This window comes from Pipistrellus hanaki (genome assembly GCF_964339955.1).
Source record: "Pipistrellus hanaki genome assembly, chromosome: 11".
Lineage (NCBI taxonomy): Eukaryota > Metazoa > Chordata > Mammalia > Chiroptera > Vespertilionidae > Pipistrellus > Pipistrellus hanaki.
In genome coordinates, this window is record NC_140513.1 from 54,172,820 (window position 1) to 54,740,206 (window position 567,387).

The window sequence follows — 567,387 nt, forward strand, 5'->3', positions numbered from 1 at the left end:
CATGTACCAGAAAGGAAAAATCAAGCAGTTGAACATGACTGAAGGTAAAAGCACAATGATAACCCTTGTGTTTTATCCTTCAGTATGTCCTTAAATGAAGTAGAAAGAGACATCTTACTTAGGTTTTGTTTCTGGTTCCACCGTATCCATCCTGTCACTGTGGGAAGTTATTTAGCTGCATGGAGAGGAACTTTCCTCATCTGTTAATACCTACAGAATAGGGAAGTTTTTTGGTGAGTTTGTGAGGATTAAATAAGATGACTTAAATTACAGATTCAATGGTACATTTTTAAATATTAAAATATTGATGCTCTCCTATGCTTTCCTCACTCTTCAGGCAGCTTTCTGTAGACACTGCTCTTGAAGGGCGGGGAGGGCTGATGAGAGGCCATAACCATCTTAGAATAAAGACTTTTTTTTAATACTTTGAGAGCCTGCTTAAGGCCTTGAAATTCTCTCAATTGCAAGGCCTAAGCCCAGGAGGAAGAGGTATTTCTCTGACCATACCTATCAGCTAACCATCAGTTAAGCCAGTCTACACCAGAACTGCCCAGTTGACTGAGAGAGTCATTAGAAAGTATTGAAGAGTAATAGTTATTTTAAGCCACTGAGTTTCAGGGTCATTTGTCACTAAGCAATAAATAATGGACGTGAGACTTTGAGACAGTGGAACTACCCTGATTGACTGCCCCATTTAACTGAGGTCGCATCTTGTATTAACCAAATATTTGCTGCCAGGAGGACTGTTTTCAACTGAAAAACACTGTCCCAAGTGGAAATGACACATATAAAGTAGTTATTGTTCCCACCAAAGGGAACTTGAGGGCTTGTGAGACAGCTGAGTTAAGGTATGTGGGGGGAAAAAAGAAAATTACATCCCTGAGCTCCTCAAACTTTAGTGGGCACATGAGTCACCTGGGATCTGGTTAAATGCAGTAAAATGCAGATTTTGTTTAAGTAGGTCTTGGTCTCTAGATCACACTCCAGATTCCACAGTTCTGCCAAGTTGCCAGGCAATGTGGAATGGAATTTGAGTAGGAAGGCTTTACATTACCAAGTGCCTGATCATGGTAAATGATAGTCAAAAAAGGTTAGCTCCTTCCTCTTTCAGTGCCATCGTCTCTTCCTATCTTACCTTCCCAAGAATTCTTAAAGGAAGATAGCTGACCCCCGGACTCCCTTGTGTCCACTGGGAATGGGTGTCCTTCCTCCAGCCTCTGGAATCTTAGGAGCTCACTTGCCATCTCCTGAACTGCTTGGGTCTCTGATGTCCGTCTGGTCAAAACCAATGGATTAATTTCCCACGCCTCCCTCTCCTTGACATTTCTGCTCCATTTGTCACCACTGACCATTTCTCTGCCCTTGGAATGTTCTCCTCTCATTGTTGGGCTGTCTGGCATCTCCTGTTTCTGTTCACACATCTCCAGGATCATATTACCCTCTCCTCATCTTCTCTGCTGTCTTCCCTCACTCTTTGTAAATATGTTGCAGAGAACCACTTAGATGCACATCTCTAAATCTTGCTTGGGGCTTTTATCTCCCCTCCCCACCACCTTTTTTTTTTTTTTTTTTTTTTTGTCTTCTCAGCAGCAAACATCCATTGAATCCCTCAGATGGTGCCAGACCCTGTGGGAATACAGACACAAATGTTCCCGTTTTGGAGCACATGGTCAGATGGGGACAGTCTGTAGGCAAGAGTTGGAGGGGCAGGTCATTTAAGTGATGCTCTTATGGAGATGGTGGGCTATTTTTCTCTTTTACCCACCATAGAAAATATAACCCAATACATTTCCACCTAAGTCCTTCCTCAAAATTGACCCCTTGCCTGCATTTCTTGGCCAATTCCCTAGGCCTCTGGCTTTATCATCTATCCCGATTCCCACATTTGCCTCTAAGATGTAGTGTTGCCAGATATCAATTGAGGGCAGGATGGTATGACTCACTCTATGGTGAAATGAATTAAGTGTCTCCTCTGTAAGTAATGAGGACTTTTCTTTCCCGTGCACCTAAAGGATTTTGCCTTATTTTTATGCTACACTTTGAATGTATTTTGAATCATGCATTAGTTATAATGAATTTTTAAATGTTCAAGTATCTTATTTGAATAATATGTAATATTAAAGAATGCCGCTTCTTTACGTCCCTTCCTTTTACAATATCTTTCCCATACAAGAATCCCCAAAGCTTTGAGCAATGTTAACTATAAAATAAATGTTAAGTTTTAACTTCAAGTATGAAAAGAATAATTACCTACCTTTAAAACTTAAGCTCTCTTTTTAAAAAGCACAGAATTAATTGTTAAATCCTTGATAGATGATGAATTGTGGTTTTTCCCTACCCCAGTCCTATTTGGCTGACATTTCACTTTATGCTTGTCACATTTATAGTCCCAAACCAGCAACACATGCTGCAGGAAGGGAATTATAGGCGATTGGTGGCAGGATTTGTTCTAAATGATGTGAGAATGTCAGTTACTCATTCTTATTTCTCAAGGAGCTTTCCCCCACCTGCATCCCCTCTATTCCAGGCTAAAATGATAATAATAATTTTATGGCAGCACATAAATGCCAGGGAAGTCAAAGAATGTATCATAAAACAAGTGTCCGAAAACCATTAATTTATAATATATGTGCCTCACTATTACATTTTTTAAGACAGCGAAATGTTATTTTAGTTCTACATGCTGTCCTCTTTGTTAGAGGAACAGTCAGTCTTCTTATAAGATTCACTGGTCTAACATGATTGTTTGATAAAGAGTGCTGGAAAATGTTATTTTAAACGAAGTTGAAAATACCACTGTTGGCTCATGGGAGATGATCACTGGTTCTACCATTTCACAATAATGGCAAAAAAATGACACATTGCTGAGTGTTGAATCCTTGATTTGATATGGTTCCGTTTTTAGCCCTCAGTGATTTCTCAACTGTGATGGTTAGTGGTGAGGTAATTACTGGAGCCAGGCATATGTAGGGACTATGTCACATTCAAGATGCTGGGATGCTGGGGCTCCGAGTTCTTTCTCTGTTTCAAGGTAGCAGTGCTCCTCCCCACAGATTTCCTCAGGCTTGCTCAGGCCAAATTTTAAAATCTTTCTCTCCTTTCAGAGAATATTTAGATTCTTGCATTTGAGAAAGGGTCTCTCTTTTCTCTTTTGGCTTTTTTAAAAAATTTCTTTGTTGATTAAGGTATCACATATTTGTCCTCAACCCCCATTCCAATCTTTCAACCCCCTATTCATGCCCCCACCCCCCTATTGTCCTTGACCACTGGTTAGGACACTCATACGTATGTATGCACAAAAGTCCTTTGGTTACTCTCTCCCTTTTGGACATGTCTACTGGAGCTTACCTAACTTTATCTGGAATTGCTTTCATTTCCTATGTGCCTAGCTCGCAATCTGATCTAGTTCAACACTTCTTCTTCACTGTCTGGCATTGTACAGTGAATGGTAGTGTACTCTGCATGCTGTCATTGTGTCTCTTTTTACATTTCCCTTGTAATCATTGGAGGACCCTTCCAACTGACTTCACAGGATTTCTTTGATATTTCATATTTCTTCTCAGTAATCTTTCTCACTTATGCTTGAGTATGATGAGCTGAATTTATTTGAAATTATGTTCTTTAGTCCTCACCTTTCTTTCTCATAAGCCACAAAGCTACCCAAAGTTACAAGAGTGGAATTCCTGCATGGCTGGTAGGAGTGAGGTTCTTGGGAACCCCTGGAATAAGCTCTTCGGGAGGCCCCACGAGAGGATGCGAGGTGGTAAGAGCCTTTGTTTTTGTGGAGTTATGTTTCTCGGGTTGTGAAGTCCCATATCCCTTATCCCAGTCCTGGAAAAGGTTGCAGCCGGGCCAAAACCGGTTTGGCTCAGTGGTAGAGCGTCGGTCTGCGAACTGAAAGGTCCCAGGTTCGATTCCGGTCAGGGGCATGTACATTGGTTGCGGGCACATCCCCGGTAGGAGGTGTGCAGGAGGCAGCTGGTCGATGTTTCTCTCTCATCAACATTTCTAGCTCTCTCTCTCCCTTCCTCTCTGTAAAAAATCAATTAAAATATTTAAAAAAAGAAGAAAGAAAGAAAGAAAGAAAGAAAGAAAGAAAGAAAGAAAGAAAGAAAGAAAGAAAGAAAGAAAGAAAAGGGTGCAGCCGGGGCTTTAGTAGGGCTAAAAGCAAAGCCAGTGTCCATAGTTTATGTTCCATGGTGAAACTGAGTCTGGTCTAGCTTTAGGGTAATCACAGTCCATTCATCAGTCCATTCGTCAGTCCATCATGTGGGGATCACATGGCTGTGAGCCACATGGGCGAGTGAAGAGCGTGCAAGCCCCAGAAGCCAGGAGTCCGGGGCTCCATTGTTCAGGAGTTCCATATGGCATTCAAATGGATAAATAGACCATAGTGATTTATCAATTATCTCGTTGACAAGCATTTGAGGATTGTTTCTACTATTGTGTTAGTTGTAAACATTGCAAATGAGATTTGTAAATTTCAATATGCATTTTAATGATCTTTTTATTATTGATTTTGAGTTTAATTGCATTGTGGTCAAGAGAACATTATCTGTATGATAATAATTCTTTTGATTTTCTTTGAGCCTTGTTTCATGATGACTTCTGTAATTATTCACTGTAGGCTTGAAAAGAGTCTGTTCAGAGTCTACAAGTTGGGTGCAGGGGTACGAATCGGTTGTCCACATAGTCCCTCTTCTAGTTTTTTTTGTTTGATCTGTCAATTAATAATATGTTTTTAAACTTTCTCCTAAAATTCTCAGTTTCTCCTTATAATTCTGAAAACATTTGCTTTATATTAAGTACTTACATAGTCAGCATGGTTGTATCTTCCTGCTGAAAAACTTACACTCTTTTTCATGTGTAATGATCCCCTTCATGCTTATTGCCTTTTGCTTTGTTTTGTCTAATATTTAACATAACTTGGCCTATCCTATTTTGGTTAATATTTGCCAGCTAGTTTTTCGTCTCTACTTTCAATCATTCTATGTCCTTGAGTTTTACATATGGTTCCTGTGAACAGATATCAGGATTTTGTTATTTTTATCTAATTAAATAACCTGTCTACTTAATAAATTAGTTTGTTTGCATTTACTTCATTAATGACTTATGTGTATCTATCTGTACATTCTTAATTTGTGCTTTATCTCTCACAAGCTTTTTGCTTTGCTTCCTTTTCGCTTCATTTTCAGCCTGTTCTTTTTTTCTGCATTTTCACTATTCTTTTTCCTTTCCCATTGGTTTAGAATTTACATTTTTTATTTCAATTTTTATTGAGAAACCTTAAATTTTAACACTATATTTTATTTCAAAAGTTAAAATTAATCACTATTTCTACACTTTTCCAAAGCAATATGAAGACTTTACCCTAAACTACTGCTGATCTTTCTTGTTCTTCTCTTTCTTCTTTTTAAGAAATTGAACATAGTTGTGATATTTTTGCTTATTTACTGGAGTATAAATGCCTCTTTTTTTTTTTTTTTTAATATATATTTTATTGATTTTGAACAGAGAGGAAGGGAGAGAGATAAGAGAGTTAGAAACATCGATGAGACAGAGTCATCAATCAGCTGCCTCTTGCACACCCCCTACTGGGGATGTGCCCGCAACCAAGGTACATGCCCTTGACCGGAATCGAACCCGGGACCCTTCAGTCCCCAAGCCGACGCTCTATCCATTGAGCCAAACCGGTCCCGGCTAATGCCTCTTTTTTTTGTTATAAAAATGTTATTCCCAAAAGTGCCTTCTATGCATCTTCTGTTTAATTTATATAACCCAATTTTAATCCAGACACCAAATTAATCATTTTTTATTGAGCAAAGTGTACCAAGGTATGAAAAAAACAAAACAAAAACTACCCAGTTTCCTCTTATATGCTGTCACAATAGTTGTCCTACATTTTAATTACTGAAATAATTTCACACAGACTTATTTCAATCAGTTAGTATTATAGTTCTTTTATTAAAATATATTTTATTGATTTTTACAGAGAGGAAGGGAAAGGGATAGAGAGTTAGAAACATCTATGAGAGAGAATCATCAATCAGCTACCTCTTGCACACCCCCTACTGGTGATGTGCCAGCAACCAAGGTACATGCTCTTGACCAGAATCCCAAAATTGAACCTGGGACCTTTTAGCTCTATCCACTGAGCCAAACCGGTTTCGGCAGTATTGTAGTTCTTATTAGGAATCTTAGCTCATAATTTTTATGGTTTCCCTTGTGTCATACATCCCAAGTCTGAGAGGTTCATATGCACTCAGTAGCAATAAAACTTTGATAAGCCACTCATAGGAAACCATTTTATATTATACACAAGAGGCCTGGTGCACAAATTTGTGCCGGGGTTGGGTCCCCCAGGGTGGCCTGCAGGAATTGAGCTCCAGCTCATGCTCCCAAGCTTGCAGCCCTGCAGTCCCACCTGACACCCCACCTTGGCCTGGCACCACCTGCTCACCTGCTTCACCATCCCACCACAGTCCCACTCTCATTGGGGCCCATTGGGGCCAGCAGCGCCTCCACTGCTGCCCACTGCTAGTGCCACATCAGCCATGCCTGCCATGTTCTGCATTGCGTCACCCACACCCGCCATGTTCCCCTGGTGGTCAGTGCATGTCATCGTAAGCGGTAGAACTCCTCCTTGAACTCCCGGTCAGACAATTTGCATATGAGGCTTTTATTATATAGCATTCTCCTCATCAATATATTAGCTTTTGAACATAGGATTTAGTTTTTAGTGAGTACTTTGTAAACATAGATGGAGATGAACACCACATCATTATAAGAATAAGAAGTACATACTCAAAGGAGAAAACAAAATGAAATTATAATCCCATATGAAGTGGTTTTAAGAGCATGTATTTGGAGACAGATATAACTAAGGACTCCCACTGAGAGGCACAAATTGATTCTTCACAGCAATCGCTCTGATCTTTCATGTTCATGCAAAGCTTGCGTTGTTCCAGAAAGGGCTTTTGAAAAAGAATTTAAAGGAATATGTGCAGTGAGATAAAATAAATGATGAATAAGTAGTATTGAAATCTGGGTAAGTTAAACATTTATTAAAAAGCATTTAAGCCAGAATTTAGTAGAATTTCTGCCATGGGCTCTTGCATATTTATTTGAGGCGGAATACAAGTGTGGCCCTCTGCTTCTTAGCAGCTCATATACAGTGGGGAAGGCGGATGGTTCTCTGATTCACAGTGTCCAAGAGATTTCTTTTTTAAAATTGCTCAAGAGGAGCAGATCATTTCTGACACAGAGACCAAAATGTCATGTCCCCGCTGGACAGTCACCGAGCCTGAAATGCAGGGCTAATAGTCGTGACAACAGCACAGTGCGTTCTGTGATGAGATGCTCAGGCATTTCCCGAGCAGACAGGTGTCATCATAAATCAGCAAAGGCAGTCTGCAGTATTGGGTTCTGAAGCGATCTCAGTTTTTTGAGCTATTGTTTGTGCAACCTAAACGTCATTACTCTGTCAGCCTTTGTGCACGTTCTGTACAGCAGTAAGCCTGGGTTCTTTAGCATCTGGAGAGCAGCTAGTCCTGCCTGTTAGAACTGCATGCCGTAGCAATCAGCCGCCTGGGTCTGGTCAATATCCTCCCAGAAGTGTTGACAAACTCCCAACAAAAATGCCTGAGAAGTCTTCCTCACTACCCCCTGGAGAAAACTCATACCTGTGTTCAGGACCAACATTTTCTCAGGAAGCAGCTTGGCGCTCATTTTAGCACACAGATAAACATAGACAAACTTCAAAAACTTCACATGTGAAGCACCCACAGAACTTTAACCTTCAATGCAATTAAGCCAGTCCCAGGGAGCTCAGTGAGATAAACAGGACTGCATGAGGGAGGCGTTGATATGTTTAGAGTTATTAACCATGGGCTAGATGTTGGGGTCATCTAGTGGAAACGATTGCTTTGCCCATGAAATGAGTGATCTACATGAGCCCTTCTTCCTGGCACTTGTGAATGAGTGGGCTCCTTCATCCATCCACACCGTAGCTAATTAATAACAGCAAAACCGTGCCCTGAGCCCTGGATGAGGGTCTCATTTATTCTGTTGGATCTAAAACATGGTGTGCCCTTTTGATATTTAGACTCATTTATAGCTTTTCCCTAACAAAGCTCTGATATTTAAAAATTTTTCCTGACTCGGATTTTAAAAAGCCCTTTCAATATATTTCTTACCAGAAAAAACAGAGAATTTCTTTTTATTGCAAATGGCATCTTTTTTTTTTTTTTTTTTTTTTTTTACCGTAGTTTGCTAAATTTTATAAAGCATATTGTATTTATTTACTTTATAATTCTATCATTCAAATTAGTTCAAATTATTAGTACTAAGCAAGTTGCTACATAGTATAGTTGGTGTTTTGTTTTTTTTTTCAACAGAGATGCTGAATCCTGAATGAATTTTTAATTCCCTATGAGAAATTATTATTCCTCATTATTTTTGCATGATTCATTGTTAATATTTTATTTATACTTGGATGAACAAAATGGTTTATTAGGGCACCTCTATCAAGATATATATTTCACGTATCACTATTATAATTTAATGAAACTTTTAAATTATATATAAATAAATTAATATAAATTATATATATATATATATATATATATAAATTTATTTCAGAGAGGAAAAGAAAGGAAGAGGGAGAAAGAAATATGGACTTCTCTGACCAAAATATTCGATGGCACGGGTATTATTTGCATGTTTAATCTTTGTGCCTCTTCCCAAATGTATTCTTGGAAATAAATTTCTGTCTTATAAAACAATTTTCTTTAGTTCTTAAAAAGAACATGTGATTAGTAGGAGTTTGGTTTAGCAGAAAAGATGGTGACTAAAGACTCAGGTGATTTTGGTTCAAGTTCTACATCAGCTACTTTCTACTTCCCTTGGACAAGTCCCCACATTTTGAGTCTCAGTTTCTTTATCTGATAACATGTCGTTGTTGACACTGGTCCCACTACCTTGCAGGGTTGTTGCAAGAACCAACATGATGCAGAGTGGGTGAAAACAGTTCACCTATACAGCGCTGTCCACATGTCACTATAATAGCATGTAGATTGTAAGGTGGAGCTCACTAGGCCAGCGTTGTGGTACAGGAATAAAGAAAGTGTAGGAGGTTATTTAAAAGCCTTCTGAGATTTAGGACTTCACATGCAGACAATGACATCTTCGTGTCTGCTCTCAAACAGGCATCGCTGCACTTAACCTACACCTTGGCTTGGCCTGGAGTGCCCTGCAAAAACACAGTCAGTTTCCTTGCTTTTGCTTGTTATGCTGACAACAGTTTTCCATTATCTTCGTCTCTGCTATTCACTAGTTTTGAAATTTACATCATTGGCACCTGCGTTATGAGCTTCTACTCCAGGCTTATTGTGTTTACAAAGCTACAAAAATAGCATATATATGTTAGATTAACTAAATTAAGCAATGATCTAATTTGCAGAATGATGCAAAACAATCTTCACATTTCACATATAGTCCTATTATTTACGAGTCAAAGTGAGAAATATCAGCCTTCTTTCCTTTTTTTTTTTTTTATTTGCCTGAATACTAGTGCCTAACTCTTACCTTTTCCAGTAAAAAACAAAACAAAAAACACTTCCAATATTTTTTCCAGAAGAATAAAAAAACTTTCCTGCTACTCTTAGGCCACATCAAGGATGGTTCACAGGTAACTCAAGGCAAGAACATGGTTTACCTTTACATCTGACTGCTCAATTCAGGACAGTATTTACTGAGCCCTTGTCATGTTCTAGGCCTAAGACTATATGCATAGGACACTTATTTGCTCTGAGTATTCTACTCAGTTTGTTAAATAAAAGAAAGAGGGAATGAGTGAATGTGTGGGAGATTAAACAAAGAATCTCTAAAGGTTATTCCAAGTCACAAAGGCTATGAGTCGATGATATACATACAAAATATAACTATTATTACAGACTAGAGGCCCAGTGCACGAAGCCAGCTCTCTAACATCTCCCAAGTGGTCACAGATTGCGAGAGGGCACAGGCCATGCCTAGAGACCCCACTAGTGCATGATGGGTGGCAGGGAGAGGTGCAGGAGGTTGGCAATCCAGGAAGAGACTGCAGGAGGGCTCCAAGGTGTGCCTGGCTCGTCTTCCTCAGTCCAGATCAGCAGGACCCCAGCAGCAAGCTAACCTACCAGCCAGAGCATCTGTCCCCTGGTAGTCAGTGCATATTTTAGCAACCAATTGACTGGTCAACTCTTTGTTCTCTGGTGGTCAGGGCATATCATAGCAAGCAGTAGAGCAGCCTTAGCATATCATTAGCATATGCTTTGATTGATTGAATGGCCAACCAGACAACCAACACTTAGTATATTAGGCTTTTATTATATAGGATTGTACACACATATAGGATGCTTTTTATTTTTTACTGGAATTATAATATGAACATTAAGAAGTGCTGTTGCTTTTGCATTCCACTTAAATACCTGGGAGTATATTATTTTCTTTACTTGTTCAGGACAGGTCATGATGGCTTGAACCTGGTAGGGATTAAAGCACATGGGAAGCAGTAGTAGGGTATCCAACCATCTTGGCTTGCTCAGGAGTCAGCCACGTGTAGCATTGAAAGCCCCACATCTTGGGAAACCCCTCAGTTCTGGGCAACCTGGGATGTCTTATTCTATAGGTAATTGTCTGGGTCCTATTTCTCTTTGTATCTTAATCATTCAAACTTAGTAACAATATTAGGGAAACAATGAGGTTGACTCCCAATATCCATTTCACCCCTTTTCCGGTGTTTGGTTAGAGGTGGAAATGTCTAAGCCAATTTGGGTCAAAGAGACATTATGAAAAGTTTGCAATGGGCTTCTGGAAATGGCAATGTCTCACTTCTAAGGGAGAAACATGGAAAAGGAGTCTCCTCTGTAAATGCCCCAGTGTTCCTAGCAGCCAATTATCACTTAAAGTTTAGACAGATGAAATGGAACTGGGTCCTTAATTATATTGCTAAGTTGTCAGATAAACCAGCTCTACACCTATCCTGCCTCTATCTACTGTCAAGCAAACACATAAATATCCTAATGTATAAGCCAGCATGAAACAGGTTTCTGGTTTGTTTTTTCCAGCTGAAGGAATTGCAGATAATACTCGAGGAAAGTTATACAACCTTTAATTAGTGGCTGCCCCAATTAGATGGATGAACAAAAATTAGCTCATTGTAAGGAAACAATCATGCAGGGAAAACAGAGCAGCCATATAGAGGTGATTTCTTCAGTTTTAAATGTACCACTAGGACAAATTATTAAAAAGAAGAAGAAAGTGGCTAAAACCGGTTTGGCTCAATGGATAGAGCATCGGCCTGCGGACTGAAAGGTCCCGCGTTCGATTCAGGTCAAGGGCATGTACCTTGGTTGTGGGCACAGCCCCAGTAGGGAGAGTGCAAAAGGCAGCTAATCGATGGTTCTCTCATCGATGTTTCTAACTCTCTATCTCTTTTCCTCTCTGTAAAAAATCAATATATTTTTTTAAAAGAAGAAAGTGAAACAATTGGATGGACCATTGAACAATAAAAATCAGCTGGTGTTGCATTTTACATCTGCAAACTGAGTGCTAAAAAGAGAAAAATGCTTATAAAATTTATATGCTGGAGCTAAGATTCTGAGTCCAAGAGCAGAATCTATAGACAGCATTCTTTTTTAGTCCCACACCTCAGTATTACATTGCTTCTCAGATGTTATTTATTGAATGGCTATAATATCCCTGACATCAGAAATGTAAGACAGGATCAAAAAAGATAGAAATATAAATGAAGGTGCTCATAGTGTTTGTGTGTGTGTGTGTGTGTGTGTGTGTGTGTGTGTGTGTAAATAAAAGAAAGAGAGAGAAAAAGAGCGAAAATGAGTTTATAAACTATCCTGCTTTAAGCTTATCACAGGAAATCCATTTTATATTTCAAGCTACCAAACCAATAGGCTAAAATAATGGCATGTAGGTAAGGGAAAATTGACTAGAAAGTCAATATGAATCTAGCCATTCTTTTTCTCTAGATCACATTTATCACAAAGACACACAAACCCAGAAAATAGTTACCAAATCTTTTTTTTTTTAGACAGCATGAGACAATAGGAGAACAGCAGTCTGAAGTGAAAGAAAGAATTCTTTGCATTACACTATTAAATGGAACACTTAATCAGCTCTTTTGCCAAGAGAGAACTTCTTCCCATTATGTTCAGTTATAAATAGGACTGTGGGAAAATATCTACAAACTAAAAAGATGTGGACCTGTGTCTGTTAACATTGGTTGTTTCACAAAGGATTATAGATTCCATACTTGTCAGAAAGAGTAACACACAAAGACTTTTGGAAATCTTCGTTAAGTAATTCTTTTCATCACTGAGTCTAAGGTTTGGTGCACTGACGTGGTAAATAGTGCATTTCCCAGGTGAGGTCTCTCAGGACGTTTTCTCTTGCCACCCTACCCCCTGTCCCTCCACTCCTGCTTTATCCATAAGCCATTTCCAGCTTATGTGTGTGAGTATTATTTCAGCTCTACCGCATTATGACATAGAAACGAAACAGCAAGATTTGTAAAATGCACCTCAATGTAGTACTCTCAGGAAGCCAGACTGAATTTACTGAGGTAAAAAAAAAAATGTACATGTTCAACCAGTGGTGGCTTTATATCCTCCTTATCCACTATAGGTAAAATGAAAATGAAAAACGTGAGTTTGGGTTGTTGGTAGGCCGGATCTTGACCTGAAGTGTATTTCGCCCAGGATAGAATTAACTTCCCATGCTTTATTCAGAAATCTTATCCACTGTGGAATGAGTGGATTTAGTAACAGGACTGGTGAGTTATACCCATTTCTTCCTCAAAGGAAGACTGGCGTTTGCACTTTGAGGGACATAATGGAAACGGCCTATTTTTGACAGGGCATTTATTTGGCAACGTTAAATAGATAGATGGTTGGATAGTCCATGCAGGATCAATTTTGGAATTTCTAGAGTAGCCCTAGACCAAATGACATGCTGAATTGGATTCATCCAATTTGGTCACATTTCTCAAGGGCATGTGACCAAAGAACTCTGAGCCTGACTCATGCTGGCTTATACATTAGGATATTTATATGTTTGCGAATGGTGGTGGGAAGGGCAGTTTCACTTGTCTCAATTCAGCCTGCTTTAAGTGGAACACATTTTAGTTTCTTAGGGTCTGTGACACAGATGCCTGTTAGATGCATGATATGTTAGAAGCTACATTAAAATTTACAAATGTGCCATTTCTCTGAGGAGGTAATGTGTACATCAAAGAGGAAATGCAAGAGCCCGATATACTGTCTTCTGCTCTCCAGATGTTCCTGAGTGACTCCCTTTCACAGTGGCCTTTCTCTAGAAGGAAACCTTTGATACTAATCAGCATCAGAATTAGACCATTGAGACTGAGAACTCCTAAAGCTGGATCTTGCCTCTGAGGAGGTCGTTTATAGGTCATCTACTCTAATCTATACTGCTTTGTCCAATCCTGAGAACACTACGATTATTTTCACTAAGCTATTGTCCTGCTTCTTGCAGGTTCTCAGGTGATGCTAAGGCAGTTGGTGCCTATGGCTGAGAGAGTTTAGCTCAATATGGCAGTAGCCAGGAGGTTGACTGAATCCTAGAATGCCACCTTAGTCCCTGGCATAAAATTAGATTCTGGCTTAGATAGAGGAAGTTTGCTTTTATTCCTTAAAACTTAAGCCTCTAATGCTGCAGTGTTTAGTTTTATGTTATCACTGGAGGCCCGATGCATGAAATTCGTGCAAGAGTAGGCCTTCCTTCCCCACCCTGCTGGCACCTGCTTCCCTCTAGCACCTGGGACCCGGGCTTCCCTCTAGCCCCGGCTTCTTCCAGAAGGATGTCTGGTCTAATTAGCATATTGCCCGTTTATTATTATAGATTGCTCTGTGAAAATACAGTCATGCTCCACATAAAGACATGTTGGTCAACAATGGACTGCATGTACAACTGTGGTCCCATAAAGTTATAAAGTAGCTGAAAATTTTCTATTGCCTAGTGACATCATCAAAGCCATCATAATAGCATAGCAAAGTGCATTGCTACATGTTTGTGGTGATGCTTGTGTAAACAAACGTACTGAGCTTCCAGTTGTATAAAATATACAACAATATAGCACATATGGTTATATATAGAAAATAATACTTGATAATGAATGACTATATTACTGGTTCATATATTATCTATACTATACTTTTTATTGCTATTTTAGAGTGTACCCTTATTTATAAAGTGTTTGCCTTAAAACAGTGTGCGGTGTTATTCCATCAGCAACCTCATACATTACATCCTCTCCCAAAACTACCCCTGTGGGGTGGAGGGTGTTTTGGGTCATTCTTGGCAATGGTTGCTTCTATATTTAGTTGTAGCTTTGGTGTGTCCATGGGAAAAGGTGAGTTCAGTTTCTTCCTACTCCACTATCTTGACCCCTCCCTCCTGCCATAATATTTAAACTAATTGACAAGGTTTTAATCATTCACATTTTTCAAAACTTTTAGCTTACTTTGTCATTCAGACTATAAGCATCAGGACTCAGCACATTTCTAAAGCAGGGTCTTAAGAAATACATGTATTACTTCTCCATGCACTATGCCTATTTGTATCTTTTTAAAAAAAAACTCTTATAAGTTCTAACAGAATCCCTGATAATTTTTATTTTCTGGGCATGCCATTCACTGTGATCTTGGGATCTCTTCTTTTTCAACCATATGAATAAATTCGACATTATCACTGGGTTCAGGTTTGTTTAGATTTCTTATCTAATATTTATTTCTCTCCTCTCCCCAATGTTTTACTCTTATTCATAAATGTTGTTCTTGAATGATTTCCCAATGGTCTATGAGGTTAAATTATGAACTTAGCCCATGTTGTGAATGCCTTGCTTCCTGTCCAATATGATGTTATCCTCCCAAAAGGAAATTCTGCCTTTGGAATTACTCTTTCCAGGAGGAGAAAGGAGAAAATTTCCCTGAGATTTTAAAATATATATATTTAATTTTATTTATTTATTTATTTATTTTTTTACAAAGAGGAAGAGAGAGGGATAGAGAGACAGAAACATCCATGAGAAACATCAACCAGCTGCCTCCTGCACACCCCCTACCGGGATAGGCCCACAACCAAGGTACATGCCCTTGACTGGAATCTAACCTGGAAGCTTTCAGTCCACATGCCAACGCTCTATCCACTGAGCCAAACAGGTTTTGGCACCCCTGAGCTTTTTAAGTATTATAATCCATGATGTTTTTATGAGAAATACACCATTATTTTGTGTGCACACCAAAAGATAAAAGATCAAGACAATGAATCTAATATTAATATAATATACTAATCTAAGAGAATTTAATCATACAAAGTTTATTATACATGAGGGATACATCCTTATTGTGTAAGTAAATGAAAAGACAAACAAATAAGCAAAAGCTCCATATAGCGAAGGCTAGATAAAAAGCTTGCATTTCTCCATATTAGCACTGAATGGGAGAAGAGAAAAGTTTCTCCTTGATTATTTGAACCAAAACACAGTGCAAACAAGGTTTTGCCATCTGAGTTCAGAAAAGTGATGGGAAGTTGCTATTGGTTTATAAGACATGTCTCAATTTCAAATACGTTAAAATCTGTTTCAAATGTTTGTTGTTGAATCAATGAAAGGAATTCATTTAAATTGTTTAGAGATTAGTGTTGTTTATAGACTTGCCTGTATTTTCTTCTAAGAGGTTTGGATAAGCATCTATATCTATACCTCATTGTTATACAAATTGAATTTCCAGATGTCTCAAGGTCGTTTATCACTGGATAACCCTCTCTGGGTTCAACTTGATGTTTTCTCCTATCCTCCATAAAGATGGAACATTTGAGAGGCTAATGTCCATAATGAAGTGTGTATATTTTAAAGACCCTTAGAGCATTGCAGTATTGTCTTGCTCAAGGTAGTATACATCTAAATGCAATTGTCAGATGTAAAATAACACTGAAAATATATTCAGTTTAACAGCTGGCTTTATGGTATTGGTTTTCAACACTCTATTTCCATCAGATTCACAGTAGACTATCATCTTACTAAATATCTCAAATTGAGTAGCATCATACTTCTCATTTCCATTGAGTGGTTGACTCTCAAGGAATACCCTGATGCTTCCTGTGACATATGCACAGTGGAATTACATTGTTAATGACCCATATATCCTCCCATGGTGTAAGAAAAAATAATGTCATTATGATAAAATAGGAGTTTGAGATTATATAGTTAAAATAATTTAAAAGAATTCTTTTTGTACACTAAAGTGACCTGGAAACTATGTTCATATGCAGAGTTTTCTCAAATTTGATTTTGATTTCTAATCTGGAACATATTTGGAAAATTCTGTACACCCTGTCCCCCTCTTTAAAAACCACAATACAGCCCTAGCCAGTTTGGCGCAGTAGATAGAGCATCAGCATGCAGATTGAAGGGTCCAAGGTTCGATTCATGCAGATTAAAGGGTCTCAGGTTCGATTCTGGTCAAGGGCACATGCCTGAGTTGCAGGTTCGATCCCCAGTAGGTGGCATGCAGGAGGCAGCCGATCAATGATTCTCTCTCATCATTGATATTCATCTCTCTCTCCCTCTCCCTTCCTCTCTGCAATCAATAAAAATATGTATTTTTTTAAAAGTCACAATGCACATTTGAAAATTAAATGCTATGAGAAGCCTGGGCAGTGAGAAAACGTAGTCAAATTTTCACAGCCATTTACCAAGAAACCACGTCTTTCATATAAAATCTATTCTCCTTTTCATTGCACAGTTTAAGATGCTAGGGAAAACATTGTCATTTTGACTCTTTAAGTGCTGATTAAAGAGGCAGATAGGACACAGAATGGACTTTATGGGCTGTTTTAATAGTAAGCTATTAAAAGGTTTTAGGTAAGAGAGTGATCTAATCTGATGTGCTATAAGGCTAAAGAAATCAAATCCTCTTTGTCAATAATTATTCATTCATTCATTCATTCAAAAATATTTAATGAGTATCTAGTATAAGCTAGATATTGTGCTAGATGCTAAAAAGTAATATTCAAGAGATAGAGTAGAGCCAAAATCGGTTTGGCTCAGTGGATAGAGTGTTGGCCTGCAGACTGAAAGGTCCCAGGTTCAATTCTGGTCAAGGGCATGCACCTTGGTTGCGGGCACATCCCCAGTAAGGGGTGTGCAAGAGGCAGCTGATCGATGACTCTCACCAAAGTTTCTAACTCTCTATCCCTCTCTTCCTCTCTGTAAAAAATCAATAATATATATTTTTTTAAAAAAGAAAGATAGAGTAGATGTTAAATTGTAAATGTTAAAATGATGATCATCTTCAGGGCCAGAATATTAAAATACTGTGTTGTAGAAGTATCATGGTAGGGAAATAATTCAATTAAACACACATTCACTGGCCACTTATGTGTTAGATAGCTGTTCCCTCCGGCATTTCAGAGGTGAATCTACTACATTCCATGCTGCTGGGGATCCTATAAGCTTGTGGGTGCAGCCACCTCTCTTTGGTTGCCAAGGGTTAAACATTTGTAGAGCAAGATATAAAGAAAGCAGAACAGTCTTTACTTTGCCCTTAAACAGTTCATAAACTTAAGGATGGAAGAAGAGTCTGGTTTCACTGTCCACTCACAATTGACCTCATATTTTTAAGTTTCCATTTTAGAATATCCTGTGACACAACTTTCAAAAATAAAGTAATATATTCTTAAAGTTTATAGAAAAAATACATTAAAAAAAGAAAATTTAAATAAGTCATAGCTGTGGAGCTGGCTTGCTCCAGGACAGAGAGACCAAGATTCCCTGGGGGTGTCTTGCTTCCTGACAGATTCTTAGTTTTGGTCCCAATCCACTTAGGTTGTTACAATAGTCTCTTTAATAAAAGGAGAAAGGTCTCTATTCATGGCAATCACAACCACAATAGCAAAACCGAAAAACCTAACTAGTTGCACTTTAGCATTGTGAGGGCTGATCAATAACAATGCTTTACTTGGGAACGTGTTGTTCAGTTATTGGTGCTCAAGATGGTGTTTTCCACTATGTTCTTTTACTTAAATCTAACCCTCGGAGCCCTCTCTTTTCAAAGCCTTTAAGTAATGACATTTTTTATGACAAAGAAGTAACAGTTTTATTGTTTATTGACATATTTTTATAAGACTTTTCCCTAAATGTGTGAGGTATGGCTTCTTTGATCACTATATTGTATTTCAATGAGTTGGTCATATCATTTTTTATAACAAGCGCGGAAACATAACTTAGTCTTTTCCTCAGTATTGGTCAATCAGAACAATTTTTATGGATATTTTTAAAAAGCTTCTTTTAACTTTAGTTCTCAGTATTGGTAACGCCATGTAAGCTTTTGGAATTGCTGTCAAATTTGGAAAACCTTTATCAAGCTTCTTTCATATTATGCTCTTTACAGAATACTTACTATAGCTTTCTGCCCTCCAGGTACAGGAATTCAAATAAAGTCTATTTTGTATTTCCCATTAAAAAATATATGATGTATTTCTAATTGTGTGTAGAATATATTTCTAACAGGAGTGAATTTTCATTTTGATTTGCTGTCAATGAAAACCAAATTCTTACCTTAAATTTTTATAGGTCTCATGAATGGAAGAATTTTCCATAGACAAGCTTCTGGTTGCATACATTCCAAACCTGTTTTTACTCATTATCCACATATTTCTGGTGGTGAGTGCCCCTTTCATGAGAGTAAATCCCAGTAAGACCTCTGGCCTTCAACTTATGTGTCATGAGACTGAGTGAGCCAATACAGTGAGTAGTCAGAGTATTCTTGGAAGCCACGCTTATATCAGGACAGCTAGCAAGAAAGGAGCAATAAACAATATAAATACTCCTCACTAAGTACAAACTAAATCTACCATAATTTCAATTTCTCCTTAACTGGATCTCAAAAATGCTCTTGATCACTCCAGTGAAATTTGACCAGAAAGAAAGCATAATGAAGGGGAAATTGAAGTGGAGGGAGGCAGCAGGCTTAACCAATTGTGGTTTAAATATTTTATTTCTGTTTTTTTGTTTTGTTTTGTTTTTTTGTAAAACCTAAACTCATATGAACACATTGGTAGGGCCTCTCCCAGGGTCTTATGAAGCTGAAAAGTCTGAGACTTAAATTTCATTGGCTTTCCACCTCTGAGTTTTAGTTTTCTTTTGTTTCTAACCGACTTAAGTCTTTTTCTACCCCATTATACCTTCTTCTATTGTTCGCCTTCCTCTTACAGTTTCTGTTGACTCCCATGGAGCCCAGTTCTACTCTGTAACTTCTTTTCCTGAAACCTTTCAGATCTATCTTTTTTATTTCCTTTCCCTCCAGATGTGGTTGCTTTTGGTTTAAGTAGCAATGCCTAGAACTGTTGCCTATACTGGGTTAGGGAAGAATGGGAAACAGTAGGACATGACTTAATGGGACTGCCCTGTGGTATTAACAGATTCTAACATCAGGAAAGTAGAAAGTGAGTCAAGGAAGTAAGCCTGCTGAGTGGTGAGTCTGACCACTCTTGGTTGGTGGTGGATAGAGCACAGTTAAAAGAATACTACTACTTGATTATTTTGTTTCATCCATGTTTTTACATGTGTCAGTAGCCCAGTTTCTTTTTATAGCTAAGTAGTATTCCTTTGCATGTTACACACCATATTTTAGTCATTCATTCACCAGTTGATGGACATTTGGATTGCTTTCACTTTGGGAGTGTTTTGAATAATGCTTCTATGAATATTTATATACCAGTCTGTGTGATTATATGTTTTCATTTCTTTCTCTCTTTTTTTTTTTTGCAAGTACAAAAATACATAACATAGAGTAGTAACATTTGTCAAGGTATATCATACAATTCAAAGCATTTTAAGTAAAGTGTCAGTCTAATATGATATAGGTTAGCAGTATAATAAAATGACATTCTTCACATCATGCAACTTAATACTTTATAGCAATAATAACAAACTATTCACATTATTACAGATGTATCTAAGGGAAAACAGAGCATAGAAATAGTTATTCAAGAACCTTAACATCTATTTTCTTCTATCCTACAAATTGGGTGCGTAATTTTCTACTCATCAATATGGGAGGCGTGGGGATGCTAGAACTATTATATTATTTTGTTAACTAGAGAAGAAATTTCTTCCTGAAAGGCACTGCAGCTTGAGAGATTCATTCACAACTTGGGGTTCAGACAGTAGCAGTGCCCCAAGGGTGAGGGAAATCCCTGTGGCCTTTATAAGCCACAAAAGATGCATATGGACACTCAGGAATCTAACTGTAGGAGTGGTCGTTTACAAGTTGACATCTACTTCGCATCTGTGACTGAGATGGCCAGGCCATGAAGGAGTCCTTCGGACCCAGAGTTCTAAAAGCTGATGACATGGGGCAAAAAGGTTGGGCAGCACCAATAGCTAATACCGAAACACTTACATCTCCCCGAAAACATTACTTTTCCCCCCAGTAACTGAAAAAATGCAACATTTAGAACAACAGGGAGAGAACATTTGACACAAATGTTTCCTGGTGGCTCAGAAAAACAACTTGTAATAAGCTAGTTTGTGGGAGAAAGGTCCCTCTGATGGTGGGCCAGCGAGACCCAATGGATTCTAAGCAACTTCTTATAAGTTAAAATGAAGGAAGATATATATCATTTCTGATGTTATCCCTTCCTAGTGCTTGGCAGGAGATCATCCAGGAGATGTACCAGTGTAACCTTTAAGGTAAGAGAGGAGAAATGTCCATGGATATGAAACAAACTTATGGGGCATAAACTATCTGTAAATCAAGAGTCATTGGGAGGAAATAAATGCACAAACTTCTGGAGGTGAGGACATTCAAATCCAGTGATTGCAAAGAAGGCTGGCCTGACAACAAAGACACCTCCTCTCTCTGCTAGTATCTGTACAATCATATGACAGGACAATTCCATCTATAATAATAGAAGCATAATATGCTAATTAGACTGGATGTCCTTCCACACGACCTTCCAGACAAAGCCAGGGTCCCAGGTCCCTGCCAGTGGCCCAAGAGATGCTCAGTCCTGGGTGCCAGAGGGAAGCCAGTGCCAACAGCCAGGGGAAGGAAGGCCTACTCTTGCGTGAATTCCCTGCATTGGGCTTCTAGGCCTCTAATAAGGAAAAGCCTCCCAAACACTTAGGTGATGCAATTGTTTAGTCGAAACATTTTGCCAAATGGTCTCAATAAAGAGAATCATTTTTGCTTTCCTAATTATTAGCAATGATTAATTATCTTTATGTTCCCTATCCCAGGTATTTTATACCAAAAAAAAAAAAAGTCAAAATTATTATCTTGATGTCATTATTAGCCCAATTTCTGTTCTTCCGGACACCAGCTTTGTGTGGTTAAATGGCTTTGGTTGAATGTCTGTTCCCAACATCACTAACTACTGTAGGAACTGAGTCTGGGCTGGACACACCATCCACAATCCAAGAGCTGGTGGGGATCTCACGTATGGTGGAGAACCAGGAGGGCACTGCCTGCGATGCTTTCCTTCCTGGTGGGACTTCGTACAAAGCGTGAGGCCGGCTTCCTCCAGGGGCAGGTCTTTCTGTTTCTCTCGCAGGGAGCTGGCTTCTGGAACACCAGAAGGTTGGGGAGGTGGCTCCGGGGTTCTTTCAGAGAAGCTGTTTTCTTTTCCTCTGATCTGGATGCCCTGGCTTTCTTCTTGAGGGGCCAGTTTTTCAAAGTAGCCAAACCATTTCTTCACCATGCGCTGGGTGAAGAGCTGCAGAATGCATTTGTGAATGACCTTCTGCAGTGTCATTTTCTGTATAAGCTGGGCAGCCACTGGGCTTTTTTTATAAGTTGGGCTCCGAGCAGTGCTGCTGCCTCTTTGAATTCTTGAGGGCATTCGGGCATCCGCTGTGTGCAGAAGGGCATCTCCGGATGTATCTGAATCGAAGAGCTGGCTCCTGGGATGATCATGTGAGGATATGTGACTGCAAGATGCCACACAAATGTCCGTTGGCTTGGATTCAGGGAGAAGCTTCACAGGATTTCCACCATTACCAAACAAGCTTTCCTTCTTAGCATTTGTGTTAGTGGCCCTTTTCTTGATATCAGTGCCTGTAACTAAACTGTTTAAAATGCATCTTACCCTGTTCCTGTAGGGGATGATTCTGCTTCAGATGGCCCTCTTCTTTTTGTGAGAGATGAGAGAATCGCATCACAGCTGGACTTGCTTAGCCTTTCCTGCCTGAGAGAGGAAAGTTTTTAGTCTAGATGGCTGGTGTGGGCTTCAAGCAGTGCTGGTGCTGCCTTGGGCTTTCTGGAGCATCTGCTGGGTGTGGCAGTGCCAGACAATGGCCCAGCAGGGGCCTGCAGTGTGGGCTCTCTGTGCAGTGCCATATGGTGATGGGCTTGGATTATGGAGGCCGAGGCCATTCCTTTTGAATGTCTTCATGTTTAGAATGGTCTAAGTCAAAGTCTCTCAGAGTTAAAAGACCAGCCACCACAGGCTGGTCAAGGTCATTATCACCAGGGGTCAAGGCAGAGTCCATGCTTCTACTCCCCTGACCAAGGTTCGTCACCAAGTCACCACACTCGGGGCCTCAGCATCCGCATCTGCTCACCTCCCAAGCTGCCATTACAGAACTCAGTCATTTGTAAGCAAGAGATGTGGGAGGCATTCTGCTTAGTATCACATCTCCAGGAAACCTCTCCTGGAAGAAGAGGGAAGTGGTTTCTTCTCCAAATATTTGACAGAAATTTTCAATTAGAAATGGAATAAGCAGAGTAACCTTATCATATATATATATATATATATATATATATATATATATATATATATACAATATTATTGATTTTTTTTTTTTTTTACAGAGAGGAAGGGAGAGGGATAGAGAGCTAGAAACATCGATGAGAGACAAACATCGACCAGCTGCCTCTTGCATACCCCCTACTGGGAATGTGCCCACAACCAATGTACATGCCCTTGACCGGAATCAAACCTGGGACCCTTCAGTCCGCAGACTGACACTCTATCCACTGAGCCAAACCGATTTTGGCAGTATCCTTATTTAAAAGTTTATTTTCTAGTTCTAGGCTGGAGGAGATAAAGGCCAATGAATGCTTGTAGCGGGCACACTGCTAAGTTAAACGCTGTCACCTGATTGCATGAGGAGTGCTGCTCAATATTGCGTAAGATCCCGAAAAGGTACCGGAGAATAACATTGGCCCTCGGAAGCTGGTCAAACAGCCTTTGAGTTGTATTTATTTTCTCTTCATCATTTCCTTGATCCATGACCCAGACCTAATGATGACAGAGATCTGATGAGAAAATACTACGGGGAATATTTCATAGAAAATCCTTTAAAACGGATGCTATCTCAAAAGTAGACTCTCTACAGAATCCAGTTTCTCCTTTAGCTCTGCAAGATTTCACGTGGGCTGACAGACTGAAGATGCCTTTCACAAGGGGTTCTTTTTGATCAAGAATGAAAAGCATATCTGAGACGGGCTTGCGCAGATTGTCCATTCTCACAGATACTTGGCAGAGACACTCCAAAGAACTGTCCTGGCGTAGGAGAGGTTGGTGATATGGGCAAGTTACCCAGGCGAGTGCCAGAACCCCGCTGTATGCTACACCTTCTCCTTTTATTTATTTTAAATATATTTTATTGATTTTTTACAGAGAGGAAGAGAGAGGGATAGAGAGTTAGAAACATCTCATTGATCAGCTGCCTCTTGTACACCCCTTACTGGGCATGTGCCCGCAACCAAGGTACATGCCCTTGACCAGAAACAAACCTGGGACCTTTCAGTCCGCAGGCCAATGCTCTATCCACTGAGCCAAACTGGTTTCGGCAAAACCTCCTCCTTTTAAATGTCTTATGACCTTACTCGCTCAGCTGGTGGGCAGCAGCCTGGTGGCTGGGCTGCAGGGTGAACTGGCTCTCCTGGGGCAGCTGTTCCATGAGGAGGAGCCCCAGGAGGAAGTGAGGGCTGAGCTCCTTGTTGTTACAGTTTTAGAACAGGCACAGTCCCCAATGTCCTAGGTGATAATTTTGAGGGCAATGCTCCTCAGGCAAATAGTGAAGTAGGAAGGCAGGGTTCAGTCCTAAGCCAAGTGCCCTCCCATCTGTTTTCATTTCCTTTGGGTAGAAATCTGAAAGTGGAATCAGTGGGTCTTATGGCAAATGTATATTTAACTTTTAAAGAAATTTCTAAAATATTTTCCAAAGGGACTTACGATAAAATCTGAAACTATATGTTGGCAATGTTGGGGAGCCATTAACAGGATTAAGATGGGGATTATCACAGCTGATTAATTCTTAAGTCATCTACTTACACAATGAAGACTGACTTCTAAAAACCAAGATTAGAAAGGTCCCAGTTAGAACATTACTGTAACCTTCCGGGCGGGAGATGTAGGCATGAACCACGAACTCTGAGAGGAAGGATGGACTCAGTAAATATCCAGGACACAAAATAAACAGGACTGTGTGACTGGTTTGATAGATAGTAGTGAAGCAGAGAATTCTGTGACCCCTAGGTTTCCGGCTTTAGATGAAAACTAAGGAACAGAACTCTAGGCTGAGCACTGATAGGTGCACATTCTGCTTCCACCCTAAGCTGGGAGGTCTGCTGCCGGCACTGCGGCCAGTTCCCCCTGGACACTCACAGTTTGCAGGCTCACGCTGAAGTCAGAGAAGAGAAAAGGTGAAGGCACATCCCCCACCCCAATCCTGGCCCGGCCCATCCGACAAAGTCCGCCTTCGCTGTTTCACTCACAGCCTGGTCCTCAGCTGTTAGGACCTCTCTGCCCACAGGATGTTTGTAACAGGGAAGGCTGCTGCAACCCCTGGAGCGAATGTTTCAAGAATGTCACTGCAGCCCACTCCATGGAAGCACTAACTTGCTTCCTTCCCAGGATGCTTTCAGGGTGTGCAAAGAAGCCACTGCCTTTCCCATCCCATTTCCTGCTGCCTCAGTCAGCTCTGTAACAAGAGCTCTATCTCCCACTCCTATGCAGATATACGGAGCATTTGACAAACAACAGGTACAGTTCTGGCTTTTCTGCAGGCTTACCGTTGCTCAAAATTGTGCATTAAGTTAGGGACAGGCTCTGTATATGATTCTAGCATCATTCCAAACTGGTGCTAATGGCTTCCTTTGCCTTCAAGTTTCTGTTTAGTGCTTTTCTAACTTGTGGGAGACTTGCTCTTGACTGGCCTGACTGCTTGCAAAACTCGAATGAAACTATGCCAAAATATAAAATACGGAAAGGACACAGGGAAGAACATTCTCTGTTTAGTTCTGCACAGGCTTGCTAATGTGCTGCTCATGAGTAGGAGGTGGTGAATCCAGGGACTCTAAGAGGCTGTCCTCTTGTTTGTTCAAGTTGGACAAGAGAGGAAGGAATGGAGGAGTGCTCAGAGGAGATGGACTTTTTTCTTTCTTTCTTTTTTTTTTTTTTTTAGGAGAGAGACTTTTAAGAAGAGGTGGGTACCTTTTCTTATGACAAGGGAATGGTGGAGTCCACTATGTACCAAGAAGGGGGCCCAGTGACAGCTGTTTCAAATTCATTTGTCCTCAAGCTCTGGGATGTAGAGAAGAGAAGAATGAATTAATTTTAACAATTTTATTGAGATACAATTACTATGCCACAAAGTTTACCCATTTAAAGTTTACCCATTTCAGTGATTTTAGTGCATTAACAGAATTGTGTGATCATAACCTTAATGTGCTTTTTGAACAGTTTCCTCATACCACAAAGGCACTGTGCACATTACCAGTCCCCTCCCACAATTCCATTCAATACTCTACCCGACAGCCATTAGTCTCCTTTCCATCTCTCTGGATTTATCTATAATATTTTGGACCTTTCCTATAAATTTAGTCTTATAATTATGTGCTCTTTTGTTTCTGGATCCTTCCACGTAGAAAAATATTTTCAAGGTTCATCTATGTTGTAGCATTTATCAGTATTTCATTCCTCTTTTCAGTTGAGTGACATTTCATTGTGTGGATGGAGTATATCCTGTTTTCCATTCATAAGTTTATGGACCTTTTGTGCTGTTTTCCAGGTTGGGTAATCTGGGACACATCATTTTACCTCTTAAGTTTCCTGACTTAAGAGGTTGATCATTTAAAGCTACCTCACAGGGAAGGTGTGAAGATTGTGTTAGATAACTGAGCAGGTGCTTTGTCAACTGTAAAGTACTTCACCAACACAACGCTAGTCATTTCTCCACAAGCACTACTGCGTGACCCTGTTACGGGACAGTAACACAGTGACATGGAAATTCATGGATGTGGTAACTATAAGGTGGAGGCTTCCAAATTGCTTCTAACCAGAAACAACTTGTAGCAGAAGGAAGAAACATACACACAAGTTCTAAAATCCAGGCTGGTTCGAGGTCCAGTAACATATGAGGATCTTTAAGAGCAAAACGGTGTACCTGTGGGCACTGTTACTCCTTAAAGATGAATTCAAAGTTTACATTTCAAAAAGCAATGCTATGAGGCTTCCAGAAGTGACCTCTTAAGTTTTCCTATCAAATCAATTCATGTTAATAGAATTCTGAGTTAGCAAGAAAATGTGTGAAGAAAGGGAAAACAACTCTGGCCATGTTGCTCAGTGGTTACAGTGTTGGCCCATGCAAGTCCACTACTTGATTTTTGGTCAGGGGCACATACCTGGGTTGTGGGTTTATTCCCTGGCCCTGGTAAGAGTGTATGTGGGAGGCAACCAACTGATGTGTTTTTCTCTCTCCTTCACACATTGTCTCTCCCCCTTTCCTTCCTCACTCCCTTACATTCCTACTAAAAAAAAATCTATTGAGAAAGTATCTTCAGATGAGGATTAAAAAAAATACAAAACAAAACAAAACAACAACAAAGAAATAAAAAAAAGAAAAGGGAAAACATTCATGAACCTATGCAGTGTAAATTTCTTTCTTTTTCTTTCTTCCTGCAACATGAGGGTTTCCAACTCAGATTTTGGGTGGAGATTGTAAGAAAGGAAATCTGGTCACCCATCAGAAGAGAATTACTACAAGAGTAAATTTGTTTTTTGATGAGAACACACTGTCCAGTGGGTACCTGTGTGTGCTGGAGAGCGGGGAGAGAGCAGTGATGGGAATACTGAGGAAGTGGGGCATGAACACAGGTGATGGTCAGACAGCCCGGGGGTACCAGAGAAGGATGGAAACAAGGACCCTTAATTCTCAGTATACCTCCCTTTCCCAGGAAAGGGTCTTCTTGGGCTGCTGTGACCAATAGATGTCAATCAGCAGCACTGGGGGATACTTCAATGGACACAAATTCCTTAGAATTTTTAACTTACTTTCTATAACTGTTTACATTGCTAGGAATTGCTGCTAAACATTTTTGGTAAATAACAAGCACTGATTAAAATCCATTAGGCTTCAATAATAAATCCATTCCTTCTTTTCTCTGTCTATATGTCTACTGAATCCTATTTTCTCTCAGTCAATGGTACTATTCTCTGTGAAGATAGCCAAACCCCTCTGTGCTCCCACAGCTCCTGGGCCTAACTCTATTCAGTACCTGTTGGATTGTATTTTGCACTAGCATCATTCATTTTTTAAAAATATTTTATTTGTGGGGTTTTTTTTGTTTGTTTTTTTTGGTTTTTTTTACAGAGAGGAAGGGAGAGGGATAGAGAGTTAGAAACACCGACAAGAGATAAACATTGACCAGCTGCCTCTTGCACAACCCCAACTGGGGATGTGCCAGCAAACAAGGTACATGCCCTTGACCAGAATCAAACCTACGACCCTTCAGTTTGCAGGACGACACTCTATCCACTGAGCCAAATCAGTTAGGGCAGCATCATCCATTTGAATGTCTCTTTAACTTCTCAAAGTTCCTGAAAGACATTGATCTTTATCTTATTCATCTTTATTTCCCTGTGCCTAGTTCCATGCATAAGAACTTTCATCAGATTATTGATGTGTTACCCTTAAAATGCTTATAAGCATTTACCATGTCGGGATCATGTAGTTAGAGAGAGGATCTTCAGCTATGTTTCTGATGAGCTTCCCACAAATGACAGGTAAAGGAAGGGCATTCTAGCATAGATGGAAATGAGTGGCATTTTTAGAACAAGTAAATATTTAAATATTAAGTGTGCTCAAGTAATACAGAACTTCTCATTTTGCAGAGTTGGTTACATTAAGTGAAATCAGTATTACTGTGAGCTACCTGGTGCTAAGTGAAAAGTAATTTTCTTCTTGTTCATATGGCTCATTACACACATCTTTGCCTCCACCAAGATCTTCCTCCTCTGAGCTTCCCATGAATCCATCCTGAAGACTCATTTGTCTGAAACCATGATTATTCCAAATCTGCTTTTGCTCCACTAATTATTTTTACAGTAAGTACCACCACTTTTCCCCCATGCCAGCTACCCAGGACAAAAAGAAGTTCTTTGACCTTGATTTGCATGTTTTCCTTCTCAATTAATTAGCCACTAAAATTTATCAATTCTAAGTTTGAATATCTCTCAAATCCATCCACTTATCTCCATCTCACTGTCATTAATATGGCCTCATTGTTCCATGGTGAATGAAGGCGTCAGCCCTCTAAATAGCTACTCTTTCACTCATCTTACCTCCCTCATTTATGGTCTAAATCTTTTTAAGATACTACCTACATCATGTCTCTAAATCACTAATTTCTTCTTGTCCTTCCTCTGCTTAGGGTTTCTCAGGATGAAGTTTTAATCTTTTTATGATCTCTGTGATTCCTCTCAGTCCTCCCTTACCAGCATTCTCCAGCCATTCTTAACACCTTTCAATTCATTAAGCATGCCATGCCCTTTCTCATCTGTAGGCTTTTGCATATTTTGCTTATCTCCCTCTCTCCCCCCAAAAACAACAACAACAGCAACAACACTTTTCTGTCATTCATTACTCAGCAGAGGTGTCTTCTCTTCCAGAAAGCCTACCCTGACTTCAGACCTCATCGAGCAGTCTGATGTAGAGATTCCAGACCATCCCTATGCTTGCCCATACAATGACTGTCATTGAGCTATAATCACCAGCAGAATTGTGGTGTCTATTGGCAATAATACTTAGACATTTACTAGATGCTAGTTTCTGTACTTGATAGGCATTCTTTCATTGATGCCTCACAAAATGTTATGAAGTTTACTTCATTAATTTACCTCCTTTACAAGTGAGGAATCTGGGGGTTTGTGAAATAATGAACTTTCCCAAGATGGTACAGCGGGTAAATAATAAGTGGCAGAGCTGTGATTTTGGCTTGTGTTGATTTAAATAATTCCACAGCTAATACTGTTAAGTTCGGCCTATCTCCTGCCCATTCATCACACTTTCTTGTAATAGTCTTTTAAAAGTTTTATTTGTAATAGACTATATTTTAGTTTTAGGTTCACAATGAAATTGAGGGGATGGTATAGAGCAGTGGTTTTCAACCTTTCTAATGGTACGACCCTTTAATATAGTTCCTCATGTGGTGACCTCCAACCATAAAATTATTTTCGTTGCTACTTCATAACTGTAATTTTGCTACTCTTATGAATCATAATGTAAATATCTGTGTTTTCTGATGGTCTTAGGCGACCCTGCTAGTGGGGCCTGGACCCACAGGTTGAGAACCACAACCCACAGGTTGTAGAGCCTAAGACTATTGGAAAACAGATATTTACATTACGATTCAGATTAATTAACAGTAGCAAAACTACAGTTATGAAGTAGCAATGAAAATATTTTTTAGGTTGGGGGTCACCACAACATGAGGAACTGTATTAAAGGGTCGCGGCATTAGAAAGGTTGAGAACCACTGTCTTATAATTTTTTTTTTTTTTTCATTAGAAGGAAGTGGTAAAAGGGACCACTGTCAACAGGCCTCTCATGGTGTGGGGAGAATAATTCTGTGATTGGTCCCTGTTTTGGTGAACCAGTCCCTTTGCACCCCAAACTTCACAAATGCTGCTCACCCCTCCCCCACTTCATGGGAGAGGATGGTAGAGTGGGTGGAGCTGGGTGTTTCTCTTCCTCCAGGTCAGTTAAGCTCTGATAAAACCCCAGTGGGTTAGGCTCTGATTAAATAGTCCCTCCTAAGGGCAGAATTTATTGAGCACAGAAAAGATGCATTTTTAAATGGCTTCTTTTTGTTATTCTCCCACCTATATAAGCATGAGATTTTTTTTTTCTTCTCTTCATTGTGAGAACCCAATTAAGCTCCTGGAAAGAAAATTCACAAAAAATGCTGGGACCACCCCTTGACTTCTTGGGGGTTTTGACTGTCAGACTTGTTCACATGGAGGCTGTAGCCATTTATCAGTCCCAGTTCCGGTTGGTGCTGGTTCCCAAGGAGGTTTCTGCTAACAGAGTGCTGTCCCAGTCAAGTGTGATTCTCTGTGTTCACCTGCCTCTCCTTACTTTGGGGGTCGTGTTTGCCCTGTGACTGCATGTCTCTTGCAGATCTAAGAAAAGTTGTTGATTTTTCCATTTGTACAGCTTTTTACTCTTAGGATGGAGTGCCAACCTCCAAACTCCATACTTTGAGTAAGCAATACAATAACCCAACACATAGAAAGCTATTGCTAAATGTGCTTAATGCCCGATTGGTAATAATACATTAAGGAATTGATGATGTTTGTATTCTGATGATGTTGGCTTATTAAACATGGAGATCTGTAGTAGGTGTAGTTTACCTCTCTTTACCATGCTGTCCCTCCACCTCAGATTTCCATTTTCCAAGTCCCCTGGCACAATCTCACCGTTGTGTTGCTTTTGCCAACTTACTTTCTTTACCTGAAGTTTAAAAATACTTATTAGGTTACTCAAAAAGATTTTTAATCAATACTTTTATTTTTTACATATATTTTTACATGTATTAACTTAGAGCGGTTTAGGATTTTTTGTTGTTGTTGTTGTTGTTGTTGCCATTGAGGGAGTATGGATGGCTGTAATATATGACCCTTTCATGTAGATATAAACTTCCAAGGAATTTCTTGAATGCAGCTCCACATGAAAAGATCAATAGAAAGGAATAATGATGAGGTTATGGCCTTCTGTTCCATCATTTTATGGGTTATAATAAAATAATGCCATATACTTTTCATAAGGGTGAGGTTATTTTATTCTGTTTTTTTCTCATAGGAACTTCTTTCAAAAATACTATTTTACTCCACCACAGTCTAGTTTCTCTAAATCTTTAGTCAACTAACTTTTTTTTCAAGTATCTGAGATGAGTTTATGATGTGTTTTTTTTTAATTGTTATCATTTTATAGAAACGTTTTATCTTTTTGCCTCATCCTTCATTTTTTTTTTTTAACGTGGTATGATTAACTCTTGAATACTTCAAAACCTTTTTTTCTCTTGTCCTACCAAACAATGAAGTATAACCATGACAGCAGTTGTGACTGGTTTTATGAATATTTGAATCTAAAAAGCTTCATTCTCCCCTCGCTCAAAGAATGCAGATTTAGTGTGTTTCTAGCTGCGGGACCTACAGGAACGTAGATCTAAATCATATCAGGGTTTGTTTTGTCAGGCTCCTCTCTGCCTTTGAGGAGGTGCCCTGGGTAACCTTGATCTTTCAGAGTGGCTGGTGATGGATGTACCCAGGCTTTCCTTTGCAGCCACGTTTCTTCCACCTGAGTGTCTTTCAACAAGTGGACTGAGTATCTTCATCAGGTTTTCTCCTCTCTCGTCACGTCTCCAGCCAGGACCCTGGAAGTGTGCCTAGCAGAGGAAATAGCAGTACATTTCCATGTAAGCTCATCCGCGGGATTTCCATTAGATGTCTAGGTGCCACCACTGGGAGTCACAAAGTGTCCCATTACAGAAGCTGAGCAAACTAGGTGTTTTCGGCATTCCTGCCTCCCTGGAATGGAAAACCATCACTCACCTCTTTATTCCGTTTTCCCTTTTTCCAGACTTTCTCCCCATTGCTCCACCTATTCCTCTCCTGCCCTCTTTGATTCATCTCTCTTCCTCTTTCCCTTTGGCTCCTGGATTTAATCTGCCATCAAGTCTTGCCAGCTACTTTCTGGACTAGACTTTCCTGGACCCTCCCGGTCCCTTTATTTCAAGAGCTCGACTTCCCCGCGAGCTCCTAAGTGCCTGTAGAGTTTGTCTCCTCGTAGCCTCAAGGTGGAATAGTTAAAACTCAACTTGCAGAGTTGCATGCTTTTCTTACGGTACTGTATACTTCCAACTATGTTCAAACCATGGCAGACTTGTTGTTTTCACCTGAGGGCAAGCATGTCACCTGGTTTTCCCATTGTGTCAGGTGCACCAAACACCTTCTAGTCCCTCTCCTTCAGCATTTGTCTCTCACTGGCAACAGACCTTCTGTGTTTTCTTCATTTGCTTAGGGAGGCAGCAACTCAGGTGTCTTCAAACTCAGAAACCCGGTAGAGGATGGGCATGGAAGAGGATAATGGTGACACAGGAAGGTCAGGCAGCAGGTGGCAGGGACACTTTTCCAAACCTCTGTGAACATCTACTACAGTTTAAATTCCAGAATTAACTTCAGAGATTTGGCCTTAGAGCACCCTGTGTGCTGGGAGTGCAAGGGCCAGTCAGGCCAAGCAAAAGCTGAAGTGAGAGGGGGAGGATTCTTCTCAGAAAATAGGGCAGAGAAAGGAGTTACATGTTTTTCAGTTTTCTTTAAAACTATAGAAGGGTAAACAAAGATCATTTATAGCAGTGGCTAAAATGTTTTAAAAGAGTGCATTATGTTTCGATATAGGAGACTTAGAAAGAGAGAAAGAGGCAATATAAAGCTGTATCAATTAATATAATCTTGTGAGTATTCCTTGTTGCCTAACAATTTCATGGCCTTGAATAGCTTGGTTTGGCTCTGTTTCTTCTTTTGAAAAACAACTTTTGGGAAATGTTTCTGTGCTTTCTCGAAAGGATAATAAGCAGGAAAACTTACAGGGAAGTTACCCAACTAATGTATCATAAATATCTTTAAACCTGGTTGTTTAGCTCTTATTGGGAATGTTAAGTCTTGAAAATATTATATATCCATTATCAAATTGGCAAGACATACAGATTGAATCCAATCCAATCATGTTTTAGATATTCCCCGAACACATCTTTTCTTTGCCAACTCATGCAGGTTTAGGTCTAAAGAGCAATCCCCTTTTCCATTTCTGAAAGCGTGACTGAGGAGAGAAATCTTACAGCCTTTGGTGGAGAATACCCTATTCAAAGAACTTGCTCATGAAAGTAAAAGTAGAACCGGCATGGTCCACTGTTAAAAGGAACTTTTCCATCTTTAGTAAAAAAAAAACAAAAAAAACTCATTTATTCCTATAAATTAATAGCCTTTACTGATCCAATAGTCAAAAGTTGTTAACATGAGTGACTCTGGTATTCTATTCAGAGTGCTCAATAGTATGCAGACTGAAGATGTGGTTTCCTATACCTGAGTCTGTCATTTAGTGAATTCATACTTTCATAGTAATGGGAAGGTGTTTCTTCTTTGGAAAACAAGAGTCATACAATAGTAGCTACTTCTCAGGGAGCTGTAAAGGTTGAATTGGAGGAGAAAAGTGAAAATCAGATTTAAAACAACAGCAAAAGTTTTATCTATTTTCCCAACATTCATATTTAATGAGTTCCTAATAAGTATCCAGTTTTTACCTAGATACTGGGACTATCAACATGGAAATTGAAACCCATCGGTGGGGCTCTTGTTCCTACAAAAGAGGCCATATCCAGACATCTAAACAAGGAGACACCTGTTTTAATTAAAGTGCACACAAGGCACAGGGAGAGCAGAGGAAAAACTCAAGTGTGACTGGGGGCATGAAGAAGGGCTTTACAGAGGAGAGAAGCATTCGGGCTAACTTGAAGCCTGAGTAAAATGTTGGAAATTGATCAAGGAAGAAGACCATGTGCAAATACAAAGGCATGAGGGAACATGTCATATTAATCTGGAGCTGAGGGAAAAGAGCTTAGCTGCAAAGATAGATTTAGGAGTTCTCATCTATAGGAAATAATCAAATGAGAAGTAGCAGCCAAAGAAGTAGATAGAAAACTAGAAGAAACTAATGTTTTAGAAATCAATGGAGGAGATTATTTTAAGAAGTAAGTATGGTAGTAGTGCCACACACAACCGAGAGATCAAGCAAGAAATGGACTGAAAGGTATCCACTGGATTTAAAACCCAGAGATTCTTAACCTTAGCAAGTACCACTGAAGAGATAGATGTGAAAGCTGTATTGCCATGTTTTGAAAAGTGAATAGTTTTCTTCTCAATGGTTGAGAAGATGATGAGAAGAATGAGAGGGTCAAGGGTGTTAGGGAATGTTGACTCTTATTCCTAGCAACTAGGCTATAACTATATAGAGTTGTAACTAGAGAAGACAGAACTTTTGTGGGGAATATTTTTCTTCAGATATAAAGACTGAAACATGTCTTTATGTTTTACATATATATAGCATACATATCTATATAAATGAGAAATTTTGGGGGTTTTGATTTTATCAATTAAAATGTGAATATACTTATCACAGGATATAGCTAAAATGTAAATTCTAAAAACATGGGTAATTGTCTTAAGTTGGGATGAATAGCTGTTCATTTCTTCATTTAATAACTAAATTGAGCATCTATTATGTTTCATTCACTGCACTAGGCCCTTGTGACACAATGTAGGCAAGGTAGCCATGGTTCCAGCCATGCTAGAATCTACAGTCTAATGGAGGAGGCAGGCACCAAAATTATAAAAACAATTAAGAGAGAACATATTTGCCAGTGACACATCTAATAAGAGATTAATTTCCTCAATATATAAAGAACTCATACAACTCAACAAAAGGAAGATAATCCAATAAAATAAAAATTGGCAAAGGACCTAAATTGACAATTCTCCAAAAAGGACATATAGATGGTCAAGAGACACATGAAAAAATGCTGTCACTAATCACCAGAGATGCAAATTAAAATGACAATGAGATATCACCTCACTCCTGTCAGAATGGCTACTATCAACAAATCAGCAAATGACATGTGCTGGTGTGGAGGATATGGAGAAAAGAGAACCCTAGTACACTGTTGGTGGGAATGCAGACTGGTGAAGCCACTATGAAAAACAGAATGGAGTTTCCTCAAAAATTAAAATTCAGACTCCCATTTGACCCACTGATCCCACTTCTAGAAATATATTCTAAGAATCCTGGAATACCAATCAGAAAGAATATATGCACCCCTGTTTACAGCAGTGCTATTTACAGTCGCTAAAATCTGGAACAGCCCAAGTGCCTATCAGTATGAGTGGATAAAAAAACTGTGGTACATTTACACAATGGAATACTGTGCAGCTGTAAAAAAAGGATCTCTTATTGTTTGAGACAGCATGGAGGGACCTGGAGAGTCTTATATTTAGCGAAATAAGCCAGTCAGAGAAAGACAAGTATCACATGATCTCACACATATGTAGAATCTAGTGAACAAAATAAACTAATGAACAAAATAGAAGCATGGAACAGATGACAAATCTCAGAGGGAGTGGGGCAGGGGGCAGGAAGAGATCAACCAGAGAACTTGTACCCATATATGCATAACCCATGGACACAGACAATAAGGAGGTGAAGTGGGGGAGGAGTGCGGGGGTGGGGGGGGGAAAGGAAGAGGGGACAGGGTGGAGGGAATCAATGGGGATAAAGGAGGACATCTATAATGCTTTCGACAATAAAATAAATTAAAGCAAAATGATTATTGAAACATAATCGTGTTTAATTCTTTCCTAGATAGGCAACCTCATGATTTAACCTTTTAATTTTCTAATACCATAGCCATCCACAAAACTTTCTCACTTTATTCCAACAGGCATTTATTGGGCATTGAATGCTACCAGGCAATTGACTAGGCATAAGAGAAAAAAAGGGCTTTGGAAGGGCTACATTCTGCCATGATGAGTTTATAACTAATTTTACAAACTGGACCTAAACCTTTCAAGAATAAAACATGATAAAACAACACATATAAGTTTAAATGATGGATAAAACACGTTTTATAGTAGTTTTAAATTTGCTTTAATTAACTAAAATCATATGAAGTTACAACTATAAGGAATGCCCATTACCAGTAATCCATAAATTTATTTTACAAATGAGAAAACTAAGAGCCAGAGAAGTGAGTGCCTCATCTAAGACCCCCACAAGCCTAATTTAAAAATTGTAAGTCTAATCAAATGCTTCTTTGTACAGTCATTAAACATGAATCTGAAGATATTTATGATATAAGGTTAAATTTTTTTAACCAATTTTCTGCAATATTCCTGGTCCAAATATGTTTTGGTGTTTTTTTTGTTTTGTTTTGTTTTTTGCTATTGTTTGTTTGTTATTGATTTGTTGTACTCCTAATATCTGTGGCAGCTAATTTGGCGGTTTTCTAAGTAGAGAGTGATAATATAACACATAGACAATAAAAATTTATTTATTTATTTCCAATTCTGTATCTTCATTTACTCTTTTCAAATTGTACTGACATGTATTATTAAAAAGTACTAATAACAGGAACCTATCCATGATTATTGCCAATATGTAATATTTCAATAATGATGATCTATTTCTATCAATATTTTTGCAGTTGTTAACTAAAATATTTTTCATAGAAAATTTTCTTATCAGCCTTTTAGATACAATTAAATAGAGATCATACTTTTAAACTTTATTTATGTATCCATTTTTAGACTTGGTCTTAACAACCACTATTGATGATCAATGGGATAGATTTGTTTTTGTTTTGATGTTTGCAGTATCATTGTGGATCTCTGGGTTTTGTATTTTTGAAGTGTTTCAGTCTAATATGAAATTGTCCCATATCAGACCAGAGGGAGCCTCTCCACAATTTATTCCGAAATTGTCCCATATCAGACCAGAGGGAGCCCCTCCACATTTTGCACTTTTTCTTTTTAAATATATTTTATTGATTTTTTTTACAGAGAGGAAAGAAAAGAGACAGAGAGTTAGAAACATTGATGGGAGAGAAACATCAATCAGCTGCCTCTAGCACACCTCCTAATGGGGATGTGCCTGCAACCAAGGTACATGCCGTTGACTAGAATTGAACCTAAGACCTTTCAGTCCGCAGGCCGATGCTCTATTCACTGAGCCAAACCAGTTAGGGTGCACTTTGTCTTTTTCTGTCATGATTCCACTCATCTTTAAAAGGCTCCTTGCTTTCAGACCCAAGATTTCCCAATCTAAGCTTACTTATTTCCTTCCCTACACATTAAATTAGCTATTATATTTCTTCAAGAAGCTCTGGTTCCTTCTTCTGGGTAAGATTTGTTAATATTTTGAGTATGATTTTTGCATCCATGTTCAAGAGTAAAATTGCTCTTTTTTACACATGCACACTACCTTGTCTTATTTTATTATAATTTTAGTAGGCTCACAGAAAATTTAAGGAATGATTTCCTTTTTGCTATACTGGGAAAGAATTTGTGAGTTAAAATATTTGTTCCTTAAGTATTTGGAATACCTTGCAAACCTTCTCAGGATGGTTGTTTCTTGATAGAACACATTTATCTACTAATTCCATTTATTTAATAATTAGTTTACCACAAGCTCAACAGTGATTTAAAGAAAAAGAAGTGTAATTTTTACTATTTTTTTCATAGAATTTTTAGATATTTTCTATTGGCAACATTATCTCAGCACATCTAGCATAATATATTGACTCATGATTTTTTAAGGTGAGGAAAAGATGGAAGAAAAAGTTTCTATTACTCCAGAGTCTAATTCTTCATCCCCTTTTATTATTGAATTGTTGTGGCTTCAAAGTACTGGTTGTAAAGTCTCTTTCCTCACACAACTTCCCGTTCCATTTTTCTTGCTTTCCATTATGGCAGAATTATTCAAGACATGTTTATGGGATTTCCAACAGAGCTTTAAAATAGAAGATTGGCCACAGTGTGATATCTTGGCTAAATTTTCTGTTTCTTAGATACTATTAAAAAATGGCACAGTTCTCTCCAACCTACTAAATCTTTTGTACAATTATAGAATCTGAAATGTTGGAGCATTACAGTGAGTGGCAAAAAAGCAGAAGGAGTTGCCAGTGGATCAAAGCAGTGAGATGTGGGTACAGTGGGTATTTTTAATTGGTTTTACCAAACATGTCTTTTCTGCAGTGGACTATTCAAGTATGAGTGCAATAAAGTCTCCAAAGCTTGTATCATAAAATTCTGTCACTTCATCAATTTCAAATTCTATTTCTTTAAAAGAACTTTCTACTTCAAAGAAGCCAAATCTGAGATGTCACATAAAATGTGCTGATTCATGCATTTATCGACATCTGGAATATATTGACTATTCTCCCTATTGATTGGTTCTAAAGAGTTAACTGTAGTCAAAACATAACTTTTCAATGCAATGAGAAATTTCTTCATTATATTCAGATAATAGATTGATTTTAACATATTTCTTTAATATAAACAGCTCATATTAAACATTAAAAAAAATACGGGCTTCCACTTCTGGCCAAAATGAAATGATAGAGGCTGATTTACTCTCATGCCTGTAATAACCCCAAAACAGACAAAATATATGAAACAACTATTTTCAAGACTGGATATCAGATAATAAAGGACAGTCAAGTCTCAAAGATGGTAAACAAGTTTTATTGGGAGTTGCTCTGGTTACCTCCTTGAGACAATTTCCAGGCTGAGATGCAGGGAGGAGGAACCAGGGCAAAACCTGGGAAGTCCTCTGAGTCGACAAGATGATCTTTGAGTTGGGAAGACGAAGTTGAAGTGCACCAGACAGAGCACCAAGGAGGAGAAAACTACACAGAGAAAGAACTCCAGAGACCCGTAAAGCATCCCCCTGGAGTATCCAGCAGAGTAATGATCAATGCATGCGTGTGAGAAAACTGCTCGCTGGTGGGAAAAGAACTCTCTGAAGGGATGAGAGAGAATCCCTGGCACTCACATAAAGCAGTTATTAGTCCCACAAGCCACACTGAGAAACCTCACCATTTGTAAGGTTTGGGGTAGAGTGCTAGAAAGGTCATGCCTCAGCAATGGAAATAATTAGCCTTCATCTGAGCAGAGCTCTGGTTCCCAAATCTTAAAAGCAAGACCCAGAAGGATCTTAAACCCAGAACAAAGCCTAAGGATGTTTGTGTAAATACTAACATTTCCAGCAGCCAGCAAGGTAACAGTCACAATGTCTGGTATCCAATAAAAAATCAGCAGGTGTGGAAAGAAGACGGAAAATATAACCCATAAAAGGGGAGCAAAGTCAATCAATATATAAACCAACAGAGAATTGGCACAGATGTTAAAATCAGCAACAAAAAAAAGACATTAAAAAGGTTATAATTTTATCCCATGGGTCCCAAAACTACAGCAGAGACACAGAAGATAAAAATGAACCAAATTAAACTTCCAATGATAAAGGCCATAATTTTCAAAATATAATATTCCCAAATGGGATTGGTAACAGATCATATATTGCAGAATAAAGAATTGGGTAGAGGTAGGGTACAGGGAAGTGATTAACCAAATAATTTATATGTATATATGAATAGCCCAATGACACAAACAGTAGTGTGCTAGAGGCCTTGGGAGCGGGGCAGAGTGGGGAAGAGAAAGTCAAGGGGAGAAAAAGGGGGAAACAACTTCTACTAATTGATTTCCCCTATGTATATGTTCATCTGTGCATGTTTCACAAAATAAATGGGATTAAGTATAGGTTATTTTATAATCTGATAATGCAACAATGCATTGCGAACATCTTTGCTTATACGCACATAACTATCACAAAAATATTTACCAAATTGTAAATGTTAAAAATGTATAACCTCAGAAAAGCTACAACAAAGAAATAAGACTAATGCCATAGCTAGATATACGCATGATTCAAAGAATGATGCAATAACATTTTTATTTCCCTTTCCAAATGAATGGTTTAGATCCCTGGTCGGCAAACTGTGGCTCCCAAGCCACATGCGGCTCTTTGGCCCTTTGAGTGTGGCTCTTCCACAAAATATTTTGAAGAAGTGGTGTTAGAAGAAGTTTAAATTTAAAAAAATTTGACTCTCAGAAGAAATTTCAATCGTTGTACTATTGATATTTGGCTCTATTGACTAATGAGTTTGCCAACCACTGGTTTAGATGTAGCACATAGAGAGGCACTTATCCATATGTGAGGTGATAAGAACTTGAACTAGAGTAGTATTGACCATGACCAGAACACTGTAGACTCAGGATTGGCATTAGACATATGTGGGTAGGTAAGGAATCATTTACACAGGGATAGGGTGGACTCCTGTGTGCTAACCTGGCCTCTCCATAAGCCTCGGTAAGAAAGGCAGCAAGCTGCTAGCTCTGAGTTTCTCTAACTTGGAGGGTTTCTTCTCTCTCTCAGACTGTCAGAATCCCCATCCTTTGGACATGCCTCTGCAAGGAACCAGGGCAGCCCTCGGCATGCATCTACTCACCTGTGTTATTTGGTGTATGTTCTTTCCTTGCTTTTTGCTGGAAAACATTGACAGCCGTGGACATGTTGAGTGGGAGAGGGTTTGAGAGAGAGGATGTTGCATTCAGCACTCAGTACACAGGAAGTTCTTTACAGTTTGCTGAATGAATGGAAGATTGAAACCTTTTTCAGTTACTTAGTAGTATAATGGTGCATTCTTTAAGCTGCTTCAAAAGAAAGGATAGCCTCAGGAAAACAACAACAACCACAAAACCCCCTTCTCATCCTGAATGCCTACTCTGCCTGGTAATGACTGCCTGGAGCTCAGGACTGAGCGAGAACTTGAGGTTGTGCCTGGGTTCTATAGGAAAATCTGCTGAACATAATCATCAATGTCTACCTAGCTCAAGGGAGAAAGAATGGGCCCAGGAGGTGAAAATAGAAGAGTAAGCAGAGGTTGAGGAAGCAGTTAGACTGGGGATAAGGCCTTATCAGCAGAGGTGAGGCTGAAGTCTTACCAACAGATGAGCACCTGGAAGAGAAAATGCAGGGAGTGGTCACAAATCGCTGAGGCCCTTCCCCACCCTCCTGCCCAATTCCCAGCCACCTCTCAGCTGGGAAATGTGGCAATAGCTTTCCATATTTAGACATTTAATATTATGAGCACAGATTGCCATTGATAATAGAAGGAGTGTGAATTTAGCAGTCCCAGTTTTGAATCCTAGCTCTACCACTTAACTAGCTGTGTGATATCAGACAAACTCCTTAACCTGTTGGAGCTGGTTTTCTCACCTTTAAGAATAGAATGACAATAACCTGTAAGGATTTTGCAATAATACAAATGAAGTATGCAATGAAATCCGTGTTCAGTAAATGATAGTTATTAAAAGTACCCTACTTACCATTAGAATCCTGCTTTATTGTGGAAGTAGAATATTATATGTGGTCAATGATTTAAGAAGGCAACATTTACAAGATGTTCCTTCCATTTGAATTTACTATGCAATACCAGCAGGGTAATTTTAGTATTAATTAGCTGAATGCTGGGACTGGTGATCGCTTTGTGATATAGAACTAAGCATAGTAACGGTAGCCATTTAAATGGGATACTGCCTCTATCTGTTACACAGTGTCATTAAATTGACAACTTATAACTGCATCCGGCTCATCTCTATTTCATTTCTCCCTGGTTTCCTATAAACTCTCCCTGGTGGATTTTTTAGTTAAAAGAGCAATATATTCTGTCTATTTAATGAAATCTTATATACATACAAGCAACCTTAAGCACTGAAAAGTGCTTTCAGGATATTTGCCATTTTCTGAGTTTTGGTGAGGGTCCTAAAATCTTCATTCATATCAAAATAGTGGCGCTCTCTCTCTCTCTCTCTCTCTCTCTCTCTCTCTCTCTCTCTCTCTCTCTCTCCTTCCTGATTATCTCCCATGAATTCTTCACATATATCATCAAATTACCTTCTTCTGGATCAGGAAATACACATTGACTTCTCTCTGAGTAATGTTAGGCCATGTTCCTATGGCATTCAGATGCATCCTTTCTGTGGTTTCTTTACTATCCCTCTATTTAATAAGCTAAACCACTATCTTTCCTCTGCTTTCCTGAAGCTCATTTCTCATCCACATGTACCAGCTTGTCCAGCTACTTGGACCTCACGTGCAGTGTGTCCCCTTGTTCTTGGGTGTCATTTCCCATTTTGCCCTGCTACAAAGAGTGTCATTGAGTATCATCACGTGGCTGGTCTTCTTTCTGGGAAGCCTTCCTGGGTGTTCATCAAAGGAATGAATCTTTCTTTCCCTTTGTTCCCTTAGTGTCTGGTACAGCCTCTATCATATTGCTTAGCAACTGGTTGCTTTCTTGTCTTCCTTTCCTTAAAGATAATCTCCTTGTGACTAAAGGCTTTATCCCTAGCACCTATGCCAGTGTCTTGCATGGAACAAATAGTATTTACATGCTCTTGAGAGACCAAATGAAATACCTTGCCCCCTAATAGTTATTTCTCGTGGTTGACAAGAGCATGAAGTTGTTAAATAGTGCTAAGTGGAGAATCTTCTGGAAGATCCCACTTGTGCTCTGTAGACTTTGATGTGTCCTGAGTGTAAGACCTCTATATCAGATATAAACACTGCTTCATGTTGTGGTGGCCAATTTCTCTCATTTCCCCTCCCCTTCCTGGAAATCTCTTTAATTAAATTTTCCAAGTCCTTTTGCTAGTGACCTGAAGGCCCCAAGGAATTACATACACAGAAACTAACCTGGCTTTGAGCCTAAAAATGGTTTATTACTTTCAGGGAGAGAAATTACTTTCCAGACAATTTAAACTGGATTTTCTTTCTTGTGTGTGTTTTAAATAATAATGGAAAAAAATCCTAAATTACCCAGAACTTAGCAACGAGGGCTTTCAACTTGTTGCCTGGCATAAGTCACCTGTGTAGGAAATGTGCATTTTTAAGAGACGCCTATGTGGTCTCTGGTTTGATTGACACCTTCTGAAGTCCTTACTTCCACCCCCATTACTAATTACACAGGTAAATGCATCCAATCTTCCTCTTTCTGACATTTCTTGAGAGAGAAGTAGCATACGTGAATACATTATTTAGTCATTCAACAAACCTTAACTGAGAACCTGTTAGAGGTAAGGTCCTGTACTAGGTACTCAGAGGAGTGCAGTACCTTGAGCTAAACACAGTTGTAACTGGCAAAATCAGAAATGTTTAAAAAACAAATAAAAATGGTGGTATGCCTTATGAGAAGCACAGGAATCTGCTTTTAGAAGTTAGGGGAAGAGAGAGGCTCATTTGTGAGTTGCATCATTGGAGATGAGACGCCAAAACCAAATCTTCTTGCAGAATGAGTAAGAGATCCATGTCTTATTTGCAGTATAGGGACAAAATTGGATGGTTTCCATGGCCTTTTAAAAGAATTTGAAGATTTAAAATATATACATAGCTCCAGTATTAAATATCCTATCTTCATTTTTTCAGGATAAGGTTATGATAAGTATATCCTTAAAGTGCATTTATCCTCAGAGTCTTTATCCCACAGGCTATGGGTACAGTTTTGGTATGTTGATAACGCTTCTAAGTAAAGGGCAAAAATGTGGCTCAATGAGAACATTTGAGGTCCTTATTCAAAGATTTGCTAAATTTAACCTCAAAGAAGTTATTACTTCACTGGTATCTCTGGATGTCTTCTAAAATAAGATCAATTTCCCTCAGTCTGGGATGTCTGTGATATGGCCTTGCTTAATGGTGAGGGAGTGAACAAGCAAGTGAGCTATTAATGAATTGCATTTCCAAGACTCTCTCATGACCCTTTCATCCAATCAAAGCACAAGCAAGAGAGGCTGAGAACAATTGCCCTGTTGAACTCCTGTTATGAGAAAATTCATGCAGCGCCCAGCGACACATTCAGTGACTACTTGGGGCTGAGTGCTGTGCCGAGGGTCTGGAAAGATGAATCTTGTGGTCTCCATGAGAGCACTTAGAGCCTAGTGGGGCACCAATGAGCATACATTACCATAATTGAGAAATAATTCAATAAACTCTCAAGAAAAAATGAAACAATTACTGTACATTGGGCAAGTCTTTGGGAAAGTTTGCACAGAAATGATAGCATTTAATAATATTGAATACGAAATCTTAATGTCAGAAAAAAAGGGAAGAACCAGAACACCACATCTGTATCAGGGGAGGAAAGTGCTACCCACATTGCTGTACTTAGCACAAAGAATTAAGATGATTCTTTCACTATGGCCTTGAAAGAGGTACTTTAGGTCTTTCTAGTGGTGGTTTTCCTGGAGCCTTTTGGACACACCTACGCAGTCTCAAGCGTTGCCAGGGTGGGTCCTTCTTTTCAAGCAGCATCTGGAGGTTTCTGTGAAGTGTTTTGCAGCTGTTCTTTTCTGACCCATCACAGTTCTCCATCATTCAAAGAGTATGTCTTGTTCTTCAGGTGAATTCATATCTTAATTTCCCTTCAGAAAGTACAGTCAAACCTTGTTGCTCAAAAGTCTCCCATCTGGAACAATTCGCTTCTCCATCAAGTTGTTCTGTTCGAGGAAAAAAAAAAATCTCAGTTTTCTGTTTTCAAACTGACAACCCTTTCAAGCTGATACCTCAGCATGACAAAAAGCATCTCTCAGGCAGCAAAGGGCAGAATACTTTTGTAGATGGGGTAGTCAAGGATTAGCACAATTTTAAAATATAAAGAGGTTATCAAGAGTGCTAATGTTGCTAAGAGTATGAAAGAAACAGGATCACAGGCAATGGAAGAGGCAGAAAAACTATTGTTGATTTGGATAAATGAAAAGCAGTTAGCCAGTGACAGCATTTCCCTGCAGACAGCTATACAGCATATGAACAAGGGAAGGTGCTGCATATTACTTGAAAGACACCCCTGGAAAGAGTGCTAAAAGAAATTCCCTTAGAGCGAGTAGGGGTGGTTCAATGAATTAAAAAAAAAGTGTTTATTTATAGATTAAACAGTATATTAGACATGTACTGTACATAGGAAAGGTTAAATCAGAAAATCATTTGAGGGTCTGGAATGGATTAATTCGATTCACATTTTTTCTAATGGGAAAAAAATGAATTGGCTTTTTCACAAATCGCATCTTTAACAGCCTTCCTGAACGGACGAAGTTTGAGAACCTATGGTTTGGATATTAGTAGGCAACTACCTGAAAACAAGGCTCATGATGACAACAATATTAGAAGAAGAATTGCAACCTTTAAAAAAAATCACTATAGTGTACACCTGAAACTGATATAACTAACATAATATTGCATGTCAACTAAGTAATTAAGAACTGTGTGCACTGGGTTTAGCTGGTTTTATTTAATTGCAAGTTTTTCCAATTTCCTTCAAAATATGTCATAGATGACTGGACTAGCAGGGAGAAGAAAGCCATCAGGGAACAATAAAATAAATAAACACATTTTTTGCTCCTGAGGTAATATCAAATGATGAGAGGTTAGGTAACCTGCCCTGGGTCAGAGTTAGTGCAGGTACGTAGCTCTGAGCCCACACTCAGTCATACAGCCATGCTGTCTCCTGAGGAAACGGAGGCCCGGAGATCCACTTGCCCCAGGTTCCGTGGCTAGCTGGTTTCATTCTCAGGTCTCTCTCTCTCTCCTCTCTCTCTCTCTCTCTCTCTCTCTCTCTCTCTCTCTCTCTCTGTCAAATATATTTTTATCGATTCAGAAAGGAAGGGTGAGGAAGAGATAGGAACATTAATGATGAGAGAGAATCATTTATCAGTTGCCTCCTGCACGCCCCTACTGGAGATTGAGCCGCAACCAGGCATATGCCCTTGACCGGAATCGAACCCTGGACCCTTCAGTCCGCAGGCTGAGGCTTTATTCACTGAGTCAAACCAGCTAGGGCAAGCCCACTTTCTTAATTTCTGTGCTTTTAGTCTGTAATGGGCAACCCCAGAGCCTAACCAGATGAAGAATAGAGAACGATTTTTCTCTTCATTGTTTTCAAAGAGGCTATTCCTTAATGAACCCGATTAATGCGACAACAGGTTTTATTACTAGGCTTGGGAAACTGTAGTGTTTTGGAAACATTTTTATCACTTGATGCATATATCTCATATATATCCCTTGCACTGAAATTACAATTCTCTTGAAACACTTTAGCAGAATGGCCCTATTGATGCTTCCATGATTATTGTTCCCAAATGACTATCTTCCAGCCATCTAAGCCATATTTTAAGTCAGCTAAACCCCAGCACACACAGTTCTTAATTACTTAAGAATGGATTTGAGCCGAAACCGGTTTGGCTCAATGGATAGAGCGTTGGCTTGGGGACTGAAAGGTCCCGGGTTCGATTCCGGTCAAGGGCATGTACCTTGGTTGCGGGCATACCCCCAGTAGGGGGTGTGCAAGAGGCAGCTGATCGATGACTCTCATCGATGTTTCTAACTCTCTATCTCTCTCCCTTCCTCTCTGTAAAAAAATAAATAAAATATATATTTTTTTTAAAAAAAGAATGGATTTGATAATGATCGGTTTTGGTTAGTGAGATTTCAGTTCAGATTTGCATCAGTTGAGATGCTGAATAGGGACATACTCAATTAACTTTGCTTTCAATGAATGTTCTGTGGATCATTCTAGGGATAATTTCTATGTTGTTGGATGAAAGCAATCTGATATGCAGCAAAAGCAGGTTATCCAGATATTGCATAAATGTATGTTGCTAAAATATTAGAGATGCTACTTTTATATCAAAGTAAATAATAACAGTCACCACCATCAACAGCTATGAATGATGGAAAGTAAATGAGACAGTATACAGCCAAGAGAAAGGTGATTTTTAAAAAACCTCCACAATTTTTGTGTCTGTGGTCTTAGAAACCTGTTTCTTTTGGCGCAGTTAAGTAAGGGTAGCTAACTGGCTTTGCCCACATTCTTCTCTTCTTCTCTTCAAATCTCAAAGGATGTTTATGCTCCGGCAGGACCCCAGGACCTGCCATGAGGCTCGAGGCTTCAAGAGGTAAGCCTTCCAGGTGATGTCTCCGTTAGCTGAAAAGTTTTGCTTAGGCTTTGGGTAAACGTTGGCTCTCCATTCTGAAGCAGGGGTTGGGCCTGCTATGCTATTGCAAACACATTCAGAGATAATGAAGCCTTCTTAGTCCCCACTCATTTCCCATGACTGTGTTCAAGGGGATGTGGCTGGCACGTAGAACATCGTAGTACATGGCAGGAGAGCAGAGCCCCTTATCCGTCTTCTGCGTCTCGTCCAAGTCTTTGATGTCTGACATCGCAGGAGCTGTCAGGCATGTTGCCACCTTTCTCTTCCACCTGCCTGTCCCCCACCACACTCCATTGCTTCCTGAGGCTTACCTTTTGTTTTCAGCATCTTACAGTCATCCAAGCATGGTAAAGCAATTTCAGATCATTATATAATTTTTCCACTAAAGTCAATAGGCTTTTCTAAAATCTGTTCTGTACCTGGCATTGTATTTGGCTAAAGAAAAATACATAAAGTTATGGAACATGGTCCCGGCAGATTGCAGGGATTTCTCATTTGCAGAAGAACAAAAGGCATATGTACACAACAATCGCTAGACAACGTGAGTCAGAGCACAATCAAACAGTAGCGTGTAGAAGGTAAAATGTGCTAAATCTAAAAATGAGGCAATAGACATGATTTTTGACCGTTTCCACTGTACTTTTCTCTAATGTGCATAAATAAAAAGCCTCGGTTCTTTTGAATGCCTTCTTTCTTACTCATTCTGATCTTTAGCGTGTAATCCATAAAAGGCCATTGCTCCCTCCATAAATCTTCTTTAATTCAAAGCATAACTCTTAGAGTTCCAAAAATGAGCAGATTAGCTATTGCTGCTCCTCACTGAAATCGTCGGTACATAAACATCTCCCTGGAGTCGCAACTACAGTTGGCGTAAAAATAAATCAAGAGTCAGCTCTAAGTTCCAATGATTTATCAATGAGTTTTTTAATGGTGTGTGTCTGAATTATAGCATTTTTGCGAACCCACCACCAATTGCTGTTTTCATTACTTCATAACGTTTTTAGAGTTTACGTATGTACATAAATATACACACACGTGTGTACTTGCATCTGTAAACTTCGCATTTCATAATGGCATATTCTTTGCCACTAGATCAGCTGTGCTATTTTTGGAAACATTACTCTCTTTGCTTGGAAATCAGAACTTCTTAGTCAATCTAAATATGACTTCATAAGTTTTATAGCTTTCACCCCATGCTTTTGCAAAACCTTTTGTGTGTGTGTGTGTGTGTGTGTGTGTGTGTGTGTGTGTGTCTGTGTGTGATTGCAAAAGAGCTCTATGTGGTTAAGAAAAAAAGGAGGAACCTCTCACAAGATACTCTGGGTTTCTGTTTGGTGTTGGGACTCTAATGCAGCTGATGTGCTTGTGTGTTCGTGTGTGAGCAGATAATCTAAGAGGTTAGATAAAGAAATGTGTTTTTTTTAAATATATTTATTTATTGAGTTTTTACAGAAAGGAAGAAAGAGGGATAGAAAGCTAGAAACATTGATGAGAGAGAAACATCAATCAGCTGCCTCTCGCACACCCCCTACTGGGGATGTGCCCACAACCAAGGTACATGCCCTTGACCAGAATCAAACCTGGGACCTTTCAGTCTGCAGGCCAAAGCTCTATCACTGAGCCAAACCAGTTTCGGCAAAGAAATGTTTTTAAGTGAAACTGGCATTCTGACTCTCTTGCTTCTTCAACCACTAAGTACATTAAAGTTGAATCACCCAGAACAATGCTTCCAGGATCCTCTCTACCCTGGAAAATATATTAACATTAATTCAAAATGCAGAACCTCATTAATTTTATTCATTAGGCATAAGTAATTCTCTTACTAATTCATCATTTCACTTTAGGGGGAGGAGGAGGAGGTCTAAAAGTTCTGTTTCTGTTTTGCAAACACAAAGGCTGTTTTGTTTTTAAAGAAAATGGAGTTCATTTCATTTAAATCCTCTATTGATCTGATTGCAGTATGTTTTAAACCAGGGCTTCTTGAAATGGTATATACATGGAAATCATCTGGGGATCTTGTTGATATGCTGAGGGTCTGGAGTGGGCCTGGATCCTGTGTTCTTAAAATCCCCATGGGCTGTGTCCCTGTGGCTTGTTTGTAGACAATACGGCAAGATTTTACTGTATCGTGAGCATGCATCATTGCAAGGAGTCATCAATAGTGTTGTTTTTCTATAAACCACGATGGAATCCTAGGGTATAGTTGCCTGAGTTCTCCTCTGAGGCCAAGCTCAGCATTTCTTACTCTTCACAGTGCTCATAGTAGAGGCTGCCAGTCCAGAAGGACATCCCTGTAAACTTCTTAGGAACTTGGGACGGATCTGGTTCTAAACTTTTCCAGGTGTGCTTATACAAACTTTGGAAATGTTCTAGCTGCGTGTAGAAAACGAAAACATACTTCAGACATAGGACATTTCAATGAATTTAATGTGACACCCACAGTCTCATTCCAATCTGACCTCTGCTGTCTCCCTGACCTCCACGCATCACAGAACTAAAGGCAGCTCTGCAAACTCCTCTCTAACAGGAAGACTGAGACTAGGCCAGTCCATCCTCTTTAGCTGCCCTAGTCCCCAGAAAGCCCCTTGGACCAGATCACACCCCTCCAGCTGAAATGAAAGCTGTACATATCAAAGGAGGGAATAAATGCTTGTTGAATGAACTTGAATAAGTGAAGCAAGAAGTTGATGCCACTTGTGCCACTAAACAATACTTATAAGTACTCTGTGTCGGGGAAGGAGATAGATTAAAATTGTGGTAACCCTGTGGTGACTTAACTCTAAATTATCTATACAGAATGGATCATGTGACATTTGCATATTGTAGATCCCCATCGGGAAGGTGAGGAAATGGTGCCAAACTATCTAGATGGGGGCACTCATCATTGAATGCCACAATGGTGTGGGCCAGAGATGCAAAAACAATGTAACATGTATTTGAATGGGTGTCACATCTAGGCCATTGACCCCTAGTCACCTGTTGGGCAATGTCAAAGAAGTAGATTTCAATCAAGACAGACTTAAGGGACCAGCTCAGGTTCAGAAATGTCCCCGAGGTGTTTTTATTTGTTGAAACATTAAATTTATAAGTTCAGAATACAAACACAGAGGAGTGCTGCTTAGATGACTTTCAAGAGTCTGGCACTGTCAGAGGCAAATCCCATAAAATATCCCATTTGCAGAAGAAGCCAAAAGTGTATCGATGTGGCTCATTATTCACAGTCTCTTTTGGATTAAGCTTGCATATGTTCATTCAGAGACCATTATGAACATCCTCTGAGATATTTAAAGACTCAAATTCCTGCAATTTGGAACAAATTTTGCCGGGTATAAGAATTTGTGTATAAGACACTGTTCTAAAAACTCCAAATCTTAGAGTTGGAAGCAGCATTAGAGGTCATTAGTCCAAACTCCCACTCAAAGTTGGACTCCTCTCTGCCCCATTTCTTGGCAGATGGTCACCTAGCCTCTGCCTGAATATTTCCAGGGATGAGAAACATACCACTTTTAGGGAAAAACCATCTCCTAATGCTCAAGCATTCTCCCTAATATAGAGCTCAAATGTGATTTTCTTAAATTTCCACCCATTGGTCCTATTTTAGCTCTATGCAGCCATAACACACAAACCTGGATGAAGAAAGGTTCTCAGCTGCCCCAGAGTGGTCGCTGCTTCATTTTAACAGCCCTTAGACCAACCCTTGACCAGCGCTTACCTACCCAAATGACCAGATTATCAACATGCTAAAAATGTGACCCCTAGGTCTGAACACAGTATTAAAAAAAAAACAAATAAGTGCAGATACAGCAGAACTAATGTCTTTATAAACTGGAATTTTATTATTATTCACGTGGCATAAAATTACATTTTTTTCCACAGCCACATGACCCTGACATACTGAGTTTATAGAGAACTAAAAATCAACACTTCCACATAAATAATGAATGGTAAAATACTGGTCACTTTTCCATTCCATATTGGATGGTACATTTTTCCTTTTAATTAAATTTAGAATTTAGCATATGTCCCTTTAAGAAGGCCAGCTCAGTAACTTTGGTCTAGTTGATCAAGATTTTTTTATATCTACTCATCACAGCTGGGTATTAACCACAGATTACATAACAAATATCTTCAAAGCATTGATGAAAATGCCAAAGATGACCGTCTTTCACATCTCTTTTTATACTGGCATTGGTTTACTAGTTTCACAACACCTAGCAGAACACCCAGTACATAGTAACAGCTCAATACATGTTTGTTAAATTGAATGTATTGGTTATCAACTATCTGTATATGCTTCCAAGTAGAATCTCGTGTGGCCCATGTTGTTCAATCTTGCCCACTGAAAATTATCAAAGATTATCAAATGTTTTGCTAAAATCAAGCACAGTCATGTAACAGAAACAGGCACAAGACTGAGTAAACTTGATTCTAGTACTGGCTTGCTGTGGGCCTCAGATAACCTATCTTTGTCTTTGTTTCCACTTTGTTTTTAGATGGGAATTACTATTATCTGCATTGGTACTCATACAATAATTGTAAGGTGCAAATGTAACAATATAAATGAAGATAGTGTATAACTTACTAAGTTCCAATTACACAAATGTTAGGGCTCTTGATTATGTACTATCATTCCTTTGATTTACTAGTCCCTCTAGTATTACTTAAATAAAAGAAATAAGATTTGTTTAATGTCCCTTGTTCTAAATGTGCTAGGGATCATCATTTTATTTTTCTACATGCTCTCAAAGAACCCTCAGATATAATAATTCTAGATCTGTAGCTACTTGTTATTTTTGCCTCAAGGCTAATTTTGATTCTATACCTTTTCTTCTTAGAGTCCTCCACTGATTTTATCCTTTTTTAAAACATGTGGTGAGGCTGACAATTAATGTGTATACTTATTATTTATTTCCTCTTCCCTGACCTAAAGAATTTAACCCATAGATTATAATGTAAAATTACTGGGATTTATCAAGGACAGCAGTGAATTGATTTAATTTAATACTACCATTTAAGAAACAAACAAACAAACAAACAAACACACAAACAAACACGTTTTGAACTTTCCTGATGGTGCTACAATTGGGGAAGCCAAATCACTTTTAATAGATCTGGTCTGGATGTGTGTAAAGATGGTGATACTCCTCAGGAAAAAGAAAAAAACTGGGCAGCTACTCATACAGGTCAAATTAAAGTCTCAATTTGAAAAGGAAGCCATGATTTTATATAACCAGTTTTATATTAATCCCAGAGATCTGAACAGAAAAGTCAGTATATTCACACAGAGCTAATTAAGCCTAAATTCTGGCTTGAATCTGAACTACACACTTATTAGTAGGCTAGGAGAACTTTCACAAAGTTCCACAAGTTTCAACAGAATAACTCATAAAACTTGAACAGACCTGGACCATAACTTGTGTTATGTCCTAACCTACAGAACACAGAATTTCCACTAGATTCCACACAAAATGTGTCCACATCATGCTTGGCTGTTTACAGGAATGTTAATTGCAATTCTCATCTCTTTCTGCCATACAAAGAACTGTTAGAATTTATAAATGTTAGTGTTTCACACAGGTTGGTTATGGCAAGTTGTCTGGCAAGAAGACTCGGGGCCTTTATGTAACTTTTCCAATGCAGGAAAGGTAGTTGATAGATCATCGCTTCCGTAGCTTAGAAAAACTTAATCACAGAAGAAGAGTAAATTTATATTTATCCCCACTCTTGGTTCCATAAAGATAGAGCAATTAAGAGGTTTGCAAAATCCCCTTGTTTAAAAGAGGTTAGTGTCATAAAAGCTTTTGGCCAAGGTGCTATAAGCCCATTTTCATGGAAAAGAAGACAGAAGACTATGATAAGCTGGTCAAGAAGAAATGGTATCATTACCAGAAGCCTGGCACATGTCTCTTCTGTACCTACTTCCCAACAACAGAAATAAAAATCAATATTGCAAATACTCATGGACATATGTGCCAGGAACTATTCTACACATTCCATAGTAAAGAATAGGATAAACAGTATTCCTGGCTTGCATGGATCCTTCAGCCTACTGCATTAGTAGGCAGATGGGAATATGAAATTAGAAGAAAAACAATATGTTCACTTAGTGATAAAAGGTTTTATTGTAAATATAAAGGGTAATATGATGGGAGTGACTTGGAATGTGGTCAAAAATATTCTGTGAAGGGGTATCTCATTTCCAATCTATTCTCCTTCCTGAAGACAAAATGATATCTTAGAAATGCAGTTGGTTAATGTCACTCCAACCTTGAATCAAATGATTTACCTTTGTTCATAGGACCAAGTCTATATCTTAACATGACCTTTTGGATCTGCAAGGTCTTATTCTACCTGCCTCTTCCATCTTATCTTGTCTGCTGCCTTGGTTTGCTCTCTTCACTCCATTCTGTACTCAGCTCTATGTGTTTTCATAATCACACAGTTGGAATTTTTCATCTGTTGGCATGATTCTTTGATTGGTATCAGAGTCCACTATTAGATTTGAAAACCCATGAAGACTGGGGCTCACCACTGTATCCCCAGAACCTGGCACAATTTATGGTAGATGATAGATGCTAAATACATGTTTTGGAATGTATGAATGCATGAGAGTCATGCAGGTTTCTCACATATCCTGGCACAGCCATTCTCAGTACCAGTCAGCTCCATGATCACATAGTCTAATGATGCTTTCAAGTATAGCTAAAAACTATTGATTGTTCACTCAGCTAAGGTATATTGAGTAATTACCTATTATATATGGGGACCTGCACTAGATATTTAGGAAATAAAAAGAGATGAAAATGCATGGCCTCTGTCCTTATGGCATTTATATCTTGTTCAGTCTTTAAGATAACCGTAATGTAGACTATAATAAGCATTCATTTATTTATGCTACCAAAAATAATGTGCCAGGCACTACTCCACAATTAGTCCCTGACTTTGTGAAGTTATAGTCTAATGAGGAAACCAGAGTTAATCATATATTCACTTAAATGTATAACTGCCACTGTGGTATGTGTTATGAAAGAAAGCACTACTATAGAATGTATAATAGGACTTGGGAGTAAAGGATCTGACCCATTTGGTTAGGTAGGGGAATTTGGTTAGTCCAGGAAGGTTTCTGAGGGGGAGTCTGTTAGGCAGAAGTAGAAGTGAATTTTGACATGGGAAGAGGTCTAGAAGACCAGGACAGAGAGAAAAGAGGGATGTGTTAGATAATATTTGATCTTCTCCTTTAAAGAATATGTGGAAATCTAAAAGTAGATACTTGTGGGTAAATCCAGAAGTGCAGGCTAAAAAAAGGGCAAGAACAAGGTCCAATGGTAAAGAATTTGGTGAACCTTGAAGGATTTGCAGTGTGGACTTGTGGAGGATTGTAGGTCTGAAGGAAATTAGTAGAAGATAAAAAGTAGAAGTTGAGATTGTGCTGAACCTTAAGCACCAAGGAGGGAATGGGGATGTGATGGTAGGAAAATGCTCACCTTTTTATCCTCCTCTACACCTCCCTGTAGCCAGTGTCAGAGAAAGACGTGGCCCTAGATCTGGTCCTACCCCACCTCCTCAAGTATATCACTCTTTTAAGGTTCTGCTCCTTCCCCAATATCATCACCCTCTTTCATCCCATTGGCTGTTTCCACTCAACCCAGTTCTTTTCTGTTCAGAGGACTTCGGTCTTATACCCTTCTTCAAACAATAGTCTACATGGACTCTCCACTTCTCCATGAAGCTTCAGCCCATTGAAGTCTATGCTATCACTCCTTTAAACTGCTCTTGTCAACATTACCAGTGGCCTACTTCTTGGTAGTTCAATGGACACTTTTTAGCCCTTATTTTACTATGTACCTCTCTGTGGTATTCAACACTATTGACTCCTGCCTGCTCCCAGGAACTTCATATTTTCCTATTTTCTTAGCCATCCTCATGGAATCCTTTTCCTCTAACCCTATCTTCTATTTAGAGTTCCTTGGGAACAGACTGTGGGTTGAGAGTTGCCTAAAGAAGGTTTGTTGGGGTGTGCACTTGAGAGATACACAGGAAGGAAAGAAGGAAGGAAGGAAGGAAGGAAGGAAGGAAGGAAGGAAGGAAGGAAGGAAGGAAGGAAGGAAGGAAAGAAGGGAGGGAGGGAGGGAGGGAGGGAAGGAGGGAGGGAGGGAGGGAGGGAAGGAGGGAGGGAGGGAGGGAAGGAGGGAGGGAGGGAGGGAGGAAGGAAGGAAGGAAAAAAGGAATGGGCAAAGGGAAAAGCTGACCCACAATGAGGCTGCAGCTGAGCCTAAGGGGAGCTCCAGAGTCAGAGTAACCCTTCAGAGTTATACCAAATTGAAACCAGGGAGCTGGGCCTTTGTATCTGGGCCTCAGCCAATCACTGGCTCTGGGCCACCATCTGGGAGGGTTGTAATCTTGGACAAAGCAATTCCCTGTGGCTGAGAGGGATTCCCATTGAGGGACATTGGCTGTTATGGGGACCTCACACTCTGCACGTCAAAACTGAACTCAGCACCTCTACTCTAGTCCTCTTGCAAACCTATTTCTTAATTCCCCAGATTTTTTTATTTTTTTAATGGCAGCAGCATCCACGAAGCTAGGTTTCTAGATCCAGAAATGTTCTCCTCCTTCTTGTGTCCCATTTCCATATAGTCATCATGTCCTGTAAATTTTACTTCATGATTTTTTTTTTCCAGTTTCTGCTGCTGATACTTTAATCAGACCCTCATTTCTCCCTCTCATTTCTCCCAAGGGACCTCTTTTTGCAGTCATGACTGCCTGAGGTCTATTACTCTGTTTTGTACAAAGCTTAAAACCCTTTAACTGCCTTCTCACTGCTAAAGGGTCAAGTCTAAGCTCCTTAGGATGTCACAAAAGTCCTTTTGTGATCTGTAATCCGTCTTCTCCATCCCTCTCTGAATTCTCCTTGAATACTGTTTGCAGCTCCCTGGTTCTAGGGTCTGCCTTAGAGAAATGACTCTTGAGAGTTTGGGAAGGCAACGCACAAAGTTAGATCACATATTTAGCAGGGATTTCGTCTCAGTCAGAAATAAAGCCCTTGGCCCCGAACAGTGATAAGCAAGGCATTTCATTAAATGCCAGTATTCATTCCAGGGGGGTCATGTGACCTTTTGAGCCGCTCAGCCTTGGCAGGAAGAGAGTGCCCGCCTGCTGGCTGGGCTAATCTGAGACTGAATGTTGCCACTAAATCCTTATTGAGCATGATTTATCCACCCAGCTGTTAACACTACGACTTGGCAATGCTGAGACCAGGCCCTATTCTGGGACACTTATCCCCTCTGCATGCTAACGCAGCCTGCAAGCCGGGGTGGGGAGCCGAGAAGCAAGGTCACCCCCAAGTCAGTGAGGGACAGTGGCACTCCTGCTACCATGCGCCTGGCGGTGGCAAGCTCTGTCTTGTTTATTCCCCACTCACGCCAGGCAGCATGAAGCAGAAGATAAATTCTCTATGTTGGCCTGATGTGACAGGAAAGCATTCCTTGCACATGGCTGGTCTTAATTGTGGGTGGAGAAAACAGGAGGGGGTGCATGGGGGAGGGGGGAGAATGGGGGGAGAGAGAAGAAATAGGCTATCACTCCAAACTTGCTATTGTTGAAAAATAACTTCTAGTGAAAACAGACCCCGCTTTGAGAAGCGCATGCCAAGTTTCGCTGCTGGAGGAGTAGCAAGCCCTCCTTTTGATCTTCTGTGAGGAACCCAACACCGCCAGGGCAGCCACCCCCGTGGACAGCTGGACTCGCCTCCGGCCCCTCGGGTGGTGAGGGATGTTTTTGCTTTGGTGTCAGCAGGGCCCGGCAGCAGTCTTTGGGAAGCAGGGCCGGCTTCCTCCTCCTCTCCACTAAGGGGTCCCTTCCTAGCTGCCCTCTCTTGCATCCACTTTCCCCGGGAGCTCCTGAATGTTACCCTAGAGGGGGCTGCAGCACCGCAGGCTTCCTCCTGGCCGCCACCCGCTGCTGTTGTTGGCTGCATGTCTCGCGCCTGGCGCCAGCGCCTCTGCAGCCCCAGGACCTGCGCTCCGCTTACCCAAACAGGCCCGACGCGGCCAGTCTGTGCACTCAGCGCCCCTCGCCCGGACCCCCCTCCCGCCCTCGACCCCCCGCCCCTGCATTCTGAACCCGATATGTGCATTTCACCAAATGTGCGTTTCACCGAGTGTGCTGATCCGTGGCACCCAAGCAGCCATGCAGCCGCCACGGCGCCCCCGGGACCCCAGCTCCCGTGCTTCCTTCCCGCATCCGTGCACACCCTCCTGCTGTACGTGATGAGGGCTTGGCAGGTCTTGTTCTTCTTTCTTCTTTTTAAATGGATCCATATTGTTGTGCTGCAAAGCTCCTTTTGGAAACTCCGTGGGCAAGGCATTGGGGAAGCATCTTCCTCAGCGTCTTCCTCACTAGGTCATGACCGCCCCCCCCCCCCCACCCCTGTCTAGCACTGGTGAACCCCATGTCCCTTAGGCGACAGGTTCACTGGGGAGGAGTGGGGAAGGGGGGCTGGGGGGGGGGAAGGCATTGTTTTCCTTTTCCTTTAATGATCTAGTCCAGCAAAGCAGGAAAGAATACACTTTCCTAATGGTTAAATTTGCTCCTGGCTATTTCTTACTGAAGAAACCCAGTTTTTAGAGATATACACCAGGCATTCGTAAACGAGAAACACATCGTAAGAGCTAACTTTTTAGGAAACTGAAGAGCTACGCTGTGCTTTGTTTGAAGCTGTCTATTCTCAGGCTCTCCCGCAGTGCTGCGCTCCCAGGCATTCCATCCACGCTCTCGGAAAGGAGCCAGGCAAGAAGTGAGGCACTCGATGGTATTATCCCATCTCATCTCAGTCTGCTGGGCCTACGATGTGATAGACAGTGAAACGGAGATGAGGAGAGGAGACTCTGTTTGCCCACGGTTGTATCATGAGAAAGCGGTCCACCCTCGGACCCCCAGTGTGGTTGGAGCCTAGACATTTAATCATTTCCGTGTGCTGCTTCATACCATCCTGTGGCATGCTATTTGTATTCCATCACAAAGCTTCCCTCACATCCTGAGATATCGTCACTGGAGCATTGGCTCGCTAACCACTGCCGGTCATGCTCAGAATCCTATTGTTCATAATATTTTCAAGTGGCCTTCTTCCCCTTGCACTTGTTATTATGTTCTGACATTTACAGGCAGTTTTACTACAGAGTGATCGACATTTCTGAAAAACCCTGCATCCTTGGAAACATACACTAAAGTGAGCACAATTTATAAGAAAAATGTGATCAGGCCAGTCACTCAACACCCAGGGAAGGTTGTGATCAGAACACCCACAAAAACAATAACAAACCTGTAAAAACACTAGCACCATTTCAAAGGTGTGTTAGATTCCTAACAAATACTTCTATAAATATAGGCCTTTACCAAAACAAAAAGTAAAAGTAGTTGAATGGAAAGGGAAATGTGGAAGGGTTGAGGCTGCTGAGTAATGGAGAAAAGGCAGAAGGCACCAAGCTGAGGAAACCAGCAGCAGTCGCTCCCTAGCAGAGCTCGTGGCCCAACAGAAGAGAAGAGAAGATGAGGAGAGTGGCGTGAGACGCTGACCTGCCTCCCTCCCAGCAGGCCAACTGCAGCTGTGCTGGCACACTGTGGATAGCTAGGTTTGGGGAAATCGGGCATCAGTCAACCCATGTCCACGTGATCCTGACATCATTCTTCCTCCAAGCAGAGAAACATGTCTTACAGCAGAACTCCTTTCCTCTCCAAGAGGATGCATTATTAGAGGGGCACAGAGCATATCTTAATCTCCCCATATTACCAGTGGCTAGCACTTACTACTTTATTAAAACTTGTTATTGTGCATTTTCCTCTATCATTGAAGAACAAGTGCATGTTACTCTTATATAATGACTAGAGGCCCGATGCACTAAATTCATGCGAGGGGCTAGGTCCTTGCAGCCCAGGCTGCCTCGCGGCCCCGCCCACTGGTCATTCTGGAAGGTTGTTCCGAAAGGTTATTCTGCCATCCGGTCTAGTTAACATATTAGCTCTTTATTATATAGGACTAGAGGCCCAGTGCATGAAATTTGTGCATGGGGGAGGGGTAGGGGAATAGGGTCCCCTCAGCCTAGCCTGCACCTCTCCAATCCAGGACCCCTTGGGGGATGTCATCTCTCTCACAATCCTGGACTGCTGGCTCCTAATTCCTAATCATTCACCTGACTGCCTGGTCGCCCCTAACTGCCACTCCCCCCCCCCCTCCCGGCCTGATCACTCCCTCACTGCATCTGCATGCTGAGCTTATCGCCCCTTACTGCTTCCCCCACTGACCTGGTCACCCCTCACTATCCCCCCTGCCAGCCTGGTCACCCCCAACTGCCCTCCTACCAGCCTGGTCACAGCTCACGTGCCCAACCACCCCTGTTGGCTGGCCTGGTTGCCCCACGCAGCCTGCTGTTCATCATTTGTTCATCCCTCACTAAGCCCCCTGCCAACCTGGTCATAGGCAGCTTTCTTGTGAGGGTTAATTTACATAGTGCCTCTTTATTATATATGGATAATAAAACCATATATACATATTTTACCATATATAATTTATATAACTGTCTCTGATAAATATTTGAGTTCTAGTTTCAGAAAGCATACAAGTGTTAGCAGTAGAATATATTTTCCTATATATTTTTAGTGTCATATTTTTGTATATAATGCTACTTAAAATATATTTCAAACCATGAGAGAATGTATTTCATATTATCACTAGAGATTACTTAGTGTTAGAAAAGGACATAGTTTGATTTTTAAATCATTATCCATCATGTATTCATATATCCATCCTTTCATTCAACAAACACTGACTATGGGCCAGACACCACACTGAGAATTAGGATATAGTGAGCAGTTTAACAGACTTCATCAAAAACATTTTAGGTTAAAAGTTTTAATGAATAAAAATGATACTTTATGTTAGTAAACAATAGATTGTTTCAAAGACATATCCCTTTAATTCAAAGTCAAATGTTTCTTACTTATTTTGTAATTAGAATTTCCTAAAAAATACTCAAAACTTAATATTATGTATACCACCTTGAAGAGATTATCATGTTTTGGAGAATTTTCCAGTGAAAAGTTTTTTTTTTCCAAATGGTCATTATTGAGAAAGTTCAATCAAAAGAAAGTTTGATTTTTATTTACCAGAATACCAGTAGTTTTTAACTTTAAAATAAACTTGATTGAACTATTAATATGTTAGCATATAGTTTTAATATTCTCCTTGAGACAATTCAGATACCCAAATTGGCAATTACTCATGGACAATTAGAAAAGAAAATGTTGGAATATTAGTATTGAGACATGAAAAAGAAGAAGGTACTGATTATGCTACAGTATGAAAACACTGTGCTAAGTGAATAATGCCAGACATAAAAGGCAACGTATTGTATGATTCCACTTACATTTAATTAGAGGCCAGAGCCCTCGGCCTTACAGCCCCTTTATCTCACAGCCCTGCTCCCTGTCTTGGCCTGGCACTGCCCATGTCTGCTGCCACACACCCCCAGTTCTGTGGAGCCCCACCCGCACCCCATCTATCGCCCCATGATTGATCGTGCCCCACAGGGAGGTCCTGCCCACCTGCTGCAGCCCGCTGGACTAGTTGGTGGCCTGAGCTTTCCTATTTGGGGCAATTGTGGAGCCCCCCAATTGATCACCCCACTGGCCGATGGCCTGGACCTCCCTCTGCAGGTAATCATGGGGCGATGGCCAGGCCCCCAACCAATTGTATAGCACCCACCTTGGCTGGCCTGGTGCCAGTGAGTGTCATAGTGTGGGAGTCTGACCTTCATTTGGCTGTTGGGCCGTTCAATCTGCATACTACGCTTCTATTATTATAGATGTCCAGAATAGGCAAATCCAGAGGGACAGAAGTACATAATGGGGTGGGTAGGGAGGAATGGAAATAAGTGTTTATGTGTATGGGGTTTCTTTTGGGGGTGGTGGAAATATTCTGGAATCAGATGGTGATGATGGTTGATCAACTTTGTGAACATCATCAAAACTAGTGAATTATATGCTTTAAAAGAATGAGTTTTATGTGTGCAAATGCTGTCTCAATCTTTAAAAAGAAAAGGGAATGCTGACTCCATTCATTCTTCTAATAGTTAAACTTTTCTGTGGGGAATTCCAGACTAGAAAGAGGCTCATGTGGGCTGGCAGATATTAGTTCTTAGTCACAAAGATGCTATACATGCCTGACTTCTCATTAGTTTTAAAATAAGACAGCATTTCAGATCCAGTCTTTTCTTTCTGTTGGGGATAGAAAGGAAGACCTGGGAAATTCACTATGGACTGGAAAGGAATTCAGTGCAGAAAATACAAACGAATCTAAAGCCTCGTGTGTAGTGTCAGAAGATGAAGAATGGCATGATGCGTCTTCAAAGACCTGCTTAGTTTGTAAAAGAAACCTATTTTTTTCTATAATAGGAGATGCTCAGAAGACCAAAAAATAAAAATAAACTTGAGATATGCATGTCCCATGAGGCTTAGAGTGGAATGATCTCAGCCTGGGAGGGATCGCATTTGGAATACAATTTATCCAAGTGGTTGAACATATAAAGCTTTGAGCTAAGTTACCTGAAACAAAAGATCCTCAGTTCAATTTTTAACTAAGATTTTGGTAATGCTCAAGTATATAAAACATCACCAGGCAAAAATATAATAACAAATGTTGATTGCACATCAAAACTCACTCCAGTAAATGGCTACTTTGGAATTGCTGGGCCATAATGAACATTATGCTAATATATACCATACACCAGTTGTGAATGAAGGTTTTGGTATAGGAAAAAAAGTTGCTGGCTTTTGTTATGGCCTTGGGTATTAAAAATGTCCCTTTCTTTCATGCCCTTCAGACATAGGACTCACGATATCCTTTGAAGACATAAACTAAAGCTTTATTCTAAAAAAAGCATTTTATCCAAGAGCTTGGTTTAAATTTTACAGGGACTGTTATACCTGTTAAGATGTGTGCACTTTTTTATCTACATAGCAGACTTTGAGCTTCAATCTTTCTATAGTAAGATTTCCAAAGTTTGAGGAAAATATGAGAGGGAGAAAACAAATATAATTTGCTATTCTCTGAAATCTCGCCAAGTGTTTATTAAAGGTTTAAGTCATCTCTTCTATGGAGATTTTCAAAGGAAGTTATTAAAGTTCAAAGTTGGGAGACACTGTGTTTTCAAATGACTACAGACATTTAGCAGCTCAGTTGAATATGTGCTTTGTACTCTCCCAGAAGGAAGAAGAAAAAAAAAAAAAAACCCTCACTTTAGTTATCTTTTCTTTTAATATATATTAAATCTCTCAAATGTGTTAGATATTTGTTTTTACAGTCTCAGAAGAGGAACTGAGTTACAGAATTCCAAAACGGGTTTAATAATGTACCTCTAGCTGCTGTGATAAGGAGAATAACCTGACACTTGGTTCTTTTCCCTTTAAACATTTTAATAAGTTGGAGCTTCTGACAGGTGGCTTTGCCGTCACTGTAAACTTGGCAATACAAAGGCGCTCCCCCTAGTGGCCTCCCATCATTTGGTTGTTGCTGTCCTACAGGAGAGAGCTCAACCTGGGAGAAGCAAATAAGAATTGAGCTTCTACTGGGCTTTCCACTATATGCCACAAGTCAGCCAGAGTACCTGGTTTTATAGAACCCAGTGGTGGTTCCGGCTGCCTTCATGCCAGCCCCTCCCTAGTCAGGCTGGTGTTTAACAGTGTCTTTACAAGCCTGCGCTTGCAATTTCTAACCTTGCCGTTGACACGGCCATCTGCTTAAAATGAAGGCTTTGAGGACCTGGATATACCTCTTTCCACATAGCCAGCCATGCAGGGCTTTGAAAATCTGGCCTTTGATGTATTTTATAGGGATAAGGAAACATATATGAAAGTCAGCTCTGCTCTACACACTAGGCCACATAACTGAGTCAGTACTAAACTTGTAATTTCATCTTCAGTTTTTTGTGGAGCTTAACTGTTCTAGCTTTCCTGTGGCTGATGACCTCATAGGAAGTCACTGATGAGCTGACAACCCTTTATGATCTATCTGAGGATATATTTCTTTTGTCTTTCTCTTCGGTGTATAATGAATACCAGGGCCTGCATACATGTTACAGAATTATCTGCAAAAAAAGGCTGTGCCTTCCTAGAAGCAGATTGACGGGAGAGCCATTGGGGATTTCTTCGTGGGGTTTTTGCTTTTGCTGTATAATCAGCCATGGAGGTTCTAAGTATAGAACTCACTCAGAGTTAGAAGGTGACTTGAGAGAAGGTTAGTAAGCAGATGAAGACTGGAAATAATAAGAAAGAAAATTACCTTATCAATCAGTTTGGGTTGAATCAAAGGTCTAGTTAATTTGATTATTTTTTTTCCAGCTTAGGTGTGTACTGATTTTGAGTTTGCATGCCTTGTAGCTCTCTATCATCTGAATGGAAAACTACCACCTTAGAGAAGAAAAGTTAGGACTTTCTCTATATAAAGATGTCTGAATATCACCAGCATTCAATTAAATACAGTGGTCTCTATATGCTGCCAGTAGATATGACTCTGAAGTATAAAGTAGCAAACAATTTTATTTTCATTAATTGATTGTGGAGTAGAAATAAGTGGTTGTGAAATGGAGGTCATTTTATGTTCTAATGGCAGAGACATATTTTCAATTTAAGTAAGAATATAATTGTGTGACCTCTACTATAGAAATGATATTCTAATGGTCTATGTCCAGAAGCTATTCTACTAAAAGAATGAAATGGACTAATGAAAGCTGGCAAGGTGTTGCCTATGGTATCAATAATACATGAACATGGCTTCTTGATTTTAGAGAATCTTAGAATCTTTATTTTCTTGGTTATACATTTAATACAGGAAGAAAAATTATTAAATATCTACTAAGTGTCAGGTACTCTGCTGAGTGCTTTGCAAATATCATTCTATGTAATCCTCATATATATATATTAATATATATATATATATATATATATATATATATATATATATATATTTCTCATGGAAAATTAGAACACAAAGACTAATGAACTAGCCCAAGTTCATGTGGTTACTAAATGTGGAGATGGGATTTAAACTCAGTTCTTTCTGGTGCCAAAATCTATGCTCCTCTAACATTGACATAAAAGCAAACGAAAGAAAAAAAACCAAAAGAATAATACTAGATAGATAGATAGATATAAAAGTCGAACAGTCTTCACTATTTTGAATTTTAGCCTTAAAGGGTAAAAAAGCAAGCAGATTCCCAGAATTTCATCTGTTGAAATAATATTCACTCCTTGAGAACAGGGTTATATATTTTGATTTCCTTAAATAAAAAATAAAATAAAATAAAATAAAATAAAATAAAATAAAATAAAATAAAAAAGAATAGATGTAGATAATGATCTGAGTGATGGCCAAATGAGGATAGAAAAATATCCTTAAAATCTTCATTCAAATGCTAAAATGCCATATTTAATGTCTTTCCTTGTATGTATATACTCTACTTTTCCTTAGTGGGGGATAGTTTCTTCTCAAGATTGAAATTCTGATGGGATTGCTCTGACAGTTGGTAACCAGATTCCTTTTTCAGATTCCAGAACCTCCATGGCTGATTATACAGCAATGCCTCAGTTTGATGGTCCTTGAAAGTAGAAATTTGGTTCCTAAGCTCACCAATCTGTCACTACCACTAAGCATTAGATAATGTTTTCTCCTCAGAAAAAATAATTCAAATTATTAATAATGGATGCTTTGACCATGCTTCCTAATATGCAAATGTGCAAGTTGAAGGTTGGAATTGATAAGATGAAGTTTTCATTCTTTTACATTCTTAGATACAAAAAGGTGCCCTTGTAGTGCATCTTTTAATCAGTTTATGTAAAATAGTTCTTCAGCACCCCATCATTTACAAAATGGACATTTAATAGTAATCTTTTGATATTGCTTTATTCTAAGGTTTCAAAGTCTTTCTGTCATTTCATTGTAGTGATGAAGAAACTGAAAAATTAAGATTTTTTTATGAACAAAGAGTTTACCTCATAATACCAAAGAAAATACTCAGAGTCATATATTGAAAGTACTTGATGCCCTATATGATTAAAGACATTTTGAATTTTTTTTTTTTGCATCAGTTGAATTTTATTAAAACATTGATTGGCCATTATCTTCATTTATGTAGAAAGTTAAATGTTTTCCAAAATCTGCATTAAAAAATACTTTTATCAAAATGATCCAAACAATGTACTAAGAATAATAATAAAATGCCTTACTGTACACCCAGTACTGTGTCAAATGCTTTTAAACTTTATTTCATTTAATTATTTTAGTTTCCCTTGTGATATAGATATTATTTTCCTTATTTTATGGAAGAAACTGGTTTGGGAAGGTTAGTAATTTGTTCAAAATTATACAACCAGGGAATGTTAGAGTCAGTGTTTGATTCCAGATCTGATCTCAACATCCAAAATGTTTTTCTCCTAGTGTACAACACTCAGATTAGCACAAGTACCTCTAGCAGGAAGGCCCAAGATTTATGCTACTGCCTTATAAAGTAGAATAAGGAAAAAGCAACGCCAATGTGATCTATTGGATTAAAGTTCCAGAATTCTAGATGTGGGCTTAAGTCTAAGAAACTAAATCTCACTCCAAATTCTCAGTGGGAATGTATGTCCTAGGGTTGAAGCGGGAGGGAAAGGTTGACATAATATTAATCTGGATTTGTGCTATGTAACATGATTATCTCAGCATTTAAAGATGTTCTGCTGCTCCGAATTTATTTTTCTTTCTGTAAAAATAAACAGATACAAGGTTTATAGGTGAGATTTAAAATCCATCAAAAGTCAACCAAATTACCAAAAGTATTAATCACAAAATATCAAAGGGCAAGGGTACAGATGCAGACATCCTGGACTGACATGTTTTTATAATGTGAATATGCATGCACTAGCTCTCACAGAAGGCCAAATGGGTCTCTCTTAAGTCTGGACAACCTTTCAGAGACCATTTAAGTACACACAGGGCAGGTTGGTTCTGGGACTAATTTAATCAGCAAAGTCAGTATCATATATCTCCAAATAGATAAATGCATCTGGGTGCACACATATTTCCACCAGCACATGTTCTTACCTATGTCATCTAAAAAATAGCACTCTTGATATTTGGGGCAATACTATTCATCTTAGAGCAGAATTAGGCTTGCCTTGGACCTTCTCCAAAGAAAAGGTTTAGTTCCAGAAGTACCTTGAAAAGACTGCATTGTGAAATGACTCCCCATAAAAGGCAATCACCAGAATGGACTCAAGACAGCCCTAAGGGGGGAAAAGTGGCTTTCAAATTTAAAATTGACATGCACTTTAAAAAAAAAATTTTTTTTCTTTTTGCTGGAGAGGGAGGTGAGGCAATCACAAGATCTGGGCCACACAATCACTGCGCTGACTGTTTACATAGTTTTTGACCAGTTTGGAACAATGGTAGTAGAGAGTGTTTTTGAACTCTGTTTACCGCAAGTAACAAAAATCAAAATAAATATTCAGTTGGCTTCATAATGAAGCAAATATTTTCTGTATTATGTAGTAATAAAAGCCAGTGCGCACTGTAAATAAAGTTTGCTCAAGGGCTCTGTGAAAAAAAGCCAAATGTCTAATGACAGCCAGAATTCTACTACACAGCACAGAGAGCTGAGAAATTAGTCACCATCCCTGAAGCTGAATGTTGCCGTGTGTTTGGTTTGGTTCTTTTTTATTTTGTAAAAAAAAGGGGGAAAGTGTAAGGGCCCGGTAGGATTGGCTTCATGCCCTTGGTGTCATTACTCATTGGAATAATGGGGAAAATTAGAGCCAAACCTACGGGGAGGAGGGGAGGACGGAGACGCCACACAGAGCTCAGTTCGATATTTAACAGGAAGGGGGAAAACACAACCCATGGAGGCAAGAAAGCAGTGGCCTTGTCCTGGGGACCATCGGTAGAGGGAAGAGGCTGTTTGTTTCACCTGATGCAAAACAACATGACCTGTAATTCTAAGTGTATGTTGAGGGACTTCACCGGTCACGGGGTGCATGTGCCTCATGAAGTGCTTTGCTGGACCCTGTCTGAATGTCCCTCTGCTCATTCCTTCCTGAGATAGAGCGCCTTGCTGCTCTGGGTCTGACACACCTCTCTGCCAAATGAGCTTGCTGCCTTTCTCTACAGGCATGCCCTTCGGGGGCTTGATGACAGGAGCTCTTTGAATGTAGAAAAGGCCCAACTTTGATGTATAAAAAAATTGCAGGTGTTGAGTACACATGGTTGTGCGTTTGGGGGTTGTGAGCAGTTCTGTTTGGTTTATAGGTTTTAGTCCAAAGCTTTGAAATTTTGGGGGGGAAAAAATTTCAGGATGCCAACAAAACAAGAGATCTTTCTCTCTCTCTCTCTCTCTCTCTCTCTCTCTCTCTCTCTCTCTCTCTCTCTCTCTCTCTCTCTCTCTCTCTCTCCTCTCTCTCTCTCTCTCTCTCTCTCTCTCTCTCTCTCTCTCTCTCTCTCTCTCTCTCACACACACACACACACACACACACACACACACACACACACAATTTGACGCCAAACAAGAGAGAATAAAAGTCAATCAATAAACAAAACTCCAAGCGCGTTAGTTGAGCTACTCGGGAGGAATGTGAGGACTAAGCTCTGGAGAAAGGAGTTTGGCCGGCACTCAGGGTCCGCTGCCAGTCCACATGGGAAGGACACAGGGCACTGGACGAGCTGGCCATCCTCTCAGTGTCCAGGGAAATGATTGCTATTGTAATTGCAAACTGAGAAGCTTGAAAACTAGAACAGTGAGATCAGGGCCACATGTCACAATTGCCAGGAAGAAAATGGAAAAAATTATAAAGTTCGTGACCTATCTTTCAAAAATGTTACTTTCAAACTCCCTAAAAGAATTTAGGAAAAGGACATTTTAAGTCAATATTTAAAATTTGTCCGCATAAGTTAAAATAGTTGCAAAATATGTAATATTTGGAGAATTCTAAATATTGACAATTCTAGATGTTTCTACTGGAATCTTTATACTGTACCAATTAGAGATTCATAATTATCCATTAAAATACATACTGAACATTTATTTCATTTTCTTTTGTCTTTGAACTCATATTATTTTAATGTAATATAGTTTATTAGAGAAAGTTTTCCCTTCCTGCAAAATAAAAAAGTACCAAAAGTATGGTCATCAACAATCATATTTTCTGCAAACAAAAGATATGTATGTTAATAAAATGAAATTTAATTTTTGTTAAATTGTTATGTTCACATGTCTGAGTTTAAAAAAAAAAGTTTTTCTAGGTGATGATATTATTTAATTTACTATCTAACAATGACACAAATAACATGAATTTTGATAAGTAATACATTTTACTGAAATTTCTTCTCAAAATAAAACATAGGGGCTTTTCCCCACAAGTAGTCATCTATCATGCATAAATGTTATTTATTGCCAGAATGAGACAGAGTTACTCATAAATCCTACTTCTAATTTTCACATTTATTCATGTAAGTGCTAAAAAATGGTGATTACATAAAAGAAATGAATTTGTGGGTAAAGGGAAGAAGTTTTAAAATAGTGTAACTCAATTCTTTAACTCCTTCTGAGTTACATGCCAAAAATCACTTGGTGATTAACCATCAAAAATTATATTTAATAGTTCATCAGCTAACAACTCAATTATATCACTTAAAAGCAAAGAATATAAATGGGTTGGCCAATAAAATGATTTGTAACACAATCATTAGAGCCATTTATCCTCTTGGTTTTTGCTTTACCAAAACTTACCAAATGTCTACTGATACCTCACTTAATGTTTTCAGGAAGATTTAGGAAAACTGGAATATAGTTAATTTAATATACCTTTGCTAATACAATATATCTCAATAAAATGGTATTATAAACATCCCATGTTTTAAATATATTTTTGTCAAAACCTTGTAATTGCAAAATGCATATCTGATAAAGGACTAGTGTCCAAAATACAGGGTGTCCCAAAATGTATACCCACTTTGAATAATTATAAATGTTTATTAAAAGACATTTCATTTTCAAAATGTAATGGGATCTACAGACATTGTGTGTATCCATTTTTGAGAACCTTATATGTATAAGGACCCCTCACAAATAGGTAATAAGAAAATAAACAACTCAAATAAAAATCAAACAAAAGATCTAAATAGACACTTCACCAGAGAATAGGTACAAGCAGCAAACTGGCACATGGAAATACGTTCGACATCTTTAGTCATTAGGGAAATACATATTAAAACTGTAATGATATATTACTTCATACCCAGTAGAATGGCTAACATTGTAAAAACTGACAATATCAAGTGCGACAAAAAAAAAAATGCAGAGAAACAAACTCTCTTACATTGTTGTAAGAATGCAAAATGGGGCAATCACTTTGGAAAACAGTTTGGCAGTCACACGTGTTAAATTAAATATACACTTACCGTAAAACCCAGCAATTCCATTCCTCAGTATTTGTAAGAGAAATGAAAATGTATATCTAGACATATGTATAGGAATGTTTGTAGCAATTTTATTCTTAATCATCAATAACTGGGGGGAAAATCAAATGTCCACCAGCCAGTGTATAGATAAACAAATTATAGTACATTCATACAATGAATGGATATTTAGTGGTAAAAAGTGGGGCAAGGATTAACTACAATGCGACATAAGGAAACTTCATGAATGATGGAAATAATTATATGTCTCTGGCTGACATGATGGTTACACAACTGTATATATTTGTTAAAACTTTTAGAATTGTATATCTAAAATGCATATGTCATATCTCAACAAACCCAATATTTAAAAACACACACACACACACACACACAAACATTTTGTAGCTGCAAATTTAACTCAATTAATGGAAAATATTTGCCATATAATTTAATCAGTAAATAAGTCAGAAAAGGTCTGGCTTCAGTGTGTGTGTGTGTGTGTGTGTGTGTGTGTGTGTGGAGAGAGAGAGAGAGAGAGAGAGAGAGAGAGAGAGAGAGAGAGAGAGAGAGAGGGAAGGGAGTTGTTGGTATGGAAAATAATACAATTAATAAATAATAATACAAGACTAAATTCTGTTTTATGTACTCACAACTGTAAACCTACTTTTGACCTACCCCGAATATATATTTTTTAACCCAGCTCATCATCAGCTAGAGGTGATTTTATGTCTGTGATTTCCATTCGATTTTACACCTGTGAAATGAAGTACAGCTTTAACTGTCTAAATAAGTTGGTGCACCATATGATGGTGATATGAATGGGTAGAAAAGAAGAATTATATTACTGAAACCATTATTTGTGCTACTTTCAGAAAACCTATTGCCACTTAGATAAGTACTCGCTTAAAATTTGTATGATTCAAACAGCTCTTGTGTAAATATATTTGTTTATCTAGCCACCCCAGAAATGAAACCTTAAAATTTCCAGCTCCATGTGTTATTAATTTACTGTGTCTGAACTGGTTGTTTCATTGCATGCAGTTCTTCAAATCTGAAAAAAATGGAGTCCAAAGAGTTGATGCTAATGCCCCAAATATGCCACGAGAACATGCACCTATCCCCTCAGTTATTAGTCTGTCAACTGAGCCTGGCATTCTGTGCTGCAGGCCAAGAATCCAGAGAACAGAGCTGTAATCCCATTTTCTCTCTCCTTGTTTCTGGCTGTCAATTTTACTACTGGTTTGTTCTCTTTCCCTTCCTTTATAATAATGAAACCAGAACTAATGATAATTTAAGATTCCATTGTGTTTTAAAAGAATAATTGCATACACGTGAAATGATTACTGATGAGCAAATAAGAAAAACCTTTGCAAATGTATGCAAAATCAACTATATTTACTCAATGAAGATCCAAGTAAGTTTTTAGACTTCACAGACTTTCTACCTTTTATCACTGATTGAATCATAGCGATAAGAACAGAATAGAATTTTGTGTTTCACGAATGCTACAATTTTCCCTGTTGGCACAATTCATAGGGTGTGGATGTGTGTGGATATTATCTATATGCCCAATTGATTAGGATTTTTATGATATTGCTTTCTGTGCATCTCTGAAATCTGTACTATATTGAAAACTGTTTAATCCATCAGGTTAAAATTACTGTTCATTGTAAAGTAAGCTTTGAGTAAGAGAAATTTAATATGGAACCTGATAGCCTCCTACTTATTAACATTATGATTTCTTTCAGTGTTTTACTGCTTGCTTATAAATACATTTTTGTTAAAAAAAAAAAAAGAATAGTGCATTCATAGTCAGGATTGTATACAGGTACAAGTTGTTCACTTTTTTCAAACATTTGGAAGAAATACAAACAAAAACCATATGTTTTAAATATTCCACAGAATACCTTTCTCCCGTTTGCTCATATGTTGCAAGTGTTTTTTTCAGTTGGTACTATTCCCAAGGAGTACCACTTACCCTCCAGCTTTATGACAAGAGGATATATATATATATATATATATATATATATATATATATATATTCATAAGTGCATTTTTCACTTAGAGGTAATTTTTTAAATAACCAAACATTAAACTTCTAGTATACATTTTCTTAATCCTTAGAGCAGGTCTCAAAGTCTCCTAAGTAATATATAAGATACTAGGCAAACTTGAAAGGGCATCTAGTCCATTCGCCTTCTTTAGACCAAAGTGTTCTTCAACTGATCCAGATAGATGAAAATACAGTTGTTTCTTAAAAGCAGCAATTTTTAAACATTTTTTAGGCATGGACCCAATCTAATAAAAGTTGCCAGTCTTCTTCCCAGAAAAAAAAGTACATGTATCCACAAAATTCTACATTGAACTTGGCAAGGATCATGAAATCCATCCATGTGGAATGGGTTCAGAGATCTAAATAGCCCCTGTTTTAAAGTTTAAATGCTTACTAGGTAACTCACTCTGTTTTGGATACTTAATAATCCAAAAATTCTTATCTCTAACTAAGAGTCCTCCCATTTCAACTTCTTCTCTTCATGGAGGTAAAAAAGAACAGTTAGTCCCCATTACCTTTCATATTCTTGAAGGCCATAGTAAGCCATGCCTTGGATGTGTCCTCACCAAGATAAATAATCCTAGCTAAGTAATTCCAGTTTGGCTATACCTTTTCTCAGAGGCCCTATTATTCAATTCTTAATCATCTTTGTTGACTTCCTCTGAATAGTCTTCAAGCTTTCCATCGTGCTCTGAGGTTACAGAGCCTATAATTTTTCCTTATAATGCAACAAAGGTCCACCAAAGTAGCCTTACAGCTTAACAAGCCTTGTGTAATCCATAACCTGCTTTTTTCCCGTCATATTGGAAATCCTGAGCTAACAAGTTGCTGCAGATTTTATCACTGTTATTCTTTTTCTTAAATATTTTTATTGATTTTTTTACAGAGAGGAAGATAGAGGGAAAGAGAGTTAGAAACATAAATGAGAGAGAAACATTCATCAGCTGCCTCCTACATACACCCTACTGGGGATGTGCCCATAACCAAGGAAAATGGCCTTGACCAGAATGGAACTTGGGACCCTTGAGTCCGCAGGCAGAGGCTCTATCCACTGAGCCAAACCGGTTAGGTCTATCACTGTTATTCTTGAATGCTTGGTCTACCAGATTTTCCTTTGAGACATGCCATTCCCAGAACTCCAAGGCTATTATTTACAGCCTATGGGACAGTAAGTGGAGGCCTTTTTCTTAGTTTCTGATGGTAAACTTTGACTTTCCTGGATTGCTTTTTCTTCAGTTAATTCATCTTTATTTCATTTTCTTTCCAAATTAGGAGATTTTTAAAATAACAGCTAAGTAAATATCAGTGCTCATGCCAATCTTTTTTCTTTATTGATTAAGGTATTGCATATGTGTCCTTATCCTCCCATTCCCCCCTCCCCAGCCTCCTGCTCTCCCGCCCCCCCTCCCCCCCCCAGTATCTGTGTCCATTGGTTAGTCTTATATGCATGCATACATGTCCTTTGGTTGATCTCTCCCTCTTACCCCCACCCTCCCCATAAGCCACTCAGAGAAAGATAAATATCACATGATCTCACTCATTTGTGGAATACAATGAACAATATAAACTGATGAACAAAAACAGATCCAGAGACAGAGAAGTATCAGACCTACTTGCTTTTTTTAAAAAAAGTAATATTTTTATTGAATTTATTGGGATTACATTAGTTAATAAAATTATATCAGTTTAAACTATATAATTGTATAATACATCATCTATATATTGTAATGTGTGTTCACCATAGTCAAATGTATTTCCATCACCATTTATCCTCCCTTTACTCTCTTCTATCTGTTCCCATCCGCCTTTCCCTCTAGTAATCCTACTTTTTGCTACAGCACAGATGGCAATGGAGATTATTATGCTAAGTGAAATAAGCCAGTCGGAGAAAGACAAATACCATATGATTTCACTTATATGCAGAACAAAATAAACAAACAAAATAGAAACAGACTCATACTAGTAGATACGGAGAACAGACTGACAGCTTTGGGGTGAAGGGTGGGAGCATTGGGGTGTAGGTGAAATAGATGAAGGGATTAAGCAAAGAAAAAAATACAGTCACAGGAAATGCCAACATGTTTTAATTTCCTTGGAAACTCGGTTACTTTCTTCCTTCTTTTTTTTTTTTTTTTAATATTGGTTCAAAGGCCACCCCTCAGTGACTACCCCAATCTCATTTTGTACCTCAGCCCCACCTTGAGGTCACTCCCTTTTCTCTTTGTCATAATACTACTATCTGAAGTTACCCTGTTCAGTTATCTGTTTAATTTTTCTTCATACCTTACCCCCAACTAGAGGAAGCACCACAAAATTGGAGATCTTATCTGCCTCTCTCATTCATTTCTGTCCCATTTAGAACAGTTCCTGACATGTCAGCCACTCAGTAAATGTATATATTTTTGTACCTGTTTTTTTTTTTTTTAAGATCTTATCTCCCATTTATCAGACTTCAAAACCTTTAAATCCCATATCCTTATGGAAAAAATATTCATTTTCTATGCATTTTATGTACATCATTACTGATTATGATAGAGTGCTGTGGACTGTTCAGTTATTGAATTAACTGTCTTGATAAATAAAAGAAGGTGGAAATACTGATTCATCAGCTAAAGTAAATTCAAATTAGTTTGGGGAAAAAAGTTTTATAGGCATTCTCCAAGAAGAGAGAGGAACTTTTATATAAGGTGTTTCCACTTCTAGAATATCCCCCTCTGTCCTCCAGAAGCCACAATGGGTTCTGAGAAATCCCTTAGTCAGAAATTAAGGCGGGATTGAGACAGGAACCCTTTGCACAGGGTGCCAGAGGAGAAAGGAGTTGGAGAAAGCTGCAGTGCCTCTCCTTTCCTCTCAGGACATACTATACCTCAATATTTTTTAATCCCTTGGCAGGCCTATATTCTGTCTTAGTTCAGGCACAATCTCACTTAGGTGTAACTGACATCAGGTTCAGAAACAAATGATGTGCCTGTGTCTCCAATCAGATCCATTACATGGGCTCAGTGATCTTGGCTTCTGCTGATCAAAATCAGTAGGTGAGTTTGTTGCTGCTTTCCTTTGATGAAAGAAACACTTCTATTCATACCCTATCTCTTTTTTTGTAGTTGGATAGGATGTCCATGAGGTCTTTTGGGTTTCATAGAAGGAATTATAAAGTTTGAAGGGATTTTGAAAGGTTGTTTTCATTTGAACCAATGGTTTTCAAACTGTTTTGAAAGTGTCCCACAGTAAGAAATAGGTTGTTCATGGTGAATGGTGACCTAGTATGTGTACACCTACACTGAAACACACACACACACACACACACACACACACACACACTCCTGAAATAAAACTTATGTCAACCAATATTTACCCTTACTATGTGATATACCTCAATATTTTCTATCCTACTGTTTAGGAACTATTGCCTTTTTTCATTTTGTTTTTAATGTTAGTTGTTACTCACTAAATTGATTTCAAGACCTGTTAGCAGGTGAAAACCCACAGTTGAAAAATAATGCTTTAACCATTTCACAAAGTGGTGAATGTGAGAGCTGAGGACTTCCCTCATTTTGCTCAAACCTCCCAGGACACTTGGTCCCTTTCCTCATTGGGGCATCAATCCCCAAACTCAACTATGGTTCATGATAAGCTCTGTGAGGCTTCTTTTGCAAAATTTCCAGAACATCTTTACCAGAAACAGACTTTATTGAGGCTTACTATTACACTGTGAACAACATTTAGCCCGAATATGCTGAATCAGTGAGAAGTCTCTGTCCAAGGGCAGTGAAAATTCTGAGTTACAAAGACACTGCTTCCCCATGGATAGATTTTTTTTTTTTAAAAAAAGCCAGAGTCATAAAATTTTAGAGCCAGAAGAGACTTAAGCAAATCTAGTTCAGCCCTTTGATTTGATGACAAAAATATTCCCAGTCACATTCCGAGGAGTTCAGAGCATGAGTCTTGCTCCCTTATCAACAGTATTTTTTAAAAGAGAATTTGCTGCCATGAACAGCTATATTTTAAACAAACAAAATGTTTATGCTGTAAGAAAGAAAGAACACAGGATATTTCTAGTATTTAAAAGGGATTAATGTTGGTGTCTTGGCTCTGTGTTTTAGAAATGGTCATAATAGCTGAGTTGTAGAAGCCTTATACTTATGATTCACACATCTGCTTCAGAAAAATACTACTATAGCATGGATTTTCCATTATTTAGACATTTAGCAAATATAATTTGAGAACCTAGTATCTGTTCTCAAGCAGCTTATATTATAGTGAAATATAAAATGCTTGTTTTTTTATATTAAAAATTATGTTATCCAGGAAATAATACATCATAAACAGTGTGTATTTCATGGTCAGACTTTATGGGTGTTTTATTTGACATATTTGATCTACCACTCTGGATCCTAGTTTCCGGGCCAGGATCTAAACTTTTTCATTCCAAGTCCTCTTGTACTCAGCACCCTATCTCACTAGTTATTTTATTCATTAATCCAACAAATACTTTTTTACTACCTTGGATCTATCAAGCACTATTCTAGATCCTGAAATTATAGAAGTGACCAGGAAAAACCAAAGTTTCACATTCAGGGAATTTATACTGAAGGGGCTCGTCATGAGTATAGAACCCCCCACCAACAAACTAGTTAATCAGACACTTTGGAAAGTGTTGAACTACGTCAAATTTTACAAATATTGATGCCCCAATCTCCAACAACACAATGAAGATGTGTTTAACAAGTGGAATTCATTAGGTTTCTTAAAAGTGAGCACATTAGCCTACATTGCTGGATGTTTCAAAGAGCAATCCCTAAATAGGATTCTTCCCATTCGATTTTAACCACCACAGTAATAATGTTATTCACCAATCGTAATTGGCAAAGACACAGAGATGGAAAAATGGATAGAAGGAATGTGGGAAGAAGGCTACAGGGAAGGAAGGTATACGCAGAATGAGGGAGCAAGCAAGTTTAAAATTCAAGATGTACCCATATTATATTCAGTGTCATGACTAGACAGAATAATGATAAAATCAAATTTTCCCAACTCCAGTAAGTAGAGTTGCATCTAGCAGAAGTGGAAAAAAAAAAAAAAAATAACACCACAAAAACTGTTGGCACTCTGCTTCCAGAATTGCATTGTTTTTGATGTTCTGACTCAAGTCTTAAGCATGACATTTCAGGATGGGCTAAGCTGTGGAGCAACCACACCCTATTCTTGGCAAAAGTATATATCATATTACATTACCAAGGAGAGAACAATGGAAAGTTTTTAAAATAATAAATAAACACCAAATCTTATTTATAAATCTTGTCAAGATATTCAAGGTCTTGCCTCGCTCCACAGCGAACCCGCTGTTTGTTTGCTGCATAAGACACCACATGCAGAGTAACTGCTTGAATAGCAAGCTCCTTTTCCATTTCAGCTTCTTCAGCCCTAGCCATGGGGGGACCATCCTCTTTCGCAGTAAAAGTAGATCCAGGTTTTATGGCTGGACAGGGTCCAGGGCACTCAAAGAGAAGCAGACGGTTGTGAGGAGTTATTTATGGCAGATTGTGTGATGCCTGTGTCGTGCTCTGATTTAATGGGGGGGAAAGTGAAATCTGAAGCAGAGTGAATTCAATTTTCAAATTTTACTACGTGTACACACAGATTTTTATACTGGGATACTGTCGCTGCCCCCAGCTTCTTTTCAGGGATTTCATTCTTTGCAAAAGTGAGTTGCTTCTTGAACAGAGCCATGAAAAGCCAACATTGGATCATCCACAAGAAGTCTTCCAGCTAACACTTTTCAAGTCCACCCAATGAACCTTTTCTCCTGAGACACACAGTATATGATATCTCTGTCTATGATGAGCAAGCTCACATTTCAATGGAAATCACCCTTCCAAGTGAAGAGAAAATAATTGTAGAATCCTTAAGCAAATGACATCACAGATGACTTTTGCTGGTTGTTCATAAAAACAGTATATTGGCCTGTGATAACATGGGCCATTTAAGAACATCACAACATTGCCGTTTTGCAAGGAAAATTAAGTTCAGTGTTCAGTCTAATTTTAATAAGTGTAACTATTAAAGCAAGTCTTCATTATATTTTGTACCTCATCTTTAAAGAATATCCAAGTCGAACAAAGTTGCACAATTAAAGAATAAGCAATATAAATCTTAGTTAAGAGACATAATACATGACTGTATAGACAAATAAATACCAGTATCAAATTTTATTATGTATCCTATTTGAACATATACCCAAGTATATTATTATTATTGATGAGAATATTTTGTGTGCATCATCTCTTTCCCAAATTATATCATATGGTTCTTAAATCATTGCATATAAGTATTTGAAATATATCACTTTTGTTCATATGTGAAGTAGATGTGGATGCATTTCCCTGCATTTTTACTTAATCTACCCAACCTCTGTCATTATTAGACTGGTATCTCAAAATAACATTTAAAGAAGAAATGAAATTGCATGTACTTGCAGAAGAATAAATTGCTTGCCATTATCTGTCTAACATAGACCTTTGGAATGAGAGAAGGTAAAAATAGAACAAGATACTGAACCAATAATGATCTTTGAAGAAACAGTCAGGAAAAGGATTAGACATGAGGAAATAACATTTGTCTTCCTTGGTCCATTCATTAACAGTTGGGATATGAATATAAATACTATTTATAAACATATATGCATATATATATGAATATATATAAATATTTAAGGTATACATAATACAAATTATGTATATCTGTATGTATATGTATAAAGTATTTTAAAAATAACAAAATGGCTGTGTATTACCCATTACCCAGCTTAAGAAATTGACTGTTACCAAAGTCTTTGAAGACTTCTGTTTAGATATTAATTTATTCATTCAACAAATATTTATTGAAAACACACTATGTGCTTAGTTCCTGTGCTAGATATTGTATACAGTGGTTAACAAAACTGGAATAGTTCCTGCCTCTATAAATCTCCAAGTCTAATGGGAGAGAGAGAGACACTGAGTATGTAATCATACAAATTATTCATAACTATGAGCTAGGCTGGGTTCTGTACAAGAAGGCACTGAAAACAAACAACAGAAAAGGCCAGTTTAGATGGACAGATCTGGGGAGCCCTCTGTGAGGAACTCCTAAGATGAGGCATGAGCCGGGACCGGTTTGGCTCAGTGGATAGAGCGTCGGCCTGTGGACTGAAAGGTCCCGGGTTCGATTCCGGTCAAGGGTATGTACCTTGGTTGCGGGCACATCCCCAGTGGGGGGTGTGCAAGAGGCAGCTGATCGATGATTCTCTCTCATCGATGTTTCTAACTCTCTGTCCCTCTTAATTCCTCTCTGTGTAAAATCAATAAAATATATTAAAAAAAAAAAAGATGAGGCATGAGGCACTGCCAGAGCATCTTCAGTAGAAGCATGAGAGGAAGAGCATAGCAGACCGCAGGAAGAGTGAGTGCAAAGGCTTGGGGAGCACAGCCTCATTTACATTTAAGTTGAAAGAAAGACATCCGATCTACATATGTGAAAACTTAACCCAAGAAATAATTCTCTAACATTTGTTCTCCTTTTGCGTGAGGGTGGCATGTTGACATAACATGGTAAAACTTGTGCTCCCTATATTTATTTTTAACTGGTAAGAAATGTAGTAATCAGACATGGCAGCATGTCCATTATTATACTGAGTTCCACAGTTATTTGGCACAAGAATTAGGAGCTCCCTTTAGGGGATTTCACTGGGATTGCTTTTACACAGGTAACTTATTTATTTATTTTATAATCTTTTTTCTCTTAAAATGTTGTACTGTGTAAATATGTAGCTCATAAAATTTTACCATTTTAACTATTTTAAGTGTACAGTGCTGTGGCATTAAGCACATTCAAATTATTGTGCAACCATCACCACCATCCATCTCCAGAATTTTTTAAAAATCCTCCAACAGAAACTCTGTACACACTAAACGTTCATTCTTCATTCCTCCTCCTTCCCCAGCTTCTGGCAACCACCATTCTACTTTGTCTCTATGAATTTGACTAATCTAGGTACCTTATATAAGTGGATTCATACATGTCCTCAAGGTTCATGCATGACATTGGGGGTATCAGAATTTACCTCCTCTTTAAGGCCTGAATAATATTACGTTGTCTATAAATCTACATTTCATTTATCCATTCATCTGTCAACAGACTCTTGGGCTGCTTCTACCTTTTGGTTAGTGTGAATAATGCTGCTGTGGACAGGGGTATCCAAATATCTGTTTGAGTTTGTTTTCACTTCTTTTGGTATATTTCCAGAAGTGGAAGTACAGAATCACAGGGTAATTCTGTTTAATTTTTTTAAGAAATCAAGCTTGTGTTTTTTCATTCATACTTGCAACAAATGTTACATGTCAGGTGGCCATGCCAAAGGTTGGGAAGGAACAGACAAGACACAGACACTGCCTTCAAGGCTTCCAGGCTAATGTTTCAGTAGTTTGTTGTTCTTATTTTTGATGGTAGTGATGATTTATAACTGATTCATTTACTCCTTTTCTCAGTCTTCTTGAGATAGTAATATATGTGTACAGTATACAGCTAGAGTACCCTCATGACCCCAAGCTTCAGTAACTTGAGGCTTTGAGTAACTGAGTCAATTAGAATCAGATGGGAACAGTACATATACGTTGTCCTGTAAATCAGATGACTCAGGAAATCACCAACCCTTCTCCCATGTATACCTTCTGTAATAGTAGCTTGAAGAGAAAATTATTTCAGCTAACTTAGAAACTTGATTGATAGAACCCATACAAACAAAATTCTAGCATTATTATATGTAATCATTCTGGTCACAATAAGGAGGAAAGAGGACATACCCTCTTTTTTTTTTGACTTGGAATTGCACCTAAACCTTCACTTAAATCTCCTTAGGAAGAACTTTGTCACAGGGTCATCATACATAGCTGCAAGAGAGGCTAGAAAATGTCTCTTTTCTGGATAGCCATCTATGTTTGTTACCCAAACAAACAAATAAACAAACAATGATAGATATTTGGAGACCTTTAATATTTCTGCCATGGGTATGTTGTTTAAATTTTATTGCCCTTAAACATGCAGGCATGGGTTTAAAAAACCAAGCTATTGAGAGCAAAAGTAAAAGCGTATGAGTAAACATTCTAGGTACAAGGCCATTCTGAGGCTGACAAGACCATTTCTGTCTCAGTCTTAGAAAAGTGAGGCTGCACAGAGGGAGAGATGGGGAGGTGCAGAAGGAAGATAATGTAACCAAACATTGAAACCAAATGTGAAACCTGTGATCTGGACCAAGGTATACTTCTCTAAAGAAGACCATGAGAAAACCATCATAGTCACGTGCCTTGGACCTTACTGCCTATTTATTTTGTGCACTGCAGACATGCCTCCATTATAATATTGTAGTATTCATCCTAGAAGTCTGCTCAGGTGACACATTGAACTTAGCTTGCTGAGTTTAAATGCAAGAAACCTCCAGGCTAGGATTGTATCCCATCCAGCTGCTCCCAAAGGCTTTTGTGATTGGCTCTGCCCATATAATCAGATCTAGGACCAGGGGTCCCTTCATCTTTGGGACCTTCTGCTTTCAATAACTACTAGTTTCTGTGCTATGAAACCAAATTAGATGTTAACTTCCAGGAAATGCACATGTTAAAAAAGAAATCTCTGGATTCTTTTACCTATTTCTCCCAATTGTACTCCATATTTCACTGTCAAAACACCTGCATATTGGTAATGTTCTTGTTGTTATTGGCTTGTATCTAATTCTTTATGTTTTTATTCTGTATAATTTTTCCCTTTTGCCATACTTGCTAATTTCAAATTTTCTTCATGAATTTTTTTTTTCAAAACAAAGACCCACCACAGTTTTGAGTAGGAAAGGTAAAATATCCAGTTTTACCTACCAACTCCATGTCCTTTTATGAAAGCTAAAAAAACTAACCAAACAAAAAATCAATATGTTATAAGTTATTTTTAGGTTTATAGGTTGTTTTTCAAGATTTCATTATTTGACAGTGTTTTATAGTTTTGACAGTATTTATAATTGTGACACGAGATAAACTTTCCAACTTAACAGGGAAAGCATTCTTCCACTTGGTGTTAGCAAATACAACCAACATATAATGGGAATAAAATTACAGGCTCACAATGACCTATTTTATTTTAGAGAAAGAGAGAAAGAGAACTCTGGTTTTCCGAGGTTTAATTGGTATTTTGAAATTCAAATTTTATTCCATTTTAATTTAGATTTGCCTCCGTTTTCAGAGGCTATGTTTTCTTTTATAACTCTCCTGGGTGCTTTTTTTTTTTCTTTTTCTTTTTTCTGCTGCCATATTGGTAGACATAGCATATGTTCATTAACTCCTATGTTACTTTGACAAGTATTTATCTAATGTCAATTAGGTACTAGGCCTTGTGGAGAAACTGACATTAGGGCTCCACTTTTGGGGCAGCAATGAGAGAAAGGGCCTTCCAGGCAGAAGGGACAGAAGGGACAAATGTATGGAAGTGGGGGAGCTGGGAGTCCCGGGCAATACCAGGTATCTCACTTGGGCCGGAACATGGCTTTCTGTTATCCTGGGACTGGAAGCAGAGCAGGACATCTTTGAATGCCAAGCTGAGGAATTTGGCTTTTGCATGCTAATCCCACTTTCTCTGTATTGTCTATAAATCTGTTAACACCCCTTCACCTTATTGTCTGGCTCTGGTATAATTATTTTATCTGTAGAGGATGATGTCATGGAAATTGTACTGAACTAAGAATCAAGGGTCTTGGATTTATATATTACATTTGGGTTTAATATATGAATATTACAACCATAATTCAAATGTCAGCCATTAATGTGGTGTCTCTCTATGTCAAAAAGGCTACAACAGGCAGTGTCTCTCTTGCCAGGTTCTCTACTTACCATGCCTTGCACACAGTAGGTGCTCTATACGTGTTTGTTGAATATAATTCGACTAGAGGCCCATTGCATAAAAATTTGTGCACTCGGGGGGAATCTCTCAGCCTGGCCTTCACCCTCTGGCAGTCCGGGAGCCTACCATCTAACATGGTAATAATTTTTTGAGCTCTTTCTTGGTATCAGGCTCTGAGCTAGACTGCAAATCCCTCACTCCACTGCCCATAACAGCCCTATGGTGCTGAGTGCTACTCTCATCATTTAACAGCTTAAAACAAGAACAAAACAAACACAACTGGGCTCAGATACTTTAAGCAGCCTGTTTCATTGATGTGTTTTTGGTAATCAGTGGACAGCTCCAAAATCTGGGTTCTTTGCACTACACCAATCGGTCTTTAGAATTCCTCTCTGCCACTGGCTGGGGTCACAGATTCAAACCATGTGAGAAGCCCTGAATTAAGCATTGCAGACAAATAGGAAAAAATGTGAGCTGAGGCTCAGTGTTTTGGGTAGCTAGAAATAAATCAAACCAAATTTTAAAATGTGCTATGTTCCTTCCATATGGAACATGCAGTGCTAGACACTTTGTAGGGGAAGGGAGACTGTGGGATAAAGAATTTAAAAACATGTTTTCCCCCTTTAAACAGTCTAAAGTAGTGTGGGTCAGGGTCAGTAAAAGCCTATGTCTCACATGTTCCTGTCTTCTCTCTACGTACTCTGTTCTCACCTGCAAAAGGCCCTTTTCTTTTCATCTCTTAAAGGACTCTGTATCTCAAGGTCTTTTTCAATTTCTATTTTTTCTACTTGGGTACTCCTCACTGAGTACTCAAACTGGCAATGACTTCTCTCTTCTCTAAATTCCTATGGCCCTTTGATCTACAAAGGGGCTGTGTTGCTTACTGGTTAGGAACACTGATGGCTTGGTTTAGATTTTGGCCTTTCTCCTCTCTGGATATGTGATCTTAGGCAAGTTATTTAATTCTGGGCCTCAGTCTTCTCCTCTGTCAAAAGGGGATATATCAGTCAAGGATTCTGTTCCAGAGAACAGAGTTTATCCTTGCTAATCATATATAATAAAAGGGTAATATGCAAATTGTCCACCTCCCTTTCCATTCCCCTTCCTGTCCCCAGCCCCAGCCAGCAGATCAGGGTGGCCAGCCAGACCATACCCATGCAGGAAATGGTATTCTGGGCCTCTAGTCTAAGCATAAAATGTTATCTTATGGGTTGTTAATCAGCTAACAGAAAATTGGAAAAAGTCTCTGGTTTGAACTTTCTGAAGACTCCCATGCTACCTACTCTACAGCCACAGATCACCACAGGAGCAGCTGCCTCTTTCATAACCAGGAAGTCCCCAGCTGAATGGAAATGCAAGGGCTTTAAGAACTTTGCCCAGATTCTTTGATCCATCTAGAACTACCTCTTGCCACCTACAATTGTAGTGAATGGCTTGCATGGCTGCAGACAAAGCACATTACTCTGTAGTCATTTTTCAAGCAAAAGAGCAAAGTGTGGTCTCTGCCTCCCTCACTCCCACCTTCCAAATCTTATGGAAGTGTTTCTGAGTGGCCAAATCTAATGTAGTACATCCAATGCCCTAGCTGCAAGGGAGTCTGGGAAATGTAGTTTCTTGGTTTCTGGCCTCTGTTTTAGGTAGGCACTGGTTGGGATGAATGTGGATGCTGATCTGCCATAAATAACATCCATATGAGGATAAAAAGTTATATTATAGAGTTGTTGTGATAATTAAAAGAAATAATAAATATAAAATTACAGCAGTGCCTGGCATGTGAAAGACCCAATAAATATAACTGTTTTCATCAACTTCTCAGAGAGTTGTCCAGGGCAAAGTCAAACCACTCAGATACAGTCCAATTTTTCACCTGCTAATAAGTAACTTTGATGAACCTACTTATTATAAAAGCACTAGTTTCCTCATCAGTCATTGAAGGTAATAATTACTCTATCTTATAGAGTTTCTGCTTATATTACTCTAGGTTATGTGTGAAAGATGATTTGAAGATTTTTAGCAAACACTCCAATTGCTAACTGGGTATTAGGTGATTTAGAGAGCTATAGTCACCCACTCAAATTCTAGCTCTGTCCCTGAGACCAGCAGTCAGCTTCTTGTAGTTTTGTCTTATTCATCCACACACCATTTTTCCTCCCTTTAATTTTCAGAATTAGCTAGGGACATCACACAACTTCCACACTTGCCCGTGAGAACAGTAAGGCTCAGGTGCCACCATAACCACCTCTTTCAAGAGGATAGATGAGGACTTACCCCGGTTGTCTATGCTCCCACCCCTGAGTTTTCCAGAAGACTCTCTGCCCTTTTTACCCCAGTTACTGCAACTGGCGGGCCATGCGAGAAGGCCCAACCTCAGGAAGAGACAGGTGGCTCCAGCGTGAACACTGTAACGTACTCTCCCCAGGGAGAGAAATTCCGAGAGTTTAGCTCACTCTTTCCTGCCATAAAGCACACTGAATGTTAACAGCTTGCTCCTGTCCAAGCCGGTGTTTTTTAAATTAAGTATTGTTAAATCCATACCATTTGGAATGATGCTTCAGACAGCCCTGACACTCTTGCTTCTGCTTTCATTTCACCTAATATATTGTGCAGGGAGCCGGTAACCAGTATTACAGCAGCCGGGGCTGCCGCTGCTGCTGTGGCTGCTGCTCAGACACTGGCAGACGGCTTTAATTTAGATACCTGAAGAGGAAAAAAGGAACGCGGCCAACGCCCCGCTCAGATGCCATAAGAGGCCTTTCCCAGGCTGCCGTCAGCATGGATCTAGGTTACCCAGGGTTTGATGTCATTTTTCCTTAGCTTGGATAAAGGCTTTAGAAATGACGCAGATAGGAGGCAGAGAAGTTGTACACTAATATGAGACACTTTCCACTGTCAGGTAACGTGTACCTATAGTAAACCTGGGCAGCCTGCCTCCTGCTCCTTTGCCTTCTCTATAAATAATCCCCTCCAACCACTATGATACCACTACCAGCATCTGAAAGTGTGTATGTGCATGTGCACGTGCACACACACACACACACACACACACACACACGTGTGTGTGTGTATGTATGTATATATGTGTGTATATATATATATATATATATATACATATATATAATATATATGGATGAGTATATATAAATGATGAGAGTAAAAGTCAGAAGACCTCTTTCAAAGTCCAGTTCTAGCCAGTGGTGCCTGAGGCAAAGTCACTTCACTTCCCTGAGCCTCAGTGTTCACGTAGATAAAATGGGGTGAGTTACTTAATCAACTTCACAGAGTAGTCATAAAGGTCAGGTGAGATTGTGGGTATAAAATAATTTTGTAAACTTTAAAGATATCACATAAGCTTCACTAGTTATCAAAATTAGCTCATGCCAAAAATTCACCTCCATCACTCTAACCCATCTTGGTTTTGTTCTCCTGTTTCTGAAGTTACAGTAAGCTTGGAGTTTGCTCTACAGTGTTTAACGCTTGACTATGCAACTGCTTTTTCTCATTTTTCTGGGCATCCCCCAACAGGAAAGGAAATGATACAAGTATAGGGACCAGAAGCATGGGACACTATGGTGGGCATCCTCCTGACAGTCAAGAAATGGTTTAGAGCTTGACTTAAAAATATTGTACTATAACTATAAGGTGAGTGTTGTGGTAACCATCTTGCTCTACATTGACATGTCCATCAGAGCTTCAAAGAAATCTCTGACTCAGCCACTGAGACAATATTTATTTCCAAAGCAGGAAGGCATCTAGATTAGCATATAAATGGCTACCAGTTATTCTCTTATCAGGCCAATTTTTTCTATTCTTCTACAAATGGTATTGTACCTTTCCCATTTTTGCTATTATTCCTTCTCTACCACCTCCTCTTCCCTATTGACCTGCCACATGAGTGAAGTTTAGGTGTGAGATAAAATATTCCTTTTTTTTTTTTTTTTTTTTTTTTTTACAGAACTAGTTGGAACTCTACAACTAGTAACTCTGATGGAAGAAAAAACCTGGTGGCAGAAAGCTCTAATGTGTAAAAAGAGAGAGATGTAACACAGCTTCATAAATGAAAGGTTTATTTCAATCAATTCATTTGTAATACGATAAAGACTTCAGATCACACCCTTAAAGTATTATTACAGTTACTCATGAGTACTCTTCAGCATATGAACCTTCACTGGTTTTTGAGAGATTCCTGAAGCGAATGTTTGCAGAAGAGAAAAGCACACTTTAGGAACAGGGCCTCTGTGGTATGGATTAGTATTATCCATTTTCCCAGGTGAAGAGAAGGTGGATCCTTGTATGCCCTGGACTTTCCTCACAGGTTAAAAATGGGAATTGCAAAGTTCTGCTGTCTTTAATTGATATATCATATGGAGTCAGTAGCCTGAAGTTGAACAACCTGCTTTTCCTCACCTTTCTGAAAAGCAGCACTGCAGACCTGCCTGTATTCACATGCCTACTGTGGCTTCATCAGCTTTTCCATATTTGTGTGTTTCATGCCTCTTGTCGGTAATTTTTTTTATTAACGAAAGGAAAGAACATTAGTTCTAAGTGTCTTCTCCCATAAATAGCCTATCAAGAGATCTACAAAGGAAAAACTTCCTGGCGACACACCTATGGGAATGTAAGGCAAAGTTTGCTATTTCATTCCCTCAAAAACCCAGTGATTTCCTTAGCAGATAAGGAGAAAGACGTCCTTGTTGGACACTTGACACTTTCCTAAAACTGTAATAAAATCCCCTGTGGTAGAGCGGAACCTGCTCACTGGTGGATTAACGGGACTCAAAGCTTCCTGCCCTGCCCTTGGCCTTGTCATCATTTCACTGCTTGTTAGCACTTCCTCCAGGCGGGATGGACCTGGAGAGTCATCTCTCCATCCACTGCAGGAGGAAGAGAAAAAGGAGGCAAGACTCACCTCAGCCTTTCCTGCTGTACGTCCCAGCAGCTCTGATAAAGGACGCGAAGGAGGAGGCTGAAGCTGTCTGTCGGTTAAAAGGTTTGGGGATTAACTGAGGATTTAATTCATCCTTTTTTTCTCTCCCCTCCTAAGGCAGACAGTTGAGCGTTGGCCATGTGTCAAAAACAGGCAGTTCTTCAACCTCAAATTTCAGTGCCAGTCATCCCTGCCTTTGTTAAGGGCTTCTTTTTAAAGGAGTGGATCTACATTTCTAATTGTGCCTTTAGCCTTAGTAAATCTTGGGTGTTTTAAATTGTCACTTTACAAAGAACCAACTTCCTTTTCTTTTTTTTTCTTTTTTTTATCAAGTCATTAATACACTAAGTAAAGTATGCCACTCTTTAGGTTCCGTGAGTTAACTTCCAAAAATTTATATAGTCTTCCCTTCTCCAAGTCAAGGGGAAAAATAAAGAATAAAGAACAACTTTATGGAAGAGGAATAAAGCCGTTGTACAGCACACATTTAAAGGGCACAGCAAGTCAGGTTTTGTCTGGGATTCTCTCTCCCTTCATGGCATATGTTGCATATTGACAGGGATTAAGTTTCTCTCCTGAATGAAACAATACAGAGTCACAGGGAGCTACTGTATTTTACAAAGCAGCAGGCATCGGCACAGGCAAGTGGCAAAGAGCAAAGCATCTCACAAAGAACTAACCAGGTTAGCTCCTAGCACAGGGCTTGGCGTCATCGGTTTGCAGTTCTGCATCTTTTGCATTTCTCTCCTGGCTCTGCTGCGCGCTCTGCTCTCCTTTCTTTTTCGTGCTTTTCCCCTTCTTCTTCTTCTCTTCTTCTTTTTTTTTTTTTTCTTTAACCCGCACTGTTACACTTTCTCTGTCCCCCCTGGCTTTGTTATTCAGCATGTCTGATTAGCAGGAGCCTGATTGGCTGGCTGCCTGCTCCGAGAGAGATTCCATTCAGCTTACCCCCCACCCATCCACCTACCCACCCACCCCTAGTCAGGAAATGTGAGCGGGGCTGATGGAAGCTGATAGGCAGGGCTGGAGTGTGAGCACCGGGACTGGATGTGACAGCAGGCAGAGGAGCACTTAGCAGCTCGCTCAGTGTCCGAGATCCAGATTCCGGCAAGGATCCAAGCATGGAATGCTGCCGTCGGGCAACTCCTGGCACACCACTCCTCTTTCTGGCTTTCCTGCTCCTGGTAAATGCCTTTTCCTTTTTATACGTTGCTATTGCCATGTAGTCTGGGTGCTGCTGGGGTGCCGTGTGTGTGTGTGTGTGTGTGTGTGTGTGTGTGTGTGTTTGGCGGGGGGGGGTATCTTGATCTTCAAAGGCCAGGTAAAATCATTTACGTGATTAAAAAAAAAAAAAAAGATTCTTTAGAACTTTAACCCCAACTTCTCAAGCAAAGTTAAGTCTGCCAGATGGTGTGGGATCAGTGAGAGGTCTGTCATAATATCGAGTCACGGACTTTGGGGTAGACTGCCCAGAGTTTGCGAGCTGGGGACTGCGTGAAGGATTGTGTGTATGCTTGGAATTTGGATGACAGGCGTCCTCAGATCAAGCTCACTCACCGCCATTCCTGGAATTTTGTGAAGGATGGGCTCTGAGGGGCTTCCCCCGCTGCTTTTTCAGAACTCTTTCCCCTCCGTGGCCATGTGCTGGGGAGCCAGGTAAAAGAGGGAATGAGCGCCTCTTTGCAGCCAACCCAGATTATAGCTCATAATTACTCCACGTCATGTATGGATACACGTTAATGCCGCTCTTTATGAATTGGGGATTATGCTCTTTGATCTCAGATCTGCTTTTGAAGAAGAAGAAAATGCTGACTTTCCGTACGGCTGCTCCCCACAGCCGCGGTGATAAGATGCTCTGCTCTGGAACATCAGCACACACTGCATTTTTGACTCAAAGTAAATGTTCCATTGTGACTCATACTTGGTTTTACGGGCAGAAAATGAACATTTACTGTCCAAAAAAAATCTACACTCAAAATATTAATAGCAATGCACATTTTTTAAACCAGAGTGTTCTGGGCAGGCAGCTTAGTAAACCTCATCTGAAGGTTGGATTCCAAAATGTGCACACACTGGTTCCAAACGAACGTGAGTGTAGCTCTCTCCGTGACATTTATGGATGCCCGCACTTCCTCAGGAGGCAGCGAGGCCAGGGGGGCACAAGGTAAACAGGCATCGAATTATGGGGGTTGCACTGATTTGTCGATGGTGAAGGAATGTTTTGTTCTGATTACACTCTGACAAATTTGATCTGCACTATAATTATGAAGGAGGGAAGTAAGCCATTTGGTACAAATTGAAGATTCATCAGATAATCAGACAGCAATTAACCATTTTATACATTTCCACTTATTTGCATCATTATAAGCCAGGAAACCATAATGCTACCTTGCAAAGGCTGTACATACAGAAATGTATTTTTTTAAGATCTCTTGAAAATGTAAAGGCGAACTGAATTTTAAGCATGAATGCACTGTAAGTTTTAGCTGTGTGGAGGAATATAAAAAGCAGAATGTCTAGGTGTGCTTTATGACTACTGAAGCAAGCAATTTATGAAAGGTGTCTCATTTTTTCCATATGGGAGGTGTTACTTACATACACACCATTAGATTGCCTCGTCTTTTTATTTTTTTTCTTTGTGATTTTTTAAAAGCATGTGTCTGTTCCCATCTAATTGTATCATAAAGCAAATTACCAGTACACATTACTTTTTGGTATCTTCCATATGAAGTATGATCTCATTTCACATTGGGAAAAAACTTTCCCATTCAGAAGTAGATTGTTTTGCTACCCATTTGGTAAATGCATTATATCCCTCTTTGATATCTTGACTATTCATGTGTATAGTTGAGCACATAATGAGGCTTATTTCAGGCTTAAAACATAAAACATATTTTGTTTCAATTGCAATAATTGTATTAAGGATAAAATGAAATCAAATCCAGGTTTGTTTCGTACCTGTATTTAAATGAGGGTACAAAATCCTTAGAGTTATGGTAGGAAAAAAGAGAGAACTTATGAGTGCCAAGATATGCCCCTGTGCTGGGTACAGTGTGTCTGAAGGGGCCAAACTCTAGGCCGGGTGTTTGAAAAGCATTACAAAGCATCCACACAGTCACCTTGCCAATAAGACATTTTAAAACCCATTTTAGAGATAAGGAAATAAGCTTATATTTGAGTCCCCAAATCAAACACATAATGAAGAGAAAATAACTTGTTTGCTTTCTACTGTGGTGATAAATTATTTAGTAATGATGGGATCAATGGCATAGGTTGGCCTGGGGACTTTGAGATACGTAGGCTTCTTCTTGGCCATTAAGGATGTGTACAATATTTTACACCGTTTTTACATTTGCTCATTAATTGCCCCTTTAGCTTTGTGACCAAAATTAAATTACTGGCCTAAGAGAAAGTGACCTTTACACTGATCTTTAGTTGACTTAGAACTAGAAGTGTAACATCGTCAACTCAACCTTCAGTCTAGATAGAGAAATTGAACTGGTTGCCTTGTGTGTTGTTGTTGTTGTTGTTGTTGTTTTCTGTAGTTCTTTTATACAAGAGTCTGTCTACTCTTAGAATTCATTTAAGCAATTTTGAAAGATCCCTTTAACTTAGTTGGAGAACACTCTGTTTTAGCGGCTAGCCAGTTTCTACTTCAAAACAGCCTTCATATCACTGGCAGCTGAATCACCCGTATCATGCTGTGGTTTGTGACTGTGTACAAATCTCCAATGCGGCTCACCAAAGCCCTTTTTATCTGGAGCATTGTTCCTGAGAGAATGCAGTCCCTGTGTCTATTGTATCTAGTTTAGGTTACCACCCACACTTTCGTGCAAAGCTCATGCACCATAGACTTCATTTTTATTCTGGACACAATGGGACAGTGGTACTGACCAAGAGGTTTTCATCCTGATATTCAGGTCAAATTAAGCCACATAACCCAACTTTCCACCTCTTCCCACCATGCTTCCCCTTTTGCAATCTCCTTTCTCTATCCCAATTGTTCAGCTCAAAAAGAATGTGGCAGAAACCATGACCAGCCATTGACATATGTGTCCATCCAAACTCGAAGTCAAATCACTCCTTGTCAGAAAGGCATTTGGCCAAATTTGCATTTGCTTTTTGTTTCTTTTAAGTGGTTTTAAGCACTTTCGCCTGCTATTGTGGGAGTTGCAAGAGTAACACTCAGAATTATAATAAAGTACATGTGTTTTTCTGCTGAATTTCTTTCTCTTCTCTGCGCTAATTTATACATGGAAACTAGTCAAACACAATAGCCCATTCCGTTCAGTCACTCTGGCACTCTCCTCCACTATTATCTAAGTGGATCTATCTTGGATGGCGAGAAGCACCATTAGCCTGTGGAATGAATGTTAAACCCCTTATTTACAGCCGACTGTGGCTTGCTCCAATAAGAAGTGTGTGTGTGTGTGTGTGTGTGTGTGTGCACGCACGCAAACACTTTTTTATATCTATTGTTTATTATCATGTCTAGATTATCTTTAAATTAAACGTAAGGATTTTTTTACATAAATCTGCAAAACAGTGAGGCATTTCTTTTCACATTATTTTCTTCATGTTTTTGCAGAGTTTCTTGTCCAGACATGGTCAGCTGCATTCTTGTTTTCTCAGGCTTCTGTTTTTAGTGTCTGGTCTGTTCAGGACCACTTTCTGGCCTCCGTTATTATTTCATGTGAACCATTCCGATTGCTTTATATAAGCTGAGGGAAGTATGTCCAATAGTGGTCACTAGTGAACTACAAAAGAATCCTGTTACACCAGGAATTTTCTCCCTTGAAAAAAAAAACGACATGGATGTTGAAGGCTTGAGAGAATGAGTAAATAAATGTATCTGTGCATTTCAGCAAGTGTTAACACACATTGATTCCCCCTTTATCCATGTGCATGACTAAGCCAGAAAGCACTTCTCTAGCATGTCCACGGGGCAGGCTGTTACTCAAACTTAGGAGCAGCACAAACTTCATCCTCACATCCTTATAACAAAATTGAAGGAGATTTAATTTGTGCAATTTTAATCAGCAAAGTGTGGTTAACCCTTAGACTTGGAACTCATTTTTTTAAACCGGTTTACATTGGTGCATTTGGCACAGGGTCTATATTTGGATGAGACGTGATCTGGTGTTTTGATTCTCCCCTTTATAATAGCTTAATCAAAATATAATTTAAAGCTGTTTCAGGAAAAAATGCAGTGTCCTGTGAATCTCTGCATTTTCTGCAACAGCTATTCGAGTGTCTCCTATATACAGGCATCATAACTGGTCTTGAACTAAATTCAGAGAAGAAAGAACTTATAGAGACTATCACACAGACCTCCAATTCTCCATACATATGTGGTGTTTTCTAACTTTGTATGTATAGTCCAGTGATAACTCTGCTTTAAATGTGTCTATTTCCAGTTCTGGGTCTGATTATTTAAGTTTCTACCATCTAATTACTTAAGTTTTATTCTACCCTTCCCTAATTATGCATATTCTGTGGGTTCTTGTGTTCTCATGAGCAGAGTGACTCAAAGAGACCTCTTCATAGCATGAAAAGCAGTCTTTTTTTTTTTTTTTTAAAGTGAGAGCATTCCTTGAATCATCATGAGTAACCTACTGGTTAATTGTGTTGAGATAATCGCAGGAAAATGTGTCTAAATTGAGTTTTGCAGCCTTCCCATTTTCACTGGCTTCAGACTTAATGTTTCTCCAGAATGAGACAAGTCCATGTCATTTTCTGTCTACATCATAACAACCATACCATGTGGTTGAATTTGGGCTTGATTGGCAGTACTGGCTCATGAGTGGCTTAGGACTGGCATACCAGGGGTGATCTCAGTCCTAAAGGATCCTAATTGAAATAGGCCAGCACAGCTGTGTGGGGAGCCTGCCTGCTAACTGGGGTGAGCTGTCGCTATCAACCCCTTCTTTCCATGAGCTCAAGAATAAATGACTAAATCTCCCCCAATTCCCGAACTTCAAGCTTGAAACCTACATTGAATAAAGCTTAGCTGTTCTGGTTTCCCCTCCCCGGGACTTTGCTAACCGGAGGACCCAGCATGTAAGCCCATTAGACGTTTTCTGGCCATGTCATAAAGATGTCCCGACGATAGGAGTCTGCAGCCAGCAACGACCTCTGGCTTTTTATTTGATGTATTTCCAGAAGCTCCGTATTTATAAATCAGTTGGAATATGTTCCTATATTTGTTAATAGTCTCTATTTCAGTCATAGAAATAGATCTTATCTCATTTAACCTTCTTTAGAAGAAGTACTGTACTTTCTCTATTTGACTACCCGCACCCCAAATTCCACCAATATTTAGCTGCATGTATAGACAGCATTTAATAATTGTTTTTCAGAGGCATAAATACTTAATTACATTTTCCATACTATTTTTAATTGTAACTTCTAGCTCTTGTGCTTCCTTGCATTTATCACTGACTTTCTGAATCTCATATGGTACTTACATGTCTGTCTACTCCACAGAGATGTGAGTGACGATGGAAGGGATGACTTGTTCCTCCCACTCCTCTCAGGATGTCTGGTCATTAGATCCTAATAAGTGTTTTTTAATGAATGAATAAATGGATGAATAAGAATGACTTGGCAAAAGAAGGTGAAAAGAAAAGAAAATACATGTAAAAAGGGAAAATGTGAACATCCACCTCTCACACGAAGCACTTCACTAGTTCTGATGTTGGTAGGACCAAGACAACAATCCTAATAAATGCCAAGGTGAAGATGTCTATTTTGTTTCTCTCTCTCTCTTAAACACATGAATAGCAATGGAACAAGAATCTCTTCTGCTGTTGTTAATTAGAATGAATGTTGCATGTTTCATATCTTCTATAATTCATTTAGTTTTCAAGTATTTTTTTTTTAATGAAATTGATCCTCAGGAAGAAAATGACATTTACATTAGCCACAGTTTTATAAAACTGGAAGGTAGTTATAAACTCTAATTTTAGCAGAGATAATGCTATGGAGTCACAAAAACTCATTTCTTTTTACTACTTGGCACAGGATAAACTGTATTTCTTAGCCTTCTCTGTGAGTGGATGGAGCAATATGACTGAGTTCTGGTCTACGGATTATAGTTAGACATGAAATATGGCACTTCTAGGCCTGGCATCTCTCATGTAACCCTCTAAGCACCAAACACTTTCTCCTTTCCTGCCTGCTGGATGCTGAGAATTCAGTAAAGAACTTCCAGAGAGTAGGGAATGGCAAAGCCACCAATCGAAAGCCTCAGTCCCTGAATGACTACATGGAGCAGAACCCCAAACCACCACCCTGATAGAGGCACATCTATGAACATTCATTTAACCAAGAGCAAGAAACAAACCTTTGTTGTGCTAAAACATGGAGAATTGCAGGAAGGTGTAATTTATTAAACTAAAAATCTGTTCAATTAACATATGCTTCTAATTTAGATGATAAGCAGAATAATAATCATTGATATGTAAGTACTAATACTACTTTTGATATATTATGCAGAAAAATTGAAAATAAGATGCCAAGTCATCCTAATGGTGATTCAGTCTGTTTAGCTTGCACCTTATTACAGACTCAGAATGTTCTGAGTACTTGGTGGTGTATATGTGCTAGTACTGCAGGAAAAATGGGTTCACATCCCTTTTTAAACATAGGATCCAGGAGCGAGTGGAGTGGTAATAAATGAGGAGAGGAACCAAGACAACAGGACTGTGGTCAACAGCTGGAGTCTGGCCTCCTAGAGCAGAGCAGAACCAACCAACCTGGTCCAGGACACAGAGCTACACAGACCCAAGGGGCAGTCAAAGGGAACAAGGAAAGGTACCAAGATGCAGACACAGGCCTAACACCAAAGCAGTTCCAGAGGCATGTGTCAGAAACTCAAGGAGTGCACACATGACAGAGAGGAAAACAGACACATACACCCACAGAAAGCAAATGTGTCACATTGCAGCATAGGAAGTAAAATGTAGTTTTGACGTATACTTAGCCTCAAACTATCTTGGGTACATTTTTCTAGAGGTCACACTTTTTCTATGTGTAACCATCTGGGCTGTAACGCTGATTCCATCTCTGTGATCCAGTCACATAACTCATTCCAACTTCTGTCCACTCATCATACACTCTTGCCCATCCCACCAAGTTCTCCAGCGTGCCACGAGAGGCAAATCGGCATTAGATGTTGAAGTGTTTTGTAAGCTTCGAAGTACTATAAAACTTTAAGCGGTTACTTTAATTCATGTAAAAACCATTTATCTGTCACCAGGCATATACCCAACACAAAGCCAAGCTCCATGGAAGACAGATAAAGGCACACACAGTCCTTGCAATGAGGAGCTTGGTAGTTAATTGGACATTGAGTTGTCAGAGTTATTTTTTAACTATTTCAAAAAACTTCCACAGGCAGTGGTCCTGTGATGAATATTATTATTTTCAGTTGTCCCTCAGAAAGGCTCATCGAGTAACTTGTCTGTTTCTGCATAAACTCTATCTTTTTAATTCTCTTATCCATGTGTAATTGTAAATTATGGCTTCCTACAGATTACTAATGTGTTATTTTTATGGATATTATCAGTCGCTATTTGACTTCAAACGTTATTTTCCCCCAACTTCCATAGTTGAGAATAGCAATTTGTGCAATAGAACACATTAGAAGAGTTTCTTTATTTTACTTCTTTTATTTTTGTGAGTTTATTTGAGCTAAACTTTTAGTCAACAATTTCTGGGAAGCAAAATCTCAACGGATTGAGATAATGGTCCTAGCATAGTTTCTTAGGTAAGATAAATTACTTAGGGAAAAATTATTCTCAAAGCAAATTCTTATCATTGTGAGAATTACCATTAATTATGTGTGACCAATATCTAGAGAGTTTCCATCTGCCCCATTATCATTGGAGCATCGTGCTGGCGGACTTCAATCTGACAGAGTTTTCGCTACATTGTATGTACTTTGTAATAACTGAACCATGAAAAAAGACCACGCATTTTCCATTTGACATTATATTTCTGTGCGTGAAGTTACTACAGTAGGTTGCATCTCCCTTCCTCGAGTACATTTTTCTCTACAGTTCTCATTAAAAATGAATTAATTACAATAAAACCCAAAAGGCCTTGTGCATGGAAAGGGGGATAGCGGAGAGAAAGGAAATAGTAGAAAAATCACACATCTGAGCATACGCCATTTATAATGCAGGAGATTTATTCCACTTCTGAGGCAAGAAATTGCCGGACTCTAATAGTTTCACCACCTGTGAATTATTTGGGTGCACCTCATAAGCGGGTTCTTTCTTCTATTTGTTTAAAGAAATAGGTGGTATGTTCGCCAATTCTACACTACATTAATTTTCACAGAGTTTCCATTTTCATCTTCATTGCTTTTTCAGATTTTTTTCCAAACCTTCTGCCATTCTTCAACTAAAGCTTTGGGTATTTTCCCCTTCAATTTTTGTCCGGGGACTCTGTCTGCGTCAATTCAGTCTGTTGGCATACATGTTGGGGCAGAGGAGGGAAGGATTGTGATAACCTAAGAGATCCTGACATAAACTCCAAGAGCCCTGAAGAAATGAGACAGGAAATTATGAGCAACCTATCATAAATTCAAACGGTCCAATAAAATAAATACACCTGACTTTGTTCTCAGAGTAAGGTATGGTAGGGTGTCCGATTTCTTAATCTACTTTGCCACCTGTAATCTCAGTCGCTATTTGAAGTCTGCCAGCGTATTGTTCAAATATTGTACTTCATCAGTACAACCAGAACTGAAAAAGAACAGAAGTGGAATAAATCTCCTGCATTATAAATGGCGTATGCTCAAACTATAAGCACTCCTACTATTCAGGTGCTGAAGTGAGACTTAGAGGAAAGTTTTTTAGAAATAGTCTGCTTTTTTCATTCTGTTTGTTATAACCATTGATCATTCAGATCCAATATAATTTCCCTCATGTGCCACACACTTTTATTTGGGGGCTTGTGGCTGGTCTGAGATAACAAACACACACTGAAATTACTGTTACAGAGTTAGTGTAGTTGACATTTGGGCACTCCATATATAGATTCATAGTGTTTCAGAAGTAAAAAGCATATTCGAAGTAGCATAAAATGTGGCCTCAGTTGACTGTGATCCCTTTGAAGGCAGGAGTTGGGTTTTAATTTGTCTTGGATCTCTTTATATTCCTAGTACCAGGCAAAAAGTTGAATATGTGATTTAATTGCCTGGTCCAGCCCCTTTCTTTTGCAGGATAAATTGAATTTAAAATATAAATGCATGCCAAAAAAAATTGAGATGTATTTTCCTGGAACACCTTCTAGGTAGCATCCAGATCCTGGAAGCTGTATCTCTTTCCTTGGAGTCCATACTCCCTTGAAAAAAGGAGTTTATTATCTTTCATTTATACTGTGTGGACTCTGTAAGAGTCAGGCGAGCTGGCTTTGGTAGAGCAAGGTTGCAAAGTTGAAATGTCACACACAGAAGAAACAAAGGAACCAACGAAGCTGATGAAAAAAATCATCTTAAGTTAAAACTATGCGATCATTGTTGGTTTATAAACCTCAGAGTGACCTGGCAAAACAGGGGACTCAAGTATATAAAGCTTGTCTCTCGCCCTAGACTTTGCTATGTCAATAGGCTTTGCTTCTCTAGCTTTCCATATCAATGAAAAATATGAAAAATATTGGTGATATGTATGTGAAAATAACTTCATGCAGGATATTGCACATAATAGGTCTCCAAGAAGTATTCACTTTGTTCCAGCTGTGCAAAATAGCATATTTATTGAGAATCTGCAATGTGTGAGGCACTGAGTATACCATGTTGACTAAAACAGGCAGGATTCTAAAGACAGGTCTTTTATTTAAAAATATGTTTTTATTAATTTGAGGGAGGGGGGGGACGAGAGAGATGGAGAGATAGGAACATCAGTCAGCTGCCTCCCCATCCCCAGGGGATCAAGCTCACAACACAAGCATGTGCCCTCACAAGGAATAGATCTAGTGGCCTCTTGGTTTATGGGTCATTGCTCAACCACTGAGCCACACTGGCCGGGCAAAATGGGTCTTTTCTACATATAATATCAGAAAGCACTTGGGACAGGGGAGGAGGGAGGAGGAGGAATTAATTGGCCAGTACTTTCCATTGGTTTTATGTTGCTGTCATGATATTATTTTCTTTAAACTGTATATTTAACTATTGCTGATGTAAGGGTTCTCTGCCTAAAGAAATAGACACATTAATTCATTATTTATAGTGATTCAAGAAAGAATGTGTTAGAAAAACTCTAAAACTAAAGATTTATATTTAAGGTCACTCCTTTAAGTTATGCCCTTTTTTCTTTTCTTTTTTTCTGGAATCCTCTTTTTCAGCAACACTGAAATCTAAGCTTAATGAATGTATTACGTTGCCTCTGTTTATTTGATACTTAAACACCTGTCTTTTCTATTGTAGTTCGCTTAAGCAGTGAAACCTTTAAAACAGCCCCTCATTCAAGAGAATAAAGGGCCTCAGTAGCATATGGAACACTGGTGAAAGTAGGGTTTTCCTGAAAAGGTTTAGTTCACTCTGTGGAACCATTAGTATGTAGGACTTTTACAATCTTTGAGCATCATCATGGTCACCGATCTGCTAAGAGAGACTCTGATTTTCCAACACTTTTGCCAGGTCTCTGTCACCAGCCCCAACGTGCCTCAGTCCAAGGAAGACGTATTTCCCCGGAAGTTCCACTTGGCTAACTTCAGTCCAGCAGTGCTGGGACTCACACTGGTGGGACTGTTTTGGCTGTGGACTCCGGGATCTTGATTTTTTGTGAACCCCATTTATGTTCACTTCAGAGTTCTGGATTATTGAGAGCAGTGGCTCCTGGACTTTTGGGTTTAACAGGCCATTAAATTTTCAAAAGTAAATAAAGACATGTTTGCAAGTAGATAGAGAGTATGGAAAACAGATACGAAGCTTCGTGTGTTTTTTTAATATTATGTTGAGACGGTAAAATACAGTTCTATTATCATAGTCATATAAATCTATCTATAATAATAAGAGCATTATATGCTAATTAGACTGGATATCTTTCCAGATGATCTTTTGGACAAAGCTGGGACTGCAAGGGAAGCCCAGGTCCCAGGTGCCTGCTGGTGGCCAGAGGGAAGCCCAGGCCCCAGAGAGAAGCTGGGGCTGACAGCTGGGGGAAGGAAGGCCTACCCTTGCATGAATTTTATGCATCAGGCCTCTAGTATATATATAAAAGCCTAAGCAACTGAATGACTGGTTGCTATGAAATGCAATGACCACTAAGGGGTATAAGCTCAATGTAGGAGCTGCCCCCTAGTGGTCAGTGCACTCCCACGGCCCCCCATATTACCCCTATACACACACATTGGCCCTGATCACAGGCCAGGCCAAGGGACCCCACTCAGGCATGAATTCGTGCACAGGGCCTCTAGTAAAATAATAATAGTTAATGCTTTAGACTGAGAGTGCTTGCTTCAATGTGAGGTGCGCTCTACATATATAAATGATCTAATTGTCATTGCAGTCCCATGGCATTGTTATAACTATTCTCCTCATTGTGCAGATATGGAGACTGAGGCACAGAGAGACTGCCTAACATGCTGCAGGTCTACCAGCTAGTGCCGATTCCAACCCAGGGAGCTAGCATTCATTCTGATCCCAGCTCTGCCATTTTGTTTCATTGCTGCAAATGAAAGGCTATTTGAATAAGCCAGAAGTTTCAAGTATGTCATGTCAGAGGAAAATCTAACTCCATGCATCTAGTTTTATGAGAACTAAGTGGTATCCTTATTTTCCTCTTTATTTCTTCTTTGTATCAGTGAAAACTTTGTCACGGTCTGGTATGCCTGATACTTTTCTGGGGCACAAAGAGATACGACACAGTCACAAATAACACCCAGGAAGCTCAGCGACTCTAAACAAAGGTTTAAAAAGATAGCACCGAAGACAAGTGGAGGAAATAAAATGCTCTAGTAGCACAAGGAAGGATACGGGGGAGGGAAGCTGGCATCTATTATCTGCAGTGTCCTGGGCTCTGGGCTAGGCTCACAATAGCTTGGCCTTGAGGTGGGTCACTGGAGGTAACACAAAAGAAGGGATATCCAAAGTGAGTCTCACAGGACCCATGGAGATTCACCCAGCAGACAGAGAGAGAAAGGGACCTTCCAGGCAGAGGCACAGAAGAAGAAAGGAAGGGGATGGCGGATTGCTGAGTAAATCCCGGTGGCTGCATGTGCACGCCATGCCCGGGGGCTTTGTCCCGAACTTGTGCTTAGAAAGACTGCTGTGGTGAACACGTAGTGGAGAGGCACCGAGACCGGAAGGCCAGTTAGAAGATGCTTGCTCCTCTCCTGGCCAGGCGCCATGAAGGCAGCAGCCCTGACAGAGAAGAGAGGACAGGCCTCCATATACACATGGCCACAGAGTTCTGGGCAAGAAAATTTCTTGGTGTTACATCTCCCAGCCTCAGAGACTCTCCAAAAGCCAGCTGTGTGCTGGGCCCTTCAGGCCCCACTGCTGGGCACACAGCCTGCTCCTGGCACTGAGTAGGTGCTCCAATGTTTGCTGACTGAATGTGTGAAGGAATGAATCCTTTTCTTGAAGGCCTCCTTGTTTGAAATTGTGACATACAGTCAGAGATTTTGTTCTTTCCCCCACATCATGGCAGCATATGGATCACTATCCTAAAGAGTTAAGAACTTTTTCTCTCTCTCTCAGGCCCAACCCTTCTACGGAGATTGCCATAAGATGTGACCTAACCTTTTAGCAAACCTTTCAAAAAATAGGGGCTATTGCAAGTAGGTACTGCTGTGCTTTTTGGGAAACTTTGTCATCCCCAATGGAACGCAAACGCAGAGCCCATACACGGGGTCATTTGGGGACCTTGAGTGAATATTGTGATCAGAGAGTGCGGTGTTTTCCTATGGTTGTTTATCTGTTTTCTCACCACACAGTGCCCTATTCAGCTCTTTAGATTCATGTCATGGTTATGACTCTTTCCACGGGAAGCCAGCAAGGAGTATCTTTGCCCCAATTCTTGCAGCCCATCGCATGATCTAATATGGACTCCACATGTCATGTTCCCTTTGAAAGCAGCTGAAACCCCAATAAAAGGTGCAGCCTTGAAGGTCTAAATTCGAGTGAGCTGCCCCGATGAAATATTAATTGTGGTCTTCTTCAGAAAATAATCAAGCCATATCTAAAATTCATAAATTCGATATTTTATATTAAAAAATACACTGTGACCCCCCAAATAACCCCCAGGTTTATTAAAGAAAGTGTGAGTTAAATGCCACATATCTATTTTTTAGTATTTTCCTTTATTAATCCAAATGCTCAGGTCAGATTTTTAATCAGGCATGGGAATCCTGTGGGTCTCTGATTTCTTCATCCCCTAATTATACGAATAGTCTCCAATGTGTACGTAGCTCTTTATTCAGCATTAGTACCAAATTGATTATAGCTTGGCCTCACCTCATAAAGTACATTTGCCTTGGAACAGCATCAAACAGGTATTTGTGTTTGAAATCATATGGTCCTTCTGACTTTCATTCTAATGTTGGACACCTACCACTTTAACTCTCTTCCCTCCATCCCCCAAGTGAACTGTGCATAAACGTAGAAATTCCTCCAGACTCAGTGGCGGGCAGGGGAGGGGGATGTGATTTTCAGACTTTCCCTATGTGCCAGGCACTGAGCTAGTTGTTGATGATGGATGTGACCTCAGATCAGCCTCACCACAACCCATTTCACAGATAAGAAATCTGAGCACCCAAACCTGAAGGGCGGTGTGAATTCCTCTACTTTTAGTGTATGTGTGTATTCAATTTTCTTAGCAAACAAATCATATTAAAATATGCAGCACAGACTATTTTCCATGTTTTCTGGAACTATGTTATTTGGACTCTGTCAGCAGGAGCCTCCCCAGCGTGCTGAGTGATTTCCACAGTTTCAGAACCAAGTTCATTAGAGTTCACTGCTTGTACCGTATTTCATCGATCCTAAGACACACAATTCTCTTCTGATTTTAGAAATGTGGATGCATGTTATAATCAATAGCAGGGCACAGTTTCATGGGTGGCTTTTGCTATTCTTCGTGGTACATAAAATAACATGACTTCATTCTATGGCATCTTGGATTCCGTGAAATACTGCGTCAGGGTCTTTCCCTTATCTAACCAATAGGACCAAAGGTGGCTTGAGATTCAGATGTGAAGTGCAATTTATGGACTTCTCTTCTTTCTCCTCCAGCCAATCACCATCCACTGATACAGCTGGCCTCTGCCTTTGTTTGCCAATCTGTGGCTTTTGGGAATTTGTACGTTGAGCTTGCTTACCTTACTTCCGGTCTGTCCCATACCAAGGTCAGGACCCTCTTTCTCCTTCCATTTGTGTGTGTGTGTGCACGCGTGTGCATGTGTATACAGCTTTCTTATCTATAAGCAACATAGTGGTGGACAAAAGTAGGCTTACAGATGCAAAACAGTTTACTCTTGTATTATTATTAATTTTTATATTATCTTCCATACAGATAACTGTAAACATACTTTTGCCCACCCCATATATTGTACTGCAGTGGTCTCCTATTTAGGGCAGTATGAGAACCAGCTGAGAGCTTGTTACAAGTAGGAAGGCCCAGGCTCCTCCCACTTCGCAGGCTGAGCCCGTGGACTTTATTGGCTCTCCAGGTGACTCTGATATTCGCCAGGTTGAGAGCGTTACTGGTGTGGTTGTTAAGAGCAGGAACTCGAGCCAGACTGCCTGGACTCAGATCCTGGCTCCACCAGTGTAAACTTTGTGTCTCAGTTTCCTTGTCTGCAAACCAGGGACCAATAATAGCATCTACCTCAAAGGATTATTGTGAAATTTAATAAAACGAGTCATGCAACATACTTAGCACAATAGCTCACACACGCAGCAAGTGCCCAATAAACATCAGCAGTTATTATTACTCCCCTCCTACAGCCTGACATTCCTCTATCTCATTCCCAGAAACCCATCTGTTGTCTTTTCCCAGATTCAAGGCAGCCGATAGCCTTGCCGGGATCCCTTTAGTCTCCCATGCAGCCCCAAACGAAGGGGCTGGAAGAAAAATGGGGGTTTCTCTTTAATCCGGGTGGGTGGGAAGGATGGTCAGGAGCCCGCTGAAGTCAGGGACCCTAAACAGATAAAGGCTGGTCCAAAAAAGTCATCTGGTGAATTCACTCATAACCATCGTCTAATTCGGGGTTCTAACTGTCCTCTGCATCAAAATCACCCTTAGAACTCGGAACTAAAAATGTCTGGGCAGCACCAACCTCCTCCCACAGCACAGGCCCACACTGACAGTTTTCCTTGAGTTCCCAGGTAATTTGAACATGTAGCTACAGTTAATACCACTGATAGGATATAATATTTAAAAGATTCTATGTACCTCTCACCTGGTAGAGATTTGTCTTATCTTTGAAGATGATGTATAGAACCCTTCCCACCTAAAAACAAAACACAGGAGCCCTTTTTTCTTATAATAGAAATACTATTATACTATGCCAGTTCTAACAACTCACAGTTGATGTGACTACACTTGTAATTTTAAGTGTGTGTGTGTGCGTGTGAGAGAGAGAGAGAGAGACAGAGAGACAGAGAGACAGAGGGACAAAGACAAAGAGACGGAGAGAGACAGAGAGACAGAGACAGAGAGAGACAGAGAGAGGGATAGAGGAGAAAGGGAGGATCATAATGCCTAAAGTGAAGGTGATTATCCTATTTGTTAGGTAACATTCACAAAGGGCTAGGAACTCTGCCAGGTGATAGGATGCAATGTAACCTGAGGTATAATCTACCAGCCATTTACATGTATAAGGTTTTTACTTGACAAGAGGAACCATGCACAATTTATACAAGATAGGAATTAGAGGCTTTCTGAGCCTGGTTTGAAGAAACAAAATAAAACAAAACAGATACTCTGAGAGTGTCCGGTTTTCTGCATATATGAGTCATCTAATCTTTTATTTTCTTTACTCTCAATTCTTCTGGGTGGCGATTGTGTCAGATTGAAAATTTGGCCTTATTTCCCCCTGTTTGCTCAGTCAGCCGAGTTTAATTTCTCTCCAGATGACTGACGCTCATCCCTCCTTATCCCATTACTTAATTAGACATAAAGAGATTCTAAATCCCTCTTATCAGTTGGGAAGTGGTTGTAAGGTGAATTTTCTCTTATCCTTTTTTACAGCCACACTGCATCCCCCAACCTTACTAGCCCCCTTTTTTCTAAAATGCCCATAAACCTGCTGTGCTTCATGGAGATATTATGGGGATCAGATGAATGGGTGCAAGTACTTTGAAAGCTGTAAAACTCCAATCCTACCATGCCCTGCTCCAAAGCTCTCATCGGCTTCAGGTGTCCTTCAACTCAGCTGGAATTCAAGGCCTGATCTATTCCAGCCCAGTCCAACCTCACCTGCCGCTGTCTTGACACACTGAGAGCCATGCTACAGAGGAGCATACCTCCCCAGAACGGGAAGCAGAGGAGATACCAGTTGTATATCATGTAGGTGAGACTAAGAAGAGTCCGATTTAGGGGACCAGGTGGAATGAAAACGAGGGAACAGGAAGCATAGCCATTGCAGAAGTAAACTACAGTATCTCCTACAGGCCCTGGGTATGTGTGTGTGGATGGCTGGGGTGGGGTCAGCTGGGAGGACAGAGAGGTTGGAGGGAGGGGAAATGTTTTCTAGAAATGTTTTTATATTTATGACTATGCTAAAGGAAGGACAGCTGAAGGGCTGATGGCCCAACTATTGAGTTCGGTTTTGGACATGTTGAGTTGAAGGTTCTAACAAGGCATTCAGGCGAATGGATGTAGAAGCCTGGAGATTGGGGTTGGGGTGTTTTTGTACATCATCTACAAAGACAAGAGTTCAAGCCAGGGGGAGAGTAGGTAAGATCAACCGGACAGCAGAGAGGAACAGGAACCCATGGACAGGACGTGCAGGATTCCAGCTCGTACCAGTCAGGATGAGTAAGAGAAGGCAGGGGCGGAACAGGCCAGGAGTCACTGCCAGAGAGGCCCGGGAAGCACATCCCACAGCAAGGTCCGAGGGAGGTCAAGGGATGTGGTGAATGACAGGGTCCTGATGAATTTCCCAGGAACCGTGTCATTCAAGGGCTAGGGCAGAAGTCAGATTGCAAAGCGTTGAGGAGTTTGGGGGCATTAAGGAAGTGTGGGTGCAGGGGACATGGATAATCATCGTCCTGTTATGTACCAGATTTCCAGGTATATTTTCAAACTATTAAGTCCTTTATCAGTAACATTTGAGGGCCAGTTCTGTTAGTAGCATCGCTTTTGCTGTAACTACAGGAATCAGCGTAAGAATTCTCAAGAGGTTTAGAAGCGAAAGGAAAGGAGGGAGAAGACAGTTTAACCTCACCACTGACAAAGTAGGAAGTGAAGGCAGGAAAGCACAAAGCGGGAGCTAGGAGATAAAAATAAGTGAGCTTGGCTTTCAGAAAAAGAGGAGAAAGTGCTCTCTTCCTAACAGCCCAAAGAATGCTGATAGCAGCCGTGTGTGAAATTGATTTCTGAGGCCCTGCACCAGAGACAGAGAGGCAGTGAGGCAAACGAGGTAGTAAACCATGATTTAGCACCTCCACTTTCCCTGCTTATTACAAAACAGGCTTTAAAAAAGACCCCTGTGGCGTGCCTCAGCAATCTTGATATTGTCTGTGGCCAGGATTCACTTTCATAGATTCCTGAGGCGTTTCAGTGATTATAACATTGCTTCAAACAGCAGTCAGTTCACTTTTCTCATTGCTAAGCTTGGTTAATGGGATGCACAGAAATAGTATTCCTACTGTTAGATAATATTGAGTGATTCTGAAACAAACATTGTGGAGTTTGTCTGGGACAGGATCAGACTAGTGAAAAAAAACAAGATTATTTCTTGCTAAAAATAAAAAGGTGACAGACTCAATATGCTTGCACATTGAAAGCAAAAATTAAGTTTTATCAATTCTGGAAGAAATAGTATTTGATTCTACTTTATCCAGCACTGAGGGTCAAAGAAGAGCTCCCCAGAATCACAAGAAAGTATTATATTTCATATGCTAATGAACCTTTAATAAGTGGTTTTTGATAATGGCTCTTTAACATTGTCATTTAATCTACAAATGGATGGAAGATCATATTACTGCTCATATGTACAATACTGAGTGATATTTTTCAAATATGATTTTTAAATGCTAACAGTATAGGAAATTTAGCAAACTCAAAAATATAAATATTTCTCATGAACTTGACTGGGAGATAAGAAGAGATGACTGGTGATACATATGTATCTCTCTCATCACCAATATTATTTCTTATCCCAATACAAGTAGATCTGGACTGTTTACAGTAATGATGAAAAAATATAATTGACCAGGAAAGATAAAATGTTACTAGAAAACCAAAGTCTTTCTTATAGTGCTTTAAAATAAGGAACTTATACTACAATTTATGCTGCACAATATTAAAGAAAAATTGTAGGCTATTATATTTGTGAAATGAAATAATTTAACTAGAGAATTTTTACGCTGATTCCTGTAGTTACAGCAAAAGCAATGCTACCAAGGGAACTGGCCCCCAAATGTTACTGATAAAGGACTTGAGAATTTGAAAATATATCTGGAAATCTGGATTTAAAACAATAGCTCCTGTAAGTTTTATAAGAACCCTATTAGCAGAGTTTCTGTTTTGATACAAAAGAAATTACGCCATGGCCCTGGTCAGGTAGTTCAGTTGGTTGGAGCATCATCCTGATCTTGTTGGAAGCAAGGTATCCTTTTTCCTACTGAGTGCTGGGCATCAGGTCCTTATGATATCTCGAGAAGAATTTCCTGAGACTGGAAAGGGAGCATGAGTGATTTTTATTTGCATAGAATTACAACTCTGCATTTATCAAGTTCCACTTCCCTTAATCCAGTCCTGGAAAATGTGCAGCTGGGGATTCACTAGGCTAGAAGCAAGCCAGCATCCAAAGTGTCCCTTCTATGATGGAGCTGGTCTGGTTCATCATCAGGCTAGTTGCAGCCTGTTGTGTGGGGTCCACATGGCTGTGAGCCAGGTGGGCGAATACAGGAGCATGAGGGCTCCACAGGCCAGGAAGGAGCCAAGAGCACAAGAGGGAATGCCTTTCTTTAGGACAGGGGTGGGGAACACTCAGTCCACTGGTCTTATAAGGCCCATGAAATCATTTGGCCTGGCCCTGCTAAGGCATTAGGAGTACGTTAATTAAATGTTTGACCACATATATAGGCTAATTTTTAAGTTGACAATCTTGTATGGCCCAGGAATTATTGTTATAAATATGCAAATGGACCTTGGCAGAAAAAAGGTTCCCCATCCCTGCTTTAGGAGCTTAAATATCCCAAATCTCCCATGCTTGCAGTGGCCATGCCTCTTCTGGCCAGTGACTGGTTCCCCGGTGTGACAGACACACAGTACCTTTCCTCTGTTACCCAGACTTTACTGCACATGTGCCCATTCTCTCCCTGGCCAGTCCCTTACCCCAGGGGAGTATCAAACTGCAGCTCCCTGGCAGAGCTGTGAAAGGCATGCTTATAATATTGTTCCTTCCCTGTAATAACTGGGTTAGATAGTTGGCTATCGGTCCCATCCACCAAAAGGTTGTGGTTTCAATTATTGGACAGACTACATACCTGGCTTATGGGTTCACTCCCTGGTCAGGGCATGTAAGGGAGGCAACTCACATTGATATCTCTCTCTCTCTCTCTTACTCTCCCTTTCTCTCTCTTTAAAAATCAATAAAAACATATCCTCAATGAGGATTTAAAAAAAAGAGAATTCTGTCATGAAAATTACTGATATACCTATTAGTATAAACATCATAAGAAGGTAAAAACATTCTTAACATAAGATAGGAAAACAAGCTAATAAAGAAATTGAAAACAATCATATAAAGTGAACTTTTATTTATCTCTTGATAAACTGTTGCTTACAAGTATTTGCCCTTTTTCAAAGATTTAAATAGTACACACTGATCAATAAAAAGTACAGAATATAATTTAGCATTTCTTTTTTTATTCCTAAATACCTAGAATTTGACAGAGCTTCTGGATGCTGGCAATTGTAATAAGTAAAGAAAAAGAGTCCTGCCCTAACTGGTTTGGCTCAGTGGGTAGAGTGTCAGCCTAGGTACTGAAGAGGGATTGAGGTTCCATTCTGGTCAAGGGCACGTTCTGGGATTGTGGGCTTGATCCCCAGTAGGGGGGCGTGCAGGAGGCAGCCAATCAATGATTCTCTCTCATCATTGATGTTTCTATCTCTCTCTCCCTCTCTTTTCCTCTCTGAAATCAATAAAAACATGTTTTAAAAAAAGAAAAGAAAGAAAAAGAGTTCCAATAGAGAATCTCTGTTTCTAGAATTTTTTTTTTAATTAAACGAGTTTTAGAGCTGAACCAATAGGATCATCTCTACTTGAATTTCACTCAACAATTGTACAGGTCAACCCTTTCATATTTTAGCACTTTTCTTTTTAAAATAATTGGTCCACCAACCCTATGAGTTAAATTAAGCAAATGTTCATGTCTCATTTTATAGGTTAGAAATTGATATGTTAATATGCTCTAATAAGATAGGGTAATTTAGAATCATGGACTTTTTATGACTAGGGATGTCTTTGGAAAAGATCAGCCCAAAATTTCTCCTTGTGCAAATGAGTGAATTGAGCTATAGGAAACTCAGTGGCCTAAAATTCCATGATGGCCAAGTCCAGATCACCAGCCTTTGTTCCTGTTTAGAAGTTTTTGCCATTAATATTATGCATGTCCATTTAATGAAACATTTTAAAAGTAAAAGTGCTCACAAAAGAATAGGTTAAACACTGAACATTCATTGAACAATGATCTCTATCCGGCCCACATTAGCCATCAAGGGTGTAAGGGCTAATCATCACATAGTCCCTGTCTTCCAGCTTTTGTCAACGTTTTGCCTCCATTAATTTCTTTCAAGCATCAGAGCACTATGATTTTATTTTTTAGATTTATTTTCACATGGGATCTAATGAAAATATACTCTCACCAGTCCCACACACTTACTTGAAAACCTGAATCACAACTTGTTTCTATCAAACCATTTTTTTCCTGATTACTTAAAGTTTTCTGTGATCTGTGATTATATGTTCTGTTCTTATTTTTTTCATTTATGGGAATATGGTTTGATAATATTTGACAATTTTTATTGGTAGTGGTCTATGTCTTCAAGTCAGGCTCCTTTACCCACCTATCTTCATTCCCTCCAAATTGTAGCACACTCATCTCCACAAATCATGCTTTCCAAGTATTGCAGAAGAACTGACTATTGTTTACTCAGTGATGAGGGCTCTTTGGCAGATAGACATCTAGGACTTGAGTTAGGCTAGATTAAGGCAAGATGTGACAGGTTAATAATCATTTTTCAGCTTTAAACAGTTGGACAAATTTAAAGCTGGAATAAAAAGACATGAATCAGCAGAAATCTGATCTTTTGATCTGATGGATCTGATTAATTTTTTCTCTTCCATCTCCTGCTTATCTGCAGCTTATATATCTTTATATCCATATCTATATCTATATATCTGTATCTACCTATATTGAGATATATATAAATATATGTACATATATATGTACATATATATATGTACATATATATATATATACAAAGGAGATTATATATGTGTGTGTATGTATGTGTGTGTGTGTGTGTGTGTATATATATATATATATATATATATATATTTATATATATATACATCCTTTCTGTCTTTAGAGAATCGGAATGCATATGAACTCTTGAGAGTGAAAGCTGACAGCCATTATGAATTAAGTTACAACTTGCCTGAGCCTGCCTGTGTTAATTATTCATTCAGTGACTATGCACTGAGACTGATTACATATCCGGTGTTCTACAAAGCTCTGAGCACATCTTTGTCACGGCCCCCAAGAAACTCACAGCCCATTCCTCAGCATAGATGTGTAAACAAGTAACTTCAGTACAGTGGCTGACAAATTATAAAACAGCCATGTATATAAAGTCCTAGCTCAAAGTACACAAAGATGACTTTGCAGCTGCATCTTAAAGCAGGAGCAGGAGTATACAAGTCCAAGATAGTAAAAAGATGTGAGGAGGACGGAGAAGAAGGAAATCTAGGCAGTAGCAGGAACAGAATATCGAAGGTCCCCATGTAGGCTGTTTTTTCTGTTTTTTTGTTTGTTTTTTGTTTGTTTGTTTGGTTTTTTAAAATGTATTTTATTGATTTTTTACAGAGAGGAAGGGAAAGGGATACAGAGTTAGAAATATCCATGAGCTGCCTCCTACACACCCCCCACCAGGAATGTGCCCACAACCAAGGTATATGCCCTTGACTGGAATCGAACCTGGGACCTTTCAGTCCACAGGCCAACACTCTATCTACTGAGCCAAACCGGTTTTGGCCCTATGCAGGCTGTTTTGCTGAGCAGTCCCCCATCACTGGAGAGTAGAGGACATGAGTGATCGGGAGCAGCAGAGATGAGTTTAAAACGTTAATTTCAGGGCTGGTTAGAAAGGGTGTTGTATGCCACACTAATAACTTGGACATTATCCTCTACTCAATAATTCTTAACCTTTTTTGGAGAATCTGACGAAAGCTATGACTCCTCTTTTCAGAAATATGATAATAACACACATACGCCCAAATGTTGCACACAGTTCCTGAGTCCTCACAGTCCATCTGGAATCCATTACTAGATGCTACCAGCTTTAGGGAATGGAACCATGGAGAGTCTGTTAGGGAGTGAACAGGTTAGCTCTGTAATCTAGAAAGATAACTGGCAGCTATGTGGAGGGCAGACTGGTAGGAGGAGAGGCTGGAGGTAAAAAAAAGTCAGATGAAAAGCCTAGTCTGCGAAATTCCAGCAGAAAATCCCAGAACCAGAATGAAGGCAGTGAAAATAAAGATGGAGAGGATGGGCATGGAAGAGAGAAGCATTTCAAAATGGCATTGACAAGACTTGGTGTCTGATTAAAGAGAGAGGACACTGAGCAGTCAACTATTTTATTCTTCTTCCCCCATTAAATTATAAACTCTCTGAGCAGCATTGCTGCACCAGGCTGGACTCAGGGTAGTGAGCAGAAGCAGAAACATAAGCATTGAGGTATGAGACCTTAATATTCACAAGAAAGCAACAGACAGGTCCCCCTAAAAGCTGAGAAGGAGAGTGTTTGGGGCAGTGAGCTCTGGAGCTGATAGACAATCACTGGTAGACACCGAGAATCTAAGAGCAGAGCTATTCAAAATAGTAAACCTGGATGGGAGACCATCCTTTCTAAGCAGCAAGTCAACTTTCTGCTTGCCTTTTGTGCCTTTCTTATAAGGCTTTCTGCCCCGGAGCATTTAGCAGGGTATAGACCCTAAAGAAATCTGTTGGTTATCAGCCTGAGTCTACGCTAGACAAGCATGGTGCTGCTGGATTCCTGGGACTCTTGAAGGTTTGCTTCACATTGATGAAGAAAAAGTATCAGGACCAGAATAGATCCTCAAAATGATTTCCTGCCTAACTTCAAAACCTGGAAAACGGTTCCAGTTTGTCAAGCGATTGCGTACAGCTACAAGTTACAGGTTAAAACTACAGGGAAATGTTATCTATGGAAGAGACTCAGATATGGTAATTGAGAGAACTATTGCTTTTTGACAAAACTGATATCCTAGTAAGAAAGGGGGGAGGAAGGGTGATACAGGTTAGAACTGGAGAAAAGAAGGAAATCCCAGAACTTGAAACTACTTGCAATTTATAAATAACTAGATCTCTCTCCCTCCTCCTCTCCTTCTAGTCTCTCTCTCTCTCCCGCCTTTTTTTTTTTTCATTGCCTCCCTGACCCTACCACACCCATGTGTATTCCATGCCCTATATATATATTTGAGAATCAAATGACAAACCTGAAAGCGTTTCACCATCTACTATATGCAGGGTTGGGCAAAAGTAGGTTTATAGTTGTTCATATAGAAAATAATACAATAGTTGATAAGTAATAATATAAAAATAAACTCCATGGCATACTCACAACTATGCCCTACCCTGTTTTGTCCAAATCTCTTCACTTTCTTTTAAATGACATACATAGGAGTTATTTCAATTAGACATAAAAATTCATGAGAAAGCAAGTATAAGGAGCTCAAAAGTAGAAAGCATCATCCTTTTCCTCATAGTTTGCAATGTAGTTGGGGAGATATTTGTTACTTGCAATGATAATTCTGGAGTGCTACAAAGTCTTATTCTAAGTTTCATTTACTCTGGACTAAACCTTGCACATTAATAATGCATGGATATGACATCAAATGACTACAGATTAGACAAAATATTGAGAAAGTAGGAGCTAACTTGAGATAAATGATTTTTTTAAATTATTGCAATTTCTATAGGATACAATTCTCCTATTGCACAATTTTCCTTTGTGAGAGTAATGGAATTACTGCTTTCAGCTTTCTCATTGAGCGGCCCCTAGGTACACGTGTTTGGCTGTTATTGTTGTCATCATTGAGCAAATGATTCTAGAAAAAGAAAACCATGCTGACAGGCTATTTCTAGTATAAAATGGCTAAATCTTCTAAGATAGAGAGATAGATAGTCTATAAGATGTACCCCACCAATATGTATATGTATACACATATATGTATATATGTTTTCATCCAAACTTAAAATTTCTATCTGAAAAAAATGCATGGTGATATTTTTATTAATATCCTATTAGCATTACAACAAAGCAGAGTATTTATATTTGTTAAGAGTATGCTTTTAAAGTAATACAGACAGTGATAGAATGTTTTACTGTGCCTTTCCTTGAGATAAGCTGGCTCAAAATATTCCACAACCAGTTGCAAATTTCCTGAATTCTAATCTTTGCTTATATTAGCAATTATAGATTTTAATTCAGCTGGCTGTGAAATTGTATTCTGGTGGAGTGCTCCAAAACTGCCCAGAGGTTTCTTAGCACTTTCCCAGATGAGCCATAATCCAGCCTTGCCCTTGGATAGAATGCAAAAAAATCAATTTATCATCATTCTGAAATGAAAACCTTACTGAAGCATTTGACACTGAGCAGAGTCAGGTTTTTGTTTTCTAAAAAGTCATGAAGCTGTCTCAATTCCATGTCCAAGTTGTTATTCCTAGGTTTGGAAAGAATTCTGAGGACAAAGTAATTTTTAAAAGAAAATCAGCAACGTTGGTTGTTGTTGTCCTATAAAAAAAAAATCCATGCACTGATATATACTGTTTAAAATGGAAAGGAAGGTCAAAATTTGAAGCTAGACAGCATGGAATGTTATCAGATATGCATATAAAATATGTTTGCACCAGGTACTAGCTATGTGACAGGTGTGTGTGTGTACATATGTGTTTGTGTGTGCATTTGCAACTTGAGTAGAGAGAGAAAATAACACTAACATACCAGAAACTACTACATGTGCTTTATATACGTTCTCTTGGTAAACTTTCATAATCACCCTAGTAAGAGAAATATCAATGTTCCCATTTTACAGATGAAGAAACTGACTCAAAGAGATAGGATGATGTACCTAAGTCAAGTTCACTAGAACCGTGGTCTGCAAACTGTGGCTCTCAAGCCACATGTGGCTCTTTGGCCCCTTGAGTGTGGCTCTTCCATAAAATACCACGACCTGGGCAAGCCTATTTTGAGGAAGTGTTATTAGGAGAAGTTTAAGTTTAAAAAGCTTGGTTCTCAAAAGAAATTTCAATCGTTGTACTGTTGATATTTGGCTCTGTTGACTAATGAGTTTGCCGACCACTGGACTAGAATATGACTAGTCTGTCTGACTCCCAAGTCTGTGCTCTTTCTCCTGCACCACAATGCAGGTGGTTCAACTTCTGTGAGCTTCAATTCTCTTATTTGTAAAGGGGAGATGAGGGGTGGGCGGAGGGGGGGTTCCTAACTTGACATGGCTCATTGTGAGTATTAAATATGATCATTTGTGTAAATTCTGGCATCCTTCCTGGCACATAGATACTGAGTAAATCCCGGCATTTTTCCCTCATCACCAATCCTCTAAGCTTTGGTGCAAAGTAGGTGCCCTACCAGGAATGTGAAAGGGCTGTGTGTGTGCATGTGCGTGTGTGTGTGTGTGTGTGTGTGTGTGTGTGTGTGTACACACTCACAGTGAAAGGAAAAGGAAGACAGGTACCCGAGAGGCCTCCAGTGCCCAGATAGCTGTTACACCGTGTTACGGGATTGACTTTTCTCCTCGGTAGCCAGGGACAGTTTCAGGCAGTGGCCTCCGAAAGACCGTGCGCTGTGTCACTGGCAGTTCATCATATTCCCCAGCAGTGCAGCTGTGATAAGAACCAGATGATCCGAATTTCCTCAGCAAAGCCAGCAGCACATATCTGGGAAGGCTCATGCCTCAGTATCCACACACCCCGCTCTTTAAGAAAGTACATCAAAAAGCTAATGGACTTTTACAAGAGCCCGGTTACTACTTAGCGTCTGTGAGCCCTCAGGAGCAGGGAAGCACAACCCCTACCACGCACGGTTGGCGGCAGAGCCAGTATTCCGCATCGTTGGAGAAGCCAAGGATTAGATAAGATTTATGGAGACCTGATGTGTAGGGGAGCTAAAAATGGCATCTGCACATTCATTTCCAGAGCCTGCTCCACGGACAGGATGTTTCTGTATATAGATTTCTCCACTTTGCACGGTCACATCAGGGGAAACACGGTTCTCTCACCCATGGGGGCCTCACCCCCTCTTTTTAATGTAGAGGTGTGTGACATCCACTTTATACAGTCCCATACACAGCTCCAGATGGCTTATGCTAAATGCTGTCTGTCTGGGAGGAGAGAAAAGCCAGGGACTCAAGTGCCTTCTTGCTGATCTTGAAAACAGTAAGAACCGTTCCTTGCCTCTTCCCGTGACGCATGTTGCTACCTTTGAGGATCTGTCGATGTCTGAAAAACACTTTGCTTATAACAGAACGTCATCTGTTGTATGATTTCAGTTTTACAAAAACCTATCATCCATTTCCTCGGCACCTACTTTCGTTTTCATTTAGCTCTGTGCATCCTGACCTCTTGTTATAACATTTGGAAAAAATATTTTTCCAAGAGCTCTGTGTATGTGTGTGGGGGAGCAAATATAACTCTAGAGTCTTTTTATTGCTAATTTGTGTTTCATCCTACGACATCTTTCATACGTCCTTGATAACCTGTCCAGGTCCCAGTGAAAGCGGTTTCTGGATAAAGTGGTTCAGGGGAGGTCATTCTAAGGTTAAGTGTCTGCTGGGCAGCGAGATGCAGGGAAACTATAGCTTCATGTGATTACTCAACGTGTTTAACTACTTGTAGCTGTCAGGCTTGAAGCTGATCACCTGAGACTTGGTTGCTACATTTGGCCCTGAAGTCAACCGCAAAACTATCAGCTGCAAACCACATTTAGATAAGCCAGTAATGGCGAGGAAATGACACCATTCTGAGGTCGATGGACTTAGAGAAGCTCTTTTAATTTTCTTCTGATACTCCTAGGAGGTATTTAATGACCTATGGCCACAATCTAGAGGCATACCTCAGAGATATTGCAGGTTCTCCTCCAGACCACCGCAGTAAAGAGTGCATGGCAATAAAGCAAGTTGTAATCTTTTTGTTTGTGAAGGGTTTTTTTTCTTCCATTTGCAAAAACACGTCTGTGAAGTGCAATAAAGCAGAGCACAAATAAAATAAGGCATGCCTGTACATTGCATGCAATTGGCCTTGCCTGAGGTGTAGAGCCACTTAACTGACCAGGAGCAATGGATGGATGGAACTGGGGAGTTGATGACTTTTTAATAAGTAGTTGATTTAAAAGTCGTCATCAGTACTACATTCAAAGATCATCATGTGGCACCAAAGATTTCAAAATAGCTAGAATTATTTTAAATTGAATAACTGGGGTGTGTTAGGAAACCTTAGAAATTTAAGCTCAAAAGGAATCATCATTGCTTTTTAGGAAAGTCATTATTTCCCTCTGCTTCAGTTTCTCTTGCTAGATGCAATTCAAAATGTTTACTCTTTAAAACTGCTTACTGTGGGATGAAGAGGACTGCACAGTCTAAAGTAAGAGAGAAATAAGCACAGGTCCCACCTGAAGCCGCATAAACATTGTTTCTATGGAAGGCCCTCTTAGAACTGTAATAAGCAAATACTTCTAGGTCTTAAATGACCTGAAAGGCATTGCTGAGATGCCATTTTTGGATTATAGATGTAAAAAGCTAGCGCAGCTAAAGATGAGAAAAACCACTTTACATTTTCTAACATGGAACCTGGGTCCAGTTGAAATGAATCGTTCGTTTCAGCTTGAGAAATAGGCTCATGACAGGCTTCTGGGATACTGTGCAATCTCTTTCCAAGAAATGTGCGCACTGGGCATGTCTAGTCATGCTGAAACTTGTGATGAGGGAAGATGGTTAGCCAGTGAGATCTCACCTCCGTGCTCTTTAACAAGGCACATGAAAAAGATCAAGCAACTTCCCCACAGAGTATGAAACAATTTGCTTATCTAGAAAACCAAAATCTCAATTCCACGTTATTTCCTAAATATCTTATCCACAGAGCAGCCAAAGAGAAACCTCCCCAAGATTTGGCATTCTGGTGTTCTTATCTCACATGGGAATGGAGTTCACATGGGAATGTCTCATGTGGATTTTTTTAATGTTTAGTTATTTATCTTGCAGCTGTAGTAATTAGACATTATCACTCATCTTGGTCATTTTAATTATTTCATGAATCCTAGCATTTGTGATGTTGGTTTTTATCTCAGTCATATTTAATTTTAATAAAATGAGGGAAACTGAATTGTATGAGGTATGTTTGTCACACAAATAGTTACTGTATCAGGCAAGTATTGTCTCAGCAGAGCCATGTTCCAGTCACACAGAGCAAGCAACAAGAGAGTGAGGAGATGCAGCACAAACTTTTTTAATATCCGAGGGATGATTTAATAGGTGTATGGAGAAGAGGCTTGGTATACTTCAATGGCCAAAAGCTTTCTTTGCCTCACTACTTAATGAAGCTCTGGAAACAGAGTACCCCACATTGCCATGAGTAGAGACTGATTTTATTAATCCTAAACCTCAATAAATACTTCCTTTAGGAAGGCCAGGCTTTGCAATAACCAGTGTGTTTCTGCTACCCATTCTATGCCACCTCAAACTCCTGGCAGGTCAGGTTTCCAGGCCAAGCAATGTGGTAGGTCTCTGGGAGGTTCTGCTGCAGGAAAGTCAGGATTTTCAGAGATGATCCCTTAGGAGTACAGTGTCTCAACTGGACTCAGGAAAAAGAAGAAAAATACGTGTACCTTCCCAGTATATCTCCTAGAGCCTTTTTGAGCCCAAATATGTTTACAAATTATGTGAATAAGTAATATATATATATATATATATATATATATATATATATATATATATATATAAAAGCCTAAGCAATTGATACAACTGAATGAAAGACTGATCGGACAGTCGCTATGACACACACTGACCACCAGGGGGCAAACACTAAATGCAGTAGTTGCTGCCCAGATTGTCAGTATGCTCCCAAAGCCAACCTTCCATGGCCCCTCCCCACTGCTGGCCAGCCTCCAGCAGCCTCCTCACCCCCTACCCCCCGCTGGCCAACCTTCCTTTGTCCCTCTCCCCAGCCCGTTGGCCCTCCCCATAGGCCCTGATCTGGGGGCCAGCTGGCCTACCTCCCGGGGTCCCTCCCACCACTGGCCAGTTCCCCCGCCCCCCATAGGCCTCAATTGCCAGCCAGGCCAAGTGATGCCACCCTTGTATGAATTCATGCACCAGGCCTCTAGTGTTAAATAATAATAGCATCCAATGCTTATACAATGTTAATTATTTAGTCCCCATGAGCTTTTTAAAATATATGTATGTATTTGCTTTTTTGTTTTGGTTTAATATGCATAACATGAAAGTTACAATTTTGATCATTTGTATATAGTTTAGTGGCATGAAAGTACATTCACATTATTGTGCAACCATCAAGACCTCCTATCTCCAGAATTATTTTCATCTTTTCAAACTGAAACTCTGTATCCATCTCCTTTCCTCCATTTCTCCAGCCCCTAGCAACCACCATTCTAATTTCTGTCTCTATGAATTTGACTGCTCTAGGTACCTCATATAGGTGTAATCATATCATATTTGTCCTTTTGTGTTGGGCTTATTTTCACTGAGCATAATGTCCTCAAAACTTCAATCATGTTATAGCATGTGTCAGAATCTCCTTCCTTTTTAAGGCTGAAAAATATTCCATTATATGTTTATACCACAATTTATTTATTTATTCATGCATCTACCCATGGACATTTGGGTTGTTTCCACTTTATGTGCTTTTCATATATTTTTTAAATGTATCTTTATTATTGAGAGTATTACAGATGGTCCCCCATTTTTGCCCCATTACCCTCCTCAACCTGGCTCCTGCCCCACCCCAGGCCTTTAATGCACTACTATCTGTGTCCATAGGTTATGCATACATGCATATAAATACATATTAACTATTTTAATCCTCATAATGTTTCAGTGATGTGAGTATCTTTATTATCTCCATTTTATGATTTAGAAATAACTGAATCATAAAGAGATCTCAGGATTCTCTAGATCAGTATTCTACCCCAGGCTGAGCAGGCCCACTATCCCTGCTCTCAATCAGTATCTATCCCACAGCCCTGGAAATGACTTAACAATCTAAATAAAGGACATGCCAATTAACCAACCCTTGATACAGCACTATAAGGCCATGTTCTGGCTTAATTTGAACCAGGTTTAAAACTTACAAGAAGTCATCAAGTTGGCACCTGAGCCCCACAGCAACTGATTTAGTTTTCTGGGGAGGAGAGGATATTCTTTGCTTTTTCCAGAGGCCCCTCCTGCATACATAACCCTAAGTATGACTAGGCAGGGCATGAGAAAATAATTTAAACATGCTAATAAGAGCTATCATTTATGAGCCTTCTGTGTGCTGGTGATGTTGACTTACATCATGTCAAGTTTTCAAGTGCTTTATGAGCAGTTACCCTTCTGTCACTCTCTGTCCCAGGCTTTCCAAGTATTCTACACTCTTTCTTAAGGGAGAAAACAGAACATGAAATTGCCATATTGCCTGACATGCACATTTTCTTAATGCTTTGGTTTTTATAAATATAGTTTTGAAATTTCAAATATTTGTCCTATGTATGTCTTTGATTAACATGAGAAGCTACCACCTTTAATATTCAGTTATCACATTTATTCAGTAAAATGATTTGGCCACAATTTACATAGCTATTTGTAGAACTGTTGCTATGGATTGAATTGAGTTTGGTCTCACCCCCTCATATGTTGAAATCTCAATATAATGATATTTGGAGATGGGTTCTATGGGTGGTGATTAGGGTTAGCTGAGGTCATGAGGGTAGGGCCCTCATGATGAGATTAGTGCTCTTTTCAGAGGTGACACCAGCGAGTTTGCTCACACTCCATGCTAACACAAAGTGGAGATAGTGTGAGCACACAGTGAGAAGTCAGCCATCTACAACCCATGAGGAGAGTTCTCACCAGGGACTAACCATGCTGGCATCCTCGTCTTGGGCTTCTATCTCCCAAAACTGTGAGAAAATTAATTTCTGTTGTTTTTAAAATACCCAGGCTGGTATTTTGTTATTATAACCCAGAAGACTAGCATAACTATGTAAGTACATATGTGACATTCTCAATTTATAATAACACAGGTACTATTTATAATTGATTGCTTTACTCTGGAACTAATTCTAGGCTAAGTTCATTTAGCTAATCTTCCTATTTTGTGTGTATGTGTGTGTGTGTGTGTGTGTGTGTGTGTGTACATGAGAGGTAGTGTAGTTACAACATTATCACCCTTTTCTAGAAAGAGAAATTGAAGTGTAAGGAGGTTCAAGGACACACAGTAAAAACCAGAATCCATATTCAAACTGAACAGTTTTAACTCCAGAGCCTGTTCTATTAACCATAGCGCAGATTTTATCCTTGATTCTTCCGTGTATGAAACGTGAAGCACAACATTAGGCCTGTGTGTAACAACTTTCCTGACAGCAGATGCAGCTTTCATCGGGAAGCTTGTCAGTAACAAGTGTCAATCTGTCTCAATCAGTCTCTGCTAAAGTCACTCCATGCAGTTACTTTCATGAACAAATCTGAAAACTGAGAATAACATTGCTTCTTTAAAAAAAAAAAAAAAAAAAAAAAAAAAAAAAAAAAAAACCTGTCAGTTGCATAAACAGTTGTTCTGGAAAGCAGTGTTGGTATGCACATGCCCAGTTTCCCAGAGCAGAAGCCTCCCTGAGAGCAGCTTCTCTCCTCACAAAGAGATGAAAAGTTGACTCATGAACTCGGGCCAAAATTGTGACTTTCTTGCAATTTACCTCCCACTAAGCCAGATTCTTCTTTTTGGCCCCCTTTCCCATGTACTCTATTATTGGTTACCTAGGGTCCCTAAGCTGAAATAGTCTTCTCCCCTAACATACATACATTACTACGTCGGAAAGAAGCAGATGCATGCTTTCCTCCCCAGAAAGCCCACCATGTACAGGCGTACAAGCCACCAGCATGTGAGGTCATGTGTTTCAAGGTTCGTTGGGGACCTGAGACTGATCATCATCTTGTTTCCCACAGAGCTCCAGAACAACACGCTCCGAGGAGGACAGGGACAGCCTGTGGGACGCCTGGGGCTCATGGAGCGAGTGTTCACGCACCTGCGGTGGGGGCGCCTCCTACTCATTAAGACGCTGTCTCAGCAGCAAGTAAGTCCTATACCCACCGGGGGCCTTTGTAAGGCTCAGAGGCAGCAGGCTCAAGACCTGCTCTTGTGGTTGGGGTTACGCAGAGCTTCTTGTTGCAAACAAATCCAGATGAAGGGGTGGAAAGAATGTACAAATAATTAAATATGTCTATCTTCAGCTAGGTATTTTATGCACTCATATAATAAGCAATACACAAATTATCCCGTTTACCAAGCAAATTTTGATAATGTTTTTAGGTTAGAACTAGGAGGAGAACTTAACAGAAATGGACCTAGTACCTTTAGCTCTCTATTATATTTTTTTGCTGTTTTAATCATGGCGACAATAATAGCAATGATATGAACATGAATTAAGTGTACGTTGGATTCCAATGTTACCAAATCCTTTGCAAATGAACGGTATATTGGTTTAGTGTTTTAGATATTGGAATGGCCAAAAATTTCCCAAGGTCATTCATTTTCATGGATTTTGACTATACGGAGTTTTGGAGGAATAAATAAGCAGTGGGAGTCGGGGCATGCATAGTGAGAGTTTGGATGAAGGTGGAAGTGAGAGTGGTTAATGGCTTCTCAACTGAAAAGAAAAGGCCCAAGGTGTTACAGTGGAAAGTCTTTACTTACAATAATAATTCATAGCCACTTCTTGAGTTGTGTGGTCTGTGAGTAGATTTTTCTCCAAACTCTAAAGTACAAAGTACGTATCCTGGTAATATTTTTCAAAGAAAGGTTTTATTCCACAGTGAAAAGTGTTATATGTGGCAAGCAAAAGGTGGTCAAAATTATTACATATTATGAAGCATGAAACAGAAGAAGGAAAAAACATACACCTCTGTTTCTTCTAGACTTTTCATAAACAGCAGAAAGCGGTGAGGTGTAAGTTCAGGAAAACGCCAACTTATTCTAACAGGAGTAAGAATTTCTTGAAAAGCAGGGTCTAGTCTTATTCCTTTTGTAGCCCCCAGTCCTGCACAGGGTCTGACAGATATTAGGAGCTCAACAGATGTTTCTCCACTGGATCCAATGATCACTAAAGACTATTTTAGTTCTAGACACAGGTCCAGTGGACATGATATACCCTGAAAAAAAAAATGGCCAAAGGGGCTATGTTGAAGGAAACCAGAGTTATTCTGGTCTTTAGCTCTTCTGATGTTTGGGTCTGCATGGAAGAGGGGTCTATTGGGTTGTAGCCAAATTTGTTTATCTTCTTTAGAGATCAGCTTCATATCAAACCAGATCCCTGAGCTGGGAAGAATAGACCTTTCCTTGTTTTGTTTCACCTGTTCTCTTCATCTGCACGACATGATGCTACGTGGTGATAGCACTCTGAGGCATAACTGATAATAAACATCCACCAGCAAGGCCAAAGCGTACAAATTTGGAATGTTCGTATTATGCAGCTTTATCAAATTAGCATGCTTGAGTGTTCTTTAGGGATGAGCCAAAACATGTGTCTTACAAAGCTAGGAAGAAATGCATGGGAACGTTCATGTTGGCTCAGTGAATGTAACACTGTGAGAATATTTTATTGAGTGAGAGGCTGAGAAGCCACTTAAGGAATAAATTAATATCACAAGTAAAACTCTGTCATTCCACATTTTACCAAATATTGGTGTTATGTGAAATGGAATATGAATTCTAGAATTATAAATTTATGGAATACATATCTCTAATTGACTTTCAAATTACATCCAGTAAGCACATACTGGGCTAGAAAGGAAGGTATAAAATGGGAGTGGAGTGGACCACCCGTTTTCTAGGGACTTGATTAAGGGAGGAGCCGCCAAACAGATGGCATTTCCAAATCCAGTAAGAACATAAAGAAATACAGAAAGAACAGACTGAACGACTGAATTGACATATGTGTCGTTTGACCCAGGAGAGACAGAACCGTACAGCTGAGTGTAAACTGACCTCACAACACAACCCATATTGAAGAATGGTGTCAAAACATGTGCTGGGGTACAGATAAATAATCCTGTTATGATTTGTTTAAATGCACATTGGTCAAATAAGTCATCTGCCAAGACTAGAGTCAAAGCGAGAAAGCAAAATTATTACATGGAAAGCATGCCATGTAGGGAGGGTGAAGGATTGAGATCATTTTTGCAATCTACCATGATGGTCTATGGCAAGCGTGTCAAACTCAAAGGCTAACACGAGCCAAATAAACGAGGCATGCAGCCTGCGGGCCATGAATTTGGCATGCTTGGTCTATGGCTTTCATATTTGTTTTATAATGGCTAATGAACTTAATGACTTTTCGCTCATCTCTGCTCCACAGATGTAGGCATTTAAATTTAGTTCAGTCAACTTATACTAATGGAAAAGATCAGAGACTATGAATGTATATGTTTCTAGAACCCAGCAGGTAACTGGGTTATGTGTGTGTCGTAGTCTAATGGTAGGCATTCAACAGCTGAAATAAATCCCATCCATCTGCTGAATTAACCTGCCAGGCCAAGTTTCTTAGCCCTGGTCCTATGCTCTCTTAGGGCACATTTAGTTGTAATATTTTTAACTCTACCACCTAAAAACTATTCTACTACCAACATGGTAGAATTGTAAAGAAAGCTACAATACCCAATAACTGCTCAACTTCTGGAGTTCATGATGTTTCCTATGGACTGGGAGCTTGTAAGGAGGCTTAATTAACCTTCTGAGCAGATAACATCTCTGATTATTCTGTGGATACAGGGATACAAAAATCAGTGGAGGAAAAACAGAGTAAAAATGCAGACAAGCGTTAAATATTAAACCCTTCACTCTCAACGGGCAGTCTTTAATGCTGGGGAAACCTCTGACCTGGGAGATACTGAGCAGAAATCTTCCCTTGGCGTCTTCCTCATTCTTTCCCCGAGGCTCACAGAAAGTAAGCAGTACTTGATATTCCCAATTTCTGATTGTGAAGCTCTGATAATTCTCTTTATATGAAACCCTGTATTGAGCCCTGAAGAAAGGCACTGTATCAACTTTTTTTCTACAGCATTTACTAATTTCTATAAGATTATATTATGTTTTATTGAGTAATTCTGCTAATGTATAACCAAGTGGCACTATGTAATGTCTGCTTTTATTTTAATTAGAAAACAGACTCTATCTACTTGTCCTTTACGATGGTTCTTCATTTTATTTCAAGTGAATTAAATAATGTATCCACAACCAGAAAAACTGCTGCTTCTTTTTCCAGTTCCTCACCTTTCCCATTAAATACTCTGAAATAACAGTTTTAGCAAATTCATTTCCCTCGGTGACCTACCTAGTGTATGTCCTTTAGTGGAAACAATCCTCCTTCAGCCTAAATTACTTAAGCATATTTTTTAGAATTTGATACTGGAGATCTGTCTCCGAGAGCTCTAGGTTTGTCTTCAGCCAGTTAATTTAGTTTTGCCCGTAAGGAGTTCCAGATGCATAAGGCTCTTAAGAACAGCGTGTTTCAATGTGATATATACCACTGTAGTAGGTCTATGCCAAGACCAAGGTCAACGGGGGAAACTGCTCCTTATCTGAGATGGCAGTGGGTCAGATAGCTGATGCTCTTAAATGTGATGTCATCCGTTGCACTGGTGACTGAAGAAGATTTAAAGGTCTTTTATGACCTTTTTTATTTTATGAAATGCCACATTGATATGCAGGTTAGTTAGTAGGGTGGCTTAATGAATGAATTAATATATTAAAAATGTAAATATTTTATTAAATCCCAACAGATTAAAGGAAGGGCATGTCAAATTCCTATATATCCAAAGAGGAAAAAGCAGCCTATCTAGAAACTATGAAAGCACTTTTTAAAAGTTAATAAATTTTGAGTTGAATAAAGTTGTTAGATAAACAAAAGATAAAATCATCACACCATAGAGGTGCCTAAAAAAGTAAGATTATGATGTTATTCCAAAGGGATATGGCTGCCACAATGGTCTCTATATAAACACAGAAAATTAAAATAAATAACTTCAAGGAGTCTTATCTCGCAGAAATGAGGAAGATCATTCTAATCACCTCATTTCACAATAATTGAGCTAAGGGAGAGGGGGCTAGTTTTTCTGGGTTGTTTTTTGGTGTTTTTTTTTAATTGCAAACAGTTTTTCTCCAATAAAAATATTGATAGTTAACACTAACATAAACATTAGTTAGCAATTAATTTCTATACCACCTAATAATAAACAGCAAAAGAAAAAAGTTAATGTTAAGTTTAGCTCCTTAAACAAATATTTTTTTTCAAGTTATCTCATCTCTGTCATACATCTAATTAAGGCTTGTTTCAAGACGTTTCAGAACTTTCAGTTCAAGTGAGGCCCAAAGCAGGATTAATCTGTTTTTCTTCATCTAGTATTGCATGTTATCAGCCTTGTTTTCCTTGGAAATGTTTGAGTTTTTGTTTAAAGGAAAGATATACAAGTTCAGAGTGGGCCTGACTCTTCATGTCTTTTATACGAGGTGGTCTTTTCATTGTGTTAAAGGAGGTTTCACATTTTGGGATTTATGTTTGAGAGTTTGCGGTTGCCTTCCTTTTACTTTTTGGGCCAAAGCCTATTCTAAATGTATTACCAAGACTTCTAATATTCCAGGTCATATATCTTAGAGGAATGTTTTGTTCCAAGATCTGATCTTCTTTCAAGGGGAGAATCCACGAAGGCCAATGACTGAATGTTTGGGACCAATTTATGGCTTGGTTTATCCCATAAACCTGTTTGTTGGAATAAAAAATGTTGAAAATGTGTTTGGTGTCCATAACTTTTCCTAGCCATGCTGGGATTCTGTAACTATTGGCTAGCTCTCTTTACTTAAAAATTCCTTATGTTGTTAGTTCAATTGCCTTTCTGAAGTGTTTATTCCTTCACAATTTTCTTTCACTGCTTTGTTGTGATATCTTTGAAATGTAAAACATATATATTAAAGGTATACAACTTGATGTTTTGATATGTGTACACATCGAGAAAAGATGAACACAATCAAACTAAATAATTTATCTATCACCTCTATATAGTTATTGTGTGTGTGAGTGTATATTGAAAAAATTAATTTAAAATCTGTTTGTTTCCCCCCTCCCCCCCCCCCGCAAATTTCAAGTATACAATAAAACATTGTTAACTATTGTCACCATGCCATCTGTTAGATCTCCAAAACACTTTCATCTTCCTTTGACCAGTATCTTCTAATTTCCCTGGCAAACCACCATCCTACTCTCTGCTTCTGAGTTTCATGATTTTAAATTCCACGTATAAGTGAGATTATGCAGTATTTGTCTTTTTGTGTCTGGCTTATTTCATTTAGCCCTCCAGGTTCCTCCATGTTATCACAAGTGACAGGATTTTCTTTTTTGTTAACACTACATAATACTCCTTTGTGTTCTCTCTCTCTCTCTCTCTCTCTCTCTCTCTCTCTCTCTCTCTCTCTCTCTCTCTCTCTCTTCACACACACACACACACACACACACACACACACACAATATTCTTTATCCATTCATCTGTTGTCAAAGTACACTTAAGCTGCTTCCATGTCTTGGCTAATATGCATAATGCTGCAGTGAACATGGGTGTGGATACCTCACTGAGATAAAAATTTCATTTTCTTTGGACATATATTGCCAGAAGTGAGGTTGCTGGGTCATATCACAGTTGTATTTTTAGTTTTGGGGGGAATTTCCATACTGGTTTTCATAATGTCCTTAACCAATTTATATCTCCACCAACAATATACAAGGTCTCCTTTTCCTTTACATTCTTACCAACACGGGTTACCTTTTGTGTTTTTTTTTTTTTTTATAATAGCCATTCTAACAGGTATGAGCTGGTTGCTCATTGTGGTTTTGATTTGCATTTCCTTGATGAACAGTAATGTTGTGCACCTTTGCATGTGCATATTGGCCATATGTACGTATTATTTGGGAAATATCTATTCAGGTCCTTAACCTATTTGTATTGGATTATTTGATTTTTTTTTATTATTGAGTTGTAGGATTTTTGTTTATATTTTGAATACTAAGCCCTTATCAGATGTATGGCTTGCAAATACTTTCTTCCGTTACGCATGCTGCCCTTTATGCTGTTGAATGTTTTCCTTTGCTGTGCAGGATATTTTGGTTTGATCTAGCTCTGCTTGGCTATTTTTGCTTTTCTTGCCTATGCTTTTAGTGAGTGTCATAACCAAAATAATCATTGCCATGACCAATGTCAAGAAGCTTTTTTTCCTCTTTTCTTCTAGCAGTTTTGCATTTAATCTTTCGTCCATTGTTAGTTCATTTTAGTATTTGATGTGAGATAAGGGCCCAGTTTCATTCTTATGTATGTGGATATTTAGTTTTCCTTACATCATTTATTGAAGAGGTTACCCTTTCATACACCCTTGTCAAAGATTAGTTAATGGATTCATAGTAGTTAACCTAAACATATTTCAGGACTCTCTATTCTCTTCCCTGATCTGTATGTCTGTTTTTACATAATACCATACTGTTTTGATACTATAATTTTATAACTTAATTTGAAATCAGAAAGTGTGATGCCTCCAGTTTTATTACTCTTTCTCAGGATTGGTTTGGCTTTTGGGGATCTTTTGGAGTTCCATATGAATTTTAGGATTGTTTTTTTCTATTCCTGTAAATAATGTCATTGGGATTTTGAAAGGAAGTGCATTAAATCCATAGATCACATAGGGAGTATTAACATTTTAACAATATTCACTCTTAAAATCCATGAACACATTATCTATTTCTATTTATCTGTGTCTTTTTTAATTTCCTTCATCAGTGTTTTATAGTTTTCAGGGCAGAAGTCTTTCATCTCACTGGTTAAGTTTATTTCTAAGTATTTTTTTATATATATTTGTAAATGAGATTGCTTTATTAATTTCCTTTTCAGGTAGTTTATTGTTAGTATATAGAAACACCACCAATTTTCTTATTATTACTGTTATTGGGCTGAATTAGGAAAAGAATAACAAACAAATCTCACAGATAACAGAAGGAAGAAAATAATAAAGATTAGAACAGAAATCAAATAGAGATTAGAAACATACTTTAAATCAACTAAATGAAAAAAATTGAGGGTTTTTAAAAAAGATAAACAAAATTAACAAAACTTTGGCTAGACTAAGAAAAAAAGATTCAAATAAATAAAATCAGAAATGTAAAAGGAGACATTGCAATGGATAACTCAGAAGTTAGAAGGATCACAAAGGACTATTATGCCAATTTTACCCCAACAAATTAGATCACCTAGAAAATAGATAAATTCTTAAAAACACACATTTTCCAAGACTGAATTATTTCAATGTTTTGTTTATTCATTTAATAAGTATTTATTGCACATCTACTATGTATTAATGGGGTTACTAGTTATGTAAAGATAAAAAGTCCAAGAGGCAAGCTTCTGCTCTTGTGAATTTACCAGATTATTAAGTTTTGATAGATTTTTCTGAGTTTCTACTAATGACAATTACAATAAATTTTACAGACTAAAAGAGTTTTCTTCTGATCTCTAGATGGGTAACACATCTATAGCAGTGGTTCTTAACCCTAGCTCCACTATAGAATCACCTGGGAAGCTTTTTTAAAAATCAATACAAATATCTGGGTGCCTCTGAAAACCAATTAATTGAGAATCTCTGGAAGTGGAGCCCTGACATCCATGCTTTTTAAAAGCTCTCCAAATTATTTAAATGTATATCCAGTATTAGAACTACAGTTCTGTTGAAACAGACAATAGTGAAATGATAAGGTTTGTCTCCAGAGATTTAGAGGTTGGGATAATGAAGACAAAAAGAAGCTTTCTGGTTAAAAAAAAAAAAAATGGACATTTAATTTCTCACTTAAATGATTTCTACTAAAATGATCCAGTCCACATCACGGAACCAGCATGTCAGGATATAGAAGTGGCAATTGTCCCCGCCCTACAATGAGCCAAGGCAACAACTTTTCTGCATAATAATCCAGTTACCCAATATTAGTCAAGATCAGCCCTGCCCAAAGTGGCCAATCGACTGTAATTTCTGAAACTTTCTTCCATTCCTTTATTAAAGCCTATATACAGGGATTGGCAAAAAAAAAAAGTAGGTTTAAAGGTGTGAGTATGTGAAACACAGTTTATTCTTATATCATTATTAATGTATTCATTATTGCATCATCTGTGTTACAATTGTAAACCTACCTTTGCCCACCCCTGTATATGGCCCTTGAAGCCTCCATGTTGTTAGTATATGATTAAGTTAATGCCCAGTATCTGGGGTGTTTTATGCAAATTCTCTGGTATTCACTTCTCTTCAAATGTATTAAATTTCTTACCCACAGAATAAAGTTTAACTTTTCACCTTCAATTCAGCATCTGTCATTGCCCCTGTCCCCCTAAAAATAAAGAAAAAAGAAAGAAAGAAAAAAGAGGCTTGTTAATACTACTTGAATTCTGTTATTTTCTCTGTTTGAGCCCAACTTGTATAATAGAAGAGGAGATTTTTATCTAACCTAACTGTGTAGCTTGGTTTAAACCACTAACCACTAAGGTGGATTATGGTGTGTGTAGGGAGGTGGAGGTGGGGAGGGGGGAGGGTGTGGAGATTGAAATTAAAAATTAAAGGGACACCAGATACTAAGAGCAAAAAAATGGAGGGATACCAGAATTGCATACATTAGGGGGTGGGTCTTTTACCTGGAGGCAGAAAGAGTAAGTATAGAATGCTAAATAACATCCTACTTATGTGTGATGATCAGCCAAAGCCCATAGCTTACCTGTGCCAACCTCAAACAGCTGCAGAGTCAACCCCTGCCTCTGGGCTTTGGTGTAGGACTCACTGGTCAAGAGGGCAGCGCCTAGGACAGAATAGGTGCTCCCTAGATATTTATATTGGACAGATATTTAAGGTGCCCTTCAACTCTACAATTGAATGTGTGACCCTGAGGGAGAGGGGTCCCTTCTCCTCCATATGTGCACTCAAAACCCATTCTGCTGCCAGATAGGAAGAGGACCAAAAGTTGCTCTTCATGTGAATGGTTTTAAAGAAAAAGTGAGATTCTCCAGGCTCCCATTTTGCAACGGACATCTGGACGCTATGGGCGGATTGAAGAACTTTTGTCTCTAGCCAAAATAATTCATAAATTCCCAGCTCCAGGGTTGTACGGGGTGAGGTTGTGAGAGTCCTAGAGTTTCATAATATACATTTTCCTCATGGGGAAGGAGGAAAAGTTGGACTTGATGTTGCTAAAGCACATTTGTTTTTATTCTCATTCTTTGCCTCTTTTGGCTACCGAGCAAATGTAAGATCATTTGCAAACCTTATGGCATGTGTGTATGTATTAGAGAGTGCATGTCCTTCCTGCTCGTGGATCTCAAGCCAAAGGCAGCAATCTCTGGGCCCCGACTCCTCGTCAGCTTTCAGAGGGACCAAACACATTGCAATGACAAATACAATTTTGAGTAAATATGGGAAAATAAACACGTTCACAGCAAAGAACCAAGGTTTCTTTCCTTTGGTGGCTATTTGGTTTCATTTTAAACTTTTCATCTTGGGTTTATTATAGAAAGATTTTAATCCAGTTTCAGGGTTTAAAAATTAGAGCAACTGGGAGGCCAACAAGTCTCCGTGGCCTGAAATTATTCTTATAGCGTTTCCTTCTGTTCTACTCCTTCCCTTCCTCCTTTGACCCTTCCTTCTTTCCCTCTCTCCCACCCCTCCTTTCTCCCTTTTCTTCTTTTCTCAATAAATGGTTGTGGAGGGCTAATAGGTACTTTGCTGGGCACTGAGGCTCAAAGATCAAACACATAGACCAGTGGTTGGCAAACTCATTAGTCAACAGAGCCAAACATCAAGAGTACAACGATTGAAATTTCTTTTGAGAGCCAAATTTTTTAAACTTAAACTTCTAACGCCACTTCTTCAAAATAGACTGACCCAGACCGTGGTATTTTGTGGAAGAGCCAAACTCAAGGGTCCAAAGAGCTGCATGTGGCTCTCGATCCGCAGTTTGCCAACCACGGTTATAGACTATAGGAGAGAAAAGCAAGTAAAGAAGCAAAAATATGTTTTCTAATAATCACCATTCTTGGCAGGGTGGCCTTATGTAGTAGGTGTCCTGTGGGTGCTCTGGGAGTCTGTTGTGTGAACTGTGACCTTCCTGTTGTAGTTGAGCCTTGATTGCTGTTGTCACATCAGTGGGTGGGGTTGACCCTCAGGCTGACTGACTGTGAATCCTGGCCATGACCTCAGTAGATGTGCTGCTATGCAGAGGCTGACCCTACAGAGCAGGCTAACACCCCCCACCCCCAGCGGGACTCTGGCTGCCTAGATCACCTTTGGGTGTGCCGTTTGTGAAGCTAATTGGGTAGTGCTCTGTAATTGAATTTTTTAAAAAATATATTTTATTGATTTTCTTACAGAGAGGAAGGGAGAGAGATAGAGAGCTAGAAACATCAATGACAGAGAAACATCTATCAGCTGCCTCTTGGCACACCCCCTATGGGGGATGTGCCTGCAACCAATGTACATGCCCTTGGCCAGAATCGAACCTGGGACCTTTCAGTCCACAGACCGACGCTCTAACGCTGAGCCAAAATGGTTTCAGCTGTAATTGAAATTTTTAAAAAATTAAATTAAAAATCTATAGCTGTCAGCATCAGATGGCATGAGAAGGGTGATGAAGACCTATCTATACATTCTGGCCTAAACTGAATTTTAAAACTCATTGTTGTGTGTGTTCACACACATTTTCCTGAGTGAAATAACCCTTCCACAAAAGAAATAAAATGTTTGCTGAAAGGGAAGAGTCCAGGGCAGCTGCTGGACTTGTCTTAGTCTGTTAAAGCACCAGCCATCTGCAGACTCTGCCTCCTCACCTACAGTGGCTCTCGCTGCCCATGTCCCCCTGTCAAAATCCTAGGTGTCACTTAAACTTACATCCAGCAGCGGCCCTTAATGTCACTGTGCTGTGTTTACAAGGCATTATAATCACATTTACATTGTCTGGCTTGTGTTAGAATTATTTATATGACACCGGCCCCCATCAGACTATCAGCACTGTGGACCAAGGTTTTTCTTGCTTTGTTTTTATATCTTCTACCTTACATATAATAAGTCCCCAGTCAGTGTTGAGTGAATTAATTGAAGTGACTATTAGAGCTAAGAACCTGCTGTAGTACTTTGGGAAGCAGGAATAAGGAGGGAAGGCTATTTTTTGAATTCCCCTTTCTTCTATCCCAGGCTTGGATACCCACCTAAGATACATCTTCATAAGTTACTTCCCGCCATATACCTGCCTCTTTCCCCAATTCCTTCTGTAATTAGCATCCAGACCGCATCCATTAGTTGTTGACTCTGCGTTATACTGTTGTGTGTGGTGATTTTTTTTGGACTCGTAAATTTTTTCAACTAAATTTTAACTTTGGTAAGGGTCAGGGAAGTCATCATTTTTGCATCTTTCACAATGCCTTGCCTAATACTGGTTCAGATTTGATGCTCAATAAGTGTAAGTGACTGTAAATCAGAAAGCATTATACAAAACCTTGTTCACCAGGAAGCCCTGCCCAGGGTTCATTTTCACTTCTACATTGTGTACTATGCTTGTCTCGGTCGATTGTCCGAGCGGGATACTCAGAGCAGGTTCTGGCTTCCTTAGATGCTGGGCATGAACGTGATGGTTCACCAGGTCATTGTTCTTTCTTCTGTCCTTTTTGATTCCAGGAGCAAGCTCCTCTTTTTCATAACTCCAGTCCATATTTGTGAAAACACGAGGCTTTGTTGCAGCATGTCTGTCTTTGAAGAACAGGCCGAGATATGTAAAATCATACTTGTTTGGGGGGAAAAATTGGCAGCGAGTTTTCTAGTTATAATTTAAAACATACCAAACACTCATAATAGCAAATAAACCACTCTGAGACTCACAGGACAAACTCCAAAATCCAATATGTAATATCCTCACATGGGTCTAAATTTTAATTTAACAGCTCCGCAGCCTCTTAGCCAATGCAGAAAAATCTGTAGAAGTACAGAGACGCTGTCTTCAGTGACCTATGGTCGAGAGAAGATCAAACAACCAGAGGAGATGTCATCTTAGAACATTTTCCCTAAACCTACATCATTTCCATTTATATTGAATTTGGGCTCCACATTAACTCTCTCTGTAGACATAAATCAGAGCCTCCAAGCTGGGACAGCACTGAGAATGTTTTTAAAATAAGATATTAGTATAGAGCAGAGGTGTTGAATTATAAAACTGGGGTTACAAAAATAAGTTACCTGTGCCAAAAAATCACTTTTAAGTCAAGGCCTCAATTCATGGCACTGTTTTTCAACATGGACCGCCACTACCTCATATTCTGTTTAAAATTGCTTTGAAAATGCAGCTTTAAGGCTCTCTCTCTCTCTCTCTCTCTCTCTCTCTCTCTCTCTCTCTCTCTCCCTCTCTCTCCCTCTCTTCCTCCCCCCCCACCCCCCCTTAGGCCTCTGGCAGATTGCGAGGAGCTAGTGTGACACCAGGGCTGTGTCTGTTCCCAGGCAGCTCACCTACTGATGGATGAGGCCTGGCAGCATGCCTCCTTGTTGTTTGTTGTATTATTACAACAGAAAGCATTTTCAAAAGCTACATTTATCAAATTGTCATAATAATTTGGCTTGTATATCTATCTACCCAGAAAAAAAATAAATCTCTCCCTCAGCACTAATCTGAGCCACGTGATGCATCACATGCAGAAGAGGCTGTGCGAAATGAATGGGCATCCTGCTCGGGGCCCAGGGTCCTTTTGACTAGACGTTTAAGGAATTAGAGATATTTTTTATGTGCACATTGGAGGTCCCCTCACACCAAAACCCCTGTCTCCTCATTTCAAGCTGTCTTTCCACTGGCGGTTGTGTGTTGGGGGTGCATTATTCCTAGAATTTTGGTGGCTTGGTCTAAGGAAGGAGATTTAACTTCAAATGGGGAAAACGGTGAAGTTTGCCAAGAAGAAGACACCTTTTAATGTTAAAGAGCAGGTTTAACAAGGTTGAATCAAGTGTTACCAGATTCAACATTGCTTGTTATGGATAATATTGGAAGCAATTTTGCTTGTTATTTATGTTAGGTGCCTGTCTGGTAGCACATGGCTATGTTGGGGGTTAGAAGGGTAAAGGAGAATTCAAAGTCATCATCCATAGTAATATATACTCATTAAATGTTTGTTTAAAAAAAACTTTAAATCTATTTATGTTAATAAAGTTAATACACACTAAAATATCTCCAATGATGTAGAGACTAGAGGCCCAGTGCATGAAATTCATGCACTGGTCGGGGGGGAGGAGGGGTCCCTCAGCCCAGCCTGAACCCTCTCCAATCTGGGACCCTTCGGGGGATGTCTGGCTGCCTCTTGTAATCTGGGACTGCTGGCTCCTAACCACTCATCTGCCTGTCTGCCTGCCTGCCTGATTGCCCCTAACTGCCTCTGCATGTCTGCCTGATTGCACCTAACTGCTCCCCTGCTGGCCTGATCACCCTTAACTGCCTCCTCCTCACTCCGCACCTGGGACCCAGGATTCCCTCCTCTGGCCAGTCACAAGCACCTAGGATCCAGGCTGGCTTCGCTCAGGCCAACCACAGCCACAGAGGACTTTGGGCAGAAGGTGGCACCTGGCTGCAGCTGTAGGTGCCCAGGACTGTGGGGCAGGTAGCTTGTCCCTCTCTTGGGCCACAACCCCAGCTGCTGGTGCCCAGGACCTCAGAGTGTTCAGCTTGTTCCTCTCCCAGGCTGCAGGCGCAGGTGCCCAGGACCTCAGAGTGTTCAGCTTGTTCCTCTCCCAGGCTGCAGGCGCAGGTGCAGCCACTGGAACCCAGGACCACGTGATAGGAGGCTTGTCCCTCTCCCAGGCTGCAGCCTGGCTGGTCCCCATTCATCTCTCAAGAGCTCATTTGTGCCTGGCTTGTCCCCATTCCTCACTCCCCAGTGTTGAGTGAGCAGTTACAGTGTGAAGGTATGAAGGCATGATGGCCATTTGCATATTAGCTTTTTATTATATAGAATGTAATGAATATATATATATATTAACATTTTTATTGAGAAGTAATCAGAGTATTACATTCCATAAGTTTAAGGTATACAACATGTTGATTTGATAACACTGATATATTGCAGTATGATTATAACTTTAGTATTATCTAAAACCTTTATCATGTCACATAATTATCTCTTCTATTTTGGTATTGGTAACAATTAAGATCTTAGCAACTTTGAAGTTTATAATACAATATTGTTGTCGATTATCAATGCATTAGGTCTTCAGGACTTATCTACTAAGAGCAAGTTCATTTAAGCAGCATCTTCCCAATTCCTGCCACCCCTAACCCCTGGTGACCATGCTGTTTTTATGTAGATGCTTTTTAATAAAGGGACAGTGGTGAATGGACTGCTCTTGTTAGGACCAACAACCATACAAGTAGAATTTCCACATGAACAAGGCTCATTTGATTCTGATGAAAGGCACACTAAATTAGAATTAAAGAGTAACTATTTTAAACTGGGAGAGAATTAAATTAAAATGCAGAGAATTAAAGAATGACCTTTTGGAGCAAACAGTAAAGCAGAGAGCTAAGGGAAAGATGAGAACAAGGGACTTATGGAACCCACAAGGATGGCATGTCATTTAGCTCCTCTTTCTCCCCCACGAGCTAGGCAAGACCACCATCACTAACCATCTGCTATGCATGGACGCCAGCTCTCACCCCTAGTTTCTCAGCATTCAGCCTGACCCTGGGATGAGGACAGTGAGCATCTGGGGATAGCTTTACACTCAGGGTCCGGAGGTTTATATAACTTCCTTTTTGATGGCGAAGTTGATTGGCATCAAGTGTTGTTTCCTGAAAGAACCTCTCACAATAATGTGTCTGTGGAAAATGAAAAGCGGCCCAACAATGTGTTTGCATTTGGTTCGCTCAGGTGTTCTCAGAAGTCACTATTTCTCTTGAGATCTTTGTGAAAAGCCCAGAAATGTAGACGTGTTTTTCCTGGCTCGTTGGGGACGTCCTCCTGCTAGATTGCTCCCCTGAGGACTGAGCCGCTGTGAAGTGAGGAAGGAAAACAGGGCTCCCGGGCTGCAGGGAAGCCTGGCTGTGGCTGCAGATGCACTTGTCTTGTCTAATCCATGGTCGTTTCAGGACCCGGTGTCCTCAGTCAAATTGGTGCTGTGGTTTTCTGTCTCCTCTCTTGCAAAGAATTCAGTTTCCTTTTGGATGACTAAAATGAGAGAGATATATAAGCAGATGGACTGTCCTATTTTAAAATCCTTTGCCCAATGATTTATATTTAAGAAGTAGAAGGTAGCCCTGGCTGATTTGGCTCAGTGGATAGAGCATCAGCCTGTGGATTGAAGGGTCCCAGGTTCAATTCTGGTCAGGGCACATGCCTGGGTTGCAGGCTCAATCCCCAGTGTGGGGTGTGCAGGAAGCAGCCAATCAATGATTCTTTCTCATCAATGATATTTCTATATCATTCTCCCTCCCCCTTCCTCTCTGAAATCAATAAGTATATATATAATATTTTTTAAAGTAGAAGGTATTCAGCCCAGCTGGTGTTGCTAAGTGGTTGGGCATCAACCTATGAACTAGGAGGTCATGGTTTGATTCCCAGACAGGGCACATGCCTGGGTTACGGGCTTGATTCTCAGTGTGGGGCTTGCAGGAGATAGCCAATCAATGATTCTCTTTCATCATTGATGTTTCTGTCTCTCTCTCCCTCTCCCTCTCTTAAATCAATAAAATATATACATATTTTAAATATATATATATATTTAAAACGTAGCAGGTATTCAGAGAAATACAAACCCCATTCTTACTTAGTTACACTCGTTGCTTTTCTGAATCAAAGGCAAAACTTCCTGAGCCTGATGCAACTGTGGGCTGAGGACCTTCATGGTTCAGGTATTCAACCCACAGTTATCAGACTTTCTTGGAACCTTTCATTGACACCCACAATGCGTCTGGATCTGTCACCAGGAGAATGACAGGAGATGAGAAGAATGTTAAGGTAAAAAATGAATGCAGTCGACCCAAATTTTTTATTCCTAATGGGAAATTTTTTTTTTAAATATATATATTTTTTTATTTTTTACAGAGAGGAAGGGAGAGGGATAAAGAGTTAGAAACATCAATGAGAGAGAAACATTGATCAGCTGCCTCCTGCACACCCCCTACTGGGGATGTGCCCGCAATCAAAGTACATGGCCTTTACTGGAATCAAACCTGGGACCTTTCCGTCCACAGGCCGTGGCTCTATCCACTGAGCCAAACCTGTTATGGCCCTAAAGAAAAATTTTTAAAAAATATGCCTTTCTCTTTTAAAGACTTAAATTATATAAGCAGAGAGGGGAAGCCAACACATTGCTAAAGCCTGGAAAGCGAGCTTTTAACTTTCCACTCATGTCTTCTCAGGCCATCACATTATGATCATTGAAATGGAGATCATATCAGGATCTGGGTTTGGGTAGCTCATTATGTGCTCACGAGAGACAAAGAAAAGCATGCCACAAGCCTATGCCAATCTTATCAAGAGTGAATTAAAGTCTGAATAATTTGGAAATAACTTGTGATGGAGGTGATTTCCACGTTTGAGAGAAGGAATTAGTCCACATTCATAAACGGGCCCAGCGTAAAGGGCTGAAATAAATAAGGAACTTTCTGTACAAGTTTGGTTTGGATATATTTTTGTTTATATCTTGCTCTTCCATACTTGGGCCAGTTTCTGAGTCCTTAATTGGCACAGTGCTTACCGCCCTTGGCACGGGCCTCTCGCTAAGTCGGAGTTTTCGTGGAGAAGCTGCGTTGACCTGCGTTCTCTGTGATCAGGGCTCTATAGCTTTCCTCAGACACCCTTGTGGACTAAAAGGTCTAACGTTTGTTTTTATCCCAAGAGGCAGATTTCATTTTGTTTGAATGTGAGGGGAACTATTCAGCTGTTTTATATTAACAAACTATTTTTTTAAAAGGAGAAAAAGAAAGTATATTTTACTGTTTCATTCTCAGACGAGGCTTTTGTGCCCAGACAGGTGCCTTAGATGAAGAAATTCACACTTGGCAAGAATTAAAATTCTTGCGGTGGAAGAGTCACTTCATTAAGTAAAATTTACATTCGGGTTTAGTAAATTTGAACTTTTAAAAAAACTCAAGGTGCTCTGCCCTGAAGTTCTTTCACATCGCATTTAACTGACAAGGGTAGTTGCCTGGGAGATGTTCCAAGCGTACAGTGTGTGTCCAGGTACCCTGTACTCTCTAGAAGTGGATTTACCAGAATTGAGAAGCGGCTGATGTGTGGGTGTAGTAATGTTAAAGCACAGTTAACCCCCAGGCCAACTATTTGCTCGGCTTCCCAGCTTTAATCTCCTGTTAGTATTCTATGCATCTTAATCGTATCTGGTTCCTTTACTTTTGTTATTGTTTTATATGCTTTGGAGTGAGACAAACCTGGGTTTCCATCCCTAGTTCTCTCTTTTCTGTGTATATGACATTAAGCCTCCTAATCTTTCTCAGCCTCACTTTCCTCATCCATCTATTACAGAGTTGTTGGAAAATTAGTGATAATGTACACAAAATACCTAACAGTGAGCTAGATACCTATAGCAGACACACAATACATAAGTAGAGGCTGGTATCATTCTTATTATTCACAACTTGATAATGTTTTTCAATAATAAGGGTCTTTCCAAATTCAAGGCTTAACCACCTTAATAGCATATTTCAGTCAATTAAACTAAAGAAGCTCTCACTAAGTAAGTAGTAGGATATACAAATGGAATACTTAATTCAGGGATAGAATTAAAGTATTGGCAAATTAATATAATTGATGTTAGATGATCACAGGATAGTCTTTGGAAATTGTAACAAGTGTTGTTGTTTTTTCCCCCTAAAGCATTTTAAATGAATGTTTTACAGTATGTGCTTACATCTCCTATTATCCGAAGGTGCTTTTAAAACATGTGTGGGAATTTAAATTTGAAATACTTGGAAAAGGCTCATTTAAATTATTAACGCAAGTAATTTTCTGCTTTTTTTTTTGTTTTGTTTTGTTTTGTTTCTAGCAAACAATATCTCTATAATAACCCTTTGGCATGTGGACAGAGCTTTTGTAAGTTATCTCAGTTGGTGATCATAACTATATGCACTGCCATTCCAATATCTATTTGACAGATGGAAAAGTGAAGACCCCCTGAGAATATAAGAGGCGTATGCAAGGCGATGAGCAAAGTCCAACATCCCGAACTCCAAATCTTAACTTCAGATGTGTTTCCATTCTCCCGTTTAGGGAGATAACGTTAGGAAAAGAAAATAAAAGGAGATGAAAAACAGTGGTTTTTAAGGTCTTAAAGATTAACACCATATTTCACTTTTTAAAAGCAAGAAGTCCACATTGTATCCTCTGTTTTAAAACCTCCAATGAGTTCTCTTTGCCTGTTGCCAAGTTCAAATTTAGAAGGTATTTATCTCATCTCCTACAATTCCTCACATCAACCCAAAACTTCAACAAAATAAAACTGCTTGAAAATTTGCACATATAACATATTTTTATATCTCTGTGCCTCTGCCTACAGTTTCTTTTCCACACATCCTTATCTATTATAGATTTGGTATCTATTCTAGTTACCCCTATTATGCATTTAATTGATTTATCAAATTTCTACACCGTTTTTACTTATGTGCTAGGCATTGTTGGAAGTGCTTCATAATATTAACTGATAATCTCCATAATAATCCCAGGAGATAAGTAATAATATCCCAGTTTACAAATGACAAACTGATATATAAAAAACTGAGGAATAAAGCCAGGATTCCAGAAAGAGGGTTCTGGTTTCAAACGGGTTGCTCTTATCCATTACACTATATCACATATGCACTTGGAATTTCAAAATCGAAAAACATCTCACATTCTGCCAATTTTGATGTCTCAGTGGCACACCATCAAAAACCTCTGGGTTGTAGAATTCATTACCTTGTAAATGTACCATCAACTGGAGCCTCGCTAGCATCTTTTTAGACCCAGAAACCTGATATTTTTCAGTGATCACACCAAGAACGGATCCTTGTCTGGGAGGTGGACTCAGTGACTTGACCCAGGAGATTAATGTCTGAAACTAAAATGCCAGTTTATTAACCTACAACTAAAAATAGAACTGTCTCTCACATGGACCGGAATACTCATGTCAGCATGACCAGCACACTGCGCAGTCATGAAAAACCAGATCACTCTTGGCAAGATGTTTGGTCAACATGGCATCAGATCCAGGGTAATTCCTGGGAGGAACGGAACATTCATTGGCAGCAGCTTGGTTGGTGGGAGACATCCACATTGTGATGGCAGCAGCCTTGCCAATGGGACATGCAGGGTTTCAAGTTTATGAGTCCTTTCCCTGGGACATTGCGAGGCTGGGCACCGACAACCATGTCTCTGGCATTCTTCTCTTTTCCGTGATTCTAATGCTTGGCCAGCTCTTTCTTTTCTTGGTCACATTTTCTTGTTAATTCATATCAACATAGTCAAGTGTTTAAGCCTAGGACTATTCTGTCTCTTTAATAGAGTCTTTGTGTAATTGTATTTTCAGATGACATTTACTTCTTGATAACATTCTCAGACCCAGCACATGCTATTTATCATTCCTTTCACTAAATTATAATTGAATGGTTTTCTTAGTAGCAAAAACCAAGTCTTCTTTTTTCCCAGAAGTAAGTGCATTGCCCACCACATAACAAGAGCTCATTGGACATTTGTCAGACAAACAAGTGAATTAGGAGGCAGTAAAGCATCATGGTTATGAGTGTAAGCTCTGAAACCAGATGGCCTGGTAGCAAATCTCAGCTCTATTACTTAATAGTTGTGCAATTTTGGCAAGTTAGTTAATCTCCCTAAGTTCCAGTATTCTCATATGTAAAATGGGTAAAATGATAGTATCCTGACTCCCATGGTACCTGAGATGATGAAATAAATTAATATAATATAGCAAACTTAGAAATATTCCTCAAACTCCATAATTGTTAGTTATTAGTATAATCGTTCTCTCAGAATTTTATATTATACTAGAGACCTGGTCCTCGGATTCGTGCACTGGTGGGGGTGTGGCCTGCGGGGATGGCCTACTGCAGGAGCACTGCTCATCATCCTAGTCAGCCAAGTGGCTGTGGGCCCACCCTCTAAGCGTTTTCTGAATGAGGAAATTAGTCTGAGCTGATTATTTCGGGGTAATGTCTTGAGTAAAGGTGTGTTCTGTGTCCTGGAGGAATCTGGCAGAGAGCTAGCTTTGTACCCCAAAGCCACTCGGTGAATGTCCTTGATGTATGATGCCAGGTCGGTGACATTACCAGGGATGTTCTGGGCAGCCATGCTCCAGGATCCTCAGCCATCAGGACAGCCTCCCTGGGAGGTCCACAGTCATGTCACCTCTTGCTATCCGTCTATGCCAGCTCCCTGCACTCTTTCTAGAACACACCCTAGAGGGTCTGCATCTGCTGGTGGGGTCAGGCCAGAGTCTGGATTGTCTCAGGTATTTGATAGGTGCAGAGACTCAGCCTCATCCTGGGCCTGCTAGCAGTTATCCATTTACTGGGCTTTTATATAGAAAGATTTTCACTTTTTTTTTTTAAGTGTGACTTTTTTAATGAATTTATTGGATTTTATAGGTTTCAGATGTACATTTCTATAATATTGTACATTATTTGTATATTTTATTGTGCGTTCACCACTCCAGGTCAAGTCTTCTTCCATCACCATTTATCCACCCATTATCCTCTCCTCTCTCCCCCACCCCCTTTCCCTCTGATAATCAACATACTGTTGTCTGTGTCTATGATTTTTTTTTTCTTTATCCCTTCTTTTTCACCAATCTACATTCCCACCAACAGTGCATGGCTATTCCCTTTTCCCCACACTCTGGCCATCACTTGTTTCTTGATTTATTGATGATAGCCATTCTGACAGATGTGAGATATTTCATTGTAGTTTTAATTTTTATCAGTCTAATGTTTAGTGACTGAGCATTTTTCCCATGTCTATTGGCCATCTGTACGTCCTCTTTGGAGATGTGTCTATTCAGATCCTTTGCCCATTTTTAAATTGGATTGTTTGTTTTTTTGGTGTTGCCTTGTATGAGTTCTTTATAAATTTTGAATATTAACCACTTGTTAGATGTATCATTGGCAACTATGTTTTTTTAATTCAGTGGGTTGTATTTTCATTTTGTTGATGGTTTCCTTTGCTATGCAAACATTTTTTAGTTTGATGTAGTCCCATCTGTTTATTTTTTCTTGTGTTTCCTTTGCTTGATGAGATATATAAGAAAAAAATCCTGCTACAAGAAATGTCCAGGATTTTACTGCCTATGTTTTCTTCTAGGAATTTTATTGATTCCAGCCTAACATTTAAGTCATTGTGACTTATTTTGAAAAGAGCAGAGAACCGCTGCTCTTGTGTCATCACTGAATGCTTAATAAAAAATGGATTATTTTTGTTCACAAGAGTTCAGTAACATGAAAACTCCCATGTATTGCTAATGGGAGTATGTAATGGCACAAAGTTTATGGAATGTAATTTATCAAGAACTTATAAAAGTTCATTCCCTTTAGTCCAATAATTCTTCTAGAAATTTATCTACCCTAAAGACATAGTCAGAAATTTAGATAAAGCATATATGCATGGATATGGTTCATTACACTCTTATTTATAAAACCCCAAATTGGACATTACTTAAGTAATAGAAGAATGACTATACAAATTATATCATTAGATGGAATTTTATGTAGCTCTCAAAATGTTGTCAAATTGTGGGAAAATACCTTAAAAAATTTATAAGTGGAAAAAACAAGCTGCAAAATAGTATAAGTGATGTGATTTATTTCCTCACTGGAAAGAAATTAATAAATCAAAATAATAGTGATTATCTTTAGATGAGGCAACTATGAGGGAATTTTTTTACTTTTAGGTAATCTTTCTTTTCTAAAATCTCTGCAATGACCATATATTTTAGAAATAAAAACAATTCTTTAACCATTATGACTTTTTATATCCATTTTATAATTTATAAGATATGTTAAACAGTAAGTATAAATTTTATCATATTCAAAATTTTAAGTTTTTCTTTTGTGAAATATCTCCAGTGTCATACCAGAAATATTGTAATTAAGATAGGATTCATTTAATATTAATACTTTACAGAAAACCTTGCATTTATATTTATTTGGTTAAATAAGAACTAAGTATAAGTACTTATTTTAACAACCGAATGCTTAGTTACAATTCTTAAATGTACAACTTCTTTAATTCTGCTCAATTTAGTATTTGAGTCTAACTCCACTAAGAATATACTCAAAAAAAAAAAAAAAAGAGAGAGAGGCTTTTATATGACTATTAAAAGAGAATTATTTTTATAAGGAAACTAGAGGCCTGGTACATGAAAAATTTGTGCACTCAGAGGGGTCCTTTAGCCTGCCTGCACCCTCTCACAATGCAGGACCCCTTAGGGATGTCCACCTGCCAGCTTAGGCCCGCTTTCCAAGGGATCAGGTGTAAGCTGGCATCAGACATTTCTCTGGCAGCCCAGGAGCCCTCAGGGGATGTCTGACTGTTGGCTTGGGCCCACTCCCTCTGGGACATCCTTAATGATGCCGAGGAGACTGGAGAGGCTCCCGCCACCACCTCTGCACTTGTAGCCATCAGCCCAGCTTGTGGCTGAGCAGAGCTCCCTTTGTGGGATCACACTGACCACCAAGGGGCAGCTCCTGCATTGAGTGTAGGCCCCCCTGATGCTCAGTGCATGTCATAGCAACCGGTTATTCCCAGTTGTTCTGCCATTAGGGTCAATTTGCATATTACCCTTTTATTATATAGGATAGTTCAAATATTGAGCTTTTCATAGGTAGTAATGAGGTGTTTGTTTTTCTTTTTGTCTCCTAGGAGCTGCGAGGGAAGAAATATTCGATACAGAACTTGCAGTAATGTGGTATGTATTGAGATTATGTGACTGTGATTATGTAATTATTAAGCACTGAATACTGCTAAGCAGTTTTATGTATCTTGAGCAGAAATCAATCAATTATAACTTGACCAAAAGTGATTTGCCTCACACCACATGGATTATGCAGCATTGAAAAATAAGTATTTTTAATGTTCCTCAATATAAACTTTTACAAATGTGGCCATATTGAAATTTACTAGACTATTTCATATCGAGTAAGTTTTTATATCTAGGTCTCAAGATAACAAATAAAAGGAATGACAAAAGGGAAATCACCTGCAGATCATGAAATAAGTATTAACCAACTCAGATTTAATAAATTCATTTCATTCCTTCATTCAACAGATACTATTCAATGCCATCAATGTGAGGCATTATACTAGTACTAGGATAAATAACATGGTCACTATCTTAAAACATCTCTTGATATAGTAAGAGATATAGAGAAGGAAGACAAATCAAAATATGACAAATGTTGGGAAGAAGTCCTTTGTGGGTTGAAAACAGAGAGAAATATGAAGGGTTTTCAAGGAAAAGGTTATTTGAGGTAGGGCTAAGAGGGGTGTGGAGGAGACATAATGGGGAATTTTGGAGGCAAGAAATTCTAAGATGGCTCTGAACAGTAATGTGTTTCGCAGTGTGGAAGAGAAGTACTGTAAGATATTTTGAGGTTACACCATGAACAGATTTTAATGTTAAATAGTTCAAGGAATAATTGGGGGGGGGGTTGTCACTAGAGGTTTTGGAGCAAGAGTACAAATTATAGTTTTACTTTAGAAAGTTTAACTGTGTGGTGATACAAGGAATGCATTGGAAGGTGAAATAGATGGAGAGTGAGAAGTAATGAAAGTTTAACCAGGAGAAAGAGATACAAAAGAGATAAAAAATTGAGGTAACTCTATAAGACTTTATGCAATTAAAATCAGAGTGATGCGTTGAAGTGGGAATAAAGAAAGCAGGCATGTGCTCATTTAGAGCTCTTGCACTTGCTGATCCCACTGTTAGAGGATCTTTTTCTTCAGTATTTACATGATGGCCATTCTTCGTATTCTCGTCTCATCTCAAATGCCACCTCCTCAAAGAGGTTTCCTGGACCATTTTATCTAATTTGGTTGTTCCACAGCCCAAACTCATCCCTCACAATAGTCTATCAATCGCATTTTACTTTTTAAATATACATTTTTACTAGAGGCCCAGTGCACAGAGTAGTGCACTGGTGGGGTCCCTCAGCCTGGCCTGCGGGGATCTAGTGGGCTCTCTGACATCCCCTGAGGGGTCCTGGATTCAGAGAGGGCAGTTCTTGGGTGACACTTTCCAGAGTCAGGCTTCCTCCTCTGGTTCCTTGGTGAGTCACCCAAGAAACACTGGTGCCAAATCACCACAGCTTGGCAACTCCTGCATTGAGTGTCTGCCCTCTGGTGATCAGTGGGCGTCATAGCTACCAGTCAGAGTGTCTGCCCCTGGTGGTCATAGTTACCAGTCGAACAGTCAGACCATCCCGTAGGCTTTTAAATATATAAATTAATTTCATAAAGGAAGAGAGAAATAGAAACATCAATGATGAGATAGAATCATTGATTGGCTGCCTCCTGCACGCCCCCTACTGGGGATCAAGCCCATAACCCAGCATGTGCCCTTAATCGGAATTGAATCTGGCATCCTTCAGTCCAAGACTGATGCTCTATGCACTGAGCCAAACTGGCTAGGGCACATTTTACTTTTTTTAAAAAATAGCATTTGCCTCTACCATATTTATTTTATTTAATTACTTGTTTGTTTTCTCTTTTCCCAGAATAGAAAGTAAATTTCACAAAGACAGGAGCCTCATTCACCCTGTGTACTCCTGTATCCCCAATGCCTAGAACTTATGACTTACATATTATAACCATACAATAGATATTTGCCAAAAGCAAAAGGGTTTTTGGAAGAATGGTAAATGTCATTATCAAAAGTAAGAAAGTTGGGAGAATTGGGAAAAGACAATAATAAATTTGATTTAGGGACACCATTGAGTTGGGCATGAAGGCTAGACTTGTACATGGTATGTTCAATGAAGCAGTGGGGGTTTGATCTAAGGAAAGAGATCAAGATTCAAACCATAGAAACACAAAGTAAGAAATAAAAAATTTGAAAATTTGGTAGCAGTTTGTTTGGTAGAGTATACAGAATGATGAGAGAAGAAAATCTCAGATCTTTGGTAAATATCTGTATTCAGGTAGAAAGAGAACATAGTAGCAAGTAAGCAATCAAAGTCACCATGAGAGAAGTAAAAGAAGAAACAAGAGAGAGTTTCTGAAGGTGTTCAGTAGGATAAGTGCTGCCAAGAGGTTGAAATAGGCAAAAAGGCCAATGGGGAAGTAATTTCTATAGTGTGTTAGGAAATCAAGAATGCAGGCGATTAGAGAAATATGTTCATATTTGGAAATGGAGTCTGTGGGTATAAGTTATTCTTATAAAATGTTAACTGAGACATCTCATCATTTGCAGAGCCCCAAAAAGAGTGGGTGGTTTATTTTTTTACAATGAGGGACTCTTGAAAGGTGAGTTGATCTAGAGGGAGAGATGGGTGATAAGTGGAGATCAGGATATATTTTATGCCAAAGGAGACAGTGGATGAAAGAAGAAAAGGAATCTTGATAAAGTAAAAGGACGTGTATTTTTTCTTAGAAAATAGACACAAATTGAGAAAGAAAGGATGATATAGAAAGATTTCTGAAAAAGAGAGCAGTTGAGACTGTGCATGAAGAGCAGGCTCCAGTGTCTCTGCAGATACGTTTTCTGAGTCATCTGCTGAAAGTGAAGGAGGCAAGCTGGACTTGGGAAAATGAGCATAAAGGCCTGGAAGAACCACTGGGCAAATTGAGTGGAAGCCGGCAAAGCCAAGGAAAGGATTTTGGAGTAGCAAAGAGGGCTCGACTGAGGTTAGAGAGATTGATCTGACAGAGGTCAGCAGGGGTAAGAACATAGTGTGACAATTTCTGCATTGAAGCAGTAATAGAGAAAATTGACCTTGCAAGTGACCTATATTCAGAATACAGATGAGTTGAGAGAGACTAAAGTGAATGAGAAGTATAAATTTTTAAATGCCTGACCACGTAGAGCACATGTGTCAAACACAAGGCCCCCGGGCCAAATCCAGCCCGCCAGGCCTTGCAATGTGGTCCGCACCGCGCTGTCATCACTGCACTCCGCTGTCAGTTTATGACATTGTCAGTTTATGACTGTTCAGTAAATCATTCGGCCCTCGATTTAGGCTGGATTTTAGATTTTGGCCCCTTCTCTGATTGAGTTCGACACCCCTAACGTAGAGTATAGGAACTAGAAAGCATGATCATTGGATATTAAGAGTAATTATTCAATGGAAAATTTTGCCTAATTCATTTCTCCATTTTCATTAAGAACAGAAGATGCCAGATATTGTGAGTTATAGCATTACCTTTAAAACACACACACACACACACACACACACACACACACACACTCATGTGCACATACAACTGCTTTAGGTGTGTGTGTGTGTGTGTGCGTGTGTGTGTGTGTGTTTTAATTTTTTTAAAAATGATACTGACTAAATGAGTTTTAGAAATTTTATGAAATTTTTTCAGTGGAAATGTACTTTAGATTATTGGTTTTCTTTACTATCCCTTTTATTGTAGTGATATCATATATATCAGTTAAAAACAAAAACAAAAACAAATATGCACCATGATGTTATTAAAGAATATTGTTACCTTACCCTTTTCTTTCTAATTTTTAGAATAGTGGAAAGGTCTATCCCAAGTAGATGAATGCCTAAAACAACATGAGCAGATGTCTGCTTGCCCTTTCCTTAAAGCTTTTCAGAAACAGCCCACAACTTCCTTGCTGTCATTATGAGCATTTTCACGGACAGATGCAGACTAAGACTCTGACCCAAAATGTCTTGAAATCCAGAGCATTGTACGAGCCAGCTCTTTATAGCTTGTAGAGAATCAAACTGACACTGAGTTTTTTATGAGAACCTAGAGTATTCAAATAATTTGAAGCTTTTTTTTCCCCCCCTCTGGCTTTTGGCCATGACAGAAGCAACATTGCCAAGAAAACAAATAAAAACATCTCATAAGAAAGGATCTTTTCATAATCACATTCCAATTTTTTTTTCAAACTAACAAGTTCAGAAATATTCAGTTAAGTCAGTTAAATATTCTCCTTTCAGATACTTGTTTTGGAAAAACTTGAGGGTCTCTTGTTAGCTAACTCTGCAGGGTCACTCCTTAAACCCTGGACCGCTTCCTGGGGCTCTTCTGAACCAGGTCTCTTCCAAAGGCACACACTTTTTCTATTCTTTGTAGAGCTGCTAATATAACATTTCTTTGGGTTTTTGTTCCCCAAGGCCAAGGAAGAGAAAATGTCTCCTCAGTTTCCCAATTTTTCTGGCTTGCCTGAAAAAAAAAGAGTGCATCAACATTAGTAGGAAAGTTCAAGTTCCCATAATGTTTGCATAGTTCTCATAGCCAGGATACCTTCTTACACTAATTCTAGTGGGTCCCAGTAGACTCTTTTCATTCTTAAGGACATAGTTCATCTAACCTTTCCGTATTCACACTCCCTGCTTTTCTTCCAGGGAAGTTGTAAGGCTCTCTTTCTGGAAGGAAAGACTAAAGATACTGTTAGGAGTCACAGTAGGTATGGACTGGCAAGCCAATCAAGTGAGTCATTTAGGGCTCAGAGATCTTCCCTGCGGCCCCTCAGAAAGGTCTCCTTGGGTCACATCATCATGTTTATTCAAATTAAACTTCTAACCTGAACCCCTTGATCTTAATTGGGCATTTTAAAGTGTTTAGACCAGTGGTCGGCAAACTTCGGCTTGCGAGCCACATGCAGCTCACGAGCTGTGGTTTGCCGCTCTGTTGACTAATGAGTTTGCTGACCACTGACCTAGACTCTTGATTCCAATAATTACAGGCTATTGTTGTTCCTTGTGATTAAGCCCCTATCCCAGTGGTTGGCAAACTCATTAGTCAACAGAGAGGCAAACTCGCAAGCCGCAGTTTGCTGACCACTGGTTTAGACTAATGCTGTTATTCATAAACTGTTGTATGTATTTGTGGGTGTTTTTTGTTTTTTGTTTTTTGTTTTTTGAGTTTTATTTATTTTTTATTTTTTTGTCACTATCCTTAATCTTAACAACATTTGAGATTGAGGAGATAGTGACCACAATTAGCAACACAATAGGCCAAGGTGCCTGTGGTAGCTGACGGTGCTCTTAAATCCTTTATTAAGATATTATTGCTCCACTGCCAAATGTTACTGTTCTAAAGAAGAACAACAACAACTGTAAGATTAAAGTTGTGAAGCTGTTTTTCTATATCTCTTCTAGAACTGCTAGGGAGGTGAGTGGGCAAGGGATTTCTGTCTTCCAAGGAACGATTGAAACAACTAAAAATGCTTTTAGCACATGAAGGCAAAACAACCTCCATTAATTCAAAAAATAATTGAGCGCAAGAATTGTTCTCTGTCCTGGGTTATACTCTGGTGAAGAAGACCAAGCTCTGAAGCTTTTATTCTAATGGAGAAAATCAGATTATAAATAAACATTCGAACAAATTATATAAGTAGTCACCAATCACCAATTCTCTGCAGAGCACTGATCAGATGGTGCCTTCCTTGGTCAGAATTTGGGGGGGTGGGGCGGGGACAACCCAAAAACTTAAAATCTGCTGGGACAACCTTCAGACTACTTTGGAATAAATGGTCTGGGAAGTCCACTAGCAGAGTGACATTTGAGAGTGACAGAAAGGAACCAGCTCTGTGAAGATCAGAGAAAGAGCCATCCAGATCGAAGGGACAGCTAGTGCACAGGCTCTCAACCGTGAAGGAAGTTGGTGTGCGAAAGCTCAGTGTGTCTAGTGGATAGTATGCATGGGGAAAAGTATTAGAAGATAAGAAGACACACAGCTGCAGGCAGACTGGAGTGGATCATGCAGATGTTGTAGAGTATTACAGTTTCAGGGCAAAGGGAAACTACTGGAGAGCTTTCAGGAGGGGAGACGAGAGTTGGACTTGTGAGGATGAGCAAAGATAAGTTTGGCTGCAGAGTTACTCTGGAGATGGGTGGCAAAGAACAGAGTGGAAGTAGAAATGCCAGGTAGGAGGCCATTGTAGTAGTTCAGGTGAGTGCTAATGGTTCCTGGACTAGAGTGGCACTGGTGGGAAGATTTGAGGTACATTTTAGAAGTAGAATGTCTTTTCCTACATCACCTTGCTTCATCCTCAGTTTAATTCATTTTATGGTCTAGTATTGTTACTATGGAACACATTAGGTCTAGCATTTCAACAAGACACAAAGGCAGTGGCTATATGATGAGTGGCTATATGAGGCAGTAGCTATATGGCCAGAGAGAATAGAATGATTCTGGGCAAGTTTATAGTGTTTTGTTTGTTTGCTTATTGGGGGTGGAAGGGGAGTAGTTTATGTACCCAGACAATGAAAGGGTTGAACTGAATGATTTCAAAGGTCCCTTCCAGCTCTAAAATCCTGTAATTCTTCAAAAGCACTATGTGTAGGCTATACTGGATTTGGATCTGAATGCAGACCAGTGAAGAGAGCTATGATGTTTAGCAGTACTTAGTAAAAAGATTTACAGCCAGCAATAGCATCCAAGTGAAAAGAGCCAATGGGGACAGTAGAAGCAATGTTCCCATCCATGCTACAAAACTTGCCCATCCATCTTAACCTGTAATTCTCATCATCGAGGTTGTAAAGGTTCATGGCATTCATTGAGTTCATCACATTGTTCTGAATGGTTGATAACAGATAAATTCCCATTTGCCAGACATGTCCATTTTTCTCATAGGGCCTTTGTACAGCATAAACTCAGGGCACATTTCTGCTTTATGTCAAGAGTGAAATAGTAACAGGAACATTCAGCTACAAGCCTTCCTTGGTCAGAATTTGAAAAAAATAAAAATAAAAAGATAAAAATAAATAAAACAGAAAACCTTCTGGAACAACATTCTGACTAGTGAAAATACCCCTGGAGTCTCGACAGATGCAGTAAATACTAACAACAGCAGGAAGCAGTCAGGGAGGCTGCATGTGGGCCGCTTTCCAGCCAAGAACCACGGCTACAATGGGAAGGAGGTTAACTTTCCCATAATCGAGCCTTTATTCTGATAGCTGAAAATAAGCCATTCTGCTACCTGTCAGGGCCATTTGTTTGTTCACTTGTTCACTTATTCATCCTCCTCTTTATTTCTTTTCAGTTATTTACCCAACACTTATTGAGCATTCAAGTCTTGTTCTGCTTTCAGGACGTGAGGAATAACTGTTGGTATCGATAAAAGAACAGGGGACCATTCTTCAGGGGAATCAGAGTCTAGGAGAAAATACAAATACACATCACATAATTAATTAAAATGTTGTAAACACTTTCAGCCAAGCACAAAGTACTTTCAGCCAAGCACAAAGTACTAAGTTACAGACAGATCACGCCTGATTATCTTACTCCAGGACACCCAGTGCCTGTCACCAAGTGTCTGACACTGTGTGTCCAGACTGTGTCCTGGGAAATAAAGCAAGCACACATGGCAGCTGTGGGATATTTTAAATAGTCAAAGGTAACACAACAATACTTACATCTGTTAGACACTATATGAACTCCTACATCATGCTGTATTACTGCCTGTGACACCTGTATGAAGTTGGGTTTGCTTTAGTAAAAAGGAAATACTCTGAGAAAATCTTTCTGGGCCCTAGCTGGTTTAGCTCAGTGGATAAAGCATCAGCCTGGGGACTGAAGGATCCCAAGTTTTATTCTGGTCAAGGGCACATGCCTGGGTTGTGGGCTCCATCCCCTGTAAGAGGCATGCAGGAGGCAGCTGATCAATGATTCTCTTTCATAATGGTTTCTATCTCTCTCTCCCTCTACCTTCCTCTCTGAAATCAATTTTTTTTAAAGTATATTAAAAAGAAAAGAAAAAAGAAAATTGATCTGGGACAGGAAGTGAGGGTGGCATTGTCCAATCTGATTTCATGAGTAAGTAAATATGGTTATTTATGAGTAAAAGAAAATATCATTTTTCTCTCAAGTTATATGTATTTTTCTTTCCAATTTCTGCTAAGTTATTAGAACACAAATACCTATTAAACTCTTTGGATCTAACTGCTTGATAAATGATAGACCGAGGGGTGCTGTGAGAAAAATTACTGAGACATTAAAGGGCTGTGAACAACTGAAGTGAGTAACCTCTATCACAGGGTAAGCACTCAGCACATATGATGAATGTATGAGTGACATCCTAAGTCAGGTGACATTTGAGACAAGCCTTTTAAGTTAGAATTTTTTTCCAGGCTGCATTGAGAGTGTGTGGTATGAACAGTAGAAATGGAATTTATGTGGCCTACTATGTACCAGGCACTTTTTCTAAGCACAGGGCTAACGTTGTGGTGGAGAAAGAAAAGGTCCTGAAGAAAGTAGTTTATGTTCTAGAGACAGAAGGAAAATAACAAACAAGAAAAGTACGACAATTCAATAGCGGACAATTATGAAGGAAATAAACCAGGATAATGGGGTAAAAAGTGACCCAGGAGAGCTTGCTCTGTATGGGGTGGTCAGAAATTCTCACTGGGGCCACCTTGGGTCCAGTTAGTATGTGTGAAGGCTGAGGCCATGAAGCAGTCTGGCTTACTTTAAGCCCTGGTGGATCAGTTTATGAGGTGCAGTGTAAGGTACATTGGGAGGAAAGAGGTACTTATGTATGTCGAAAAGACTGAACTTAACCCCAAGTGCTATTTTGTAAGGGGCATTCTCAGCCTCTCCCTATGGGGGGATGGGCATTGTTCTGTTTGTCTTCCAGTCAAAAGGTGGGACTGCTCCAATGGCCCCCTTCTGCGCATTTCTCTTCTCCCAGTTCCACAGCCAGTGGGCCTCAGACTGAAATGTGTAAAAGGCGATAGAGGGATTTCTTAACCTTAAGTAGGAAGTCTCTTAAATGGGAAAAAGATTCTGAGGGGAAGATGTTGGTTTCTTCTTACCTCATGTTCAAAAACCCCCAGCTACCGAAGGGGGCTTTAGGAGGGAGCCCCGGCAGCCTGGTGGTTCTCCCTGAGGCTGATTTAATTCTCTGTTAGAGAACCAAAGAGACATGCTTCTCCCCAGTCCCATCCATGCTTCTGTCCGTATTGACCCATCCAGCTGAACAACATGAATTTTTCCTATACTTTAATTTTCACCGAGAAAGAGAGTGTTCTCCTTTTAATGTCTGGTAGGACATCTTTCCCAAGTAACTTCGTTAAGGCTTCATTTGCACTTCCCTAACACTCACTCATGGAACAAAATTGGGGCCAGGCTCTCCTCACTGAATTCCAAGTGCACTTTGATGCAGGCAGTCTCTGAGAGGCCATCCAGGCATGTGATGGGAGGCTGAGTGATTGAAAGGGCACACTCTTCATCTTCAGTCCTGGACACGGAGGACTGAAAGCAGTATCGTATGGCAGAAGGAACATAGGCTAATCTGAGGCCAGAGCCGCCTGTCAGTAATTATGTGCTTTTAAACAAAATGTATTCACCTCTCTCAAGCTCAGCTTTCTTACCTGTAAAAATACCCCTTTCTTATATATGTACGAAGAATGTTTGATAATTGCATATTTATGATAGTTTAAAAACGGGAAACAAGTTGAAGGGGACTGGTGAAATAAATAGTGGTATGTCCATATCATGAAACACTCTACAGTCATTAAAAAGAATAAGGGATCTATATGTATAACCTGTAAAGTTCTTTCAAGATATATAAAATACAAAAAAGAGAGCAAGTTGTGGAGTGATATCTTTTTTTTTCTTTTTTCTTTTTTTTATTAAATTACTATCTGTGTACATATTTTAACATTGCTCTCCCTCCCGTACATACCCTCCCTCCCCAGAGTTTTGTGTCCATTGGTTGTACTTATATGCATGTATACAAGTCCTTCGGTTGATCTCTTATCTCCCCCAGGTCTCCCTACTCTCCCCGCTATAATTTTACAGTCTGCTTGTTGCTTTACTGTCTTTATATCTGACTTTTGGTTTGTCAGTTTATAATGTTCTTTAATATCTATAAATGAGTGAGGCCATGTGGAGTGATATCTTTAACATTATCTCAGTCCGTTTTTAAAAATCCATAAAAAGAAGTATGAGTGGCTATGTGACATATCATGGATAATATTTATTTTTTAAATTGAAATGAAATACCACCTGTCTGGGTTTTTATGTGATTAGACAATAGATGATAGATAGATAGATAGATAGATAGATAGATGTATATATACAGATATGAATATGTATCTGTATATGTACATAGTGGTTAGGTCTATCTGGTGACTGACTCAGTCCCTTTCTTCAACTTCCCCCTTTTTATGGCAAAATACTCTTTCCAAGAGAATACCCTGTTTTTTTACGTGAAAACTTGATCACTATATTTCTGAAGATCAGCCTTACTGTGTGGCATCCTAGGGCACCTCTCCTGACTGTTTTGCCAAAAAGCAGATTGCAAGTATTCTGGAACAAGATATCATCTCTGGCAGACGTGCAGACTTCTAACAACCCTTCCTTTGGGTGAACTATAGGAAAACAGACTTTCTATCCAATGCCTGGTCCGTAGGTCTCTGCAGCTACTAAGTTTCGCTGTAGTTTGGCCAGACAAATCCTTGGTCAGAATGGCTGTATATTCTCAGAAATGTCTCAGGGGCCCAATCAATGTGCCCCAGAAAGAGTCTAACTTACCACGCAGCCAGACTGAAGGTAGAGTGGTGGCTTCACCACTGGGAGGGCTTCGTGGTTTGCGTGCGTGGTTCCCCTTTCAGCTCGGAGAAGAATGGCTGTTGCTGAAACGAAAGGATGTGCTTAGGGAAGACATATTCAAAAACATCCCAATGACCCTGACTTGGGCCACGATTCTTTTTAATCCATGCTGAAACTAGACAATAAAGGGAAATAATCCGTAGGAAGTAGGAAAGGACAAATGAGTAATTGTTTGTCGGAGGACAGAGTTCCTCGCCAACCTGTGAGAGCACTAATGCTCACGAAGCTTGAACCATCTCGCAAATGAATTAATCCCAAAATGCAAGGACACAGCATGCCTTGTGGATAATGGGAGGTTGATTTTGGTTCAAAACCCATTACTTCTTCTGTAATAGCTCAACACTGAGCATTCAGAATAATGGTTGAAAAATATTTCCAGCAATTATTCTGGGAAAACAAAACCCTCCTATTTTTATGACTAACTGTTTTATCATTTGTGGCATAAAGAAATAAACATTTTTTTAATGATTCACAGATTCCTGCATTTGGTGGATCTGGTGGATATAGATCTCTCGGCCGTGCTGGCTGCCAGGCAGTGGGCCAAGATCTTTGGGTTTTTCCTCCCCAGTGGGTTTGGGCCCTTCTGCTTTTCTTCTCCCCTCGGCCTTCTTCTGACTGCTGCCCACATTTCTGTTTTAATGCTTTTTCTGACATGTCTCTATCAGACCCCTCCTAAGTCCCTCTACTTTTCCTTTCTCCTTAAAATGTTCTCAATTTCTTATCCTCTGCCTCTACGTCTTATTCTCTGGGAGTGGTGTGTTGCGAGCATGACTCTGTGGAGAGGACGCAGGCTTGCAAGGTCTGCTGCTCACTCACCTTGTGGTTGGGCATGCGCTCTAACTTCTCATCGCCTCCATTCCCTCCACCATGAAGTGCAAGTAAGAGCAATACTGACTTTACAGCATTCCTGTAAAGCAATGTTTCCCAAACTTCTCTCACGATGAGAATCACCTGGTGGAGTTGTTAAAATGCAAATTCCTGAATCCCAACTAAGAAGTGCTAAACCAGAATTTTTGAGAACATATAGGTAAAATTGTATAAGTATACAATCTGTATTTTAACAACTCCACCAGGTGATTCTCGTCATGAGAGAAGTTTGGGAAGCACTGCTTTACAGGAATCGGGGCAGTAGTGCAAACACCTGGGGACACAGTATCTTTTCGTTTCTTCTTCTACCTCCTTTTGGCAAAGGTGAGCAAGCGATGGTCTTCCAGAAAAGCCAGCTTCCCCAGCTCAGGACGGTTCCACCCGTGTCCACTACTCAAAGTAATATGAAGAACTCCAAATTGTTGGGGAAGACAGAAAAGGAGATATATTAATACAACTAGCATCTGCTCATTGGCATCTTTTCGGTATATTTAAAAGGCCACAGGGAACTTTCCCCCCTAAGCTGATCATAATCTTTCCTAAGCACGCATCACCCCATGGAGAGTGACTGTCACAGGGCATGTTGCAACACTGGGAAATGGCCTCTGAGTGATGTGAGCTGACCTTCGTGAACTGAAGAGTTACATGGTCCAGTTCACTCATGTGTTGCTGAGTGATAAGAGATCAAATTGTCTCACACAGCAGTTACATTCTTCTCTTGTGGGTTGTTAGCTAATGTCCAGCAACTGCTTTCCTGAGGCTGTTAATATGATGGGAATGCCTACGTGGCCAGCCCAGAACTGGTTTTCTTTAATGTTGTCATGACCATGGCTGTGTTGACACTCTGAAGAAAGAAGCTCAGCTAGACCTTCACTGAGTGCGTCTTCTTATTAATGGCAAAGCATGAACTTGGTAGACTTTTGAAGAAAAAAAAGCCCTTCACTGATTCAACTGATAAAGAGGATTAAGAATGAGTCTTCATTAATTCAACAGATAAAGAGGATGAAGAATCATTTTCTCGAGTGTTGGGACTTATTCGATTGAGAAAAGCTGAGAGAAACCCCATCTCCCAGCTAACTCCATGACCTTGGGCAAACAGCTTGCACCTCTGTGTGCCACAATCCCCCTTATTGAAAATGACTAAAACACTGGTCATATATCTCAAAGGGATCCTGGCAAAGTCATGGACTTATAGGATATTAGATTTCCAAAGGAACTAGTATATTTTGGGTATCTGACATGTGCCAGGCATGGTGCTAATGACTTTTTAGTCCCTAATTCATTTAATTCTTATGACCACCTTGAAAAGTGAGTATTACCCTGACTTTATAGATGAATGAATGTGTACATTTAAAGAGATGAAATATTTTATCTAGGTTACACAACTAAGGAGCAGTGTTGCGAGACTTGTGTAATACCCAACCAAGGTCCATACTCATTTCTCTATAACATAAGAGGGTGTGTAGATGATCTAAACAAACCCCCGTTAGCAAATAACAGAACTGAAATACAAAAAAAGTTTAAGGCTCAAACATCTTTAAGGCTTTTTTATTTTATTAAATTTTTATTGATTGATTTTAGAGAGGGTGTAGGAGGGAGAAAAGGAGAGAGAGAAAGAGAGAGAGAGAGAGAGAGAGAATATGAAACATTGATTTGTTGTTCCACTTATTTATGCATTCATTCATTGGTTGATTCTTGTATGTACTCCAGCTAAAGATAGTACCCCCAACCTTGGCAGATGAGAGCGACACTTGAACCAACTGAGTTACTCAGCCAGGGCGACATATGCCTTTTTAAAGAAATGAGATATCATGTGAGTTTACTGTAGCAATTATACTTCTTCATGTCTAGAAGTACATGAACTGCTGAAATGTTTAATTGTGCAAATTAAATACCACAGAAATGCAAGTATCCTTGCTCAAAACATCCCAAATCCCCTCCCCTCTGAGCTTCTTCACCTGTCAGGAGGATGTAAATTTACTGAGTTCAAGAGTCCTCCAAAGCTACTTACCCAAGCCCTCATTTTTGAATTGCATAAAATGTACGCTGGCCTTGGTGACCCAGATGGAAGCTTGAAGCAGGCATCTGACAGTGACTTCGAAAAAGAAATTACTACTGCCTATCTTCCCTTGGCAGAGCGCCTCCTGGAATGAAACCAAACAAGCTGCCTTGAATAGGTCGCTAACGTGAAAATACTTGTCTATGCACAGCCTTTCTTCTATGAAATTGCTAATGATCAGCAGCATCAAATCGTCCGATTAACATCAAGATGTGTTGAAACTTAGCAACATAAATTCTAGAACCTCTCTCTCCCCCACACACCCCCCCCACACACACACATACACACTTCCTTCCCACCCTCACGAAATCACTGCCAGATCTTTGTGCTGAGGCCTATGAGCTGGAGCCATTATTGGAGCACTTAATGCACTTTTGTACTATAGTGTACTTCTAGGAATCTGGTTCTTCGTGTGTTTTTCTTTTCATTCTAAACATTCTCTTCCTTCTCAGGGAAGATTGTAAACTGTAAAAGAGGTTATCTTTGAGGTTTTGGCTGTATTTTCTTTATAGTTTTACTATGAGCAGAAGCTACACATGACTCAGAGTATATTCAGTTTGGGTTTCACATTCAGTTTAGAGTTTTGAGTGAAATATGGTCATCACAGAAAGAAGGGCAAAGAGGCATCGTTTAGGTATCTTTTCCTTTGAATCTTCATTGAGCAAATACACTTCAAACTCATTCCAAACCTGCCTTATATAAGTAGCATCATACTGATCCTGAGCCACATATTCATCCCAAACACTCCTTCCCAAACAGCAGCTCCTAAATGATAGATTACTACAATTCACATGTAATTTATAACTGGTCGAATTTTCTTTTTCTTCTTTTAAAATGTTGCTAGGAATTACTGACTCTGGATTTTTATAGATATTAAAATTATTCAGACAAACCTCTCAATCCTTATTCGACTTAGTTTGAAAACCTTTTTCAAATGACTTTCTGTGGAGCCACTCTGACATCATTGCTGGGTGAGGAAGGCCAAGCAGCCAGGTGTAGGCACACCACTGCTATTTCACCCAAAACAGCTCTGCTTTTACCTGATTTATTAATTAACGTCCATCAACAGTATTTGGGGGAGAAATAGTTTGGCAATAAAAAACTTTTTTTAAGTTTGAAAACCCCTGCTTTATCTTATCCCTTCTAAGGTCTTCTAGGTTCTGCCTAAATATTTCTAGGGAAGAAAATTCTCCACCTTATTTCTTAGAATAAGTTGATGTATCCTTTCCTCTTACTATTTAATTTGATTAGGCAGTTATTGACCATATGTAAGGCAAATGAAAATAAAGAGATTTGTATAAGACAGTTTCTACTCTCAAATATTTTGCAATTGAAGACAGGAAATCAAGAAAGAAAAAGTAGCCCTAACCGGTTTGCTCAGTGGATAGAGAGTTGGCCTGCCGACTGAAGGGTCCCAGATTCGATTCTGGTCAAGGACATGTACCTTGGTTGAGGGGTGTGCAGGAGGCAGCTGGTTGACGTATCTCTCTCATTGGTGTTTCTAACTCTCTATCCCTCTCCCTTCCTCTCTGTAAAAAAATCAATAAAATATTTTTTTAAAGGAAAAAAAAAAATACAGATATTTCTAATCAAATGCAGGATCGATATGCTGGGGGTGGGGTGGAAGCATAAGGAAAGAACCAAGAGGACTTTTAATCAATCTATGATTCCTCTTTCTATTTCTCTATTTCTAAACAAGCCGCAATGTCAGATAAAGTATAAAATTATAAAAATCAATGACATAGCCAAGTTCAGAAGCAAAATTAAAATATCCAGGAACCAAAAATGGAGCATAAATGCAAGATGGAGAGTGAGGCAGATATCACGGGCTTTTTGGCTCCAGAACTGGAAGTAAGCAAAGATTACAGCAGCTCAACTCCTGTGGGATCACCAGCGCTAAACTTAGGGCCACCTAAGCCATGCAGAAAACTCATCTCACGGGCTTAGATGGGGCTCTCTGTGAGGAGAGAAGCTGAAGGCTGTTGCTATTGTTGTTGTTTAAATAATGACCTTTTGCCTGGAATGAGAGCTTTATCCGAAATAGGGACTAGGGAGGCTGGTGGACATAGCACATTATGGACTGACAGACTTGCAATTTCCTCATTATGAATTAAAAGTCAAAGTTCCAGTGTAGTAATCTCATTCTGAACTGGGAGCTATGGGAGCCACAAGGACATCATCACAAAACTATTAGATGAGAGTCGTTAAGACAGGGAGAGAAGCCTAGATTACTAGGAGGGCCCGATCAATCTTGTGGTGCCTTAACAGCAGAGAACTCTCTGCAGCTGGCAGCAACAAGGTGGTAAGATAAGTTAGACTCTGAGCACAAGAAGACTGTCAGGCACTATTACTGGCTGGAAGGGCCATGGCCAAGGAGGACCAAGAGGCCTGTAGGAGCCTGGTGGTCTCCAGCTGACAGCCAGCAAGGAAAGAAGGCCATCATCCTACAACCCCAAAGAACAGAATTTGACCAAAAACCCAAATGAGCTTGGAAGTGGATTCATCTCCGGACTCCAGAAAACATCCTCGCCCTTCTGACTCCTTAATTTTGAACAGCCGTGTAAAAGAAACACTAGGGGAAGGGCCCAGTTGAGCTAGAGTGTACCTGGACTTCTTTCTGTCTTTCAGTATTGTGAGGTAATCTATTTAGCACCTAAGTTTATGGTAATCTTTTAAGACAGCAATAGAAAACAAACAGTGAGTAGTAAACCAACTACTGACCATAACTTCGTTTTTATCTGATGTATATACATTAACAGCATCTCAATGTTTAGAATGTATTAAGATCCATATTATATTTGGGAAGAGGGTAAATGATAAAGTTAGATTTTTAGAAATTTTAAAACATGTATTTAAAATTTTAAAGTATCTATTAAAGAATAAAAACACAACCTATAGTTTGTAGCACAGGGAATACTAGAAAGTAAAGACAATCTTACCAATCCTATATAATAAAAGACTAATATGCAAATTGACCTAACGTCAGAACTACTGGTCGCTATGATGCCCACTGACCACCAGGGGGCAGACACCTAACGCAGGAGCTGCCCCTTGGTGGTGAGTGCACTTCCACAGGGGAGTGCCGCTCAGCCAAAAGCTGGGCTCATGGCTAGTGAGTGAAGCAGTGGTGGCAGGAGCCTCTTCCAGCAGCACTAAGGATGTCCTACTGATGGCTTAGCAGGCTTAAGCCATCAGTCAGACATCCCCCAAGAGCTCCCAGACTGTGAGAGGGTGCAGGCTGGGCTGAGGGACCCCACCAAGTGCAGAAATTTCATGCACCGGGCCTCTAGTTTACTAGAAGTGGACAAAAAAAGAAATAGGATCGTAAATGCAAAATAAAATATTGTGTGATCAGACTTTACAAGGTAATGCCAAAGTTTTCTACAGTGATTGTTTCAATTCACATTTCTACTGGAATTATACCTGTTCTCTTTGCTCAAGAATTATACCAATGCTTGACAGTATATGACTTTCTACATTTTGTCTGATCTTGTTGGTGCACTATTGGAACATACCCCACTTGGTCATATATATTATATTATATTTTTTTCATAAAAGTGGTTTTGGTTTGCCAATATTTTGTTTAGGACTTTTGCAGTTGTGTTGATGAGTAATTTTCTTTCTTGAACAATCCTTACTGGTTTTGATAGGATGAATTCGGCAGTGTTTTATCTTTCTGCTAGTCTTTGGAAGACTTTAGATTGGTATTATTTAGTGGACTTTGCTTATAAAATCATGAATGAGGCTTAATTTATTTTTGTTTTTGAGGAAAACCTTTTAATTACTCACTGGGGTTTTTATAGGGCTATATATACACAAAGAATAGCATAGTGGGCAAGAGAATGAATTTTGAGGCCAAATTAACTAGTTCAACCTCAATTTAGATTTAGTCGCTGTGTGAAAGTCATTTAACCTCACTATGTTTTAGTTTTCTCATCTGTAAAACGGAACACATAAGGTTGTTGAGAGGATTACGTTAATTCATATATACAAACCATGTAGCACTGTGCCGGGTATGTAATCACTTCTATGTATACATTAACTTTTATTATGGTTACTTCTGTTTCTTTTTTAATAGTTTCTTACTTTCTTTTGAATAGTTTTTTTTTTTTCTAACACTGTTTTCAAATGCATTGACAAAAGCTGGTCATATTTTCTATAACTATCTCTTTAACTCTGACTATAGCCTGCCGTTGTCTCCTCTTTTGCATCACTAGTAGTATTTGGGATTTTTCCCCCTTAATATTATAATTCAATAAAGTTTGTCAGAAGTTTATTTTAATAGCCTTTTCAAGTATCCAACCGTGGGCTTTGTTGAGTCTATGATTTCTGTATTTTCTGTTTCATTGATATTTGTATTATTTTCTTTCATCTACTTAAAATTTATTTAATTATACTTTTTTTAATTTGTTAGGTTTGATGCTTACAGTATTAAGTTTCAGCCTTTTTTCTTCTTTTTTTGCACATGTAAATGTTCAACTAAGTGCAGCTTTGTTTGATTCCCACAGTGTGATAAAGAACATTTTTTTTTAATCATTTAGTTCTAAGTATTCTAAAATTTTCATCATGATTCCATTAGGTTATAACTTATTTACAAGTCTGTTTAGTAATATCAAAATAAATGGCAGTTTTAAAATGACTTTTCTTTTTTAATCTCTAACAATTGCATTGTGATCTTTTAAAAAAGGATCTTTCAATTATGTTTCTTTGAAGTTTGTTGATGCTTGCTTTATGACCTAATAGCCATGTGTTCTTGGAGAGAGCATGAGTATAGCAAGTGTATAAATGTGTTTTTGAAACGTCCTACTTCTTCAGTGATTTTTTTTAACCTGCTTAAGAAAAGGATTTAATTTGCCAATTTTACTTTGAACTATTTAAGCCTTATTATATAGACATACATTTTTAAATAATTTTATATTCCTGGAGAATTTAACCTTTATTCATAATTTAGTGACCATCTTTGTTAGTAGCTTTTTGCCTTAAAATCTGTTTGATCTGATATTAATATAATCAATCCACCTTTCATTTGGTTAGATTTGTTTAATACATCTTTTTGTTTTTATTTTCAACTTTATCAACTTTATGAGTATCTAATACAAACATTTTTTTATTGCTCTCTGATAATCCTGACTTTCTTCAACCTGGTTGCATTCATGATAATGATAAAACTAGATTTATTTCTACCATTTTATGTTGTGATCTATATTTGTCCTGTTTCTTGCCTTCTTTAAACTAGTGAGACTCTTATATTCTTATTAGATTTTTCCCTCTCCTGATTTTAAACTTATATATCTGCTTCTATTATTTTAGTGTTTACTTTAAAGACTATACTTAAGTAATATCTATACTTGAATATCCATCAATTCAAGCCTGTTAAAACATTTTAATTCTGATTACCTTCCTCCAGACGTATGTGCTTTTATTGTCAAATGTTTTAGCTTTATTTTTATTAATCCCACAAATTAGATATTTCACATAGTCAATGCTTTCAGTAGTAAGTTTATCTTTATTAATCCCACAGATTAGATCATGTATATGGTCATTGTTTATTTAGAGATACTTGAAAATATTCCATTTTCTTTAATTCATAGTCTTTTTAAAATCATAGATATTTTTCAAGGTACATTTTTTCTCTATCTAGAATACATCCTTTAGAAATCCTATTAGAGAGGAGTCAATAGAAATAAGTATTCTTGGCTGCTTCTGTTCTTCATAATTTCTATACCTTTGACTCTCTGCTATCTTACCTAATAAAAGAGAAACATGCAAATTAACTATCACTCCTCTATGCCCATATCCAATCATAGTCAGCATGCAAATTAACCCAACAAAGATGGAGATTAATTTGCATATGCAGACACGGAGAAGCTGGGAGGGGCAGGACTCCTGCTATGAGGGGAAGGAGGGTGGCAGAGGGAGCTATAGGAGCGGTGCTCTGGACAAAAGCAAGAACTTGCTGGCTCCTGGGTGGGCTGGGAGCAGGGACTTGCTGGCTCCCAGGCATCTGGGAGTGAAGCCAGGGGAAGGAAAGCCTATTCTTGCATGAATATCATGCAACGGGCCTCTAGTATTTTAAATAATTTCTTCAGTTCTTTATTCCATTTAACAATGGTATTGTCCCACTTCTCTAGTATGCTTTTCTTTCTACCTATTAGTTTCTATGGACATTTATATGTTTTATTCATCTAAGTTCTATTTTATTCTTTTAAAAATACACCTGATTAGACTTCTTCTTTTATTACACTTTCAACATGCTCCAGTTTTGAATTATCTTCTTTTTTTCTGTAATCCTATCATTAGAATAATATGGTCTCAATACCTGTCTTTTCTCTTTAAATTGTAATTATCATGAAGGCAGGGAGTATATCTGACTTTGCACTATAGCCTAGTGTTTGACAGTATGTGTCTCTGTTTATGAACATCCTTCCTATATAATAAATAGGTAATATTCAAATTAACCATCATACCCTCACACAAGATGATCAGCCCCATGTGGTTACAAGATGGCTGCCACAAGATGGCCAGCAGGGGAGGGCACTTGAGGGCGATCAGGCCAGCAGGGGAGAACAGTTAGGGGCAACCAGGCCAGTTGGGGAGGGCAGTTAGGGGTGATTGGGACAGCAGGGGAGAGCAGTAGGGGGAGACCAGGCCTGCAGGAGAGGGCAGTTAGGGGTGACCAGGCAGGCAATGGAGAGTAGTTACAGGTGACCAGGCTGGCAAGGGAGAGTAATTGGAGGCAACTGGGTCCACAGGGAAGGGCAGTTGGGGGTGACTGGGCTGGCACAGGAGTGTTTAGGGGTGATCAGGCTGACAGGCAGAAGCGGTTAGGGCCAATCAGGCAGGCAGGCAGGCAGGTGAGTGGTTGAGAGCCAGCAGTCCCAGATTGTGAGAGGGATGTCCAACTGTCAATTTAAGTCTGATCCCACAGGGTTCCCAGATTGGAGAGGGTGCAGGCTGAGCTGAAGGACAGCCCACTCCCCAGTGCACGAATTTCATGCAACTGGCCTCTAGTATATAATTAAAAGTGAATAAGTAGAAAGCATTGTTAGTCATTCAAACCTTATTCTAGATAAGTTGAATCAGTGTCCTTTCTTCCCTATTCTTACCTGGTGCAGCCCTCTCACTGGAGGAAATGGATGTTTTATAGGAACAAGAAAAGAAAATCAACTTTGGAGCAAAATGCTCTTCAGAATGAGGCTGGTGCTCAGAGGCTGTGTGTTAAGTTTCAAAGGACAACCTGAAAACACTGAGTTTCAGGAGTCAGAAAATATATTTCTCTAATTCTGTTTTGGTTTCTTAAAATATGTCTGTAGTCCAAGATCAACAAACTAAGAAGTATGAGCACATATGAACTAAGTTGAGTGTTGTCATCCATTAAACTTATAACCCAGTAAATTTGGCACATGATCTTGTTTGATTAGACTCATATGGTAAGACATTAATATAAGTCACTTTAATTAAAAATATGTTCAGACAACTAAGTAAAGTAGTTCTGGAGGCAGCAAGGCAGTGGGAAAGACGAAGCAAATACCGTCTCAGGTTCCTCTGCAGCCCCCCAGAGCTGTATAACTCCAACTCCCCCCTCTATGGTGTTGGTAATAATAGTAATTCCTAACATTTATTTTATTGAGTGTTTACTATGTGCCAATTCTGATTTGAACATGTTACTTATATTAACTCATATCCTATTTGTCCACAGAGCAACCATATGACATTACCAGCCACCGTTAGGTCGGGATGACTGTTGAGGCCCTAGAGAGGGCTTTTTGTTTTCTTAAAAGTTGACTTCTTTTGCTGTGACCAGAAAGTAATGCCCAGCAGTCCAATTTATGGCTGTCGGTTGAAAGCTGGTAAGAGAAGCATTAAAGGAGCAGTTATGGATCCATCCCCTTGTGCAGGGTAAAGTGGAGGTTATGGATGTGGAAAAAGTAGGAGACATCATCGAGGTCCTAGGCCCCTAGGAAAGGAAATTTAGAAATGGAACTGGGAAAAGGTAGCAAACAATGTCGAGGTCCTACCCAACCAGAAAGCATGAGTAAATGGAAAGGGGACTTCTTTCTCTGGTTTTATAAGGGAAGCTTTTACTCTTTCTGGCAACAAACCTATAGAAGGTCTCCATTAGACCCAGGGCTACAGCCTGAACCCACTGGAGAAGAAACTCCCTCCACTACTTCTTTGTTTTACTTGCTGCTTTGTTCTGGTTCTATGGCTATCAGAGTTTTCTAAAATAACCCAATTTTTAACTATTCTTCTGAGGTTACCATAAGTAACCTCTAATTTATCAAACCTGAGTTCTAATGTTTGGTTTGGAAAGGATCATCGCCATCCCCATAATGACGCGTCCAAAACCTGAGGATACTTCTTTTACAGGATCAGTTTATATAGAATTAACCATTAAGTTGGTTGTTGGAATAGGAATTTGATCTAAAAGTTGAAAAGAGATGAGACAAGGAAGAGAGAGGAGGCCATCTCACTCTCCATTTTATCCACAGTAACCATACTTCTTTCCCTCATTCTAAAGTCTCTGAAGAAAGACCCAGCTGATATTCTCTGATATCGTGGACAGTCTGAGAACACCTTGTTTCCTCTCTTTGGAAGATGTCACACAGAGAGCATCACGTGTCCTGCCAGGGTGACTCACATTCATAGTCATGGTCAGAGTCCCCCATCCAGACCTGCTATCTTCTCCCATTGGAGAGTGCCTTCAATCCTAGTATCATTCTTCAGGGAACTGCCTGTATAATAATTCAAGTAGAAGCTTGACCTCTGCTTTGTAGGAATTAACTGGGGTGAACCTTAAATTTGGTACCACAAAGATCTTCCCAAAATGGTGCTCAGATGTATCTCAAGTCATTCATGGGGACTATATTGCATGCCTCCAAAAAGGAAAGTTAATTAGACACAGTGCCATGAAAATAGACAGTTGTCGGGATTCAGGGAAGTTAAGCCTACAGGCAACATCGGGTGGTTAGTTATAGACTAAGTGGGGGGGAGGGGAGGGAAGGTGAAGAGAGAATGCTGGGATCCTCTCAGAGTTGTCTGACATGGTATTTACCTTTGAATTGCTCTCCAGGGGTCTTCAAACTACGGCCCGGGCCCCCGGGCCACATGCAGCCCCCAGGGGAGTCTGATCCTGCCCGCCAGGTTTTTTGGGCAGTGAGCGCAGCCAAGGTGTTACAGTAGGAATTAGTAGTTCATATAGTCCGGCCCTCCAGCTCTCTGAGGGACCGTGATCTGGCCCCCACTTTAAAAAGTTTGAGGACCCCTGACAGTGTCTCTTTCCATATTTCTTCTAAGTGACTGGCATCAGCACCTCATGTTCCAGGAGGCAACTTCAGTCTACACATTTGTCCTTTTGTAATATGTCCATCCTTATTATCCTTTCCCACATATAAATGGAAACATAATGAACTTGTTATGCAACAGATCTAAGCAATAGTAACAGTTTAAGTATGTATGCACTAAAATGTTTTCCCTATACTAGTCCTTCCTTCTTCTAACCTGACTCTCCACAAATACTTTGGTGAATGCAATCTGAAAACAAACAAAAAAAAAGTGTATAATTTTGTGTTTATAAAATGAAATCATATGCCATGTTCCAAAAAGGACTACAAATTACCACTTTAAATATGCTAATTTGGGGGAGGGAGGCAAGGGGATTTCTTTAAGACAAGGATTAAAAATAGTGAAAAGTCTGAAATGCTGATTTAAGAAAAGATACTGCTAAACTGGAGCCAATTCAAAGAAATGGACTAAAAATAATAAAAGGCCTCAAGGAATGAATATTTTCAAAATTGAGAGAATTTAAGAGTCTAACATGACAAACTACAACCAGTCCTACAAATACCTCTGGGGAATTGGATTCCAAAAGTCCGCATTGTTCAAAGGGGAAAAAAGTAAGAGCTCTGAAAGAAAAGCTACCCAAAGAAGAAAAAAATGAATTTTTAAATGAAATGTTTTAAATGTTTTTACTTAGACCAACTTCAGATGCCTGGAGACATTTAAAAAAAACTAGCCAGGCAAAACATTTGTTTTCACATAACAAGCTTATCGAGTAAGGAGGGTAGGGTCAATGATTTATTATATCATGCATTTTGAATCTCTGATGTCTGGACCTGAATAAACACATTGGAATGGTCTGGAGCTGTTTAATATACCTGTTACCAGTGTTCACTTAGTAGACCCAAATTAGGACACCCCCAAAGCCTGAATAAACTAGAGAATTCCATATTATTTCACAGGGTCGCAAATCTGTAAAGATGTTATTTTATTGAGTGTGAACCTGATCCATAGTCGAGTGTTAAAGTGGCTAATGATTAATTTTCATGGGCACTTATTTTCCTTCAACATATTAGTTTCCAAAAGTATTGAAAGTTTAGAAGGAAAGGAAGGAAAATTTGTGAACCTCTGATACCAGGAGAAAATAAAGCAGAAGGACTTTTTCATATGTCTTGTAGACATGAAAATGGAGTGTCCCAGAGAAGTCTGTGGGCATCTTATAAAAAGGAGGATGACTGAGCCAAGAATGACTGGCACCATCCTCCAAAATCGACCCCATTTTCTGTTTCTTTGCACTCATAGTGATGTGTTAGAGATTTAAATATTATGTTCTTGAAATATAATAGAGTTGTCTACACACAGACTGTCTAGACAGGGCAGGGACTATGTCTGTTTAATTTCATTTTACATAGCAGCTAGCAGTCTTGCACAAATAAATGCTTTTGATGATGATGTTGATGTTAGCATAAGCAGGTGGCCAAAATTTGGGGGGTGGGGGTGGGGATAAAGCTTGATACCTTAACATTAGTGCTTTATAGAGCATGCATGCACTGAGTGTTACATAAAATTTACAAATGTCTGGCTATTTATTGAATAATAAATTATTTCAGCACATTTTATGTTTCTTAATAGTGCCCTGTTAAATTTGTTTACATGGAGGAGGAAATATCAATCTGCCTATTCAGAAAATAGGCAAGAATCCCTACTCAATTTTCCTAGTGTCTGAAATGAAAAATATTCTTGTAAATCTGCATTTTAGAAAAAGTAGAAAAAAACACTTAGATGCTCCATTAAGATTTTCTAAGATTTCTTGATTAGAAAGCTCTCAAGATTCAGATTTTCCTGCAAGATTCAAGGAAAACAGAATTATACAATGGAAACCATGACTTGTGTTTTATTTATTCAATGTGTTCATTGTTTGTTTTCAAAAACAAGTATTTGAGTCCTTGTATATAATAGCAAGCCAAGCAGCCACAGATCCCTGTCCTCCTTAGCTTATGCTTTAGTGGAAGGAGACAGATGATTTTTTTAAAAGAGAGAGAGAAAGAGAGAGAGAGAGAGAGAGAGAGAGAGAGAGAGAGAGAGAGAGAGAGAGAGAGAGAATTATAAGTAAATTATATGGTGTCCTTGAGGGTGATTAAGTGTTATGGAAAAAAAATAAAAGTTTAGAGGATAATAAAGAATCAGGAGTGGGAGTGGTGTTGCAATTTTTCGTGGGGCAGTCAGGGCAGGTCTCATTGAGGAGGTGATGGTTGAGCAAAGACTTGATGGAGGTGAGGCCATTAGCCTCTTGGATTCTGAGCAAAAGAAATCCCAGGCAGAAGGAAAAGATAATGGATGTGTCCTAAAGTGAGTATACTCCTGGAATGTTTAAGAAGTAGCTGGGAAGCCAGCGTGGCTGAAGCCAAGTGAATGAAGAAGACAATAGGCGGGAATGGGGCCAGGTCTTTACCTCTACTGGAGATGAAGGTTTTGGCTTTTCATCTGAGTGAACTAGAGAGCATTACTGATTTATAAGAGAAAGGTGACAAGATCTCTTCCTGCTTTAATTAGATCATCCTGCTGCCTTGTTGACAGAAGTCTATAGGAGAGCAAGGGCAGGAGAAGGAGGATCAGTTAGGAGACTGTTGTAATAATGCTGGCAAGACATGACAGTGGCTTGGACTAGATTATGGTCAGGTTCGGCAAAGTTCTGCATATAAAGCCTACTACCTTTCCTGGTGGATTGAACATAGAAGGCAAGGATCACTCTATGGCAGTGGTTTTCAAAGTGTGGACCCCAAACCAGCAACATCAGTAACATCTGAAAACTTGTTACAAATTCGAATTCTTGGATCTTTCGCCATGTCTACAGAAACTGGACCTGGGGCCACAACAATCTTGTATTTTTAACAGGCCCTCCAGGTGATTCTGATGCACGCACAAGTGTGAGGACCCCTGCTTTAAGAATTGGGGCCTGAAAGATAGGGTTGGCATTGACTGTGTTGGTGAAGATGGCAGAGGGAACAGATCTGGGTTGAGGGAGAGGAGCAGAGGTTCAGATTTGGACAGGATGAGTGTGTGATGTCTTAGATATCCAGATGGTGAGGCAGCAGTTGTGTATATGAATCTGTAGCTCAGGATAGAGTCTGAGTTGGAAATAAAAACGGAAATATCACTTATGTTTGTAGGAACAAAACATTACATCAGTGAATATTGACTCTTCACTGATTTTGTCTTCACTTTGAATAAAAGAAGCAGAAAGACAAGTAATAAAGACCAAAATATATAAAAGATATAGCTACCATCTATCTATTCCAGTGTGCTAAGAGCTTTGAGAGCTTTAGGGAGTCTATATTCTAGAGCCCTCTTCTATTTATTGCAGAGGAACCTTTTATGGTAACCTTTTTTCTATTTTGCTGTCCATACATTGAGGTTCCTAATACTTTGAAGGTAAAATTTAGAATTAATAAGATTTGATAAAGTCACCAAATAGCTGATAAATTTCTACACATGTTTACATCATAAAGTGGCAATCCAGACTTGCCGAAGGTACAGGCCTCACTAAATTATTCTAATTTTATTTTCTTTCACAGTAACTTCTATGGAGGGAGAGTTATTAAGATAGGGAGAAAGATAGAATTTAGAAGAACAGTTGCAAGATATGGAAATGCACTGAGAAGGACATATTCTTCAGTCTACATGTGGTTACCTAATATATCATTCCCAGTGTTTTCTTAATACTATCATATATTAATATTGACTACAAATAAGACTGTAGAATCAGAATATGACATTTATACCAAGACACTGATAATAATTTCAATGAAATGGCAAAATTAGCAGAAAAGGCAAACCACTGAATATTTCAGAAGAAAGGTAAAACAGAGGGATGTCCCTCAGGAAGCAGAATGGCTTTTTTAAAAAGGATTTCTTCTGACTGGAATTTATATTTTGTATATTTTTTCAAAATCATTTAAAAGGCCTTTCAGATGCTGCCACCTTAGCTGCTGAGATATAATCTTTTGCATTTCACCCTGTGAGTCCCCTTTTTGTCCCACGGTGTAATCTGATCCACCTGTCACCATCAGGGGACATCTGGGATCCATCTTATCTTTCCCACTAGCTAGCTGATTAACCAGAAAATGTTTTGAATTGGACTCTTATATGGCAGGACTCCATGGACTTTATGAATTATAATAGAAACATATAAAAGGCCAGATTTTATTTTTGTGCTTTTAAAGAAGAAAACTCTTAACACTGTTAGGACTGAATGCTTAAAAATTGGAGAGAAAAAATATATTGTATTAAATGGCAAAATACAGTAATTCATTGGATTATCTGACTATTTTTAATAAAATACATTTTTTCAGAGTGAGAAAGTCCTAGCTCAGTAGCCTGACCCAGAGTTGCCAATCCACAGATATATTACTGTTAGTTGAAATAAACAGAAGGCCAATGAACATAATTTTGCTCTCTCTTGCTTTATTTCTGCTGGATGGTACATCTGGAGATATATGAGAGGCTGGAAGGTGGGGTCTTTAGTTCAGTGCATCCTTCCCAGAGCATGTTTTGTGCCAGGTCCTTGTGCAGGGGGGGTGTGGGTGGGGGAAGTCAAATAGCCATTCGACTTCCAGAGATTTTAATTGTCTTCATCATTGTTACCTACTAGAGACCCATTGCATGAAGATTCATGCAAGAATAGGCATTCCTTCCCCTGGCTTTGCTCCAGGCCACCTGGGAGCCTACAAGTCCTCACTCCTGGCTGAGTGCTGCTCCTGTAGCTCCCTCCACCCCTGCCCTCTCCCTCATAGCAGGCATCCCACCCTGCCTGGCTGCTCCATGACTGCATATGTAAATTAACCCACCATCTTTGCTGGGTTAATTTCCATATTCACTCCTGATTGGCTGATGGGTGTTGTGGAGGTATGGTCAATTTGCATATTTTCCTTTTATTAGTATAGATGAGCCAAGTTCAGTGCCTAAACATATACATAATTATTTATTTGTTTTAATTATCCAAATTGAAAACTCTTGATTTCCTACCACTAAGGTTTTATTGGAACAGAAATCTCACATTGTATATATTCCGTACTTTCTACATTCAGTATACCCTAAGGGAAACCAGCTGTCTTGGTCAGAACTGATGACTTGTATGATCATAAAGCATCTCTTCAGAAGCTGACATTTCAAAAGTGATGCCCAGGATAAGGTGCTAAATATTTTTCAAAGCAGTTAGAACATCAGTTTCTAAATCTGACTTTTAGGAGGATAAGGAAGCACAGTGGTTTCATGGACTACATTATAATTTAAAACTTTGTATGTGGTGAATCTGTACAAAGAAATTCTGCTGTGATTATATCTGTGGGACAAGAGTCTGTGATGACTGCTTGGGTTTCCACTTCTGCAGCTGGGAGATCCCAGAGGCATCGGGAGTTCAGCGAGTGTCTTGAACTATGCTTGGGATGTTTTGGATTCAACAAAAGAAACTTTTGCCAAACCCTTCTTTCCTTAATTTTTAAACGTGTATTTCAAGGGAAATTTGATTCATATGTTTCTAATTCATTTACACTTAAATCATCAAAATGTTATTTTGTAAGAGCCACTTGATGTCCAAGAAGCTTTCTAAACCTGTTTTATAAGTCTTCTCAAGTCCTTTTTCTTAAAACAGGAAGTAGCATTTTGCCAAGTACAAATAAACTCAAACATTAAAAAGGTTCAAGTTCAGTTTCTAACTCTGAACTCCAGGCTTTAAGTGCATTCTCAAATTAGCAAAATATAGTTACCCCCCCCCCCCCCCATGAAAAAAAAAAAGGTTAGAAGGAAAGGCGGTAGTGATAAAAATTAAGTAAAGTTATTCACATAAATTATTCTCAGAGATGTATCTTCAGTTGTGAAAGTTCATAAAACCTATAAAAACAGGTTATGGCTAATAGTTGAATAGGTGCAGGTGAGTTTTGAACAGGAGTAATTGTCTGCTTGTTGGTTCTCTGTGATGTGTCTAACCAAGTTTACTGCTCTGTCACAGAGAAGAAAACCTAAAAGTTCAATTATTTTAATTTCACTTTTTACTAATTTTACCTTTGAGTCTTATGTATTTTAGTCTGAAGACTCACATATTTTGTTGAACAAAAAGGGCTCATGAGAGACACTATGGGTGTTTTATGTCTGCACTAAGATGATGTAACATCAAATTAAAAATGTAATTGATACTGTTTTCTTGGAATTGGATAAATGCAGAAAATTCTCTGTGCATACCAAGACATCTATTAATTAGAGATTGTCCATATTACTGTAATGCAGAGGTAATTCAGCCTAACCCAGAATTCCCTGTAGTTGGTTCACTTTTATTTATAGATAAAGAAGGCAAAGGTAATTATGAGAGGGGCTGGGGTCCATTCTAAACAATTTCCTCTATGTTATGTTTTATTGGGGCATTTCAGTATTTCTTCTGTGCTATAGAGTAGTCAAGAGATTCTTGGGATGAAAGGTAATATGCAACTGAAAACACTTTATTTAAACACTAGAGGCCTGATGCACAATTCTTGCAAGGGCCTTGTCCCCCCACCGCCATGGTGGCTGCCTCTGCCTCAGCCCCCACCTGCTGCGGCTTTGCCTAGAAGGAAGGATGTCTGGGAGGATGTCTGGTCTAATTAGCATATTACACTTTTATTATTTTAGATTATTAATTAAACTATCAGTTCCCCTTGGAAGCTCTCATGCAATGGCCACCAGGGAAACTTGCCGACTGTATGAAGTTGGTTTTATTAAACTTGCGAAGCAAGGGGTCCCTGCAGTGTCTCAGATGAAAATTTGGGGACAAGGACGGTAGAGTTTGGGGGCTGTAGTTAATCATAGGATTCCTTTAGGACAGAAGCTAATAAGTGATGTTTAGGCAGAGACTGGTAGGATTTGTCATCTAGGAAAGTTGCATTCTTGTTGTTGGAACATAAATCCAAAGAGTTAATGTTAAATCCTTTTGTTTGTACTTTTATCTTGGAACACATAGTCTGAAAAGAGCTGGTATTGAAACACTAAAGTTCAGCTAGTTGTGTTACCTGTCGTACAAAATACCTGTGTTGTGACTCAGAGCATAGTTATGCAGGTTGTGGTTTTCATTTTATTTCTCACAACAAACAAGTAAATATCACACAATGTGTAACACACATTTATCTTTTTTAAACTTTTAATATGTAGATCATCCTGTATGAAATTAATAAGTAATGAATTTTAATTTTACTTTTTTCAGGCAATATTCAAAATCATATATGCCTTGTTGGGTATCTATATCTATATTTATATTTATATCTATATCTATATCTGTTTCTATATCTATGATTAAGAAATTCTCCTTTAATACTATGTATTAACTCTGAGAATTTATGTAATATTAGCAATAATATGCCTTTGAGAGTTTATATTATATTTTGATCTATTTTTGTTATGCCCCCCTCTTGTCAAAAAAAATTATGCTTCCCCAAATATTACAGCCTACTATGCTATTTAAATACCACTAAAATGTGTTTAAGTGTCAAAAATCCCATTTTATAGATTAATGCGAATCTCAGAATGCTTATTTAAATGTGAAGAGTTTTTCAGAGAAAGAAAACTTGTGTAAAAGAACTCTCAAAAATGATAAAGAGCACATGCTCATTCTGTATTTCAGATACAAACTGGGATAAAAGCCTTTCCACAGATGGATAGTCTGTGTAGTTCATCCTAATCTGAACACAAGGTGAAAAAAAATGGAGCTATCAAAAATCCTGTACAAGAGATAGCCAACATTTGCCTTAAAGTTAAATCATAGTTGCTTTCAAGTTTATAATTTACTAGATAATAGGGATTGCTATAGTTTTACATTTTAAAATGCCCTTTATAAAATGTATATTGAAACATTCTTGTTTTCCTCTGGTCTTTGCCAGCATTATTTAATACTCAAATTCAGAAAAATCTCATTCTCCAACTCTTTCTCTTCAGTGGCTTCATTAAATAGTATTAGCTACCATGTACTGTCTTCCTTGTGCCAGTACTTGGCCAATATGAGCTCATGAAATGCTCACAATGAATGACCTTGAGAAGTGAGTGCTATTGTTGCCTCTGCTCTGAACACAAGGAAACCTAGACTCAGACAGTCCCATGCTATGTAGCCACATTCTCATCTGAAGAGGCAATCTGTACCTTTCCACTCTGCCATGCTGTCTTAAGCTAAAGGAATCCATGTATACATGCTAGTTTCGCTTTTTTGTCCACCATGTTCAACTGTAGATACTGTGCACCCTAAGTTTTAGAAAGAAAAAACAAAAAACTCATGAACAACCCACAAAAATTTTTGAGTGAAATTATAACTTTTTGCTGTTTTTGAGCTAAAATATTGTCATAGCTCTTGATATCAAGAGATGCTTTCAGCTAACTCTCTGATTTTACTAAATCCTAGCTAAGTTATAAGGAAATAAAAATGATATTGTAAGATAGAAGAATCCATGGGACCACTAAACATCTTTCCGAAAATGTTTCAAGGTGGTTACTTTCCCAACTAATATCAATCAGATCTATTTCAAGCTGGCTTCTTTCCCATTTAACTTCAGTCAGAAAATGTATTTCAATCTGATTGTTTTCTCAAATCTCCACATTCTTAGGGTCAAATAATCATATGACCTTTTGGATGATATAACCAGAATATTTGCTTTGTTTTCTAAGACTTTGAAAGACCACATGTGTGCCTTTCTCAGCCTGTACTTGTCCTTTTCCTCTGTCTTCTCCAGGACTGCCCACCAGAAGCAGGCGATTTCCGAGCTCAGCAATGCTCAGCTCATAATGATGTCAAGCACCATGGCGAGTTTTATGAGTGGCTTCCTGTGTCTAACGACCCTGACAACCCGTGTTCACTCAAGTGCCAGGCCAAAGGCACAGACCTGGTTGTTGAACTCGCACCTAAGGTCTTAGATGGGACTCGTTGCTACACAGACACTCTGGATATGTGCATCAATGGTTTATGCCAAGTAAGTACTGGCTTCTTTTCATTCTTTTTCTAGAGGGTTTTAGTGTCTTCATGTAAATACCTTTTCTATCGCCCTGCTATCTGGATCACTCAGAGCTGCTTTTTTATTGCCTTTATAAAGACTGACAGATTTGAAAATTGAGGTTTAATTTCAGTTAAACTACCAGTGTATTTTGTGTTCAGAAAACATAGGCTAGAATTTTGTTTTTTATTTCCTTGAGTTTCACTTGAATATGGAAGAATAGAAATTCTTTAGTATTGTATATCATTTTTGGACTAGACTCTGAAATTGTCTCTACTTTGGTTGTCCCTAAAATATGTTTCATGTATGAGTATTTGGAGGCATCTATTTTCATTGACTTAGAGCACATGTGTCAAACACAAGGCCCGTGGGCCAAATCCAGCCCGCCAGGCCTTGCAATGTGGCCCGCACCGCGCTGTCATCACTGCACTCCGCTGTCAGTTTATGACATTGTCAGTTTATGACTGTTCAGTAAACCATTCGGCCCGCGATTTAGGCTGGATTTTAGATTTTGGCCCCTTCTCTGATTGAGTTCGACACCCCTAACTTAGAGCTTCAGAATAATGCAGATGAAGTAGACTCTATAATCTCCAAAATGTAGAAAACCTTGTTTCTTTATTGTAACTGTAAATTTGTTGAAAATTCAGGCAAACTGTCCTGAAGAGCTTGGCAGTGTCAGCTAGGTCAGATGTCATCCAGGTAAATCTTTAAAACAGTATGGCAAAGGAGTTTGATTTCTGATATCGATGTGTCAATGTCTACTTTAGGAGGGGAGTTAGGCAGGTGAAGGAGAGTTAGTATGATTGCCATCTTGATTTTAAAAGTTGACTCTTCGGATTAGGATGGCCAGCCTACTTTTTGGACAAAGCAGTTGCTGTATTGTCTTGTGTGATATATATACTTCACTATACAGTTTCATATCTCATAACATAGACATTTTGAGAACCTTTATCTCTCTCTCCCAGGAAGACATGGGTGGGATTTTTTACTCTTCAGAATCTCTAATATCACAAGTAGCAATACAAGAATTAACATAAAATATGTCTCCTTAGTCATTTGTTGTTTCAAATTCACAGGTTTATTTAAAACTTAAATCTATATTCAGATACAAAAGGAATAACTGTAGTGTGAATTACTACAAGAGATGTGGAGTGGCCTGCAAGGTATCATGTCCATGGGAGGGAAATAGACAGCCCAAACCTTCATGAGGTCTAGAATCCTGAGACAGAGACATGTTGGCATATCTAAACACTTCTCAGGAGATGGGGGTGTTGTTTATATATTTGAACTTTTCTTTATATACAAGAAATATGTAAAATTCAGATATAAATTTGAATATAGAACCTTACTATTTTAAAGCTAAGAAAAGCCTGTAAGTTTATCTAATGTAAAAGGCAATATATTTGAACATCATTTCTTATATTTGGTGTTTGCTTCCTTCTCTAGAATTCTCAATGTTATTTAAATGAAATTATCCTAATAGAAGAGTAATATGCAAATTGACCATCACTCCAACACATAAGATGGCTGCTCCCATGTGTACATAAGATGGCCTCCACAAGATGGCCAGTAGGGGAGGGCAGTTGGGAGGGAACAGGTCTGCAAGGGAGGGCAGTTATGGGCAATCGGGCCAGGAGGGGAGGGCAGTTGGAGGTGATGGAGCCTATAGGGGAGGGCAGTTAGGGGTGATCAGGCCAGCAGAGGAGGGAAGATGAGGGCAAACGGCCTGCTGGGGAGCGCAGTTAGTGGCAATCAGGTTGGCAGGGGAGCAGTTAAGAATCAATCAGGCTGGCAGGGGAGTGTTTAGGGGTGATCAGGCTGGCAGGCAGAGGCAGTTAGGGGCAATTAAGAAGGTAGGCAGGTGAGCAGTTGGGGGCCAGTAGTCCTGGATTGTGAGAGGGATATCCGACTGCCTGTTTAGGGCAGTAGGATCTCAGTAGGATCGGGCCTAAATGGGCAGTTGGACATCCCTAGAGGGGTCCCAGATTGGAGAGGGTGCAAGCTTGGCTGAGGGACAATCCCCTTCTGCCCCTGTGCATGAATCTCATGCACCGGCCTCTAGTGTAGTCCATAAAAACTTTGAGAATAATGGAGAATTGAAAAGCATATAGAAAAGGAGCTATGTTGTAGGGAATGGCAAATAAAATAGTAATAATTCCTTATGTATGTATATTGTTTGAATAAATCAAGACAGATTCCAATTTTGTAAATAAAAAAAATGAGGACAAGAGAAGTTGTATGATTTTCTGAAAGTTACATAGTTGGGCATGGCAGAAATGGGACTAAATGTTAAAGTTGTTTGAGCTATATTATGCTGAAGAATTAACCAAAATAAACAAGACAGGTCAGTAAACTAGGTTTCATTTGTTTCTGTTTGCCTGGGAGTTCAACGAGGTATGTCTTTCCCCTAGTCCAGTGTTTCCCAAAGTGTGGTACGCATACCCCCAGGGGTACGGGAAGAGTTTGGTGGGGGTACGTGTTGCACTGGAGTTTGGTGGGGATATGCACTGCACCGTGCTTAGCTGCGCCTAATTCTACGTTCTCATGAGTACGAGGGGTACTCAGCATCACGAAAATTATAGAAGGGGTACACATATGTCAAAAGTTTGGGAAACACTGCGCCTAGTCTAATCCTGCCAGCTCGCTTCGTTAACCTTGGCAACTGAAAGGAAATCTTATATCAGCAGCAAAAAGAATGAATTTTATATATAGTAAATATGAAATGATAGTGCTGGACTTTTGGTTATAAATATAAGCATACCTCCTTAACTTAGATTCTTATGAGTGTGACTTGTTAGATTTAGAGGAGAATGTAAACTATACAATAACTGTAAAGAATTGTGACATACATAGTATTTATATTCAGTTATCATTATTGTCTTCACTTGTCTTATTAGAGGCGATGAATGGTGATAGAAAACACAGGTTTCATTGAATCACTAACAAGCCTCTTGGCTAGGGATCAGGGTGTCCCCAGGTACACCGGGAGAGGAGAGTTGGGGAGGAAATCGAGGATGCACACAGGACTCTCATACAGTGTGCGGGCAGGAAAGAGTGCTAGTAGAGAAAAGACATACTCATAGCTCAGCTTTAGAAAAATTGATATAGCTGCGTTTATGGGAATGCTTGAAATGGAAGGCCCTGGAGGACAAGTGAGCAGCTAAAAAGGATGCTCTGAGCAGCCGAGGTGAAAGCAGGCAGGAGCCTCAGCCAGGGCAGTGACAGCAGGTGCAGAGAGGAAACTAAGTCTCAGGCCAGGAAGGCGTTTGCCTTTTGATCATAGCTAGGGTGGAGGGTACAAAGCAATACATAAAATCAATCATGCTCAGGGGATTAAAAATTACAACTGATATGAATTGGTAACGGACACAATTTTTAATCCTTGCTCCCATTACCATAATAGTCTTGTGTTTTCATTTTTAAAACATACTTGAATTCTATAAAGTGAAGGAATAGAAAACAGCAAGATGATTGTGGAATAAAGGTAGAATTTTGAGGTAGAATACTGCTACCTCAAAAGAATTTTAAAATGTCCTTTATTTAAATGTTATCTGTTTATTGGTAATTATATGTTCAGGCTTTGGTAAGAATTATTTAGAAAAAGCCATATTTTCATATTTTTAAACACTCAAAAATCGTAATTCTGACTTAAATATGCAGTTTTTATAAACAGCTTTTCCTAGTTCCCTGAAAAATTCATTTCCCTGAGCTATTTTTCCATCTCTTCCGTTTCTACCCCATTTTTTTGCTCTTTCTGGTTTTATTTTAGTCTTATAATTTTTTGTATATTGCCTCAGACATTTTTAAGGAGTATACAACACAGTTTTTCTTTTATAAATAATAAGTGATTGAACACACTCATAAATTAGCACAGATGAAACTTATGGGAAAATTATACTAGGCTGTTTGTTTGTTTTGATTCTTTATAAGAGTATAATAACTATGGAAAACAGTTGACCTGTTGACTTTGATAGTAGTACTTGAAGAATACCATGGTAAAATACATGTAAAATACATGTAAAATACATTAATAAATAAATAAACAAACAAATAAAGCACATGTGTTTGTGTGAACAAAATCTGGAGGAAGATATTCCTGAGTGTTAGTAATTACTTCAGAGGCATTTGATATCTTACATTTCTTCATTTTAATACTGTTTCCATTTTTTTTAGGCTAAGTAGATAAAAATTATAAACTGTAAAGAAGCAAGCATTTAGCTTTGTACATAGTCTGACATTGATAGAAAATGACAGCATAATTGTAGATATCTTTCATTTATAAGCACCAATTATTTCAATTATACCTGTTTAATACTCAACTGAGAACCACTTTTTCAAAATTGGGCTTTTAACACAACCAAAACTATGGAATCTTAGCCTTTTTGACACGTTAGCAGTGATCAGATATAGTTATTTCACAGAGAAGAAATTGAGGCGAAGAGATACCCAGGGTCATGAATGAGTGTATTACTTATATTTGTTGTGAATATGCTTCAGGAACATTATAGAATCATTCTAATTTATAATTTATACCTTATTTATTATTTTTTTTTTTTTTAGAAAATCATATTAGACAGTAAAATACCTCCCATTTTGTTTTTATTGACATATCCTATATAGTAAAAGCGTACTATGCTAAGGGTCTGACCTATTGGTTGACCGTTTGGTCAACCCCTTGACCAGTTGCTATGACGCACACTGACCGCCAAGGGGCACACCCAACGACCGGTAGGTTAGCTTGCTGCTGGTGTCCAGCCGATTGGGAGTGGGAAAAACGGCCGAAATCGGCACCTATCGTGGCCAGGCCAAGGGACACCAACCGTGCACAAATTTCGTGCACCTAGCCTTTAGTAACATTATATTAGTTTCAGATGTACAACATAATGATTCAATAAATGTACCCATTGCAAAATGATCACCACAATAAATCTAGTTAATTCATCACCACACATAGTTGCACATTTGTTTTTCTTGTAATGAGAATTTTAAGATCTACTCTCTGAGCAACGTTTAAAATATGATCAAGTATTGTTAGCTATAATCATCATGCTATACATTACATCCTCAGAATTTACATATTTTGTAAGTAGAAGTGTGTTCTTTTTGACCACCTTTATCCATTTTTGCCCCACCCCCACCCACCTCTAGCAGCCTCCATACTGTTTTCCATAGTGGTTGCATTAATTTACATTCCACAAATAGTGCACAAGCATTCCCTTTGCTCCACATCTTTGCTAATACTTACTTCTTGTGTTGAGCACATTTTTATGTACATGTTTGCCATTTGCATGTTTTCTTTGGAAAAATGTCTGTGCAGCTCCTCTGCTCTTTTTTCAATCATATTGTTTGTTTGCTATTGATTTGTATGAATTCTTGATATATTTTGAATATTTACCTTTATCAAATATATGATTTGCAAATATTACCTCCCATTCTGTAGGTTTCCTTTTCATTTTATTGATGGTTTCCTTTGCTGTGCAGAATCTCTTAAGTTTGAAATAGCCCCGCTTGTTTATTTTTGCTTTCATTGCCTTTGCTTTTAGTGTCAAATCCAAAATATCATCACCAAGACCAATGAGCTATTTCCCTATGTTTTTTTTTTTTTTTTTTTTTGTTTTTTTTTTTTTTTTTTTTTTTTTTTTTTTTTTTTTTTATAGTTTATGGTTTTAGGTCTTACATTCAAGTATTTTATCCATTTTGATTTTATTTTTGTCTATGGTGTAAGACACGGTCTAGTTTTATTCTTTTGCATGTGGCTGTCCAATTTTCCCAACCCCATTTATTGAAGAGACAATCCTCTCCACATTATATATTAGTGCCTCTTCTGTTGTAAATTAGTTGACTGTATTTATGTAGGTTTATTTATGGGTTCTCTATTTTGTTCCATTGATCTATATGTTTTTATGCCAGTATTTTGCTTTGTATTATTATTGCTTGGTAATATAGTTTGAAATCAGGGAATATGCTGCCTCAAGGTTTATTCTTCTTTCTCAAGATTGCTTTGGCTATTCAGGATCTTTTCTGGTTCCATACAAATGTTAGGCTTGTTTGTTCTATTTTTGTGAAAACCTCTATTTTAATTTTGATAGGGATTGTATTGAATCGTAGATCACTTTAGGTAGTATGGACATTTTAACAATATTAATTCTTTCAATCTATGAGCACAATATATCTTTCCCATTCATTTGTTCCTTCTTTGAGTATTTTGAGTAAGGTCTTTCCAGTGTACAGGATTTTCACCTCTTTAGGTATATATTTTTTCTAGGTATTTTATTCTTTTTGATGCTGTTGTAAATGGGATTGTTTTATTATTTATCTCTTTCTGGTAGTTTGTTATTAGTGTATAGATTTTTCTATATTAATTTTGTATTCTGCAACTTTACTGGATTCATTTATTAGTTCTAACAGTTTTTGCTGGAGTCTTTAGAATTTTCTATATATAATATGTCATTGGCAAACAATGATATCCTTCTTCCTTTTAGATTTGGATACATTTTAATTTATTTTTCTTGCCTAATTGCTCTAGTTAGAACTTCCAATAACATGTTAAATATAAGTGGCAAGAATGTGCATCCTTGTCTATTTCCTGATCTTAGAGGAAATGCTTTCTGCTTTTCACCATTAAGTATGACATTAGCTGTGGGCTTGTCATCTATGGCCTTTATTTATGTTGGGGTATATTTCCTCTTTACCCACTTAGTTGAGCATTTTTATCATAAATGTATGTTGAATTTTGTAAATGCTTTTTCTGCATCTATTGTGATGCTCATAAGATATTTATCTTTCATTTTGTTAATGTGGTATATCTCATTGATTGATTTGTGGATGCTGAAACATCTCTGTATCCCTGTAATAAATCCCACTTGATCATGATGTATGATCCTTTTAATTGTATTGTTAAATTCAGTTTATTATTTCACTGTCAACTTTTCATGTACCGTATTTTCCTGCGTATAAGACGACTTTTGAAACGAAAAAAAGTCAACCGAAAATCAGGGGCAAAAGACCAAAATTGCACAAAAATTACCTGCAGATTTTGACGGCAAAGTAAGTCTTCTCTTTGAAGTGGGGGGTAGTCTTATACAGCAAATATAGGCCTAAACTGTAAAATGTTTTAACTGTAAAATTAGGGGGTCGTCTTATATGCCGGAAAATACGGTATGTTCATCAGAGTTATTGGCCTGTAATTTTCTTTTCTTGCAGCATTTTTGTCTGGTTTGGGTATCAGAGTAATCTCGCCCTATAAAATGAGTTTGGAAGTGTTCCCTTGTCTGTTTTTTGGAAGAGTTGGAGAAGGGTTGATATTAATTCTCCTTTAAATGATTGGTAGAATTCACTAGTGAAACTGTCTGGTCCTGGACTTTTGTTTTTGGGGACAAATAGCTTCCAATTTGAGTGACTACCATATCTGGGACCTCTACAAACATTTTTTCTAATACTTACAACTCTCACTTATTAGGCAACATTATCCTCATCTCAGAGATGGAGAACTGAAGCTCAGACAGATTATAGGACTTGCCCAGAGACACCAAGTTCTGTCTGATTCCAAAGCTTCTATTCCTCCTACTGAGGCTGGATGGACAGAGTAGTGTTTGGTGTTGAGTAGTGGTCCCCAAACATGTCTGCATACCACCTGGAGAACTGTTAAAACTTTACCCCATTCCCCAGAAATCAGATTCATTAGTTCTGTGTTTTTCCAACACTTACCTTATGACCCTTCTGTATGGCCCAATTCATGAACCACTTATAGATTAAAAGGCAGACAGGATTTAAAGCCAAATGACACAGATTGGAATCTGGCTGCTCTTTAATAATCTGTCATCTTGACCAAGTTACTTAACCTTCCTAAATTCTGTTTTTCAATCTCTGAAAAATGAGACTGTTTTATAAACTATAAAGCAGCAAAAGAGATAATCATATGCAAATGCTTTAAAAAAAAAAACTGTAGTAAAGTGTTGTGCACATATAAGAAAGGCCTGAACATTTTGAGTTCCAAAATATATTAAAGTAGTGGTTCCCAGTGTGGGATTTCATAACCCTGTAACAATTCAAAAAAGTTTATAGAATGAGATAAAGTTACCAACTTATTCCAAGTAAGGACATTGGAAAATAAAAAGACCTTCTACCAAGTACTTTCACCATCATCATTTTGTTATTGAAATGTTGACAAGAAAGTAGTGAGAGCCTGATTGCAGCATAAAGAACAATTCTTTACATTGGATATAGTCTGCCTAATAAGAAAGTTGCTACGCTGTACTTATTTACTTTTCCCCCCAGAGCACAGAAATTGTCACTAATCGTGTTTCCCAGCATTTGGAAAGCAGTACCTTTGTGATCATCTAGTCCAGCCACAGGAAATATTGCTGTACCAGGTTGTGCCATTTTCCCAGACTTTGCACCTAGTTAACGGCAGACTCAAGGTCAGAGGATGTCAATGTTCATCAACACTTTTTAACTCTGCCCCTACATTATTTCTTCAGCGGTGCCCATGGGATGAAATTTTGCCCAGCTTTAACTCTGTCATTTACATATAAAAACAATAGGTTTGGTGAATATATCTTTTCAAAGTGAATTCTCTCCTTTCTCTCCCTCTTAGGATCTGCTCATTGTTCCCAGAAGATTGTTGTATTGGTTTCTTTCCCCATCACTAGCAACTCAGACTAAAACACTGGGATTTTTATTTGCTTACTAGAGGCCTGGTGCATGACATTTGTGCACAGGGGCAGAGGGGGTGTCCCTCAACCCAGCCTCTGCCCTCTCACAGTCTGGGACCCCTTAGGAGATGTCCAACAGGGAGCATGCCTAAGCCAGCAGTTGAACATCTCTCCAGGAGTCCTTAGCACTGCCACAGAAGTGGCTTCTGACTGAACAGCACTCTCCCTATGGGAACGCACTGACCCCAGGGGGTAGCTCCTGCATTGAGCACCTGCTCCCTGGTGGTCAGTGTGTCACAGCGACCCATTGTTTGGCCAATTTGCATATTAGCTTTTTATTATATAGGATTATGTTGTCTAGAGTAGGGAAGGTTGGAGACTAGGTAGAGTGAGGGAAGCATTATGCATAGTTAGGAGCAAAGGCTCTATAGCAACACTACCTGTTTGGAACCTAAGCACCACCACTCATCGATAGGTGACTTTGAGCAAGGTTGTAGGCATCAGTCCCCTTGTCTTCAAAAGGTGGTTAATATTTGTAACTACCTGAGGATTCATGTGAGGGTTAGGTAACCAAATGCATTAAATTGCTTACTATGAGCTTGATAAATACTAGCTTGTAGTAATAGTAGTACCCAAATTACTTCTTCTCTTTGTTCCTCTTTATGGCCTTTTTGAGTGAGTGGTTTAATGTGGTTATACATTCAAAAGTGGATATTGGCTTCTCAATGAATGAACAGACCTTCTGTTAATTTCCTATTGAAACCTTCCTTTGCTAATAGCTCTATGATGTATCTTTATTAACCCCTGATCCAGATTAGAATTGCATCCTGTAGAGTTAATGAGCCATCACAAGTAGGATCAGTTCTATTAGTACTGCTGCTATTCATTTATTTTCATTATCCAAATTGCCCCATTTATATTTGTTGTAAAGCACAAAGCTGGTTTCTGTCTTATATGTATATGGGTAGAGAGAGAAAAGCATACATTTATAGATAGAACATGTGCTGCTGTTAAAAGTAATTTTGAGATTACTTTGAAGCCAAAATACAGAATAGTGTGTTTTATTTTTATAATTAATGAAACTCATCAATTGATAGCTAATATACATTGATGAAAAAGACCAAGTAAAATTATAAACCAGCTGTTTTTTAATGAATCTGCATATTTGTAATATTACTTACTGCTATTTCAGAAAATAAGACATTTCAAAAAAAAGGAAAAGTAGAATTCCTTTCAAGTAATTATGTAATATTGTTTTTAAATGAATAATACAATAAAGTAATAAGCAATAAATTGGATCGTGGAGTTTTGATGTTAGTACTGTGGAAACATTAAAATGAACCATACTTCTAACAAAGAAGGTCTTTCCATTTTTAATAATTTCTGTGGTGAGTAGCTTGAAAGGAATTGAATGGAATGATTATTTCTCCATCTCTGTCTGTGACTTAAGTCACTAGTATCAAATGTCTACCAGTTATTCTAAAGGTGGTGATGTCAGAAACAAGGAGTTGGCCATTTTTCCTCCTGTGTTTTGTAATCTAATTCCACATGGAAGTCTGTGTTGCTTAAAAGATTTAATGCACAGTCTTTCTTTTTTCCCCTCTTTGCCTGATACTGTAAAGATGAAATGAAGTACAGTTGAATTTTGGCAAGTTAGTTTCTAAACATTGTTTATTCTCTCAACAATCTGTTATGTGTTGGATACTGAGGATACAAAGTCAAATAAGATCTCTTCCGTCAGGAATCATACCTTTATTATGAACGAATGAATGAATGAATTCATTCATTCATTTAGTTAAAAAATATTTACTTAGGGATTAGCAGTGTACTAGATACTTACACTACAAGAGTGAAGAGAAAAATGCACAGTCCCTACCCTCTCAGAACTTAACCTCTGAGGGAATACCTGGCAAATATAAAGGAAAGTATACTATCTTCATTAAACTACATTTCCTCACCCTAATAAATCAAGTACACAGTGTAGTCACTATACTGTATTCTCCTTACTGTAAACAGGGTGTTTGTTTTTTTTCTAAAATACAGATTTACCTTATGTCTTATCTGCTTGAATCATTCGCGTCACCCTCTTTTGGTTCAGGGTAAAGAAAACCCACATTTCTTTATATGTGGGATGACTTAAAACAACAGACATGTATTCTCTCACATTCTGGGGGTTACATGTACAAAATCAGTGTGTCTTCAGAGCCATGCTTCCTCTGGGACTCTCACTAAACACTTTCTTTGCCTTGTTTTAGCTTCTAGTTGGAAGCATCAGTCTCTACTTCATCTTCACATGGCCAGCTTCTCTCTGTGTCTGCATTTCTGTGTCTTTACATGACACTTTCCTGCCAGTGTCTCTCTTTTCTCTTGTTATAAGAAAACAGAGGTATTGCATTAGAGTCCATTCTAACTAAGTAAAACCTCATCTTAACTTGATTATGTCTACAAAGACCCTCTTTCCAAATGAGATCATATTCACAGGTACAGTGGGTTAGAATTTCAACATACCTTTTTGGGAGACACAGTTCAACCCACAATAGTATGCATCCCTGTTTATTTGCATATAGTACAAACATGTATATATTTATATTTCAATATATATATATTTCAATATATATATATATACCCTGTTTCCCCAAAAATAAGACAGTGTCTTATATTATTTTTTTCTCCCAGAGTTGCACTAGGTCTTATTTTCGGGGGATGTCTTATCTTTCCATGCGCTAGGTCTTATTTTCGGAGGATGTCTTATTTTCGGGGAAACACAGTAGTTGTGTGTAGGAATCACAGTGGGAGAAAGTTAGAATGTGTTAAGTCATAGGACAGTTTAACTAAAACCTGGAGTCAAAAATGTTCAGAGAAAGAGAAAGCTGGAAAAACCCAATAGTTCATGAAATTGAAGAAGAAAGTGAAGAGAGAGAAGTTGTCAGGGCCCATATTATGAGAAGATAGTAAGAGGGTTGGTGACTTATAATATTTATTGAGGTCAAAAGAGTGCTGTAGAAATAATTCAAGAAGTTGAATCTAGTAAAACCATTGAATTATATACTTTAAATGCATATAGTGTATAGCATATGAATTTTATTTCAAGAAAGTTGTCTTTTAAATGAAGTACAAACTCTGTGAACTAAATTAAAGACTGTGTTAGCTCTAAGAATGGCCTGATCTCACCCTTTGACAAACTTAATGTGACTAACCCATTAGTCTAGTTGAATGTTCCCTTCATTTATTATGTTCTAAGAAGTCATTTCTGAGCCTAAGTATCTGTATGATTAAAAGCAATTGGAAACCAGCACACAATAGATCTTCAATGAATATATGCTGAATGGATGGATAGTGCTATCAGGCGGGAAATTGAACATGTCTCATTTTCTTTTTGTTTAAGGAAAATAAGTTTGAGTTTGAGAGGTCTTTTCCCAAGTATAGTAAATGCTCAATAAAGCATTATTTATTTAGCCACAATATATATTAACTCTGCACTTCATTCATTGAGTGATTTCACAGAAGACTTTTAAAATAGAAAAGGGAATTTGAAATATTGCAATTTAATGTTATCATTTTATGTTTGAGATATTTGAAGCCAAGATAGTTTTAGTCAATTTTTAAAATAGGGCAGCCACATGGTACTGAATTGGGCTCTATGGGGATATGAAAGTAAATGTCATGCTCCCTGTCTTTAAGAAGCCTGCAGTCTTAGTGCTATGGGGCTCAAATACAAGTAACTCCATATAATCAGCAGCAGCATGAGATGGAGAAAGAGCTTGAATTTTGGACTCAGTTTGAAGTCTGACTTCTAAACTTATTGTGTGATCATGGACTATTGGGTTCTTTAAGCCTCATTTTTTTAATGTGTAAGAAATAGAGATAATAATGCCTAATAATAATATCTGATCTTTATTGAGCACTTATGTGCCAGGCATTGTGCTATTGCATTCTACAAATAGCATCTCCTTTAATCCTCACATTAATCCATTTGGGATTGTTATCATTTCTTTAGAGGAGGAAAGGAAGGTTTATAGAATTTAAGTACTATAGGTTCATTCATTCAACAGATATTTATTGAGCATTTATTTTGAGGCATTATGCAAAATACTAGGAATGCAACCGATAGGAAGGCACTGTGGTTTGGTTGTGGGGAGGTTGGAAGGCTTTCCTGTCCAGCCCTCAGGTCTCCCTCTTCCCCTGAAGGCACAGCTTTTCAGTGAAACTCCCAGGGGAACTCATATTCAATTCCATCTCTTGTACCTGTTTTTCTCTGGTTTCCTTTGTCTTACGTTCATTTTCATAACCATCTAGCCCAGTAGATTGAGATGTCCTTACTAGCAGAGACCATATTTTACTGATCTTTAGTTTCTTTATGTTGAGTTGTGTATTAAGACTGTTGTATGTATGGATCAACAAATTAATAAATCTCCCTGTTGACTTTTTATCTCTTAATGACTGATCTCTAAATTACTTAAAGTATTCATCCTAAATATCTTTTTAATCATTTTATCTATTTGGCCTTGTTCTCCTTTCCTTCAGTCCATTTATGTGAGTGTGATTTTGTTGTTTTTTTGTTGTTGATACTAGGCCAGAAATAATTTAGAAGTTGGGATCTCTTGCCAGTCGTGTGTGTGTGTGTGTGTGTGTGTGTGTGTGTTTAATTTTATTTTTCAATTAAAGATTACATTCAATATTATATTGTATTATTTTCAGGTGTACAGCATTGTGATTAGACAATCAGATTCTTTACACAGTGGTTGCCAAATATTTTAAGTACCTACCTGGCACCATACATAGTTATTGCAATATTATTGACTGTATTCCCTATGCTGTACTTCACATCCCTGGGACTATTGTGTGACTACCAATTTGTAGTTCTTGACTTACTTGGCATAGGAAGTGGTGCAGATCCACCCAGAACCTTCTCCATCAAGATAGCTGTTGGTTTGCTCAGTATATCAACCAGATTCTCTGGATGAACTCTCATTGCTGATGGTTGGATTAAACTATCAAAATGCAAGGGTTCCAAAGGCCATAAATATCAATCAGTATTCCAGTGTGATGTAGTTTCTTTCCTAATTGTATATATTCCAATGGATCTGGAAATTGTTTACTCCTTCAGGATGTTCCATGGTTAAATTAGATGATTTTTCAGACATATTTCTAATGAGTTCAACTCACTCCATAATTAATGTGGTTATCAAGTTTGGGGCCATAGAATGCTAGTCTTCCTAGAAACTTAAAATGAAAGGTTTAAATGTATCAGAAATAGGAAAGATTTGAAACTTTGCTTTAGGTTTAAAAATAAAATTGTTCAATTAGCATGATAAAGTAGAATTTAGAAAGCCTCTTTCAAATTGGGTATCTTAAGTCACTTCACATAATTATTTTAACATGTTAAAAATCAAACCCAAAAATGAAAAACAATAGTAAGTAATTATACATTGGCTGATTGGCATATTTCAAAGGGACAATCATTTTAAATGTAGCTACTTTCATTATCAAAATTGTAATAAAAACAATTTAAAACATCAGGCACCTTCCAGATTTTGAGCCATGAGCATAATTTTACCCACGTCCTAATACATTTCACGGTTGCCAAATTCTCTCCTGGAACACTCTGAAGAAGGGCCTCTTGCCAGCATCAAGAAAATCTACCAAGCACCAAAAATAAGTATAATAAACCCCACCTGTCCTTTCTATTGCCTTTTGGTTAGACTCCCCTGAGGAGCTCAAATCAAAAAGGAACAAAGTGTTTTTGCTGTGGGTTCACTACTTGTGATCCAAGAAAACACTTAAGAACCTGAGACATCTAGAGAGAAAAGCAAGCATTGATCTGTGTGGTTAATAGAACAGAGAGGCCAAGACAAATTCAGAGGCTTCAGGAGATATTTTGAACCTCTTTCAAAGCTAATTCTATATAATAAAAGCCTAATATTCAAATTGATTAAATGGTAGAATGACCTGCAGAACGACCTGTTGCTGTGATGTGCATTGACCACCAGGGGGCAGATGCTTAATGAAGGATCTGTCCCCAGCCCCATAACCCCACAGTCACCCCACAGAGGGAGGTGACCGACAGCACCAGGTAGTAGGAGGCGGGGCCAGCCATTGGTCAGCACCAGGCCAGCCAAGGCAGGTGCCAGCGGAGCCTCCCAATCACCCCACTGGTTACCCAACAGATTGGCTTTGATCACCAGCCAGGCCTAGGGACCCTACCCATGTACAAATTTCATGCACTGGACCTCTAGTCACAAAATAATGGCTTTGAAGGGACCTCGAAGATCACCAGCTGAGTCTCCTCATTCTATTTCTGAAGACCCTGAACCTAGGAGCAGGTACTCAAGGTCTCTCATTAGCAAGTTGCAAAGCCAAGAAAACACAAATTCAGCTCTTCCGGTGCCAAGTCCCGTGCTCTTTAATCTGTAATAAGTGCAAATGCTTTTTGTATGTGTGTTTTTAAGAACTTTTTAGAGGAGTTTTAAGTTATTTTCTCTTGATTTGGATTATTTATTCATTTTGTTGGTCTCTTTCACCATTACTAAGTGCATTTTAGTCCTTTAGCTAGATTCTCCTCCTTTGAGGCTAAATTATCACAAAGCATTCCATTAAAAATAGGTGTCCTATACAAGAAAATACAAGTGAAGAACCTTGCCAACAATAAACATTCTAAGAAACAATGTACACCATTTCCATTCCTGCAGAAATGCCAAGTGCAGTCCTGCTGCACCTGCAAGCAGTAGGGATCACACAGTGGCAGGAGCTGGTGGCTGGCTAGCCAATGTGCACTAGGTGCATACCTGCCCTCAAGTACCAGTTAAGTTTCTTTGCTAGTAGAGACAGGTGATTTAAAGAAACAAACAAATATTTCACAGAAAGGGGAGAGCATCTGGAAGCTGAGGAATAAGTAGCCAATCATGTTAAAATGAAAGAACATAGCCAATGTTTTGTTTTTCTAGTTCTCAGCTGTACTTGACTGCTGTCCTCCTATCTGTCCTCTAGGTTCTCCTGGTGGGGGAGAAACTCTTCCCATTGGGTGACTCTCAGCTCTTCAGGCAGAAAGCTCAGTATTGCTGTTGACTGACAGAAAGATATGTCCATTTGCATATTCATCCATCTATACAATGGTCTTTTATTGAGCTACATGATATGATGTCTATGCAGCTATATCCACTCTTGATTTTTATGTGATCAATTCGGGTGTGATTTCTCTTTACTTTTTTTATTATTATTATTTCAGGGAGGAACAGAGAGGGAGAGAGATAGAAACAGCATTGATGAGAGAGAATCATTGATTGGCTGCCTCCTGCATGCCTCACACTGGGGATTGAGTCCACATGTACCCTGACTGGGAATCAAACCATGATCTCCTGGTTCATAGGTCAACACTCAACCACTGAGTCATGCCAGCCAGGCTTCCCTTTTCTTGAATAGGGGTAGCAATCACTTACTTTGCTTGGGTAAAGGCTATAATCTGGCTAGTTAAGGCGAAGACACCCTCAGTGATGAAACAGGGGCAGCTCTTTTGGCACCTGCATTTCCCTTCCCGACAGTGTGTCATGAGTCAGCTGTAGCCACATGTGGTGGTGTTGAAGCCAGGGATGTTTGGAAGGGGTAGAATAGAGGAGCACCGAGTCCTTTTATACATGGGCTTCTGCTTTAGTCCAGAGAAATATTTTTATGCTCACTTAAAACATACCCTCTTAGGCAATGTATATGTAGAATGTCTTTGTTAAGGCTATGTAGGTCTTAGTTTCCCAAACTAGTCTTCAAGTTTCTCTCTGTAATTCAGAGTATTTTTTTTAGCTTTCTCCCCAGATGTCTTTAATGGCCCTAAAGCAGAGGTTACAAACTAGCAACCAACCAGCTAAATACATCCCAGTGACAACTTTTGTTCTGTACGCATAGTGTGTGCTTTTGTAAAATTTTGAATTAGTTACTAGTATTTAAAAATAATATTTCTAGTAACAATTCATATTTATGACATATCCTTTTTAAAAAAAAAATCAGATCTGCAATATTTGGTCTGCACTTCAACACAGCAATCATTTGATAGAGCTGAATAGAGTCGCTGTGGCCTTAAGTCAGTGTAAACACTTACAAACCAACATCGTTACCTACATAGCTTGGACTTTGTAGCTATTCGAATTTCTGACCCTTCTCCAAAGGATGTGTAGGAAAGGTATTTCTCAGGGAAAGGAGAAAGATTTAAAATTATCATCACAGAAATGATAAGAATAATAAAATAACCCACCTCATATATTGAACATTAATCATGCCAGGCACTTGATATACCTTTTAAACCTCACAGGGATTTCATCTACAACCCCAAAAGTTCAATTTGTTTGCCAGTCTCATATCTTGTGACTGGCTGAGTTAGAAATTGAATTCCAGGCATGTCTGATTCTAAAGCCTATGCTTTTTGTTTTATCATCCTGCCTCTCAGAATCAGACATCCCTCCCACAAAAACCCTCCCTAAGTGTTAGGCCTGTAATAATCCATGCATGCCAAGAACTAGGGGCCCTATTAGCCATCGGTGTTTCAGTTTCTCTCAGGAGGAGGAGAAAGGCAAAGCTTGGCTTTCATTGGTGAGGCTGCTCCTACTGTCTTATCCTCTGGCTGAAGACCTGCTCTGGGTGCTGATCATATAGCCACGTTTCTGGGGGAAAGGAACTCACCTGAAAATTTGTTCTAAATCAACTGGATGCCACATAAAAGGCTTCTAAAAGAACAGCTGAACAAATATCAGGCTAGGAGTAACCACTAATTTTTGTAAATCTTAAGCTCTGTAAATATAAAATCTTAATCTGTGCAGGTGGTTATAATAAAAGGAAAAAAGTGAAGTGCTTATTCTTGAAATTACATCTTCTACTTATGTAATCTTTCTTTCCGTCGGGCCCTGCCTCATGCCATCTTTCAAGCCTACTGCTTTTCAAACCCAGACTCTTGTAGACTTACTGTTGGTTTCCCATGGCATTCCCTCTTTCACTTCTGTTTCTTTTCTTCCAGATTTCTCAAAACCTTAAACTAACTCCTTTGGGTTTTTTTTTTTTTTTTGGGGGGGGGGTGGTTTTCATCTCTTTTTAAAAATCCTGGGAATACAAATAATAACAGAATAATACAAATAATAAAATAATAAAATTTTCTTCTATACATGTAGTTTTTAGGGTAGAAAAATAATTTCTCCTCCTGGCAAAATACATGTGCCCTACTATGTTAAGATTCTTGTGGTTGCAAGCAATAGAAATACACTCAATTCAAAGGGGGAGATTATTGAAAGAATAGGGACCAATGATAGGAACATCAGCTAATTGTTTAGAAAACACTTATTGGGTGGCTGGGCTCAAGGAACAAGCTAATGAACCAGGCTTTGGGAGGCATAGGAGCTAGGGTGGCTTTGAGGTCCTCAGCTACAGAAGAGTCTAGGTCTCCAGTAAAGAACTTTGCTCCAACCATATTCTGTTTATCTCTGTCTCCAGTCGGCTTTCATATCCCAGGGGAGACAATCTGGCCAAGTTTAAGTGTCTCTACTATTGAGCCTATTAGCCTTGGCCAGGGAATGGATCAACTAACACAGTCATGGCCCCTGGGGACTTCTCAGAACTGCTATGCATGACTATGAATATGGTGACAGGTTTGCATTTTTTAATTTTCTTGTATGTTTATTTCTAAATCAGGCCTTCAGTCCACCTAAAAATAGATTTTATTCAGTGTATATAGCTTCCATGAAATATAGTAAAATTATTTGACAGAGGCATTTAGAACTTCTAAAAGTCCAGAATTTTCAGTTCTTTAGAGATTCAGTCTGAGAAATATCCCAGATCTCTTTCTGTAATAGAAAATAATTCATCATGGCAATGTTTTGCAAGTTACATTAAAGTTCTAACATCTTTATGATTATTAATAATTGTAGCAAGGCCAGTGCAGTATGGGCTCAGGCATAGGAAATGTCTTCCTGGTTAATAAATGGAGATGATTCTGCCTGCTGCCTATGAGAAAGTGCTCACATCTTGAGTGATTCTTCTGTTCCCTGGACAGGGAGCAGCATCTTTCATCCTTTGGTGGGTGAATCCAATGGCCTGGAAATGCTCAGAAGTTAATGCTGATAGACAAGCCATGGAGAACCTCTGTCTTGGTTCATACTAAAATCTTTTTGTACTAGGACAAGATGAACCTTCTGCTGCAAACATGAGCCTCCTCTCTTCTTCAGCCAAAAGTTCACCAGGGTTCAAACAATGCCTTAATGGATTCCAGCAAGACTTTGTGGGGCTGTAAGGAATCGGTTTCTGGTTTGCAAACACAGTACCCATTCTAAAATGAGGACCCACCTGGATTCAAGCCCCAGGCCAGCCTCCTAGTCTGCTTCCGATTTGGGGTGACTTGGCAGCCTGCCTTTATTGTTCCAAAGTATTGCTGCCATGCTTTAATTGACAGCTCACATCTCACCTCTTCCATCACCCCCTCCCCAGGCTGATGAGAAATCAGCCCCATCTGTACCCCAAATCTACTCCATAAGACCCTTTCATTCTTCCATTCAAGCAAATAGAGGCAGACAATTCTCAGTTGTTCATATTGATAAAGGAGTGTGTTCTTATAGATAATCTGTTATTATATCTAGTCTGTCAAGACTTTTCTTCTTCATCAAGAGGTGTGTGATACATGGAGATAAGTAGTTCAGACACTGAGAAGTAGCAGGAAGGCCAACTGAGGGCTCAACCCATGTGTTGGTGATGGTGAATTCTCGCTGAATTTTTGATGCCTACTCTCTGAGGAATCTCATTTTCCTCTCTTACCTTATATCAGTGGGCAACTTCAGAGAGGGCAATTAAGTTATTTAAATAATGAATAATAATTTTTTATAAAAATAAGAATTCCACTTTTGAGTCTTGAAGAACAGCAGAGAACAATTTTTTAAAATATATATTAGCATCCACTTCCTTTTTTTTCATTTCTTCAACTTGCACAGTTGTATTTTTTGTTATAATTAGAGTAGTAGTAGCTGTTCCCATTAGTAAACCCTAAGAACATTTGCATTCTCACAATGAATCTCATAACATTGGGAGATATGCTTCATACTATGTTACAGAAGAAGAAACCAAGACATTGAAAAATGTGGTAACATGAACAATGTCACTCAGCTAATAAGTAACAGAGCTTGTATTCAAATTCAGATCCATCTGGCTCCAAAGCTGTTCTACTCTGCTATGCTATGCTATGCTATGCTGTGTTATGCTATGCTGTGTTATGCTATGCTGTGCTGTGTTATGCTATGCTGTGCTGTGCTATGCTATGCTGTGCTGTGCTGTGCTGTGCTATGCTGTGATACACTACACTACACTACACTACACTACACTACACTACACAATGCAGTATGGTCATAACACTATCAATGCTTGCTCAGTGGAAGAGAGTTGGATGTGTAATCATTGCCATCATTCATATTCATCTCCAGGGCACTTTGTCCACGTCCAGATAGAAGGAGGCCATAGGAACAACTGGTAGTAGAGTGATGATGTAACTACAATAAAAATCAGAGCATATGTTTACTTATGTGTTTCTTTATCCAATTTCATCTATGTCTAAATTATTGGTATCTGTTGCTTTACTAACTCCTATTTTTTATTGTAGTAAAATATACATGACATGAAATTTAGCATTTTAACCACTTTTAGGTATACAGTTCATTCGCATTAAGTACATAGACATGAATGTGTAAGCATTACCATCACTCATCTCCAGAACTTTTTCTTTTTCTTAAATGGAAAGCCATACCCATTAAGAAATAATGCCCAATTCCTGCCTTCTCTCAGCCCCTGGTAACGATCTTTCTATTTTCTGTATCTATGAATTTGACTATCCTAGGTATCTTATATAATTTGAATCATGCAGTAATTGTCCTTTGTAGCTCATTTATTTCATTTAGCATAAGATCTATGCCTGTTGTATTATGCACCAGAATTCTATTCCTTTTTAAAACCTGAATGATATTCCATTGTATGAACTATTAAAAGACAAACTGAGGCATATTATAATACAAATCTTAAGACAAATTTGAGCACTTGTCAACTAGAAATGAGCAGCATCAAAATGCAATGGTTAAAAATAGAGCCAGAGAAAGAAAGAAAAAAAGAAACAATATTTTAGGATAAAATAGAAATAATCCAGATTTTTAATATTTTCTACAACCTTTGTGATATTATACTATGTTTGTTTAGTTTTGGTAATATTATTATATTTAAAATCTTGTTTTCCTTGAAATATTAATGTTTATTGCATATACTTGGCTAATTATTTTGTATCTGCAATCTGGTAATACACTTATTTTGTATATGATAAATAAATAAATAAAATGCAATGGTTAGGAGCACTCCACTGACAGGAGCCAGGAGAAGGACTTAAAGTGCAGAAGCAAGGAAGGAAAATTATTTGATTGGCAATAACGTAAAGACTAGTTGGTTGTTTGTGATTGGTTGTCCTTACTGTTTTGATTTTGTAACCTTGAGGCATTTACAGGCTTAGATTTTGTTTGTTTATGTAGACCACTATGGCATTAGAGCCACATCAGTCTAATGACTTCCTGTTTAATGTAACAGTATGTGGCATATTTTATTCATCTGCTGATGGACACTTGGGTTGCCTGTTGTGAATAATGCTGCTATGAACATGGGCCTACAAATATCTGTTCACGTCCCTGCATTCACTCCCTTTAGGGTTATAGTCAGATCTGGAATTGCTGGATCATATGGTAATCCTTTGTTTAATCTTTTGAGGACTCTCTATACAATTTTTCCCAGCAGCTGCACCCTCTTTCTTTCCCACCAGCTCTGCCTCCTACTCTTACAGCCATACTTCTAGGTTATAAAGCCAGTTAGAGCCTGGCTGTGACTTCTTCAGTCTTCTGTCCTTTAACAGCTAGTACAATACCATTCAGGGAAGGGTGTTGAGTAAAGGACTTGCTCATTGTGATGGAGATTGTGGTGCTGAAACCTCGTAAGCAACTTGCAAATGTTTGGGCATGAATTCTTTAGCCTGTATTCTTCCCTACTCTTTCTCCCTCTGCTGCTCCCAGCCTCAGAGAAGAGCCATGAAAATAGTGGGGTGCTGTGTGCAGGAAAGAAAAGTATCGCTGTGCCTCTTTGCATACCAATGAGGTGTTTCAGAGAGTGGCAGCCTGGTATTCCAGTGCTGATTCATGAGTGCAAGTGCATGCTTGGCAAGCTAAACCCACATCTGCAATTTAAATGACCATCTACAAAATAGAGCCTTTCTTTCCTTATTATCTAATTAGAGCCAGTGGCTAGCATTGTAGTTGAGAAAGCAGTTGTGTCTAAAACAAAGTTCTAATCCCGTTGCAAAAGAAGTTGTCACTTGCGGAACTATCAAAATGTGCTTAGTCCCGGAATGCAGCCTTGACAGTATACACACTGCAAAGAGACGCATGCTTGTGTTTGGCAGTGGACTCTGCCCTCACTGTAGGGAATCTGAACAGAAGTGGATAGGCTGCTTTTGGTTCAGACTGGAGCCAGAATAACACGTTCAAGGATGCGAGTTTCTCATGTAACTCTTCCCATGATCCTCATGGTGTATTTGTTTCAACCCTCTAACCTTGAACATTTTTTTGGAGCTAAAGCTGCCAGATTCCCTGCTTTTTGGTATAATGTGTTTCTCAAATAAAAACTAATATGGAAATATTCTGTTCACATGCTTTCCAAAAGTTTTTCTTTTACTTTTTAAAAAATATCCATAGTTTTATTGTTGATAGAATTACAGATGTATCGATTTCTCCCTACCCTTTTAAACTCTTCCTCCCCGCCCCCACCCACCCCCTCATGTCTTCACCACCCTATTGCTCACATCCATGGGCTGTGCATATAAGTAAATAAGTTCTTTGGTTGATCTCTTCTCATCCCCCCAACCCCACATCAAAGTATTTCACTCTTCCATGCCTCCATGCTTCGGGTCTTATTTTGTTGGTCAATTCATTTTGTTCATTAGATTCCAGAAATAAGAGAGATCATGTGATTTTTGTGTTTTTAAGACTGGTTTATTTCACTTAGTTTTTAGGTCCATCCATGCTGTCCCATAGGGTAAGAGATCCCTCTTCTTTACAGCTGCATAGTATTCCATTGTGTAAATGTCCCACAGCTTTTTTTTTTAATCTATTCATCTACTGTTGGGCACTTGAGCTGTTTGCAGATCTTAGCTATTATAAATAATGCTGATATGAACATAGGGGTACATATATTCTTTCTGGTTAGTATTATGGTGTTTTTAGAATATATTCCTAGAAGTGGGATCACTGGGTTAAATGGAAGTTCCATTTTTTAATTTTTTGAGGAAACTCCATACTATTTTCCTTAAGGGCTGCACCAATCTATATTCCCACCAACAGTGAAGTAGTGTTCCCTTTTCTCCATATTCTAGCCAACACTTGCTGTTTTCTGATTTTTTTTTATGATAGCCATTCTGACAGGTGATATCTCCTTGTGGTTTTAATTTTAATTTCTCTGATGATTATTGACTTTGAACATTTTTTTCATATGTTTCTTGGTCATTTGTATCTCCTCTTTGGAGAAATGTCTATTCATGTCCTCTGCCCATTTCTTAAAATTGGAATGTTTGTCTTCCTTTTGTTGAGTTGTGTGAGTATTGATGGAGAGGTTCAGAGCTGAGTGTAAAGGTAATTAGATATCGGATCACACATTTACTGCCACTGGCCCTGACCCTTGACAGGCTGGGTGGGGAAAGCAGAGGCAGGTACTATTGGTGAGAACAGCATGTCCAAGTCAGCATGCTTTGTAATGGAATTGACAGTGTGTCTGTCATTCTGGGTTTTCTTCTCCTTCCTGACAATGAGTGGTACAAATCAAAAGTTCACATGGAGGTCATGATCACAGGCCACTGGCAAGGTTTGTGAGGTCTCTGCAAGGTCAGGCTGCCCAGATGTGAGCTGTGCTTGGGCTGAGTTCAATTTGTGTCCACTCTTTAGCTCTTCCCTCCTCCTTCCTCCCTCTTCCCTCTTCCCTCCTCCCCTTCCTTCCTCCCTGTTCCCTCTTCCCTCTTCCTTCCTCCCTCCCTGTTCCTTCTTCCCTCCTCCTTCCTCCTTCTTCCCTCCTCCCTCCTCCCTCCTCCCTCTTCCCTCCTTCTTCCTCCTTCTCCCTTCTCCCTTCTCCCTTCTCCCTTCTCCCTTCTCCCTTCTCCCTTCTCCCTTCTCCCTTCTCCCTTCTCCCTTCTCCCTTCAGCCTTGCCAAATGCTACTGGGGATGCTTATTACCCTCTGCTTAAGGTAATAACTGACACCAAAGGCAAGCAGTGAAAATAAATTTGCAGATGTGTTATTTTCCTACTATTAGAAAAAGTCTTAGAGACTTTTTTGGAAGTTCTTATCTCCCAAGAAACTGCTTCAGGAGCATCTTTCTCTCTTGAGTGTGCCTAGATGGATACTAAGACACACATGGTGAGAACATGATTGAAGTATGTTGGGCTAGGTTTTAAAGCAGAGTGGTACAAACAGTCCCTCAAAAACTATTTCTTCCAACAGTGTGCTCTCAGGAGAGTAGCTGCTGCATATATGTAGTGTTGACTCCACTCTTTTGAACATCATAATGTTGACTTCAAAATCATCTGGTGTGTTAGGCAACTCAGAGTACTAGGGATGATGAATTAGACAGAGGTTAAAATTCAAACTATGTCATTTTTTAAGTAGGTGACATAGGAAGTGGTTTTGGTGTTGTCATCTGTGCAGTTAGAGTTTGTGTACAGGCTTCATAAACTCTGCAAAACACTAATAGCACCTGGCCCATTGTGAGTGCTTCGGCAGAGTCACAATTCCTTTCCTCTTCACTGTTTGTTTATTCTTGCCTCTTGTTGACATCAGATTTGATGAGTGAGAATTGTCCATTAGCACAGCCTATAATTTCCTAATATAATTTCCCACCCTCAGAATATCTGTGATTGAGAGTATTTATTTTACACCTTCCTGCCAACTCAGGTACAACTGTGATTCACTGGCCACAAAACTGGAGGCTTCATGGACTTCACCTGGAAAGAGCACACCTCCCTAAGACTAGGAACCACTCTCAGAAAAATTCATGTGTCCTTGCTTGATATATTCACTAGAAAATTAAAAAATCATGGTTGGATATCAACTGAGAACTCAACACATGGATTTCTGGGGACCACTATGTTCATAAAAATTCTCATGCTGATACTAACAAATGTTTTCATCTTCTGTTTTCATTGTATCCTAGAAGGTAATTCCTTGTAACACACCTACACCAGCAGCAAATAGTTCAACTTTAAATGGTGGAATTTTAATGTAGAAAAAATGGCATGAAGACTCGGTCAAAACCATGCAAAAAATACATTTGAAGTGACAACACTTAATAAACCTTAAAATTAATAGTTCAATCATGTTTTTCTAGCAAATGTAGTGTTGATAGACTCAGCCTTATAAAATTGGGAACTTTTCTGTTTAGATTATAAAAATTCTAAATTTATATTGATAAGGACATGTTGCATATTTTAAAAATATAAAACACTTATCTCCAATTATAGGCCTTATATATAACTCATGCAAAGAAAATCAAATTTGCTTTAGTATGGCCAATTATGATTCTTGCATCAACCATAAAAGCGTCTTCTCTTCTTTGCTTATGGTAATTTGGGTGTCAATAGAGTGGTAGAAGAGAGTATATACAAAAACTTTCTGAGTTAACTCTTTTAAGTAGTTTTAGAAAACTGACTAAAAGCCAATTATCCTGACTAATAAAAGAGTAATATGCAAATTGACCATCACTTCAACACAAGATGGCTGCCCCCATGTAGACACAAGATGGCTTCCATAAGAGGCCTGCAGGGGATGCCAGTTGTGGGCAATCAGGCCATCAGGGGAGGACAGTTAAGGATGACTGGGCCAGCCGATGTGGGCAGTTGGGGGAGACCAGGCCTGCAAGGGAGGACAGTTGCGGGGGGATCAGCCTCTAGGGGAGGAAAGTTGGGGGTGACCAGGCCAGCAGAGGAGTGCAGTTGGGTGTGAACAGACCTGCAGGGGAGGGCAGTTGGGAGCAACCAGGTCAGCAGGGGAGGGCAGTTAGGGTTAACCAGACTGGCAAGGAAGGGCAGTTAGGGGTGGTCAGGCCAGCAGGGGAGCAGTTAGGCAGCAGATCAGGCTGGCAGGACGTGGTTATAAGTTGATCAAGCTGGTAGGTGGAAGCAGTTAGGGGCAATAAGCAGGAAGGGAGGCAAGTGGTTGGGAGCCAGCAGTCCTGGAGTGTGAGAGGGATGTCTCAAATTTTGGAGAGGGAGCAGGCTGGGCTGGGGGACACACACCTTGCACCATCCTCTCTCCCCCATGCACAAATTTCATGCACCAGGCCTCCAGTATATATTATAAAAACTTGAATTTTCAAAGATTTTTAAATTTAAATGTTAACTTAATTTTATTTCTAAATAAGATATATACTGAGTCTTGAATTCTCTCAGATTTGAAATTTGTAGTTTCAGCTGGTTTTTAACTAGGACTACAGTAGGGAAGAATAAGAATTCATTTTTATGTATGTGAGTGGGTGGCTAGTGGAATTTTCTCATCTTTCTGAATGGGGAAAAAATGTATGCAGTCTTTGTCTTTTATCTCAGGGCCTTTGAGTGAACTTGTTGTTGTCTAAAATGAAGGAAGCAGCAGTTCATTTTGCCACTGTCAAGATTTCAGTGATTCAGCAAAATGCAGCTGGTTATTCTGCACGCACAAGCCTGGAGATTGAAAGGGTAGCCAAGTTCATCATCATCAGCCTTCCTCCAGCCTAGTGCAGTCACCATGTTCAAAAGCTAACCTTTCATCTGGCTTAGAAAATGGTTGGCCCGGTAAAAATCATCCAGCCCATTTTTCTGTTCGGACTTTGTGACTTGCTCTGACTGGTATATTGCTAAATCTGGTTAATAAGCAATTCAGTTCCTGTTTTCAGGAAGGCTACTCTTCCTCTTTTAAAAAGCAACTAACTGATTGATTGTTGGCTTACACATTCAAATTCAAAGTTTCTTCCCCATTAAAGAAAAAAAAAGATTTTGAATATTCCCTCTAAGGAAGATGGATATCCTGAATACTAATTTAATTCTTTAAATTCATCTATCATATCAACATATTCATATGGGTACAGGCACCCAGGGAGAAAACAGGACCCCAAGTTCTTGCTCCAAACCTGGATTTCAGATTAGAAGAATGACTTTGAGAAATCTTTATCTTGTGTTGGCATACATTTAGTGATTGTAACTCACTTATTCATATTTGAAAGTGGCCCTGAATGAACTCTGGATCAGTGGTCTAGAATGGGAGCACTAAGGAAGGACCTTGTAAGAATCCTGAGCACTCCTCTCTCATCTGAATGTGCTACAGAGGAGATGACTTGCTAGCACATAGCAGTTTCAGAGAGGTTGTTTTTCATTTCTAACAGAATCCTCAAAAACTCATGGCTATCATTTCCCAAAGAGCACACCAGGCGTACTTCTATTTCACTGGCTACTTTAGCAGAATAGAGGGAAGTTAAAAACCATTTTTCCAATGAGGCTACATCTGCTCTGCCCTCTAAAAGAATCTATTTCTTCCCTGGGACTGGGGTTATAATCTTACTTCATATTTGCTGTTGTAAAGTCCAGAGGAACTGAAATGGATCTGAGCTTTTGCAAACTTGACCCTGTAGTAGCTGGAGCTGTGAGACAAGTCTATAGGTACTCAGATCACGAAGGCTTCCTTTATAGATTCAGAGACATTTTCACGCTTAGGGGGAAATACCTCCGATTTGTACAATAACCACATATCCCCCAAAGTAATCAGCACCTAGTTCTGATAATTGTGGGAACTATGAAGTAGATTTGAAATTAAAAATTCCAGAGTATGTGGTGAAAGTTGTTATGTGCGAGGCCCTGTACTAGACTTCTTATATAAGCTATCACATCAAATTCTTACAAGTGTATAAAGGAGACCTGATTATCCTCTTGTAACCCATGAGAACTAAATTTCCTTCTGAGAGTGTCTAATGCATTCAAGCAAGTGATGATAAATCATCACATCCAGGTTGAGTTGTTTGTTCTGCCCACATTTCATGTGGCCTCTTTCATGGCCTAGGGCTTTACAGCAGGCAGGTTCTTGGAGTGAGGAATGTCGTGCCAGGTTGAGAAGTGGTCAGGGAGGTGAATGTGTGGTAAAGTCAGAGATGGGACATTAGTTGGTCTTAAGTGTAACATTTGCAGAGGGAGCAAAAAATACTTTTAACAAATATAAGGCTCTTGACAGAGCCTAGGATCATATATGGCTTTGCTTATTCTGGGGGGACGAGGGGGGAAATCACATTTTTTAAAAATAAAAGATCCATCCAAATATTTTATGATAAGACTTATTCCTCTGGGAATAGTGTTGAATTAAACCTTTAGTTTCTCAAGTTGATGTGAAAATGTTCTGCTTCGTGCAGGCATTGGAGCCATATGGAACAGAAGTTTGGAGTTATTTTACAGATGATATTTTTGCGTAAATTCTGTTTTGGCAATTTTTTCAGGCTGTTTTCTGAGACAGAAATGGCAGTAGAGAACCCAGAAAAAGAGAAGAGAAAAAATATATATCAACTGAGGACATCTTTGACTGACTGAATCAGAATAATAATAGCATCACTAGCTTTATTAGTATAAACTGATCAGTTTTGGGAAGTCACCAGGAAATGACTTTGGAGCCAGGCAACAACAGAAGTGCTCCTGACTTGGGGATCTGAGACACTTGACCAGTGACAGTGGGAGGAGAAGTGTCTTGGGACAGATACATCCCATTTCACCTTTCCTTTTTCTTCACCTCTGGCCTTGGCATTCACATGCAGCCAGCATACTACTGCTTTTGGAATATTGACTTCAGATGATATATTCAGACATGTAAATGAAAGCTTTACTGTACACATAAATTTGCTGACTTTTGGCCCATCTCTGAATTTTGAACTCTTTAGATATAAATTTTCCCAAACTTTTCCAGGGCCATGCATGTGAATGGGTTCTAGCCATCGTAGCAGAATGGTGACTTTGTGGTAACTTACCAGACACATTCCGTACGATCCACGTTCGTACCAGGGCAGAAGACCAGCTGCTATCCTTTCTTCTCAACAAAGGACTCTTGTGTTTGAACAAAAACGATGTACTGTATGCCCAGGAGCAGAGGGGAGTCTGAGCAGTGATGTCAAAGTATACCATGATGTCACCACAATTCACAAAGAATTACAGTTAATGCCATGTGAAGTAAGGCCAATTTCAACACTTTCCCTCTTGGGTACTTCACAGTCTGAGAGACAGAAGCAAGGCCAGAGGTCAGGCCTTTGTATAATTTTGTTTCACATTCTCCAGACACCCTAATTTTGGAAGCAGGGAAGGGAGAAGACGGCTTGTTAAAGAAAAGTCCCCGGATCACGTGCTGAAAATGAATTCCAGTGTCTGTGTGCACACTTTTCTGTACTAGGTTAATTCTTAGGATTTCTGCTGAAGACAACCAGACAAACACATTTAACTCAAAACAGAGCCTGAAATAAATAAGAAAGGCAAAGTAAATCAGGCTGGGAGCACCTGAGAAATTTCATATGTGTTGGAAAAAAGAGCCATTCTCTTTTTCCTTTTCTGGGTGTTTATCCAGCCATTAATACATTAGATTCTTCTTTTTTTTATAAACAGACATTGTCTTTAAAAAAAATAGGTTTTTATTGATTTCAGAGAGAAAAACAGAGAGAAAAACAGAGAGAGAGAGAGAGAGAGAGAGAGAGAGAGAGAGAGAGAGAGAGAGAGAAACATTGATGAGAAACATCAATCAATTTACTGGGGATTGAGCCTGCAACCCTAGCATCAGCTTACCTTGCTGGGAATGAACTGATGACCTCCTGGTACATGGATTCCCTTCAACCGAGTGAGCCACACCAGCCAGGCAAACAGATCCGATTACTGATGCCCAGAAAGGCAGCCCAGGAAAACCTCTTAAAAATGTTTGCAATCAAATAAATTCACCCCCTTTTTTTTTTATCAGCTGTCTCATACCCTAACATTGATATCTCCCTTCCCTTCCCTTTGCTTTGTAACATAAAGAGATAAGCACCACAGAGCCCGTGGCGATCTCTCAACATCTTCAGAACTGCAGGGTAAGCACACTAATGCAGAACACAGGAGACCATCTCTAGCTCAAACACTAAAGAGGATAGAAATGGGGCCCTTTAAAAAATCGCCTGACCAAATCTCATTCCAATGGAAGCAGGGCCTCCTTTAGACTAACGATGGAGGTGCTTGAAGTCCACGCTTTGATAGTGGTGGGGTTGGGGGTGGGTAGGTCCGAGATGGAGGAAGAGTCCGGCTCTGGTCCAGCCCAATGACCAGCCAAAGGGCTAGAGCTCACACAGAGGACTGGGAAGACTCAGGCCAGGGGGCTATCCAAGCGAAAGTCCCTCAGGAAGAGCCAAGACTCAGGCGCTGAGGAGAGCACGTACAGAGCGCGTTTTCCAGGCCCAGGGTTGGTGTCAGGCCGGGGCGTGATGCCCAAAGCCCTGTGCCTAGTGGGAAAGAGGTCAGAGGGAGACTTGCTTGGAAATACTAAGCAGTTATGCCCCAAGGCACTTCTGAAGTAATGGATGAAGGACTGGAGACGTAGCAGGCAAAGTGACAAGTAGAAAGTAAACTCTCAGATTAAAAAGTGATTTCAAAGTGATTCCAACAGAGAGATCCTTTTCCTTTGGACAGAGAGCTCTTTTTTGGTCTTTGGAACTGGTGGCAGAGAGTTTAAGTGGTGGAAGCTGTTGTTATGTGCTAGGTTGGGACAAGGAGGACAACTTTTGAAATCATAATATATCCCTGTCCCTTATAGCCTGGCCTACAGAGTAGCCCCCCCCCCCTTATCCAAGACCCCACAGTGGATGTCAGAAACTGCAGATAGCAACCATCCCTATATGTACTATGTTTTTTCCTACATCTGCATACCTGTGGTAAAGTTTTATTTATAAATTAGTCATAGTAAGAGATTAACAACAGTAACTGATAATATAATAGCATGATTATAACAATACACTGTAATAAAAGTTATACAAATGCAGTCCCTCGCCGAAATCGGTTTGGCTCAGTGGATAGAGCATCAGCCTGTGAACTGAAGGGTCCCAGGTTCGATTCCGGTCAAGGGCATGTATCTTGGTTGTGGGCACATCCCCAGTAGAGGGTGTGCAGAAGGCAGCTGATCAATGATTCTCTCTCATCGATGTTTCTAACTCTCTATTCCTCTCTCTTCCTCTCTGTAAAAAATCAATAAAATATATTTTTTTTAAAAATGAAGTCCCTCCTTTCAGGGATCCCTTGCTGAAGTCCTCATAGAGGCTCAGTGCTTTCTGGCACAACATTTGTCGTCAATCAGAACACGTTTTTCGTTTTCTCTTCCATCCACAAAGTTATAATGCCTTTTCCATCTTAACTGAGCACTTATCACACTCTAGGGTCATAACTTCTGCAGTCTGAGGTGCAACAGCAAAATGAGCACACAGTTCTTTTTCCTCCTTCACAATTTCATGAATAAAAGACTCGTTCTTATCATGGATCTTATCAAACTCAGCCTGTGATTTTTTTTTTCTTTCTTCTCCTTATTAAGTCTAGAACATTCACCTTTTGTCTTAAAGAAAGCACTTCATGGCTTCTCTTTGGCATTTCTGAGTTGCTAGCGTTGCGCTTTGGGGCCATTATCAAGTGAAACAAGTGTTACTTGAACACAAGCACTGCGATATCTGGACAGTTGATCTGGGAGCTGAGATGCTGCTAAGTGGCTGATGGGCAGGGAGCACTGACAGCTCGGAGACACGGGACAAAGGGATGATTGACGCCCCAGGCAGGACAGAGCGGGTCCACATGAGATTTCATCACGCTACTCAGAACAACAAGCAATTTAAACCTTACGAGTTGTTTATTTCGGGAATTTTCCATGTAATGTTTTCAAACCACAGTTGGCTGCGAGTAACTAAAACTTCAGAAAGTGAAACTGCAGATTAGGAGGAGCTACTATATACTTCATTCATTCACTCAACACGTTTATATTAACTACTTGTTATTAGATACTTTGTGGTTTATGTCCTTTTAGGAGATAGAAAATAAACATCAAACTTAATAAATAAGTAAATCATACTGTATTATAAAATAAGTGTCATAGGATAAAGGGAAAACATGGGACAGGGTCAGAGAACTTGGCTGTGGGGAGGGAATCAGCTTTAAATAGTCTGGTCAAAATACACTTTATTGAGGAGGTGGAAGTTTCCAAAAGGCTGAGAGCTGCTGTAGAAGTGTCTAAAAAAGAACGTTCCAGTCAGAGGTAACAGATGTGCTGAGGCCAGAAAGTGCTTGGTGATGGCAAGGAGAGTGAGCCAGAGGGACCTGAGGTCAAGAGGTCATTAAGTCCAGTGACATCGGTTCTTGTGGGCTATTGGAAGGACTCTGGTGGACCCAGGAGAAAACTGAGCAGCCCCCCAGTGATAGGCAAACCCAGTGGGTAATGCCATATACGGGAAGCATTCCTTTAGGAAATCTTTGCCTAAGGGAAAAGGAATTAATGCTTTCACATTTTTTTCACATAGTTGTACATTAGAATGTTACAGAGCTACAATAATCTAAGGTGTTTTACCAGAATTTCCCTGTACCATGTGTTTGTAGCTATTGACCAAAAGTAACTGATTTTTTTTAAAATATATTCATTTGCCCTGGCTGGTTTTCTCAATGGTTAGAGCATCAGCCCTGGGACTGACAAGTCTAGGGTTCAGTCCAGTCAAGGGCACATACATGGGTTGTAGGCTTGATCCCTGGCCCCAGTGAGGGCAAATGTAAGAGGCAACCAGTCAGTGTGTCTCTCTCACATTGCTGTTTCTCTCTATCTCTCTCTCCCCTTCCCATCCACTCACTCTAAAAATCAATGGGGAAAAATATTCTCGGGTGGTGAGGATTAACAATTATTCACTTGCTTCTTAAAAGAGAAGAGAAACAAAACAAAACAAAAGGCTGGTGCTCACTCTCAGTACTTAGAGCTGCAGTCAGCTGTTGTTTTTGGCAACAAGGTGTGGCTGACAACAGCATGTTCGTCCTCCTCTCCTTCTTGTCTCTTCACCGTCCTCTAACCACCAAGAGAAACATAACTCATCACATAATTGAGGGATCACTCATCTATGACATTGCCTGGATTGCGACTCCAGCAACACCAATTCCTAGCAATGTGATCTTGGCCAAGTTGTTGAGCCTTTCTGAGTCTGTTTTATTTTTGTACAATAGGCATAATTTTAGCTAACTTTCAGGGATATCACGAGAATTAATTGGTAAGCATTTGGCAAATGCTCATTTACAATACTTTCCCTTCCCCAGGTGGCTTTCCCATCTGCTTTCTCCTCCTCCTGCCTTTTGACCTTTAGTTGGAGTGATTTTACTCCCCTTCTGTTCTCACCTGTTTTGAGGAAATGATTGGATTAAGCCCTTTCACCCTAGATGAGAACCATGCCTACTACCACTTACGTGTATTCCCCACAGCGCCATAATAGCCAGCACAATGCCTTATGCTCCATTGATTTGGTTTAATTTAGGTATAATCAACAACTTCATGTGTTAGTCCTCCCACAGGTATGTAACAACAAACAAAGGACTACACCAGTGGTTCCCAACTTTTTCAAACAAAGGGGTCCTTTATTATTTTCCCCCCTGTGGGCCTTGTGTTTTGGAAGTTTCCATTGACTCAAAACACTGACTGTATTAAGTAATAATTTGTTTTTCCCTTTTATGACTTAAAGACCTGAGTACAATTAAGAATAAATGCAATAAATATCAGGATTCAGCTTATTTGTATAATGAGATGGTTAGCGTTTGGAGTGACCTTATGTGGTTTTATTGCTGGTAAATATATTTCCATTAGGCTTTTGGAACTACTAAACATAGCTCATGGACTGCTATTAGCACCTTTGTGAGTGACCAGGGATCTTGTTTCCTCATATTGAAAACCATAATTGAAAAGAAAGAAGTCTGTAAAGGAGGAAATTTGGGCAAGCCACGGGAGGTGTTGGGTATGTACACCCATATGTATGAAAGGCTGGGGGAGGGGATAGTCAAGGAGGTGTGAAGCAGAGGTATAAATGGGGAGTCGTTATTTTCCCATTTCTTCCAGTATGTGCTCCTACATCACATAGTAGTACAGATGAAGGCATCTGTTCATCTCCGTGCAGAAGTCTGCCTCTACTGGTGGAGATCTTGCTAGAAATATTCAACCTTGTAATCACGGTTCATTGTTGCCATCATAAATACTCTATAGTGTGTATTTCCCTGGTTCGTAGGAAATTTCCTAGCTTAGGAATCCCGAGTTGGAATTTTGGTTTGGTTAGTTATCAGCTATGTGACCTTAGGTTAGCTGTTTATCTTTTCTAAACCTCAGTGTTATAATCTGTACTCGAAATCACTCAACGCTTAAGAGAATGCTAATCTTAAAAGAAATATCTGAGTAGAATTTCCTGAAAGATAGTCAGCCAACTTTTTTCTCTGACCCTGAAATGGTAAATTGGTCTAGTCTCCTTGCATAACAGCCATCGTCGGCTATTGGATTTGGCTTCCTGAGCCTAATGTCGTAGGGGATTTGGGACCACATGAAATCTCAGTGGCAAAGAGTACTGCTCTTGATTAGCAATGTCTGCTGTGGATCCTGGCAGGAAAAACAGCTGTACATGGGCCATATTTTTGCCAGCCCAGCGCTGTTAAATCAGACCATCACAGTGCTCTGTGCCTGGACTATTTGTTTTGGCTCCTTAAATTTGCTTTTACCAAATGTTCCCTGACCATTAGGGGTCATCAAAGGTAACTGAAAAACCAGTTCTTTGAAACTCCTTGTATTTATGTGCGCAGATGTCATGGGGACATTGTTACATGGCAGTGTCTTTCAGAAAACTCACAGCAGATGTATATGTAGGATTTCGGTACTCTGAGTAATTATGGTTCTCCGAAGGCAGTTTGTCCTTCATTAATTACATAAATATTTAATACGTATCTACTATCAGGAATGCATTAGCCCATGCATTTTCTAAAAGATTCAGTGGATGCTGACACCCTTGTAACTTCTCGTGTTTTTCTCATTTCTAAGAAGCTCACATTCAGCTATGTGACCCCCCTCTAGCAACTGTATAGGACTTTATAGTGTGCATTCTATGTAGTTCTCTCATTCCTGGCTTTATTCATCTTTCTTGTCTTCCTGTTTTTCTCTTTGCCCCATTTTCCCTTTTTTTCCCCAGCCATTACATTGTGTTGTATCATATGTATATGCTAGACATCTTCTTCTAATAAGCAAACGCATAAACAAATCAATCAATATCTAAATCTTTTGAAGATAATGTTGGAGATATCCTCTCTTCCCTGTTAACATAAATAGTAAATGAGTTATAATGTATGTAAAAGCACACCCTTCCCCATAAAGTTCTATCTGAATTAAATAATTATAAATAAGACCAGCTGTGATCAGATTTGCAGAGTTTAGTTTTCCATATTTGTCTTTCCCAGTGCTGAAAATAAAGGGATTTAAAAGTTTCTTACCTCATGGTGTTGGATCAAGAAAAGCTTGACATCACTGGCTCAGTATTTAATGCTAGAAGTTGAGGTTCTTATGGGAAACCATTTGAAACGTGGCCAGAGTGAACCCATCTAAGCATGTCAGTCTGGGGCATGGTATCTGCTTATGGATTGTGTTTATTTACATTCTCCCAGTTATTTACATGGTGATCTTTTTTTGGTTATTCTCCTGTGGCTCCTGGTGAAGACATTTTATTGTACATATTTAGGTGTCCAGAGAGTTTCATTCGTGTTCTGCCTGCTCACTTGCTATCAGCTCTGAGAAGTGAAGGAAGAAGCCCCTATCAGCACACACTCTAGGCCGGATGCCTAAAATCTGCACGACAGGCTGCGAGTCCGTGAGCCAACTTGGACTGGATGCGATAGTCCTACTTTTTTGTTTAGAAAGAGGTTTTTCTCCTACATTTAGGGAGCCCTGAAGGAGACTAAGGAAAATCAGCCCTGCTGAGCGTGTGCATTCTACTCAGAAGACGAAAGACTGCATGTCTGTATGCATGGGTGCCTGTATGGATGCAAAAGGCATATATTCAAGACAGAAAAGCAAAAGGTGATGACCTCCCTCGTGGTGTTTAAACAACAAAAACAACTTGGAGTTTCTCACTCTTTATGTCACCTGAGACAAAAGCTTTGTTACAAAAGAAGAAAAGAAAAAAGAAAAGAACACGAGAAAAGAAAGGAAATGAAAAGAAGAAAAGAAAGAAAAGCAACACTGCGGAATCATTTTAGATGGTGGGGGCACAGGATTGAGCTGACACCTCATAGCAGCATACTAATAAGCTGCTTTAGGCCAAAATGTCCAGTTAGTTTTCCATCCCTTACAAAAAATGCTCTGCAATTGCCAAAGTTATGAGTGGCCATTATCTCACTTTAATATTTTGTCCAGAATGGGGGGTGGGTCTGGGAACTGAATGACCGGAACATTACCTTCTATGACATTTTGCTAATAAGGAGCATTGATGCACTGAGAAATAGTCTCTTTGGAAGGATAGCCCATTACAGTAATTCTTGTTCATACATCAGGACAGAGAATTAATAGTATGTCTGTTCCTCTGTGTACACAGATACAAGAAAACACATATAAACACACACATGCACACTTTGTATATATGTGGGTCATCAATGACTGCAATCTCAAATTGCTTCTCTATAGCCTACTTTTTTTTAATCCTCACCCAAAGATATTTTCCCATTGATTTTCAGAGAATGGACGAAAGAGGGAAAGACAAAGAGAAATATCAATGAGAGAGAAACACATCAATTGGTTGCCTCCTGCACACACCCTGACCAGGGCCTGGGCTGGGGAGGAGTCTGCAACAGAAGTACATGCCCTTGATCAGAATCAAACCCAGGACCCTTCAATCTGCAGGCCAATGCTCCATCCACTGAGCCAAACTGGCTAGGGCTCTATAGCCTACATTACAATATTAGCAAATCATTCTGTTTGGTGTTACGTGTTTCACTGATTCACTAATATTCATTGTCCATCTCAAATGTCACTGTTAAGTGGCAGAAATAACAAAGACTACTAAAACAGAGGCCCTCAAATAGCTCACAATCTGGTGTGGAGACAGACATCTTTAGAGTAAACTCAATATAAGGTATATAACTATTTGAATTGAGAACATATAAGAGAAACCCCAAGATAATACCTGTTAAGCACATACGGGATTTACTTGCTCACAGGAAAAACAAAAACAAAAATAAGATGTAAATCAGTCCAAGTAGGATCCGGAACCAGCTCTTTCTCTTTCTGCTCTGCTTTCCTTAAAGCAAGATTCCCATCTCAGAACTGTCCCCTCTTCAGGACAGCAACTGGAGCCTACAGGATGGCAGGAAGGCAAAGACAGAAGAGACCTTCCCCCGCTGTCAACTTGTTTAAGTAGCACACTTCCACTTTTATTTCACTAATTACAACTTGTTCACATGGCCCATGAGAAATGTATTCTTTTCACTGGATATATTGCCACCCAAAAAAATTTGAGAAAACTAAGGAAGATGGATATTGGGTGGCAACCAGTTATCTCTGCCCCATGGAGTTATGAACAAAAGGCTGAGGAAGCAAGAAAGCAGTTAACTCTGGAACCTGGGAAAGGCTTTTTTTTTTTTTTTTTTTTTTTTAGAAGGAGACAATTTGGTGTTTGAAGGATGAATAGGAGTTTGCCAAATAAAGAATTGGGAAAGTTTGCCAAATAAAGCTTGCCAAATAAAGAATTATTTCCAGGCAGAAATAACAACATGTGCAAAGACACGGAGGGGTCTGACATTATACCTGCCAATGAAGCCCATTTCTTATTCCTGATTTTCCTCTGTTATTAATAGAGCTCTTAGAATAACAGTTTAACTAGTTTTTAATTAATCAAATAGTTATAAGAGATCAACAGATTAAGGTATGTCAACAACAATTTTCCTGATGTAACTGCAAATACTTTTCCACTTGGACCAAAATAAGAACATTTATCTGATGATAAAGTATTCCACATTTTAAAAATAATTGAGTTAGAATACTTTGGCATCTTAAAAAGGAATTGATACGGAGAGAGGGAAAGCAGTTGTGTCAGGGCGATGTTTGTCTTTTCAATTCTGAAGTTAAACAAAGCCCATTTAGAACTGACTCGGTTCATATCTCGGGGTCCATAAACGTACACCGAGAGCTTTTGGTGGTCTGCCCAAGTCAGCCTGCAAATATGTCACCTTCCATTTAGCTATTCCTAACATCACTGTTATTTTGGATGTGTGGAGCTGGACTGTTCTTTTCTTTAAATGGCTGTAGAACCATAAGAAATATTTAGGATTAGGGAGATTTTCACGATTATCTTCTTTTTGGCCCCTTGAGAAACATCAGAGCCTATTAAAAATTTTCCCAGAGAAACTTAAATCGTTTGAGAAACCTGAAATTTCTTTAATTTGAGAAATAAACCTAGTTAGCTTTGAGATACCTGAGAGTGTAAATTCCCATGCCCACTGCCCACCTTGTCCTTCCACCAAGCTGAGTATCTTCCCAAATCCAAACAAAAGCAGCAGAGGCAGCGATTCTTTGACTACTGCTTAAATGAAGATTGCTGTGTTTCCTCAAAAGATTCAACCCTAAGAAGATCAGATGATTTCATCTTCTGATATTTTGACGTGTGGTTGTAGTTTGTTTGTTTTGTCAACTTTGCTTTTTGCTTACTTTCTTTTTTAAGTTTTTATTTATTTTAGAGAGAGAGAGAGAGGAAGGGATAGAGGGAAGAAGAGAGAGAGAAAGAAAGACATTGATTTATTGTTCCACCTATTTCTGCATTTCATTGGTTGATTCTTATAGAGGCCCGACCGGGAATCAAACCCACAACATTGGTATATTGCAGTGGTTGGCAAACTCAGTAGTCAACAGAGCCAAATATCAACAGTACGATTGAAATTTTTTTTGAGAGCCAAATTTTTTAAACTTAAACTTCTTGTAATGCCACTTCTTCAAAATAGACTCACCCAAGCCGTGGTATTTTGTGGAAGAGCCACACTCAAGGGGCCAAAGAGTCGCATGTGGCTTGCGAGCCGCAGTTTGCCGACCTCTAGTATATTGGAACAACTCTCCAACCAACTGAGCTACCTGGTCAGGGCCTACTTTTTGCTTACTTTCTAATTAGCTAGTATCTAGGCAAGACTAAAATATTCTGTAAACCCCACAGCAACACATATCCTTTTCCTAGTTAATCTGAGTCTTTATTTTTATCTCAGCTCAAAAGATGCTTCCTTAGGGACCTCATCTCTGGCCTCTCAAACCAGATCAAATTCTCCATAGTTTATGCTCTTGCAGTCCCTGTATCTGTGTTTTATAGTTTGTATGGTGATTATCATTGTACAGTATTGTATTTGGTAATTTGAGTAATTGATGCCTCCACCACAAGGCTCTAAGTCCCATGAGCTTGGACCCCGATGTGCTTAAACTCCCCATTGGATTTTGTTCCTCACACTGGGCCTGGCCCTTAGCAGATCTTCGATCATTGTTGGCTAGAATGATTAAATGCCTCTTTGGTAAATAAATTACTTCTGCGCTCCCACTGCACACTGTGCTCAGACATGAGAGTGAAGACAGAGTTGTGCAGCTCAGGTGTGGGTTCCTTTGGGAAGTAACTTTGCTGCAGTCGAATAGAAGCACACTGAAGAAATCTTAGGCCAGCATGTGCTTGGCTCTGCATGGACGGCAGTTGGTGGAATGCTGACGGGGTCTCCCTGCAGCCTCTGAAGCTACTGAGGGTATGGCTGCTTCACAGTGAACCCCTCCAGATGGAGTTAGCCTACCTTTGCTTCCCACGTAAGAGCCCAGCACTATGTTTTCTAAATGACATCTTTGCATTTCAAAAAAATGTACAGCTGTTGAAGGAGTTGGTGCTTTATCATCTATTTTAAAAGATACCTGTGTGGCCTGGCGGGAGTGGCTCAGTGGATTGAGCATAGACCCATGCTCTAAGACAGTGGTCGGCAAACTCATTAGTCAGCAGAGCCAAATATCAACAGTACAGCGATTGAAATTTCTTTTGAGAACCACATTTTTTAAATTTATACTTCTTCTAATGCCACTTCTTCAAAATAGACTCGCCCAGGCCGTGGAATTTTGTGGAAGAGCCACACTCAAGGGACCAAAGAGCCGCATGTGGCTCTCGAGCCGAAGTTCGCAGACCACGGCTATAAGCTATCCCCTGTTTGATTCCTGGTCAGGGCACATGCTTCTAGCTCTCTCCCTCTCCCTTTCTTTCTAAAATCAATAAAAACATATTTTTTAAAAAGATGCCTGTGTTTTTAATGAAAAAAAAAATACACATTAACACCTTTAAAAACATAGTGTATTTATAACACAATGTTAAATAATTATATTTTTCTAGCCTTTTCCTAAACATGTGTTTGCTATTATTAATTAAAGGTAGCATGGGGAGAGGTGGGCAAAATGGAAGGATAAGAACACATACTGATACCTTAATCAATAAAGAAAAATAAATAAATTTTAAAAAAGAAAATTGGGCCTCAAAAAAGAGTTTTGAAAGATAAGACAAATTGAGGAGACTGTGGAGATAAGCCCCTTCAAATGTCATCACAGTTCTCATTTGAGTTTGTCAAAGACTGAGGTTGAAATCATTTGGGAGTGGAATATGCCTTTTGATATTAGATCTACTGAGAACTATAGTTATACAATGGTGGCATTAAGATTTGAATCTTTTTTTTTTTAACTTGAACATTGGAAAGGAAAGAGTAAAAATACAAATGAGTTTGCCATATACTTGATAAATGTTTGTAATTTTGTTAAACCTGACTTGGACTAAGCATAATATTTTGATAGATACATTTAGAACTGGGCTACTGATTGACTAAGTGACCTTGGCAAGACTCATGACCTCATCTATAAAATGGGGCTATCTCAAGTGATTGTTTGGAGAATTACTGAGTTATGCATATTGTGCCTGGCACAGACCAGGCCAGGCACACAACAGGCTCTCGTGCTGGTTATCTCTGCTACCCTGCTGTCAATCCTCCTCTCCCACCACTCACATACACATGAGCCTTGTTTCTGTCAGCTGATTCAGTGATTCCCCTTCTCTTCTCGTAGCTAGAAAAATAAGGATTTTCATCATCATTCAGCAAGTATTTATTGAAGTCCTACAACTTGTTTTAGTTGCTTGGAATACATCAATGAACTCAAGATACAAAACCCCTGCCCTTATGCATCTTACATTCTAAGGAACATATGGAGCATATAGATTATTCTTTATATTTCTCTTGTTACAGTAACCTCATGGTTTTGTGTGTGTGTGTGTGTGTGTGTGTGTGTGTGTGTGTGATTTAAGGGAATTGTAATTATTGACAGTGAGAATTATTTTTGAATGAAGGTTCTGTAATATCAATAGTGCCAGATCATCTTCTCACTTACACCTTTCCCCCTTCCTCCTTCCCTGCCTCTCTCTCCATCCCACCTATCTTTGGGTTTGTTTATTTGACTTATAAAAACATCTTTACCCATGTTGTTTTTTTCTTCCTTAGCTTGATTCAAATTCCAGCTGAATTCAGTTCCCTTCATAGGAATCATGTTTTATGCCTCCCCAAAGACAATGGGGGATCCAGGGTCCAACAGTAGGCACCTGGTTGAATTACACATCTCTCTTTCTTGTTAGATTGTTGGCTGTGATCATCAGCTGGGAAGCATTGCCAAGGAAGATAACTGTGGAGTTTGCAACGGAGATGGGTCCACTTGCAGGCTGGTCCGAGGGCACTACAAATCCCAGCTCTCAGCAACCAAACGTAAGATGCTACAGAGACGGGGCAATCTGTGGGCCTTTCGACTTGTTAGCTCCTCCCCCTCCTGCTCGTGCTTAGTTCCCCTCAGCAGCTAATGAATAACACCTTCCCCAGAATGAAGACAGATCTGAAAATATTGTGAAAAGATTCATGATCCAGCTCTGTGGGTTAGTCCAAGTGGGAGAAATCAGGTCACCCATTGCAACCCCAAGGAGGAAGCCTTCCCTTCTGAGATACCTTAGGAGCATCTAGACGTGAGTCTAGATACACTCTATGCGCAGGCCTGAGCTTGTTGCCCAGCCTGAGGACAGACTGCATCCTCGTTGCTCCCTCACATAGTGAGATGTACGAGATGGAATATAGCAGGGAGCATGAGCAGATCAGAGCAAATCCACTCTCACATGGTGAAATCACATGGTCTTCATTTACAAAGTGACTTTTGATCAATGTTGATCACAGGTGGGGTTTTTTTTTTTCTTTTCTTTTCAGAATTAACATCAGGCAGCAATTATGTGAAGCCATTCATTGCCTTTTTGTCCTAATCTCTCTGCACCAGCCCAATAAATGTATGCTTACTATATACCTGTGTGTGCTGGGAACTTTACATGATCATCTCATCTAACCCTTACAGCAATCTCTTAGCATGATGCTGTTTGTCTCCATGTTGTCACCTGATTCTTAGCCATGTTGTGTGACCTGCTCAGAGTGACACAGCCATAAAGTAGCAGAGCCAAGAGCCCAGGGTCTGATGCTAAAACCTAAGCATGTATTAATTCCTTTGCACTGTCCCAGGGGACACGATGAGACCTTTGTAAAGCAGTTAGATGGATCAAGACAAGGAGCCTCAGATATCTGCCTCGCTGGGTCCTGCTAGGGGAGGTGGTATATGTTCTCATAATATCTAACCCAACAACAGAGTCACACATCAGTGTCATTCTGTGACAGTCACTGTGATTAGTACCGCAGCAGAAGTGGACATAAATAAGACAGCCCTTGGACCCAAGGGCATGCCATGTTTGAGTAATTTGACCTTGTTTGGCATATTGTCTCCAGAGTTTGCCCTTATCCAGAATCCTTCAATAGACCCTTGATCAAGTCCCCTCTGGCTTGGAAAATGAGAATGAATATCTTTATTAAATGTGGCTTTGTTCACTCGGTGGAGGAAAACAATGGACATATGAGAGGTTTGTGGCTTTAACTGGACTTGTAGGTCAAGAAGAAGGGTAGTGGGTACCAGAGAACTATTCCGAGAAGTCGGGAAAAACCAGCTTGCCAAAGACTTAAGCTCTAGAGTAGGGGTGTGGAACTCAATCAGAGAAGGGGCCAAAATCTAAAATCCAGCCTAAATCGCGGGCCGAATGGTTTACTGAACAGTCATAAACTGACAATGTCATAAACTGACAGCGGGTGCAGTGATGACAACGCGGTGCGGGCCACATTGCAAGGCCTGGCGGGCTGGATTTGGCCCGCGGGCCTTGTGTTTGACACATGTGCTCTAGAGGGAAGATGGTGGCCAGAAAAAAAGCTAGGGCCTTTAAACACATGAAACGTTGGAGGTGCCAGCTTGGGGAACTCTCCACATTCTAATACCCCTGCAGGCAGTGAAAAATGTGATTTTGAAAAAAAAAATTTTTTTTAATATTCTGGCAGAGAGAATGAACGATGAGGTAAGTTAGACATTGATATAGTACATTCAGGAAAGATTTTTTTTTACTTTGGTCATGTTTGGTAGCATTTCTATAAGTGAAAAATTAAAGCATTTAGACGATGAAAACCAGAGAAGAATAGAAAGGTAGAGGCATAATTATTTTGGAAATCTCTGAAATCACGATGAGATACGTATATATGGAGGGGGAGGGGGGGTGAGAAGGGAAGGTACATTTAGAAGGTGCCTTTAATAGAACTCTAAGGAATACAAAAGAGTTAAAATCCTTTTACTTGAGTCACACCACTGAATCATGCTCATTCTCTAGGAATCTAAACATTTCTATTAGGCACACACGTTTTCCCTCCCTTCCTTCTTGTGGCCCCGCCTTCCCATCTCACAGAGGAGCCTGAACACGCCCTTTGGATAGATGTTCCTCTTCCCCTCCTGTTAAAAGGTGACCTGGGGCCTCCGGGACCAGAATCACTGAAGGTGGAGAGACTCCGAAGGAACAAACTGGAGCAAAATGAGAGCCATAAGTCATCTCAAGGTCTGCAAACAGACACATCGGTGCAAACCGCTCTCTTCGGAAGAGGCAGCGGGTAAATTACATAATGCACAGCCCGATGATTTCCCGTAATGACAAAACACAATTGATTCGTTTACCTTAGCGCCGATGATGCCTCCTGACAAAATGATTTATATCAATAAAGCCCAGCACATGCGTGCACCTCACCACAATCTATAGCAGATGCGGAGCAAACTGCCTCGTTTACGTTCTCCCCACCCCAGAAGGACCTTCCGCCCAGATTTACAGGCTGCGGGGTGACCCCCGGGCTGGGAACAGGAGGCCGCGCGGCGGGGCCAGCGCACTGGCCAGGTGAGCAGCTCTCCACCCGTGATGGCCCGCACCCTGCTGCCAGGTCTCTCTCTGGGCTCTGCCAAAAAGCCCTGGGAGCCAGCCGCATGCTCTTTCGAACTCCCAGCGCGCGGATTCCCCACATTGAACTCATTTTCTTCTGAACTTACATCCAACTTTTTTTTTTTCCTTGTGTTATCAAGCCCTGGGGGAACAAAGCAAAAAACAGGAGAGGGGAGAAAGACCATGGTGGAAAGGGCCAGAAGGAAAGGGAGAGCAGGAGGAGCTTACCAATGGCTTCCCTTAGCTGGCAAATAGAAAAGAAACCATATGTGTATAGGAGACATGATTTTTATTTTTCATTATTATTAATTTTTTTTTTTTGCCTAATACAAATGCAGGCAACAGGGAAGGAGCTAGGTCAGGCTCTCCTTCCCCCTTTTCAGAAGAGAAAGCTGTCCTCTGAGAGCATTCCCTGTTTCCATTCATCCTGGTCACTTTGCTTCTATTTCCCCAGCCCAACCAACAATAATAAGAGTTAGCTCACACTAACTTACCTTTGGTTCTTGGTATTAAAGACCCATTTCCCCCAAAATTTGACTGGCTCATGCAGTATGATGTATTTCCCAAGACTGTTCAGCCTATTGGCTATAAGTTTGATGTCTCCAGCTTTGCAAACCTCTGATATGTGTCTGCGTGTTTTGAAATCTGCTACCCATCTACTACTATCCTAAAGCTCTCTCTCCACTTCTCTTGAGTGGCAAGAGCTGGATACACCAATTTATATCAAGATCAAATGAAGCTCCTAATGCTTGGCTTCGCTTCTCAGACTGTGGCTTATGCTGATTTATAATAACTATGGGTAAATGTTTTCCTGGACTGTTATTTTGGCTCAAAGATTTTGAGGTAAAGGATGTTCATAATAAAACACAGATCTATATATTTTCATGTGAATAATACATAGGAATGTTTTAAAGAAAGCCCAGATTTTTAAAGAAATTTCTACCTTGAACTTCAGGTTATACTCACAACCTACTCATTCATTCGTTCATTCATCATTCATTCAGCAGAAGTTCACTCATTTATTCCACAACAAATATTTCTTGGATACCTGCTATGTGTTAAGGAACTATTTTAGTACTAGAAACATAAGAAAGAACAAAACCGATGAAAATCCATTTTCCTCAGGGGGCTTACATACTAACGTGAGGGACAGGCATATACAGGAACAAAACATATAATAAAATAAAATAATATATGTGTCATATGGTGATAGGAGAATAGTAAGGCAGGAAGGAGATTGGAAATAAGTAAGGCAGGGAAGGAGAAGAATTGGAGATTGGGTTTGCTAGTCAAGGGTGCTGGAAGGTTAAAAAGGTTAGTAAGAAAAGATTCACTGATAAAACAGCATTTGAGCAAGCATCTAAGGTAGGTACAGGTGGCACACCACACACAAGTCAGGGAGGAGAGAATTCCAGGCATAAAGAACAGCAAGTGCAAAGGCCCTGTGGTAGATGCATTCTTAGCATATTCTTTGAAGAGCCAAAAAGCTTGTATGTGGTGGAGAATTGTCACCGATATTGCAGGATTTTATAAGGACTCTGGCTTTTAATCTCAATGAAATGAGAAGTCACAGGAGGATTTTTAGCAGGGGGAAGATTTGTTTTAAAGGGATCCCTCTATCTACTATGCTGAGAGTAGATTATAAGGAGTCCAACTGTGAAAGTAAGAAAAGCAGTCAGGAGGCCACTACAGTGAACCAGGCCAGAGATGATGATGGACCATAGTAGTAGCTATGAAGGTGGTGAAAAGTGTTCCAATTTGGGATAATTGCATTTCTTTGAATATAAGATATCATTGCTTAAAAGATGTGCCATTATTTTATTTTAAAACATATTTTTATTGATTTCAGAGAGGAAGAGAGAGAGAGAGAGAGAGAGAGAGAGAGAGAGAGAAAGAGAGAAAGAGAGAGAGAGAGAGAGAGAGAGAGAGAGAGAGAGAGAGAGAGAGAAGAGAGAGAGAGAGAGAGAGAGAGAGAGAGAGAGAGAGAGAAAGAGAGAAAGAGAGAGAGAGAGAGAGAGAGAGAGAGAGAGAGAGAGAGAGAGAGAGAGAGAGAGAAATCAATGATGAGAGAGAATCATTGATTGGCTGCCTCCTGCACACCCCACACTGGGGATCAAGCCTACAACCCAGGCATGTGCCCTGACTGGGAATCAAACCACAACCTTCTGGTTCATAGGTTGATGCTCAACCACTGCATCATGCCAGCCAGACTGTACTATTATTTTATATATCACTGAGAGAAAAATAAAGCTGCCATTGAAATTATGAAACTATGACACTGGCCTTCTGCCCACTTAGAGCTTTTATTTCATAGCTACTACGAGGTCTATTTTAAACTTAGATATATTTTAGCCTATACTATATTGCACTTATACATTTGGAAAAGGAAAATAAAACTGAAATAAATTAATAATTTGATTAAAAAAATTAAACTTTCTCTCAAACTTCAATTATTTTTAACCCCTTTAGACTCAGTCAATTTCCACATTATCAGGGTACTTGTGATTCAGTATTTTTAAAAGAATCCAAAAAGGAAATAAAGTCCATTAGTATCAGGCTCTTTTATTATAAATGATATATGATAAACTAGATATTTAAAGTATACAGTTTAGTGAGTTTTCACATGTACATATACCTGTGAAACCAGTACCATGAGCATATCCATCATCTCCGAAGTTTTCTAGTTCTCCTTGTAATTCATTCCTCCTTCTCCCTCCCATCTCATTTCCATCATTAGATTTCATTTTGTAGAAATTTATAAAATGAAATTATACAATACATACTCGTTTTCCATCTGGCTTTTTTTTCTTTTCATTCAGCTTAATTATTTTGAGATGCATCCATGTTGTAGCAGGTATCAGCGGTTTATTTTATTTTATTGCTGTAATAATTCCACTGTATGGTCAGATGCTTTCATTTCTCCTGGGTAAATTCCTGGGATTAGAATGGCTGGGGTTGTATGGTAGATGTATGCTGAGCATTTTACGAAACCACTAGACTGTTTGCTTGAGTGTCTTGCTATTTTGCTTTTCCCACCAGCAATATCTGAGAGTTTTACTTGCTCAGCACTCTTACCATAGCTTGACATTGTTAGTATTTTTTATTTTAGACATTGGAATAGGAATTGGCATTTTTCTAATGGCTAATGATGTTAACCTCTTTTCGTGCTGTATTCCAGTAGCTGCTGCAATAAATTGCCACAAACTTAGTGGCTTAAAGCAACACTCTTATAGTTCTGGTGAGTCAAAGTCTAAAATGGGTCTTGCTGGGCTCAAATCAAGGTGCTGGCAGAGCTGTGCTCCTCCTAGAAGCTCTGGGGAAGAATGCCTTGCCCTTTAATTTGATGTTGCAACTTCTGGAAGCTACCTTCTTTCCTTGGCATCTTCAAAGCCCAGCAGTGGAGCATCTTCGGATGTTAATGACTCTAACCTCCTCTTCTGCCTCCCTCTTTTAATTTAAAGAATGCTTGGGATTCCCATTGGGCGTAACCAAATAATCTAAGATAATATTTTTATTTTAAGGTCAGCTGCTTAGCCAGCTTAATTTCGTCAACAACCTTAACCCCCCATTTCCATGTAACATAATATATTCATAGATTTAGGGTACATCTTCAAAGGGAGGAGGAGGGAGCATGGCAATTATTCTGCCCATTACAAATGTGCATATTTCCTCTTTGGTGTGGCGTTAAAGTCTTTTGCCAATTTTTAAAAATGGTTGTTTGCTTTCCTACTGTTGAGTTTGAGAGCTCTATAAAAAAAAAAAAAAATATATATATATATATATATATATATATATATATATATATATATATTATTGATTTTTTACAGAGAGGAAGAGAGAGGGATAGAGAGTTAGAAACATTGATGAGAGAGAATCATCGATCAGCTGCCTCTTGCACACCCCCTACTGGGGATGTGCCCACAACCAAGGTACATGCCCTTGCCCGCAATCGAACCCAGGACCTTTCAGTCCGCAGGCCGACGCTCTATCCACTGAGCCAAACCGGTCCCGGTGAGAGTTCTTTATATATCCTGAAAATAAGTTCTTTGTCAAATATGTGATTTGAAAATGTTTTTTCTCAGTTGGTAGCTTTTTGTTTTATTTTTTTCCCCAAAATTGCTTAATGTTATCTTTAAGATAACATTAAAAGTTAGAACAAAAGCTCTAACATTTATGAAGAACAGTTTATCTTTTTTTTTTCCCATTCATGGATTGTATCTACATTTAAAGTCATGTCCAAGAATTTCTTGCCTAACCCCAGGTCACAGAGTTTTCTCCTATGTTTTTTTCTAAAAGTGTTAGAATTCTACATTTCATCTTTAGATCTATGACCGAGTCCCGGTTAATTTTTGTATAAGGTGTAATGTTTATATCTAGGTTGATTTTTTTTTTAATTAGGATGTCCAATTTTTTTCAGCTCTGTTTGTTGAAAAGATAACCTTTTCTCCTTGAATTGCCTTTTCAAATGTCAGAAATTCATTGGCATTTTCTGTGTGTGTATGTTTCTGGAGTCTATTCCAATCTCTTCACTGTATCACATTATCTTGGTTACTAGAGCTTTAAACTAAATCTTAAAATCAGGTAGCTTGATTTCTCCAACTTTACCCTTCTTTTCAAACTTATTTTGGCTATTCTAATTCCTTTGCCTTTCCACATAAAATTTACAACCTGTTTTTCTCACATGTACCAGAAATCTTGCTGGGATTTTGACTGAAATTATTTTAATTCTACAGATTGATTTAAAGAGAATTGACATCTTTACTATGTTCAGTTCAACCAATGAACATTTCATGTCTCCATTCATTTAAGTCTTCTTTAATTTCTTTCATCAGTCTTTTTTAGTTTTAAGCATACATACTCTTTATGCTTGAGTTGGATTTATACCTCATAAATGACATTGTATTTTTTATTTCAGTTTTTGTAGTGTTGCTAGTTTATTTTTGGCCACGTATTTTGTGAACTTGCCAAACTCATTTATTAGTTCTATGACTTTTGGGGTTTTCTACATAAACAATCATGTTATTTACAGATCAGGATGATTTTACTTCTTCCTTTTCAATTTATAAACCACTAGTTATTTTTATGGCCTTACTGCACTGGCAAGGATGTCAAATTCAATGTTGAACAGAAGTGGTGAGAGTGAATAGCCTTACCTTATGTCCATTCTTAAGAGGAAAACCTTCAATCTCACTACAGAGCATGATGTAGGGTTTTTTTGTGTGTGTTGTTGTTTTCATAGATGCTCTTTATCATTTTGAGGAAGTTCTTATCCATTCCTAATTTGCTGAGAGTTATTATCATAAATGGATGTAGATTTTGTCAAATGCTTTTTTCTGCCTCAATTGATATAATCTGTTTTTTCAAAGACTTTTGTGATGGATAATATTGATTTCAAAAAGTCTTGCATTCCTGGAGTAAATTCTACTTGTTCATAGTGTATTATTCTGTCTATAGATCACCAAGTTTCATTTGCTAACAGTTTGTTTGAGGTTTTTTTTACATCTATGTTTATGAGAGATCATTGTTTGTAGTGTCCTTTCTTATGCTGTCTTTGGTTTTAACACAAGTGTAATATTGGCCTCAAACAATGAGTTGAAAGTGATTTTTTTTTCTTTTCTGTTTATGGAATAGTTTGTATGGAATTGATGTTATTGCTTCTTTAAATTCTAAGGAGCACTCACCAGTGAAATTCCCTGGGCCTGGACTTTTTTGTTTTGGTCTGTTTTGTTTTTACACTTAATTTTTTTATATATGGAATATAGTTATAGAAACTATTTTAATGTCTTTTCTGTGTTTTGATTCTATTTTTCTCTTCTATATAGATTGTATTTTGTTGTTGATGTTGTTGTTTAATTTTCATGCGTGGTCATTTTTTACCTGACTCCAGATATTGCAAGTTTTATCTTGCCGGATACTAGGTATTTTTGTATCCCTAGAAATATTCTAAATTTTGTTCTGGAAGCAGTTCACTTACTTAAAATCAGTTTGAACCTTTTAGATCTTAAAATTCGGTAGCTAGGACCAAATCCATGTTTGGGCTAGTGCCAATTGTGCCCTGGCATTGAGGCAAGACCCTTCTCAGTGCTCACTGTCCAATGACCCTGGCATTGAGGATAAGACCCTATTCAGGCCCTAGATGTGTGGCAGATACTCATTCCTATACTTCTTTTACCAGCCTGGTTCTTTTCTTGGCCTCAGGAAATTTCACCTCATGCAAGTCTGATTGATTGGTATGAGTGTGCTGCTAGAATAACTATAGGAAGCACCCTGAAATCTCTTGAGTCATCTCTCTGTGTAGTTTTTCTCTGGTTATCTATCTGTCCTTCAGACTCTCGCCGCCTTGATTTTGAACTTTCAGCTTTTTTCTCCTCAACTCAGGGAATCCAGTGGGCTCTGAGTCCCCACTTCCTGAGCTCGCCTAGAAAGTATCTTATGGCAGTAAGGTGAACAATGTTCTCACTTACCTACTTTGTTTCCTGACTCTCAAGGATTGCTGACTTTCTTGTTTGATATCCTGTATCTTGAAAGCCATAGTTTCATTTTTTTTTTTTCTGACCTTTTGGCTGTTTCAGACAAGAGATTGAACCTGGGCCCTACTACTACATTTGGTGCTGGGATCTTAATTTAGGGTCCAATTATGTATGTAGAACTAGCCAGATTTTGACTCCCACTTTGAAGATGTTCTTTGGCCCTTATGATTCCTCATCTCCCTACTACCCTCTTAAGCATTTGATTCCCAGAGGGTAAATGAATGTGTTCAACTATTGGAATTCTCTTTTAAGCACCTGACACTCATTTTGCAAGTTTGATACTGGCTGTTTTGATAAGAGTGTCTGTGCGGACAAAGTATGGCAGATGACTGCCTCCCTTGGGGAGAATGAATATAAGGCACCAGAGATTGTGAAATACATTCTGATTTCATGTAGATTAAAATATGAAATATTGTAGAATCCATGAAATATGGCTTTTTAACAATAGGACTTCCTAACTGATTGGATGAAAGCATAAAATCAAGGATGGCTCTAGTTTATCTAGTTTTTGACCTAGATAAAACAAGGGCAGGGGAAGGCCACATCTTGTTTGACCTGTCCAGTATATACCCCGCATTGTGCAATCACTGATAAACTATGGGGAGGAGGCATAAGAAGGGCTCATCTTATTTAATTGGGTATATGTTATGAGTAATAAAGTTGGCATGAAGATGAAAAATACACTATTAAAACCTCCTCAAGACTGGCAGACTATATGTAGCCAGCTGTATTAACAATGGCTCTTTCAACAAAAAAATAATAATGATAAGATTGAGTGTCATCCCCCAAAGGCTTAGAGCAAAGAGCTTTTAAAAATATGCACTTATCAACAGGTCTAAAAATAAGATAAACTCAGATATCAGAATAGGAAATCCTGTCTTTTCAAAACTTATCATTTTTATTATCACCTTTCTCTGATATAGTAATGAATTATACAGAAAAATCCACACATGAAAGGATTAAAAATTAATCTAAAATGCTAGAAATGTGTAGAATATAGATGTATATGGCTGTTATTTATTTGTTTTTAATCCTGACTGGAGGATATTTTTTCCATTTATTGCTAGAGAGAGTGGAAAAGAGGGAGGAAGGGGAGAGAGAGGGAAAGAAACCTGGACAAGAAAGGGGCTCATTCACATTAATTAATTAATTAATAAGTCAATTAATTAATTGACTTATTAAACTAGAGATTCTTCAGTCCATGGGCTGACACTCTAACCACTAAGCCAAAAGGGCCAGGGCTAGCTGTAATTTTTTTTAACTTTTAAACTAACCCAAGGATATGTGTGTGTGTGTGTGCTTTTTGTTTGTTTGTTTGTTTTTGTTTTGTTTTTTGTTTTGTTTTTTTTAGAGAGAGAGAGAGAGAGAGAAAGAGAGAGAGAAACATTGGTTGGTTGCCTCCTGTATGCTCCCCAATCAGGGATAAAACCCACAACCTAGGTATATGCCCTGACACAGCCTTTAGTGGTATAAGCTGATGCCCCAACCAACTGAGTACGTGGCCTGAGCAATAATTGTAGGTGGGGTTTTGTTTTGCTTTGTATTTTTACAAAATCTTTTAGGTACAGTTCTTGAGAACAATTTTCTTGGAAAAGGGTATTTATAACCCACGTATGTGAAATAATAATACTTGTGATTCCCATGGAAACCTTGTCAACCTAATAGAGAAAGAGGTTGCCTGACCTCTGAAGCAGGTCTTTTAGAGCTGTTTGATTAATAACCTGGAAAAATGTCCTGAAGACCAGCATCGTGGTTGGGTCAGACTAAGTTAGGGCTGATGCACTTGATGATAGAGCAGTGTGCCTTTGGAGGAAAGGTCACCGCCAGTGTTATGCAAGGAGAGGATATAGCCACTGGCTCACCAGCCATACCCACTGAATTTATCTCTGAGGGGCCGGTGATGAAACTGACAGCTCACACATTCTCAGAAGTCACACCTCTCTGGGCCCAGTACTATCAGAGATACCAAACAGTAGCACCACCCAACCCATCTCTCATCATTGAGAATGTATTGTAAAATGAGACAAATATTAACACATATACAACTCAAAGACTGGCTTTTTATCAACACGCAGAAAATGAAATTAATTTTTTTCCATCTTGCTTCTTATCAAATTAAGAGCATGTATTAAAGTGTATTCTGAGATGTATCAGCTGGTATTAACAGATAAGACATAGCAAAAGCTTCCTTGCATGATCACATTGGGAACACACTGAGTTACACACAGAGCGAAATGGGTTTCTCTGGTCCAGGGCTCCTAAGAAACTAACCAATGTGGGTATTTTCCACACATTTTTAAATTTTAGACCACTTTTTCATGGACCATCACTGAGTCTCTGGTACCTAGCATGGAACCTGGCACTAGGACACAGTCAAAAACATTTGTGTAATATAGTAATTAATTTGCTGGGTGCCTGATAACCTGCCAGTTGTCTGTTAGCCCTTGACAGAACCGTAGACTAGGCTGTGATGCTCCTATCTCTCTAACTGTGTGCTGCGGACAGTTCAAGTTTGCACCAGCCTGAGTTGTCCACATGTCTCTTTGACCAGGGAAGAGCAGAGGGGCATCAGATATTCCATTCTAGTCTATACTCTCCACCTAACCTTCTTCCCCCAACAACCTGGAGGTCCCTCTGCACCTTTCTCGGGGAGCACACAAAGGTTACCACATCAGCCCAAAGCTGGGCCAGTGCCCGGCACGTGGAATGTGAGTCACTTCTCAGCAGAACAAGAGGGAGGCCGCCTGAGCAGTGTGTGGGTCAGAAGACTGCCGCCAACAGAAAGCTTCTCTTTGGCTTGCACTTTATTTGACCTGTGGATAAACAAAGACTTTCTATTTCTAGAAATCCCATTGTTTTCACTGCTTTGAGTTTCTTTTGTAAACTTAAACATCCATGTCTTTATGCAAGGCGTGGAGAGCTCTGGGGGCCCAGGCTGAACATTCTTTATTCCTTTTCTATATTCCCTCATATGTTTTGTTCTTATAAGCCACAATCTCGAAGCTATCCAAAATTCAGTCTTCTCTTTAACGAAATATGACATTAGAAACAACCAGAAAGTTGTAGTGTGAGTAGAATATTCAATATTGCAGAGAACTCGGTAATTGTAACCTCTTTGGGGAAGAGATTGACGGCGTGTAATTCTTTCTCATTCAGCTGGCTATGCAGTAGGGGCTTTGAGGCATTTAAAAACATAAAAATAAAGAGAAGCAGCAATCAGACTTTTAAACCTCAGAGGGCAAGTAGAGAAGGGTAGGGGTAAGAGGGAGATATCAACCAAAGGACTTGTGTGCATGTATATGGGCCTAGCCAGTGGCCATGGACAATAGGGGGATGGGGGCATATGTGGGGAGGGGTTTGGAATGGGAATGGGGTGATGAGGACAATTATGTGATACCATAATCAATAAAATTAAAAAAAAACCTACAAAAGAAAAAAAACATAAAAATAAACAGTCTTTTAGTTCATGTTTTTTAGGAGATTTGTAATAGAGGGAAATGAATTATATTGACAAAATACTGTGTTCTAGCCTATACATCTGTATATCTATATCTATATCTTTATCTACCTATTCACAACAATATTATAGGTAAGTGTTGTTTTCCCAACAGAATAACTAAGGATCAGAGAAGTTAGGGAACTTCTGAGATTCATTTACTAAAATTAAATTAACCCAAAGACAAGATGATATGTTGAAGTGCAGAGAGATTGGCTACCTTTTGAGCTTCTTTTATTGAAACTAACTTCTTCCAGTGATAGAATGATAATGTATAATATTGAAACAGAGAATCCCACAGAGCTTCCGACTATGCTGGTGAGTTCAAAACACCTGCTGTCCTTGTTTTCTGTTCTTTGACCCTGAGCTACTCATACTTCTCAGAGGCCTCATTTCGTCGTCATAATGCAGAGGTGGTGGCATCTTCCTGGCCTATGTTAACAAGTTTTGGGTGAAAGAATAGGTAGTATAATTTAGGTGCAAGTGGAACTCCTCAGTGTTGTGTAAATATAAGGTGTTGTTGTCACAAGTGAAGTTCTAAATAAGAAGGCCAGTGAAGTGTTTGGAGCCCATGTATTGTACCTTCAATTTTTTAAAATGTAGATTTTGGCCCTGCTTCCAATGAGGTTAGGCCCAATTTCAAGCAATGTAAAAAGTAATCCATTTTGCCGAAACTGGATTGGCTCAGTGGATAGAGCATCGGCCTGCAGACTGAAAGGTCCGGGGTTCGATTCTAGTCAAGGGCATGTACCTTGGTTGCAGGCACATCCCCAGTAGGAGGTGTGCAAGAGGCAGCTGATTGGTGTTTCTCTCTCATCGATGTTTCTGATTCTCTATCCCTCTCTCTTCCTCTCTGTAAAAAATCAATAAAATATATATTTTTTAAAAAGTAATCAATTTTTTAAATGATCTGTAATTAAGCCTCACAGAGAGGACGTGGGGGAAATGTGAAGACCATTGCTGGGACACTCAGTATTGCATGCAGAGAGAGTAAAGGATATTGAAGACCTGCAAGGCCTGGTTTCTGCCCTGGAGGGGCTGAAAGAATGTAAACAAACATTTATTTCCCCTATTCTTCAATCTGTTTTGCTTATCCAAGACAGTTACGTTGCTGGAGAGAAATCCAGATTTTGATATAATAAAGTCACCCTGGGAACATTAGAATTTATTTTTCTTTCAGAATTGAACACAATTGCTCTAATATAGAGGGGGGGGGGGGAATGGCAATATAAGACCAGGATTTAAGATTAGAAATGAAAACTTGCAAATTCATTTTTTCATATATCAAAACTCACATATTTTTTAAAGGTCATATCCCTGTGAGTTAACAAGTCAGTAGCTTTTTTGTCATATTTTATTTTGAGGAAAGTAAAAATTTTGATTGCCAAATATTGGTGTTCATATTTCAAAGATTTAAAAAAAAGAGAGAGAGTGTGTGTGTCATTTTGCCAGGAGGTGGCAGGGGAATGTAAGTTTGTGCCTTAATAGGAGACAATCAGTAATTTTGTATCAAATTCTGTGCTTTTAAGACCGTGCTTTGTTTCTCTCTAGTGGATGACACTGTGGTTGCCATCCCCTATGGAAGCAGACATATTCACCTTACCTTAAAAGGACCAGATCACTTGTGTAAGTAAACTTTATTGTTTTCCTTTGGGGATTGGGAATTTTAGGCATTATTATTTATTTTTTGTTCCCAGAATAGATTAAAATACAGAAGTACAAATCTTTCCACTTTATCATAATATGATATTTTGAATGCTTCTGTTTATCTTTTGGTTGCCTAATTAGATAGCAAAAAACTCTCTGGTAATCATCTCAAACCACAGTCATCCTGAAAAATACAAAATAGATGCTCCCATAGTTTGTTCTTGAGGTAAGCAGATGTTTATACTTTTGTGAATATTATTTCTCATTTTCTGCCTTCTTTACTTCCAATAAATTCTTATCTTTTTCTTACCTTGCCTGTTGGTGTTTTTTCTTCTTCTTTCCTTCTTTCTCTTTTTTATTCTTCCTTTTCTTGTATTTCATTACTGTATCAATTCAGAGGAGCATAGAAACCCCAAACAGCCTTAACTCTGTGGCATTTAAAGAAAACCATTTTGGGTAATTAAGCACCCCATGTATTAAAGACAATATAAGGCCTTAATATCTTGAAGATACAATTGGATTCAGGATTGCTAATGGGGTGATCATGTATTATACAAACTTCTGGTGGGACCAAAGATCAAATAGTAGCATGGCCCCAGTGTTTGTACAGGAATTAACCTTTACACATGCCATGTCTTCTCTTTTTTTCTTTTCCTTTCTTTTAATATCATTTAGTGCTGCTTAGATGCAGACCTCTAAGTTACAAACAGAAAATGATGGGCTGTGAATCAGGGAACAGAAAGAAGCAGATATGCTAGTGTTTTCTGCAAAATTCAATTCCCCTGGAAGATTTCACTTCAGTTGATCCCTCAGGCATTTCTGATCTCCACTTCAATTGTTCCCTGGTTCCTACAAAGTCATCTATCATTTTCTACTTTTTCTCCCCACCCACACATATGCCTAAGAAACCAATTTAGGTAGCAAGCACTGTCTTTTGGCAATTGGATTATGGCTGAAATCATTCCAGAAAGACAAACAAGATGAAGACAAATTGGAGCCTGTGAAAGTTCAGATAGCCTACTATAGTCTTTCTAAAAATAAAAATAAGTACATTTTATGGGAGAGGCGGGATTTGAAGGGTCATGTGAAGTAAAGGTACAGTTCAGGCAAAGCCAAAAGATGCTGATAAGACACCTTATATGGGTCCAAGTTCTTTCCCTTGCCCTGAACAGCCCCCAAAAATATAGTGTTCACATGTCAAAGGATGATATATATGTGTTCACATTACCATTTAAATGATTTGTTTTTCCCTTTGAGAGCTGGACAGAGGTAACTGCTGGTGAAACAATCCCACTCAAAAACAGTATTTTTCTGAGCAAGGATAGGCAAGAATTAAACATCAGACCAAGACCATCACCAACCTGGGGACTAACTCCTCACTGTGGAAGAAAGAATCCAAAGGAATATAGTCATAAGAGGAAAATATATTTTTATAAATGTATTAGCCTCCCAAATTCCCTAATTATGTGATCACTAAGAAGCTGATGAATTGGCCCTTGCTCTAGCTGTCCCAAGGATTTGGTGGATAAAAATTGCAAATGATATTTATGGATGATGAAAAGCAAAATGGAATCTTCATTATCCCTTCCCCACCCTGCAGTCGGTATACTATTGATAACATATATATAACTAATGAAGTTTTTGCTTTGTTTTGTATTTGGAATATAATTCAAAATGAATATGTGAGTAAACGATGCCCTATTTCTCTTGCAACCCTTTGCCTTTCACTCCCAGCAGCTGCTCCAATATGAGATCAACCTTAAAAATGTGGGGCCAAACTAGAACAAGACTAGGCAGTCTGGTCCAGCCAGCTCATCTTTCATCAGAGCACCTTGAGAAGGTTACTAGGAGGCCTGGTGATAAAATTGAACCAGATGCTCACATTAGGCTTAGAACTCCCAAGATTCTTCCAAAACTAAATGAACTTACATCCTGGAGATATCTCCATAAATGCATGTAAACACATGTAAGGCAGCTGGGAGAATGAAGGCTAGAGGAAGGAGATGCAGTGCTATTACTCTCCTCTGATGACAACTGTGGTTCCCACACTCACGTATTTTGTTGGGTGCCTTATGTTCTTCTGTGAGGGCCTCTTCATGCTGAGATAGGGGAGGGCAACCTGACCTACTCCCAGAAACTTCACCTGAGGGTCATGGGCATTTAATTGGGCACCAACATTTCCCCCTATTGGTATTCCTTGTAGTACAGAACTTGACTTAAACAACATCTAGAAGAACTTAGTAGAAATACTTTAGGCACTTTAGTATATCCAGGCAGCTTCAAATTATGCTTAACCACAGAACCCCAATCTGTAAAACTTTCAAGAGAGGAATCGGTCTGGTAGAATGTAGGGTAGAAGACCTAGAGCTTCACTCAGGCTCCCCATCTTTCTTCTAAAGAACCTCTGCCCAAACCAAGGCTTCTTGTTAGATTTAGCCTATCTACGTTCGCTTATGCAGCGGGCAGTTACTCCAAATCCCTCTCAATCCTGTAAGAACTTCCCCTGCTCTGAAATACATGTCCTAATTACCATCTTCCCCAGCAGGCTTTGATTTCCTACAACAAAACATGATTCACAGACTTGGTCATTGGCCAGATTCAGGTTGGAATGTTCCAGGAATCAAGAAGTTCTTCTTTCTGGCCTAAGCTCTTACGAAATATCATATATAGTACACAATACTAACCGAAGTACCAAGAAGGATTTTAAAAAGAAAGAGAAATACAAAGGGCAGTTAGTTCCCTCTCCTTAAGTCACTAGGCTTTCTTCATTTTTAACGATAGCACACATAAAATAAATAACCAGAAAGTATATAAGTAAATACAAGGTAATTCGTGAATATAAAGTCACACAGGTAATGCAGGAACTCAGTGAGGCACCCTGGATCTCATAGAGTAAAAACAAAAGTGGTAGGGTATTCTAGGCTGAGGGCCATGGATACTGAAATCAATGAGTATGCATGGGAGATGGATTAGTAAAAGGAATAGGGTTGTGATAAGGTAGAGTGCCCAAATGAGGTCATCCAGGGAATCAAAGATTGTTTTGGAGGGAGACTTGGATGTTTGGATAATGAGTTTTAAAGTAATTTATTTGCAGCACAAACTCCTATGTGATCCAAGGTGCCTATATATTTTGTTTATATTGTAATTGTAATTGTGTCAGTCATCTAAAGAATGATACTTCCCCCTCATCTAGCTCTAGGCTCTGTTCCATGGAAAGTACTTGCATGTGGTCTGCTGCAGTGCTGGGAACATCTTTCTCTTCTCTTCATGTGTTTGATTCTGTAGATCTGGAAACCAAGACCCTCCAGGGGGCTAAAGGTGAAAACAGCCTCAGCTCTCCAGGCATCTTTCTTGTGGACAATTCTAGTGTGGAATTCCAGAAATATCCAGGCAAAGAGAACCTGAGTATCGCTGGACCGCTCACCGCAGATTTCATTGTCAAGGTAAGCCCATTTAGGTATCTTGCTTTCAAGCCCCCTCCAAACTGATAATATTTACAATCTCCTGAAGAGAGAGACTTTAGGCTTTGACAGAGATTTGGAAGGCCAATTATCCAAGAGATGTTTAATTCAACAGTGTTGAGCTACATCCTGGACTTTATAAGAACATATGATTTTTTTTTTAAGAAAACCGTGTGTGTGTGTGTGTGTGTGTGTGTGTATGTGTGTGTGTGTGTGCGTGTTTAATTTAATAAAAAGACCCCACTCACAAAGCCAACACATCATTAGTTGGAGGATGTAAACTGTTTTTGAAACAAGTTAAAATACAGTCACTGACTCATATAAGGTGCCCTTAGTCAAAGAGAGAGACAAACTAATGATCCATAGACTTGGTCATGCTTCCTTCCAATTGCAAGTTCTGTTTTCCCTTGTACTGGCAAGAAGACTAAGTTGTTTCCTTCTATCAGAGCTTCCCTACTCTTCCAGGTAATATAAAACACATTGCTGGAAGCAACATACACATTCTGTAAGAAAAATGTACACACTGGAAGAACATTTGGGAATCACAATAAAATAAAACATATTTTTTCCTTCAGTAGGTCAGAAGGACCTGAAGGATTTCAGCTGTAAAGCTGTAAAACTTGTAATGTGTCCAGGACTCCATAAATTTTTCATCATGGGACCTGGAGCCAGAGGACATTTGATTTAAGCTAAGGCTTCGTGACCCCAGGGCAGCTGAAAGTAAGAATGCATATAGGAAAATGTGATAGGCAGGGAGGTTGGATGGAAGAAGGGTTCCAGAGTACTGTGCTCTCTCCATCTGCATGGTAGCTTTCTTAAATCCAGTCCACCTGCCAGCCACATGAACTTGAGCAAGAAGCTATAAACCATAAGAGATAGCTCACAATAGAAACGATGCTGTAAGTAGTTAAACAAGCGAATACAGGCATGCTTCAGAGATATTGCAGTTTTGGATCCAGACAACTGCAATAAAGTAAGTATCACAATAAAGTCATAATCCTTTCACTGATGGAGGGTCTTGCCTTCCATTTATAAAAAAACAAAAAACAAAAACGCAACACCTGTGAAGCATAATAAAGTGAAGCGCAATAGGACAAGGTATTCCCATACAGTAAAAAATGGAGAGATATCTTTATATTTTGAAGATCTTAGAATACTGTTGAATAAACCATTTATACGAATTTCCCTGGAGGCATTGAAGAGTTAATATACATACTGAAAATATAGACTATGATTCAAGTAATGGTCACATTTGAATAGTTCACGGCATTGTTGAACGCATTTCGTATGTCCAGCTGCCTTCTGCACATCACCACTTGGATGTCCAACAGAGACAATGAGCTCAATGTGTCCAAAACTGGACCCGTCTATCCCAAATCCTGCTCGAGCTTCTTGATTTCGTATCTTAAGAAATAATACAATGTTTTCCCAGCCCACTCGGAAAACTTTAATTCACATGAATTTCCCCATCTCCTAGACCCCTCATTACACATTACACTTTGTCAGCTCTACCTCTATATCATTCTTTACAACTATTCTTTCTTCTCCTCCTTTAGTCCTTTGAATTTCTCACCTGAAGTAATGTCATTGCCTCTGAATTAGTTTCCAAGCCTCTGATTTATTACCCATGTTGCCTTCAGAGTGAGTTTTCTAAAACCAGAACCCCTCTCTTCATAACGCTCCATGTTCCTCACCACCATCCCCATTGCTTTGGGGTTAAATGCAGACCCATAGCATGTGTAACTCTCAATAATCTGGGTTCATCTACCCTTCCAAGTTCACCTTTGAGTTTTGCTCTTCACTTTCAACCAACTGAAAGGCTCACAGGTCCCCAAATCTTGCAATCCCATAACTGATTACCTTTGCTTAATGCTGTTCCCTCTGTCTAAATGCTATTATCTTTTCTTTTTTCATTCACTTCACTAACTTATAACTGTTCTTCAGTATTTTCTCCAACCAGAAGCATTCTGTGATACAACCCAACATTCCTGTTTACATTACATCTTCCTACTTTGTATTCCTTGAGGGCCAGGGAATAAATTATATGTCTTCATATCTCCATAAGAAAACACAACAAACCCTACCAAGAGTTGGGTGAATAAAAGATTTTAGCCACAAGGCAGTTGCTGAAGTGGGACAGATGCTGACATCTTCATGTTACCTACAAGGAAACTGAGCTTTAGGGAAGTTGAGGGATGTAACTAAGCTCACCCTGATGGCAAACCACAATAAAAAATAACCTCTTTTCTTCTGGCCCAGAACCCTTTTCAGTATTCTCTGTTGTTTCTAAGACTATATTTTTTTTCTTCTACATGTAAATACACATATTTAAGGGGGAAAATGGACTTTAAAGCAGTCTTGATATTTTCCTAGATGCCTACAATCTGTAAATGTGTTCATTTAGAAACAAACTAAGCCAGTGGTTGGCAAACTCATTAGTCAACAGAGCCAAATAGATATCTACAGTACAAAGATTGAAATTTCTTTTGAGAGCTAAATGTTTTAAACTTAAACTTCTTCTAATGCCACTCTTCAAAATAGACTTGTCCAGGCTGTGGTGTTTTGTGGAAGAGCCACACTCAAGGGGCCAAAGAACCAAATATGGCTCTTGAGCCTCACTTTGCCAACCATAGAACTAAGCTATCATTTCAGTGATTTTTCCATATATATCCTATTTGCAATTGAGTTTCGGTTGCAACTGAGAGAAAATTTAGGTTTTATTAGAAAATATCAGGATCAAATAAATGTCAAGTTATTCTAAAATAGATTATGTAATTTTTAAAATCAGCTTATTTAAACTTGAAAATGAGTGATATAATTTAAGAAGATATAGAGAAAAGAAGAAAATTTACTTTTTTTTCCCCAGTGATTCATAATAAAGAAACTTTTCTTCCCTAATTTTCCTCTAGGAATAGCTGAAAATAAAAGGTTGCCATTTGATTTTTATCATTTTTCATTATTTAGGTGCTTAAAAATTATACACATAATTTGTCATTCATCCTCAGTATCATTCAAAGTGCAGTCTCTTTTGCACTATATATTAATTTAAGCAATGACTTCCTTTTTGAATGAGATACATAGGAATCAAAATGGAAATGATTGTCAACAGCTTTATGGAAACTTATTGCCAAAACACAAATTTTGTTTATAAAAAGAAGAAAAAAAACATTTTTTTGCATGGAAGGGAAATTTTCTCACAGTGAGAATCATCATGGATTGCCATTGGTTCCAAAGTTATAGTTTGAAGTCTTTTTTAAAGGTTAAAACCAGACTGAATTATCACCTTGCTTCCTAGGGAAGCATATCTTCCAAAAATTTAAACCTTATGCATTGGCTGTACAACATTTTGGCAATGCTCGTGTAGAGAGGTACAAAAGATATGCTTTCTAGAGTTTGGTATAGTCTCCTACTCATTGGATACATAGCCTCAGTCTGTTATTTGACCTTCTTGAGCCTATTTACTCATTTGAAAAATGGTAATAAAATACTCCCCATAGTCTTTGTGAGGAATTGAATCAGATAGTGTGTATAATAGCAGATAGATCCAAATTACTGCCTTTCCATCTTTTTGAAATGTTTTAACTTCTGATACAACTTGCCCCAATAGTCTGTATACTCAGAAAGCTGCCTTTCTGAATATGGTCAATTTACAAATAACTGGTATACTCAGGAACAACTTGGCAGGTGTAGCTATTAAGACACATGGATGTGAGAGCAGACTGGCTGTGACAGTAATTGTCAGGGACAATTGACTATTGGCTGGATGGCTGCCTGTTTTAATATCCCCTTCCTCCTACCATGCCATTTGCATCCTTTCTCAAGCTGCAGACTCAACAGAAGATAATGACTTTCCCAGATACTAGATGGTCTTTTTCAGTTATGGTTTATCCTTTACTAGAGGCCAGATGCACGAATTTGTTTGGGGAGAGGGGGGGGGTGGAGAGGGGCAGCGGGGTATCCAGCCAGCCCATCCTGATCAGCCCTGATCAGGCAGGCTAGTCGGGGGAGGGGGCACGGGAGGTTGGCCAGCTGGCCTACCCGCTGGTCGAGCTCCTGGTGGAGGGGACAATTTGCATATTAGCCTTTTATTATATATGATTCGAATTTCCAACTTAGTTCAACTTGTACAAGAAACCTAGTTATATTTATTCATGTCAGTGTGTGCTCATTTTTAAAATTTAAGAATAAATCCATATTAGATAGATAAAAAAAAAGAGACTGATGAGAGTGCCCAAGCCACCAAAAGGGCAGAAATACACAGCAGAACAGTAAACAATAAGTGCACTTAGAGCTAAGAACACTGACTCACAGTTCATGCATTGATAACTAAAGACCAGTTACTTTCTACAGAGGATAATTTACTAAATGCATTACATTTTTATAGGTGGAGAATTTGGGATAAGAAGATTGACTTCATTCTAATTGCAGCCCAAGAAGCTTGTTTGAGTAGTCTAGGAACTAGAAATACCATGGTTTCCATTTGGAGTATTAGAGATAATGCCTTCATATTTCTTTCTGGACATCCTTGAGCATAACCCTGTACATAATTCCACACCCAGATGTATTATCAGCCCTTTCCCAGGTTATAATGTCATTTGAGAGATAACACACTGGATAGGAAATGTTGAAATAGTGATGCATATAATGAAGTACTAAACTAAAATGGACAGAATAAAAGCTGTAGTTACTTGCTACAGGCTAATGTGATTAAGGAAGCCTTTGTAGTCAACATTATACCCATTATTCCCAGAGAGGCATCTCTGGTCTGCTGCCTTACTCAAGGACTGTGGGCCGCCAATCCATAACTGACATCTCTCATGCAACCTTGATCCAATATTGAGGACTGGAAATGTAGGAGGATTAGAGAACTCTATAAGAAGTGGAAACGTAAAGTTGGAAGCTAATAATTTTTTATCATTATTTTTACTGAGTAATCCCTAATCTTAGTATTTCCAGTTGTTGAAGTTGTCAGGTATTTCCAACAATGGAACGATTGAATTTATATTTCACTCCAAATGCTAATAATAATTAGCCTTTTTGCAAGCCCTTTCCACTCTGCCATATTACTGTATTATCAAAGGACAGTGGGGAGTACTGTTGGGTAAGGGTTGTGCTATAACAGTACTACTTCTTCTTGTGAACTTTAGCAACATTTTATCAACATACATTTTGTCAACAAGAAATGATCAATAACATCTTCAATAAAACTGGTCGATATACACATATAATGATAATTATTCTAAGAATTTACCACAGAGAGAATCTGAAACAATCATGATCATTATGTAATTCGTTTATTTGTTCACTCATGCATTCATTTGTTCAGCAATTGGTTGGTTGCTTAATATGTGCCAAGCGTTGTAGATGATGCTGAAGAAAGAGTGCTGAGCAAGATAAATGGCACCTGCCTGCATGGCATTTATAGCATATGGAGGAGAAAGGCAATGAAATAACAATTGCGTCGATATCAAGTGCTTGTAAGCATTTAAGTGATATAAGGAAGATCTTGTTGCATATTTAGAAAGCCCAGAAAAGCATTTTAAAGTATTTTTACAGTTCCCTGAGGATTCACTATCACCATTAACCAACAGAACAGTCCAAAATTGAACATAATAGACTGAAACATTTAAAAGATAGAGTTACCTATTTTCCATTTTATTCCCTTCTTAGCTGACGTAGTGATGTGTTTCTACCACTTTCAAGCACAGCCTGGTCATGATACCCCTGGCTGCCCTGAGACTAGTGTGGCCAAGTTGAATGCCATTGTGGGTTCCAGCTCAGAGGCTCATGGGAACAGGCCTGCCCACGGCTCCCTTTTGTCCTCCTCTCCTCAGGCCAGAACAACAATTCAACTGCAGCCAAGGTGGGTGGGGGGACTCCTGAATGCCAGCCCCCCTACTCATCTGTCCGGAGGAAAAGTTTTCCTACAACATCATAGAAAGAAAGGAGCCTAGTTGAGGCACATTCCAAGGCTCACAGCTAACCCTCCTCCCAAATGAGAAGCAAGAGGTGTGGCATTTCACAGTGCTTCATCTGGGAGAGCCTTTGTGTATCTGATGTCTTTCATTTATTTGAAATTGCTCCTAATTCTTTTGATTTTACATACACTTAAAGCTCAACTGCTACCCACATGCCATTTGTACTTCCCTGCAGCTCTATTATGACAGTGCAATCAGTCGCTATGGCAAGTGTCCAGTTTTGTCTCCTTTACTTTCAGTGTGAGAAGTCATTAAATTGAATTAGAAACACCGAATCATTGTAATTATCGGAAGAAAAGCATGGTTCAGAACATTCTTTTTGCTTATTAACTTAAGGAGGTCAAAATTACACATGCCAGATGTATTTAGCTCCTTTAAACGAAATTCTAATGTGTCTCACTGAAGCGTTCATACTAAGACCTGAGTTTTAAGGATTTAGGGTTTATGACGCTTCAGGGCAGATGATAACAGTGATCCGAGCAGCCCAGAAATAATAAAACCAAAAAGGAACACAGTGGTTCATCTCTGTAAGCAACAATTAGGCCATCAAACTAAGACATCAGGTTAGCCCCTTCTTTTTATTTGAAACATGTTTTCCTGCTTTAAAATGAAAAAGTAAGAAGATACTGAGAAGAGAGGTATAAGAATACTGCTAAAGATGAATACCTGTATCTTCACAGCACTAACAAAGATGGCGTGATTCCATGAGAAGAATGGCAGCTTTAGGACCAGGCACACCTGAATCCAAATCCCAGCTTGGTTTTTTTCCTAGCTGGGTAGCCTTGACAAAGATACTTAATCTCTCTGTGCCTCCTTTCTCTCATTGTGATGCTAATGTGGAAGATAATGCAGGAGGAGTTTTAAGTCCTACCTGGTACAGGACACATAAATAAAACAGTGTCCTGCACCGGGTAGGACTGTAGTACTGATTGCCTTGGGAATTGTACCAATTCAATGACAGAGCAGAGAGAAGCAGGAATGTTATCAATGTAAATAAACAAAATACCCATCTAGGGGTGGAACCTCTTCCCCATTTCTTCCTGTTCCTGTTCTCCTCTGGCATCCTAGGTGTTCAATCCAGTTATCAATCTCTTCTCAAATGTGGACATACAGTCTCAGCATTTGTTGTCATTACACTTCGTGCTTTCATTGAATTCATTAAGGACAGTATTCTTTCTAAGCTGCTTTTTCCCCCTTCAACATGATGTTTAGTAACCCTCTCTCTTGACGCCAGATCGCCTTGACACCATGACATCAAAGTGTCCAGGTATTTTGATGCTTTATTCCACTAATCTTGATTCCCCAACCCACCCCCTACTTACTCAGTACTCAGATTAATCTCTAGCATCACAAAAGGGACCCCTGCAAAACAATTCATTTCTCAGGATCTAAACAGATTTTCTGGCCTTTTTATTTTTCATGGAGCTTTTGTTCAAATCAGAGCCTTCTTCTAATAGCTTTCCAGCATGATAACCGCACATCCCCAGAGAGCTGTAGGCTTTTGTGAGCTTAAAAAATAAAAATAAAACTTTCCAAAGAATGTGATTAATACTGCATCCCTAAGCAAGCAATTAAATATCCTGTATTTGACACACTGGACTGAAAAATATTCATCTGTAGGCCATGCTCCCCATTTTTGAAAGACATCGTATTGCTTCAGCTGTTTTTGCTTTAAAGTAGGGAATCGTATCGCTGTTTATTCTAATCAGGAAAGACCTGGATGCACCATGGGTCAGAATCCCAGCATGACATGAGATAAATGATAGCTTTTCTCTCTTTCTTCTTTCTCCTTTCCAGCTCTTCCAGATTTTCTGAGGAACATTCCCAAATTCTCATCCAAACTCCAAACACCCATCTGGGGGTCAGGACCTATTCCCTGTTTCTTCAGTGTTCTTGTTACCCTAGATGTTTAATCCAGTTGTTAAATTCAGTAGCAGAAGAATAAGGCTCTTTTTTAGAAATCTGAAGGCCGAATCTATCCACATATCTGAGTTACAAGGTAGTAAGCCTTGAAAACATTGACAAAGACTTTGGCCACAAGATTCACCTGATGACACTCATCATTCCTGTAATGGAGTTGGAGTAAGAGGTGATTCTCTCAGTTGTCCATAGAACTTCTTTTACTATAAAAACCAGTCCAAGCCTTGCCCTCTAAGTGTTGTATCATATGTCATTCTGTCTTCACCAAATCAAGGCACCATTCCTGTTTGGTACCTTTTTCTTCTCTTTCAGTGTGAGTATGTTCTCTCAACCTTATACTTTTAAGAACCATTAAGGAATGATTGCCTCATATCCTTTCTTTAAAAAAAAAGGGGGGGGGGAGGGGGAAGTTGTCATTTCCATAAGCACATATTTTATTTGATGTATTTGCTTTCAATTCTGTAAGTTGGTGTTTTTCAAAGTTTGGTTCTTGGACTATGCTACATTCGAATTGCCTGGATCTCTGGGCTTGAGCCCAGGAATTCGCATTTTAGCAAACTTCCAATTGGTAACTTTGCACATTAGAATATATAAATCACCAAGTTGTCAGGAAACTCCATGTATGTCTCTGAGCTACTCAGTACTTTGACTCTTATTTTTCTTAACCAAAGAAGTATCTTTCTGTCTTTCTTTTTTTTTGCAGCAAATGACATTTAAAATTTTCTTAGAACAAATTGTCTTTTTGTGATCTTACATTTTAAAATTCACATAATTTTACCCATTATACCTGAGAGGATGGAAATAAAAGAGAGTGAGGGACTAAGTAGCTTTGGATAAGATCCTAGGGCACTTACAAGGGAACTGGGAAAGTGATGATTGACAGTGGGTATATGCAAGAAGCATTCGTTGGTTAAATGGTAAGACGGGCAATATGGCTGTTGCCACTTCTCTCCCAACACAGCCTTTACACAGCCTAAGGCCATCAGCACTCCCACACTTCCTTGTTCAGAGTGGCAAGGGACCCAGAAAGCACCTGCCTGTCACACTAGCACCTCTACATTGCTGTTGTCTCCCACAGATCCACAACTCGGGGCCTGCTAACAGCACAGTCCAGTTCACCTTCTACCAGCCCATCATCCACCGATGGAGGGAGACGGATTTCTTTCCTTGCTCAGCAACCTGTGGAGGAGGTAACAGTGTTGTTCATCTAGCCTAGAATCCACTGGCGTCTAAGAGGGAAGACTTGGCTATTGGAAGAGTAGAATCCCTTCAGCAAAGAAGAAATGTAGTTCTGTGGGGTCAGATCCTTTCTTCTGAAAGGGGCCAAATCCTGAAGCCCTCCCACAGGGCAGATGCTCTAGTTTCTGTCTATGGAGTCCCATTAGAGGAAACGCTCTTCACTCCTTTCCTTGAATCCATGGAAGGCCAGCGCAGGAAGTGTCAGAACTTTGCATCAGTGTGGTCTGAAGGCGATTCTTTTCATTTGAGGAAAAACTATTCATCTGGTTGGAGTGAACTTATTTATTCAGGAGTCAAGTGAAGAGTATTCATGTGGCCTATTTGATAGCATGATGTGTCCAAAAAGAGATTAATTTAATTAAAGGTAGTAGTCTATTGGGGGAGGGGGGGAGAGGTAATCACTGTACTGCAGACTTTGGCTCAATTATTTTTTATTTTATTTTATTATTTATTTATTTATTTATTTATTTATTTATTTTAATATATTTTATTGATTTTTTTACAGAGAGGAAAAGAGAGAGGGATAGAGAGTTAGAAACATCGATGAGAGAGAATCATCGATCAGCTGCCTCTTGCACACCCCCTACTAGGGATGTGCCCGCAACCAAGGTACATGCCCTTGATTGGAATCGAACCCGGGACCTTTCAGTCCACAGGCCGACGCTCTATCCACTGAGCCAAACCGGTTTTAGTGGCTCAGTTATTTTTTAGCTCTACCCCATAATCTGTGCAGTAAAAGGAATGTCACTGCCTTATCTATATACATAAAAGCCTAATATGCTAAGTGCCCAACTGAGTGGTTGACCAATTGGTTGCTAAGACATGCACTGACCACCAGGGGTCAGATGCTCCAACTGGTAGTTTACCTTGCTACTAGGTGAGATGGGGCCGGACACGCCCTGGAGCTCTCCTATTGTCCCTCCTGCAGTCCCTCCCTGGCTACTGGCCCCAATTGGCCCTGATTGGCCCCAATTGCAGGTGGAGGGACCCCACCCATGCATAAATTCATGCACTGGGCTTCTAGTTTATTCATAAAAACACATCTCTTTTGAAAAGTCAACAAATGAATGTCTGTCTTTGCCCCATCACATCTATAGTGTGGAGCATTTTGTGCCACTGGAAAAGGTTTTTCTGCTCTTCATAATTATACGGGTTACATAATAATTTCTTTGAATTATTTTATAGTTGATTTAGCCATATCCCTTTAGAAGAACATTTAATTCATTTAAAATTCTTTATTATAATGTGATGGATAACTTGATACCCACGTATTTTTTTCTCCTTTGAAATTATTTCCTTGAAATAAATTCTCCAGAGTGTGTTTCAGAATTTTTGTGGCCATTGGCATGTATTACCAAAATTCTTTCCAGAATATCTTAGTTCCATTTCTGACTGAGCCAGCCATTTGTGGATTATCACTTTATAAGCTTTGGTAATGTAATGGATGTAAAATTGAATATATATATTCCTTTAAAAATGAGGACATCAAATACATTCTGGCCCTAGCTTCATGGAAGCCTTTTAATTGGTTGGCTTTAAGTAACTAATCCACAGAGGTATTACTAGATTATTTTGACAAGAGAAAAGAAGGATGGTACCTCAAAATGAAGACAAATGACTATCCATTAATTTTTGTAAAACAGTTAACATACATAATTTATCTTTGTCTCTGTTATCTACGTCTACATAATGTGAACAAATCGCTGAATGTGAGGTTCCGTAGAGCAAAGTTAGATTTTAGTTTAAAAGCAATTAACCAAAAAATACATAAAAGTACTTTTAACTTGATTATTAAAGAACTATTCTCTCAACATCTTAAGCATTTTAATAAAATAGTCTTTGCAGTTGCTCTATATGCCCTGAATAGAAAATTACTTGGTTTAAAAAATAACTGCCGATTTTGTTGATGTTTCATGGGGAATATGGCATTTTGATTCACCTGTTAATGACTAACATAGAGAGTGGTTTCAAGTAAAGAAATCACAGGGGGGGAAAAATTCTTTTTAAATTAAACCGGGTTTTTAGAGAAGTAGCAATTCAATAATACGCCCACTTTGTGTTTCACATACAGCTGCTTTTGGAGTAACCTTGACAGTGGCTCCCTATATGAGTCAATTAATGTTAGACTCATGTCTCCTCCAGCCCTTTGGCCTATTTTCTTCACATCTAAGTGAAGAAGTAGAACCATCAGTGGTTTTCAAATGTTTTGAGCTATCAAAGCCTTCTACAAAAAAAGAAATCTTACTTGGAAGTAAAAGGAATACATACTGCTCAGAGCTAAGATGTGAGGAATATAGAAACCAGCCTTCATAGACCACAGTTTTAAAATTACTTAAGAAATGATCTCTAAATTGCCTTTTATGTTTCTGGCTCCAGATTCAACTGGTTAATCATTGTGCTAAGGGTAAAGAATTGCTATTCTGCCTAAACCGGTTTGGCTCAGTGGTAGAGTGTCGGTCTGCGGACTGAAAGGTCCCAGGTTCGATTCCGGTCAAGTGCGTGTACATTGGTTGTGGGCACATCCCCGGTAGGGGGTGTGCAAGAGGCAACTGGTAGATGCTTCTCTCTCATCGACGTTTCTAGCTCTCTATCCCTCTCCCTTCCTCTCTGTAAAAAATCAATAAAATATATTTTTAAAAAAAGAAAAAAAGAATTGCTATTCCAAAAACCTTCTGAAACTTTAGAAAATACAATTATCTGACCATTTTGGTCATTTATTTAATTTTTTATCTAAACTTCCATTTCATATATTCTAAAAAGTTTCACAGCAACATTTTATGCTGACAAATTATAATTTTTAAAAATCATAACCTCAGATTTATAAGTTGTTTTTGCTTGTACCCACACCTTACTATGTGATAAAGTCTGTACTTGAGTAGAAATTATTTTTTGAAAAATTATAAAATTATTATCTTGTCATAAACTTATCAACTTTTTAGTATAATATAATTGACTACTAGAGATATATTTACTTGAATAAAATAAAATTTTGCTCTTTGATTTTTCTTATAAAACAAAAGATTAAATGGAACATGTGCTTTTACCCATTAACTCAAAGTCCTTTTCATCTTTACAGTAAAATTGTTAAAAGATCTTTTTTTAGGTCTTAAATGAACAATTAATTTTTGTGGGTGGTCTGAGAAAACAGCCTCAAGCCAGGAATTCTGATTTATAAATCTCTGTCTGATTTCCTAAAAAATTTTGCAAGACTTTTAAGTACTCTAAATCTGCTTTTCTAACATGTATTTAGCAACAACAATATTCAACCACTGCCAGAGAGAATATATTTTGGAGTTAGTTAGGGTTAGAATGATGCAAAAAAAATCTAATTTTTAAAAATTCTCTATGTACATTTATTTCTCACCCCAAGAATCTACTAGTAAGTCCTCATCAGAACTGTACCAAAAATTCATAGGACAAGAAAGAGGCAAGTTAAAAAAGGTAAAACACATTGTCAGTAGAATTTCTAGTAAGTAATACTCTGCACCACTTTTTTTTTTTTCCAAGAGGATTCTCTAAGAGTGGAAATTTGTACATAGAACCTAAGAAATATTGGCTAGAAACTTAAAGAGAAATGACAATGGATTTGAGGTGAAGCAAAAATTATACAGTAGGAGGCTTCTTGTTTTTATCTGCAGGAAACCGTGGAATTCACAATAGCCACTGTTAAGGTTTTAATCATCCATTTACTCCATTTAACCCAGCCAGATTGATGATCTCTTTGGGATACAGAATCTGTGTTAGATTTTTAGATTATGTGAAACAAGTAACAATAGTTCTTATGACAGAATCTTATAAACTGTAACAAATAAATAACAATAGTTCTTATGACAGAATCTTATAAACTCAAATCTTATGCCCTCCTGTAGTTTAGGACCTATAGTATGATTTAACTATTAAAAGTTAATGAGCCTTCCATTTATCTGTCTTTGGTCCTGGAAATGACTGGCGCATCGGGGAAGAATTTCCTTAACACGAGGATGGCTAAAAAGCCTGAATAAATATGTAATACTGACCTGTGCCTTTAAACTCACCCATATGGTTTGATACTGCAGGCTACCAGCTGACATCGGCTGAGTGTTACGATCTTCGGAGCAACCGCGTGGTTGCCGATCAGTACTGTCACTATTACCCAGAGAACATCAAGCCCAAGCCCAAACTTCAGGAGTGCAACTTGGATCCTTGTCCAGCCAGGTCAGTGTATTGACCAGTTCATCTATTGTAAACATAAAGTTTCAAATAAGCTTCCTAGATTGAGATGTTTTACTTAAAAATATAATACGTAAGAGTTGCTGTCCAGTATCCATTCCTAACCTGGTGTTATTAGTGCCCAGGCCCCTTGTACTTGCTGTTATGATATCATCCCAGGGTCTACAGATTTTCCCTGAGCTACACGTGAAGCACTCACAGTCACTTATTTTCTCTTCTGATCTTTGGTTCATCATTGTTACTTGTTTCTCTCCTTAACAAGGTCAAGGTTAATAGCCCTTATGGCACAATGTTCTAAGTATTCTTTCTGTTTCAACTCTGTTACCTAATCAGTGACATGATCATAGCATACCCATCCAGGGTCCCAGCTGACCCATTTTCCATCCTGATTGACTGGACTCAAAACCAGTCTTAGAACAGTCTTTATTCTATATTTGAATAAACTCAGCCCTTATTAAAGAGGAAGCAGGACTTATTTCCAATAGTCAAATATTTTCAAAGGTCTTTTTTAATTAGTAGCTTTAAAGAGACACTTGATGCTGTCACATATCATTGTTTGTTTTTTGGAAACCATAATTGGCCCTCAATTACTTGCAGAATCAGGAATGAGACTGACAAATGAAACATCTCAGATGAGGAGTAGTCATAGAAGTGCAAGCTATAGGTGTAGTATTTATAGTTGCAACACTTTATATTCAATCTATTTATGAACTTACTCCCAATATATGAGGAAGGACATAAGGAAACTCTTCTACAAAATTAATCATGAAAAACGAAAGACAAAGAAGTTTTTTGCAAGCTTCTTCAATTTCTGAGAACCACCTCGTTGTTTCTTATTAAAAGCATAGTTTACCAAATATATGTGCATAAAACCAAACTTTGAATACTTAAAATATCATATGAGCAATGTGGATGAAAGTCATCCTATATTTGAATTGGAGGCAATACAATTTTAGTTTTTGCTGTTAACTTTTTAAAGTTTACTTGGACTCTTTCTGCCTCATATTCATGAATTCTAAATGTTACATGTGATGTGGAATTGCCTATTTCATATACCTAGCTTATAAAAGTAAACTCAGAATGACAGGTTTTTATGTAAGAAACAGAAATAATAGTGTTTTATAATTATATCATTCAGGTGAAGCTTAGGGTAGCTTCATTTTACAGCAGAAAATTCTATATTAAAAATTATATATGGCATAAATTTGAACGAGGTGTCAGAATTTTGCTTGGACGTCTTTATTTTGGAAATATTAAGGTATGAAGTATTATTAGCCAAGATAATTATACCTAATGTAATTCAATCCCATTTTAAAATTATTCTATTATTAACATCTTTATCCATATCTATACCAGAAATTCCATTCCATTGAAAAGCATAGTTAACCTAATTCAGTCAAGTTGGCTCAGCCATAGAGAAACTTTGAAAATCTTAAACATATTTCCATAAAAATATATATATGTATTTCTAGGAGAAATGAAGGATTCACTCCCATGACTGCATAAAGCTTTTCCCCACTGGGAAAAACTTGAACAAAGATGGCTGTGGAAGACAGTTGTAAAATAAAAGTATTACGTTAACCGTCTTAAGAAAATGTTTACAATCAGAATAAATTTATGCAATTTTTTTCTGGCTTCTAATTTTTACCTACCTCCTCTGTTGGAATTATATTCATGGCCTATGTCTTATTATCCAAAAGCAAAAGGTCATTCTATATCAAAAGGCATTTGCCCATGAAATGTGTGCTTTTTCTGCATCCTATGTTATTTTAAAACACCTAATGTTGGGACAGGTGGCTATTTAAAAAAGAAAAGGAGGAAGAAAAAGTAAGTTAGAGGCACATGCCAGGAAGCTTCTTTTTTTATTCCAGAAATAATTAAACAAAGCTGTAAAATTAATACTGAGCAGTAGGAGAGGTTTAAGAGGAATCTGCTTTAGGAAATGTAGATATGCTGCTCCAAGGTTAAGATACTTCAGGATTGCTGGGAAAGTTATTGAACTCATTTGCATGCCTGGGATCAAAGCAACCTTTCTGAATTCAAAGAGAAAATAAGAAGTGATGGTCTGAGTAAGAATAAACAGACTGTAGAAGAGCTTTACCCTCCCATCAGACAGCGGAACCCATCCTAAAGGAACTGTTTCCTAACTACAGACTTAACTGTCCAATAGTAAAATCAGGAATGGCACAATAATATTAAACCGATGCCTTTGTGTGCAAAATTAGCAGCCCACAAAAGGGAAAATAATAGACAATCTTAAAGTCACAAGTTTTTATTTTATCTAGCCAATGAGATATTTGTTCACTTTATGTGCCTTAGACTAGAGTTGACCTATTGTATATTATTTGAGAACAAATTCCATTCAGATAGCCACATTTATTCCTTATTAAGATTGGAAAGATAGTGGACAGCAAAAAGATCACTAAATAATTAAGTTTGTAACCCTAAGCTTATTACTTTAACCTCTGGACCTCAGTTCTCTCCCCCACAAAATGGGAGTAAGACGATTATTTGTTATATTAAATGAGTGGTTTTCAAACTGTGCCTACAGACCTGTTGTTTCTCATAGTTGCTTTGTTAAATTTCATTTTCTATATTTTGAACTATCTAAATAATAACTTAAAATGTATTTAAACATGTCAAATTAATTTTAGTTTATTTGAACTAAGCTAAGTTATAAAAATGTGTTAACAGTTGTAAAAATATTGTACCACCAAAGTAAATACTTTTTGCACTCTCATTCATTTCTTCAATTATGCCAGCTTAATTGGAAAATTAAATTTCCTAAGATTGCAAGGTGAGCTATGAAAGCTGTTACCATTAGCAACTACTCTGTGATGAGGAGAATTTTTCATTACTGCATGTCTACAACCAAAACAAATAGGATATGACAACCATTAACCATAATACATGATATCCAATTGAGGATTTGTTCTCCAAAGAGCATCACTGTTGTCATTAATTTGCTTTAAAATAAGTAATTGTTATATATTTGAACTAATGAACAACATCACTTGCTCATTTCACTCACCAACAATATCTGCTGGTTTGCATGGCTGAGCAGTGGTTCTCAACCTTCTTAATGCCGCGACCCTTTAATTCAGTTCCTCATGTTGTGGTGACCCCCAACCATAAAATTATTTTCGTTACTACTTCATAACTGTAATTTTGCTACTGTTATGAAACATAATAGTAAATATCTGTGTTTTCCAATGGCCTTAGGCAACCCTGCTAGGGACCCATAGATTGAGAACCGCTACTGTAGAGCCTAAGACCATCGGAAAACACAGATATTTACATTACGATTCATAACAGTAGCAAAATTACAGTTATGAAGTAGCAACAAAAATAATTTTATGGTTGGGGGTCACCACAACATGATGAACTGTATTAAAAGGTCACGATATTAGGAAGGTTGAGAACCACTGATTTAGTGGTTCTTGGGGTTTAAAAAGATCATTGACATCTAGCCTGTTCTTTTCAAAATAGCTTTTATGTTTTTAGGGCTCTTCTTCTGATTCTTAATATTAACTTAGAAATGTTAATGAGTTAAAAAGCTATGATGAAAAAATGAAACTCACTAATAATCTCTAGTGCTCTCAGATAACTTTGTTAATGCTTTTGCTTTATTATTTTATCTTGTCTATAGCTCATAACACAGATGAAATCATACTGTATACAATAGACACTTGGATATCAGTGACTTAATGTTCTTGGTGTCTACTATTCTCAAAGAAGCTTGAATGTCCATGACTTGTAGTGACTTGACATTTATTTGGCTGAGACGGGAATTTGCATCCCTTACACTATAAGTGCATCTACCCGGAGGCCAGCAATTCCATCCCGAGAGAGCTTTGTTGCTCTTTGCTGGTGTCATTTATGCCGTCATTTTTATGAAGTGATAAAATGCTTTGTGTCCTAGCCAAAAGTGCCCTCAAGAGGGAAACAAAAACTTAATAGTTATAATGGGAGGAAAGATGTATTGGCTTTCGGCTAAAATTAAGAATGTTTTTCACAGGTGACTTGGAGCTATGACATCACTAATCCCATCATATGCTCCATATACACAGGACAGTATATATTCTGGTGGCAGTGCCAACGTGGGCACTCCCAGAAATCCAGAGGCAAGCCCCTCCTGGATGTCAGGGATCTCCTGCATGCTTAACTTGTTTTCTGCTTCATTCATTTAACACTGCAGGAGAAACCCTTTCTCATGTAGCTGAGACACTTGAAATCTAATCAAATGTAAAATTCTCTTGCGCTTGCCATGCTACAGCCATAATTCTGTCTTACCCTTTGAGATTTTCTTTCCACACAGTGCCTGCTGGTTTGTGCATTGGTTTGTGTCATCTTTGCCTCTTGAGTGAAGGGTAAAGGCTATCATATGACCAAAAAGTCTCAAAATGTATGCCTGTGCTTCACCAATGGCAAAGGAGGCATCGTTTTGGGTTAGTTAATGAACACCTTGTATTTCTGGAGTGAAAATAGGCTACATTTGGCCTTACGTGTCTCCTTCTATGAGATTAGTAAGACTCTTAAGGCTTCCTGGGAGTAATTGTATAAGACATTGTTCATGAGAAGATCACAGAACCAGCTTTTTAGACTTGGTTTGAAGAAGCTTACCTTGGCAAGGCTTGGCCTAATGAAAAGAGCTCTTCTTCGGCACACTGTCATGATCACAGTCGTTAACACACAAATGTGTTTGTAGCAGGAACTGCCTCCAGGTTCCCCTGCCCTCAAGGAACTCAGAGCAAAGGTCCTAAACAAATGTCCTAATTTATAAGGCCCAAGTAGCAGTCATTTGGGAGTTCCAGCAGACTATTATTGTCCAGCTCCATTTAATTTGACAGAAAGTTGTGTAAGTCATCCTGGCCAGGCACCAACTTGTGAACAAGATCTCAGAATTGAATCCTAACACAACTGTAAAGAAATAATCTACAGCGTGAGAAGCAGGATGTGTAGTGGGCACATAAAAACCTGGTCACACTACCTTGGTGATGAATCCAATGGCCATGCAGCCTGGTTGGGCAGCAGGGAGCTTTGGAGCACAGCAGCCTGGCCTGGATCCTGGCTCAACCACTTACTGGTTGAGTTGCCTTTGGCAAATTACTTCTTCACGGGAAGCCTCCATTTTTTTTTTAATCCTCTGAAGTGAGGATAATAACAGTACTTACCTCATATAGTTGTCATGAGGAATAAATGGCATAATACATTTAAAGAGCTTAGCAGAGGGTCTGACATAAGTACTCAATACACTATTACCACTAAGATCATGACTGTGATAATGTTAAAAATTGCATTAAAGAAATTCTTAAACTCTAGTAATCAGTTTTCTCCTCCATGAAGGGAAAAGATAAAACTCTAGAATTATCCATGGATCTGAAAAGGTAATTCTTTATTTCTTATCTTTACAATAAAAGACACAAATCCCTAGGAAATATCTTCAAGAAAGTAAATCACATTTGTCAGATTTTTAAAATATAATGACCATAAGAAATTAAGATCATTAGCATCTCCTGATCCCAGCATGCAGTTGTCTAATATCCCTCTTCCCCCTCCCACACCACTCCCCCTGCCCCAAGTCGCTTGGAGACACTGTCATTTAATTCACACGGGATCTATGCCAGGTACATCTCAAAAAAAAAAAAATGAGAATGCAATGTAAAAAATAGAAAATGTTTTCAATTAAAGTGTAATACAATGTTTTCCTAATCACAGCAGCCTTTTTGCTTTATTATAATAGGTAAATGATTTAGAAAAGTAATAACTTCCTTCTTTTGATCAGCCTCAATATACTGCTTTGTGCAGCTAGTGAGCCAACAATTAGAAAGATCACCACAAAAACCTCATTTCCACCTTCATGCATTATTTATAATGTGGTAAACAAAGCAGAGTTCTGGTGCTTTGTAGAGCTCATGGTCATATCTTTCCCACTTTTATAGACGTTTCCTACAGTAGCCGATATATAACTCAGTTATTGAGGCAATTCAGTTCTTATACCAAGCCTCTCATCACTAGTAATAATAATCACTTGCCAATTCACATTTAAATTTTTACATTTAATTAACTGCAATTCTTTTAATGAACTTGTAAGTTAATAGAAAGGTATTTATCATCATTCTCATTTTTTAAATATAGTTTATTGATTTTTTTACAGAGAGGAAGGGAGAGAGATAGAGAATTAGAAACATCGATGAGAGAGAAACATCAATCAGCTGCCTCCTGCACACCCCCTACTGGGAATGTGCCCGCAACCAAGGTACATGCCCTTGACCGAAATCGAAACTGGGACCTTTCAGTCCGCAGGCTGATTATCCACTGAGCCAAACCGATTTCAGCTCATCATCCTCATTTTTAACCTTAATCTATCAGTTTGATTTTACTAGCTAAGTAACTTCTTTTTTTCTTCTTCTTCTTTTAAGTAACTTCTCTACTTGACTTCTCTAAGCCTGTGCCTCGCTTTTATAAAATGCGTCAGAGAGTAGCTATGAGAATTAAATGAGATAATGCGTGTAAAGCTTTAGCAAGATGCCAAGCACTCAACAAAAGCCAGCTATTAGTCTTCCGTTAGAGTCAAGCCTGTAAAATGGCTTTTCCAATGTTGCTTCTATCTGAAGCTTCTAAAGGGCTTTTGCATCCATTATCTCAGTTTAGTTTTATATTCCCTAGGAAGTTAGCAGGACAGAGACCATCCTGCATAAGTATAGGTGAAGATACTGAAGCCCAAAGAGGTGAAGTGACCTGCCCCAGGTTCTGGTGGACAAAAGGGATCTGGGTCATTAATCCTAGTGCCTCCAATTCAAGAATATATCTGATGCTACATGCACTTCAGGGTACCTTATCCCTAGTGCAGCATTTGTGCCATCACTGCAACATGTACCCTTGTTTTTCATGATGGCTTCAGCAACCTGTGAGATCTGATTTAGACCCCTCCATGGCCAGCACAGAACCATATCAATGCAAAGCTGGGGCCCTGAGTCTTTGAATTGACCACACACCCAGGTTAAGCAAGCCCCTTTCATATAAGTATAAATACAGTTGTTTACTCTAATCAAGCAATGACAGAAGCCCAAGGACACCTTCATCCCAGTTATTGGAAAGCAGTTCAGAAATTGCATTCATTAGTATCAGGGATGTTTGACTTCAGAAACACAGGTGTGAGGACATTTTAATATTTTGTGTCAGATTATCAAAAACTCTCCAGTAGTTAGTTTCATAGCAAAAAAAAAAAAAAAAAAAAAAAAATGTGCCTTAAAAATGTTTTCAAATCCTAGACAATGACACAGGATCATTTTGGTCTGGTTCCAAAAGATAATGAATGTTGCCCAGTAGGTACTACGGTATGAAGAAAAAAAAAAGTGTGACTTATTTACAGAATATTTTCTCATTTACTGGATCCCAAATTGGCTCTTTAAGTAACAGGGAAACTTACTGTTTCATCAAGTCACCAAATGTTAGAGCTCCAAGTCCCTCCCTTAGCAGCCGCTAGGAAAGTGTCACATAAGATAGAGCTCCAGGAGGTTGGGTTCCAGGCACCCATTCTTACTTCATCTTAAAACTCCTGATTCCATCCGATACTTGCATTTCGCAGTAAACCAAAGAGAAAGTCCCGATGCACTCCAAGTCACACAGCAAGGGAGTGGCAGAGAGAAGAACTGATCTTTCATCTCCCACGTCCTTGGGGGGACCTGTACTCATTATGCCATGATCCTCTGTGCTCTGCCCCTCATGGAAAAGGAAATGCTTGTGTCTCTTCCAGCTTTTTCTTACCGACCTATTGCCCCTTTCTGACTGTTGCTTCGAAAGAGACTGGTTCCTATTGCCTCGGAGCTGTCAAGAGAAGATGAACTGCTCTCTCTGTACCTGAACTCTTTCCACCACCCACAGTTTCATTCACTTTTTTATTGCGTATATAACCTGTGCCAAGTTCTGTCCTTGGTACCACGGCAAAGGCAAGGAAGAATCAACTTGAGTCTGAGCCCCAAGACTGCCCTGGCGGCATTGAGTTGTACACCTACAAAACAGCATGGTATCTGAAAAACTCATGAGACAGAAAGGGAAGAGACAATTTTTTAAAATCCGCCGTGGCTATTTCTGGGAGATGTCCACTGGAAGAGATGCAGAGTGAAGCCAAGCAGGCTAGAAGCACAGCTGCCATTGATCTGCCTTTCTCAGCCTCAGATCACCCAGTCACCTCTACCTGCCAGAGCAACCTCCCTACACTGCCCAACCCACTCCCCTCACACAGATGGCAGAGATAGCAAAAGGCCAGGAAGGGGGCTAGGAGGTGCACAGTGAGTGGCAGTTGGGGGGTTTCTTGAACCGTGTGTTTGTGTTGGTTTGCTTCAGTTCAGGTTGGTAGTAGTACTGCTTGCTTTGCACTTGCACACTAATTGCATGATTTTATGGAACGAATATTTCCTCATTGCCTCTGTGCAGAGCAATGTGTTATGAGATATGGTAAAGAATCAGGATGGATTCTGTCCCTTGATGTTTTAAAGAACACTTATGCATGCGTGAGCTTTAGTACATAGTTCAAAGTGATGAGAAGAGGGGTGCTATGGGTATTTGGAAAGGGAAGAGAGCGTTTCTGGCTAGCTGTTGAAAGGGAAAATAAGGACAGGCTTTCAAAGAGGTAGCACTTGACTAAGACATTTCCTTGGGCATTATGGAGCCACGGAAGACTTTGGCGATGGGAAGAGAGGTATCAGTTGCTATAACAGCAGAAAGTGGACTAGATTGGAGGCAGCAGTGCCTGCAGGTAGAGAGACCTGTTAGGACACAGCTGCAGAAGGGCCCAGACACGGCAGCTAGAAGGGAGCCAGGACAGAGAAAAGGCAGAGATGTCCCACAGTATCTGGGAGGCTGGCAGTGCTCTGAACAGTGCAAGTGACCGCAGGAGAAGCAGCCGTTTGCAGGGGGAGATGATGAGTTGGCCGGATGCTCTGAGTGTGACCTAGAGAGCATCCAGCTGCCAGGAAGTGAGGACAGAAGCCCTGCAGCCTGGAGGAGAGGCCAGGGGTCCTGAGGGAGTCACTGAAAGGGACAATGGAAACCAGGAAAGGGACTCCTTATAAAAAGAACCCACAAGTCAGGCAGAGTTAGTTATAGTGGGATTTTTTTCTTGGAGAGACTTATCACTCTATGTAAATTCCAGCTGAGGAGTGTGAACCTGCATATGGCTAGATTTTTCAAGTCCAGGAAAGTGTCTAAAGTCACTTCGATGATATCAGGACAAAAACTCAATAATCTTTAAACAATACCTGTGATTTGAGGTGATGAACTCATTTATATTTATATTACATTTTCCAAGGGTCTCTGTCTTATAGTTTCTCAGACTTGTTTTGTTTTTTCTTAAACGTTCTAATTCCTCTGACTGTACATTTTTTTTTAAGTTGGAAAACAGAGAAACATTAAGAAAATAAAAAAACAAGAAAGAAAGGAACACCAATAAGTTAAGCACCAGAAACAAATAACTTTTTGGTATTTTTCTAATATATGTGTGTGACATATATGCACACACATATGTACTCACTACTCACATACCCAAACACTTTATGAAAATGATAGTATAGATGATATATGAACTCATGAATTTTTTTAGTATTATGGATCCCATTGAACATTCTATTTTACATTGCATTATTTTTAAATTGACATTACATTTGAACATTTTCCGTGTCTTTAAACATGGTTCCAAAGGCTCCAGGTTCATAGACTGCTTAATATTTCATGGCGTGAGCCTGTCAGACTCTGAAGCACCCTCCTGTCGTTGGATAGTTCTGCAAGACTATGCTCTGTGTACTCTGACAGGATCTGGTGTGATGGCTTTCTTCACATGAGTCTAGAATGGCCACTTACCCTTCCTCATCATCTTCTCTACTTCCCACCACAATCCCTGAAGTTGGGATTTTAGGAGGGAGTCAGCTTAGTCCCCAGGAGAAGAGGTACTTAAGGGGTCAGAAGAGTTAATGCAACGGAAAATGAACAGATTTACCCACAAACCAACTGTTTCTTATGTCTTCTCTATGTGATTCTTTTTTAAATCACTTTTTTCTCCATCACCACACCCAACACATTCACACACATGTAAGAGTACATACATGTGTATACACATACTATAAATCAAGGCCTAAACATGGGAAGTCTTTAACATCCCTAACTGAGATCCTTTTTCATCCTTCTTCAAAATATATACTTTGCCTAAGATGAAAGTCCAGCGTCTCAAAGACGAGCAATAGAAAGTTAAGTTTCGGCAACAGAGCCTGCCCCTCGGTGACAGTGTGCTGAAAGGCCAAGGCCATGGCATGAACCCCAAGAGAGAGCAGAGCCCCTGCACAGGCATATGCATGAACAGGACTGGACAGAGCACCATTGTTTTGATATCCTTCTGTTTTCACAGGTGCCATAGAGTCATTTTATGAGTCTTCACTATGACCCATGCCATAGAAAGACAAATATAGCTATAGTTTTGCTGAATCCAGGTTTAAAGCTCCTTGTTTAAACAAAAACGTAATTTCTAAATCAGTTGAAAGCAAAGCCTTAACCTCTCAAATTCTGTACATTCCCCCCTTTTATTCCCCCTTTTTCATTTCTAGGCTGTCTCCTGCAACATTACTGCCTCCGTTTTAAATATCATCAGCTGATAAATCAGTTGGCAAAGAGCTGCGGCAGCTCATTCTAATACTGAAGATGACAAATTACAGCTATAAATTTTTTCAGGAGAGAAGGCAACGATATGCATTTCTGCAATTAGAAGTTGATGTGGGCATACTAGGGTTAGCTAAAATATTACTGCAAAGTCAATTTAATTTATTTCCTAATTACCTACTATTAGATTATGTTCCAAGTTATTAGAAGAACTTTGGAAGGGTGCATTTCATTAAAATACAGTTCTTTTAGAAAGAAAATGTCTAAATTATTGGACGTAAGATTTATTGTAAAGATATCACACTCTTCCAACAGCAGACAGGATTAGCATTTCATATCCAATTCCTTGTCTATTAGAAGGCAGAAAACAATAGGAAGTTTCTCTAACTTGGAAAAACAGGGAGAAGAGCTTAATTTTGACATTCATTCCATTCTTGTGTTACATCTGTGAGATTTTGTGCTCCCTCAAAAGGCAACATTCAGTTTCATGAACACTGTTACTGAAGGGTACTATATATCCATACACTATGAAAATTGATTTATACAAATGAGTTTTTAAAAAAACTTTATTCATGCAAATAAAAATAGAAATGTAGTAATGTAAGATAAATGAGTAAATTAGTACCCCAATTGTTGTCCCTCCTGGGAATAGAAATCTATCTTCATAGCTTTGTTTCTCATTTTCTTTCAAATTTAAATTATCTCATACATCCCCTTACTTTTCAGTAATTTCTTTAGGAATTACCTCTTTATTACTTCCTTTTTGTTCCTTATAATATTCATTTCCTCATGATTGCCATTTAGTAATTTTTTTAATATTTCTGATCCACAGTATAACCAGTTCACTTTTTCTACCCAGTTCACTTTGCAAGCCATATATTTAAAAAAACAAAAACACTACATCATTCCGTTTGAATATTTTCCATGTCTTTAAACAAAACCCTCAATTTATTTACTTAATATAAATATAAACATGTATATTGAATGTAGGTATAAATATTTACATTGAATACAGATATATAAATATATACTCATCCATCCAGGAATACATATAGAATACATGAGTTCCTTCAGGATTAAAAAAAAGGGATTCCCTGTCATTTGTCACTTGCAAAATAAGCACCTGCTGCTCATATCCAATCAAGCTCTTCCCCAAGGTAACTCTGTCTCTCACTCTTGATGGAGGGTCTGTTATACTTGCTCTTTCATCTAAGATTCATGAGTCATATATCTTCCACAAGCCAGGGGACTCAGGAATAAAAAAGTCTTGCTAATTGGAGACTTGAGTTGAATTCAGTGAAGTAGATTAGTGTCATTGCTTGGAGTCCTGAAGGCCTCTGGGGCCTTCCACACAGCCTATCATATCATTCCTTATAAACCCATTAGCCATGCGGACTATCGTGTCATTTCTCAAGGCTTCTTTAGTCTCTATCTGTAAACCGCACAAGGCTCCTAGGGCCCTAGCTATACTAACAACGCTCATCACAATCGCAACCACCACTGTAATAGCAATTAATACTATATCACACACACACACAAAATCTTTCGTACTTATTATCTCATTTTAACTGTCCTGCCTGGTTTGGTAGGGATCTTGCTTTTGTTGCTAGTTGCCTACTTTACTCACTACTTCTCCTCCCCTTTATAAAGTAACCAAGTGGCTACTTTCCAGACATTACTAAAATCCTTAGATCTGCCAAGAGAATAAACATGTTTGCTGGGTTATGTAGCACATTATATAGCATTGTCAGCTCCCAGGTACATACTCTTCTATACTGCTTTCTCTTTCATCATAAGTGATACAGTTACTGAAATTGTTTGGTGAGCATCTGGAAGTAACATTAATAATGATGATAATAATGACCTCATAGGATGTATAATTTGGGGGATTAGACAACATTTACAAGCTTATTGTGTCATAGTTAATGATGAGGTGCCAAGTTTTCTTGCCACCACCCTTCCCCATGGTATTTCCTGCTTGGCTCGGAGAACTAATTATAGTCAACGGTGCCCTTTCAAAGAACTTGCCCCATTCAAAACCATATGGTAGCATAAAGATATTGAACTGTTTTTGTGTTGTTTTCAAGACAATTTATTAATGTTGTTTTGCATTTGTCTTAAAAATGTGTATAATGTAATTATTTAGTGTTTATTTTATTGTGTGTACCTTCTACTCAGAGGGTTGGCATTATTGTTCCTAACAGTGGCGGATACAAGCAGATCATGCCTTATGACCTCTACCATCCCCTTCCTCGGTACGTAAATCAATCATCCTGCTGCTAGAACTAGTCAATCCATCTTCTGCTTCTTTCATATGTGCATAGAGATTTTGTGTGTTGTTTTTCTTTTTCCTGTCAAAATAAAATGGTAGATAGTATATTTTGCAAGCCATCCTGAGCTCTGCTTTTGAGTAATCCTGGCCTGCTCAGACTGAAGCCTGTCATTCAAAACCATTTTAAGATAGGCTTGTGTTACATTAGAGTGGACACAGTAAGTCACTCTGATTAGGTTCAGTGGATGGGTTTATGTTATGTCTCTCTTTCGCTCCCTTTGTCCTTTTATGTATTTCCTCTGCAATTGGACCCTAGTCACTAAAGCCCTGTTGCTAACTGCTGTGCAAACACTGCCTGAAGTATTACACAATACCATCCATGTGGAACTCCAGATGTGGTACTTCTCTGAACAGGGGCTTCAGCTATCCTCCTTTTGATTCAAAAGAATTATAATTAAGTTTTTTAAAAAAGGCAGTTTAAAAAAATATTCTTATTGTTCAGAAAACTTGATGGGACTTTGTTTTTCAAAACATTTTAAAATCCCATGTTCTGTGTTGCTTTTTTGAAGCTATAGTAGCTCTGGAAAACTAGGAAAAATAATGAAATTTTTAAAAAGAACTTGTTCTCTTTATTAATATATTTATAAGAAAACAGGAGAAGCTGAAAAATATGCTAACCACTGAGGGTATTATTAGCCACGCTGGAACCAGCTTCCCAGACAGCAGGAATTAGCACTGGGTTTGAAATACCCACCGTGCGAGGAGAGACCTGTGCTCCATTCTTGGGGCTCACTGGGACTTCAGGGAGTCAGCCACTTTTTAGAACCCAGATTGCTTAACACAGATTGCAAACATAGTAGTTGAAAATAATCCACAGTAGTTTGCTCAGTCTCAAACTAAACAAAGCCTGGGATATAATTTTATTGTGAACTATGAAATAATAGACAAAGTTTGCTTGAAAATCTCCAAATACTTCATGAATTGGATTCCCAATAGAGGCATTTAGGGGCATCTAGTCCAGCTCTCCAATGATGCCTCATTCTCCCATTCCTTACCCAAAATCACACCAATTGTATAGAGAGGCATATGTTTACACAATATGCATATATGTGTATCTAATGCATATGTATTCACACATGTATCTACACACCAGTTGTGAAGCTACCTCAACAGTACACCAGTTTCTCATACACCAGTGCAAGTGGTCATCCAGTCTCTACGTCAGAACTTCCCGTGATTTGCAGGGAACTCACTTTCCACCATTTAATTGTAGCAGTAGAGGAGACTTTATATTACATATAATTGTTTGTTTGTTTTTAAGTTCTTCCACTTACTAGTCAGCTCTCTCCCACGTTCCTATGACTATATTGATAAAGATGATAAATGACTTTAGAATGCTACCGATGAATCATTTTTGCTTGTTTGATCCAGAACCTAACTTATATAGTAAATCTTCTTGAAAAAAAAATAATAGAATGGAAATATAAAAATATTAATTTAGCTGAGCCAAAACTTCATTTGATTTCAATTTCTGTATCTGTAAAGCAAGACACATGTATGTGCTTATGTGAAAGCTGTCTATTTCACGATAAAAGCAATGTTGGGAGTCAGTGAGCAACATCAAGTTTATATTTTCCCTGTAATGGCACTCCAAAATTTCTTCAATATCTATGATTTCTTTTGTTTATATTTTTCTGGTATGCCTAATACCTGTCTTAGGTTAAACTTGATTTCTTCTGTATTTGGCTTTCCTCCAAACATCTGCAGCCAGCAGCCTCAGTAACAGCTTCAGATGAGCCTTCCTGATGTCCGTTTGCACCTGCCCTGTGCACACATTGGCCTGTCCCTGCATCACAGGGAAAAGACAATTAGCAAATGGACTCTAGTTCTCATTTCTTGCACTTTGGTTACTGAAGTAATTCTAAAGTTAGATATTCTGCTTTATTTATAAAATCTTAGTAAATGGAAGTGTGTTTTCATTTCATCAGAAGAACTGAGGCTTAGAAAAGTCTCTCAGATGGAAGCAGAAGGCCTCACTTATTGGAATTATTTAAATGGGCTTAAGACCACACTGTAAACACAAAACACAGTTAATGAATTTTTATTGTTTTGTTTTTGCTTTCCGTCTTTACTATAACACGTATCTGAGCAGAATATAAAAATGTAACCTGGTAAATTATTCTTCATTCATAATTACTATGTACAACTTGCTCACATCATTCTTAATTTTGAGAATTTCTTAAACAAAACACACTGTGTGTTTAAAAATTAAAAGCCAAAGGAGTTAAAATATATGATTTATCAAAATTCATTTCTTATTTTTTCAGGAAAAGATTCTTGGACATGCTTTTCTTTTTCTTTTTTAAATATATTTTTATTTTAGACAGGAAAGGAGAGGGAGAAAGAGACAGAAACATCAGTAATGAGAGAGAGTCATTGATAGATTGTCTCCTGAATGCCTCCACCTGGGGATCAAGCCCACAATCCAGGTATATGCTCCGATCAGGCATCAAGCCATGACCTCCTGATTCATAAATTAAAGCTCAACCAACTGAGCCACACAGGTCAGGCTTTTTTTTTTCTTTTTTTCCAAGCACTTAAATGGTCCCTATATAGAAATACCTCTCTCACCTATTGTTATATATTCTTTAAAGCACCCAGACATGCTTTGCTTTGAAATTCCTCCTAATACTATTGTTAAGCAAAGATTCATTTGATAATTTTTCCCATATAGAACTACAGTTGCATGCTGTAACCATACTATAAATTCTTAGAATAATATCAGCATCATTTGTCTTTCTGTGACCACTGACATGGAAAAGGATACTTATGACTGTTCATGAAATTACACTCTGGGTCAGGCCCCAGGGCTGAGACAGAAATTAATCACTCTCTCTTTAGAAGGGTCAAGTTTAGGGATGTTGAAGTACCAATTAAAACATGTGCTCCTTTTATGGCATCTTAATGTTCTAAGAGATTAAAGTACATTCAATAACATATTCCCACTTCATTGTCAGGTCAAATCCAAGGCGAGCGTGTACTTAGATATGCAACCCAGTTTCAGTCTGAATCAGACCTGTTTCTCACCTCCTGAGGGAAGCTCTCCAGAGAGCTGTGGAGACAAATGAGGGTCGGACTTACCTTTCTGCAAGAGAAACACTCCACAGCGCTGCTTCATTCTCTTGAAAGGGATCAGAAAGTTTCCTTAAAGGCTAGACAGAGGGCCTCAGTTTCCCCGTAACAACATTTTCTTTTGAGTCTCCTGGGGAAACGTGCATAGGAAAATATTGTATTTGGCAACAAGTTTAGGCTGTTGGCAGTGGAGATAATAGTTGTTGCCTAGACTTGAGCAGTACAAAGAAGATGTGGAGGGAAATTCTCTAACTGTTAAACACACATTATACAGTCTCATGCACAAGAGAAGTCAGGATCGCGATGTACATGAAATCCTATTTAGAGAGTGATTTCTGTCTCCATAATGTACCTGTGCAATATTTTGTATTTTTTAAAGAAGTTTTATTTATTTTCAGAGAGAGGGGGAGAGAGAAACAGTGGTGTGAGAGCAAAACATTGAATGGCTGCTTCCAAATTGACCCTTCGGTGCACGGGACATCACTTCAACCAACTGAGCCACACTGGCCAGGGCCACTTGTGAAGTATTTTTAAATTTAACTATTCAAGTGGATTTAACTCAGTGATACTTTGTGTTGCTCTCATTAAAATGATATCTCTCCTAATTCTAAGAGAAATCTGAAAGTTCCTCAGCAGTCCTCACAAACAAGCAGAATACATGCAAGAAAGACAAGCTCAGTTCCAATGTTTCTATTTTTTTTTTTTAATTTTATACTGTCTATGTCTACAGGAGGAGAGAAAAGGATCAGACAGATACCTCTCTGCATCTGCTCCCAAATGCTTCAGAGCTTTGTGGAGATCTGAAGAATCAATGAGATTCTCTTAAATGTTATGGATAATATTGCTATTTTCTCCACTACTGAACTACATTTCTAGATTCCAATGCCATTAACCTTCCAACCAAAACCAAACTACTTCACAATTCCAGGAGTTCTTTATTGGGGGAACACTAACTGCTAGTATCCCTCAATGGAACAAGTAGGTAATATCTGTGCAAGCACATTTGCTTCTTAGTGTAATGATGGCACAGTTTGGACTTCGGAATTGTGCTGAATCCATGTACAAGGTAATCCCAAAGCTGATGATTATAGAAGGTGGAAAAGTGTTCATTTTATCTTGATTTTTCTCATGTAAAAGAATCTGGAAGCTAAGTAATAAAGTATTGCATTGCAAATAAAAAGTATCAGCCCAGGTGCAAATTATATATTGTTAATTGATTACCCAATTTTAATCTTGACATAAATATTTAATGATTTAATAATACTGGTATATATTTATATATTTAGAATATATATTTATAAAACATAATATACACACATATAAAACATGTAAATTAAAACTAGAGGAAGAAAGACTGAACATCCCTCTTTTCTTTAAAAATATATATATTTTTTATTTCAGAGAGGGAGAGAGAGAAACATCAATGATGAGAGAGAATCATTGATCAGCTGCCTCGTGCATGCCTCCTACTGCGGATTGTGTTGCTCTCATTAAAATGATATCTCTCTTAATTCTAAGAGAAGTCTTTAAAGTTCCTCAGCCCTGACCAGGAACCGAACCATGACCTCCTGGTTCATAGGTTGATGGTCAACCACTGGGCCTCACCAGCAGGGTGAACAGCCCTCTTTTGAGTAAGTTACAGACAACACAGATATTTCTGAGGACTGTCTCAAAACAGTAATGTCTTATATTTGTGTAGGGCTTCAAGGTTTACAGAGCGCTTTTGCCAACATTGACTCCTTTTCTCTCACTCATCAGATTTCAGGCCACAGATGGCTTTTAGCTCTTTGGACCATAGCTTCTCTGAGCCCGATGGCCCCCATAGGCGCTGGGAATGGGGTTGGTTCAGAAAGGTCACTAAGGAGGTTTGGCAATGTGCATGTCTGCCCTGATAACTCCCCTTGTTCTGTAGGTGGGAGGCCACCCCGTGGACCGCGTGCTCCTCCTCGTGTGGGGGGGGCATCCAGAGCCGGGCAGTTTCCTGTGTGGAGGAGGACATCCAGGGGCATGTCACCTCAGTGGAAGAGTGGAAATGCTTGTACACCCCTAAGATGCCCATCGTGCAGCCCTGCAACATTTTTGACTGCCCTAAATGGCTGGCACAGGAGTGGTCTCCGGTAACTGTGCCTTCTTTCTTTGTTCATTAAGAGAATAAGTCCACTCTTCCCTCTCATCACTGTGCCCCCACCGGCTACCCTGTGCAGCTCCCCACTTCTCCTCTTAAGGTGTCTAGAAATCTACTAATTTTCTTCTGGAGTAGGCATGCCCCAAAGCCAAGGAATGAGTAAATCTATATCCATACCTTTCTTCAAGTTCCTTCAAAAAGCCTCTACCACCTCCATGTTTCTTCAAGGACAAGGAGGCACATGTTTGTCAAGAGTTAGTGAGGCCAAATGACTATTCCTGAATCAGTGAAAGAGCTCAGTAGACCTAAAGTTTGGTTTCTTTTTTTATTTCTTATCCTTTCTCTATTACCCAAAAGGAGATTGAGTGGATTGAAATTAAAGCTATGTATATATCATCCATTGAAAAAAATGCAGTAAAAATCACAAAATAACTGGAAGAGATAAAGTAGAATAGCTAAAAAAAAATTTATTCTAGATGTTAGGAAAGGTGCTGCACCAGCTTAAACAAAATTATTTGGATTTAGGGTTTCCTGGCTGCCAATGCCAAAAGGTCTGAAGTAGCAAGGGAGATAGAAAGATGGGGGGACAAACCATTATGCCCTCAGCCACAGAGATGGCAAAAGACTTCATTTTAGCTAAGTGGCTTCGTGGCAGCAGATCCCAGCTGTGACATTTCTCTTTTTCTGTCCTTGCTCCCAGGCATAGAACCACTGAGGTGTTGCCTACATCTGGCCATTGAATCCGTTCCTTTCAACACTTTTCTCCATGTCAGTATAATCAATTGGATCAGCCATGCTGCAATATAAATCAGCAGAGATGACAGTTTAAAAAAACTTTCTATGTCTATGTCAGATCTAGCATTTCCCATATTTCGGACCTAGCAATCATTAGCAAAGGGACTTACTAATATTAAAATGCATTGTTAGTCATCAAAATTGAGCACACTCTCTACACTTCTCTAGTTTCTTCTCTCCTTTTTGCTGCTTGGTTCGGGACTTTGCACACAGTGGGTGTTGAAGGAATGCTGATTGAGTAATCCAAAGCTAAGTGATTGCATTTTCAGCCAGCTGCACCCTAGATAGCCCAGTAGCATAAAGATCTCATGATGGGTAAGAAGTGGTATAAATTCATCAGGAGTCCTTATATACACAAGCAGCCCTTTGAACAACCTCAGTGGGGGGATGCAGAAGAGGAAACAAAGCTTTGCCTGTGAGTCTTCTCTCTCTCTTGCGTTCTTCTTTCAGTGCACGGTGACGTGTGGCCAGGGCCTCCGGTACCGCGTGGTTCTCTGCATCAACCCTCGAGGAATGCACACGGGAGGCTGCAGCTCCAAAACCAAGCCCCACATCAAAGAGGAATGCATCATACCCACCCCCTGCTATAAACCCAAAGGTAACTTGGCAGGTGCTCTGTAATCAAGCTTTTTAGTCTGTGTACTCGGCTGCTGTCTTAATCTCCTTAGAATATTGTTAAGTATCCCACGTGTTCTTATTAACTATGCTTTGTAACTTAGACTCTACTAAAAATGGGCTTACGTAACTTAAAAAAAAAAATCTTTCCAATAGTCTTGCTTGCAAATTGTTATAAAGCACTACATACTTATATAATGCTCTCCTGAGTCATAGGTTGTTTGAAGACTGTTGCTGAAGAATATCAGATAGATCTGCATGCAAGGAGATATTATAGAGATATTGTAGAAATATGCGTCGTTTACTGTCCACATTGTTGGCTGTTAAAAGCAATGCAGTGAATTCTAAGTGTCCATTTTGCTAAGCAGAAAATACATTGGGAAGCCTGAGACTTCAAACAGATGAAACAGAAAGCTATTGCTTTTCATATTAAAAATCAGCACATTATTAATGTAGTGGACTCCAGAAACATAATTTGAAATGAAACATTGAAATAAATTAGAATTTAATAGATATGGCAAATAATTTTAAAAAGTAGGCTTTAGAACAGTTCTACCTAGTGAGTAAGATTTATTACAGTTATGCTGGGCTGCTCAGATTAGCTTGAATATTAATCTTCTCTGCTAATATTGGTAGAGTCTATGTCAATGAAGTAGACAATTCCAAAGTCACAAACCATTCAGAAGTAAAGAACTTTTTATTGCAAGCTTCCTCCTATTTTTAATATTGAATAGGATTCCCATTTTCTTCTTAATTTGTTTTCTTAAGCCATTAAATTTCTCCAAAAATCAGCCACTATAAAGCTCTTTGTTATACTACAGTTTGGCATAGTGAAATCTAAATTAATGATATAAAGGAAAACCAAAAAGCAAATGCATCCTGGAAATCCTGATCAATTTTAATTTATCACCTCTCTCTGTAAGCCTTAGTTTCATCTGTAAAATGGGAATGATAACAATAACCCTCTCAGGATCATATGGAGATTAAGTGAGATATAGTGCAAACAGGATGCTTAGCTCACTGCCTAGGATGTAGTAAGTGTTCTATACATGTTATCTTGACTATCATTAGCATCCTTATATGTGGGAGGAAGTGGCCACTGGTAGATCTGACAGGATTCAGTTCAAATAGGCAGTCAAGTATAACAAGCCCACTATTAGTGCCAAGCTGAATGCTTCCTTATTGAAAGACAGGGATGGCTCGTGCTGTCAGAGATGGCATCATCGAGTCAATTAGCTGGAAGATTGGACTGGTTGTTAAATGATGGTTAAACCCTCAATTTTGCAGACCGCCATTTAACAGATAGAATAACAGTCTGTAAGTCATATGTGAAATTAACAAATTGTTAATTTAAAAATGTTTTTAATCAATATTTGCTTATATTTAAGTTAACAGGTTATTTTTTGCTATTGTTATTCACTGTTATTTTTAACAAATTTTAAAAATTTGTTGGGGGGGAAAACGCTGTAGTAATTTCACCAAATGTAAATAAATATTACATATCTACAACTATAGTTTACATATGTGAATCCAAGGATCACCGCTCATAAACAGTGTTTGGCAAACAGTTAGCATGTGATCACACCGCATCACACAGGGTAATTGGTTCTGTTGCCATGTGGCGTGACTTTTGCAGCAGTTTTAACTGGTGCCAGCCCAGGTGCCCACGTGTGCTAAGTCACGTCCCAGCCGTGTGCATTCGTTAACTCACAGTGACTGGTGAATGCACACATTTACTAGACCTATTCAGAATACGTTTAAAATTACAGTAATACATATAGAAAACTTTTCTGTGAAATTGAACTTTTCACCCATACTGAATTTTTATTACACAGATGTATCTACATAACTAAAAACAGGTAAATTAATTGGCCAATTTTTTAACAGACAGATTCAGAAAAGCCTACTTTATTATATAATGGGCTTTTTGCTTTAACAGACACCCCCTTGCCCGAATTAGTCTGTTATATCAACGTTTTAGGGTATATAGGTACCGTATTTCAGAGTCTAAGATGTTAGCCAATCTTTTGGGCTATGGCAGTTTTATATTTCTCACTCGCTTTGTTTCCTGACCATAAACAATTGCTGCACAAGAGGACAAGAAGGGATGCCCTAACTTAAAATAGTCAATTAGTCACTAGCTCTGTCTTTACCAAACCACTTCAGAAAAAGAAAAGCAGTTTGTGGTTAAGTATCGAAAATAAAATCTGGATTTTCACAGCTAAGTAGTGAGTCTGGCTCTACTTAAGCATCATTAAAATGCTATATAATTCTATGGTGTATGCCCATATAGACATTTCTTTCATCTTTGCAATTATATGTTATAAAATGGTGATAGAGCTTCACTGGCTTATACTATAAAGCAAATATGCCTATAAATGACCCTAATAAAATATGTCAGAATGGAAATCTTGGCAGTTACTTCTGTAGGAGCAGTTTTAATCTTCCTCTTTCTTTTTCTCCACAATTTCTCCCCAGGAAGTAGTTAGGAAGCTTGTTCTGGATTGTTTGGCCAAAGCTACAGAAATAGGTGAAACAAGTCAAAATTATGGGTTATTATCCTTCAGTTGCTGATATTCCAATTGTCAGTGAGCCTGGGGGTGTATAGTGAATGAATCGGATAGCTAAAGCAATGGTTTGTAAATATCAGAGTGGCAGTTCTGCTTGGCTTTGACAATATGGCATAAATCACACTCAGACAAAGGCAAAAGAAAAGCAAATTAGAATATATGAAAGTAACACAGTATAATTTTTTTGTAGTTTATTTTGTTTTAAAAGGTAAATATTGGCCAAAACGGTTTTGCTCAATGGTTAAAGCATCGGCATGTGGACTCAAGGGTCCCAGGTTTGATTCCAGTCAAGGGCATGTACCTTGGTTGCAGGCACATCCTCGGTGCGGGGTGTGCAGGGGGCAGCTGGTCGATAGTTCTCTCTCATTGATGTTTCTAACTATCTATCTCTCTCCCTTCCTCTCTATAAAAAAATCAATAAAATATATTTTTTTAAAATAAATAAAAATAAAAGGTAATAAAAATAAAAGATATTGCTTTATCTTTTCAACAGAAAATAGTGAATAGATACTTTGATGATATATTGAGGTAGTGCTCCTAGAGTTACAACTTTCATAATTAAAAAAAAAAAAACACTTTTTTTTTTGCTCTTCAACATAATAAGGAAGAAACATACACAGTGTTATTAAATGTGTTAAAATCTTTTTTTCTTGATATAATCATCATCAGAGGCAGAAACTTACCTAAAAACATTCTTTGCCATTATCAGCAGAGCTTGTGGGTAGTGCAAACTCAAGAGCTAGTGGGGGGTAGGGGGATGCATTTCCCTGAAATCCCAAATGGGTTCTAACCTCTTCTCTTTTATGTTCATACATTTAATTTTCAGAGAAAGTTCCGGTAGAAGCCAGGGCGCCGTGGTACAAACAAGCTCAAGAGCTAGAAGAAGGAGCTGCTGTGTCAGAAGAGCCCTCGTAAGTGTGAAAACCACAAGTTGTTTTGCTCTTGAGGCCGATGGGGGTGAAGAAGGCCGGGCCTGGCTGGCTGTGGCTTTCACAGGTTCTGGACTAAGTGCAGCCCTCTCACCAAGCGTGAAATGAGGCTCTGGGGCTGTCAGCTTGGGGAGCCATCGGTTTCAAATGCTTCTCAGAAGCTCTATATACTTTCCGTTTTGAAGAAAACAAAAGAGTAGTGCCTATGCTATTCTCCAAAACCTGACCTCCTCTTTCCCAAGAGGCCAAAAGGGACAAGGCCCAGCTGACGATGACATAGATTTGAGGTAGAAGCCTGGGCAGCTTTCACACTCCTTATCGCTCAGCTTTGCAAGTAACCACTCACAAAAAATAAAAAGGCCAAGTGACATGTATCTGAGAGCACAAGAAGTTTATTAGCATTTCCTTTCTCTTTCCTGCTATCAGATGGATACCAGGTCTTTGCCTCACTTGATCACAGTGTCATTCCTGCTCAGTTTTATCAAGGCCATGACATTTGTGAGACCACTAGGCACGGATTTTTCACAGAAAAGGAATGGTTCATCCATCGGGTAACACATTTCGTACTTCTCAGGACAATAAGCAAAACACAGATTCCTTCTGTACTACAGAGTTACTACAGCACCTTTTTCTACTTCTCAGAGAAAAGCCTATAAGAAAGAATGCCTAGCCATTGTAGAGTTTTGGAGAAAAGGCAGAGGCTAAAGGTCACAGGGCCACGTTTTTATTTTCCTTTCTCTCCTGCCAATACCTGGCTTGACAGGCCTTCTTGCTGCTGAAGAGGGAGAAAGCAATTCATTTTAGATGAGTATTAAGTCTTTAATCCATGAAGGTCCTAGCTAAGACTCCACGTAATTGGAGCCAGTTACTCCTTAAATATACTCTTCTGTTAAATGTTGAAAACCAGGTATGTATTATTTTACATAATAATATCTGCTCTCCTATTCACTCTATTTTGTCACTTAGACAAAATAGAATACATGGAATATTGCATCATGACCCATGTTAAGTAGTACAACAAAGTTAAAATTAAATCCAGACGTCTTGCATCAATAATTAAACATCCTTCTCATTATTAGATACCTCTCAAATGCAGGCTGTAAGAAGCATTACCTATGGTCAACCATATTTTGTACTGAGTATTTTCCACTAAAGGTCTGTTTTAAGATGCATTACGTTTAACTTTCATCTTAATAAAATTCCTAAAGTAGTTAAACATATACTTTTAGCCACTGGAACTCCAGCCATATATTGGATTATTAAATTTTACTCTCAGTGTAATGGAATTGCCATATTGGCATGATTAATCTGAACTGAAGTCGATTGTAATTGGAGTGCTGGTGCCAGGTACAGGAAATGTATACTGTTATGCTCAGAACAATTACTTTTATGCCAAAATGAAATAAATGACAGCTTTAGGATAATGTAGTGAAAGGTATATGGTTTCCACACTTTAATACACTTTACATGTTCAGTGCCCTGAACCCTAGGAAAGGCCCAACGTGTCACATTATATTTTTTTATTGATTTTGAATTTAAAAACATAATTTTGCATGGGCTTAATTCTTTCTCTCTCTTTTTGACCACATGACTAGTTTCTAACTGTATGTAGCAACCTATAATTACTCTCCATAGTATAATGAAAAAATGACATACTGTCAGCAAGTCTTCCCTCCCCACACCAACGAGACTCGCATTGCTTAAATTAAACTGTGATGTTCAGAGGCTGTGGCTGTCACTGCTGCGACAGAGATGCAGGAACAGTGGCCCAGAACTATTATCACTCACACCGGCTCCAGTGAACCTAGACAATTCTGTAGTGAAACAGCAAATATCACTTATTTCCCCTTATTTAAAATAAAACCAGTATCACTAGCCTGTCTCATTAAATAATGTAGGGAAAGTCTTCAGTATATGAAGATACAATTATTGAATATTAGATATTTTTGGTAACCCCCAAATGAAAGAAGAAAAAAAAAATTGGTCAGCACTCTGGCCAGAAATATGTTGGAAAGCAACCACTGTAAGATATGACCTGCCAAGGAATAACTAAAATTTTCTAGAACAGAGGTTTGTGCTGGTAGTGCTATTTCACTAAACTGACACTCTGCAAAAGATGCAAATACAGATGTCAGTCTCCTGGGAAGGCTGAACTAAGTACTAAGATTGGTTCACGTTGTGGCAACGTACTTAATATATTGAGATCCCTGTTATCAAGCTGCAGCTTCATTCAGAAATTCTTTCAGGCATTGATTGCTTTTTCTTCAGCAACAAACTGGTTTATTTATGCCACACTTGATTTATATGGTCCCAAGGTAGGAGTGTAGTAACAAATGCATTGCCTTGACATCAGAATTGATTTCCTAACTCACTGTGGGAGTCAGACCCTCTAAACTGATTTTTCACTGGTGGCCATGGTTTCCCTTGCCTCCGGCACATGTTTTTATCAGGTTTGCCTGGCAAACATCAGCAAGCATGTTTCAGCAAGGTAGTTTTGATTCTCTCCACTGAACAGGACAGTGTGAACAAGGCCCAACCCAAACCAACCCTAAGCAATGTGAGATGTGAGCCAATAAAGTCGGTCAAGCATAGACGATCTTATAAATAAGACGTCCTTGTTTCTGAGGATGTCCGCTGGGGAATCCATAGAAATCCCTCCTACCCGATTCTCACAGAGAGAATTGTGATCAGAGATAGAGTTCTACAACTAAGCAGATTTGGGAGTGTTGCATTTTTCTGAAGAGAAGAGGGTGCCATTCTAGCACTAGAAAGAGGGAGATGGACTATGACTAATGGACTTCTCCTCTGCTATGATTTGAACTCTTTCTGAATTTGCATCCAGCTGATGAGAGTATTGTTAGGTTTAGAAGCATGTCGTGTAAAATACCAGATTGAGCCCAGCTGATGGCCTCCTCTGACAAATATGTGGGAGTTGCCTTCTAAGGATATTTTTTTTTTTTCAAATCCTCAAAATTTTACTTTTATTTGGTGAGGGATCCGAACTACAGATCTACTACTATGTGGTAGAAGAGTTATATTGATGAATCAGATTGGAGATAAAGAAATTATCGACTTGAGTTCTGACCTTTTTTCCCCCCTTACTTTCAGTCTTTGTTGAGATGGAAGTGTAAATTTCACAACCACCTCAGGCCAAGTGAATGTTATGAATACTTTGACAGCTTAATTTCTTTTTCCTTATTTTTAATCCTTATCCAAGGAGTGAGGATATTTTTTCCATTGATGTCTAGAGAGAATGGAAGAGAGGGGGTCAGGGAAAAGAGAGAGAAAGGGAGAGGGAGATGGAGAGGCAACACATTGATTGGTTGCCTTTTGTAAACACCCAGGTCAGGTATTAAACCTGCAACCCAGGTCTGTGCATTTGACCAGCAATCAAACCTGTGACTCTCTGGTGTGCAGGACGATACTCTAATTACTGAGCAATGCCAACCAGGGTGAGAGCTTAATTTCTTGAGCAAAAATGACACTATGGTGACCTCTAGAACATGAAAAGACACAGTTCATCTACTATTGCTGTACAGGGAGTTAATAAACTGGCCATTTTAAAAAGCATAATCTAACTAAAAGAAATTATTCATTTCCTTAACTCCTCAGGCCACTAAGGCCACCAATGCCCTACACAGTGTCATCTGTTAAGGAGGCAGATGTAAGGAAAAGGTATGGCCTGGATACTCCAGATGCTCAGCGTTCTCTCTCCAGGCTTTCTGCTCTCCCAGCAAAGAGGCAGGGAGGACTGACTAAGTGGGCACCTAGGTAGCAAGATTCCTCCAAGAATTACTAGTATTTCAGATGCTGGGAGTTCTGCTTAGGTGGCTCAGAACAAGCAAAGGTGATTCCTTTGGGCACTACATGATGAGCACAGCCATTTATCCAGCCATCCCTCCAGCAAACCCTGGTACACAGGTGGAAGGCCATTAACGGTGCCATCCTCTTGAAAATAGGATTGAGTGGTCCCATGTGCCTTGAGCTTGCATTTAAGAAATCTTGAAATGAAGAAATCTTGAGTTATCTCGCTCAATTTTCAGTTAGCAGCTTTACTACAGGTTAGGAAACATTCAGCACAGTATGCAGGCCTTACACATATTGCCAGAAATAACCCTAGTGTGAGCCATTCCAAAAAAGCAGAGGAAGGAGGCAAGCGAGCAGGCAGAAGGCAGCAGTAATATCTGGATGCCAGATGGCATCAGCTTAGCGATGGGGCTGATTCAGTAAGAAGCAAAGGGAAATTCCTGCCATGCTTCTGTGTGAACAGAACCCACAAGGAATTAGGCCCAGAAAGAAAAGCTGATAGAGTCGCCATGGTGATCCTGTAGTCCTGAAGTGCTTTGTTTGCCTTGTTGGAAATACATTTAGATGTATAATATTTAAGCATATGTTTATATTAATCTGTATTTGTATCCAGTGAGTTGTCTGAGAGTGTGGATGGCTTACTCGGTAGTTGAGAATGTGAATCTATATTTTAAGAGGAAAAAAATGTGCCTAGAAATGTTAATTATGTGACATGTGTTTTTCCCTCAAAAAATATTTAGGGAATCAAACATCCATAATATAGCCAGATAGTTTGGTTTTTTATATCCTCACAAGGTGCCTGAATTACATTTTCTTTGTGAATTTCAGGCCACAGAAAATAAAAGGACTATTTTATATAAATTTTTAGGAATCAAGAGTCATCTCACCCAAGATTGAGAAATTTAAACACTATTTGCAGATCATTAAACCAACATAAAGTAGGTTTGAGCAGTACACAGTTGTGCATTGGAATCACAAGATTAAAAAAGCACACAAAAGCATTTTATTTTGAGGACTGGCATGTGGCAGAGCTAAAGCCTCCCCCTGGCCAGACAGAAGCAGCCCTTACACCTGCAGTAGTAGTGACCTCTCACTTACAATTCCTTCCTTCCTTACTGGCCTCCTCCCCATCTACCCAATCTTTCTCATCCAGTATATCCTCTGCAGCAGTAGAAAGTTTAATGTAAGTTTTCTGGCTGATTATGTGTTTTAGATGACTCAGGAGAGTCACTGGACCTGCTAATTGTTCATACCTCCTGATTCTGGGGTGCATCATCCGAGAACCGCCCTCTCACCATCCCGGAACCCTAGAGGGATGTGGGAGAACCAGTTTTGGCTTAATTCCCACAGGCCAGGCCGAGGGACACCACTGGTGCAAGAATCCGTGCACTGGGCCTCTAGTTTGCTTATAAGTCACATGCTCTCTGCCATTATTTGTGCCAGGTGCAGATCCTATCAAAATATACCCAATAGTCCTTGTCCTCAAGTGCATTCTTACCACAGAATAAGAGGGTTGTGATCAAAGTGTTGATTGTTGGCCAGTTATCTACAGATTGAACAAATGAGCTAGTTGTTTTTCAAGAAATGCCATTTGATGTTTGAGTATGCACAGTGTGATAGTGTTATAGATTTAAAAAAGAATGGTGGTGAATTATTTATTGAATTCCCAAATTACATTCTTCATTATGGTATGTCCTTCTGAGCTAAAATATCAGAAAAGTCAAGCTAGGACATGGTAATTCATGCATATGAAAAATAAATGAAAGTAGAATGTAATATACAGTAAAAGGGCTTGGAGAGGGGATGTTTATGAGAACTGATGTTGGGCAGATTATGATAGAATTTATTTGACTCTGACTTTGACTCCAAAACTAGAAAAGTTTCTGAGGAAAGATTATTGGATCTTGTTATATGTAAATGACCAGATATTTTGTATAAGTATATGTACCACAGTGATTCCTACCTTTATGTTGATCACAAAGACTTTCCTAAAATGTGAATTTTTTTTTCAGATACACCATGCTGCCAACTCTAGGAGTTGGTGAGGGATGAGTCTGTGTATTTGTGTGCTCAAACAAGGATACAGCCTTACCGGGATCAAAGTAAAAAAGCAATTTAATTATTGGTCATACTTCCATGCAGAGCAGCAGTGAGTGCAGTGGTGAGAAATATGGTTCCACCACCCAAACTCACTCCTGCCACCACCATACATGGCAATATTCAAATGATGTGTCATCAAATTGTGCACTTGCAACGTATATGATTTTATTAACCAATATCATCTTTAAAAAATTTAATAAAAATTTTTAAAACGATCATATGCAATATAACTAAAGCATTTAGGTATATAATAAATTTCTTCCTAAATAAATTATTATTTTGCTTGGAAAAAGAAGTGTGGGCTCTAATGACAGACTGCCTGGGTGTTAATCTTGAATCCCCCACTAACAACAGGGGACCCTGAGCAAGTCACTTAACCCTGTAGGCTGCAATTTCCTCAGCTGTGAAATGAGCATAATAATACACATATTGTGAAAATTAATATATGTAAAGTTCTTGGTTTGGAGGAAGATCTCTATATATGTTAACCGTGGTTATGATTAAGCCCTTTTCAGCATCATTCATCTTCCTAGAGAACTTTTAAGGGAGTAAAAATGTACAATAGTCACCATTTACAAATAGCTTCATACATATCGTATCTAATGGTAGGTGAGAGCAAGAAGGTATAACTTAACTCCACATTAAGCTAGTGGTTTCCCAGCTAATACCACCTGCCTCTCTGCTATACTTCTGAGGTTCTTTGAGGACTTACTTTTTAAGCATCACACTTCGAATTTAGCTCATGATTTATTCTAAAGGACAAAGGTTAGTTGCCTTTATTTGAATAAGAAGGGATCTATAGGGAACAGCAAACATTAATAATAAAAGTTTAGAAAATTCTTAAGTGGAAAGGCATCCTCTCAACTCTGAGTGAAATGCAGTTGATTTCTGCAGATTGCTCCCAGCATGCACCAAGACAGAAAAATCAATCACAAATTCAAGAGAACAGACAGAGCCATTTTTACGTAGTCACTGAAAAAGCCTTTAATGCAAACCAAGAAGTTTTACATGTGTCACCTCGCCTACTGTCTCCACTTATTGCTCATTCTTTAGCTACTTTCAGAAAGCTAAATCTGAACTATTGCTCAGCTGAGCCCTAGAGAGTGACAAAGACAAATGAATGGGATCCTTGTGTGCCAAAATAAAGTATGGACTCTGTCACCACCAATATATGTTACGTCCATTAAGGTCATTTTTAATGAACTGAACTTTTCATTGCAACACTTTGCCAAACTTGTTGAATTAAGGGAAAGAAACCTTTACAAAATTGCAGAATAAACTAATTCCACTACATGAGAAGAAATGGTTCATGAAAAGATTTCTGAGTGTACAATATTTTAGATTTTTATCCCCAAAGTCAGGGGAAATGATATGCACCTAAAAACTGCATTGTGGGTTCAGAAGATGGTGGTGGAGTAATTGGAAGTTACATTCGCCTCCTTCCAGAACAAAACTGGAATTGCAACTGAAATATAGAGCAATCAATCTGAATAACCTACTGAAGCCTTGCTGAAGAGAAGTCTTATAACCAAGGATTATAGCTGAAGCCACATCGAGAATGATAGGAAGGGTAGGGACGTGAAAAGGGCTGGCCCTGCACCAGGTGCAGTGGTAGAGAATCCACAAGGATATCTCAACTGCAAAGGTTCCTCCTGAGGATCATGCGGTCTCAGTACCACACTGGGCACCTCAGCCGAGAGCACCAGAGCCAGGAAGAGGTGCCCACATAACATCTGGCTGTGAAAAGCAGATAGGTTTCTGTTTGCCAGGGAGAGACAGAAGTCTATTTGAGATACAGGTAACCTCTTAAAGAGCCAGTGCACGAAATTTTGTTTGCAGCCACTCACCCTGGGCTCTGGTAGAGGGAGGGTAGAACAGACTAGTCATGTGAGGAAAGATGAGTTTGTGACTCTAGGGAGAGAGCTGCAGGTACAGTCACCAGGATCCCTGGGCTGAGTGCCTGCCCCATACAGCAGATATCATCATTCCCTTCCTTACAGCATCAGCCTGGGGGAGCACAATACACCTACCCAGCAGACTCCCTATCACCCAACCCTGAGGAGCTCACACCTTGCTGAAGAGTTAACTGTCTGGGCCAGGGTGTGGAGGTCCTAGCAGTCTCAGGAAGTGTTAGTGACTGAATTGTATGGCTCTGTAGCAGGGGCCATCACCCCCACTTTCCTGTAACCCTGACTGGCTCCTCCCCTTCATGGGAGATCATCTATTCCCACCCTACAGACTCTGGCAATCCTACCCCCTACCCCCTCCCCTAGCTGAACTTAGGCCCTCCAGGAGGTTTAGGCAGAATCCAAGACAGAATGAGCTTGTGGCGCTAGGAGAGAGCCATTTTTCCCTCGCACACCATTCGCATGGCTAAATATTGGTCTACTTACACCTGATAAACTCTTCTGGCTTCACCCTGATGATTCTGAGAACCCACCCCACAACAAGTCTATAAGCACCTGGCAAATGGCAACTAGACTTGGTGTGCTCTGGAACTTTTGCTGAGTGGCATTAGACCAAGCGCTGGCAGTGAGTTTGAACCTGTATCAGTCTGGTGAACACCACTGAGAAACTGTCATGGAACTCTAATACCACCAGAGGCTCTTTCAGTGATGGAATCTAAAGGCAGCCAGCAGGCAGAGGCAGATCTCAGGGTGCCTTGGGATTTCTGCTGTATGAGTCCTTGCTGGTGGAAGCTGGTCTTTGTACACAACTTGGTCCTTCCCACACACACCCAGTCCCAGCAGAGGCAGCCACAACCTGTGGATCACATTGTAGGTCTAAACAGGTTGCCCAGGGCCAATCACAGGCAGCATCTGATATCATTATGCTCCAGGAATCCTCCCAAGAGGCCCCAGAACCAACATATCCAGTAGTGATCTTCAAACAACATCAGAGAAGGATCCAGTAACCTTCACAAGCTGCCCAGCCAAAGAGAAATCTTGGCAGGCCTCAGATCCTGCTGAGGCAAATTCTGCTTCATGTGGTCAACACTTGGACAACAGCTCATATGCTATGGTCATGGTTAATCCTCACAGTCAGCCAGCCTGAGAGTTGACCCCATGCACAATGACCAATAGGAATCAAGACTCTATTATAACAATACTGCTATGGGTGACAACATGGGTGCTAAGTGAAATAAATCAAACAGAAAAAGTTAATTACCATATGATTTTACAAATGAAGAATAAAAACAATGAAAGCAACAAATGGAAAAAAATAAATAAATAAAAACTCATAGACACAGGCAAACTTATGGTGGTAACCAGAGGGAAGAGGGGTGTGAGGGGGTAGTAAAGGATAAAAGGAGTCCAATATATGGTGGCAAAAGACTTGACTTTGGATGGTAGGCAAACAAAGCAATATACAGATGTTGTATTATAGAAATGTACACTTGAAACCTATATAATTTTATTAACCTATCTCGGGCCAATAAATTTAAATAAAAATTTAAGACTAAATTACAACAGGATGGCTTACATAACCCAAACAAAAGACATTCCTGGAGCACCCAGATCAGGTGATCAAAAAGACTGCACAATTGTGTCCCACATAACACCTCTGCATGACGTCACTCTACCACGGTTGGGAGATTTCAGATCTATCTCATACAAAGAAACAAACGAAAAGAGGCAGCCAAAATAGGGAGACAAAGAATAAATGAACAAGGAGAAATCTCAACAACAACAAAAAATAGCTAAATGAAATAAATGGAGGCAAGTAATCAACCACACAGATTTTTTTTAAAAAAAGTAATTGTAAGGAACTTAATGAGAATTTCAACAGCATGGGGAAAAAAAGACGTAGAAACTATTTTAAAAAAATAACCAGGAAGAAATAAAGAATAAAAAATCTGAAATGAAAAATATATTAGAAGGAATAAACAGTAGGCTAGATGAACCAGAGGATTAAAGAAGACAAGGTATCAGAAAATACCCAGTCAGAACAGCAAAAAGAAAAATGACTGTTTAAAAATGAGGATAGTTTAAGAGATCTTTGGGATAAAATGAAGCATAACAAAATTTGAATTCATAGGTGTACCTATGAATAGAAAAAGCAAGAGATTGAGAATTTTTATTTAAAGAAATAATGACTGAAAACTTTCCTAACCTGGTGAAGGAAAATAGCACACAAGTCCAAGAAGTGCAAAAATCCCAAATAAGATGAACTAACACCACGATATATCATAAATAAAATGCAAAAGTTGAAGTCTAAGAGAAAAATCTTAAAAGTGGCAAGAGAAAGACAGTTAGGTACCTACAAGGGAGCTCTTATAAGACTGTCAGCTGATTTCTCAACAGATACATTTCAAGCCAAAAAGGATTTGCACAAAATATTCAAAGTGATGAAAAGCAAGGATCTACAACCAAGATTACCCTACCCAGCAAGGCTATCACTTAAATTGAAGGAGATAAAAAGAGCTTTTCAGATAAGAAAAAGCTAAAGGAGTTAATTACCACCAAACCAATATTACAAGAAATGCTAAAGGGTCTTCCTTATGAAGAAGAAAAAAAGAGGAAAACAGTTATAAAGAATAAAAAGGCAATAAATATCCACTTATTCTTATATAATAAAAGCCTAATGTGCAAATTGATGGAATGATGGGTGGAATGACCAGTCGCTTAATCACATTGACCACCAGGGGGCAGACGCTCAATGTGGGATCTGTCCACAGGCCCCAGGCCAGCCAAGGTGCATGCCAGCAGGGGGAGGGAAGTCCAGATCGCCCCACCAGTCACCCCACAGATTGGCACTGATCGCCAACCCAGCCTAGAGACTCTACCTGCATATGATTTTCATGCAGTGGGCCTCTAGTCAATAATAACTTTAAATGTATGCCTTAAAAAATATAAGGTAGCTGAATGGAGAACAAAACAAGACTCATTGAATGAAAGACACACACACAGACTAAAAGTAAAGGGATGGAAAAAGATATTTTATACAAATGGAAATTAATAAAAGCTAGTATAACAATACTTATATCAGAAAAGATAGATTTTAAAACAAATGCTATAAGAGACAAAGAAAGACACTACAGAATGATAACGAGATAAATCCAACAAGAGAATATAACCCTTATAAGCATTTATGCACCCAACATAGGATCACATAAATATATAAAGCAAATATTGATTGACATAAAGGGAGAGATTAAAAGTAATACAGTCTTAGTGCGATTTTAACACCCCATTGACATCAATGAATATGTCTTCCAGACAGAAAATCAACAAAGAAACAGTGGCCTTAAATTACAAACTAGATCAAATGGATTTAATTAATATTTTCAGAGCATTTTTTCCCAAAGCAGGAGAATATACATTCTTTTCAAGTGCATATGGAACTTTTCTAGGCTAGACCTCATGTTAAAACACAAAATATTTAAGAAGATTGAAATCATGTCCAACATCTCTGACTCTACTGGTATGAAACTAGAAATCAATCATGAGGGGGGGGGGGGGAACCCTGAAGAACACAAAAACATAAGGCAAAATAACATGTTACTAAACAATGAATGGGTTCAGAATAAGAACAAGGAAGAAATCAAAAGATAACTTGAAATAAATAAAAATGAGTACACAACAACACAGAATCTTGGGGCACAGTGAAAGTCGTCCTAAGAAGGAAATTTTTAGCATTACAGGCCTACCTAAAGAAACAAACAAACAAAAAATCTCAAATAAACAATCTAAACTTACACTTAAAGGAACTAGGAAAATAAAAACAAAGCCCAAAGTAAGGAGAAGAAAGGAAATAATAAGTATCAGAGCAGAAATAAACAAAATAGAGTCTTAAAAAAATAAAAAGATAAATGATACTAAGAACTGGTTCTCAGAAAAAATAAACAAGATTGACAAACCTTTAACCAGACCCATCAAAAATAAAAATAGAGGGAGGACCAAAATAAATAAAGTAAAAAATGAAAGAGGATAAGTAACAAATGACTACAGAAATACAAAGGATTATAACAAAATATTATGAATAACTATGAACAAACTGGACTATCTGGAAGAAGTTAAATTCCTAGAAAGACACAATCTCTCAAAACTGAATCAAGAATAAAAAGAAAATCTAAAAAAAGACCAATTACTACTAATGAAATTGAAATAATAATCAAAAGACACCCAACAAATATCTGGACAGGATAGTCTTATGGGTGAATTTTATCAAATGTTCAAAGGACTAAAATTCAACAGGAGACAACACTCTCAACCTTATTTTATGAGGCCAGCATTATTCAATTACAAAAATCAGATAAAGATACGACAAAGAAAGAAAATTATAGATCAGTATCCCTGATGAACATAGATGCAAAAATCCTTAACAAAAAGTTAGCAAACCAAATCCAGCAATACATGTAAAAAATCATACACAAAGATCAAGTAGGATTTATTCCTGGGATGCAAGCTTGGTGCAGTATCCACAATCAATTAACATGGTACACCACATAAACCTACTGAAAGATAAAAATTATATGATCCTATCAATAGATGCAGAAAAGGCTTTTGACAAAATCTATCACCTTTTTATGATAAAAACTCTCAGCAAAGTGGGAATAGAGGGAATATAACTCAACATAATAATGGTTTTATATGACAATCCACAACTAATATACTCAATGAGGACAAACAAAGTATTTCCCTTAAGATCAGAAACATAGTGCTGGAAGCTCACCACGGCAATCACATAAGAAGAAGAAATAAAAGGCATCCAAATAAGAAATGAAGAAGTAAAACAGTCATTATTTGCAGATGACATAGTACTGCAAATAGGGAACCTTAAAGTTTCCACCAAAAATGATTAGAACTAGACAATGAATTCAATAAAGTAGCAGAATATACGATAAATATCCAGAATTTGGTTGCATTTCTATATGCCAATAATGAACTATCAGATAGGAAAACTAAAACACAATCAATTGGAAAAAAAAAAAACCAAAATAAAAAAACCTTAGGAATAAACTTAACAAAGAGGTTAAAAACCTGTACTCAGAAAATTCTAAGACACCGAAGAAAGAATTTTAAAAAGATACAAATAAATGGAAGCATATCCCATGCTCATGGATAGAAGGAATTAACATCATAATTTTATACTACCCAAAGCAATCTACATTTACAACACAATTCCTATCAAAATACCAATGGCATATTTCACTGAACAAGATCAAATAATCCACAAAGAAAAACCTTAAATTAGCCATAGCAATCTTGAGAAAGAAGAACAAAGTTGGAGGGATTATTTTTACCTGGTATCAAACTATACTACAAGGCCATAGTAATCAAAATAGCATGGTACTGCTATAAAAACTGACATATAGTCAATGAAACAGAATAGAGAGTCCAGACATAAACCCACACCCATATAGTCAATTAATATTTGACTTTGGAGGTAAGAACATACAATGGGTTAAAACAGTCTATTCCCAATGGTGTTGGGAAAATTGAACAGATATATGAAAAAAAAAAAGAAAAGAAAAGAAATTAGACCACCTTCTTACAACATATACAAGAATAAACTCAAAATAAATTAAATACTTAAATGTAAGACTAAATACCATTAAAACCCTACAAGAAAAGATGGGCAATAAAATTTCAGACATTTCTTGCAGCAAAATTTTTTTCTGATATATATCTTTGGGCAAGGGAAACAAAATAAGATAAGAACAAATGAGCCCAGCTGGCATTGCTCAGTGGTTGAGCATCAAGCTATGAACCAGGATGTCACAGTTTGATTCCCATTCAGGACACATGCCCGGGTCGTGGCTCGATCCCCAGTGTGGAGCACACAGAAGGCAGCTGATCAATAAATCATTGATGTTTCTATCTCTCTATCCTTCTCCCTTCCTCTCTGAAATCAGTAAAAAAAAAAATAAATAAAATAAAAAAAAAATGTTTTAAAAAAGAACAAATGGGACTACATCAAACCAAAAAGTTTTTACATAACAAAGGAAATCAACAAAATGAAAAGACATTTCACTGAATGGGAAAACATATTCACCAATGATAGATCTCAAAAGGGGTTATATCAAAAAATTTTTAAAGAACTCATACAACTCAACACCATAAAATAATCTAATTTTAAAAATGGGCAAAGGGTCTGAATAGACACTTCTCTAAAGAGGGCATTCAAATGGTCAATAGACATTGAAAAGATGCTCAATGTCACTATCATCAGAGAAATGCAAATTAAAACCATAATGAGATATAACCTCACACCTATCAGATGACTACCATCAGTAAATCAACAAACAAGTTCTGGCAAGGATGTGGATTAAAGGGTACACTCATGCAACTGTTGGTGGGAATGCTGATTGGTACAATCACTATGGAAAATGGTGAGTTTCCTCAAAAATTTAAAAATGGAACTGCCTTATGACCCAGTGATTTCACTGCTTGGAATATATCTAAAGAAACCCAAAACACTAATTTGAAAGAATAAATGCACCCCTCTGCTCATTGCAGCATTATTTACAATAGCTAAGCTGTAAAAGCAAAACAAGTGGATTAAAAAAAAAAAAAAAAGTAGTGGTACATATATACAATGGAATATTACTCAGCCATAAAAAAGAAGGAAATTTTACTATTTGCAATAGCATGGATGGATCTAGAGAGTATTATGCTAAATAAAATAAGTCAGGCAGAGAAAGACAAATATCATACGATTTCACTTATATGTGGAATCTAAAAAACGATATAAATAAACAAAACAGAAACAGACTCATAGATACAAGGAACAGACTGATGGTTGCCAAAGAAAGTGGATGCTGGGAGACTGGGTGAAAATGGTGAAGAGATTGAGAAGTACAGATTATAGTTACAATATAGTTACGGGATATAAAATACAGCATAGAAAATATAGTCAATAATATTGTAATCTATATATATAAAAGCCCAATCAACCATTACTACCAGTTGCTATGATGCACATTGTCCACCAGGGACTAGACGCTTAATTGACCACTAGGGGGCAGCAGGAGCTGCCCCCTAGTGGTCAATGTGCTCCCACAGCCAGTCTCTCCCCCTGGCCAGCTGGGTGGTCAGTGTGTTCTAACAGCCAATCTCCTGCAGTTTCTCCCCCCAGCTGACCAGCCCCCATCAGCCTGATTGGGACTGGGCGAGAAGGCCCCAATTGACCCCAATCGCTGGCCAGGCCGAGGGAACCCACCAGTGCACAAATTCGTGCACTGGGCCTCTAGTATGTGATAACTATATATGGTGCAAGTTAGGTATGAAATATCAGGGGAAGATTTAGTAGAGTATATGATTGTTTAACTACTATGCTATATATCTAAAGCTAATACAAATTATTAGTGAATGTAAACCATAATTGAAAACATTTTTAATTTTAAAAAGATTACTTTCTGGTATTAAGCTGAAGGCTGCAAATGTACTAATAGTATTGTAAGCTATAACGGCATTTTAGTCCATGGGCTATGGCTACGCATTCTTTATTTGTGAAGAGAGTAATTTGGCTCCATTTCCATCTGCTACATACTATTAGTGATCTATCTTCACTTTCTCCCAAAACTCTGTGATGTGCAGTTTTAAGGAGTAGACAGAAAAATAGCTCTCCTCGGGCGTCTCTAACCTGGAAACAACTCCAAACTCTCCCTAGCCTTCACTGCCTAGTCACTGCTGGCCTGATAAGGCAACGTTAGAATAGTCACGTATAAATTACAGGAAACAGCCTCTGGCTCAAAGTTGTCCAAAAATCATTTTCTTTTATAAAATACCATTTTTATGAATATTAAATTTAAGTGTGATAGGCACAGAATTTATACTTTCACCAAGCTACAGATTAACCCAACACCCCATCACGATATAAGAAATATAAAAGGAATGGTGCCCACTGCAGTGACTTAATTCTGGCATCAAAAGAAACTCCTACAACAGGAAAAAGTTTGTTTTTTTCATGTCAATACCTGGAACTGAGAGGCATGGTTTAATTTCTTTGAGTTTCCAGGCTATTGCCTCCTTAGCTAAGCATGCTTTCAGTCTTCAAGCCCAACAAGAAGCCCAATACCAGCCACTCGTGTCACCAACTCTTGCCCTACTATTTATCCTTTTCAAAAAAAAAGCATTTATTGCTTTGGCCGGGTAGCTTAGTTGGTTGGAGCATCATCGTGCACACCAAAAGTTTGTGGGTTTGATCCCCAAACCAGGTGGCAACCGATTGATGTTTCTCTTTCATATCTCCCTCTCTTTCTCTCTCTCTCTCTCTTCTACCCACCCTTCCTCTCTCTAAAAAATAAGTAATAAAAATACTCTCAAGTAAGGATTTTTTAAAAGTATTTATTGTGTATTATGTGAAATTCTACCTTCATAGAATGTTTGTCCAATGAGGGAGACAGTTCTTACAGAAATATTCATATGTGATCCTAAAGGCTGATTACAGCTATGAGAAAATTAAAAGGTGTTTTAAGCGAGTCTGACAAAGATCTCAAGAGGTGTCAAGGTCAGGGAAGTCTTTTTTGAGAAGGAGCATGTCAGCTAAGACCTGAAGAACAAGTAAGAATTATTCCAAACTGCGAGCAGGGAGGAGATGGACCTACACCTGACAAAATCTTGAGTCAGGGGAGAATGACATGAAGGAAGACTAAAGTGGTTGGAGGTTAGTAATTAGAGTGAGAATAGTGGGAGACGTAGATGGAGAGTGGCATAATGTAACTTTGGGAAGAAGTTTGGCTTTTTTTTCTGGCTATAGTAGGAAACAATGAAAAGCTTCACATTTTAAGACTCCCCTGGTTCAGCATGAAGAATGGATGGACAAGGGCTAACAGGAAGAACAAAAATGGGCAGCTGTTGTAGTAGTCTAGAGAGAGATGAGCTTCAAGGATCACAGCTCATGTGGCACCCTGAGAGCCGGGACGGTGAGGTGGTGAGGAGTTCAAATGCAGAGTCACCACAGTTAGAGTCTGATTCTGCCAGTGTGACCTTGGAAATCTTTATATCCCAATTTTATCACCTAGAAATTGGGAGGAAAGTAATAATGTTAAAATGTAATTTTCAAAAAGGTAAAATTATGACTCAGAAATATAAAATAAACACAGGTTATAATTTTTATTTAACTCATGAATTATTGAGGGAACCAGTAAGATGTTAAAACTAGCTCAAAGGAGAATTGTATTTAGAAAAGTGTATATTTTCCACCAGACAAAATCATATCCACTGGCATGCACAGAAAAACATTTCCATCACTATTGACAAGGAACATTTGTATCATCACCATCCCACTGCAAGGAAACTTCTTTCTCTATGGAGCTGCAAAATAGACTAGCCAAAGGCAAAGACTTACACTTCCATGGGTCTAGACAAGCCTGAGAGTCTGCCAGGCAATGCCAGCCCTCCAGTGTAAAGGGCAATTAATCATCTCTTTTGCCCATTTCAGGATGTTTCTGACAGTACTCCTAATAATGGTATAATATATAGGAAGTGCTTAAAACACATCAGTAAACATTAACTTTTATTGTTGCTTTCTTTTTTTTTAATCGGTGTGGTGGTAGTGAAGATGGAGCAAAGTAAATGAACCTCTGATACATTTTTGAGAGAGAATTTATAGAATTTAGGAATTATTTAGAAGTGAGCAGTCAGGGAAAATGAGGGGTCAAGAATAACTTCTAATTTTTTTACTTGAGAAATTGGATGGCCAGTAGAGTCATGTGCTGGAATACAATACTGAGGAGGGAAATCAAGAGTTCAATTTTGGATATTTTAAGTTGGAGAAACCTTTGAAATATCAAATTAAGAATGATAGGCAAGAGAGAGAACCATGTGTAGTGGTTAAGGGCATGAAACCGTACTAGCTGCGTGACTGATTTATACTTCACTTTCCTCATTTATAGATGAACTGGAGATAAAAATAGTTCTTATCAGGTTGTAAAGATTTAACAACTTTTATTTATAAAGCACTTAAAATAGTACCTGGCACATAAGAAGCCCTATGTAAGTTTTTGATAAATAGAAAATTACATTAGATTAGTGTTTACTCTTTTCCAAGAGTAAAAGAGCTTCCTAGCTCAATCTTAACAAGAACAAAAAGCACACAACAATAACAACAAAAAGAATGTTTGGGTATAAAGCTCAGACAAAAGGTCTAGACTAGATATTAAACACAGTTGCCCCTCAGCATCCATGAAGGATTGGTTAGTTCTAGGGCCCCTCACAGATACCAAAATCTGTGGATGCTCAAGTTCCTTATATAAAATGGCATAGTATTTGTGTCTAAGCTACAGATATCCTTCTGTATCCTCTAAATAATCTCCAGGTTACTTATAATACTAATACAATATAAATACAATGTAAATAGTTGTTATACTGTATTAGTTAGGGAACAATGATAAGAAAAAGTCTGTACATGTTTAGTACAGACATAACCATTGTAGGCCTAACTACATAATACATGTCAGTAAAACTTAACTTTTTTTTCCAAATATTTTCTATCTATCCTTGGTTGAATCCATGGATACAGAACCATTGGAAACTAAAGGCTGACTATACTTAGAAAGTTACCCTGCCTTGGTTGGATGGCTGTGTTGGTTAGAGCATAATCCCCTACGCCACAAGTTTGAGGGTTTCATTCCCCATCAAGTCACATATGGCAGGCATCTGACTGATGTTTCTTTCTCTCAGATCTATAAACATAACCTGAGTGAGGATTTTTTCTTAAATGTTACACTCACATTGATGGTATTTGAAGCCAAGAATCATTGATGAACACATCAAAAGACTATACCAAATTGTGCTCTGGGCACTGAAATATTTAGAGTTTGAGGATGGGAGAAAGATCTAGAAAGGGAGGCTGGTAAGGAAATGACCAGAAAAGAAAACCAAGCAAGTTTGGTGTCATGTAAATCAAGAGAGGGAAATAATTCAAGAGGAAAGGTCAGGTCCGTGGTGTTGGATACCACTGGGAACACAGTAGGTGAGGACTGGATTTGTTGGGGATAACAGACAATGTGGGGCCACTACTCTTAGAAACTGATTATCAGCTATTCTGTCACCTTTTCTCTTACTGGTAAAATATAACAACCTTCTGATGGCCAACTGCTTTAGAAAGTTTCCTACTAATATCTTACCTGGAGCTAGGTCGGAACTGAAAGATGAGTTTAACAGAGACTCAAATATGAAGTGCTGGCCCTTAAAAGAGTCTGACTCATTAGAACTTTGAGAGATCACTGATCCCCCGCAGCATTTCCTGCAGGGATAATATCTCTTTGAAAGGAAAATGTGGTCTTTAAGGCAGTCTGCTTTTCCTCCCTTATTTCTAGCACTGAACATTCTTCATAAAACCACTGAGGCATTCTTGCAGAGGTGAGCTCCCCCTCAAAGGACACAAAAGGGCATCTCTACATTGAGAAAATGAAGTCTGCTTCTTGAAAATGCCACTTAAATATAGCTCTTCCAATGCTGCCCTAGTGGGTTTTGGAATTGTGTCCTTCCTTCTCATTTATTTATTTATTCATTCATTCATTCATTCATTTGTTACTGGTTAGTGGCATTATACAGGGCAGTCAACTAAGTTTTTGTTTTTGTTTTTTTTTTATCAAATAGTTATGTTGGTGGCTACATCAAAATTGTCGTTTGTTTTGCTACTCTAACTTCGAGGATCATTCTGTTCGTGGTTAGATTAATAACCAAGGGCTCTCAACAGTGCTGAAGACTCGCATAAACCAGCATGATACTTAAGGGTTTGAGAAACCTATGAAAAAAAAAGTGGTATTATCAGATATCTGGTGCCATGGTGTCCTGGATATCTCTGAATATTTTTTTTTCTTGAAGACTTCAATGCGTTAACTAACTAACATGAATTGTTTGCAGCTCCAGAGAGTTGTAAGCTAACAACAGCAGTTGGGAAATATGTTCATAATTCTGCATTAAATCAAGTATCTTTCACTGAAGATCTTCCATAATAAGTGAGATTCTCATTTATTTGGAATGATTTAGATGTTGTGGAGGCATATTTTGGATCAATGTTCTCTGGAAACTTGAATGTTTTTGTCATATTTTTAATCATTTTAAGGTCGGCTTGGTATGATAGGTTTTACAGTTCTAAAATTTCTCAAGGGATTCAATTAAAGAGTTGCTTTCCATTTGTAGCATTCCAAAGGTTTTTGTTTGTTTTCTTATTTTAGAGAGATTTTTAAATCTTCCCTTTTAATTTCATTGAGAGACATTAAATAACTAAAATGTTTTAGCTATTCAGGATTTTGATCTCCTATAAAACTGATACAGATGGGAGATGTTTCCTTTGCCCTTTTCTAAGTTTCTTTCCCACACGGCAGCAGATTTCTTTCTCCTGTCTCCAAATGCTCTGCATTCCATAGGCCAAAGGTCCAACTTGATTTTAAGTAACTGCCCCTTTTCCTAAAGACTTTACTCATTAATATCTCAAGGATGTCTCAGAATCAGAGAACCAACTTTTCAAAACTAAAGAAAAAGAATAAAGAAAGGAAAATCAAATTAAAAATAAGAGAAGGCAATATGGAATAACATCATTACCAAAAAGTATGATTTTTTTTGTGCCCAAATAACATATTTATATAAAAAGACTTCCTGCTTAATGTGAGGTGCAGTTACTTACATAATATTTTACTTTTCCATTATGCTATCTTCCAAATACCTCCGTGGCCACTAGATAAATGATAAAATTTTATAAAGAGGGGGGAAAAAAACATCATTCTCATGCAGATATAAAATAAACATCTGTTGAAGATTTCCTTTACCTCATTAATGTTATAACCAATTCAAAGGAAATGTAAAGAACCATGTACATATAGGCAAATAAGATTACAGAAATAAATTTACAAATAGGCACAAAATGGGTCAATCCACAGAGCAACAATCAATTGCATTTCACTAGACATAATCTGCATTTCTATGGGAAAATCAGTCTTTTGCAATTTGTAGAGTGATAAAGTAACTCACAGTCAACAAATGATTGGAAGAAAAAAAAACTAGGAAAGATCCACTTAAAAAGATATCTGGTAATCTTTTGGGTCCATTTTAAAGTGATTTTTCTTTATTTTCTTATTAAATCTATTGAGGTAACATTGGTTAATGACATATACATTTCAGTTGTAAAGCATTATCATACAATATATCAACCTGTATACTTCATTGTGTGCTCACCACCCGGAATCTAGTCTCCTTCTATAACTATATATCTGACTCCCTTTATCCTCTTTGTCCTCCTCACACACACTCCCTTTCCCCTCTAGTGACCACCAACTGTTGTCTGTGTCATGAGTTTGTTTTGCTTGTTCGTTTGCTGATTTTTGTTTTATATCTCACATGAGTGAAATCATATTGTACAATTCTTGTCCTTTTCTGTCTGACTTATTTCATTTGGTGTGATACTCTCAATACCCATCCATGTTGTGGCAAATGGCAGTAGTTTCTTTTTTTTATGGCTGAGTAATATTGCATTATATGCACATCACATCTTTATCCAGTCATTCATCAAAGAACAATTAGGTTGTTTATATGTCTTGGCTATTATAAATAATGCTGCAGTGAACATAGGGATAGATATATATATATCATATATATAATTTTTTTTAATATTTCAAAATTTTTCAGTCAGATACCCAGAAGAGGGATTGATGGATCCTTGTACCTATATTCTTAATTTTTTGTATGGAATATTGTACCTATATTCTTAATTTTTTGTATGGAATATCCATACTGTTTTCCATAGTGACTATACCAATTAACATTCCCACCAGCAGTGTGCATGAGTTCCCTTTTCTCCACATCCTCTCCAGCACTTACTTCTTGTATAATTGATAATAGCCATTCTATCAAGTGTGAGGTGATATCTCATTGTCATTTTTATTTGCATTTTCCTTATAACAAGTGACATTAAGCATCTTTTCATATATTTGTTGGCCATCTTCTGTCTTCCTTAGAAAAGTTTCTACTCAAATCCTCTGCTCATTTCTTAATCAGATTATATGTTTTTTTGTTACTGAGCTGTATCAGTTGGTTATATATTTTGTTATATTAACCCTCATCAGAGGTATCATTTGTAAATATCTTCTCCCATTCAGTTGGTTGATGTTTTGTTTTGTTATTGGTTTCTTCTGCTGAACAGAAACTTTTTTGTTTGATGTAGTCCTATTCATTCTTTATTTTACTTTCCTTTGAGATGAAGTTCACAAAAACCTGTCAGAAACAAAGGTCCATAAGTTTACTGCCTATGTATTTTATTGTTTCAGGTCTTATATTCAAGTCTTTAATCCGTTTTGAGTAATTCTGTGTATGGTGTCAGATAGCCATCTAATTTCATTCTTTCACATGTGGCTTTGCAGTGTTCCCAACAGCATTTATTGAAGGGACTTCCCTTTCTCCATGATATATGTTTTTGGCTCCTTTGTCGAAAAATAGTTGCCCTCATACACATAGATTTATTTCTAGGATCTCAGTTCCAGTTCCAATGGTCTATGTGTCTATTTTACTGCCAATACCACATGTCTTTGATTATTGTCACCATGTAGTATAGTTTGAAGTCAGGGAGTGTGATACTTCGGTTTTATTCTTTTTTCCCAAGATTGCTTTGACTATCTGGGGTCTTTTGTGGTTCCATACAAATTTGAGGATCTTTTCTTCTGTTTCTGTGACAAAGGCCATTAGATTTTAACAGGGATTGCATTGAATCTGTAGGTTGCTTTAGGTATAATAATATGGACATTTTAAAAGTGTCAATTATTCCAATCCATAAACACAGGATGTCTTTTCATTTCTTTGTGTTTTCTCCAATTTCTTATAGTTTTCAGAGTATAGGTCCTTCACTTCATTTGTTAAGTTTATTCCTAAGCATTTTATCCTTTTTGTTATATTGTAAATGGGATTGTTTCTTTCTTTGCTTTTTCTTATATTTCTTTGCTATTATATAAAAACACAACAGATTTTTATATATTGATCTTGTATCCTGCAACTTTAATGACTTGTTTCAAATAGTAGTCTTATAATTTTTAACTACAGTTTATTCCCTCCTTTCTCCTCACTCTGATATGTTGCCACCACTTTTATACTCAAACATTTGCCAACAGAGAGAGGGCAACAAAATCCACAACCCCTTAAAACCTAAATGTAATAAGATTGAAAAGTAAACCAAAATTAAGTATTCCTAATGTGATTTCCTGCAAGTTTCAATTTGCATTTTGAAACCAGAGCACAAAGCAAGCTGGTCACGGCATCAAAATGTATACTTTAAAGCTACTCTTGTTTTGAATAGTCCCAATTATTTTTTTAAACAAAAATATAAGTGAGAAGGAAGGAGAGAAGCAAAAGGAAAGTAAGAGGAGAAAAGCAGTTAAATATCTTCACCACAGACTATATAATAGTGTATCAAATTCAGAGCCTACCTCTGGCTAAGATTTGCAGTGACATTTGACTAATTAACTAAAAATGAATTGGTTCTGTTTAACTGAATTAATAAAGCAATTTTTCTTTTATCATTTTAGTCCATGCTCTGACTCCATAATAGCTACTAATAAACTAAACCACTTTGGGATTTTACAAGTGAGTTTCATTATCACTGTTTTTTATTCCATGAAAAGGACTATGGTAATAACTATAATAAAAGACTAAGCTTTTTGTTAATAAAATGAACAATTAAGCTTGGAAATCAGTGGAAGACTAGACAGAAGCATAAATCATATATTTGTTGGAATTCTTTTTAATTTTCTGGAGATGGCAATATTAAATGTGAAATCATATCAGTCCTTCCCGAACTTAAAGCCTATCTTTTAAGAAACTTACCCAGCCATTTTTTATTCATCCCACCATAGTGCTGCAAACAAAAAGAGTTTTTTAATTACCCAAATTAAACTTCAATAATAAGAACTTTTTCGTTGTACATTTGTACATCAAAATGACTTTTTAAATGCCTATTGACTCCGTTCTAAAGATCCCACTTTAAAGGTTCTAACTCAACAAGTACTATTCTAATTGAGTCAGCCACACATGACATTTAAACCTCTTAGCTCACTTGCCTGCCCTCTCACTGACCTTGCTTCCTCCCACTTGTGGCCAGAAAGCTCAAGATAGTAAATGCAGAGTTGAGAAATCTAGGGGTGTGGGGGAAAGGTTCGTATGAAAAAGTTATTATTCATTTGGCCATTTGCACTATTATGTATTTTTCTTTTGAAATATAATCTTCTGCCTTCAACAAGAGAGGATATATTATATCATACAGTGTATGCATTAGAGAAATTAAGATGACTGCTAGAAGACAGCACTACTTAAAAGCCAAATTGTTTTTAATTGGTGTGAACTTGATGAAGACCTCAGGATAGTGGGTTGGGAGATAAGCCAGTAAGGCTATTTGATATTTGATAAGACTCTCACTTGGGAGATATAAAATAGATGTTTATTGGTTTTGCTATTAACCCTAAATGTCCAGATAGTGAAAAATACGCACACGCATACATGCATACTTATTTTCATTTTTCATTTGGTTGCTGCTTTAAAATAAATGTTTCCGCTATTTCATAGAGTTCATGGGGCATCAGTAGCAATGCCCTTTCTACTCGGTGGCCTTTTGGTGTGTATCTTCTTGGTCCTGGAAAGAGACCAAATGCAGAGTGATCCACATTATAGGCAAGGAGAGTTGAGTGTTTAATTTGCTCATCATTTATATTTCCAGAATTCATCTGGGACTCACTTTGGAAGATAAAACATACATCAATTTAGCTACTTGTCATTCTTATAAGTTTTATATATGTGGGGGGAAATAGAAAGTAAGGCCTAAAATAACTTTGGAGATTATTTGCGAGTCTCAGTGTGTTTGGCATCTTCACTAAATGTTCTGCAGCAGGAGTTAGAAAACTACAGCCCACAGGCCAAATTCAGACCCTTTCACTACCCTGTCCACCTGACCCCCAGTTTTTATAAAGTTTTATTGGGACACAGCTGAACCAATCTGTTTGCATGTTGTCTAGGGCTGCTTTCATACTATGTTGGCAGTGTTGAGTAGTTGCGACAATAAAGACCTACAAACATGGCCACAAAATCTAAAATATTTTTTATCTGGCCCTTTCCAGAAAAAGCTAGCTGATCTTATCTTTTCACAACGGTCACTGCAGAGGGCTGTGACAGGTGACAGCACAGTAATCCTCATTGCATAGGGAAAGCTAATAGGGTGCCATTCTTCTTGGGAGCTTTTCATCTTTTCGCATTTGAAAACAAAATTCAGCACCACATTATTAAACAAGCATTATTCATTACATTATGCTCCAGTTGGCAGACTTACCATTTGCTTTTGGGGTTTTTCCCTGTATATGAAATTGTTTAGCATCTTGCATTAGTTTTGCATTTTCCGTCATGGCTGCACCTGGAGTGCAATATTCAGTGTCTGTGTATTTGCCGTGATGCTTGAGTCAGGAGCCAGGCAGATGTATAGGAGCGTGAAAGAAGATGGTTAAGATTATTTTGAGTTCAGATTATAGTTTTATTTTTCTAAAGAGTCTCCATAGGTAGCATTGTTTAAAGACCGAGAGACTTTTTAATCTTTTAGGACACTGTTTTTCCCCCAGCTTCTCTAGGTGTCAGAAGATGAACTCAAGAATTCGAAAACAAGAGAGGGAGGGAGGTAACATTGAGAGGAGAATTTCTTGGGAATAATTCTGGGTGGCCCTTCCTCCCTCATCCACCTTCCTGACAAGGTTGCATGTGACTTTCAATCTCTCCGACGGGGGTGACTCCTTAAGGATAACAAATGTCCCTTTCTAAAGGGACTCCTTCCAGGCCTGAGACACCATGCCAGGTCCCCCTACTCCGTGCACAGCCCAGGCTCAGGCCCAGGACGCATCCTTGTTGTGTTCCTTCCCGTTAGAAAACTTGGATTGTTTTACTGTGAGAATTTCAATTTCCCTTAAACTAGATATGAACCATTTGCACTCCTAGAACCTTCTTATCAGTTCTTTCCTTTTCTGCCAAAGTCAAGGTTAAGGAGCCAGATTTGCATGCCTCCTCAGCACAACTCCCTGTGAGAAAGCAGAAGGATTGTGGAAAAATAAAAAAATGTTTATTCCGAAGTTCTTGCTCCAGATTATTTTACTAAGTTTTTGAAAATGTTAGCAGTTCCCTCTGGGCTTTTTTCCCTAGGCCCCTCTCAAGGTCATGGCAGGCATAGCCATTGTTGATTAGTGGGAGGGGGGAAAAACTTTTAAAAATGTGGATCTTGTTCTACATTCTAGAGAAACTCGGAGATAAATCAGGTTCTGGCTATTGTGGCTTCTCTCTCAGGAGCTGGGGGGTACAGGACACTCTTGTAGCAAAGCACAGCCTCTTTACTGTCACATGCCTGTGGACTTAAATTTGTAGCACAGATTTTTCTCTGTGATATAAAAAGAACTGCAGTCCAGACTAATTCAAAGAATGTGTGAGTAGCAAGACGGCTCCATTCTTGGAAACTTACAAAATACGAAAAGAAAACAAAAAACTTTTTCTGCATATAAATAAATCTTGGGAAGCACATTGGTGCAGAAAAGCAAAGAAAATTAAAGAATATGAGATCCAGACTTAGAGAAATACTTCCTTAAATATCTCCACGGGCTTCCTTTGTTAGAGTTTTTAGTATCAGAATTAGCCTGCTGTAAGAATAGCCAGCATCCTGCAGCAGGCACAAGTGCTGGGATTTAGAGCCAGAGAGAAGAAACCATCAATTCCCTCCCTGTTCGGAATCGCTGCCCCTGTGGGTGCAAGGCAGGCAGAAAGCAGGTGGTCTGCGGCTGGAATGTCTTCCAGCTGGGAGTTCATATGACACTGGAAGAGACCAATCCAGAAACAGTGGCAAGTGAGCTGATGAACTAAACGGAAGCGCCCGTCAGAGGACAGGGTGGCAGGGCCCTGAGCACATCCTGAGAGGGCACTGGGCCATGGCGGCAGGTGGGACGCGGCCCCTCCCGGTGCCCAGGCTCTGCTGCCTGGGGCTTCTCACCCTGTCCTCTTGTTTGCTTGCCAACTGCAGGTTCATCCCAGAAGCCTGGTCGGCCTGCACGGTGACCTGCGGTGTGGGGACCCAGGTGCGAATAGTCAAGTGCCAGGTGCTCCTGTCTTTCTCCCAGTCCGTGGCCGACCTGCCTGTGGACGAATGCGAAGGCCCCAAGCCGGCCTCCCAGCGAGCCTGCTATGCGGGACCCTGCAACGGGGAGCTGCCTGAGCCCCACCCGGGGGAGACCGGTGGCCTACAGGACTTCGATGAGCTGTATGACTGGGAGTATGAGGGCTTCACCAAGTGCTCCGAGTCCTGCGGAGGAGGTAAGAAGGGGGGATCCTGGCTCAGATCCCCACCCTCTTCTTGTCCTTTATGTGTGCCCTCTCTCCCTGTGTGCAACTGTGTCACGTGACTGCCTCCGGTCCAGGAATGATAAGCAGGGGGAGGAGGGGAGGGAGCCCTTCTAAACAGAAAGCGAACTGAATGAAACCCAGATGTGTCTCTCCTGGGCTGGAGGAGCTCTGAGATTGTCAGCTGGGAACTCTGAGATTGTCAGCTGGGAGTGGCCAACACAACTTATTCTCTTACTTTCCATTGTCATTCTGATGTTTTTGCACAATATCCTGGTGGATCCGCCTGAGAAACACAGTGGACACGGACCCAGCAACGCCCCCAACTTTCAGTTTTATTTATCTAGGCCCTTGCCTTAGGGCACATGGGTTGAACCAGAACCCAAGACCACAAAACAGCCTGCAATTCCCGAGAATAACTTGTAGTCCCTCTGATTTATTCAGCGGATTTTCCAAAGTAATATCTGTTTCCAAAGGGAAAAGGTGTAATAAAGGGCAATTAACACGGTGGTTACCTGTAACTGGAGGGAAGTTTAAAGATGGAAGTCTGATCCCACCGCCATTTTACAGATGAGACAATGAAGATATAAAGAAGCTGAGTGACTTGGGCAAGATCACACAGCCTAGTGCATGACAGCTGGGACGAGGCTTGCCATTTATTTATGTCTCTGTCTGGAGTGCATCATGCCACACTTCTTTAAGCACCTAGAGAATTCCTAAAGCTTCCTCATTATGAATATGATTGAACTAGTGTTAAATGGCCCATGTATATTGACCTGGTTCCTAGGTGTATTTCAAGGTGTTCAAATAGACTCGAGGATTCTTTATTTCAGGTGAAATCTGAATGGGATTGTGGTGGGAGAGGAAGGCATTTAAATCAATAGCTATTGTAATTCGTCTAGATTATAGTCTTTCTTACTATTATAGACAATACATTACATTCCTATTGCTACTGCCGGCCATGCCTACTCCCAAATGGGATTTTGATAGATGAGGAAACTGGCTGATCTCCTGCCAAATCCTCTCTGGCTATCAGAACCCCTGGTGGCATGTTAAGGTTCTGCATTGCCAGCAAAGTTTCTTAAGTGGTGTGAATATATATATATATATATTAAGATTATTCCCCCCCCCCCCCCAACTGCATTGGAAACCATGACATTTTGAAAACTTTTTAAAAGGCATGTTTTGTCCTGGCCTGCATTGCTCAGTGGTTAGAGTGTTGGCCTGAGAACAGGAGGTTCGAGGGCTTGATTCCTGGTCAAGGGCATGTACCTGGGTTGCAGGTTCATTCTCTGGTCTCTCTCTCTCTCTCTCTCTCTCCCTTTCTCTCTCTCTCTCTCTCTCTCTCTCTCTCTCTCTCTCTCTCTCTCTCTCTCTCTCTCTCATTTTCTCCCCGCCCTACCCTCTTTCTTTCACTCTATAAAAATCAATGGGAAAAATATCCTCCCTCCTCAGGTGAAGATTGAAAAAACAAGGCACCTTTGGTCATCATTGAGAATGTAAGGATAAATGTGCCCAAATTGTTCAAATGTGCCCAAATTGTTCCCATAGAGCTGAAAAGGAATGCATAGTGAAACAAGTACTACCAAAGAATCAATTTTCTCCAACACAATTTTTTAATAAGCGTTTAATAGCTTTGACCTTGAGATTTTTGTTTGCTTCTAAGCCTTCCAATTTGAAACCGTGAAATTCTTAAGCGGTTTAATGGAGTGCCCTCTTCTTTTACAACCTAAGTTTTTCCATCTGATTCTGGAAGAGTTTCTTGGAACTCAACTAATCTATGTTCTTACGGTGTTCTTCCCTCACACTGCGTACATCTTTACGTCCCTAACGAGAGAGAAGTGTTAAATAAGCTGATGATCTCTTAGCCTAGGCAGGAGCTAGGGGGTCACGTGGAAAGGCCACCGCCAATGGCTATGGTGGCTTCTTTCCAATATAAGGAATGACTCAAGAGTTCAGAAGGTGTGTGTTTATCCCCAATTTCCATAATCACCTGAATTGAAGGATCATTATCTCTAGTCTAAATCAACTGTGCTTTGAAAAAAAATTACTTATGGTCTCTCAGTGATGGCTCTCAGTTACAAGTCATGCCTGGAACTTGAACAGATGGAAAAAATAGATGCAGTAATGGAATATATAAATAAGCAGATACCTTTATGTTTAAGAGTCTATTTTGCGGATCAACCAAGGGCATAAAATTCAAAGTGGAGCGAGTATATGGAATGTTTTTCATGTAAAACGTTTTCAGGAGATATTGAGTTAGAAATAAGATTTGGATGTTTGATGTGCCATTGATCTTTGCCTGTAGGAACCTGAGCGACTTTGTGTAACATAAATTGTACATCCTTTCTGTCCAAGGCAGCAAAGTTAATGAAATGCCTTAGTTCTTAACTGTCAACAACTGTGCAGACTTACCTATAGTTATGTCCCTGTGCCAAGGTCATATATTTACGCCTAAAATGTTCGAGTTGAAAACTCCAAACTGGTGAAAATAGGCTGGGAATATATGGGCCCATATGATGCCCATATGCACTAAAAATTATTTTGTCATATGGGACAAGTACATTTTGAAGTCAGGGTTTGGCAATAACATTTTATTGTATTATCAACTTTGATCTTTCACCAAAATATAACCCACAAGGTTACATATATTTTTTATCATTCTTGCTGAAGGCAACCAAAAACATACAAGATTAACAGGTTTTGGTTTTGTGTTTTTGTTTTTTTAAATCAATTGTGGGCTGTGAGGCCAGTAGAGCTAATTTTATTGTTTTTGTAATCTCAAGGGAGGAAATTGGATAGACACAAAAGTAACCTTTCACCTAGCAGAGGTAGTGACCAGAAGGAACTAGTTAGTAATTTAGGCGATAGTAGGTGACTATGTTTCCCCAAGCTGTCATCAAATATCATGTAACAATTAAGCTATTCTGAGAAACAATGAAAATCTCATTTTCTGGAAGATTCGCAATGAGCCTAACCTGTTTGTGGCTGTGTCCTGTGCCCCAGTATCATCTCCTTGTTCTATTTTAATTTCCCTATGTGCAGTATTAGGTGTGGTCAAGGATTTGAACCTGAACAACTTTCTGACATTGAACTCCTAGATGCTAAAAATCAACATTGAACTCTAGCTGAGGGAAAACTGGAAATTTACTTCAGCAAGAATGAGGACATCTTATACCTGCTGTTCCCTTTTCCTTATGAGTCCTCTCTCCTTTTGCTTCTGTCAAGAAAGGAAAACTCAAAATCATAAACTACTGTTTATGCATAAACTACTGTTTATGCATAATTATGCATATGTTCTGTGTTGGTTTAGAATGTCCTTTTCAGGGCATATATTAGCCTGTTTGGAAAGAGCACAAACTGGATGAGCTAACTTCTCACTTCCTGGCCTGACTCCCCTGGGCCAAGGATACTGTGAACTTGAAGATGAAGTCCTCACATTTCCTCCCTCCTCCAACTTCCCGCACTTCCAGGTCCAAGGCAGCTCCCTCACTCCATGTTCCTCCCTCCAGGCATCCCATCTCCACCTCCCCTTAGCCGTAATTGCACACTATGCTTAGAATGCCCTGCCCTTTAGGCATTTCATTCTATTCATCAGGCCACAAAAATTTATTGTGTGTTGACCACAGGGTTGGTCCCAGATACTCCTTTCTTATGACAAAGCTCTGTCCTTCCTTTCCCCCACCATGCCAAGCCCCACCTTAAAATGCCGAGGCAACTGGCCACTATCACAATAGACCTTTAACTCATAGTGTGGCCACGTACATTGTTTTAGAATACGCTAGATTAGAATCAGGTAACTCTAAAATGCTCCTTAGTCCCAGCTCTTAACCATCCAAGAGGTGATTTTGATCTTGAGCTATGATTATTGGTTTAATGTAAATTTGTGTTCCACATATCCAAGAAAGGAGACTACAGATGTCCTTGTGGAATCTTAACCTTTATTACATCTATTGTTTGAAATCTTAGAAGGACCTAAATTCTATAAACAAGAAGTTCACACAGTGAAAACAGGTCACTTTACTTATACACGCCCACCCCCCACACACACACCTAAAATACTTGCAAATAAGGCAAATGATAACGTATTTGTAGGTGAACAAAGCCAAAGTACATTTTATTTTAGAGAAACATTTAGTATCTCTTAAATAAATTGAAAACTTAATTTCTTAATGTGTTTCTTAATATAATGTAAGCACAGCTCTGGGTTCTTTATGGAATTGTTAACCTCATCCAGCGCCTTGTCGTCAGTACCTCAATAATGCCAGACTATTCCAGGGGGAAGGCTCAGTGATGATATCAACCATTTCTTGTGAAATGTGTTGCTGAATCACCATTCCATGGATTTCAAATGGCTCATCCCAGCTGGAACCAAGAGAAACACCCTGTAGTCAGCATTGCAGAATACGATGAAGTATCTTGAATGTCCCGTACAAATCCCAAATTTTCCACTCTGAACTAGCCATGATTTATTTAAATTAAAATTTTAAGTTTATTAAAAACTCAGGGGAAAAAAAGAAAACTTACATTCATGACCGCAGAGTAAATATTGTGACTGATTTTTTTTTTTTAATATTTGATGTATAAGACTTACTGGGAAAGAAGAAAGGTGATACTGATTCTGGCTTTAAAATGTCACTTTTTGACTGATGGTCTTGTTGGGTGACCTAAGCCAGTATAACATCACCCTAGGAAGCATTAGCCTGTTGATTGGGGTGATATCTTCTTGGAGAAATATAGGGTAGATAGGAGGAGGGAAACAACAGGCCTAAGAAGTGATGGTCAGTGCCCTGGCCGGTGTGGCTCAGTTGGTTAGGTGTCATCCTATGCACCAAAACATTGCCCATTAGATTCCTGATCAGGACACATGCCTTGGTGGCAGGCTCACTCCCTAGTAGGGGGTGTGTAGAAGTCAGCAGATTGATGTTAAGCTCTCACACTGATATTTCTCTCTCTGACCCTCTCGCTTCCCCTCTCTCTAAAAATAAATAAATAAATAAATAAAAATAAAAATATGGTGGTTTTTTTTTTCTTTTAAGAAATTATGAGCCAATTGAACTACATCAAGTAATAATTGCAAAGCAATGCAGAAAATAAAAATAAGAAATACAGGGTTGGACAAAAGGAGGCTTGTGGTTGTAATACAAATAAATAATACAATAATTGATAAATAATAATATAAAAATAAACAGTGTTTTGTGTACTCCTAACTACTATAAACCTACTTTGCCCACCCCTGGATATGTGTATTTATATATAACACTAATTCAATGGATTGTCACACATTCTGCTTTAACTACATACAAATATTTAACTACAGATAGGTATCTTTAGATATACAGAACTTTATATACATAGCTATGTACGACTGGAACCTTATTATCGAGAATGTTTGGTCTCGCCTGTTCTTTAAACTAAACCCTGCTGAAATGATTCCAGACAAATGTCAAGGCTATTCCTGAAGATTGCCAGCAGATAGAGCAGCCTCTCAGTATTTTTAAATGTTAACGCTGTCAGCATTAAGGCTCCAGTACTGAGGCACAGCTTCATGTTTGTCAACTGTGTGCCCTTAGCAAGTCTTTTGACCCTTCCATGCTTTAGTTTTCTAAGCTGGAAGCTGGGGCTCCAACTAGTGCATTCCTCACGGAGTTGTTGAGAAGACTGAATGGTGCATGTAACTCTCTCAGCCTCATACCTGGCTGACCATGGGCAACCAGTGGATTTGAACTATTATTATGACTGTGGGCACCAGAATGAAAAGCCTGGTCCGGGAAGATAATGACCTTACCCAGTTCCATGCTTCCTTGCTCCGTGAAAGTCTCCACGACAGGTCCTGCCCACCACCTTGGACCTGCCAAGTCACCTGTGCCCATCGCTGCTCAGACTCCTGTTCTACCAGCTCTGCGTCAGGGGCATGCAGGTGTTCCCAGGAACACTGTTTCCATGGGTGCAGTCATTGTGCATCTTGTTCTCTTTCTCTGTTTAAAGAACTGCCCTGGCTCACTGAGGAGAGGAAGCAGCATCAAAAGAAACCAACAAAAACTGGAGCCCTGGATGCGAGGCCCCGGGAGAACAGCAGGGTACAGATCGCTGGATATTAAAACATGGCTCTGGGCCTCCCTTCCAAACACAACAATCTCCCGTTGATTAAAATGTAACATGCGAAGATCTTGGGGCCCTTTTTTTTTTTTTTTTTTTTTTTTTTTTTTTTTGTCACCATGCTCTCTGTCTGCATTAAATTGTCACGTCTCCGCGTTGGCAGCTATAGGGCCTGGTGTCATTTTTTTTAAAGCCTTTCAACATCCTGGTAGCAGCCTGTCCTCTCGGGGGACATGCCCAGAGGCATGAGCCTACGTGTACTTTCTTTCTCGCAGATCGAGCGATGCTTGACAAGATGAGGCAGGCAGTCCCGGGCTCTGCACGGCTGTCTCTGACATGCAGCGAGAGTCCCTCCGATCCCAGAGCCCTCCCACCGGCTGCCTTGTCCACACTTCATCGCCCCCACTCGCCCGCTCGGCCTGACGGTGTGATTTGTACACAGGTGTCCAGGAGGCTGTGGTGAGCTGCCTGAACAAACAGACGCGGGAGCCTGCCGAGGAGAGCCTGTGCGTGACCAGCCGCCGGCCCCCGAAGCTCCTGAAAGCCTGCAACTTGGAGCCCTGCCCATCAAGGTAACAGGCATGTGGCCTGCCCCGCATACCCTGGAGCTGGGTGCGTCCGGCTGTGGGCAAGGCCAGAACGACTTATTGTTACCCAGTGTTTTGAAAAGCAATTAGCGTCCGTTCAAACTGTGAGTCAAATCCACTTAGGTTTAATTGAAACCAGGGCTCTGGCATTCCAGCCCAGTGGTCGTGCTCGGGGCCCAGAAGGCTCCGTGCACTGGAGTGGTCCTGTGGCGTGACCACTATGTGCACGTGCCGCATGCCAGCTTTCTCCCAGAGGGAATGCGAACGGACCACAGACTCCGTGGTCTCTGCCACCCTGTAGCCTGTGTCCCAAGGCCTCACACCACAGCCGTGGGCTGGCTCATGGGGCATCTGGGTGGTGTAATTGACCCACGGTAAATCTCATGCACACAGCATGTAGATTCATTAGAGCATGCTCTGGGGTGTCTGTGTGTCATTTCACATGCATAACATCAATTAGAGCATTTTATTGTTCAGCCCTGCCTGGGTCTCGTTATGACCCAAACTTGAGTCTCAGTCAGTCAATCCAATCACTGCCTTCGTCCACACAACGTGATGGTGTCTTGAGAGACTTGCCTCCTGACACTTTTTTTTTTGAGCAAATCTCTGTAGGAGCTAATCCATCTCATCTACGAGTCTGGTTTTAAAGGGACATGTTTACGGAACCAAAGCCAGACTTTCAAGATGGCTGATGGGATGCAGAATGTTACCAGATAAGGTCATATCCTAGGCATGCAGCGGAATGCTGTTTCTGAATGGTGTCTCTTCTCTTTCTGCACAGTATCCTGTAAGAAGCCATGTGTTGCTTTCAGGAATTAGCAATAATTTGCTACTCAAGTTGATGCTGCTTGTCTTGGGATGTATAGGGTACGGATCCTAGGCCTCCTCAGATCAGATCAGGGCAATCTCACAGTGACACTTCTGCTGGTCACAGAATCGCCCCATGTATTGATCTGAATGGTGAGCCTGGCTTCCCCTTTCGAAGGCAGAAGTGAGGGGGGCCATATTCTCCAAAGGAACCAGAAGATCAGTCGGCCACTGCTTAGACCCACACTCCACTCGGTAGAGTGGTAGCCAGGGAAGCAAAGCTGAGGGCTGGCCCCACTAGAGCTAGACCCAGTGCATGGACTGCTGGAAACCTCTTTTCTATTTCTGCCCGACCTCACTTTACATCTCCGTCCTAACCTCGCAGCTCTCCAGTTGGGTGAATGGAAGACCTAATTGCATGGGCAGGGGATACAAACCTCTTCTACTTGATAGTATTTCCCCCGTGTAGGAAGAAGCTGAGTGGTTTCAGCATGGACAGCCAACTAGGGCCTTGGTTAGGAGGCCCAGAGGCCTGGCTTCCCATCCCAGCTCTGTCACTACTAGCTGTGCAGTATTGGGCAAGGCGCCCGCCCTTTCTGTATCCACATCTGCCAAATGATCGGAGGGCCCCACCTCCAGCTCAGATATCCCCTGACTCTTCATTCTTCTGGTTCTTCTGTAGAGTGAAGACTACTGCTGCTGCTTTACTGTGCTGATCATTGCTGTCACTTCTGTCTGCTTATTTACCCTCACTTTAAAAACAAGCAGAAATGTCTCCCTAACCACATCCAGGGCTGTAATGACATCCAAATGCTGCGATGAGCTGAGGCAATGTCCAGGAGGCAGTACCTGGAACTAGCTGGAAGTCTGGGATCTGCAGCCACTAAACCCGCCCCTCCCTGGGGCCGCAGAGGGAATAAGACCAGAAGATGTTCCTTTTCATCCTCCCTAGTATTAACGATGGTTAAAGTAGATGAGCTTAATTTATACTGACTTCAACAAGGACTTATGTTCCACTTAATTTTATTTCATTTGCCCCAGAGACACGAGGGACCTTGATTTTTTCCCACTAGTCTGTGGTCAGACTGACAGGCCAGACCTCTCTCGTTGGGCATAGCCAGGGGTTTCATGGGCCAAGCATACACAGATGAGCATCTGTAGTTTGATGCTTATTAAAACAGCAATGTGGACACATGTACAGTGGGCTGGTATGACTCGCTCTCTTCATCCCATCAAAGAGCCAAAGCAGATTTTCATCTTTAAAAATGAGAAATGTATGGAGGTAACTCATATGGAAGATTTCACTGTGACATCCGGGGGTGAGGGGGATCTCTCTCTAAAGGTTGGTGTAAAATGTATATGAAAGAGGAGGTATGTTTGGCAGGGGCATAATGGTGTGGTGGTGCGTTCTCAAGCACCTGTGTTCAGTGGGAGTAATTTAAATCTTTAAATCACAGAATTCTTATCGTGCATAGATCAGTGTTTCAGACACACTTTAGGGTGTCCTCTCCTGGGCCCCAAGTTTCTGTACATTGTCTTTTGGGCTCTTGGTCTGTGTTACTGGCCATGCATTCAAAAGGCCATAGCATTTTCCATGGGATGGACAGAAATGACGTTTCAAGTCTGGGCCACTGGGCCAATGTCTCTGAGAGGAGGCCGCTGGTTAAGTAGCTTTCCTAGGGAATTGTCAGTGCTACTGAACTCCAGTTAGGAAGCCGATTTGCTCTTGTGTGTGCTCAGAGTTATCAGATCTCAGGGTGTGTACCAAGGCCACAAGCCATGTCCTATCTGGGCAGTCTTCCTAAGATTATACCTCCCTTCCCCTGACTTCCTCTATGTGGATGGCAGAGCTGATACAGAAGCACATGTCCAACTTTCACCAGGTCCGGGCAGATATGTTCTCACATCCAGCTGTTCGCAGCAGCAAGGCTGTATTCTCAAATGAGAGATACTGCCCTGCTATTCCCACTTTCGTGTGTGTATATGTGCATGCACACGAACTGCCTGCATTTTGAGGGGCACTTTAAAAAATAGTAGTTGTCTATTGAAGAGAACCATATTTTGAAGTCCTTGCTGTCAGGTTTATGTCTTACTCTTCCTCTCTCTGCAACAATGCCTAGCATAATATCTGACACATACCAGGGGTTATTAAGTGTTTACTGAATAAATGTGTATAAAGGACTAGGAGGAATTTTATAAGTAGTAGGGTTTATACCCTATTATTAATGCTAGCTGGGAAGATCCCAGAGCTGCCTACTCTCAATCCGCCTATCCCTTCCCTCCCACTTACCAAATGGTACTTAATTGCCATTATTTAGAGTCCCTTCCCTACGTTAAAGGCTTTAAATGTCAATTTAAAATATAAGTAGCCTTAGGATAAGTAACCCTGTATGTTAGCAATTACATATGGCAAAGTATCCTCACAATAAGAATAGGGTCCTAACAGGTTTGGCTCAATGGATAGAGTATTGGCCTGTGAACTGAAGGGTCCTGGATTCGATTCCGGTCAAGGGCATGTACCTTGGTTGTGGGCACATCCCCAGTAAGGGATGTGCAGGAGGCAGCTGGTCAATGTTTCTCTCTCATCAATGTTTCTTTTTTTAAAAAATATATATTTTATTGATTTTTTACAGAGAGGAAGAGAGAGGGACAGAGAGTTAGAAACATTGATGAGAGAGAATCATCGATCAACTGCCTCCTGCACACTCCCCACTGGGGATGTGCCCGCAACCAAGGCACATGCCCTTGACCGGACTCGAACCTGGGACCCTTCAGTCCACAGGCTGACGCTCTATCCACTGAGCCAAACCGGTTTCGGCTCTCATCAATGTTTCTAACTCTCTATCCCTCTCCCTTCCTCTCTTAAAAAAAAAATCAATAAAATATATTTTTTTAAAAACTAAGAATAGGAAGGCAAGCTTTGATACAGTGGATATGGACATGGCTGTTGAATGAGTGGTTTGCATTGTCCAGAAAGTAATTTGCTCATCGGAAGAGAGAGAAGGTAGTATGTATCATGAGGACAGGTGTTAATCCCTTAACAGTCTTGCCTAAAATTGCCCAGGAGAAATTAGGATTATTTTTGCTTATGAGTTTGACAGTGAGAATTTTACATCAAAGTTGGTAGCAAAAAAAGTTATTATTACAAGGCAGAAATATCACTGTAGGTTCCTTCACCGTCATCTGAGTAATTTGTGTCCTGGAGCCCCACCACCTTGCCAACCTTCACTGGTGGCTTAGACCAGCTTATGGCAGAAATATCCAAAAAAGGCTAAGATCAGTCATTAGGAAAGAGGTCAGCCCCCTGCTCCCAGTGAGAAAGCTTTCCGAGTACTATAGAACCTGTACAGGTAACACATGAAGAGTCTCATTCTTTAAAAGGCCAGCATAGCAGAAGTGATCCAGAAAGGCATACGCTTCTCTTTCTCCATCATACTCTCCAGTTCCACTCCATTCTTCTCCTCAGAGATAACATGGTTTGATGCATGCCTTTCCGGACCTTGTTCTATGAATTTATATGCACATATGAACACATACAAATATACAAGGTTTTCTCCCCTTTGTAAATGAGATCCTATTTATATGTTTTTCAGCAACTTGTTTCTCCACTTAATTAACGTGCAGTAAGCATGGTCCCTATCCCTGAGACCACCAAAATGAAAACCCGCGGATAGATGGACGCTATGCTCCAATCTGCTGCATCACGTTTAGCTGTGTGACCTTCAAGAGGTCACACATCTTTTTGGATCCTCAGATTCTTCATCTCTAAAAGAGGATTGCTGTAAGCACTCAGGAAAAAAAAAAAGAAAGAAAGAAAAAATACTTTTCTTCTTTTTTTCTCTTTTATTCCTGGTGAGAAATACTTTATTTTTTAATAAAGCAATGTTTTGTATTTAGGACTTCAAATTTGACTAGTTTTTTCTCTCTTATTTGAGAAAAATGCCTCACTGGCCATCTCCCTGGGTTATACTAGCAATGACATGAGCAGCCCAAGGAAAGCCAGAAACCACTACCTTAAAGGAAAAAAAGGGGGGTATGACTGTTATTAATTATAAGCATTTGATAGCTCGGCCAGTGTGTGTTGAAAAGATTTGGTAAACGTACCTGGAGGAGGGGCAAGAAGTAAGCAATGAAAGCCAGATGGCTGAAAATGAAGGAAATTCCAGGCAATTTCTGCAGCTTTGTTCTAACATACTTTTTAAACTAAACTTTTATTTCTCTGCAACACAGAACAGCTGAGTGGTACTGAACAGATAAACAGTAAAGCAGGGGGTCGGAGGGGGGCTTATAATTCCAGGGACATTACTTGGTTTTTGCCCCCGACTCCTCACCCCAACCCCCACCCCAACTCCTTTTCTCAGACCTAGGATGGTTTCTAGAACCAGCAAGAACCACAAAAGAAGTTTGAGAATCCCTGTTTGAGATGCAAGCGTTTAAGAAAAACATCCCAAAGGTCACTGAGCCTCCTCTTTAAAAGCACACTGCAGAATGCCAATTTTATTGTACACTAACAAAAGCCATGCGCACCGGCACCGAATGATTTCCAATTTCTGATTCTCTTTTATATTGGCCTACACTGGCTCGAGCAGAAGGTGTTGCCTTTTTACACAGCCACGCTTTAATTTATTTGTTGGAGCTTTCAAAGCTTTGCAGCCACCTTCCCCTTTGACAACTTACTTTAAGGTTTCTGTTTCAACATGCTCTCTAAATATTGGTCTATCTTCTGCTAGGTTCCCAAAGTTTCCATATGCTGCCTCTTGGCTCTGTCCATACTAACTTTTTAAGCGCTTAAAGCAAAAGCACACCAAAGCTCACTGGCGTTCCCAGAAATTAAGTCCAGATCTGGAGGCCATAATCAGGCGCCTTCGGAGAACTAATGCTATTACTGTTGTCAGTCTCCTTGGTAAACCCAGATGCGTAATTACTCTGTCTCTCTTTTCTTCCACGGATGGACAAGTTACAACAGAGGAACCCGCCAAGACCTGTTTCTTCACGCTGGGACCTGATTGGCCCGGTGTCAGGCTCTGATATTGCTCTGCCCAGGAATGTGTTGGCCCAGTGATCAGAATTGTCCCCAGCAGCATTTTGACATCAACAAGAGTAACTGTCACATGCATACTTGCCTTGGGGCTGAAATGTTCATGTCTCCTAAAGACAGTGCTTCCCCTGGTTACACATCACCTGTCCTATCCACCTCGAAACTAGCTTTGATCATATTCGAAATCACTTTGCATGCATAGATTCAGTTGTGGTATGAATCTGGGGTAAAAATCAAAGGACTGGGTCTACCTTCCCATTATGTCACCTGTTCTATGAAGGTAGGCACATCAGCTTTAGGCAAATCCATTCAGTGAAGTCCTGAGAGGGCAGCTTTCCTGGTGTTTAACAACTATGTCATTGGACAGCCCCTTAAACCACATATTTCTGCCTGAACTCTGGGAAAGTCCTTCTATAGACCATTGACTAAAGTTAACCGTATGCACACACACAAAACAGAATGGCAGAAAGTGTTTTATTCAGTAAAAAATAAAAATGCACTGGGCATTTTCATGTACACAGTCTGCTTGCATTTGGTCCTCAGAGATGACTAGAATACAAAACCCTGCTCTGAAGGAGTTATTATTTAATGGAGGAGGGCGATTTCAAAACAGTAGCTACTGTAAATGAGGCAAGCACAGGCTCTGGGATAGCGAGAGGCCAAGAGAAGACTTCTTGGAGGAGGCAAGCCTGTACTGAATGGTAAGGCATGAGTAGGAGTCACCCAGGTAAAGAGAGAGCAAACAGATGTTGCAGGAGAAAGGAAAAGCATGAACGCAAAGCAAAGGACAAGAAATGGAAGATAGTCTTACAGGGTGGGTGAAGGCCAGATCAGGATAGCCCAATGTGCTAAATGAAGTTGTGGAGTTTATGTCCTGCAGTCAGTGGGGAACCAATGAAGGGGGTTAAACAGGGGAGTGGACAAAGTATATTTGCTTAGAAAGTATATTTGCTTGCCTCTGGCTGCTCATCCAATAGAGCTAAAGTGGTAATGATGGCTAACATTTTTATATTACAGGCATCTACACTTTTTTTCATGTAAAGTCACAAATAAGTAGTGTGCTCTGTGGGGTGTACACCATTATATTTTCATTGAAATGAATAATGACTCTTGCCCTAGGTATGTTATCACTTTGTATGCTCCCACGATCAACCAGTGAGATTTGGACTTATTGTCCTGGCAGAGAATAGAGCTGCACATATGGTATCATAAAGAAGTCATGAGAGGTACAGCTGGGTGACCCCTGAGGCCTTTCTAGCTCTAAAATTCTGTGATTCTTTGAAGGTAATAATTATCCAGAGTTAAAGCTTCTCAAGAAAGAGATAAAAAGTAAATTCTATTAAAAAAAAAAACTACTGAATTAGATTTAAGTCCTAAAGACAAAGCACATCTATTCGTCACAAAACAGGAACTGGCTTTAACTATAAATCAAGGAACCATGAGAAGTCTACAGGAATAGACTTACATTTTCATAAGAAAAATTTAAATGAGAGTATTCAGGCAGCAAGAATGGTAAAACACTGAAATGAAGAACCTATTTATATATAATACCTTACTAGTATTTGTCCATGTGTAAGAGGATACAAAATGGTCTGCATCCCTCAATTTAGACTTTTACAGTGCCCTTTAATATGACTAGAATTTCTCTTCATTCAACCTCCATTGAACAAATACTTATTAAATGCCTGCTTTGTGCCAGGCATTGTACTGGGGATTCAGTAATGAAAAACTTTTATTCCCTGAATTAGGGTTTGGGGAATGCCATTACATTTTTTAAAATATATATATATATATATATTATTGATTTTTTTACAGAGAGAAAGGGAGAGGGATAGAGAGTTAGAAACATCAATGAGAGAGAAACAGCCATCAGCTGCCTCCTACTGGGGATGTGCCAGCAACCAAGGTACATGCCCTTGACTGGAATCGAACCTAGGATCCTTCAGTCTGCAGGCCAAAGCTCTATCCACTGACCCAAACCAGATAGGGCCCATTACATTTTTTTTTAATCTTAGATACTGCCATCCTAAAGATAGTTATTAAATTGAACAACCCACTGTGTTCCTCTCACTGTTCCAAGTGCTAACATAACTGCACCAATCATGTAAGCACCAGGGGAATGGAAACACACCACCTGATAGCTTTATGCTGTGGATCTAGTGAGAAAACACTGGAGTTTTACAGTTCAAAAACCTTCCAGCTTACAAATAAATCAATAGAAGTGGAGTAGAGACTCCCAAAATAAATCTATTATTTTATTTTACTTTCCCCATAATCCAATGTTTTTCAAAAGTCCTAATGTAATGAGTTAAGGGCAAGCAATGATTTGGCCAAAGCTTTGAGATGAAAATTATTGCTGCCTAAGTGTACACAGTGACTCCTTTGGAGATTTTGAAAGCCCTCATGTGCAATTTGAGATGAAGAGCTTTTCTCTGACTATAGTATCAGGAATCCGCCGCGTTACTATGTTCCTTAAGCTTGGAAAACAAAGAAGTAAGAAAGAGACTTGAGAAAGAGCTGGAGAAAAAAGGAAGCAACGCGAAAATGAGGGAGTGAAAGGAAATGCTCTACAGTTCATCCTTCCAGAGACAGTATTCCTGTCCTGACACCAGCCCAAAGTCAGGCAGCTCTTAGGTCATCTGCCACAGCAACAGAAAGATCTGTCTCAGAGCAGAGCCTGGCCAACCTCTGCCTTTCCTGTGGTGAATTAGTGTTGTCCCTGTCTTTACTGTTGTTTTATCTTCATCCTTCTGTCTAATTATCTTTCTCAGAGCTACAGGACATTTTGGTGTTTGGGTTAGTGACACAATGAAGCCTAGTGTGATTGCTATTTAATGAGCACAGCTCCTAGACCCACCAGGTGCTCTTGGCTTTCTCATGGAGCTGTGATGTCACTTGGGGAGGGACTATCCTTACAGCCTAGACAGACACTCTGGCCAGAGTCCATGTGCCAGGGCAGAGGATGCATTTGGTAACCTCCTGCTTTTGGCTCTGGTTCCTGAGTGGACAGACATAACTGCCTTTCCCACTGACCAGAGATACACATGGGACTCAAGCAGCCAAACAGGACCCTCTGCCCAGTAAGCATAGGACTTGATACTTATTCCACTATCAGCAGGAGTGTTAGGTGCTGAAGCCTCAGTTTACTTTGATGGTGTGCATGCCTCTGGGAGAGGTAGGTCATTATCATCTTAGTATGATTTTTTTAATCAAACACCATATATTCCCTAACAGAAATCTTGGCAACAGTTGGAAATGGGGTGACTTTAGGTTAAGAGCCTAAAGGAGACTTGGCAATGACAAACCTAAATATTCCTCACCAGGTATAGGAACACTGCCTGGAATAAGGGAGGAATTGTGGGCTTTGAAGTCACAATTAGGCTGTCTAGGTTAGCTTCTTTAGGACTCAGTTGTCCTCAGCTATAGAGCAAAGATAATTGTTCCAACCATAGAAAGGGTTTGTAAGGGTGATCATATACAAGGTGGGGCAAAAGTAGGTTAACAATTGTGAGTACATGAAACACAAAGTTTATTCTTGTATTGTTATTAATTACTAGTGGCCTGGTGCATGTATTCATGCACATTGAAAGGAAATTAATTAGAAGAAATATTTTAATATTGCTATTTGCCCTCTCTATTATATATGTAGAATAAACTTGCTTAATTAGACCTGCTTTGTGATTTAGCTAAACTTTTTCCAACCCAGTGAAGCACCACAACTTCTCTTTCAGGTGAAGCAATACAGCAGTAAATATCAACATGAAGCAGATTATTATTGTAGATCATGCAGAGAAAACAAAGGGTAAAATGGTTGGAACAATTTAACTGCAGCAGTGTTTGACTATATTCTATGCAGTGAGGAGACCTGAAGTCATTTTCAAGATTCACCATTCCTTATTTCTTTTCAATTGGGTCAAGTTTCTAAACTTTCTAAATCTCTGTTTTCTGGCTAATGAAAAGAAAATAGGATTCCACTGAGTCTCCTATCTACCTACTCCAGGATTTCTGTGAGCATCAAATGAGATGAGACACAGGGAAATGCTTCACAGACATTTGGTTACAGTGTGACTATAAAGCAAGTCGGGTTCCTGGGCTGAAGAAACTACAAGGAGGCTAGTGGTCACTAATGAGAGGAAGCTGGGCATTGCTATGTGATGTCATTACCTGGATGACACTTAGCATATTAGCCTTTTATATAGATTGTATAGATTTATGTAGATTGTATTATTTTCCATACAAACAACTATAAACCTACTTCCACCCCATCCTGTATGTAAAGCACTCAACCATTTCCTACCTCATATACAATAGTAACTACTCCAGAAACTAAGAATCCGCCATCCCTCTTAGTTCCCTATGCAGGAAACCACATAATATAAGAAAACGTTCATATTTATTTCATAGTCATTGCAATTTATTCCTGTCTTTTTATAACAAGCTAGTGTGGGAGCAGAGCAAAGGGGAGGCTGTGGATAGAATCTAGCTTCAAGCCAGCTTTCTGTCCAGCTGGCCAGATCCCTTAGGCAGTTCTAGAACAGGAAGCAGAGCTTCCTGTCTCATGGATCCACCAAGTCTGCAAAAGGCAGCAGTTGTTGGGATGTTCTGTTTGACTTTAGCACCTAATCTAATAAGGTGTGTTGTTTTAAGAAAAGTAACAAGATGATGAAGTGGGATCAGGGGAGACAGAGTCCAAATATTCCTAAAAAGTTAATATCCTGTGTGACATGACTGACGGAAGTAAGACCTGTGGGCAGGGGAGGTGTAAGTCATGGAAGTGAGCAGCTGTGTCATGACGGTTAGAAAAGCCTGTGATAAGTCAGGAGGAAATCAGAAAGCACATAAACAATGTTATTCCTGGCCAGTTGTCTCCTCAAATGCTTGTGGGAGAGAGGAGGAAAGGGAAGAAGGAAGGAAATAAAGAAGAGAGTACAGGATAGAAGTAAAATCCAACCCAGGATGTAGATAAGGCATGGGCATCCTGTGCCCTACTCTTGCTAACCCTCACAGGCCGTCTTCGAGCAAGGTAGGGTTTCCCTAATAGCTTCCATTTGTTGGGAGCTTACAACATGCCGGTCCCTGTGCTCATCACTTTACAGGCTCTGTTTTGTTTAATCTTCCCCACAGTTCTGTGAGGATTTGCTATTCCTATCCTAACTTTATAGCGGAGGAAACTGAGTCTTTAAGGGGATCCTGTCATTAGCCAGTGGCAGGTTCAGATTTTGAACAAGGTGTGTTTAATTCCAAAGTTGTTACTAAAGAGTTTGTGTTTCAGCCTTGGCCTCTGTTAATGGTGTTCATATATCCACCCACCCTTCCAACATCCCTCCCACTCTTCCTCCCCCATCCTATTCCAGGCACTAAACTCCAAGCGTGGGAACTACCACAATGAAAAGAACAGTCCTCCTAGTTCCGTAGAAGCTTATAGCCTGGTGAAAATCACCAATAGGTTAACAGGCTTCTTTTCTATATCCAGCAGATAAGCTCCATCTCTTACTCTCAGTTGCCAAGGGCAGAACTAGACTCTTGGCAAAAGCTAGTGCGTAAGGGATAGTGTGTGTGTGTGTGGGGGGGGGGGGGGGGGGATCACTCATATACACACAAAACCAAACATACAGGAAACAAATCATGCTAAAAGAGAAACCAAGTAGACCTAAGTGAATGTCTTCAAACCCAATACTGAGTCATTAGGCAAAGCACTCAGTTCCTGAAAAGACATTTTTATAAAGAAATACTAAGTCATCCAGAGAGATGCAGTCTGAGCTTACAAATATGGAAAGCATTGGTGGCTGTCTTGAAGCTTTGCATCTTTACTCTGCCACTACTAACAGCCACTGGCTTAGTTTTTGCTTAGCAGATAGCCTAACACCATTTCTCCCTTATAGACACACACACACACACACACACACACACACACACACACACCTCTTTTCCCAGTTGCCGCAGTGCAGCCCTGGGTCCCTGTCCCTGCTTCCTTCACTGTGCCACTCTCTTCTCTAACTCTTTCTAGTACCTCTCTCCTCTATCCCCTACCCCCAGACTTAATCTGAATTACCTTGCTGTCTGACCACCCAAATTCCCAGATGACCCTTTTCTGTCACTTGTGCAGGATCCAAATCCTTTCAACCCTTTTTTTCCCACCTGCCCCCCGCCCCATGTATTCAGTTCAACTCAACTAAGAATTAGAAAAATAAAACTACCTAAGCAAGTTCACACTAAGGTGTAAATGACTGATCCCCAGTCCTTCATTCTGGTCTTAAGAGCTTGGGCTTGGAATCATACAAGCCTGGGATAAAACCTAGTTCATCCAACATATAGATAGACTAACTTTTCAGAGCTTCAGTTTCTTCATCTTTAACTCTGATCAGTCTTGTGATGATCTGTATGTTATGTGCTTAGCATAATACGTAGTACATATTAAGTACTCAGTAAACAGTAATAGGTATTAACTGTGATTTTTGTGTGATTTTTGTTTAATTCTCTAAAAAGCTGTGCCTGGGTTGAAGGATTTGGGTGATTTGTGTGCATTTAGGAATCTTTGGCTCTCACCATTTTTCCTGAAAGAAGGAGACAAGCTCTGTTACAGAGGAAAAGGGCTGCCCAGTCTAAGCCAAGAATACCTCGTTCCTAATTATCTCCTTTTATAAGCTCTAGCTCCTGGGCAGGACAGGGGGATGGTGGCATTTGCTACTGGCTACAGGAAAATCCAGCTCAGTTCAGGAAACATTTATTAAAGTATTGCTGGGTTTGAGACTCTTAAGAAACAAACAAGTCTAGTACACAAACAGATCACCACAGTGCACAGTCCAAATGATCACAGTAGGTATAAATGACTCTCTTCTGGGGACACTAAGAGGAGCCACCTAATCCAGATGAGAGGTGACCTAGAGAATCTGAGTCTCTTGTTCTTATAGAGGTCAAAGTACTCTTCCCTAAAATTCCAACCAAACATGTTATTGGTATACTACTTACATATTCCTCTGAAGGTCTCAATCCAGGCATTGCAAATCCCTTGGGACAAATTTGTGTCCTGCCTTTTGTTCCCTTACAATTTGATGAGCCTGAAAATGCTTGATTCCTTTGTATTATAATAATATATCTGCTAACTCTTAATTAATTACCAAGGAGCTGATACATTTGCATCCCATAAGCATGTCATCCAATAACAATTATGACAACTATTTTAAATGGGTCAGATTCATTAACTGCCAGATTTATTGAATCTGTGTCCCTTCGGGTTACACTAGAACTTGAAGTCTGAGCATTTATCTGTGACTTCCATGCCCTCTTCAAGGTTTAGGAGATTAAAGAGAGGGACCTAGAATACAGGCACTGTGTTGTACTGCATCTTCAGGCAATGGTGGAGAACTACAGAAAACAGAACTACTTGGCTCATACATTCCCCAAATCTGCCTTTTCCCTCAGCTGTAAACTTAGGATCAACAGCTCTCAGATCAGTTTCTAATAGGTCGCTGTGAAACTTGGTGTTTTGTAAATATAAGATATTGAATTATTACTTTCTCTTTATTTCTTCTTTTAAGCTCCTGCTTCATCTCTTTCCACATGGAATACTTCAGAGGGTTGGTTTTCTGAGGCCCCACTATCTAATCAGTTTTCTAAATACTTGATTATTGTGCAGATGTCATTGGAAGATCTGCTTAATACAAAGAGACAACATTGCAGAGAAATCTGAGCTTGTGCACTGACACTCAAGTTGTTTTGAAGTTAGGGAGTAAACAAAATGGAAATTTATACTCTGGCCTTGTTAAAAGCCCCACATGTCAAATCTAGGTTTCTCCTTTCTTAGAGATAAAGGGTTTGTGGGAGGACTGCGGATCACTGCTGAGTATGTCCAGGGTGCTCTTTGAGAAATTGAATTAAAGTTCTTAATGATAGAAAATAAAGCTTATACATCACAGATGCATTTACTGGGGAAATTTTCTGGAATAAACATATACATGTCTGTGGGTGGTCTATTGCCCAACCCCCCACACCACCCATCTATGATACTTTTCCTGCCCCAGCTCCTTTTCCACAATAGCAAGCCAGAGAAATCAAAAATTGTGATGCCCAGAGCTTATACAATTTCAAGCTTCTCAAGCTCTGGAAAATCACAGAAGGAAACTGTTATAAGCAAGGTATTTATTGATGTAAAATCCACCACAACTAGACAGATACCATTTATCAATGCTCTTTTTGTGAGGGAAATGATGCCAGAATTATGATGTGGGAGAGGCTAATATGGAGCCAGATCTTCCTCCCAAGGTGCACCCCACTGTCAAGCTTGATTTTGTGGCTTTTTTTTTTTTTCACTAATGGTAGGCTGTTTATTTGTATCTGTGGGGAGACAGTAAGAAGACTGTTTGTGGACCAGAAACACTTCCATTTCTTTCCACTTTATTCCATGTTACCTGCGAGGCACTTTCACCATCCTTCTGAAGGCACATCCCAGGCACACCTAGAAACACCTTGAGTGAAAATGGGCATGTCATGTGCTTTATCTTTCGTTTAATGGAGGTTGACGATATAACTGACCCATGGTGGAGGGAAGTGAAACCACATGTGGGCTGAATTGACCTTCCCTTGATCTAGCAAAGAAAAGTGCTGTTTCCCAGCTCACCCCTGCATACGTAACTCCTCCAGGAGGGTAGGCCTGCAGAACAAGGTTGGCAGGAAGTAGACTACTTCTCATCACACATGGTTTTGCTGCAGCTGTGCATCTATCCGGGTCTAGAAAGTAGGCCCATTGATTGTATTCCTTTCTCTTGACATTGAGAATGGCAGCTGTGTTAAAGTCTTAGATACTCCGTTATATCTTTCTGCATCTTTCATCCTCAAATTTATAAAATTTCCTTCCCGTTGTGTCTCTGAGCACAGGTGATCTCTAAATGTAAGCCTATCCCAACACTGATGCCAGTTCCATAACCGTTTGTTTGTTATTTATCACATTTGGGACCCCCGAGCCCTTCTCTGTAGACAGACTAGCATCTGAAAAAGATGAGTTCTGAACATCAAATGTACCTATTTGTTCAAGGGAACTATCTCTACTTGTAAAGCCAATAAAAAAGTGAAGCACAGGGTGATTTCCACTCCAAATCCTGATGCTTGTGCCCATTGAAAGATAATGCTGATAGGTCAAGAGACTTCACTGTTCTCACGTAGCATCAGAAATCCGTGTTTGTTGTGAGCAATAATTTAGCCAACCATTTCCTGAAAGCTGGATTTCATTCACTTCTGGTGCTTGAGAGTTCCTGGTCACATGAAGAACTTGGACACCAAATTCTCACCACTTCCCGTCAGCTCTTTCAGCCCTATTAGTACTGTCAGCAAACAGAGCTTTATTCTTTACACTAAAAATCCAGAGAGTGGCAAGGAGTTTGGCTAACAGACTTGTCTGGAATCTCCCTCAGTGTCTAGGGTTGTAGAACCCTAGGGTGTAACTTTGTCAAATTCCCTCATATTTTCTGTGAAGAGAGGCCAAAGGTATTAAGTGACTTGCTCAAGTAGCCATGTCTAGCAGAACTCAAGCTAAAAGCCTAAAAAGTAATGTTTCCCAACTTCAGTGTTTATCATAAACAGGTAGACTGAATCAGAATGTGGGATCTAGAGTGGAATTTCGTGAGTTCAAATCCTGGCTCTAGCAGTTACCAATTGTGTGTCCTCGAGCAAGTTACTTAATTCTTCTTTGTTCTTGGTTCCTTATCTATAAGATAAAGATGCAATGATACTTCCCTCATAAGGATTCTGTGCATATTTTGAGTTAATACATGTTGGGCACTTACCTGAATGCCTAACTGTTGAAGAACATGTTCTATATAAGAGTTTTCCAGTGCTAAGGATGTACTAAGAGCTGGAATCAGGTGACAGAATAGGGGATACAGATGGTAAAAGGTACACATAATATACTCTTAACTAGGATAAAAAATAATTTTATTACCAAACTACTGAAAGAAGTTTTTATTCTTTCTCTATACCTCATTATCACTAGAGAAATGAATTGAGTATTTTATGTACAGCTGGAAAGATACCAGTTACCTCAGGTAGGAAATATTTTATCCTTTCCAAAGATGTGCATATTGATCAATGAGAAAAGCATGCCTTACTCTTTGAGAGAGAAGAGTAGGGGGTAAGAAGGCAAGTGGGTCATGAAAGGGAAAGAAGGAAAATAGCTACATTCATAGAGCATGAGGATTGTTCTAGTAATTACTGTGAATGAATGATAGTCAAGAGTTAGAAATCCAGCTGACTTCCATGTGGCATGGGTAGAAACCCTCTCCACAGTTTTGTGGAAGTCAGATGGATTCCAATAAATTAAGTGTCTGGGTTGCCCCACTGTTTCTGGTTTGCTAACTAAAAAAAAACGGACAGCATGCTCTGAGGATCAGGGGGCAGCTAGAAAGTTCTCCGTGGCCTGGGGAATGTTTGGCTGCATGAGACTAAACTGTTCGTTAATGTAAGTGTAATATAAAACAAGCAAAATGTACTCGCAAAATAGTTGCCCTAATTTGTGTATAATCGTAGCAATAATTCCAAGGAACCACAAATAGGGGGAAAGGAATCCCAAAGACCATTCTTTCTGTTGGCCTCTCTTGTGTCTGAGAACTAATATTATAACAACAATGACAGCAATAATAATGATGGCAGCTACCATATGATATTTTTCTCCCAGCATCTGTGCAAGCTAGATGCTAGCAGGTAAGGACACAGTTAAGAAGTCTGGAGGCAGACCACTTAGGACTGAATCCGGGACTCTTCCTGACTCACTATGTGACCTTCGTCACATTACTCCAGTTAACCCATATGTAAAATGGCATCATAATAATACCTCTATCTTGGATTGCCATGAGAATTACATGAGTCAGTACATATCAAGTTCTTACCACAGTGCCTCATACATAACAAGCATCCAGGAACTATTGGAAGCTGTTATTGAATTATTGTCCTGTATTACAGATAAAGAAGATAAATCAGACCTTCAAAGTAGGTAACTTGCCCAAGGTTACAAAACACAGGTAGGAGTAGATTGTGGTTCTGGTCTGCTGGAATCCAAAGTTCTGGGTCAGTGTGATTCTTTGATGTCATGCTCCTGTGTCTCCGGTTTGATGAACACAGCTCAGGGATTTAGGACAACTCATCAGTCCTGTTCAGATCCAAGTGTGTTTAAAAATAGCGTTCCAGGGTTCAAAGTGCTAGCAATGAGTGAGCATCATGGATAATCAAAAACAAATGAGAGATTTAATAAGCCAATGTAAATGGTAATATGAAGGTTTCAATTTATTCAGACTTTAGCCTGGCAATAATCCCTTAACTCACCCTGAGATAAGAAAACATCAAAGAGTAAAACAGACATCTACTTAAAGAGATCTTTGAACCCAATGTGAAAAATAATGGCTGGTCATTTTTGTGTAGTCACATATGAAGACATTTGTGAGAGGCCTCTCTCTTATCCTCAGGACTAGAGAGTACAGGCTTCTGCTCTCCATGGTCTGTGGATAGAACATCTGCCTGAATAGAAACATTCCTGGTCTGTGAAGAGCAGCGGGTGTGTGTGTGTGTGTGTGTGTGTATGTGTCGGAACGGATGGAATTAATCACACCCCACTCCAATAGCTGGCTGCTTCCTCTCCTGACTCCACATATCAAACTCTGGAGACTGAGACAGGACAGTCTCTCCAAGAGAAACAGCTCTATCTTTTCTTTTCCTCTGCCAAGCCAGGTTTGAATTGAATTCACGGCCTGATTAAATGTGGTAGAAGACCTGCTTGAAACATTGTGTCACCCTGTGCCATGGGCCTATTGGAACTCTCACCACCAAAGCCTGGCACCCCTTGGGATGGAGAGAAAGAGAGCATGCTGAGCATTCAGCCCTCACCTGATGAGGGGTGTGCCATTCAATAAGGCCCTGGGGGCAATGAGTTTGAACTGTTAGTGAGCTTATGTCGCCTTTTTCATTAGAGCTCGGACTGCCCCCAGTGCCTCTGTTTCCAAGACCCCCTTACATTAGAGAACACAGAGAGGATTGAGAACCAGAATTTTCCAATGACTTACTGGGCTTTCTATGCCTCAAGCATGGAAATAGGTAAATTAGAGTTCCCAAATTTTCCATTGTTGGTTGTTGTGGTCTTTAGAGAGCAGCAAGGAGGGAGGGAGAAGTGAGAAAGAAACATCCATGTGAGAGAAAAACCTAGACTAGTTGCCACCCGCACACACCCTGGCCAGGGCCAGGGATCAACCTTGCAGCCCAGGTATGTGCCCTTGACCAGAATTGAACCTGCAACCCTTTGGTGTGTGGACTGGCACTCTAACTACTGAGAAACTCCAACCAGGGCCTGATATCTTCTCTTTACTTCTTCCTTTGCCCAGCCACCTCCTAGTTAACCTTCAAGACTCAGCCTAGACCTTGCCAACTCCAGGAAGGCTTCCATTGACTGTATCTCCTCCTCTTGACTCCAAGCCCATGTTTTTATGCCCCCTAACAGCTGGTACTGATCTGTCTCAGAGACTAAACTGTGAGCCCCACAGGAATGGGGTCCATATCCATCTCATTTACTACTCTGTTCTTTCCCATAGAGCAAGGGTGGGAAATGTTCGTTCTGTGGGCGTATAAGGCCTACAAAATCATGGGGCCTGGCCCTGCCAAAGCATTAGGGGTGAGTTCATTAAATATTTGACCAAATGTAGCAGGCTCATTTTTCAGTTGATAATTTTGCATAGCCCACAAATTATGTTATAAATATTCAAATGGCCCTTGGCAAAAGAAAGATTCCCCACCCCTCAGATAGCATCTGGCCACAAAAAATTCTCAATAAACAGTAATGGACTGAATACATAAATGAATAGCACTTATTACAGTGTCTTGCAGCTATCGCTGAAGGCCCTTATGGTCAAGAATTCTTTTCAAATCTCTTTTTCCTTTATCATTCGTATAGCACATGATGTATGGTAATTTTTCAACAAACAAATACATGGTTATAGGCACACATACATATATGAGTGGTTGAATACACAGGTGGATGGAAAAATTAAGTTTATAAGGCTACAAAAACAATTATCTTGCAGGAGATAACAGAAGCAGATCTGTGGATCCTGACATAAAAGACTGACCTTTCCAAGCATTTCATTTGCAGAAAAAAACTATGAATATAATTGTCCAGAAAGGTTTCTTTTTACAACACAAATAAATGGAGTAAAAGCACTAACTTAAGGGAGTGCATTAGACAGCTAGGTCTACTGTAACAGCGTACCACACAGTGGGTGTCTTAGAACAGCAGGATTTTATTCTCTCGAAGTCCTGAGGCTGCATGTCTGAATCAGGGTGTGGGCAGGGCCATGCTCTCTCTCTCTGAAATCTGCAGAGAAAGAATCCTTCCTCACCTCTTCCTCACCTTATGCTTTGTCAGCCATCTTTGGTGTTCACTGGCTTGTAGATTCATTGTTCTAATCCTCTGTCTTCATGTGGTCATTTTTCTGTCTGTCTGTATCCAAATTTCCCCTTTTCATAAAATACCAGTCATATAGGAATTGGATCCACCCTAATGACTCATTTTAACTTGATTACCTCTCTAAAGACCCTGTTTCCAAATAAGGCCACATTCTGAGTTACTGGAAGTTAGTGCTTCAACATATCGTTTGGGGAGGACATTATCCATTTATAACAGGGAGACATTCTTAGGCTTGTATGGTTGTGTGGTGTATGTGTTTTGTTTTGTTTTTATGAAGAATGCCACCTGCAAATGAACACATAGATGGAGATTTTAATAGCCTGATTTGATGGATGCCAAACAATCTCCTTTTAAAATTTGATTCCAGATCTTAAGAACTTAGTGTTCTACTTGGGATGATACCTAGAGAAAAACATTTAAGCAAATAGAATTGTATCAACTAAGACATTCTAACCTTGGCTGAGAGCAGCTTACGAGGTCAGTGTCGTAGAATACAACCAAGAAAATGACCATGAATCCAATAGGATTACAAAGAGGGTGTATTTGTTGTGGGGTTGGATGTGAGGGAAATCTCCCCAGAAGAGGAAGGGCTTGAATCAGACCCTGAGGTAGGAACATGGAGAGCATTCTAGGCAGGAAAAGTTGGAAGCAAATTCCAGCAGTGAAAAAGAGATGTCAGGAAGTCAACAAGTAGTTGAGCCTGGTGGAGGTATTTGAGGAAGGTAAGTCTGCAAAAGGGAAGGAGCCTACTTAGTGGCAGACCATTGGTGTGAGAATGCTAATCAATTAAGATGAAAAGGAGACTGTCTGTCCCTCTCTCTTCCACTCTCTCTACAAGTCAGTGAGAAAATATCCTCTGGTGAGGATTTAAAAAATAATAATAAATAAATAAAAGGAGAAAAACTGGAATAAAAACCAAAAGAGGGAGAAAAACAACAGATGGCACATGTTTATGATCGAAGGGATTCCTTCACTGACCTTGACCACAAGGATAACAAGCCTGCAACTATTTTTAATAAGAAAGTTCCATCTAGAATTCTAGGCAAGCCAACTGAAATGTTGACCTCCTAAGGAGAAAAGTGATTTTGAACGACATCTACCCCACAGACAGGGCATTCATATCTGAATTATAACAGCCATTAGGAATCCTATGTCATTTAATGTACTGGAAGATGGGTAATTAGAGAATAGGAACCAGTGTTTAGATGTTTTAATCTAATCAGGCTACCTGTTAGTAAACAGGCATTTGGTTATTTCTCTATAACAGTAGGATGTCATGGGGGGTTGGGTAGTGGTGAGGAAGGGAAGGCTAAAGATATTCTATACAACTGGGCCTAGTTTCAGTGCCATTCTGCTGTTTAACAAGTCCTATGGAGAAAGTAGGCTAAAAACAAATGGTTCGAAAAGATAATAGATGAACAGTGTTTGTGAACCACAGTCAGTCATATCAATGCAAGTTGTTATGAGCACCAAACTGTCTGTCTTCTGAAATTATCAGGACTCTGGGTCAGCCAAATAGCCATTAACTCATCAGTCTTTCCTGACATTGCTTGCTGTGTCTGTCAGTCTCCCATCTTTGCTGAAAGAATGTTAAGGGTGGTGAGCACACTTCCCACTTCTGTCTCTGTCACAGTGCTTAGCAGTGAATGCTTAATTGTCAGTTAATGTGGCCATGCCACAAATGTTCTTTCCCTTCGTCTCCACAAACTCTGACTCAATCCAAAAAGAAGTCTCACTCTGTTCATCTCATCTCTATCCTCACAGTAATCATCTATGCATTTAACAATGTTTACTGAGCACCCAGTAATAACAGTCCACATTAGCTAGCATTTATAGAGCCCTGAATCTGAACCAGGCACTGAGTTTAAGCCTTAAATCTAGATGTTCTCACTTTAACTTCATAACAGCCCTTTGAAGTGAGTATTGTTATTATTCCTGTTCTTAATAACAATAAATTATTAATTAACTTGCCCAAGATTATGCAGTGGCAGAGCACAATTCATTCATAGATAACCCAGTTCCAGGGCCCAGGGTCTTCCACATTATGTCCCAAGACCATCTAGAGCAGTGTTTTCCAAACTTCTCTCATGATGAGAATCACCTGGTGGAGTTTTTAAAATACAGATTCCTGAATCCCAACTAAGAAGTGCTAAACTAGAATTTTGGGGAACATATAGGTAAAATTGTATACTTAACTTAGTGCTCTGTCTAAGTGGACTGAATAAATAAATGAATGGCACTTATTACAGTGTCTTGTAGTTATCACTGAAGGCCCTTATGGTCAAGAATTCTTTTCAAATCTCTTTTCAAATCTCTGTCTTAGAGCACTAGTTAAGTATACAATTTTACCTATTTGTTCCCAAAAATTCTAGTTTAGCACTTTTTAGTTGGGATCCAGGAATCTGTATTTTAACAACTCTACCAGGTGATTCTCATCATGAGAGAAGTTTGGGAAACACTGATCTAGAGCATCTGTGATGTATGTGCCAGGCACTGGAGTGGGTGCTGGATATAGAAAGAAGAGTAGGTCAGAGCCATTGCTGCACATTCTCTCACTAGAGTGCAGTCTAATGAGAGAAACAGACAAGGAGACACAAATAACTACAATGTAATACTGAAAGTGCGACTGAGGGTAGAGAAGAAGGACCTTGGAGGAAGGAGACAGTAGCGCGCTGCAGAGAAAGATCTAGCTCTGCCTGATGGCAGGGGTATCAGAAAAGTATTCAGACAGGAGGGAGGTGTTTAGGCTCCACTCTGGGAGGCAGAGGAGTTCACCAGCTGGAGAAGAGTGGTACGCTCACTGGGTACTCAGCCAAGCTCAGAGGGGCTGACCTGAGATTAAACCAGAAAAATACGTCCAGCCTTCTTTGTGAAACACAGTGCAGGCCAGCCAAGGATTTGAACCTTTTCCCGTGGCTCACTGTGGTGTTCTATAACCTCTATTTTGACATAATTTCAGTTTTTTAGTAGTTGCAAAAATAATACACAGGACTCCCTTATACCATCCCCTCAGTTCCATAGTTGTTAACATTTTGGGGCCATTTGAGAATAATGTCAGGAGATATCCCATTGCATCTTAACGTGTCAGTGTGTACTACCTAATACAAGGCTGCTGTCGTAAATGACTACAGTCTAACCATCAGAACCATAGGTGGCATTAAAATATCACCATCTCATCCACAGGCTGTTCAAATGTTTCCAGTTGTCCCAACAATGTCCTTTATAGGTCCAAGATGTGGTTGTCACTTCTTTTTAGACTCTTTCATCTGGCAATATGTTCTTGTCTTTCAGATCCTGAATGGTTTTGAAGAATATAGGCCAGTTACTTAGTTAAATGTCACTCCGTTTGGGTTTCTTAATGTTGCCTCATGATTTTTGAATCTTTGACAGAAATTATACTATATATTTTAATGCATGTGGCAGAAATATACTATATTCTTTTAGTGCATGTGGCAGGAAACAATGAATGGTTGTTGTGTTCCACTCATTACTGGTGATGTTAGCTCTTATTAATTGGCTAAGGTGATGTCAGCCAGGTTTTCCACTGTAAAATTATTAAATATGTTGCCCTTATTAATAGTAAGTAACAAATAAATAATTTATGGGGAAACCCTATTCCTCATCAGCCTTTGACCCACCAGTGTTAATATTCACTGATGATCCTTGCTTGGATCCTTTTTTTATTATTATGGTTGACAAATGGTGACTTTCTAAATTGTATCATTCCTTCTAGATTATTAATTGGCGTGCTACTGTAGGGTTGCTCTTTCTCTTCTTGGTTATTTATTTATTTATAAATTTATAAATTTCTATTTTTCTCAAAGGATTAAAATCCATTACTATCAAATTATCCCAAGCATGGCCAGTGGGAGCTCTTTTAAACTGGCCCTAGTGTCCTTTTGACATATATCCCATCATTCTTTGAACATTTCCTAGCTTTGGGGTACAAGATGTTCCAGGGTCATGTATCATTTTCCCAGCCCTTGCTGGAGTCATTTCTACAGGAACTGCTTCCTGGGTGGATAATGGTATTTGGAATCAAGATCTGGACACTTGATATACTTGATACACTGGGGATATCATTGCTTCTAGGCCTCTCAGCAGAAGGATCTTGGAAATCTTTTATACATATGTGTTTACTTATATACGCTCATTTCCATCTGTTGATGTATCTGCGTCTATCTAGGTATCTGTCCATCTATTAAAAACCACAAGTTTAGAAACCGGTTTGGCTCAGTGGATAGAGCGTCAGCCTGCGGACTGAGAGGTCCCAGGTTCGATTCCGGTCAAGGGCATGTACATTGGTTGCGGGCACATCCCCAGTAGGGGGTGTGCAGGAGGCAACTGGTCAATGTTCCTCTCTCATCGATGTTTCTAGCTCTCTATCCCTCTCCCTTCCTCTCTGTTAAAAATCAATAAAATATATTTTTAAAAGAAAAAAAATACAAGTTCACAGAAAAATGTAAATTAAAATCCCAATGAGGTATTACCTCACACCTGTCAGAATGGCCATTATCAATAAATCAACAAACAGCAAGTGTTTGTAAGGGTGTGAACAAAAGGGAAACCTTGTGCACTCTTGGTGGGAATGCAAATTGGTGCAGCCACTATGGAAAACAGTGTGGAGGTTCCTCAAAAAATTAAAAGTAAAACTGCATTATGATCCAGCAATTCCACCTCTGGTGATATATTTGAAGAAGCCCAAAATACTAATTTGGAAGTTATATGTACCCCATGTTTATTGCAGCATTATTCACAATAGCCAAGAAATGGAAGCAGCCTCAGTGCCCATCAGTAGACAATTGGATAAAGAAGATATGGTACATATACGAGTGGAATATTACTGGGACATAAAAAATAATGAAATCTTACCATTTGTAGCAGCATGAATGGACCTAGTGGGTATTATGCTAAGTGAAATAAGTGAGACAGAGAAAGACAAATGCCATATGATTTCATTTATTTGTGGATATAAAGAACAAAATAAATGAACAAACAACATAGAAACAAACTCATAGTATAGGGAACAAACTTATTGTTGGCAGATGGGAGGGGGTTGAAGGGCTGAGTGGAAATGGTGAAGGGATTAATAAGTACCAATTGGTAGTTACAAGATAGTCATAGGGATGTATAGTGCAGCATAAGGAACCCTATCTAATAAAGAGGGGATATGTTAATTGACCATCATGCCCTCACAAAATGGCATATGCTAATTGAATGGGATATGCTAATTGACTGTCACCCTTAAAGATGGCGGCACCTACAGCTACAAGATGGCAAAATGGTGGCACCCAATCCCCTCAGCCCCCCAGCCACCCAGGGCCAGCCCAAGGGACAACCAAACGACTAAACAAGCAGGCTGTGTGGGGCAACCAGGCCGGCACAGGGGTTAGTGAGGGACAACTAAATAACTGAACAGCAGGCTGCATGGGGTAACCAGGCCGGCAGGGGGGGCAGTGAGGAGTGACTAGGCCGGTGGGGGGAGTTAAGGGCAACCAAGCTGGCAGGGGGTCAGTTGGGGGCAACCAGGCCAGCAGATGGGGTAGTTGGGGATTACAAAGCTATCAGGGGGGTAGTTAGGGGTAATCAGGCAGGCAGGCAGGTGAGCAGTTAGGAGCCAGTGGTCCCGGATTGTGAGAGGGATATCCGACAGTTGAACATCCCCCAAGGGGTCCCAAATTGGAGAGGGTGCAGGCTGGGTACTTGGGACCCCCCCCCCCCCCCCCGCACAAATTTTGTGCACCGAGCCTCTAGTCTATATATATATATAAAAGCCTAAGTGACCAGCTGACCAGCCAACTGTTTGACCTTCCAACCAGTAGCTATGACGCACACTCACCACAAAAGGGAAGACACTCAATGCAGGAGCTATTGAGCTGCTGTGACTTGGTAGCTTTCTCGTTTGATACACCCGGAACCAGAGAGGAGGAAGCCCAATTCCAGGGTGCATTACCCAAGAACCACCCTCTCGAAATCCAGGACTCCTCAGGGGGTGTCAGAGAGCTGGTTTTGTCTGGTTCCCTGCAGGTCAGGCTGAGGAATCCAACTGGTGCAAGAATCCTTTAGCTCATGGGCTCCCCACTTCAGGTCTGCTCCCCAGCAGGCTTCAAGCCCATTGCAGAGGTCATGGGTCTGGCCCTCACAGAAACTTTTCTACTCAATTAGCTAAATGATGAGACTTGCAGGACCTACTAGCTGCAGCCCCAAAATCTGGTGCCCACAACAGCCCATTTGCTTAATATTAATTTCCAATGGAGGCAGCGAATTTTCCTGCTACCACTCTCAGCTGGAAAACTTGCGGCAGCTTCCCTCCTTCTGGGGAACAGTAGCACCAGTGGGCAACTTCTGAGGAGGAAAGGAGGCAAAGGAGCAGCTCAGATGGGAAGAAGGAGGTTCCCACCACCACAGGACTCCATCTGGGAAGAAGAACCTGGGTGGGAGCCTGACATCGAGCAGGGTCTTGCCCTAGGCTGACTAGATTCCAGGCTAAGTAAATCCTGTTTGCTGAATAATTGCATTTTGCAGCCAAATGCCCACAAGTCATCAGTTACTGCCAAACTTAGGGTAAAGTAGATGAAAGAAGCAAGATAGATACAAAGAGAAAGTGAGATGATATTGGGAAAAGAGAGGAGGGAGCCCAATTCTGGGGTGTGTCACCTATGAACCATCCTCTCACAATCTAAGATCCCTCAGGGGATGTTGCAGGCCAGGTCGAGGGATCCCACCAGTGCACGAATCTGTGCACTGGGCCTCTAATATCCTATATAATAAAAGGCTAATATGCAAAGTGTCCCCTTTGGAGTTCTACCACTTGCTATGACATGCACTGACCACCAGGGGCTGCATGAAATGAAGAAAGGCTCTGGTCCACAGCTGGGGGAAGGAAGGCCCCGATCAGCCCTGATCACTGGCTAGGCCTAGGGACCCTACCTGTGCAAAAATTCATGCACCGGGCATCTAGTAGTCAATAATATTGTATTAACTATGTATGGTGCAAGGTGGGTACAAAACTTCTTAGGGGGGTCACTTTGTAAATTATATAAATATCTGACCACTATGCTATACACCTGAAACTAATATAAAATAATATTGAATGTCAACTCTTATTAAAAAATTAGAAAGATAAAAAAAATCACACGTTCACACTATTTTCTACCAATCCAATTCCACTTTCTGACAGTAAGACATCTGATTCTCATTCCTCTTCATATATTTATGTATTTGTTTAATCTTCCCTGAATGTTCAATTCCCTTGGCCAATGCTGAGCCTTGTCACATGCCATGGACCATTCCTCATCATAGCTCAGGCTAAAATTTAGCTTCTAAAAAGGGGAAGAGGAAGGAAGGGGAGGGAGGAATAGCAAGTTAGAAAGTTCAGCTGCAGTCATGCCATGCCCTCTCGCCCCCAGTGAGTGCACTGGACCAAAGCTGAGCCCTGGACAGGCCCCTCCTCCTGAAAACTCTCTTGGACTCCTATGGGGGTTTGTAATCAGAGGAAGTAAAGTGAGCAGATTTGTATTTTGGAAACTTAGGGCTATGGACAAATTAGAAAGTGGGAGATGTAGAGATAAATTGGGAGCTGCTAGTAATTGTCTGAATTCCTTAAAGTGGGATAGGATCCTAGATGGTGCCCTGTCTCAGGCTTTCTGGAGGGCTATGCTCCATGGGGATTGGCCATCGCCTGATTGCTGTCTGCCTCCTGACCTCAGAGGCATGCTTAAGGAAACAGACATCTGTGAGGAACTTGAAAAAGTCACGGATAGAAATGTTGGGCAGAAATGGCAAGTTGAAGGGTTAGACACAAGGTTTTAAAGAATGCTTCTAACAAATAACTGAAATTTACAATGGTGTTTTGCCTCCTAACAAAAACTTTATTTTAAATTTTTGAATAAAGAAACAAGCCCTAGTTTGCTGCAAAAACCAAGGTAAGGGTTGAGTATCAGGGCATAACAGCTTGATGTAGGGAGAGTCTGCCTTTAGAAATTATGTGCATTTATACCAGCAACAAGCAATGAGTTACTGGAGACGGTAGGCCATTCATTACCTTCTTTAAAAGAGTAGGGGAGAAAAGCCTTGGCAACTCACCTAATGAGACCTCAGCCAAAGGAAGGTGAACATTCCTCCTGTGGGTAGCTAATACAAACACAAGCTGCTAAGAAGGCCAGCCTCCATAAGTTCTTGATTGACCACATTATCTCTGATGGCCACCTTTACAAAAAGCAAACCTGTCCTTACGGGGATTGCAATCTGCCTCTGCCCATTGGACTGCCACATACCACTGCTATGTTATTAAAATACCTCCAAGTATATTTGTAACCCTGGGTGGCATCAGTTGTTTTTCCATTCTTTAGGAATAGGGCTATCATTTTGCCATTTGTCATTTTCTGAAGTTGTACGCATCAGGGATCCTAAAGTGTGCATTTCACATCTATTTTGTTCTGCTGTATCCATTATTCTGTCCCTAAGAAGTAGCAGAATATAATTAAGCATATAGGAGCCAGACTGCCTAAGTTTGAATTCTGATTCTCTTGTTTACTAGCTGTGTGATTTGGACAAATTACTTCTGAGAGCCTTTATAACGTTACCCTGTGGGAACTTGTAGTACCTTCTTCATAGGATTGATGCAATATGTATCCCACGTCTTGGGTGACCTTAAGCTTGAGTCCTGCTGTAATTCTGGGATGTGGAGCTGGGGCTTATACATCCACGGTGCTGGCCTCTGTGATAGGGAGCAGCCCCAGTCTCAGCCCTCTGTGTCCAAGTCTAGGTAGACTTGGGTGTAATGCAAGTGGCATTGACATCTGTGTGAATGTTGGCAGGTGGAATTGTGGGCCATGACTTCTCCAGGCCTCAGCTTCTCCAATCATTTAACTTCTCCAGGCCTCAGCTTCTTGATTTTAAAATGCAGATAATATTAGTATCTCTCTCACAGGGGTATGGAGAGGATTACAGAAGACAAGACACATAAAGCAACTAGAAAGTGTCTGGCTCATTGCAAGTTCTGTGTAAAAATTGTTATTAGCAATAATGTGTGCTATCAGCTAGATTTCTGTCTCATTATGGCTATGGCTCATGGCTCAGGGTCTCTACCCAGCCCAAGGCCAGGAGCTGGCCAGATCTAGACAGAGTGACAGAACAACAATCTAATAGACTGGGCTTTGGGCAGAACTCCAGCATCATCAAGGAATTGGGAAACCAAGGCTAAACCTAAAATCCAGTTTAAAAGACAGGCCCATTTAAGTATACCTGTTGCTGGGCTGAGGGCAGGAAGACTAATTCTAGCCTTGGGAGTGGGAGGTAGCCCTCTGTCGCCTGCCTGCCTGCCTGTGATCAGGTGTCAATCACTCAGAGCCTGGGCAGGGTCCAGCCCAATGTTACAGAGCATCAGCTCTGACCTGTCAACTCTCAGAACCTTCCTTAAAAGCAGGTTTTGACAAAAGGGATAGGAGTGTGTAGAAGGACTGAGAGGAAAGAAAGCCAGAACTCTGAGGGAACTAGAGTCTCCCAAAGGCCTAAACTGAAGCCTAAGAGATGAAAGAAACCACAGTGATTGTGTTTACCATCCTTTTTATATAGACCAGGGTCCTTTAGCCAAAATCATTGTGGCTCATGTGTTTGCAATTCAGAACTTTTTATGTTTTTAGGATTACTAAGACATAAAATGTATAACACCCCTAGTAAATTCTGGGGAAGTCGGGAGGGGGGGCATAATTCATCAGACTAATAGTGTTGTAGTAAAATAAATTAATATTTATACCAATTGGGATGTGACCTATAAAAGCATTATGTCAATTCAGGTCTAGTGTTGTCACCAACAGTTTATGCCACACTGAAGAAAACTCTATGGTGTTCAGAGCTTTGGTGTCTTTGAAATTGGTGGTGGCAGTTCTTTAGTGGACACAGTTGAATGGTTGACCAGCTGAGTGACTAACCAAAGGTACCCACACAGTTGACTGGGGTTCCATTCACCTCGTACTTACTGAGCACCTGCTGTGTTCCAGGCACCATGCCAGGCACTGAGGTTACACGGGTGTGTTGGTTTCTAAGGGCCGCTGTAAAAAACACCCCAAACAAGATGGTTTAAGACAACAGAGATTTATTCTCTCATAGTTCTGGAGGCAAAAGTCATGCCCAAAATCAAAGTGTCAGCTGGGCCATGCTCCCTCTGAAACCTGTGGTGGAAAATCCGTCCTTGCCTCATGTAGCTTCTGGTGTTTGCTGGCAATCTTCGACATTCCTTTGCTTATATTGGGTCGGCAACTAAGTAATTGCGTATTTTTTAAAGAAAATCAAAGATAATTTTTTCATGGAACTAAATAACTTTATTCTGTAATGTATTGCCCATTTTGATCAATGACCTTTTGCCATCTTTCAGGCAGCATCATAATCCCACGTTCAAAAAACTTCTGGTTTTTATTAGCAAAAAACTGAATCAGGTACGATTTGACATCATCATCATTATTGAAATTTTTACCATTCAAGGAGTTTTGTAAAGATCGAAACAAAAAGTAATCAGATGGTGCAAGGTCAGGACTATATGGTGGATGTGGCAAAACATCCCAACCAAGCTCCATTAATTTTTGCCGAGTGACCAAAGATGTGTGTGGCCTTGCATTGTCATGATGGAATACAACACCTTTTCGATTTGTCAATTCGGGCCGCTTTTCTTCAACTGCATTGTTTAATTTCGTTAGTTGTTCAATGTAGACATCAGAATTGATCGTTCGGTTGGGTGGTAAGAGTTCAAAGTAGACAATTCCTTTGTAATCCCACCAAACTGATAACAAAACCTTCTTTTGATGAATATCAGCTTTTGATGTTGTTTGAGTTGGTTCACCTGGCCTGCTCCACGATCTTTTCCGCTTGATATTGTTGTAAACAACCCATTTTTCATCGCCAGTTATCAGTCGTTTTAAAAATGGATCATTTTCATTACGTTTCTTTAGCAAATCGCAGCTGCTAATGCGTTGCGTTAACTGTGATTCTTTCAGTTCGTGAGGAACCCATGTATCGAGTTTTTGAACAAAGCCAAGTTGTTTTAAGTGATTTTCAATGCATGTATGTGATACATGAAGCTTCTCTGCAATCTCACGTGTTGTACTGTGACAGTCCGAATTGATTATTGCTTTGATTAGGGCGTCATCAACTTCAACTGGACGACCAGAGCGTTTTTCATCTTTGAGTGAAAAATCACCAGAACGAAATTTGGCAAACCAATTTTGACACTGCCGTTCTTTTAAGGCTTCGTCACCATAAACAGCACATAACTTTTTATGAGCTTGCGATGCGTTTTCCCTTTGCGGAAATAAAAAAGCAAAATATGACGAAAATGTTCCCTTTGATTTTCCATTTTTCAACGAACGCCAAACGAAAACTACAAAACAGATCAAAAAACTTTTTTTACTGATTAACAGCTGAATAGCCAACTATCAAATAACAAAATGTGTTTTACATTTTACTACGTCTGCAAACCTAAAAATTCAACTGAAGCCATATATGTGTGAAACCCGCAATTACTTAGCTGCCGACCCAATAGATGCATCACTGGCTCTCTGTCATTACACGGCATTCTTCCACAGCCATGTTGGATTAAGGGTCCACCCTACTCTAGTATGATCTCATCTCAAGTGATTGCATGTGCAATGACCCTACTTCCTAATAAGTTCACATTCTGAAGGACTGGGGGTTAGTATTCTGATGGGGGATTCATACCAACCCATAACAAGTGGCAAACCAGAATAGCCATACCGCCATCCTCTCATCAAGGTAATAGATTACAGGTACAAAATACCTGACCACAATAAATGAAATAATCAACAGGTTGAAAAAGAAAATCATCTATCTGATAAGGAGTTAATCTCTAAAATATATAAAGAACTAAAACTCAGTAGCAAAACAACAACAACAACACAACAATTAATCCAATATTAAAATGGGCTAAAGTCTTAAATAGACTTTTCTTCAAACAAGACAAATAAATGGTCAGCAGATATATGAATATTGCTCAATGCCACTACTCATCAGGGAAATACAAATCAAAACCACAATGAGATATCAACTCAAACTTGTCAAGATGGCTATTACTTTTTAAAATTCCATGAAATATCACAAGTGTGATATTTGTGAGGATATGGAGAAAATGGAACCCTTACCCACCATTGTTAGGAATGCAAAATGGTGCAGCCACTGTGAAAAACAGTACAGTTTCTCAGGTGGTTCCTCGGAAAATTAAAAATAGAGCTACCATATTATTCAGCAATCCCACTTCTGGATATTTTATCCAAAAATGTCAGGACCCTGAAGAGATATGAGCACTCCCATATTCACTGTAAACTCACTATTCACAATAGCAAAGATGTGGAAGCAACCTAAATGCCCATAGACAGATGAATGGATAAAGAACATTTGGTCTCTACATAGAATGGAATATTATTCAGCCTTAAACACAAAGTAAATTTGCAACATGGGACAACATAGATAAATCTTAAGGACATTATGCTAAGTGAAGTAAGCCAATCACAGAAGGATAAGTACTCCATAATTCCACTTATATGCAGTATCTAAAATAGTCAAATTGATAGACTCAAAGAGTAGAATGGTGGTTGCCAAGGGCTCAGGGGAGCAGGAAATGGGGAGTTACCAAGCAATGGGCATAGAGTTTCAGTTGTACAAGATGAATAAGCTCTAGAGACCTGCTGTACAGCATTGTAAGTAAAGTCAGCAATGCTATATTAAGCTTTTTATGATTTAGTTTTAGAAGTTACAAATCATCACCCTGTCTCATTCTCTTCATTACAATGGAGTCATTGATTTCAGCCCTCTCTCAAGACTCCATCTTTAGAAGGGCAGAGTGACAAAGAACATATGTATGTATTTTAAAACCAATAACCCCACAGCATATTAAAGTGTGGGATTCACCCAAGCTAGGGACTCCAAAATAAGTTTATAGAAATTCATACAGAAGCTAAAGGATATATATTCAACCCAGCTTCTCCTCTTCTATTCATTTAAAATTTAGTGAATGTTGATAGGACAATTTCCAAGGTATTTTCTGGAGATAGCATGGTTCAATAGAAAGCACAAAGTCTTTGGAGCCAGGTACACCCACATTTGGGTAAGTCAGCCTCTTGGCCAACTGTAAAATGAGGAAACCCAGGAGAGCCTGTCTCATGTTGTTATGGAGGTAATTAAAGACATGACATGTGTAAAGTGCCCACTGTGATGGTAGATCCCTTCCATTGGCTAATTTATCAGGAAATAATTAACAATATACATTAATTACCTAGAAGGTGCTGTGATGAACCTTGTGAGAGACACAAAACTGGCTCAGACATAGACCTTGCTTTTAAGGGGCAAATGCTCCCATAGAGCTCTTAACAGGCAGAATAACTATAATACAGTTGAGAAAATGATATGTGTCTACCACAGGTATAATCCTTTAAATGTGAATCAAATTTGGATATATAGAAATGGAATAAATTTTGAGGGGTAAGGAAAGGACCCAAAGTATTCCAAATTAGAAGTAACAATTTAAATAAACACAGCTAGAAAATATCTCAGGGAGCTGGGGGAGGAGAGGGGGGACATGAATTGAGAATAAGAAAGTAATTCACTACAGATATAGCTTAAACGTAGAGTTGATGGAAGGAGGTCATGGAAATAAGGATTGGAAAAGTAGTTACATATCAAAGTAGCAGGAAGAGATTGAGTATACACTCAGTTTTACAGTCTGACAAAAAATATTAAGGCTAAAGAATTTAAACCAATTTTTAGGGCTGGCTGTGGAAGGTAGGGAACCTAGCTACTGATGCTTTTCTTGGCTAAGTCCTATTGCAGTATTTTTCTGCCTCGCATTGTAAACAGAGCTTTCTAAAAGTGATCATTAAAGAGCACTCCTGACTCAGAGCCCAAGCAACTGAGCTTTATCCTTATCATTCCCATTTTGGAGGCTGCAACAGCAGGGAAATGCAGTGGGAACATGTTTATAGGTCCTTGGCTCATTATTAATGCACTTCTTGAGACGTGGCCATTTGGAATGGCCCATTTATGCACTCAACTCATCTGTTGTTATTTGACTTCCACCTCCAGATAATGAGGAGTTCTCTCCAGTTATTTTCCCTCAAGACGACTGATCCTACTTAGCAACCTTCACTTTTGTTACATTCTCCAGTCCCAGGCAGGGATGAGATTCATACATAGGACAGAGACATTTATTTCTATGCTGTGATGGAAGTTTGAAGGAAGTTGGAGCCAACGACCTTTCACTTTGAAGCCAAGGAAAAACAAGCACAACTTTTTCAGTGCCGCTAAGAATGGGAGCGGGAGAGATGGGCATAAAGGCTTCTTCTAGGCCCACTCTTCCTTACGTGGTGCCCAAAGCCTTTACGTCTTACCTGGCACGCCCTCCTTATGTTGATGAAGTTTATGTTCCATCAAAACAAACATGATTGAGATCATTCTTGATGGTTTTGTGGGTAAAAGAGAATGTCCCATTTTATCACCTTCTTTGCTTTAGTCACAGTAAATAAATGCAGGAACATGAAGGGAAAGGGTGGACTTGAGGCGGGGGATAGAATTCCTAGCCAACCTTTGTGTTGGAACGTCCCACATTCTCAGGTAGCTGATTTTACTCCGTTAACAACATTTCACATCAGGGGCAGTGTTCTCTGCAGACGTGCTCAGAGTGTCCTCTTCTCCGATTCCTTCCCAGGTGGGAAATTGGCAAGTGGAGTCCCTGCAGCCTCACCTGTGGGGTTGGCCTGCAGACCAGAGACGTCTTCTGCTCCCAGATACGCTCCCGGGAGATGAATGAAACAGTGATCCTGGCCGATGACCTGTGTCGCCAGCACAAGCCCAGCACTGTGCAAGCTTGTAACCGCTTCAACTGTCCCCCAGCCTGGTACCCCTCGCAATGGCAGCCGGTGAGTTCTGAGTATTGGAGTTTGTGTTTGCATCAGGGATTCAGGACAAGGGGTCATGCTCTTCGAGTCATTCTGTTCCTTTAAAGGAATGTTCAAGGTCAGCTCATCTTTTTCCTTGTGAATACTCCCCCGATCTTACTCAACTCCAACTCTTTTAATTACATACCACGTTCTTTCTTCTGTGCCGCACCATGTAATCCCCAAAAGCAACTCAAATGAGCCATGGAGTAAGTAACCTGGGCATATTTGTGACAAAGTTTTCACCAGGCTCATGAAAAGTCTTAGAAATAAGGACCTACAATGTGGTAGGTTTTCCATAAAGCTCAATTTGTCCTGAATCTGTAGCCTTTCTAGTTTTTTTGCTAATTAAAATTCTAAAAGATAAAGGGACTAGGCAATGATGTTCCTTTTTTTTTTTTTTTAACATAATAACTTAGTAAAATAAAAAGTTCGAAATCTTGAATCAATTCCAGACATGTTTTTCTCCTGGTCCTATGAATTCCAAAAGTCTGGGAACCGTTGCTTTAAAGCGGGGCTTAGCAACTGCAGCCCGAAGCCAAATCCAGCTCACAGCCAGTTGTTGCCACTAAAGTTTTATTGGAACACAGCAACACCCATTCTTTTATATGTATTGTCTATGGCTGCTTTCGCCCTGCAAGGACAGAACTGTGTGGTTGTGACAGAGACCATATGGCCCGCCAAACCTAAAATATGTGCTCTGTCCTCTTAAAGAAAAATGTTGCTGACCCCCCTCTAAAGCATACATTACAATAATACAAACAAAACTATTTTATCACAGTATCTTATCTAAACTTACATTTATCAAAGTTTAAATAATCTTTTTGCATGCCTTTAAAACAGCACAGAAGAATTTTAATGATTTTAATAGACTCCTATTTTGCGATTTCCACCCCATTAGGACATCAGTCATAGCTCCAGGCCCAGGACCTTGAAGTGACATCAAAGGTCACAAAAAGTAAGCCTGAAAGGTCAGGGGGACATACATCCTGGTTTTACTGAAACAGCTTTTTATTCTCAAATCTGTCCCAATTAGAATGATAAAGTAGAGGGTTACAACTGAGAAGGAGAGAGGGTAGCAGTGTTGAGCATACCCAGGCTGTTTCCACACATTCTCTGTGCTACTCACAATCAGGTGCCAGAGGGCTGTGACTTAGCAAAATGCTCAAAGGATCAAGTAGTAATGAGTGAGCAAAACACTAAAATATAAAGCATCAGGGAATAGATATTGACTGTGCATTTTCTTTTAGAGCTTAAAGGACTATGGCTAAGTTCATAAATTCCATTTTTGTGTGATGGTTTGTGGAAGTCAAGAGGATGTTATACATTTTTGGTGTCTAGGTGTCTATGTAATAGTGTTTGGTTAAGAAATATATAGTATTACACATCTAATTGAATTCTCCCAACTATCCAGTGAAACGTAGGTTTTGTTATCTTCATTTTGGGGCTTGAGGAAACTGAGGCTCACAGAGCTAGCAAATTTAGGGCTGGCCATCAACCAGTGTTATGGGATCCTTCCCATTGTTGGAGACCACTGTGGCCAAAAGGGCCCTCGGGGATTATGTAAGAGCCCCTTTGTTTTACAGATGATGTAAACTTGATGTAAACATGTCCTAGATATAGCCTTACCCGAGATCTTAAAGGCTGCCCCAGAACCCAGGTCTCCTGGTTTCTAGTGTATTCATACTTTTACCTTTAACTAAAGTGAATTCAGAACCTTAAACTCTACCACTAACCAATGCAAGCCCTCAGATAGGACAAGGAATCAGCCCAACTCAACCTCCATTTTTGAAACTATTAAGTCGCTGGATTATTAGCTTGTTTTGCCATTAAGCACAAGAGAATGTTTATTGAATGACAAAAGGGATAAGTAGATCAAGAATACTGCCACACAAGCCTGAAAATTCTGACTTTATATCTAACTGTTTTGTTTGCTACATGGTTATAGGTCATGTTGACCTGCCAGTAAAGGTGAGTGAAAAACCAATCCCTTTAGGTTATTAAACAACCGCAGTAACCTACGGTGTTTTTAAGGTTTTAGAGTACTTCCAAGTACAGACTTTTTTTTGGTCTTTTGATACCACCATGCCCAGTCTCCCTATTAAAAAGAGTGGATTTCCAAGAAGTAAATATTCTTCCATTTTCCACCTACCTTGGGCCTGTTCAGACATGAATTCATTTTGAAAACTTTCTATTTCCTTCCATTAGGGAAAAGTTTTGGGGATAACTCAAGTACAGATATGGCTTGCTTTATTGTGCTTCGCAGATACTGCAGAGGTTTTGGGGTGTTTTTACAGATTGAAGGCAAGACCCTTCACCAGCAAAAAGATTACAACCTGCTTTATTGCGGGGGTCTGGAACCGAATCTGTAATATCTCCAAGGTATGCTTGTATAAGTACACTTTTCAGATCAGGAAACGAATAGTAAACAGCTCTTTAAAGTCCATCCAATGAGCCACTGACTACACTTTATAAGGACCTTTAAAAATATCCTATTTCATACTCAATACATAATAATTGTGGAAAATATTAAAACATAGTAAGAAGTAAAGAACATAGAAAGTAAAAGCCACCAATGATTCTATCCTCCAGGAAAGAAAAGTGCTGTTCAAGCATTTGGTGAATGGGGTCTGTTTTAAGGATTCTTGGTCACTTCCAGGAATCTCTCTGAACCTAGTGGGAATGATAGACTATTTTTGTTACATTATTTCCTAGAGTCCTACTTCTTTGATTAAGTTTTTAAGGCAGAACCAGCTATTACTGACCATTTATTAAAAGAAAGGAAGTCATTGTTTATGTGATATGGAATAAGTCGAGAGTAACATGTGTCTCCAGGCTAATTGGCTGTTGTCTTCAGGGAGTACTTAGGACACCAGCTGTTGATCATCCATTTGTCTGGTGAGCCCTGGTTCTTGGCAGTCCTTTTGGGACAAGGAAACCTGCTGTGTACTCTCAAGGTCTGTCCCATTTAGCTGCTTGGATCTAACAGAGGATAGTGCAGAGGTCTCTAATCCTCCAACACCCAGTTCACTGTCTGCTGCTGTTGGTGGTGGTGGTGGTGGTAATGTTTTTATTGGTTTTTTTTTTTTTAGAGAAAGGAAGGGACAGGGAGAAATAGAAACATCAATGACAGAGAAACATCAACATCTATCGGCTGCCTCCTGCATGCCCCCTGCTGGGAATCCAGCCCACAACCCAGGCAGGTGACCTGACCTGACCGGAACCTAACCTGCGATCTCTTGGTTCATGATTTGATGCTGAGCCACATCAGTGGGGCAGTGTACTGTCTGTATTCGTGTTAAAGAAAAGGAGATGGGGGATAAAATGCTTCATTTTAAGAAGGTAACTCCAGGGATGGTGGTTTGTAGCCCATTTGAAGGGAGAAACTCCTCCTCCTTGCTGTTTGAACACTGGGCTATATGGCCTCATGCAATATGCTTTTCTTTCAGGGGGAGCACAAGTTCAGTTAATCTTCATTTGCCTGCAACCTTCTTTGTACCTTGTAGAGCATTTGCCTGACAAATGGCAAATAGCCAATATTTACACATTCTGCAGGTCTGGAGGGACCTCGAATGGAGTCCAAGTATTTATGTTAAAATTTTAGTTTAGAAACAATTAGGCAGATGTGAAGCAGAAATCTAACTCTACATTTGTTTTTTAGGGGGCCTTTTTTATTTCAGTTCTGCCTCTCAACGCAATACTGTGTGCCTTGGTTTTTGTCTCTGGTCTTCTTGAAGGATTCATTTAATATTTCTCTTTATCAATTTAGCTTTAAAATCATGTTGGTTTTTGTTTAGTTGGCTTTTGAAACACATATTTAGTGCACTAGTCTTTTCTAATTTTTTTAATATATGCACACATCTTCATCAACTTTGGTGTTGGCTGTATATTAACGTATCACATACACCTCCTAAGAGACCATATAATACTGGTGTGTTACAGCACCATGGCTGAGAACCCCTTTGTATGAGCCAAAAGTCAGTCTAACACACCTTGATCATAACAGTCTTTCTAGAGTTTGTCTCAGTGATTATTTTTATGTAATAAAGCCCAATGGTCTGCCCACCTCCAGCTTTGCTTCTCCCATCTTAGCGGGTACATTGCTATCTGCCCACACTTCTTCCTGCCCACATACAGTTCCCTCTGCCTGTCTGTCAAAGTAGGGCAGGAGTCCTACCTCTCCTGCCAGGACCTCTACCGCCCTCCCACACTGAAGTCACATGCTGTTCATGACCAGTGCTGTTCATTTAACAGACAGATACCACCTTACCTGGACAGGTGCTTTCCTGTGACTTCTGAGTTAGACCACCAGGTCAATGACAGCAGAGACCAGGTTTCAATGAGACTCCTCCACTGAAAAGCACTGAGGATGGTACTGAAAAGGTCCATGGCGAGTCTGCCAGCTCATTTGTTGAGCACCTGCTTCATTTCAGGAGAAGCACTTATTAAAGAGAGGCACTCACTATGTATCAAGCGCAATTCTAGGCACTTGACACGTTTAACCCATTTCATCCTCACTGTCCTTAATGTGGTAGTTACTACAATTATCCCCACTTCACTGATAAGGAACCTGTAGCACTGATCGATTACCATGAATTCACACTGCATGTGGAAGCTCATTCTACTGCTCTTGAATTTTCTCCTTTCATTCCTACACCAGCCCTGTGAGGAAAGGCTCAGAGAGGCTGTGCTTCCCCTGGGTCACACAGTCAATAAATGAAACGGGGCCTGTAGGTTTCCAAACCCATTCTCTGTTCCCTATGCAGTACAGCTTTCCCAAGACTTCTTTGCCATTTGCTCAAGCATTAAATTGTGAGGAAACATAATACCAGTTCCATAATAGCAGTTTACATAACATTCGGTATGTGTTGCCTATAACAGAGTTCATCTGTGTATTAGTTTCCCACTGCTGCTGTAACAACTTACCACACATAAAGTGGCTCTGGAGGTCAGTTCCACTTGGCCAAAATCAAGGTGTTTGTTAGCAGGCCTGCATTCCTTCTGGAGACTCTAAGTGAGAATCTATTACCCTGCCTTTTCCAGTTTCTGGAGACCACTGTTTCCTTGGCTCATGGCCCCTTCAAAGTGCTTCACATCAACCTCTGATTCTGTCCTTACATCTTTTCTCTCTCTCTCTCTCTCTCTCTCTCTCTCTCTCTCTCTCTCTCTCTCTCTCTCTCTCTCTCTCTCTCTCTCTCTCTCTCTCTCTCCTCTGATTCTGAAGATTTACAACTGCATGGTAAAAGTCTCCTTTACCATGTAAGGTAACATTTGCATAGGTTTTAGGGATTATGATGTAGATATATTTGGGAGTCACTTACTCAGCCTACTACAATCTGCTATTTTGTGAGCTGACTAATAGCATCAATTTCTATCAGCACAAGGTACTTGAGATTCAAAACTTGCCTTCTACTTCCACACTCCTCACCATTGTCTATGAGCTTTATATGCATCAATCTTCTCTCTGTGTTTGTTTTTATTCTTTAAAAAAATCTAAGAGAAATGAGGGAAAAAGAGAAAGGTGATAGACAAGTTAAACCAAAAAAATCAGAGAGTTCACTCTAAAACGTAATTTATATTTCACTATGTTGCCTATATCTTCTTATATTCAGGATTGTTTCCACCCAACTGTACACACATATTGTGCACATCTGTGCAGAGACTGAAACATTCACCATAGCCCATATTTTCATCCTTGCTTAAAATTGTTATTATGCAATAATTTCTCTATATACTCCTTTCTTAAAAATCAGAATTTCAATCCAAAATGCCTATAGTTTAACTGCACAAAAAGGTGTATGAGTGAAGAGTCCTTGCTGGTAATATTAAGGGGGGGGGGAAGAAAGAGAATTTTAATGATAACTACAAATGCTTAGAGTTAAATTTTTCATTTTCTATATTTAAACACAGAGAGACAAGAATAACTTTACTCTGCAAGAGTCCATTTAGTCATCAGTTTTGTTATACTCCAGTGATTAAAATAAATATCCTTACAAGTTAGAGACAATGTTTATTTAAAATGTTGTGTCAGGAGAGGAAAAATCTCTCAGGATTTTTATCTCTTTCGGTGGTATATCTCATAAGAAAATGTACCTCATTCTACCTTTAGAATCAACAATAAATGTAAGCAAAACCGAGATCAGAGGTCAAATCTCACATGAGTTGTAGTACTTTGGTTTGTATTAGCAGAAAGCTCCTTGTAATAATTCCTCTGGATTTTAGTGGGTGTGCAACTTCATGCTTCACTCAATAGTTCCAGGTTTAAGAAACTAGATGATTGAAGAAATTCTAATACACAAAATAGTGGACTAGGAGTTCTATTCCCATTTTTATAGTCTTGTTTAGTAAGTGAGATTCAGTCCTCATTTTCTTTGTTTCTCTGGGCCCTAATGTGTTTTGGCTCAGTTTCCACCTCTGTTGCCTCTAACTGCCTTTTTAACTCTCAATCTCAAATATTGCAAAGTTACAAATATCAAAGTTCTAACACCAAGCTTGATAACATGCCTACCTGCCACCTTCCCCAGTCCCCCTTCATGGGTCTTGTGGTTTGGGTGATACCACCTTCTAGCCTATTCTGTAGCTGGTAACTGGAGCCTTGTCTGTCCTTCACACTCAGTCAACATTACACCTGAAACTTGTGGATTCCACCTCCTGTAGCTTCCCAAGCCCAACTGTTCTCTTCTTCTTAATCCTTCTCCTACTGTGCTGGTTCTAGTCCTCACAGTTCACCAAACCATTACACACAGCCTTTTACTTGGTCTCCCTGTGTTGTCTCACCTTAATTCTCATCCAGTATTTCCCAACCTGGTATTAAGGGTTCCCGACTACAAGACCCTTGTTAAGCCTTTAAAATAGTCATATATAATGTATTACTATTACTATTTGAGAAGGTGTAAAATATGATGTGTTGTTTAGTTACTTGACCTGGAAGGCTCTTCTCCATGGCACAACTATTAACATCTCAAAGGGTAGTTGTCTTTGGAACCCATTGGCCTTTGCTGCCTGAGTTATTTTCTACAACTGGATCATGTTACCTGTTACTTTAAAATCCTTAATGACACTGCATGGTCTTGAGATTATTTTTAAGACCCTTCACAGTCAGCCCCTCATCTGCCTTCTCCACCTCACTTACCAACCACCCTTCCTGTGAAACCTAAGGTCCACCTTTTCATGGCCCCTCACAGATAATGAACATGACATGTCCTTCATACCCTGATCAGTCTGTGAACACCTGATCTCCCTCTGCCAGCACTCCTCTGAGGAACCTTCCCCGACTCTTTTAAAAATATACTTTTATTGTTTTCAGAGAGGAAGGGAGAGTGAGAGAGAGAAACATCAATGCTGAAAGGGAATCATTGATCAGTTGCCTCCTGCATGCCCCTACTGGGGATCAAGCCCACACAACCCAGGCATGTCCCTGAATGGGAATCTAATTGTGACCTCCTGGTTCATAGGTTGATCCTCAACCTCTGAGCACACCAGCCAGGCCCCAACTTTTCCATAAAGACTTAATGATACTCTCCCCTGTATTCCCTCTTTTGTAAAACTAATCACATTTTATAGTAATTTTTCTCCCTAGCTGGACTACAAATACCTGAGGCATAGTAACCATTTATTGATCTTCTTAAATCCTAGCATCTAATACAGTGCTTGGCACTCAGCTAGTGCCCACTAAATGTTTAATGAAAGAATGAATTAGTGAATGAAAAAAATGAATGAAATGAGTTAAAAGCTATAAGCAAGAGCGCATTATGTTAAAATTGGAAAGTTGAACCTAGAAACAAAGCGTAAATGTCTCTTTGTATTGGGTTCATGACTTGAGGTATCAAGGAAATGAACTCAGCTCTTGGTAAATTAAACTACCAAGATGAAACTAAAAGTGTCAATATGGGCAGAATTTATTAATATGATGATTATGGGAAAATCTTAAAAAATACAAGACCCTTGAGCCATTGTATTTTTGTATAGTATCATAACTTTTAAGTATCCCCCTTATTGTGTATTTTTTTTTTACTTTTCTTATAAAACTAATGAATCCATGACCTTATATAATGAAACATATATGGCAGTGAGGAAAAGCAATATAAATACTATTTTTTGTTCTATATTCTGTTTATAGCAGATATTTAAAAATAATGCCCCTTACCAGAGGTCTACCTTTTCATACCATAATATTATTTTAAATGATTTATAAAGGCAAACATTTTTTTCATTTAGTTCTGCTGATTCTTACAAAGTGTTTTCTTCTTTGCAGTCTGCCGCTCACTTCAGAACTGTCAACCCTCACCCCCCACCCCCCGGCAATCTCAACATGTTCACAAAGTCATCACTGACTTTGGAACCTTCCTTTATTTAAAATTTCATCTTCTGCAATTTAAAAAAAAAATCTAAAAACACCTTTTCGTCAATACAGGGTGGAGCAAAAGTAGATTTGCAGTTGTTTGTATGGAAAAATAATACAATGATTAATAAATAATAACGCAAGAATAAACTGTGGTGTGCATACTCACAAGTGTAAACCTATTTTTGTCCACCCCTATATAAATAGACCAGGGAAACTTTTTGAGCAAAGATGAGGCAGGCTTTTATGAAACCCTGACAAATATCCCTGACCACTCAGTTAAGTGGTCGTCTACCATACCTGGAGGGCTGGGCACCCAGCAGAGCACATGCTGCCATGGCTGAACCCGCTGCTGACTTGCTCGGAAGCAGCTCCTGGCTAATGATGAAACAACCCGATAAAAGGTGGATGTTCAGCCCATAAACTGGATTTTGTTTTACATCTTTTAAACATCTGGATTTGGGGCCCTTGAATTCATCCAATCATCAATTCAACAAACATTTATGAAGTGCATGCTCTTTGGCAGACACCATGCAAAGCACTGGGGAATTGAAAGATGAATACATTCCCTTTCTTCAAAAGATGCCTAGTCCTGTGAGCCTGCAGGGAGGCAGAGGGAAATGGTCCTCACAGGGGAGCGGCAGTGCCCTTCCAGGTCATCATGGGCAAGAGGGGACTCGTTTACCACAAAGCAGAGGCTCTAGTGGAAGCTTTCAGGAAAAAGTAGCCTCTGAGTTGGCCTTCAAGGATGTCTTAGAAATTTCTAGATGGACAAAGAAGTGAAGGGCATTGCTTGCAGTTAAGGCCAGAGGAAAGAATGCATCTGTGTGCTCAGCAGCAGGCAAAGTGTCCATCGTAGCTAAAGCACTGGTCCTCGGCAGGTCGCAAGGATGTGGCAGGGAAGTCAGTGCAGGATTGAGGATGAGGGCCCTGCTGGGCATTCTCAAGGGCCTAAACCTCATCTTCTGGGCACTGAGAATTTCCTAAGAACTTTATGTGTATAATAGACCCGCCTCGTTAGTAGGGGATATGTTCCAAGATGCTCAATAGATTCCTGAAACTGCAGATAGTACAAACCAAATATGTACTATGTTTTTTCCCATACATGCATATTTATAATAAAGTTTCATTTATAAATTAGGCACAGTAAGAGATTAACAGCAATAACTAATATTAAAATAGGACAATTGTAACAATATACGATAATAAAGGTTATGTGAGTGCAGGGGCTCTCTCTCTCCCTCTCTCTCTCTCTCTCTCTCTCTCTCTCTCTCTCTCTCTCTAACATCTCATTGTACTGGTCCCACCTTTTGACTTGAAAGAAACACTTCACAGCTTCTTTGGCATTTCCCAATTGGCAGCATCACTACTCTTATGCTTTATGGCCATTGTTAAGTGAAATAAGGGTTATCTGGATACAAGCACTGTGATACCTCCGCAGTCGATTTGATAACCCAGATGCTTCCAAGTGACTAATGGGCAGGGAGTGCATATATCATGGAGATGTTGGACAAAGGGATGATTCACATACCAAGCAGGTCCAAGTGCGATGGTGCTTGGTTGTATTATGCTACTCAGAACGGCAGGCAATTAGAAATATACGGATTGTTTATTTCTGGAATTTTCCACTTAATATTGATGGGTAACTGGAACCAGGAATAAAGGGGGACTACTGTAGATCAAACTTCAAGTTAGCTGAATTTTTTTAAGAACCATTTTTGGCAGTTGTTTTGTCATCATATAGTCATAGACTTCTATACAGAATTGGGAACAATTATTTGAATGTCTGTCCCTTAAATCAGGTCCTATTTGCCATTTGATAACCCAGCTATGTTATTTAAGTGAGTGGTCACATGGTATAGCACGAGTTTATTACATCGCTACCCTTGAAATAAGAACAATTATTTTCGTCATCTACTTCCTCAATTTGAAAGAGAAAATTAACCTCCATCTTTCCTTATTGCCCCATTTGCTAAAAGGCTCTGACAGCTTGAATTTGAGAGCTGTTTTTATTCAACTACCTGTTTATTTTTGGAGCATTTATTAAAATTGAATAGAGGCCCATGTGCCTCAGAAGATATTTAGAAAAAGAAAATTTTGGCCATCAAGCACCGAAGAGAGCTGAACTCCTACAAATCTTACATCACTAGTGAAGTGTCCAAAATGTCAGTCACAGGTGACAGAAACTTCAAGAGCATGTTTCTTATGCCTCACAAACTCAATAGGACCCATGAGGAATCTGACTCTGAGTTATAATCAAAGGATTAGGAGAAAAGTGGTTTGATGTCATTTTGAGGTTTAGGGCATAATGATTTTATGAACCAGCCATTACTTCTCTCATAGAAAAATACACAGCATTTTCACTAGAGTGTACATATTTATGGATCATACCAAAGCATCACATACCTCCAGCATCTGTTATAAAATGTCATTCTACGGCTTAGCTCATATCCTGACCACTACTTTACTAGGAAACAAACAAATCATTAACTTTGAAGGAGGGAAAAATGAGAAAGGATGTGGATTTTTTAAAAATCGGAGATGAAGTCATCTAATCCTAAGGTCTCCTAAAAAAGGTGTAACAATATGATGCTGAGGAAAGTTTTGAACACTAATATGAGCTATAAGAGAAGAAAAACTGCTTCTTTTGAAGAGAACTAGTAGATGATAACTTATGAGAGGAATGAGAGTACTTAAAAGAGCTGTTTTAAAAATAAAGTAAACCCAGTCAGTGTGGCTCAGTGACTGAGCATCGACCTATGAACCAGGAGGTCATGGTTCTATTCCAGTCAGTGCATATACCATGGTCTCTCTCTCTCTCTCTCTCTCTCTCTCTCTCTCTCTCTCTCTCTCTCTCTCTCTCTCTCCCTCCCTCTCTCTTTCTGTCTCTTTCTCTCTCTTCCTCTGAAATCAATAAACATTTAAGTAAAATGAGGTTTATAGTATAGAGACTGCTTTGGCTACTCTAGCTTAGGAGGTTAAGGATGGCTTCTCTAAACAGGTGAGAATGGAAATGAACTTGAATGATTATAAATTCTCAGACACATGGAGATGCAAGAGAAGAATAGTCCAAGTAGAGAAAAAATCAAGTGTGGAGGCCCTGTGAAAGAAGCAAGCTTGCCATTGGAGGAGCAACAGCAAATTCCAAAACAGTGTGGCTGGAATATTCAAGGAAGGAGAGTTGTATGAGGCGAAACTGGAGAAAGGTTATGTGATACTTCTTATTCCCTGCTAGGACCTAGAACCAGGCTTGGTCCATGATTGGTACTTAATAACTTTGTGTTGAATGAATGAATGAAGTTGGAAGGATTTGAGTTAGACAATCTCAAAGTTTCATCAGGGTGGGGATCAGAACATGTAGGGCTTTGCAAGGCCGGGTTAGAGGAGTTGAAACTTTATTCTAATCACCAGAAGAAGTCATTGGAGGTTTTTAAGCAGGGGAATTGTGTGAGCTGATTTATGCTTTGAAAACGTCATTGTTGTGGGGAATAGATGGCAGGAGAATAAGGTGAAATGCCCAGTATCTTCCATTGCTCTTCTAGATCCACTTCCTACCTTCTGCACTGAGTTCAGGAGGCTGACCTAGATAGACTCTAACTTCTGGCTTCTAGTTGTGTTCAACCAATGGGGTTTTCAGAGATCATCAAAGAGAGAGAGGAGCTCTCTTCAACTGACTTTGCTATCTATATCCTGCTAAGAGCTTACTGAGAAAACTAGAAACTGGAAAACCAGTTAGGAAGCTTAGTAGTGGGCTAGACAATAGATGATGATATCCCAATTTATTATTTATTGTGGAGGTCAATTTTCCTATTTACAGGCAAATCTGAACGTATTTGCTCATGGATTGGGTGTCAGGATAGAGGTGGTGGGAAAAAAGAAAAATCAAGAACTTTTCCTAAATTTTGTCTTGGCTATGGCACCATTAAATGAGTGAGGAAGACTGAGAAGAGAGCAGAATTGGGGTGATATTGGAGAGGCAGAATCTTAGGTTCCATATAGACATGTTTAGGTCAAGATACCTATTTGCATTTCAGCAGACATATTGAGTAAGAATAGCAGAGAGATTAGAGCTTAAGATTTAAATTTTCAACTCATCAGTATAAACTTTTTTTAGACAATTATGATTTGAACAAAATTTACATGAAGTTTATGAAAGAAATTTAATAATTCGCAGAATGGAAAGCATTGTGGAGAGCACAGTCCTTAAGTCTGGCACTTAAGCAGTCTGGCAAATGCTCAGGAATCAATAAAGCACATGGTTTGTTGTCTAGATATAAAAGAGTTCTGAAGATAGCAGAACAATGAAGGTTATAATGAATCTGGTGATAGAATAACTGGTTGGTTAGAAGTGAAAATTGGAAAGAAATAGGAAAAGGCTGAATATAAGAAGTCACACAAAAGACTTTAAAACAAAAATAAAAAAGAATTCTCCCAGGTCATTCTGCAACCCTGGTTGCAGAATGACCTGGGAGAATTCTTCTTTATTTTTGTTTTAAAAACTGATATCTGAGACCCATCTCCCTGAGTTTCTGATTTAATGGTTAAATTTATGATTAAATGTAAGACCTCAGTACTTCACACACACACACACACACACACACACACACACACACACACACAAAAGCCATTTTACAAAGCATCTAAGGTTGGGACCATTGAGGAATGGATGGCAACTGGGCCACAACAGTCTGATAATTATGCTCAAGGACATGTATCACCACCCTACTTTCATCTGGGGCACAGATGTCCCTTGCAGTTCTGAATTCAGTGCACTGAGCACAGACCCCAAATACTAAGTGGCCACTGATGGAGCAGGGGCAGCACTTGGTCACCTGGCCATTCCTACCTTCAAGGGAGGTGGCCACATCTAGGCTGTCGGCTGAAAAGTCACATGTGCAGTTACAAATTGGGGGCCCCTTTGCTATTGCAAGGGAAGGGCAAAGACTTGCAACCACAGCCAACACTGTGTGCCAGTGGGGTCCTTTCTTCCTCCTCGAACAAGTGGATTAGAACTATGAGGTTACACATAGGCAGTGTGTTTGGGGTCCTGCTAAAAACCACTGAAATAAGGCTATTTTTCTTGTATTCCAAAGTATCAGTGCCTCTTGCTCCCACTGCCCTAAGAAATCACAACTCCAACAAGAAAAGTGTTCCCGGGGAGTTCAGCACACCAGGCCTCACGTTTAATGCCCCTCCGATGGGGGGGCATGGGCGCTTACACTCAGAAAGGGCTGCCTTCTCTGCAGATGAGTTCCTCCAGAGCAGGCACGCTCTCTTGTTCCTTCAGGAAGCAGCACAGATTATTTTCACTGGATCGTAAATATGCTTAACACTCTATTATACTAACCTTTTAAACCAGTTGTTTGGGGTGGCTACAAATCATCGTTCAAAAGCAAATTTTAAGATTTAAATGCTCTTGGAATTCCTAGGCACTCAAGTTAAATACTTGAAATACATTGCTCCAAAATGTATTTCATGGAGAGGAAGCAAAATCGTTTGGGCTGGTTCCTGGTTTTTCTTCTTTTTTTCTTTTTTCACTCTTTACTCAACCAAGGCCAAGGCAAAACTTGGCACTCCAACACACCACTCTCTTATGTTGGGTTGACTTTACTTCCCTGCCCAGTGCTCCAGGACCTGTGGAGGGGGCATCCAGAGGCGTGAGGTGCTTTGCAAGCAGCGCATGGCCGATGGCAGCTTCCTGGAGCTTCCTGAGACCTTCTGTTCAGCCTCAAAACTGGCCTCCCAGCAAGCCTGCAAGAAAGAGGACTGTCCCAGCGAGTGGCTCCTCTCTGACTGGTCAGAGGTATGTGTGGTAGAAGGAGATGATGAAAGAGGCATCAATAAGGAGGAAAGGGAGGTAAGAACAGAACAAAATAATCCTCCTAACATTATGAAGCCAAATTATTGTAACCACTTACACCATCCTGTGTGACTAACTTTTAACTAGTCTACAGGGATGTGAACTAAGCAGCCGGCCCTTATTCAGCAATCTGAAGCATGCAATCATAAACAGGTTCCTCATGGAACAAGACCAGGCCTCACTCATGCTGTTTGGGCTCAGGATTCTTCTCAGAACATAAGCTTCTTCTCCCTCTGTCTCCAAACGTGCCTTCCTGACCTCCCCACACCTCCTACTCCAGGATGTTTCTAGTCTCTACATAAGAAGGGCCAAGGCTCTCAAGTTCTTCTCTTCCACGTTACTAGGCAATCAGGAACATGACTTATTAGGAAAAGAAGGCCAATGAAATCTTGCCTCTTTCCTGTCCGTTTTCTGGCTCCAAACTTCAACAACTTCCCAGCAAGATAACTTGATTTCCCCTCTTGTCTTGCTTTTACAGAGATGATTGCATCAGCCTTCACCCTTCCTGACTTGCCTCAAAAGTTAAGAATATGACCCCAACTAATCTGCCTAAATAATTCCGATTCTAACACAGCATCAATTCATTCATTTAAACCCAGCTCAACTGATTCGTTTTCAGCCCCTACATCTTTCTGAATTGCCTACAACAGGCCAGTGTGTCTTCCATAGAGAAGCCCTCCTTTCCCCAAATTGTTGCCCCTCAGGCAAATTTAGCCAAGAATCACTAGGCCTAAAGTATTATGTCAAAATCAGATTCAAGGCCCTCTCCCTCTTTTTTTTTTTTTTGCAAAAGGCAGCATTTGAATTGGCTTTGCTGACTCCTTTGCCTTCTTTGCTTGATATACAAGCTTCTGGCTGAAATATTATACATCACAAGACACTTGCTTCTACCAAGGGGGAAGCTGCCTCTGAAAATTAAGATGCCAGCTCTATCAACATAGGTGCTTAGAATTCTTGTCCCACATTTTATCAGCCCATATAGAGTCCCATCAGATGAGGCCTGCTAAGGACATTGCAATTGAGATTTAGCCTGCATCATCATAAGTTTTATAATTTAGCAGTAAAATTGCCTTCTGATGGTTTCTTACCCCTAAATATCTCAGAACAATAAAATGTCATGTTTTAGAAACAGGATAAAGGGAAAGGTTGTGTAAAATATGTGCATTTGTGTGTCTGTGTGTGTGTGTGTGTAAATTTTCCCATGGAGCGATGATTTGGGGCATGATATTAGATATGAAAAAAAGTCGTGATAAATATAGCAGTGCAGGAAAGAGCCCTGGTATATTTGCCAACTATGTGGCTCCAGATGAAGACCTCCTCCCTGGGTGAACTGCACAAGGCATTGCTCTCCTACGTCCATGGGCGATAGTCTGCCATGAATGGAATGCTGATTCTGTGATTATAATTGTTCTCCCGTGTTCCTGGTCTTCATAGTCCCTGAGCATATGGGACACAGAATCCAGAAAATGTCCTTTCTGGCCTGCAGACTTGAAGGAGGAACCCTTGTGATTAGGCACTAGGGAAAGGAGACTGCTGAATTAAGGTCCCATGGCAACCACTAAGTAGAGCAGACCTTTACTTAGTTTCTATTGCTGCCTCTACTACTTCCTGGTTGTATTTGACATTCCCACCAATAATGTATGAAAGCTCTGATATCCTTGGGCTAGTTACTTAACCTTTCATGGCCTTAGTTCACTTATCTAAATGTTGGAGATAATCATAGTGTCCACCTTTATGATTATCAGGAGGCTTAAACTAAATGATGCATATAAAGTGTTTTGTGCCTACTGAAAGTTAGCCATAGTTATTGTCATGATTATCTTCCATCCCTGCACATTGTCGGGAAGAGAGATAATAAAAAAAGGACTCACCTTGACTGGCTAGAATAGGGGTCATGACTTAAACCTCCTCAGCCTTTTCCAGTCTTCCTAGGAAGAGGAAGGTGCATTGTGGGAACTAGGAATCATTCGTGATTATCCAAGGGATATTATTAGATTCTGAGCTATCGGGGTTGATGAATGGAAATTCCAAACATTGAGGAGGGGCTGCGAATGGTGGGAAGTGATCAAGGGGATGAAACTCACACTGGTGCCATAGAAAAGTGCCCTGCAGGCATTCACAGAGGCTCCAGTTGGCCCTGTCATTCCTACTCTGGGCCCCATGGTTGAGAAGCATTCCACACAAACCAGTACATCCCATAGCCCCCAGGAGGAAGGAAGCCCTGGATGATTTATGAGTGTCTTTATCCCTCACTATCTGCCTCAATCTCCTGGTTACTGCACAGAATCCCTCAGAGACAGAATTAAGCCAAAGGTTTAGACACCTTAAGTAAAATTACTCTCAGATTCTATTCTGAGAATAAGACCCTCAAAAGGCCTTACCTCTTTTATGTAAAAGAAACCCTTCCATCTCCTGAAAGAGTTAGCTAGTAAATATTTTTAAATCTTATTTTTAGGGAAGTTGTTCCCCACCCCACCCCCCCAAAAAAGTTTAAATAAAATAAAGTCAGAGTGGTATATTTTGAAGCTAGAGGGAACTTAGAAGAACCCATAGCCTAGTTGTTCTTTTAAAAATTAGTCACAGCACTCTAAATTTCTAAATTGAAATGTTACTATGAAGCCAAAAATCTAAAACAGATCAAGTCGGAGCTGTTTTGGTTGAAGTGTGGGTAGTAGTCCCAGATTTCCAACGGATGGGTCTTCAGTTCATATGAAAAGCCCCTAAATCACTCACTTAACATAGTTACAGAACACAGTTTGAAACTCCCTGCTCTAGCTTAGTCTCCCTATTTTAGCAAAGTGGAAATTGAGCCTAGAGAAAGAACTACACTTGACCAATATCATAAATCGATTGTCTGACATACAGTCTATTTTTCTACTAAGCAGCACTAAAATGGCCATGCTTTCAAATTTTCCATGCTCTTTATTCTACCTGATCCCTGGATTTGGTGCTGTCATTTACAATGAAATAAGGGATGAGTGGAATCTGGAATCTATAATCATTGGGGGAACAAAACCAATCGGTTTGACTCTCATCCCCATTTTTTGCATCTTAAATGTCTCTCAGAGTAGTGTGGATCATAGAACTTTGCATGGAGTAGTTTGTTTCAATGGGCTAGCATATAATACTTGAAAAGATAAGATAATATATTTTTGGCTTTTACTGTCATTTTTCAAGTTACCATGGCACACTGCCATGACCCTAGTTCAGGCCTTTATCATCTCAAACCTGGACTACTGTGGCAGCCTCCTTAACTGATAGCCCTACCTGCCATCCATCTTCTACTCCCATCCCTCCCGAACACTGTTGCCAGATTAACCTTCTCAAAACACCTCTTTCATCATTTCACTCCTCCCTTCTATGGCTCCTCTTTGCTTTATGGACCAATTCCAAACCTCCTGTCTGAAAAATTAAAAGTCTCCCAATGTCTGGCCTTTTGAACTCCTGACGCTCTCGATAGGATCCTTCTGCTCAAAAGCGGTTGAGTTCTGCCCCCAAACCTGCCTTGGACTTCTGCACTGAACGGTCCTACTTTTGTTCTGGTTATGTACCTGTCTCCCATGCTAATCCCTGGTTCTCTACACCTGTCTAGTCTCTATCCACATTCAAGGTCAGGAAATCCCCAGTGTACCATAAGCATTCAACAATTGTTAGAATTAACTTTATAATGCCTCCCTTGTCCTTCAGGTTTGTATTTTTACTAAAATTTTATTACTATTTGACTCTTTAAACAGCTTAACTGAAGTATAATTTGAATACTACAAATTTTAATTTAGCATAATGTTTTCAAGGTTTATTCATGTGGTAGCACATAGAACTAAATTTCTATTTGATAGAATAATATTCCATTTTATAGATATACCACATTTTGTTTATCCATTTCCCAATTAATGGACATTTGACTTGTTCACTTTTTTGTCTGTTATGAATATGCTGCTATGAATATTAACATACAAATCTTTGTATGGATGTATTATTTTCATTTCTCTTGGTTAGATACTTAAGAATGAAATTGCTGGGTCTCGTTATAAATTTATATTTAACTTTTTAAGAAACTATTTTTAAAAATTATTTTTTTTTTAAATGTTTTCCAAGAGGACTATGTTATTTTATGTTCCTACTAGCAATGTATGAAGGCTCTAATTTTTCCATATCCTCACCAATACTTATTATTATTACCTGTCCTTTTTTATGATGGCCATTCTAATGAATATGAAGTGGTCTCTCAATGTGCTTTTGATTTCTATTTCCCTAAAGTACTATTTCATTTTAATAATGTATTTGTAATTTTTCCTTCATTTGATGACAGCCCCTTGACATTAGGAACTATCTTGCATGATTTTCTTTCTATAGTATCTAGCACTCCACCTCAAATGATGTAAATATATAACAATTATCTGATGCTTGCACTAGAGTGATGGGGGTTTGCCTGGGGTGGGAATGGCTGGGAGGAGGGTGTCAATTGGGAGAAAAGGAGACATATGTAAAACTTTAGACAGTAAAAAAAAAAAAAAAAAAAAAAAAAATTAAATGTTATCTGATGCTTGACATTAAAAATATTTTAACTTATTTGTGAAGAAAGGAGAAATGAATTAGCATTGAATGCCAGTTCTGTGCATGACACTTGAAATATATTACCTCATTTAATGCCCATCCTTGCAAAATAAGCACAAGAAGTGGAAATAGCCTCAGACAGTTTAAGTAACTGGCCAAGTAGTGAAATACTGAGATGGATTTGAACACTGGACTCTAACTCAGTAACTCTAAAGCCCAGGCCACAGATCTAAACAGGTGAAACGCCTACAGGAAACCTTACAGTAGAAAACGTTATGTAGCTGCAACATGTCTTTACATGTTGGCAAGTAATCTCTCACCCGCCCCCTCTCTCTCTCTGTCAGTGTTGCAGATTTCAAATAACTTTTCTCATGTGTTGGTGAGTTTGAGAACTCATACGAAAGCCCTTTTGCCCATACTTCCCTACATTCACATGCATTTGGCCTTTCTCTCCCATCAGTGCTCCACGAGCTGCGGCGAGGGCACCCAGACGCGGAGTGCCATCTGCAGGAAGGTGCTGAAAACCGGGGTCTCCGCTATTGTCAACTCCTCCCTGTGCCCTCCCCTGCCGTTCTCCTCATCCATCAGGCCCTGTATGCTGGCAACCTGTGCAAGTGAGTACCTCGGAGCTCAGGGGTGGGGAGATGAACCCCGTGTGGAAGCACGCAGTAACCTTCCCTAAGCCCAGGCCGGTGGGAGGTGGTGGGGCCCTGGAGGGCAGCAGGCTGGGGAGCTCAGCTGGAGATGGAAAAGGAATCTTAACGACTGCTGGCCAGGTGAGGTTCTCTTCTCTCCTGGAAAAAGTTTGCAAGAGGGAGAGCAAAGGTCACCGGCGGACATAAGGAGATCTGGAAGCCGGAGGCAGCCTACTGCTAATGAAGTCTCATGTTATCCTCTCTGGGGTTTTAAACTACTCGGAACAGATTTGTTCTCTTTAATATTTATCCCTGGAGTTGTAACACTTCTAGGCTCTCCTCCCCCCGGGCCCACAAGGGCCCAGGTGCTCTGCGGGTGCAAAGGATAAACATGGAAACAGGGACCTTCTCCTTCCCTTTGCCCTCTGTCTCTTTGTAACGATGTTCATTTCTAAGTCCTTCTAATGAGAGGAACTGCTTTCCTCTGAAGCCCCCTGCATCTAGAACCCTGCATCCCAACCTTTAAGACAGCAAGACACAGCGGGGCGAGCGCCCGGCTGCAGCTCATTTGTTCTCTGGTTTTTATTGTGGCGGCAGCTTGAGGATGCTCAGCTGGTAGCCAGTTCCTCCTATTCAGCCTAATGCCACTCTGAAGCACTTTCCTCGCCTTTCTCTTCCTTCTCGTCCCTTCCATTCTTCTTCTCTTCCCTTCCTACTCTCTCTTTTCCCCCCTCTTTCTTGTCTCTGCATCTCACTCTCATGACTCTCTGCTCTCCCCTTGTCCATCTACCTTCCCTTTCATCCCAGGGCCCGGGCGGCCGTCCACCAAGCACAGCCCGCACATCGAGGCAGCCCGGAAGGTGTACATCCAGACGCGCAGGCAGAGGAAGCTGCACTTCGTGGTGGGCGGGTTCGCCTACCTGCTCCCCAAGACCACGGTGGTGCTGCGCTGCCCCGCCCGGCGCTTCCGCAAGCCGCTCATCACCTGGGAGAAGGACGGCCAGCACCTGGTCAGCTCGGCCCACGTCACCGTGGCCCCGTTCGGCTACCTGAAGATCCACCGCCTCAAGCCCTCGGATGCGGGCGTCTACACCTGCTCTGCCGGCCCGGCCCGCGAGCAGTTCGCGATCAAGCTCATCGGGGGCAACCAGAAGCTCGTGGCCAGGCCGCCGGGGAGCCCGCGGGGCGAGGAGGAGGCGCCCCGGGTGAGGAAGGCGCACCCCAAAGAGCCCCTGCAGCCCCACAAGCACCAGAACGGCATCTTCTCCAACAACGGCAGCAAGGCCGAGAAGCGGGGCCTGGCGGCGGACGCGGGCAGCCGCTACGACGAGCTGGTGTCGCGGCTGCTGGAGCAGGGCGGCTGGCCCGGCGAGCTGCTGGCCGCCTGGGAGGCGCAGGACTCGGCCGAGAGGAACGCGTCGTCGTCGTCCTCCGAGGAGGAGAACCAGAACGCCGAGCAGGCGCTCCTGCACCTGCCCTTCACCATCGTGGCCGAGCAGCAGCGCCTGGACGACATCCTGCGCAACCTGTCCCAGCAGCCCGAGGAGCTGCGCGACGTCTATGCCAAGCACCTGGTGGCCCAGCTGGCCCAGGACGTCTTCCGCCGCCACGGGGAGCCCCGGGACGCCCTCCTCCAGCCGTCCGAGCAGCGGATCCCCCCCGTGGCCATCCCGCCCCGCAAGCCCGTGTCCAGCTTCACCAGCTTGCTCCGCGCCGCAGCCTCCTCTTCCGGGGGGGAGGCGGCCGGGGGCTCCCGCCGGCCACACCGCAAGCCCACCATCCTGCGGAAGATCTCGGCGGCCCAGCAGCTCTCCGCCTCCGAGGTGGTCACCCACCTGGGCCAGACGGTGGCCCTGGCCAGCGGGACGCTGAGCGTGCTTCTGCACTGCGAGGCTGTGGGCAACCCCCGGCCCACCATCAGCTGGGCCAGGAATGGAGAGGAGGTGCAGTTCAGTGACAGGTGAGCCTTGTAGTTTCTGGTCCAGGGAGGGATGGGGGCTGAGGGCCACATCTTTCCAAGGTGCTCCCAAGGGTGGGACTTGGAGCCCTGGCTCAGGGTTCACACCCAGGCTTCCAGGCTCTCTGTCGGCACTGATCGACTGTTGGAGCAAAGTCAAGGCATTTAATTTCTCTACACTGTACACTCTTATCTTTATAAGGTAATAGCAACAATGGCTCTTCACTGGGATCCCCAGAGGATCCCAACAGGTAATGAAACGCTCACTGGAGAGCTTTGAACTTCGGGCAGAACGCGGTGGTTTCAGGACAAGGCATTATTTGTGACATTACATCTTTGTGAGATGAGCTATTACACCCCCAGCCATTGACTCCACGTGTGTAGCTCCGAGGGCTGGGGAGAGAGTGCAGGCAGCACCTGCTGCTCCTCGCCGGCGAGCCTGGCCTCTTTCGGGGCTGGACATGGCTGTTTGTTCCAGAAAGCTTTTATCCCTGGTGAAAACTGTGAATAATTTACCCTCCTATCCCTTGGTGACTCTGTTTTGGTGTGTCATTACTGGAATGACAGCATGTATTACTTGTTTGGGCCTTAGCCATTAGTAATGTACAATCAAGAGGGGTAGTAGAAGCAACAATGCCCAGCTGGTGTGCCTCAGTGATTGAGCGTCGACCTATGAACCAAGAGGTCACGGTTTGATTCCTCAATTTCTATAAATATTAAAAGAGACAGTGCATATAGAAATTCTGGACTACCTCTCTGAAATCAGTAAAAAATAATATTTTTTACAAAGGAGGGGAGCTGAAAAAAAGTAATATTTTTTGTACACCACCTATGTGCCAAGCACTGTCACGTGATTTCTATATGCACTGTCTCTTTTAATCTTTATAGTGGCCTTGACAACAGCAACGATAGCCGCATTAATGAGTAGTGGCTCTCTGCCAGGCATGTATAAACACTTTATGGGCTTTATCTCACTGAATTTCAACAGTAGCCCTGAGAAGTGTGCACAATTCTAATCCACATTTTACAGAAGAGGACACAAGATCATATTTATTAGGTGATAGAGCTAAGGTATGTGGCAAAAATAACATTGTCACTTGAAGAATCATAGACTATGTATGGGAGAGGTAGCCCAGAATCCTCATTTTAACTTTTTATTATCCCTGAATCCATGTGCAATGCTCTTCTCATCAAATATACTTCTAAACACTGTTGTTTGGCTACCCCTCTGTGGTATGCTAGCTTTGGGAAAGGAAGGAAAGAAACCAGGATGTATGTAGTGTGCTAGGTTTCTTTCTGTGTAACTACATTTGTTATTCCAGCAGTCCACAAGATTGACCTTATCCCCAAGTTAGCACAGAAAATCAAGGTTCAGCAACTCGCCCAAGATCACATTAGTAAGAGCCAGACTGAGGAATTGTTACTGAGTTCATATGATTCCAAAGAGTAGTCTGTCCACTCTTCTGTGCTCCCAGTTAAGGAACTTAATGTTAGATAGCTCGAGGAAGGCAGAATTGAGAGATAAAATTCAAAGCCAGTCTGCCCAGCTCAAACCCATGCTGTTTGAGGGAATGAGGGTGTTTATGCTTCTACAATATGTATCTATTCTTCACTGAGGATCCCAAGTTGCTGCAAGACCCTTACTATTTTCTACTAGCTGTTTCCAGGGTCCCTCCTTTTTTTTTTTTTTATAAATACATATAATTGATTTATATATATAATGGATTTCAGAGAGGCAGGGAGAGGGAGAGAAAGATAGAAACATCAATGATGAGAGAGAACCGTTGATGGGCTGTCTCCTGCATGCCCCCCACTGGGGATCAAGCCCACAACCCAGTCATGTGCCCTTGACCGGAATCAAGCCTTTAGTCCGCTGAGCCAAACAAGCCAGGACCAGGGTCCCTTCCTTTGAACGGCACTTACCTCCTCCTAAAAAGCTATAGAACACATGTGTCAAACACAAGGCCCGCGGGCCAAATCCAGCCCGCCAGGCCTTGCAACGTGGCCCGCACCGCGCTGTCATCACTGCACTCCGCTGTCAGTTTATGACATTGTCAGTTTATGACTGTTCAGTAAACCATTCGGCCCGCGATTTAGGCTGGATTTTAGATTTTGGCCCCTTCTCTGATTGAGTTTGACACCCCTACTGTAGAACAAGATAGGCCATTGGGAAGAAGAATGAGGGTCTTTAGGATCCCCTGCACTGTGCCTGGAACTGAGGGAGCACATTGAGGCCAGGGCTTACTCGGAGGATCTGACAATTTTCTTGAGTGTTGGAGGTCTTTTTATTGATTTTTTTTTAATTGAATGAGTTTTTAATGAAATTCAAAGGTCATGGTCCATCTAATTCACCTGATGATTACAGAAAAGATGCGTAAGGACCCAGGTGAAGATTCAGGCTGATGTTGGCCAAGGCCCTTCTCTTCATGACATTGGCCACTTTGTTGCAAAAGTGACGGAGTGTCCATGATCAACTCTGAAGTCCCTTCTATCTCCATGATCAACTCTGAAGTCCCTTCTATCTCCTTCACTCGTTTACAGAAGGTCACAGGAGGTGAAAACCCATGTGCTTGGCAGGGAGTGGGGAGAGCCTAAGGTGCAGTAACTTCAGGATTGGTTGCACAAGTTGTTTCTGTGTGCTCCACAAAACGGGTTCCTTGATCACATGAGTTGGGACGTGCTCACTTAAAGCTAAGCAGATGTATTTACTGCTCGATTTTACTTCTCTTTTTTTAATTTAGTGCTTGTTTTTTTATTATAAAAGTAATAAAGGAGCTATAAAGCAATTCAAATAATAGCTAAATCTATAAAGTAAAAATGGAAGTCTCCCTCTGCCCCCCAGCCCTGTTCCTCAGGGGCTGTCATTCTTAATAATTTGGTATACATCCTTCTGGAATGTTTATATATTTTACTGTATTACATATAAAACATACGCACAGAGAATTTGGAGGTATTTAATGGGCTATTATTCATCTTTAGAATTTTGATTTAATTTTTATTCAACAACATGTCTAGGAGACATTTCAGAATAGCATGTAGAAATTTATATCATCTTTTTTTAAAACAGCTGATTACTGTTCTTGAATGCATTTAACTATCCCCCAATTGAAAATTATTTTTTTCACCTCTTTTTTAAATCCTTTAAGCACTCCAGCGTGTGTTGTGACTTTCCAAGCAGACAGTATAGTATATGAGTGTTTTCCAAGTACTCCTTTGATCAATGAACAATTTTTTGGCCCAGTAATCTCAGGAATACCAATAATTCTTGAAATACGACTTAGAAACACTGCTTTAGTCTTTTAATTTTTACTTTAATGGGCATTGAGAGCTTATCCCTAATGGTTTTCAGATTTAAAAGTTGCATCAGTGTTTTTCTAGAGAAAGACACATGGCAGCCAGGTGCTAACGATACTAAAGGTGTTAAGGCTGGGACAGCTGAGGGCAAATTCTGTATCTTCAGGCACCAGAACCTTGGTGCAGTGGGGAGCAGTATTCAGAGGGAAAGCACATGCTTTTTCTAGATCTGGCCTTGACCTGTTCATGCAGGTTAATGGCATGAGATAGGGAAAAGCAAAAGATTTCGATTTCTGATCTTTGGCGTCATACATTTTCCTTTGTACGTAAATGGCGAGTGAGAAATACGGCTGGAGTTTAGTTTCTGTACAGTTTCCCAGGCGCTTTTGAGAAAAGAAAGGGAATGTATCAGAGCAGGCGGGAGGCATGGAGCCGCCACTGGGACTGCTTTGCTCTGGGCTGTGGGTGACCTCTTTTGTGTTGGGTTTCATTGCTTGTCATCATTGCTGTGTTCGGTAGCGGTTCAGAAATGCTCATTTGTTTTCAAATAGAGACGTGCTGAAATGCCCAGTTTGTAGTTCGGTTAGTCTGTTTTTGCTTAGTGCCCAAATCCATCTTCCTGGAAGAGTCTGCGAGATTCAGCTGGCTGTCGGTCTCTAGGACAGTGCAGTGTACTCAAGGACTCTCTAAACAGCCTGAGCCAGCAAGACAGGTCAAGGGAGCATTAGGATTTAGTCTGAGTACCTCGGGGACATTTTGGAGACTATTAGATAAGAAAATAAAATGACCTGTTGGCCCTGGCTGGTGTGGCTCAGTGGGTTGGGCATCCTCCCATGCACCGAAAAGTCACTGGTTTGATTCCTGGCCAGGTTACATGCCTGGGTTGCGGGCTTGATCCCCAGTAGAGGAGCAGTAATGGAAGCTGGGGGCGGGGGAGGGAGGGAAGGTAGGGACTAGTAAGGGTCCTTTGCACTCATCCCCTTAACTCAGGGGTCTTCAAACTACGGCCCGCGGGCCACATGCAGCCCCCAGGGGAGTCTGATCCTGCCCGCCAGGTTTTTTGGGCAGTGAGCGCAGCCAAGGTGTTACAGTAGGAATTAGTAGTTCATATAGTCCGGCCCTCCAGCTCTCTGAGGGACCGTGATCTGGCCCCCACTTTAAAAAGTTTGAGGACCCCTGCTTTACTCCACAAATATCTGTTGGGCATTAAGTACAGTGACAGGCAGCCAACAGTGAGATGTTAAATAAGGCAAGGTGACTGCCCTTCAGAAACTAAGAAACACACACATGCTGGTGTAGGATAAAATAACTTAGTCCCCAAGTTTGTATTAAACTCCAGTGGGCAGAACACTTCTCTTCAGATTTCTAAACTTTTTTTAAAATATATTTTTATTGATTTCAGAGAGGGAGGGAGGAAGGGAGGGAGAAAGAGAAGGAGGGAGGGAGGGAGGGAGGGAGAGAGAGAGAGAGAGAGTGAGAGAGAGAGAGAGAGAGAGAGAGATGGAAACATCAATGATGATATAGAATCATTGGTTGGCTGCCTCCTGCATGCCCCAAACTGAGGATCAAGCCTACAACTCGGGCATGTGCCTTCGACTGGAATTGAACCTGGGACCTTTCAGTTTGCAGGTCGATGCTCAATCCACCTAGCCAAACCAACTAGGGCAGATTTCTAAACTTTTAAAAGTGAATAGGGGAGGGGTTCTCAAAATCAATGTGTATAATATTACCAGGAACTCATTAGAAATGCTGACTTCTGTATGGCACCACCCTATCCCAGAAATTCTTTCTACTGCAGAGCCCCATAATTGGCATTTCAACAAGCATGATGGGTAATTCTGAGACCTAAGGTTCAAGGGTTACCTTTACGAAGTTCTGAAAGAGAGAAAGGTAGAGAGGTAAACCTCAGGGTAGAATTATGCACTTGTTATTTGTTATTTTAAAAACGTTGGTAGTCACCAGTTGGAAGAGAAGTTTTCTAGCCTCTCTTCACAGGCCTGGTGTATTAATGGTGCCTGGGTGATTTGAAACATTATTCTGTTAGCCCTAAAGTAGCTAACTTAGACGCTAGAACAGCAATTTTCAGGCAGTGTGCCACTGCATGGATACAGGCTAAGGACTTCTTCCTGAATCAAGTTCTTGCCACTTTAGGAGCCGTGCACACTTGGTTTGCTCCCTACATCTCTGGTTATACCTTCTCAGCTGTCTCTGTGAATTTCTCTTCCTCTACCCAACTGTTATCTTCCTTCCTTGGAGTCTCCCTCTATAAACACTAAGTATTCCTGTGTCCCAAACATTCCCCCGTGTGCCAATGATTCTCATATATCTAGCCCCAGACCAAGTCTCTCCTGACTTGTATGCAAAACTGTTCACTGGACATCCCAACCCAGATGCTCCACATATAGGTAAACTCCATATATCTGACACTAAGCTCCTAAAACCCTAGCTCAGCAAAGTACACCCCACCCATCCAGCTTCCTGAGCCACAATATTTCTAGGCTGTTCTGACTTCTCCATGGTTCCTTCTTCCCTGTGCCCATCTCTGTCCTCACTGCCCCTACTGTGGTTTACCTTTGCCCACTCTAGATGACTGCAACAGCCTCCTGACTCTGAACTTGACTTCTGCAGGCTAGGGATTGGTAAACTACAGTGAGTGCTTTTACATATTTTAAAGGGTTATTAAAAATGGCTTTTAAAGTGTTATTAAAAGAACTATTGAAATTGAGCCCAGAGCAGTTAGGTTAACTTGCTCAAGGTCTCACACTTAATAAGTGGTAGAGCTAAGATTTGAACCCAGGTTATTAAAAGTGTTATTAAAATAATGGTGTTTACATTTTTAAAAACAAACAGAACACAGACTATGCAACAGAGACCACCATAGGTGGCCTTCAAAGTCTAAAATATTTACTCCCTGTCCTGTCACAGAAAAACTTAACTGATTCCTGCTCTAGACCATTTGAAGTGTTACTGCCAGAGTGTCTTTCTAGGGAAAACTTTCCATGCTTAAAATTCTTGTAATGGCTTACCATCACTTGAGGATAAGTTCCAAATGTCTTAGAATGATAGAGAACACCTGACATCTGCCTGCCTCTCTCTCTTCATCTCTTGCCATGCCCCCAACCTCATCCCTCTGAGCTCTGCCCTTCGGCAGTACCAGATTACTAGCTGTCAATGAATTTACCTGGGGCCTTCTGACCCACTTTGTCTGCCTAAGCCTACCCTTCCTTACAGAAAGCTGGGTCAGAAGACCTCCTCCACCATCTACCCAGTATCCTGTATATAGTACTCTATCTCAGCTCTGGCACTGTGTATTACAATAGAATTAGCTAGATCTTTTTCCACATTACCTTCTGTATTACATTCATCTTCCTCAAGGACAGGTGTTTAAGAAAGTCTTATTTTCTTGACATTCCAAGATCATAATAGACACTCAACACAGGATAAACTGATGAATGGATGAACAGAGGGATGATGGATAGAGATTTCCTAATTGCTATGTAGTTCGCATGCTTTTGCATAATATGGATTTTTAGTATCTAATGTGCAATTATGGCAGAGTTCCAGAGTCATCCCCACTCCCAGCTAAACATCTCTGCCTGGCCTAAGTGGTCTCCACTAGAGAAGATTCAGAAAACTGAGGATCTGTGGCTCACAACTGTTCAATGTGAAACACATGCATCCAGGCCAATGGAGAAACCATCTTAGTTATTGCTAACATTTAGTGAGCACTTGCTTTGAGCTAGGCATTGTTCTAATTGTTTCACAGGTATTCATTTATTCTTACAATAACCCTTTGAGTTACTATCCCCATTTTACCAATGTTAACATAGAAGCACAGAGATGCTAAATTCACTTCATCAGTAGCGGAATTGGGATTTGAACCCAAAGTAAGTCTAGCTCCAAGAACTATTTCTTTTTATTGATATTTTTTAACCTCAGTTGAATACATGTGCTTGCCATTGTTTTGAAAAGAAGCCATTGGGGTCAGCTAGGCCAGCATAAATTAACATTCAGTCTTCTGCCAGCTGGCTTCCATCTATGAGGCTTTTGTTTTTATTTTGGCACTTCTGAAGGAAAGCCTTTTCTATTTGTTGCTCTACTTTTTCATATACATACCCAGCTATACGCATGCACAGTGCTAGGCACATAATAGGCACTTATAAACATTATGACTGTTAGGTCTGTGTTTGTGTCTCTTACTCTGTATGTTTACAGTATGGATGCCCTGTGCCTGTGTGTGTGTGTGTGTGTGTGTGTGTGTGTGTGTGTTTAGAGCCCTAGACCACAAGCAAGATGAAACAGTTTCTTGCCTTTAAGTTACACTGAACATGTATTGGGCCATCTTACTCTCTACCACATTTTGAGGTGAAATTCAGACAAAAGCTAATACCAATTAGCATTTGGTTAGAATACAACACTAGCCAAAGGATCTCTGAAGTAACTCCTCCCCACATCTAATACCAGTAGTACAGACAAATATACAGGGTGGGGCAAAAGTAGGTTTAGAGTTGTGAGTATGTAAAACACAGAGTTTGTTCTTGTATTATTATTTACTAATTCTTGCTTTATTTTCCGCTAGAGGCCCAGTGCATGAAATTCATGCACTGGCTTGTGTGGGGGTTAGGGGGACCTTCCCTCCCCTCAGTCTGGCCTGCGCCCTCTCCCAGTCTGGTACCTCCTGGTCCTTGCCATTGGGCTCACTGCTCCTTAGCTTTTCTACAGAAATGGGGCAGCTCCTGTGTTGAGCGTCTGCCCCCTTGTAATCGGGGTGCATCATAGTGATCGGTCGTTCTGGTTGTTCTGCTGTAATGGTCGCTTAGGCTTTTATTATATAAGATACTAACAATTATAAACCTACTTTTGCCCCACCCTGAATGTCCAATGTTCCTACATCTGAATCCAACTCTGGAACAATACCTGTAAGAACACTGCTGACTTGATTACAAAAAAAGAAAAGACAAATTTCTCCAAAATTGGCACTAGAAACCGGATTATAAATTGGGAGGGAAATCTGAAAATGGAGATTGATCCTTTCCTCCCAAAAGTTCTGCCTTTTGACCCTTAAGCCTTTTCCTGTTTTGTTTTGTTGTTGTTGTTTTTTTTTTTTGTGTGTGTGTGTGTGTGTTGTTTTTTGTGTGTATTTTTTTTCTATTCTGAGCCTGCCCGATTCATGCTATGTTCACCTAATGGTAGGTGTACAGCAGTTAGCACCAAGGACAGTCAACAGTGGTAGATGGACAATGAGGCTGGAATCATAGCCACCTAGGCTCAAATTCCAGTTCACATGATCATACTTGCCCTGCAGATGAGCAAGGGTGTGAAGAACAGAAATACTAGTGTCTGTAAAATAACCAGGGCCCCAATGGGTACTCATTTGTCAGTATCGAGGTCATGTCATGTGGATAGAGGGCCAGTATATCACACTATCTTCAAGGACATCACAAAATAGGGAGCTTTATTCTTATTTACAGGAACACCTAGGCAGCTGTTCAAAGAGTTGAAATAGAAGGGTGTCTAGGAAAACAGTGTGATGAAGAATTGTCAGCCTAAATCCAAGCAACAGGAGAGGAAGCTTGTATTGCACTGACAATTCTTTTACTACCAGTTCTGATCTGGTAGAAAAGAAATCTGTATGTTTTAAATGCTTATACTTTCCAGAAAGCTTTGGACAATGTTCCAAAGTGGTGTTGAATAGGAGATGAATTAAGGAGTGTTTGGAAGGCTTGGGCAACACAGAGTATCCACAGATGGAAACTTCTCAGACTAGAAGAGAGCATCGGATGGGAATTGCCCCCAGGGTCAATTTCAGCACTGCAGTTGTGAATAATGCTAGATGGATAAGTCATAAGCACACGAAATGCAGTTCTCAAGTTTGCAGATACTATAAATTCTGCAGGCAGGGCAGATAGGGAAGGAAGAAGAAACAAGTTTCAATTTGCTTTGGCTTGTTTCCTTTATAGAACTAAAGGAAATGGGGATGACAAATGTTTTTCCCAGCTGAAAAGTGTAAGAATAGCAATCAGGCGGGGGAAGGAACCATCCCAGTAAATAATAAGCTTCAGCAAAAAAAAAAAAAAAAAAAAAAAAAGGAGAGAAGAGTGAAGGCAAAGGTCACAGAAATGACCAGGGTTAACCAGGCATCAGAGAGCATCTGAGGACATGTGACAATCAGTGGCCATTGGGCAGCACAGGTGGAGCTCAGAGTCAGGCACTAGCTGGTCTCTGAAAGCCTAGTAGGTCTCCAAAGGTCCCCTGAGCAGTTCACTTATTCTTTCCAGAAAAAATGGTCCTAGCAAATGGCAGCATTCCGAAAAAGTCATTAACATTTTTGTCATAAATGAGGAAAGCACTGAAATAAACCACAAGTGGAAATTCCTCCATGTTCTAGGTTAGGGACAGCACATTTTTCTTGAAAAGGGCCAGAAAGTAAACATTTGAAACTCTTTAGCCGTCCTATCTCTAGCTCAGCCACTCAGGTCTGCCACAGAAGCACAACAGAAGCCAGAGAAAATACTAACACTGGCCCTGGCCAGATGGCCAGTTGAGTGGAGTTTCATCCCATGCATGGGAAGTTCATGGATTTGATTCCCCGTCAGGGAACATAACTAAGCTTGCAGGTTCAAGCCCCGTTGGGGGTATCTATGGGATGTTTCGATGTTTCTTTCTCACATTAATGTTTCTTCCTTTCTCTTTCTCCACCTCCCTCCCTCTCTAAAAATCAATTAAAACATCCTATATAATAAAAAACTAATATGCTAAGTGTCCAGGGGGTCATTCAACCAATCAAAGTATAATATGCTAATGATATGCTAAGGCCACCAGGGATCAGACAGTCGACCAGTTACTATGATGTGCACTGACCACCAGGGGGTAGATGCTCAACTGGTAGGTTAGCTTGCTACCGGGTCCAGCCGACTGGGACTGAGATGGGCCAGACATGCCCTAGAATAGTTTGTTCTCAATCTTTCTAATGCTGTGACCCTTTAATGCAGTTCCTCATGTTGCGGTGACCCCCAACCATGAAATTATTTTCGTTGCTACTTCATAACTGTAATTTTGCTACTGTTATGAATTATAATGTGAATATCTGTGTTTTCCGATGGTCTTAGGCAACCGTGCTAGCAATTCTCAACCTGTGGGTCACGACCCTTAAGAACTGCTGCTATAGAGCCTAAGAACGAAAATAATTTTATGGTTGGGGGTCACCACAACATGAGGAACTGTATTAAAGAGTCGGGGTATTAGAAAGGTTGAGAACTAGAGCCTCCTGTGGTCCCTGCCTGGCTGACCAACCTCCTGCATCTCTCCAGGTCTGGTCATGCACCTGATTTTACCAGGTGCAATCCGGGACCCCTCAGGGGATGTCAGAGAACCAGTTTCTGCCTGATCCCACAGGCAAGGCCAAGGGACTCCACTGATGCACAAATTAGTGCACTGGGCCTCTAGTATATTATTTAAAAAGAGAGAAAATACTGAAACTAATGTGGCTCCATTCTAATAAAACTATTTACAAACACAGCTGACAGCTGACTGGAGTCTGATAATCCATGTCCTGAATCAGTCATTTTATGCAGAGGTTTGTAGTTTGAAATGAACTACCCAGAAAACAGATAAAAACCCATATTAGCAAATCCAAGACTTCATGAATTTCTGAAGAGAAGGAAGCTGAACAATTTGGCAAGCAGTATTAGGACAGGGTTAAGAATGTGTGGTCAGGTGGCCTTTCCTATTCCAAAAATATTTTCTATACTTCCACCTGGAGCAATCAGGAAGCTTCCGGCATTAAATAACTTTTAGTTGGCGATTACATTAAAAACAGCCAAAGTTGTAAAAAGTTGCCCTAGCCAAATGGTGATATGAAACTCTTCCTGAACCTCAAATCTGTTCCCCAAAATATCTGCACAAAAGAAAACTCTCCCTTGCAAGTCTCTGGGCTACTATAATTTCTGGTTTCAGAGAAAAAAAATTCTTGCTTGTTGAGGAGTTCTTCTCACAGCATTTTTTCCCTTCAACCTCAAACTATTTAAAATCTACAATATTCTTTTTAGTGATTGTCTATTTCCCTAAGTAACTACAAACCTTGGCACAAATTGCCCCCAACCAAAAATGAGGCCAAACCACATGCCTTCCAATCATTTAAAATCCAGAATATTCTTGGTAGTGATCGTCCATTTCCCTAAGGAGCTGCAAACCTTGGCACAAATTGCCTCCACCAAAAGTGAAGCCAAACCACATGCCTTCCTATTAGGCCCCAGTGGATGCCTGGATGTAATCAGTTTTTTTTTTAAAGGTCAAAGGTCATTCCTGATTCCTGATTATTCCACCCTGTGCACTAGCTGAGCAAGTTATTTCTCTGAGCTTTAGCTTTCTCTCTGTAATGGGAGGATAATGTCACTCTAGTAGCATGATAGAATAAAATTATCTAAAGCTTGTATACACTGGTCTAACAAATATTGGTTCCTACTCTCTCCCCTGTGGCAGATTTGATTGTCCTTACCTAACAAGTCCCTAAGCAGGAAAAATAAATAAATCTGCATTTTATTGTAAGGAAAAGTCCTCAACAGCACCTCCTAGGAGTTTGGAACTGATGTTCTTTGCATAGCCTCCCTTCACTTTGCTTATTTGCTTCCAAAATTACTTTTTTCCAACTCTTATTTTTTAACACTTATTTATGTACATTTTTGCAGGATTCTGGCTTTTTCTCTCTGTGTTCTAAGATTTCAGTATTTGGTTAATAATGTTAATACAGTTATGGAAAAAAGTAGTTGTCCTTATTCAGAGATTCCTGAGTCAAGAATAGAACTGAGGCCGTTGCCAGCCCAGTCAGTGTGCCATGTGGCCCCAGCCTCTGCCCCACTTTTTCCACTCCCAGTGCTACCACCAAGGTAGATGCATCATGGCTTCCCCCTCACTTCCTCCCACAGCAAACCCCTTGTCCCCTGCCCACTTCTGCATTTGCCAGTTTTGTCCTTGGAACCCCTACATTTCCCAAGTTTTACCTAAGTCATACAGTTTCTTCCCAGCTGGTGAAGCTCAGTGGTTGAGCGTTGTCTGATAACCAGGAGGACACAGTTCAGTTCCTGGTCAGGGCACATGCCTGAGTTACGGGCTCCATCCCTAGTGTGGGAGGTGCAGGAGGCAGCCGATTAATTATTCTCTCTCGTTATTGATGCTTCTGTCTCTCTCTCCCTCTCCCTTCCTCTCTGAAATTAATTTAAAAATACATTTTTAAATGTTTCTCACAACAGCCAGAATACATAGGCTCAGACATGAAGGGTGAATGACAGTGCTGATGATGACATCAACAACAAGAGAATAATAATAACCTGCACTTCTACGTTTTTTACCATAGGTCAGACACTTTTCTGTGTTCTTAAAATACCTGAAGTCATGTAGAATATTCCCAACAACCCTAGATAGGTGCTATTGGATTCCACCTTCTATGAATGAGGAAACTGTCTCTCTGAGAACTTAGGTAAATTACGTGCCCAAGGTTACACAGCTGGGAAGTGGTACAGCTGGGGCTGGAATTCAGCCATTATGGCCCTTCAGTCTGCTCTTAGCCAGTATGCTTATATTGTCAGTGTGATTGTTTTAGCTCCACTATTCTGAAGGTAACCAAACAAGCGTCCATTGAGAATTTATTCAGCATGCCAGAATTTTGCTGAATACTAAAGAAGGAACTATGAAAGAAGTAAAATAGTTCCAGTCCAGGAGCGTTTAGTTTACAACCTAACTGAAGAAATGAGACATTGTAGAATGGAAAGGGCTCTGTATTACAGCTCAGAACAACTCTGCCAGATCAGGAAAGGAAGAGATTCTTGTGGGCTATGGTAACACAGGAAGTAGAACTTGAACTTCTCCTTAAGGGATGGAAGAATGTGAAAGTATAGACAGGAGAAAGAGCATGAATTCAACTCCAATCTAGTTAGTAACAAGGAGAGTCAACGGTGCCATTTTGACTAGAGAGATAAGTTTGTGTTGGGCTATAGGGCAAGTAATTTGGAACTGATGAAGATAGCTATAGAGAGGAAGGATATACCTATGATTTCCAGCTTCCAGTCCTGTATTGAGGCCTAAAATTTAGAATGCTTACTTGTTAGGGGGAGAGGCCTGAGATGGTACAAAATCATGGCCCATGCAGCAGATGGGTATTTCTGGGTCCAGAGTTTGAAATTTTCCTCTGACAACTGGAAATTTCAAAGAGAAATTCCAAGATAGCAACATGGGATACCACGACCTGTACCACTAAGATATATTATTTTTTAGATGCATCTGACATTTAAGCCTTTTTACTTAGAAAGCAGTAAGAACGAGTCTGTGTACTTCTTTGTTTGATCCTCATGAGATCTCTCTGAGGTCAGTATTATTCTAAATCTGCAGAAGAGACTTAGAGGCTCACAGAGTTGAGAGGCTTACCCAAGACCAGGTCATGACTCCACGTCTCTTGAGTGATGTCGGGAAGGCTTCCCCTCCAAAGCAGTTTCCGTGGTTGGTCATGGAAGCCACATGAGAAGTGGACCTGCCCAAGACAGCAATGTTCACAGTTGAACCAAGGGTTCAGATAGCATCATGATGCCACGCCACTCACAGAACGTCTATAAACTTTCCTTTGGACACTCAGAGCTGCCTTCTTTTCAAACAAGAGCGCTTTCTCGTTGTACATTACAAATGCAGAGGAACAACTTCACTTCAAGGATCTTGTACTTGGTAGGTCTGGCCCACAGGCTCTTTGCCCATATCCTACTCACATGGAGAATGAGGGTTTTACTTGTGTAACTAAAACAATTCTTTGTACTCTCTCAACAGCTCCTTATTTAATTGGTAAAGTGTTTGAGAAGTCATGCTTAGAAGCTTACTAATAAAAGCCACTAGAGAAGCAAAACGGCTCCTTCATTTTCAGGTTAAAAGGATGACCAAAGAAATGAAGCATTAAGTTTTAGCTCAGTAAACCAAAAGGAACGTGTGGTGTGGGGATGGGAGGAAAGCAGCGAATATTAATATACCTAATGTGACCACAGTACCATTTGCTATGTAGGTTTTAATTAGGCCCCATTCCATGACCCCTCATTCTCTGATTCCTTAAATTCCAAAACAACCCCAGAGAAATCTTTTCTGGTTTTGCTTGGAAAGCGGCACCACATTTCTGTGCCTGTGCGTTCTGAAACAGTTCTGTAAACTCAAAGCCTAAACACAAGCTGACAGAAGTCAGCTACTAACAAATTAAGTTAAATTAATAGAGTACATGCCTGAAGTATAAAGGAAATGTATGTTTTTTTCAGGAAGCTCTTTCCATAGATGCCAGGATAGATAACCTACAGCAAACCTCACTCTTACAACAAGCCCTTTCCTTTGCCTTGTCATGTTTCCTAGAGAGCCCTGCATAGATACCCGCTTCAGAACTCTTGCGCCCACTAGCGGCAGCTTCCAAACCCCCATCTATCAGTTTTATGGGCATATTAAAGACATGATAGATTGGGGGGAAAGTGCTGGTCCAAGAAACCTTATTTCAAATCCTGACTCTGCCATCAAATTACTATGGACCCTCGAGCTAACGAGTTCAGTTCTGTGAATATAAATAATGTATGAGTATATGCAGTACATGACAAATTTAGATTTTGTTCCATGTAGATTTTGTCTTAAGACAATATTTAAAACTGTTTTTATGAAGACAGATACTTAAGCTTTTTTATCTTTGTATAGACAGTTTACAGAATAAAAGAATATACAAATGCTGGTCTCAAGCCCCAGATTCCTTTCCATTTCCGCTATTCCCATCCTAGCTCAGACACTTATGGTTTTGTGCCTGGTGTCATGGATCTCCTTCCTTCTCCTTGCCAACAATGCAATCTTCTCCAGGCATTAGGCAGAAAACATTGTGGCTCACCCAGTAACATGAGGGCCTGGAGGAACTCATGCAGCTACAAATGCTAATACCCACTGAAAACCATAATTGGTTCAGGCCCAGTGGGGGAGAAGGGTTTACATCCTCCTCATGCAATCACGCAAGATCAATCATTCTTTGGGGAAAACCATGATCTATGAATATGAAGATCTAATTAGATGTCCAGGGAGAAATTGGCCAATATCATGTGCCTCTCTTGCTCCTTTCTCAAAAAATATCCTCATCTCCAGCCCCTCCCCACTGGTAAGCCTCCATTTAGAGTGTCTGACATTATCAGTGGAAGGGTTATTGAAATACCAAAAGATGGTCTGGAAGTATCTTATCAAGCTCATTTTAACAGTTCCCTCTGCTGAGTAGGAAAACATACTTCAATTGGGTTTTAGACATTGATAAACTGAAATGCGGGAAGGTGAAGGGATTTGCCAATGGTGATTACATAACTCATAGCAGGACCAAAATAAAGTTCAGTAGACCTGCTCTGAATGTTTAGTTCAGGAACTCTTTCTGTAGTGGAGAAAGAGAGTGCCAGTTTGGGGGGCGGGGGGTGCAACTGTCCTGGCGGACTTGGGAATTTAATGAATTTTAATCCATGCCTTTTGAGTGTGATAAAATTGAACCATTATCTACTAAGTTCTATTATCCTGAGTAGTCAATCATATTTAAATTTGCCTAAACCTGTTATCTGTATTTTTATTTGGAAATTGTTATGGAGGCACACATGTTCCTGGGACATCATAAAGTTTTGAATAATAAAGTCAATTTGTAATTTTTCAAATCTAAGCCTGAACATCTAACGAGATTTGGAAATAATACACTATTATATCTGTTAAGATATCTTTAGGACACAGTGATATTATTACTTAAATATTACATGGCTTACCAAAGATAAGTAAATTGTATAGTCACCTTTCTGTTATTAGTTCCTTTGAAATAAATTAACAATGAATATGTGATTCTTTGAGACAAAACACCCAGTAGCTGATGGATGAGTGACGAATGGCTGGATGAGTGCTATCACACTCTCTCCTGGCCTCTCTGCCATCTCTCAGCTCTGGTTCAGTGCCACAATAGCTTGACTGTCCCCAGTAATCGCAGTGATGGTCTGGAATGGCACTGAAGCAAACACAAACCATCCAAGGTTTTCTATTTCCTTCCCCATTTTTTTATTGCAGCTGCCGTATGTAACTAGATTGAAGATTGATGTAAGCCTTGCTTTTTCTCTTCCCTGCCTTCCCTGAGATAGGAGGCAACAATAAGCAATGCAAAAAGAAAAAGAAAAAAGAATAAGCAGCCAAGACCGGTTTGGCTCAATGGATAGAGCGTCGGCTTGGGGACTGAAAGGTCCTGGGTTCGATTCCGGACAAGGGCACGTACCTTGGTTGCGGGCATATCCCCAGTAGGGGGTGTGCAAGAGGCAGCTGGTCGATGACTCTCTCTCATTGATGTTTCTAGCTCTCTATCTCTCTCCCTTCCTCTCTGTACAAAATCAATAAAATATATATTTAAAAAAAAAAAAAAAAAAAGAATAAGCAATGCAATAGGCCCAAAGCCAAAAGTAGTTCTGAGGGGGCCTGATTTGATGCCAGACTTTTCAGCCACCTCAGAAAAATTAGGAGCTCACTAGAGGCTGTGCAAAACTGCAAATGACATAGAGTCTAGAGCAATACTGAAGAAAGAAAAGAATTGTCAAGCGGGGAGAATGTGTTGCTAAGGCAGGAGAGCCAACTCCTTGTCTTCATTTTATCACCAAGACTTGTGAGTTCTCCTGGGAATTTTATGGGTTTTTTTCCCCCTTTCCTGAAAAACAACCCCTGCTACCTGCTTGTATTCTAAGAATGGATATTAATTTATTAGGCAGCCAGATCTTTGAACTTTTTGAAACTGGGGAGTTGAAAATAATCACGAAGGTAGAAGTGACTGACTCTAAGAGTGCAAAATCAAACTCTAAATCATTTCTGTGCTGTTGAATGATTTATCAACCTAAGGCCCTGCCATGTCTGAGTACTTGATCTCTGAGCTTCCCACAGTGTCCTCCTCTACTGCCCTCTGGATCCTCACCTCCACAAACACATTTCATCAGTTATCATCAGTCTCACCAAGTCACCAAGATATCAGCTTTAAGTCATCCTTCATCATTGATCTGCCTCACTGCCATGATGTAGTATTTTTTGTAAGTGGTCTAATTCAAAAGAAGAAAAAGTAGGAGACTGAGGTTGGAATGGTTTTTGAAGTCCATGGTACACCCACAATTTCATTCTTATAATTCTTTTCAAGTAAAGCCAAGAGTCTGAACCAGTGATTATTCTGGAATGGTCTACATGACCCCAAAGGGCAGGCGTTGCCTTCATTCTACTGGGCACCTTCTCTACAGAGGGCCCTCTGCCAAATGTTGTGGGAACTAAAATAATAAGTAAGATCTGAGTTTTGAGCTCATAATGTTTGCAGACTAATGAAGACAATAGATGGGCATAAGACTACCTGAAACAGAGAGGTAATTACATATATAATTGCCTTCCAAAGTACACATCAAGATCCTCTCATTGATATTTGATTTTTGGCTTCCTCTCTCCCTTCTCCAAGCCTTAACAGATGCCTTTCTTCATATCTGGAAGCTCTATCTACTTTGTCCCATCCAACTAAGCCCCACTGCTCCTTTGTAACACTGCCTTTTCCTTAATACTTTCCTGGACCCATCTGCAGCATTCATTCTCCCTCCCCTCTCGCCCCTGAGGTGTATTCTGTATACCCGGTAGGGGTGTGCAGGAGGCAACTGATTGATGACTCTCTCTCATTTATTTAGTACATATGTGCTGACTGCTCCAACTGGTAGCATTTAGATCAAGTAGTCAACAAGCAGTGTAAGCAGTCAAAACCTCCTTATTCAGGGTTGCTACCAGAATCACAGCAATCACAGAGGAAAGAGAGCCTGGGTTCCTGAGTTCCATTTTGTTAAAAAAGGATCCTGAATGTTCCTTGGGTTCCCTCCTGTTTTACCAATATTGATTTCCAAAAAGGACTCAACTGACCTGGCCTGCCTTTTTTTTTCTGCTGTTCCAGGATTCTTCTACAACCAGATGATTCCTTGCAGATTCTGGCACCAGTGGAAGCTGATGTGGGTTTCTACACTTGTAATGCCACCAATGCCTTGGGATATGACTCTGTCTCCATTGCCGTAACATTAGCAGGTAATGTGGAAATCCCTGTTCAGTTCAATTCAGAAATTGTTATTGGGTGGGTGCCTCCAATGTGCCAAGCAGAACCAGGGACACATAGATAAATGAGATCCATGCCCTGCCTTCCGGAAGCTAATAATCTGTAATTATAGTTAAAGGGGGGTGATGTATAGTATGAGGTAGAATGATAATAAGTATTCTAAGTGATAACCAAAGAGTGTGCAAAGACACTTCATTCCATCCGGGAGGTCTTAGAGTTAGAACGAGTGGAATTTTTATAAACAGAGATAGGGGAAATGTTCCAGACAGAAAGAACATGAGAAAACAAGATGTGCACAAGTAAGTAGCATGTTGGGAAACGTAATTGTGACCTAAGATTATTGACTGCTCTTTTGGGATCCTGTCATTTCTCCATGTTACATCCGTTGCAAAGAAGACTTTAAGACCCACGGGGGATTGGAATTCTGTGGTCACAGTGTGAGCCAGGAGTGTTCTGATTCTGTTTTGTTTTGTGTTGTTTTGTGTTGTTTTGTTCAACCTCTTGCTCTAATGCACCTGCCAATGCTCTTCCTTTGCCTTATGCAAAACATTCTAAACAGGGTGAATTAAGAAAATCAAGATTCAGATTACAGTGTCTTCAAGATTTTGGTCTTACAGTGCACTTCTATAAAACCTCTTTTATATAAGACAAATCCTTGCCTTTGAAACTAAAGAAAACTTTTGATTCAGACCAGTTGAACCAGTGTCCTCATTTCTCAGAGGCCAGGCAACCTGAAGTCACCCAGCCACTCAGCCAGAGGGAGAGAAGAAGCAAACTGAGGTCTCCTAAACTCCCAGCTCATTGCTCCCTCCATCTCCCACCTGATCCTACCCAAACTAGATCCTTTTTCTCAGACCTGGGCCAGGCAGTCTTCGTGGCCGGATGTTGCATGTGTTTGTTTTTATTCTTTTCAATTGTTGCTTCCAACAGATGATTCAGTAGATGCTAGAAAAGCCAACATCACCCCACACTGACCTCAGCGGTCCATGCTGGGATTATGTTGTCATACTGTTTTCCAGTCACACATGCTACACCCTGGCATATCAGTTCAGCAACAGTATTTCTGCCCCTGAGACCTAAAGCTGATCTGAGAAGGGCCCTTTTGCAAGAGGCTTTGCAGAGAAGATGAAAGTCAGCAATGAATAAGGCAAGCTAAGGAGCCTTGGGTAGATTAAAGGCTGATATTATGAATGCCTATTTGTGTGTGTGTGTGTGTGTGTGTGTGTGTGTGTGTGTGTGTGTGTGAATAGAACATTTGCGTTTCTCCTAATGTATTCCAGTCACAAGCTTTATTCCCCTCTTTAATACAGAGTCCAGATGCTCAGCACCAGTCTTGTTAAATCTCTTCTGCCTCCCACCCTCCAACCTCCCTTAGCAGGGGCACTGCTGACATCCTTCCAACAGAGGGCAAACAGTGGCTCTTGGGGGATTACCTCTCTTGTTTATGTTTATCCAGATACCGTTCAGCTCTGTCACAAACTCAATGCCCTTTGTTCACCTGCATTTAATACGATTAATGGAAACCTGCCTAGAATTAAGCAAGGCAATTGAAACATCAGGCTTGTCTTCAGCTCTTTGAAGAGGAGCTATTGGAGGCTGCCAAAAGGTTCAAAGCCAAGGAAGTGAGACAGCAGCCAGAGAGGCACCAGGGAAGGGGGAGAGAGGGGCTGCCTGGTGAGGTAAATCACAGACCCCACCCCAAGACTTGGGGTGCTGCATCCTGTGCTGCAGTGGTGGGGTCTGTGCAGGTCTACTGGCAAACCTGCCTCACAGGGCCTCGAAAAATTAAGGCTCAGACGTATACTTTGCCTTAAGCTTGTATTTGTATCTTTACCTAGGATTATCATCTATCCCTGCGTCAATGTCTACACTCACAGTATTAAGGGGCTCACCAGCTACTGTTCTGGGCATACTCTCCACCAAGTATTATTAACATGTAGCAATAAGTAAGACCCGAGTTTGCCCCATAATGCTTACAGACTAGCGAAAGCAATAGATGCATTCATGGCTACTGAGAATCAAGAGGTTATGATTTCCTTCAAATGACATCAATATTCTGCATAGCACTGTATAACATATAACCTAAAATAACCCAAATTGGGGAGTGTGCATTTTTAAGTTTGATTACCAATTATAATGCTTATTAGCTGTGTGATCTTGAACAAAGTGTAAAACCTTATTGGGTCTTTGTTCTCATCCATAAAAATGAAATTAATAATATTTTACAGGATTGTTGTGATGTTAAATAAGGTTACACGTGTGAAAAGGCACTTAGCCCAATGCCAGGCACATAGTTCACACTCCATAAATGTTTTCTGTTTTTTCTCGAGCTTTTCTAAAATGAAACACATCCTGAGAGCAATTCTAAAATGTGTAAAACATTAGCTCAACTTCGCTTCCATGTATTTTTCACTAGAAGCCTTCACACTGAAATTTTTCAAGTATGAACTTAGGAGCTGGTTCCGCTCACTTGCAATCAGTTCCTCATGGTAAATCTCTGTGCTTCTGTGCTTTTAATGACATTGCAGAGTGTTTTTTGTTGTTGTTGTTGTTGTGTTTTTTTTACCTTCAGTTCATTGGGAATGTAGACCCAAAGGAGCTGTGGGGGGGGTAGAAGGGGGGATGTTTTGAGGTTCAAAGTGCTCAGGTGTCCCCATGATTTTGTAAGGAATGTATGGACTTTGGTCTTGCCAATGCACCTGAGTTGACCAGATGCAGGGAAATTTGTCCATAATAATTCACAGGAGCAAGCATAGCATGGCAATTAAGCCTGCGGGCTCTGGAGCCTCATAGTCTGGATTTGTATCCTGGCTCTGTCACTTCCTAGCTATGTAACCCTGAGCAACTTCTTTATATTCTCCGACTAGGTTTCTTTATTTGTAAAATGGTGATAATAATAGTGCTTGACCTGGAGAGTTCTGGTGGAGACTTAATGCATTCATCATGTAAAATGCTTGTAATTGTGCCGAGCCTATAGCAAGCACTCAATATTTATCAGCTATTATTATTATTGTGAGAATAATGCAGCAAACAAAAGCCAAGTTATTTTTGCAGTAGGGAATTTTTTTTTTCAAGAGCCCTTTGTAGAGTGCCTATGTAGTGTGTGTGTCTCAACCTCTCCATGTCTCGGTGTCAACTGGAAGATTGAATTAGCCATCTGAAAACTGATTGGAGTGCCTGGATTCAGAGCAAGGGAGGTGGCTAGTGGCAAGGCATATTTCACATGGACCACAGAAAGGGAGGCCTGGTGAGCTCTCCCTGGTCCACAGCTAGACTTCTCCTCTGCCCCATCCTCTGACTTGAGTGAGTTAATACTTCTGCCTCTCCAATGCATTATAGGGCCAGTGCTACTCTCTTCTCAATTTTTATTTAAACATGTAAATGCCATTTCGTTTCAGACTTGCCAATGCAGTCAAGCTTTCCTTTCTCTACTCTCTTTGGGCCTGTAAGATATCTTCTTTTGTGCCTTTTACTTCTCCGCAAACTCATCTATTATGTACTGATTTTATCTTCTAAGTCTCAGCGCTTTGAGAGTACTTGGCGAGTGTTCTCGACGTGGAGATGTTTCTCTATCTATCTCCCTGGTTCAGGACACTCACAGCCATGCAGATCCAGTGGCCCAAAATTCCTTTCTGTCCTAAACTGACTTAATGGGATGCCCGTTTCACTGCTCAGAGTATAGGTGAGACTAACATACAGTAGAGTGGAGGAGGGGGTATAAGAATATCATCAAAATGTCACCTACCTAACATTTTGAGGTATCGATTACTTTGTGTCCAGGGCAAAAACAGTACTGAGTAAAGGAGAGTTTCTGGTGTGTACAAGGATAAGCACAGAGTGGAGAGCCATCTTGACTAGTCAGATCCAACACTCGACCAGTTTGCTCAGAAATCTTCCCAGTCTGAATGGTGTGGGCAGCGTTTTGAAGGAAAGCAGGAGTATCCTAGTAAATTGCTTCAGTCTGGATCAGTGGAGTTTAACTCTACTTACCAATGCAGATGAGCCTGTGCAGGTGTGGGACATTGATGAAGTCATGCCCAGAAGGGAAATGTTTTTGGTTGTCATTGATTTTATAAGATCACAAAAAAGATACCATAAGCCCTGTCTGACATCATCAATGGAGAATGAGGAGGAGATGGAGGGCTGAGGGATGAGCATAGCTTTCATTGAAAGGAGAGAACCCAGATGAGCTCATTCAAAGTTTCACAGGAAGGGAGAAACAGAAAATATTTCTCCTTTTCCTGGCATGTTTCTCTGCTTTTTTTATGAGTTGAATAGCTGACACATATTGTGTCTAATAAAGAGATCACAGAAACCTCTCTGGGAAAATAAAAATAAAAGGCAGTTGTTTCTGAAATTCTTTCTCTTGCCCTTCTCCGCCATGATTTAGTAGCTGCAATAAAAGACAAGCCAGTTTGCAAGCTATTTATAATGGAAGTCATTTCGAATTGGCATTTCTGGATTTTTTTTATCCAGCAATTCTGTTAACCAGAGGGGAATTTTGCTTCATGGGGAGTTGTAGACTCAGGGAGGACCTTGTCACCAATGGCAAAGACTGACAAAGGAAGGTTTACTCTGGCACACTAGCTCAGAGAGAGAGGCAGACAAGTTTGGCTATGTTCCTAATGGTACTCTGAATAACAGGCTAACTAATGGCCATTGACTGATTCAAGCTGCCATCAGTTGACCTCATTATCTGATAGAATACCGAGTAACAAAGGCCTTTAAGTTTTCCTCAATACATACACATGTGAAGCATGCCCACTAAAGACTAGCTATTATAGAACTTGGATTAAATGCATAAAATTATAGCAAGAGGATCCAACTAACTCTATTTTCCAGTAGACTGCAGGAGACAAACAGGAAGTACAAATGGTACAAGCTAGCTCATCTCAAATTCTGAAAGAGCAATTCCCACAGCTACCCAACAGAATGAGGGAAGAGTGGGTGGTTAGACAGCTGGTGGGAATAATATATCCTCGGTGAATTGTTTCTAGAAGAGGTGCAGCATCCCACAGCTGTCCTAGGTATGGGGTCCCTAGCAGTTATGACAGCACCACTTGCTGCCTTAGTCTCTTGAGGATTCATCAACTTCACTTGAATAATTAGAAGAAATAACTTGAGTAACCTGACGCATGACACTAGCAAAGCATATCTTAGTAAAATGGATGGAGAAGAGGGAAGCAATGCAGCTGGGAGCTAAGCCCCACCCACCCCTTAGGTACTGATATACACACACACATACAACACACACACACGCTAGAGGTCTGTTGCACAAAGATTTGTGCAATAGACCTTCCTTCCCCTGGTTGCTGGCACCAGTTTTTTTCTGGCACCTGGGACCCAGGCCTTTGCTCTGGCTGCCGCCGTCCATTTTCTCTCTGGCCGGAGCCTTCAGTCTTCGCTCCGTCAGAACACCACTCCTGTAGCTCCCTCCTCTCTCCCCCTCATAGCAGGCATCCTTCCCTGCCCAGACGCTCCATGCCTGCATTTGTGCTGGCCAGAGGCTGAGGTGTGAGGTTGCCGCCACCTTTGTCAGCTTAATTTGCATACTCACTCCTGATTGGCTGGTGGGCATCATGAAGTGACAGTCAATTTACATGTTTCTCTTTTATTCGTGTAGATATACACTGAGTGGCCAGATTATTATGATCTATAAACACATAATAATCTGGCCACTCAGTGTATATCTTATATAATAAAAGGCTAATATACAAACTGTATATTTCACATACTATGTATAGTTCACATACTATGACAATTCAGCCATTTAAAGTATACAAGTAAATAGCTTTAGTACATTCAGAGTTGTGCATCTAGTACCATACTTAATTTTAGAGCATTTTTATTATCCCAAAAGTAAACTCCACTCTCCTTAGCCATCACTCCCCACCCCACCCTCTTCCACCAGCCCCAGGCAACCACTAATAACACTACGTCTCCATAGATCTGCCCATTCATCATGCATTACATGGTTCTTTGTTACAAGTTTCTTTCACTTAACATAATGTTTTCAAGGTTCAACTGTGTTAGAACATGTATGCTACATTCCTTTCTATGGTGGAATAATGGTCCATTGTGTGACTATACCACATTATATTCATCATTCATCAGGAAGTTGGGGGTGACTTAGGCCAGCAGGGAAGGGTAGTTGCAGGGGGACCCAGACCTGCAGGGGAGAGTAGTTAGGGGTGACCAGGCCTGCAGGGGAGGGAAGTTAGGGGCAATCAGGCTGGCAGGAGAGTGATTAGGGTGTGATCAGGCTGGCAGGCAGAAGTGGTTAGGGGCAATCAGGAAGACAGGCAGGCAAGCAGTTGAGAGCCAGCAGTCCTGAACTGTGAGAGGGATGTCTGACTGCCCATTTAGTTCCAATCCTACTGAAATCAGGCCTAAACAGTCAGTTGGATATTCCTCAAGGGATCCCAAATTGGAGAGGGTGCAGGCTGGGCTGAGGGACACCATCCCTCCTGACCCCATGCACGAATTTCATGCACAGGGTCTCTAGTTGCTAAATAATAATACATGAATAAACTCAGTTTCACATGCTCATAGCTGTAAACCTTTTTCCCACCTCTTGTATAAAACTAAAAGTTGAATAGCTGAGTCGTGTGACACATTCATGTTTAACTTTTTAAGAAACTACCAGTTATTTCCAGAGTGGCTATACACTTTTTACATTTCTACTAGCAATGTCTGAGGGTTCCAGTGTGTCTATATTCTCCCAACACTTGTTGTCTATTTTTTTTTTTTTTATTCTGGCCATCCTCATAGAAATGTAGTGATAGTTCATTGTGATTTTAATTTCTATTCCCCTAATGACTGACAGGGTCCAGCATCTTTTCATGTGTTTGTTTGTCATGTATATATATATTCTCTGTTATAACTTTGGTGACGTAAAGACAAGGCATATTGTATTAGTTTTTTATTGCTGCCATAACCAATTACCAAAAATTTAGATTGTTAAAACAACACAAATGTGTTATCTTACAGTTCAGTAGGTCAGAAGTCCAGTAAGTCTTGCCAGGATAAAACCAAGATGTCAATGGGCTGATTCCTTTCTGAAAGTTCTGGGAGAATGCTTTTCCTGCTCATTTGGGCTATTGGCAGAATTTAGTTCCTTGTGACCTATGACTATGGCCCCTATTTTCTTGCTGGCTATACACTGAGCTTCTAGAGAGGGCTGCATTCCTGAGCTCTGGTCCTCTTCCCCATCTTCACTGCTAGCAGTGGTGGTTGCCTCTCATGTTATCACTCTGACAAACTCTTCTGCCTCTTGCATACTCACTCCTGATTTTAAAAGTTTAAAATAAAATAAAAATTAATTTTTAAAAAGAGCTTATGTGATTATACTAGGTCCATATAGATCATCTATACCCATGGCTGGCAAACTGTGACTTGCAAGCCACATGCCGCTCTTTGGCCCACAAAATACCACAGCCTAGGCGAGTCTATTTTGAAAAAGTGGCATTAGAAGAAATTTAAGTTTAAAAAATTTGGCTCTCAAAAGAAATTTCAATCATTGTACTGTTGATATTTGGCTCTGTTGACTAATGAGTTTGCCAACCACTGATCTATACTAATAACAGACAGATATGTAAATTGATCATCTCTCCATGACACGTCAGCCAATCAGGGGTGAGTATGCAAATTAATCAATCAAAGATGGTGGGCCTGTGGGCAGCAGGCATTCGTGCAGGCGCCAAGGACCCTGTGGTGTCCCAGGGACCCTGTCCGCTCTGATCCTGTGGTCACCATGCACTGGTGTCCAGTGGCCAGAGTCCTAAGGATGGCCCACCATGTAGCTAGGGCAACATGGCAGGTATCCCTGGGACCCCACCTGATGCCGGCGCCCTGGGACACCACTAGAGTGTCCGGTCCTGTCAGCTCGGCCTGGGGGTGGCTCGAGTTCAAAGTTTCTTTTGGATTCTGCAGCCCCTGGACCGGAAGCGGAAACCTAGAGCACAGGGAGCACCAGGAATTCTGGAAATCATAGTTCTGATGGCAGACACGTTGCAGGATCTTCTAGATGCTAGAGCAAAGTGAGCCTGGAGCACGTTACTGTTGTGGTAAGGGGATGGAGGGAAAGCAAAGGTGAGAAACATAAATAAAGTCAGAATGTGGAGGAAAAATTAAAAGGAAGATATCCTGCAACTTCTAGGAAATCTTCACCAATGAAGCAAAGAAAAAAAAAGACCTCTATTATTCTGATAGAACCAAACCAAACTGGGTTGGGGTCTCAGACAATTCGCTCATATGATTGCAAAGACAGACAGAAACTCCCAGATTGGAGAGGGTTCAGGTTGGGCTGAGGGACCCTCCCCCATGCACGAATTTCATGCATCAGGCCCCTAGTGTAAGATAGCCTTTTTATTTTAAAGTCAGCTCATTAGCTACCTTAATTTCATCTGTACCCTTAGTTCTCTTTTGCCACGTAATCTAACATAGTCACAGGTTCCAGGGATTAGGGTGTAGACATCCTTGGAGAGCCATTATTCTGCCTGTCACACTCTCCATCTTAAAGGCACAGCTTACTTTCATCTGACTATTGCCAAACAAAAATGCAAATCTAATGTTAATAGACCTTCCAATTTTTCCAAATAAGCTAAACCAAAACACACACACACACACACACACACACACACTTCACACACACACACACACACACACACACACACTTTTTTTTTTATCACTCCATTTTTAAGGAAACCCAATTAATTTTAAATTTTTAAGAATTCTTTTCAGGCTAACTTGTTTGTGTCCTGAACATAAACTGGAAGCTACCAATGCCCTCTGGTTAAATCTTCCATTTTCTGTGTTCTCTGCTCATCTATTCCATCTCACTTCCTAGATATGGTCAGAGTATTACTCAAAGTAAATCTATTTTATTAGATTACACTAACTAAAACCATGTAATGATTTGAATGGGAGAAGAATATTTATTTTTACTATTACTAAAAAAAAAAAAGAAATAAAGAAAAAAGAAAGATTGTTATAAAATAAGTAAGATTCTAGAGAAAGTATTCACCTTATTGGAAAATTTAGAAGCAGATTTAGAACTGTAAACCTGTGTCCTTATCATAAAAAAGAGGGGTTTTAAATCTATACACACTGGAGTCTTTTTCAGACCTAACAATTCTACAATCTCTAACATGCAAATAAAGTACAGCAATCCACACCCACCACTACCAGCTGTAATCTCCCCTTACCTCAAATTTTAACATTTGCAAATGCGCTTTCTTTATATTTGGGAGAATAAAAGACTAGATGGCCAAATATAGCATTGGCAATATCTTGAAAAAATAACAGCTGAGAGGAAAGTTCTCAGCAGACTAGTGGGAGAAAGAGGGCAGAGTAAATAGAGCTGAATGAAAGGGCAAGTGCTGACCTAGGAGCCAGGAGGTAGAAGTGAAGGAGACTTTGCAAGAGCAATGGCAGGACAGGATGGAGTTAAAATTTTTCTGAGCTACAAAATGTGAAAGGCATTTGGAAGGAGAACCAGACTTTTTAAAAAAATCATGCATTTTAATATGACTATTATCTGTAACAAAGCCACTCTTGTTGAAATTGCCAGGTAGCCAGATCCTGAAAAGTATCTGGCCAGTAAGAAATGGTAATTAATTATTAGCAGTATCCATCATTAGTGATTTCGTTGTATTAGATGTTGTTGTTGTTATTTATCAGTGTTTCATAGGTTCACAATGATCGTGGTCCCCTAAACTTGACTTAGCTCAGGAGGTTTTAAATTCTTTGAGAATTCTCATTTCAGGGAGTTTTCACAGCTTTAACTCCAGTGGCCCTTGGGAGGGACTGTTTATTAATTATGTTGTGTTTATTAATTATGTTGTAAGCAGAGGCCAGCATTTCTTAAGGCATTGCTATGATATTCTTGCTGATTACAGAGCATTTTCCATTGATTAAATCTGGATTTATACAATTTTATGCAATTATATAATATATATAATATATATAATATATATAATTAAATCTGGATGTATATAATTTCTTAGTTTGGGGCATTGAAGGTATGTGAAATTTATAATGCCTCATTGCTTATACTCAAATATTTTCATTAGTGAGCATTGCTAGCTGATTCACCTTTCTTTTGAATTGAGATTTGGGTCTGCCATGGTAACACAACTGTTTTCTTGAGCAGTTTCATGAGAGTCACCAGTAAGTCAACCTGGCAAGCATTGAATTTTGAGTCCTTAAAACTGAGTCCTGGCCTCAGTGAGAATTTTTTAATTGATTTGAGAAAGAGATATCTATAAATTTGTTGTTCCACTTATGCATTCATTGGTTGATTCTTGTATGTGCCCTGTCCAGGAATCAAATTCAACAACCTTGGTGCATTAGGATGATGCTTTAATCAAGAGAGCTATCCAGCCAGGGACCCCATGTGACTTTTAAGCTCTCTGTGTCTGACCAGTTGCTGGTTCCAGTTTGGGGAAAATGCATTGTATTTAAATTGGGGTTTTTTTTCCAATTATTCTGAAGCCCTCACAGTTCTTCAGTATAGAAGCCATTAAGTTCCTACTCATAGATTTGTTCTCTCTCCTTTCCTATCTTTTTCCTTTCTTTAAAGTTTTTATTTTCTGTGAGTTTTCTTAGTTTATAAGAAGTTCCCTACACTGTTTGTTCCTCATAGCATTTTCTCTCTCATAGTGTTAGCATTATGATAGCCACCATTTATTCAAACAAACCTCATGCTGAGCTAAGACACCCTTCTAAGAGCTTTGCATCCACTGTGCCTGTGGTCTGCAAACTGCAGCTCTTTGGCCCCTTGAATGTGGCTTTTTCACAAAATACCATGGCCTGGGAGGGGTCTATTTTGAAGAAGTGGCATTAGAAAAAGTTTAAGTTTAAAAAAAATTGGCTGTCAAAAGAAATTCCAATTGTTGTACTGTTGATATTTGGCACTGTTGACTAATGAGTTTGCCAACCACTAGATAAATAACATTTCCAAGGTCACTCAGCTATTGAGCAATGAGTCCAGACACCTGACATGTAGGCTGCCACTTCTCATGGCCAGGCTCACTGCCTGCATCACTAGTTTATCATGTGTGCCACTCTCTATGCTGCTCTAACCCAGAATCTGTGCCCAAACAGTACTCCCAGAAGACCCTGCAATCTCTTAGTGTAGGTGTCACAGTCTCAACCTGTTTGCCGTTGATGCGCTCTTTCTGGAGCTCTCAGTCATCGCCAGCCCTGCCTGCTGCAATCCTTGTTCCTGCCATTGCCCCGTGTCCAGGCATCTGCAACACACGCACACATCCTAGCACAGATCGCCTTGAACTGAACAGTGAGAATCTGGAATTCCTGAAGTGCAATTCATTTTTTTATGGTTAAGGATAGTAAAGAACCTTCTTAACCGATGTTTGTGACACGTTCAGAGAACTGACCCATCTGAGTCATTCCTTCAATAAGTTAACAAATATCCATTAAACCTGGATCAATTAGCACTTGATAACTACTGTAATAAACAAAATCATAAATACATCCTGGCTAAAACATGATAGATTATTTCTTGCTCACATGAAGTCTGAAACCAATGATTGCATAGATGGTTTTTGTGGCTCGGGTCCAGAAGTGGCACACTTCATTTCTGCCCACATTCCATCTGCTAGGATGCAGGACCGTTCCCACACCTAAGCAAAGGAGCTGGGAAATGGCCTAGCTGTGTGCCCAGGAAGAAGCAAAGGGTTTGGCGGATAGAAAATCTGTTTCAGGCATGGCATCCAACATGGAAGGCCCCATGCTGTTGAAAACAAAGTCTTTATTAGCAGAGGCCTGGACTTCGTGCCTTAAGAAAAAGTTACTTAGCCGAGGAGGGTTTGGCTCAGTGGTAGAACGTTGGTCTTTGGACTGAAAGGTCCCAGGTTCGATTCCGGTCGAGGGCATGTGCCTTGGTTGTGGGCACATCCCCGGTGGGGGGTGTGCAAGAGGCAGCTGGTCGATGTTTCTCTCTCATCGACGTTTCTAGCTCTCTGTCTCTCTCGCTTCCTCTCTGTAAAAAATCAATGAAATATATATTTTTTTTAAAAAAAAAGAAAAAGTTGCTTATAATGCTTTCTATTCTTAGCTGCACTCAAAGAAACAAACCTGCCGTCTCCTCTGGCTCCTCTCTCAGTCACCTGTATCCTGGGCCAAAGGCATTCTTCAAGCACACATGTTCAGTGTTCCCCCCTGGGCTTCAGTCTTACCCAGAGCCACACATAAGGGAATGAGGTGGGAACCAGAGCCCAGACTAGAACAGGAATGTATTTCTGAGCTTTGCTTCTGGGGCTTCATCTGTTCCTGCCTGTCTTACCATTACTCAGCCCTCGGGGTCAGGACAGTGCTGGGCTGACTCAGTGCCTCTGCCAGCAAGGCATCAGGAGATGGCACTTCTTTGCATCATTGGATATTGATGCCCATTTTTAGCTGCATCTCAAGTTTTCCTTGATTACTGGTGAGGCTCTATGTCCCCTGTTCCATGTGACTTCTAACGGGAAGCATACTCCGAAAGCTAATGGGTACGGTATGATGAGGTCTGAAGGAACTGAACAAAAATGATTCTCTTCATGCTTCCATTTCTGTGTCTGACTCTCGAAGGGCATGATTTCACCTATGGAGCCTGATGAATTGAACAGCTTGCCATTTTTCCATTTCCTTGTGTTTCTTAAATTTATACAGTTATAAAATTAGACATAATCTTCGGTGTATAGCTCTCATTCAACTATAACACAGATTGACAGATTAATAAAAGAGTGATCTACAAACCCTGTCAATTTCCAGAAATTAACTGAATCTGCTGGCTCATAATGATTTGTAACATGTACTTTGTCCTAACAGGGGAGGCATGCCCTCATTTTTTTGTTTTGTCTGATCTGAGAGCCTTTTTGGTGGGGCATGTTTAAGCATTCTCTTAGCACAAAGATACAGTTTATCACTTCACTCCTCTGGGTATCTATTTTTTGTTCTTAGTTAACTTCCATAATTAAAGTGATACTAGTTAATATAATTATAATCAAACACAGGCAGGTCCTTACATGGCAGTACTCATTAGGTGATCATCCACGTGATCTGCTATGGGCTTCTTTTTGTTGTTGTTTTTAGTTGACCATTAAAATAAGAGTTCCAACTTGAAATTGTCTAATAGAGAACTAGTGGTCTCTCAAAATAAATCTCCTCAACTCCCACCAGGAATGAGAGAAAACCAGTTCAAGGAAAACTAAAACAATATAATTCATTGATTATCAAACATGGGCTGCATATCAGAATCACCAAGGAACTTCCATACCACCACCTGAGATGCAGGTTTAATAGGTCTAGAGTGGGACTCAATAACATATACAAGTTTTTTCTAATAAATGTGCGAGGGCCAACTGATTACCAAACATTGTTTTCATTATAAGTTGCTATTAATTATAAGTACTTGAATAACTTTGTGCTTTGTCTTAACAATGGATCGTGTAGGAATAAGGAGGTATAAGTAGCCTGTGCTAACACCAGCACCTCTAGTGACAGGAGAAAAGGCCATTACTTTTCAGCAAAAGCTCAATATAATTAATTAAGGGCTGGATTTAATTCAGTGACATTTGAATTTTATAGCTATATGCTTGCAGCCATAAAAACCACCTTTATTATTAAAATTCCTATAGGAAAAATAACTTGGTAATTGTGAGTCTAAAACTCCCTGCTTTTCCCCATTGGCACAGTTGTTTTTATTACACAGTGAAGCAACCCAGCCCTCCATCCCATTCCCTCTGATAGCTGCCATACTGTTGTCTGTGTCTATGAGTTTCAGTTTTATATCCCACATATGAGTGAAATCATATGGTTCTTGGCTTTTTCTGACTGACTTATTTCACTTAGCATAATGTTCTCAAGGTCTATCCATGTTGTTGTAAATAGCACTATTTCATCCTTTCTTATGGCTGAGTAGAATTCCATTATATGTATATCTCTCGCATATTCTTTGATTGGCTGACAAGCAGCCCCTGAACGATGGGTGAACAGATTACTCAGCCACAGTTTAACTGTGAAAGAGAGGGCTAAGGGGCCCCTGGCTCTAGTGGCCAGGGTAGCCTCTATTGCCTGTCATTGTTTTTAGTTGACCATTAAAATAAGAGTTCCAACTTGAAATTGTCTAATAGAGAACTAGTGGTCTCTCAAAATAAATCTCCTCAACTCCCACCAGGAATGAGAGAAAACCAGTTCAAGGAAAACTAAAACAATATAATTCATTGATTATCAAACATGGGCTGCATATCAGAATCACCAAGGAACTTCCATACCACCACCTGAGATGCAGGTTTAATAGGTCTAGAGTGGGACTCAATAACATATACAAGTTTTTGCCTTTATTGGAATTTTTATCTTTATATGCAATCAGTAGGATGGATAATCTTGGGAAGATATATGTTTACATTGTACTTTAGGATAGGGCATTCAGGGATTAAGCATAAGGATTCCAGTAAACACCTGGGTGTCTGCACGTACACAGACTTGTTTGGAAAGGTCAAGGAATAATTAGGAGCACCTCCTTCAACACTCCCTTAAGTCTCCCCTAAGTCAGAATTCAATAAATGGGGCAGGTAGCCTTCCACATATGTCCCTTTTATCAGAATGTCCTCCTTACAAACTTCCAACCAAGTCTCTTGTACTCCCCAACACTTCTTTTTATTTTTTAATAAACATTTATTGTTCAGATTATTACAGCTGTTCCTCTTTTCCCCCCCTTAGCTCCCCTCCACCTAGTTCCCACCCCACCCCATACCCTTATCATCCCCCACTGTCTTTGTCCATCGGTGTAAGATTTTTGTCGAATCTTTTCCCGCACCTCCCACACCCCTTTTCCCCTGAAAATTGTCAGTCCACTCCCTTTCTATGCCCCTGATTCTATTATATTTACCAGTTTATTCTGTTCATCAGATTTTTTATTCACTTTATTTTTTTATTAAATTATTATCTGTGTACATATTTTAACATTACCACCCCTCCCATACATACCCTCCCTCCCCAGAGTTGTGTGTCCATTGGTTGTACTTATATGCATGTATACAAGTCCTTCGGTTGATCTCTTATCTCCCCCAGATCTCCCTACCCTCCCCGCTGTAATTTTACAGTCTGCTTGTTGCTATTCACTTGATTTTTAGATTCACTTGTTAGTATGTATCTGTTGTCACTTTGTTATTCATAATTTTTATATTTATCTTTTTCTTCCTCTTCCTCTTCCTCTTCCTCTTAAAGAATACCCTTCAGCATTTCATATAATACTGGTATGGTGGTGATGAACTACTTTAGCTTTTTCTTATCTGTGAATCTCTTTATCTGACCTTCAATTCTAAATGATGGCTTTGCTGGGGTAGAATAATATTGGTTGTATTTTTTTGCTATTCATCTCTTTGAATATTTCTTGCCACTCCCTTCTGGCCGTCATAGTGTCTGTTGAGAAATCATCTTACAGTCATATGGGTGCTCCCTTGTAGGTAACTGTTTTTCTCTTGCTGCTTTTAAGATTCTCTCTTTGTCTTTTGCCTTTGGCATTTTAATTATGATGTGTCTTGGTGTGGTCCTCTTTGGATTCCTCTTGTTTGGGGTTCTCTGCACTTCCTAGACTTGTAAGTCTATTTCTTTCACCATGTAGGGAAAGTTTTCTGTCATTATTCCTTCTAATAGGTTTTCAATATTTTGCTCTCTCTCTTCTTCTGGCACCCCAATAATTCTGATGTTGGTACACTTACCTTCACTGGATAGTATCGAGAAGGCACCTCCCTGCTCCCCCACATGAGTGGTCTTAGAGAAGACCGTATAACACAGAGGTTTAAAGAAGATCCAGTGTTGCTTAACATACTATGAAAATGTTCAGGTTTCAACTGAAAATCACTCATCATACCACTCTTATTCCACATAGTACTGAAAGTTCTATCCAGGGAAATAATGCAAGAAAGGGAATACAAATCAGATAGGAAGAAATAAAACTATTTGCAGATGAAATGATTGCCTATTTAGAAAATTCCAACAATTTACCCAAAAAAAAGTCCTAAAACTAGCATGTGAGTTTAATAATGTCACTGGATATACAAAAATTAATGGGTTTCTAGATACTAGCAATGAACACACGACTACTGAAATTAAAGATACATCACTTACAGCCCCTCAAAAAATACAAATTAACTAGGTATAAAGCAAAGAAAATATATATATATATATATATATATATATATATATATATATATCACTTGTATGCTGAAAACTACAAAACTCTGATGAAAGGAATTAGATATAAAATAAATAGACAGTGTTCATGGGTTGGAAGACTCAACACAGTAAAGATATCAGTTCTTCCCAAATTAATATACAGGTTTAAAGTAATTCCTATAAAAATCCAGTATGATTTTATAGTTGTAGACAAAAATAATTTAAAATTTATGTGTAAAAGTCAAGACAATAGAATATCAAAAAATTATAAAGTAGAAAGAATCAGCCTACCCAATTTCAAGATTAATTATATAGCTATAATAATTAAGATCATTGATAGAGACACACATAGATCAATGGAACAGAAGAGGGAACCCAGAAATACATCCTCAAAAATATGTCCAACTAATTTTGACAAAGGTGCAAAGCAATTTAGTGATGGAAATATAGCTTGTTCAATAAATGGTAAGGGAAGAAGACTTGACTTGGGGTGGTGAACACACAATACAATATACACATGCTGTATTATAGAATTGTACACCTGAAACTTATATAATTTTATTAACCAATGTCACCCCAATAAATTCAATTTTAAAATGTTTAATGCTAGAATTAACCACAGGCATACATGTAGCTTAAAAATAAAAATCAATAAATGGTGATGAAACAATTGGACATCTATAGGCAAAAGAACAAATGAACATTGATCTAAATATCATACCTTATACAAAAATTAACTCAAAATGCATCACAAAGTTAAATGTAAAATGTAAAACTCTGAAACTTGTAGGAAAAAATCTTCAGCATCTAGGTTTAGGTAAATAGTTCTTAGACATAACCTCAAAAGCATGTTCCATGAAAGGAAAACTTGATAAATTGGACTTTATCAGAGTTTAAAAACTTTTGCCCTGTGAAAGATCCTATTAAAGAAATGAAAAGAAAACCCTGATAGCCAACAAAATATGAGTATCTGGAATATGAAGAACTCTGTCCATCCTGAGTGGCTCAGTTAGTTAAGCTTTGTCCTGTGCACCAAAAGGTTACCAGTAATTCCCAGTCTAGCACATACCTGGGTTATGGAGTCAACCCCTGTTAGAGCACAAAGATGATAGATCATTGTTTCTCTCTCACATCAATGTTCTCCTCTCTCTCTCTCTCTCTCTCTCTCTCTCTCTTCCTTCCCTCTCCCCATCCTTTTCTCCCTTTCTCTCTCTAAGCATGTCCTAGGATGAGGATTTAAAATTAATAAAATAGAATATAAACTCTCAAAACTAAACATAAAAAAATTCAATTAGAAAATGATCAAAGGACATGAAGAGACATATTACCAAAGATATACAGATGGCAAATAGGCACATTAAAATATATTCGACATTATTAGTCATTAGAGAAATGCAAATGGGACATCACTACAGCTGAATCACCAAAATCTGGAAACAATCCAGATGTCCTTCAACAAGTGAATGGCTAAAACATTGGTGGTACACCCATGGACTACTACTCAGCAATAAAAGAGAACAAACTATTGACATGCTCAACATGGTGCCATGTAACACCTGGCAGAATCTACAGAGTATTTTTCTGAATGGGTAAAAAAAAAAAAAAAAAAAAAAAAGATTACATACTGTATGGTTGCATTCCTTACATAATAAAAGTATAAAAATGGAGAACAGATTACTGGTTGCCAAAGATGAAGGTGGGGTTGGGGATAGCATGGGGAACCCTTGTAGTGATGGCAATGTTCTTTAGCTTAACTTCATCAGTGTCGATGTCCTGGTCATGATAGTATAGTTTTATAAGATATCACCATTAGGCGAAATTGGGTAGAAGCTACACAGGACTTCACTGTGCTGTTTCTTACAACTGCATGTGAATCCACAATTATCTCAAAGTAAAAAGTTTAATTAAAATAACCAAGCTCTTAAAAATTGAATGTATAGGATTATTTTGGAATTTAATGATAAAAATGTATAAACCATCCGAACTTGTTGGACACCATCCTCTATCCTCATATGCTTCAATCCTTGTTCTTTTTCTAGCAGTTCTGTGATAGGTGGTGGGTGGGTAAGTAGATGGTTTTTATATTGTGCAGTTACAATTTTTTCAAAGGAAAATATGATTCATGGAAAAAGCCTGGGTGTACCAGTAGGTCTGTCTTCATTATCCCATGATGCAGGGGAATGCCTCAAGTCTATAGTTATTGCATATAAAATTTCACATTTCTCCCCATCTTCAGGAAAGCCATTAGTGAAAACATCGCGAATGACCGTGATCAACACCAAGGAGCCTGCCATCACAGTGGATATAGGAGGCACCATCAAAACAGTGCGGGGAGTGAATGTGACCATTAACTGCCAAGTTGCAGGTGAGAAATTCATTTAGGTGTTAATTCATTTGCTCAACTCTTAATGGAGCCCTGTGCTAAGGTGGGGATATAGAGTTAAACATACATTCTGTTCTCAGGGATTCAGGGGTAGTAGGAAAAGCATGAACCTCAGTCACTCTGAAACTGGTAAGTGCCATAGAAGTTTAGAGGAGGAAAGAAGAATTATGACTGGGACAGATGAGATAGAAGAGGTGGTTTTTATCTCAGCCTTGCCTATTAATAGAATGTGAGTGTGCAAAGATGGAGCAAAGAGCATTCCAAGTGGAAAGAAAGAGAGAAAATCAGGGGAGTAGGAGAGCCTCGGGACTGTAAAAGCACAGTGTGTGCTGGGGTCTGACTGGAGCCCAGAGTGCAGAAAGGGTGTGGAGGGGCTTAAGCTGTAGCAGGGTGGGCTGCAACTGCACTATGGGAGACTTCGAATGCTTGGCCAAGGAGTTTAGACCAAGGCAGACAATGATGTTAGGGAGCATGCTTCCAGAGGAGTGAGCTGCCAGCAATGCACACAATGGATTAAACAATGGAAATACTGAAACAGTGAGCCCAGTTAAGAAGCCATCATAGTAGTTTACAGGAGAGGTAGTGGGGGCCTGACCTCAAAGCAGAGGTGGTAGAAAGCTAAAGAGCTCATAGCAGACCTGGAACTTACTCCATCAGAAGAGAGTAGGAGTCATTAACGAAAGTAGCCAGCATCGCCGGGACTGGTTTGGCTCAATGGATAGAGCGTCGGCTTGGGGACTGAAGGGCCCCGGGTTCGATTCCGGTCAAGGGCATGTACCTTGGTTGCGGGCATATCCCCAGTGGGGGGTGTGCAAGAGGCAGCTGATCAATGACTCTCTCTCATTGATGTTTCTAGCTCTCTATCTCTCTCCCTTCCTCTCTGTACAAAAATCAATAAAATATATTAAAAAAAAAAGAAAAAGAAAAAGAAAAGAAAGTAGCCAGCACGTAGGAGTTGTGAGACAGGCATTGCCCTTGGATTGGCTTTGCAAACTCAGAGGCCAATAGGGACCAGAAAGTCACAGTGAAGCCGAGGAATAGTGGACAACGGGGCATGGTGGTATGCTCTGTATAAAGGTATTTACTTCAATTTAAAAGCAAAAAAAAAAAACAAAAAAAAAAACAACAAACAAAGCCCAGCTACTAATGGCCTCTCCTTGTGGCCTAGTTTGTGCCGGCTATCCTAAGGGTTTTCATGCATTCATGCCATAATGCAAAGAACGAATGAAAGGCTCTTGTGCCAGGGCCCACCAACAATCCCCTGATTGCTGTCCTCATCAGATTTCCTCTACTGTGGCACACCCTGACCCAGGCTCCCCTGTCATATCCTGTCTGCAGAGTAGAAACCAGTTAAAAAAAAAATTATATACATATATATATATATATATATATATATATATATATATATATATATTTAACTCATAGAATGATTTGCATTAAAACAACTTCTTTGTAAAGCTTCCTTTGGTCTGCACATCCAACCTCATCAGTGAAACCTCCTAGAACCAAATCCCTTCAGGCCCAGGACTCCCACCTGCGGAGCAAGATAAAACCCCTGGCAGGGCTTCCCATGAAAGAGCTGTCCCCTGGTGATCGTGCAGGTGGGACCCTGCTATTGAGCCATCACTTCCCACCTGAACACAGTCCTTGGAGATGGAACAATGACTATAGATATAATGGACAGTGTTGGGTATTCTCTTGAGAGTTCAGATCAGTACAAGAAAAAGAATGGGAGCAGCCCAGCTGGCATGGCTTAGTGGTTGAGCATTGACCTATGAACCAGGAGGTCATGGTTTGATTCCTGGTCAAGGTATATGCCCGGGTTGCAGGCTCAATCCCCAGTGCAAGGTGTGCAGGAGGCAGCCGACCAATGATTCTCTCTCATCATTAATGTTTCTCTCTCTCTCTCTCTCTCTCTCTCTCTTTTTCTTTCTCTCTTTCTTCTCCCCCTCCCTTTCCTTCCTCTCTGAAATAAATATTAAAAAAAAAATTAAAGAAAAGAATGGGGAGCACTGGAATTAGTCACTGGAAAGAGATTGAGACCCAGGATTCAGGTGGGGAAGTATTTACCACAGGGAGCCCAGGACACTAAAACCAGCGTTGGCCAACTCTCCCTTGCCTCCTGGAGCCCTTCCTCCCAGCTTCATCCAGAGACTGACTCTTATGAGATCTGAGGTTGTCATATCCAGTTTTGGCCTGGCCGTGCACATTAAATTCTTTATTTTTACTCATAGAACCATTTGTAGTAATCATGGTTAACTAAAATAAATCTGTGTCGCTGTCATTATGCCTTTTAGGGTGGGAAAGAGCATGCTATTTTTTTATTTCCATTTTTTTTCCAACTACAGTTGACATCCAATATTATTTTGTATTAGTTTCAGATGTATAGCATAGCGGTTAGACAATCATATACTTGACAAAGTTTCCCCCTCCTTGTATTTTAAGTACCCACCTGGCACCATCCATAGTTATTAAAGGATTATTGACTATATTCCCTATGCTGTACTTTACATCTCTGTGACTATTCTGTAACTACCAATTTGTACTTTTTAATCCCCTCACCTTTTTCACCCAGCCCTCTACCCCCCTTTTGATTACACAGTTGTTCTGTGAATTTACTGAACAAAGAAATCATCCTTAACCTCAATCTCCAGTCAAAATGCTCTCAGCTGTAATGCTAAGTGGCAGAAGAAACTACTTTTACGTTGCTGCTACAAGTAACTATTATGGCTCTCTTATGACATAATTTTAATGGCCATATAATAGTCTATTTTAAGAATATTACCTAGTTTACATAGAGTGAGTGACTCATGTCCTTACATGTTTGAGTTTTTAGTAGTTTTTCATTAACTAGCTTTTTGCACACATATGCTTTCAACTTGTAAAACTCAGCCTCACAAATTCTTCCCAACCCTTAAACATAAAAAGCATTAGGCAATGAGCATGCAGAGGCTTTTTCTTGAAAAGTGATCCAATTTATTGTACCACCCCTATACTTATTCTATTCTCTGTTTGAGAAGAGTGCAGAAAACTGAGTAGGTGATAAAGGTTTGGGGAAGGAAATAGTGTTTCATTCATTGTGAATAGAATGTGCAAAGGGCCTGAGGTAGAAAGAGCATGCTACATTTGAAGGAGTGAAACATGACTGGTGTGATTGTAGAACAGAGAACAGAGAAGAAAGGGTCATGACATGTGGCTGAGAGGTTGAGGGACAGTTGGCAAGAGCTAGATCTTGCAGACTCTCATAGATTATAGTACAATTTGGTATTTTTACCCTATGAGCAAGAGAAGCTTTTAAAGGATTTAACAGATAAAATTGTCAGAACTAGTGATGCAGAAATAACTGGTTGAGTCATTGATTGGGCAATATGTTAGAGTAGGCTAGCCTCTGGTAACACATAAGCCCCCAAATGTATGCATGGCCAACTCTTCCTTATGTATGCGCATAAGTCTTTTGGTGGATCTCTTCCCCTTACCCCCTCCTCCCTTACTTTCCCTCTGAGGTTTGAGAGTCTGATCGCTGGTTCTCTTTCTTTGGGTCTGTTTATGTTGTTCATTATTTCCTCTAGATGTGTGAGATCATGTGATCCAAAAAATACCCTTGTAAAAACCTAAACTGCAACAAGCCATAATGGTTATGCTGAGAGGCAAATGAATCAGTCTGTAGTGAGTTCCTTTCTGGGCCAACAGTTCTTTTGAGTCCCAATTTCTCTAGAAGACTTCTTAAAGGAGGTATGCAACCCCAATTCATATGTGCACACTCTCCCCATCTCTTTCTCACAGACAGTGAACTTGGACTGAGGAGAGAACAGAGTACTTCCTTCCTGTCTTTCTTTTTCTGTGCTGCTGATACCTTAGTTCCATGTTCTCTTGTTCTAAGAAAATACACAGGTTTCAGCCATGTTCTCTACATGTGTCCTCAACTCAGATAAGGATATAGCAGCTCTCCTTTGTCTGGTTCTTGAATGTATTAACTTTTGTGGCTTTTACTGAAGTGTAATATCTCTACAGAAAAGAGCACATGTCATAAAGGTGCCAAACTCACCAAACCAACTCCCAGGTAAAAAAACAGAGCCTTACCAGCAACCATTACCCTGACTACTAGGTTGATGTTACCAGTCTTTGTTTCTTACTTAGAGAAAGGAAATCGTGCATTATATACTCTTCTGTGTCTGACTTCTCTTACTCAACATTTTGTTTGCTTCACATAGCTGTCTATCATTCATATTCACTGACAGATCTAGGTTTGGTTATATTTTTATAATGTTTCCTCAAAAGAATCTTTGTATTTTCCTCCCACCTTGGAATTGCCCTTTACCAGCTGCATACTTCCTCTTCTTTGACTGTTTTCTCTCTTCCTGCCTCATCAGTGTAAGTTCAAAAATCAAAAGACCTCCAGACATCAGAGAGGCCAAGGGCATTATTTAGTTTGGCCAAAGGCTGGTAGAAAACGCCCAGGCAGATGCTTCCTGTGGAGTGCCCGCCAAGAGGCTATAACTGCCTCCAGAATCACCTGGACGTGTTTGGCTGATGAGTTTATTTATTTATTTATTTATTTGTTTGTTTGTTTATTTTTGCTTCCTAGGTGTGCCCGAAGCTGAAGTCACTTGGTTCAGGAATAAAAGCAAACTGGGCTCCTCTCACCATCTGCACGAGGGATCCTTGCTACTCACAGACGTGTCCTCCTCAGATCAGGGCCTCTACTCCTGCAGGGCAGCCAATGTGCATGGAGAGCTGACTGAGAACACCCAGCTTCTGATCCTAGGTAAACACCTCGAGGCTGGCTGTCCCTGGTGGGCCCCGTTAGGGGTGACTCACTCACCCTCCACCACCTCTTTTCCATGGTCCAAATAAGTACATAAAGATAAAATCAATATCCCTCCCCTTCTCCCTACCTTAGGGCCTTCCAATAGAAAGAATAACGACTTTGGGGCCAGGCAGACATCAATTTGAACCCTGGCTCTACTGCTTACTCACTGTGTGACCTTGGGCAAGTCACTTAACCTTGCTAACTTTAGATGCTGGTCTTGTGTGGAGATTAGCAAAACAAAGATTGCCCACATTGGTGGATGGGGCAAAAGATAATAGAAGTAGTAAGTCTTTTTTTATATATATATTTTTTATTTCCGAGAAGAATGGAGAGGGAGAGTGACATAGAAGCATCAATGATGAGAGAATCATTGATCAGCTGCCTCGTGAACACCCCACACTGGGGATCAAGCTAGCAATCCAGACATATGGCCTGATCAGAAATTGAACAATGACCTCCTAGTTCATAGGTCGACGCTCAACCACTGAGCCTTGCCAGCCAGCCTAAAGCAGTTAGTCTTAACACCTGTGTCAAGGACTTCTTTAAGAATCAGATGAAACTAAATTACCCTCTCCAGAAAAATTTATACATGCTAAAACTTTTATGTTCTTTAAAGAAGTTCATAATCTAGTCCACATGAAATCCACACATACACCCTCCTGTTTTAGTCCACTCCAGCCACTATAACAAAACACCACAGATAGGTAACTTATAAACACCAAAAATGTATTTCTTAGATTTCTAGCTGCTGGAAATCCAGGATCAGGGTCTGGTTAAGGCCCTCTTCTGGCTACAGACTGCCTGGTTCTTGCCATGTCCTCATTCAATAGAGGGATAAGCCAACTCTCTGGAGTCTCTTTTATAAGGACACTAATCCCCTTATGGCATAATCACCTCGCAGAGTCCCCCCTTTCTCATACCATCACCTCAGAGTGTGTTTAGGGTTTCACCACATGAATTTGGGAGGACACAAACATTTAGACTAGAGTTCTCCCTAACATAAGAACTCCTGATTGAAGAGTCTATCACAGCTCCTGGCATAAAGCAGGTATTGAAAATGAACAGCAGTTGCTTGGACACCACCATCCTTTGCTGTTACCCAGTGCAGGGCTCAGCATGTTGTGAGCTGCAGCCCTTGTCCCTTGGACTAGGGATTCTGTTTCTCTTCACCACGGAGGCTGGGAGTTGGTGGAATAGAATAAAAGGCTATTATTAGATCACTTTCTCTTGGTGAGAAAGGTATCATTCTAAGCGGGGGGGGGGGGGGAGAATATGGTTAATTACACACTATGACTTCACCAGGGAAAATAATTAAAAGTTATACTTGTATTCACACCCCAAGTTGATGATATACCAAAGCCCAGCATCTCCAGCCACTGCCAACTCAGAGAGGCCCATATGGCTTTCACCTCACCAGTGGCTGCATAAACCTCCGGTTGTCTTAGGAAGTCAGAGAAAAGCAGCTTGTTGAAGGATGTCATTTGTTTTGGGTTGGGTTTCATCGTCTGAGCTGCTAGTCTGGAGCCAGGGCCCAGAGCCTGTTGCCCCACACTGAGTTATGGTGCTTACTGTGGGTTTCTCCTCCCTCATAACCTTTCCCTGTTGCCTCTGCTAACAGCGATGAAAGCCTAGGATGTGTAGCTACTGCTGTAGCTTTGCCAATGAAGTGTGTGTATTCTGGGAGCCAGTCCTTGCAGCATTTCAGTGCTAATATGGTGTGACTGGGAGCATGGGGCTTGAAGAGCAGAATGGCTTCCCGTATTAATCAAAGTTGAGGAGGAAAAAAAAAATCACTATTTTAGGCTCTTAAGTTTCGAGCTTTTCTTAATCAGAAGCCTTGATTTAATAATCAAAGTTTGTTAGCTTTATAGGTACTTTATGAACTTAGAAATAGTGCTTCCTTTTTTATCAGCCAAAAATATGGTTTAATTTTTAAATCAGGCATTTCATGTAGAAAGCTGCAATTTTATGCCAAGTTCTGTGATTTAACCTGTAGCCAGGAGACTTGATATATAATGAGACAGAATAATATTCATTTATTCACATAGCCACTGGATGATTATTCATTAAGTGCTGCCTCTAAGTTCCACGTAGGACAACTATCAGGGGTGACCTCTTACCTTGGAGAAGTTACAGTGTCCCTGAGAAGATCAAATGGACATATACCAAAAAGGAAAATGTCATAGAAGCTGTGAGGACATGAGAAGGTGTCGACATTTGGCCCAAGGAGATCTGATGGGTTTTACCAAATAAGCAGAGGCTTCCTGAGTTTCAGCATTCTTAAGGAAATATTCAATTGCAATATTGAGGGAACTCAGTTTCCCTTAATATTTGATTTCAGTGCTCTTGAGGGGATATTAAAAAGGGGGAGAGGGGAAAAAAGTCTGGGTTTGAGTAAACAGCCACCATCAATTCCTAAAACCGTGGTGTTTGAGAGTAGAAAGAAATCTTGGAAAAGATGAGGTTCCATTTAATAGATGAGGAAACTAAGGCTCAGAAGGATTTAGTGACTTGCCCAAGTTAGTGAAAGACAGAGCCACAGCTCAAACTGCGGGTTCCTGAACCCAAGCCAGATGTTTTCCCTTAGATCATATAAAGAATACTTTCAATTACTTATATGTATATAGTATATAATGTCTTTGCAATTTTAAATTTTATATATCTCAACCTAATCATTGTTTTCTGTACACAATGGTCCAAGGCAGAGTAGACAGAAGTATGTTTCTGAACTAGACTCTGGCACCATCGTTACCTAACAAGTACATAACAAGGTGGCAAGCATATAGTAGGCCCTCACTGAACTCTCAATTACCTCAGTGAAATAACCATCAATTACAAGAACAGCACTCTTGTTTCTCTTTCCGCTCCAGCAAGGGCTGGGGAGGAAAAGGCAGGAGTCGGCCTTGAGAGTGTGAATTGCAGGGTGTCGGGAGATGCCAGAAGGGGGGGAGCAGGTGTCCGCAGTTTCCCAGGAGAACCAGGGGTCATCCCACCACTAGGTTCAGTAGCCACTTGCCTCTGCATTTGTCCAGTGGAAATGGCAAGCAAACCACTGTATTTCCCATTGCTGTCACCTTGGCTCTGCTTAACTGTGACCCCTGATAACTTCAGCCCTGACTCCTTATCAGAGTTTAAATAGCAAATGATCCCTGTCCCGCTTATCTGTCCTATTGAGCATGAGAAATTCACACCACAAAGCAAGTTAGCTTATCGACTTCATGGATGGACCCTTTTCATCATAAAAAAGGCCATCATAGGCTCCTTTTAAGTAAGAATTCCTGTAGCATATCCCTATCTGTGGGGACAAGAATAAAATGCACCCCCCAAGGATGTTATAAATGAAAGCTCTTTAATATAGGACTTGACATGTAGTAATTGCTGAATAAATGTTAGCTTTTCCAGAGTGTCTTTACAATGTGCTTTAATGTACACCCACATTTATAGGGACCCAGTGGTACTGTGGTATAAAGTGGTATTGGTCAGGAGCTTCTGAAATCTCCATGCCCGATTCTTATAACTGTCCTTATTTGCCCAAGTGTTGTTTGAAAATCAGACTCAATTTGATAGGCACACCTTCTCAACAGGAAAAATTATGTTAAAAGGCAACAAGAGTGATGCCTGCCTTACACACAGACACAATTACACGTATGCTCACCTCTCATTCCCCCCTTAATATGGCCTTCATGCTTTAACCTGTCTGATTCTCCATCTGCCTCCTCACAGATCCCCCTCACGTCCCCATGCAGTTGGAGGATATCAGAGCCTTGCTTTCAGCCACTGGACCAAACCTTCCTTCAGTGCTGATGTCTCCTCTGGGAACACAGCTGGTCCTGGACCCTGGGAATTCCGCTCTCCTTGGTGAGTCCAACCCTCTGGAACATTGGGCAGCAGTCCAGGGCTGGACAGGATTTATGGGTGGGTGACTGCTTGCAGGTGGGAAGGAGGCAGCAGTGGGGGGTGGCCAACAGGAAATCACTAAATTGCCTACAGAATCCAGACTCACCAGTGGAAACTTGGCTGACTTTCCATATGAGGTGAGCGCAGTTCTTAGTCTGGACTCTAGCTTGTCTAGATTCCAACGTGGCTCCTTTCTGCATCCTCTTGGGCTGATTCCACAGCCCAGATCCTCTATATCAGACTGACTCACCAAACGATGAGTAAGGAACAGCTTCTGTATCTCCTCTTCTTGCCAACCACATCCCACGACTTCCTCCCAACTAAATGAGAACTCGAATCAATTTTCAAAGAAAAAGATGAAATATCAGCATCCCCCAAAAGCCAGACAATTATATTTACCCCAGCCTTATATTGGTAGGTAGACACCCAACCCAGACAGATTCCTCAAAGCATGTGTTTAAATAACTTCACCGGGTACAACTTCCCTGGCATCTGTCTTTGGGACCTTCCCCAAGTTAATGCCCACATGGCTGGTGCCCTCTGGTAGTAGAGTTGTTCAAGGACATTCAAGTCCTGGGTCCCTCTCTCCTGAATCGTGGAGATGCCAGCGGAACCTCTGTATTCCCAATATGACCTCTGGAGATAGTCAAGGTGGAAGAGAAGAATTCTGCCTTCAGAATCCTAAAAAAATAAGGCCTATAAATGGAAGAGAAATGTCATGCTAACTCTATATGGTTCCAAATGTTGGTAATGGCAGCTAGAATTATTCCTTTGGCTCAAAGTTAAAAGTTTCTGTACCCTTAATTCCCATCAACTAGCAAGGACCAGGAAGCCAATGAATTTCCAGTCATACTGCTGATTATGCATTGTCAACATGGCCATGGGGTCAGGTATCTATAGGATTACAACACAGAAATATTACCTTCAGTTCTCATTATCATCTGAAATTAGCAAATACTCCTCACAGCATATGGGAAAAAGCTGCTGATTTCTCTGTTTCTGATCTGGGTAAAAATAAGACACAGATAGAGAAATGTGTGGCCCTTTTCTGTTTCCCATAACTTATACAACTTGGCATTGAGTTTTTCCACATCATTTTGATCAGAGTTAATAGAAGTTGTAAACTGCTTGTTTTCCTTGGCTTATAAATGGTAAACTTATGCTAAATGAAGTGTGTACATTGTAAAGTTTTTTTTATTTTAGACTCACCATTATGAGAAATTGTCATAACTATTCTTCAGAGCCCAGTCACTAGCCGGGGGTACAGCAATTGCTTATTTTTAAGTTCAATAACTCTTGGGTCACGCAGGTGCCATCCAGCGTGCTGGAAAAGTTAACCTGCTCGTATTTTTCCATGAGAGCTTTACTTTTTCCCATATTCTGGGACAATATTTTGTCTCATTTTAGCTATGGGCAATAAGAATTTATTGTGCTTTCTTCTGCTGCATTTCATTTCTAGCTTATAGTGTTTTGTTACCGTAGACTGGTATTTAAATCTAACAGTTAAGAGACACCTTAATACACCAGTTCACATCCAGACTGCCCCATTTGAAGGAGACAGTGAGTCAGTTACCATAAAATCTCTGAATGTAATTGCATGGGCAGAACTGGGCCCTAGTGGTGAATGTCGCTGTCTTGCCAGCACTGTAGAACTAGGAGAGATCTATATGGAGTTATGGAGATGAGTTAGGGAATGGTGTGAAGTTCAAGGACTCTGAGAAGCAGGTCATTTGAAAAATACCAGGGCCTCACTGTGAGGGTTTGGAGCTGAGCACCAGGACTCCAAAGGCAGAAATGAAGGAAATAGGCACTCAGGGTGAAGAAGCTATAAGCGCAGAGATTAAGGTGTGTGGGGTGTGTATCGGGTGCCTATTCAGTAACAGCTATAAAATACCACTGCTTTAAAACTGATAACGGGCAGCCAAACGGGGATAGAAACTAGGCTATCAAAAGGAGCAGGCCTCAGCTAAAGCTTGTCCACTCAGATTTGACTTGGATCCCTCCCCAAGATTTCTGATACCCTCCTTCATCTCAAATCTCCCAGCTATTGACTTATCCTGATCTCTTAATCCAGCTGCTCCCCTTTGGACCAACTCCCATCTCCTCCTACCAGTGACCCTTTTAGATCAAAGTGTGTACTCTGAGTACAAGAAATAGGTCACGCCCAGCCAGTGTGGCTCAGGGTTTGAGCATCAACCTATGAACCAGGAGGTCACAGTTTGATTCCTAGTCAGGGTACATGCCCAGGTTGCAGGCTCGATTCCCAGTGTGGGGCATGCAGGAGGAAACTGATCAATGTTTCTTTCTCATAATTGATATTTCTGTCTCTCACTCTCCCTTCCTTTCTGAAATCAATAAAAATATTTTTTTTTCAAAAAAAGAAATAAGGGAGGGAGGTGGTTCTGTGTATGGTTGATAAGAACATTAAATGGTGACAAACTGTGAAGAACCCTTATTATTAGACTAAGGAAGTATATTTACTATGTGGGAAATGGAAATAGACCTTTAGAGGGTTATTAAGTAGGAGAGTGATATAGTAAAAGTAATATTTAATTAATCTGACATTCTATTGTATAAGGATAATCAAGATTAGGAGAGATTTAATGAAGAAATATATTTAGAGGGAAACACATATTCTAAGTGAGGCTAGAAGCAGGTAGCAAAGATACTGTTAATTATCCCTTTCACAGCCAAGACATCCCTGATCAATCACAACATTCTTTTCCAATTAGTCCAGGCACTGCCTTGGAATTTATTTTAACACTAGAGGCCGGGTGCACAAAAATCGTGCATTCGGGTGGGTCCCTCAGCCAGTTCTGTGCCCTTTCCCAGTCTGGGAGCCCTCAGGATGTCCATCAGTCAAAACATCCTTAGCACTGCTGCAGAGGCAAGAGAGGCTCCTGCTACAGCTGCTGCACTCGCCAGCTGTGAGCCCAGCTTCTGGCTGAGTGGTGCTCCTGCTGTGGGAGCACAGTGACCACCAGGGGGCAGCTCCTGTGTTGACCGTTTGCCCCCTGGTGGTTAGTGACCAGTTGTTCCACAGTTCGGTTGATTTGCATATTAGGGTTTTATTATATAGGATTCTCACCAAGCATGGTGGCAGTTGGCATATAGGTCAAGATTTTAGGTTTTTTAAAGCCATAGATCAAAACTAACTCTCCTTTATTAAGGCTCCCAACAGGTGAGTCTACTCCAGAAATGGGTATTTAGTTGTCAGACACTCTGGCATTTATATCACTTCAAGCCACTGCTGTAACTTTCAAGAAGGAAGGTGAATTGAGCGACATGCGCCCATCAGGCCTCACTTTCCAACACTATAAATGAAGATCTGGGACTAGTGGGTTCCTTGTTGCTCTCACACTCTTTGCTATATGACTTAGACATGAAAAATGCCCAGTGGAGGCTCAGCCATGCATAGTGGACCCAACCAACTTGGCTCTATTGTCCTAGGCAATACAGGTGCTATTTTTTTGTCCTTGTTTTACAGTGGTCCTTTTTGCAGGGAGACCTAAACTGTGCCAACTATTCTGGAGGCAAAGCCCTTGCCTCCATCCTTAGTGGTCCAAGGCCTGGTCACAGGACTCCATTTGAAGAACAGCAATAACTCGGGCCTTCCTCCATCTTTTTGCAGCCTTCTGTTAAATATTATTAGCCACTGAGACCCAAGGCTAATATGTCTCACAGTATCATTTATAGGGTATTAGCATTGTTATATTTTTGAAAATAACTTTTGTTAGAGTTTTATTATAAGAGTAGTACATGCCCATTGTAGAATAATTAAGAAAAGAAAAAAATGAAAATTAATTTTTTAGTTCAGAGATAGCCAGTGCTCATATCCTTTTCTAACCATTAATACACACATTATACATATCTTTTTTTTAAAACAAAATCATACTCAGTATACTGCTTGTAACTTATTACCACTGAATGGTAGATAATAATCATCTTTCCATGCCTGTAAATATTCTTCTACAGTTTTATTTTTGATGGTTGCATTGGTAGGAGGCACTATGTCTTATTCAACCTATTCTCTAATGTTGAACTTTTAGATTTTTCTTCTACTCACTTTGGGCTTTGTTCTTCTTTGACTCGCTTTATGTATAAGGTTTGATTGTTTATTTGAGATTTTTCTTATTTCTTGGCTATGTCCCATAGATTTTGGGGGTCACTCTGTTTTTATTTTCATTTTTTTCAAGGTATCTTTTTATTTCTTTCTTGATTTTATTATTAATCCATTCATTGTTTAGTAGCATATTACTTAGCCTTCACATCTCTTGTGCTTTTCAGTTTTCTTGTAACTGATTTTTAATTTCATACCATTGTGATCTGAGAAGATGCTTGATAGGATTTCAATCTTCCTGAATTTACTGAGACTTGTTTTATGACCTAACATGTGGTCTGTTTGGAAAATGTTCTATGTGCACTTGAAAAGAATGCATTCTGATGCTTTGGGGTGAAATGTGCTGAAAATATTAACTAAATGCATCTGGCTTAATGTGTCATTTAAGGCCACTGTTTCCTTGTTGATTCCCTGTCTGGATGATAGATCCATTGATGTCATGTGGTGTTAAAGTCCCCTACTATGCCTGTATTACTGTTTATCTCTCCTTTTGTATATTTATCTTATATATTTAGATACTCCTATGTAGGGTCTATAAAAGTTTACAAGAGTTACAGCTTCTTATTGGATTGATTCCTTTATATTATAAAAACTAGAGGCCTGGTGCACAAAATTTGTGCACAAGGGGGAGTGGTCCTTCAGCCTGGCCTGCATCCTCTCACAATCCAGGACCCCTCAGGGAATGTCCGACTGCCGGTTTAGGCCTGATCCTGGAAATGGGCCTAAACATGCAGTCAGACATCCCTCTTGCAATCCGGGACCACTGGCTCCTAACCACTCACCTGCCTGCCTGATCTCCCCTAAGCACCTCTGCCTGCCTGATTGCCCCTAACCACTCTGCCTGCCTGCCTGCCTAATCGCCCCTAACTGCCTCAGCTCCTGCTGTGGCGGCTTCATCTGGGAGGTTGTTCGTCTGTTCCGGTCTAATTAGCATATTATGCTTTTATTATTATAGATGCTTTTCTTTGTCTCCTTGTGCAGCCTTTCTTTTAAAAATCTAATTTGTTTGATATAAGTACTACTACCCTTTTTTTTTCCTTTCCATTTGGATGAAATATCTTTTACTATCCCTTTACTTTTTATCTGTATGTCTCTCCATCTGAAGAGGGTCTCTTGTGGACACCATATGTACAGGACTTGTTTTATTTATTCATTCAGCCACCCTATGTCTTTTGGTTGGAACATTTGGTCCATTTACATGTAATTACTGATAGGTGTTTAACTTCTGCCATTTTATTAATTGTTTTTCTATTGTTTATTGTAATTCTCCTCTGGTCCCGATAATCATCTTCTAGAATTAGACAGAGGGCCCAACTTTTAAGAGATAATGTCTCTTGCAGTTGGCAACCTAAGACCCCTGGGCACAATCTAGTTCACTACTTGCTTTTGTAAACAAAGTTTTCTTACATGTAGTCACACCCATTTATTTACCTATGTATGGTCTATGGCTTCTTTCTCACCATAATGGTAGAGTTGAGTGCTTGCCACAAAAACCACAAGACTAAACTATTAATATTTCTATTTGGCCCTTTACAGAAAATGTTTGCCAACTGCTGATTAGTTCATCCACCTCATTATGTAGAAAGGATGCCAAGGTCTATGGTGGTGACCACACATCTCCCACTTCTGAGGGGGAGCACACTTTTCACTGTATCACTCTGTCCTTTATCCTGTCACTGGGTAAGGCTTTCTTCATGAAGCAAAAGAGCCTGAAAACACACACACACACACACACACACACACACACAATGAATAGGAATAAACATCTTTCTCAGGAAAAAAGAAGATCCATATTATAAAAGTCATGGATTTTTGTCAGAACTAGATGATTCCAGGTGCCTCCAGTAACCACATATGTAATCATATGTGGCTTAAGAGAAACCGTTCAATACCTTTTCTCAACATATTCTATTTAGGGACAGACCTTGTGTGAATATTGTACAGGATATGCACATAAGGTTGGCTCCACCCCCTACACTGAGTCACAAACTCTCCTTTGTGAGCAAGCAAGCTTAGTGCCTCAGTCAGAGGGACTCCTCATTATATTCTGCCAAAAACTCATGTCATGCTTACCCCACAGAGAGCCAAACAGCACAGCCTTCCTCATGTCATGTGATTTATCAGGAGGAGAGAGATCTAGCCTTCAACCCTGTATTTGCAGAGTCAAGTTTTTCCATGAAAGAAGTCATTGTGCCTGGGCTCGCTCCCCAGCCGGGGGCTCCAGGGTCACAGCCAACACACATTCAGCATCTCAGCAGCACCAACGCGCTCCCCAGGGCCCAGCATGCACAACAACAACACTTCTCAGAGCCCTTCCAGCCCTGGAAAAGCCAGGCAGGCAGGCCAGGGCCCATAGTCAGCAGTGGCCTTTTCCTTATTGCCACCTGTCTTGCACATTTTCTTCTCTGCTTATTGAAAATGCTAAGCCTCACAGAGCTTGGCCGGCATGAGCTCCAGTTCCAGATGTGTCTGCTAAGAGCAACAATGGTTTTGTTGACCCCAAATCTCATACTAAAAGGTGAAAATTTATTTATTTTTTTCCTAACACTGAAATTGTGACTGGACTGCTCCTACAAATCATATCACACTGATGGGGGAACTGTGGCTGGAATACACAGGACCCAGGACTGGAATCTCAGGTGGAGCTTACAGGCAGTGCTGACATATAAAGCGCTCAAGGTGTATCAGATCACAGTTGAATAAATATTAATGTTCAAAGTTGAAAGACTTGGTAAAGGGCAATATCAAAGATCATTTTAGTCATTCATTACTATTTGTTGAGTGTCTGCTATGTAGTCTTGTAGGCACTGTGCTAGGACCAGAGATGCACAGTAAATAAGATAGATAAACCTAGGCCTTCATTCGTTAAAAAAAAAAAATTGCACATTTACTGTACACTATTCATGTTGTCTAAATACTGAGGATATATGAATGCACCAAACAGATTAATATACCTGCCCTTTTGCAGTTTGAATTCTATTGTAGTAGGGTTTAGTCTGATGGGAAAAGTAATTCAAATAAGAGGACAGTGATAAAAAGGGAAAGAAGTGCTGGATTGGGGGCGTGGGACAGGACACGGTTTCTCTGAGGAGAGGATATTTGAGCTGGGATTGGGAGAGTGGGTGGAAGTTATCTGAATGAAGAGAGGGCATTCCAGGCAGAGGCACCAGCAGAGGTAACAGCCAAGGCGAGAACGGCTTGCGGTGATGTTGAAGCCATGTTGAGACTTTTGCACTTGGTCCTAAGTGCAATGGTAAGTCTTTAAATAGTTTCAAGCAAGAGAAAGAAATCTGATTTGTGTTTTTCAAAGTTTGTTGTGGCTGCTGTGTAGAGGATGGATTCCAGAGGAAGAGATACCATTTAGAAAGTGGTTGCACTATTCCAGTTAAGAGATAACTGTGGCTTAGCCTAGAGAGTAGGAGATGCTTAAAAGAAGTGAATAAATTTAAAAGAATATAGGAAGTAACATCAGCAGGATTTGGTAAATAGACTAATGGGGGAAAGAAACATAGTCCATACAACCTTTAGGTTCTCAAAAGCATCAGATTTTTAATGCTTTTCTCAATGACATTGATGTATCTTGTATGTGATAATGAACCATTTCAGACCACTCAAGTGAAAATGCTAGAATAAAATGGAGAACTACACATATGTGCAACTACAGAAGTGTTGTTACAAGGAAAAGACTAGTCTAAAGCTCATGTCGCCACATGCTGGCTCATTTCCTGAACATACCCCTGTTCAGTCTCTACTAGATTCTAGGTCCTCTGCCCTCTCTCAGCCTTGGAGGAGGACAGAAGCAGGAGGGGAGATAGAAAGTCATTGATGTGAGAGAAACTTTAAAGAGTTTCAAAAGAAGCCAAAGTGAGCAGAGCAGGGAAGACTCCTTTCTTCATTAAAGGGGAAACCAGGGAGAGTTTATTGAGGAACTATTCAAGCTCATTCTTAAAGGATAAGTAAAGGCATTCTGAGCATGGGTGCAATAGGCACATACCTTTTTTTAGTTCCTTCTGTGTCCCCAACATGAATAGTGTACAATACTATTGGAGGCACTGGAGATGCAACAGAGAACAAAACGGATAAAAATCCCTTTTTGTAGAGCTTACATTGCAGTAGGAGAAATATTATAGAAAATAAGAATAATGAAGTAAATGACATAGTATGTTAAAAGGTAATAAGTGCTATGAAGAAAAAGTAAATCAGAGAATGGATAATACCTCTGAGAAAGAGGACGTGATTTTAAATTACATAGATGGTTAGGAGAAGGCTCACTGAGAAGATAATCCTTGAGCAAAAACTTGAATGTGAGCCATTGAGCCTCACCTATGTCTGGAGGAAAAGAGGAGACGAGCATCTGGGGCAGAGGAAAGCTTGTGTGGAATACTTAAGACGGGACATACCTCAGGCGTTCAAGGAACAACAAAGAGGCCAGTGTAGTGGCAGGAGTGGAGTCATCGGGTTGGATGTGGGAGAGAAGATCAGAGCAGTAACAAGGCCAAGGGCAAATTGTGTAAAGCCTTGTAAATGGTCATGTTAAAATAACAGTGAAAGAAAAATCTATAAATGCCTAAATGTATACACAGATTCTATATTGCACTGAGCATCGTGGGCTTTTCCAAGATTCAGCCAGGGCAAGCAGAAGTGATTTCTTTTATTGGAAACCATGTGACCAACTTAATGTATATAGCTGACTCTAGTCAAACAGAGGCCATCAGGCTGGCTCTGGGACAAGCCAATATTGCTGGTTTAATTTGACTCACATGTGCTGGGCACCTGCTGATTTACCAGGCTCTGAGCTGGGCTTCTGCAGGCAGGTCCTGACTACTTCCTCCACTTAGGAAGTGGTTCCCAACTGCACAATCTAGTTACCTGGGAAGTGTTTCAAAACAAACAAACAAACAAAACTCAATGATCCACCTGAGACCAATTAAAACAGATGGTCTGGGGGTGGGGCTAGGCATCAGTACTTTTAAAAATGGATTCTTAGAGCTTAAACGGACTTTAAAAGTCATCTCTCTATATACCCTATTACCCATGTAATAGCTGGTATGGAAAAATGAAGGTTTTAGAATATTTTAGCCTGGCATTCAAGGCTTGTTGCTATTCATACCTAACCTGTACCTCCATCCTTCCATCTTATTCCTGTTCAAAGAATACTACTCCTGTCAAACTTTTCCCTGGTAATTGCCATGACCTTGAGACTTCCTTGCCTGGAATACCCTCTCCCACCCCATTCTCTATAGACAAGCCCTAGAAGTTTTCGAGACAGAGTCTAAGCCAGAGATTGGCAAACTCATTAGTCAACAGAGCCAAGTATCAACAGTACGATGATTGAAATTTCTTATGAGAGCCAAATTTTTTAAACTTAAACTTCTTCTAACACCACTTCTTCAAAATAGACTTGCCCAGGCCATGGTATTTTGTGGAAGAGCCACACTCAAGGGGCCAGAGAGCCGCATGTGGCTCGTGAGCCACAGTTTGCCAATCACTGGTCTAAGCCCTTATGTGAAGCCTTCTTGCAGTGTTCAAGCCTGGAGTGATCTCTGCCTGCTGACCCTCTGAGGCACCCACTAAACCAGGATTGAGCACACTTTGTCTGTGAAAGGCTGGATAGGAAATATGTTAGGTGTTGAAGGCCATATATCTCTGTTGCAACTGCTATACAGACAGTGAATAAGTGAATGGGTGTGGCTGTGTCCAATAAAATGTTACTGACAGAAACGGAGTCAGATTTGGTGTTCAGGCCACAGTCTGTCACTGCCTGCTCAAGACCACCGATGCGACACTTAACCTACCGCAGCCTGTGTTATTAGAGATTGCGCCCATCTCTGTCATATCTCCCAGATTCTAGGTCTTAGGGAGATCAGAGGCTGCATCAATATTCTCAGATGATTTAAAACAGGACTAGGTAGCTGGGCTGTGGCTCAGAAGGCCTCTTGAGTCATTTCCATCTTTCATTTCTATTATAATTGTAGATTTATCATCTGTCCCATATATCTCCACCATAACCCCACCCTGTACACTTCCTTACACTTCTGATGGGATAGGGTGGGATACTTCCTGAACCCAATTATGAGGAAATTCACACAGCAACCCTCAGCATCAGCAGTACCCTCAGCCACATCTGTTGGGAAATCACTTTTCATATGCTAATTTGGAAGACTAAGATCATCACTACTTCCTCTTGAACTGTAGAAACAGCAAGTTCTGATGGTCAAAGGTTAGGTACAAATTCATCCAGAGCGGTGACCCACCCCTTCAGAAATCGCAGGCGTGGCAAGGAAAGTGATGTGCACAGGAAAGAAAGGGGGGGGAAAAGCGTAGGAGAGGGCTAGCATACTGATGAGGGGAAAGAAGAGGAATTTATCAAAGACACATCAGTTGGCATCCATTTCCTCATTTATATTGGACACCGGAAGTTTTATGTCACAGGAAAAGGCTTTTGGTTTCCTAGTTTTGACCACAAAGAGAATATGATTTGTTATTAAGAAGAAAAGTCAGCGTTTCGTGGTTGTGTATGGCACATGTTTATGTACTTTTGTCCTTTTTTTTTTTTTCTTTAATAAAATCCAAAGTAGAGAACAGAGGCCCCATAAGGACTGCAGGAAGCTCTGTAGTACCTAACAGTGTAAAACTAAGTTAGTATTTCAGCAGGCATTTATGAGGAAGCCACAGGAAAAAGTCCCGAGGTTCTTTGGACTGAAGTGAACATCCATAAATTTAAAATGACACCAGGGCATCAGTGGCACTTAAAATAGTTGGACACAAAAAGCAAGGCGGTAAATCTCCCTGCCTCGCCACTGTTCTAAGCCATAGCAAGCAGCCAGGCACAGGCTTATTTTAAGCCTTCAAATCGTCAGGAAAGGGGACTCGAGAAACTCCCTTCCCTGGCCCCTGCCCTTCCCGGCACCAAGACACAGTTCCCAGGCCCCTCCGTCCTCCCCACAGGAATGACGTGAATGAGGCTGATGTCCCTGAAATAGACAGGTATTGAGTCCCTCCATGGGAAAATGAGGAACTCTACACTTTCCCTAATAAATCCTTCCTCAGCCCCGTGTCAGCACTTGAAACTGCCCAGTCTGGTTCTGCGTCTCCCTGAGTCTGGGTGGCACCAGAGGCGGTGGGACCAGGTGCCAGGGCCAGAGGCAGGCGGCCAAAGGAAAGGCAAGATCGTGACCGCTTTGTAGAACAGGGAAATGGGGGTACCTTGGGAGACTCGTTTCTAAAGCCTCAGCATCTGCTTCCTCATTTGTAAATAATTATTTTAGTCTGTTTAGAAGTGTGTTTCTCACAGCTCTGGAGGCAGCAGCGTGGTCGCATTCTGATGAAGTCCCTCTTCCTCAGTCAGCCCCTGTTCCGTGTCCTTACAGGGTGGCATGGGTGAAGGATATCTGTGGGTCTCTTATCTGAACACTAACCTATTCATGAGGGCTGCATCTTTATGACCTAAGCACCTCCCCAAAGCCCCTTGTCCTAATGCCGTCACATCAGCACTAGGATTTTAGCATAGGAATATAGGGGGACACTGGCATTCAGACCACAGCAGTCATGCCCACCTCACAGGATTGATTACACGAAGGGTTACGTAAGGTATCATAGGCAGTGTGCCCAGGCTAGCGTTTGGTGCAAAGTGGACTCTTAATATGTGTTAATTTCTTGACTGTGTTGCTTATTTCCTTGTTGAATCCACAAACCAAGAAATCCATTCATTCTCTTCTTCACTCTGATCGGCTGTGAGTTCTTCCTCACAGGACCAGAACTTGTTGCCTGAGTGAGTATACATCACTGACTGAGAAATCACCCAGGAGATGGGTGCCTTCTTGAAGGGTTCCTTCTGTGCCATGTCTGGATGGAGCAGAGAAGAGGCGTGTCCTCTGACATCAAGGAATGTATCGTTTACTTGGAGGAAACATCAACACAGAAGTGAGAGAACAGAGATGAGGAGGGAGGGTGAAAAGAGAGTACTGAGTGGCTGCTCTGTGAATTTATATTAAAAGACGTGGTTTCAGTCCTCCCCTGGAAATCCTATTGCCATCTATCCTGCTAAGTCCCATGCTGTGTATTGGGCCCCCTCGCATGCACTGAGGGCTTGCATAGTACAGTGCTTAGAAGTGTAGGCTTTGTAGCCAGAAAGCCTGGCTCTGTCTGCCATGTGCTAACAGCTACACTACCCTGGGCAGGTTCTGGAAGTTCTCTCTGCCTTTGCCTATAAAGCAGAGGTAATAACTGCATATACCTTCAGGGATTTTGAAAGGAGTCAATGAGGTAATATATGTAAAGTGCTCAGAATGGTGCCTTGGCACACAGCAAGTGCTCAGTTAATGTCAGTCATTATCATCCTGGTAGTACAAGCTCTTACCCCCCCCCCCCTTCTTAAAGTGGAGGAAGCGGGGAAACTTGGGAATGCCCCTGGGTGCTGTATTATATACTTGGAAGTTGCTAAGAATGTAGATCTTAAATGTTCTCACCACACACACAAAAAAAAGAAATGGCAATTATGTGAGATGAGGGAGGTATTAGCTAACGCTATGATGGTAATCATTTTTGCCACATATCCGTATATCAAGTCAGCACGTGCACACCTTAAGCTTACACAATGTTATACGTCTCCGTAAAGCTGGGGGGGTGGGGGGGGAGAGAGACAAAGAACGCCTAAAGGCAGGGATAAACTTCCCTCAACCCAAGTTTTCATTAACTTAACATTTTTATGCTATTTATACTGTTGTTATATGTTTGCTAGTTGATTTAACGTTTTTTTTGAGTCAAGTTGCCTTTGAAAATGTTAGCCTATCTCACTTTAATTAAGCAAGAAAAAGGAAGAGGCTTTTGCCCACTACTGACCCAAAAGCAATAGGAGCTGCACTGTGGTCATGCCTCATAGCCTTTCTGAGCCTTCCTTTCTGAGGAGTCAAATGTGTTGATGATAAGGAACATTATAAACTGATGAACAAAAAGATACAGAGACAGTAAAGAAACAGCAGGGAGGGTAGGGAGATATGGGGGAGATAAGAGATCAACTGAAGGACTTGTATACATGCATATAAGCATAACCAATGGATGAAAAACTCTGGGGAGGGAGGGCATGTATGAGAGTGGGGGGTGGGGATTGGTAAGGTATGTACACATATAATACCTTAATAAAAATAAAAAAAATGAGAGAAAAAAAAATAAAAGTGGAAATAAAACAAAACAAAATGCATTGATAACCTGTCTCTGAGGATTGCTTTTAGAATCAAATGAGAGGGAAGACACAAAAGCATTTTGTAAACTCCAAAGCGCTGTACACAACTGAGTGGTTGCTTTATTCCTGGGGTCAGAAGCAAACTCTCAGAGGAGAAGGCAAACTCTCAGAGGAGATTCTGGATCTTTTGTGAAACCCCCTTCTAGCCAAGAGCTGTGTCCCTACTGTTCTTCTTTGCTACGCGCTGGACTAGAGATTGAGGTATTATTTTCCAAGGAACCCTTGGAGAGGGTGCTTTCTGCCCTGGAGAGTCTCACTCAGAAAATAAGAGAACTCACAGCATCTGAGGAAACTTTGTAGGGAAATGAGACCCAAGTAGCACCAAGAAGGATCCATGGGGTGAGCCGGGGCAGGAGAGGAGCACAGGTGTGAATTAGACACCGGCTCCCTGGGAGACAGGGAGGGATGTGGATGAGGACAAGGTCCTGTTCTCCATCCAGTGCTTGACCTATAGAGTCTAGATGCCTGGATTCGGGTTTTTTGTGCAAATAGATAGCTGCAATGGGATAAGAATGCAAATGGTATCTTGTCTCAAGTCAGTTACCTATTCCCATTTGTGGGGGTTTGCACTCTTTCCCTCTTTCGTGCGCTATGCACCCTGCTGTGTCTTGACGTTGAGTTTGGCAGGTACTGTGGAAAGTTTGTTTAACCTCCTATCATAATTAGCATCAGTGTCTTCTGTGTTTTGTGAAGCAGAATTCCTAACCAGCTTCTGCTTTAAGATACCTTTTTGTCTTCTGGATAAGAGTTTGGAAGCCAGACACACCACACACACACACACACACACACACACACACACACACACACACACGCACGCATGTAGGAACCTATCTTAGCTTCCTCTCCTTGCTCTCCAGGAGTGTTGGCATTATTAACATTATTACTTTAGGATTTCCTTAGACCTGAAGGCCTCCAGACGTAAAATACTAGAGATGGTGGTATTGTTTCAGTATTTTTACTGAACTGAATTTTACACTTGAAAAGAAAAAGGAAAAAAAGAAGAAAGTATGAGAAGGTGTGGTTTTCTTTGGGGCATCAGCTTCAATTTCCTTTTTTTATGCCCAAAAAGTACCTTCCAGACATACAAGAAAGTTGTCAGTGAAGAGAGGAACCAGGTGGTTGGGGGGAAAGGGGAGAAAGGAAGAATTTCACAGCATTCCTTTCGTTACCTCTCAGATTTTGATCAAGTTTATGTATTAATTATTCAAGAATGAAGGAATAAAATTTGGATTGGACATCTAGTTCTAGTCCACAAATATTTCTTGCACTTTCACTGTGTGCCAAGCGCCCTATGATATCTTGACCGTCACGTGGCTTACAGCCCACAGAAACAGGCTAACACTTGGGAAAACACCTCCCTTTGCTGGTAGGAAGGGGAAAGGAGGGTGAGTCAGAATCACATTTCAGTCCCTTCAAGTCATAGTATGGAGAGCTCACTGTCATTGGGTTTGGTTTTGTCTAAATGCTTTTGTGAACATTCTGGGAGAGAGATTTTGCCAGGACATCCCCATGCTAATAGGATTGCAGGTAACATTGCTGAAAATAGAAAATGATTTGCACTGTCTCTGAAAACTTACACAGCTTAAATGGGAATTTTTTTATTTTTTTTATTTTTTATTTTTTTTGTCCTTCATCCACCAGAGTCTATCAAAGCAAATCTTAGAAAGTAGGTTGGACCAGAGGTAAGTTAGGACAAATAAAAAAAATGATGATGAGCCGAAACTGGTTTGGCTCAGTGGATAGAGCGTCAGCCTGCGGACTAAAGGGTCCCAGGTTCAATTCCGGTCAAGGGCACTTACCTTGGTTGTGGGATGTGCAAGAGGCAGCTGATGGATGATTCTCTCTCATTGATGTTTCTAACTCTCTATCCCTCTCTCTTTCTCTCTGTAAAAAAATCAATAAAATATATTTAACAAAAAAAAAAGATGATGAAAATAACTGAACTGTTATTCTAGAAATATAACCTAGTAATATGTCCGTATCTGTTTAAAAGTTCAAGCTCTTTTATCCTTCACCTTCAGTGCTTTCTCTCTAAAAGGTATGTAGAAACACAAATTTCATTCCAAAAACATCATTCTGTCAAGAACCTTTTTATGTGAAAATCCATTATGATTATGAAATTCTCCATTTCTCTTTCGGCAGTTGCCTGCTCAAAAAATAATGAGCTCTCTGTACCTTTGTTACCAAGGAGATAAGAGCAAAAATTAATTCAAGACTCTTTCTGGGATGTGGCAGGGACCATGTGTCTAATGTGTGACTCTTTGAAGGGCTATCAAGAGAGATAAGCGTGTGCGTCTGTTGTCCTGCCAGCTTCCTAGGCCCAGAAGAAAATGACCACAGTGTTCCTACATAGACAATAAAGATTGTACCTCCCCTTAATTATTCTCCTTGTAATCCTGCTGCTCTCAACTTTAATGAAGTTTATGCGGCATCTCAGTTCCTTGCTCAAAGCCCTGGTTCAGAGACTGACTCATCACAGTTGGTAGACCCAGAGGGCCCCGAGAATGTGCTGAAAGATGTTTCTGCTAAGCACCTGAAATCGTTTCAAAAAAGGTGTAGTTGCAGAGAGAAAAATATATTATGAAAAGTTAAATTGCAGGTAAAACAAGCAAGACTTATGTCTTCACAGGGCTTAAATATAAGCTTCGTACATTTAATAAACAAAAAAAACTCACTCTGGAAGGGTCTTTTCTTCCTTTCTCTACCCAGCCTCTCTGTAAGTGGCTTCTCTGTCCATTAAATACTGCAGACAACTCAGTCTGTACCACAATAGCTTTATTTTATTCAACTGCTGATGATTTTTATTCTCGGATCTTTAAAAATACTTAAAATCTGCCGAAACCGGTTTGGCTCAGTGGTAGAGTGTCAGTCTGCGGACTGAAAGGTCCCAGGTTCGATTCCGGTCAAGGGCGTGTACCTTGGTTGCGGGCACATCCCCGGTAGGGGGTGTGCAAGAGGCAGCTGGTCGATGTTTCTCTCTCATGGACATTTCTAGCTCTCTATCACTCTCTCCTACTCTCTGTAAAAAAATCAATAAAATATATATTTAAAAAAAAAAAACTTAAAATCTGGTTAAGCTTGTGTGAAATGAAGTTCTAACAAGCCCAGTTTCTGAGCCATCAGCAATTTTGCTGCTTTGGTTACTCACGTTTCTCATTTCCCCAGTCCTCCAAATCCTGAGATCTTGATAGATGAAGCAGGTTTTTCTCTCCCCTTTTCTCGTTTTATTTCCTGATCTGCTATAAGAATTTATTTATTTATTTACCATATTTTTATTTTGAAATCATCTCAATGATACAAAAATTCGAAAGTATAATGCAAAAACTTCTTCTACCTGAGCCATTGACAACTGATACCCTATCACCCAATGTATATTTCCTTCATGTTTTGCCAGTTGTCCCAAAATGTCCTTAATAGCATAAGAATTCAGACTCAAATCACATATTGTATTATAGTTGTCATGTCTCTTAAGTCTTCTTCAATTTGGAACAATTCTTCAGGCTTCCCTTGACTTTCACAAATGACCTTAATAATTTTTAAAGTTTGGGGCCTGTTGTTTTAAAATATGCCCCTCAATATGCATTGGTATCATATTTCCTCATGATTAGATTGAAGGTAATTCATCTTTGGCATAAGCACCACAGCAGTGATGCTGGGCTCTTCTCATTGCACCCAATTACATAACTATGATTTCTATTGTACCCTCACGATTGATGTTAATTCCGGTTATATCTGCCAAACTTCTCTGTTGTAAAGACATTTATGAGCATCTTGTAAAGAGATACTTTGAGACTATGGTAAATATCTCATTTCTTATTGAACTTTCAAATTATTCATTTATTTAATTATATCTTTATTGCAGTGGTTCTCAACCTTTCTAATGCTCCAACCCTTTAATACAGTTCCTCACATTGTGGTGACCCCCAACCACAAAATTATTTTTGTTGCTACTTCATAACTGTAATTTTGCTACTGTTAGAATTGTAATGTAAATATCTGTGTTTTCTGATGATCAAAGGCAACCCTGCTAATGCTTCTCAACCTTTGGGTCATGACCCACAGGTTGAGAACCACTGCTGTAGAGCCTGAGACCATCGGAAAACACAGATATTTACATTATGATTCATTAACAGTAGCAAAATTACAGCTATGAAGTAGCAACGAAATAATTTTATGGTTGGGGGTCACCACAACATGAGGAACTGTATTAAAGGGTTGCAGCATTAGAAAGGTTGAGGAATACTGCTTATGGTCTCATGGATTCCTGTCTTACTCAATGGGCTGTAATCTGTTGCTATCCTTTTTTTTTATGTAAAAAAAAAAAAAAAAAAAAAATTCTCAGATTCAGCCAATGAGAGCTCCTTAAAATGATTTATATACCCCTTGACATGTCTATATAATTCTTTGAGAACTTCATTTTCTGCCTCAATAAGGTATTTCAGGCTCATCTCGAACTTTCCCTGCCTCAGAATTAGAGAATAGTATTTAGGAACCAAGATCTCAATGTCAGGTCTGTTCACTGGTGTAGGAGTATCACTACTCTGAGGCTCGCTCAATGCAAAGAAGTAGAATATATCTGTATATATGTATACATATGCATAAGCAAACATACAAGCATGCTTGGTATATTTCTAAATGTATCTATATATTGGGACCCATGAATCCACCCTCGTATCTCCAATTCTTTTTGAACACCACAAGATTTATTCTATTTTTCACCCTTTCAATATTATAACTCTCTGGTTCCCACTATCCTTAATATATTTACTTATTTAATAAAGCCCTCTCTAAATAGTCTATCTTCTGTCACCACTGCCTCTACCCCCCCATGATGTAGTACTTGTGCCATTTAGCCTCTCACAACCCTCACCAAGTCATCACCACGACCTTGGGGATGGATACCTTCTCCACTCTTCAGCCTCAATGCCCAACTCTGTTTTATTGACATCCACCTTCTTCCTACACACACTGCCTTCTTTGGCCTCACATAATGGCTTTTGGGTTGAATTGTTTAACAAGGGAAGGGGGAAAGGAAAGGAATTGGTAGTATGAGAATTTTTAAACAGAAACCAAATTGCTTCTAGGCTTAGAACCTAAAGGGTGAAACAGGTGAAAAACAAGAGAGGGTGCTAGGCAGCGCCCAGCCTTTGTACTCTGTGTTAGAAGGAGAAGGGTCTGATTGCCCTCTAGGCCAAGCACATGTTTACAACATTAAATGTTAGATGGCAAGAGACTTGGACCTGGACCCTGATCCTCTATCCCCTCTTTGTAAAGACCTTTGTGATTGCATTGGGCCTATCTATATAATCCAAGATAATCTCCCATCCCAACACCCTTTCTTAATCAGATCTGCCATGCCTCTGATGCCCTGAATGGTAACCTAGTTATAGATTTCAGAGATGAGGATGAGGATATTATTGGGGGCCGTTATTCTGCCTGTCAACCACAATATCCAAGAATTGGATGTGAACTATCAAGCACTGTTGCTCAAAACATAAATTAGTATAGTGCTTCTGGAGGGCAATTTGATTGACCCAGCAATGCCACCTCAGTAATGTCACCTAGGAGATATCTGAATTCGGAGATGTATATGCTAAGAAAGTCACCATACTATATAGTTTACATGAGTGAAAAGTTGGAAACAATGTAATAATCTAGAGAATTGATTGAACAAATGTTCTGACACATTCATATGCAAAATCTTAAGCAGCAATTTAAAAGGATGATATAGATCTTGATGAGAGACTATCCAATATGCATCGATCTATCCAGTGAGATAGTGCTTCTGTGTCATGGGAAAGGACGACATTCATTGTGGTTAGGACTATTTTATTTTCATATTTTTCTGAATTTCTAATCTATAATGAACATGTATTGGTATTTTTAGAAGTAACAACTTAAGCCTATTAATTACATTCAAACAATGTATTGAATTCATCATTTATGAAAATGGCAGTTGTCTTTGGGTTAAAAATAAGTTTGCACAGAATTTACTACCCTGTGTGTTCCATGTTAAGATGCACTAAAGACCTTACACCCTAGACCAGGGTCTAGACTTCCTCTGTTTGTAAATAAGATTTTACTTGGGCACAGAGACACCCATTTCATTTATGCATTATCTGTTGCTGCTTTCAAATTACAATGGCAGGGTTGAGTACTATGACCGTGACTATATGACCAGTCTAAAATAGTTGCTATATGTCTTTTACAAAAAAGTTTGCCAACTCCTACTCTAAACTTCCTTACCAACAATGACAAAAATCTTTCTAATGCTTAGTTGTTGTTGTTTGTTTGTTTGTGCTTTTTTATTGTCTAAAGATTTACTTATGTCTTCTTTTACCCTGATCGATTGTCCCCACCTCCCCAGTCATTCCCATACCAGGCAAGCCCCTACCGCCCCAATGTCTGTGCCCATTGGTTATGCTAATATGCAAGTCCTTTGGTTGCTCTCTAACACCCCCCTGTCTCTGGATCTATTTTTGTTCATCAAATTATGTTGATCATTATATCCCACATATGAGTGAGATTATATGATATTTAACTTTCTCCAAAAAGCTTATTTCGCTTATCATAATGCTCTTCTGTCCCATCCATGCTGTTGCAAATGGTAAAAGTTCCTTCTTTTTTGACAGCAGCATAGTATTCCATTGTGTAGATGTACCACAGTTTGTTTTTTGTTTGTTTGTTTGTTTGTTTGTTTGTTTAAATATATTTTTTTGATTCTTTACAGAGAGGAAGGGAGAGGGATAGAGAGCTAGAAACATCGATAAGAGAGATACATCGACCAGCTGCCTCCTGCACACCCCCCACTGGGGATGTGCCCGCAACCAATGTACATGCCCTTGACCGGAATCAAACCTGGGACCTTTCAGTCCAAAGACCGATGCTCTATCCACTGAGCCAAACCGGTTTCGGCTGTACCACAGTTTTTTAATCCACTCATCTGCTGATGGGCACTTAGGGTGTTTCCAAATCTTAGCTATTGTAAATTTTGCTGCTATGAACATAGGGGTGTATATATTCTTTCTGATTGTGTTTCTGGTTTCTTGGGATATACTCCTAGAAATGGGATTACTGGGTCAAATGGGAGTTACATTTTTAACTTTCTTAGGAAACTCCATCTGTCTTCCATAGTAGCTGCACCAGTCTGCATTCCCACCAGCAGTGAAGGAGGGTTCCTTTTTCTCCTCATCCTCTCATCCTTGCCAGCACTTGTCGTTTATTGATTTGTTGATGATAGCCATTCTGACAGGTGTGAGATGGCATCTCATTATTGTTTTGATTTGCATCTGGCAGATGATTAGTGACTTTGAGCATATTTTCATATGTCTCTTGGCCTTCTAAAAGTGTCTATTTAGGTCTTTTAAATTGGATTATTTATCTTTCTTTTGTTAAGTTGTATGAGTTCTCTGTAAATTTTGGAGATTAAATCCTTATCAGTGATAACATTGGCAAATATGTTCTTCCATGAAGTGGGCTTCCTTGTTGTTTTGTTAGTTTCTTTTGCTGTACAGAAACTTTTTATTTTGATGTAGTTCCATTTGTTTATTTTCTTGTTAGTCTCCATTGTCCTAGGAGCTGTGTCGGTAAAGATATTTGTATGACATACGTCTGCTATTTTGCTGCCTATGGAGACTTGTAGGATTTTTATGGCTTCCCATTTTAATTTAAGTACTTTAGCCATTTTGACTTTGTTTCTGTGTATGGTGTAGGTGTAGGTTGAGGATCTAGCTTTTTGTTTGTTTGTTTGTTTGTTTGTTGCATGTTTCTGACCAAATTTCCCAGCACCACTTACTGAAGAGACTTTCTTGACTCCATTGTATGCTCTTGTCTTCTTTGTCAAATGTTAATTGAGCATAATGGCTTGGGTCAATTTCTGGGTTCTCTCCTCTGTTCTATTGATCTACTAGTATATGTCTGTTCTTATGCCAGTAGCAGGCAATTTTAAGAACCGTGGCTTGGTAATATAGCTTTATATCTAGTATTGTGATCCCTCCAACTTCATTCTTCTTTTTCAGAATTGCTATGGCTATTTAGGGTCTTTTTTTTTATTCCAGGTGAATTTTTGGAAAGTTCATTCTAGGTCTGTGAAATACGTCATTAGTATTTTAGTGGGGATTGCATTGAATCTGTAGATTGCTTTGGGTAATATGGACATTTTAATGATGTTGATTCTACCAATCTATGAACATGGTATGTCCTTCCATTTGTTTATGTATTCCTCTATCTCTTTTTTCAATGTCCTGTAGTTTTCTGAGTACAGGTCTTTTACATCCTTGGTTAAGTTTATTCCTACGTATCTTAATTTTTTTAGTGCAATGGTAAATGGGATTTTTTTTTAAATTTCTCTTTCTGTGAGTTCATTATTGGTATATGAAAAGGCCATAGGTTTCTGGGTGTTAATTTTGTATCCTGCTATATTGCTGAATTCATTTATTAAATCTAATAATTTTTGATGGAATCTTTGGGGTTTTCTATGTATAGTATCATGTCATCTGTGAATAAGGACAGTTTTACTTCTTTTCCAATTTGGATGCTTTTTATTTCTTCTTCTTGTCTAATCACTATGGTTAGCACTTCCAGTACTATATTGAACAGGTATGGTCAAAGTTGGCATCCCTGTCTTGTTCCTGTTCTTAGGGGTATTAGTTTAGTTTTTGCCCATTGAGTATGATGTTGGCTGTAGATTTGTTATATAAGGCTTTTACTATGTTCAGGTATGATCCCTCTATTCCCATTTTGCTGAAAGTTTTTATCAAGAAATGGTGTTGCATTTTGTCAAATGCTTTTTCTGCCTCAATTGATATAATTATGTGATTTTTGTCTCTCAGTTTGTTTATGAGATGTACCACATTTATTGATTTGCAGATATTGTACCATTCTTGCATCCCAGAATAAATCCCACTTGGTCATGATGTATGATCATTCTAATGTAATGCTGAATCTGATTTGCTAGAATTTTGTTGAGGATTTTAGCATCTTTGTTCATCAAGGATATTGGCCTGTAGTTCTCTTTTTTGTGGTGTCTTTATCTGGTTTTGGGATTAGGGTAATGCTGGCTTCATAGAAAGAGCTTGGAAGTGTGCCTTCATCTTGATTTTTTTTTTTAAATATATTTTATTGATTCCCTACAGAGAGGAAGGGAGAGGGACAGAGAGTTAGAAACATCGGTCAGCTGCCTCCTGCACACCCCCCACAGGGGATGTGCCCACAACCAAGGTACATGCCCTTGACCAGAATCGAACCTGGGACCTTTTAGTCTGCAGGCCAATGCTCTCTCCACTAAGCCAAACTGGTTTCGGCTTCCTCTTGAATTTTAGGGATAGTTTGAGGAGGATAGGTTTTAGTTCTTCTTTGAATGCTTGGTAGAACTCTCCTAAACCATCCAGACCAAGGCTTTTGTTTGCTGGAAGATTTTCGATCACTGCTTCAATTTCTTTGGTAGTTATCGGTCTATTCAGGTTTTTTTATTCTTCTTGATTGAGTTTTGGGAATTTGTATTTTTCTAAGAATATTCCCATTTCATTTAGGTTGCTGATTTTGTTGAAATAGAGTTGTTCACAGTATTTTTTCATAATAGTTTGTATTTCTGTGGGATTGGTTGTTACTTTAACTCTTTCATTTCTGATTTTGTTTATTAGGGTCTTCTCTCTTTGCTTCTTGGTGAGCCTGGCTAAAGGTTCATCAATCTTGTTTACCCATTCAAAGAACCAGCTCTTGGTTTCATTGATCTTTTATATTGTTTTTTGGTCTCCATGTACCATATTTTCCGGTGTATAAGACAACCTTTGAAACGAAAAAAAGTCAACCGAAAATCGGGGGCAAAAGACCAAAATTGCACAAAAATTACCTGCAGATCTTGACGGCAAAGTAAGTCTTTTCTTTGAAGTGGGGGGTAGTCTTATATAGCGAATATAGGCCCAAACCTATGTTTTAACTGTAAAATTAGGGGGTCGTCTTATACTCCGGAAAATACAGTAGTTTATCTCCACTCTGATCTTTATTATTTCCTTCCTTTTACTTATGCTGGACTTTTCTTGTTGCTCTCTTTCTAATTCTGTGAGTTGTAGAGTTAGATAATTTTTTACCATTTTTTCTTGTTTTTGAGATAGGCATGTAGAGCTATGAATTTGCCTCTCAAGATTGCTTTCACTGTGTCCCATAGATTTTGGATTATTGTGTTTTCATTTGTCATTTGTTCCCAGGATGCTTTTTATTTCTTCTTTGATCTCTTTGGTAACCCAATCATTTTATATAACAGCGTAATATGCAAATTGACAGTCACACAAGATGCCTGCCCCCATGTAGTCAAAGATGGCTGCCCCCCATGGGGACATAAGATGGCCATCACAAGATGGCCTACAGGGGAGGGCAGTTGTGGGAAGTTAGGGGAGGACAGTTGGGGAGGACCCAGGCCTGCAGGGGAGGGCATTTGGGGATGACCAGGCCTGCAGGAAAGGGAAGTTGTGGGCAATCAGGCAAGCAGGGCAGTTAGGGGTGACTGGGCCATTGTGGGAAGGCAATTGGGGGAGACCAGGTCAGCAGGAGAGGTCAGTTGTGTGGGGGACCAGGCCTACAGGGGAGGGAAGTTAGGGGGGCAGCCCTGCAGGAGAGAGCAGTTGGAGGGGAACAAGGCTGCAGGGGAGGACAATTGGGGGACCCAGGCCTGCAGGTGAGGGCAGTTGGGGGAGACCAGACCAGCAGGGGAGAACAGATAGGAAGGACACAGCCCTGCAGAGGAGGGCAGTTGTGGGGTGGGGGGGAGACACACAAGGCCTGCAGGGAAGGGCAGTTAGGAGCCAGCAGTCCTGGATTGTAAGAGGGATGTCTGATCACCCGTTTAGGCCCGATCCCACTGTCCAAAATCCCTTAAGAGGTCCCAGATTGGAGAGGGTGCAGGCTGGGCTGAGCGACACACACCCCTGTGCACAAATTTCATGCACCAGGCCTCTAGTTGTTTAATAGCCTGCTATTTAGCCTCCAGGTGTTTGATTTTTTTTCATTGTTTTTATTGTAGTTGATTTCTAGTTTTATGCCATTATGATCTGAGGAGATGCTTGATATGATTTCCATCTCCTTGAATTTGAAGAGACTTTGCCTGTGTCTCGTATGTGGTCTTTCTTTGAAAATGACCCATGTGCACTTAAGAAGAATGTATATTCTGTGGCCTTGGAGTGAAATGTTCTGAAGATGTCAATTAATTCCATCTATCTAGTGAGTCATTTAGGGTTGATATTTCTTTGTGGATTTTTTGTTTAGAGGATTTGACCAGTAGTGTTAGTGGGGTATTAAAGTCCCCTACTATGACTGTATTGCTGTCAATCTCTCCCTTGATATCTTCCAGAAGATTTTTATATATTTGGGTGCTCCTATTTTGGGTGCATACATGTTTACCAGAGTTATATCTTCTTGTTGAATTGCTGCTTTTAGTATTATGAAGTGTCCTTCCTTATCTCTTGTTATGGCCTTCATTTTGAGGTTTAATTTGTCAAACATAAGTATTGCTACCCCAGCTTTTTTTTTCCCATTTCCATTTGCCTGAAAAATCTTTTTGCATCTCTTCACCATCAGTCTGTCAGTCTTGTGAGTTTTTGTTCTGAGGTGGGTTTCCTGTAGACAGCAGATATATGGGTCATGTTTTCTTATCCACTCAACTACCCTATATCTTTTGATTGGGGCATTTAGTCCATTTACATTAAAGTTATCATTGGTAGTTAGTTCTTTGTTGCCATTTTTATTATTTATGCCTGTGTTTCTTTTTCCCTTTCTATTTCTTCTTTTTACAACAGACCCTTTAGCATTTCTTGCATTGCTGGTTTTGTGGTAATAAACTCCCTTAGTCCTTTTTTACCTGTGAAGCTCCTGATTTTACCTCAACTTTGATTGATCGCCTTGCTTAGTACAGTATTTTTGGATTCAGACCGTTGCTTTACATGACTTTGTATATTTCATTCCATTCCCTTCTGACCTGATGTGTTTCTGTTGAGAAATCAGTTGATAGTTTGATGGTATATCCCTTGTAGGTAACTTTCTGTCTCTCTCTCTGGCAGCCTTTAAGATTCTTGCTTTGTCATTGGTGTTTGCCAATTTAATTATAATGTGTTGTTGTCAGCTTTGGGGGGTTTATCTTGTTTGATAATCTGTGAGCTTCTCGGACTTGTGTGAGTTTTTTCTTCCCAATATTAGGGAAGTTTTCTGTCATTATTTCTTCAATCAGGTTTTCTAATCCTTGCTCAGTTTCCTCTCCTCTGGCACCACTATTATGCAGATATTGTTTTGTTTCATGTTGTCCCAAAGTTCCCTTAGGCTCTCCTCCTGTTTTTAATTTTTTTTTTCCAGTTGCTGCTCTGCTTGGGTATTTTTTCCTACCTTGTCTTCTAGTTCACTGATGCAGTCCTCCACTTCTTCTAGTCTACTGTTGATGCTTTTTATTGTGTTTTTTATTGCAGCAATGTCTTCATTTCTTTTTGGTTCTTCTTCATTCCCTCTTCGTTCTTACACATATTGTTGAATTTGTCTTCCATTCTTTTCAGCATCCTTATGACCATTGCTCTGAATTCTTGCTCTGACATAATTGCTTGCCTCCATTTCATTTACTTCCTTTTCCCATAATTCCTCCTTTTCTTTCATATGGGGGGTATTTCTTTGTCTCCCCATGTTCCCTTCCCACAGGGTGTCTGGTCATGTAGCTCTCTCTAGGTGATCTCTGACCCCTCCATCCACTGATTGCCTCACCAACTGTGTTTAATTTGCCAACTCCAGGTGGATATTATTCGATTCAGCTGTTCCTTCTGTCTGCTCTGTGAGAAGGTGCAGGACCCAACTGCTTCTTTGGCTACCACCTTGTCTCCTTCTGGACAAACTTTTTAGGCACCCACAGCCAGGGAGGCTGGAGTCTCAGTGTTCGTGGGTTTGCAGCAAAGGCAGCTGGTCCCTGGGTGTTGTGGCTATAGGGTCCCGGGAAGTATCCGAGTTCTCCCCAGGTAGTTGAATTTAAGGCTTGGCTTCCGATCACAGCTGCTCTTCCCTTTAAGATAGCATGGTCTCTGCAGCAAAGCTAGTCACTCCAGGAGAGATTTTAGCAGTAATAAAGGCTTCCTAGCCAGGAGAACCTGTCTGCCAGTCACCAACAGGCCTGTGGTATAACTGTCCATCACTCACAAATTCAGACACTCCCTGCATATCCATACACTCTCCTTTAGCTGTCTCACTTGCACATTATCTTGAAGCCTGCCATCCTGTCGGCCACCATCTTGGGTCTCCAGTTTCTTTCTTGTTCACTGCTTAGTTTTTACGACATTGTTTTGACAAAGCAAAGAGAATTTAACTGTAAATACTGTTCATGCACATTCCCCCCTCAAAAAATCATAATGCAGAAATGCATTATAGTGGGGGGTAAATCTCATTGCCATAGGAAAAAGTTGTATTTTCTGTTTTCTGAGACTTCTCACCTTTAATATTTAGAAAGCTCTGGGAGGAAAAAAAAAAAACAAAAAAAAAAAACCTCTGGTAGAGTGCTAATTGCATCTTTTAAAGTGGCATACAGGTTCCCAATGAGGTTACTAACTAACAGGCATAACTGAGTGTTCTTGCTCTGCCCAAGTTTGGACCTTTAGGCTTTCAATCTTTGCTATACTTAGAGTGCTTGGAAGCTTAGTAGGAACATTAATTCTCACTTTTGTCAGGTATACATAGATTAGTTAAACATGCCTGTTTCAAAATACATTTTCCATCCTAGACCTTCTACCTTCACCTGATGTAAGTGCTTTGGAGAATCCCAAAAAGAATGAATTTGATCAAGAAGTCATCTGTTCCCAGCAGAATATAGCATGTGCTGTGTCTCACTTGAAGACAGCTTTGGTTTTAGGGCCTTTAAGTCCAGGTGATTCTTTCAAAGGTCAGCATGGCACTGGAGATCTGAACCTACTACTTCTCCCTAAGCCTTCAGGGAGCCCACTAGATGCACCAAGGAGGTCTCTGAAATATATAGGGCCAGGCAGATCTGGGAACCACACTCAAAGAGGATTAGGAGCCAAACAAACCAATAAGAGAAATGTTATGTTGCAAGACAAAGAGCGGGCACTTGGACAGCTACTCTCCTTGGACAGCATGTCACATTGCTGCAGTGGCCTCTCCAGTCACAGTTGTAGGTTTCTTTCCTCCTCTTTGTAGGACATCTCTACTTATGGGCCCTTCACAAACCACCCACTCTGCAGGCTTGGCTGCCAAAGGCCAGACCATCACCTGCCAGAATATATGATTCCCCCAGCAGAAGCCAGCCAGCAGCATCCTTCCACTCACCACCGCCTCCTCTCCTCACTCCTCATTCTCCCTCCACATGGCTCACATCCCCCTGCAGTTGGCCTGCTCAACTCTCCCTGTTATTCACTTCATTCACATTGTTTATTATTTTCTTTACTTTGTTGAGAAGTTTCTAGAACCTCAAGACCCAGGAGACTTCCATAGGAATAATAAATTCGGGGAAGGTCTTCGTGCTCCCCGCTCCCCCGCCCAGCTCCACCCCTGGCTCACTCTGGAATTCCTCGTCAGCCGTTGCTCCTTCCTGTGACTTGCCGCTGAACTCTGCGGCATGCCCCCGGGAGGCCTCTCAGGATACCTGCTATGAATATTAGCCATTCTTCATAGCCACTGCTGTTCTGTGGCTTTGGTTCAACAGAAGAGGACTGAAATGGGGTGTGTACAGGGCTATGAGCAAAGCCTCTTTTTTTTTTTTGCCCATGGGGTTTTTTTTATTTCTTTTGCAAAGGCTCTGGCCCATAAACAGAGCCAAACCTAGGCTGAGTTCATGAAGGCATGTTGGCTCTGAGCTGCGGCTGGCTTTTGTTTTGTTTCCCCAACCTAATCTGGGTACTTTCTAGCTGGCCTCTCCATTGGCTGGAGTGTGGGGGTGAGAACGGCTCTATTACTCACGGGGAGAGAATAGTCATAGGATCCACAGCTTTTCCTCTGAACTGTTTCCTTCTCACAGCAGTTGCACCTTCATTATTACAGAGCACTTCTTAAAAGTCCTGAAATATTGTTCCATTTCGGACCAAATGAGAAAGAATCATCAGCCTCTTTCCTTACGGAATCTATATTCAGTTGGGCGTAATCGCTAAACTTCCACACAGAGGGGAGTTCTGACCTGGGACCTCAGAAGTATGGTCTGCCCTGAGCATGAGCCACATTCTGGACTTCATTAAAAGGCCATCTGGTCAGCGGACTGAATCTCCTTCCTCAGCCCCAGGCAGCCTGCAGCCAGGTTCCTCTGGGTCATCCAAGTCTCTGTCCTGCAGGCCAGGTAGCACCTGCCAGAAGCCTGAGGGTAGTAGAGTCAACCAGGGCTTATAAATCCAGAAACTTGAAACTTAAAAAAGAAAAAAAAAAAAAAGAAAAGAAAAATGCTGTTTTTTTAAAGGTGTGTTTTATGCCAAGAGCCTATTGGCAGGAAGGACACCTGGGAACGCTGGGTATTATCCACTTGAGACACCTTCAGTCCCAGTCAACACGATGGTGAAGTTAAAGAAACCAGACCAATTTCCTAGAGCCCCCTCCCCCCACCCCTACCCCAGGTGGCCCGGTTAACCCTGGGTATGCATGTTGGTCAAGACTGCCCAGCTCCAGTGTCCACAGTGCAGTCCTCTTGTCACAGCCAGGATTGGGTATGCATGAGCATCATAAGTGGCATCTCACCTTCTTCCCTGTGAGAGAATAGCCAGGTGCTCAGCTTCTAGGTGAGGGTAGTAATCAGGCCTCAACCAATTCCCTTTGGAGGAGACCAGGCTTTAATCAAGTCATAAATCTGGACGGAGCTGCTTTCACGCTGAGAAATATATCAGGTTCTTCCACCAGATGCCCAGGAGCATGGAGACATTCTCGCACCCCCTGCCAATGGAAACCCAGAGCTTGCCCTGGGGGTAAAAAGACATTTGGGGAATGGAAAATGGGCTTGTTATGGTTCCTTTTTTTTTTTTTTCCAGGAATGTGTTAAAGTTCGTTTTCTTTGGGCAAATGCGCATGGGAAGAGTGTTGGCCTGGTTATTTGACCAGCTTTTTGGGAGGTCCCAGGAATCGGAGTGAAAATTAAAGCTGCTTGTCTTCTCCACAGCCTTCTGGGGCTCAGCTGACAAATGGGGGGAGGAAGGAATTGTTTTTTCCGATGTGAATTAATTCTGGCTCTCGGCTCCTGCCTGGTGCCAGTCCCCCCTCATTCAGTGCTGCCTCAGAGACCATCTCTGTCACCCAGGGGGACACCAGACCTGAAAGGAGAGGGAGCCAGGGAGCGCAGAATCCCTGATTCCATCCGGTCACCCCACAGTCTCAGCGCGAGGCCCCTGCACACCACATACCACGCGCAGAACGGAGATCTCTCCATAAATTTTAAAGAGCTGCGTGTTTTCCAGTTTTGTAAAATTAAATTAAGGAAAGGACTCCCAGACTGACTCCGCCAAGTGCCAAGTTTCATCCCGGCACACATCATTTTTATAGTCAGTTTTTAAGTCCGTGAAAAGCACAGGATTGTAATGGCAATGCTGCCAGGCCCGGAGCCAGCTCCTGAAGTAATAATGCCACGTCCCGATGTTTTTCCGCGGCGTCCTAATCCGCCACAGCTTGAGAGAGCAGTGAAGGCCTGAAAGCCCTCGCCACCACTCTCTCTCCCTTCCTCTCCCCGACTGCGTTTCCCCATCTTCCAGCCATCCTTCTTGGGAACCCCTTTCAGTCCGTTTATGGGGTTTTTTGCTCCGCATAATCCATGCATCCAGCTCAGATGCCTTTTGGCTGGAAGGGAAGAGGGGAGGCGGCATATGCACTCTGAACTCTTGCCTTCTGCTCCTTAAGGCTAAGAATTTATAAAAGTGAGCTCCGGATGTGCAGCTCGCTCCAGCGGCGAGCAGCTGAAAGAGCGCCTGCGTGGACTTGCTCTACCCTCCAAAGAAGCCCACAAATCACAGTGCCTGCTTGTCTGGTAGCAGACCAGAAATCCCGCTGCTTTTCAGCCCTTCAGAGGAGCAGCAGTATCCACCAAGTAATGATCGTGATGAGCTCAGAGCTTCTTTCTAGCCAGGGGCCTGTAAGGTGCGCCAGCCTCTGCGGCACCGCGGTGGCAGCCAGGGCGCCAGGCCTCCCGGCTTCCCACCCCCACGTCTCCCTTACCTGCTGAACTCGGGCTGTCTCCCAAAGGGAAGCTATTTCGGTTCCAGAACCCCATGTGAAATAGGAGACAAAAGTGAAGAAAATCACTGTGGTCTATTAGACTTAATCAGGGATGTCAACTAGTGGCAGCTTAGAGCTGAGCTGACTCCCAGAAGATACCATTTCACTTATAATTTATTTTTCTTATTGTACACATCTCCATTCTAAGCTTTTCCCACCCTCCAGCTCATGTGATTTTTTTTTTTTTTTTTTTTTTTTTTTAAGGAGGTGAAACTAGCAGGAAAACCCTCGCACATATGTGAATCAGACCTGGCTTTGGCTCCATTTGGAGCCACAGTGGACCTAAGAACGGAGGCCTAAGGGCAATATTTTCTTTCACTGGTTAGGAAGAGTTGATAGAGAGAGGCGTTCTGCTGCCAGAACTCTCATTAACGAAACTCCGCTCCCTCCTCAGCCGCTGATCCAACTCGAGACCTATACTAACTGAGGCTGAGGGGAGACAGAAGTCGGTCCCTGCTGACAGACTCTTTCCTGGGGTGGGTGTGGAGGCGGGGAGGGTGGACATGGGCAGCATCATGCGGCTGGGAGGGAACCAGCAAAGGGGATTGGAGCCCTGCATGAGACACTATTAACTTCCTCCCTGAAGCCATGGGGCAGGGGAAGGATTCGCCACTTGGCTCCTCTCGATGTGTGGAATACGTTAGTTTTTGGTGTCCTTGAACCTGGCACTCACGGAGATTGCTCACCTTTGAGAAATGATTGATATTTCTTGTATTTTGACAAATGAGAAATGTCCATGACAGAAAGGAACCCCTGTTAACAAGCCAGGTTTTCTCATTAGCAGTGAAACGTGGATAATTATTCACTGGGAGCATACACTGTGGGAATTCATGCGAGAGTCCTCATTTTGACTATTGCTGTTGGCAAACCTCAGAGACCACTGTGTACACACAGAGACACACACATAAACATGGACAGAAAGCACAGGGCTTGCACTGCATGTGCCAAAGAGGGTACGCTTCTGAGGACAGAAGCTATGTACCCAGTGGAAAGCATTGAAAGACATACTAGCAATAGAAAAGGCAACTTGTTCATTTGCTTAATTACAATTTGTTTGGGTCTTTGCTTTTATTTTATTGTGGAAAGGAGACGTTCCTACATTTCCTCTGGAGTCACTGGGCACATGTGAAGGAAAATATAATAACCTATTGAGCAGATGGACACTGCCTCAGTAAGGAAGTGATGCTTAGGATGGTCATAGTTAGGCTATACATTCAGCAACCTCCGGTCAACACCTGAACAGCAGTCAACAGGCATGGTAGTCCAGAGGAAAAGGGTCCAGCCATGGTCTGGCAACCTACCGCCACCGAGGGGCCCAGGCAAAAAATTGTTAAAACTCCATTGCTCTGACATCCTGGAATCTTACCCTTACCCACCTAGGCCGGGATGGTTTGCTCCACATACACTTTCACAATAGCAGGCTGGAAGAAGGGGTGAGAAGTGCAAGTTCTTGTCTTTTAAAGACATGTCCCAAGAGGCATACATATCACTATCCCTCATTTCACTGAATGGCCCACACCTTACTCCAAGGGCGTATGGTAAATGTCTCTATTCCAGGCAGCTATGCACCTCAAATTCAGGGGCTCTTTCACTGTGTGAAGGAGAGGATGGATCTGAGGGGATAACTAGCAGTTTCTGCCATATAGGACAACCAGACAAGCTGTCAGAATCAAGGGTGACAGATGTACAAGTGAAAGTGATCTCCGACTTCAACGGAGCTGAAGGAAGGCCAGTAGGAATTTTTAAGTTTGGCAGGTTATGAAATATTTGGGGAAACATCTGCAAATAGCAGGCTGGAACAACAATTTTTTTTTTTTTTTTTTTTTTTTGGTGTTCTTAAACTTTATTTTTAAAAAAGCATAGAGCTGAATAAGCAGAATATGTGAAAAGCAATTCTTTGGACTCTGAGTCATTCCTGCCAATAAATGACTAGACGATGCAAACAAGTTTCTTCCTTTTCATTGTGAATAACTTCACACAGGTGTGAAGTAGACAGAATAGCAGGATGACCCCCATATAATAATCACCCAGCTTCAGTAATCAGTATTCTGCATTTCTATTTTATTAGTACTTCCACCTACTCTCCACCCCCTTCCTACTAATTATTGTTTTAGGTAAAAATTGCAGACATTAAAATGTACAACTCTTAGACTCTTGACAGATGCACCTGTATAACTATATTCTTGTCTAATATATGTTTGATCACTTGATTTTTTTCAAGTCTTTTTTCTCTCTTTCACTGGATAATTTCCATCACTAAATCTTCAATTTCAAAAATCTTTTTTTCTATAGAATTCCTTCTTCTAGCAAGTCTATCCAGTGGTTTTTTATTTCATAAAATGTTTTATGTCTAGAAGTTTTTTTTATTCTTTTTATAACTTCCATGTTTTCCTTTAAATACTTAGCATGTTTTTAATAGCTTATTTTCATACCCTTATCTACTAATTCCATCATCCCTATCAATTCTTTTTTTTTTTTTTTTTTTTTTGTTAATCCTCACTTAAGGGTATTGATTGGTTGCCTCCCATACGTACCTCTACCGGGCCAGGGATGAAGCCTACAACCAAACTATTTGCTCTTGACCAGAATTGAGCCATTGACTAGAATCGAACCTGCTACCCTTCAGTCCATGGGTCTAACCACTGAGCAAAACTAGGTAGGGCCATCCCTGTCGATTCTTGATTTGTTTCCATTGACTTGTTTTGTCTTGCTTGTGGGTCACAGTTTCCTCCTGCTTGACTTAACAAGTAATTTTTTATTGAATGCTGATAGAGTGAATTTTATATCATGAAGTGTCTGAATTTCATCTTTTTCAAAGATTGTTGAATTTTCTTGTTGTTAAGCTATTCTAAGTTTAATCAGTCTTTTAAGGCTTGTTTTAAGCTTGATTAGGGCAAGTCTAGAGTAACCTTTAGCCTAGGGCCCTTTGGAGTCCCTGCTGAGTATTCCAGGTGATCGGTAAGGATGTGCCACTCTGGCTGTTGAGAACATGATGGTCTTCCAGCCCTTTTAGAGCTTTGGGAAATATTAAAACACAGGCCCCTTATTGATCTTTTCTCGGTCTTACCAAGTTTGTCTTATGCATGCACATCTTCAGTCAGGCAAAGACTGAAGAAGAATGCAGATTTCTGGATCTCTTCTTCTATGTAACACCAATATCTCCAGAATTCTTAACTACTTCCACTTGCCTCACCCTCTTTGAACTCAGTTCTGTCTCATCAATTCATCCAGACTGCTATGTTCTGTGTGAGATAGTCTTCTGCTTTGGGTTGAATTGTGTCCTCTAAAAAAATGTTAACGTCCCTGACTCTCCATACTTGGTATGTCATCCAGTTTTAAAATAGGGTCTTTGCGGATGATCAAGTTAAGATGAAGTCATAAGGGTAGGCCTTAATATGATTGGTGTTCTTACAAAAAGGGGAAATATGAACGTAGAGACAGACACTCACTTAAGGGAAAACTCCACGTGGGCATGAAAGCCGAGATCAAAGTGTTGCATCAATAAGCCAAGGAACACCAAATATTTCCATCAAACCACCAGAAGATAGGAAAGAGGGATAGAACAGATTACCTTTACAGCCCTCAGAAGGGAGTAACTCTGTCAACACCTTGATCTCAGACTTCTAGTCTCTAGAACTGAGACAATAAATTACTGTTTAAGCTGCCCAGTCTGTGGTACTTTGTTATTAACAACCTTAGGAAGCTAACATACCCTCCATGCTTTGCAGTCTAGAATGTGACTCCAGGCAGAAAGCCAGGGAATTCATAGGGCTCACCTAATGTTTCTCTAATTTCAGACATCACAGTCCTCTACAGTCTGTGCCTAATGTCTAAAAGCAGTAATTTCATACATTTTTGTCCAGTTTTCTAGTTATTTAAGGCAGGAGAAGAAACCCAGTCCTTATGGCTCCTTCATGACTTTCAAGTTTTTTCCTTTAATTTCAACAGTTTGACTATAATGTTCCTAGGTGGTTTGTCAACATGCTTGGAATTTTAGTTTTCCAAAAATTTGAGAGGTTTGGTAGTTTTATTTCTTCCCAATATTTTTCTGTCTCATTTTCTTCTTTTCCTTTTGGACTTTAATTGTACATATATTATACATTTTAATATTTAATTAATAAATCCATAAGACTGGGTTTATTTTTCTTCAATCTTTTCCCTCTGTTCTGCACATTGGTAATTTCTGCTTAACTATCTTCAAGTTCACTGGCACTTTCTCCTGCCATCTCTAATTTTATAGTAAACTCTTCAAATGAATTTTTCATTTCATTTTTGTACATTTTATCTCTAGAATTTTTCTACATTGTTTCAACTTCACTACTGAGATACTCCATCTGTTAATTTATTATGAGTATATTTTCCTACATACTTATAATTGCTGCTTAAAAGTCACTGTCCACTCATAACATTTGCATCATCTCAGGATTGGTTTCTACTCACTGCTGTTTCTCTTCAGCATAGGTTACATTTTACCTTGTCTGTTGGGTTTTTATTATATTATGAATATTATAGATGATATATTGTAGAGACTCTGAATTCTGTTGTTCTCCTCTGAAGAGTGTTTGTTTTTGTTCCAACGGATAGTTAACTTCACTAGACTAAAATTCCAACCTCTTTATTTTCCCTTCAATGCGCACAGACTAAACTTTGTACTCTGTTAATTCAGCTTAGTTGCTGATCTTTTTCTGAGTCTCCAGGGGTCTTCCCATTAAGAATTTGTCCAAGAATTGTGAATATTTTGAACTTTATCACCCCTGTGACTCTTCCAGGATTTTCCCCTTAACTTTACAGCTGTTATAAAAGCCCCAAGGCTCTATCCTCTGACATATCAAATAAGTAAAGCTATAAGTTTCCCAGCTCCCGGAGCCATGTAAAGATTAAGCAGTTTTCTCAGGCAGAAAACCACAAGCTAGAAAATCACACTTGTTGTACCTGGGTTTTTTTAAGCTCTCCTATTTCTGCTATTGGTTTTTGTCACACCTTAGTACTTTCAAAGAGTTTGTGTTTGATGTCTTTTTTTTTTATTTGTTTATATTTTATTATTGTTACCCACAGGAAGATAAGTCCAACTATGTTATTCACCATTCCTGGACACTAGAATCCTCAAATAAATTGTTTTGAGAATTTTCTGACCAAGATCTACTCTGTTCCTGTTTTGCAACATTTTAAGCATTCTCATTCACTCTCATTTTTAATTCATTTTCTTAATAACCCAGTTGTTGGGCCACTTCTAAAGTTTCAAGACCCAGAGATAAATTCTCTCTCAAATTAAATAAATGGGTGTGCAGAGCATAAAATGGGATGTTTTGATTATACAAACACTTTTATTCGCAATTTCACTAACTTGGAAGTACTGACTATTCAAACATAAGTTATAGTAAATTTTACCATTTATATTATCTGAAAGGGGGGGGAGGTGTTCAGTTAGTTATTTTCATAAACTAGTGAAACCACTCATTCATTTCATAAGTTATTAATTTCTTATTTAATAACAACTTGTTTCTTAGTCAATTTCCTTTATGTATTTCCATATTACATAGTCTCAATTTTCCTCCCACTTCTCGGATCACTTCTTCTAAGTCTCCTCTACTACCTCCTATTCCTTCTTTAATCACAGAATGCCAGAATTCGCCCATTGATTTGTCCTGAGGCCTGATCTCTCCTCACTGAAGATTTCTTCTGCACACATATATGAGACTGGGTCCCAAAATCTGTGTCTTCAGCTCTTACCTCTGACTTATACTTTTATCTGTACCACCTCAATAGATTTTCCATCCTGAATTTCCATAACAACTTTTAAAATCTTTAAATTTATCCATCTTTCTTGACTTATCTAATTCTATTAGTAGTCTCTCTAGTGTTTCGGTATCTTTAGCTTCCCTTTATCTCCACCTCTCCCCTCCTCACATCTTTTCAGAGCAACCTTTACATATATGTCTACTTCTTGCCACATCTGAACTGAAATCCTAGAATCTCCTTTCTCTCAGCCCAGTGCATCTTGCAAATAATCACCTTACTGATTCATCTAAAGCCCATTTAGATTACATCACACCCCTTCTTCAGTTCCTAAAAGACAAGATTTTGGCCTTCAACATCCTTCCCATTGCAACTCCAACCATGCCAACTTCATCTGTTCCCCATGACTTAGTCAACTGGTATTTTCTCCCAGCCACAACACCTGTTTTCTCATTTTTTTGCATCTTTGCTCATACCATTTCTAGACTGCCCTCCCATTCCTACTCTATACCCTTGGTCTCTGCTTATCTTAATCCTTAATGACCTCCATATATAATATCTCTTCCATGAATTCTCATTTGCATAGTTCATTTTCACCATATATTGATCTAAGTATAGATTGAATATAGATCTATTTTGCCGTTGGCTACATGGGTAGGAGAAAAGATGAGTCTGAGATAATATTGAGGAATCTTGGAATCTAAAAGCACCTTAAAGATTATTTAATTTAGTGGTTACTAATGGAGGAATCTCTCTCTCTCTCTTTTTTTTTTTTTTTTAAGGCAAGACCTATTTTTTTTATTGATTTCAGAGAGAGGAAGGGAGAGGAGTAGAGGGGAAGAAACATCAATGATGAGAGAGACTTATCAATCAGTTGCCTCCTGCACACCACCTACTAGGGATCGAGCCCCAAACCCGGGCATATGCCCTGACCAGGAATCAAACCATGACTACCTGGTTCCTAGGTCATCTCTCCACCACTGAACCACACTGGCTGGAACAAATGCATGCAAGGAAGTAGGAATGAAGCAAAAGGAATGAGAGAGGGAAAGTTTCTTTGTTTGGGATTTGAACTAGGAGCTTAACCAATGAGTCCTTCAGGATATTGCATGCTTGCAGTTGCTCTACCCCTCTAGTCAATTCATGGTTCCTAGGCTAGACTGACAGACATCTTTTACTTCACCCCGACTTCATTCCTCATGCACCCATCTTCCCCTTTGTTGGACCCCTGGCCCCAGGTATTTGCAGGGAATGGACCTGTGGTTCCCTGGGGAGTGTAAAATTACAGCTTCCTGGTTAAGATGCCCATATTACTATGCTTACAATGTCTGGCCTCCCCTTTGCTTTCTTCCTATTATTAATATTAATAAACCAGCCACAATGGTAAGACGTGGATCAAGGAGAAGAACTGGAAGGATTACTTTCTCCCTGAGTGCATCAGTTAACTATTGCCATGAAGAAGGAGAAGCATTTTTTTAAAAAGAAGAAAAAGAAACTGCATTTTAAAAAAGGAGAAGGAAAAGAAAAACAAGATTTTCAGTGGCCTAAAATAACAATCATTTATTCTTACTGATCTTATTTTGCTCAGCTTATCTAAACTGGTTTTGTCCAGGGTGACTTGGCTGTCCTCCATGTTTCCCTCATCCTCCTCTGGGATCGTCAGGCCGGTCCAGGCATGTTCTTCTGCTGCCAATGGCAATGGCACAAGAGCACAAGCAAGAACTCGCAAGGTCTCTTGAGGTCTAGGGCTTGGAGCTAGTACACCAGCACATCTGCCTCATTTCTTTTATTGTGGTAAATGCACACAAAATGAAGCTTACTGTTCTAACCATATTTAAGTGTGCTGTTGAATAGCATTAATGACATTCGTATTAATGTGCAACCATCATGCTCTGCATCTCCACAATTTTTCTATCATCCCAAACTGAAACTCTGTAGCCACTAAATAATAATTCCCCATTTTCCCTTCCCCCAGCCCCTGGCAATCACTATTCTATGAGCACAACTACACTATGTATTTCATATAAGTGGAGTTTATACAATATTTATCCTTTTGTGTCTGGCTTCTTTCACTTAATGTTGTCAGGGTTCATCCATGTCATCAATTGTATCTGAACTTTTTTCTGAATTGTATCTGAATGTTTATCCACTCATTGATGGACATATAATTGTGATGTTGTACATGTTCAGTGCAGGCTTGGTAAGAATTATCTGAAAGCCAAGGTTCTTGACTTACAGAGAAATGAGATTAGTATTTAAAATTATTTTCCTAGTCTCTGTTTAAAAATTTGGCTTGAAAAAAAATCATATAAAGAGTAAAATGGAGGCAGATATTAGACTTTTACCAATTAAAGTTCGATTCTTAGCTATCACGATATAGTATGTACTTTTTGAGCTCACTGCATTTGAAGAAATGATTTCTTTCATCATAAAATTGGTGTACGGACTAATTAACTCCAATAAAATGTTCAATGAGTGAATATTAATTGCTTCATCTTTTTAAGTCAGTACAGGGCTATAGGTGGAAATAGGCACTCTGCGTCCTTCAAGAATGTTTACTTAATTGAATGAATAAGTCACCTTCCCAGAACCCAGAGTGCAAAAACATCTGTTTGCTCGGGAAGGGCAAGCAGAAGGAAAATGCTTGCTCGGGAGGATCATGTGGTACCCAGAGCCCCTTGAGCCACATACACACTAAAACAACTCATCAGGAATGTGCCCTTTTTGGCTTTACCAGTAGCTTACCTCTCCTCTCCTCTCTTTCTAGGCTGCCCCATCCAAGGTCACCCTACTCCCAATATCACCTGGTTCTATGGGGGCCAGTCCGTTGCCACTGTCCCAGGATTGACACATCACATCTTGGCAGCTGGACAGATTCTCCAGGTTGCCAATCTGAACGGCGAATCTCAGGGGGAATTCAGCTGCCTCGCCCAGAACGAGGCAGGTGTGCTTGTGCAGAAGGCCTCTCTCGTCATCCAAGGTAAGACCCCTTGGGACTTTGGGTGCTGGACTTATTCCTTGAACAAGTGAGTCCCCCTGGGAATCTAGTTCTGTCGTGGACAACATGACTTACGGTCTCCAGCGGTCTCGAGAATGTGAAAACTGATGCTGAACCATGTTTCCATCCCAAGAGGCCCTTTAGCCGAGCCACCAGGTCCCACAGCAGCAGAACCTGGAAGAGTCAGTGCTGCTTTCATAGGTGGGACCAAGGAAACACCCTCTTGTAGCAAAGTCAAATGCATTTCCTTTACGCTGGGCGACTTTGTAAGGAAAACACACAGTTGGGTGTTAAGTAGCCTGTTAAGAAAAATGCAAATTTGATCTATTGGTTTGGTTCCAAAATAAGACAGAATTTGAACCACTTGGCTATTGCCTCCCTCCCTGGAGAGTCAGAGCTGGTGCCAGTACCCGCCCATCACCCTGGAGCCTTCAGCTGTGCCACACACTGAGTGCTCTCCATGTTCCTCTCCCGTGGCCCCGTCAAAGGCCAGACTGAAAAGCCCGTGTGGCTGGCCCACTCAGCTCTCAGGATCACTGGCGGGTCAGAAAGCCCTCGGGCAGGGCCTGCCTGCTATTTGCTGCACCAAGAAAACATGGATAAGCCCAATCCAGCGAGAGAGGAGCCATGACTGGCCTTGTTATAGAAACTAACGGAGGCTCATGAGTTTTCCCTGGGCCGGGTGTACCTGTGGTCAGTGTGTGACACTTTCAGGGAAAGCAAAATTCCACTGTGCACTCTGAATGGAGGATGCTGTGGGAAGGGACAGGCTTGTATGTCAACACAGCCCATAAAAAGGGAGACCTCTGAGCACATCCTGCCCCTTTCCCCCTTAAACATCCTCTCCCACCATTTGGCTTTCCGGACAAGAAAGGGGGGATTCCATTTCCTTGCCAGCCAACCATTCTCTGGTGAAAACAGGGCCTGTCTGCAAGATCTGTAACACGCAACTTCGCAAAATAGGCGCTCACGGTTTGCCAGCCCACAGTTATTTCCACAGCTCCCCTCCCAGCGAGTCCCAGATGCCCAACCAGAAAAGGCAGAGAAATTGCCTTTCTCGGTGATGGGGTACGTCAGTGACTCACGCAATCGGGGGCTCTCTGGATAGGCCGGTTTTTCATAGCATCTACAATGTCGAACTTGAATCTGCCTTTTTAAATATGACCGCGAAATACCCCTGATATTTTTATCGCTCTTGTTGAAAGATATGGTCACTTTCTGGTGAGCCAGTTGGAAAAAAGAGTGCTTTAAGAAGTATGTTTCAGCCGAAACCACTTTGGCTCAGTGGATAGAGCATCGGCCTGCAGACTGAAAGGTCCCAGGTTCTATTCCAGTCAAGGGCATGTACCTTAGTTGCAGGCACATCCCCAGTAAGATATGTGCAGGAGGCAGCTGATAGATGATTCTCTCTCATCGATGTTTCTCTCTCTCCCTCGTTCTTTCTCTCTATACAAAAATCAATAAAATTTATTTTTTTAAAAAGAAGAAGTATGTGTCAGCCGAAACTGGTTTGGCTCAGTGGATAGAGCGTTAGCCTGTGGACTGAAGGGTCCCAGGTTCGATTCCGGTCAAGGGCATGTGCCTTGGTTGCGGGCACATCCCCAGTAGGGGGTGTGCAGGAGGCAGCTGATCGATGTCTCTCTCTCATCGATGTTTCTAACTATCTATCCTTCTCCCTTCCTCTCTGTAAAAAAAATAAAAAATAAAATAAAATAAATTTTTAAAGTATGTTTCAAAAGAATAAGAGCTACAGCCGCTGATTAATACTCTCTCTGTGCCAGGCCCCGGGCAAGGATCTTCACCTTCTTTATATCCAGGCCTCATAATAGCTTGACCTATTGTGTTGTTTTCTGGGTGAGCCAACTGAGGGCTCTGGAGGCCACATAACTTGCCTGGATAAACCCAGGGGCAAGGCTCCTTCATAACCACCACACCCCTCCTCCCCCGGCGCCCTGTTCAGAAGACATAGAGAGCATGGGCAGTAATGGCATCTGCTTCTCCCCTTCTGTGACAGATTACTGGTGGTCTGTGGACAGACTGGCAACCTGCTCGGCCTCCTGTGGGAACAGGGGTGTTCAGCAGCCCCGCCTGAAGTGTCTCCTGAACAGCACAGAGGTCAACCCCGCACACTGCGCGGGCAAGGTCCGCCCCGCCGTGCACCCCGTCCCCTGCAACCGGAGAGACTGCCCTTCCCGGTGAGTGTGGCAGAGGCTGCTCAGGCCTCCCCACCCCCCAGTAAGGACCCGACTTTTAGCCACGTTGGTGGCCAGCCCTTCCTTGCCTAGCACTGTGCAGGGGGAGACTTCAGTGCAGAGGAGGGCGTGTCCTCCAAGGAGCTGCTCTTTCCTGCAAGCACAGCTTTGTCCGGACTCTGCACTATGCAGACACTACCACACACACACACACACACACACACACACACACACACGCACACGCACACACGCACACACCTGTCAGGGTTTTCGGCATCCCCGTGCCTAAAAGGCTCTGTTCAGGGAGCAGGCACATCCCAGGCGCTGGCAGTGAGAAACGGGCTCTGTCGTAGGAGAAAAAATGTGTTTGCAGCTGAAGTGCTCAGGGATAGGGATCACTGCCTAGACCTCTGTCCTACCCTCGCTTCCCCTTTCTTCGGACTTTAAACACCTATGCTCATCAGCACTTCAGCTTAGTTGACGAATCTGATTCCCTCCTTTTCCACCAACGGTGGCATCCTGCTAACATTGAACTACGTCTTCATTTCCTTAGTTGCCTCGGTGTCGGACATTCTAGTATGTTCTCTGCATCTGGGTCCCTCACGGAGCCCAGACTGACACCCGCAGCCTCTGCTGCTCCCAGCCTCCTCGAGCTTTGAGAAGCTGTGAGTCCCACTGAGCGTGCCCGCCGCAGGCCTCAGTCAGTAGCTGAAGGGATAATGGATGGGCCTAGAGTTGGCACCAGCATGGTGCCCTGAGCCTGGGGGGGGACTTGGCTGGTCCCTGAAATGCCCCTCCGCGGCCTATCTGCAGGACGTTCGTACACCACTCTAGGCAACCACCTCGTGTTTTGCCAGCTGAGTCATGAGGAGCAGCTGAAACCAGGAGAGACTCAATGAAATATGAAACACGCTCATTAATATCAGCAGCTTGACTTGCTGACGGGAAGGTTTCCACGGGAATGATTAATGTCCTTTTATACCCTTCCTGAACTGTAACGTAGCCCGTACCTCTCCTCTCTCAGAACCCCTCACCCCGGCTCCTGAAAAATTGCTGAAATGTATATTTGGAAATAAAAGTTGATTGAAACGCAGGCCTGACATTCACCAGGGATACGAGAGCCTGGAAGACTGCCCTTGCCAAGCTGTGTGAAATGAAGAAGCGGTCTCGGACATGCCAGGGGCTCTCTGGTTTGCTGGGGTGACGGTCAGAGTCAATCAGCCTCATTTGCGTCTGCGGATGCAATAATGGCCCAGTCAGCTTGGGTTTCGGGCCCCCAGGAGCTTTCGCACGCCCCGCGCCTGCTTCCTAAGTGGCTCTGCTTCTGTGGGCTGGAACTCTGCACGCAGTCCTCTCTCTCCAGGGCAGACGGAGCAGGGAAGTTCCACCAAACTAAATAAATCACAGATCCAGACGCTGGCGGGATTGGCCTCCTGTCCCTGCTCCTGGCCTCTCCGGAGAGCCAGACGTGGCACCATGCACTAGGAAGTGGCCACAGGTTCACCTCTGAGTGGCTGTCCCGCCTCGGGCACTTCAGCAGCCTTCCTTGCAGATGCAAAAACAAAAAGGAGGGGGGGGGGAGGGGGGGAACCTTGATCATCTCTTTGAATAGCTGTGGGCAGTCCTGTTTTGGCCCAAGCAGGACTATTTCATTTAGATAAACTTTTTCTCAGGCAATAAAACCAAAGAATGCTCTCTCTCTCACCCCCCAAGTTCAAGTGAATTGATTGGAAAGCACCATCTTTTCTCACTGTTTTCCCCAACCTATCCCCCCTCCCCTCTTCCTCTTTGAGAATTACCCCAGGATGTAAACATGCAGAGAGCCCAGCTGACATCTGGGCTCTTTGAAAAAAGCCATGTTTCAGTGTTGGCCAGTCTCATTTGCAAGGATCCGAACTATAGTTGGAACCAACTATTCCGAGAACAACTCCTTTCAGCTAAAAGGTGCAAGATCCACGGACCGTGACTCGGAGAGGGGCTGTAGCTCCAGAGAGCTGGAAGGAGCTTGCGTGTTCCTGGGGGAACTGAGCAAAGTCAGAGCCGGGTTAAGGCGAGGTAGAAAACACAGTGGGTACTAGCAGAAAAAAATGGGGGCTTCAGGGAGACCCAGGTGCTCCTGGGTCAGGAGGTGACACAGGTCTGGATCGGACTTCCCTAGGAATCGTCTCTCGTCTGCCACACTCCCGGTGCCTTTAGGAAATACAAGAACCGCAGAGCCGTGTGACTACCTCAAGGCTTTCTGCCGACTCAGGGCTTTGGGGCCAATGCCAAGCCGAAGCAACTGATCTTCAAAATACGCTTTCAGGATGGACCTTTAAAGTCAGTTTCCAAAGGGTATTTGTGTCCTGTGATGGCTGTAACAAATGACCACAAACATGGTAGCTTCCAACAACAGGAATTTATTTTCTCTCGGTTTTGAAGTCCAGAAGTCCAAAATCAAGGTGTCAGCAGGGTTGTACCCCCTCCAAAGCCCTCGGAGAGAATCTGTTCCATGGCCCTTGCAGCTGCTGGTGCCTCTGAGCATCCCTTGGCTTGTGGCCACATCACTCCCTCTTCTGCCTCTGTGGTTACACTGTCTCCTCTTCTTGTGTGGAATCTCCCTCTGTCTTTCTCTTGTAAGGATACTTGTGATGACGTGTAAGGCCTAACCAGATAATGTACGATAATCTCAAAATCCTTGATTATGTCTGCAAAGACCCTCTGTCCAAATAAAGTAACATTCACAGGTTCCAGGGGTTTTCCATAGGTTTCTTTGGGGGCGGAGGGGGGGTCATTTTCAGCCTATCGCTCCAAGTACACACAGTAAGAAAGGCCCTGGCCCCAGATGAGCTGCTGTGTTGTGAGAATGTGGGGATGTGTGGGGCTCTTTTCCTAAGAGCACACAGCCTTGTTCCTTTCCCTGAGACTGACACCTCCTCCCCTTCGCAGGTGGATGGTGACCTCCTGGTCCGCCTGCACCCGGAGCTGTGGGGGAGGCATCCAGACCCGCCGGGTGACCTGCCAGAAACTGAAAGCCTCTGGGATCTCCACTCCCGTGTCCAACGACATGTGCACGCAGCTTGCCAAGAGGCCGGTGGACACCCAGGCCTGTAACCAGCAGCTCTGTGTGGAGTGGGCCTTCTCCAGCTGGGGCCAGGTGAGAGGAATTTACTTGACAGGTAATCTAAAGGTGCTGACCCTGAAACAGTAAGTAGTGCCTCGTATGTGATCTATCCTGGAATATGTTCCATGTGCACTGAGGAAAATGTGCAACCTGCGGTTTGGGGATGAAATGCTCTATAAATGGTTAAGTCAAACTGGCCTAATGCGGCACTTACAGCAGTTGTTTTCATATTAGTTTTCTGTCTGGATGACCTGTCCATTGAAGTAGTGTAGTAAAGTCCCCAACTATTATTGTATTACTGTTCATTTCTGCCTTTATGTCCATTAATATTTGCTTTATATTCTTGGGTGCCCTTTTGTGGGCTGCAGAGGTATTTACTACTTTTACATCCTCTTCTTGGATTAACCCCTATAAAATTACATAATGTCTTTGTTTTGTTTTGTTTTACATTCTTTGCTTTAAATACTATTTTGTCTGATATGAGTATTGCTACCCCAACTTTCTTTTCATGTCTATCTTTTCCCATGTGTGTCTTTCTATAATAAAATGAGTCTCTTATAGGCAGCATTTTCTTAATCCATTATGTCACCCTGCCTTGTGATTGGATCATCTAGTCCATTTACATATGTCATTTTCTTAATCCATTATGTCACCCTGCCTAGTCCATTTACATATAATTATTGATAGGTGTGTGCTTATTGCCATTATGTTGTAGGTCTCTGTGCCTTTATTCTGCTTTTGATTTCTTTGATTTGTTGGTTTTCTTTAGGGTTTGGTTGGATTTCTTTCTCTTAGTTTTGTGTGTGTGTGTTTTTTGTTTTGTTTTTTTTGGTGTTGGTTTATATTTACCGTAAGTTTCATATATATTCATCTGTAGCTACAGTAGTCTATTTTAAACTGATAGGCATTGAAGTTCAATTGCATTCTAAAAGCACTATATTTTTACACCCCTTCCATTCTTTATTTTTGACATCATGTTTAAATCTTCTTTTGTGTATCCTATTTATTGTATTTATAGTTAATTTTGCTACTATTAAGTGGTTGATTTACTATAGTTATTATATACAATATTTGCCTTTATCTGTAAGATTATTTTTCTTTCCTGCATTATTTCTGGTTATGGCCTTTTCTTTCTATATAAAGAAGATCCTTTAGCATTTCTTATGAGTTTGGTTTAGTGGTCGTGAAGCCCTTTAATTTTTGCATAAGCAAATTATAGGTGGTAAAATACTATACTTTCAGTACTTTGAATATTTCCTGCCACTTCCTTCTTGCCTGTAAAATTTTTCCTGTAAAATCATCTGATAGCCTTATGAGTTTTCCCTTGTGATTTGTTTCATTCTTGTTTCTTTTAAGATAGTCTTTATCTTTACTTTTGCCATTTTAATTATAATATGTCTTATGAGTCTCTTTGGGTTCATTCTGTTTGGCAGTCTCTGTGCTTCCTGGACCTGGATGTCTGTTCACTTCCCCAATTTTTTTTTTTTTTTTTTTTTTTAGAGAGAGAAAGGGAGAGAGTGAAACATTGATGTAAGAGAAAAACATCAATTGGTTATCTCCCATATGCGCCCCTCCCGAGGATTGAACATGCAACCTGGGCATGTGCCTGGCTGGGAATCAAACCTGCAACCTTTTTGGTGTATGGGATGACACTCCATCAACTGAGCCACCTGGCTAGGGCTCTTTGAATTCTTTAAGAGGCAAATTACTTCGTTTCACAAGGGAGTTTCTCTGGAGTTTTTTCTAGTCCCTTCATTTGGGGCATGTTCTTATGTATTTGTTCATTTTGGTTGGATGGAATAGCTCTCTCTTCCAGACTTGAAAAAATGGTCTCTGTGTAGATGTGTGTCAAATAGTTTTGTTGGGCCTTTGTAGTCGGGGCAGGTGCACGTGGTGCCTACTGTGCTGCCTGGCCTGAAGGAGTGGGTTCTAGGCAGCCTGGTGTGTGTGCTTCCTGTCCCTCTAATCTGAGTGGGTGTGCCCTGTTGTCTTAGTTATCTGTTGTCAGCAGGGTCTGTGTGCTGCCTCTCAATGCACTCCTAAGCTTCACTCATCCTCTGGGTGGGCAGCCTGTGTGTGTGCACACAGCTGCACTCTGCTATCTGCACTCTCTCCCAGCAGCCCTGCAGGTGGGTACCATGGCATTTTACTAGCTCCACACTCTCTCCAGGGCAGCACCACATAGTAGCACCCCACTATCTCTGCACAGGGTGGCCCTTCTAATGGGGACTGCAGCATTTTTGTCTCGCTTATTGTGTACTCTGTCTAAAAGGGAGAGGATAGACAAGTTATTTGTGTGCATGTACAGCATCACCCTGCCGTACCTGCTGGATCAATGTCTGGGCGGAGGGGCCTCTTGTATGCATGCTACGGAGCCCTCCTGTTTCTGCTGGATCTAGCTTCAGGAGGAGTGGCTGTGGACATACTGTAACACCTGCATGTGTGCCCGAGAACCTGGCTAGAGCTCCCTCCCATTATCCACGAGCAGGGGGAAGAAGCAATGGTGCTCAGCCATTCCTCTGGTCCCGAGTTTTTCCCTCAGCTCCACAGAATGCTCACAGTTCCCCAAACCTCTCTACACAGTCTCTCTCTCTCTTGTTTATCGTGCAAAAGCTGTTCAGTTGGCTCAGGGTTGTCTCTTAGGAGGAAGTGCTATAGGTGTAGGTGTGCATTCGATGTGTTCTTAGGAGGGAGCTCGTTGTCCACTTAAGTCTCCATCTTCAACCTGGTAGAATGTTGTAGCATGTGTGTACTGTGTTCACAACCGATTTGGAGACCTACTGATAATCAGCTGTGTGGTAACAACTGTGGTTTGTTGGGGGCTGGAGCTACTTGGTAGCCTCATCATTCTATTGATAAGGCAGAGTTTCTCAGTGGTTGTTATCTGAATATGCCAGTAAGCTTGGCCAACCCAAAACCACCACAAGGCTCTTAATTCTTTGTGTTATTGTCTGAACTCATGTGACTGGATGCTTTGGACCAGTTAGCCACTCAAAACTCGTTGGAACTAGCTATCCACACATTGCTGCGTTCATATCCCTCCATTTCCCACCCCACCCCTCCACCCCCCCCCCACACACACACACACACACACCAGGCGTGTTCTTTGGAGAACAATCACTTGGAATTTCCTATCTAGTTAATACACTGTGCCATCTCTAATGAAGATCAGATGTTATTTGGGGAAATGTGGCCACAGAATTTACTTGTAACACATAAGTCATTTGTGTCCCAGGTGAGTCCGGGGACAACGTTCATGCTGGCCAGTCAACACATTCCACCAGACGCTCCTTTTTGGCACTTCTACCAACCCCCACTTACTTCCAGTGACCTAATGTGTGTGCCTCATAATCAAAGAGGCATGAGCTCCCCCTTGCTCCTACGCCTGGGGGATATCATCTTTCTCTTACCTGGAAGAGCCCACTCACTTCTGATAGCTCTCATTCAGCCCAAGGCAGCTCTGCTTTTAGGCTCTCACTTATTGGCAGCTTGTGAAATGACTGTTGGGAACAGATCTGGCTACACATGGGAGAAATTTCTGTATTGTATCATTGAGGTCCATCAAGGGGACATACAGTGCACATTGATCATTCTAATTATTTTTCCTAAAAGGGAGGAAAATAGGTCTTTCCCATCAAATACTCTCACCCCCTTCTCGTTTCTTTTAAAACCTTCTAGGCAAATAATGTCTCAGGCTTTAATGAAAATCACCTGTGAATACTGTTAAACTTGCTAATTCTGTTACAGCAGATCTGAAGTAAAGCTTTGAATGCTGATTTTTTTTTATTAAGGTACAATGGATATATAACATATTAATCTCAGGCGTACAACAATGATTCCATTTTTGTATATTGTGAAATGATTGCCACAATAAGTCTAGTTAACATCTGTCACCATACATAGTTATAAAAAAAGTTTTCTTAGAACTTTTAAGATCTAAGCAAAGAATATACAATACACCAAGCTGTACATGACATCTCCATGACTTTATTTCCTTACTGGAAGTGTATAATTTTTGACCCCCTTCACTGATGTTGCCCACCCCTACCTGTGTAAAGCACCAACCTGTTCTTCAAGGTTTTCTGAGATTCCACATATAAGTGAGACCATACAATATTTGTCTTTTCTCATCTGGCTTATTTCACTTAGCATAATTCCCTCAAGGTCCATACATGTTGTTGCAAATGGAAAAATGTCTTTTTATTTTATGGCTGAGTAATATTCCTTTTGTGTGTGTGTGTCTCATTTTCTTTATCCATTAATCCACTGATGGATACATAGCTTGTTTCCATGTCTTGGCTATTGTAAAGCTGCAATGAACATGGAGTGGCATATATCTTTTTGAGTTAGTGTTTTCAGGTAAATACCCAGAAGTGGAACTGCTGGACCATATAGTTCTATTTTTAATTTTTTCTAGAAACCTTCAAACTGCTCTCTGTAGTGGTGGCACCAATTTACATGCCCACCAAAATTGCATGAGGGGACTAATCTCATCATTTTGATAATAGACATTCCAGCAGGTGTGAGGTGATAGTTCAGTGTGGATTTGATTTGCATTTCCCTGATTATTGGTGATGTCCAGCACCATTTCATGTACCTGTTGGGCACCTATAAGTCCTTTTAAAGAAATATCTATTCATATCCTCTACCCCTTTTTAAATTGATTTTCTTTGGATTCTTTGCTATTGAGTTGTATGAGATATATATAGATTATAGATGATAGATAGATAGATAGATAGATAGATAGATAGATATACCCCTTGTCATATATATGATTTGCAAATAATTTTCCCTTATTGATTAGGTTGTATTTTTTAATGGTTTCTTTTGCAGTGTAGAAGCTTTTAAACTTTATGTAATCTCACTTTTTTATTTCCTTCTGGTGCCTTTACTTTGGTGTCAAATGCAAAAAATTATTGCCAAGACTAATCTTTAGGAGATAAGATTTCAGGCCTTATGTTCAAGTCTTTTACCCATTTTGAGTTAATTTATGTCTTATGTAAGTTAGTGGTCCAGTTCCATTCTTTTGCATGTGGCTGTCCAGTTTTCCCAGGACCATTTATTGAAGAGACTGTCATTTCCCCATGTATGTTCTTGGCTCCTTTGTTGTAATCAACCATAGTTGTGTGGCTTTACTTCTGGACTCTATTTTGTGTCTGCTTTTATGCCCGCACTATACTTTGTTGACTACTATAGGTTTGTTGTAATATATTTTGAAATCAAAGAGTGTGATTGCTCTAGCTTTTTTTTTTTCAAGATTGCTTTGTTATTTGGGTCTTTTGCAGTTCCATAAAAATTTAGGATTGTTTGTTCTATTTCTTTGAAAAATGACACTGAAATTTTTTTCATTTTTTTTATTAAGGTGACATTGAAATTTTGATAGGGATTGCATTAAATCTATAAATTGCTTTGTAATAATACATTTTAACAATATTCTTAAATACATGAGCATGTAATATCTTTCCATTTATTTTGTTAATGTCTTATAGTTTTCAATGTACACATTTTTTACCCCTTTAAGTTATGCCTGGGTATTTTATCCTTTTTAATGCAATTGTAAGTGGTGAGAGTGGGCATCCTCATCTGATTCCTGGTCTTACAGAAAAAGATTTCAGCTTTTCAATCTTGAGAATGATGTTAGCTGTGGGCTTGTCATATATGGCCTTTATTATGTTGAATTTTGACATACTTTTTCTGCATCTATTTTATCCTCATTTTATTAATGTGATTATCACATTGGTAGATATTTGGATGTTAAACCATCCTTGCATCCCTGAAATACAATTTCCACTTGGTTCGATGTATGATCCTTTTAATGTATTGTTGAAGATTATTTGCCTGTGAAATTGTATTTTCTTGTCTTTTTCTGATTTTGGAATCAGGGTAATGCTGGTCTGGTAAAATGAGTTTGGAAGCATTTTAGAAGGATTGGTATCTTTTAAAATTTGGTGGTTGAATTCCCCAGTAAAACCATCTGGTCCTATACTTTTGTATTACTGATTCAATATCCTTAATAGTAATCAGTCTATTCTAATTTTCTATACATGATTCAATCTTCATAGGTTGATGTTTTTAGGATTTTATCCATTTCTTCTAGGTTTGTCTCATTTGTTGGCATATAAGTGTACATAGTTTCTTGTGATTGTATTTCTTTGGTATCAGTTGTAGCATATCTTCTTTCATTTGATTTTGAGTTTTTGGTGAGTCTAGCTAAAGGTTGTCAATTTTCTCTTTTCAAAGAACTAGTTCTTAGTTTTATTAACCTTTTCCATTGTCTTTTTAGCCTCTTTCATACATTTCTGCTCTAATCTTTATTTCCTTCCTTATACTAATTTTGAGCTTCATTTGTTCTTTTTATAAAATAGTTCATTAGGAAATAAAGTTAGTTTGCTTGATATTTTTCTTGTTTTTTTAATATATTTTTATTGATTTCAGAGGAAGGGAGAGATAGAAACATCAATGATGAGATGTTTGGCTGCCTTCTGCAACCGGGCATATCTTCTGACTGGGAACGAACCATGACCTCCTGGGTTCATGGGTCGACATGTGACCACTGAGCCACACCAGATGGCTCAGGTTTCTTTTTTCTTTTTAACAATAATCCCTACTTTATTCAGATGTCCTTAGTTTATCTTTAGTGTTAAGAATATTACAGATATCCCCCATTGCCCATTTCCACCCCAGGACTTCACCACTCTATTGTCTGTGTCTATGGACAAGGTATATGCAAATAAGTTCTTTGGTTACTCTCTTCCCACCCACTCCCTTGAGATCTGACAGTCTATTCCATGTTTCTGGTTCTATTTTATTTATCCATTTCCACATATAAGTGAGATCATGTGCTATTTATCTTTCTCTGACTGGCTTATTTTGCTTTGTATAATATTCTCCAAAGATCCTTCCTTTTTATGGCTGCATAATAAGTATTTCATTGTGTAAATGTACGACATCTTTTTTACGCACTCATCTACTGATGGGCACTCGGGCTGTTTCTAGATTTTAGCTATTGTAAATACTTCTCCATATATTCTTTCTGGTTTGTATTTTGGGATACATAGAAGTGGGATCACTGGCTCAAATGGCAGTTCTATTTTTAATTTTTTGAGGAAACTCCACACTGTTTTCCATAGTGGCTATACCAGTCTGCATTCTCACCAGCAGTGTACTAGGGTTCCTTTTTCTCCACATCTTCACCAGAACTGTTCTGTGTTGATTTATTGTCATTCTGGTGAGGTAGCTCATTGTCATTTTAATTTGCATCTCTCTGATGATTAGTGATGTTGAGCATTTTTTCAAAGGTCTCCTGGCCATCTGTTTGGAAAAAAGTGTCTATTCAGGTCCTCTACCCATTTTTTCCTATGACCTTTCCTCTTAGAATTTCTTTTATTATATCCCATAAGTTTTATTATATATATTTTCCATTGGTTATTCAATAGCATGTCATTTAATCTCCACATATTTGTGAATTTTCCAGTTTTCTTCTTGTAATTCATTTCTAGTTTCATACCATTGTGGTCAGAAAAGATGATTGATATGATTTCAGTGTTTTTAAATTTAGTAAGACGTTTTGTGGCCTCACATATAATTTATCCTGAAGAATGTTCCATGTGAACTTGAGAAGTGTAGACTGTTTTGTATATATTTTGTTAAGTCCAGCTGGTCTGATGTATCATTTAAGGCCAATCTATTCTAATTAATTTTCTGTCTCATCTACTCATTGATGTAAATAGCATATTAAATATTTCCCTAGGGTTATTATAATGTTGTTCTTTTCTCCCATTGGGTCTTTTAATATTTGCAATATTTACATAATGTAATGATTAAAGGAGTCAATATAACATTCATAATGTCATTCTAAAACAGTCTGTGTTTTAAAGTCTATTTTATCTGATAAAGGTGTAGAAACTCTTACTTTCTCTTGGTGCTATTTATATAAAATATCTTTTCCCATCCTTTCAGTGTATGTCCTTACATCTGAAATGAGTTTCCTATAGGCACCATCCCACCACTCTGTCTTTTGAGTGAAGAATTTGCCATTTTATTCATTGTATTCTGGTTGTTTTGTAGTTCCTCTCCTTTCTTCCCTTGCTCTATTCTCTTGTGGTCTGGTGACTTTATTTAGTGGTATGCTTAAGATTCCTTTCTCTTTATAGTTTGTGTAACTATTATAGGTATTTGATTTATAGTTACCATGCGACTTACATATAACAACACATTTAGAACAATCTATTTTAAAGTTGATAAGTTAGAATTTGGAATGCAATCAACATTTTTACTCTTCCCAGACATTTTTAACATATTTTTATCTTATGAATCCTTTATTTTAGTTCTATTTACTACTTTTATACTTTCATATGCTTTCTTACTACTAATTAGCACCGTTTCCTTTCACCTTAAAAAAGTCCCTTTAATATTTCGTATAAGGCTAATTTAATAATGGTAAACTCCTTTAAATTTTGCTTGTGTGGAAAATATTCTTCTTTGATTCTGAATGCTAATGTTCTTGGGGTGGGGCAATGTTATCCCTTAGACATAAGCTGCTTTTAAATTTTTGACTGTGTCTTTAACTTTTAATTAAAATGTAAATTAGTATGGTTTCACCTTCCTTGGAATTCCTGGGCTTCCTAGATCTAGATATGTTTCTTTCCCCAGGTTAGGGAAGTTTTCAACCCCTTTCTCTCTTTTCCTGTGATATTTGGTCTGCTTGATGTTGTCTCATAAGTCTCCTCAAGTATCTTCACTTACTTTGATTCTTATATTGGCTGCCCTGTCTTTGGGGTCTCTGAACCCCAGACCCGCTAGGGTATTTTCAGTACAAGTTCTGTTACTTCTATTTAGTACTTTCTTATATTTTCTCTTTATTGACATTATCACTGTGTTCATCTGTGAATTTCCAAGAGCTCTCAGGTGATGCTACTGGTCCAAGGATATTTTAAATAGCAGCAAGGCTTGAGGCATTACAGGGAATTGCTTGATCTCACAATCCTGTTGATAATTTTCTATCGGTGGTATTGTTGGGATGTGCTACAAACTATAGATGCCCCTCAGTCTTCTGCATTCTATTCCTGTGAGAATAAAAACAGTAATAGTTTCTGATGAGAAAGTCCTTTTTGAACAATGTCATGTAAATATCTACTCCCTCATTTGCCTACCTCTTTGAAGTCTATGAAAACCAAGCTTATTTTAGTCTAAATAGAACTAAAACTACTTTCTCAGCTCAAACAATCTGTATTCATGTAGTAATTCAACTTTCTTCTTTTAACTCAACATACATTTATGAGGCAACTATCTTGGGTAGGGAAAAGGAATGAAGACAAAAGCAGCCCCAGAATGTTTGCAGGAGAATTCAGTGAGAGGTAGAAATGTGGCTGAAAAACAGGTGCAAGATCATGAAGAGTCTGGTATGCTATACTGTCCAAGGAGTTTGGACTTTTTTATTAATGCCATTTTGTTAGGGGTGAGGTATGGGGGCACCTAGGAAGATTTTTAAATAAGAATGTCATGAACAGAGTTATACTTTGAAAAGATTATTCTGTGGCAAAAGAGAAATCTATTCTATGTGAGAAATTTTCTGATCAGAATGAAGGCATTGACCAATGGAAATGGAGAAGAGATTGTATGAAAGTGTAATTCACATGGCTTCAATGACCTCTTAGTCATTCAATCCATAAACCTGAGAGTCATCTTAGCTTCCTCCTTGTTTCTCTGATATCTAAGAATACAGGCGGGGGGGAAAATGGTAATTTGGAGTGACAAAAATATTGTTTTGGGTATGTTTACTAAGCAGTTGGCTATATAGAGCCAGGACTTGAAGCCATGCTAAACTCTGTCAACTTGAAAGTCATCAATAGACAACTGATATCTAGGAGTCCAGGATAGGATAAGCCAAGGGAAAACAGATGACAAAAAAGCACAGGATGGAACCCTAGGGGACACTAATGAAGCTGCAGGATAAAGACGGGGAGGAGGGAAGATAACCTAATGATTAGGGGAAAACTTAGAAAGCATATGTTCACAAAGGAGTTGTTTCCAGAAAGAACAAAGAAAATAGTGTATCGGTCAGTACCAAGTGGAGCATGATGGACAGGCAATTTTAGTGTGGAAAAAATAGGAGTGGGATCATATCACTCCTTCATGAATTCCCAATTGTGGTCAAAGGATATCAGCAAAATAGCAGACTAAGAAGCTCTAACTGCTCATTTCCCCATGGAAACACCAAAACAACCAGAAACTGGATGAACTACTCCAGTGGTCAGCAAACTCATTAGTCAACAGAGCCAAATATCAACAATACAATGATTGAAATTTCTTTTGAGAGCCCTATTTTTAAACTTCTTCTAATGCCACTTCTTCAAAATAGACTCGCCCAGGCCGTGGTATTTTGTGGAAGAGCCACACTCAAGGGGCCAAAGAGCCACATGTGGCTCGCAAGCCGCAGTTTGCCGACCACAGAACTACCCTAATAGGATCTCTGAAAAACAAAGTTTACAGCAAACGCCCAATAAAAAATACCCACCTTCAAAACAGTGGTAACTACTATGTTATTTTCACTCATCCTTTTCCATCCCAACCTGCATTGCACAGACTTGGTCTAGAGGCAGCAGCAGCCCATTTCCCTCCTTTAATCTGGGAGCAGAGAAGATCCTATTTTCAATATGCTAACCTGTCAGGTGGCTATCTGAAGGACTGATCTCTGTTTCATCTAACTCAGATCTCAAGTGGCAACCACTACTTGTGAAAGCTTCAGGCGGACTACCAACCTGTAGGCACCTAGGGCAAAAGATTACAGATGGACACATACAATAGACATTAGAAAAACCTGGAATGAGACTCTGACAAGTAAGCCATTCAAAAGTTTCCATGTATACAGGGGAGTTGAGAAAGCCACATGCATGCCTAGGTAAGACATGTGCTCATAAAAGACCTGAAACTTTCACCTAGCACTGATCCCTAGGCTCAGAGAACATCCAGCTAATCAGTCAAGAGTGTGCAAAGACGGAGAGATGGCCGCGTCCTCAAAACCCAATTCCCAAAATAAATCATAAGCCATACAAAGAAACAGGAAAATATGGTCCATTCAAGGAAGAAAATGAAGTGGAAGAAACCATCCCTGAAGAAGCAATGCATCAGATATATTAGACAAAGAGCTTAAAACAACTGTCCTCAATACACTCAAGGAGCTCAAGAAAGACACAGATTTTAAAAACTGAAGGAAATCAGAAAAACGATATGTGAACAAAATGAGAACATTCCAATGGTATTTTTCAGAAAACCAGAACAAACATTCCTAAAATTTATATGGAATCACAAATTTCCCCAAATAGCCAAAGCAATGTAAGAAAGGACAAAAAAGCTGGTGGCATCACATTCCCTGATTTCAAACTATACTCTTATTAATCAAAGCAGTATGGTGCTACATAAAAACAGACATCAATGGAACATAATAAAAGCCCAGAAATTAACCACAATTATATAATCAATCTATGACTTTGGAAGGGATATACAGTGGGAAAATGAGAGCCTCTTCAATAAATGGTGTTGGGAAAACTGGACAGATACAAGCAAACTCAGGGTGGATTGAGACTTCTATAATATATAAAGCCTGATATGATAGGCAGTAAACCCTTTGACTTTGGTCTTAGCAATATTTTTTAAATATATATTATTGATTTTTTTTTACAGAGAGGAAGCGAGAGGGATAGAGAGCTAGAAACATCGATGAGCTCTCTTGAATCATCGATCAGCTGCCTCTTGCACACCCCCCTACTGGGGATGTGCCTGCAACCAAGGTACATGCCCTTGACCGGAATCGAACCTGGGACCTTTCAGTCTGCAGGCCGACCCTCTATCCACTGAGCCAAACTGGTTTCGGCAGCAATATTTTTTTTATATATCTTCTCAGGTAAGGACAACAAAAGAAAAAACAACTAATGGGTGTAAATAAAACTGAAAAGACAACCTACTGATTGGGAGAAGATATTTGCCAATGATATATCCCATAAGATTAATAGCAAAAATAATTCACACAATTCAACAACAGAACAAACTGATTTTAAAATGGGCAGAGCACCTGACATTTCTCCAAAGAACATATACAGATGTCCAAAAAACATGAAAAGAAATGCAAATCAAAATCACATTGAGAACCTCACACCTGTAAGAATGACTCCTACCAAAAAGTCAGCAAACAATATGTGTTGCTGAGGATGTGAAAAAGAGGGAACCCTTTTTTTGCATAGCTAGTGGGACTGTAAACTGATACAGCCATTATGGAGAACAGTAAAAATAGAATGACCTTAGGACTCAGCAATTCCACTTCAGGGAATTTTTTTTCTGGGGGGAAAAAAAGTGAAAACACTCAAAAACAAATATGCACTCCTATGTTCATTGCAGCATTATTTACAATAGCAAAGATGTAGAATAAACAGATGAATGAATAAAGATTATATACAGAGTGGCCAGATTATTATGATCTCTGAACACATAATCTGGCCATTCAGTGTGTGTGTGTGTATAAGAGGCCTGGTGCATAAATTTGTGCATGGGTGGGGTCCGGCCAGCCTGGCCAAGGGGAGAGAACATGGGCAGTTGGTCAGTCTGCCTGCTGGTTGAACTCCTGGTCGAGGGGACAACTTGCATATTAGCCTTTTATTAAATAGGATGTACACTGAGTAGCCAGATTGTGCATTTAGATCATAATAATCTGGCCGTGTGTGTATCTCAGTCATAAAAAAATGGAATCTTGCCATTTAAAACATGGATGGACCTAAAAGGTGTTATGCTAAGTTAAATATATTTGTCTTATTTAACTTAATTCCACATATAATGTCATTTATATGTGGAATCTTAAAAAACAAATATAACAAAAGAAAAACGGACCCCTAGATACAGAGAACAAACTAATGGTTTGCAGAGGGGAGGGAGTGGAGGATAAAAGGTACAAACCTCCAGTTATTTTTTATGTTATGGGAATATAGTATAGTGAAAATAGTCAATATTTTAATAACTTTGTATGGTGGTAGATAGTTACTAGACTTATTCTGGTGATAACATTGTAAGGACTATAAATGTTGAATCACTATGTTGTAGACTTGAAACTAATAATATTGTATGTCAACTATAACTTGAAAAATTATAACAACAAAGACAGAAATTTTGGATCTGAAAAATACAATATCTGTATTGAAATTTTTCAACAGCAGGTTTAAGTAGGCAGAAGAAACAATTAGCAAATCTGAAAAAAAGGATTATTAAAATTATCAAGTCTAAGGAGCTAAATGAAAAAATGGTACCAACACACACATTGTGCAAGTCCCAGAAGGGTTCAATGTCTGCTACTTCCATTTAATATAGATAGTATTAGGCAAGAAAAAGAAAAGTCAAGCCATCCAAGATAGATAGGACATGATCTCATTTATAAAAGAAAAAAATTTTAGAGCTAATAAAATCAGTTGCATTTTTATACATAAGCAATAAGAAAATTTAAATAATTCAATTTATAATAGCACCAGAAATAACAAATACTTAGGAATAAACTTAACCAAAGGAGGCAAAAGACATCTTGTGTTCATAGATTGGAAAACAAGATTTAAATACTGCTCAAATTGATTTACAGATTTAATTCAATTCCTATCAAAATCCTAATGACTTGCCGAAACCGGTTTGGCTCAGTGGATAGAGCATCGGCTTGGGGACTGAGGTCCCGGGTTCCATTCCGGTCAAGGGCATGTACCATGGTTGCGGGCATATCCCCGGTAGGGGGTGTGCAAGAGGCAGCTGATCGATGACTCTCTCTCATTGATGTTTCTAGCTCTCTATCTCTCTCCCTTCCTCTCTGTACAAAATCAATAAAAATATATTTTAAAAAAAAAATCCTAATGACTTGATTTGTAGAAAAAGAAAAAAATCCTATAATTCATGTGGAATCTCAAATGGCCAGAACAAGTTGAAGATTTCACAATTCCTGATTTCAAAACTTCACTAAGCTTCAGTAATCAACACAGTATAGTGCTGACATACAAACTCAGACATATAGACCAAAAGAATGGAATAAAATAGAAAACCCAGAAATAAACTCTAGCACATATGGTCAAATGAAGTGCGTCAAGATCATTCAATGGGTACAGGACAGTCTTTGCGACAAATGGTGCTAGGAAAATTGTTTAGCTACATGCAAAAAAATAAAGTTGGATCCCTACCTTACACCATACACAAAAATTAACACAAAATTAATCTAAGAGTTAAAAGTATAAAACCCTTTGAAGAAAAAGGGGAAGGGAGACAATAATAATGCTTTGGCAATGATTTCTTGGATATAACACTAAAAGCAAAGGCAACAAAAGAAAGCTTTTCTTCATTAAAGGACACTATCAACAGAGTAAAAAGGCAACAAACAGAATGGGAGGAATTTCAATTGACCCTTGAAAAACATCAGGGTTAGGGATGCCCACTCCCACACAGTCAAAAATCTGTTTATAACTTTTGACTTCCCAAAAACTTAAGTTACCCCTCAGTATCCACAGGTATTTGTTCCAGGACCGCCCCAACCCTGCAGATACCAAAATCTACAGATCTTCAAGTTCTCTACATAAAATGGCATCATAGATCAATGCATACAGTCGGCCCTCCACACCCAAGAACTCTCAACCATGGGTGAAAAACAGTATAGTATTTACTGAAAAAAATCCGCATATAAATGAACCAACACAATTCAAACTTGTGTTGTTCCAGGGTCAACTATATTTGTAAATCATAAATTTTATAAAGGATTAATATCCTGAATATGTAGAAGATACCAATAAGTCAACAACAAAACACAAAGCCTTGAATAGATATTTCTCTAAAGAGTATGTATAAATGGCCAATACACAAATGAAAAGATATTGAACATCAACAGTATTTAAAGGAATGCAAATCAAAATTACGAGATACCACTTATCCATCAGGATTGTTATTTAAAAAAAAAAAAAAAAAAAGGAAAATAACGAATGTTAACCAAAATATGGAGAAACTGGGACCCTTACGCACTGTTGATAAGAATATGAAATGGCATAATTGTTGTGGAAAATAGTATGGAGGTTCCTCAAAAAAGTAAACATAGAATTATCTTATGATCCAACAATTCCACTTCTAGCTATATACTCAGAAGAACTGAAAGCAGGAATTTGAACAAATATTTGTACACTAATATTCATGATAGCATTATTCACAGTAGCCATAAAAATAAAGAACTCTTATTTTCATTAGTAGGATAAAGGGAAGGATCAACAAAATGTGACTGATACTTACAAAATAGAAGGACAAACAAAATGTAGCATATACTTACAGTGGCATGTTATACAGCCTTAAAAAAAAAATTCTATGTTAAAACATGGATGAACCTTGAAAACGTTTAAGTTAAAGAAGCCAGACACAAAAGAACATACACTGCATGATTTCACTTAAATGGGGTACCTGGAGTAAAGTCATAGAAATAGGAAGTAGAACAATGGATACCACAGCTGGGGAGTTCAGGAGATGAAAAAGTTCTAGAGATGAATAATGTTAATGGTGTACAACAACATGAATGTACTAATGCCATTGAATTATGTAAAAAAAAAAATCATAAATTTTAACAAATTAGGTATATATTTTATCACATTTTTTAAAACTCCCAGTTATTGGTGTCAAGGGGCATTTTTACATTTTCCCTAACCCTCCTGTGTCTTTGTGAACAATAGACCCTTCCGAGGCCATCTCTTTCTGCTCTCTGAGTTTGCACCTTCTACCATCACTTGGTCCGTCAAACAAATGAGATTTGATTGACAAGACTCTGGTATACTCAGCTATGGCAGAAGGAGCAGTAACTGATTTGGGACACAGTTGCCTGACCTAACAGACTACCTTTACCTTGAATCCTTTCCTTCGGTGGTTTTAAACTTCTGGAATCCTTTGAGCATCTGATAAAAGTGAAAGCCTCTTGCTAGAAAAATGTCAATGAACACAAGATTTCTGCTTATAATTTTAAAGGTTAACAGCTCTCCCGGGGTCCCCTAGGAAGTCCAAAGACCCCCCTGCCCCAAGTTAAGGACTTTGGTTCTACAGTGACCTCTAAGGGATGTCTGGCCTTTTACTCAAATAGCAGATGTCACCTAAGGCCTGCTGCTTTTGTTCTTTACAGACACCATTGTTACGGGCATTTCCTGTGCCAGACTCTGGCTTTGCCAACTCTAGGAAAAGCTTACCAATCTCCATGAGCACAGAGCAAGAGAATATAAGCAGGGACTCGTTGTACATACCTAAGTCTGCTTTTGTTCAGCCATCCTGGGTTTAACCTGGAGAAAATGAAGCCAAAGGAAGAAAAGAACTCATAGACTTGGTTACTTGGGTGAATTTAGCAAGAAAACAATATATCAAATAATTCTCAGGAGTAAAGATGGGACTGAGGGGCTTTTCTTAATGTCTTCACCTCTAAAATCATAGAAACAGGATGTAGAGTAATAAAGGTTACCAACCCATTCCTGGACCAATATGCCAAGCAATCTTTCACCTGTTTAATCTGGGAGAGGTTAACCTTCTCCGGTTGGCTCTACAACTGCCATTAGCCATTTGCTAGCAGGATGCTCACAGACCACAGGAAAGCTAACGCTTCCACTGTGGCACAGAGAAAACATGCTATGGACACCCGTTAGTTGCCCCAAAGAGGGGCAAGATGAACGATCTGACCCTGCACACGTGTCCCATGCGGCCTGAATACTGCAGCCTCCCCTGGCTTGCCTAACGTTATATGTGTATGTCACCTTTCTCTGCTTGCCAGTGCAACGGGCCTTGCATCGGGCCTCACCTAGCTGTGCAGCACAGACAAGTCTTCTGCCAGACACTGGACGGCGTCACCTTACCATCAGAGCAGTGCAGTGCCCTCCCGAGGTAAGAGAAAACCATGGGCCTCCTTTCCCCAGCCCCTGTGTCCATAGCACAGAAAGATGGTGGTGAATGAATGGTTCTCCTCCAGTCTCCCACGTTCCCAGGGGTCACATGCCCTGCCCTTTCACCTCAGTTCTCCCCAGGCCACTGGCCTTTCCTAAGGTAGAAGGCTCTGTGGTGGCCTTGTGTTTACTGAAAGGGCCAGGCTGGGCTCTCCTTTCTTGGAGATGAAGATGTGTAGGTTCCTCTGAGGAAAGCCTGATACAAGAGACCTGACTAGCCCCAGGGTGGACAGAAGGTGAAGTCCACAAAGTGGCCACCAGATCTTGAGGGCTCTAGCAGCCCCCTCACACTTGCTGGCCTCCTACTATAAGTTATGCTGACATAAGGACCTTTGTCCTGGAGTCTCTACCTGTCATCCCTATCTAGCCCCCATTTCCTGTCATACCTCCTTGGGGTGATGGCTCTGCTTCTGCAAACCTGCACCTTGGGTTGAGCCCATTCTCAGGTCCTGCAGTGAGGCAGGCATTGGAGAGATGAGCAGACAGAGTCCCGGTTAGAGGAGGTAGCCTTCTGAGACATTAGAGCCTTTCAGTAACAGAGCAGAGATCGGAGCCCAGATCTGGTAGCACTGGAAGCTCTTCATTGCCCAACATCCTTGGGTTTGCAGTGTTATTTTCACATCTGTCCCCACCCCGCCTCCAGCTCCAGCCCCGACAGAGGCAGAGTCTTACCCTGCCCCCCTCATCCTGCAGGCCCGTGAGCACCCAGAACTGCTGGTCAGAAGCCTGCAGCGTACACTGGAGGGTCAGCCTGTGGACCCTGTGCACAGCCACCTGCGGCAACTACGGCTTCCAGTCCCGGCGCGTGGAGTGTGTGCACGCCCACACCAACAAGGCGGTGCCGGAGCACCTGTGCTCCTGGGGGCCCCGGCCCGCCAACTGGCAGCGCTGCAACATCACCCCGTGTGAAAACAGTAAGTTCCGATCCCAAAGAGACGTTCTGCAAACCCCGCCCCCCCCCCCCCCCCCCCCCGGGCACCCGGTGCAGAGGGCAGTCTCTGGGCCCAAGCCTGAGCACAGGGCACTGGATCCAGCTTCCCAAGGACTGAGCTGGGGCTAGAGTTAGGTATTTTCAGAAGGGAGCAGGGGTGTGTGCACGAATGTGTGTACACATATTCAAGCCACAGAAGATGGCTGAGTGCCCTAAGGGCTTCATCTGGGCCCTGAGAGAGCCAAGTGCCGGATGAAATCAGCCTCCAGCTCACCTGCATTCCTTTGGCAGGTGAACAGGGGACAACCGAACAGTGCCCTTGGGGGAGGGCTACTAAGGAGAAAGCACTGTGCACGCTAACGCAGCACGCAGAGTGCCTCTGCTCAGCAGGCTTGGTGCCCATCACAGCTCTGCTTCTCACAGAACAAGGCTCTGCTGACCGCCTCCCTCCTCCCCTGCCCCAGAGCACCGACCACACTGAGCCCTGCCCAGGGAGCTGACACTCACTCACTCCCTCCTTCTGCAGATCTGGTCCTCCTCTGCCTTTGTAGCCCCGCTGGGTGGGGATCTGTTTTTTATTCCTCTAGACCAATGGTCGGCAAACTGTGGCTCGAGAGCCACATGCGGCTCTTTGGCCCCTTGAGTGTAGCTCTTCCACAAAATACCATGGCCTGGGCAAGTCTATTTTGAAGTGGCGTTAGAAGTTTAAAAAATGTGGCTCTCAAAAGAAATTTCAATCGTTGTACTGTTGATATTTGGCTCTGGTGACTGATGAGTTTGCTGACCACTGCTCTAGACCCAAAACAAATTGGAGGTGCTTCCCCACAGGGAAGACGACAAAGCGTGAGGCACAGACTGGGAAACTTACCTGGTGCAGTGCCGCTTCCTCCCAGCAGGGCCTCCCTGAGCATCCGATTCCCAGCGGGGAGGCAGGGGACCTGGAAGCAAACAGTCCCCTTACCTCAGGCCTGGTGGCTTTCTCTACACTGGGGAGGGGTGGTGTGTGTCCTCCTGGGTGGGGCTGACCCATCTTGGTGGTAGGAGCTCACCACACTGAGGACCAGTGTTCAATGAAAGGAGTTTGGACTAGGTCAATTCGAGATGTCCACAACCCAAATCAGCACCAGTGCTGAAGGACCATGTGGTCTGTGCCAGTACTGGACGAGAAGGTCGTGGTATCCGGTAAGGCCTGATGATGAGAAGTAGAGAGGCAGAGGTGGAGAGAGAATATGCCCAGACAAAGCTGCTCAGGGGATTGAGGCCATCAACCAGGACCTCACTCACATGCCACCTTGCAGTGGAACAAAATGTAGTCCTTCTGGAACCCGTCTCAAGGAGGAGAGTCACTTACTAAAATACTAAAATACCATGGGAGACAGCAACTTGGCTGGGAGGTGAGGCCAGCCAAAGACATGGAGCCCACAGGCACCAGCAGAAAGGGGGCTCTCAGAAAGGCCCTCGTGTTGGCAGCCGGGGCAGGAGGGGTGGTGGCTGAGCTCACGGGACAGCACAGCAGTGGCCCCTCCAGCACAGGAAACACCCAGTTGGCCAGAACCATTAATCTCTGCTTCACGTTTCCTTTCTGCCTCTCCCCCCAACCCCCCAGTGGAGTGCAGAGATACCACCAGGTACTGCGAGAAGGTGAAACAGCTGAAACTCTGCCAACTCAGCCAGTTCAAGTCTCGCTGCTGTGGAACTTGTGGCAAAGCGTGAAGAGAGGGCCTAGGGAAGACCGACCCTGGCCGCACAAAGGACTCACGCAACCACCTTGGACAGAACTTAAGCTTTCTTCATTTTATTTATTTCCCCCTCCCTGCCCCCAACCACGCACACCCCCATCCAACCCCCACCGTCCCCCCCAGACCTGAGGACCTCAGCATGCCTTCTCTTTCAGTTAGATGGAGGACAGAATGTTGGGAATGGACAGGACAGAGGTCAAAGGAGGTTGCAGAGCAGACCGGGCCAGACAGTGGGAGCTTCTTTGCAAAGCTGGCTCCCTCCCAAACCTGGGTCCTAAAGAGACCTGGGAAGAGGCAGGGATAGCCCCTGGGGACAGCGTGGAGCCAGAGCTCCCAGCAGGCAGGTGGGCAGGTCCCAGATGGTTTGTAAAGCAGTGGTCCAGACTTTGGACACCAACTGGGTCTTTCCCACGCACCATTACTGCAGGAGCGTGCTGCTCCTGTCTTCTCCTCTGCCTCTGTCCCTCAGCCTCAGAAAGGGCAAGGGGGACACCATGCTGAGGAAGAAGCAGCCCAGAACTTATTCTTCTGCTGGGGAGGGGAGGTGGAGGGCACAGAGCAACAAGAACTCAAAACATGGACATGTAGGGGTGAAGGAGGAGACAGTCCAAGTAGGCCTCAAGGACACGATGCAGAAAGAGGAAGTAGAGGGGCAGGAGGACAGAAGCAAGAAAGCCTGTGCATGTCCCTCAGGGGAGAGTAGAGGGAGACAGGGGAGGAGTGAGTAGCCAGGAGGCTCCCAGAGGGGATCTGAGCCCCCTGGGCATGGGACCCCGGCAGGCTCAGGAGAAGGGCTGCTCGGAGCTCTGCTGCCCTCACAGAGGGCTCAGGCTTTGGTATGAGACATACCCTCCATGGGGTGGAGGGGAGTCTCTCTCCCCACGCTCTCAGAGAACCTTCTGCCTGTACACCCGCAGCAAAACCACCCCTGGCATCTTTAAGTCTAGAGTGCCCCAGCCTGGATCTCACAGCTGACGTGAGCCAGTGGCATCTGAGCATGTATGGCCTTTGCTGCCCCACTTAAGAGCCAGGGACTAGCGTCAATTTGCAAAAACCAATTCATTAATCAATTTGCCCAAGAGCAGCCACCAGGACATAGAAGCCACTTCATTCCAGAGCTGACGGGGGCCTGGGGGAACAGTAGGTTTGTGGGAGCCCTGCCCAGACCACAGTGAGAGTTCCCTCCTGTTTATAGAGCAGGTTGGGGCGGGGTGTGGGGTGCAATGGATGGCAAAGCCAAAAGGTAACTAAAGCTTCCAAGACTGTCCTCAAAGACTTTCAACCCATTTCCCACACACAATGAACTACCAGGAGTCCACCTGTGCCAGTTTTGGTGATCGGGCAAATTGCTTATTCAGCAAGTGGCTTTGGACACATGATTTTGGCCACCTCCCCGAGTGGCCCCAGTTCAGTCGTCATGGCAGGGCAGGGCGGCGAGAGTCACTCACCTTCAGAGAAAGCACCACTCCCTCCCTCGGGGCCGCCACTGACATCAGGGCTGTTTTCCAGCCTGCAAGGAAATTTGAGGGGAGGCCTGTTACTCCGTGGCCTCCCCAGGTGAGCTGTGGACAGTTAGATGGGTTTCCTTCTTCCTCACCACAAAAATGGGCTCTAAGAAATCACGTTACTAAAAATCAGTGTAATGTTTATTTAAAATAAAAGAGAATGTTTTCTATGTCTGTATATCTTTTGTGAATATTTATTAGGATTTCTTGTATAAAAAAAAAGTGCAATATTAATAATTGTACATTGTCATCCAGAAAACCAAGTATTTGGGGGACTTTTTAGTAACTTCTCGCAGTTGTGTTTCTGTAAACTCCGTGGTGATTATTGTATTGTTCTTTTTTTTTTTTTTTTAAATAGAACCGGATGTTTAACTCTGGATCCATTCACTGTGTACAGAATACATTGTAAAAACTAACATGGGATGATGGGGCAATGAGAGGGAATTCATTTGTGACACAACAGTTACACGTGGGGTGAAGAAGACAAATTCTATCCTACTACGAATGTGGCTGGTTATTTCTAGTTCGATAGCTGTTGAAAACCACGGGCCAGTATTCACATTTCCTACACAGCAGGTGTCCTCAGCTCCCCCATGCCAGGCTGGAACCTCTGAAGCGGGTTGCAGAGCCAGCGTGGAGGGCCTGGGTTCGGGGTGGGAAGCCGCGTGCCCCTTGCATGACATGAATGTTCATTTACTGTTTGTTCTGTGAATTGTGACTCAGCAGCGCCCCAAGATTCTTCGGGCTGCTGAATAATGTGGAAAGGAGGCACTTCCTCCTCTAAAACACAAAACTGTATTTATATTTTTTTTTTTTTGTACAGATAATACAGCTTATTTATTTAAATCGTGTCGTCTGAGTCTCTCTTCAGCTCACCCCTCCCAGCTTGTGTTGTGTCGGGGAGAGGGTGGTTCCCATGCACTCATCAGTGTCTGGCTAAACAGGGAGAAGTGCAGTTTTCAGCTTCACAAGGGGTGTTGGGGGCCCAGGCCTGGGAGGGCCAGCTCTGTGAATGAAGCCAGAGGGGCTATGGCTGTGGGTGTGCATTTACTCCATCTCAGTGCTGACCTTAACAATCATCTTATTTCTGGCCCTAGAGAGTGGGAAGACGGGAGCCACAGTACCTTTGGGCAGAGAAGAAGCAAGGCATCTGGGGGTAGGTTCAGGCCTGAGTGCAGAAGGAGCCTCACTCCAGGCCTTGCAGTGTGGAGTAACGGCATGCTGAAATTGTGTGTGTTATATTACTGGCAGGGGCAAACATATCTAGATCCGGCCACAATTAATCCTCACATCTACCCTATAATTATCTCCATTAACATATGAGAAGCCCAAGGTCATCCAGTTGGTGGAACCCCTCCAAACACCAGTAGTCTGGCTTCTTAGCCAGACCCTGGCTCTTACCCGCTGTGCTGTCTCCAGCTCTCCCGTGTGAGCGCCGACCATGCGTGGCCACCTTGGCGTGTGCCCCCTTCTTCCTTGCTGCTTGGAGGTTTTCTAGCGATGACAATAGCACATTTTATGGGGGTTAGGTTATCGTCCCCTAAAATCAATTATGGCATTGATTTTATAGCTCCCTCTTTTTAAATAAAGCTACTGTGGGAAGTGTCAAAACAAAACAAAACGGCATATTAGCGAGCTCTCTGGGAGCAGGCTCCGGGGGACGTCAGCGCATCCCCGGGCCCAGACGATGGCCAACCACAGAGCTCGGGGAGTCTCTCCCGAGGACCCCCGGCCAGAAAGCCAACCTCCAGCCTGTGTGCCAGCACTGACTTCAGCGCATCACACGCTGGTGAGCAGCATAAAAATACACCGGAAAGCTCGTCTTGAAATTCCAAGCATTTCCTAAGGCATTTTAGATTTTTGCCAATGCTAGAACTATAAATACATACCAGCAACCAAATAATGTGCTACAGAAACTCCAGGAGAGGGGGCATGAGTCAGATGCCAGAGCAAAAACCCAGGCAGGCGAAACCATGGAAAGGGCTTGAATAGAGCATATGGAAAATTTTCCAGCCAAAATCACAGAGCACAGCGGGGAGTAAAAGAGACACATCCCTTCCAAGATACCAACCGACCACCGTGTGAAAGTTTGGGATGTTAACCACAGGCAAGCCTTGGAGCTGTAACTCCTCACACTCGAGTCCCCTGCTTGGCCTCAGATGTGTCCAGGACTTAGGCAAGATGAGCCCAAGAAATCGGTGAGTCCACCAAGACCAGAATGGTCAACAATCACCCAAGCTCATTTATGCCACAACTTCTTCACCTTTCAAAAGACGATACCCGATGGGACAGGATTGTGGTGAAAAAAATGACTAGTTACTTCATGTTGAGGAAATATAGTCAATGATATGCCTGTCATATCATTGACACACTCACTGAATGCTAACTGCTATTATCACCATCCAAGTTACTCAGAGAGATGGGGAGATGAAGGACAGGCCGGCAGAAGTATCACATGACTTCCCACGGTCAACACTGGGTTCCCCTGTGTTTTCATTCTTGATTGAGAAGGGCATCAGTCATTCATCCAGAGTTCACTACTGCACAATAGGTAAACACCAGAGGCATTCGTTAGCAAACCAAGCTCTGTGTCTTGGAAGAAAACAGATCTGCCCATGTAGCTAAATCAAAGACTTGCCAAAATACTGACAAACTTCCAGAAATACCTCCCAAGATTTTATCTTATGGTCCAAATGTACAGCCCAGTCTCAATTCAAAAGACCCAAATGGCCTGGCAAATGTGGCTTAGTGGTTGGGCATCAACCTATGAACCAGGAAGTCACAGTTTGATTCCTGGTCAGAGCACATGCCTGGGTTGTGGACTTAATCGTCCAGTCAGCAGGAGGCAGCCCATCAATGATTCTCTCTCATCACTGATGTTTCTATCTCTCTATTCCTTTCCCTTCCTCTCTGAAATTAATACAAATATTTTTTTTAAAGATACCCAAATCTGCCGAAGCCGGTTTGGCTCAGTGGTAGAGCGTCGGTCTGCAGACTGAAGGGTCCCAGGTTCGATTCCAGGCAAGGGCATGTATGTTGGTTGCAGGCACGTCCCCGGTGGGGGGTGTGCAGGAGGCGGCTGGTCGATGTTTCTCTCTCATCGACGTTTCTGGCTCTCTGTCTCTCTCCCTTCCTCTCTGTAAAAAAATCAATAAAATATATTTAAAAATAAATAAATAAATAAATAATAAATAAATAAATAAAGATACCCAAATCTGCACATAAGGGCTATTTCCTTTAAGTTACTTTTAAAAATGAAGAAATGTTCATTCATGAATAAACAAGTAAAGTAAAAGCTAAAATTAAAGATATTTCACTTACCAGATGGTAGATTTTCTCATATGCAGCAAGTCCACTCACCTCAGGTATTATCCTGTAGATAAATCCAAAGGAAATAATCCAATTTTATTGATGGTTCTCAGCTAAAATTAGACAAGTAAGATCTCACTAATCTATCTGTGGGGATCTCCAAACTAGGTAAATTCATCCCCAAAGGGTAAGAGTTAGGGTTGGGTGGGATAGAGAGAAGGATGACCCTTTTGGAGAAATTACCCAGTGAAAACTTATCTGTTGGTAAATTGATCCAAGAAAGGATAAATTGGGAAACTAAATAAGATGACACCTCCTTGCCTATGTCTCTTTCTGTCCATCATTTACTGGGTCAGCTATGATTTGAAAACCTCAGGATTTAGACTCAGAATGCATTGAATGTAAGTTTAATCAAGGAAGCTTCCCTACCCAGGTCACAGACTGCCAACTAGGAAAACATTGGTGTGAATGCAAACCTTGAAGTAGACAGTAGAAAACTAAACACCCAATCAATTCTACCAATCTCCTAAGCTTCTCCTATAATTGCTGTCTTTCCCACACACATCCATCCTGTCACCTTGGAGCTGCTTTGACAGGTCAAATGTATATGGGTGGACCAGTGAGTGTTATCCTTGGCCAAACCTCAGCTTCATGTTCATAGCACCGCAAGGTTCTCAACTGTGCTTTGCCACCCCTAAAGGGGAGGGCAGATATCGCTAACCAAGCCTTTGCTAACAAGAACTGGGCTGTCACCTTGCCTGTCAACTGGAGATTTACCACTTCACTCCGATGGATCCTGTGAAGCACCTGGTCCCAATCAGCCACGTGTCACGCTTCTGATAACACAATATACAGATGTCACTCACCTCTGTGTTTTCCAAAGGCGAAATCCATCCTCAACTAAGGATTTCCCAGGCTGTTCCTAAAGACATGGTTTATATACATGTAAACAGAAATTAAATGTGAAGGTTTAGGTAAGTGTAGAACAAGCAGACAGTGGGGAACCGTTCTCCTGCCGAACATAAATAGTGTTTGTTTGAACAGAAAGCTTCGGAGGGCCTGGGAGGTTGAACAGTCATCATTTAGACCCGAAAGCATGCCTGCGAAACGTGCCTCCTTCTTTAAGATGACATAAACAGCCCTCCACCTCCGGGTCTGCGCGATGGCCAGGGATGACCTCGTTACAAATCCCAGGAAGAACAGTAGACAAGCTGTGAACAACTTAGTTACCGGGAGAGAGCGACTCTAGGAAATGTTTAATGATCAAAGGCAAGGAGTGGGGTGGTGAAGTGTGTCATGGGCTTGGTTTTCTCCTCCCGCCCCACAATCCACCATCATTTTTTAAATTACAATGGAAGGGCCAGGCAGTGACTTAGCTGAGGTCCGCTGAAGAATGGTGAAGTTTTCCAGTTGTCCAGGTAGCTCTGTCCCATAGCATGAGCTCAGCAGTCACAGCACCAGGGCATAAAGCAGGTGCCAGGGAACTGAAGATACTCAAGGTAACTCCCAGAGAGCAGTAGGCTTGAGCGAGCCTGTGAAGAATTTGCAGAGTTGCTTAACCTCTCTGGGCCTCAATTCCCCACCCAGCTGGGAAGGTAACACGGAGAAAAGGTTGTGTGTGGATAAGTGAGATGACACGTGCTGGGGTGGTCGGAACTTGAGAGAACAGTGCACCGTACACTGCATCTAACCGTCCAGCCAGGGAGCTTTCCCAGGCTCCCTGCGCCCTGCACTCTGGCTGTGCCCTAACCTCCCATTTATCAAGCAGCCAAACCATCTCAACCACCAGTGACCAGGATATTTCAATGGAGTCCACACCGAGGCACTGCAGGATCCACCATCAAAGAAAGGGCCAACCACATGTTTGCATGCATGTGTCTTTTATTGTATTCTGAACTTATTTGAAAAAATGTATGACGAGCACTTGGCAGTGTTTCTCCATGTGTGTTCCAATAGGTTTTACACAATAAAAGGGCTGTATTGTCAGAGTTGGAAACTGTTGTTTCTGCCTGCTCAGCATTCATCCCTCCCTACCCCTGGAAACTATACCTCAGTTTTCTTTTAGGGACTCTCCCCACCCCACCCCCCGCAGCCCCTACAGTTCATGTAGCTCACACGGGATTGACCACACACACACACACTGCTCTGGCCAGGGGGAGCCCCAATTCAGGCCTGGATGATGCATATTTTCTATCACCCTGGCCATGGTAATCAATGTAGGGATCAGTCCAGGCAAAAGAGACACAATTAAGAGAATTTTACTAGAACCACTAGAAAGGAGAAGCCCTTTAGTTAAAAGAATGTTGTCTGCTCAAAACTGCTAGAGCCCTGACCGGTATGGCTCCATTAGTTGGGTGTCTTCCCTGCACTGAAAAGTTGCTGGTTCCTTTCTCAGTCAGGGCACATGTCTGGGTTGCAGGCTTGATCCTCAGTAGGTGTGCAGGAGGCAGCTGATCTATATTTCTCCTCTCTCTTCTCTTCTCTTCTCTTTTCTTTCCTCTCTCTCTCTCTCTCTCTCTCTCTCTCTCTCTCTCTCTCTCTCTCTCTCTCTCTCTCTCTCTCTCTCCCCCTTACCCTTACCCTTGTCTCCCTTCTTCTCTCCTTCCCTCTCTCCTCTTCCTGTCTAAAATCAAAAAGAATTTCTAGTAACTACCTATGAAGGCAATGCTGAAGAAAATAAAGAATATCAAAGGTCAAGCCCTTATCCCAGCACTCAAGCCCCTAGATCCAGCTGTGCCTAACTGCCAGTTCATACTGGCAGAAAGGTAAGCAAAGTTCCCTTACTATAGAGCCTTCAAAATACTAGCGTGCATCATGAAACACCAGCAGGAGGATATAACAGCCAGCCTTTCCCAAACTGATGTGTCCAGTGAGCTTTTTTTGAAGACCATTTCACAGGGCTGGTTTAGCACAGGGAACAACTGGGGAAAGACTGATACATGTTACCTATACGTTAACTTCCTATTAAAATACTCCAAATCCCCATTCTCTTATTATTCCAGATAAATGAGACAAGTGGGAATTCATTTATCCAGCACTGTTGATGCATTTGTCCAGACTTTATAAATGTGTGTATAATTTTTTATTCTCTTTACTAAATTGAGGTCAGAAGCGCAAACCATGGTATATTTTTCCAGTCTTAATAAAAAATGTATGTGTGTGCGTGTGCACACTAGTGTGTATGTGTGTATTCGTACTGTTTTATTCTGTCGGGGTCATAATTCCTGAGCTGCCATACTCCTTAGTTCTGCATTTGTTTTCATTGGGGGGCCTCTAGTCCCGCCGAGAAGCTATCGGCTGTCACTCCTTTCTGTTCTGAATGTGTCTGCCTCTATCTACAGCCCCTCCTACTCTTCTGTGGCTAATAAACCAGATAATAGGAGTTCATTGGAACTGTGTGTTTTAAAAAAAAAAAAAAAAATGTGGAGAGGGGCCAATGTGCTAAGATACAGCGCCAGGGTAGGGGGTGTGCACCGAGTAAAGTACCTAAGTTTCTGTACATGAAATGCATGTCAATGATTCTGGCAACTTAAAGCCTGCTGATTTCCAGGTTCTTGCCTCGGTTTTGGACGGCTGAAGTTTCCAAATAACTGACCTTCGACTATGGGAGGTGTTGGGATACTTAGCCAAGAAAAGAGCCACTCCAAGTTGATAGTAAGCACTGAGCTCCGCTTAGAAACTCAAATGAAAAGTTTTGTTGGTGGTTTTTTTATTGTTTTTTGTGTGGGTTTTTGTTTGTTTTTGTGTGTGTGTGTGTGTGTGTGTGTGTGTTGTTGTTGTTGTTGTTGTTGTTGTTGTTTTAAGCCCAGGAGAGCCTACAATCCAAAAAATTCAATTTCTTAGTTTATAAGTCATTCCCTGGCATCAATGTCAAATTGCAGTCATTTTTTAGGCATTCTGTCTGCCTGTAACCCTCAAGTAGCTGCTTGCCTGTGTAAAGGGTATGTGTGGACTCCCTTGTTGTATGATCCTGTGACATGAAATGGATGGGGATTTGGGAAATGGTGAGGTAACCGAGCTTCCCCCTTGTCACTGAAGGAACAGCCTTGGCCCCAAGTAGGTAGGCAGCATGTAGGTAGGCAGGCTGACTGCTCTGGGCACAAAAAGCCCAAGAAAATCAGTGTTAGATTCAATCCCTGGAGTGAAAGTTTCCAGGATCCTTTTGATTAGCACCAAGCGAGTTTGTTGCCACACTTAGAAGTTGAATAAGGAAAAGCCATCATGTTGTGTCCAAGGATGCAAAGGCAGGGACTAGGGCACCTGTGGCCCAGAATTGGCTTAAACAGGAGCTCAGCCTAGCATTGCCCTGATGCCTTTTCCAGAAGGCAGAGCACGTGTTTTGGAAGGGTCAGAGGCTTCTATGACCCTTTGTATCCCCCAGAATGGGGAGGGGCCCTGCACCTGCCCAGCCCACCATGTGGAAACTCTGGGCCTGCCCTGCCAAAGAAAACACCCCTCCCTGCCCTTCACCCCCAGTCCTTATGCTCAGAGGGCCCCTGTCTTCCCACGTCTAGGCCTGCCGACCAGATGTGGGCCTGGGTGATGGCAGGCAGGCCCAAGGAGCCAGGGGGCCATTTAATCTGCAATTGGGCCCTGTGCACACCCCACCTGCCCGCCTACTCCTCCTCGACAACTGCGCGGCTAAAAAGTACTTTTAGAGGAAACAGATCCCTCCGTTCCTCTCTATGCCCTGAATCACAAGATCCAAAAAAGGGGCATCACTTTGGAAAGACTTTGTTGTGTGGGGTCCATTGCCTTGAGCAGTTTGCTTCACTCCTGCTTTAGAGGTAGGACTGGGGCAGGCAGTCATTCTAACTCTGTACGTTACTGCAAGCACATGTAGAGCAATGAGACGACAGTGAAAAGGTATTTGGAGGACACCACATGAAAGCAACCCCCATGACACAGAGCAGGGAGTGCTTGCTCCTCAGCCGCCTGAGCACAGCTCCAGACAGGACAGCTGCTCTGATGTCAGAACTGGACTGTGGTCTCTGCTCAGCTGAGGTCTGTCTCTGGACCCTGAGGCTTTCTTCCCTGAAATCGCAGATGATGGCTGACAGGTAGGAAGGAGGATGGGTAGAGCCAAGGATGGAGGTGGGAGAGCCCTGGCTGACACTGTCTGGACAGCCTTGGGAAACAGCTTGGGGTTCAGAGGCTAATGGCCTGAAGCCCGCAGCTCCCTTCACCTGCATGCACTGGTTGGCCTGGTACTTATTCTTCACTGTCCATTGGCCCTTCTGTCCAATCAGAAGAAAAAGTCACCTTCCAGGTCTGCATTCCAGTTGAGAAGACGCTAATGAAATTCCATTAGTGCTTTATCATCTGCACTGGCTCTATCCCAGGCCAAGAGGGGCTGCTTACTTGTCTTATCTCCTCCCTACCTCCTCACATACTAGGTGTACCAGTTAATAATGAGGATTTTTTTCAATAGATGGAATTACACATATATTCATATATATGTGTAATTCCATCTATTTGTTCGATTTGATGTGTATGCTATTTTGCTGTATTGACAACAAGCTTCAAAACTTCATGTCAAATTTGTTGAAAGTATTAACATCATAGATATTTTTACACTTAAAAATGTCGAATTTCATGCCAAAAAAGGAGCATTTGTGGGAAGTTTTATTTCATTATTTTGAAGAAAAAGTTATTGTATACTTCGGGAAGCTTATGATGAACATGCTCCATCTCAAGGTACTTGTAAGCACTGGTTTAGAAGCTTTAAAAGTGATGATTTTGATGTGAAAGACAAAGTACACTCAGGTCAACCAAAAAAGTTTGAAGACCAACAATTACAAGCATTATTGGATGAAGATGCATGTCAAACTCAAAAACAATTTGCAAAAAGACTAAACAATTTCGATCATTTACAAGCAATGGGAAAGATTTTAAAGGAAGGAAAATGGGTGCCACATCAACTGAACAAAAGAGAAATGGAAAACCAAAAAGTCATCAGTAAAATGTTGCTTCAACGCACTAAAGAAAATCCTTTTTGCATCGAATTGTGACTGGCGATGAAAAGTGGATTTATTTTGAGAATCCCAAATGCACAAAATCATGGGTTGATTCAAGTCAACCATCAACATCAACTGCAAGGCCAAATCGCTTCAGAAAGAAGACAATGCTCTGCATTTGGTGGGATCAGGAAGGTGTGGTGTATTACGAGCTCCTAAAACCAGGTGAAACCATTAATACTGATCGTTACTGACAACCAATATCAATTTGAACCATACTTTGATCATGAAACGACCAGTATATTCCAGAAGGTGGGAGAGCCCTGGCTGACACTGTCTGGACAGCCTTGGGAAACAGCTTGGGGTTCATAGTAATTTTGCTTCATGATAATGCACCATCACACACTTCAAAACTATTTTAAAGACATGTTAAATGATCTTGCCTGGGAAGTATTAACCCACCCGCTGTATTCACCAGACCTTGCTCCTTCAGATTACCACTTGTTCCGATCGATGGCATACGCACTTTCTGAAAGGCGCTTCAAAACGTACAAAGAAGTGGAAAATTGGGTCTCTAAATGGTTTGCCTCAAAACAAGAAAAGTTCTATTGGGACAGTATCCACAAATTACCTGAAAGATGGGGGAAATGTGTAGCTAGCGATGGATATTACTTTGAATAAAGCACTTTTGATGTTACTCTTGAAATTATAGTGTTTTCTTTGATTAGAAAATCCTCCATTATTAACTGGTATACCTAGTACACCATTAAGTTCTAATAAATGATAAAAGTGTCATAGTGAAATAGCAGGAGGGTCATCAATGGACAAGGGTTTTCAAGAAACTTGAAGAAGGCAGGGGGTAGGTGGTGGAATGATGACTAACAAGTACAGAAGTGAAGCCACAGCCTAGAATAAAAATACAGCAAGAATTCTGGAACTGGTAGGGAGCAGTACTGCCAGGCATAACCCAGAAGGCTTTCCAGATTTGAAATGCAGATAGCATAGAAAGCAGACTGACAACTGATGCTAAAACTGGGATTGCTAAAAGAATCACTAACAGTGGACCCCACCTTCTCCACCCTCCAGCCATTACCTTGCAGAAGATCCAGGCCCAAAAGGAAGGGCTCATCTTTAAAGATGTAGACACTTGTGGAAATACAATAGCAGTAGAATGGAGAGTCCTTTCCGCTGTTTTTTATGCTGTGTTTGTACCTCAGCTGGAGGACAAAATAGAGATGGTTCCTGATCACACGAGAGTGATGTGCCAGGGCCCATGCAGGAGGCCCCACTGTCAGGGAATCGAGGAACAAGACCTTCCCTGGTCACCTGCCCTGCTGGCACAGGGGCTGCCCTGTGCACAGCACAGGCAGGGAGACACCATCATTGGGACCTCACCCCAGGAGATGGCCCTTGGCAACACATCATAAGCCAGCAGACCACATCCTCCCAGCCCAGAGCTTCCAGGCCAGTAACCCCAGCAGCTGTAGCCCATCAGCCTTATTGGAAACTCGGCTTCTCTCTCACAGGATGCTGTGCCATTTGGGGGCTTTGGAAGCCTTCTCTGTTTTCTTCTGCAGAACCTCATCCACAGAACAGGCTGCATTCTGTGCTGCGGCAGGTTTCCTGTTTTGACATACAACCTTTCCCTTTGTGTCGCATTCTTGGTCTCTGTTAACTCTCTTTTATACATGCCTAAAGCCTTGAGAACCCTGGGCTGTGGCAGGTGATTAAGCTCCCGCTTCAGTCTCACAACTGGAAACTAGGATATCAATCACGTGCAACATTTCAAAAGAAGGCAATCTGTTTGGAGCCTTTCATCGTCAGGGTTTATGGAACGGGGTCATATCAGGTGTTACAGCAGTTAGTATATGCATTCTAATAGAATGGATCCTTTCTCCAACTGACTCTTATATGGAAGTCCAATACCCAGAATTGATTAACAAGCTGCTGCTTATGACAGAGCAAGGGGGGCTCAGGGAAACCAGAGCCCCATCCGCTCAGCTCAGCTTCTCTTGCCCTCCTCATGACCCAGGTTACCTCCTAAAATGGCATTTCCAGGGAGAGCAGTTAGCAATCCCAACTCAGAACAACTAAAAAGTATGTTAATTATAGGGAAAAAAGGTAAATATGTTACCTTGTAAAACATGTACAATGTAAAACACGAGCAGTTATCCTTACCTGCATGCTTGTAAATACCAATAAAATTATAAGTAGATTCAACCAGGCAGAACTCAGCAACCATCTTCATCACCACCACCATCATCCTCACCTACATTTAATGAGAGTTAACCATGGGTCAAGGATAAGTGATTGACATATATTCTATCACTCCATTCAAACAACAAAATCATGCAGCCAGTATTGCTAGTGTCCACGTGTTAATGAACTTGACCAAGATCCCCTAGCTACTGGGTAGGAGGGGCTAAGATGCAAGGCCAGATCTGCTGCACAGTCTTCTAGCATGCTCTTGGCCACTGAGTTGTACTAGTCCCCATAATAGGTACTTGTGTCCTTCTTTATATATTTTCTTAATTTTTTACTTGAGTTAACCACTTTAATAATAATAAAGGTATTTTCTTTAGAGACCAAAACAGGACAGAGAGTGGGGGGTGAGGGGAGACCCTGCGCCTTAAGTTCAGAAGTGAGCAGGGCAGAGATGCCCCGGATAGCTCATCCAGCTGGGGTCATCATGGAGGTGACCCTGCATGTCACAAAGGAAGGGCTCAGAGGACATTCCTCACCCCGAAAAGGCTCAGCTTAACCAGGCAGGTTCATCCTTCTTCATCATCTTCTTCCCTTCCTACTCATCAGAAACGTTAGAAAAACATATTAGTCTTTATATAATCAAGTATTGTCAGATAACCATTGTGAAAAGAAGGGAGAGGAAGAGGAAGTATAAGAGGACTAAAACTCCTAATTAACAAAACAGACCATGACTAAAGTCGATGAGTCAACAGACAGCAGAATAGATGCATTATTTAGGAATATGATGGAAAATGTTACCAGAAACAGATCAAATTACACTGTTCTCTTGGGAAGGGACAATGGAGGAGGCCAAGAGGCTGGGGCATAAGAGATTGCTGAATTTTTATAAGCCTTTTAGCACTGTTTGGCTTTTCAAATCAAGTGCAAATATTTCTATGATTTGTTAAAAAAAAAAAAAAAAAAGAAAGAAAATGACAAAACAAAATAATAAAACCTACCCTCCTCAGTAATCTCCTTTAGCTTAATGGACTCCAGGAAAGACTTCAGACAGAGAGAATGTGGTTTGATGTGGCTTGTGGAGCCTTGAGAGCTGAGACACAGCAGACGGGAGATGCCTGGTGTTTGGGGAAGAACACTGGATCTTGAATCAAAAGACCTAGGTTCCAACCTTGGCCTTGGTGCTCCACAATCTGTGGCCTTGGGCAATATGTGTAACATCTCTGAGCTTCTCTACCCCATAAGGGCAGGCATCCAGACCCCATGGAACCAAAAAGAGGATTAAATTATGTAAATCCAAACCCAATGATGCAAACTAACGTCATGGTGAGGCTACAAGGGGTAGGGGCCTGAGAAGTCTGGGCCAGGGAGAACTGAGCCCTGGATAAGAGGTGCAAGTTGCTCACCCATGAACCAGGCATTGAGCCCACGCTCGAGTCTCTGGACTTGAGCTGAAATTTTCTCCCCCCACCACCATGTTACCAAGTTCTCTGAGAACATGGAGTATGTTTTAAGTTTTTGTGGATTCAAGAGAGAGGTGGTAACCCAAGTGTCCATCTGCATCCCTCTGTGAGAGGCTCACCTATATCATGAGCCCATCTGACTCCGGATGGAGATTCTTGAACAAAGTCCTCCCTCAAGTCTTCGAACTTAATCTCCAAATCGCTTAGCCGTAGAATCAAACTTCGTGAAACCGTAGGCCCCAAAGAGAAATCTCCAGCCCTTTCTCCAGGCCAGGGTCCAGATCACCACTAAGTCAAGCTTTGTCACAGATCTGGTCAGAGTTACCATTTTAGGACAAGAAGATGCACCTCCCCAGGAAGTAGCCCAGCATGGAGCCATATTTTCCAGGGGCTGGCTGCTGAATGCCTGGTTGCCAGGATCCCTCTTTCCCCTCCTCCAACTGGAATCAGAGCCGGCACGGGTTCAGGGTGGGAGAGGCCTGGCAGGTCCATACTCCCACTGGTCGGCTGTCTCCTGTTATCAGAGAGACCCACGCACCATCAGACAGCACTGTTCTTGATGGTGTGTCACAATATGGAGAGGTAGGAAGACACCCTGGGAAAAACGAACCTGAAACAAGACTCGAGACTGAGCCAACGCACTCCCCCCAGGACAGGGATAAAATGGGGACTGAAATCTAAAATCTCTCCAAGGTCCTGGGAACACAGCCTGCTCTTGGCATAGGCAGCAGGTGGGGGCTGATGATTCGGGCCTGCAGATTCACTCGCCCCCCCCCCCAAAAAAAAAATATATAAGTTTATACTTTGGCACTTCCTACTTAGCAAGGGTTAATCACAATGTCAATTAATGCAATGATTACATTAATAAAATACCCCTGGTTCAGAGGGAACCTCCTAGAGACCAGCTTTGATTCCATGAGCACCAGGTAAGGGACCCAGAAGGGAACTCTGCAGAGGGAGGGTTCGAGGAGTAATTACCAGTAATTACCAGTGACTAAATGTCATTTTCCTTGAGTCAAGTGATTCTCATTTTATTCAAGTGTCCTGGAAACGATGATGATGATTTTTTTTTTTTTTTCCATTTTGGGGAATTTCTTTTCTGTCCAACAAATAACTTTCAATCGTCTGCTTTTAAAAGTATTTTGCAATTTCTAAATAAATTTTTTTTTTTTAAATCAGGCTGACACTGCCAACTCCTGAGGGTTGGGTTTTTCGGAATCACCTACAGAAAGAGGGCTGTTCCGCCGAGAGCCCGTGTGGGAAATTGGCCTGTATATCCTGTGCCCCGCAGCATCTGTTTCTTCATAGATGTAGCCAGGGGGCTCAGGGTAAGAAGCCAAGCACCTACCTATATCCTTGGGGGTAAAGCTGATGGTGTATGTGGTCTGGCCCTCCACAGGGACATTTGCTCGGGGACCAGACCAGAGGGGCTTACAGCTTTTGGTACTGGTGGGTGGGTGGGGCACATAGTGGGCCCTGGTGGTGGTCAGGCAGTCCAAGGGCTCGGTGGGACGGAGCAGCTGGGGAACGGGCTTGACTGGCTCCATGCGCCCGCTGACCCACTGCTTGTAGTGATCCCTGGTGGTTGAGGAGCCTTCGAAGGGGGGACCTTTCTTGATGCAAACCACCGGTCGGCAGGACTGAGCTGGAGCCCCCTTCGGGTATGTGTAATGGGATTGCGTCGTTGTCAGAAGGTCCATCTTTTCTTCAGGAGGGACGTAGGGGACAAGAGGTTTGTAGAACAACTGGGGCGTTGGCCATGCTTGGTACTTATCTCGAAACTCAGTGGTGTTACAGAAAGGTGCGTCTAATCTGCAGGAACTGACTGGCGGTTTCGTGCTCTTGGCAGCCTCCCCCATCAGGCCCCGGAAGGACTGTTTGTGGGTGGTGAGGCCTTCAAAGGGGATCTCACAGGGCTTGAACTTCTCTGCCTCATACACAAAACGCTTCTCTATAGGGTGGGGCACGTAGCTCATCTTGTAGTTAGTCAGATCCTCCAGGGGGATGTTACAGACCTTGGGCATGGCTGGAGGCTTACAGCTCATGGTGTTCACTAGACCCTTTAAAGCGTAATCATCCTGGTGCGTGGTTCTATAATCAAACTTGGCAGATTCTGGCCGGTAGGTGTGTTGTGGACGAATTAGATCTCGTCTTGGCTGGTTCCAGGGTAAATAATCAGCTGAAAATAAAGCAGAAGTCAAGTAATTATTCATAATTCAAGTCACTCAACCTGCATGTATTCCAAGGGGTCTTCAAAGCCATACACCAGTCTTCAGTGAGATGTTCTTTGTGACAAAAAACAGAGTGGATCTCTACCATCACTTCACTCAAGGGCTTGATATTTCAACTTCATGGTATCTGAGAGTTACTGTGCATAAGAGAGAAATTTATAGCACACCCTACAATGCTGTACATAGGGATTTTAGAGGGTCCATGGCCGTGGGAAGATCCAGGGAACCGATTCTAGCAGAGCTGTCACACCACTGACTTACCCTAGTCCAAGAAGAGTTCCATCCCTCTGTGGGGAAGGCGCATGTGATACAGTGAGGCAGGAGAGGCACAACCCACAAATAATGGGCTGCCAGCCAGACCAACCAGGCCTGCCTGGTGTGCATGGGAAAACTGCCATTGTGTCCCTCACCCATCCAGCTAATCCACACTAATCCAAAAAAAATAAGGGCATTGTATTGGCTGGTGAGAGAATAATAGCAACTGCCTCTTATATAGAGCTTATTATATCACAGACAGTATTTGAAATGCTTTCTGTGGTACTTCTTTTAATATTTAGACTTCCCTAATGAGGTGGGTACCATCAATATGCTCATGTTACAAATGCAGAGAGACTAAGATACTTGCCCACAGCCTATTCTGCCCAGATGGACCAGGGCCAGGGGGTTGGGGGTGTGATGGAAACCGCAGGATAAAACACCACAAACTCACATTGTTCGTAACAATGGTTTAGTAGTGTTTCTTAAATAAATACTTTTCAATTTTCTGTATGCCTTTAGTTTCCTGAGCCCTAAAATAGTTGATTTTTTACTGTTTTGTCCAGTTTTATTGTTGCTTTTGGGGCAGAGCATTTGCCAAGTTCCTCACTCCACCACTTTGGAAGTCCTGACATCCCCGCCCCCCGACACACTCTTAAGTTTATTTTAGGCTAATAATACTACCAACTATTTATTTTAAATTGGCTTCATTTTAATTGAAAATCTAATCTTTCTCCAAGAGCCATTAATGGCTCTATCAGCATCTTGAAAGCATTAGGGGGCCTCAGAGAGAACCATCTTGCTGAATATAAACCACATGTTTCCCCGTCAGACTTCAGGCCTCCCTGATATGGGGCTATCTACCTGTAGATGCCTACACGCTGCCTCAAGGTCCGTGGGGGCTGGAAGGACAGGGTTTTTCTGGCCCTCTTCCATGATGGATGAAGTGATAAGCAAACAGGTTCCTAAGCTGAAAGTTGCCTCGTGTAATTTCTGATACCCAACAATACAGTTTAAACCACATTATTATCCAACCTTCTAACTTCCTCCACCCAGCATATATTACAAAAAAAAAAAAAAAAAACCCTTCACAAGACCCTGAAAAACCTCAGCATTTCACATGACAAACTGTTCATAAGCATGAAAACCATCAGTAAAGCCCTTCAGGGCCAGGGTGTCATGTGGGTAATTGGCAAGAACCTCTTTAAAAGGGATTCCATTCAATAATGTGTCTTAAAAAAAAAAACTTAGCTAAACCTAAAGCTGAGCATCAAGTAATTACACTCTCAATCTTTCCAATTGCACAGTGTTTTGAAAATGTCAAAATTACAACCAAATGCTGCTGGAGCATATTTTACTGGTGGTTTTCTAGTAGAGGTGCTGGCCATACGAGTGGAAAGGGGAAAGTTTGCATATTTTCCCTGTAGAACCATAGTAAGTGGAGCATATAGATATAATATAGATGGAACTCATTGAAATACACATATTTAATGAGCTTGGTCTTTGGTTGTTTTTTCTTCCCCCTCTTTGGAAGGAAAATCAATGTACAGCCATAAAACCATAAGGTTGCTATGGGAAAAAAACTTACTAAAGCAGCAAATTTCCACAAGAGACAAACAAGTCATCAAAAGGTGATACTCCAGCCTGGCCAGCGTGGCTCAGTGGTTGAGCATCAATCTATGAACCAGGAGGTCATAGTTCAATTCCCGGTTGTGGGTTCATGCAAGAGGCAGCAGATCCATGTTTCTCTCTCATCAATGTTTCTATTTCTCTCTCCCTTCCCCTCTCTAAAAATTAATAAAAACATTTTTTGAAAAAGGTGATACTCCAAGAGATAAGGCAAGAGCCCCTCACACATACAAGAGGTTGTGCAGGACTTATGCAAGGGCAGAGTAAATGCCATGGGTCTTCCCCAAGCCTTCACTCCAGCTCTTGGTCAGGGCCCACCGAGTAATCAGCTAAGTGAGGATTTGTGCAAAGCCAATGCCACACTGTCACCAGAGCCCTTATAAACAACTAGAAGCCCGGTGCACAAAATTCGTATGTGGGGGGGAGGGGGTCCCCGTCAGCCCAGCCTGCACCCTCTCCTATCTGGGATCCCTTGAGGGATGTCCGACTGCCCTTGTAGGCCCGATCCCACTGGGATTCACAATCCGGGACTGCTGGCTCCCAACTGCTTGCCTGCCTGCCTGCCTGATCACCCCCTAACCACTCCCCTGCCAGCCTGATCAATGCCTAACTGCTTCTCTGCTGGCCCGGTCACCCCTAACTTCCCTCCCCTGCTGGCCATCTTGTGGCGGCCATCTTGTGTCCACAGGGGGGCAGCAATATTTGACCACATGGGGGTGGGCATCATGTGTGTTGGAGTGATGGTCAATTTGCATATTACTCTTTTATTAGATAAAATGGTCCAGAACTGCTCATTAATGCCTTTTTTTGCTAAGCACACCTTGGTAACATCATCCCCTTTGTAATGTGCTAAATGCTGGAAAACATGTGCTGGCCATTCAAGGCCCAGTTTTGGCAGCCATTATATATGATAGGGGAGTAAGGGAGCAAAGCAACCATTTACATTAATAGAATATGTTAAGTATATACTATTCCAAAAAACTACTAAGACACATAGGTTGCTAACAGGCACCTATCGATCAAATCTAACTATAAGTACATTTCATTGGCTACATACTGATTTGTTTGCTTTCACACCTGCATTTCAAGGGGAAAAGGAGAATATCAGGCTTTCTCAATTTTAACTTTGTCAGTAGGGAAAAGTCAGCCACCATTTCATTTTAGCAGTGGAACACTATTTTCTGGTTTGCAGAGGGAAATTTCAGATGTGGCTGTTTGGAGAAGGTGAGGAATATGGGAGAGCTGGAGGGGAAGAGTTTAAAGCATATGTATTAGGTTGTTGTTTTTCTGTGTGTTTATTTTGAGTATTTTGCTGGAATAAAGAGGAAGGGCTGTCTTCAAATAACAACAACGGCCTACTCTGCCCTTGCCAAACCCTTAAGGCAAGCAAGGAGCATTTCTCACTCCCAGACCTGTCCTTGCACCTAGGGAAGGGTGGAAGGGAAACTGGGCTGCTCTAACCTAAGCAAGCCAAGATTCACAAATCCAGGAGGGCCATAGAAAGGGTGTAGAGGAAAGGAGAGTTTGTAGCTAAAAGTGCCTGCTCCCTCCCCCCTCAGAAGGGCTCCCTCCTACCTGCTCGGTGTCCATGTCCATGTCCATTTTTGGCCTTCCATAAACACTGAACGAAAAGGAATCAGGAGGCAAGAGTGCCATGACCATGTACCTGTACTACTGACTCCTTTGTAAACCATCTACTACAGTGCCTGCTGCCTTGTTGGGTGTAACTGGCAAAGAGAAAGATGGATCCTTGCCCTCTTGGAGTTTACAGTCCGGCCACGGAGACAAATGTTAAGAGGGGCGGGGGTGGAGAAAATTATGCAATGAATTACAAAACAGGGGAGTACAGGGCACTCTTAGAGCATCTAACAGGATGTGTCTAGTCTGGCAAGGGGTCAGGGGTAGGTCTGGAAAGGCCTTGAAGGGTGTGACATTTCCGCTACTCACTGAAGAGCAAGTACTAGACAGGGCAAGGGAGAAGGGCTCTGTAGAGAGGAAATAGCATGAGGGATATGTCCTGAGACAGAAAAGACATGGCAGAAAGGAATTGAAAGGAGGTCCTGGGACAGGGCAGAGGGGCGCTGGCAGGAGGCGCCAGAATCCACAAGGCATCAGAGGAGTTGGTAAAGGGTTAGGTTTTATCCCAAGAACCATGATAATTATGTGAGGACTTTTAAGTGGAGAAGAAATCAAGGAGAAGGCCATTTAAAAACAAAAAACAAACAAAAAAAAACCTCCCTCCGTCCCCCCTCTCCCCCTCCAGTTCCTTTCTAAGGAAAATGAGTAACTGCTGACAAGGCCGCTGACCGGAGGGAGCTCTGCTCAGGTGTATGCCTGGAGAAGGCAGGACTGGGACTTTGCTAGGAAGAAATAACTAAAGAACAGAAGAGAGAGGGTGTAAAAAGACAGGCCACAAAAATACAGCGTGGAAGAGGCCACATGGGGGAAGGACACAGGCAGGGCTGATGAGGAGAAGAAAGACTAAAGTATCCGTGGACTGGAGGTCCCAGTAAGGCCAAGGACTGCGGTGGGAGTGGGTAAGAGAGCAAGCGGAAGGACGATGGTGGGGTGCACAAAGGCGGAACCATTTCTGGGTATTACAGTGTCCAGAATGTGGCAGAAGGTGGTTATGGAAAAGTGAACAAGAATGATAGCAATGATAAGAAGGTAGAAAAACAAAGACCACATTGCTGAAGAGGCACTGAGTCGCAGCTCCTAGGAGAAGCAGGAAAGATCAGCCACAGGTGAAGTCTTCTAAAATATAGATTTAGAGCTCCTGGAAGGGCTTCAAGAACATTCTACACTCCTCCCAAACCCACCCACCCCCCTCCAAGCCTCCTGACTCCTTTTGCCTAAGTGTTTGGCTTGACTACATAAAAGCAACTATTAGCACAGTTGCTCAGAGATTCACAAACGTGTTACATGTATTCCTAGGGAATATATATGCATCGTAAGCAGAAAGGTTACTGATAAGCCTGGCCTCCAGTCCCATGGCCTCAGCCTATGGCTTGTGCTCGTAGAGGGTCTGCTACACAGCTTGCACCACACATATGACTCCATGTCCTGTGTCCCTACCAGACTCAAAAGTCACAAAAGTTACAAAAGTTCACTGTGCTTCCTTCACAGTCCCTAATGCCATGTCTAAGATGTATGTAGTAGATGCTCAATAAAGAATGACACCATCCCATTTATATAAAATTCAAAACTATCAAAACTAATTTATGCTATTAAAATTCAGCATAATGGTTCTATCCAGGGTGGGGAGGGTAACTGGATGGGAGTACCAGTATTACATTTCTTGATTTGAGTGCTATTTATGTGGATGTGTTCAGTCAAAATTCATTTTCTATGCGCAGCAAAGAAAACCATCAACAAGAAAAAAAGACAACCTGCTGAGAGGGAGAATATATTTGGCAATGATTCATCCAATAAGTTCTTAATATCCAAAATTTATTTTAAAAAATAAATAAATAAATAAAAACTCACACAAATCAACACCAAATAAAACAAACCATACAATTAAAAAATGGGTAGAGGACCTAAATAGACACTTTCTATAAAAATGACATGCATATGGCCAACAGACATATGAAAAGATGCTCAGCATCATTGTCAGAAAAAGTACAAATTAAACCACAATGAAATATCACCTCACACCTGTCAGAATGGCTATCATCAATAAGTCAACAAACATCATGTGTTGTTGAGCATGTGAAGAAAAGGGTACATTCATGTACTGTTGTTGGAAAATCAGTAAGGAGGGTTCTCAAACAATTAAAAATTGGACTGCCTTAAGACCCAGTTACTCCACCTCTGGATATAGATCTGACAAAACCCAAAACACTAATTTGATCAAAGATATGCACCCCTATGTTCATAGCAGCATTATTTACAATAGCCAAGATAGGGAAGCAACCCAAGTGCCCATCAACCCAGTGGATAAAATTGTTGTGGAACACCTTACCTGTGGCCTGTGAGCACTGAAGGGGGTTGTACAGAGGGGAAAAAAAAAACTTGTGGAACACATATAAATTGAACATTACTCGGCCATCAAAAAAAGAATGAAATCTTACCATTTGCAACAGAATGGATGGACCTAGAACGTATTATGCTGTGAAATAAGTCAGTCAGAGAAAGACAAATCATCTGATTTCATTTATTATGCAATCTAAAGAACAAAATAAATGAACAAACAAAATTGAAACAGACTTTTAGACCAGAGAGCAAACTAATGATTGCCAGAGGGAATGGAGGTGGGGGGACTGGGTGAGAAAGGTGAAGGGATTAAGAAGTACAAATTGGTAGTTACAGAATAGCCAGGGGAGGTAAAGTACAGTATAGAAAATATATTCAATAATATTGTAATACCAATGTATGGTGCCAGGTGGGTACTAAAAATATTGGCGGGAACGCTTTGTAAAGTAACTATATGATTGTCTAACCAATAGGTGTACACCTGAAACTGATACAAATAATACTGAATGTAAACTATAATTAAAAATAAATTAAACAAATAAGAAAGAAAGAAATGGCCCTGGCCTGGCATCTCTGTTGGGTGGAGCATCATCCCAAACACCAAAATTCCTGATCAGGGCCCACACTTAGGTTTTGAGTTCGATCCCAGCCAGGGTGCCTATGGGAGGCAACCAAACGGATCAACATTTCTCTCTCTCTCCCCCTTCCCTCTCTCTCTAAAATCAATAAAAACATATCCTCAGGTAAGAATTTTAAAAATAACTAGAAAAACAAAAAAAATCAATACTTGTTAAATGCAGTTTAAAAATTCATTAGTCTTTATAATTATTATTTATACATTTTTTCTGTCTATATGTTATGTTTCCATATTTTTTTTAAATGAGAAGTAAATCAATCACTCCACTGAAATGCTTCCACCATGTAGGATTTCAACAATAAGTTAAAGTAGGTGCTGGCAAAGATGTTCTATAAGAGGGAAGACATGAACTGTCTTAGGCCTAGCACGCCCCACGGTCTCTGTCACCACTACTCGGCTCTTGCTAGAGCACAAAGGAGCCACAGAGGATGTGGACATGACCCAGCGTTGGCTGTGTTCCAACGCAACGTCCTTATGAACACTCACCTTCGAATTTTGGATCATTTTCACCCATCCTGAACCAGTCTTGAGTTTTCCTAAGCATTCAAATTTTAAAAACCATGCCTAGCTCTCCAGCTGTACAAGAATGGGCTGCAGGCCTGAGGTGGCCCACAGGAAATGTTTGCCCAACCCCGGCGCGAAGGGGCTGTGCATGTAAAACACAGCTCCTGGCCTGCGTCCGCTCAGCCCGTCCCTTGTCCCTCTCCCACGCTGCCCTCCAGCATCTCCCACCTTTGTAAGTGGGCAGACTCTCCATTCTGTCGCCACGTGGATGTTTACTGTCCCGAGGTTTGATGGGCTCCACTCGACAGATGGAATAGGGATTGTAATCTTGCTTATACGTCGTGAGCAGATCCATGTTCTCTTCACTTGGGACGAACGGGTCATGCTGGTAGAGCTTCACTGGACACACTTTGTGGGGCCCAAAATCTCTCCTGTAATGAAAACAAGCGCGGCATCGGCCCCTGGCCCAGGGACGGCTCTTGGCTTCCACTCAGCCCAACTCCACAAATGTCGGCTAAGAATGATCTACTCCATCCCCGACTGCTGCTCCTCCTCTGTTTCCCACCTTCGAGAAAGACACCTCCATTCCCTGCTCACCCACGCCAGCCAGGCTCCTGGACACCATCTGGATCCACCCCCCACAGCTCCAGTCACTCACCAGCGATGGCCCCTCCACCTCATCAGTCTGTCTTCCCTCCAAGGCTCAGGCCCTGGGCATTCCTCACTTGATCCGGTGACAGCTTACCACCTGGAATTCCTGCTTCCTTACAGCCACTTCGACTTCAGTCCCCCGAGTTGGCCAGAATAAGCCCTCTAACCTGAAAATCAGACCATCACTCCCCAGCTTAAAACCCGCCCAGATAAAGCCCAACCTTCTAGCATGGTGTGTAAGCTTTGCTGGCCCTGGCCCTGCCTTACTCCCCAGCCACATCTCCCACCTCCACCGGCCCACATTCCACCTCAACCACCCTGGCCACTGAGAAGGCCTCTCCTCTGGGCCTGCTCTTCCCGCCTTCCTTCCCCCCGAAGCCCCCTCACTGTGGAGCTAACTTCTGTTTTTTCAGACACCACCACTTCCTTCTCTGTGCTCCTTATAGCTTCTCCTGCTAATATTTATTCCCTTCCTCTACTCGACCTTACAGAAAACCCAAAAGAGCAGAGCAGTACAATAAAGGGAGACACTGGGCCTTTCGTTTCCCTGCTCCCTGCCCCCAGTGCCCTCATCATTGCAGGGAGCATGACACAGTGGGATGAAAAAGCGTGATGGCCTTCACTCAATAGGAAACGCTCCCTTCCCTAAGCATGCCACAGCTACAGAGAGGCCAAAAGCTCACTCACTGTCCCTGGATCCCCCTGGCGACACCAGGGCTGGGCTGGGGCTTCCAGTCCCCACCAGGGCAATCCTGACTTCCAGCTCTCGTGCAAACCCTCCTAAGCAAATACCTTCCCTATCCCCCCTCCCCGCAAGGCTCTGCTTTACAGGACAGCCTGGTTTTGCCTGGAACCCATTTATTAACCTGGACAAGGGGAGGTAGATTGGCCCTGATGGTGCTTGCCAAAGCAGCCTCACCAAGGGAGGGGGGAGGTTTCCGGGCAGGAAAACATCAGGCCCAAACACCAATAAAACCTACTTCCCGGCCGAAATCTGGAGCAGCATTACTGGGCCACGCATGACTGGCAAAGGTAACACACTCCGCTGTAACCTGTCTTGCATGAATTATATACATGGTTGTCCATAAATGCCTGAAAATGCTTAGTGGGGTGGGGGCAGCGAGTGAGGAAGCAGCAGAGCTGGTCTCCCCAGGGCTCTGCGGAGGAAATGGGAGATGCTTCAGTTGAACTCCCAGGAACACCCTCTGGGTAGATTTAAAAATATCTCTGGGCAGCAGTTCCAGGTCTTCAGCCTGGGCTCCCTTCCCCCGAGCCCATGTGGGTAAACAGCGAGAGGAAGCTGAGTGACCTGAGGCCGCTGGCAGCCGACTATGTACAACTGGGGCTCCCGAAGGAGCAGCTCAATGAGAACCCAAGGGTCAGTCCACACTGGCATCCTTCTTAGTGTAGCTCATGCCAGGGTCTGCTTAATACACAGCCAACTGCAGCAGCAAGGGGCCCGGGGGGGGGGGGGAGGGCCTAAGCGGCACAGAGAAATGGCAGTTTCCAGAAAGCCCTGTGTGAATAGTAATTTCTGCAAAGCAGCTCTTATCAGAGAGTTTGTGTTCTCAGGGGAGGGCTCCGAAGGTACAGGTGAGCTCTCCTCCTTCCCTAAAGGGATGGAAAGGCCCTAGCCAGTTTGGCTAAGTGTTGGCCCTTGGACTGAAGGCTCAAGGGTCTGATTCCAGTCAAGGTCATGTACCTTGGCTGCAGGCTCCATCCCTGACCCTGATCAGGGCTCGTGTGGGAGGCAACCAATTGATGTGTCTCTCCCCGTCCCTTCTCTAAAAATCAATGGAAAATATCCTTGGGTGAGGATTAACAAACAAAAGAGGTGGGGAGAAGTTTAGAGGCAGCGGAGACCACACACACACACACACACACACACACACACACACACACCTGCCTGCATAAACCCATGTTCATCAGTGGCTACCCCAGGGTTCAGCCCTGTTCCAAGGAGGAAGATCAGGAGATGCCAAGAGTAAGTGGTAAGAAACAAGGCCCAAAACCCAAGCTGTGCCCCACCCAACCCCAGAGCATCCAGGAGTGCTTTCCAGTCACGGGACCCTGCACACAGGTCATGGCATCCTCTTCCGCCGTTACTCCCCCGAGGGAGCCAGCTTCTCCTTCGAGATACCATGACAACCTTCTTTCAAGGGCTTCCTTCAGAGCACTTAATGCCCTACTTCCTGCTGTTTCTACAGAAAAAGGGCAGAAAAATGCCCAGAATCAAACACGGGTTCATGGACTGCCCTAAAGCTGGTTGCTCAAAAGCAAAAGCTGATTCAGCACAGTCCTTGCTCACTGTATTGAGGGAAAGAAATTGTTCACGAGCCTCCTTCTCCAGTACAAAATGTAAGTCCCTGTGAAAGCACATCTATGATTGACTATCCTAGTCAGCTATAACTAAGAAAAATGATCTTGAGGGGGAAATGATCTATTTCTGAAGAGCAGAAAGGTTTTCAGTTGAGCTCATTTATCCCCCACCCAAAAATACTTGCTGTGGCCTAGAGTGAATTTAATCTGAATTTATGTCCCTCATTATGTTTTTATGTTGAGGACATTCACTGAAACCTATCAGTAACCACAACACAACTGCATGTCCCCAATCTCACATAATCCAACATCCTTTAAGGTCACATAAAAGAAAAGACTATTTTATCCTTCCCAGAAATTGCTCACTTTTAGTAGCTTTTTTTTTTTTTTTTTAAGAACACTCCTCTCTTCCTGTGTTTCATTCCCTAGTCCCTGTGCCTATTGTGACTAAGAACCAAGAAAAAAAATGGTCAAAGATGTTAGGTTTCTTTCAGGTGTGAAGTCATAAAAGTTATATAGTAAGGAGGATGGAGAGAGAGAGTCTGAGTTAAGTCAAGGTTAAAGTGTCCTGCTGGGAAGGTCATAGCAACTTACTCCCCAATCACAGGAAAGTGTTTGACAAGTCAGAACAAAAGGAAAGAAGAAATAACAAAGCCAACAGCTCGGGTGCCTGGAAACAGGGCAAAGAAGATTTCCACAGTGATAAAAGGGCCATAAAAAACTGCTTTTTAAGACCTATTATTAATGTTTATCTATGAAAACTTCAGAATTTGTTAGTGTACCCAACTAATCAATCATATTAAATGGAATCCATTTTTAAAAGAGTTTCTCCTCACCCTGGCTGGTGTGCCCAGTGGTTAGAGCATCAGCCTGCACACCAGAGGGTCTCAGGTTTGATTCCCAGTCAAGGGCAGATACCTGGGTTGCAGTTACATCCCCGCCCCCAGTCAGGGGGTATGTGGGAAGCAATCAATTGATGTGTCTCTCTCCACCCTTTGCCCCTTCTTTCCACTCTCTCTAAAAATCAATGGGAAAATATCATCACTCCTCCAGTGAGGATTAAAAAAAAAAAAGTTTCTCCTCTTGCCCAAAGCTAATCTCTTCATCCCTACCCTAAAACCACTCCCTCTTTCATGGAAACCTCATCTACGGACCATCTTCTGGTCTGTGCTTAAACCTTTTCCTTTACTGCCTCCTTTCTGTCAGTTTTTAAACATGCTCCATCCTTTCTAAACTTTAAGGGGTGAAAACAAAATATGACACAAGCCTTACTGGAGTCCATTCCCCTCCAGTCCTCTCCTTGCCTCTCTCTCCTAGGATAAAGATTTGCCTTCCTCACCTCCCATCACGCTCCACCCATCAACTCTGATTCTACTCCTTCCTTGCTCTACGTGAGGCTGAAAGGATCACCTTGTTTCCAAATCTAGTCACTGCTCTGCAGGCCTTTATCCTCCTGCACCATCTTCATATTACCATCCTCTCTCATTTTTTAAACACTCTTTCCCTTGACTTCTGAGATACTCCTCATGATTTGTCCTCTCTCTTTCAATATGGGGTTTTGCTCTTTGTCAATCAATTGATTTGATTTCATTACTTCCATGCAGGATTCTAAAATTTCCCCGAGTTAAAAAGCACCCTCTAAGAAAACCATTACATCATCCCAGGAAGGGTGGGGAGCCCATCCCAATGCCCTGAGGAAGGTCCCTAGGCTGAGTCAAAGGGCTTCATTCTTGTCGCTGGTCCTGATAAGAACAAACAGCTCTCCTCATCTTCACAATGAAAGGCAGGGGTCCAAGCACCTGCCTCCAGGATTTAGGCTACATAGTTCTGTCTTCTGATCTTATCACCTTGACCCCCACTAAAGCTAATATCTGTCACTGCTTCATTTAAGTGCTGGACAAAAATATAAAAACAACTACCTGTAAGCACTAAAGAGCAACCAAGACAGGAAGATTCTGGAGCAGAATCAACAAGTGAAAGAAGAGAATGGCACTGGGTAAGCCTCTGTATGAGTTCCCACTTTGTTTCAAGGCTTCTGTCTGAAGACAGGCTCTCGTCTGTGCTAGGAAAGACAGCTAAAATGGGAATAGAACACCTTCCCCCCCCTCTCTCTTTCTCTCTCTCTCTCTCTCTCTCTCTCTCTCTCTCTCTCTCTCTCTCTCTAATATATTTTATTGATTTTTTACAGAGAGGAAGAGAGAGGGATAGAGAGTTAGAAACATTGATGAGAGAGAATCATTGATGAGCTGCCTCCTGCACACTCCCTACTAGGGATGTGCTGCAGCCAAAGTACATGCCTTTGACCAGAACCGAACCTGGGACCTTTCAGTCTGCAGGCTGATGTTCTATCCACTGAGCCAAGCCAGTTTCAGCTTCCATCTCTCTTGACTGAAGAACCAGAGGACCAAACTTTGAGGCAACCACAGGTACCACCAGAAAGTGAAGAAGGAATCCTGGAAAGGAGGGAACCAAAGACAAGAAGCTCAAATTTTATCTATCACTGGGCCCAAATCTCTAGCTGACCTCACATGCATGTCAGCCTTCAAGCAACAGGCTAAAGGTGGAGAACTGAACTGAGGCCCAGCTGGTGTGGCTCAGGGGTTGAGCGTCGACCTATGAACCAGGAGGTCACAGTTCGACTCCCAGTTGGGCATATGCCCGGGTTGTGGGCTCCATCCCCAGTGGGGGGTGTTCAGAAAGCAGCCAATCAATGATATTCTCTCTCTCTCTCTCTCTCTCTCTCTCTCTCTCTCTCTCTCTCTCTCTCTCCTTCTTTGAAATCAATAAACAATATATATTTATAAAAGACTAAAAATAAACTGAACTGAGATTTAAGCTGCCACCCAAGACAGAGTTTGCATTTTCACTCAGTCCAATCAAGTCACCACCTATCTGCTCTAAAAAGAAGAAAAAAACATCTTCAGAAGGGAATATAGAAAAATCTAGTCTCCACTGTATGACATTAACAATATACAGGATCAATCCAAAATTACCTGGCATACATACAAATGTGACCCACTCTCAAGGAAGAAAAAGATAAATCATGAGGACCAACCCAAGCAGACCCAGATGTTAGGACCAAAGCAGCTATTTAACGATGCTCAATTACAAAAGGCAAAAATGAGGTCATAATGAATTAAAAGGAAACCACAGAAGGCAAGCAGTAACGAAATAAAAAGAACCAAATGTATACCCTAAAACTGAAAAATACAGTATCTGAAATAAAACATCCGCTGGATGGGCTTAACATTAGAATGGAGGTGGAGGAAAGATTCCATAAACTTGAGAACAGATGAATAGAAACTATCCATGCTAAAGAACAAAGGGAAAAGAGATTGTGGGGGGAGGGATGAACAGGGACAGAAAAAAATAAATACTTGAAGAAATAATGGGCAAATTGTCCCCAAATTTAATCAAAGACACACAGCATCAAAGGCTGTGAAATTGCTCTGGCAAGTCTAGTGCTGAGACCTAATTCTGCATGTCTTCATTAATTCTCAGGCCAGTGTACAGAGGGGGTAAGTATGTCCCTTGGGGCACAGGTCTGAGTAGAAAGCCAAGTATGCATTTGAACAGAAAATGTGTAAAATTCCATGGGTGGGGAAGGACCCAAGCCTACTAGCAACTTTCTTGCTTCTTTCCTGGCTTTTGAAGAGGGCACCAAACGCCCTTTCTCTTTTTAGCTCTTGCCTCCCTGCCTCTCCTCAGTTTACCCAACGTCTTGTCCATAAAGGAAGACAGGTGCACTGCCAACTTCCTGCCCTCCGCCCTGCAGCCAAACCCACCAAGTCTGAACCGGCAATCTCCGCACACACATGTGCATCTGCAATTCGCCCTGACCGTGGTCTCCCTTTAGGAGAAAGGTCTCACACCATCTTGAGGACTCACTTCTTTCCTACGACGTTATCCACTTCGCCCCTCTTAAAGGATCTGGCTTACCTAACAGAAATCATGTCACAAAATGGGGCCCGGGTGTTTTTACAGAATGACACGCCTCGGGGGAAATGAGGTTTGAAGTATAAACCTCTTCTTCATAAACTGGTCAGAGGCTGGTCCTTTGTGGGAGAATTACCAAGGGCTGTGAGAAAGCATCATAGGGGGGGGGAGAGAGACTGGAAATCACAGACCCTCTCCTTACGGCACCTGCGGTAAATCCTTGAGATTTACAGTCAGCAAGAGTTGTGTGCAGCTGTGCTCACGCCTCATGCTGGGATGATAACCTTTCCAGAAACCAGGTGTTTTTTGTGTCTGGGCTTAATCACCAAACCCAGCCAAGCCCTGGGTCACATGACTTTATTATGCAGCAGGTGGCAGCCCCACGGCCAATCTGGGAAACCAAGCCAGGTCAGTCTTCAGACAGCAACGTGGGTGGGACATTCTGGTCATAAGGGTCCCAAGGGCAGAGGGATGACAATCCATGCAGACACCGGGGTGTGCAGACACAGGGCTGACCCATCCCATCCCCCAGAGGCCTCTTGGAGAGGGAGGGACACCCAGAACACAGTTTCTCTGCATTCCTTGACGGGGAATCGTTTTATATATGTCCAGATACATGAATCAGAGTCTCTGATGAGTTTGTAAGGCTCAGAAAAGATGGTTGACAAAGTCGTGATTTCTGCTCGTTTATCTCAATAGGAACTCACTGGAACTCAAAAAAGAAAGCATCCTGATAGGGACATAGTTTTGTGGGTCTATGATCACTAGTGGCCAGCATGGAAGACGGGGGCTGAGAAATGATTATATTGATGTAAAGGAGTGAGAAGAGATGTCCTCTGCTTATTTCTCCCTTAGTTCTCTTTCTGGGGAAGAAAACAAAGGACGGGAGAAGGAGTTCCGCTCTTTTCCCTTCCCCTGGGAACCTTGCTCCTCCCCCTTCTTCGTTTTAAGGCCCCCAGGATCACGAACAACTTGTTTTGGAAAATCTTTCCGTTCCTGCATTCCTCCACTTGGGCCACGTCTTGACATGAATGATATTATTACTCTGGCCCTGACAAGAACAGAGGGGCCTTCTGGGTGATATGTTTATTGTTGTAAGTGACGTGAGGCGAGGGTGATTTAGGACAGGTCAGAGGGGAAGTTTTTGTTTTGCAAAGCGCCATCGGGAGCCCAGAGGGCCTGTGGGGCTCCATCCGGGGGCTCAGCCAGGTGACAGAGCACGAGCACGGCTGCTGCCCCAGAGAGAGGGTTTATCCTCCTCTCCTACGCTTGTGGGCAACAAACAGAAATGATTCCTCAACAAGTAACCCTCAGACATCCTTTTCCATATTTCCAAGACATGAAGCAGATCCCTAATATAAGATCATCTGAAGCTATGCTATCCTTTGCATTCTCAGGGAGCTCTTCATTTCCCGAAAATTGGGTATAAACAGACAAGAAAACCAGTATCTAGTCTGCATGTGATGTCTGCAAGCCCTTTCTCAACACAGCTCTTATCCTTCACTCCCACTCACATGTCTCTTAGGAATAAGCCAAGGACTGCCCATTCGTGTTAATCAGGGTTTCTTAAAAGGAAAAGCAATGTTCTAAAAGAGTCCACAGCTCTGGTTGTGGTCTTTAGACTCTTAGAAACTAAGAATGCTGTATTTTCTTCGTAAAGTGAGGGCAAACTTTAAGGCTCGTATTGTTTAAAAAGCCATAGGCTGAAAAGCCAGGTTGCATAAATTACAATTTTTTTTAAGAGGGACCCGGAAACCTTGTGCTTAAACCAAATCACTTAAGAAACCGCACTGCGTGAGAGTGACCTGATTCAAGGCAAGTATCAGACCGGCGCTGGAGTCCCTCCCTTTGTCAAGCTGCTCCATCCAGCGGTTCCCACCAAGCTCAGTAACCCTTCACATCCTTTCTCCCGTCTCCCTTCCTGCGTCTTTTCTGCCCCAGAACCCAAACGTGGGCTTCTTCCTCTAAACGTACAAGACAGCAGCTTTCAGTAGGAACTCTATGCCTCCAGCCCACCATCTAGGCAGAGGGTGTTCCCAGGCCCATCCTGGGGGACCCTGGGGACAGAATAAATTCGAGCTCTTCGCCTGCATCCTCTGGGGCCTTCACCACAAAAGCAGGTCCCAGGCTCAGGGAGGATTTCACCGGGTCTTGAGCACCTGGAATGCGCAGGCGCTGAGCTGGGCCATTTCCTCTCTACCTCGAGGCAATCCTGCCGCCACGAGGGGTGGCACAGGCAGTGAGCATGTCCATCTCTCAGGCCTCCTCTGAAACTGATCTACGCCATCTGAAACGCTGCCCAGCTGCACTCAGAGATTTTTCTCTACTCCACGGGGTCGCTGGCTGCAAGGTACCACCTGGCGGTAACTGAGGGGTCGAGGACAAATTCTGTTCGAGGCCTGCAGCATGTAGAACAATCCTGAGGCTGATCCTCTCCCCCAAAACCCTTAATAAAGACACCTCTGCAACCCAGATACACTGAGCCCAGGGGTTCAGCCTCTGCACGGCGCTGGAGCTAAGAATCAGAGTTTATTAGGCAAGAGTCATTTAAAAGGAAAGATTCCTCCTTGAAGAACATTCAAGGGGGGGAGGGGGGCCAATTCAAAGTCTATAGCGTAATTTCAAAGAAGCCCACTCTTCCTCTGTGATCAAGTTCTCCTTCACCCCAACCAACATCACATCACCATCCACCTAAGCCAGGGGTCGGCAAACTCATTAGTCAACAGAGCCAAATATCTACAGTACAATGACTGAAATTTCTTTTGAGAGCCAAATTTTTTAAATTTAAACTTCTTCTAACGCCACTTCTTCAAAATAGACTCACCCAGGGCCACGGTATTTTGTAGAAGAGCCACACTCAATGGGCCAAAGAGTTGCATGTGGCTCTCGAGCCGCAGTTTGCCGACCACAGACCTAAGCTGACCCGGAGCTTAGCTGCCAAAGCCCAAAACCCCTTTTTCAGCAGCTGCCCCCTCTTTCCATCCCTTTATTATTTTACTTAACCTCCAACCCTTTTTATGTAGATCAATTTAGTCTTTCCCCTCCCCCGTTTCCCTGCCCTCAACACAAGAATCCTTTCTCTTTAAGAGGAGATTGGGGAAAACTGAACAGATTAACCCATGCAGGATTTTCAGAGACACAGCAAATTAACATTAAGACAGTAATAGCATATGTCAATAGTGCACATTAATGCAGTATTGAACATTATTACATTACATTATTACATCAATTGTACATTAGTCTCACACATTACCCCATTAATTATATGTTCACACATGCATACCACTGCCCTCACCTCGATGTGCTCAGGCCTTCCATTGGCATGGCCCCTTTCTGGTACTCCGTCCTGGGCTTGAAGGACTCTCTGGGCAGGTATGAGTGATAGATAGGGTAGTTCTCGGTGTATTCGGAGAGAAGACATGGTTTCTCTGTTTTATCATAAATCTTGGTAGGGAGATGTGGACAATGATGCCGCCTATAAAAACACATGAAATTAGGGTGGTTACCTTCTTGAGAGGATCATATCCAGTTTAGTAATGCTACCTTCTCAAAATGTGATCCAGACTATGAATCCATGACTGCTACCTTTGAAGACAGAAATTTAACCCTTTTTTTTCTACTGAACTATGTAAAGTCGCCAAATTTTTTTTAATGATCTGTAATTGCAATTGGTTAATTGTCAAAATTTCTTGGATCATAAAGTTACACATAAGCACCCAGCCAGCGTAGCTCAGTGGTGAGCATCGACCTATGAACTAGGAAATCACGGTTCAATTCCTGCTCAGGGCACATGCCATGTTGCAGGTTTGATACTTACTGTGGGCATGCAGAAGGCAACCTATCAATGATTCTCTCTCATCATTGATGTTTCTCTCTCTCTCTTCCTCTCCCTTCCTTTCTGAAATCAATAAAAACACATTACACACAAGCATGGCTGATGTTCAGCCGTTACATCTACCCTATTGCTTGTTTAAATACTTCCCTGAATTAATAGTTAAATGGTTGTGGCCCCCGAGTCCTCTGAGTACCAACTCAACTGGCCCAGGCCCTCCCCTGAGGCCTCACAATCACCCAACAATTAGGGCTCAACATCTAACCTAACAGAGTACTCCAAGTCTGTGCTCTGGGGTCAGGCTACTGTCTTTCCTCAGTGATTCCTGGGTCAATTCTGAATGTCATTTTTGCACACAAGTGGTATACTAAATGCCATTGACTCCGTGAAACCATATTCTAATTTTACAGCTGGCCTTTATTCTGAAAGGTCTCACCTCAATTGCTGCATCTTTAGAAAGACTTCTGCTGATCATTTATTTCTAAAATACACCCGCTCCCCTCTCTCTCTCCGTTTCTCTCACCACACCATATGCCCTTCTCATTACTTACCGTTATCTGTAGTTGGCATTGTCTATCTCATCTATCAAGTTCACGACCTTCTCTATCTTGTTCACTGCTACATCCCTAGTACCTCATATCCTGCCTGGCACACAGTAGGCACTCAATAAAAATTTATTGAATGAATGACTAAGTATATAAATGAATGATTAAATAAACTCTATGTCTCATTATGCAGGTGATAAATAATAATTTGCCATTATATTTTATAGTGAGCTTTTCATTTTACATGTTAGTAATAAATGAACCCTATTATTCTACTAATTGCTGGACAATGGGCAACTATTTTGAGCTCTCAAAAACTAAGGAGTGTATCGCCGAAACCGGTTTGGCTCAATGGATAGAGAGTCGGCTTGGGGACTGAAAGATCCCGGGTTCGATTCCGGTCAAGGGCATGTACCTTGGTTGTGGGCACATCCCCAGTAGGGGGTGTGCAAGAGGCAGCTGATCGATGACTCTCTCTCATCGATGTTTCTGACTATCTCTCTCCCTTCCTCTCTATACAAAATCAATAAAATATATTTATAAAAAAAAAAAAACTAAGGAGTGTATCAATTATTTGTGTGCCCATATACAATCCTTACAAACCTCTAGTCATCAAACACTAGCACATTGACAAAACTCCATGAGTGATTTCCAACTTGGTTATATGAAGGAATGGCATGGAATTATTGTAAAATTTTTACACTGAATTGATTTTAATTACAGAAATTAAAACACAGCACTCTGGTGCCGTGCATAGGGAAGGAGAGAAAGAAAGAAAGGAGAGAAAGAAAGAAAAAGAAAGAAAGAAAGAAAGGAAGGAAGGAAGGAAGGAAGGAAGGAAGGAAGGAAGGAAGAAAGAAAGAAAGAAAGAAAGAAAGAAAGAAAGAAAGAAAGAAAGAAAGAAAGGGAGAATTCATCACCCTCTACTCTAAAGCTATTTTCAAGGTAACAATTAGCTAATAAGTTCAACCATTTATGTAAATGTTTCTGTCAGAACATTTGTTGTTACTGGGTACCTCACCTCAACTCTCCAACTCACAAAAGAAAACGATCAACACCTGTATTGTTCACATGAATACAACTGCATATAAACAAGTTCCTTTACAGATATCTCTATTTTCATTTATAGATATCTATCTTGAAAAGCCATAAGACATAAACTTGTCATATTTACATTTTACCTTTGTGACCATAAAAGTAAATTCACGACAAATATTTTAGGTTTTCCTAATTATTTACTAGGAAATATTTCATAAATATTTTGTCCTTATAGTATCAATATCTAAATTTCACAGCATTAAATACGCTCAATAAATTTTTTTTCCTTTCTCAAAATGCACATTGTTGGCATTTAATATTCAAAGATTAACATGTATTTATATCATATATATTTAATAAAGTAGCTCCTAATTATAGGAACATAAGTTGAGTGCTTTAAATTTTCTGTCCACTTGAGATAACTTTTTGTTTCACAGTAAACAAATAACCATCTCCTACATGATAAAAAACATTAGCTACTATTACCATTGCTATGCTCACAATCCATCAAGTTATCTGAGATTTCAATCCAATCCAATCCAAATTCTATTATTTTAGGATTCCTACAAACCTCAAATAAAAAGGCAAGAATTGTGTTGACTACCAAAAATATCTCTGCAGATATATTTTATTCACCCACACTCTGACAGAAAAGTCAAGATTTTATTAAGGATAAAAGATTCAGGCACTTGCAATGAAACAGACTCTACAGACATAGCAATATTTTTCTTCTCCAGTGCCCTTGTTTTTTATTTTTTTTATTATTTTTTTTAATCAATCTTTATTGTTCATATTATTACAAAGGTTCCTCATTTCTTCCCCCCTCCACCAGGTTCCCACCCCACCCTCTGCCCCCTCCCCATCCCCCATTGTCCTCATCCATAGGTGCACAGTTTATGTTCAGTCTCTTCCTCCCTCCCTTTCCCCAATAGTAAATCCCTTTTCAGATAGTAAATCTGTTACTTAGCATTTTCTCATATCAAGAATACCTCCACATGCCCAATGATACACTTCACACAAAAGACATTTCCAAATAGGTCAACCAGCCTCATCCAGGCCCAACCCAAGGCACTCACAGATCAACACCCCAGCGCTATACTAACTCAACACATCCAGATCTAAGCCTTCATCACTTGATTCAGCAGACCCTCAAGTTCCCGCAAAAGTTTCCAGCCATGTCTGAGAGGCAGCCGTGGGCAGGGACAGGCGAGGAGCGAGCTGTTTCGGGCCTGGCTGCTCCGGGCCTGGCCTCTGTTGCTCTGGTTCGTTCCACAACCAGCTGCTCCGGGTCTGGTCACCGCCGCTCCCGACCTAGTTGCTCTGGACTTGGCTGTTGCTGCTACAGGCCTGGCCGCACCCGACCCGGCTGCTCTGGGCCCAGTTGCTCCAGTCCCGGCCACTCCGGGCCTGGCCGCTCCCAGCCTGTCAGCCGCTGCTCCGGGCCTGGCTGCACAAGACCCGGCTGCTCCGGGCCTGGCCGCTCCCAGCCCGGCAGCCACTGCTCCGGGCCTGGCCGCTCCCAGCCTGGCAGCTGCTGCTCCGGGCCTGGCCGCTCCCAGCCTGGCAGCTGCTTCTCCAGGCCTGGCCACTCCCAGCCTGGCAACCACTGCTCCGGGCCTGGCCGCACCAGACCCGGCTGCTCCAGGCCTGGCCGCTCCCAGCCTGGCAGCCGCTGCTCCGAGCCTGGCCGCTCATAGTGCCCTTGTTTTTTAAATCAGTAAAAACTTTGCTTTTATATAATAGCCCCTTTTCTATTTTGTTACTTTTTAAAACTGTAATATACTGTAAAGGCTTATTCCAACAAAAAAATAAATTTAATGGCAAAATACTACATTGTGATTGGTATCATGAGAGGGGATTTTAGTATAGAGAACGTTTGCATCCAGACATTGATGTTCCATTAAATGGAATTACGTCTAATATATATTTATAGGGCAGATTTTATTCATTTAACTTGTTGCTAGTTAACTAAAACCTTGTCTTACTTTGAAATATCAAAACTCCTATAATATTTCAAAGTAAATATGTCATTGCCTGAGTTCGCTCAAGGGGTCACCTCCTTTCCTTACCTGTAGACACACACCCTGAAGATCCCTCACAAGCCACCAAACACCATGGCATCTCCTTGTTGGTCTTTATCCAGGAGTTGCTCAAGGATAAAGACCAAGTCTGACATCTGTGTTCTGGAGGTTAGCCCAATGCCTGACATATTTAATTAACAGCAGATGAACAGTTGGGTAGTGTACAGGAATACAAACTACTGAAAGAAAGATATTTACAAAGAAAATTAGTCGTTCTAACATTAGTAGAGCAAAAAGGGGAAAGGTTGATTCTCGGTTTCTATGGACCTAGATAGCGTCAAAGGGAAGTCTATGGAACCACCATACTTGAGGTATTTAAAAGTAGTCATAATAGTCATGAACTGAAGAAATGAGACCTCTCCAGCTCTCTGACATGTGTGTCATTTTAGGAGCTGCTTTGGCCACCTTGCTCAGGACACTGACACAAACCTAGATGGGCCGATGGGCAACAAAGAGGAAGAGGAGAAGGTGCTTTAATCTCTCAGAACTCTCTCAATTCTTTCCACTCCAGGATACAGAACCAGAAGTAAAAGGAAATAATCTTGATGTTTTCTGATATATGGTAATGGAAGTAGCAGAGACTTTTCAATGGAACCCAGAAAAGTAAAAGAGTAGTTGACTCCAAACTAGAATCACAGAATTTTAAAACTAAGGATCCAGAAGAATATTTGACCCGATGTCCCCACTATGCATATCAAAAGTCTGAAGCTCAGAGAACAATGGAACAGAACACAGAAATCAACCCAAGCCAATATGCTCAATTAATATTTTACAAAGGAAGCAAGAGCAAACAGTAGAGTCAAGACAGTCTCTTCAATAAATGGTGCTGGGAAAATTGGACAGATACATGCTAAAAAATGAAACTAGACCACTAACTTACCCTAGACACAAAAATAATTTCTAAATGGAAAAGACTTAAATGTAAATCATGAAACCATAAAAAATCCTAGAAGAAACTATAGGCAGCAAAATCTTAGACATCTCTCATAGCAATATGTTTGCTGACACATCTAGGGCAAGGGGAACAAAGGAAAAAATAAATGAGACTGCATCAAAATAAACAGCTTCTGCACAGCAAAAGAAACCATCAACAAAATGAAAAGAGATCTCACTGTATGGGGATACATCTAATAAGGGGTTAATTATCAAAATATATAAAATATGCATAAGACTTAACAAGAGGAACACAAACAACACAATTAAAAAAATGGGAAAAGGTCCTAAATAGACACTTCTCCAAAGAGGACATACAGATGGCCAAGAGACATATGAAAAAATACTCAGTCACTAATCATCAGAGATACAAAATTAAAACTACAATCAGGTATCACTTTATACCTGCCAGAATGACTACTATCTACAAATGACAAGTGCTGGAGAGGATGTGGAGAAAAGGGAATCCTAGTACACTGCTGGTGGGAATCAGACTGGGACAGCCACTATGGAAAACAGCATGGAGTTTCTGCAAATAATTAAAAATGGAACTGCCATCTGACCCAGTGATCCAATTCATGGAATATAACCTAAGAATGCTGAAACACCAATAGGAAAGAATATATGCACTCTGTGTTCATAGCAGTGCTGTTTACAACAGCTAAGATCTAAAAACAGGCAGTCAAGTGCCCATCAGATCAGTGATTAAAAAAAAAAAAATGTGGTACATTTACACAATGGAATAATATGCAGCTGTCAGAAAATAAAGATCTCTTACCCTTTGATACAGCATCGAGGGACTTAGGATTATGGTAAGCAAAATAAGCCAGTCAGAGAAAGACAAGTATCACATGATCTCATTTATATGTGAAATCTAAATGAACAAAATAAACTGTTGAACAAAATAGATCCAGAGACATTGAAGCATGCAACAGACTGATGAACATCAGAGGGAAGGGGGTGTGAAACAGGAGGAGATTAACCAAACAATGTGTATGCATATATGCATAACCCATGGACAGACAATAGTGTAGCAACAGTGAAGGCCTTGGGAGGGGACAGGAGAAGAGGGGGTCAATGGGGATGCAGGGGGAAGAAGTAGTACATTGGTAATATTTTCAACAATAAAGATAAATTTAAAAATAAAACAAAATAAAAGCTGGATGTGAGGGGAAAATAGGCTAGGTTTATTGACTAATTACATCGCATGGGCTAAGATTTTTATACATTATCCAATCTACACCTCACAGCAATGTCATGAAGGAAGCACCATTATTATTCCACTTACAAACATGAAAACTGAGGTTTAGGAGTGGTTATCTCATTCAAGATCACATAGCCAGAGGATGACAAAATCAGGACTAGCATCTCAGGTCTTCTGCCAGATCCCAAAACCTGTGCTCCTTGTCATGGCCATACACTGTGTGGCTTGATGGGATGCCAGCCTGCACCGTACACCTCTGTTCCTGGCTACTTTATAAACCTAATGGCCATCAACAAATTGGCAGTTCTAAAAAAAAAAAAAAAAAAAAAAAAAAAACAAATTGGCAGTTCTTAAGCCTGACTCTTCCCATCCCCCTAGGTACACTCAGAGTCTTCCAGGGCAGGGTACAGACCCACAAATATAAACAATTCCAAAAACTCTTTAAAATTCTCATCTTTCCACAGAACTTTGTTCACTGTCTAAACTAGGGGTGTCGAACTCAATCAGAGAAGGGGCCAAAATCTAAAATCCAACCTAAATCGCGGGCCGAATGGTTTACTGAACAGTCATAAACTGACAATGTCATAAACTGACAGCGGAGTGCAGTGATGACAGCGCAGTGCGGGCCACATTGCAAGGCCTGGCGGGCTGGATTTGGCCCGCGGGCCTTGTGTTTGACACATGTGTAAACAAAGGAGTATCAGTAGATAAATTAATAACAGCAATAAACAGGAAAACAAAGAAAATGGAGTGCTGAATGCAGAAGGACCCTAGAGATCAGCCGGCCCTACAGCTTCATCACACAGATGTGGACACTGAGAGCAGGAGATGTGAGTTACTGCTCAAAGACACGCAGCTGGTCAGCAGCAGCATTCACCCCAGGTCCCCTGTCACCTCCCATTAACAATCCAATTTAATACTCAAAGTTCAAAATCTTAAAGGATTTGCAGCCTGCTTTTCCTTTCCTTTCAGTAGTTGGAAACCTGTGACACTTAGAACAAGAAAATGCATTCTTGGTCTAGAAAAGGGGAAGGTGCCAAGGATCACCAAACTAAAGTCCTAAAGGTCATCATTTAAGCCAATCGCTTAAAACCTTTCCAGGGTGTCTGGAGATCCTACAGGCAGGGAGGACCCATGTCTCAGGAATGGCTTTCTTCCCTTACAGCTCACAAAGTCAAGCCAATTAGCCTCTGGGGGTGGGTAAAAGCCAATGCTTTTCCTGAAGTGTGTTGTTCTCACATATTTATAATATACCCAAGAGGCAAAAGGACGAGTGAAAATGCTTTCTATTAACTGCAAATCAAGACCTTGGGGGAGGGGGGAAATTATATATATATATATATATATATATATTAACGCCAATCTTGAGACAAAACAACTCAAGTTTTCTACCTATCTCTTCTATGTAGATCTTTTAAAAAAAAAAAAAAATCAGACAGCAAGAAATCTGAATAACTCAAATTATGCTCTGCCCCTGGTGCTAGGGAACTGAGCAGGGATTACAAACTAGAACTTTTGGTGGTTACTAATCCTTCAGGGGACCTGATCCTGGGTAACAGAAAGCTGGGCCAAATCTTTAAATATGTGAGGAGAACCAGCAACCTAAAGGAATATCAGGTACTAATATGACAAAAAAATGTTATATGCAACTGATGTACCAGTTAGCAGTGGCTGCCTGGGTTGGGGGGTCCACATTGAAGAACTTCATAAGAAAAACCATCTAGATCACATGTGTCAAACACAAGGCCCGAGGGCCAAATCCAGCCCGCCAGGCCTTGCAATGTGGCCCGCACCGCGCTGTCATCACTGCACTCCGCTGTCAGTTTATGACATTGTCAGTTTATGACTGTTCAGTAAACCATTCGGCCCGCAATTTAGGCTGGATTTTAGATTTTGGCCCCTTCTCTGATTGAGTTCGACACCCCTAATCTAGATTGATTAGCCATGTCTGTCAAGGTGCCAGATTAGAGAAATGGGGGTGGGTGATAAATATATGAATTTTTTAAATCAACAAAATAGAAGCAAAGGAATCCTGGTAGAAATGCCCACACAATATTGAAAATGGCAACTTGCAGGAATCACACATTTGGAAAACATTTAGAATAACACAGAACCATAAAAATATGAATAAAGTTGCTGAGTAGAGAAAGGAAAAACCTTGAAGAACATCATATTTAGGAAGGAAGACAAAGAAGTTTGGGGGGGGGGGGCTAACTACTAGAAGAAAATTCCATGACAGAGAGGTCAAAGAAACGAGTTTAAGTTAAACAGTTAAAAGCCACAGAAAAATAAAAAGAAGATGATGTCTCATTTGGTGACAAGAAAGCAGGTTCAGTCGTGGCTGGGCCAGAACCAGGGAGTGGAAGCTGCTGAAGAAATGGAGGACGAGAGAGAGAGACTGCCATGCTGAAAATCCGGTGGCAAAAGCAACAAGAAAAGTCAAGCAGGCGCTCATGAAGTTATTCAGGGAGTAATTACAATTATGTGACTATCATTATGGGGTAGTAGGTAAAAGAAATGAAATCAGATCTTCTTTGTGCGTAGAAAAACTGATTGTCAGATAAGGATTCTTTGATGAGCAAAAATAACTGATGGTGCCAGAGCCTGGACTACAGAGGAGACATATTAAGGAGGGGAGATGGGTGGAGTTAGAGACCATTAGAGAGGAGAGATGGGAATCTAAGCAGCACCCATCTGATGGCCTCAACCAGGGCATAGGGGCATCTAGAGGGAGAGAAAGCAGAAGTGCTTGGAATGGCAGCGGGCAGAGAGGTCCAAGGGATGCACAGAGGACTCCAGCGAGTGTGCTGGAGGGGCAGCGAGAAGGGAGTGTGGGCTTCCTTCCAGCGGTGGTGATGCTGTGGGAACCTCCCAGCAATGCTCAGCTCTGAGGAGAGATACTCTGGTTCCGCAGAATGAGAGGCTCAGACACTGGCAGGATGGCAGGCACCATGGAGAGCAGCTCTGTTGGGACTGGCCTCTCTCAGGCCGAGTGGGCAGGAGGGAAGCCAGCAGAGAATGGTCCTTGGAGAAACTGAGAGGCTGAAGAGCAGCAAAGAATGTTCCGGACTTTCGGAGAGACCTCGTGGAGGAAGAAGTGTATCTTCTATGCAAAAATTTTTAAACGCACAATAGAAACCTCTTCAAGAAAGTACAACTGGTCAAGAAGATAGAGGGTGGGCATTTTGGCAATGGCCCCAGTGAAGCATCTATCTTATCTAAAAACTGCTGTTTGAAATTTTAACCCTGCTATCTGGCTTCTGTAAATGCTTGCTTGCTTACTTAAATAATAAGGAAAATAAGACTACTCCCACTTCAGCCGAAACCGGTTTGGCTCAGTGGTAGAGAGTCGGTCTGCGGACTAAAGGGTCCCGGGTTTGATTCCGATGAGGGGCATGTATGTTGGTTGCGGGCACATCCCCAGTAGGGGGTGTGCAAGAGGCAGCTGGTCGATGTTTCTCTCTCATCGACGTTTCTAGCTCTCTGTCTCTCTCCCTTCCTCTCTGTAAAAATCAATTAAATATATTTTTTTTAAAAAGACTACTCCCACTTCAGAGAGGCCAGTAAACCTTCCCCGGATGAAATTATCAGTGCTGGCACCAGGCCAGGCCTTTGGTTGAGTTCTCAAGGCCCAGCACATAGGGGCTCTTTAAGAACTTTCAAAGAGGGCCGGAAATACCCCATATTTAGGAGACAAAGAAGGTAAAAACATATAAATAGGGAAAATCCCTCCATGTTGGGGCCCAGAATTTAAGAAACATTTTCCTCTGAACCCACATGTAATAAATAACCCATCTCTAAATATTTCTTGGTTCTTCTCCGGTTTTCTGTAACACCACCCGTCTTAAAGAGCCACCCGGAAAGAAACATGCCAGTCACCAAAGCACCTATTTGTTCACTCTGCTCTTCCCCTATTCACACACCACATGCTTGTAACCCCTGTACACTCTGATTACCTGTAGACAGCTCTTGGATACCACTGTCTCATGCATAGCACATGGTGGGCACTCAATATAAGGTTGCTGAAAGCATGCGACAACAGGGGCAAGAATCACATGTGCACATGTTCTGTCCACTGTGCCTGATCACACATTTACAGAGTGTTTAAAAAGGAACCCAGCAGCAGCTAGACTCGTATGTGTTTACCCTTGCTGAGTGGCACTTCCTGTGCAAATACAGCCTAGAAATTGGTTTAAATAGCAAATCCTTGAATCCGATATCAAATTGCATGCATACATAATTTGAGCTAGATCACAAAGCTAAATGTGAAAGCTAAAATTATAATATTTTAGAGGAAAGTACTAGAAAATATCTCTGTAATTCACGGGAAGACAAAGATTTCTTAGGCCAGAGAAAGCAATAACCATAAAAGAAGGAAATGGCAAGTTAAACATCATCAAAGCCAAAAACTCCGGTTCAATGATACCATTAAAAAAATAAATGAGCCACACACTTGGAAACAAAATTCTAGCTAAGGACTGGTATCCAGGATATATAAAGATCACCCATAACTCAAAAGGACCCAAAAAAAAAAAAAAAAAAAAAAAAACTAGAATCAAAAGATTTGAACAGACACATCACAAAAAGACATACAAATGGAGAACAACATGTACCAAAGTGCATACCATCATGATTATGATGCAAATTTAAATGCAAGTTTAAACCACAGTGAGAGCCACTAAATTTAAAAAGACTGGCAACACCTACTGTTGGCAAAGTGGAACAACTGGCATTGTCATCCATTGTTGGCAGACACGTGAAATGGCCCAAACCAATTTGACAAAACATGTATATGGCAGGTTTTACATGCTGGACTATCTCCTAGCCCAGCAATTCCGTTCCTAGGAATTTATCAAAAAATAAATGAAACCATACATGCATTTCAAAAAGAGAAGTTGAATAAGAATGATCATTGAAGCTTATTCAGATAATCCAAAACTAGCAATAGCCCAGGTATCCATCAATGGAAGAATGAACTGTGGTATAAGCATTCAATGGAATACTACTTGGCGATGAGAGGAAACTACTTGCAACCACACAGGATCCAAAACACAGTATCAACAGCGTGGATGAACTCAGGAACATTTTTCTGAGCAGAAAAAAGAACCAATATGAAAGCATGTACTTTATGGTTCTATTTATAGGAAATTCTAAGACAGAAGGAACTAATTAGTGCAAAAAAAAAATAGATCTGTGTTTGCCACTGGGAGAGAGAGAAGGGATTGATTGGGTGTGTGCAGGAACCTTCTGGATGCTACCCTGTTTCCCCGAAAATAAGATAGTGTCTTATATTAATTTTTGCTCCCAAAGATGCGCTAGGTCTTATTTTCAGGGGTTGTCTTATTTTTCCATGAAGAAGAATACAGTACACATTTATTGTTAAATGAAAATAAAGGAAATTTATTACCTGTATACGGTATGGTAGTACGGTAGTTGTCAACACAAACCAGACAAACTGAATCCTACAGTATCAAGAATTTACTCATTTATTCAATGACAATCATATAATCATCTTCTGGAACATCATCATAACAATCCAATTCCTGAATTTCCTGGTGAATTTCTTGTGACTCCATTTCTTTCAGAATCACTGGACCAAATCTCTCATGTTTAGCCTGGGGGGGGGGCTTATTTTTGGGGGGGATGCCTTATATTTCACTCAGAAGGAAACCTGTAAGTAGGTCTTATTTTCAGAGGATGTCTTATTTTCGGAGAAACACAGTAGTATGGTTCTGTATCTTAATGAAATTTGGGTTACACAGGCACATGGATTTGTCAAAACTCAGCCAACACACTTCCAGATTTGTTCATTCCATTGTAAATGTACCTCAAAAGAAGAAAAAGGTATCCAATATCAAACTGTTGTTAATGATATGAAAGCTGAAATATGTAGTAGGGGAGAAGTTTACTTATCTCAATGACTTACTTTGAAATATATAAAAAAGACAGATTGGGGGCAATGGTAGAATATGTACACATATAATACCTTAATTAAAAAAATGAAAAGAAGAAAAAAAGACAGATTGAAGGGTGAATGGGTAATGGGAATGAATAGATGGAGAGATGTGCTGATGTTGATGATAGGATCCAGGCAGCAGAATCACAGCCATTCACTTTGAAATTCTTTCAACTTTGATATATGCTTGAAATTTTTCATAACAAAATGTTGGGAAGAAAAAAAAGCATGAGGAAAAATTTCTAACAATCCCTGATCATAGAAAATGTCCATACTTTCAAAGAAGCACAATGAAGTTAGTAGGGGTGAAATGATAAGATGTCTGGAATTAATGGATGAACAAATTTGGCAAAATCTTGGTAATTATTGATACTGGGAGATGTGTTCATGGGGATTCACCACCCTATTTTCTTTTTTTTTTCCTTCTTTTTTTTGCAGATTGAATTTTTTTTTAAATTAGAGAAATGTTCAAACAAATCCGTAAGAGGTAGGACCGACAAGAAACAAGCGTGTATCTGCTTAAGCACGAGTTCCCTCCAGGCTAATACGGCTCTAGTCCAACCACCTGGGACAAAACAGGATTTTGATTTAAACGGATGATAAGTACAGAGCCAACAACCAGAGGAAGCTTCTCCGCTCGCTCACGTGCGGAAGTTTGTGTCAGCTGCACCGGGCTTGTTCCCACATGGCCTGCTAGCGTCCTCCGGCCAAAATCCAGCCAGCTCCCATCCTAAACTGGAGTTCTGCTCTCTTCTCAAGAAATCTAGTAAGTACCTTGTGAATTTCGGATGAAACCCAACAGCTGTGCTAAACAAATCTCCCCAGGGTGCACTTCCAAGCTATGCAAAAAAACAACCAAAGCCCCTTTATCTTAAAGCAATAGCAGTCTTTGACCCACCCACCTCACTCAGACCCAAGACTGGGTTGCTTGCACAGCACTCAGTAATTACTTTTATCACAGCATTTATCCCACAGTATATTTTTTATGTTTTATCCCATAATACTTTTTAAATACTTTTATTGATTTCAGAGAGGAAGGGAGAAGGAGAAAGAGATAGAAACATCAAGGATGAGAGAGGATCATTGATCGGCTGCCTCCTACACACCCCACTGGGATTCAAACCTGCAACCCGGGCATGCGCCCTCACCAGGAATCGAACCATGACCTCCACAGATAGACACTCAACCACTGAGCCACGCCGGCTGGGCTCCCATAATGTATTTTAAAAGCTTGTTTATGTGTTGCCCAAACAAGACTCTTTGGGCGGGGGGGTATCTTGTTCACAACTAGAAAACCAGTCAGCACAGGGCCTGTCACTCCTACATGCTCACTAGGACGTTTTCGGATGGCTACATGAACAACTGGTGAAACATGGACGGTTTACAGAGCTTTCCCAGAAGGTCCCGTGTTATTCTTCCTGCAACCTCAAGAGCTAACTGGGGCAGGAATTATTAACTTCCCGCCAATATCCCAAAAGAGGAAGTGAGGCCTGGGGGTTCCAGACTTGCTCAGTCCCACAGCACAATCAGTGGGTAAAACCAGGACGAACGCCAGTTCAGCTGATGCTTCGAGGCGCTCTTGTCATCCTATCCAATTCCTCTGCGAGGAAAACTCAAGCGCATTGCTCAGAATAGGAGACACTTCTCTTCCCACAACCATGGTCGTGGAGTTGGGGTGCGTGGCCTCTGACCTCGTACCTTTAAGAGCAACCAGGGCCCGATGAGCGTGGATCTTACTTGGAAAGCAAGGAGAGTAAACAGTTGGATAAACGCCACCGCCCATAAAAAGCCCAGATGTCTGGCTTAATGTTTCAACATGTTAAATATATCAGATAATTAATTAAGGTAGAAAGACAACAATTATGCTATACACCATGTTCGTTTCCACCAGCCAGCTGACATCAACCACTCAACATGTATTAATTTGTTTCGTTATGTCTCCCTCCACACATGCCTCGTCCCTCAGTTCGCATAAATAACCAGGAAGGGCTGTGTTTCCACAGCCTCCTCCAGGGGAGTAATCGGGGACTGGCTAGGATTCGTCGGGGCTGTCATCTGCACGCTCAGATTACCCCAAGCGGTAGTTCATAAAAGACAACTCCTCCTCTCTTCGCTTCAGCTATAGGTGAATCTATAAATAAACACGGGCCATGGGCTGAGGTGCACTCCTCAAACCTGTCAGCGTGCGCCCACCGCAGCATGGGTGACAGCCTGGGTGACAGCTTGCATGGGACCGAGGGGCCAAAGAGCAGGAAGAACCCCAGGCGCGGCGGCACTCCGTCTTCTTCAGCAAAGTGTCCCAGCGCCCTGACATCCCACCTCTGGGGTGCAGTCACACTTTTTATGTCCAATAAGGAGTTCCTGAAATGCCTGGGGCTGCCCGGAGCTTTGTGAATTGCTGTGAATTAATTCAGACACCTTCCCAGTGTTTCTAGAGGTCCCAGGGCCTTGAGCCCCAAAACTTGGTGCCTGGTATTTTAGCCATTTTCAATGTCAAGGTCTCTCTATGTCCACATTGCTGGGGGCCTTTCCTTCTCTAAACATGGACCGGTCTCAGGCTGTGGATAATGGAGAGGAAGTGGGGTTGAATCTGCCCCAGCCCTCCTACCCAATACCACTTCCCCCCTGACCAGCCACAGAGAGGAGCACTTGGGTCCTGCACAGCAGCAAGTAGCAGCACCAGTTGTGCAGACAGAAACTCCGAGCCCAGGAGCCAATGCCTAGAACATTCTCCACCGCTCGCTCCTAAGCTACCGGTTTTACCATCATAACCTGAGCCCTCCGCTGCTCACTTCAGTCCCCGAAACCTTCGGAACTTCAACCCACACAAAAACTACCACAACTCTTATCGTGGCCATCAAAAAAGATTTTCGAATGCTAATCCCCATTTTCTTTTTCCTCTGCCTCAAACAAGCTATTCAAAATTTGAGCCAAATCTTTAATGTCATTAAGGTAAAAGAAAAATAATTTACACAATGAGTGGAATGATTTTAGAAAAATAGCCTATTGCACTAAATGTATTCCTTCACGTACCATCAGTATTTTAAACAAGCAGTTAATTCTTAGGGGCTGATGTCACTGTTACAGGAGCCCCCCAACCCCAACCCCTCCCCCTCCAAAAAAAAAAAAAAAAGCAGGAGCATTTCAAGTTTAATTATTGCCACAACTGAGCAGCTGAAACGAAATTACTTCACCGGGCTGTGTGTTCATAATTCAATATATCAAAGCAGTCTCTGGTTTCCTTAATAGTTTTTCTCTATTTCTCATCAGATGTTTAGCTTAAAGGGAACATTTGTACATGACCTCTTTCCAACTGTACTTTCAATATAGTCTTATCCCTAGAAACTAAAGTTTACTGATAGTAACTTTATACTCAGTGTGAAACCCACTCTTTCAATAAAATACACTATAAAATGTTAAAGGCAAGGCACTCTTCTTATCTCTGAACAATATCTTGCTTTATATTGATTGCCCAATAACCACGAACAAAAAGATCCAGGTTTTGCTTCTTTATTTGACAAACACACAAAGATTTCTGGCATGAAGAACCAAGTTACAGAAAGTGGGATTTTTTTTTATGTTTTAGCTAAAATCAGAACTTGTTAAACCCCTTGGGCTTCTTGAAGAATGCAGAGGATTAAAGAGCATTTCTTACTAGACCTCCCAGATGCTGGCAAAGGCCTAGGGAATGAGGAGGTGTTAGGAGAGAACAGGCAGATATATGCACACAATGGGTGTTAACTCCATTCTTGATTTCTGGTAGAAGAGAAGCCTCTTCAAACACACACAAAAAAAGAGAGAGACCCATGAAAATCAAATTGTTGGCCCCTATCATCTTTGAAAAGTAACCCTCTTCCTTCTCTCTTCTCAAATCCCTGAAGAGACAAGCACCAGACATTTCCATTAGACTGGCTGAGAACTGTTCTGTGGTCCTTTGCCTTTTGTTCATAAAGGTATCAGATGTGTACACCAATAGATTTGTACTTGCAGAGCACAAATTCAAAGCAATATGAATAGTTAACAGTTATTGGGCACTGACTATGTACCAGGCACGTAACTCTTTATGTGTATTATCTCACTCAGCCTGCACAATAACCAGAGGCATACGGAAATCTCAAAACCTAAGGTCGTCAGTCACACTGTAGAAAGACTGGGGCTGCAAAGGACTGTCAGGGAACCAACCAGCTCAGCTGCAAAAGTCTCGCACGGGCATTCATGAAGGAGTAGACAGGGGACTTAGTCTCTGAATCTCTAAGCCTGGAATGTTGTCAAGAGTAGGAATCCCCCAGCTTGGACCAAATTCCATCTCTTTCCTCATGCTCTCCCCTTTGCTCCTCCACCACCTCCTTCTCTCCTCTGGGTGCCTACACTAATCCTCCAGTCCTTCAGGACCTAAGGCAGAAATCACATTCAACCCATAAGCCACTCAAGGAGACCAAGTTCATTGATAGACCACAGCATCAGCAGCGCCAGGTCCTAGGGATCCTACTTTCTGCAACAGGACAAAGGAAAAATGAAAACCACTTCCCATAAGCCCTCTTGCTGACTGGAATCAGGTCATAAAGCCACCCCCAGCTGCAAGGGGAACTTCAAAGTCAGGGTCTGACAGTTTCAAGTCACCACAGTGGACAATAGGCAAGAAAGATGGGTTTGGCCCAGCCGATGTAGCTCAGTGGTTGAGGGTCGACTAGGAACCAGGTCACGGCTCAATTCCCAATCAGGGCACATACCCGGGTTTCAGGCTTAATCCCCAGTAAAGGACATGTAGGAGACAACCAATCAATGATTCTCTCGTTGATGTTTCTTTCTCTCCTTCTCCTTTCCTCTCTCTGAAATCAATAAAAACATTTTTAAAAGAAGCTGCATTTTATTGGCTTTTATTTTTAATTTTCTACACATTTGAGCTGAGTCATGAGAGACTTAACTTCACCCTCCTCCCTTCCTGTGACACCCCCACCCCCACCCCACTGGGCCCACCCATGCACAGGCTCAGGGCCCTGGAATTCTGTTTTCTGATTTGTTTGATGATTTTTTTTTTTTTTTAAGATGTTACATAGTGTTTTGAAGCCAACAAGTTACCGCCCTCCGGTATCTCCTCTCTCCACATCTGTAAGTTCTTTTTCATGTTTTATTTTCTGTTTTAAATTCCCAGGGAGAGAAAAGTTCCTGTCATTCTCTAACATATGTCCCTGGAAAAGGCCCCCTGAGCAGGGTCCAGGCATTCCCACTCCTCCTGAGAGGATTCAATGGCCACATCCCTGAAGGTCAACAGCATTTGTTAGACTTGGTGACATAACGACCTCAGTGACTCCAGAAATTTGGAGCAATCCAAACTCAAAAGAGACATGGAAGTTTGTAGGAGTCTCTGCTGTAGCAAAAGTGATGGAATTAGAATTTGGCTCCTGTCTCTCTAATTTTTTTTTTTTTTTTTTTTTTTTTTTTTTTTCAGAGAGGAAGGGAGAAGGGTAGAGAATTAGAAACATCAATGAGAGAGAAACATCGATCAGCTGCCTCCTGCACACTCCCTACCGGGGATGTGCCTGCAACCAAGGTACATGCCCTTGACCGGAATCGAACCTGGGACCTTTCAGTCCACAGGCCGACGCTCTTTCCACTGAGCCAAACCGGTGCCCTCTCTGATAACATTAATAAAATCCCCTGCTCCAGGGACATGGCTGATTTTTACCTAAAACATCTCCATAAAGGTCCCAGCATGAGCACTGGGGTCTTCCAGGGACAAATGTGTTTGGAAGAGTCATTTTTAACTCCTCTTTCTTCTTCCTCTAGACTTCTTTCTCAGGTAAGATCATATATATATTTGATTTCAGAGAGGAAGTGAGAGGGGAGAGAGAAAGAAACATCAATGATGAGAGAGAATCATTGATTGGCTGCCTCCTGCATGCCCCATACTAGGGATCGAGTCCACAACCCAGGCAAGTGCCCTTGACCAGAATTGAACCTGGGACCCTTCAGTCCGCAGGCTGACACTCTATCCACTGAGCCAAACCAGCCAGGGCAGGTAAGATCATTCTTGACAAACCAATCCCAAATGTGTCTGCCATTCAGCTCAATTCACTTTCAGGTCTCTGATAGGTGATGTTCTATAAGAACAGGATATTCTTACAATACAAGATCTTCTGATATTAATCAACTAAAAAGAAAAAACGGTGGCTGTACAGTGGAGACACCTGGCAGATCCCAACTTGACCATGTGAGCAAAGTTAACATCCCCATAAGATGGGTCATTCATCTTATGGGGGTGTTATGATCTAATGCACCAGGAGGAGCTCAGCATCCTGTGTGTGGTTTCCTCCGCACAGCGCACGGCCTGAGCTGATCAACAGGACACACCGGACCAGTGGTCGGCAAACTCATTAGTCAACAGAGCCAAATATCAACAGTACAATGATTGAAATTTCTTTTGAGAGCCAAATTTTTTAAACTTAAACTTCTTCTAACGCCACTTCTTCAAAATAGACTCGCCCAGGCCGTGGTATTTTGTGGAAGAGCCACACACTCAAGGGGCCAAAGAGCCATATATGGCTCTCGAGCTGCAGTTTGCCGACCACGGCACTGGACGAACCCAGGTGGTAGGTAGTCCTACAGGAGGCAAGGCCTGTCAGGGGCATGAGACACTGGGGAAAGACGGAAGAACAGTTCCAGATTAAAGGATACTGATGAGATGTGGCTACTAAATCCGGTATTGTTTCCCAGGTAGGATCCCGAACCAGAAAGGAAAAACAGCCCCTGTTGGAATAGTTTGAGAAATTGGGGGGGGGGGGGGGGGGAGAGGATGTAGATTGCACAGGGAGTATTGTCATGTCAGTACTGATCCCCTAACAGGGAGGACTGACAATGATAACGCAGGAGAAACCCTTGCTTCGGGCAGTGGTATTAGGGGTGATGGATCATCATGTATGAAAAATGTGGGTGTTGTGTCCGTATGCATATGTAGAGAGAGAAGGAGGGTGACCAAATATTGAGATGTATTGACAACTGGAAAATCTGGGTGAGATGAAATGTATACAGAATTTTTTGTACCGTTTTTACAAGTTTTTGGTAGGTTTGAGACTATTACTATTTTTTTTGTAAAGACATGTATGAGAAAGAGGACACTGGCCCCAAAGTCACACAGACCTGAGATTAATTTCTAACTAGGTAATTTATTTGATCTATGACCCTATGGAAATAATTTGAGGCTCAAGTGCAACATTTAAAAATATTCCTACTGTAGCTCACAGAACTGGTCTGAAGATAAACTAGCTAACCAATAATAATAGTTTCCATTTATTGAGGACTTACTCTATATGCTAACATTTTAGAAATACTATTTCTGAACCACTCAACAACCTGGCATGAGAATTATGATTCCCAATTTACAATATGAATAGCCTGAGACTCAGAGAAACGACATTTCGTCTCCATTGGGAAAAGAGCGAACAGTGAGCTTCCAACCCCCCGTTTCCACCTGGCTGAGCTTCCAGAGGGGCAATGCCGCCCAGTGCGTTTAGTTCAGTGGTCGGCAAACTCATTAGTCAACAGAACCAAATATCAACAGTACAACGATTGAAATTTCTTTTGAGATCCAAGTTTTTTAAACTTAAACTTCTTCTAACGCCACTTCTTCAAAATAGACTTGCCCCGGCCGTGGTATTTTGTGGAAGAGCCACATTCAAAGGGCCAAAGAGCTGCATGTGGCTCGCAAGCCGTGGTTTAGGACAATGAAGGGTCTCAACCAACATTGACTTTTCTATGCAGTAGTCTAGTAAGAGAGCAAACATACGATTACATGGTTATATAATATAACATGTCAATTAATATTGTGTATATACAGAGTACAACACACTAAACTAAAGAAAGAAGGAAGTGATTTTGTGAAGTCTGACTAAGGGGCAAAAGGTGAAAGGGCTTCACAGGCATTCATACCTGAGTCGGGTGTTGAAGGACGAGGCAGCAATGGACAAACAAGAGGCAGGGGGTTTCTGGGAGAAGTTCGGCAGATGCGAAGCCCCAGGCCGCGTGCCGAGAAGTGATAAATGAGTCTGGACAGGTGGGCAGAAACCAGAAAGGGTCTCGTGTGCCACGCTCAGAAGTTCACACCTTGTCCTCTTGGCTAGGGATGACGTGGCACCATCTGCTCCCACTGCCTCTCCCACGCACGTCAGACGTTACAGTTCCTAGCACTTCATTACCCTTCAGACAGCCCACACGTCAGGCAGCCACCCAATCACCTGGACTTGGCGCCTGAACTAGAACCACTTGCCATCCCTGCTCCAGGCGACTGGAAGCTGCAGGCTTTTAACAGGCGGCGGGGAAGACGGGCTCCTTGCATGACAAAGCTCAAGCCTGACAGCAGCGAGGATCGGTCCAGGGACAGGCGGCAGGCACAGTGGCCAGTGAGAAGGCCACGGCCGCAGTCCCGTGCATGTGTGTGTGAGAGGCGCACATCCAAACGGAGTCAGATCTGGGTGCAACTTCAAGCTTCTGTCTACTCCTTGCCAGAGGCATATTATGGTGGGAAAAGTGCTCAGAGTGCTCTCCAAGCAATAAAATCCAGCAGCCAGGGCAAGCTGACAGGAGCGCTCAGGTAACAGGAAGACCCAGGAGACAGGACTGGAGTGAGCGTAGAGCAAGCGAGATGTGAATGTGTCCGCTGACCTTGAAATTCTCCGGGCACACAGGTGCAACTGGCCACAGCAGCACCATCCCACCCCAGGCCAGTGGCTCTCAGCCTTTGTAATGCCTCGACCCTTTAATACAGTTCCTCATGTTGTGGTGACCCCCAACCATAAAATTATTTTCGTTGCTACTTCATAACTGTAAGCTTGCTACTGTTATGAATCGTAATGTAAATATCTGTGTTTTCCACTCTAACCAGTTTGGCTCGGTGGCTAGAGCATCAGCCTGCAGACTGAAGGGTCCCAGGTTTGATTCCGGTCAAGGGCATGTACCTTGATTGAGGGCACATCCCCAGTAGGGGGTGTGCAGGAGGCAGCTGATCGGTGTTCCCCTCTCATCAATGTTTCTAACTCTCTGTCCCTCTCCCTTCCTCTCTGTAAAAAATCATTAAGATATGTTTAAATATCTGTGTTTTCCAATGGTCTTAGGCGACCCTGCTAGCAGTTCTCAACCAGTGGATCGCGATCCACAGGTTAAGAACCACTGCTGTAGAGCCTAAAACCATTGGAAAACACAGATATTTACATCACACGATTCATTAACAATAGCGAAATTACAGTTATGAAGTAGCAACAAAAGTAATTTTATGGTTGGGGGTCACCACAACATGAGGAACTGTATTAAAAGGGTCGTGACATTAGAAAGGTTGAGAACCACTGGCCTATGTGCTATCAGACTATTAGTTGTTTCCTCCAACATTTAGGTGCTCAGTGGAGGAATATTATTAAAAGGCAATCAGACCCAGTTTCTACATCATGAAAAAGATGCATGATATTTAAGGGCATAAGTTAAAACAAACACATAGATATACCCATGTGTGCACAGACATATGATACAATTAGGAAGCATTTCAACCCAGAATATGGGGCAAGAAACTGGTTTCTAATGTTTGAGGAGTAGCTGAGTACCGGGTGCAGTAAAAAAATACAAATAAAAAGTTCTAGACAGGCCTGGGTTTTACCTCTTCTCTCGGCCTCAGTTTCCTTGACAGAAAAATGAGAGGGCTGAAAAAGAGAACCTCTTCTAACGTCATCATCATGCTCGCTCCAAACCCTCCTGTCAGAAGGAAACCACAGAGTCAGGCTACATCCTTCGGTGTGCGGATCCGGGGAGGGTAGCAACGTCAGCCCCAGGAACATGGTAATACGATTGAGAAAATCAAACACACACTTAAGGGAAGGCCTGGGGAGCGTACACAGCCTGCTTTAAGATGCTGGCTGTTTTTGAAATAAAACTTTAAAACGTGTCATAAAAAGCAACTATTCCTCCGGGGGAAGAGTGGCCTAGAGCGTCTTTGATTGTAAAGATGGGATAGGCTTTCATCTGCGCTCTTTACGAGGTTAATTGTAACTCTCCCCGAGCTCAGAAACCCTTCTCCAATCTGCGGTTGTAATCTGACACGTTGCATGATAAACCTTCATTTTTCAACAGACGCATTCCAAAACGCTCTACATAAGGCTCAGAAAGCACTCAAATGAGTGAAAGCTGATAAGAAGCTGTTTCTGCCAGCCAGTGTGCGCATACACACGTGCACACACACGTGCACGCGTACAGCCTGCAGACCTCCCACTGCATCTGGTGAAAGCCCGTATCTCGGACTTCTGCTCTAGGTGATTAAGCTTCACCAGAAAGGACAGCAAAATATCCACAGAAATATAGGGTGGAATGGGGGGGTAGTAAGAATAGGCTTCCAGTCGTGAGTACGCAAAACACAGAGTTCATTCTTAAATCATTATTATTGCATTTATTATTTATTAATTAATCCATCTACTTTTGCCAGCCCCTGTATAAAGCACATAGTGCAATGCCCAGCACATGGTACTTCCTCAATAGCTCATCACTGTTATCATCTTATCCTCCTTTTTCTTCATTACTGCTCATGAATTATAACTCTGCTAGTACTCAGCAGTCACTGAGAGAGATTTATTCCCTCCGGAGAGGTCACCTTCATGGAATATATAACCATTGGACCACCACCCCCAGAATGCTGTTGGGTTGCCTTCTTTTAGGAAGAGGCATGAGACAGTTGCCATAAATTCGTTGTCTATACAGACGGCAAACTGCATCGTGCTGTTTTTCACAATTCTTTTAAATACAAGATCTCAATTGAAAACCGTGGTTCCTGCTTCCTTCCCAGATACTAATAGGAATTAATCTCCTGCTCTACTTCCAAGACTCCCTCAGAGCAGGCTCATTAATAATAATTACAGGGTAGCATTTATTGATCATTTACCACATGCCAGGTCTAGTGTTAATAGCTTTTCTGCTTATTCACGTCTTTCACCTTCCCGACACCCCCGTTAGATGCTGCTGCTAGTATCCTCAGCTCTGTGAAATGTCTGTGACTTGGCAATGTAAGTTATCTAAGATTCATTCATTCATTCAGGGAGGTACATAGCTAGTAAGGACTGGGACACAAACCTGAATCCAATGTGCTAGTATTTTCCACTAGATTGTAATCCTCCTATCTAATAAAAGAGTAATATGCAAATTACTCAACACACAAGAGGGCTGCCCCCATGTGGTCAAAGATGGCCACCACAAAATGGCCAGCAGGGGAGGGCAGTTGGGAGGGACTAGGTCTTCAAGAGAGGGTAGCTGGGGGCAATCAAGCCTGCAGGGGAAGGGGGGCAGTTAGTGGGGACCAGGCCTGTAGGGGAGGGCATTTAGGGACAATAAGGCTGGCAGGGGAGTAGTTAAGGCGTGATCAGGCTGGCAGGCAGAAGCTATTATGGGGCAATTAGGAAGGCAGGCAGGTGAGCAGTTGGGAGCCAGCAGTTCTGGATTGTGAGAGGAATGTCCAACCGCCCATTTATGCCTGATCCCTCCAGGCAGTAAGACATCCCTCGAGGGGTCCCAGATTGGAGAGGGTGCAGGCTGGGCTGAGGGACACACACACACACACACACACACACACACACACACATATGCACGAATTTCATGCACCAGACCTCTAGTTACTAAATAAAAGGCTCTTAGCTTGGGGTCCTTAAATGAAATTCAGGGAATCCCTGAGCCCTGGGAAATTATATATAAACCAGTTCCGGCTCAGAGCTGCTGGTGTGTGTGTGTGTATCTACACATTTTCCTTCGACCATAATTTGAAAAAGAGTTCAGGACTCAAAAACAAACAAAACAGACAGACTCGGGTGGAACAGTCAGGCTTGGGTGGGACTCTCTCTTATCATCTTTGTATCCTATACTTCCATCACTGCCTGCAGAACCCAAAGCAGTGCCTTATGCATGCCAGGTACTCAACCACCAGTTATCCAATTGACTCAGTTCTCTTCTCTGGTTCTTTACTTGTTCATCGCTCTACCCCCAAAATGGAGATGCCATGAGAGTGATGAATTTTTTAAAGCTCTGATTTCAGCCACGCACGTGGGAGAGCTCCGCCGGCTCAGCCCCAGGGCCCAGCCTTTCACACTGTGGCACCTCACACATGAAAGAGCAAACAAGACCCCATCCTGCCCCTCTTCCCAGGAAACCAGACATCTGCTTGTTCAGGCCAAAGAGCTCACCTGCTGAGGAGGAGATGCCCAGCATGGCCTAGCCTAGCACACCTGGCCCTTCCTGCCTGTGCTCCAGCTAAGTTTTCAGACTCAGCTATCACGTAATCCTCTGCTTTATAAACAATCTCACATTTTAATAAAAGCCATTGTGCAAGGTGAGCTTTTGCAATACATGACTTCAGTCTGCAGCTGCACGTACAGATGGACCACTTTCTAACTGAACCATGTGCAATGGCTATGAAAATAATAACCCATTATTGCACTTGTGGCATGCCTACTGTGTGTCAGGTGCTATTCTAGATGCTTCCATCCATCATCCTGAAATCCACACAACAGCTTAGACAGATATTGTCAACATTTTTTTCAGATGGAGAACGTGAGGTTCTATCAGAGAGGCTAAATTTGCTCAAGAGTTGAGATCTGGCCGAAACTGGTTTGGCTCAGTGGTAGAGCGTCGGTCTGCGGACTGAAAGGTCCCAGGTTCGATTCCAGTCAAGGGCATGTACATTGGTTGCGGGCACATTCCTGGTGGGAAGTGTGCAGGAGGCAGCTGGTTGATATGTCTCTCTCATCGACGTTTCTAGCTCTCTATCTCGCTCCCTTCCTCTCTGTAAAAAATCAATAAAATATATATTTAAAAAAAAAAAAAAAAAAAAAAAAGAGTTGAGATCTGACTCCATGTTGAGCCAACACCAAAATCCTTATACCTCCCTCTCTCTCCACACCTCTTCTTTCTCATGGGTTCAAAATTAGTCTCTTTTTTAAAAAAGGAAAATAAAGACTTCTGCACCTCAGCATCTTAAGTAGCTGCAAAACAATATCATTTCACAGCATTCCACTAAAATGGAACAGTTATCAGTTCTTCCTTTTTACTCTTCACAAATGAAAGTATTAAAAACTATTATATTTCTTAAACCTATTCTAGATGCTTCATCAAAGGCCATTTTGAATCCCAATACACTGGATAGTAAGTAGAAGCAGTGTTAATTTAGTTGAATCTTCTCTAGGGTATTCTTTTTTTCATAATTACAAAGATGATGGTAAATTTAGAAGCACCAGAATTTTATTCTCTCCCAATAAATATATGTTACATTTTCAACTAGTAAATTGAATCAATATACCAATCCTACTTTGTTTGGTGAACACACAATACAATATATGGATGATGTATTATAAAATTGTACACCTGAAACCCTATATAATTTTATTAACCAATGTCACCCCAATAAATTCAGTAAAAATGAAAAAAAAGATTTTGTAATGGTTTTGGATCAGGAGAGTGACCTAATCAGCTCTATTTTCCAGGAAGATTAATCTGACAGTAAGATATGGATTAAAGGGAAAAGAGTCTAGAAGTGAAGAGACAGGTTACAGTTGTCTGGCTATGAGATGAAGGTTTAAACTAGGGGGCAGAAGACAGCAAGTGAAGAGTTAACTCAAGAGACATTTCACCAGAACTCAGTGAGAGGCTGCATCAGAGGAATGATAGAAGGGAAATTCCCCACCCGATAAACACTCCTTCCAATGGGGTGGTTAGAAAGGGAAACTGCTTGAGGAAAAAAAAAAAAAGAAAAAAAAAGTTTTTGAACTTTCTAATTGGCCCACATGCTTACACTGTGGGATTAACAAATTAGAATAATTACAAAGCTTAATTTGCCTCAGGGGCCTGAAAATCCAGGTATTCTGGAGTCATTTTCAGGCGTTGAGTTTGCCAAGGTCGTTCATAACGCTGTTTTCTGGCACAGTTGGGTTCAAACTCTCAGCATCAACAGTAGGAACTGAGGCAGTTTGGGAGTGTGTGTTTAAGCATACAAATCACAAGTATGGTGGGAGGGATGCATAGCTGTGGTAGGTCATATTTGGAATCTGTAGTTTGAAAGGAAGCTTCAGGAGATGAAGAAGTCAAGTTTTAGCAGCTCATTAATCCTCCAGACCCACGGCAACTGGTATGCGAGTTCACTAAACGCCAAGCTGCTCATGCTCATAGGAAGGCTGCGCCAGGAGAGGGATCTTGTCCCTAGTCCCTGGCTCTGACCAGCTGAGGGAGAGGCAGGAGGTTGTACTCTGCTGGGGATCCAGGGAACCTCTCCCTGGCTGGGCTAAGCTCGCTTTGGGGGAATTTTTCAGATACTTGTAAGCAAACCGAAGATGACTAGTGTAACCAATTTCAAAACCTGTATTTTTTCTGATATTAAATAATAGCACTACGTATAATTCCTTTGTGGGAAGGGAATGAGAATCCTGATCCCCTGATCTTATTTTATTCTGAAAACAACACCCATTGTTGAAAGGTTGGAAAGTACAGAAGGATATAAAGAAAAAAAAAAAAGAAAAACTCCTATGCACCCATCAGTGAGCATTATGGTCTATTTTTTTCTGGTCTTTTCCACCTGCATTTTGAACATAATCAAGAGATTTTCGCCTTTAAAATGCAGTTGTCCTGGAGAGCATTATCTAAGAGCTGAGTAATAAATTGACTCATGGGCTTGGGAAATTCAAATCAGACCAGCCGCTAGCCCTACACCTGACAGCAGAGCAGGTGTAAAGTGTTAAAACAACTTCAAAGACTTTGCTAAGGACTCCAGAAACGGATAGAATGACACCTGTAAGAAATCACTTTAACAGAAAGGCTTCTCTTGGACTTCTAAGTTATTTCTTGGTGATGGGGTTAATTAAACAGCCTGTTAATGGAAGAAAGGAAAGAGAGAAAAAGATGGCCCCCACTCACTCCCATTTTCAGTCATAAAATACCCTGTAGAAATTTCATAGCAATTTCACATCTACATTATTTGAGGTAAGCGAGACTGGTCCACAACAATTTCCAAAAAGTCTGGAAACTGACGCAAATAGAGGGGACACGACTCATCTAAGGTCATAAGGTGGTTGGTGGCAAAGCCAGGACTAGAGCTCAGGCATCCTGTCCTCCCTCCTGCCACCCCCAAAAGGGGCCGCCTGAGCACATTCTCCTCACACAGTCAGGAGCCCTCTCGAAGTCATGGTGACCTAGTCATTTTGCCATTTTACCTGGCCAGCAGGCAAAAACAAGTACCTACACTCCCTTTTCGTGCCTCCTTGTAGTTCTCAAATATTTTGTCAGAACAGATGCAAATAGGAGCCCTGACTCCTGAGCTCCGGACACGTTTCAGGAGCACTACCAAAATGCTAGCACCTGAATCCTCACAGCAACACGCAGGAGCATGGGCCCTGTTGTGTAAGTATAAAAGAATAAAAGGGGCTGAGCAACTTGACTCAGAACCCATAAATGCCAGGCTCCAGACTCTAATTCAGCTCTACACAACTTAAAACCTTTCTCCTCAGAATGCTGCCACACTCATGATGTTTGGAGGCATTTGGCTCCCAAAGGCTGAGCTGGAACTTGTCACCAGGAGAGGAGGAAACACCATGATTCGACAGGCTCCTCACCCAATGGGGGGTCTCAGAACTCACAGGGCGGGGAGGGAAGCGGTAACCATGACAGCCCCCCTTCAGGCCTCACCCCTTTTCCTTGCTGTGGCAGGAAGGCAATGGCTACATTCTGAGGAACGAAGAGCCTCACTCACAAGGACAATCTACAGGTTGGGGACACGGAGCCATATCCCCTCCCCTCCGCCTAAACTGGCCACAGACCACAAATATGAAGTTGCCCAAGCAATGAAGACACAGATGTAGAGTAATGTGAAGCCTGAAGGGTGAGACACCTAGACAAGAAAATCTCTATCAGCGGAGACCGGTTTGGCTCAGTGGCTAGAGCGTCAGGCTGTGGACTGAAAGGTCCCGGGTTTGATTCTGGTCAAGGACATGTGCATTGGTTGCGGGCACATCCCCGATGGGGGGTGTGCAGGAGGCAGCTGGTCGATGTTTCTCTCTCTCATCGATGTTTCTAACTCTCTGTCTCTCTCCCTTCCTCTCTGTAAAAAATCAATAAAATATATATTTTTAAAAGAAAAAGAAAATCTCTATCAAATGGAGCCTGATGGGTTGAGAGGTCACATGTCTTGGAATTCTACGGCAATTTTTACTAAGTAATGAAAATGCCCCTGCCCAGAGGGAACACCCCAAAAAGTCTGAATGTGGGGCCCTGGCATGAGCTGGGGAAACTACCCAAAGTGCATTGCAACACAGAAGGTGGAAGTCCCCGGGTAGAACCGCCTGTGCCGACGCACGGCACCGGCTGACCACGGCCTGGGGGTGCCCAGGGCAGAGCCTCCCCTCAGGGATGTTGTATTTCACATCAGTGCAGGAGAGAAAGCAACAGGTCCAGAGGTAGACAAGGATGCTGGCCTCGCGTAACTGCGACACCTGAACTTTGTCACCGCAGCCATTCCATTCTCCTACATGAACGCACTGGGTTTTGAGATTTCTAAAGGATCAGCTTTGGAAGCTTCGCTGGCCAGTAACTTGGCAACAGTTCCCTAATTCATTCATCGAACATCTATATACCAAGTTGGTGATACTTTATGGATATCCAAATTAAAGACTCTATAGTCCTTGACCTCAAGGAGCTCAGAGTCCTGTCAAGACCAACAAGTATGCTACTAACTAACTGCTTTGATGGCTGTGTTTACTCAAAGCTCCGTGGGAGACCAACACACTGAGCACTCAAACCAGCAAAGGAAAGCAGCATCAGGTGAAGTAGCCTGTAAGCAGATGGACGTTAGAAGGGAAGACATCTAAGGAAAAGAGAAAAACAAGAGCAGAGGTACAGAGGGATGACCGAACAGGTACATTTCCAAAGTTACAAATGGTCCTCTATTCCTGGAACATAAAATGACAGGTGATGCCAAAACTGGTTTGGCTGTGGATAGAGCGTTGGCCTGAGGACTGAAAGGTCCCAGGTTCAATTCCGGTCAAGGGTATGTACCTTGGTTGTGGGCACATCTCCAGTGGGGGGTGTACAAGAGGAAACTGATCGATGTTTCTGACTCTCTAACCCTCTCTCTTCCTTTCTGTAAAAAATCAATTATATATATATATATATATATATATATATATATATATATATATATATATATATAAAAATTTTTTAATGACAGGTGAGGCGTGTTGGGAGATTAGGCTGGACGAGGAGGTAGTGGCCAGACCTTGAAGGGCCTTCAACAACACACAAAGGGCTGTCATTTTATGCCGCAGGTGATGGGGAACCCGGGATGCGCTCCAAGCAGGGAGGAGAAGGAAAGGCCAAGCATCTTCAGAAGATCGCTCTGGCCACTCTGGCCACCATGTGAAGGGTGGATTAGCGAAAGCCAGGGGCCTGTTAGGAAGCTACTGTACCCATTCTGGCAAGATTCCTGGGATCCTGAGGCAGGCAGGGGGGTCAGTGGTGGAGAGAGGGACTGACAAGAGATGTTAGCAAGTAGAATTGTCAGGACTTGGAATGCCTGCACACTCTTCAGTGTTCACTGCTGTTAACAAATCAGGGCAGGAGTTTAGCAAGTATTTCTGATGGAAACTGGGGTGTTGGAAACTTAATTACATACAGTAGAGCCATTGTAGCTGGATCGCACTGAGAGATGAGATTCGTTTTGTTACTTGGCTGGTCGGCTACACACAGGAGCCATGGGCTTCGGTTACCCCGACTGCACCTCCTGGCACTGTTGCCCGAACCAGGCCTGAGCCGCTGCAGCTCAAGAGGAAGCCCAGAGGCCTCCGAGAAGGAGAGAAGGTGAGCTAGTCGCAGCCACTGCTCTCCGTCTCTGCCTCCCTTGCCCTTTCTGTTCCGGCAGCTGCATTCCAGAGACTAATGAGAACAAGGTGCAACGGGCTTTCACAATTTTGATACATTCCTTAGCAAAACACAATTTCTTCAGGAGCACATAGGCTGCACTACAGTGACTCCATCAGGCAAGACACATGTCAGGGAAAACGCACAAGAAAGTTTGGCAGGTATGTATAGTGTGTCAATAAATTAAAGTGAGTTTATTTTCACAAAACCAAATGGTCAGGCTCGCTCGTGGTTTCCTACCAAGGAATAAGAATTACTCCCCAGAGAGAGCAATCAAAGGGCAATTAGACCGTTCCAGGGGTTTTTTTTAACATGCTATCCTTTCTTCACACATGATTGCTCCTTCGTGTTTAGCAAGGATCCTTCACTCAAAGAAGCAGTAATGGGCTTTCCTAGATCTGGGTCCTTCTGTGATAACATGCAGTTGGAAAACAAGTTTTTAAAAAAAAAAAAAAAAAAAGCAATTGGCTTACCGTTAAGACTAACTGTCCTTCACAATGCGTCCATTCATTTGTTCACTTTACGGAATAATAGCACTGCCTGTTGGGTTGTTCTATTTCCAATGCTGGCAAACAGAAAATCAATTTTCCTAATAAAGGCAATACTTTTTAGCCCTGGGCAGGAATTTATCACTATTTGAGGGGTTTTTTTAAATTGAATAAAGGAACTATTGTACTGGGGTGACTCCATATTTTCAAAATATAACAGATGGTCAAAGAACAGAGGCACCAACAATGGATGAAGGCATGTACAGTCGGGAAACAAATCAGACTAAACACAGATATCTGTCTCAGAATTCCCCACCATATTTGCAGAGACTGGAAAGATTTGTACCTGGGACTCTCTGAAGAACTTCAGCAAGATTGAACCGTAGGAAGGAGGGGGAACAAAGCTGCCATGTATAGTTGAGCAGGTTGGGTACACACAAGGGAGATGGGGTGGTATCTAACAGGGAATAGATGTTTTCATTCTTTTCAGATGTATTTTGACAATTTCTCAGGGGACAGTAATGGGGGGAACTGTCCTAAGAAACTCAGCGTGACGATTTTCTGACAGACAGAAGTTAAATGCAGTGAGAAGGAAGGGGGCCTGTTTCCGATGTGCACAAAGGCTTCCTATGGACTAGCGGTGGCCCTGACGTGAAAGCTATGATCACTGCGTGAAACACCAGTCAAGTGATTCTTTGGAATCCATTGCTGCTTCAAATCAACTTGCCAGCGCAATGCCTTGTGCACAAGCACTCATGAATGGTTAAAAAACAAATAAAAAGCCACCAATAGGATTACCAGGCATGGTCAGGTGAGGTGATTAAGCAGGATGTTGCTGAAGACGGTCTCACGATTCTGTTGCTGTGGAAGTCAAGAATCCCAGCACAGAGAACAACAGTTGATCATGAGACCACACACCAGGGGCAGACACGTTGCTTCCCCTCTTGCTCATAGCTGGAAAACAGAAACTCCAAGATGGTGGAGTTGCATGAGGGCAGCAGCCCGGTCCTCTGCACAAAGAGTTTCTGACTTTGTCTGATTGATAAACCTTTGTTATAACTGAGACTTTTTTGTTACTGCAGCTTTGACTAATATTGCCTCACTAATACACTAAGGCAAAGATGGGTGATCCCGCTCCCCCATCCATGTACACTCCTCAGGTACCCAGCCTGTCGAGACCACCTGTATTCAGTAATGTTACTGGAGATGAGGAGATCAAGGAAGAGCAAAGACTCAGCAGAGTCCTCTTGAACCCTCACAGCTGCAGTCTTCGGTGAAGAAGACTTAAACACTGTGCTAAGATCCCTGAAATAATTCTGATAGCATCTGCTTACTACCAGGGAAAATGTCAGGTTCTTATGGTGCATTTGAAAGAGCACTGAATGAAGAGTCAGAAATAACAGGCTTTAGTTTGGATTTTGCAACTTCCTAGGGATAAAGTGGCTCTGAAAGTGTATTTCTTTTCTGTAAGCATCAGTGCCCTTCCTTTTCTTCAAAATGGTGTCTTCTCTTAAAGGTGATCGTGAGAATTACATTCCAAAATACACGTACACACATTTTGAAACAAAACATGAGCATAAAGAAATATTCACTCCCAAAATAGCATCCATTCAAACTTCTCTATATATCCCAGCTCATGGGTCACCTGAACTTCTAAATTCTAAGGAAAGCAAAAATACTGCTATCTAGGCATCTAAGAATATCTTACTGCACGTGTATTATGTTAGGCTATGCGCAAGGCTAATAAAATGTCAGCCTACATCTGTGTAGCAATCCATAGTTTATTAAGTTCTTTCATGTATATTAAATCATGGCAGAGCTGTGCGTTTTATGTGTGAATGTATGTTTTATACAGCACTACGGCCTTTGGACAATCAATGTCTACACTATACACAGGCCCACAGTATGTATATAGGAGTATAATGCTATTATTACAATTATTACATACTCTGGATTGCTATATCTGTACTTTCCTAATATGTTAATGGCCATGTTTATTACTTATATGATGCTGAGCTCTTTGTCAGGGATAAAATTTCTAATTAAAACTAGACTCCTACTGGGAAATAGTCACTGTATGATGACTCACTTCACACTGGTTTCCAGATTGTATAGCCGCTCAACCCAGGGTCCTGCCTGAACCCAGTTTGTGAAGATAATTATTAATCAGAGGAGCATGTAAAGGCCTTGGGGAATGTTCTGTTTTGAACTTGCCCCTATAGAATGTATGTCTTTTTTTTCTTTTTAAAGGGAAATAAGATCCTTTGTCTTTAAGTACACAAAAAGCAGTTACAGAATGGAAGTTATATTGATTATAATAAGGTATAAATAATCTCTCACCCCCATCATCTGTCATTACTTTCCTGGAAAATGGCAACTATCCCACCTCCTTTTAATAGAATCATCTGAGAATGGCTTTGAGATGAGAAAACTAGTAAAACAAATAAAACGATGCTGAAACATAATGTTCTGTGCCTCTTTCTTTCCCTACCCCAATGCTCTTTCAATGAAACCGGAGCAAACTCCTCATCCAATACCAAACGACTAACTCAATTAAGCTCAAACTGAAGGCCTACTTTATATGGATATTAATACAGTCTACATTGGTGTTTATAAAGAGCTTAGAGATTTTTAGGTTATTGATGTTATCTGAACCCTAAGTGCTCAAATAGCCATCATTATTAATGCAGATTTACCTTAGAGAACTTCAAAAATATACACTTAATTTATGGAGAGGACCAATTCATAATTAAAATTAGAAAATTTTACTTTTTCAGCCATCGTGTGCACCCATGCATACACGTCTCATGATACCTCATTCTTCAAATGTTTTGTACCTTCAGACTTTATAAAAAATAAACAACTCAGACGTTACCCGATTACCCAAAGAACTACACGTGGAATTATCAGATCCACTTCAGACCATGCTGAGTCCAAGTTCTGAGTCTGAACTATGGTACTCAGGGGTTCTCTGCATGAAGCTGGTGGCAGCTTTCTAGGGAGGACAGCCCAAGGGGCACAATAAGCTCTCACCTGTCCCAAAGGACCCTCCGAATCATGTCTGAGTGACCAACATGGGAGCAGTCACAGTCGAGGAATGGGAGAGATGGGAAGAAAGGAGCTGTGTTTGCATATGTGCCACATGGAAAAGTTGTTTCTTTACCTACATTATCTTACCTAAACCTTAAAACAGCCACCTGGGCAGGTAACATGACCTTGGTTTTACAGGGAGAGCAGACGCTCAGAAAGATTAAGTGCCTGGCCCGAGGCCACACAGCTGCACGTATCAGAGTCAGGCCCACAGCTGATTCCAGATGCCCTCCACCCCCTGCATGCCATGGAGGATGCATAGACTTAAATTCACAGATTTTAATTTTGCTTCTAACGACTCCCAAATAAACCAGGCTCTACTTCCTCTAGCCTATGATGACAGGCTTTTAAAAGTAAGGAAATCAATGGGCACTTAAAGCATATCGCATATAACAAAGGCTCCCAGTGAAAATGGTTACCTGAGAGGCGGAGGCCTCAGCCTGTTAACACATCCTAACCTGTTATGGTGGATGGCTGTGTGTTGCCGAGGACTTGGTCAGGAAATGAAACCCCCATTAAACTGGATTCCCATGGGAAAATAGGATTTGCTTTACACGAACGCTTCAAGATCAAATGGCTACTGAAACTAGAACTTGGCTGAACACCTTCTTGGACAAGTGCAACAGAGGGTGGGCGGCGGGGACTGCTAAGATCTAAAGTGGTCCAGGGCTGAGGAGGGCCAGGAGTCCGTGAACCATAAAGAGATGCCTCTAACAAAGACCTTCCCAACATCCAGGCATTGTTCACTCCTCAGAAGAGCCCTGTGGCCAAAACCGGTTTGGCTCAGTAGCTAGAGCGTCAGCCTGTGGACTGAAGGGTCCCAGGTTCAAGTCCGGTCAAGGGCATGTGCCTTGGTTTCAGGCACATCCCCAATGGGGGGGCGGTGCAGGAGGCAGCTGATGGATGTTTGTCTCTCATCGATGTTTCTGACTCTCTATCCTTCTCTCTTCCACTCTGTAAAAAATTAATAAAATATATTATTAAAAAAAGAAGAACCTTGTGAGGCAGATATGATTTGTCACATCATTCCACTCTATAGCTACAAAAATGAAGCTCAAAAGATGAATCAAACTGGCCTGCTTCACAGTGTGTGAGTCCCCTGAGGCTGCCATAATACAACTGGGTGGCTTAAAATGTATTGTCTCATACATAGTTGCTTCTGAGGGCATGAAGAGGGGCATACACCTTCCTCCTCGATCCCAGTAGCCTCAGGCATCCCTTGGTTTGTTGATGTTGTTCTATCCCTACACATCACCTTCCCTCTGTACACATCTGCCTCTGTGTCCAAATTTCTCCTTTTACTGGGGACAGCAGTCATATTTGCCCACCCTAATGACCTCATGTGGCCTTGATCACCTTATCCTATCGAATAAAAGAGAAACATGCAAATTGACCATACCGCAACCCATGCCCACCAGCCAATCAGGAGCAGGTATGAAAATTAACCCAACCAAGATGGTGGTTAATTTGCATATCCAGGCACAGAGCAAAGACCAAAGACAGCGTAGAAGGAAGCCAAGTGCTGCAGAAGGGAGCGAAGCTTCAGAGAAGCAAGCAAGCAAGCAGGGCAGCAGAGAAGGAAGGGAAGCAGGCGGGGTGGTGGAGACCACCACAGGAAGCCCTATTGCAGGAATCTTCATGCACCAGGCCTCTAGTTTCCAAATAAGGTCACATTCTGAGGAATGAGGGTTAGAACATCAATGACTTCTGAGGATCACAGTTCCCCCCCTTTAACACACACCTATTAGGCAGTCAGGCTGACCCCAGTTATCCAGCACTCCATACACCTGACCTCTCAGGGTGACTGAACTTGCTCAGGGACAAAACAGAGGCCTCCAGGCCAGGGGCGTGGAGAGAGAAACAGGCATCAGGAGCAGCAGGGTGTGGGACGCAACCACCTCGTGATCAGGTACTATTCTGATTGTTTTAGAAACCACACCCACACAGCTGTTGAGTGCTTGCTTATGATCATACCTGCTGTCCGCAGACAGCCTCCATGCAGTGGCATGGCTGGGGTACAGGGTGGCGGGTGCACAAGCAAATCTCCTGTAACCACCCTAATGTAAAGCATCACATCAAAGACCACATGGAGAGGTACAGGGAATTGCACTATGAAAATACAGAGCAGGGCCGAGACCGGTTTGGCTCAATGGATAGAGCGTCGGCTTGGGGACTGAAGGGTTCGATTCCGGTCCAGGGCATGTACCTTGATTGCGGACATATCCCCAGTAGGGGGTGTGCAAGAGGCAGCTGATCGATGACTCTCTCTCATCGATGTTTCTAACTCTCTATCTCTCTCCCTTCCTCTCTGTACAAAATCAATAAAGTATATTTTTTTAAAAAGAAAGAAAGAAAATACAGAGCAGGGTGTATGCCCACTCAGGGTGGCTTCAGGAGAGAGCAGGCTTTGCTGTGGGCACAGTTTCAACACAAGGAGTAAAGGCAGAAGGCAAAGAGGACCAACACCACTTAGAGCTCTAAACAGGGAGCCCGTGCTGGAGGCTCTCTTGGGAGCTGCCCCTCTCCATTCTTAAAACAACCCAGAACAATAAATTTTTAATATAGCAATTAATTATTAATCCCAACTTGCAGGTGAAGAAGCTAAAAAGCTTGGGACATTTCACAGAAAGGACAAGGCCAGAATCCTAACCCCAACTCAGCTGGAAAACCAAGGTTTAGAGAGCCCAGGAATCAGGAACCTGTCTCTCAAGAGGTTAAAAAAAACAACTGCAAAACCGATTCCTCCTCTTATCATTTCTGATGCTAAAACGCAGAAGTATGCCCAGCATACAAAACCGAAGGGATTTTATTCCAAAAATGTTAAGTCTGCTCAGATTCGCCGCGGTATAAAATAAAGGTTTCCCATCACCAAGTAGAAGGAAAACTCAGGAAATATATAAAATAGGTGATTTCCAGAAACAGAAGTTATCATGTAATAGTCCGCTAGGCTGGCTCCGCACATGTGGGTGTGTTTGTGTACGTGTGTTTTTATGTGTACGTTCTTTTCCCCCTTAAGCCATTAAAACCTTAGGAAAATTTTATGACAACAACGTGCCACGTACATAAAAGATGGATGGGTTAGAGTTACTGTTTTCTTAGGATCCGCTGGCATTTGACAGCCACGTACCAGCGCACTATCTGGAAAGATTTAGGCCCGCTGCTGTAAAATTATTTATTAGTTGTTATTTATACTCCGTGCTCGCTGGCAGACCACCCAGTGCTGGAACAACAAGAACAGTCACGCTGCATCTCTCCAAAACAAGCACGAGACCGCAGGGGCCGCCCGGGGGTGTCACCGCTGAAAGATGTGGCTTCCGGCAAGGAAGTAGGTTCCCTGTTTTGAAGGTGCTGCCATCGGAACAGAGCCCGGGCTCAGCATGAGGGGATTCTGGCTCGGCCATCCCGCTCAGGCCCCCGTTCTGTCATCTGTACAAGAAAGGGCGGCACCCCGGTCTCTCAGACCCCTTCCCCTCTGCATGCTGGGTTTTCTGAAGCCTGGGATCTGCTAGCTGTTACACGCTAACCACTGAGTGCGATCTGGAACCAACCTCAGGGCCTGGGGGCCCCCGGATCCAACAGGCTGCCAGCATTGTGCTGACCTCCAGTTTGGCTTGGGTAAGCTAACAAGGCATGCCGGAACACTCTTATAGGCCTCAGGAGGAAAGCTTGTTGGACAATGCTGAACTTTATTAAATACATGTATGTCAATGTTGCGGTTCCACTAGCACATCCAAGAGATGCGAGTTTTTCTTTTTGAAATGTAGACGGTAACTATAGAATGCCACGTTTCTACAACATAGGCTGATTTAAATAAATAAGTATAAAATAAACTAATAAAGCAGGCTTCTCCTCCACCCTTACCCCCCACCCAAAAAGCCTTTGGGAATTTATAGTTATCTTCCTTGAGCAACTAATATAGGTACACAAACATCTTCTCTTTTGGTGAGCAGGATTCTTCCCCATCACCCCCTCCCTTCTGGTGACCAGCATCTCTCTCCCAGGCTGAAGCTGGCAGCAGCCAGATCTCACCATGGGATAACTCATTCCTTCAGGGAGCTCACCAGTGGCATGGTTCAGTGCCCTCTTTTTCCAAGGGCAAAGTCAACCTGTTCAACCGAGAGCCCCTAGGTCTGTGGTCGGCAAACTGCGGCTCTCGAGCCACATGCGGCTCTTTGGCCCCTTGAGTGTGGCTCTTCCACAAAATACCATGGCCTAGGCGAGTCTATTTTGAAGATGTGGCGTTAGAAGAAGTTTAAAAATTTTGGCTCTCAAAAGAAATTTCAATCATTGTACTGTTGATATTTGGCTCTGTTGATTAATGAGTTTGCCGACCACTGCCCTAGGTCTACTGACTGGACTGGAACTTCTGATTTTAAGTCCTGCCCTCAATGGCAAACATCTCCTCAGGTGAGGATTAACAACCAAACACCAAAAAAAGAAATTGGGGGGAGGGGGTTGCCACATTTGAAGAGTTGAAAATGCTAGCTATCTAACCCAACATACATATTTCCCTTCTTCCATGATAGCAGAAGTTCCCATGTTTGACTGGGCCAGTCTTGTATGATACTTCTGTGAGTTCTCCATGAAGCATGTGCATGCTGTGGGTGGGAGAGAAAATGGCTCCTTCTCGCTTACATAGCAATGGGTAAGAAAATGGGCATATTATATCTTGTAGTATTAAAGTCTGTTCCAGCCGAAACCGGTTTGGCTCAGTGGTTAGAGCATTGGTCTGCGGACTGGAAGGTCCCGGGTTCGATTCTGGTCAAGGGCAGGCACATCCCCAGTGGGAGGTGTGCAAGAGGCAGCTGATCAATGATTCTCTCTCATCGGTGTTTCTGACTTTCTATCCCTCTCCTTTCCTCTCTGTAAAAAATAAATAAAAATATATTTTTTTTAAATAAAATAATAAAATAAATAAAGTCTGTTCCAGTATGTAAACATGTGCTGGTATATTTATAGAAACTCTCAGAAAAGATACATAAGAAATCTAAAACAGTAATTGGTGTTGGTAAAGGGAACTGGAGGACTATTTGAAGTTTTTAACCTTTTAAATTTTTTTCTTGCTGAAATAAATATAATAATGCTGCAAACTCAAGCATAAATTTTCTGTAATGCCTTGAAATAGCATTGATGCAAGATTTGAGAGAGTCATTTGTATTTTAATATGGGTTAGTTTAGTCAGATTGCTTTCCATCAGTAGACTAAAATAAATGTTCATTTACACATTCAGATACTTGACAGTGTTATACATTAAACTTATTTAATAAAAATGTTTAAATGTTATTGAGAGCCTAATATGTGCCATTGCCCTCGTGATTGGGGATACAACAAAATCAGTCATCAAACAATTAAAATACAATTTGCAACTGGCCAAAAAGGGAGTTTGGAAGTGAGGAAGCAAGAAGTAATCATGAAGCCTGGGACACGAGGGGCAGGCAGGGCTGGGGTCTCAGTGGGGGTCCTTCACCAGCCACAGGACACTGACCTCTTGAGGGATGGGGGAGCAGAGAGCCAGCAAGCGGGAGATGCAAGGATCAAAGCAAGGAGCTGGGAGAAATGCTCCTGGATCCCACATCTGACCTCTCAGAGCCCACTTCACTGACCTTTCAGCCCGTCAAGGCCGTCACTCCCACCCTCCTTAGCCTCTGCAGTGTCCCTGGGTGAAGGAGAAGAGAGATCAGAAGGGAGAGGAAGGGTGCCCCAGCCCCTTTTTCAAGGACCGGCCAGTTCTCTGGGTGCATTTTTCAGCATGCACACAACTTAGCCACTTGGGTAGACAAATGCTGATCACAGCACCCAAAATACAGTATATCCATCTAGATTGAAAGCAATTCATCCAGCTAACTGATGGATCAATTCAGTCAAAATGGCCAAACTCATTCATACATGCAGCAAACTGTTATATTTTTTTTAATCCATATTTTTCTTTCAAATAAACAAGGATGCTTCATTTTAATCGGTGCCACACAGCTCTGGCAGACAGAAGCCAATCCATCTTTATTGCCTATAACTTTTCTTCTCTGTGTTCAGAGAATAGAAGACTGGTACTGGCGAGATTGCGCTAAAGCAATTTTCTGTATCTGTGGGGGAAATAAAGCAACCTTTACATGTGAAAAAAAAATCTGCCCAATAAAGAAAATAAATCCCAGAAGAGATGACAAAAGTAAAAAAGAGAGCTTCAAAATGAAGTCACCCCAAACTGTCACAGCAGAAAACTCGCCAAGATGATGGTTTTAAGCGTGGGGAGCACCGCCACTTCTGAGATTACAGTGTCAGTGGAAACTAAAAACTCAACTAGGAATACCCAGAGATGCAGTGATGATGACATAAACAGCTCAAAAAGAAGGCCCCCGTTACACAATGTGGCAAAGGGGGTGAGGGGGTGGAGATGCTTTTTTGGCTCTGTGCAAACTCCTGAGACCGCAGGTGGAAGCTATGAAGTAATAGAAGCAATTTGGTATTTAAATCTGCGAAGGGAGGCATACACAGAACGAAATGGAACAAACATCAGGGGAAACTGAGATCGCTTGTGGTGTGATTCCCCAAGTGGAAGGCTGCTGCCGACTAAAACAGCTGTGAGAAGCCCTCGCGTTCTTACGCTCCTTCATGGCCAAAGCCAGTCAGGTTTTCCTTTACTCGCCTCAGAGAGAGCAGTCACTTTCTCAAGACGCAAAGTCCACTCAAACTATCGGTGTTTTGTTTTATTTTTACAAATAAACATTTTCACTTAAAATATATATATATATGAAGTTGAAACCTAGGAAGCTCATTTTCACTCATTTTCACTTTCCTCTTCCCAGGGGGTCTACAGCGCTCCTGTAACTGAGACCTCCTCCGGGGCTGGAACCCGCATTTCCTACCTGCTTATGAATTACCTGCTTATGGATTAGTCTCCATCAAGCTCGCTTTTTTTTTTTCTTTTTCTTTTTTCTTTCTTTTTTTTTTTTTCCCATCAAGCTCACTTCTGATGGGAAATAAAGATGATCCAGAGGTTACTCGTTGCTTCTTTATACCCTGGTCCCATAAACAAACTCCCTCTGGCCAGGTTCCACGCTTACAGAAACCCCCATCTTTTAGCACGTGGCCAACAAGGTGGGAGCAAAAGGTTTTGGAACACCCAAAACTCTGAGGTTGTCTTTACTTACTAGTCCCAGTCCATGCCCTTTTCTTCATTCCTCTCTAAATATTGTTTGGTTAGCTGATGCTCCAGAATACAAGCAGCTGATAAAGAACTGGGGTCTGAGAAGGCAGTTACAGGCAGGCACACTGGCTTTTAAAAAGACAGGATCAATGGGTCCCCTTTTCTGTTGGGGAGGGACATAGTTTATAAAATAAATCAAGAAGGTATGTAACTTTTAGGAAGTTTTTTTTCAAAGACAATAACATAAGCAATGGACATGGGACACCCTTTCTTTCTCCATAAAATTATGTATATAAAGGAACATTTTATCAGACCCCAGTCACTATGATTATCTACCAAACATTGAATAGTTAACCACATGCCAGGCTCAATGCTATATACATTATTTCATGCAATCTTTACAATAGCCTCGTTTTACATATTAAGAAACTAAAGCTGAGAAACGCTTACAAATGTGAGTCTGTCTAACCACAGCATGTCATCTAACGTAATCACCACACTGTGGTGTCCTGCGTTGCTATCTGTTTTATGCCTGTGTTTCAATTCTACAGATTTTTTAAACTCCCTAAAAATAGGAATTAAGTATTCTACTTATCCTAATAGTGCTACAAAACTAAGCAAAATTCAGATAATTAAAAAGGCATTTAAATATATGCTGACTAGGCTTCAGTACCAAATAACTTACGTGTTTGTTTGTTTTGGTTTTTTTGTGTGTTGTTTTTTTTTTTTGGGGGGGGGGGTCTGGTTACCTCCCAACTTCTTTTTTAATTTTTTTATTTTTTTATATTTTAATTATTATTTTTACATAATTATTTTTATTATTTTTATTAATTTTTTTTTACGTATGTGTCCTTATTCCCCCATTACCCCCCACTCATGCTCCACACTCCTGTTGTCTGTGTCCATTGATTAGGCTCATATGCATGCATATAAGTCCATTGGTTGATCTCCAAATAACTTCTAAATTATCTGATTTCTCCAAGTCCTATAGAACTGCCCAATGAGGCATTTGAACCCATTGCCATTCTTTCTGCTGGGAGAGGCAGTATGGGCACAATCACAATAGCACCATGCAGTCCAGTCTGCCTCCCTCCCTTTGCATTTGGGAACCCAGATCCATGTGATGCTAAGAACAAAACATAACTGAAGAGGATACACCCTGGAGCACATGGAGGTTCCCCTTCAACTAGATCGTGTACATGAACAAAAACTGGCAAAAATTTCCCTAATAAGCACTCATGTTCCTTGTGTTCTACCCACAGCTAAGTCTTAGATTATAAGATTCATGTCTGAGTCAGCATCTTTTATGATTGTAGGCAAATTAGTGGAAACTTGAGTCAAAAATAGGATTCAGAGGCTTATATGTATACTAGAGGCCCGGTGCATGAAAATTCATGCACTGGAGGGGGTGGTCCCTCAGCCTGGCCTGCCCCCTCTCACAGTCTGGGAACCCTCAGGGGCAGGAGGAGACCCGGCGATCAGGGGAAGACAACACCCCCAATCACACCTCTGCTGCTGCCACTGCCAGCAGCACAAGCCTCAGCTGGTCCTAGTTACCTGAGCCTCAGGTGGCCCTAGGCAGCTGGGCAGCCACCATCCAGGGTTTGCCTGTGCCTCGGGCCAGCCCTGGGCAGCTGGGGTGCTGAGGGGACTGGGTGCTGCCATCCTGTGGCTGTGGGCAGTCAATTAGCATATTCCCTCTTTATTGGCTTGGGTGCTACCATCTTTGCAACAGTGTGAGGGTCAAGTGGCATATTCCCTCTTTATTAGATGGGATATATTTAATTCAGTATTAGCTTTACCTAATGCAGTGGTGGCAAACTCATTAGTCAACAAGAGCAGCAAACTACGGCTCACGAGCCACATGTGGCTTGAGAACCACAGTTTGCCAACCACTGACCTAATGCAACATGAATGGTTATTCAACCCAAACTGATACAGGAAGAAGAAAAAAAAAACTTATAAAAATTTTTAACAACCAAAGCCAGTTTTTTCAAAAACCTAAGACCCAACTACACCATTTATTCTTTTTCTCTTTTTTCCCTCATATCCCCACATTCTTATTAAACCATTTCAAATCTTACTAGCATCAAGGATGGATTAAAAAAAAATGAAAGAGAAAAAAAATGAGTCAATAATGAGTTGCTTTGTTTTAAGCAGAGACAAAAACCAATACAGAAAGATTTTGAACCTTTGTTTTCACGTATTATGTACTTGTCACCATACAGGGGATAAGAGCTACTTTCGTTTTCTTAAACACTGAGATCTCTTCAGGTGTTGCATGTGCTAAGGGTCCTCATCTCTAACTAACCCTGCCAAATCCTTAGGCCTCAGGGATTAAAATCATCTGTGATAGGAAAGATGTAAAGAGGACCTAAAGTGGAAAATGCTGCATGTTCTTATAGTCTAATTGGTGGCATTAGCTATTGACCTGTAATGTGGTATGGACCATGGGGGTGAGGGGATGCACAGACGGAGTCTGAGAGGCAAATAGGGCAAGACCCCCCCCCCAGCAAAGTTCCCACAGGAGGCCTGACAGAGGTGCTGCACCACCCATCCCTTACCACAAGTGGGCGCCCTCAGAGCATCACAGCAGGACCTCCAAACATGCAAACCATAGAGTGCCCCCTGCACAAAACTCAGACGAGCAAACAGAAGGCTATATGTTGGCTTCTACTGTTAACTTTTCTTAAAATACACCCTGGCCAGCAAAAATGTAGGCCCCCTCATAGGTCTCATTCTTTTTTTTTTTTTTTTAATATATTTTATTGATTTTTTTATAGAGAGAAGGGAGAGGGATAAAGAGCTAGAAACATCAATGAGAGAGAAACATCGACCAGCTGCCTCCTGCACATCCCCCACCGAGGATGTGCCCACAACCAAGGTACATGCCCTTGACCGGAATCGAGCCGGGGACCTTCCAGTCCACAGGCCAATGCTCTATCCACTGAGCCAAATCGGTTCTGGCAGGTCTCATTCTTTTTTTGTTTGTTTGTTTTACATTTTTTTAAATAAATCTTTATTGTTCATATTATTACAAATGTTCCTCATTCCCCCCCTCCATTGCTCCCCTCCTCCAGGTTCCCACCCCACCCTCTGCCCTTTCCCCACCCCCATTGTCCTCATCCATAGGTGCACAGTTTATGTTCAGTCTCTTCCCACACCCCCCTCTCCCCTTTTCCCCGAGAATTGTCAGTCCACTCCCCTTCCATACCTCTGATTCTATTATATTTATTTTTTTTAATATATTTTATTGATTTTGTACAGAGAGGAAGGGAGAGAGATAGAAAGCTAGAAACACCAATGAGAGAGAGTCATCAATCAGCTGCCTCTTGCACACCCCCTACTGGGGATGTGCCCGCAACCAAGGTACATGCCCTTCACCGGATCGAACCCAGGACCCTTCAGTCCCCAAGCCGACACTCTATCCATTGAGCCAAACCGGTCTTGGCTGATTCTATTATATTTAACAGTTAATATTGTTCATCAGATTTTTTTTTTTAATTCCCTTGGTTTTTAGGTTCACTTGTTGATAGTTACGTATTTGTTGTTCATAATTTTTATCTTTATTTACTTTCTCTTCCGAAAGAACCCCCTTCAGCAATTCATATAATTCTGGTTTGGTGGTGATGAACTCCTTTAGCTTTTTTTTATTAGTGAAGCTCTTTATCTGGCCTTTGATTCTGAGTGATAGCTTTGCTGGGTAGAGTATTTTTGGCTGTAGGTTCTTGCTATTCATCACCTTGAATATTTCTTGCCATTCCCGTCTGGCCTGCATGGTTTCTGTTGAGAAGTCAGCTGACAATTGTATAGGTGCTCCTTTATAGGTAACTACCTGCTTTTCTCTTGCTGCTTTTAATATTCTTTGTCTTTTGCTCTTGGAATTTTAATTATGATATGTCTTGGTGTGGTCTTCTTTGGATTCCTTTGTTTGGAGTTCTGTGCGCTTCCTGGACTTATAAGTCTAATTCTTTCACCAGGTGGGAGAAGTTTTCTGTCACTATTTCTTTCAGTATGTTTTTGATATCTTGCTCTCTCTCTTCTTCTGGGACCCCCATAATTCTGATGTTGGTTCGCTTGAAGTTGTCCCAGAGGTTTCTTACATTATCTTCAACTTTCTGGATTCTCTTATCTTCTTGCTTCTGCAGAGGAGTGTCTTCTGGCTCTTTATGTTTCAAATCTTTGATTTAATTCTTGCGATCTTCCATTTTGTTTTTAGGACTCTGTATAATATTTTTTATTTCAGACAATGTATTCTTTATTTCTTATTGATTTCTTATTATTTCTTGTTGATCCCTTATTATTTCTTGTTGATCCCTTATTAGTTCTTGTTGATCCCTCTTCATCTTCTCATAGGTCTTACCGACCTTTTCAAGGAAATTCTTGAAAAACCTTATAAGGGTGGTTTTGAACTCTATATCCTTTTGTTTGTGATCTTTTCCTCCATTTCTTTTGTTTGTGATCTATTTCCTTGTCTTGGCATTTTCACAGCTTCCCTGAGTTGGTAGGGTGGCTTTGTGTACTAAGGTGTCCTATATGGTTCAGTGAGTCAGCCTCCCAGTTACCTGAGGTGGACAGTCTTGGTATAGCCCTTTGTGGGATGTGTGTGCAGTCTTGTTGTTAAGCCTTGCTTGTTGTTGGTATCACTGGGAAGCGTTGATCTCCAAGCCAATTGGCTATGAGGATCAGAAGTGTCTCAGCTAGGAGGGTTTCCATTGATATATTCCGCTTGGATGGGCGGAGTCTCGGGGTGGCACAGACAAGCTTTGTTGAATCCCGCACAATTGGTTGCAGGCGCCCGCACCTCTTTGGTATAGGTGCAGACAAGCTTTGGATTCCTGTCTGCCCCTCCCTAGGAGAGTCCTATTGGCACCGAACGAGGAAGCTAGCCACTGGAAGGGCCTCTGTGCTCTGCTTGGATGAGGTGTAGTCTAGGGTGGTGCAGACAAACTTTATTCAGCCCCTCCCTACGAGGGTCTGGTTTCTGAGTCCCACAGTAATGGCCGCTGGCTTCACACACCTCCGAGAGATCCCTGCCCACTGCCCGACAGTCTGGCCTCTCCCTTTCTGGGGCCGTCTATCAGCGCAATAGGGTGGTTCTGTTTTCCTCCCGAACCAGAAAGCCAGCTGCGCATTAGCTGTCTCAGCACAGGGAGTAAGCCAGTAGCGAACTCGGCCTGCCCTCTCCACGCTCCACAAGCAAGCCGGCAGCGAACTCTGTGGCCGCTTTTTTGCATGCACAGTTTTCTGTACCTTCATAGTTCCTGAGGTTCAGCAGGTCTTCTTTGTCCTTCCCAGAGATGGTAGAGCCTCCCCTCAGCCAGCCATTCGGCGCTTCAGGGTGATGTTTCTCCTGGTTTTCATTTCTAAATTCAAAGTTGTTGTGGTAGGCTGCATTTGGGTGTCTGCCCTATGCCGCCATCTTGGTTCTTCAGGTCTCATTCTTAATAAACAGGCGTTTCTAGCTAATATATCAATATCCACTGGTCTAGTTAGGGTTAAGCATGCCCAGAATGACTGCTCTGCTCTCAGGGTGCTGACAAGAAGCACCACCAGGAAATGGTAAGCTGTGAGGCTGACTCTGCCCATCACGCAATCCTGGAGAGAAATGCTGCCCCATCAGAACCCCAGCAAACTTCTACAGCCTCCCCCCAGGCTGAAGGCAGCTAAGACGCTGAGACACTCTGTAGGCCCCTGCATTAGATTCCCTCCAACTGGCTTTCAGGTGAATTGAATTAGGATCATGGAGGGAAAACAGCAAGCGAAAGGAATTTGTTTAAGTGTGAATAACAACAGCACACAGCGTGCTAGACACCCGTTCAGTACACAAACGGGCTGGCGCCGAAGTAACTTTTCACTTCAGTACCAAAGTCAAGCTGGCAGCCTTTGTAATTCCAGTCCCTTAGACTTTTTGAGAGATTCTAATGCCCTCTGGTGGGAAATAGAAAGGTAAAGTTTCCCGGTATTTCCCCTTACTTCACTCAAGGACACTCGGGATACAACAGGCCCCATCTCAGGGCAGGAGCTGACTGCTCCCATTTGGGAGCGTGGGCACAGTGCTATCACATCTTTTGATTTGTCAGCTGGAAGCCCACGCTATATTATAAAATTAGGTTTTGCCTAATTTTAGCAACCAATTCCATTCTTTGGACAAACTACTGGACAAGGCACCCAGTTTGTGAACTGGAAATTGCATATTAATCTGTAGAACAGGCTGGTGAGTCTGGAATACAGGAACAGTATAGTTAGCACACGGAGAGTACTTAGCATAAAGGGTGTCAGCACCGTTTGGGGAACCCGGACTGCAGGGTGTGTGGTAGGGAATAGCTGGAAAGGCAGGGTGGGGTCTTGTCTGATCACTAGACAACTACGAAAGGCTTTGAATCAAAGACACAGGGTCTGGGTTTTATTTTTTTTAAATGCTGTTGGAAAGGGCATTGTGACTGGTCCCAGCTAGCGCAGGAGTGAAAGCAGAACCAAGGAGCTCAAGTAGAAAACTACAAGATACTGTGTTACTGGATGGAATCTTCTCGCTTAGATTTAAGACTCTGAGAGGCATAGGAGGAGGCTGCTCAGAAGGGCCCCAGTTTTGTCACAAGTACACCGGATGCCACCTCCACCCATGCAGTCAGAATGGAGGCTCCCAGCGTGGAGGCTCCTCAGGGGAAGTAAAGCCAGTGATGCTGAGAGAGAGATGTTCTCTGCTCCTGGGGGAATTAGGGAGTCAGTGATCAAGACCACAAAGCAGACCAGTGGGAACTGGGAAGAATTAGAAATTTCCCCTGCAGGTTTTCACTAATGCTTGGGATGGGGATGTAGAGGAGTGAGAGGTGCCTTTTCTGAGAAGAATTGAGAGACAAGTCAGAGCCCCAAACAGAAGCCACTTCTCGCAGACGGGATGGAAGGCAACGAGTGCCGGCATCACATGTCTAGGCTGGTTCCAAACAGCCCGCTTCCTTTTGTTTTTGAGATCAGTACTCAATGAAGCAGCTACATACGTGTCTCTTAAAGTGCGGTCCACATCCCTCCTGCGTCAGAATCACCAGGGCCACTTGTTAAAACGTGCAGATTCCTGAACCTCAGAGCCAGAGAGTCAAACTATGTGAAGGCATGACCCAGGAATCTGCATCTTTCAAATCGCTTTCCAGTTCATTCTTAAGTTTGAGAACAGTGGAATTTCAGATCTTCACGTGCAGGGGAAGGGCACGGTGGGTGAGGAGAGTTTTACTCTCATAGAGAACAGTACGAAACTCACTCCTGTGACAAAGCCACTGTTGCAAGGCTATCAAATCCTAATCCATGGTTTGAGGAAGTCTCTAGCCCAGTGATTCTCAACCGGGGCTATTCTCTCTCTCTCTCTCTCTCTCTCTCTCTCTCTCTCTCTCTCTCTCTCTCTCTCTCACACACACACACACACACACACACACACACACAATGCCCAGGGATCATCTGGGAGTACCTGGAAACCTTTTATTTTTAAATATATTTTACTGATATTTTACAGAAAGGAAGGAAGAGGGAGAGAGTTAGAAACATCGATGAGAGAGAAACATCGATCAGAGACATCAATGAGAGAGAAACATCGATCAACCACCTCCTGCACACCCCCCACCGGGGATGTGCCCGAAACCAAGGCACATGCCCTTGACTGGAATCAAACCTGGGACCCTTCAGTCCACAGGTCGATGCTCTATCCACTGAGCCAAACCGGTTCCGGCTGGAAACCTTTTTTACTGTCACAACTGGGCGGTGCCACCAGCATCTACTGGTCAGAGGCCAGGAAGGCTGCTAAACATCCTACAATGTGCAGGACAGGCTTCCACAACAAAACTAGCAGAACGTGCCTCCGCTGGAGAAACCATGCTGCAACCCGAGCTCAGCCTTTTAGCTTCATAAATTAATGCAGAAATTCAAACATAAATTTTTAGCCATTTCTTTTAGATGCCTAACATGTGAAGTCCTTCCCTGGAGTAATTCCCAACCATATTCCTTTTGTGAGAGGAAGTCCCTCCCACTACAGAAACCAAAAAAGACACCCAGTTCCATTGGGAGGACTGACCAAGGCCTGGCCAATCAGAAGCCCCATCTGAAGATTTTAATGTCAAATACGTGATGTAAAGCAATGAAAGTGGTGACAGGGAAGCATTCATTCCAAAGGTGGGAACAGCAGCGGGCCCAGGGCTGTGTCCAGGGGCACAGGGTTACATCAGCAGCACCCTCCCCAGAGGGCCTCCTGAGAGGGCTTTGGGCCCTGGCTCTGGCTTCCTGACCTGCCCTTACATTCCCATCTTCCAACCTTGGCTCTCCAGCCTCCCCAAAAATTCTGTGAGCTGTCCTATACCTCTTCATTTATTGAAACCCACTTAAGCCAGGCAATGTCCATTTCCAGGCAATGTTATTTCAACCAAGAATTCTGAATAGCATAACCATTCTAGAAACTTTCCTTCATACCAACATTATCATCATTTCAAAATATCCACACCTAGCCGAAACCGGTTTGGCTCAGTGGTAGAGCGTCGGTCTGCGGACTGAAAGGTCCCAGGTTCGATTCTGGGCAAGGGCGTGTACATTGGTTATGGGCACATCCCCGGTAGTGGGTGTGCAAGAGGCAGCTGGTCAATATTTCTCTCTCATCGACATTTCTAGCTCTCTCTCTCTCTCCCTTCCTCTCTGTAAAAAATCAATAAAATAGATTAAAAACAAAATATCCACACCTAGTTCCTAAACCTTCTTATACAGGAATAGAAGCTTGAGAAGCTAAGGACAGCAAAACAGAAACCCCAAATCCCACAGGATGATGACTCGGAGCAGGCGCACCGTGTAATGTTGGGACAGGGACATGGAACTATTTCACCATGTTTCTCTTTCTTGTTGAATTGTGCTATCTGAAGTTTTTTAAGATTCTTCTAATTCCTTCTGGGGAAGAAAGAACCTTAGTAAAATCCCTTTTTAGTCAAAACCGGTTTGGCTCAATGGATAGAGCATTGGCCTGTGGACTGAAAGGTCCTGGGTTCGATTCTGGTCAAGGGCATGTACCTTGGTTGCAGGCACATCCCCAGTGTGGGTGTGCAGGAGGCAGCTGGTCGATTTTTCTCTCTTATCGATGTTTCTGGCTCTCTATCCTTCTCCCTTCCTCTCTGTAAGAAATCAATGAAAAAATTTTTAATCCATTTTTAGATAGAGTAATGGAAGAGAAATGAAAATGCTTAAGTAACGGAAGTCTCAGGGTTTTAGGAGCCGCTGTGGTTGGCAGCAAGGAGCAAGGGGGGCTTCCAAGCCCAGGGCCCCATTTAGAAAAGGCTCCGAGGTGGTGCGAAGTGGGATGGAGAAGGGAAGGAAGAAACATTCCAGCTTTGCAAAATGAGTGTTTCAAAAGCCCGTACACTGGCTGTTAAAAGCTTGAAATAAAAGCACTGCCTCAGTGGTGGCTAGAGTCCCAGGCTAGCCCACAAAAGCCTCCTATGTGAACCGCTACATGTAGACATGATCAGGAAAGGTCATGGAAGCAACAGATGCTTTGTTTATACACTCCCCAAAGGGTACCAAAGGGCTCTCAGCCGAGCAGGGACACCAAGTGCAAAGCAGGTTCAGCCGAAACTGGGTCAATAGATAGAGTGTCGGCTTGGGGACTGAAGGGTCCCCAGTTCGATTCCGGTGAAGGGCATGTACCTTGGTTGGGGGCACATCCCCAGTAGGGGGTGTGCAAGAGGCAGCTGATCGATGACTCTCTCTCATCGATGTTTCTAACTCTCTATCTCTCTCCCTTCCTCTCTGTACAAAATCAATAAAATATATTTTTTTTAAAAAAAAGAAAGAAAAGAAAAGCAGATTCAGTGGGAACAGTAGAGACAGAAAGGAGGCCGAAGTCTACACATGTGCTTTGTGTGTTAAATACAAATGCCTTAAGACCCCTCTTAATTTCCTTGGTTTTTCAGGCACATATGGATCTCCGCTTATCTCCATATCACGTGTACCCATAGTACTTTGCTCTGTAGTAGTCTTTCAAGTTCAATCATCATAGGAAAATAAATGCTCTTCCCCTTTTCCAGAAATCTGGGTTTTCAGTGTTGAAAGGGACCCTAGAGATCATTTTGTCAAACCTGCTGTCCAAGGCAGGAATCCTTTCCACAGCGTCCTGGCAGGCACGCAGCCTACGGTTCTAACTGCTGCAACATTCTTCTTTATTTGTATGGACTCAAAATCCATTTTTAGGAAGGTGACCTTTGGCGGTCTTAATTCTACCCTCTAAGTAACCCAGAACAAATGCAGGCCCTCCTCTGCAGAGTCCAGCCTTTCAAATGCCGGTGGACTATCTAACCCCTGATCCTATCAAGTTCAAGTTTTCTCAGCTCCAGAATACATTCCCCTTAACCTGGCCCTCCTGGTCCCTGGCTGGTATCTTTGAAAAATGACGTTTCCAAATGGGTAAGCATCCTTCAGTTGTGGTCTAACCAAACCAGAACCCAATGAAGTAATTACATCTCTGACCTGGCCACCCTCCTTCCATCCAGCCTGAAGCAAAGCTAATGATTCTTAGCAGTCACGTCATAGCATCAGATCATATTAAACTGTGGTTAACTAAAGCCCAAAGACCTTTTCACAAACTATGGCCAAGACAAACTTCTCCCATTATGAATATGTATAATTGATTTTTCATCCCAAATGTAGAACTTCATGTTTACTCCTACGTTTCTGCTTGGTTTTGGGCCCAGCATTCCAGCCTGTCAAGATAATTTTGAATCTTGATACTATCATCTATCATCCTTGCTCTATTCTTCCCGTTTTGTGTTTTCAGTACATTTAATAAGGGTGACTTCTACCTCTTTATCCAAGTTTTGATAAAAATCTTGAACAAGACAAAGCTCATGATGGAGTCCTGAAGCCCAGTGCTCATGATATTTTCCCAAGCAGACAAAAAGCCATCAAATGACACTTTATGAGCCTGCTTGTTCAATGAGCTGGGTACTACCTGGTTATACTATCATCTAATCCATCTTTCATCAACTTTATCTACAAGGATGTTTTGGCAAGAGTCCTGAAGAGGCCAATCATTTCCTCTTCTGATCATTTTTCCCTGCTTGTAGCCCTATCACACAAAGCAGCCCCCTCCCCCAGAGGCCCAGTGTGTGTAACCCCACAGCCCCCAAACTCGGTTGATTGGACCCTATGAAAGGACCCTACAAGCATTAGCAATCGCATCATAGGCTGTCCCAACAAGACCCCTCCTCCTTGAGATGTGGGCATGGTGACTTAACTCTAATTAATCTCCTTGGTTACCTGAAACGAGAAGTGGTGTAAAGCTAGGGCTGGGCAACCATACATGGCCAATGTGCAGAGGAAGTCAGGGTGCTGAGAGGAAACTGGATCAGACACGCCCCCAAGAATCCATGGGGCCCAAAAAGGACATTCATTCATTCCATGTGGCCATTCAATAAGTTTTAGGAAATTCAGAAAAACACCTGTCCATCTTCAGCTCTGGGACACTTGTCCACTTCTCCCTCACTTCTGAGGCCACCAGCAGAGGCACCAGAAGAACTCTGCAGACACTATCAGAACCCTAAGGTGGAAACTTTGGGGGCCTAGGAAAACACCATGATAAGAGTGCAGGGGCTACCTCATCGTCTGATGATCATTAATTTTTTTTATTGTTGTAAGAATAAAACATGAGAGCTACACTCTTAAAAGTTTCAATGAACAATACAGTATTATTGACTCTAGGTGCAACACTGTACTACAGATCTCTAGAGCTTATTCATCTTGTACAACTGGAACTTGATACTTATTATCAGTAACCCCCCATTGCCCCTGCCTTCAGCCTCCAACAGACCGCCATTCCACTCTCTGATTCTATGGATTGGACTATTTTAAGTAACTCAGATGAATAGAATCATGCAGTATTTGTTTCTGTGACTGGCTTGTTTTACTTAAGGTTCATCCATGTTGTCATATGTTGCAGAATTTCCTTCTTTTAAGACAACATTCCATTGTATGCATATACCACATTTTCTTTACCTATTCATCCATTAATAGACATTCTGGCTGTTTCCACATGTTGGCTATTGTGAATAATGCTACAATAAACATGAGAATGCTAATATGTCTTTAAGATTCTGACATCAATTCTTCTTATAAATACTAAGAACTGGGGTTATTGGAACATATAGTAGTTCTATTTTTAATTTTTTGAGGAAACACCATACTGTTTTCATAGTGGCTGCACCATTTTGCATTTCCACTAAAAGCAAGGGCGGGGGGGGGGTGCCAAGCGGTGATTCTCTCTCATCATTGATGTTTCTATCTCTTCCCCTCTCCCTTCCTCTATTAAATTAATATCTGTGTGTGTGTGTGTGTGTGTATATATATATATATATATATATATATATATATATATATATATATATATATGTTAAAGTGTAAAAAGGCAACTTCAGAATGGGAAAAAAATATTTCCAAATTATATATCTGATAAGGGGTTATTCTCCAAAATATGTAAGGAACTCATATAGCTCTGTAGCAAAAAGGAATGACCTGATTTTAGCCTGGCTGGTGTAGCTCAGTGATTGAGTGTTGACCCATGAATCCAGAAGTCAGAGTTCAATTCCCGGTCAGGGCACATGCCCAGGTTGCAGGCTCAATCCCCAATAGGGGGTGTGCAGGAGGTAGCCCATCATTGATTCTCTCCCATAACTAATGTTTCTATCTCCCTCTCCCATCCTCTCTGAAATTAATAAAAATTATTTTTTAAAAGAAAGAACATGCCAACGACTTGAGCAGACACAGGTATGTGAAAAAATATTCAATGTCACTAATCATCAGGGAAACAGAAAACACCACCATAATGAAATATCATCTCATACCTGTCAGGATGGCTATTGTCAAAAAACAAAACAAAAAAGAGATGGGTGATTACTGCTTTTTTTAAGTTCAGAGATGTTAAAGTACCTGCACAAGTTCACAAAGCTTACAGTTAATCAAAACCAACACTCAACTCAAACACACTAACTCACTGCCCATGCTCTTTCCCTGGGTTTACCCATTTGAAGCAGGACAGAAGAACAAGGTATTCATCTAATTCTTTGCTTTTCATTTTGAGCTCACGTTCACAGATATTATGCACACTTTTATTTGGAGAACAGAGTTGAAATACATCACACTTGAAAGAGAAAATGAACAAGGGGAAAAGGTTTGACTTTTCAAAATAATCATCACATAACGGATAGTTTTCCTAAAAGCAACTAACTGACCAGCACAGGCAGAAGTTAACTTACCCCCGACATTATAAACTCAGTTTGTTAACATTAGAAATGAGGGACTCTTGTATATTCTCAATGTCCAAAATAGATGGATATGTTTGGCTAAGGGGTTAACTTGACCGCTATTTAGAAACTGCCCTTTCCTTTTAGAGAAGCTATCCTAGGGCTTCACAGGAACCTTGAATGAGCCGGCGAAGACAACTGAACAGATGGAGAGGATGCTGGAGTGTGCTGGGCAGGAAGGATGCCTTTAATCCCAGGTCATTGTTTAATACTTGGAAAGCTCTAAACTGAACAGAAACATAGCCCTCATGTTTGTTTGTGTCCATCTGACTTGGGAAGTATAATCATTGCTGGACTCAAGTGCAGAGGCTCTGGGAGGGCTGAGGGACTCCTCGCTGTGTGAAGAGCAGATTAAGTCTTTAGGGGTCATCCTCAGCCCCATTTTACTAAGTCCCCAAGCACTGATGGGTGTCACCCTTTTTAATTATCTGCAGAGCATTCATGATTATCTGCCAGCTGGTAAACTAAATTAGGACTCTCCCCAGCACTGCAAGCTCCTCATGACAGCAGAGATCCTGTTCAGCCCTTTTAGGGCCTCACTGCCTAGAACAGTCTGGCATCTTTGTATTTTACTTGTTCAAAAACACGCATCAGCCTTACCATGGACTGTTCTATTGGTTAATACTGACTTAGTCCTCACAACAACCCTGTGAACTGGGCTCTATTATCTCCATTTTACAGATAAGAACACCGAGGCACACAGTAGACTCTGATGTAAAAAGGTTCAACGTGATACAGCTGGAGAATGGACCTGCTGGGATTTGAACTCTGGTGATCTGGCTCCAGATCTGTGCTGACTCCTATAGTCAGCTCCCTCTAGTGGTAAATCATCAGTAAATTATTTATTGAATAAAGAAAGAAAGATCAGTGATTCTCTCTCACCATTGGTGTTTTCTCTCTCTTTCCCTCTCTGAAAAGTATATTTAGCCCTAGCTATTATAGTTTGGCTCAGTGGATAGAGCATTGGCCTGCGGACTGAAGGGTCCCAGGTTTGATTCCAGTCAAGGACACATGCCTGGATTGTGGGCTTGATCCCCAGTAGAGAGCGTGCAGGAGGCAGCCAATCAATGATCCTCATCACTGATGTTTCTTTCTATCTCTCTCCCTCTTTCTTCCTCTCTGAAATCAACAACAACAACAAAATTAAGTTGTTTTTTTTTAAGAAAAATGTAAGAATGGAATAAAAATTAGATACTTTTAAGGAAATATTAACAAACTATACAAATCCATTCAGAAGTTATAATTGACTAACAGACTTAAGTTAGCCTAATTCGAATAGTGTATATTTATTTTAACAGGGGGAAAAAAGAGAGAGAGAAATGCTACTTCTTTTGGGAAGAAGTCTGTTTTATCTATTTGCCTGATCAAATTCAGAGTTCACGTTCGGGGACATTTAAGGACCCCCATGCAATTTGCCTCCATGGAGCTTCTGGCATGGCTCAAGCGCTCATGTGGATGAGCTGTCTCCATGTCTCTAAGAGCACCAGCAGCTGGTATGGGCCCTGCAGCAGGTATGGCAACCCTGCCCCCAGCATAAGCTTTCCCTTCGGAGGTCACCATAAATGGCAGATCTCTGCTCCTCTCCCACCTAATCCTCACGCCTACCCAAAGAATTATTTGTTTCACAGAAAGACTCAATGACCTGCACAAGTGCACACAGCTAAAATGTGGCCGAGCTAGAATCTGGGACTGGGCAGTCTGACGCTGGCACTCACTTTCCTGATCACCCCGAGCATGTCATGTCCCCTCCTACAGCGCTTCCTGGGCCCCACTCCCACGGGGATCTCTCCCGCCTCTGAAATCCAACCTCATTTATTTTATCGGTCTCATTCCTCTGAAGCTTAGTACCTTTCCTCCACGTCACAGTGTTTCCCAAAGTGTGGTACACGTACCCCCAGGGGTACGGGAAGAGTTTGGTGAGGGTACGCGTTGCACCGGAGTTTGGTGGGGATATGCACTGCACAGTGCTTAGCTGCGCCTAATTCTACGTTCTCATGAGTATGAGGGGTACTCAGCATTACGAAAATTATAGAAGGGGTACACATATGTCAAAAGTTTGGGAAACACTGATCCACGACAATGTCCCCTATCCAAGTAAACTATAAATCACCTGAAGGCCCATCAAAAATATTTTAGTCCCAGTGGAGGGAATGATGTTGAACCTTCCCAAGCAAGATGCAACAGAGCAGGGCTGTTCTAAACTGGTGAATTTGCAGACTATAAGACTGAGTACAGGCAATCTTCGGGTTACTTTGGACTCGACTTACATGGTTTCATGGTTAGATCGCCATCTCCCATCTATTTATTTAAAAAAAAAAAAAAAAGTTCCATCATTTCGACATATATACATATGTGCTTTATGTTTTTTATTATTTATTGACCACAAGTAAAGGTCAGGAATTATCTTTCTTTTACATTTTTTGTTACTGTGTCACTGTATTACTGCTGTGTATGTGTTCCATGTGAGTGATGTAGGTGCTTATGTAGGTGGGTCCTGACGGATCTCCAACGTAATCCGAGGACCTACTGTAGATCACCTAACTACACAGTAATTTCAATTACTACTAAGTTGTCCTCTGTAATTTTATAATATCTGAAATTTAATTATACACAAATTTAATTATACACACTAACATACTCATTTTATTAGATGAAAGGCATATATGAACAACTGAACATTGATTCTTATGTCACAAAAACGCAATCATTTTTAAGGAGATGTAATGTAACAACACAAATTCTACAACTATATTCAATGTTAAAGTGAAAGGGATTCTTTCTTTCCCGTGGTTTCTCTCTCTGGAATCTGCTAAAGATAAAAAGTCAGTAGCAAGAATCTATTTAAAAGCTGTGCTTTTTTTTTTTCTTTCTTTCTAAATCAGAATTTATGAAGTCAATTTTATTTAAATTAAAAACAAGAATTCTTCTTGAAACATGTAATATCAAACCAATGCCTCGATTTTTTTTCCCCCCTTCCTCTTAATTTGTAACAGAGACTCTAAGAAAATAAAATCTAAGGTTAAGGAAATTTCCATCAATGTGAAGAAAATATTTTCCAAAATTAAAATAACAAGTTCCTCCCTGGTTAACATAACTGATTTAAGTTGCAGATACATGGCTGCCCCTGAGATCACCTTCCTCCCCGAGCACCGCGAAGGGGCCAAATCCACATCCTTTTCAGCAATTTGCAAGCCCTCTATGGGACTACCTTTTTATGAAATGCTGTGCATACTACCAATGCTACATAAATATTTCATGATACATTAGCCAGCCCTGGAATTTCCTGCAAGATTACACAAAGTCTCTAAAACAGTGCACTGCTAGCCGTAAAATAATCAGATATAAAAGTAAGCTATATCAATCCCTTGATTAACTACTTTCTTTTTCTTAAGAATTTAAAAAAAAGGGGGGGGGTGTTTCTACATGTTAATCTCAGGAGAGATTTGCCACTTATATTACCTTATTAAAAGGCTTTTAGAGTCATACTTTTTTTTTTTACATCAGATACTAGTGATCGATTGGAGGAGAACCCTCATATTGTAATCTGTAGTCAAAACTGGCCCCGTGAGACTAGAAACCAGACCACAGACTATAAATTGTAAGATCCAGTCCGGTGTCTGATACACAGGAGAAAAATGAAATTTAATTGATTGACCTAAATCGTGCCTAAATCTTAACAATATGTGTTCCTGCGTGTTAAAATGACTCTCAATGCTTTCATTTCCTTATCTGTAAAATAAAGGCACTGAAGGCCACTAAGATCCTTTCAGCTTTAAAAGCTGATTAACATTTTCACTTATCTACGGCTCCCCCCAAAACCACTCCTCATTTCCAAGTTAGTAATTTGGGACAAGAACAGCTCAGTAAACAGAAAACGTCCCCAGGGAAAAATGGAGGCTAAGATTAAAGAATCAAATTTCCAAACTAAGCAATGCTTCCCCATGTTGAGGGACCCCCCAGTAAGATAATAATATGTGAGAAAGTGCTTTTAAATTTTTCAAGACACTACAGAAATGTACGGTGGTATAATACTGAAAACTGTGAAGGGCGGCATTTTTCAGTAATAGGAAATGCTGGTGGTATTCAGATATAATTGGAAATATTATTCTCTCACACAAAAGTAGAGTCACCCCAAACCACCAATGTAGCTTTTGTGTCAAGATAAGTGGTAGAGTTTGATTTTTTTTTTAAACTGTTCACTTTACCATATTTCTACAGCTCATGAATATGGTTGCTTGTTGGCATGGATTGTACTGAACAGAGATTATAACATTTTCAGTAAGTTTTCAATTGCCAGATTTTGATTGTCAAATGGAGTGTTGTTGTGGAGGGAGCCTTGAACTTGATACAGTAAAAAAAAAAAAAAAAAAAAAAAAAAAACTGTCTGGTTTTTTTATGCCAGCAAAGCTCATTAAAAAGTTTTATGAGTGGTTGGAATCTTTAGATTCAGATATTTGAAACATCTTCACTTTGTAATCTGTGATCTACTCCTCAAGGTATACGACTTCCTGAGTTCTTCTGGGTCTAAACACTGACTAATTGCTCGTTTTAGAAAAATTAACAAGGTAAATCTATAAAAGATTAAACTAAAGGAAAATCCAGAACTCCAAGGGTGGGTGGTTGTTTTTGTTTTGGGGGGGGGGGGGTTGTGGGGGGGGGAGGCGGGAGCAGGCGGGGTTGTGTGTTTTGTTTCCATTTAGGATGGTCGGGTTTGAGAGAATTTGTTGGGGAAAGGCTGCCATCTGGTGGCAAAAGTAAAAACTTGCTCCAGGAGCATTAAGGGTTCCCAGAGTGACAACTGCTCCTGCAGAAAGAAGGAAGCCTTCCTATCTAATCCAAGCTTAATCCTGTGCATCCCCAGCGTCCCCACTAGCAACAAAGTCTTCAAAATTAAAGTTGAAAAGGCATTAAAGAACTCTTTGCTCAAACAAAGCTTTAGGGGAAAGAGGAAGTGGGTGACAAGAGGAAGAGATGTGGGCTTCCCTCCCTTCCTGGCAGCCCCAAAAGCCTCCATTAGTTTTCAGTTCATTTGCAGGAACTGAAGCCCAGAGATCAACAGACTCGCTCAGAAACCCCGAGTCTCCCCTCTCCTACTGCGGGGCTCTCTCTTCTGACCAGCAGACTTCTTTCCCGTGCTTTCCCTCAGGCTGGAAAAGTCAAAAAGCACAGACTTCTGGAGCTTAGAAAACATCAATAAAATTCCTTTCATTCCATCCCAACCCACCTCGGAGCAGATTGCATTGGGGGTGAGGACAACGAAGATTTCCGAATGATGAGACCCTCCATCAGGGTGACTTTCTGCATGATGGAAACGGTCCCTGTCGGTACTGTCCAGTAGAGTGACCACTACACACACTGAACACTTGAAATGTAACCAGTGTGACCAAGGAGTTAGCGTTTCAATTTTTTATTTTCATTAATTTAGGTAAACTTACCACAGGAGACGAGTGGCTAACGTATGGGATGGGACAGGGCAGTTACAGGCCTTGCCTCCCTAATCCATTCTGATATTATCACCTTCACACACAAAAACCTATTCGTTCAAAAAGATGTGTTTTGACTACTATATGGAGACCAATGGGTATTCTGCAGCACCCACACAAGAACAGAAAATACTATCTCTGCTTTCCAGGAGAATACAATCAAATGTGGGCAACAGAGCATGTAGACACGGAACTAGAGGCAAGAACACCGGGAGCGGGGACCCCTCTGATGAGGGGGTACAGGGCTGGGTTAATGGGAGATTTGTGACTGAAACAGGGCCTTAAAAGGGCATGCCGCAGAAGGAGGGGACACGGGCATTTTAGAGAAAGGACAGCAAGGACAAGGAACAGAGGTGGGAGGTCATCAGGTTTGCCCAGGGGACCCCAGAAAGCACAGTCTGCCTTGAGGGGTAGTTTTATGTCCAGGACTCACGGGAAAGTCAGAAAGTTAGAACCAGTTTCCAAACATAAAACTGAGAGACCCAAGAAGGGACCAATGGAAATGGAGGTGCGGGGAGGGGAGAGGGAGGAGAGGACCAACTGAAAGATTTCAAAGGAGGAGGGGACCGGACTTGGGAAAAGAGTAAATGTTGGTGATGAGAAAAGGTGAGCGATAACTGGGTGGAAGACTGTTGAACCAATGCAGAGGCAGATAGCTGGGGGGAGCGGGCCAGGTGAACGAAGGCTGTTGAAGTTGAGGTTAATGAGATAGTCAGATGGATCCACAAGCACTTTCAGGAGTGAAATGAGAGTGAGAAATAAAAATAGAGGCTGGTGGATGTGGGAGTCAAACCAAACTGTTTACTGAAACCTCAGAGCACAGGGGCAGACACAGGAGGAGGAGGAAGGAAAGGAGAAGAGGCCTGAGGACTGTGCCTCTGATGGCAAACAGTCCCTTCCCAGGGAGGAAAGGGGAGCAGAGCTGGGGAGGATCATCCAGAGGAGTATACCTTCCTACAGGGACGGAGGGAGTCGCCTCACTGCCTATGCCTGTGCCTCCTAAGCACGCATCTCTGCCTTCCTCACTAGATTGTCAGCTGTGCAGAAATGGAGACGATGCCCTGTCCTTCAGTCTCAATGCCTACAACAGTGCAAGGTACACCCAGTGTGAACACCTCCAGGAGGCAGGAGATGACGCCAGGGCCCCAGAGGAGGGTGAGCCTTGGAGGTTTTGCTTCCATGGCGTGGAAAATCAGCCCTGGACTAAAACACGGTGCTGGTCCCGCCTCACAAAACTGAAAAAGCAAGACCCGTGCTTGTAAAGTGAGTGAGTCCAGCAGTTCCCAGTCCTGGGAAGTGGTCAGAATCCGCTGAAGACTGATGCTTGGCCCCACCCTCACTCAGTGAGTATGATTTAACCACCTGGGCCACAGATAGAGTTTAAAAAGCTCCCCAGGTGACTCTCATGGGTTGAGAACCATCCAGAAATCAGCGAGGTTTCAAGCCCAGTATTGAGTGCCCTTTCAGTCTCCTAATTGCTGGTGTGACTGTTTATATTCATTGTTTATATTTATGTAACACACTACAGTTAACAAGCAATTTTTGCAGTTTTCACGATGATGACATATATTAAACACAATCCATTAAGAGGAGTCCCACATACATCAACTCATTTAATGCTTAGAGAATCCTGGAGCAGTTCAGTTGCCTGCCCAAGACCCCACAGTTAGTAACAGCCAGGGGAGCCGACCCCAGCGCCCACTCTCCCATCTGTTCCCCGACCAGCAGCTCCTGGATGTCCTGGAAAGCAAATGGGGCGGAAGGGGGTGCATCTCAGACACAGACACAGGTGGGGAGCCAGCTACAAAAAGTGACAAAAACCGAGGACTTGTCCCCGGGACCACCTGCCTTGACCCAGCTTCACCCAGGCATGGCCCTCAAGGAGAGTGGACCAGGAGAGACACCCAGCTGGGCCAGGACAAGAAAATGCAAACATACTCTCTGTTCCTTACTCTTACTCCACGCCCCCGTGGGAACAAGTTTTACAAACACCTTACAACCTCCCTGACAAAGGAGCAATCATTTCTGAGTAAGAAGCTCTGTTACAGTGAAGGACACCTCTTCCCCATCCCATCCCATCCCATCCCCTTCCAAATGCCCAACAAAAGTAGAAAGACTCATCCCCCGCAGGCCAGGGCGTTCCTAGCCTTGTCCGCTACTTCCTGGGCTGCAGGCAGGGGCCGGGACCATTTGCAAGCTCAGCGCTGCTCTTGGGGAGAGAGAACAGTGGGAGCGGCCTGACTGCCCCCTTCACCAGACGAATGCAGGCTCACAGCGCCGCCGCCCAGAAAGGCTGACAAGTGGGTAAATCTACCACGACGCTGCCTGACGCAGCAGCACAGGGTGAGAGCTCAGCCTAGCTCCGCTGTCAGTAAAGCCAGGCTCCAGGCCCGGAAGCGGTCACCTTACCCGCAGGAGCACAGGTCGCAGATGCACTTCCTCTTCAACGGGGCCATGAGGAGGCCTGAACGTTAGCGCAGAGCATACCCCGCCGTCGCCGCCTCGGAGACCCCAACCGCCTCGACGACGGGGGTGCACAAGGTCTCGGGGGGCCTCGGCAAATGTTCTGGATATTTACGCCAAAGAGGACGCAAGTGGCCTTCGTGCAGAATCCGGCTGTCTGTTC

The 567,387-nt window shown here is 40.7% G+C and overlaps 2 protein-coding genes across 2 annotated transcripts; one reads left to right on the forward strand and one right to left on the reverse strand.

Annotated features, from left to right (window-relative positions):
• Positions 1-88,341: 88,341 nt before the first annotated feature.
• On the forward strand, positions 88,342-473,519 carry ADAMTSL1 (ADAMTS like 1). The gene is made up of 29 exons (XM_084898074.1): positions 88,342-88,574; positions 121,054-121,181; positions 144,055-144,100; positions 175,879-176,115; positions 217,536-217,662; positions 231,804-231,878; positions 235,185-235,342; positions 244,337-244,448; positions 248,553-248,691; positions 261,561-261,611; positions 266,673-266,877; positions 268,131-268,278; positions 271,692-271,776; positions 298,675-298,964; positions 305,533-305,662; positions 339,671-339,881; positions 353,864-354,043; positions 359,115-359,268; positions 360,097-361,249; positions 379,503-379,630; positions 398,077-398,205; positions 402,809-402,988; positions 406,757-406,891; positions 446,009-446,221; positions 448,254-448,434; positions 451,360-451,567; positions 468,330-468,439; positions 469,192-469,412; positions 471,036-473,519. The coding sequence occupies exons 1-29, from the start codon at positions 88,512-88,514 to the stop codon at positions 471,140-471,142; spliced, it is 5,304 nt and encodes a 1,767-aa protein (XP_084754200.1). The 5' UTR covers positions 88,342-88,511; the 3' UTR covers positions 471,143-473,519.
• Positions 473,520-486,689: 13,170 nt separating this feature from the next.
• Positions 486,690-505,210, reverse strand: SAXO1 (stabilizer of axonemal microtubules 1). The gene is made up of 3 exons (XM_084898085.1): positions 505,037-505,210; positions 495,064-495,266; positions 486,690-487,783 (listed from the first exon to the last, which is right to left on the reverse strand). The coding sequence occupies exons 1-3, from the start codon at positions 505,063-505,065 to the stop codon at positions 486,780-486,782; spliced, it is 1,236 nt and encodes a 411-aa protein (XP_084754211.1). The 5' UTR covers positions 505,066-505,210; the 3' UTR covers positions 486,690-486,779.
• Positions 505,211-567,387: the final 62,177 nt, after the last annotated feature.

What these genes read in the sequence shown, in the direction of transcription:
- ADAMTSL1 (XM_084898074.1), top strand. Translation starts at nt 88,512, where the DNA reads ATGGAATGCTGCCGTCGGGCAACTCCTGGCACACCACTCCTCTTTCTG. An exon ending in CCCCTGCTATAAACCCAAAG is followed by an intron (nt 268,279 to 271,691) that starts GTAACTTGGCAG and finishes TTTAATTTTCAG; the next exon opens with AGAAAGTTCCGGTAGAAGCC. An exon ending in CATCACCCCGTGTGAAAACA is followed by an intron (nt 469,413 to 471,035) that starts GTAAGTTCCGAT and finishes CCAACCCCCCAG; the next exon opens with TGGAGTGCAGAGATACCACC.
- SAXO1 (XM_084898085.1), bottom strand. Translation starts at nt 505,065, where the DNA reads ATGCCAATGGAAGGCCTGAGCACATCGAG. An exon ending in GAAGGCCTGAGCACATCGAG is followed by an intron (nt 495,267 to 505,036) that starts GTGAGGGCAGTG and finishes TTTTCATTACAG; the next exon opens with GAGAGATTTTGGGCCCCACA. An exon ending in GAGTCTGCCCACTTACAAAG is followed by an intron (nt 487,784 to 495,063) that starts GTGGGAGATGCT and finishes CTTTATTTTCAG; the next exon opens with CTGATTATTTACCCTGGAAC.